The 576,716-nt window shown below is 44.7% G+C and overlaps 2 protein-coding genes across 2 annotated transcripts; both read left to right on the top strand.

Moving 5' to 3' along the window:
* Window positions 1-22,038: 22,038 nt before the first annotated feature.
* GALNT10 (polypeptide N-acetylgalactosaminyltransferase 10) lies at window positions 22,039-441,111 on the top strand. Its single transcript, XM_082254883.1, has 12 exons — window positions 22,039-22,307; window positions 284,137-284,239; window positions 288,190-288,328; window positions 306,556-306,722; window positions 366,573-366,758; window positions 369,914-370,097; window positions 404,976-405,093; window positions 425,863-425,970; window positions 428,061-428,282; window positions 440,096-440,212; window positions 440,290-440,439; window positions 440,697-441,111. The coding sequence occupies exons 1-12, from the start codon at window positions 22,170-22,172 to the stop codon at window positions 440,862-440,864; spliced, it is 1,800 nt and encodes a 599-aa protein (XP_082111009.1). The 5' UTR covers window positions 22,039-22,169; the 3' UTR covers window positions 440,865-441,111.
* A 75,297-nt stretch (window positions 441,112-516,408) lies between these two features.
* Window positions 516,409-543,528, top strand: SAP30L (SAP30 like). The gene is made up of 4 exons (XM_082256106.1): window positions 516,409-516,695; window positions 538,381-538,503; window positions 541,238-541,336; window positions 543,101-543,528. Exons 1-4 carry the CDS (start codon window positions 516,504-516,506, stop codon window positions 543,230-543,232), a joined length of 546 nt encoding a protein of 181 aa, XP_082112232.1. The 5' UTR covers window positions 516,409-516,503; the 3' UTR covers window positions 543,233-543,528.
* The last annotated feature ends 33,188 nt before the right edge of the window (window positions 543,529-576,716 follow it).

Below are 576,716 nucleotides of genomic sequence, written 5' to 3' on the forward strand. Positions count from 1 at the left end.
TTCCGAAGTCTGTCTGCACCCCAATCAGGGCATTGGCCCCATACAGATGTACACTTGGGGATGCGTTCAGAGATCCATGCAGGTCTGTGCAGTTGGTTGACTATCATTGATTTAAACAGGCTGTCTACATGGGTCAGCAGAAAACACCTGTGCTCCTCACATGGGTTTGGAGGGCCCATCACATGGGTGTATGGTTAGGAACCCTTATGAATGTGGCCATAAATCAACTCAGTAGCTGTACTGAACAGTATCATAAATGGGACAGGATTTAATATGATACAAAAAAAAGGAAATACTGAAAAGAAATATTTAAATACACTTGATCAGCCCTGCCTTTCCTGTACCCTGGACAACATTCCATGTCCTCTGCACTGGTTCTTAGCTATGTTATTACATGAGCTGCCTCTGTGAGTCACATGAGTCTCAAAATACATAGCGGTGTTCGAGGATAGGCACAAGAAGACATGTAACTGTTATGGCCTTCCTGAAACCAAACACCAACTTGGGCAAAAAGAAAAGACTCCAGACCACTGCAGCTGTTAAAAATCAGCACGGGCTGCAATAGGACAGGCACAAGAAGACATGTAGCTGTTATGGCCTTCCTGAAACCAAACACCAACTTGGGCAAAAAGCAAAGACTCCAGACCACTGCAGCTGTTAAAAATCAGCACCGGCTGTAATACCTACCTTCTCTTTGGTGCTGTCCCTCCCACTGCCCCACCTGGGCATTGATCTGGCACTGGCCTTCTTCTCCATTGAATGATTCCCAACATCATTCAACCTCCTTCCTGTGAGATTCGGGTGTCAAAGGTCAGTTCCTCATCCTGGACTCCCAGGAGAATGCAGCAGAGAGTAGCTCCAATATGTGGCACCACTCTTAGGATCTGTCTACCACATAGCAGAGATATAATTTAAACAATATGTTCCCTTAACATTTTTTATATTCCTGATGTGTACCTGTTATACCATGTACTTGTGTAAAAACATATCCTGATTTATTTGTATTTCTTACCTTGTGTGAAAAACCTACTGACCCTGCCAGTTCCCCTGATTTCCCATTAAAAACTGACCACGCAAGACATAGAATTAGCATGGTCAGTTTTCTGGCTGTACTGGGAGAACGGCCTGCCTGTCCTCCAATGGTCAGACATGCGCTGACACGCCCCCTGTACAGCCATTTCTCAGGGAGATTAGTGTGCTACTGCTTCTCCATCCCCACCTCTCTAAGATATTTATGCAGCTGAGAACAGAAATTGGGTGATCATTAAAAAAAAAAGGTATAAATATATATATTTTATATACACAATGTTTACCCTTCAATTGTAATTTAAACAGAATGAGTTGTTTTACAAGGCAAGGGTTCACATATACTTTAATGTCACCGGATCAAAAGATACCTGGAAAACAAAGTTATATTTAAAGATATTTGTTTTCGGTGGAGCAGTGCTCCAATAAGGGGGATGCAGGCCCAGAGTGTGCTTTAACATGCCCACATAGATATCAATTTTAGTGTCTTAATCCACACTGTTTCAGTAGAATCTATGAAAAATCAGCATGTTTGGAGTTTTTTCACTCACTTTGAATCAAGCTATTTAACTTCAAATCTAAGATGTGTTCTGACAGATTGAAGATTTCCATTTTTGACATTTTAGATGACATTTTTCAGGCCATTTTGCCTTTCTATGAAGTCCTATCTTTTCTTTTACCAAAATGTTTCCTCCTGTTTTGCATAGTGCAGCGAAAATCATCAATTTTCCCTAGACTATCACTTTATGTGCAGGCAGGACTGGATTTACTGTCAGGCATAGAAGGCCCGTATCTTTAAACATGGGAAAAAAACGCAGTCCATTGCAATCAAATTCACGTTCTTTGATTATGTAACAAAAAAAGACAAGAAATAACCAGGTGCCATTTTTTCCTTTATATCAGTTTGATATATATATATTTTTTTTAAATACGCAGCTGTATGACAAACACGATGGACTGTAAAACACTAATTAAACTTTATGTGTAACTGAAACTATTTTTATGGATACTTGTATATTTATTTTTCTCTGCCTGTGTCCTTCATTTTCTGTACTGGAGATGCAGGAGGATGTGAAAGAAGATCTATACAAATTAACCACTTCAGCTCCGGAAGGTTTTACCCCCTTAATGACCAGGCCATTTTTTTGTGATTTGACACTGAGTTACTTTAACTAACAATTACGCGGTCATGCGACGCTGTACCCAAATACAATTGATGTCCTTTTTTTCCCCACAAATAGAGCTTTCTTTCAGTGGTATTTGATCACCTCTGCGGTTTTTAGATTTTGCGCTATAAACAAAAAAATGAGCAACAATTTTGAAAAAAACACAATATTTTTTTAATTTCTGCTATAAAACATTCCAAATAAAACATTTTTAAAAATCACATTTTTTTTATCAGTTTAGGCCAATTTGTATTCTGCTACATATTTTTGGTAAAAAAAATCCTAAAAAGCGTATTTTAATTGGTTTGTGCAAAAGTTATAGCGTTTACAAACGATGGGATAGATTTTTGGACTTTTTTTTTTTTTTAGAGCAGTGGACTGTGTCAGTAGAGCAGATGTTAGTATCAGTAGGGCAGTAGACAGTATCAATTGTTTTTTTTTTTTATTGATTTTTACAATTTTTCTCTGTATTTTTTACAATATTTTTTATGGGGTTTTTTTTTTTTTAAGAGCCCTGTTTGGGGACTTTGGTGATATATTATGAGTCTAAACAGACTCCCAATGTCTTACTTTCGAGCCAGAGAAAGAGACTAAGGATAGAGATTCCCCCGTCCCTTTCTCTGCACCCTCAGCTGCACTGGACAGTGATTGAATGGGCAATGTTCTGTGCTGAACCACCTCCTGTTCATTCACAAACTGAAGCATAGTAAACAGTTTACTAGGCTTCAGTTATGAAAGAACACAGAGAGTGATCGGTTCCGATATAGCAGAGGGAATCAGCAGCTCACAAGGTAATTAGGGTGTGCCCAGGCACACCCGGCAAACCCCATGCGTATGCCTATGGTTTGGCTATACATACACTTTAAGAGCCCATTTACTTCTTTGTGGTTAACACATGTGCCTAAATGTGTGTTGTGTTGCACATTAATATGTACTACATTAAGGCAGCTCATTGAAATAAATAAGCTGCCAACACATATATGTAATGTAGCACGCAGCAATACAGTGAGGGGAAAAAGGTATTTGATACCCTGCTGATTTTGTATGTTTGCCCACTGACAAAGAAATAATCAGTCTATAAATTTAATTATAGGCTTATTTTAACAGTGAGAGACAGAATAACAACAAAAATATCTAGAAAAACGCATTTCAAAAAAGTCATAAACTGATTTGCATTTTAATGATTGAAATAAGTATTTTATCTCCTATCAAATCAGCAAGATTTCTGGCTCCTAGGTGTCTTCTATACAGGTAAGGAGCTGAGATTAGGAGCACTCTCTTAGGGAGTGCTCCTAATCTCAGCTTGTTACCTGTATAAAAGATACCTCTCCACAGAAGCAATCAATCATTCAGATTCCAATCTCTCCACCATGGCCAAGACCAAAGAGCTGTCCAAGGATGTCAAGGACAAGATTGTAGACCTACGCAAGGCAGCAACAAGACCATCCCCAATCAGCTTGGTGAGAGGGTCACAACAGTTGTTTTACGATTATTCGCAAATGGAAGAAACACTGTCAACTGCCAATCTCCCTCGGCCTGGGGCTCCATGCAAGATCTCACCTCGTGAAGTTTTAATGATCATGAGAACGGTGAGGAATCAACCCAGAACTACACGGGGGGATCTTGTCAATGATCTTAAGGCAGCTGGGACCAACATCACCAGAAAAGAAAACAATTGGTAACACACTATGCCATGAAGGACGGAAATCCTGCAGCACCCGCTGCTCAAGAAAGCACATGTACAAGCCCGTCTGAAGTTTGCTAATGAACATCTGAATGATTCAGAGGAGAACTGGGTGAAAGTGTTGTGGTAAGATGAGACCAAAATCAAGCTTTTTGGCATCAACTTAACTCACTGTGTTTGGAGAAGGAGGAGTGCTGCCTATGACCCCAAGATCACCATCCCCATCGCCAAACATGGAGATGGAAACATTATGCTTTGGGGGTGTTTTTCTGCTAAAGGGACACGACAACTTCACCGGATCAAAGGGAAGATGGACTGGGCCATGTACCATCAAATCTTGGGTGAGAACCTCCTTCCCTCAACCAGGGCATTGAAAATTGGTTGTGGATGGGTATTCCAGCATGACAATGACCCAAAACACACGGCCAAGGTCACAAAGGAGTGGCTCAAGAAGCAGCACATTAAGGTCATGGAGTCAGAGGCGGCTCTAGGCTTTGTGAGGCCTTAGGCAGAATTTAGACATGAGGCCCCACTCACCCCCTTCGCAGAGGTTAAGGAAGAACCCCAAGGCCGAGCATCTTATTACTGCTGCTTGTGTGGGTGGGATGTGTACTGTGGAAACCACATGGGATGAATAGGAGAGGGATGGGACTGGGAACCATGGGGTAGGGGAGAAAGAGGAGGGGGTAAAAAGGGGGGGAGTGGGTAAATGATGAGGGATGGGTAGAGGAGAACTGGAGTGAAACTGAGGGATCCTGGTCTGTATAGTAATAAAAAAAAAGAAGGATTTGTGCTTGCATGAGGGGGAAAGACAGACAGACAGAAAGGGGGACAGATGGACAGACAGGGGGACAGATGGACAGACTGGGGGACAGATGGACAGACTGGGGGACAGACAGGGGGGCAGATGGACAGACAGATGGACAGACAGGGGGACAGATGGACAGACAGGGGGACAGATGGACAGACTGGGGGACAGATGGACAGACAGGGGGACAGATGGACAGACAGGGGGACAGATGGACAGACTGGGGGACAGATGGACAGACTGGGGAACAGATGGACAGACAGATGGACAGACTGGGGGACAGATGGACAGACTGGGGGACAGATGGACAGACAGGGGGACAGGGGGACAGATGGACAGACAGGGGGACAGATGGACAGACAGGGGGACAGACAGGGGGACAGATGGACAGACTGGGGGACAGATGGACAGACAGGGGGACAGATGGACAGACAGGGGGACAGATGGACAGACTGGGGGACAGATGGACAGACAGATGGACAGACTGGGGAACAGATGGACAGACAGATGGACAGACTGGGGGACAGATGGACAGACTGGGGGACAGATGGACAGACAGGGGGACAGGGGGACAGATGGACAGACAGGGGGACAGATGGACAGACTGGGGGACAGGGGAACAGACAGGGGGACAGATGGACAGACTAGGGGACAGATGGGTAGACTGCGGGACAGATGGGCAGACTGGGGGACAGATGGGCAGACAGGGGGACAGATGGATAGACAGGGGGACAGATGGATAGACAGGGGGACAGATGGACAGACAGGGGGACAGACAGAAAACAAAGAAAGGAGGGGAGGGAGAAAGAAAGGAATGGAAAGAGATGGAGGAAGGGTGCCCCTTAGATCAGAGTACTCACTGGAAGGGATGGATGGATGGAGGGATCAGGATTCAGGCACCATCTTTCCTCTTCTTGTTCCTGGTCTGCAAATTCTTCCTGCCCATACCTCATCTTCTGAGATGAAAACTGTCGGGGAGTGTGGGCGGGGCAAGCACAGGTGGAGAGGTCGGGAGGAGGAGCAGAAGCAGCTCTCTCTCCTCCCCCGTCTGTGGTCTGTGAGGGAGAAGTGTCCGCGCTGCGGCTCCAGTATTTGGCTGTGATCAGATGTCAGTGAGCTCCCATTCCGCGGTGAGCTGCTCCTGATCACAGCCCCAAATCGTAGCAGATTCTCCTGCTTACAGACTGGCCGGGACTCGGAGTCGGGATTGTACTAATGGCAGGGAGATCCCTGCTGCCAGCCTCAGAGGCGGCTCTCTAATTAGGCATATTAGGCGGCCGCGAGGCCCCTGTGAGTGCGAGGCCTTCGCCGACCGCCAAATTTGCCTAATTAGAGAGCCACCTCTGCATGGAGTCCCCAGACCTTAATCCCATAGAAAATATGTGGAGGGAGCTGAAGGTTTGAGTTACCAAATGTCAGCCTTGAAACCTTAATGACTTGGAGAGGATCTGCAAAGAGTGGCACAAAATCCCTCCTGAGATGTGTGCAAACCTGGTGGTCAACTGCAAGAAATGTCTGGCCTCTGTGATTGCAAACAAGGGTTTTGCCACCAAGTACTAAGTCATGTTTTACGAAAGGGTGAAACACTTATTTCACCCATTAAAATGCAAATCAATTTATAACTCTTTTGAATGTGTTTTTCCGGATATTTTTGTTATTCTGTCTTTTACTGTTAAAATAAACCTACCATTAAAATTATAGACTGATCATTTCTTTGTCAGTGGGCAAACGTACAAAATCAGCAGGAGATCAAATACTTTTTTCCCTCACTGTACATGCACTTTCATGTGTTGCCATGTGTTACAGCATGCTGCAATGAAGTTACACAACCCTAAGCTAGGCACACATTAAGTTCTTTTTTTTTTTGTTCAACCCAAAGGGCTCAAAATAAGGAAAAATTACCGCGCTAGCGTCCAAAAAGAAGGGACAGCAGCCAGCACAACATTTGAACCAGTGCAAATTATATATGGATATAGAAAAAATGTGCAGCGCTCATAGATGACTTACATGTGATAATCAGAGAAAAACTCATAACATTGTGAAGAATACATACAGTATACAAACAAGTACATCATGATAAAAAAAGTGAGTGAAAATAAAAAGTCATTTTAAAGTGGTTGGCTCCTGTCCATGCTACTGCCTGTTGATGCTGTTTGCAGATTCAGTTTGAAAGCGATTTTTTATCTACATCACTGTAAGTGTTCTGAACTTTTAATAAATACCATTTGCCAATGGTTTTACACTATGTGAAGCTTTTTGTTTCCTTTCCTTGATGATTCATCCATTATGGGAGATTATTCATCTTGATGGCTGCATTCTCTGCATTTATTTACTGATGGTTAATGGGATTTTTCCAATTCAAGAAAACATAAAGGCGATTGGTGTGAAGGGCCATTCGTTGTCTTCCCTGGCATATTGGGTGAATATACACCAAAGCATGAGTTAACTCAAAAGGCCAGTGGTTGTCAACCAGGGGTCCGTGGAACCCTAGGGTTCCTTCAGAGGTTGCTAGGGGTTCCTTGATCAATGAGCAAATTCTGCCCCTCAGATAAGTTCCCCTTGACACCATTGATCTTTTTAGCTATCTGGAAGAAGGTAATTCTTCCCAATGTCCACAAGTGTAAGGAGCATTCATCCCACTGACCATCACACACATGAGTTGTAAATATAGTTATTTGTAGCAGGGGTTCCCTGAGACCTGAAAATTATTTCAAGGGTTCCTCTGTGTTGAAAAGGTTGAGAAAGGCTGCACTAGGCATATTCCAAACTGAGTCCACTCACTCTGGTAAGCCTCCTTATATATTGGTGAGCGACCGATATAGTTTTTTTAGTTGCTGATACCGATATTATGGTCAATGCATATCGGTATCGGCTGATGTTGGCCGATATTTTCGTACATTTAAAACATTTTTTTTTTTTTTGACAGGTACTCTTGTGGAGAGATCTGGGGGTCCCCAACCCCCTCCTCTGCACTTAAAAGCATTCAAAACGCCAAGTTTGGCTGTTTTTTTAATGCTGTCATTTTTTGAATCTGGTGCTGAGTACCCGGAAGTGATGTCATGACATCACTTCCAGGTTTTTGCATGGAGACCCAATCAGAGCCGAATGCGGCTTTGATTGGGCCTTCGGTGGCCGTGCAGGCTGGTGGCCCGGGTCTCCCAGTGGGACGGGAGACCCGGGCGAGTCGCGGAAGGCGGCGGGAGGGGGGACGTCCCCTCCCGCTCCTTGTAATGACAGCCGAGTGACTTCTCAGCCGCATCGGTTGTCATTACAAGACAGCCGAACCGTCAGCTATGGACGCCAGTACCGGGGTGATGCCTCTAGCTGCAGGCATCACTCCGGTACAAGCACTTTTCCGAAATATCGGCAATATCGGTAACCTTGGTGGCCGATTCCGATATATCTGGGAAAGTGCAGATCGGCCCTCGATATATATCAGCTTTGCCGATAATCGGTCAATCCCTATTATATATTTTGGTGGTGGATGGTGTCACAGCAAATTTTCATTCATTCACCCCCTGAACACACGTTTGAAGAATGTTTTCATATTAAGGCTCCATGTACACGGGACGTTGTTAAAAGTCCCTTTGAATGCTGGAATTTTTAGGACGTTTGAAACGTCTGTTCGGTCGCGTTTGTAGCCGCGTTTAGCGGGCGTTTAGCGGCGTTTGCGTTTAGAACCGTTCCTAGAGGTAAAAAAATTATTCCCCTTTAAAATGGGAAAACGCGAACGCTAAACGCGGGTCATCGCGTTCGGACGCGTTCAGACGCGTTCGGACGCGTTTGTGCGTTTGAAACGCCGGGAAACACACGTTTGAACGCAAATAATTGCGTTCTAAAAAAAGTCCCTGAACGCAACTGCCTGCAAATGACTGTAAACGACCTGGTGTACATGGACAGATAAGATAAAATGTAGATGGGTTCAGGGGCTTCTGAAAAAAACGCCCAACAGCTCCTAAACGGCCATTTCCAGCGTCCCGTGTACATGGAGCCTACTCCATTCAAAAGCACTTTTTGTTTTCACTCACTTTTTTTATCATGATGTACTTGTTTATATATGTACTCTTCACAATTTTTTGAGTTTTTTTTTACTAATTATCACATGTCAGTCATCTATGAGCGCTGCACATTTTTTCTACAACCTAAAAGCTGAGCGGTCATCGTACTAACTAAGCGATATTAGTGCGGCAATTTCCCCGGCTGTGTTATTGTGTTCTAACAGAGTGGCTGCCCTCCCCCCGCCAGAACTCACTGATCAGCGCTCGCAGCCATTGGCTGCCAGCGTTGATCAACTACTGGTCAGATGCTGGTTTTCCAGCATGTCCCTTTGATAAAAGCAGGTGGTTAGACCAGCTTCTGTTAGGCAGGCAGCTGTACACACTGTCCAAATGTCAGCCAGTGCCCAGTTCCTGCGGAATCGATCGATATTCGGATCATGTGTACTTAAGCTTTAGTGCACTAGTGTGCCGTTCAAAATGTATGGCACCACAATTCAGTAACATATGATACATATGATACATGCATTACTCTGAATTCATGTAAATGTACTCTCAGCCATGAGTCTTCCAATGTGTAAGGGCTCATTTACACTGTTGGATTTTAATATATTAAATGCATGGGTCTAGCTTCCCAATAATAATAACAATAATAATAGTGTCAAAAAGCAGTGCAGTGCTTTTTTAAAAATAGGATGTCTGTTTTTTTTTGGAGGGGGAGTTTGAGTGCATTGGGAGATCTATGGCAGTCAAAGGCAACACATCGAAATACATGTTATTTGATGCATATTGACATGTTGGCAACAGGTATTAGAAAACCTAGGTTGGCGCAGTTAGCTCTATCCACTTCAAATTCTAAAGTGAAAAATGCATTGAAATGTGCATCAATAATGCATGTCAACACACAAAGGAAACACATATTGATGCTTGACAACGCACTTGCCTAAGACTACAAAAATACGCAATTCTACAAGTGCGCAAAAATCTAAATGGACCCTGACAGTATTCAGAGAACACTCACAGAACCTTTTCTGGATATTGACTTGGTTTATTGAATACTCCTTGGGTTCGCTGTGCTACTTGACAGCTTCAGCTTCTGGTAATAGAGGGAACTGGTTAGGGAGTCTCACTCTTACATAGTATATCAGGTTACCTAGAGCGAGAATGCAGGAAGATTCACCATGTGCCTGGCAGTTCTCAAAGTGTTGGAAGACAAGGACTGTATTATCGCTATGTGCTGCTTTACTAAATGGGGGTGAAAGTTTACAGCACTATAAATGCTTTTCTTAGTAAATAGCACAAATTGCACATTGGACATTGTTTGCGCATTTTATTTATTATCAATTACTTTACTCTGAAGCATGCAGTGTATTGCAAATACATTTTTGATCTATTGAACTTTATCTTTGCATATATATATATATATATATATATATATATATATATATATTTATTTAACACAGCAGACTGCTGTTCTGTCAGTAATGAACACAGAAATCTTGTGTTCCTCTTATTTAGGAACACAGGTATCTGTGTTCATTCAGCAAGCCCATAACCCACACAGTTAGAAGGCACCCCTAGGGACACATTTAACCCTTTGATCACCCCTGGTGTTATTTCCTTCCTTGCCAGTGTCATTAGTACAGTAACAGTGCATATTTTCATGACTGTTTACTGTAGTAATCTCACTGGTCCCCCCAAAAGTGTCAAAAATGACATGTAGGTGTCCAATCTGCGCAATGTCGCAGTCCTGATAAAAATCGCAGCATTACTAGTAAAAAAATAAATAAATAAATAATGATGACATAAATCTTTCCCATAGTTAGTTTGTAGACGTGATACCTTTAGTCCCCGTTCACATTAGGTCGCTCCGACTTAGGGGGCGACCTGTGAAGTCGCGTGCAGCGCGACTTGCACGGACTTCACATAATGGAAGTCAATGCAAGTCGCCTCCAGGTCGCCCCCAAGCAGTACAGGACCCTTTTTCTAAGTCGGAGCGACTTGTGTCGCTCCTATTAGAACAGGTCCTGTACTACACAGTGGGAGTGACGGTGCATGACTTGTCAGGCTGACCAAGTCGCCTGACAAGTCGTACCAGTGTGAATGGACACTTAGCGCAAACCAATCAATATACACTTATTAGGATTTTTTAACCAAAAATATGTAGCAGAATACATATTGGCCTAAAATGATGAAACAATTTGATTTTTAATTTTTTTTTTTATTGGGAATATTTTATAGCAGAAAGTAAAAAATATTTATTTATTAATTTTTTTCAGAATTGTCGCGCTTTTTTGTTTATAACGAAAAAAATAAAAATCACAGAGGTGATCAAATACCACCAAAAGAAAGCTCTATTTGTGGGAAAAAAAGGACATACATTTTATTTGGGTACAGTGTCGCACAAACACGCAATTGTCAATTAAAGTAAAGCAGTGCCGTATGGCAAAAAATGGCCTAGTCATTAAGGGGGAAAACCTTCCTGCCCAGAAGTGGTTAAAGTCTAACTACATTTTTACCTTTACTTTAAATGGATCCTTTGGGCCAAACTGGCTGAAAATGTTTTTCTTTACTAATTATTTTCTTTACTAATAGATGCTCCCAGTGTCAGCAATATGACAGCATTGTGTCCACCTATTGCTGGAACAAAATTGAGTTGGGCTGAGTGCTGCTCAACCATTCACAGGAAGCTTTATATTTTTTTCATTGAATACAAGGCTTCCTCTAAGTGGAGGTTGTGATATTATTCCTGGTTTAAGTGTAGATTGTGACATTCTCCACCCACCTCTTCACCTCAGCCAATCCACGTTATCCTTTTTGCCACTTTGCCCTGATCTAAACCAAGGCCGGTTATAGATGGTTCGAATCTTGGCCCGTTCCTGCTGAACCAGCTGAGATTCGAAACATGTGAGGGCAGGCTGAATGTACCAAGTTGGTAGATCGATCATATTGGGTACAACCAGCCTGCCAGATTCACTTGCGATTATCTCCAGCGACTGCTATAGCAGGAGGGGTACCCCTGTCAGCACTGTCTGTGTTGATGGGGGAATCTTGCAAATTTCTTTCCTGTAACCCGTAGTTGCAGGAAAGAACTTTGCACTGTGTATGACTCCTTCTCCACAGATGTATACTTACTTTTCCCTAGATCTGATGGCCGTGGCCTCCAGTGATTGTTTACAATGCTGCAAATCTCATAATCTGAGCTTTGCCTGTGCATTAAAGCCCTATAGCCTTCTACAGACCTGTGTTCCAAGGCCAGAGATGAAGAGAGGTGGCTAAAGACAGTCCCATAAAAGTCTATGAAGCTCTAATGCCCAAGCATGTTCAGGAAGTAAGGCTGTAGCTGCTGCATCTAGGTAAGTAGCATGCATCTGTGGAGGGGGAGGTACTTTAGGCCAGGGCAAAGGGGCAAAAGGCTAAGTGCATTTTATCTTAACCACTTGCCGCCCGCTCAGGGCGGTGCGGCTCTCATTTTGGGAGAACAGGGGCGCATGGCGGTTGCGGGCGCGCCGTTGTTTCTGGGACACGGCGCGAACCCGATCCCGGTAAAGAGCCATGCTGCAGCTCTTTACCCATGTGATCAGCTGTGTCCAATCACAGCCCATCACATGTAAACAAGGAAGTGCCGTTTATCAGCTTTTCCTCTCTCACACTGACAGAGTGTGAGGTGAGGAGAGCTGATAAGCGGCATTTCCTCACAGGAAATACATGTAAAGGTAATCAGGGCACTGATTATCAGTGCCCTGATTACAATGCAGCCCCAACAGTGCCCATCATTGACACCAGTCCGTGCCCATCAGTGACACCAGTCTGTGTCCATCAGTGAAGCCAATCTGTGCCCATTAGTTATGCCAATTAGTGGTGCCTTTCAGTGCTAATCAGTGCCTGCCCATCAGTGCCACCTATCAGTACCCATCAGTTCTGCATATTAGTGCCTCCCCAGTGCAACCCCATCAGTGCCCTTCAGTGCCGCCTCATCAGTGCCCTTCAGTGCCGCCTCATCAGTGCCCATCAATGATGCCTCATCAGTGCAGCCTATCAGGGCCCGTCAGTGCAGCCACATCAGTCAAGGAGAAAAATTACTTATTTACAAAATTTTCTGACAAACTAAGAAAACTTTTTTTTTTTTACATTTTTGAAATAAAAACCCAGTGATTAAATACAACCCAATGTGATAAATACCACCAAAAGAAAGCTCTATTTGTGTGAAGCAAATGAAAAAAAAATTAATTTGGGTTAAGTGTTGTATGACCACCCAATTGTCATTCAAAGTGCAACATTACTGAAAGCTGAAAATTGGCCTGCACAGGAAGGGGGTGAAAGTGCCCAGTATTGAAGTGGTTAAAGAGCACTTATTCTTTATTTGTGAATTATTTTACTTACAGAGGGAACATTGTATTTCATTCGGTGACAGAGTTGCATTAAGTGGAATTTTTTCCTTGAGAAATGATGGAGCCTACCATTGCGAACATCCTGAAAATGCTAGGTGCCTGGATGGTATTCTGACCCCTGGCTTCAGAACTTTTTGATTTCAGAACCTGGAACAAGCTTAAAGATCAGGAAAGTCTGAGAAAAGACCTTATAAAGCTGGGAGAGGACTTTATAGGGTGATATGGAATTGGCATTAGCTGTAGCAAAAACTGAGTGTGGTGACTTTTTTGTAACTGTAACAGACATAGGAAGTTTTATAGTCCACCTACATTCTGAATTTGAATAGATGCCAAGAATGACTTCCAGGCTACAGGAGACATACTAACATTCTGTGTCTATGGAGATATAATACCAATATACTGGAGTTGATATCTGACATACACTGAGAATCACATCTGTGCAGTGTCCATAAATACTGAATATCGGTATGTACAGATACTGAGAATTAGAAGAACTACTGTACAGTGTCTACATGCATGATACGTACCTTCCAACTGTCCCGGATTCAGCGGGACCATCCTGAGATCGTCCTTTGAACTAATTTCCAGAGTACTGCAAATCCTGGAGTGCAGCAAGTTCCCGTACTTGGCTCCACTAATTTTCCTGACAGGAGTATGCTAGATCGGGTATCTCCCTTCATTTCTTGTATGGCCAGAACTGCAGATGCATCCAGACGTTCTGGGGGTGGGTGGAGTCCAGCAGTGACAGGCAGGTTTAGGCGGGACTGCAGATGCATTCTTGCCTTTTTGGGGTGGGGGGAGTCCAGCGGTGACAGACATGGTTGGATTGGACCAAAGGTGCAATCTGATGTTCCAGGGCTGGTTGTCATAGAACCAGGACAGCATCAGGAGCGGAGACCCTCAGAACTGGTCCATGTCACCCTGAGGATTGGGTCATTCGCAACGTCCATCCCCTTCCAGGGGCAGCAACCTCCCCCTTCCCCACATACATAACACATTGGTAATGTCTGAACCCCCCCCCCCCCCATCAGGCCAATTCCACTCCAAAGCCCATAGGGGGAAACTCCCCCACCAGTCATCAGGGGGTCCTGGCTCCTCCCTTTTACCTCCCAGAGGAGCAATTCTCATGTTCAAGGAAGAAACAGATCATGGCAAATCTGAACCGCTCTCCACTTATTACCTAGCTACTGGCCATTGAGTGTACCGATACGGTGGGCGTAAACCTATCGTTTTCAGCCAAGGAAGCTGCCATCTTGGCCTCTGTTTACACTTTCTTCAACTGCCATGATGCTGTACATGTGATCAGTTATGACATCAGCCATTGGATGGTTTGACAGTTTGGTTGAGAGCACAGCCAATGTGCCAGAAATGTAACTGTTTTTTTAAACTGTTTAATCTATGGGGTTACTTCCGATTTAACCCCATAGATTTTGCCGACTTGCCGACTGTATACTGTACATACACGTCGGCAACTCACTCCCACTGTGATTGGACACAGCGGGAGCCAATCAGCTGGTCCGGTGGTCTCGATGTCCGCTGGAACCCACCGATCGTTCCTGAGAGAAGCAGAACAGCGGTTTGCCTATGTAAACAAGGAGAAGGGAAGGTAGAGATCCTGTGTTTCTTCTAAGCAAAAATTAACATGTTTTTTGTTTTTTTGTTTTTTTTTCTTAAATCACTGCCTTCCCAAAGTACAAGCACATCCCCCACAGTTAGTAGGCACTTCCTAGGAACACATTTAACCCTTTGATCACCCCTGATGTTAACCCCCTTCCCTGCCAATGTCATTAGTACAATTACAGTGAATATTTTTAGCACTGATCACTGTATTGATGTCACTGGTTCCCCAAAAAAGTGTCAAAAGTCAGATTTGTCCGCGGCAATGTCGTAGTCCCACTATAAGTCGCTAATCGCGGCCATTACTTGTAAAATAAATAAATGTTCCATATAAATATCCCATAGTTTGTAACTTTTGCACAAACCAATTAATATACGCTTATTGGGATTTATTTTTAACATAAATATGTAGCAGAATCCATATTGGCCTAAGTTGATGAAGAAATTTGTTTTTTTTCTATTTTTTTATTGGGTGTGTTTTATAGCAGAAAGTAAAAAATATTGTTTTTTAAAAAAAAAAAAAATTGTTGGCCTTTTTTTGTTTATAACGCAGAGGTGATCAAATACCATCAATAGAAAGCTCTATTTGTGGGGAAAAAAGGACATCAATTTTTTGTGGGTACAATGTCACATGACCTGGGCAATTGATAGTTTAAGTAATGCAGTGCCGTATCACAAAAAATGGCCTGGTCATGAGGGGGGAAACCTTCTGGAGCTGGAGTGGTTAAGGTGGGTGCAGTGGCTCCATGCCATTTAGTATTTTTAACTATAATAGCAGTGCATTATCCTACCCCATTACCAAAAGAAGAGAAGTGTTACTATGCAGCATCTGTTTATAAAGGATAAGAACAAATACTAAGAATTATCACTTAGCATAGAAAACAAAAGAAGTGGCACTGTCATGGCCGCTGATAGGGGGGGACCACCAGTCCTCCTGTAGGGGGTCCGGGCACCCAGGGGCCCCAAAAGCACAGGGAATCGGTGCGGTCGGGCAGAGGGGCAATTAAGGAAGGAAGCCCTGTGTGGCTCTCGGCAGCAGCTGAAAAACAGTTTCTCCCCCTCCTGCCAGCTTTCAGCTGCTGCTGGTGACACAGGCACAGAGCATCATTCCTATATTTGCTTCTCCGACACTGATTTCCCTCCCTGTTCTACCTGATTCTGATTGCCCCCCCCCATCCCCGTGTGCCCCTCTTTCACTGTACCACCCCCCTCTCCCCTGCAGCACTGCAGGCTTCTCTGTCCTGTAAAAAAAGACCAGATTGTAAAAAAAAAAAAAAAAATTAAACATTGTATACATAATTTAAAAAAATTGTAAAATAAAATAATTGTAAACATTTTTAACATTTTTTAAAAATATTTAATTTTTTTAAAATGTAATAAACATTTAACCACTTAAGCCCCGGAGGATTTGTTGCTCAAAGACCAGGGCCTATTTTGCGATTCGGCACTGCGTGATTTTAACGGACAATTGCGCGGTCGTGCGACGCTGTACCCAAATGAAATTGATATCCTTTTTTTCCCACAAACAGGGCTTTCTTTTGGTGGTATTTGATCACCTGTGCGATTTTTATTTTTTGCGCTATAAACAAAAAAATAGCGTCAGTTTTGAAAAAATAACAATATTTTTCACATTTTTTTTATATGAAATTCCCCCCAAAAAATGTAAAAATCGAAATTTTTTAACATTTTAGGCAAATTGGTGTTCTGCTACATATTTTTGGTAAAAAAAAATCGCAATAAGCGTATTTTGATTGGTTGGCGCAAAAGTTATTGCGTTTTCTAACTAAGGGAAAGATTTATCTAATTTTTATTGTTTTTTTTTTTTAACTAGTAATGGTGGTGATCTGCAATTTTTTTTGCTGGATTGCGACATTACGGCGGACAGATCGGACCCCTGACTAACATTTTTGACACTTTTGGGGGTACCAGTGACATTACTACAGTAATCAGTGCTACACATATGCACTGTTACTGTAAAAATTACACTGGCAGGGAAGGGGTTAACTTTATTAGAGATCAAGGGGTTAAGTGTGTCCCTAGGGGTGTGCTTCTAACTGTCAAGGGGCGTGGCTTTTGATGTAACCACAGAGACATACGATCCTACATAGCAGGATCGTATGATCTCTGCAGTTACACCAGGGAGAATCACAGGCAGCTTTGTTCACATTAGCCGCCTGCGTTTCTCCCTCTCCAGCGGGAGATCGCGAGTGGCCGGCGGACATCGGGGCCACCGGTCATTCACGCGGGGATCCCTGTTAACGATCGGGGGCGGGAGCGCGCCTCCGGCAGGGCGCGCGCTCGCCCACTACTGGCTCGTGGGCGAGTGATGTACCGATACGTCACTTTGCCCAGGAGGGGCTGGCCGCCGCAGTATATGTACTTGCGGCGGTCGGCAAGTGGTTAAATAGGGCTAATTCACACAGGTTCTCTGTTATGTTTGTTTCCACTAATTATGATTTTAGTGAAAATATTGTCTTGACATAATCGGGGGGCCCTTCTAGGTAAGCTGTACGGGGCCCCGTGATTTCTAACAGCAGCCCTGGGCACTGTGCAATGTCTGTACATACAGGATAAGAAAAGATACTGAGAACTATATGCAGCATACAGGACATGAGATAAAATATTGTGCAGCATCTGTATATGCAGGACAAGTACCGATATTAAGAATTACATCCAGTATACAAAATGAGAAGTGCTACTGTGTAGTGTCGGTACATACAGAATAAGAAAAGATACTGAGAATCAGTGTTGGGACAAGGTCATTCAGCGCCCAGGGCAAAGATGCAAAACTGTGCCCCCCTTGCCTTAGGGTTAGGGTCAAGGCGCCCCCATCCCTGCAATAAACCATTGCGCCCAGGGCAGCCGCCCCTAGTTCCGACCCTGCTGAGAATTTTATCCAGCACACAAAATAAAATAAGTGCTTTTGTACAGCGCACATAAGAACAGATAATGAGAATTCTGCTCAGAAATCTAAACAAGAGAAGTGGTACTGTGCAGTGCTCATACATACAGAATACTGAGGTTTTACCCAGAATACAGAACAAGAGATGTATTACTGTGCAGCGTCTATATATACAGAATGAGAATAGATACGGTCAGCATACAGAAGCTGTGAAGTGTCACTGGTCCCATTTACACTGTTCAATGAACAGGCACACTATAGCTAATGTACTATAAAGGATGATATCCTACAGATGAGATAGTACTATGCAATGTTCATGTATAAATGCTGCAACTATAACATCCAAATACATAGTTACTTAGGCATATAAAAATCCCGGGAGCACAATGCAAAAAACAAGAGACGTGAAAGCCATGTAGGGATGAGGCCTGGGGAATGAGAAGAATCATAATCAGGAATCAGATGCATACTTCATGCAGAGAGAATGGATGTGAGCATTAGAAAGCCAAGTGGCCCCCATCATTTTGGATCACAGACATTTCCCTACTGTTCTCCTTCCAGGGTATAGCCTGGCTTTTCTACCTGGGGTACGGGGGTGCTGCAGCAATGACATGTTGGTTAACCACTAGTGGACCAGAAGATTTTCACCCCTTAATGACCAGGCCATTTTTTGCGATTCGGCACCAGTGGCGGCTGGTGCATTTGGGGCACAGGGGCGCCGCCCCCCCATCCATGTGTCCGGACCCCTAATCTACATGCAGGGCGCCGGACGCATGGAGTTCAATGGGGCTTTTTTTTCCGACACCAGTGGCGGCTGGTGCATTGGGGGCGCAGGTGCGCCGCCCCCCCTATCCATGCGTCCGGCCCCTAATCTACATGCAGGGCGCCGGACACATGGAGTTCAATGGGGCATTTTTTTTTTTTTTTAACCATGTGATTAGAGCCAGAGGCTCTAATAGACTAAAAAATAAAACGGTGGGCTCGGGGCGTAGAGCACTGAGCCCCGAGCCCACCCAGTTGTGTGACAATAGCGAATGAATATTCGCTATTGTCACGTGGATCCTCCTCCTGGCCAATCAGGAAGCGGGTCCTGAGACCAGTTTCCTGATTGGACGAAAGGAGAAGCCATGTAATTGGGCAAGGAGGAGGAGGGAGGAGACGCAGAAGACTGAGGGGGAAGAAGCCAAAGTCGTTTGCTGCTGCAGATGTCCAGGCAGAGTGAATGAGCCGGAGGGGGGTTGGGGGGCGGGGCTCTGCTGTGGTCCTGGGGGGGTATGGTGTGTGGCCTGGTGTGGTCCGGGGGGGAATGGTGCGGTCCATCTGCCACCCCCCCCCATCCCATGGAGCACCAGCCACCACTGTTCGGCACTGCGTTACTTTAAGGGACAATTGCGCGGTCGCACAATGCTGTACCCAAATAAAATTGATGTCCTTTTTTTCCCACAAATAGAGCTTTCTTTTGGTGGTATTTGATCACCTCTGCAATTTTTATTTTTTTGCGCTATAAACAAAAAAAGAGCGACAATTCTAAAAAAAACCCCAATATTTTACACTTTCTGCTTTATAAAATTTCCCCCCCAAAAAATGTAAAAATCAAATTTTTTCATCATTTTAGGCCAATTTGTATTTTGCTACATATTTTTGGGGAAAAAAATCCCAATCAGTGTATATTAATTGGTTTGCACAAAAGTTATCGTGTCTACAAACTAGGGGGTAGATTTATGTGATTGTTATTTATTTATTTATTACTAGTAATGGTGGCGATCAGCGATTTTTAGCTGGACTGTGACATTGCGGCGCACAAATCGCACACCTAACTAACATTTATGACACTTTTGGGCAGACCAGTGACATTACTACAGTAATCGGTGCTAAACATATGCACTGTTACTGTAATATCAACACTGGCAGGGAAGGGGCTAACACCAGGGGCAACCAAAGGGTTAAATGTGTCCCTAGGGGGTGCTGTCTAACTGTGTGGGGGGGTGGACTTATGGAATGAACACAGAGACCTGTGTTCCTAAATAAGAGAAACACAGGATCCCTGTGTTAATTGTTGACAGAACAGTGGTCTGCCACTGGTGTTTACAACAGCAGACCGTCATTCTGTCTCCACAGGGAGCGATTGCAGGTGAACGGCGGCCGCTGTGCCCGCAGATCAGCTTCCCCTCTGGCGAATGGGCGTGCGCTTCCGGTGGCACGCCCCTACGCTCGCTCCCGCAAAGCGACGTATGGGTACATTGTTTCGCGGGAACCTGCCGCCATATATCTGCGGCGGCTGGTCGGCAAATGGTTAATTCGTGTACAAGGAAGCTTACTGTATGTCACCAGCACACCATGCATGCATTTAAGGGCCAGTTCACACTATAGAAACGCGTTCCGAATGTGTTCCTGCATGCACGTTTTTGATGTGTTCCTGTGCATTTTTGATGCAGTCCGGTGCATTTTCCCCTCTTTTTTTCTTTACCTTAAAGAGGTTGTAAATTTTCCTCTATTGTTTGTACCTACAGGTAAGCCTATAATAAGTGTTAGAGGACCCCAGCAGGGTTGCTGGCCGCAGGGCTCTGAGCTGAGAGCGTCTCTCCCGTACAGCCCAGAGCCTGCACTGACAGTTCCTCCTCCCTCCTAAAGCTGCTCGTTCTCCTCCTGCCCCTCTCCTCAACATGGGCAGAGTGAAGCTAAGCTGCTAAATTTGATTGTTCAGCTGCTGAACTTCACACTTCCCGTGGTGCACACACAGGAGGAGAACGAGAAGTCTGGCTCTCTCTTCTCCCTCATTCGTGCCAGTGCAGACTCTGGGCTGTATGAGAGAGACGCTTTCAGCTAAGAGGCCTGCTGAGGAGGCACTGATAGGCGGCATTGATGAGCACTAATAGGTGCCACTGAAAGTCAGCATTGATGAGCACTGATAGGATGCACTAATGGGCACTGATAGGTGGCCTTGATGAGCACTGATAGTTGTCATTAATGACCACTGATAGGTAGCACTGCTAGGCTGCACTGATAGGAGACTTTGATGATCACTGATAGGTTTGAACTGATGGGTACTGATAGGCGGCTTCGATGAGCACTAATAAGTGGCACTTATAAGCAACATTGATGAGCACTGATAGGCTGCACTAATGGGCATTGATAGGTGGCATTGATGAGCACTGATAGGTGGCATTGATGGACACTGATATGCAGCACTGATAGACGGCACTGGTGAGCACTGATAGGCTGCACTAATGGGCACTGATCGACAGCATTGCTGAGCACTGATAGGCTGCACTAACGGGCACTGATCGGCAGCATTGCTGAGCACTGATAGGTAGCACTGATAGGCTGCACTAACGGGCACTGATTGACAGCATTGCTGAGCACTGATAGGCTGCACTAATGGGCACTGATCGGCAGCATTGCTGAGCACTGATAGGTAGCACTGATAGGCTGCACTAACGGGCACTGATTGACAGCATTGCTGAGCACTGATAGGCTGCACTAACGGGCACTGATCGGCAGCATTGCTGAGCACTGATCGGCAGCATTGCTGAGCACTGATAGGCAGCACGGATCATCAGTGCCCTGATTATCAGTGTACACAATGTACTGACAATCTTGCCAGTTAACAGCAACCCTTTCCCCACTTAGACACAGCATGGGTGGAAAGGAATGCCGATAAGGCCCCTTTCACACTTGTACAACCTGAAAGTCGCGTGACTTTGACGCGACTTGAAGCAATGTCTGTGTAATCTTGAGGTCTATGGACCTCAAGTCGCATCAAAGTCGGGGGCAAATGTGCAGGGACTACTTTGAAGTCTCACAGATATGAATGGTACCCATTGGAAATCATGGGGATGGGTAGGACTTGTCATGCGCCTTTGCAGTCCCAAGTTGCACAAGTTTGAAAGGGGCCTAACTGGCAAGTCTGTTTACATGTGATCAGCTGATCACATGGTAAAGGGACGCTGTGATTGGCCCATTATTGTGATCGGCCCTTTATCATGATCGGTGATCAGCTGCAGTCACAGAGCGCGGTGGATGCGCCCCAGCAGGATTCTAGGAGGATGTCCATGGACGCTCCCAGAACTGGAAGTCTCTGTGTGTATGTGTTCTCGGAGAGTGAAACCAAGTACTGAAGCCAGAGGATCAGCATGACAGCCAGGAAACGAACATTTACAGAGTTAGTTCATTTAAACAATCCAATCCTTTAGGATGAGGTGGTCCTTCACAAGGAAATAGTATTGGTAACTGTAATAGATATAATAAGATGTGCGTGGCTTGTATCCCTGGGTCCCTGGTGGCACTGCTGGGACTTTTAGTTCCACACCAGGGTAGCCACAGGTTGTGATCAGCCAATTCTCCTTCGCTCAGCTTGGGACACCCGGCAGCGCCCTCTGGCGGACACGCGCGGTACCGGCCGGACATGCCAGTAAAGCCTAGACTAGAGTGTAGAGCGACGCGCTCGAAGTTAGCGGGAGCGCGCCTGGTATGCCCGCCCCCTCTCCCGGCGGTTCGCTCGGTGGATGGCTGGATCGGTCCCCCGGGCTGTCAGTGCAGTGTGTCGGTGAAGAGGGGAGGCAGGCGGTGCTGGGCTTTCCATGCGGCGGAAGGAGAAGCGGCTGCTGCAGGCGTTGGGGCTGGGGCTGGCCGCCCTGCTCTTCCTGCCCAACGTGGGGCTCTGGGCTCTGTACAGGGAGAGGACCCTGGAGAACGGAGGGGCGCCGGGAGACGGACAGGTGAGGGGACACAGCGGCTACCATGGTAACTGCCTGCTCCGCCCAGCTGACAGCCTCATTTCACTGTCCCGTACAAGTCTAAGTGTGTGTGTGTGGAAGAGTGTGGTGTCAGTGTCCCACAGTGATCTACAAGGAGTGTCAGTGTCCCACAGTGATCTACTAGGAGTGTCAGTGTCCCACAGTGATCTACTAGGAGTGTCAGTGTCCCACAGTGATCTACTAGGAGTGTCAGTGTCCCACAGTGATCTACAAGGAGTGTCAGTGTCCCACAGTGATCTACTAGGAGTGTCAGTGTCCCACAGTGATCTACTAGGAGTGTCAGTGTCCCACAGTGATCTACTAGAAGTGTCAGTGTCCCACAGTGATCTACTAGGAGTGTCAGTGTCCCACAGTGATCTACAAGGAGTGTCAGTGTCCCACAGTGATCTATTAGGAGTGTCAGTGTCCCACAGTGATCTACCAGGAGTGTCAGTGTCCCACAGTGATCTACTAGAAGTGTCAGTGTCCCACAGTGATCTACTAGGAGTGTCAGTGTCCCACAGTGATCTACTAGGAGTGTCAGTGTCCCACAGTGATCTACAAGGAGTGTCAGTGTCCCACAGTGATCTACAAGGAGTGTCAGTGTCCCACAGTGATCTACCAGGAGTGTCAGTGTCCCACAGTGATCTACTAGAAGTGTCAGTGTCCCACAGTGATCTACTAGGAGTGTCAGTGTCCCACAGTGATCTACTAGGAGTGTCAGTGTCCCACAGTGATCTACTAGGAGTGTCAGTGTCCCACAGTGATCTACTAGGAGTGTCAGTGTCCCACAGTGATCTACTATGGGTGTCAGTGTCCCACAGTGATCTACTAGGAGTGTCAGTGTCCCACAGTGATCTACAAGGAGTGTCAGTGTCCCACAGTGATCTACAAGGAGTGTCAGTGTCCCACAGTGATCTACAAGGAGTGTCAGTGTCCCACTAGGAGTGTCAGTGTCCCACAGTGATCTACAAGGAGTGTCAGTGTCCCACAGTGATCTACTAGGAGTGTCAGTGTCCCACAGTGATCTACAAGGAGTGTCAGTGTCCCACAGTGATCTACTAGGAGTGTTAGTGTCCCACAGTGATCTACTAGGAGTGTCAGTGTCCCACAGTGATCTACAAGGAGTGTCAGTGTCCCACAGTGATCTACTAGGAGTGTTAGTGTCCCACAGTGATCTACTAGGAGTGTCAGTGTCCCACAGTGATCTACAAGGAGCGTCAGTGTCCCACAGTGATCTACTAGGAGTGTCAGTGTCCCACAGTGATCTACTAGGAGTGTCAGTGTCCCACAGTGATCTACTAGGAGCGTCAGTGTCCCACAGTGATCAACTAGGAGTGTCAGTGTCCCACAGTGATCAACTAGGAGTGTCAGTGTCCCACAGTGATCAACTAGGAGTGTCAGTGTCCCACAGTGATCAACTAGGGGTGTCAGTGTCCCACAGTGATCTACTAGGAGTGTCAGTGTCCCACAGTGATCTACTAGGAGTGTCAGTGTCCCACAGTGATCTACTAGGAGTGTCAGTGTCCCACAGTGATCTACTAGGAGTGTCAGTGTCCCACAGTGATCTACTATGGGTGTCAGTGTCCCACAGTGATCTACTAGGAGTGTCAGTGTCCCACAGTGATCTACTAGGAGTGTCAGTGTCCCACAGTGATCTACTAGGAGTGTCAGTGTCCCACAGTGATCTACAAGGAGTGTCAGTGTCCCACAGTGATCTACAAGGAGTGTCAGTGTCCCACAGTGATCTACAAGGAGTGTCAGTGTCCCACAGTGATCTACTAGGAGTGTCAGTGTCCCACAGTGATCTACTAGGAGTGTCAGTGTCCCACAGTGATCTACAAGGAGTGTCAGTTTCCCACAGTGATCTACAAGGAGTGTCAGTGTCCCACAGTGATCTACTAGGAGTGTCAGTGTCCCACAGTGATCTACAAGGAGTGTCAGTGTCCCACTAGGAGTGTCAGTGTCCCACAGTGATCTACAAGGAGCGTCAGTGTCCCACAGTGATCTACTAGGAGTGTCAGTGTCCCACAGTGATCTACTAGGAGTGTCAGTGTCCCACAGTGATCTACAAGGAGTGTCAGTGTCCCACAGTGATCTACTAGGAGCATCAGTGTCCCACAGTGATCAACTAGGAGTGTCAGTGTCCCACAGTGATCAACTAGGAGTGTCAGTGTCCCACAGTGATCTACTAGGAGTGTCAGTGTCCCACAGTGATCTACTAGGAGTGTCAGTGTCCCACAGTGATCTACTAGGAGTGTCAGTGTCCCACAGTGATCTACTATGGGTGTCAGTGTCCCACAGTGATCTACTAGGAGTGTCAGTGTCCCACAGTGATCTACTAGGAGTGTCAGTGTCCCACAGTGATCAACTAGGAGTGTCAGTGTCCCACAGTGATCAACTAGGAGTGTCAGTGTCCCACAGTGATCTACTAGGAGTATCAGTGTCCCACAGTGATCTACTAGGAGTGTCAGTGTCCCACAGTGATCTACTAGGAGTGTCAGTGTCCCACAGTGATCTACTATGGGTGTCAGTGTCCCACAGTGATCTACTAGGAGTGTCAGTGTCCCACAGTGATCTACTAGGAGTGTCAGTGTCCCACAGTGATCAACTAGGAGTGTCAGTGTCCCACAGTGATCAACTAGGAGTGTCAGTGTCCCACAGTGATCTACTAGGAGTGTCAGTGTCCCACAGTGATCTACTAGGAGTGTCAGTGTCCCACAGTGATCTACTAGGAGTGTCAGTGTCCCACGGTGATCTACTAGGAGTTTCAGTGTCCCACAGTGATCTACTAGGAGTGTCAGTGTCCCACAGTGATCTACTATGGGTGTCAGTGTCCCACAGTGATCTACTAGGAGTGTCAGTGTCCCACAGTGATCTACTAGGAGTGTCAGTGTCCCACAGTGATCTACTAAAAGTGTCAGTGTCCCACAGTGATCTACAAGGAGTGTCAGTGTCCCACAGTGATCTACTATGGGTGTCAGTGTCCCACAGTGATCTACTATGGGTGTCAGTGTCCCACAGTGATCTACTAGGAGTGTCAGTGTCCCACAGTGATCTACTAGGAGTGTCAGTGTCCCACAGTGATCTACTAGGAGTGTCAGTGTCCCACAGTGATCTACTATGGGTGTCAGTGTCCCACAGTGATCTACTATGGGTGTCAGTGTCCCACAGTGATCTACTAGGAGTGTCAGTGTCCCACAGTGATCTACTAGGAGTGTCAGTGTCCCACAGTGATCTACTAGGAGTGTCAGTGTCCCACAGTGATCTACTAGGAGTGTCAGTGTCCCACGGTGATCTACTAGGAGTTTCAGTGTCCCACAGTGATCTACTAGGAGTGTCAGTGTCCCACAGTGATCTACTATGGGTGTCAGTGTCCCACAGTGATCTACTAGGAGTGTCAGTGTCCCACAGTGATCTACTAGGAGTGTCAGTGTCCCACAGTGATCTACTAGGAGTGTCAGTGTCCCACAGTGATCTACAAGGAGTGTCAGTGTCCCACAGTGATCTACTAGGAGTGTCAGTGTCCCACAGTGATCTACTAGGAGTGTCAGTGTCCCACAGTGATCTACAAGGAGTGTCAGTGTCCCACAGTGATCTACAAGGAGTGTCAGTGTCCCACAGTGATCTACTAGGAGTGTCAGTGTCCCACAGTGATCTACTAGGAGTGTCAGTGTCCCACAGTGATCTACTAGGAGTGTCAGTGTCCCACAGTGATCTACTAGGAGTGTCAGTGTCCCACAGTGATCTACTAGGAGTGTCAGTGTCCCACAGTGATCTACTAGGAGTGTCAGTGTCCCACAGTGATCAACTAGGAGTGTCAGTGTCCCACAGTGATCAACTAGGAGTGTCAGTGTCCCACAGTGATCAACTAGGAGTGTCAGTGTCCCACAGTGATCTACTAGGAGTGTCAGTGTCCCACAGTGATCTACAAGGAGTGTCAGTGTCCCACAGTGATCTACAAGGAGTGTCAGTGTCCCACAGTGATCTACAAGGAGTGTCAGTGTCCCACAGTGATCTACAAGGAGTGTCAGTGTCCCACAGTGATCAACTAGGAGTGTCAGTGTCCCACAGTGATCTACTAGGAGTGTCAGTGTCCCACAGTGATCTACTAGGAGTGTCAGTGTCCCACAGTGATCTACAAGGAGTGTCAGTGTCCCACAGTGATCTACAAGGAGTGTCAGTGTCCCACAGTGATCTACTAGGAGTGTCAGTGTCCCACAGTGATCTACTAGGAGTGTCAGTGTCCCACAGTGATCTACTAGGAGTGTCAGTGTCCCACAGTGATCTACTAGGAGTGTCAGTGTCCCACAGTGATCTACTAGGAGTGTCAGTGTCCCACAGTGATCAACTAGGAGTGTCAGTGTCCCACAGTGATCTCCTAGGAGCGCCAGTGTCCCACATCGATCTAATAGGAGTGTCAGTGTCCCACAGTGATCTCCTAGGAGCGCCAGTGTCCCACATCGATCTAATAGGAGTGTCAGTGTCCCACATCGATCTAATAGGAGTGTCAGTGTCCCACAGCGATCTCCTAGGAGTGTCAGTGTCCCACAGCGATCTCCTAGGAGTGTCAGTGTCCCACAGCGATCTCCTAGGAGTGTCAGTGTCCCACAGCGATCTCCTAGGAGTGTCAGTGTCCCACAGCGATCTCCTAGGAGTGTCAGTGTCCCACAGCGATCTCCTAGGAGTGTCAGTGTCCCACAGCGATCTCCTAGGAGTGTCAGTGTCCCACAGCGATCTCCTAGGAGTGTCAGTGTCCCACACTGATCTACTGGGAGTGTCAGTGTCCCACAGCGATCTACTAGGAGTATCAATGTCCCACAGCGATCAACTAGGAGTGTCAGTGTCCCACAGCGATCAACCTGAGTGTCAGTGTCCCACAGCGATCAACCTGAGTGTCAGTGTCCCACAGCGATCAACCTGAGTGTCAGTGTCCCACAGCGATCTATTAGTAACGTCAGTGTCCCACAGCGATCTAATAGGAGGGTCAGTGTCCCACAGTGATCTCCTAGGAGCGTCAGTGTCCCACACTGATCTACTGGTAGTGTCAGTGTCCCACACCGATCTAGTAGGAGTGTCAGTGTCCACTGATCTACTAGTGGTGTTGGAGTCCTAGAATGAGTTTCAATGTCCCACACTGATTTACTAGTAGTGTCAGTGTCCCAGAATGAGTGTCATTGTCCCCCACCAATCTACTAAGAGTGTCAGTGTCCAAATTGAGTGACAATGTTCGGCACTGTTTTACTAGGAGTGTTATTGCCCAAACTGTTGTGTTAGGAGTGTCAGTGACTAATGAACTATTAGTGTCAGTGTCCCACAATAACCTACTATGAGTGTCAGTATCCCAATCTCATCTGCTAGGATTGTCCGTGTCCAAACTTAGTGTCAGTATTCCAAAGTGATCCAGGTGTTTTAGTGTTAAAAATGCTTTGTTGGTAGTTTCAGTGTCCAAACTGATCTACTAGGGATGTCTGTGTCCCAAAAGGCTGTGCTAGGAGTGTCATTGTTTCAAACTGACCTGCTAGGAGATTTGGTTTCACAAACTGATCTACCAATTGTCAGTGTCCCACACTGGTCTACTAGCAGTGTCATTGTCCCACACTGGTCTACTAGCAGTGTCAGTGTCCCACACTGGTTTACTAGCAGTGTCAGTGTCCCACACTGGTCTACTAGCAGTGTCAGTGTCCCACACTGGTCTACTAGCAGTGTCAGTGTCCCTCACTGGTCTACTAGCAGTGTCAGTGTCCCACACTGGTCTACTAGCAGTGTCAGTGTCCCACACTGGTCTACTATGAGAGTTTTACTAAAGTGCTACTTTGTCAGAAGTGTTATTGTCCTAAAATGCTGTGCCTGGTATGTTGTTGCCCCAAAGTGCTGTGCAAAGATTGTTGGGATCCTAAAGAAGGTTTTCTGTGGCTGTGCCCCATGCACTGTGGTATAAGTGTCACTGTCCTAAACACCCTCAGCAGGATCACTCAGTGTTTCAGACTACTGAAGTAGATATGTCATTTCTTCAGTGTTGTCCCATCAAAAGATGTAATAAAATATTTACAAAAATGTGAGGGGTGTACTCACTTTTGCAAGATATTGTGTGCGTGCATGTTATATATATATATATATATATATATATACACAGTATCTCACAAAAGTGAGTACACCCCTCACGTTTTTGTAAATATTTTATTATAGCTTGTATAACAGTGTTAATTTGCTGTGGGAATGTCCAATTTGGGCCCAAAGTGTCAATGTATTGTGTGGCCACCATTATTTTCTAGCACTGCCTTAACCCTCTTGGGCATGGAGTTCACCAGAGCTTCACAGGTTGCCACTGGAGTCCTCTTTCACTCCTCCATTATGACATCACTGAGCTGGTGGATGTTAGAGACCTTGCGCCGGATGTCCCACAGATGCTCAATAGGGTTTAGGTTTGGAAACATGCTTGGCCAGTCCATCACCTTTACCCTCAGCTTCTTTAGTAAGCAAGCGGTCGTCTTGGAGGTGTGTTTGGGGTTGTTATCATGTTGGAATACTGCCCTGTGGGAGGGGATCATGTTCTGCTTCAGTATGTCACAGTACATGTTGGCATTCATGGTTCATTTAATGAACTCTAGCTCCCCAGTGCTGGCAGCACTCATGCAGCCGCAGACCACTACACTCCCACCACCATGCTTGACTGTAGGCAAGACACACTTGTCTTTGTACTCCTCACCTGGTTGCCGCCACACACGCTTGGCACCATCTGAACCAAATAAGTTTATCTTGGTCTCATCAGACCACAGGACATGGTTCCAGTAATCCATGTCCTTAAGCCCCTTACACACGTACCGATCGTCGGCCGAACGATCGGCCATCTTTTGTCCAGGGCTGTCCTGTCCGCTGAAAAGTGCAAAAGACTGCACACGAATTTTGTCGGCCAACAACAGCCGACTGCAGAAGTGATGTCATGTGATGGTTAACTTTCCGTGTCTTTTTTCTTCTCTGAGCATGCCCAGTCTTGCAAATCTGCTGATTGTCGGCCGAAATCTGTACTGACTGAAGAACAATCGGCCGTTCTGTTGTCGGCGTACAAAAATTTCAATGCCTGCAGGACAGATTCTGTTCGGCCGAAAATGCGCTGTCGGCTGTCGGAAGCATCATACTAACAAGCCTACAATCGGCCGATCGTTTGGCGGCCGAATATTTGCGGCCGACAATCGGTACGTTTGTACGGGGCTTTAGTCTGCTTGTCTTCAGCAAACTGTTTGCGGGTTTTCTTGTGCATCATCTTTAGAAGAGGTTTTGCGCTTTTCCATGCTATGCAAGAGAGAGACCTTCTGGATACAGTATATAGGCTCAATACTCTATCTCCCCACGGCCTGAGTGAAGAGCTTGACACTCATGTTGTCATGTAATTAATAGCAGTGACATGATGTTATATGATTATGATTCTAATTTTTCCTCCTCCCTTTTTTTTTTTTTTCTCTTTGCATTTTTATTTTTATATTATTGTTACTTTATACACAAAAGTGAGTACACCCCTCACATTTCAACACTGAAGAAATGACACTTTTCTTCAATGTAAAATAGTGTGTACAGCTTCTACAACAGTGTAAATCTGCTGCCCCCTCAAAATAATTCAACACACAGATATTAATGTCTGAACCGCTGGCAACAAAAGTGAGTACACCCCTAGGTGAAATGTCTAAATTGGGCCAAAAGTGTTAATATTTTGTGTGGCCACCATTATTTTCCAGCACTGCTTTAACCCTCTTGTGCATGGAGTTCACCAGAGCTTCACAGATTACCACTGGAGTCCTCTTCCACTCCTTCATGATGACATCACTGAGCTGGTGGATGTTAGATACCTTGCACCCATCCACCTTCTGTTTGAGGATGCCCCACAGATGCTCAATAGGGTTTAGGTCTGGAGACATGCTTGGCCAGTCCATCACCTTTACCCTCAGCTTCTTTAGCAAGGCAGCGGTCATCTTGGAGGTGTGTTTGGGGTTGTTATCATGTTGGAATACTGCCCTGCGGCCCAGTCTCTGAAGGGAGGGGATCATGCTCTGCTTCAGCATGTCACAGTACATGTTGGCATTCATGGTTCCCTCAATGAACTGTAGCTTCCCAGTGCTGGCAGCACTCATGCAGCCCCAGACCATGACACTCCCACCACCATACTTGACTGTATGCAAGACACACTTGTCTTTGTACTCCTCACCTGGTTGCCACCACACATGCTTGACACCATCTGAACCAAATAAATGTATCTTAGTCTCATCAGACCACAGGACATGGTTCCAGTAAACCATGTCCTTAGTCTGCTTGTTTTAAGCAAACTGTTTGCAGGCTTTCTTGTGCATCATCTTTAGAAGAGGCTTCCTTCTGGGACGACAGCCATTCAGACCAATTTGATACAGTGCGCAGCGTATGGTCTGAGCATTGACAGGCTGACCCCCACCCCTTCAACCTCTGCAGCAATGCTGGCAGCACTCATATGTCTATTTCCCAAAGACAACCTCTGGATATGACGCTGAGCACGTGCACACAACTTCTTTTGGTCGACCATGGCGAGTCCTGTTCTGAGTGGAACTTGTCCTGATAAACCACTGCATGGTCTTGGCCACTGTGTTGCAGCTCAGTTTCAGGGTCTTGGCAAACTTCTTATAGCCTAGGCCATCTTTATGTAGAGCAACAATTCTTTTTTTCAAATCCTCAGAGAGTTCTTTGCCATGAGGTGCCATGTTGAACTTCCAGTGACCAGTATGAGAGAGTGAGAGCGATAACACCAAATTTAACACGCCTGCTCCCCATTCACACCTGACACCTTGTAGCACTAACGAGTCACATGACACCGGGGAGGGAAAATGGCTAATTAGGCCCAATTTAGACATTTTCACTTAGTGGTGTACTCACTTTTGTTGCCAGCGGTTTAGACATTAATGGCTGTGGGTTGAGTCATTTCAAGGGGACAGCAAATTGACACTGTTATACAAGCTGTACACTCACTACATTAGATTGTTAGCAAAGTGTAATTTCTTCAGTGTCGTCACATGAAAAGGTATAATATATTTACAAAAATGTGAGGGGTGTACACACACACACCACACACCACACACCACACACCACACACCACACACCACACACCACACACCACACACCACACACCACACACCACACACCACACACCACACACCACACACCACACACACACACACACACACACACACACACACACACACACACACACACACACACACACACACACACACACACACACACACACACACACACACACACACACACACACACACACACACACACACACACACACACACACACACACACACACACACACACACACACACACACACACACACACACACACACACACACACACACACACACACACACACACACACACACACACACACACACACACACACACACACACACACACACACACACACACACACTCAGGTCCATAAATATTGGGACATTGACACAATTCTAATCTTTTTGGCTCTATACACCACCACAATGGATTTGAAATGTAACAAACAAGATGTGCTTTAACTGCACTTTCAGCTTTAATTTGAGGGTATTTAAATCCAAATCAGGTGAACGGTGTAGGAATTACAACAGTTTGTATATGTGCCTCCCACTTTTTAAGGGACCAAAAGTAATGGGACAGATTAACAATCATAAATAAAACTTTCACTTTTTAATACCTGGTTGCAAATCCTTTGCAGTCAATTACAGCCTGAAGTCTGGAGCACATAGACATCACCAGACGCTGGGTTTCATCCCTGGTGATGCTATGCCAGGCCTCTACTGCAACTGTCTTCAGTTCCTGCTTGTTCTTGGGGCATTTTCCCTTCAGTTTTGTCTTCAGCAAGTAAAATGCATGCTCAATCGGATTCAGGTCAGGTGATTGACTTGGCCATTGCATAACATTCCACTTCTTTCCCTTAAAAAACTCTTTGGTTACTTTCGCAGTATGCTTCGGGTCATTGTCCATCTGCACTGTGAAGCACCGTCCGATGAGTGCTGAAGCATTTGGCTGAATATGAGCAGATAATATTACCGAAACACTTCAGAATTCATCCTGCTGCTTTTGTCAGCAGTCACATCATCAATAAATACAGGAGAACCAGTTCTATTGGCAGCCATACATGCCCACGCCATGACACTACCACCACCATGCTTCACTGATGAGGTGGTATGCTTTGGATCATGAGCAGTTCCTTTCCTTCTCCATACTCTTCTCTTCCCATCACTCTGGTACAAGTTGATCTTGGTCTCATCTGACCATAGGATGTTGTTCCAGAACTGTGAAGGCTTTTTTCCATGTTGTTTGGCAAACTCTAATCTGGCCTTCCTGTTTTTGAGGCTCACCAATGGTTTACATCTTGTGGTGAACCCTCTGTATTCACTCTGGTGAAGTCTTCTCTTGATTGTTGACTTTGGCACACATACACCTACCTCCTGGAGAGTGTTCTTGATCTGGCCAACTGTTGTGAAGGGTGTTTTCTTCACCAGGGAAAGAATTTTTCGGTCATCCACCACAGTTGTTTTCGGTGGTCTTCCAGGTCTTTTGGTGTTGCTGAGCTCACCGATGCATTCTTTCTTTTTAAGGTTGTTCCAGACAGTTGATTTGGCCATGTTTTTGCTATCTCTCTGATGAGTTTGTTTTGTTTTTTTTTTCAGCCTAATGATGGCTTGCTTCACTAATAGTGACAGCTCTTTGGATCTCATATTGAGAGTTGACAGCTACAGATTCCAAATGCAAATAGCACACTTGAAATGAACTCTGGACCTTTTATCTGCTCCTTGTAAATGGGATAATGAGGGAATAACACACACCTGGCCATGGAACAGCTGAGCAGCCAATTGTCCCATTACTTTGGTCCCTTAAAAAGTGGGAGGCACATATACAAACTGTTGTAATTCCTACACCTTTCACCTGATTTGGATGTAAATACCATCAAATTAAAGCTTAAGGGTTGCATTTAAAGCACATCTTGTTTGTTTCATTTCAAATCCATTATAGAGCCAAAAAGATTAGAATTGTGTCGATGTCCCAATATTTATGGGCCTGACTGTGTATGTGTGTGTGTATGTATGTATGTATATATATCTCTATATCTATATCTCTATCTTTCTATATAAGAACGAGTCCTTACATTTAAAGAGCACCTGCCAGTTCAGATCTGTCATGGCAGCGCCTGTTAGCGGGCATCCACTCACCTGCTGCCACCAGTTGCCCGGGGGCCCCACCTGCCCAATGACCCAGCCCAAGCCAAGCATTAGTCCCGATTCCCGTGTGCATCCCGCCACCGAACTTAGCAGGTGGTAAGCGCCTTTCAGCCCTGTGCTGCTGTCAGGCCATTTGGGCAGTGGAGGGGGAGCCCACAACTGCAGGAATGCCTGTTCCCCTCCACGGGAACAGGCACACACAGGACAGTCGAGTCTGACTCCCGTGGGTGTGTGTGTTCACCGGACCCAGCCGCTGAACTTGGAAGCTGTCATTAGCACTACTGTACCAATAAAAATCGCCTTATAAATAATTAGCATTTTTATCCTAGTGGGTGATTTTGTAGGCAGGGCCCCAGTGCACTGCATTGCCCGGGGCCCTTTAATTCTCTTAATATGGCACTGGCTGCCACCACTTCCCTCACCTTGTTGTGTCACTGCCGTATCAGCAGCCATCCCATTAAAGTGAATAGAACTGTTTGTGGGTCAACAGCGGTCAGAGGAGGAGCAGCTGCCGGACATAGATGACAGATGCTCTTTAAAAAAATTAGGATTTTAAATTGAGTTGATTTAAATTAAGCCTTTTAACTAGTTATTTAAATCCAACCCACCCTGCCCTCTGGGCTGACACTCTGCAATGTGCATGTCCCACTGATCCACCATGTTGGAGTGTTAAGCAGAGCTGTTATTCCCACATGTCCCACACAGCTGAGTGTATGTGTCCAAGTAGTATAGTATTACAATTTCCCATCTGAGTGTACTTCTCTAAGGCCCCGTTCACACTGGGGCGACGCTACTTCCCCGGGCGACCTCACAGGTCAACCTCGGAGCGGCCGGCACGGACTTCATAACATTGAAGTCAATGCAGGTCGCTCTGGGTTGCCCCAAAGAAGCTCCGGACCCTTTTTCTAAGTCGGAGCGACTTGTGTCGCTCCTATTAGAACGGGTCCGCAGCTTCTCTGTGGAAGGCGACCTACGGCGACCTGTCAGGCGACCAGGTCGCCTGACAGGTCGCCCCAGTGTGAACGGGGGCTAAAGCTGACTGTTGGATGTTAGTCTATCACAGATCTGAATGTACCACAGTGAGCTCACAGTCTACAGCAGCTTTTCTCAACCATGGTTCCATGGAACCCTGGGGCTCCTCCTGTTGTTGCTAGGGGTTTCCTGAGGAATTAGCAAATTCTGAATGTCAGTTAAAGAACCGCTATTACCAACGATCTTTTTGGCTATCTTTCTTCCCCGTGACCACCAATTTAAGGGGCATTCTTCTTACTGCCCCCCAGTGTAATGGGGCCCTTCTCCCACTAATTACTAGGGTATTAGGGTCCTTCTAGCACCTATTCTCCCACTGACCACCATAGTAAGGTAATTTGTGACATCTGTACTTTCTTATTGAAGTGGTTGTAAACCCTTACATACACCCAGTGAAGTAACTACCCTCAGGTGATAAACAGAAATAAAACAAATCCTCCTACATATGTTGTACCTGTTTATCTACAGTCTTCTTTTCTTTACAGCCGTTCACAGTGCAAATTTTATCAACCTGTCTGAGCATTCAGAAAAAAAAAGAGGGCAGAGATCTGAAGTTACACCCTACAGAGCTCAGTGAGGAGAGCTCTGAGAACTGATTGGAGGGAAGGGACACACCCCTCTTCATACAGCACACAGGAACAGAGCTGAGGCTGTTAATCAGCTGGAGCTCCCTCCCTTTTAAGGAGTGATTCATGCTGATAGCAGGGGAATGAATCAGCAGACAGAAATGACACATAAGCCCCGTACACACGTACCGATCGTCGGCCGAACGATCGGCCGTCTTTTGTCCTGGCTGTTGTGTCTGTTGAAAACTGCAAAAGACTGCACACGAATTTTGTCGGCCAACAACAGCCGACTGCAGAAGTGATGTCATGTGATGGTTAACTTTCCCTGTGTTTTTTCTTCTCTGAGCATGCCCAGTCTTGCAAATCTGCTGATTGTCGGCCGAAATCTGTACTGACTGGCGAACAATCGGCCGTTCTGGTGTTGGCCAACAAATTTTAATGCTTGCACGACAGATTCTTTTCGGCCGAAAGTGCGCTGTCAGCTGTCAGAAGCATCATACTAACAAGCCTACAATCGGCCGATCGGTCGTCGGCCGAATATTTACGGCCGACAATCGGTACGTGTGTACGGGGCATTAGTGCTCGGGATTGAGACAAGTACACACTATAGAGGGAAATGCTTTGTTCATATTGCATGTCTGAGGTTTACAACCACTTAGCGCCGGTTCACCTACACGCGACGCTACTTCCCGGGGCGACCTCCGAGGTCGCGGCGCGCTGCTCCCACCGCGAAGTCTATGGCGGTCGCCTCCTGGTCGCCCCAAAGAAGCTCCGGACCCTTTTTCTAGGTTTACAACCTCTTAGCGCCGGTTCACATACACGCGACGCTACTTCCCGGGGCGACCTCCGAGGTCGCGGTGCGAGCAGCGCGCCGCGACCTCGGAGCGGCCGCCACGGACTTCATAACATTGAAGTCTATGGCGGTCGCCTCCTGGTCGCCCCAAAGAAGCTCCGGACCCTTTTTCTAGGTTTACAACCACTTAGCGCCGGTTCACATACACGCGACGCTACTTCCCGGGGCGACCTCCGAGGTCGCGGTGCGAGCAGCGCGCCGCAACCTCGGAGCGGCCGCCACGGACTTCATAACATTGAAGTCTATGGCGGTCGCCTCCTGGTCGCCCCAAAGAAGCTCCGGACCCTTTTTCTAGGTCGGAGCGACTTGTGTCGCTCCTATTAGAACGGGTCCGCAGCTTCCCTATGGGAGGCGACCTGCGGCGACCTGTGAGGCGACCAGGTCGCCTCACAGGTCGCCCTAGTGTGAACCGGGGCTTAAAGTGAATGTTTTACAAATTATAGGCATTATGTGTATTCATAAATATATAACATTATTAGTACTTTTGCTTTCGTCGCTGTTTCTCTTCTGCTTGTAAATTGAATGTATGTGCAGTGTAAAGTTGTATTTTGTGAGGATGAGTAGTTTTAGTTGGATGTTGTGCCAGTACCTATGATGGCATAGGATTGGAGTATTTGTGTTTTTCAATGATTAATCATTATTAGTCATCAAGTCCCATATTAATATCCTCCCTTGACGTACAGGAATGTCTCATTTGCCAGCTGATGCCGCGTGACATTTTTGTACACAAAGTAGGATATTTTGGCAGCATAGTTTTATCCAACTGGTTAAGAGAACTAATACAAAGTCATTCATTTTAGCAGGCATGTTGTAAAGAGAAGAGGTAGTTTTCTGAGGATCTTGTGTTAACCACTTGCCAACCGCCCCACGCAGATTTACTGTGGCAGTAAGGCTCGGCTGCACATAATCACGTAGAACTATCTTGGCATTTAATGGACTCCAAAACTGTGATAGGTAGTGAGGAGTGAAATCAACAATTTACTCCATTAGAAAACCTGAAGGCGGTGATTGGTTTTTGGGGTCCTTTACGCGGGTAGACTGCCAAAAAGTCTCACACATGTGGTATCCCTGTACTCGCAAGAAGCAGCAGAAGGTATTTTGGGGTGTCATTCCACATATACCCATGGCATGCGTGAGCAATATATCATTAAGTGACAACTTTGTGTAAAAAAAAAAAAAATTATTTTCCCGACACTTGTGGCAAAATATAAAATATTCCATGGACTCAACATGCCTCTCAGCAAATAGCTTGGGGTGTCTACTTTCCAAAAAGGGGTCATTTGGGAGGTGTTTGAACTGTCCTGGCATTTTATGCCCAATATTAGAAGCTAATGCCACACATCACCTCTCTTCTAACCACTTGAAGACCAAGCCTTTTCTGTGACTTTTTGTTTACATGAAAAAATATTTTTTTTTTTGCTAGAAATTTACTTTGAACCCCCAAACATATCTTTTTTAAAACAGAGGCCCTACAGAATAAAATAGTGGGTGTTGCAATTTTTTATTTGATGATCTTATGCTGAGTACATAGATACCAAACACGACATGCTTTACAATTGCGCACGCCCGTGCAGCGGCAACAAACTACATACATTTTTAAAAGCCTTTACAGGTTACCACTTTAGACTTACAGACTTACTTTAGACTTAAGGCCCGTACACACACATACCGATTGTCGGCCGTAAATATTCGGCCGACGACCGATCAGCCGATTGTAGGCTTGTTAGTATGATGCTTCCGACAGCCGACAGTGCATTTTCGGCCGAAGAGAATCTGTCGTGCAAGCATTAAAATTTTTGTTGGCCAACACCCGAACGGCCGATTGTTCGCCAGTCAGTACAGATTTCGGCCGACAGACAGGGCATGCTCAGAAAAGAAAAAAGCCAAGGAAAGTTAACCATCACATGACATCACTTCTGCAGTCGGCTGTTGTTGGCCGACAAAATTAGTGTGCAGTCTTTTGCAGTTTTCAACAGACACGACAGCCCTGGACAAAAGACGGCCGATCGTTCGGCCGACGATCAGTACGTGTGTATGGGGCTTTACAAAGGATCTACTGCAAGAATTACTGCACTTGATCTGACGTTCGTGGCAATACCTCAAATGCATGGTGCAATTTCTGTTTACATATGACACTAGATCGTGCGTTTTTTTGTGCAAACATGGGGGGGGGGGGTGCTTGAATTTTATTTTTTTTTTATTATTTATTTTGCTTTTTTTATGTTATTTTGACACCTTCCCTTTTCATTTTTTTTTTGTTTTTACAGGGAATTTAAATATCCCCTATGATCGCAATCTGTAGTGAGTAGAGCGTCATGATTATGGCAAAAATTAGAATTACGATTTTTTTGCTTAGAATGAAGATCACGATTCTCAAAATCTTTTTATTTTAAAGATATATATATATATATATATATATATATATATATATATATATAATTTTTTATTAACCATTTGAAATAAAGCTATGACTAGGATTACCACTCCCTCCTCTGTCATGAATTACCCCTGGTTATTGCTGTGGGTACTGCTGGCTGGTGGGTACTGCTGGCTGGTACTGCTAGCTCCCACTGCTTGTAAAAGCAGTCTAGCGGCTAATTATCCACTAGGATCGCTTTTACCTGTAAGCCGACCACTGGCTGTAAAAAAACTATACCAAGATGATGCCTAAATCTGCAGGCATCATTCCGGTATGACCACTCATAGTCCAGCGATGTACCAGTACGTTGCTGGTCCTTGTTGGGCATATATTGTAGGGTTCTTTTTTTTTTTCATGCAGCATGTGGGCTGAATGAAAAAAGAGAACCACGGATTCCTCCATTCACATCGATCGATGTGGATGAAGAAATCTCTGCCAGAAAATGTGTGGTATGCCCACCATTAGACCTCCCAACATCCACCCACTTCTAATGATGGGCATACATGCAATGTTTTATTTTTTTTTTCATGCAGCCCATGGGCTGAAGGAAAAAAAAAAAGAACATAGCAGATTACTCGATTTGTATCAATCGACGTGGATAAAGAAATTAACAGCATTGTCCATATTATCCATTGCAGACTGCTTTAAAGGCATTCGATGAGTGTCAAAAATGTGCTTCAAACGCCTGTTTTTATTGCCGGTGTGAACAGGGCCCTACTGTTAAGCTTGCCTCATCTAGTGGCAGGTTAAGCGCACCTTGTGAACCTGTTATATGTTAAACCTGTTTTTAGAGTGTAACCTGTTCAGCACCCTCCACCTCACTCCCCCCAATCCTCCCCCTCCCTGTGGCAGCAGGCAGGGGTTCTTCTCCACTACCTGCCTGGAGTTTGCATGTTCTCCCTGTGCCTGCGTGGGTTTCCTCCATCCTGTATAAAATTGTCCCTACTATGTATGTATGAATGTGAGTTAGGGACCTTAGATTGTAAGCTACTTGAGGGCAGGGACTGATGTGACTGTGTAATGTATATGTAAAGCGCTGCGTAAATTGACAGCGCTATATAAGTATCTGAAATAATAATAATAATCTACGCCACTGTCACAATTACAAAACGGCCACTGCGGCACACGGCATGTAGTTCTTAATGGACTATGAGGGCACTGATCAGTAACGGTCTGCCCATTTGTAGGCACAGGGAGTAAGCTCTACTGAGTCTCTGTAGGAGCCTGACATTGGCACAATGCTTTGCATGCTCCAGTGTAAAAATAAATAATGCACTGTCCTTTACCTGCCAATTAATGTGCATTTATTTATTTCTTTTTACTAAAGATGAACTTAGACTTTAAACAGGCACAGGTAGTTCTTAAGGTAAGCTGAAGAAAGGGAGGCTTTACTTGAAATGCATCCCTGCATTGGCTCATCAACTGAGGGCGGCAGTTACTCCAACTCCCCTACAGTGGGAGTAGGCAATTCCCCATCATTGGTGTCAGTGGGAGGAATTGTGCCCCATCATTGGTGTAATAGGGAGGAATTGTGTCCCATAGTTGGTTTCATTGGGAGGAATTGTACCCCATTACTGGCGTCATTGGGCTCCATTGTTGGTGCCCGTGGAAGGAACTGTACTACATTGTTGGGAGGAATTATGCCCTTCATTGGTGCCCCAAGGGCCAGAAAAAAGCAAGCAAAGGGCCACAGTTATGCCTCGTACACACGCATCGATTATTGGCCGGGAATGTTCGGCCAACGTCCCATCGGCCGATTTTTGGCTTGTTAGTATGATGCTTCCGACAACCGACTCCGACTTTTCGGCCAAATAAAATCTGGTGTGCATGCTATAAAATTTTTGTTGGCCGTCAACACAACGGCCGATTTTCCATCAGTCAGTACAGATTTCGGCAGACAAAAATCAGATGAGCAAGACTGGGCATGCTCAGAGAAGAAAAAACACACGGAAAGTTAACCATCACATGACATCACTTCTGAAGTAGATTTTTGTTGGCCGAGAAAATTTGTGTGCAGTCTAGGCACATTCCAACCAACAAAACACAACTCTGGACAAAAGTCGGACGATCGGTCGGCCGATAACCGTTGCGTGTGTACGAGGCATTAGGAGAACACTGCTATAAGGGGTTGTATTGCTTTACTTGGATACATTGGCCACAATTGACCAATGCTGAACTCCTCAGAGGGCAAGGTTATCATGTGCTCCTTTGGCTTTATTTTAATGGGTATTATCCCTGTAATTTAAAACTTTGCTTGTACGCAGATGTGTGGCCTCACAGAAGTGGGTCTTTATCCACTAGGCCTCTCTTTATGCTGGGAGTGCACCGATCACGGATGTGGACGTTTTTAAAAAAACAACAAGTAGAAGCCCTAGAGAATAAATTGGTGGGTGTTGCAATTGTTTATGCCACACGGTATTTCCGCAGCGGTTTTTCAAACTCAATTTTATGTGGAAAAATACACTTTTTTTGCATTTTAATATATTTCAATTTATTGGAAAAATACAAAATATGATGGTATGCCGCATAAAGATACCAAGCATGTAAAATTGTGCATGCCCATGCAACGGCAACAAACAATGTAAATGTTACTATCTATAGGCAATGCTTTGAAAACCTTTACAGGTTGTCAATTTAGATTTATACATAGTCAGGTTGAAAAAAGACACAAGTCCATCTGGCTCAACCAATAAAAAACAAAAAACAGTAAAGAAAACCCAACCATACAATCCCATATACACAATCCTATACCCGTTGTTGATCCAGAGGAAGGCGAAAAAACCCCCAGCAAAGCATGATCCAATTTGCTACAGCAGGGGAAAAAATTCCTTCCTGATCCCCCGAGAGGCAACCGGATATTCCCTGGATCAACTTTACCTATATATATATTAGTACCCACTTATTTTATGTACACCCAGGAAAGAATCCAGGCCTTTTTTAAGCAATCTAGTGAGCTGGCCACAACTTCTGAATTGAGTCTATTCCACATTTTCACAGCTCTTACGGTGAAGAAACCTTTCCGTATTTGGAGACGAAATCTGTTTTCCTCTAGATGTAAAGAGTGCCCCCTTGTCCTCTGTGTTGTGTTTTTAGTCCTGGTAGTCCCAGTAATCCAAATTACTCCCAGTACACCCAAGTCGCTCCCAATTACTCTGAATACTCCCAGTACTCCAAATTAGTCTGGGTCGCCCCCAGCGCTCACGAGTCACACCCCATCGCTCACGAGTCACCCCCCCATCGCTCACGAGTCACCCCCCCCCCCATCGCTCACGAGTCACCCCCCCCCATCGCTCACGAGTCACCCCCCCCCCCCCATCGCTCACGAGTCACCCCCCCCATCGCTCACGAGTCACCCCCCCATCGCTCACGAGTCACCCCCCCCCATCGCTCACGAGTCACCCCCCCCCCATCGCTCACGAGTCACCCCCCCCCATCGCTCACGAGTCACCCCCCCCATCGCTCACGAGTCACCCCCCCCATCGCTCACGAGTCACCCCCCCCCATCGCTCACGAGTCACCCCCCCCATCGCTCACGAGTCACCCCCCCCCCCATCGCTCACGAGTCACCCCCCCCCATCGCTCACGAGTCACCCACCCCCCCATCGCTCACGAGTCACCCCCCCCCCCATCGCTCACGAGTCACCCCCCCCCCCCATCGCTCACGAGTCACCCCCCCCCCCCCCCATCGCTCACGAGTCACCCCCCCCCCCCCCATCGCTCACGAGTCACCCCCCCCATCGCTCACGAGTCACCCCCCCCATCGCTCACGAGTCACCCCCCCCCATCGCTCACGAGTCACCCCCCCCCCATCGCTCACGAGTCACCCCCCCCCATCGCTCACGAGTCACCCCCCCCCATCGCTCACGAGTCACCCCCCCCCCCATCGCTCACGAGTCACCCCCCCCCATCGCTCACGAGTCACCCCCCCCCCATCGCTCACGAGTCACCCCCCCCCATCGCTCACGAGTCACCCCCCCCCCATCGCTCACGAGTCACCCCCCCCCATCGCTCACGAGTCACCCCCCCCCATCGCTCACGAGTAACCCCCCCCCATCGCTCACGAGTAACCCCCCCCCCATCGCTCACGAGTCACCCCCCCCCATCGCTCACGAGTCTCCCCCCCCCCCCATCGCTCACGAGTCTCCCTCCCCATCGCTCACGAGTCTCCCCCCCCCCCCCCCATCGCTCACGAGTCTCCCCCCCCATCGCTCACGAGTCTCCCCCCCCATCGCTCACGAGTCTCCCCCCCCCATCGCTCACGAGTCTCCCCCCCCCATCGCTCACGAGTCTCCCCCCCCCCCCATCGCTCACGAGTCACCCCCCCCATCGCTCACGAGTCACCCCCACCCATCGCTCACGAGTCACCCCCCCCCATCGCTCACGAGTCACCCCCCCCCCATCGCTCACGAGTCACCCCCCCCCCATTGCTCACGAGTCACCCCCCCCATTGCTCACGAGTCACCCCCCCCATTGCTCACGAGTCACCCCCCCCCCATCGCTCACGAGTCACCCCCCCCATCGCTCACGAGTCACCGCCCCCCCCATCGCTCACGAGTCACCCCCCCATCGCTCACGAGTCACCCCCCCATCGCTCACGAGTCACCCCCCCCATCGCTCACGAGTCACCCCCCCCATCGCTCACGAGTCACCCCCCCCATCGCTCACGAGTCACCCCCCCCATCGCTCACGAGTCACCCCCCCCATCGCTCACGAGTCACCCCCCCCATCGCTCACGAGTCACCCCCCCCCCATCGCTCACGAGTCACCCCCCCCCATCGCTCTCGAGTCACCCCCCCCCATCGCTCACGAGTCACCCCCCCCCATCGCTCACGAGTCACCCCCCCCCATCGCTCACGAGTCACCCCCCCCCATCGCTCACGAGTCACCCCCCCCATCGCTCACGAGTCACCCCCCCCCCCCATCGCTCACGAGTCACCCCCCCCCCCATCGCTCACGAGTCACCCCCCCCCCCATCGCTCACGAGTCACCCCCCCCCCCCCCATCGCTCACGAGTCACCCCCCATCGCTCACGAGTCTCCTCTGTTGCTCGCGAGTCTCCTCTGTTGCTCGCGAGTCTCCTCTGTTGCTCGCGAGTCTCCTCTGTTGCTCGCGAGTCTCCTCTGTTGCTCGCGAGTCTCCTCTGTTGCTCGCGAGTCTCCTCTGTTGCTCGCGAGTCTCCTCTGTTGCTCGCGAGTCTCCTCTGTTGCTCGCGAGTCTCCTCTGTTGCTCGCGAGTCTCCTCTGTTGCTCGCGAGTCTCCTCTGTTGCTCGCGAGTCTCCTCTGTTGCTCGCGAGTCTCCTCTGTTGCTCGCGAGTCTCCTCCAAGTTACTCAGGATGCCTCAGTTTCTCCCGTAAATCTGTACTCGGAGCTCTTGCAGTACCCCAGCTCCCCTGCCGTCAGTCCTATCAGTGTGTCCAGTGCCCTCACTCACATCGTGCCTGCAGCACCTCCTGCCAGTGTGTCTGGCAAATCCTCCTGCCAGTGTGTCTGGCAAATCCTCCTGACAGTGTGTCCAGCTCCTGCACCATCTCTCACAGTTCTCTGGCTGCTCCAGATGTCGGTTTACCCGCAGGGCCTCCTCTGTGTGTCCCGACTCTCGCACCCCTACTCGACTTGGGTCCATTGAAGTTAAAGTCGGATCAAAGTCGCGTTCCAAAGTCTCACTGGAAATGATGTGACTTTGGAGACATTGATGTGCATGGAGCTTAAAGATGGCCCTGCTCTGGCTTATTGCAGTAGCATTTGGGTTGTAGCCCTAGCCACACAGCTTAATTGTGTCATGGTTTCCGTCTTCTGGGCTTTCTGTTCCTCCAGTCAAAATATGGTTTAGGTGGTGGTGGAGGCTTTCTCCTTTTGGGAAATTCCGTAAATCTCTTGTTTTCTAGGCACTGAATGAAATGTGGCCTCAAGTACTTTTTGATGTACCGACACTCTGGATTCCCTCCAGGGGTCAACATCTCGTACATATTGGCGGCCGAGTACATCACACAGGATTTTTCCCTAAATGCCTGCTGCTGTATCTTCAGATATTGCATATGGTATATAGGGTTATTCAGAAGCCTTTTGTAGCTGTTATAGATTTGCTTGTAGCGAAGTGATCCATAATTGACAACAAGCTCACTGTCTGCCATCATTACCTGTTTGCCATCACATGCTGTTACAAAAGCGTGTCCTTCCTGCCAGTCGATGTGTAATTGAATTGTTGGCTTGTACACTGGTAGGATTTGTTCTTCAACCATTCTTATGCAGGGCAGACCGCTTTTTTCCTGAAACTGTTTTTTCAGTATTGTCACTGCAGCCTGTGCAACAGGAAAGGCAACCGGCTTCCCATTTTCTATATCCGCTTTGTCCTGCATGTTGAGTCCTAGTTCTGGGATCCAGGGGTCTGTTGCGTCAGTGCGTTTAACTTTTTTCCTAGGGAAGGGTAGTAGGCTGTCCTCACAGTATGCCCTTTTCCGTGGATTCTTGCAGGGCTGTTGGTTTGCTGGGACAGATGATTTCTTCGTAAAACGACTCGTCCAAGCTAAAAGAACAAACCAGAAAATAATTAGTATAGCATAAAAATAAATGTAAAATATTCGTTTAAATTAAAATATCTGGCCATCCCATAAACAGCCCTTAATATGAACATTGAAAGTCCCTTTTAAACTGGCTGACACTTTTTTAAAAAAATTCCATTTAACCACTTTACCACCGGAGGATTTTGCTGTCTTACGTCCAGGCCACTTTTTGCGATTTGGCACTGTGCGACTTTAACTGACAATTGCGCGGTCATGCGACACTGTACCCAAACAAAATTTACGTCCTTTTTTTCCCCACAAACAGAGCTTTCTTTTGGTGGTATTTGATCACCTGTGCAATTTGTACTTTTTGCGCTATAAACAAAAAAAAGCGTACATTTTGAAAAAATAATATTTTTCACGTTCTTTTATATGAAATTCCCCCCCAAAAAAATGTAAAAATCTAATTTTTTTTTTTACATTTTTGGCCAATTTGTTTTCTGCTACATATTTTTGGTAAAAAAAATCGCAATAAGTGTATTTTGATTGGTTTGTGCAAAAGTTATTGCGTTTACTAACTAAGGGTAAGATTTCTGTAATTTTTGGTGTTGTTTTTTTTTTTTTTAACGAGTAATGGGCGGCGATCTGCGTTTTTTTTTTTTTTGCGGGACTGCGACATTGCGGCGGACAAATCGGACCCTTGACTGACATTTTTGACACTTTTGGGGGTACCAGTGACATTACTACAGTAATCAGTGCTATAAATATGCACTGTTACTGTAAAAATGACGCTGGCAGGGAAGGGGTTAATTTTATTGGAGAGGGAAGGGTTAATGTATACCTAGTGCTTACTGACGTGTGGGGGGAGGTGACTGAGTGACACAGGGACAGATCGCATGTTGAGCTATGCTGAACCCTGCAATCTGACCCTGCCTGTCACTTAGGAGATCCACCCGCTTTGTTTACACAAGCGGGCGGATCTCCAGACTCGATTCCGCGATGATCAGGGAAGATTGAACACAGCGGGAGCGAGCCTCTGGCAGCGCGCGCCGCCCACAAGTGGAGGAGTCCAGCGACGTAGTACTACGTCGCTGGACGATAACGAGCCACATTGCTGCGGTAGCAGCAATGTGAGCAGACGGAAAGTGGTTAATTTCCATGTCAGGCACCTGATTGTAAGAGTAATGGCTTTTTACCCCCCTTTAAAGAGGGATAAAAGGCTCACTTTTTCCTTTAAAATGAAAGAAGGTTTATGCTTGCTTGCTAGATGCAAGGATATTTCACAGAGCGGCCACCTCCTCTTCTGGGGTTCCCCAGCAGCGCTGTTCTCTCCTCTTCTTCTGAGTATGCCCCCATAGAAAGCCATGCGCTGTGGGGGTAGCCGTGTAGATGTGCTCCCAAGCATCCATAGACACACACAGCGCAGCTCAGCCTTGCCCCTCCCTCCCTTCTCACAGGATTTGACTGACCGCAGCAGGAGCCAATGGCTCTGTTTGTCCTGTGAGAGCAGGGAGGGAGACCAGCGCTGCTGCAGATGGGCACAGCAATGAACTGAGATTTGAATTCCGGTATATATGGAGGCGAGGGAAAGAAACAGCAAGTGGAATTTTTTTTTTTTTTTTTTTTTTTTTTACCTTTAATGCAGGTAATGCATTAGGATAATAAACCTTTTGACTTTAGAACTAATTTAGGTTTTCAATTTCTTCTACAGATAATCAGTTTTCTCTTTCGTTCATTGACGGACACAGCTCCTGATTCTTCTTAACCATTGGGTTATACTACTTATACCCCCTACATGAGTAATACACTAGGCAGGAAAAAGGTTGACTATGCAGTCCCAGGGGGTATACACCCGCTCTCAGCTATAGGCACTCATTTTTTTCTGCCTAGTGAGGAGTAAGAACCTAGTTCCTTGCTGGAATCTCTGGTCCTGGCAATTTTTTCTTTTTATAAGTAGCTGTCCCCCCCTCTACTCCTGGTGGGTTTTGGGGTGGATGTGGCCCCCTCCCTGGGACCGTGGGACCCCCTGGTTCCCTTCCTTCCCCCCAGCCCCTCTAAAATTTCGGTGGTCACTGTGGGTCTTTCCGCCCCAGTGCGTTTAGCTGAGGCCCCCACTCTTTCTTTGGGCATCTGCCGGGCTGAGATCCGTGCACTTGCAGCTGGGCCTCCACAAAAATTAAGGCTGTGGCTTGCGGCCTGCTAGGCCATGTGGTCAACTTGGCGCCTCCCTTGGAAGGGGTGGGGCTGTTGGGGTGCTTTTTTTAATTAAAGCCTTGCTGCCATTATTGTGTGGGGCACCTTCCCCTTTTAGCGATGCGGGACCATCGGGGTACCCTGCCTGTGTGTCTGCGTCACAGCGGGCAACGCCCCATTTAAGGGGGCCATTACCTATTATGCCCTCTATGGAGGGCTCAGGGGGCGACCCCCGTGTTTTTTTTGCGGGGTCCAGTAATTGGTCCATTCGTGGGCCCTTGGTCAGTGTCCCCTTTGTGGGATCGCAGTTGGCGGCATCACCCTGATTGTTATGGTTTCCGGGTGAGCTCAGTATATAGCGACCCTACTGGGTCTGCGTCCGATAGTGAGGATGTTTCCTCTGCTCCTCTAGCCACGCATGAAAAGGCCCTGGTGGATGCACTGTTTGTGTCAGTGCTAAGTCGGAGGTGCTGGTCCCCTTTTGCACCCACAGGCCCTCTAAAGCCCCGAAGGGGGTTTTTCCGCTTACTTTGACAACATTGGGGTTGTCCAAAACGCAGTGGTTCCTAAGCGCTTTTTGCTTGCAATGTCCTTATGAGGATTAACTGCGTTTTTAAGGTGGACGGTCCCACCTGTAGTGGCCTCCTTGGTTTCCAGGTTAAATAAAGCTACCTTTTTATACCGGTTGAGCAGTCCTCGGCCTTTAAATATCCAGCTGATAGGTGGGCGGAGGCTCTGGCCCTTCATATGTTCGCTGTGGCTGGTTCGGCACTTAGACCGGTATTTACTTTTGCTCTGGTGTCAAACTCTGACCGAGTGGGCTAAACTTTTTTACGCTGGGACCTGGAGGGGAAAGAGCTTCCCCCTGTCTTTGTGGAGCTGACGGATCAGTTGATCCAGGGGCTACAGTTTCTTTGTGATGCCTCTTGGTTTGATTTCTAGGCTGTCTGTATGAGCAGTGGTCCTTCGGCATATGGCTTAAATACTGGTCTGCGGACCACACTTCTAAGAAGGCTTTATCTGATCTCCCCCTTGTAGGGGATTGCCTGTTTGAAGCTTCCTTGGGTGACATCGTTAAGGGTCTCACAGGGAGGGAAGAGTGCTCTTGTTCCGCAGGCTACCAAGGGCAAGGAACCCCGTCGTAGACGTGGGCCATTCTCCTCGGCTCATTAGAGGTTTTTTTGTTCCTCAGGGTCTCGAGACAAGGGATCAAAAGTTAGAGCCTCCACCGGAGGTTCCAAGAGGACCTGGTCTGGCAAGCCACAAGTGGGCTGTTCCAGACATGCGAACATGAAGGTTCGCCCCCACCCATATCTGGGGTGGGGGATGTCTTCGCTGGTTTCCGGATTCATGAACCTCCCTGGTAGAGGACATGTGAATCCACAAAGTTATTCGGTCAGGATATGAGATCGAGTTTGGTCTTATCCTCCGGAAAGGTTCCTCCCTTCCAACCTGCACTTGTGCCCAGATCACTTACGGGTCTCTTTGATGTAGTGCAAGATTTGTTCAGATTTCGGAATGTTTTCAGGGGTTTTTACTCAAACCTCTTTACAGTTCCCAGGAAGGAAGGCAAGGTACTTCCAATTCTGGACCTCAAGGCCCTAACTGCTGGTGCGATTACAGAAGTTCCGCTTGGAGTCCATTTTCGCTTCTGTCTACATCAAGGACGCCTACCTGCACATTCGAATATGTACCTGTCACCGATGCTTTCTCTGATTTGCCATGGGTCACCATGGATGCCAGCCTGTCCGGGTGGGGAGGCGTCCTAAGCATAGATGTGCTCAGGGGGTCTGGACTCTGTCCAGACTGACGATTTAATGTTCTGGAACTCTGAGCGATCAGCCTTTGTCTGGCTCATTGGACAAATTTGTTTGGACAGTGCCACAGCTGTTGTCTGTCAATCACCAAGGGGGCACAAGTAGTGTCCTGGCGGCTTGGTAAGTAGCCGGCATTCTAAGTTGGGCTGGCCAATCCCTTCCAGCCCTCTCAAATTTCTGCAACGACTCCTGTGCAGGATCAAAGCACAAGGGATTCCATCCAGACTCACCTCACCGGCTGTGGTACACCGATGGGGTACTGCTGGCCACCTATGCTCCTTAGGGGGCTTCCTCTCAGGGAGGATCAGCTGTCCCAAGGACCGATCTTCCATTCTGCTTTACAGTCGCTGGCTTTGCGGCTTGGCTGTTGAACGCCAGGTGCTGCAGGATGGAGGTTTGTCTGAACCAGTGATTCCTACGCTGTTGAAATTTACTTCTAGGAAGATCTACCATTGGAAGGCGTACATTGCGTGGTTTGAGTCTCTTGGGGTTCATCCTCGCTTCTTCTTGGTGGATGGGATCTTAGCCTTCCTTTAACGGGGGGTTGAACAGAAATTGGTCTTGAGTACCATCAAGGGCCTCACACTCCCTGGTGCATACTTTAATTCAGGATGTCTGACATTTTGGTTTCTTCAGTGCGGGCTCATTTGCTGCCCTGGGATACTCTTAATGTGGTATTTTTAGCTTTACAAAAGCCTCCCTTTGAAAAAATTCCTGAGGTTTGCGTGCTTGCGCTGCCCGGAAGGTGGCCTTTTTTGGTGGCCATCACCTCTTCGAGCACGGTATCGGAACTGGAGGCGTTATCCTGTCCACCTTATGGTGATTCACAAGGATAAGTTGGTGCTTCCGCCCTGTCTGTCTTTCCTTCCTAAGATGGTCTCTGACTATCATTTGAATGAAGACATTGTGTTGCCTTTCCTGTGTCCCAGGCTAAACATCTGAAGGAAATTACCTTGCATAACTTGGATGTGGTCTGGGCAATAATGGTTTACCTGGCAGCTACGGAGTCTTTTAGGAAGTCAGACTCTATTTGTGCTCACAGATGCACCTCACAAAGGGTTGCCTGCTTCTTCTGTGACCATTTCCAGATGGATCATACAGATGGTGGATCAGGCCTATTGCATCAGGGGTCAGGTACCTCCTTTCCCTGTCAAGGAGCACTCTACTGGGGTGCTTAGTTTCTCCTGGGCTTTCTGTCATCAAGCGCCAGTGACGCAGGTTTGCAAGGTGGCCCCTTGTTAGTTGGTGCACACTTTTACAACTTTTTTATAAACTGGATGTATTGGTATCTGCGGATGCTTCTTTTGGCCACAAGGTTTTGCTGGCTGCTGTTTAGAGGACCTGGTCCTCTTTGAGGGTGTATTGACTTACTGTAAAATCCATTTCTCCGATGTTCTTTAAACGGACATAGCACCCACCCCTTTGTGGAGTTGGCTTTCTTCTGATACTGCTTGTAACAAAACTGAGTGCCTATAGCTGAGAGTGGGTGTATACCCCCTGGGACTGCCCATAGGCGTAGTCAAGCTTTTTCCTGTCTAGTGTCCTACTCCTGTAGGGGGCAGTATAACCCAATGGTTAAGAAGAATCAGGAGCTGTGTCCGTCAATGAACATCAGAGAAATGGATTTTACGGTAAGTCAAAAATCCCATCCCCCCCAGTTTGTTTTCTTTGTTGCTGTCTGTGACAACAGGTGGAAAAAAAATCTTTCCAAAGTTGAGGTGGAATTCCCTCACCCCCTCCTTTGTCCCTCTTTCCTCCTCATTTGTCCCTCATTTTGGTCTGATCTTTATAGTTGAATAAAAAATGCACTATTTTTCTATCAAAAAGTGTTTTACAGAGCTAAACCTTTTATCCAAAATTTTAAATTGCCACGTTTGTAAATTCCAAAAGCCAAAAGCCAAGGAATAATAATGCTACAAAAGCACTTGTGGATTTAATCAAACATTTGTTTTTTTTTTTTAACAGTTCTTCTTTATGTGGGGGGTGTGTCCTATGCCTATGTACTTTTGCTAATAGGTGTCCTTCATTTGTAATTTTAGAAAGTTAGGAGTTTTTTTTTTTTTTTTTACCTTAAAGCAGTTGTATACTGAGAAAAAAAAAACAAAAACAAACCCTGCAAGACAAAGGCATAATGAGCTAATATGCATCGCTTACTAGCTCATTATGAAATACTTAGCTTAAAACGAAGCCCCGACACGGACCCCCGGACACCGCTGTGGGAGCTGACATGCTCCTTCGGCGTCTCTTCCGGGTTCAGCGGCTTCGGCGCTGTGAGTGGCCGGAGCCGCGATGACGTCATGCGGGAGTCATTTTCCGGCAAGTACCCGGCATTGAACTCTGAAGGTCCGCCGGACCTTCAGAGCGCATGCGCCGCTAGCGTCAACGGCTGCATGCAGGGCAAATATCTCCTAAACCGTGCAGGTTTAGGCGATATCAATTGTACCTACAGGTAAGCCTTATTATAGGCTTACCTGTAGGTAAAAGTCACAAAAATTAGTATACTACCGCTTTAATGCATTCCTTGGAATAAAAATGTTCTGTGCTGCAGAGTCCCCCCAGTCCACCCTTCTACTTATCCGAGCATAATCTCTATCCAGCGATGTGCACGAGAGCAGCGGCTCTCTCCCGCATCCCCGGGCAGATTGATAGCCAATGGCTCCCACTGCTGTCAATCATATACTGTGACTGGGGCTATACCATCCTGTCTGTGCCAATGGGGCGGCTTGGGAACGAGCCCGCACAAGTGCCCCCATAGAAAGTGGCTATCTTTGGGGGCATTCACAGAAGGGGAGAAGAGGAGGATTGGGGCTGCTCTGTGCAAAACCAGATAAGTGTGACATGTTTATTTTAATTTAAAAAATTGAAGCTTTAATAATGCTTTAAGGGCAAGTTTTACACCACATGCAGTCTAGTGCGTTTTTTTTTTTTCTGCATCAAAAATGCATGGAAAGTAAGTTATACTGGACTGTACTGGAAGGCTGTAAAACTCATCAAAAACACACTGGAACACATGTCCTTATTTAGGGCCAGTTCACACCACATGCAGTCCAGTGTTTTTTTTTTTTTTTTTTTTTTTCTGCATCAAAATACGGTACTCATACAAAGTAGGTTATATGGTTTCCAACGGAATAGTTCTCACCAGTGCTTGCAGTTCCAGTGGGCTTCAGCTCCAGGAAAAAAAAAGTAGAACATGCTGCATTCTTTCTGTGCTGGACTGTACTGGAATACTGTAAAATGCATCAAAAACATGCTGGAATGCACTGGAACGTACCTAAATGTACCAAAAATGCTCTGGAACACACATCCTTATTTAGGGTTAAGAAAAAAGGGGGAAAATGCACTGGACTGCATCAAAAATGCACCAAAAATGCATCAAAACGTGCATGCAGAAAAGCACCTTGAAGGCGTGTCCGAACTGCGTTTCTATGGTGTGAACTGGCCCTAATACCAGAACAAGTACCCCCCCCCCCCCTGCACTTTATCTCAGTTGTGAACGCAACAGTAACCTTTTGGATTAGCCATCAATTTTAGTCTACCACTTACAATGTAGAGAGGATATACACTGCTCAAAAAAATTAAAGGAACACTTTTTAATCAGAGTATAGCATTAAGTCAATAAAACACCTGGGGTATTGATCTGGTAAGTTAAGTATTAAAGGGTTTTTTTAATCGGTTTCAGCTGCTTTGGTGTTAATGAAATTAACAACCAGTGCACTAGATGGGCAACAATGAGACGTCCCCCCAAAACAAGAATGGTTTTACAGGTGGAGGCCACTGAAATTTTTTTTCCCTACTCCTTTTTTCTGACTGTTTTTCACTAGTTTTGAATTTGGCTAGGGTCCGTGCTACTATTGTTGGCATGAGGCAATACCTGGACCCTATAGAGGTTGCATAGGCAGTTTAGCTCCTTCAGGATGGCACGTGCCATTGCTAGAAGGTTTGCTTTGTCTCCAAGCACAGTCTCAAGAGCATGGAGAAGATTCCAGCAGACAGGCAGGAGAGCTGGACAGGGCTGTAGAAGGGCCTTAACCCATCACCAGGACTGGTATCTGCTCCTTTGTGCAAGGAGGAACAGGGAGAGCACTGCCAGAGCCCTACAAAAGGACCTCCAGCAGGCCATTGGGGTGAATGTCTCTGACCAAACAATCAGAAACACACTTCAGGATGGTGGCCTGATTCTACATTCTCTAGAGGACCCTGTGCTCCCTGCCCGACATGGTGGAGCTTGATTGGCATTTGCCATTGAACACCAGAATTGGCAGGTCTGCCACTGGCACTCTGTGCTTTTCACAGATGAGAATAGGTTCACCCTGAGCCATTAGGTATTGGGATTAAATCCTTGGACCCATTGTGAGTCCCTACGCTGGTGCAGTGGGTCCTGGGTTCCTCCTGGTACATGACAATGCCCGGCCTCATGTGGCGCGAGTATGCAGCTAGTTAGAAGGAATTGATACCATGGAATGGCCCCCACGCTCACCTGACCTATATCCAATAGAACACCTCTGGCACATTATGTTTTGGTCCATGCAATGCTGCCAGGTTGCACCTCAGTCTTTTCAGGAGCTCAGTGATACCCTGGTCCAGATCTGGAAGGAAATACCCCAAGACACCATCCGTCCTCTCATTAGGAGCATGCCCCGGCATTGCCAGGCATGCATACAAGCACAGGGAGGCCATACAAACTACTGAGGACCATTTTGAATTGCTGCAATAAAATTTCAGCAACATAGACTAGCCTGCTGCATCATTTTTTCACTTTGAATTCAGCCCTCTGTAGGTTGATCATTTTAATTTCCATGAAACTATGTGGCATCCTTTCCTTCCTACCACATTTCCCAGTCCATATCAGTATAGATATCCAGTATGAGATTTTTCCCCATTGAGATCTGATGTGTTTTCAAAGCGTTCCTATAATTTTTTTTGAGCAATGTATATTGTCAGTGGGGACACAGACTGCAAAAAATTATTATTATTATTATAAGTATTTATACATGGCCATCAATTTAATCTTTGAACCTCAGGGCTGCACAGCAAAACAAATAATATTAGAATTAACACTAATACCTACCTCTTGTTTGTGGTCTTTGAATGTCCATTTTGTAAAGGTCAATTATACTCCGAATTGAAAAAGACTGAGAATAATCTCAACTGATGATGGAAGTCAGCAGATTTCTAATGAATTTAGAATTTCTATAGCAATGTATAGTCAGAAAATACAAATAAAGCGGTGAAATAATTTCAACTCTAATACTGGTATATTAGAGTTGAACAAAACCTCTATAACTACAAAGAAATAGAGTTGGGAACAATATAAAATGAATTAATAAGAATCTCTAGGATGAGCAGCAAATCTCACACGTCTGTTCTCTCCAAGCTCTGAAAGCTAAGTGAGCTCTAACTGCCGTTTCACTTGTATTTATCTTGAACTCTGGTCACATGACCTGTGATGTCATGGTGTGTGCTTTTAGGGAGCGGTTGCATTTGTCTGTTTGCAATCTGGTGCTGCTGCAGTACACAGGGCTGGAATAACTGACAGTTATTTTTAGACAAGCCCTAAGAGATGTGAAAATTTCAGTTAGAAGTGTCAGGTATTTAAAGCGACAGATTTTTATAGCCAATTTTACATACAATTATAGTACCTTAAAGTCAAACCTGAACCTTTTTTTACAGTTTTGGTTAGAGAATAGATAATTACAACCTGTTGGGTTTTTTCACTGCTATCAAGAGCACATTTAGGGCTTGTTCAACCCAAGTGACCAGCCTTTTTCTTCACTGGATAAGCACAGGTCACTGCAATAGACATAGAAAACAATAGTTTTCTATGTTCCCTATTTACACTACAATATTTGATACATGTGTAGATAGATGTGCAGTGGGTTGCATTAAAAGGTATGCATTTTAACATAACGGAATTCTCGTTAATGCGTGTTAAGGCAAATTAAGTGGGGAAAAATAAGCTGGTCAACACATATAAGTGCAGTGTGCATTAAAATCTTTGCAAATAGGCATCACTATATGTACATTTCACTGGGGTGGATTTACTAAGGCTTGGTTCACACCTATGCAGTTTGATTTTTTTTTTTTTGCAAAGAATTTTTTTTTTTTAAATTTACAAGCCTTTAACAGAAACAGAAAGGGGTAGATTTACAAAGCTTGTATCTAACCCACTACCAATGTTTCCTTTTACTGCATTGGTATTGTGTCTTTGCACCCAATATCATTCATTTTTAATCTCATTAACATATATCTAAATAGGTAACTATTACCAAATAATGAATTTATAGTGGAAGCATGTATTTTACTGATAATATAACCAATTCATCTGTATAGAAGATCTACTATGAAATATAGAAATCAGTTTGCTTTTGCAAAGTGTTTCTTTCTGCAGTGCTTTTTTGAGGTGCATTTTTCATTTTTTTTTTTTTTTTGCACATTTTTTGATGCATTTTGCGTTTTGCATTTTTTATGCATTTTTTGGTCGATTTGTTGGGTGGATAAAAAACGCAAATCGTGGCAAAAAGACATACTACATGCTTTTCTGCAGCTTCTCCATTGAAGTCTATTCAACCAAAAATGCACCGTTTAGCTTTTAAAAAAAGTCACTGACCCTTTCCAAAAACACAGCAGCTGAAAGCATAGATGTGAACGTGTCCCATAGGAAACCCATGTTAGTTGAACTGTAGTGCGTTTCTGCAAAGGTAATTAAAAAACGTATAGGTGTTACCCGAGCATTGAACCGGAGAGTGCAAAATCTGGGGCAGAGGTGCACTTGATTTTGTACTCTTTAACTTTAGTAAATCAACCCCATTGTATTGTAGCGTATTTTTATGTCTGGTGTGGTATGGTGTGAAATGACCCTTAATAATGTGAAGAGTCAGAAGGAGGAATCTGTGACAGACTGACAGATGTAGAGGACCTAGTAGATTAACACTGGAATTCACACGCTGTATTATGAGACGCCTTTGCTATAGGTGTAGGCCAGTGGTGTCCAAACCTTTTTCAAAGAGGGCCAGACTTGATGAAGTGAACATACATGAGGGCCGACCATTTTGCCTGACATTTAAAATTAAATACAATCATCAGCGCAGTGCCCACGAATGCAGCCTCGCCAGCGCAGTGCCCACGAATGCAGCCTCACCAGCGCAGTGCCCACGAATGCAGCCTCGCCAGCGCAGTGGCCATATATGCAGCCTCGCCAGCGCAGTGGCCATATATGCAGCCTCGCCAGCGCAGTGGCCATATATGCAGCCTCGCCAGCGCAGTGGCCATATATGCAGCCTCGCCAGCGCAGTGGCCATATATGCAGCCTCGCCAGCGCAGTGGCCATATATGCAGCCTCGCCAGCGCAGTGGCCATATATGCAGCCTCGCCAGCGCAGTGGCCATATATGCAACCTCGCCAGCGCAGTGGCCATATATGCAGCCTCGCCAGCGCAGTGGCCATATATGCAGCCTCGCCAGCGCAGTGGCCATATATGCAGCCTCGCCAGCGCAGTGGCCATATATGCAGCCTCGCCAGCGCAGTGGCCATATATGCAGCCTCGCCAGCGCAGTGGCCATATATGCAGCCTCGCCAGCGCAGTGGCCATATATGCAGCCTCGCCAGCGCAGTGGCCATATATGCAGCCTCGCCAGCGCAGTGGCCATATATGCAGCCTCGCCAGCGCAGTGGCCATATATGCAGCCTCGCCAGCGCAGTGGCCATATATGCAGCCTCGCCAGCGCAGTGGCCATAATTGCAGCCTCACCAGCGCAGTGCCCATAATTGCAGCCTCGCCAGCGCCATTGACACTATCCGAATCACTTTTAGAAAAGTCCCGGAAGCAGCCCTGAGAGGTAGAAGGGGGCGGGCGGGGCACAGGAGAAGGAAGGACGCGCTGTCATCGGAAGTCCCGGTGCCTATGATAGACGTCGGCAAAGGAGGCGGAACTTCCGATGACAGCACGTCCGTTCTCCTCGGCACCTGAGAGGTAGAATGGGGCGGCGAGGCAGAGGAGAAGGAAGGACGCGCTGTCATCGGAAGTCCCGGCGCCTATGATAGACGTCGGCATAGGAGGCGGGACTTCCGATGACAGCGCGTCCCTTCTCCTCGGCGCCACCCGCCCCATTTTCTCTATCTCTCTCTCTCTCTATATATATATATATATATATATATATATATATATAATACACGTGCATCAGTGCTTTATGGATAAAATCACCCTTACTTAGACAGGCAGTAGAAGAGATGTCAGCTCCACACGGCTTCTACAGGTGGCTGTGTGGTAAAGGTGAGAAGGAATGCAGATTTCAAATTCCTTCTGCACTCCGTCGCAGTCGTGGGCGGCGCCAAGTACATAGAGCAGAGCGGGGGGCGGAGCGGGACTCTGGAGAAGCCGAGCTGCTGAGGGAGGCCAGAGGCCCCGCCCCCGAGCCATCGCATCGGTATCGGGACGGTAGGGCTGGGCGATTTTGCCTAAAAAAAAAATCTTTGATTTTTAAAGAAAAATTCGAGTTTCGATTCGATTTTCGATTTTTTTTTTCCAATGCACTTAAAAAATGACTGCAGAGTCTGGAGGGAGGACTGAGGAGAAGGAGAAGCGCTGTATATGTGTGTCTGACTCTGTTTGGATCAGTTGCCCATAGAGAAGATGACGGAACATCCGTACCCTGATCTCCTCTATGGTGAGAGGCTGGCAGTGACAAGGATTTCATCACTTCTGATTTTGGTGCCACCATTTCCTGGCTGCTACAAACACAATCAGTGTTTCACCAGATGAATTGCAGGGGAGATGTTAGGGGTCTGATGTCTCAATAAAGAGTACCTGTCATTGCCCAAGCTATCCTAAGGGATGTGTTTCTTCCCTTGTCATAGTAATAAAGTTAAATAAAAAAAAAAAAAAAGTAATTAAAATATGTAAAATAAAATAAAGAAAGAAATAACAGCCTATTAGTACATATATGAGGTAATTGTATCGTCACAATGCTCCCTGTGCCTCCCATACATTCCTCTCTTGGTACACTGACACATGTATCCTGACACTCCTGTATAGAACTCACCCAGGCTGACCAGCACAACCACAAGGGCCACGATCACAGAGATCACGGTGGGGTCTTGTCTCTAGATTTCCATTCTGATGGATTCCATATCCAACGACCACTGAGGACCGCCGTCATCCTGAACCGTTGCGATACCAGTTCACCAGGAGTAGCGCATGCGCAGTACAACAGACATCGCAACCCACATGTTCCTCGCCTCTCAGCTACATGTCACTTCACGCCAACCAATGAGCCGAGCGCTTCCGGGATCCGCACAGCACGCTAAAAGCCCACGGCATGTACAGACGCACCGCCCGCCCCGCAGCTGACGTCACATCCAGGCGCGGCGGTGGTCCGAGGCAGAAAAAAAGTATTGTAGAAAAAAACTCGAGTTTAAAAAAAAAAAATCGTTCCAAACTAAAAAATCGATAAATCGATTAAATCGATTTATCGCCCAGCCCTACGGGACGGGGATGTGCAATGTCTCAGAGAGAGACATTGATCAGCGGTGTCTCTGGGGGCCGTATAAAAGTAAAGGACGGGCCGCAACTGGCCCGCGGGCCGGACTTTGGACATGACTGGTGTAGGCCATTTGTGTAACTTCTGAAGCCTGGTTGAAAAACTCTTAGAGATGATATCTCCCTGTCCTGCTTTGCTGCTAGGATGTTTCTAAGGCACTCTAAGCCATTACTGGTATTCCCCCAACATCACATGTGCAAGCTCCTCCTCTGAAATAGATCCTCTCACATGCACTTTCCCTCCTCTGTCACAGTGGCTGTGAGCTCAGCGATGCTGCGACAGAAAAGGTAGTGAATCAGGCATGTGTGGGGTTTGAGAACTTGCTGCTGCGATAGTGGTGGTAAGCAGTAACAGCTGGGAGTGTCTTAGCAATGTCCTAGCAACAAGGCAGAATGGGGAAGACTCCATCCCTGGGAGTTTTTCAGCCAGGCTTTGGGAAGTGCGTAGATGGCCTACACCTATAGCAAAGCGATTATCCAATGTTATTCCAAGTTACACAGTTTGTTTATATCTTCTGGCACCTTTACCTACAGTAAGGTAAGTAAGTATAGGCAGCTTTTTGGTAAAGGTGAACTAACCCTTTAAAGTGTAACTGTACCCAGGAGCCTGCATTCACTATATCTGGTCTCCCACAGTACACAGAACATGGAAATCCAATTACTTTAGTAAATATAAACTGCTAAATACATTTTCTCATCAGCAGTATCAAGCAGTCTTGTGACTGGTCAAAGCTTGTAGGAGGAGTTTTCATTCCCCTCTGACTATCCTATGAGGCTGCATGACCCTTGACTTTTGTTCTGGACGGTGCCAATTTGCCCTGTGCTGATTACATGCACCCTCCCAAGAAAAAAAAAAAGAGCCTCCCAGGGCTCTGTACTATCAGTAGATGGATTGGGGACAGTAAAAGAAGGGGAAGATCAGTGAAGACAGGATCAAACAGCCTTTTTAAACAGAGGATTAACCCCTTAGGTTCCACTGTGAGTATAACAAGCCTACTTTACTGCACATACAGATTTTACTGTTTTGGGTTTAATAACACGTTAATATCTGTATAGAATTCAATTTTAAATTCTACTATCTTTCTCTGTAAATAAAGAGTCATAGCTTCATACCGGATGATGAGTAAATATGAAATCCCTCAAGAAGCTTTGAAACTAAAAATGAACCATGGTAAAGTCTATAAAATGTTATTACTTGCTCACACCTATAATTTCATTGTCTTCTAATACAGTTTGCACAAAATAATATAGAATTCAGTAGCCAGTCAGCCAAGTTTGATATTCTCCTTAACAGAACTAGGTATATTTATAAGGCTTGGTTCACATATGTGAGAATTGGATGCGTTTTTAACCGCTGTGTGAACCCAGCCTTAAGTAGTAAATGCGACATTCACCAAACATTTACAGCAGATGAATCCTCAGGGTCCATTTGCTAAATTGCATTGATTGTCTCAGCTGCAGTGAATGTAACATTGACAGATTTCTAAATACGACCTGTGAAAATGGCCATACATCGCTCTATGTTCCTGTAACGCACATGCTCTTACATCTGCTACACGTTGCAGGAGTATGTGCTGTAAAGAGCCAAGCTGGTGTACTACATTTTTATCAGATTTGGATCGTGTTGGAGTTCTGCATACTTCATGTAGGGTATGAGGATCCCAGTTTTTAGTTTTGCTGGAGGGTGATTTGTTGGATTAAATTGAACCTGTCATTGTCATGGACATAATACTACAAAGCCAATGGGTATGATGGCATAAAATTTGCATTTGCAAAAGTTTTGGCGTGTTTTTGAAATGGTATCATTACATCTACCACAAGTCTGCTTTTAGGCCTCATCCAGATGAGCATTTGGAGTTGGATTGGTTGCTGTGCTCAGAGGCATTTAAAGGGACGCAGCAGCACTCTGTGTGCTATGGGTGTAAATAAAAGGGGTGATTTGCTTCTTCCACTTTGTGTGCAGTCGGAAATGTCCCAAACCGCATTCTGGGCCTGGTCATAGTTGCTAATGAGTTGTAACCACTTGGATGAGTGGGGATCCCCCCCCCCCACCCCCCAGGTGGCACATTTAGCACCTTTCAGGGGGAAGGGGAAAGTAAGAAACCTGTTTATGGTAGGTCCCCGTCCCTGTCCGGCAGACTTGGCTGGGGCAAAGTACGTCACAAGTCCAGAACCCCTCTTTCGCCCACGGCCACGCCATTCAGAATGCGCAGTGCTTTTCGCGAAAGCACAGTAGGGAACCGTCTTTGAAGCTACAAAGTTTCACTGCCCGGTTCCCTCACTGGCAATGGCAGCGGCGGCTCCCGAGAGCTGCTAAAAATAACGGCTGGGGTGCCGACATAGCTCCCTTGCAGGTTTAAGTTGTAATGTACAGCCAAAAGTTTTGAGAATGACACAAATATTAATTTTCACAAAGTCTGCTGCTTCAATATTTTTCGATCTTTTTGTCAGATGTTACTATGGTATACTGAAGTATAATTACAAGCATTTCATAAGTGTCAAAGGCTTTTATTGACAATTAAATGAAGTCCGTGTTTGCAGTGTTGTCCCTTCTTTTTCAAGACCTCTGCAAGGCATGCTGTAAATCAACTTCTGGGCCATTCTGACTGATGGCAGTCCATTCCTGAATAATCAAGGCTTGGAGTTTGTCATAATTTGTTTTGTTCACCCGCCTCTTGAGGTTTGACCACAAGTTCTCAATAGGATTAAGGTCTGGGGAGTTACATAGTTACATAGTTTATGAGGTTGAAAAAAGACATCAGTCCATCCAGTTCAACCTATGATGTGTGTGTGTGTGTGTGTTAGTACATTGTATACCCCTGTATGTCGTGGTCTTTAAGGTGCCCATCTAATAGTCTTTTGAAACTATCGACGCTCCCCACTGATACCACTGCCTGTGGAAGAGAATTCCACATCCTTACTGCTCTGACAGTGAAGAACACCTTGCGTAGTTTAAGGTTAAACCGTTTTTACTCTAGTTTTAGTGAGTTTCCTGGCCATGAACCCAAAATTTTAATGTTTTGTTCCCCAAGCCACTTAGTTATCACTTTTGCCTTATGGCAAGGTGCCCCGTCATGCTGGAAAAGGCATTGTTCCTCACCAAACTTCTTGGATGGTTGGGAGAAGTTGCTCTTGAAGGATGTTTTTGTACCATTCTTTATATCATGGCTGGGTTCTTAGGCAAAATTGGGAGTGAGCCTGCTCCCTTGGCTGAGAAGCAATCCCACACATAAATGGTCTCAGGATGCTTTAGGGCCCTTTCACACGGGCGCTCCGCTTGTCCTATTTTTTTGCGGATGATTTGCGGACATAATGTAAGTCAATGGCACTGCGGATGTCAGCGGAATACCATCCGCTGACATCCGATTTTCCTCCTTTCAGTTCTGTTCCATTTTTTGGAATGGAACAGAACCCTATTTTTTCATCCGTGTAAAAAACGGAAGGGAAGGAAAATCGGATGTCAGTGGTGTCATCCGCTGACATCCGCAATGCCATAGACTAACATTATGTCCGCATATCATCCGCAAACGGATGGGATGATATGCGGGCACACGGAGCGGATGACAGAAATGTCATCCGCTCCGTGAAAAAAAAAGAAAAAAGTCCCGCAGCGGATCTTTCACACGGAGCGGCTGTGTGAAAGAGCCCTTACTGTTTTCTTCTCTGGAGAAGGTTTTTTCTGGATGCCCTAAACAATCGTAAAGGGGATTCATCAGGGAAAATGACTACCTCCAGTCCTCAGCACTCTAATCCCTTTTGCAGAATATCAGTCTGTCTCTGATATTTTTCCTGGAGAGAAGTGGCTTCTTTGCTGCCCTTCATGACACCAGGCCATCCTCCAAAAGTCTTCTCACTGTGTTTGCAGATGCACTCACACCTGCCTGCTGCCATTCCTGGGAAAGCTATGCAATGGTGGTGTCCCGATCCCGATATAACATTACTTATACTTTTTGCTTTCATCACTGTTTCTTTTCTGCTTGTAAATTGAATCTATGTGCAGTGTAAAGCTGTATTTAGCTGGTTGTATTTTGTGAGGATGAGTAGTTTTATTTGGATGTTTTGCCAGTACCTATGAGGGCATAGGTTTGGAGTATTTGTGTTTTTCATTGAATAATCATTGTTAGTCATCAAGTCCCATATTAATATCCTCCCTTGACGTACAGGAATGTCTCATTTGTCAGCTGATGCGGCCTGACATTTTTGTACACAAAGTAGGATATTTTGGCAGCATAGTTTTAAATAACTGGCTTGGAGCCGGTTCACACTGGGGCGACCTGTAGTTCGCCTGCCATAGAGAAGCTGTGGACCCATTCTAATAGGAGGGACACAAGTCGCTCCGACTTAGAAAAAGGGTCCGGAGCTTCTTTGGGGCGACCCGGAGCGACCTGCATTGACTTCAATTATATGAAGTCCGTGCCGGCCGCTCCGAGGTCGCGGTGCGAGCTGCGCGCCGCAACTTCACAGGTCACCCGGCAAAGTCAGCTCGCCCCAGTGTGAACGGGGTCTAAGAGAACTAATACAAAGTAATTATTTTAACTGGCATGTTGTAAAGGTAAGAGGTATTTTACTGAGGATCTTGTGTTAAAGTAATTATAAAGTCTCGTTTTTTTTTTTCTTAAAAATAACAAACATGTTATACTCCCCTCCTCTGTGCAGTTGGTTTTGCACAGAGCAGCCCCAATCCTCTCCTCTGGTCCCTCATTGCTGCTCTTAGCCCTCCCTCCTATTGAGTGCCCCCACAGCAAGCAGCTTGCTATGGGGGCACCCGAGTCGAGCTGCAGCTGTGTGTGTCCATTTAGACACGGAGCTCCCAGTTGGCCCCCCCCTCTCTCCTGATTGGTTCACTGACGTTGACAGCTGTGGGAGCCAATGGCACCACACCTCTTTCCCAGCCAATCAGAAGGGTGAGTGCCCGGGGGCTATGGGACTCGTGAACATCTCTGGACAGGGAAGGACCTCAGGTAAGGATTAGGTGATATTGGGGAGGCTGCTACACAGAAATTTTTTTTTTTTTTTTATCTCAATCCAAAGAATGCATTAAGATAAAAAAAACCTGCTGACTTTACAACTCCTTTAACTGTAGGAGACAGTGCTGGCGCTTGCTGGACTTTCTTGGGCGTCCTGAAGCCTTCGTCCCAACAATTGAACCTCTCTCCTTGAAAGTCTTGATCTGATAAATGGTTGATTTAGGTGCAACCTTAGTAGCAGCAATATCCTTGCCTGTAAATCCCTTTTTTGTGGAAAGCAATGATGACTGCACGTGTTTCCTTGTAGGTAACCATGGTTAACAGAGGAAGAACAATGATTTCAAGCACCAACTTCCTTTTAAAGCCTCCAGTCTGTTATTCAAACTCGAACAGTATTATATAGTGATTGCCAGCCTTGACCTCGTCAACATCTGTGTTAACGAGAGCATCACTGACATGATGTCAACTAGTCCTTTTGTGGCAGGGCTGAAATGCAGTGGAAATGTTTTTTTTGGGATTAGGTTAATTTTCATGGCAAATAGGAACATTGCAATTAATTGCAATACATCTGATCACTCTTCGTAACATTCTGGAGTATATGCAACTTGCCATCATAAAAACTGAGGCAGCAGACTTTGTGAAAATGTAAAATTTGTGTCATTCTCAAAACTTTTGGCCAGGGCTGTACTAGTATGCACTGCATACTAGTATATTATGACAGACTTGCCTACAAACGGAGTCCTCCAGTAATGTGCTGTCAGTCTGTTCCCAGCCCCGACGCATCCACCTTCACCCGATCTTCTTCCAGGTTTGGCATCTTCAGCCGCTTGATTGGCCGGGCCGATGTGACGTCACTTCTGTGCACCCGCGTAGTAGTTACATCACTGCGGCACGCGGAGTGGGCTGTAAATGTGGTCAGATCACATTACCTGATGACAGGCAGGGGGGGCATTTATGATCCCTCTAGGGTCTCTTCTGTTATAAAAAGCCTGCCTGTCAGCGGATTTTGACATTACTGACTTGACTACCACTTTAAATATGTAGCTTACTCCAAGGGGAAGCAAAGGGAGCACAATTGAACAACTGAAACTCTTCTGTGTATCTAAAGTTTGATGAGGGGACTGCCAGCAAACCCTTTTGTATCTGAGCAATCTCTCCTGTACAGCTGCTTAAAGTGCAGAATTTTTACAGCTGTCTGAGATTTCAGAAAGCAGGGGGTTTGGCGCTGCTTTGTAGAGCTCAGTTAGGAGAGCTCTGTGATCTGATTGGAGGAAAGGGACACACCCCCCTTCACAGAGCACACAGGTATGTCTGTCAATCACAAGCGCAGTGCTCAAGCTCCCTCCCTGTCACCTTTTTTCTCTTGGTGTCAGGAAAACTTGTCAGACGTAAATCATGCAGATAGCAGAGGAATGAGGCAGCAGACAGAAATTACACTTAGTGCTCTGGATTGAGGCAAGCACACACTATTGAGGGATATGCATTGTTCATATTTCATATCAGGGAAGGAAGGGAGAGTCCGATGGATGACTCCCCCTGGCCTATTTTATCTAAATGAATAAACCACTGTAGAGAATGCAAGGCTTAAAGCCATGCGTAGTCTATATCAGTGGCAAACGTTGGCACCCCAGATGTTTTGGAACTACATTTCCAGTGATGCATAACTACACTGCAGAGTACATGAGCATCATGGGAAATGTAGTTTCAAAACATCTGGGGTGCCAAGGTTTGCCCTCACTGGTCCTGTATCGATGATGTTGATAGGGTCAGTGGGCCTCAATGAGTGTTGGGACACCTTGTAAATAATCCATGCTGCCCACATATTTTGTCATTGGCGTCTCTTCTGTAGCCACAAGATGTTCTATGCGCCTTATCTCATTCAGAAGATTGAATGGTATAGAAGTTAATTGTTGGGGTTTACAGACCCTTTTAATTCTTCATAAAGTGAAACCTTTACCTTTTTAACTCTTAGGCCTCATGCACACTGGAGGTTATCAAAATGTAGAAAGCTGTAGAAGGTGTTTTTCAGCTTTTTTTGCAGTAGAATTTTTCAGCGTTTTTTTTTTTTTTTTTTAGCTTTTTTCATCTGTAGCATTTTTTAGCTTTTTTCTTTTTTTTTTTTTTTTTTAGCAAAACTATACTCCCATAAAAGCTTATGACTCAAAAACGTTGATAAACGTCGAATAGCTGCGTTTTTGAGCGTTTTATAGCTTTTATCAGAGTTATAGCGTTTTTACAGCTGAAAAACGCCTCCTAAAACCCGCTAGTTCTGGGTATTTTTTCCCAGCCAGAAAATGCCCCTGCCAAAAACTGCTGATTACAGCCTATGTGTGCATGGACAAGGATAATATGCTGGGGAGTTTACTGGCTGCAGAAAAAATCATCTGACACCAAAAACAGCGACTGTAAAAACATCCCGTGTGCATGAGGCCTTAAAGTCGGTGGAGGAGTTGAATATCCCTGTAAGTAGAGTGGACACTGTCCTTGTACAGAGTGGTGGAGTGGGTGTGTCGTTTAGATAGCAGTGGAATCCTTTAAACCTTCCGCATTGTTCAGGTGTGTCTAGATAAAGGTCTGCACTGCTGACGTGTGGCTAAGCTGTCATTTACCTCCAACTTCATTTCTACTTCCGTGTGGTTACACAGCTGCTCCTGTGTTCTGCCTGTATGTGCACGGAATATGAAGCAGTTAGCTCTGAACATGACTATTGTATTCGTATGTAGAGGAAAATCACTGTGATCTACATAAAAAAATCTGGCCATTTGCGGCATCTTCAGTTAGGCTCCTTTTACACGGTCCGCTCCGTCTGCCAGTCCGTGCTGCTCAACGGGGGATCGATACAAAACCCCAGCTGAGCAGGCAGGTGACATCTTCCTCTCCGCTCTGTGTGCGGAGAGGGAGGTGTCAGAGCCCCGCTGCTCTCTATGGGGAATCGGATCCGATCCCCTGGACGTTTGGAAAAAAGGGGTTTCCATGCGTCTGGATTTCACAAACAGGATCGAATGCGGACATGTCTCCACTGACATCCGCTGCCCCATAGGGGTGCATGGAGGATCCGATCAGAGCCGCCTAAAAAACTGACAGGCCAATCTGATCGGATCGTTCGTGTGAAAGGACCCTTAGTTGTCTAAGCGCTGGTTTTGCTTATTGGCAATATTTGCTTGTTGTCTTTTATTAAAGCGGAGTTCCGGGCACAGATGTCATTTTTTGCTGAACATACCCCCGGGACAGTCAGGGCTAGCACATTCCACAATGGCTAGCCTCTGATCTGTCCCGGTTCGCACTTACCTTTTAGAAGAAATACTTACTTAGAAAATTTCTTCCACAGCGTTTCCATCTCTGTTGTGGGCAGCTGAAGCCGGCGCGGTCCTCTTCTCTGTCTTCTTCCGCGTCTTCGTGTCCCAGAATGCACTGAACCGGCCCCTCTCGTCACTTCCGGTGCGGCGCCGCATTCCTAAACAGCTTCTGGGCATGCCGCCGCATTGATTCCTGGGAGCTGTGACGTTTAGCTCCCAGGAATCATCGCGAGGCAGGAAGTGACGGGGTGAGCCTCGGCGCTGGAGGAGGAAGCAGTCATAGGTGAGTATTTACGATCTTCAATAAAAAGGTGAGTAAACAAAAAAAATAAAAATAACTATCCAATTCCTTTTCAGGTGAGCTCTACCTAGCGGAGGGGCACAAAAAAAAAAATCGTTTTTGTGCCCGGAACTCCGCTTTAAAGGGAATTTTATAAACTAAAGCAGGTGAGCGAAATGCAAATGCTGCCCCTCTTTATACTGGTGAGCCGTGGCAAGGTGCGCATTGATGCGATGCGTGAAAGCATGCATTTGGTACATTAAACACAAAAACGCACTGCTGTGTGTTGTCATGTGATGTGTTACTAAAACTATTCTTCTTTTTTGATGCATTAGGCCAGCAATAGATGGAGTGATTTTCTTTCCTGCAACCACAGGGCAGTGTTGACAATTGAATCCCCCAAGCCGAGTCATTGTGTTCTCCCGGCAGGTGATTTTTGCTAGCAGGTATACCAGCTGATTACAATCAAAGCATGTTAAATCTGGCAGGGTGGTTGTGCCCAAGTTGATAGAATAATCAATGTGGGTACATTCAGCCTGCTCATACATGATTTGAATCTCGGCCGGTTCCCGCTGAGCCAGCTGATATTTGAACCATCTATGGCCGGCTATAGGCAGCTTATTCAAAGAAATAGGCTACTTTCACCCTAAAGTGGAATTCCAGTCAATTTATAACTAATGATAAACCCACTCCAATCCTCACTACCAGTACCATACCAGTACTGCTTGGACCTTGATGAAGGGGACATACCCTGAAAGCTTGTCCTGAAAAATTGTATGTTATTGCAAATAAAAAAAGTATCACGGACAGTACTCAATTGTCTCAGTCCCCATTCTAAGCCTATTCTCTATCTAACCTGTAAAAGGAAAGATGGATGTACTTACCTGTTCTGAAGCCGCTCTGGTCACATGATCGGGTCCAAGCATCGGCTTCAGTATAGAGGAGAGGCTGCAGGGCCTGTGTGATAATGTCACTGTTGTCGGCTGTCCCTCCTCTACATTGAAACCGATCATGTAACCAGACTAGAGTGCCCTCAAAATGGGTTAATATACACCTTTTCGTTTACAGGGAAGGTAGAATAGTCTTAAGCCGGGTACACATGGGCCCAATTTCGGGAGACATTGTCCGGTTAAAAATAAAACAGCTGACATTCTGCCAGTGTGTATGGTTGGTCTGTCCGTTGTGTCTGTCTTGTCCTGTTTGGCTGGCTTCTGTTGAATGAGTATGCTGGAAAACCAGCAGCTGACCGACTCCTGATCAGTGCTCTCGGCCAATGGTGGAGAGCGCTGGTCAGAGTGCCCTGGCGGGTGGGCCGCCTCCCATCACAACACAATAGCTCAACGGGGGAGATCGATTTACGTACATTGCATGGTGAGTACTGCGGCTCCGACCGGAGCTGACCGCTTTTTTCTGTTCAACCTAGCCTATCTTTAGAATCTTAAGGGTCCATGTACACGGGACGCTGGAAATGGTCGTTTAGGAGCAGTTGGGCGTTTTTTTAAGAAGCCCCTGAACCCATCTACATTTTATCTTATCTGTCCATGTACACCAGGTCGTTTACAGTCATTTGCAGGCAGTTGCGTTCAGGGACTTTTTTTAGAACGCAATTATTTGCGTTCGAACGTGTGTTTCCCGGCGTTTCAAACGCACAAACGCGTCCGAACGCTTCTAAACGCAAACGCCCGCAAACGACGCTAAACGCGGGTACAAACGCGACCGAACAGACGTTTCAAACGTCCTAAAAATTTCAGCATTCAAAGGGACTTTTAACAACGTCCCGTGTACATGGAGCCTTAGAATGGTGGTTGGAGTATAAGAATTTGACTGAAATTGCATTTTAGTTTACAACTTGACGGATGCAGATATGGGAACCCAGCCTAAAGAAATTTCCTACTTATGAAAATCTCATTGTTGACTTCCTGAAATTTAGTTGCCAAGCAGTTTATATCAATTGTATTGCTTTAGTACCAATGAGCCTAAATGAGTATGTTTATCTAGGAGTGCTGAACTCAAGGCTTGCTGGTTTGTTGCTGATTGGTGACTCAGAAAGCATTGAAGGCAAAGATTTTCAGGCAATGAGGGGCCCATTCAAATTACTTTGATCTGGTGCATTGCATTAAGGCAGCCTATTCAAATGAATGGACTACTAATACTAAAATTCAGACACGCAGCAGTTTTTTTCTAACCTGACTTACCGTGCATGGTGGTGCCCTGCAACGCACATGCCTCGGAGGTGAATTGCCTTAGTGCATTGGAGTACATTTGAAAATGAATCGCACCGCAGTGTACTCACACTGGAATGCTGCGTTGGTGTATTACTGCAATGCACTGGAAATGGACAGGTCAAAATGGGTCATTCCAGAAGTAGGTGAACAATGGGAGCCACATTTTTCTGTGTACAGGTTTCCTTTAAGCCCCGTACACACGAGTAGAAATTCAGCTGGAAAATTTCGTCCGTTGACCGATCTGCCGATTTTCTGCTTGCTAGTATGGTGCTTCCGACAACCGACTCCGACTTTTCGGCCGACAAAAATCCTGGTGTGCAGGCTATATAATTTTTGTCGACCGTCAAAACACGTCCGATTTTCGTCTCATTAGTACAGATTTCGATGGGGAAAAATCTTATGAGCAAGACTAGGCATGCTCAGAGATGAAAGAACACATACAAAGCAATCCAACACATGACATCACTTCTGAAGTAGAATTCTGTCGTACGGGAAAATTCGTGTGCAGTCTAGAGCACATTCCAACCAACAGACACCACTCCGGACAAAAGACAGACGACCGGTCGGCGGAAATTCGTTGCGTGTGTACGAGGCTTTAAGGCTTATTCACTGCACTGCTGTAATGTGATGTGCTTTAGATGTGCCATGATGCCATTCGTTGTAATTGGCACGCCGTGCATCTTCCTGGTTCTGGAATGGTGGTGTGCTGCTGAAAATGCTGCAGGAGCAGTTTATTGTAGGCAGGCTAAGACATAAAGTAGATTTAAACCTTAAAGTGGAGTTCAACCCTAAATTTATACTTGCCTCCATCTTCTTGCTCCGGGTCACCTGAAAAACAAATGGATAATTGCAATTTTTTTTTTTTTTTACTTACCTTGTAGAGAAAATATACTTACCTTACTTCCTTCTTCCTCCCCTCGGCGGCCACGGCGATTCGTCACTTCCTAGCTTTTGCAATGATTCCTGGGAGCTGAACGTCATCGCTCCCAGGAATCAATGCGCCTGCACCGGCCCCAACGTCAGTTCCGGTGCGCGCGCGTTATTCCCTTCTAAAAAGGAGGGATGAGGCGCGCGCATTGGAAGTGACGGCGGGGCCGGTGCAGGGCATCGTGGGACCGAAGAAGAAGGAAGAGGACGCAGAAGAGGATCGTGTTGGCTTCAAGCTGCCCACACCTGAGATGGCAGCGCTGGACAATACTTTTTCAAGGTAAGTATTTCTCCTAAAAGGTAAGTGCAACCCGGGACAGATCAGAGGCTAGCCATTGTGGAATGTACTAGCCCTGACTGTCCTGGGGTATTTTTATTAAAAAAAAGTATTCCCAGGGTGGAACTCCGCTTTAAGTGAATGAGCCCTTCGTTTGGTAGAGCACTGTGTATCATCAACAATTAGCATTCGTGTGTTTTTTTTTTTTTTTTTTATTTAAAAAAAAAAAAAATACTAGGTAACACCTTTTTGCTCCTTTGTTGCATTTTAGTGCTGTAAATCTTTTGCCCTTCCCACATGCACTGCATTGATAGGTGCATGACATTTCTCATGATTGGTTTCCAGTGGACCATGCCTGCTTAAAGCGGTTGTAAACTCTATAAAAAAAAAAAAATAAAAAAAAAAAACCTGCAAGACAAAGGCATAATGAGCTAGTATGCATCGCATACTAGCCCATTATGTGTAACTTACCTTAAAACGAAGCCCCGACATGGACCCCCAGACATCGCTGCGGGCGCTGCCATGGTCCCTCGTCGTCTCTTCCGGGTTCGGCGGCTCCGGCGTAATGATTGGCCGGAAGAGACGGCTCCGGCGTAATGATTGGCCGGAGCCGCGATGACGTCACTCCAGCGCGTGCGCGCGGGAGTGATTTTTCCGACAAGCTCCCGGCAACTTAATTGAAGGTCCCCCGGACCTTCAGAGCGCTCGCGCGAGCGGCTGCATGCACTGTAAATATCTCCTAAACCATGCCGGTTTAGGAGATATTATTTGTACCTACAGGTAAGCCTTATTATAGACAAACAGTACCATTCAGTTCTTCAGAAAAATGTGAATGCAGATGAAAAACTACAAATAATATTTGCAAATGTATTTTTTACGCCGATACAGGAGTCTGGACGGTTGAAAGTGAATTTCTCTTCGTGTTATGGTTTATTGCACAATGTTATCTATATTTTTGGCTAAAGGAGGATTGGAAGTGACAGTTGGCCTATTCTCTGAGATTCTGGATAGGAAGTCAGCCATGTGTGGGAAGATCTTTCTTACTTTTCACAATACAGTCTTTATCTCAGGTATACTTAGTTCCAATAACCTTGTTCACCCTTTTACATATTTATCTGTAAATTTTGTGAAAACGTTTTTAACAAAGCTAATTTTCATTTTGGATTATTTAGCCTTAGGTCCCAGTAGTTTAAAATTTGGAATCTAATTTAAAGCAGAACTTGACCTAAAAGGGGAAGTTCTGCTTTGTTGCATCCCCCCCCCCTCTTTAATTATTGGCATTGGACATTGGGGGTGGGGGGGAGAAGGTACCCGGTTTTGACAGGTACCCGCTCCCACTTTCGCTGAGATTGGTGTGGTGATTTGAGTGGAAGTTTGGCCCTCCCTCCACCCATCACAGGTCCCAGAAGCCTGCAGGACCATTCACACGGTGGGAAAGCGGATTTGAAAGCCGCAAGGCTGCACTGCTGATTTCCTTTACTCAAGATGCTGGCGCCCAGACTCAAAGTTGATTGAAGAATCGGCTCGGGTGAGGACAAAGCTGCATCCCTGGACAAGTAAGTGACCTTTATAATAGGTCAGCAGCTACAGTATTTGTCTATCCTCTCTTGGGGTCCCCTGCTGGCGCCCTCCTTTTTGGCGAGTGCCCCTACAGAAAGCCGCTTTCCATGGAGGCACCCGTGTGGGCTGCCCCCACTCTCATCACAGGATTTAATTGAATGCAGTGGGAGCCAATGGCTATCAATCTGTCCAATGTGGAGGGAGACAGCGGCAAGAGCTGCAGTTCTCATGCACATTGCTGGATTGGATTGGGCTCAGGTAAGAATAAGTGGAGGCTCGGGATCCTGCAGCACAAAAGGTTTTTTACCTTCATGCATAGAATGCAAAACCTTGAGGCTTTAGAACAGGGGTAGGGAACCTTTTTTCTGCCAAGGGCCATTTGGGTATTTATAAAATCTTTTGGGGGCCGTACAAAATTATCAACTTAAAAATGTGCCTGTTATATTTGTTCAAACATTCAATTAACTCACCCCTAATGTGATGGCTGAAACTGCTTCTCTTTGGTGAGGTGTGTGATGTTAGCTGGTATTGATGATGTTGCTACTCATAACTGGTTTTCCAGGTTTGCGTCGGTCAGTCTGGAGCGCAGTCGACTTTGTGGTGGTAAGTTTTGAAAAGAACTGCTGGCGGGAAATGCTGGCTGGTACTGCTGGAGGGTACAGCTGGCTGGTACTGCTGTGGGTACTGCTGGCTCAGGCTGGTACTGCTGGCTTGTACTGTGCTGTGGGTACTGCTGGCTGGTACTGCTGGCTCAGGCTGGTACTGCTGTGGGTATTGCTGATTCAGGCTGGTACTGTGCTGTAGGTACTGCCTTGGGTACTGCTGGCTCAGGCTGGTACTGCTGGCTGGTACTGTGCTGTGGGTACTGCTGGCTGGTACTGCTGGCTCAGGCTGGTACTGCTGGCTGGTACTGTGCTGTAGGTACTGATGGCTGGTACTGTTGTGGGTACTGCTGACTCTGGCTGGTACTGCTGTGGGTACTACTGGCTCTGGCTGGTACTGCTGTGGGTACTGCTATGGGTACTGCTGGCTCTGGCTGGTACTGCTGTGGGTACTGCTGGCTCTAGCTGGTACTGCTGTGAGTACTGCTGGCTCTGGCTGGTACTGCTGGCTCTGGCTGGTACTGCTGTGTGTGCTGCTGGCGGGAAATGCTGGCTAGCAGCGGCGCCGCGCTGGAGGAAGAGGCAATGTTTCCTGTATTGGTCACAGGCGGAGTGCATTTGATATCACTCCGCCTGTGACTCACTCAGACTGTCAGAACAGAGCCGGAACTATACAGGAAGCATTGGCTCCGTTCTGACAGATCAGCTGAGAGACACAGACTCAGCTTCACAGAGGGCCGGACCAAATGACTTTGAGGGCCGCATACGGCCCCCAGGACGTAGGTTCCCCACCCCTGCTTTAGAACCACCACTTTAGATCCACTTTGAAGCAGAATTAAACCGAAAAACAAACATTTGTTATATTGCAGATTACCAATTCTTAGATGTGATGTCTACATTTGTTTTGTCTTTTTAGGCTGTTCTGCAGATGTGGCAGTTGGGGCATGAGACTAACCATTTACCACTGGCGGGTGCTTACAATGATCCACTTTTTATTAATTTATGTAAAACCTTTATGCCAAAAAGAAAACTGTTGTGGTAACTGTCTAAAAAGTTTGGCTTAAATATGTCAGTGCTAGTCCATCTAACACTCCTCTCCCCCCAGACTGACTGTTATCCAAAGGTGTCTCTATTGCTCCTCTATCCTTTATCCAGAGTGTAGTCACTCTTATAGAGCAAGTGTGTTAATGGCCAGATCATCAGGTGAAAACAGAGGAGAAAAAGCTTAAAGTGGTACTAAAGGTTGAAGAAAAAGCTTCAGTATGCAGCTCTCCCTGCAGATAAACCCCCCCCCCCCCCAATACTTGCTTGATCGTGATCCAGCAATGTGCATGAGAGAAGCTGCTCTCCTAGGTCTCTGCCTTTTCATTGGCTGAGATACAACAGCAGGAGCCATTGTCTCACACTGCGGTCATTCACAGCCACTGAGGCGGGTCGGAGCGGAGCTGCCCTCTGTGTGTCAGGAGCCAGCACCCACGAATGCTCCCATAGCAAGCTACTTGCAATGATGGCACTCGGAGAAGAGGAGGGTCAGGTCTGCTCTGTGGGAGATAAGATCATGACAGCTGTCAGTCTGCAAGAGCAGTCTACCGCGTGGCAACCTCTTTGTGTCTGAGAGAAGTGGGGGGACGGTGCTGGGGGGGCGGTCTTGCGCATTTCAGAGATTTACTCTTCCTTTGACAAAGGAGGGTAGACTTGCGCATTTCGCAAAGGAGGAGTATATCTCTGAAACGCATAAGACCGTCCCCAGCACTGTCCCCTGCTTTTCACAGACACGAAGAGGTTGCCATGAGGTAGACTGCTCTTGTGCAGATCGCTGAGGAATGGCAAGCTTTCTGACAGCTGTCATGTTCTTATCTCTCTGATGCCGGCTAGAGGGATAGGACAGGCTCATACATTGGCAGTGTTTTAACATGTTAGGCCCATTTCACACAAACAATCCGATCAGAGCCGCCTGTCAGTTTTTTAGGCGGACCTGATCGGGTCCTCCATGCATTCCTATGGGGCAGCGGATGTCAGCGGTGACATGTCCGCTGCCATCCGCATCCGATCCTGTCTGTGAAATCCGGACAGATGGAAACCCTATTTAGGGGATCGGATCGGATGAGAGCGGACAGGCGGCCCGCTCTCATCTGATTCCCCCTTAGAAAGCAGCGGGGCTCTGACACCTCCGTCACCGCACACAGAGCGGAGACGGAGCTTTCATCCACCTGCACGCCGAACAGCGCGGAGTCCGCCGACGGAGGCGGACTGTGTGACAGAGCCCTAAGTGTACTATTTGTTTTTATGGAATAAATTACTTTATCATTCTAACGAGGACCTCGCGCTGCCATTTATTTGTTTGATCTCCCTGGACCCTCCCAGATCTTCACCTGGCAAGCTGCAGGACCCTTGTTTGCTGGAATGAACCTTGGTACTCACCCTGCTGATACCATAGACTGCTGTCTGTTGGGCTGGACCTTGTAGTGCGCGTTACTGGTCTGTGTTTTTTTTTTTTTTTATATATATTTTTTTATGTACGTGTGGACCTAGCCTCTGGCGTAGTCCTAATTGTGTTTGGATAAGATTTGCATAGTCTATACAGGCTTCCTTGGCTGTTTGTTGGGTGTGGTGGGCTGCCTTGTTGATTTTGTGACGTGGAACTCACTTTTCCTTATAACAGAGAAATAATTTGTGCTCTTTCAGATGATAGAGAATACGTTGCCTCTTTTCTTATGTATTCATTGCTGCGGCTGGTTGTGTTGTGTTGTACACAGAAAGAGAAAATTAGCGAAATGAAAAACTACCAACCTGATTGTTCTTTTTGCTTTCCTATGAATCTTTCCTAAGAAACAGATAATGTTCTAATACACAAGTAGGCCCAAGTGAAGCCTGATTTTTGCCTCTGGGTTCCAGGGCAGTGTATTAACCTGGCCTCAGGAGGGGTTAGGCCACATTCATACCTGCCAATGGATTCAACAGTGTTTACATGCGAGAAGAACCCCAGCAGACTGCCAATCACTTGGAGACATAGCGATTACATGTGAGCAGCCACAATTCGCTGCGGCAGCTGGCAGCTTCCCATTACTTTCAGTGGGAATGCCTCCTGCAGCTAATCGCTGGGAGCCCCCCACTTGTGTTTTCACATGTAAATGCTGTGTGGTGCGTTGGCAAGTGTGAGCGTTAACCTAAATCTGGAAATTTGTAATCTGCCATTAGAAATACTTATAAAGGAACCAAAGTTATATAACCCAAAATAGTGTCAAGCAATTAATAAATCACATGAAGCCTCACATCAACTGGTGTTGGAATGAATGACAGCCTCTGCTTGGGCTCCTGCCAGGCCATGACCTCCAATGCATTTCAATCCGCCTCTTGGAGCTTAATTATGAATCCCCATGCAAAATTAAATGCGTTGGAGGCGTGGCCTAGCTGGAGCGCAGGCTGAGACTGCAGTTTTTTCCAATACCAGTGGGTCTGCATTGATGTGCGGCTTTATGGGATTTATTCTTTGCCTAAAGGGAAAACTAAAATCTCTAAATCTACTTGCAGGCGCAATCTAAGACTAACCTATTTATCCCTGTAAAGCAAAACTCGCTATACATACCTTTTTTGAAACTGCTTTGATTTGGCCTAACACTAGCTTGTTAAAAAAAAAAAAACGCTAATATTAGTCAGAGTAAACTTCCTTTTTGTCTAAAAATTGCGTAGAAAGTAAAGTCAATTATCCAGTTTTACCCAAAGAAAGCCTTGCTTGTACCCCCACCCCTTTAGGCTCCATTCACATATAGGCATTTTGGATCGCATGCAGAATTGCCGTGATTCTGCCCGCGATTCTGAAACTATTGCAAGTCGCGGGACGCCCAAGCGATTCCCGTGACTTGCAATGGCACCCCAAACGCAGCGTGATTTTGCAGGGATTGTCGCCTGATGAATTGCGGTAAAATCGCGTAAACAGAATCGTGGAATTCCTGACACTCAGGCTCTGTTCACATGTAGGCGTTTTGGGGGTGTTTTTCTGCTTTAGGATCAGCTCTCAAAACGCCCAACAAGACAAATCCTATTCATTTCAATGGCCCCTGTTCACATCTGAGCGTTTTGACGCTGTGAGCAAAACACCCAACGCTCCAAAAAGTACATGAGCTTCTTTTTGGGCAGATTACAGGCGTTTTCCATTGGTCTCTATTCAATCTAAAAATGCCTGCACAAAAAACGCCTGTAAAAACTCCTGCAAAAATGCCCATAAAAACGCCTGTAATAGCAACGCCAAGATGTGAACGTAGCCTTAAAAGAAGTACAAGAACTTCTTTTGGGCGTCAGGCGTCCTGCAATTCTGTTTGCACGATTTGAGCGCGATTCGTCGGGCAACAATTGTGGCAAAATCGCGCCACGTTTGGGGTGCCATTGCAAGTCACGGGAATCGCTCGAGTGTCCCCCGACTTGCAATGGTTCTGAATGGCGGCAATTCTGCCCGCGATCCGAAACGCCTATATGTAAACGGAGCCTATAAGATATATTGATTACTTCAACATACGTAATGACAAAGTTGTTGCCAAATCAATAGGCCCAAAGCAGAAATGGAAACCTTTCTCTGATCTGTAAGGTGCAAGGGCTGAACTGGTTAAAATCCAGTCTGTTGTAAAACAAGGTGCGTTGTACTTTGAATTAGCCATTTTGGGCTAGAAGAGGCAGAGTTCAATTATCTTTAATGAGATTCTAGTGGGAAAGCTGTTTAGATCTCTAAATATAAACCTAGTAACAACTTTGTTTCCGTATATCTAAATCCTGCAGGGGTTGCCAATTTGCAGATAAGCTAATCTTTTAAACCCAATAGTCAGAATAATTTGTTTTGTGTGCCCACCCTGCTTTAAATAAACCTGTCCGCAATATAAACTTCTAAAATGAAACCTTTTAGCTAAGAGAAGACATAATATGTCAGCCAGTACGTTTATTTGCCATTTCTGAAATGGGTTCCATCTTGCAGCCTATCAGGGCCCATCAGTGCCGCCTCATCAGCGCACATCAATGAAGGAGAAAATATACCTGTTTGCAAAATTTTATAACAAACTATAAAAAACTTTTTTTTTTTTTTTTTAATTTTCGGTCTTTTTTTCGTTTGTTCAGCAAAAAATAAAAACCGCAGTAGTGATTAAATACCACCAAAAGAAAGCTCTATTTGTTTAAAAAAAAATGATAAAACAATTAATTTGGGTACAGCGTTGCATGACTGCGCAATTGTCATTCAAAGTGCGACAGCACTGAAAGCTGAAAATTGGCCTGGGCAGGAGTGGGGTGTAACTGCCCTGTAGGCAAGTGGTTAACAAAGTGAAAAAGGGTTGAAGTAGAAAAAAAAGCTTCAAAATGAACCCACCTGTTAAATGTCGCTTCCCCTTTGCTCTGATTCTCCTTGTATATATTTGCCAATACACTGATTTGTGAATACTTTTTCTTTAGCAGTCATGTGACCGCAGACCATTCACTCATTTCTCTCTTTCGCTTCTGGAAGACAATGCCAGGGAGCTATAGACGCTGGCTGGTTGACGTCACAGCTCTGATATGCAGAAGTGTTGTCAGACCTTCACAGTACGCAAAATAGCCAGAGCTTTGCAGTCACATGATTATATAGAAAAACTTGAAAAAGAAGATTCAGGAAGGGTATTTGTTTCCTAAAAGGAAACTTTACAGAACGGATCAGAGCAAAGGAGAAGCAACATTTAATAGGTGGGATATTGTGCTGCTTTTCATCTACTTTAAAGCTGAACACAAGTGATTATGCAGTATATTTTACACACAAAGGCCTCATGCACACAAGGCGTTTGAAAAAACGAGCTGCAAAGCCAGGAAAAAGCAGCTGTAAAAACGCGCTTTTGGAAGCATTTTGTATTGGCGTTAATGCACGTTTTAGCCACATTTAGCAGCGTTAGCGTTTAGCAGCCTTTCTCTGCCCTCTTCTATTTTCCAACGTCAAATCCAACTATTACAGCTTGAAAACGTCTGACGTGGCCTAACGCTGTATGCAGCCTTTAGCAGCGTCAGGTGTTTTTACAGCTTAAACACTTGCCGACCACCGCAAGTACATTTACTGCGGCGGTCAGCCCCGTATAGGCAAAGTGACGTAGTATTACATCGCTAGCCTGAGAGCCTCTAGGGGGCAAGCGCGCCGCCTTAGGCGCGCTCCCGCCCCCGCTTGTCCGCTGGTCACTCGCGATCTCCCCGTGGAGAGGGAGAAAGGCAGGCAGCTGATGTAAACAAAGCCGCCTGTCATTCTCCCTGATCTAACTGCAGAGATCATACGATCCTGCTATGTAGGATCGTATGTCTCTGTGGTTACATCACTAGCCACACCCCTTTACAGTTAGAAGCACGCCCCCTAGGGACACACTTAACCCCTGCATCACCAATAAAGTTAACCCCTTCCCTGCCAGTGTTATTTGTACAGTAACAGTGCATATGTATAGCGCTGATTACTTTAGTAATGTCACTGGTACCCCCAAAAGTGTCAAAAATGTCAGTCAAGGGTCCGATCTGTCCGCTGCAATGTCGCAGTCCCGCAAAACAAATCGCAGATCGCCGCCATTACTCGTTAAAAAAAAAAAAAACACCAAAAATGACAGAAATCTTTCCCTTAGTTAGTAAACGCAATAACTTTTGCGCAAACCAATCAAAATACGCTTATTGCGATTTTTTTTTTTTTTTTTTACCAAACATATGCAGCAGAAAACAAATTGGCCTAAAATGTTAAAGTTTGATTTTCACATTTTTTTGGGGGGAATTTCATATAAGAAAATGTGAAAAATATTGTTATTTTTTCAAAATGTTTTTGTTTATAGCGCAAAAAGTAAAAATCGCACATGTGATCAAATACCACCAAAAGAAAGCTCTGTGGGAAAAAAAGGACGTCAATTTCATTTGGGTACAGCGTCGCACGACCGCGCAATTGTCCGTTAAAGTCACGCAGTGCTGAATCGCAAAATAGTGCCTTTTCAGGAAGGGGGTAAAATCTTCCGGGGCTTAAGTGGTTAACGCTGCTGCTCCAGAATGCGCTGGCCCTGGGTTTTTTTTTTTACATCTTAAAAACGCCAATGGCACTTACAGCTCCTAAAAGCCTGTGTGTGCATGAGGCCGTAGAATAACATGGAGGGGCATTTTTAAGCTGCAAAAAAAAAAAAAATGCCTGACTCTTCTAAAAGCAGCTGTAAAAAAACCCCTGTGTGCATGAAGCCTAAGGCCTCATGTACACTGCTGCTGATAAAAAGATGTTTAGGAGCAGTTGGGCCTTTTTTTTCAGCAGCCCATGAACTCTTCTCTGTTATCCTATCTGTCCTTGTACACTGAGTCATTTATAGTAGTTTAGAGGCAGTTGAGTGTAGTGCCATTAAAAGCAAAAAAATTGCATTCAGACGGAAGTTTATTGGCATTTGAAATGCTAAATGCTTGTAGCAGCGTGCAAATGCGTCTAAACGTGGTAACTCGCATTTTCAATGGGGATTCATTTCTGACGATTTTACAATGTAAAAACGCTTCTAAGCGCAAATGCGCATAAACGAAGCATGCAAATGCGGCAAAATAGATGTTTTAAAACCGTTGGATACTAGCTGTCAAGTTCCAACGATCAGGAACGGTTTCCAAATGTCCTGTTTACATAGTTACATAGTTTGTGAGGTTGAAAAAAAGACATCAGTCCATCCAGTTCAACCTATGATGTGTGTGTGTGTGTGTGTTTGCTGCTAACCGTACATTGTATACCCCTGTATGTTGTGGTCTCTAAGGTGCCCATCTAATAGTTTTTTGAAACTATCAATGCTCCCTGCTGATACCACTGCTTGTGGAAGAGAATTCCACATCCTTACTGCTCTGACAGTAAAGAACCCCTTACGTATTTTAAGGTTAAAACGTTTTTCCTCTAGTTTTAGTGAATGGCCACGTGTCTTATTGTATTTCCTTTCTCTGAAAAGTTTGTTCCTTATGCTAGGGTCCTCACCAGTACAGTATTTGTACATTGATATCATATCCCCCCTCAATCGTCTCTTCTCCAGAGAGAATAAGTTCAGTGCTTGTAGTCTTTCCTCATAGCCGATGTCCTCCATTCCCCTAATTATTTTTGTTGCCCTTCTCTGGACTCTCTCCACCTCCAGCACATCCTTCCTGAGGACCGGTGCCCAGAATTGGATGGAATACTCCAGATGTGGCCGGACCAGAGTCTTGTAGAAGCCTACATGAAGCCTTACATTGGGCCAGCTTGGTACAATGTCGGTATTCATATGTAATACCTGATCAGCCTCTGTGGAAGCTCTAAATTGCTGTCGCCAACAGCTCTTGGTAACAGGGAAGACCATTGGCAGCTAGTTGTTGGGTTGTAGAACATGTGATCACTGACACTCACATGATTGAGATGGCCATGCAGGCAAAATGCACCTTGTTTATGGGTCATACTTCAAGTACAGTCAACACGTGACATAATGGACACATACATGGTATCTCTGTGCATGTCAAGAGTGGGAGAATTCATTTGGGGTTGTGTGCTGGTGATGGGTACAGATAAAATTGAAAAGCGTTATTTTTTTATCATTTTAGCCCCGTTCACATTTGTGCGCTGACCGACATCGCATGTGTTTCGGAGCGCACTGCTCTGAAAATCACATGCCATGTCTCTGCGATGTGAATTCAGTCATACAGATTGTATGGCTGAATTTGCATCGCATTCGAACACAACTCGCACAGGACCCTTTTCTCTTACGTCCTCCGACAGTCGCCGCCTCTTCATATTCGTCACATATGGGGTATTAGACTTTGCTCCGAAGGAGTAGCTAGGCAACAGAATATGTTAACAATAAAGCTTTAACATATCCCACCCTCAAGGGGTGGTCCCCTCAGTCAATACCCTCCTACTTCCTGCAACCATATCTCAGTTTTAATGTCTAGCTTGTCAGGAGTGGCTGGCTCTCTCTGTGCTGGGACTTTTTGTCCCAGACTCTTTCTTCTTTTTGATATTTTGTTTGAGTTTTCTCTCTACCTTTACTTAGCTGTTATTTTTGTCAGCATTAGTTAGTTCTTCGGACGAAGAGGATCATGCGGACTGGGTCTCGGGCTGATCCCCCTGGTCGCAGGTCGTGGGTCAGTGGCTTCCCAGTCTGCCATCGAGCGTTCAGCCAGGTAACGCTCCTGGCACGGTGAACGACCCATCCCTGTTCGGTGCAGGGATGATTGGTGAGGTGGCTACCTCACCGGACGCTGTGCGGTTTCTGAACCGCCATTGTGTGCGTCTTGAATTGCGACTCTCCCTGCCTCATGTGCAGCGGCTTGTTCGCCTGTGCGGGTTCCCCACGCCATGTGAGGTAAGTGTATCTATGTGGGGACCTGTCTGTCTGGGGGGGGTCTCAGTCTGGGACTGTGTAACCTGCCTTTAATCACACTGCTTGTCTCCCTATATCTCGGCTGCATGCTGTGGGCTGCAAGGGGGGGGGGAGCTGTATGACACTGAGTATGTCAGGCTGGGCAGTGTGAGGAGCTGTGTACTGTGGGGCATGTTTTTAATGGCATGTTGGGGCATATACAGCGATCGCTGCGGCGATCTAACATGTATCCATATTATGGGATAATATTGTGTGTGATTTTATGCACTGTGGAGCGGCGATTTCGGCGCCAAACGGCGCCATTTTACCGGCGCCCGCTCCGGCCGCATGGTTTACATGCACGGCGGCCATTTTCTTGTAGCCTCCATAGGCTTACATAGAGCGCCCTGGCAGCATCACTTCCTCTCTCCTGGAAGCACCGATCGAGGCAGCAGCAGCAGCGGAGTCTCCTCAGGTTTTATCCTTCTATTCCTGTGTTCCATTGCCTGTATTCAGTCTGTATATTCCCTGTGGGGGTCTCATTGTGCCTGAGTGTGGTGCGGTGGGCTGCGCTTGCCGCGCTTGCTGTAAGGGGGCAGTTAACCCTTGGTTGTCTGGCATACAGGGGCAATGGATTCTCAGGAGGGCAAGTTTCCCACAGTATTGGTGGAAAGCCAGGGGACCGCTGTTTCCCCCCCAGGGGGGGATTTGGCCACTATTGTGGCTGGCCTTGCTGCACAGGTGCAAATGCTGGTGGCTGCTCAATCTACTAAACGGCCCAGAGTTGCTCTGTCCTCTGATTCTGAGGGTGAAGGTGATGGGGCTGTTCTGGCGGGGACCCCCCTATCGGGGTCCCGCTCCTCTCTTGATCTAGTGGGGTCTGAGGTAGAGGCTGAAGTTGAGGGGGTTGATAATTCTCCCCCTGGCTCGCCTGAAGAGCTTGCAATCATGGATGAGTTGATTGCTTCCATTAAGCAGACGCTACGTTTGCAGGACGAGGTGTGTCCCCCAGCTGCCTTGGCGGCTTATGGGACGCAGAGAAAACGCAGGACGCCGCAGGTTTTTCCCTGCAATGCTGATTTTCAGCGCGCTGTTAAGGACCAATGGCGCGATTTGCGCAAGCCTTTTGCGGTACCAAGTAAATTTAAGCTGCGTTATCCTTTCTCGCCTGCCACTGATGAACGGTGGTGTGTGCCTCCGCCAGTGGATCATGCTATTGCGGTTTTGAACAAAGCCACTGCGATCCCTGCAGAGGGATCCCCTGTTTTCCGTGATGCCACGGATAGGAGACTGGAGTCTCTTGCCCGTCATACTTATTCTGTTACGGGTTCTATGCTTAAGGCTCTGTTTGCTTCTCTCATGGCGGCCCAGGCGATCGCAAGTTGGACGCAGATGCTTAGGCGCGTCCTAGTGGCCGATTCGGCCTCGGCGGCGACCCTGGATATGGTGGATCAGATCCACCAGGGTGTCATGTATCTGTGTGATGCGGACCTGGACCTGATTCCGTTGGCCGCGCGTGTGCACAGCGTGGCGGTGTTGTCTCGCCGCCTGGTTTGGTTGAAATGTTGGTCGGTGGACCAATCTTCACGTAAAACCTTAGCCAATCTGCCTTATGATGGGTCTCGCCTTTTTGGGGAGTCCCTGGATGTGTTGATTAAGGGGATTACCGGGGGTAAGAGCACTCTCTTGCCCCATTTCCCCAAGGCTAAGGGGGCTTCTGGGAAGAAGCATGCTCATTTTCGGCCCCCTCAGGGGTCCTTTCGTGCCTTTCGGCCGCACTACAAGGGCAAACCGTTCAAGGGCCAGGGCTCTCAGAAGAAACCCTGGTCTGGGAAACAGAAGTCCGGCCAATCCGGACCTGCGGCCCATAACAGTTCGGCCTGAAGGGGCGCCCTCACCCTGTTTTGGGGTGGGGGGACGCTTGCTCGGTTTTCTTCTGCCCTGGTTGGCCCGTGTGCGGGACAGATGGGTTCTGGAAATCGTTCGATCTGGTTACAAGATCGAGTTTCTCTCTCGGCCAGAGAGCAGATTTTTTCCCTCAAATCTTCAACTGTCTCCAGAGCGCCTGCGGGATCTGCACCTGGCGGTGCGGGACCTGAGGGCTCAGGGAGTGGTGGTTCCGGTGCCTCATCGGGACAGATTTCGGGGGTTTTATTCCAATCTGTTCACCGTGCCCAGAAAGGAGGGCAAGGTTCGTCCAATTCTGGACTTGAAAGCTCTGAACCGCTCTGTGCGGGTTCGCAAGTTCCGCATGGAATCCCTGCGCTCGGTGGTGGCTGCCCTGGTTCCGGGGGAATTCATGGCCTCCATCGATTTGAAGGATGCGTATCTTCACATCCCCATATTCGAGGGTCATCAGAGATACCTTCGATTTGCCATTGCGGAGGATCACTACCAGTTCGTGGCGTTGCCCTTTGGGCTCGCCTCGGCTCCGCGGGTCTTCACCAAAGTGCTTGCACCGGTTCTGGCATTATTGAGAGCCCAGGGCATTTCTGTCCTGGGGTATCTGGACGACATTCTGATTCGGTCTGCGACCAGTCAGGGTCTGGAGAAGGACCTGTCTGTCACGATGCAAACTCTGCAGGAGTTCGGTTGGACGATAAATGTTCCAAAGTCGACACTGAGTCCGTCGGTTCGTCTTCCCTATCTGGGAATGATACTGGACTCGGTGCAGGCGAAGGTCTTCCTGCCGGAAGACAAACTCAGGACTCTTCAGGAGGAAGTCAGGTCCCTCAGGGACGTTCCGAACTCGTCTCTGCGGACGTGTATGAGATGTCTGGGATTGATGGTCTCGGCTTTCGAGGCGATTCCTTTCGCGCAGTTTCACACGCGGGGTCTCCAGGCGGAGATCTTGTCCAAGTGGGACGGGCGACCTCAATCTCTGGATCTTCGGATCTCGTTGAGTCATCGCACCAGGGAAAACCTTCTGTGGTGGCTCCAGTCCCCGTTGGTGTCCGGGGGCAAGTCGTTTCGTCCGATCTCGTGGACGATAATCACCACGGATGCCAGCCTGTCGGGCTGGGGTGGTGTTCTGGGCGTTCTGTCCGCCCAGGGGACCTGGTCGGAGGGGGAGTCTTCCCTCCCGATCAACATTCTGGAATTGCGTGCGATAAGGCTCTGTCTTCATCGCTGGACGGACCGGCTGCAGGGCTGCCCGGTTCGGGTGCAGACGGACAATGCCACGGCGGTGGCCTACATCAACCACCAAGGGGGCACCAGGAGTGCCCGAGCGGCTCGAGAAGTGGCCGACATTCTGTTTTGGGCCGAGACTCATGTCCCGGCGATAACGGCGGTTCACATTCCGGGAGTGGAGAACTGGCAGGCGGACTATCTGAGTCGCCAGACCCTGGATCAGGGGGAATGGTCTCTCCACCCGGCTGTCTTCCAGATGTTGTGCGCGAAGTGGGGTCTTCCAGATGTGGACCTGTTCGCGTCTCGCCTCAACTACAAGGTGAAGAGGTTCGTGGCAAGGACGCGCGACCCTCGGGCAGACGCGTCGGACGCGTTAGTGGCCCCGTGGCATCAGTACAGGCTGATGTACGCGTTTCCACCGATTCAGTTGCTGTCCCGGTTCCTTCGCAGGTTACACTCGGAACGCAGCACGGTGATTCTTGTGGCACCGGACTGGCCTCGCCGGTCCTGGTACGCAGACCTCGTGAATCTGGCGGTCGACGCCCCCTGGCGTCTGCCTCTTCGGGACGAACTACTGTCTCAAGGACCGATTTACCATCCTGCTTTACAGTCGCTGGCTTTGACGGCCTGGCTGTTGAGACCGAGGTCCTGAAGGAGAAGGGTCTCTCTCCAGAGGTTGTTCATACCTTGATCAACGCGAGGAAGTCTTCCTCGGGAAAGGTTTATTACCGTACTTGGAAGGCCTATTTTGCCTGGTGTGAGTCCAGGGGGTTTTCACCCCGCACGTACTCGGTTTCCCGTGTGCTGTCTTTCCTTCAGACGGGTGTCGATCAGCGTTTGGCGCTGGCTACGATAAAGGGTCAGGTGTCTGCGCTGGCCGTTCTGTTTCAACGTCCCGTGGCTTCCAACTCCTTGGTTGGCACTTTTATTCAGGGTGTGCGGCATCTGGTTCCTCCTAGGAGGGATCCTTTGCCCCCTTGGGACTTGAATCTAGTCCTGTCTGTGTTACAACGTGCTCCTTTTGAACAGATCAGGGAGATATCGTTGTCTATGTTGTCCAAAAAGGTCGCCTTTTTGGTGGCGATCACTTCGGCTCGCAGAGTGTCGGAACTGGCGGCTTTGTCCTGCAAGTCTCCGTACCTGGTTGTTCATTTGGATAAGGTGGTCTTGCGACCTAATCCTTCTTTTCTGCCGAAACGAGTTTCGGAATTCCATCTTAACGAGGATATTGTTTTGCCTTCGTTGTGCACGAAGCCTAAACATCCAAAGGAGGTGAGACTACATTCTCTGGATGTTGTTCGGGCGATTAGGGTTTACCTTAAATCGACTGAGTCTTTTCGAAAGACGGACTCCTTGTTTGTTCTTCCAGAGGGTCCTCGGAAGGGCATGGCGGCTTCCGCCTCTACCATTGCCAAATGGATCAGGCAGACCATTGAACAGGCCTATGCCTTGCAGGGGAAGGTTCCCCCTGTGCCTGTGAAGGCGCACTCTACTAGATCTCTGAGTACGTCTTGGGCCTGTCGTCATGGGGCTTCTGTAGCCCAGGTGTGTAAGGCGGCGACTTGGTCGACCGTACACACTTTCACAAAATTCTACAAAGTAGATGTTCAGGCATCGGCGGATGCTTCCTTTGGCCGCAAGGTTCTTAGTGCGGCTGTTCCCTAGGGTCCCTTGTTGGGGACTCCTGGCTGTTGGGATAAGTTTTGTATCCCCTGGTTTTTTGTCTTTTCCTGGGTTGTTGCTCCTGTTGAGCACTTATTTTTGCTGTTGCCCAGCTGGTTTCCTTCCTTTGGTAAGGTTCCTTTCTTTGATGTGGAGACTGCGTTGCCTTTCGGCGCGGATGCGTTTCCCACCCCTCATGTTTGCACTGCTTTGGGACGTCCCCATATGTGACGAATATGAAGAGGCGGCGACTGTCGGAGGACGTAAGAGAAAACGGAATTTTTGTAAAATCTTACCTGTAAAATTCCTTTCTCTGAGTCCTCCGACAGTCGCCGCCCCCGCCCCTCTTTTGGGGTTTGAATGTATACTCTACTGCTATTCCACTAAAACTGAGATATGGTTGCAGGAAGTAGGAGGGTATTGACTGAGGGGACCACCCCTTGAGGGTGGGATATGTTAAAGCTTTATTGTTAACATATTCTGTTGCCTAGCTACTCCTTCGGAGCAAAGTCTAATACCCCATATGTGACGAATATGAAGAGGCGGCGACTGTCGGAGGACTCAGAGAAAGGAATTTTACAGGTAAGATTTTACAAAAATTCCGTTTTTTTGGGTCCACAGCAGAATTGGATCACACCTATGCGATCCGATTCATGTCCGAACGGACAGTTTGCACTGCGATATGCAAACTGATCTGGGGGTGTTGTTAACTTTTTTATTGACACCCGAATATGGCAGTGTGAACTGCCTAAGATTTGAATGCAGTAGATTGGCAGGGTTCCCGTATCGCATATATGTGAACCGGCACTAAAGGCCCGTACACACGTGCAGATTGTCGGCCGAAAAGATTCGGCCGACGACCGATCGGCCGATTTTCGGCTTGTTAGTATGATGCTTCTGACAGCCGACAGCGCACTTTCGGCCGAACAGAATCTGTCGTGCAAGCATTACAATTTTTGTATGCCGACACCAGAACGGCCGATTGTTCGCCAGTCAGTACAGATTTCGGCCGACAGTCAGCAGATTTGCAAGACTGGGCATGCTCAGAAAAGAAAAAACACACGGAAAGTTAACCATCACATGACATTACTTCTGCAGTCGGCTGTTGTTGGCCGACAAAATTCGTGTGCAGTCATTTGCACTTTTCAGCGGACACGACAGCCCGGGGACAAAAGACGGCCAATCGTTCGGCCGACAATCTGCACGTGTGTACGGGGCTTTAGACCAGTTTTCCTTTAAAAAAAAAACACATTTAGAGCATCAACATACTACCAGATTAAAGAGAAAGTAAATTTACCTGGATTGTTTGTACCTATAGGTAAGCCTATAATAAGGCTTACCTATAGGTATTATAAACATCTCCTAAACATGCACGGTTTAGGAGATATTTACTGTATACGCCGCCGATGACGTCATCGGCGCATGCGCTCTAAAGGAACGGCCACCCGTGCCGGTTCTTCAGAGCCCTGTGCTGTGACCGGAGGCTTCCGCATGTATGCACGCAGCTCCGGCCAGACACACATTCAGTGTCTGTGGACCCAGGAGGAAGACGGGCAAAGATGGATGCGGCCTCCAGCGGGGACAAAGAGGGCTTCGTTTGCAAGTAAGTTTCACATAATGTGCTAGTATTGGATGCATACTAGCACATTATGCCTTTACTTTGTAGGTCAGCAAAAAAAAAAAAAAGGCAGTGTTCACTTCCTCTTTAGGGCCCGATTTGTCCTGAATAGAACAAGGTATAATTTCACCTTGACACACTTTATATATTTGCAAAGATTTGTACAGTTTTGTTTTTTTACAGGTGGAAATTTTGGCGTATTTTCCAGACCATGAAGCTCAAGTGCTGTGTACATCTGCCTATAGAAATAAATGACTGTATATGCCAGTTCTCGTGTATACACATATGGAATACAGACTTTTTTAAAGCAAAAAAAATCTATTTTTAAATATACCCATATAAGGTATTCACGGGAGTAGCGGCGTATACCAGCGTACAGCCGTGTACAGCCATTTAGATCTATGGGCCGCTGTATGCAGGAGCTGGGCTTCCCAGTTAGGGGAAATACACTGGAATTTCCATCGCACGGACTGGATTATCCTGTGTGCAAGAAGCCTAACCCATGCCAAAGTTGCCAAACTGGTATTACAGTTTATTTTATCTTCACCATTAAAGGGTTAATGGATATCATTTTTCTATTGTGTAACCCCGCTACAGAAGGCAGGAGCTTCCGCTAGCTGCGTGTCTTTAGAATTTCACTTACCTTCAGCTCTGATAAGCTCCTATAACTCATATTGCTTAATGTTATTCATGCCTTCTTATTCATGCCTTCTTTCTCGAAGGCAGATTGTATTTAAGGTTTTATTGAATCTTTATTGTTGGACCACACACAAACCCAATGAAGTTTCAAAGATCCCCACGTATTGTGCTTTTGTTTGATTGTTCCACCTAGCCATAGGTTAATGCAACAGTAAATTATCTGAAAGCTTTTTAAGGTTAGTAAGGTGTTTTTTTTTTTTTTTCACTGAGCACATATTTTCAAATATTTCGGCAGTTTGCTTGTAAGGTTAAGTACCGGTTCACACTACCGCGGCACGACTGTGGGGCGACCTGTAAAGTCGCGTGCACTGCGACTTGCACGGACTTCATATAATGAATGTCAATGCAAGTCGCCCCGAAGTAGTACAGGAACTATTTTCTAAGTCGGAGCGACTTGAGTCTCTCCTATTAGAACGGTTCCCGTAGCACTGCATGGACCGCGACTTGTCAGGCTGACCAGTCGCCTGACAAGTTGCGGTAGTGTAAATGGGCACTAAGAAAAAAAAAAAGCCATACCTGTAAAATAATTCTGTAAATGCTTCCCTTTTCTACTGCCCATTAGAAATAGTTTCCTGAAAGCGGAGCTCCACCCAAAAGTATTACTCCCCCCCCCCCCCCCCCCTGCCATTCTTGGCATATCTTTTTTTTTGGGGGGAAGGGGGTACCTAGTTTTGACAGGTACCTGCTCCGACTTCGATCTCCCACCTCTGCTCTCAGCTGCATAGTGGCATGGGGGTGAAGAAACAGCAGCACACTGGTATTCCCAGTGAATGTGGGGGGGGGGGATGTCACGACAAGTCTGATCATTGGAGGAAAGCAGCACAGCTAGAGAACTGACTACAATGTGTTCTTCTGCTTAGTGTGGTCAGTTTTCAATAGGAAAGCAGAGTGACTGGAAGCAATACAAAGAGAACAGGATACTTTCTCATAAAAGTATATGGTACAACAGCCACACATCAGGAATATGAGATGCTGAGTTGACATATTCTTTAACATCAGAAGTTAAAGCGGAGTACCACTTCCGCTTTAAGGCCTCCTGACCCCCTGACATGCCATCTTTTGGGGGTCGGGTACTTAAATTCGACAGGTACCCGCGCCCACTTCCGCTCGGGCCACCTAGGAGGCTCGAGTGTAAGTTCTCCTCTCTCCCCCTCCATCCCTGCAGTCATCTGGGACACATCACATGACTTCCAGACAACTCAGGACATGCAGCACAACTTGCACATGTGCAGTGCGCACCCAGCTGTAAAGCCGCAAGCTGTCACAGTCGGGTGCCCACAGTTGAAATGCCGGTGCTGGGGAGAGAAGAGGGAGAGAAGTGATGGCTTGGGTGAGCATATCGCTGGATCCTGCGACAGGTGAATGCGTGTTTATTAAAAGTCAGCAGCTACACTTTTTGTAGCTGCTGACTTAATAAACACAAAAAATACTTGAGCTCTTCATGAAGTCCACAAGGAACCTGATACTTCTGGGGGTGTCGATCCCCTGGGTCCTTACAAACTGTCCCGTTCCTTCCTAGGGGTCCTTTCACATGGGCTCTGTTTTGCTCAGCGGGAATCAATCCACCAATCCCCACTGAGCAGGCGGATGACAGGTCCATCTCTGCTCTCTGTGCAGAGACGGACCTGTCAAAGCCCCGCTCTCCTGTCCGTTCTTATCCTATCCGATCCTCCAGATGGATGGAAAATTGGGTTTCCATCCGTCTGGATTTCACGGACAGGATCTGATCGGATAGCAGCGAGTGTCAGTGGACATGTCACCCCTGACATCCACTGCTCCATAGGGGTGCATGGAGCATCCGATCAGGTCCGCCTGAAAAACTGACAGGTGGACCTGATCGGAAAGGACCCTAAGGCTCGGCTCACACTGATGCGATGCAGGAAACACACAGGAATCGCTGCGTTTCCTGCATCACAACATATAGCAATTGCACTGTGTTCATGCGATCTGCTGGGGGTGTCAGTTAAAAGTTAAAACCACCCCAAAAGCAGGCCGCAGAACGCTGTGCGCTTGCTAGAATCGGATTCATACCCATGCAATCTGATTCCAATGCGGCAAAAAAAAAAAAAAAAGGGTGCCTGCTTTTTCTTGTGCGGATTTGGTGCGATGTGAGCCATATAAAATGATGCGAATTACATGCGATGTGATGCATCCCATAAGTGGTAACCCAGGCTCCAGACCTCAGTCACTGTGGGGACAACTGAGATGTGAGATCAGATGGAGGGACAAGTGAGAGCTGCAGGGATCACAGAAATGGGCACTTCCGAAGTGTCAGTGATCTTAATGCTGTTGTGACGCTCACATGCTGGCCACAGGGCAGTAAGTATTCGGCCTCTTTCACACGATCGGACTGGTCAGGTCCGCCTGTCCATTTTTCAGGTGGGTCGGATCAGGCCACCTATTCTCCTCTGTGGGGAAGCGGATCCGCTGACACCCGCCTGGCATCCGATCCGACAAGATCCGATGAAAACAGATGGATAGCGATACGTTCGCCATCTGACCAGCGGGTCTGGTCGTATAAAAACGGACATGCTGGGTATCTGATTATTTATAAAAAAAGGGGGGAAAAAAAGTGTTTATATTTATATACACGTTTTTCCTTAAATTTTGAACTGAATGGGTTGTTTTAGAAGGTGAGAGTTTACATATATTTTAAGTGCCGTTTCACAATATAGCGATGTCAGACATCGCATGTGATTTGCACCGCAGATCACTGTGCGATGCAAATACTGCCCTACAGATTGTATGGCTGAACTTGCATCGCAATTGGACCAAAGTTGTGCAGGACCCTTTTTTTTTGGTCTGCACCAGAATCGAATCGCATAGGTGTTCACACCTATTCGATTTGATTCCTTTCCGAATTGACAGTTCGCACTGTGATATGCAAACTAATCTGGGAGTGTCATTAACTTTGTATTGACACTCCCAACAGTTTGTATATGGCAGTGTGAGAACTGCCTGTGAGTCGGGTGCAATGCGGGAACCCGCAGTGGATTCACAGGGTTCCCGCGTCGCATGTGTGTGAATCGGCACTAAACAGTGTTTAACTATGATGGCTTTTAGCTAATAAGTGATGAGTTTTTTTTTTTTTCTGTTGAAATGTATTTTAAGGGTTTTTAAGGACAGTACCAGGATGTCCTTATCCATGTCCTTGTTTCTACCTTTATCACCTAATGTTGTCAGACTTATCAGTCTGTTAGAGACTGGTTTATCCTGTCATTACCAGGATCTCTACACCCTCCACCACACCTGTAGAGCAAAGGCCACAGAAGTTCTGCACAGTGTACAATTCTGTAAGCAGATAAATAAGAATCATAGCGGTCAATAGAACTCCTTCTGTCGCTGATTGCCACGCCAGCTATTTAATAATGTGCAACACGTGTAGAGTGAACTTTCCTATGTATTGTGTGTACAGTGTGCGGGAGAGTTCACTATACATTAGGCAATCTTCTTGGCTGTCTGCCAATCACCAGATCCCTGCGAGATCGGTTTTCTGTCTATATACTCTTCAATGGATATTAGGTTATTTCCCTGTTACTACAAATAGGAAGTATTGTGCAGTACCAGCTTCTTTTTCTGATTTGGAGAAGGACTGTAGGGGGATCAGTAAAATATTTCCAGCACTGAAAATTTTTACTTTAAATTTTTTTTACTATACATCTAGTCGGCAGAGTCCATTAGTTTACTACTCTTATCTTTGCTTTTTCCCCTCTGTGGGACTTTACAGGCAGCCAAACCCACAATAAAAAAAAAAAAATTGTGTGTATATGTATATATATAATATATATACATATATATATATATATATATATATATATATATATATATGTATGTATATGTGTGTGTGTACATATATATATGTATATATGTGTGTGTGTGTGTGTGTGTGTGTGTGTGTGTGTGTGTGTGTGTGTGTGTATATAAATTTATTTATTTTTTTTTGTTAATGTCATCTTTAATACAAAATCATTAAAATTACACAATTTTCTTTGAGAAAAAAAAAAAACCCCACACAGCCAAAATTGGCTTATAAACACACATGGTAATACATGAATAGTTTGGGGTGATACTCCCTCAGCTCATATAATATAATATGATATTCCGCAGATTGCTTGTTTTGGTGCATTATAAATCCAAAGCGTTTCAAGATTTCAGTTAAAAACTCTTTTCCTAGAGATATAAAGATAAAACAACAAAAAAGACTCCAAATAATACAATATCCAAAAAAGTTATGAACACCAATACAACTACTTTGGCTCCTTTCATTGTTGTGCAACCTAAAAGTCGTGAAATTTTGCTGCAATTTTTTTGCCACGATTTAACTGGACTTGAAACAACGCCTGTGTATTCTTGAGGGCTATGGACCTCACAGCGCATCAAAGTCAGACAAAAGTATTGCAGGAACTACTTTGAAGTCGCTGCAACTTGAAGTCGCACAGGTCTGAACGGTACTCACTGGAAATCATGGGGTATGACTTGTTATGTGACTTTGCAGTCTCAAGTCGCAGGACAAGTTGCACAAGTGTGAAAGGGACCTTACAAAACCACAAAATATACCACTGCTTTCTTGGTATGCCAACAGCTTCACTCTCCACTTTGTATAGGGGATGATTCTATACAAAGATCACTGGTCTCCATTTTGGACAGGGCTATCGTATATGATATTGCATCAGCACCTTATAAAACAAATTTCATAGCTAGGTCCCAATTCAAAACAGTCAATAGACCAAAACAAAAACAATATTGAAAAACCATAAGGCTCTGTTCACATATTCGCGTCTCAGATCGCAGCTAGAATAGCCACAATTCTGCCCGCAACCCCGAATCATTGCAAATCGCGGGAGGTCCGTGCGATTCCTGTGACTTGCAATGGCACCCCAAGCGCGGCGCGATTTCGCCGCGATTGTCGACCGACGAATTGCGGTAAAATTGCACAATGCTTCTAGCCCAAAAAAAGCACAAGGACTTCTTTTAGGCGTCAAGCGTCCCACAATTCTGTTTGCGCAATTGTACCGCAATTCGTCGGGTGACAATCCTGGCAAAATTGGGCCCCGTTTGGGGTGCCATTGCAAGTCACGGGAATCACACAGGCTTCCCGCGATTTGCAATGGTTCAGGATCACGGGCAGAATCACGGCGGTTCAGCCTGGGATCGGAGACGCCAATATGTGAACTGAGTCTAAATAAAAAAAAAAAAAATTGCAAAAACCAAAATTAATAACAAATTCCAAAAGAAAATTTGTTTGCTACTCTTCTTTAGGTTGCATTTTCGTTTCAGAAAATCGTACGACAAATACTGCTTTTGAAGCGTTTGTACGATAATCTGATTGTTAGTACACAGCTTTCAAGAGCCGATCACGACAATTCATGTGAAATTATCCGATGGGTCAAACACGAAAATTTTTCTTGTACAATACCAGACTGTACAATTTTGAAAATACAATACAAATACACTACAACACATTACATCACTTCCTAATTTTTATTCTGTCGTACGAGAACTTTTGTAACTTTAGTAAACTCTTCATTTTCGATATGAGACTAGCATTGGAAAAAAAAAACGGACAATCATCTCATCAAGTGTGCCAGGCATTACATGCAGTAATCATGGCAGCTCAGTCCTGCTGTAGCTTAAACTTGGCCATACACTGATCGAAATTCGTCCAGTCCAGCAGGGACCGGCCAAATTTCAGTGTACCCCCCCTGCCTGACAGAAGATGAATATTTATTGGACATCTGTTAAGGCCCCTTTCACACTTGTGCGACTTGTCCTGAGACTTTGGACTGCAAAGTCGCATGACAAGTCGTACCCCATTATCTCCAATGAGTATCATTTATATCTGTGCAATTTCAAGTCACAGAGACTTCAAAGTAGTCCCTGCACTTCTTTGGTCTGACTTTGATGCGACTTGGGGTCCATAGACCTCAAGATTACACAGGCATTGCTTCAAGTTAGGTGACCTTTAGGCCCTACAAATGTAAAAGGGGCCTAAAAGAATGTGTTAGAAATGTTTCACACAATCCACAGCTGCAGCCAATCAGCTGCATATACTGATCAGTGTATTTTGACAGGGATGGATGCCACTGTCAGAATACAATGTCCTGGCAGAGGGATTATTCCATCCAGCTCCTTTGTGTGGATGGAGCCCAATGGCTGAATGGAAAAAAAAATGAACGTTTGTGGCCAGTCTTACGTGGTCAGCTGGAGTTGGGCGCAGCGCAGTACCAGATTTCAACAAAAGATGGCATTGTGATGTTAATACATTGTGAACAGGAAAATCAAGAAAACCCTAGAAGAACTCTCAGATGGGGGCTTTGTTACTATCATTTTCCTGGAAGTCCCCCTTTAGCCTGCAGTAATCAACAATATATTTGTTACTAGTTTGTTGTACATGAAAAAAAATTAAAATGTCTTGGTATGGTTGTGCTTTCTAAAGCAGCCACAGCCTGGGTAGAAAAGGATCCTTGCTGTGTGTGTTGAAGGATTGGTCTCTCCCCTGATAGGTCAGAGCTAGAACTCTTTACTTAGGAAGATTTGCTGATTGCAGAGCTGTAGGTCAGAATTTGCATTCCCTTTGTTTCCCTGCAACTGGAACACACATAGATGTATCTAAACCCAGAGATGGACATTTTATTTATTATAGCTTACCAGTTCTTAGATGATGTGTCTGCATTCGTTTTCTTCTTTTATCTGCAGGCTTTCCTTTTATTTTTCCCTGGAATATCTGTGAATAATTAATTTTCCTGTTGCTGGATGGCTTTGCTCAATTAGTCTACTGCCCTCAAGGAGCTTATTTATGATTTAAATTCCCTATCTCACATGCATACATGTATGTGCACACATACTAGGTCCAATTTCCCCACTAGCATGCCTTTAGAGCAGTGGTCTCCAAACTGCATCCCAGGGACTGGGTTTGGCCCTTGCTGGCCTTTATCTGGCTCTTGGGGCACTATTCCACCAACTGACACCATCAACTGGGCACTATTCTTCCAATTGATGCCAACAAGGGAGCACTATTCCTCCCCATAAAACCAATGATGGAACACCTAATGCTGGGGCATTTTCTATTCCCATTGTCCAGTCTGGGCCTTTAGCCTAAAGGACGGTAAACTGGCCCTTTGCTTAGAAAGTTTGGAGACCCCTGATTTAGAGTGTTGGAGGAAGCCCACACAAGCACAGCTAGGAAATTGCAAACTCCATGCAAGTAGTGTCCTGACTGGGATCCTATCTGTAGACACCAGTGCTGGGCTGAAAGAGAGAATTCAATGGATTCCTCCATCTACACTGCTGGCTATTGTATTCCGACAGTGGCAGCATCTGTGGCTGTGCAAATACTTGAACAATTACCACATCTGATATGATGCAGTCACTGTTCCCTCCAAAATTCTTTGATTTTTTTCGGATCACATTTCGTCAAGCCGCGAGGTGTCAACAGGGCCACCCATGGCTTGAATTTGGGCCGATTGAGCAGGACTGAAATCAAGTTGTGTGGGCTGCTTTACTTGGGGTAAAGTGTGACTTTATTGGGTGGCTATTTCAGGCCTCATGACCAGACAAGACAAAATGCCTTTTCTCTATCATTCGGGACGGGCCGCTAGGACACTCTTGAGGCCTCCTTGTTGATTGATGTAAGCCACGTCATTGTCTGATTGAACCCGGACTGGACAACCTTGTAAAAGATTTGTCCAGTGACAAAGGCAAAGCTTTATGGCCCTGAGTTCCAGAACATTGATTAGGCAGAAACAAACTGAACCGTATAGCAGAGTGTGTGGGTGTATGCCTGCAGGGACGGCCCCATAGGCGTAGTAAAGCTTTTTCCTGCCTAGTGTTCTACTCCTGTAGGGGGCAGCATAACCCAGTGTTCAAGAATTATATGGAGCTGCGTCTGTCAATGAACTTCAGAGAAAAGGATTTTACGGTAAGACAAAAATCCAGTTATTTCAGGTGTGGCCAGTTAACACCACTGGGTTTCAGTGGTAGGCTGGCAGTGTGCGCTGAAAAAAAACATACAGCCGGTCTTAATTTTTTCTGGTGCAGATTAGTCACAGCATGCCACGTGATTTTTCAATCAAGTAAAAAAGGAAAAGTACGATCTCCCGGAATCTGCTCTGCCTGAATGGACTCTTATGTAGTTCCATCTAACACTGGCCCTTCCACATCTCCAGATGGTATATTGCTGCATACCGTATATCCCTGCGTTTTTGTAGGAAGATAATCTCCAGCGCACATTTGTCTAGATTCATATTTTAAAACCTCTTCTATAGGTCACAAACAGATCTACTGCTACAGCCATATACCGACAGGCTTTATCCTAATGGGAGCTTTCCTTTAAATACAAGTTCTTTGCTCCAGTTCTGATCTCACCCTTTTCTTCATGTCAGCTGCAGATGTGTGAAAGGCTATCCTGTTAATTGGATCTGCTCTGCCATTTACTTGCGCTTATTTGTAAACTAGGTCAGGAATAAAAAGGAATTCCAATAACTTTCATTTGCCACAGTGCAGGAGCGGCGCAGCATTCGAGCCATATTAAACATTGCCGTTTATGTCTTATTCATCCTTTGATGCTTTTTGTGCATTATTTCTTTTTTTACGTTTTTTTGCTGCATTTTGTTTGGTAAACACAGAAGTCTTTTCAGAGTGATATCCCCATTTGAGATAATGAAGTTAATTGTTTGCCCACAGGCTTCCACATCGGCTTCATGCTTTCAAGCTCTGGCTGTACACAATGACAGCGGCTGTAAGTGAGCATTAGAGCTGGAATTGCCCAGCTTGAAGCCTCAGATATGCCCTTTTGCTGCTGGCTTTCAGACATTTTATGAAGGCGAAGGTAAACATGGGCAAGATGGGGGAAAATGGAAAGACACTCTACCAGCGAGCATTAAAGTACGTCTGAAGGCTCCTGTGTGATAGTCTAATCCTGTTATTATGTGACTCACAAGCTTCATTAAGTAAAAAATGCTTCCTTTACCTTCTCTTGACATTCAAACTTCTAAGATTTAGTTATGATCAGTCGCTGTTAGTAACTTTGTTTTGATGGTTTGGTGTTTTAACCACTTCTGGACCGGAAGGATTTGACTAGGCCATTTTTTGTGTTTCGGCACTGCGTTACTTTAATGGGCAATTGCGGTCATGCGACGCTGTTCCTAAATAAAATTGATGTCCTTTTTTTCCCCACAAATAGCGCTTTCTTTTGGTGGTATTTGATCACCTGTGCAATTTTTATTCTTTGCACTATAAACAAAAAAACTGACAATTCTGGAAAAAAAAAACTATTTTTCATTTTCTGCTATATAACATTCCTAAAAAAAATAATTAAAAATCAATTTTTTTTATCCTTTTAGGCCAATATGTATTTTGGCTACATATTTTTGGTAAAAAAAAAAATCGCGATTTGCTCAAAAGTTATCGCGTCTACAAACTAGGGGAAAGATTTATGTAATTTTTATCCGTGTTTTTTTTTTTTTATTTTTTTTTTTTTACTAGTAATGGCGAGGATCTGCAATTTTTAGTGGGACTGCGACATTGTAGCGGACAGTAAAACGATAAACACAAGGGCACACCGGCCTCGTGCATTATCCTTTAATATATTATTTTAATAAACCTGCTTAAAGGATAATGCACTAGGCCGGTGCGCCCTTGTGATTGTTTACCTTTTTATAGTGTTCTCAGACCACCCTGGTCTAGTGAGGGGCTGCAAGGCTGGAGCATTACAAGGTTTCTGTGTCGTTTGTTCTCATCTACAAGTCTATAGCCGAGCTGGATAGAGGATTGCACCACTCAGAGCGCAGGGAATAGGTGCTTTGCACCAACAGTTTATCTACTTGATTGTAGCGGACAGATCGGACCCATAACTGACATTTTTTACACTTTTTGCGGGTACCAGCGACATTACTACAGTAATCAGTGCTATAAATATGCACTGTTACTGTACTAATAACACTGGCAGGGAAGGGGTTAACCGAGGGGTGATCAAAGGGTTAAACTGTGAGCCTAGGGAAGTGTTTTCTAACTGTGGGGGGGGGGGATTATCCTGTAGTGGTCCATAGGGATAAAGTGGTTCTTCGTCGCTGTCCATCATTCCTGCCCAAAGTTGTCTCTGACTTCCATTTGAATGAGGACATTGTGTTTCCTTCCTTGTGTCCCAAGCTGGCTCATCCCAGGAAATTTGCTTTGCATACCTTGGATGTGGTTCGTGCGATTTCAGGTGTATCTGGCAGCTACTGAGTCCTTTTGGAGGTCAGACTTGCATTTTGTGGTTATGGACAGACCGAGGAAAGGGCTGGCCGCTTCTTTGGCTACCATCTTCAGATGGATCAGGCAGACGGTGACTCAGGCCTATTCCATTAAAGGTCAGGTTCCACCTTTCCTTGTCCCGGCGCATTCTACTTTGGAGCTGAGTACTCTTGGGCCTTCCGTCATCAGGTACAAACATCGCAAGTTTGTAAGGCGGCCACTTGGTCATCAGTGCATACCTTCACAAAATTCTATAAGGTAGGTACTTTGGCATCTGCGTATGCTTCTTTTGGCCACAAGGTTTTGCAGGCTGCTGTTTAAGAGGGGCTGTTCCATCTTGAGGGGTGTTTTTCTTTTAACTTTTACTTTTCAGACGAGGCTCCTGTGTCCTGGTTAGGGCTCTTATGTTTAGCCTTGGGTTATTTTGCCCACCTCTCATTTTTGTATTGGCACTGCTTTTGGACGTCCCAGTATTTATGATTTATGGATCGCTGTGTCAGCCGATGAACAAAAGAGAAAATGGGATTTTTGTACTTACTATAAAATCCATTTCTCTGAGTTCATTGACGGACACAGCACCCACCCCTCCTATGGAGTTCTGATACTTCTAGTACGTCTTGCTACTAAACTGATTACCTAGAGCAGAGAGGGGGTTATATACCAAGCTGAGCACGGCCCAGGGGCGTAGCCAAATGTTTTTTGTCCTGCCTAGTCCTACTCCTGGAGGAGGCGAAATAACCCAGTAGTTATGATTTATGGAGCGATGTGTCCGTCAAACTCCGAGAAATGGATTTTACAGTAAGTACAAAAAATCCATTTTTTTCTGAAAATAAGCTTGCATTTCTTCAACTTCCAGGGTTTCTGAGACACTGGTAACGTAGCCAGTGCTTCCAGCCAGGTTTTGAAGGCAGGGGTAGCAGGGAGCAGAAGGATTGGTAACAACCAGATAAAAGAGGATTGAAAATTCTAAGTGACTTTATTTGCTTTTATATACCTTTTTATTTAGTGTTGGCGATTTATTGAGGAATTGGGGGAGGGAGAAAGTCTGTTTTAACAGGACGACTTGTTAAAAATGCGTTTGTGAGACAACCCTGGCTGCTGCCGTCATTGCTTACAATAGGTTGGTAGAATGGGGGGCAGAAGAGATCGGGACACTTTTTGTACCTTGCCAGTTTATTTTGCCCCCCGATCCCCCTCCAGTGAGATTTTGTCCAACTGATCTGGCTGTCATCTTTTGTCTTTGGGTAGCTTTGGATTCCCTTTACTCTGGCAGGTAAATGAATTGCTCTGTAGCTGTCAGAATTGCAGCTTTCAGCAGAAGTGGCAGGGAATACTTTGCTCTCTTAGCATAGCCAGCTACAAATCTGCCATCGTTTCTTGTGATTGCATCAGGAAAGGTCCCTCCGCTGACTTTTTTTGGCACATCCAGCTTTTTTTCTACAGACTCAAATTTACAGCCACATGCAAAACATTTTTTGTGATCTTAAGCAGCAGTTTTGGTTCTCTTCTTTCAAATACTTTCATTGTTGCTGGGCCATCTAATTTATAGCGCTATAAATCTTTACTGCCTCATTACAAGCTGTTTTCAGAGGTATATGTGCTACTTTACAAGCAATTTTGCTTATTTATGCCACATATTAATGTAAAGGCCTGGCTGATAAATATTTTTAAATCTCTTTCTACAAAATCTGGTTAACTCGTAAAACCGAAGGAATACAAATGCCTTTGCGCTAAGGAAATGGATAGATCCTGACTTTTTTGTTTCAATCTTTTAGTATATAGAAACTGGCTGCGATGGATTAAACAGATATTGTTCCCTGGTTTTTATATGCCAGTACTCAGCGGGTTGCCCACATAAAAACTGGAAAGAGGTAAACATGCCTGTGTTTCCTTTGGCAAGCACGTGCCAGCTTTGGTGAGATTGTGGCATATGTGTAAATAGTTCTTTTTACTCCACACGCTTACATATTGCTCAAAATATTTTAAAGCTTAAAGCAGTAATAAACCCAAAAACAAGATAATTTAGTAATTGCAGGTTACCAATACTTAGATGTGGTGACTGCATTTCTTTTCTTTTTTTTCCACTATACTCCACTTTTTCTGGAGGAGCAACAGAGCCACCCTTAAAGTGATTGTAAAGCCTTAAAGCGGAGTTCCACTCAAAAGTGGAACTTCCGCTTATCTGTCTCCTCTACCACCCCCCCCCCCCTCCGGTGCCACATTTGGCACCTTTCAGGGGGTAGGGGGGAAGCTGGTACCTGTTTTTGACAGGTACCCGTTCCCCACTTCCGTCTGACCTTGCTGCGGCAAGGTACGTCAAAGGTTTAAAAAGAAGGTTATAACCGCGCTAAAGGTAACAGATAGTGAGCTGCGACTTCAAGTGTGACCACACCCCTAAAAATTATATATTGTATAAGTCGCGCTAAATTGAAAAATAAACAAATGAATGTCCAACTGTTTAAAGTCCCAAATATCATAAAGTGACTAGTGATGTATGAAATCTTGTGCTGCTTCCAAAAGATCCCGTAGGAATTGTGCTTACCAGAACGGCAATTTTAAATTGCAGAATTCATGTGATGAGATGAGTTCACGTGCCCAGGTGATCCAATGGAATTCTAGCGCAAGGAACTCCCAATATGTGGTCGTGTATCATGTGAAGGAAAAATAATAATCCATAGCGTGATACCGTACAAAATTGTCAATATTATAACTGTGTAGGACTACAAATACTGTGAATCCTTCACCAATTGTGCAGCCGCTTACCAAAATAACTAGTAAAAAGGCATGTAATCAAATCAGAAGAAAAAAGGACCGCCACCAAACGTAGAGCCTCTTACCAGATAGATCTGTATAGGTGTATTCTATCCAAGTATAGAAAAGGTGAACCACCACCAGACATAAGGCCTCTTACCAGATGGAAATGAAAAGCCAGCAGAACATTGAATCCACATGCACCAATATCAGCAAGCCACCCAAGAGCGTATAAAGCCTCTTACCAGACCATAAGAAAAATGCTCGATAACACTTGGTATATTTTCCCAATGGAGAGGTAACCTCTAAAACCTATAAAACTTCTCTCTCCAAGCTCCAGACACTTGTGAGAGTCCTAATAGTATGTGTAGCTGCTGACTTTTCATTTTTGGGGGGGGGGGGGGACTTTGCTTTAGGCCCCTTTCACACAGGCGGACCGTTCAGATCCGCCTGTCCGTTTTTTTGGCGGATCTGAACGGTCCCCCCATGCATCTCTATGGGGGATCGGATGTCAGCGGAGACATGTCCGCTGACATCCGATCCGTCAAATCTGGACGGATAGAAACTCTATTTTCCATCCGTTCAGCGGATCGGATGAGAACGGACCGACGGTCCGTTCCCATCCGATTTCCCCCATAGAGATGCATGGGGAACTGACAGCTGTGTCTCCGCACACAGCGCGGAGACACAGCTGTCGTCCTGCTCAGCGGGGGATCGACGGCTCAATCCCCCGCTGAGAAAGACGGAATCCGTCCGACGGACGGATAGTGTGAAAGGGGCCTTAAGGTTTTTCTATGCATCAGGGTGAAAAACCTCCTGTGCTGCAGTTCCCCCCAGACCCCCCCCCCCCCCTTATTCTTACCTGAGCCCCATCCGATCAAGCGATGTGCATGGGCGCAGCAGATCCAGCCGCTTTCGCTCTCCTCATTGGACAAATTGTCTTGGTGGTTTGGGCTCCTAGTGAGGTCTCTGCTCCAAAGTTCCCAGCTCCACCCATCTGCCACAACCTTCATAATGGGCCCCACTCATCCATTGGGCATATAATGTATTTTTTACATAATGTTTGCTAATGCAGCAGAAGATGAGCAGGCATCTATAATAGTGAACGGCAGAACTGAGGCCGAAAGATCTTGCCTTTTGGATTACCTGAGTGATATAAAAGGCGATCAACCTTTTAGTTCTAATTGAAATATCAATTTTGGGTCAACTGACCTTTTTAATTTCATATTCTAAAATGTAGTTTTATTTTCACTGCTTTACAGCTTGATTCCTTACTACTCCTTCAGAAACCTTGTGAGATCAAAACAGCTGCCAATCTTGTGGGCCGCCTGCACTTCCCTCTACTCAATGTACATTTGGGTCTGGTTGCATCCAGCTATGAAAATGATTTGGTGCCAGAGTAAAAATCAATTGCTTTGATTAAAAATCCGTATAGCAGGAGGCTATATGAATGTTAGTCTGAAAAGGGAAAAGTTGAGAAGGATTTTTGAATAATATGCTCCAATGTTTTCCCAGTTTTCTTTTTCTAATATCTATGGACAAGCTACTAAGCAGAAATCTTATAGTAAGCATACCGGTATTGATTTAATATTGATCTGGGTATGAATTATTGAATACTAGCGATTCAGCATAGATTACAACATGGTGAGATGCAACAAACACTGTATAGTTCCACGTATTTGATTGACAGAAAATATTGGTCAAAAATACAATTGCAGCCAATTGAGCTGTAATTGAACACAGACATAGATTTTTATTTGGGAGATCACAGATGATCGACCCAACTCCATGGGCTATCAGTGCAGCAGAATCTGAGTCAAATTAATGTGCTTTAAGTTGATTAAATCTGTGGTTTTTGGTTTTTTATTTAATCAGGTTAGTTGCATCAAATACGCAATTTGATTGATCATATCAACAAGTGTATGGCCTCCATTATCCTTTTACTGCCTCCAACGTAACTATTTTGTTGAAGGCATAGCTGGCATGTAAACAGACTTTCAGCAACTACAGCAACCTGGAGTTTTACAGACTTTTTCTCCCTGGTGCCACTATGTAGTAGAAGTGATTACAGTAGCTGTAAAGCCACTGATCACTTCAACATACTGAGGAAAGTGCTTGATTCTCCCCAAATCCCTGCCATGTGTCCTGAATCACTTGCCCCTCTTGGGTGCCTAGGGCTTCCTGAAGGATGACAGCCTGTGCTTAATCAACTTCAACAGAGTTTAGAGGTGATGTCTCCCTAAAGAGAACCTGTCGCATGCACTATGCTATCACATAGGGGCATTTCAACCTCCTTGTGATACTAAAATTTGGTTACAAAAATTATAATTTAATAAAAAAAAAAAAAAAACCCTTAAACATATTTTAATCTTCTGTCCTCATATGTCACAGGGTCAGTAGCAGTGGAGGATGCAGTGCAGGCAGTACAGTGCAGTGGTGCTAATGCAGGTGCTTAGGCTTTGCATGCCACCTCTGCGCTGTGCAAATGTTTTTTTTTTCTTTTTTGATGATCATCTTTAACGGGAAATTGCTTTCCCCATTGAGGTTGAATAAACAAGCTTGATTTAACAGAGAAGTATGGCCAGCTTTTTTGGTCATACTTCTCTTCCAGGTCACAGGAGTACACTCACTTTTTGCATCACAGAGTCGCTCCAGGCACTGGAAGGCTCCTGACCTGATTGACAGCTGACTCTGGTTCTCAGGATCCTGACCTGATTAACAGCTGACTCTGGTTCTCAGGATCCTGACCTGATTGACAGCTGACTCTGGTTCTCAGGATCCTGACCTGATTGACAGCTGACTCTGGTTCTCAGGATCCTGACCTGATTGACAGCTGACTCTGGTTCTCAGGATCCTGACCTGATTGACAGCTGACTCTGGTTTTCAGCATGTGGTTGAGAGCTGAAGCCAGCTGCTCCCGTCCCCTCACCATCTCAGTGCTACAGCGAGCATTGGTGGGGCATAGCAGGGATCTATGACTGTGACAGTTACCGCTGTCTGCTCAGAGCCACCAGATAACTGAGCGATCAGCAGTCTTGACTGTTCAGATCTCAGGCTTAGAGCCTGCAGGGGACAGCTGCAGCATCAAACTGTTGCTGCAGCATGGAGGTGGGTATATGTATTTTTATCTACCCCAAATTTCTCCTTCAATCCCCCCCACCAGCATATATTTTGCTTCATTCCATGTGAGCCAATTGGCACTATTATATATGGAGACCATAGCACTGTCTAAGCTATGTTTCATGGCTTACATAGGTCTTTCCTTCCTTACTGTTAGGTAAACATAGTGATGGGGAGCAAAGGGAAGGCAAGTGTATTGTGATGGGAAGGACTAAGCCAGCTATGTCCAAACTATGGCCCTCCAGCTGTTCAGGAACTACAATTCCCATCATGCCTTGTCATGCCTTGTCATGTCTCTGAATGTCAGAGATTTACAATGCCTCATGGGAATTGTAGTTCCTGAGCAGCTTGATGACCATAGTTTGGACACCCCTGGACTAAGCTAAGCCCAGGTTAACTGTAAGGGATAGTCACACACAATGCCTCCTGCGCTTAGGAAAATGGCCCCTCCAGGTGGATATGCTTAGATCTTCATTATACTTGAAAGTGGATTACCACGGTCTTGCTGCCCTCAAAGACTTGGGGAAGTCTAAACCACTGCAACCATACAAAACGCACAGAGGGCGCACCGACCTAGTGCATTATCCTGAGACCAATAATTTATTATATAAAAACACAGTTAGTATTATACTCCCAAAATAGCAATAGTAAAATTCAAACCAAGTGCATCAACGTGTGAAGATACAACAGAAACTGAAGACCACCGTGGGCTGATGCGTTTCAAGGAGTTCCTCTTCAGAGCCACCTGAAGAAGAACTCCTCGAAACGCATCATCCCACGGGGGGTCTAAAGTTTCTGTTGTATCTACACACGTTGATGCATTTGGATGCAACACGCTGAAATCTGTGATGGGCTTTTTACTTTTGCTATTTTGTGAGTATTCTACTTACCGTGTTTTTATATAATAAATAATTTGTCTCAGGATAATGCACTAGGTCGGTGTGCCCTCTGTGTGTTTTGTATCACTGTAAGCGCCGGTTCACATAGGAGCGACGCTACTTTCAGGGGCGACCTCCGAGGTCGCGGTGCGAGCAGCGCGCCGCGACCTCGGAGCGGCCGCCACGGACTTCATAACATTGAAGTCTATGGCGGTCGCCTCCTGGTCGCCCCAAAGAAGCTCCGGACCCTTTTTCTAGGTCGGAGCGACTTGTGTCGCTCCTATTAGAACGGGTCCGCAGCTTTCCTATGGGAGGCGACCTGCGGCGACCTGTGAGGCGACCAGGTCGCCTCACAGGTCGCCCTAGTGTGAACCGGGGCTTAAGGGATCTTTGACATACAAGGGTGGCTGGACATGGAGTTTCAAGGCATATCTGTTGCGCTGTAGTCACAAAAAACATATGCACTTGGCTCGATCGGAAATGCATGTTTATGTGATGAAGTGGGAAGACTCCATCTGCCATTGTTTTGTTCAGGAGAAAGAATACAAAAAACCATGTCTTTAAATCTATTCATCTTTGAGAAAAACCTGTGTATGTGATTATGTCGCCCAATGTGGCCAGAAATGTCCAGCAGGCTGCCTATGGCCAACTTTAATATTCCTATAAACTCTTCTACTTTCCCGTTGTATTGTTTGAGGAGTTGCCTGTGTGCAGCTGTTCTGTATTGAACGGTCATTGATTCCAAACAGTGTTTAACTGCTTACCTAAAACAGTAATAGACCTAATGTCACCTTTTTTTTATTATTAAAACCAAACAAGAGTAAATAAACAGGTCTGGCTTACTTATCAATTTTCTTTCTAGTCCAGCTATCCTATTCATTATCATAAGTGTTTGCTCATCATTATAGGGAGCAGCATCATTTTCAAGGACACGGAATCAGGAGTGGATTAATTTAGAATTCAGGGGCCATTCAGTCCCAAAGAACAGCCAGCAGACATTTGTTAACCACTTTACCACCGGAGGATTTTGCTGTCTTCCGTCCAGGCCACTTTTTGCGATTCGGCGCTGTGCGACTTCAACTGACAATTGCGCGGTCGTGCGACGCCGTACCCAAACGAAATTTATGTCCTTTTTTTCCCACAAACAGAGCTTTCTTTTGGTGGTATTTGATCACCTGTGCGATTTTTACTTTTTGCGCTATAAACAAAAAAAGAGCGTTTATTTTGAAAAAATAACAATATTTTTAACATTTTTTTATATGAAATTCCCCCCAAAAAAAGATGTAAAAACCAATTTTTTTTAAAAATTTTTGGCCAATTTGTTTTCTGCTACCTAGGTTTGGTAAAAAAAATCGCAATAAGCGTATTTTGATTGGTTTGCGCAAAAGTTATTGCGTTTACTAACAAAGGGAAAGATTTCTGTCATTTTTGGTGTTTTTTTTTTTTAAGGCGTAATGGCGGCGATCTGCGATTTTTTTTTTTTGCGGGACTGCGACATTGCGGTGGACAGATCGGACCCTTGACTGACATTTTTGACACTTTTGGGGGTACCAGTGACATTACTGCAGTAATCAGTGCTATATATATGCACTGTTACTGTAAAAATGACACTGGCAGGGAAGGGGTTAATTTTATTGGAGAGGGAGGGGTTAATGTATGCCTGGTGCTTACTGGCATGTGGGGGGGGGGAGGTGACTGAGTGAGTCATGGACAGATCGGATGTCCAGCTATGCTGAACAGTCCGATCTGTCACTCCCTGTCACTATGGAGATCCGCCCGCTCTGTTTACACACAGCGGGCGGATCTCCAGACTCGATCCCCGACGATCGGGTAAGAGCAGCGGCGATCGCCGCTGCTCCTCCCCTGGCCCGACTCCCGCTGTGAATGAAAACAGCGGGAGCGAGCCTCCCGCGGCGCGCAATTGCCGCCCAGAAGGGGGAGTGTCTGACGACGTAGTATTACGTCGTCAGACGATAACGAGCCACTCTGCCGCAGTAATATTACTGTGAGCAGTCATAAAGTGGTTAATAACAGGGACAGTCGTCTTTCAGTGATTTACTTAGGAAAAGCCCAGAAATGGATGACCAATAATGAGCATATATCTTTTGGAGAATGATGATGGGCCTGGGAGGTATCTGCCTGTGTTCGGATTCTCTTGATTGCTATGGATGATAAACAGGTGCTACTGCTCTGGAGGTTCCTTTTTAAGGCCCCTTTCACACGGACATTCGGATTGGGTCCGCCTGTCAGTTTTTTAGGCGGATCGGAACCTCTTTTTCTCTATGGAGCGGCATTCAATCCACTAAAAATCCATCTGGCGGATCAGATAACTTTGGATGGAAAGGGACAGGCGGTCCGTTTCTATCCGACCACCCCATAGAGAACAGTGGGCTGGGTCCATGTCTACTCTGCATCAGCGAAGTGGACACTGACCTGTCATTCGCCTACTCAGCAGGGGTAAGCAGAAAGATCTGCTGCCGGAGCCCGTCCCGTGTGAAAGGGGCCTAAGGGTTAAAGTGGTTGTAATCCTCAGACATGCAATATAAACAAAGCATATCCATTTATAGTGTATACTTGTTTCAGTTAAAGTGTTAGTAAATCCAGTAATATAAATAATGTTCAACAGCCCCCCCTGCACTGTCCACAGCTTATAAATAATCTTTTTACATGAAAATACTGCAGCTATATACCTGGTTAGCTGATCATGTGACATTCTGAAGGGTCTGCCCGAGTCCAGAGTGTTCATGTAGAAGGAGATTTCACTGCCTCTTGAAATCCACTATAGCCTGTGTCTTCATGCTTTTATGGGAGGCGGAGCATCCACCCATCAATCAAGATTTGATATCCAACCCACTGTGTTCTTTTTTTAGTTGCTGGGCATGGAGGAGGAGGGAGGGACTGGGCTGTCATTTAGGATTTATATACACGCCCACATGTGGTGATAATACTATGTGACCTGAATAGCTAAGCTAAAACCAGGAAGCTTTCTCTCCAGCAATAGAGAACAAACTGAGCATGTGCAGCTGAACTGCACTTACTGTGTCTTATCTGGACTTGTCCAGAGTGAACGGGAGGGGGAGGATCTGTGCATGCAGGATCACACAGCTTTTTTACACAATGCAGAGGATTAATCATTTAAGTTACACAGTGAGTATAACAAGCATGCTATCCCGCATCTATAGACAGATTTTACTATTGTGGGTTTAGTAACACTTTAAGACCTCATGTACACAGGATTTGTTTTGAACTCATCTAGAAGCCAGCAGCGTTTTTGCAGAAAAAAAACGTCTGACGCTTGTTAAAGGTTTTACTAGCTCTTAGGAGCTTTTACAGGCATCAAGCTCTTGGGCGGTAATTCATTTCATTGGCCAGAATAAATTAAAATTTAAATTAATTAATGCCCAAGCACTAGCTTTTGCGTGCGTTTTGGCACGTTTACCAGCTTTTAGTAATTGCAAGCATTTTTTCTGCCCAAACTATGCTGCTCCTGGATGCACTGGCAATGGGTTTTTCCCTGCCTCTAAAAGCCCCTGCCACTAAACGCTGCTAAAAGCCTGTGTGCCTGTACACATAGGATAACATGGAGGGGTGTTTAGAGGCAGGAAAAAGTCAGACGCCCCTAGAAGCAGCATGAATCACTTTTTACAAGTTTTCCTGGCACCAAGAGAAAAAAGGCGATAAGGAGGGATCTCCAGTTAATTGATGACCTCAACTCTCTTCCTGTGTGTTCCTTCCCTCCAATCAGCTCTCAAAGCTCTCCACGCTGGGCTCTGCAGAGTGTAACTTCAGCTCTCTGACAAGCTTTTTAAATTTTGGACTTTGAATGACTGTAAAGAAGACCGCAGATAAACAGGTACAACTTATGTTGGAGGATTTGTTTGATCTCTATGTATTACCTGAGGCCAGTCACTTCACTGGGTATATGTAAGGGTTTACAACCCATTTAAAGTTAAAGGTAAAGTGTTGGAATCAAGTTAGGCATTCATTTTAAAGAGCTTGTCATATAAAGAAAAGACAAAAGCTGCTTGCCCATTTTTGAAACCTGAACATCGTTAGGGGTCTAAAAGGTTGGGACAGAAGTGACTTGTGATGGCTCAGAGATATGATCTTTGGGCAATTCTACATCACAATGAGACCCAAAGGCAGTAGCACCCTAGGTGTAGCCTCATTTAACAGTGCCTTATTCTAATTATTCTATGTTTCCATTATAGGGAGTCATTTAGCAGACACCGAGCATCTAATATCCGGATAAATTACTTCTATTTCTAAAAGCTCCTTGACAAAGATTGTTATAGCAATTGAAGCTCTTGGCTGTGATTTTGGATTCATGGTGTGGGCAGCAGTGATTGGGATCTGGCACAGTCTAAGACAGTGTTTCTCAAACTTTTCAGCACAGAGGAACCCTTGAAAAAATTGTTCTGGTCTCAGGGAACCGCTACTAAAAATGACTATTTCTACAACTCATGATACATTAGTGTGATGGTCAGTAGGAAGAATGTTTCTTATACTTGTGGACATTGGGAAGAATTACACCCTTCCTGATAGCTAAAAAGATCAAAGGTGTCTGTGGGAACTTATCTGAGAGGCCGAAATTGCTCATTGTTCGAGGAACCCCTAGCAACCTCTGGAGGAACCCTAGGGTTTTATGGAACCCTGGTTGAGAAACCCGGGTCGAAGAGGTAAAAAAGGACTGTACTCCATTATGTACAGTTACACGATAACTGTACAAGTAATGAAAATAAATATCTGTCCTAATTAAAAGGATTCAGATGACGCAGAAATTAATACTTTTTAGAACCTCCCTCCTCTTGTTTAGTCTTCTTTAAAATACTCAATGTCTACCGCTGAAACCATTTTATTTGTATGTTTAAAGCGGTTGTAAACCTAAAAAACCCTGCAAGACAAAAGCATAATGAGCTAGTATGCATCGCATACTAGCTAATTATGAATTACTTACCTTAGAACGAAGCCCCGACAAGGACCCCCGGACACCGCTGTGGGAGCTGACATGATCCCTCTGCGTCTCTTCCGGGTTCGGCGGCTCCGGCGCTGTGATTGGCCGGAGCCGCGATGGCGTCACTCCCGCGCATGCGCGCAGGAGTCATTTTCCGTCAAGCTCCCGGCAAGGAAAGCTGAAGGTCCGCCGGACCTTCAGAGCGAATGCGCCGCTCGCGTGAGCGGCTGCATGCAGTGCTAATATCTCCTTAGGAGATATTAATTGTACCTACAGGTAAGCCTTATTATAGGCTTACCTGTAGTTAAAAGTGGAAAAAAGCGGGATACTACCGCTTTAAAACCTGCAGAGCGACTTTTACCACCCTGTACACGGAGCTCTGAACCAGCAACAGGTGCCATTGTCAAGATTATGGAGTTGATCTACTAAAACTGGGGAGTGAAAATCTGGTGTAGCTCTGCATGGTAGCCAATCAGCTTCTAACTTTAGGTTGTTCAATTAAGCTTTAACAAAAAAAAAAAAACCTGAAAGCTGATTGGTTTCCATGCAGAGCTTCACCAGATGTTGCACTCCAGTTTTAGAAAATCTCCCCCTATATCTCAGGAAGATAAAGGATGTATAATGGTGGTAATCCTAAAACATTTTCATGCCTGTGTGCTCTGGAATTCTAAATTCATTATTAAAAAAGTTCAGTGTTTTGAAATAAATTTAAGGCATTTATGCCCCACTATCTCTTAATAGATTAGGGGGAACATAATTAAAGGTCAACTTTATTTTTATTGAATTTATCCTCTATATAAATCCCTGCCCCCTGAATGCAGCACTCGTGGGTTGATAATTGTTTTCTCCCCGATCCAGTGGTCTTTCTTATAATAAGGTCCTGGACAGTGCCTCTAGGTCCTTGCAAACGGGGTGTCTCACTCCTGTGTGTGCAGTCCTGGCATTTTAGTTTACCTGGGAGGCATAGGTGCACAGTCCAGCTGCACTGCATGCAGTATGTAAAAGTCTATGGCATTCTGAAATGCTCTGCAGCTGAACAGGGCTGAATGCTGTACAGAGTGGTACTCGTGTACTTAAGGACCGGAAGGTTTTACCCCCTTAATGCCCAGGCCATTTTCTATGATACGGCACTGCGGTACTTTAACTGATCATTGCACGGTCGTGCGACACTGTACCCCAAAAAAATGTATGTCCTTTTTTTCCCACAAATAGAGCTTTCTTTTGCTGGTATTTGATCACCTCTGCGGTTTTTATTTTTTGCACTAAAAACAAAAAACGAATGACAATTCTGGAAAAAATAATTATTTTTTTTACTTTCTGCCATAAAACATTCCCAATAAAACGAAAAAAAAAAAAATGCTTTTATCAATTTAGGCCAATATGTACTCTGCCACATATTTTTGGTGAAAATAAAAACCCTAATAAGTGTATATTGATTGGTTTGCACAACATTTTTTTCGTGTCTACAAACTAGGAGAAAGATTTGTCATTTTTATTTATTCAATTTTTTTTTGCTAGTAATGGCGGTGATTAGTGATTTTTTAGCGGGACTGCGACATTGCAGCGGACAGATCGGACACCTAAGTGACACTTTTGGGGGGAGCAGTGACATTATTACAGTAATCGGTGCTTAAAATATGCACTGTTACTGTACTAATGACACTGGCAGGGAAGGGGTTAACACCAGGGGTGATCAAAGAGTTAAATGTGAGCCTAGGGCAGTGTTTCTCAACCTTTTTCCAGTTGGGGCGCCCTTGAAAAGCATTTTCAGTCTTGAGGCACCCCCATCCAAGGCTTGAGTCACGTTACTGTGTGTCGCGGAACACATGCAAAATTGCGCCATAAATTCTTGGCACTGTAGGGGGAAGCAGAGAGCACAGCACACTTACCCCCCTTTACTTTCACTTTTGAGGCTGACTGAGCCCTTTATCAGTGCTGATGTACAGTTTGCCAGGGGATCGGGAGATGGGGCTCATCTGATAGCCCTTCTCTCCCATGATCCTGTGGCACACCTTAGAACCTCTGGCGGCACACCAGTGTGCCGCGGCACACTGGTTGAAAAAGGCTGGCCTAGGGAATGCTTTCTAACTGTGTTAGGGATTTACTCGCTGGATGAACACAGAGACTGTGTTCCTAAATAGGAGGAACACAGGATATGATATACATGTTACATATGTTTACATCGGTAGACCGCCGCTCTGTCTTCATGGGGAGCGATCGCGGGTGCCTGGCGGACATCGCGTCCGCTGGACCCGCTGATTGGCCCCTTGCTAGTCAGCTGGCGCATGCCCCCTTTATCTACTACGCGAAGCGACATACAGGTACTTCGTTTCGCGTAACAGAGCCAACCTGCCGCAGTAAAACTACGGCTGCTGGTCTGCAAGTGCCTAATTTTTTTTTTTATTATTATTATTTTGCCCCGACATATGTTTTATTGTGTGTGTGACCAGCATTGGTCTGCATAGGCTTGATAGCTGTAATTTGCATAGTCGCACCACACACTAACTACCCTTTCAGTGTCATTTGTACATTTGCAGTAAATGGCGGATTCAGTGTCTCTGCAGGAGGTTGTCTGTAGTTCTTCACTAAACTTCTCCAGTCTACTCCTTGTTAGATCTACTTTAAAGGTTGGCTAAGGAAGGCAGAGCTGCTGTCTTGTATCACGCAGTGCTGATGTCTGAGAGACACTAAAATCATTTCGCTTGATTTCTATGCAAGAAAGATTTTTCAGTGGCTTTTGTTCTTGGAAAATGTTCTTTTATACAAGTTTTTTTTTTTTTTTTTTAGAATAAAGAAAGGATTGGACTGGTCGTGTGTATATAAATATATATATCTCTTCATACATCACCTTGTGTTAGATATATAGGCATACCCTGGCACATATGGACTGTCCTTCCTTCCTCCTTCCCATAGACATAAATAAGAGGCTCATACACGTCCTGCTAGTGTGCATTGTGGTGGACTTCAACAGCAATGTCAAAGTGGGGGAAACGTGGAAAAAAAACAGAGCTCTGCCAATAAAAACAGAGCTCTGCCAATAAAAACAGAGCTCTGCCAATAAAAACAGAGCTCTGCCATTAAAAAAAAAAAAAAAAAAAGTGTAGAGAAGACATACCTTTTGCTGCCTGAGGGGGTCTTCAACAGGAAGCCGCTGAGATTCGAACCATTAATGGGCAGGCTGAATGTGATTGATCGATCAATTTCGGTACAACCAGTCTGCCGGATTATCTTGCTATTATCCCTAGCAGCTGCTAGCAATAATCGCTGTCTTTTCCCGTCAATAATGCTCCCGCCACCCTCCTGCTGAGAGAAGACCATTACTGATTCCCCGGTCAACACTGCATTGATGGGGGGATTGTGCCAATTCCTTTCCTGCAACCATGGGTTTGGCCAGCCTAATGCCTCGTATGCACGATCAGATAATTGTACGAAAAAAAATTGCTTTTGACTTGATCGCATGATAATCTGATCATTAGTACACAGCGCTCGACAGCCGATCGCGACATTTTGTCCAACAAAATCTGAAGGGAGAAAACGAAAATTTTTGTCGTACGATAGCCTAGCGAACGACAATCGTTTAATCAGTACAGTATGCGTCCGCTAAAAATCGATGGACAAAGCCCACGCATGATCAGAAACACGAAAATAACCTGGAAAAGGCCTGGCTGTCATGGTTTATGTTTATGATATGTAGCTACGCAAACCTAGAAGCTTTTTCAGAATCGTACAAAAAAAATCATAGGTTAAGTACGCATTGTTGAATTCGATACTAGTATCATGCAACAAAATGCGAACGATAAGTCGTCTGATTATCTGATCGTGTGTACGAGGCATAAGGGTAACAAAAGGGGTCCAAAAAATGATGTATAAATTCAATGATGGAAGCACTCCTATTTCTGTCATGATAGGTTTGCTTTAACCGCTTGCCGCCGCACGACTATTTACGTCGGCAGTCAGCCCCTCACAGGCACGTCGCTAGCCTGTGAGGCTCTAGGGAGCGAGCGCGCTCCGCCGAAGCCGCGCTCATGCGCGGTCACAGACCCCACCCCCGTGTGTGCCCTGAGGACACGATGTCCGCCGGGCACTCGCGATCTTCCGTTACACCGGAAGAAAGGCAGGCGGCTAATGTAAACAAAGCCGCCTGTCATTCTTCCCTGTGTAAGAATGGAGACCACACGGTTCTACTATCTAGGACTGTTGATCTCTGTTCTTACACTAGTAGCCACAGCCAATCACAGTTAGAAACACGCCCCTAGGGACACACTTAACCCCTCCCTCTCCAATAATGTTAACTCCTTCACTGCCAGTGTCATTTTTACAGTAACAGTGCATATGTATAGCACTGATTACTGTAGTAATGTCACTGGTAACCCCAAAAGTGTCAAAAATGTCGCAGTACCGCAAAAAAAATCGCAGATCGCTGCCATTACGCGTAAAAAAAACAACAAAAATTACAATCTTTCCCTTTGTTAGTAAACGCAATAACTTTTGCGCAAACCAATCAAAATACGCTTTTTGCGTTTTTTTTTTTTGTTACAAAACATATGGTAAAAAAAAAAATTGGCCCAAAATGTTAAAAAATTTTGATTTTTACATTTTTTTGGGGGGAATTTCATATAAAAAAATGTGAAAAATATTGTTGTTTTTGCAAAATTGACGCTCTTTTTTTGTTTATAGCGAATAATCAAAAAATCGCACAGGTGATCAAATACCACCAAAAGAAAGCTCTGCTTGTGGGAAAAAAAGGACGTCAAATTCGTTTAGGTACAGCGTCGCACGACCTCGCAATTGTCCGTTAAACTCACGCAGTGCCGAATCGCAAAATAGGCCATGGTCAGGAAGGGGGTAAAATCTTCCGGGGCTTAAGTGGTTAAAAGATAACGGCACTTATCCATGTATTGCAAGAATTGAAATTGTATCTGTGATAAAACTTTAAAATGATATATTCATTTCCACGTTGCATATCAATTATCTGTAGCCTCGTATTAATCTGAATGATCTTAAAGTTTGAAAATTTACTTTCTGAAAAATTCCACACATTTGCTTCCTTGAATGCAGTGACACGTATTCAGCACTATGTCAAACATTTTCCAGGGCCTGGCCTTCTGAACTATACATTTTATGTCTGGAGCACAGTCAGTACAGAAAATTGCAGGTTTACAGCCATCTGACTTGTGGTGTTCTCCGCCTTCAGGACATAGGCTCTATTCTCGTCAGCCCATCCAATCTGTAGTTCATGCAGATGGGTTCTATTATATACTGTATGTTCTTACCTATGAGCCAGTTTTTTATCATTAAATCTAAACCCAATAACAAAAAATGTAATCTATTGCACTTTTACCATTCATTACATATGGTTACTACATTGGTTTTCTTCTTTCTGGCTTTTCCTATTTATTTTCACCTGGTGATCCTGCTAGTAACAAACTTCTGTCTTGGGGTGACAGCATTCAACATTCTGTATATCTGGAAGGTGAGCATTATCACCCTAGAAGAGGACTGCAGTAACCTCACCCTGTGTTCTGTAGTCTTCAGAGATCGCTGGGAACAATGTAACTCATAAGATGCAGTACCAGCAGGGAGTACAAGAAGTTATTAGCTGCCAAGCTTTCTGGAATGATTAGCAGGTATTTTTGCACCTTATTGACCACAAATTGCGTAATGCTTTTAATGATATATCTAAAAAACTAAAAGTTGCCAAAATGTAGAGTTTCGTTATTAGGGTTTACATTAGTGATTGACCGATATCGCTTTTTTATGGCCGATACCAATATTTTGGTCATCGCATATCGGTATCTGCCGATATTTTCGGACATTTAAAAAAAAGCATTTTTTTTTTTTTTTACACAAGTACTCTTGTGGAGGTATCTGGGGGTCTAAAAGACCCCAAACCCCTCCTCTGTACTTAAAAGCATTCAAAAATGCCAAGTTTGGCTCTTTTGAATGCTGTCATTTTTGTCAATTTGGCGCCGAATACCCCGAAATGATGTCATGACATCACTTCCGGGTTTTTACATGGAGACCCGATCAGAGCTGAATGCGGCTTTGATTGGGTCTTCGGCGGCCGTTCAGGCTGGTTGCCCGGGTCTGCCGGTGGGATGGGAGACCCGGGCGAGCCACGGAAGGCGGCGGGAGGGGGGGACGTTCCCTCCTGTTCCTTGTAACGATAGCCGAGCTGCTTCTCAGCCGCGTTGGTTGTCATTACAAGACAGCCGACCATCGGCTATGGACGCCGGTACTAGGGGGGTTCCTGTTGCTGCAGGCATCACTCCGCTACATGCACTTTCCCGAAATATCTGCAATATTGGTAACCTCAGGGTCCGATTACGATATATCGGGGAAAGTGCAGATCGGCCCTTGATAGATCGGCTTTGCCGATAATCGGTCGATCCCTAGTTTACATACACATTAACACAAATTCATTGGTTACTTATACCACACTGATCACTTTTATATGTATTCATAATAAATTATATATAGTTTCCTTTTTAAATTGAAAATTGCTGCATTCAAATTTACCAAGCTAAAGATCGCTGCATCATCTTAGTTTGGGAATTGATTGCAGAGGCTCTTATCATGTGAGACGAAAGGACTTTTCCTAGAGACGCACTTCATACAATGATTATCATGTCAGTAAGAAATGTGCACTCTGATTTTCAATTAAAGAAATGCCGGAACTCTTAAGTTCCCAAGCTTGTGTAAAGGTGACCTAAAGTCCCAGTGAGTGGCAGTTTCTCACATACAGTAAGTTAATACATATTTTCTTTAAATCAGTGGTTCCTATTCTGGGGTCTGAGTACCACCAGGAGTACTTGGCAGTACGTTAAGAGGTGCTTGAAAATATTATTGCTATAGTGGAAAAAAGCTATGGCAGTGGGGAGTTGGGGACCTAACTCTGTTAGTTTGATGCATGGAGTAAAAAGACTATGGCAGTGGAAAGTTTGGGCAGAGTAATCCATTGGCCACCTTTTCTTACACTATATATATATATATATATATATATATATATATATATATATATTTATTATTTATTTATTTTATGGCTGCTGGCACCTTATTTTGTTAGCAGTGGAGTGATATTCCCTCCACCTCTTAGGAGCAGATGCTGCCTTTGTCATTCTGTTGCAAAAAGTAAGAAGCATAGCGGAGAATTTGAGTTCTGAACCGCACTAGAATCAGTCCGACCCACCTCTCCTCAGTGTAGAACAGTCTACCAGTTCATTAGGGTGCCTTCATCAGGCGCCTTTCATTTGCCACAAAATTTTTAATGCAGATCTGAAAGCACTGTTGCGCCCCTCTCTGAATTGCAACAGGTGAGCCACCAAACTCTACGTTTGCTCCAGCTAATTTCGCCCAGACACCAATCATGAAGGGACAACTAGCCTTCCAAACCACAGAGGCACCAAAACCCCAGGGGAGCCCGGATCAGAGAAATCCAGCATCACAGGCCACACCCCAAACAAGCCCAAATATAATACAGGGGACACTATTGCAATACAATACACCCCAAGGACCCCCACACCTCAGCCTCCTAGCTTCCTTCTTCATCCCAATGACACTGAAGAAGCAGCATTTTTTCCTGCCACTGACCCTGGCATTTTTCGCTCCCGCTTTTTAATCCTCTCTTGCTGTAAGGGCTATTTGGCCACATCCACTTACTCCGCCCTCTAGATCATCCGCATTAAGGGGTATAATTTATGCAAATGGTATACCAAGGGGTACCCAAGTGAAAAATGGTTGGGAACTTCTTCTCTACATAAAGTATATTTTTCTTAATTATCAGGGAAGTGTGGGAAATCGGGGTGAGGACCACACAGAACCATGCTGTAGAAAGTCATAATTACATGCTCTGCCAATAAGGCTGAATGTAGATTATTTTTTATACATTTATCGGCTCCTGCTAACAGGTAAAATCAATGAATTGCTAATGCTATTAAGGCGACATTTGTGCACACTGCAGAAGAAAAAGTAGAGGTTTTTATTTTTTATCCATAAAACGTGTTTTTTTTTTTTTTTTTTTAGGTTTAGAACACGGGTATATTGTTTTCAAATGGCACAGCTGCATGAAAATCGTGAAACTTCCAAATCATTAAAAATAAAATCTGCATTTTTGCATTTAAGGTCCTGTGTCTACTCTAGACTGTATTTTACACCGTGTTCATGTAAGCGTTTGTGCTAACGTTTACATGTATACAGCCTATGGAGAAAAAGTAATGTATTGGAGAACAATAGTTGCCTGTGTTCTAGCAGCAGGGCCATTTATGCTGTAACTATACACATTGAAAGTTGATCAAACTTTGCATGTGTACAGCAAGCACTTTTTCCAGCTTCTGCCAGCAAGATCCTGCAAACTAGTTGCTGGATCTTCACTTATGGCCATATACATATACCCTGAAAGTGTACAAAAAACAAGACCGTCCCATTCTGGTCATTCTAAATGGGAGTTTTACAGAATATAATCAAGCCAAATTCACTGGGCTTTTCAGATTGTATACATTGAGCTGCATCCTTTTGCCACATAACTTTGTGTTATGCAGGTTCTGAGAGCTGCAGAGGGTGGTGTTTGGACCGAAGGAACTATTTGCTTGCATTTGTATTGGCTGAATATGATGTAGGATATATTTAGCACACAACAAAACTTGTCCTTGACAAAATAATTGTTTATGCAGTAGAGATGCATGATTAATCATTAAAAAATTGCAATCTCGATACAATCCTAATCCAGCATTTCCACGATTCAGTGCAGAGCCAGTGTACGCTCAGTGCTATAAAAAAAAAAAAAACAGCCGATAAATGTTTATCAACATTGCCGTGCTGAGAGATAAATGGAAACATTGTATCATTTGGTTCTTTTATTAGCTCAAAGGGGATGAACTTCGTTCTGTACATGAGGTCAGTTTAACTACTTAAAGTGGAGTTCCACCCTAAATTTATACTTACCTCCATCTTCTCGCTCCGGGTCACCTGAAAAACAAATGGATAATCACAATTTTTTTTTTTTTTTTTTTTACTTGCCTCGTAGAGAAAATATACTCACCTTACTTCCTTCTTCCTCCCCTCGGCGGCCACGGCGATTCGTCACTTCCTGGCTTTTGCAATGATTCCTGGGAGCTGAACGTCATCGCTCCCAGGAATCAATGCGCCTGCACCGGCCCCGACGTCAGTTCCGGTGCGCGCGCGTCATTCCCTTCTAAACAGCTTCTGGGCATGCCCAGAAGCTGTGGAGGGATGACGCGCACGCACCGGAAGTGACGGCGGGGCCGGTGCAGTGCATCGTGGGACTGAAGAAGAAGGAAGAGGACGCAGAAGAGGATCGCGCCGGCCTTTCTTTCTGCCCACACCTGAGATGGCAGCGCTGGACAATACTTTTTCAAGGTAAGTATTTCTCCTAAAAGGTAAGTGCAACCCGGGACAGATCAGAGGCTAGCCATTGTGGAATGTACTAGCCCTGACTGTCCCGGGGGTATTTTTATTAAAAAAAAGTTTTCCCAGGGTGGAACTCCGATTTAAAGTGAAGTTCCACCCATTTTAATAACTTGGATTACCTAGATGTATGTAATCCCCTTTAAAACTACTTTTACCAATGGAAACTTTTTTTTTTGTTGCTAGGAGATACCTTATTTTCTTCTTTATTCATCCTCTCCTCACTTCCGGGTCCGGCCGCCGATCGGCGATTACGTCATTCGGCGATTCGCAAGGGCTGCTGGGATGTATCTCATGGGATGAAATCTCGCATTATTACACAGGAGTCCTGAGCTGTACTGTATGTATTGGATTGAGTCTGTGCTCTGCCATGCCTCTGTCCCGCCTCCGCCCTGCCTCCTCTGTGAGCTGTACTCGGATGTACATGTATGTATTGGATTGAGTCCGTGCTCCGCTGCGCCTCCGCCCACCTCCTCTCAGTGATCGAGGACTGAAAGCATTATATCCCGTAGAGCTCACTGAGAGGAGGCGGGGCAGAGGCGTGGCAGAGCACAGACTCAATCCAATACATACAGTACAGCTCAGGACACCTGTGTAATAATGCGAGATTTCATCCCATGAGATACATCCCAGCAGCCCTTGCGAATTGCCGAATGACGTAATCGCCGATTGGCGGCCGGACCCGGAAGTGAGGAGAGGATGAGTAAAGAAGAAAATAAGGTACAGTATTTCCTAGCAAAAAAAAAAAGTTTCCATTGGTAAAAGTAGTTTAAAAGGTAATTACATACATCTAAAGTTACTAAAATGGGTGGAACTCCACTTTAAAGACTAAGTCCAGGTTCACACTTCTGCGATGCAGGAATGCTGCGAATATGCAGCGTGTTCCCGCATCGCATCCGCACCCCTGGCAGTTCACTCTGCCATATGCGATACGCCGGGGGTGTCAATTAAAAGTTAACGACACCCCCAGTTGAGATTGCATATCGCAGTTCGATCTGCAAGTTCGCACAGAATCGGATTGCACTAGTGTGAACCACCATGCGATCCGATTCTGCTGCGGATAAAAAAAAAGGGTCATGTGCGCGTTTAGTGCGATTGTGGTGCGAATTCAGCCATACAAACTGTATGGCTGAAATTTGCACCGCACAGAGATCGCATATAATTTAGGAGCAGTGCGCTCCGAACTACATGCGATCTCTGTGATCGCACAAATGTGAACCGCACTTAACCTTTTTCTGACACTTGTTGCTTGCAAGGTAAAATCAGTATTTTTTGCTAGAAAATTACTTGACACCCCCAAAAATTATACTGTGTGTGTATATATATATATATATATATATATATATTTCTTAGCAGAGACCCTAGAGAATAAAATGGCGGTCGTTGCAATATTTTTTTGTCACACTGTATTTGCACAGCACTCTTTCAAACGCAATTTTTTGGGAAAAAATACACTTCAAGTTAGCCCAATTTTTTTGTATAATGTGAAAGATGATGTTGCGCTGAGAATCATGATCTGTATACTAAGCAAAAAAATTGTGATTCTCACTTTATCCAGAATCGTGCAGCTGTGCGCACACGCCTGCATTGCACATAATAAAGCTTGATCCAACTTTGTCCCTTATCTACACTAAGCAGTGCTCAGATGATTGCACACCAGCTGGTGACTCCCCTTAATGCAGGCAGCCCTCTGTAGCTCATAGTATTTCTTTTCTTCACTAGTGATCTTTTTAAAGTTTGGATGTGCTCTTTAAACAGGCCTTTGTCAGACAGCGTTCCCTCAGAGGCTGCTAGGGGTTTCTTGAACTTGAGCAGTAGTGGGTTGAATTCCCACCTGATGATGCCTGTATATTTCCAGCATCTATGTCACTATGTGCCCATAGAATGGGACACATTGAGCCTCTTCTCTCGTCCAGTAAGTAACCACTGACACCATTGACCTTTTAAGCGTAGATTATTGGAGCATACTTTACAAAGACCCTCACTGTAGGGAGTGGACCACCTTCCATTAACCGCAAATATAAAGGGGAACACTCTGCCCACTGGCCACCAATGTAATTGGGCATTTCTTCACTGATGTAAATTAAACCTTTTCACTGATCACTAATATAAGGGGTCACTTCTGTACTGACTACTGAAGTAAGAAGTACTTCTACACTGATTTAGGGGGGGGGCACTTTTCCACCGATCACCTACGTAAAGTAGTATTAAAGTAAACCTAAATGTGGCACTAAGGGGGCATGTCTTCATTAACCACCAATGCAAAGAAGCATTATACGGATCACTAATGTGCCACTAAGAGGCTATGTCTTCACCGACCACCAATGTAAAGTAGTGTTTTACTGATTACAAAGTACTTCTACACGGACCACTGATTTAGTGGGGTACTTTTCCACTGACTACCTATTTCAGGGAGCCCCTTTACACTAACTACGAATGTAAAGTAGCTGGTAAACACTAATGTGGCACTAAGGGGGCATATCTTCATTAATCGCCAATATAAAGAAACATTACACTGATCACTAATGTGGCACCAAGTGGGCATGTGTTCACCAATGCAATGTAGTGTTTACTGGTCACTAATATGGCTCTAAGAGGGCATGTCTTCACCGACTACCAATGTAAAGTAGTATTTTACGGATTACTAATGTTTACTGGTCACTTATATGGTTCTAAGAGGGCATGTCTTCACCGACCACCAATGTAAAGTAGTATTTTACTGATTACTAATGTTTACTGGTCACTTATATGGTTCTTAGAGGGCATGTCTTCACCGACCACCAATGTAAAGTAGTATTTTACTGATTACTAATGTTTACTGGTCACTTATATGGCACTAAGAGGGCATGTCTTCACCAACCACCAATGTAAAGTAGTATTTTTCTGATTACTAGTGTGGCACTAAGAGGGTATGTCTTAACTGACACCAATGTAAAGTAGTATTTTACTGAATACTAATGTGTACTGGTTACATTATATGGCTCTAAGAGGGCATGGTTTTACCGGCAACCAATGTAAAGTAGTATTTTACTGGTTACTAAGTTCTTCTACACTGACCACTGATTTAGTGGGACACTTTTCCACTGACCACGTATTTTAGGGAGCACCTTTACATTAACCACCAATGTAAAGTAGCTAGTGAACACTAATGTGGCACTAAGGGGGCATGTCTTCATTAACCACCAATGTAAAGGGACACTACAGTAAATATTATATTTCTTTTCTGGCCATTAATTTAATTCACTTTTTTTAAAGCGTATTACTGAAAACTGTTTTGCCCTATAGAAAAGGGGGATTTAAAATGATCAACTGTGAATGTCAGATATGCTAGTTACACCTAGCATATATTTTATTTATTATATCTACAAGTCGCTGATCTGGGTAATGTACCATGAGTAGTACATATATTACTTTTTAGCAGGGTTCCCTGAGGCAAATCATTTTAGAGGTTCTTCTGGTAAAGAAAACGGCTGTTTTAAAACAAAGATGTTTGGTGGCAAACTGCAAGTCTTTTTTGTAAATAATTAATATGGATCCTTATTTTTTTAATTTTTTGAAGGAATTTATCCATTTCATGAACCTCTGAAACCTCAACCAGTTGCAGAACTAAAAATGGATCATGTATTTAGCAGCGTTGGTGTTGTGTAATATGGAAGAGGAGATATGTTTAGCAGGACTGCATTTCTGTCTAGCACATTCCAGACAAACTCTGAATATATGCTTTATATTGCAGTGGGAGTAATTAAGGATTACATCTGTGTGCCTGACCAGGCCTGTCTTGAATTGCAACTGTCCCGCTACTGGTGGATTTACTGTTTCATTTACTCTATTTTAGGGATAGACCGATATGTTTTTTTCAGGGCCGATACCAGTACTGATATTTTGTTCACAACGTATTGGTATGTGCCGATATTTTGTACATTTAAAGTTTTTAAAAATAGACAATTTTTGACACAAATCTGATACTGTGCATGTTAATATTTGCTTAATGCTTAATGGCTGGCTTGCTGGCACCCTGTGGTGGCTGGCTGGCTGGCACCCTGTGGTGGCTGGCTGGCTGGCACCCTGTGGTGGCTGGCTGGCTGGCACCCTGTGGTGGGTGGCTGGCTGGCACCCTGTGGTGGGTGGCTGGCTGGCACCCTGTGGTGGGTGGCTGGCTGGCACCCTGTGGTGGCTGGCTGGCTGGCTCCCTGTGGTGGGTGGCTGGCTGGCACCCTATGGTAGGTGGCTGGCTGGCGGGCTGGCACCCTGTGGTAGGTGGCTGGCTGGCACAGGGGCTGTGGGTGGGTGGCTGATACAGTGCCTGTGGCTGGCTGGTACAGGGCCTGTGGGTGGTTGGCTGGCACCCTGTCTGTGGGTGGGTGGCTGTCTGGCACCCTGTCTGTGGGTGGGTGGCTGGCTGTCTGGCACCCTGTCTGTGGGTGGGTGGCTGGCTGTCTGGCACCCTGTCTGTGCGTGGCTGGCTGGCACACTGGTACAGTGCCTGTGCGTGGCTGGCTGGTACAGGGCCTGTGAATGTGGGTGACTGGCTGGCACCAGGCTGCTGTGGATGGGTGTATGGCTGTGATACACTCCCCCGAGGCTAGTCCCGACTCCAGACAAGGCTGCCCAAGGCGAAGGAGGCGGCCTAAGAAGGCAGAATGGCATCACAAAAATATCAGCAATATCGGCCAGTTCCGGGGCTGATGCTGATATATTGGGGAAAGTGCATATCGGCCCCCGATATATTGGCCTTACTCTATTCCTTCTGTCTGCCATGTTGTCAATGTGAGGTTCTTTAGTGTACAGAAGAGAGACGGGGCTTTCCCAGTGCTTGACTACCCCGCTCAGTATAAAGAAAAATTCATAGATTTGTAAGATTAATACTTTATTAATATCAAAAAAGAGATTAAAATTCAATACAAAATGGGTATAATTAATATATCATAGTACACATAATGGTTTGACAATACAGTAAAAAAAAGGATCACCCCCCCCCCCCCCCTCAAAGCACAAGCTCAGGCTCTCTCATAGATTCACTGTGTATACAGTGTGCCCATGTATATGTCGGAGGGCAAAGCTTTTTATGACGCGTTTCGCCAGTATTGCTTCCTCAGGGGTATTGGGTGAAGAGGGCTCACAATAGGAAGTGAAAAAATTGTGATTTCAGAGGGGATAGCAGGTATTTGCCTTGTCCCGATCGAATGATCTGCCAAAGTAACCGTGAATGCCAGTCATATACGAAAAAAGAAGAGCCCGGCAGGGTGTGGTCATGTCCAGTATAGAGGGAGGGAGGAGAACAATCCACCCACATCCATGTGTCCGACCCAATCAAGGAGGGAAAAGCTATAGATATGTATACATCACTAAGCTCCAAAGGCACTTCCTTGTCCTCCACAGTTCACATCCTAATGAGGAGAGTGCTCTGTGCTGCATCCCAATCAACATGCACCTTCTAGTGCCTAAATTGATCCACAGCTCGCAAGTCCGCCCCTGGATCCACAATGTGGTTCTTTATGAATCTGATCCTGAAATGCCTCCCACATGCTTAGTATCCTTTATAGCACATTTATTTTTATTTTTGCTTATTTAGATTTATTTTCCTTGTCTGACAATTCAGCTTGTGGGAAGGGGTCAACTGTAGTCTTATAGGCACTACCTGTTAAGCAGAACTCCATGGTTATTCGCTGAAGCAGGCAGTTTTTTTTTTTTAATTACAGAAGAGACATGCAATAAGACACACCTACCTGCCCGCTCTGTGTACTCTAGTATGTAAAGTTCGCTGCCCATGCACAGCTCAGCAAGGACCCCTGTGTGCCAGAATAACTAGTTCCTGTACATGCCCGGGAGTGAGGTCATCTAGTGCCAGCCAATTAAGATGGCCAAAAACTGGCACACAAAAAAGATACCAGTACCGCTGAGGGATGGGAACCATTGGAGAAAAGCTGTATAGCTCTGCCTTTTAGTTCCGCCTAGGCTCACACACTGTACGCTCAGAAGCTTAGAAATGGTTTTCTTTTGTTTTGACAACTATACTATACTATGCTTAAGGCCCCTTTCACACGGGCGATCCGATCCGCCTGTCAAGTTTTTCAGGCTGACCTGATCGGATGCTCCATGCATCCCTATGGGGCAGCGGGTGTCAGCGGAGACCTCTCCGCTGACACCCGCTGCTATCCGATCCGATCCTGTCCGTGAAATCCGGACGGATGGAAACCCTATTTTCCATTCGTCGGAAGGATCGGATTGGATGGGATTGGATGAGAACAGACAGACAGACAGTCTGTTCTTATCCGATCTCCCCATAGAGGACAGCGGGGATCTGACGGCTCTGTCTCTGCACACAGAGCAGGGACAGAGTTGTCATCCGCCTGCTCAGCGGGGACTGGCGGATCGATCGCCCGCTGAGCAGAACGGACTCCCTCGGGCGGTGTGCCCCTGTGAAAGGGGCCTTAGGCAGCCTTTTTCAAGGTACCCATAGGGTGCATTTAGATTTCTTCAGGGTGCCTTGGCAAAATGCCTAAAAATTTAACAAATCGTATAGAAGCCAGCAGGTGAATCAAGCCTGCCTTTTAGTCACAGGTTTTCATTATGCACCAGTACGCTATTAGAATCATTTTTTACATTTTAGAATGGGATGCCTGATAATTTTTAAAGTTGCCTTGAGACTGTCTATAATTTTAAAGGGTGGCTTGACTGAAAAAAGGTTCAGAAACACTGGTTTGAAATGTATGATAATCTTAATAAGGATTTTTTTTATTTGTTCCGTTTTGATCTGTTAAATATACCATTTAAAAGTATTTTGTTTTTTGAAATTTGTTGAGTCGTAAAGATGAGAGGGAAAGGTGTAAAGTAGTCCAAGTTGGGAGGGAGCAGTCTAGTATGACAGTACAGTGGAGTTTGGGTGATCAACGTACAATGCAAGGATTTTAACAAACTTTTTGTTGTAGATACCTACCGTTCTAAAGAAAGGGCTGTTTGTGTCCATGTGGAAAGTGAATCTGTATGGGAGCGGTTTCATAATTATCAATCCGCTGCTGCACCTGCATTGTTCGAATTAGGAAATTTGCAGAGTCTGCGTCCTTTTAGACGTGACTTCCTACAGGGAGTATCTCATTATGACATTTTTGTTGCAGGGGAGGCCAAAAATCTGATGTATCTTCTAGGGATGCACCGATCCGACTTTTTTGGACCCGATACCGATATCTGGCGCTGTGAAATCGGCGATACCGGAACCGATCCGGAGCTACACACAAAGCAAGCGGCTACAGTACAGAGCAAAGCCGCTGCTTCATGTGTGTGGCTCCTCCATTCACAGGCGGAGTGCATCTGATATTACTCGGCCTGTGAGCTGGACCTATACATGTAGTAGTGGCTCCCATCCCATACTACTACTACTGCACCTGGTAAGGGATGGCTGAGCCGTTACTCAGCAAAAACCGGATCGGCCAGTGGATCGGTCAGTGTTACCGATCCATCTAAAATGGCCATATCGGCGCCGATATCCGATCCGAATATCGGATCGGTGCATCCCTAGTATCTTCGTATATACGTATTTTAGTGCAGACTTCTGGGAAAGTCTGTGAGCCAATCACACAAGCAGGAAATTATGTTTCTGGGGGGCGTTCTGCACACATTATGTGTGCGGAATAACTCCAGAAAGCCATATTGCATTGCATTTTACAGAAAATTACAGTTCTGCAGATTGAAAAGGAAAGGTCATTTTTAATAACATTCTATTACAGTGGGGCTTGTGTTGCAATTGTATATGTTATTTAATTTTCTATTTACTTTCCCCCCTCCCCCAACAAAAGTGGAGTTACCCTTTAGGTTCAAATAGAGACAAATTCAGCAATAGGATGTTCATTCTGGTGGTGGCAGCAGCATTATGCTTTGGGGTTATTTATCTTTAGCTGGAACTAGGGCTTTAGTCAAGGTGGAGGGACTTATGAACAGTTGCAAATATCAGTTAATTTTGGCAAAAAAACTTCATGCCTCTGTTAAAAAGCTGAAGATAAAGTGGTGTTATGCCTTTCAGTACGACAATGGCCTTTTAGTATGACAATGACCCAAAGAATACCTCCAAATCAACAAAATTATTTCAGTAAATATAAACTGCTAAATACCTTTTCTTATTAGCAGTTCTTTGATTTCTATCAGTGTCTGGTTGTCAGGAACCATGAATCAGACTAAAAGGAAATGCAGTAAAATCACACGTTTAATGTAATAGTAAAAAAATGGTACAGAACAGTAAACTTTGTCAAAACATAAGCCAGGGGTTGGAAGCCGAAACAGGAAGTCAGACTAGCCAGTGATCAGGAAACCAGAAACCAGCGTAGTTAGAGGCAGAGAAACAGGATCAGGAACAAGAAGGGATGTAAGCTGGGCAAAGTCTTTCACATGAAAACAGCAGAAAAACTCCAGATATGTTGACCAGGCAAAGGCAGGTAAGGAATGAACCAGGCAGCTTAAATAGCCGGAAGGGGCTGGCTGTAGGTGGGACTGATAAGCAGATAATGATAACCAGGTTAGCCACTGAGGAAACAAGGAGTGCTGACAATTAACCGACAGCTGAACAGACTGAGCATAGAAGAGAGCTGCTGTGAGCCCAGCCTTGACACTGGTAAAGCTTGTCAGAGAAGTTTTCACTCTACTCTGACTTTTCTATGAGGCTGCATGACCCCTGACCCTCTGAAGAGTGTTGATTGGCCCTGTGCTGATCACATGTACACTCCCAAGAAAAAAATAAAAACTTTCTAGCAATACACACCATTTTGAGCATGTGCAGAGTGACTCCAAGGCTCTGTATTATCAGGAGATGGATTACGGACAGTGGCAGAAGGGGAGGATCAGAAAAGACAGGATTAAACAGCATTTTTACACAATGCAGAGGATTAACCCCTTAGGTTCCACAGTGAGTATAATGAGCATGTTTTACTGCATAAACAGACTGATTTCAATGTTGTGGGTTTAGTAACACTTTAAAGGTGGAAAAAAAAACAGAAGTGATTTATCTTGGTCTGATTTTTGCATCTCAAAAAAATTGGCATTTTTATGGGGGATGTAGGCTTTTTAGATCCACTTTTAGGCTATGAAGCTATATAACAGGAGTGCCTAGGAACAAAAAGTACGCTGCTATTTTTCAGCCTATTTGTTTGTGCCTAAGTGTACTGCTTGGGCCCAATTAACTTTTGTAGATGTTCCCTATAAGGGAGATGTGACGAGACCAATCTCGCCACTGGGCATTGGAGAAGCCTGGTTGCTCGCCTCCTGCAATGTGACTATGGACCCTCTCATCAGCCCATGCTAAATGTAAACCCCATGGCGATTTGACTGTGTTTGTGGCATCTGAGCGCTGTTTGGATATGTCGAGCACTCAGATCCAGGCTATCTGGGGATGGGTTGAATGTGGGGGTTCTGTTCAGTGGACTGGGAGTTATGCATTTTTGTGTCTTTTTGTGTTTCTTTGGCCATGTGGCTAATGGAGTCTTGCCTCTATCCTGGAAGCTAAACCTTATTCCTGTAAACTGTAAGGCACAGGAAGTGCACTCCTAATATGGTCATTCCAGGAAGTCCAATGAGGAAACGGACTGTCTGAGGTGGCTCTCCATTCACCTATTGTCGGGTGTGCTAATGAACTTACCTGTTGTCTGCTAAGGGATGTATTGACACTCAGAGTAATGTGTATTGAGGGCTCGTTAGGGAACCATTGTTCTGTGTCTGGCTATTGTGTACATTGATTGCCCCCTGGGGGCTTCTGTCTCCTTGCACATGGCAGTCCTTCTGGTCAAACTATCTGACCAATCACTGCTGACTCATTTTCAATTCCTCATTTGCATGGCTAAGGAGGACCAGAAGGGGAACTGCAGGTACTTTACAATTGACCAATAGGAAAGCGGTTGTTGGGGGCAGGATGTTCCAAATTCTGTATAAAAGTGTGCTGTGTTCTTCCAATAAATGTTGTTCCTGTTTTACCCTCAACTCTGAGCTTTGTCTCGTTATTGGGGGGATTTATTGTATGCTGTTCCAGTTTGACTGCTAGGAGTGTAAACCCTTCATATGGTTTTTCCTGTTCAGCTGTATGCAGCATTCATAAGGTTCCAGCTACACTGTTTGCATCATTCCTTGGTTTCCAGTTCGGGAGTTTGGTGTCCTGCAAGTAGCTGTGCCTGTAGCTCTGGACGGGGAAGATCTCCTAAACGGTTTTAACCCTTTTGTGTCTGGGGTGCCGTAACAGGAGAAAATCTTCACATTTTGAATTCCTTGTGCCCTTTAATTTTTAAAGCATAAATCCTTTAAAAAAATAAATGTTACTATGACTGTTTTAGGTTACTAGGTAGGAGATAATTAGGTGTCAACTGAATCTTTACCCTATACAGTATTGCTGAAACGATGAGAGCACAAGCTGCAGAGAACATACTAAAGGAAGAACCGGGGCTGAAACAAGTGAAAAGTCTTGACAGCATTTCTAAAGTTTCTCATCATCGTTCTAGTTTTCTCTCTCCTGCATTGCCTAGCTTCCTAAAATAATGGTTCCGCCACCTAACTCTCCCACAGCCTGACCTCCTAGCTTGGCCATGGTTCTAATCAAACAGGATGGAACACACAGGGTCACACTATGCAATGAATATAATACAATATACACCAATCCTTCATTACTGGAAGAACAAACCTACCTCTCCAACCTTCCAATGCCATTATCTTTTATACTTGGACGCCATAGCTATAAGTAATGTTGCAAAAAATTTCGAACTTTCTGAAAAGAATTGTAAAGAGCCTGCTGACCTGATTAAACTGATCGCTACAGCTCACAATGCGGTCCCCTGCACAGAGTCCTGGAGAGCACAGCGTTGCATAGTAATCACAATGTACCTCGTATATTTTAGAGACTTCGCTAAGGCTTGCCAAGTTGCTGACAGGTTAGATTGGATGCCACTTTGGCAGCAGGGAACTTCAGTGCCACAAAATAAATGTTGATACATTAAAGGACAACATTGTTCCAGTCTCCTTCAATTTCTTTTATGTTTAACTGCCTAATTTTACGTACTGTAACCTGTCTGCTGCTGCCAGCCTTTGCCACTCTCCCGTCGCGTTTTAAGGTCTGTTTTGTTTTTTTTAGGTATAGAAACAAGCAGTTTTCTTATTTTGAAATAAATACTTAGGACAAGTGAATTAACACCTTTCCTTTTCAATCTACAGCGCTGTAATTTTTTGTAAAATGCAATATGGCTACCTGGAGGCGTTCTATACACAAATGATGTACAGAACGCTCCCAGAAATGTAATATTCTGCTTGTGCAATTGGCTTACTGATTTTCCCAGAAGTCTGCACTAAGATACAAGTCAGATTTTTGACATCCCCTGCAACAAAAATTGTATTTTTGGTGAGATACCTACAAAGAGAAATCATATCTAAAGGGATGCAGACCCTGCCAATTTCCTAATTTCCTCCCATTTTTGATAATTATAAAACCACTCCCATACACATTTCCACATGGACACAGACAAAACGATATTTCTTCAAAATGACAAAAGGTAAGAATCTGCAACAAAATTGGTTAATTGGTTAAACTCTTTGCAATGTACATAGATCACCCAGATGGGAATGTTTTTTTTTTTCCCCCCAACAAAAGTGGAGTTAGAGCCGTTCACACTACTCCGACTGAAAGTCGCCCCGACTTTGGGCGACTCTGAAGTCGGCCGTGCAGTACGACTTCATCGCGGCTTGCAAACGACTTTTCATAATAGAAGTCAATGCAAGTCGCCCAAAAATAGTGCAGGAACCTTTTTCTAAGTCGGAGAGACTTGAGTCCCTCTGATTAGAACAGTTCCATTGCACAGCATGGAGCGCTACTTGTCAGGCGACCAAGTCGGTGTGAACCGGCTGTTACTCTTTATGTGCAGCCTTAAGCTGGATACACACTATGCAACTTTTGTTGTTAGATTTCCTTTAGATTTACCTTCAACTATGTAGTGCAAGGGCCTGCCTGATTGCATACACATTGAAAGTGTCTAGGTTTGACCTCCTATATATGGATTTGGTAAATCAAAAGGAAAAAATCTACAGAAAATTGTATAGTGTGTATCCAGCTTTAGATACATTTGCACCCTGGCAGCACCCAAGTGCTCATTTACATGAGGAAGTGTGTTACATGCTGGCGTTGGCTGAAATGGGAGCTATGGGGGAGTTATGTAGATGTGCTAAAAATTGCACATTGCACTGTAACTTTTTTTTTTTTTTTTAACTTTATTAAAATATCACAAAGTGACATTTTTTTATTCAATTCTGTTTGCAGTAGCAGCATATTGATGCAGTGTACTCATAGTGGGGTAAAAAAAAAGGCATTCCATACTTTTTCAGGCAGAGATAATATGTAGCACAGTGGTGTGAACTGTCCAATTATAAATAAAGCAAATAGCCCTGTCTATGCTTTGGGACTATACTGGGAAAGACTGCCTAACACAGCACCTGGTGTGAATGGTTCGCAGTCTAATCAAACCTGGGCTCCCTAGATGTACTTGAGGTCCTTTCACACAGGCTTTCTGCCCACCGGGCTCTGTTTTGCTCAGCGGGGATCGATCCGCCGATCCCCGCTGAGCAGGTGGATGACAGGTCTGTCTCCACTCTGTACTCCACTCAGAGTGGAGACAGAGTCTGTCTCCACTCTGTATGCAAAGACAGACCTGTCAGATCCCCGCTCTCCTCAATGGGGAGATTGGATGATAACGGACCACCTGTCCATTTTCATCCGATCCTCCAGACGGAGGGAAAATAGTGCTTCCATCCGTCTGGATTTCACGGGCAGGATCGGATCAGATAGCAGCGGGTGTCAGCGGAGATGTCACCGCTGACATCCGCTGCCCCATAGGGATGCATGGAGCATCCAATCCGTTCAGCCTGAAAAACTGGCAGGCGGACCTGATCGGAAAGCCTGTGTTAAAGGGGCCTTGGAGCTTTGCCTGCCCACTCCTGTGACTTTTGTAAATCAGTGGCCAATCACAGTGATGAGCCCAATGAAAGTCATGAAAAAAGGTGGCTCTAGGCATTTTCTCCTGAAAGCCAAGATTGATGGGAAAAATTTTAGGGTTTAGGAGTTTTTGTTACATTTTTGGAACTTGAGTACATACCCACAGGTACCTTGAGTTAAATGCTATTTGATGGGAGTAAGTGGTTTGGAACATCTCTGGTGAATATAAGTAAATTTAGTCATCAATGCGGTAATCGTTCTACATAAACTTTGTAATATATGTGGCAGCCATATTGACTTCTGGACTTACTGTTTAGTTGTTCAGCACAATGATTGTACCTTAGTCTGTTTTCTTACTGCATGCCTATGGGATTATCGGGCCTGTTGTGATTCACTGAACATGACAATGCTAAGGGCCGGTTCACACTTTTGCGAGTGCGGCGATCGCATGTAATTCGGAGCGCACTGCTCCTTCATTACATGCGATCGGAGGTGCGGATGCGAATTCAGCCATACACTTTGTATGGCTGAATTCGCACTGCACCCGCACAAAAGACGCACAGGGCCGCATCAGGATCGGATCGCACAGTGGTTCACACTTGTGCGATCCGATCCTGTGCGAACTGTCAGATCGCACTGCGATATGCGATCAAACTGGGGTGTCTTTAACATTTCATTGACACCCCCTGCGTATCGCATATGGCAGTGTGAACTGCCAGATGTGCGTTTGCGATGCGGGAACAGGCTGCGAATTCGCAGCCTTCCCGCATCGCACAAGTGTGATCCGGGACTAAGTGGTTGGTTTTAAGAAAAAAAAGATTGCAGTAAAGACAAACAGGAAGGTTTGTTAAAGCAAGTCGTTATTATAGCATACAGATATTGTCCTGAGTAATAAAACGTTGGTGTCCCATTGTAGAGAGGGGTCTTTAACAACTCTGTGTTAGGTAATGCATGCCTTTTAGTGAGCTAATAACGTCTTGAAGTAGAAAGATTTGAAAGCCCAATTCTGGGGGTGTCACTGGCCATAGCTACAGAAATATAGAACTTTAAATGAGTCAGGGTCTGTAAGAGCCACAACTGGTAATGAGCTAATTCCTGCCTGTAGTCTTAAGGGGAATTTTTCTTATATTAAAGGATAACAAAGCACGGATCTAGAATTGCACCTGGGAACTCCCGACCAACTATTATCTCTAATGAGCTGTCTGCTTCGTGCTAAATCAGTAAAGTGGGAAATTAGTACCCATTTGTGAGAATAGAAAAATAAAAGGCCAAAATATACATGGGCCTATGTGGAAATCACAAACTAAAATAAAAATTCCAGCCCAAGAATCTAAAAGAACAAACACAGGCCCGTACGCTTAATGTATAGGCTAGTGTGAACAAGCCCTAGCAGTTTTCTTGGTCTGTACAGGTGGAGTTTTTTTAATGCTTTAAGTAAACTTATGGTTAGGCTATGGACATTCAGTTAGGCTCTGTTCACAGAATCTTTGCGATTCTGCTTGTGATTCCAAATAAAAAATGTGCGTTTGGGTGACGTGTCCTGAATGGCACTCCAAACACAGTGCGATTTTGCCACACGGTAAAACATGCTTTTTATACCCACTTTAAAGATATGAAGTTAGTTCCCGGAGCTTCTTTGGTGGGACAAATGTGCATAGGGCAGCCCATTCAAATGAAAAGCATGTGAATCACACTTTTAGAGACTGTGACTTTGAAGAGACTTGTTTAGAGACTTGTGCACTACTTTGAAGAGACAGGCGACTTTGTCTGTGGGGAATGCCTGGCTAATCTCTTTCTTCTTTCTGGAAAGTCTGATAACAAGTCGCTTCAATTAAGATAAGGAGGCAACTCCCATTGAAGTATATGGGACAGGTCGGATCACAGGTCGCCTCAAAGTAGTACAGGACCCTTTTCTGAAGTTGGAGCAACTTCAGTAGTGCCAATTAAGACGGCACTGATTGATTAACATTGCTTTTGTTATGTCAAGCGACCTGGGGCGACACAAGTCGCCTCACAAGTCGTGCTAGTGTGAATGGGCTCTCATAATCTTGAATGGGAACTACCCGATTTATGAAGGTGGCTTTATTTACCGTTCGTAACAAGCAGAGAATACATTTCAAAACAAGCTCTCATTGACCTCTGTGGCTGCAGGCACTGTGAAGCAATTCATCCTCAAGGTTCACAGCATAAGCACTGAATTTGCTTGTACAAGTTTTTCTCTCAGCACCTCATCTTGGCCCTCCCTTTCAGAGCACCTGAAAACTGAAATATTAGAAGTTAGAAGGCTTCTAAATCACTGCTAGGAAGGGGGAGCTGGGATGATTGGTCACATTGGAACAGGGAAGGAGAGTGAGCTGCTGAGCATGGACAGTGAAGGAGCAGCAGCCTAGCTGTTAAAGATGTCCAGGTATGCCATTTTTTTTACATAGTTACATTGGTCCAGCTTGGGCCAGTGTAGCTACCCATATACCATACCTTTGGGATCCCTCTAGAAACTGTAAATCACTGAAGTAGAGACCACTACTCAAACCATGGCCACTAGCTATCAGGTCCTGCTTTGAGTTACTGTCCGGCTGCTGCATTGTGAACACAGGAGGCTGGTCACTTAGCGTAGGTGCCATTTAGGGAATGCTTTGCTTCTAAATCACCGCCCCTCTGTGCTGAGCAGCCCACCTCCAGTGTTCACAATGCAGTAGGGCAGCCACATGGGCATGTAACCCGAAATTGGTAGTGGAGATCACTGGAGTAGTGGTGTCTATTACAGTGATTTCCAGCTTCTAGAGGGATCCGGAATGTATGGGCTATGCATGGACCAATGTAACTATGCAAATTATGGGATTCTTCTTTAAAGTGTTACTAAAGCCTGGACCCTGCATTTACTAGATCTGGTCTCCCACAATGCACAGAACATGGAAATGCAATTATTTTAGTAAATGTAAACTAAATACCTTCTCTCTTCAGCAGTATATAGCAGTCTTGTGACTTCTATCAGTGTTTCGGCCAAGCACTGGTTAAAGCTTGTAGGAGGAGTTTTCATTCTCCCCTGACTGCATGACCCCTAACCCTGTATCTGGACAGTGCTGATTGGCCCTGAGCCGATCACATACACCCTCCCAAGAAAAAAAAAAAAACTCTAGCAATACACACCAAACCGAGCATGTGCAGCATGCTCCCAAGGCTCTGCTCTATCAGGAGATGGATTGGGGACTGTGGAAGAAAGGGAGGATCAGAGAAGACAGGATCAAACAGCCTTTTTACACAATGCATAGGATTAACTCCTTTAGGTTCCACAGTGAGTATAACAAGCATGATTTACTGCATATACAGACTGATTTTACTGTTGTGGGTTTAGTAACACCAAGTCAAGGTTGGTAACCGGGTGAGCTGAGCTGTTTTATATCGCGGGTGGGGGAGATCAGGGTGAGCAGAGTTGCTAGGAGAATGACTTCCGTACTCTTGTTGGAAATTTGAGTATTAAAATTCTCTACATCTGCTGCAGCTACAGTGATCACTTAAGAGTTGTATAACTCGATGTCTGCTTGTAAAGAGAATACATAAATGCCTATGCGCTGGTTCTGAAGGAGCTTTCCTGTACTAGCATCCTGCAGGGAAAACTGGTATTCTGCAGTCACTGGTCATATGCCTATGCTGCTATTATGAGGCTTCTTGCAGTGTAAATAGCCCCAGAATGCAGCTGCCCCGGTTCACCTTCTCTTAGATAGCAGCTACACCCTGGGAAGGGAGGGGTGTCTGCATGTGGGTTATAAATGTAGAACTAATGGGGTCCTCTTTACAATACTTTTATTTTTTTTTTTATTTTCAGAACCTATTTAATGAGCAGCAACTAAAATCAGCAGCCTTTGAATTCTCTGCAGGGAACACTGACGCTTGACAGCAAACGTTTTGTTTTGGAAGGATTGGAGAACTGCTGGAACAGAAAATGGGATTTTATTGCGGTCTGCATCCTTGTTAATGCCTGCCCCCAGACAGAACATTTTTGATCAATTATGGATAGAGGGGTAAAGGAGCCTCTGTCATTTTTTTTATTCTGTTTTCTGGATCCACACTGGGGAGATTTCCTCTCATTTCCTGAGCCAATTACAAGCAAGTGTCACTAGGACAGGAAGTAAAAGGAAATCTTATTAACGGATAGGGAAAATAATTAATGCACATATTTTTGCAGGAAAAAAAATTCTGTTTTACTTTAGGAGCCTGGAAAGTAGGGCTGCAACTAACGATTAATTTGTCTGTCGAATAATCTATCGATTATTTTTACAATTAGTCGACTAATCTAACGATTATTTTTATTTTATTTTTTTGGCTTAATTGAGTTTTTTTGATTAGCTAATTAATCCTGCAATTAATACAGACCCCTCAGTAAGCCTCCCTCTCAGTACAGACCCCTCAGTAAACCCCCCCTCCCAGTACAGACCCCTCAGTAAGCCCCCCTCCCAGTACAGACCCCTCAGTAAGCCCCCCTCCCAGTACAGACCCCTCAGTAAGCCCCCCTCCCAGTACAGACCCCTCAGTAAGCCCCTCCCTCCCAGTACAGACCCCTCAGTAACCCCCCCTCCCAGTACAGACCCCTCAGTTAGCCCCCCTCCCAGTACAGACCCCTCAGTAAGCCCCCCTCCCAGTACAGACCCCTCAGTAAGCCCCCCTCCCAGTACAGACCACTCCAGTAAGCCCCCCTCCCAGTACAGACCCCTCAGTAAGCCCCCCTCCCAGTACAGACCACTCCAGTAAGCCCCCCTCCCAGTACAGACCACTCCAGTAAGCCCCCCTCCCAGTACAGACCCCTCAGTAAGCCCCCCCTCCCAGTACAGACCCCTCAGTAAGCCCCCCCCCCTCCCAGTACAGACCCCTCAGTAAGCCCCCCTCCCAGTACAGACCCCTCAGTAAGCCCCCCTCCCAGTACAGACCCCTCAGTAAGCCCCCCTCCCAGTACAGACCCCACAGTAAGCCCCCCTCCCAGTACAGACCCCACAGTAAGCCCCCCTCCCAGTACAGACCCCTCAGTAAGCCCTCCCACCTAGTACAGACCACTTAGTAAGCCCCCCCCCCCCTCCCAGTGGAGACCCCTCAGGCTCACCTGCTGCTGCTGGAGTGGCGCGTGACATCTCATCTGTGTGGGACAGTGGGAGGGATCAGCCTGCAGTGGCCCCAATCAATGCAGCGGCCCGGCCGGCAATGCTTAAAGCGACGCTGCGGAAACATCTTGCCGAAAAATCCAACTTCCGCCGCGAGTACGAGACTTCTAAAAAGACTTCCAATGCAATGCCCTCGATGCCCGTGCACAGTGGAGAACACTGTGCACGGGCATCGAGGGCATTGCATTGGAAGTCTTTTTAGAAGTCTCGTACTCGCGGCGGAAGTGAAGTTGAAAGAACCGGCCGTATCTTTGGTATGCGTGTGACGTCACGTGTTGACGCGTCAACGCCTTTCACGCACGTCGACGATTTTTCGTAGTCGACGCGTCGTGGCAGCCCTATTGGAAAGCATTGCACCTGGGATCATTGGATCAGGGGTACACTGCCAGACTCCTGCAGGCAAGCCATGCAGCTTTCAGCCCATACCTGCAGACGGGTTGACTGCTAACAAACTGCAAGGCTTGTGAATGAACTACGAGGCCTCCCATCAGCTACCTTGCAGTCCATTCAGAGCTACAAGCCTTTTAGCCACAATGGCTGATGGTAGTTGTAGTTCGTTCATTTACAGGAAAGTGGGAATGAATGACGTGCCCGTTTGGGCAGAGCCCGCATGGTCAAGTTCTTTTCAAATAATCACAGCGGGCGCGGGGGGAAGATCCACATTTCGCTGTTACAGAAAGAGGCTGCAGCTGCCTGGAGCATGTTACATATTCCACCCTAAATACGGGTAGAATATGTTCCAAAAGGTGAACTTTTCCTTAAAGTGGATGTAAACCCTCGCATATACCCAGTAAAGTGAACAGCCTCAGATGATACATAGAGATGAAACCAATCCTCCTACATAGGTTTTAATTCTTCTGCTCTCTACACCCCTTCAAAAGTGCAGATCATGTTAAAAAATCTTTTTTCATCTGTCAGGAGCACAGAGTAGAGTGTGGGGAGAGAACTGATTGGAGGAAAGGAAGACCCCCCCAACAGAAATGTATCTCATGTGTCTGGAAAACTTCTCAGAAGTGACTCATATATGAAGCACCAGAGAGAAACGACACTTAAGCCCCGTACACATGATCAGATTATCGAACGATCTGTCGTCCGTTTTTTGTGGCATGCTAGTCTGATGTGGAAAGTGAAGAGGTTATTTTCATACGAATTTTCCCATACGACAGAATTCTACTTAAGTGATGTCATTTGTTGGATTGCTTTGTATGTGTTCTTTCGTCTCTGAGCATGCCTAGTCTTGCTCTTGCTCTGTTTTTTAGTCGAAATCTGTACTAATGAGACGAAAATCAGACGTGTTGACGGACGATAAAAATTTTATAGCCTGCACATCAGGATTTTTTCGGCCGAGAAAGTCGGAGTCGGCTGTCGAAAAAACTATACTAACAATCCGAAAATCGGCAGATCGGTCGTCGGACGAAATTTCCCTTCTGATTTTCTTATCGTGTGTATGGGCCTTTAGGCTCCATTCACACGTGAGCGTATCGTTTTCAGGCATTTTTTACAGGTGTTTGGAGGCAGGCATTGACATCTGGCCAAAAACGCTTGTAATCTACCAAAAAAACTCATGTACTTATTTGAGCTTCAGGCGTTTTGCTTCAGGTGACAAAGCACTCATACCGTATGTGAACAGGGGCCATTGAAATTAATGAGATTTTGCTTGTTGGGCATTTTGGAACTTAAGAGATGAGCGTTTTCAGAGCTGGAAAACACTCCGGTGTGAACAGGGCCTTAGAGCTTTGGAGTTCCCTGCACTACTTTGGCACAATTTTGAAGCGTTTTAAGGCCAAAGACATTCAAGCCCAGTCAAACTCGCATCAAAATCGCGGCAAAATCGCGGTAAAATTTCTTGACTCTGAAGTCGCACAAGTATGAAAGGGGCCTTACTCAAATTCCATAACTGAGGTTTACAACCACTTTAACCTCTTCACGCTGGCGCCTTCCTGGCCCTTTAAGAGGTTTAGGATGCCAGTGGTCGGGGTTTAAGATCGTCCGACTGCTGCGATTGGCTGTCACGTGATCCGAAAACTGTTGGAGCTTTCAGTTAGGCGCCGGTAACTGTGCGGGGAGTGCGGAGGGCGCATGCTCTCAGCACAGCCATATTGACCACAATTCACGCAAATATGCGGCCTCTCGGTGCCCAGGTGTCAAGAGGAAGCATATTTGCGTACGCCCGGCGCCAAGGGGTTAAGCCAGCGATACATGGATCGCAATTCGGCTGGCAGGGAGGTTGTACAGAATTAGATCGTACAACCTCCCTGTTGGAGGTTTTCTGGCTGGATCAGGGTATTTTGATGCCGGGGGGGAATACAATAGCTCAGCGGGAAGTATGTGAATGGGGGGAATCGGGTCAGTTTTTTTTCATGCAACCCGACTCATCTATGGGGCTGCCTTAGTTTTTATAAAAAAAATGTTCCTAACTGCATCCTGGAGAGTCACATGCATCTAAGTAGAAACGGCGTCACCGTTTTTAGTATGCGCGGCTCACCTTTTGCCATTTTGTGCAGCGGAGAAAATAATTAGCTTACCAGCGCAACACCTCTCTAGCCATTTGCATCGTAGACTTTGATGATGAGAACCTGAACATGGGAAGTGACAGAAAGGGGTTGTTATGCAAGGCGATCTCTTTGATTTGACAAGAGGTTGCAGAAGTCTTGCTTCTTTGGCTTCTGTTATAATATTGATTAACAAGAGGCTCTGCGTTTGATGATTGCACCCCCCCCCCCCTTCCCACTTGTTCATTAACTAACCAGCCCACTGCATTGTTAGTACAGATGTGTCTGTGCAGCCGTGTGCAGTGACTGAGAAATGGTCTCATTAAAACTTGGAACACGGGGAAATTAATGCAGATATGCTCTCGCGACCTGTTACAAGTCTTTTATATTTGGACTTAAAAGTGAAGAGGAGGGAGCCCGAGTTGTCAAAAGTGAAGAAAACTATTACACAACTATTCATGCGCTTAGTTCGGTCTTTGATGGCTTGCCAAATTCAGGTTCATGATAATGATGGCTAAAAACAGTGTCCTTTTCATGTCTTTATTTTCTCTTTGATAGTACAGCTGTCCTTTTCATGTTTCTTTTTGCTTCTTTTCTTCCCTCTTTGGATTATGCAGTACAAAATTCAGGAAAAGGTTTGTCACAGTTTTCCAGGTGTTGGAGAACCGTAAACTTGTGGTATTATAAATGGAACTGTCAGATCTGCAGATGGTTGGTAGTATCCTAAGAGAGGGATCACAGGGAATACTTAAAAGTTATAAGTGATCTACTAATGTACAAATCCTTCACTTCAATCTACTGCAACAAGATTTCCACAGACCATCTAACATAAGATGACCAGATTTTTAAAATAAAATCCAGGGACATATTTTTTAAATTTTTTTTTTGGCAAATGCCACAGGACTGCATAATACACAGAGCACTGGGCACAGGACTGCATAATACACAGCACTGGGCACAGGACTGCATAATACACAGCACTGGGCACAGGACTGCATAATACACAGCACTGGGCACAGGACTACATAATACACAGAGCCATGTTCACTTATTATATAATACACAGATCACTGGGTACAGGACTATTTAATACACAAAGCACTGGGCATAGGACTAGATAATGCACAGAGTGCTGGGCACAGGACTATGTAATACACAGAGCACTGGGCACAGGACTATGTAATACACAGAGCACTGGGCACAGGACTATATAATACACAGAGCACTGGGCACAGGACTATATAATACACAGAGCACTGGGCACAGGACTATATAATACACTGAGCACTGGGCACAGGACTGTATAATACACTGAGCACTGGGCACAGGACTACATAATACACAGAGCACTGGGCACAGGACTACATAATACACAGAGCGCTGGGCACAGGACTACATAATACACAGAGCGCTGGGCACAGGACTATATAATACACAGAGCACAGGACTACATAATACACAGAGCACTGGGCGCAGGACTATATAATACACAGAGCACTGGGCACAGGACTATATAATACACAGCACTGGGCACAGGACTACATAATACACAGAGCACTGGGCACAGGACTATATAATACACAGAGCACTGGGCACAGGACTATACAATACACACAACACTGGGCACAGGACTACATAATACACAAAGCGCTGGGGACATGACTATATACACAGAGCACTGGGCACAGGACTGCATAATACACAGAGCCCTGAGCACAGGACTACATAACATAGAGGAGGGGGTTAGGCATAGAGTACAGAGGTTTGATATGCACAGAGGACACTTCTGCCCCCACATCCATAGCTCACCACTGCACCCTTCTCTCACAGATTATCTCTGCAGCCACCTCTTAGCCCTTCCCTCACAACAGCTAAACTCTCCATCTCTCCATGCAGCTGTATCAGCTGACCCCTGCTCCCCCACTGCCCTCACCTGTGTACAAACAGACCCCCCCCCCATCTGCTCATCTTCCATTCTCAGCCCTCCACACAGTCAATTCTTGGCTCCGCCTCTCCTCTACTGAACCGTAGCAGGCGCAGCAGTGAGATCGTCCAGCATCTGAGCCACCAGGCTGTTTCTCAGCCAGCATGGGTTGCCCTGTCTACATTAACCTGGCCCTGAATCTGGGGACAGACTTGGACCGGGGACAGTGTCCTCAATCCGGGGACCATGTGATAGCTGTGTGCCAATCACAGCATCACTCAGCTTTGTTGACATTGTGATCACATGATCCCCATCCAAAAGAGGCCCCCTAAGTCTGCTGCACACCCCTAACCCCGACTAGGCTGAGTGACCTACCTCTACATGATCCAGCCTGCCCTTGCCGGCCCCTGCAGTAAATGTACTGTGGGTGGTCGGCAAGTGGTAAAATATGTTTTTCAAATACCTGATGGTCCTCGCGTGAAGGCCCTTGATCAGTCACTTCCTGTTATGGGGTGTCACCTGTCTCAGCATTGTGCTCCAAATGGTCATCACAAGTGGCCATTCTGGCATACATTGTGCAGGCATGGTGTACTGTTGCCATTGTCAAATGTGCTGACTCTGAAGTCAGTGCATTTACAGGAAGTTAGGAAGTTAGTTTTAACTTAGGTTTCAATATGGTGGACTGATGGTTTGCTCTCTATCTGGCCTTCTAAAGGCTATGCATTATTTTAGCTATTGCAGCTCCCTGCTCGTTGGTCTTCCATAACACAGGCTCCCCCCCCCCCCCCCCGAAAGTCTGTCATGCATGCTGCCAGACTCATTCACCTTATTAACTATTCATTGTATGCATCCTGTCGTTGCCAATGCCACCACTGGCATCTACTTGCACAACGCATAAAATATTACCAACAAACAAAACCATTCACATACCTGCCCTCAGCTACATCAACAGTTTTATCTTAAAATATAACCCAAATCACCCTCTTTGCTTTTCCCAAGACCTCCTGCTCTCTAGCTCCCTCATCACCTCCTCTCATGCTCACCTTCAGGACTTCTTCAGAGCCTCTCCCATCCTCTGGAACTCCCTTACCCAGTCTTTCTTGCTATCTCCTTCTCCATCCACCTTTAGTCGATGCCTGAATACTCATTTCTTTGGGGAAACCCATTCTTCCTCCACCTAAAAAGCTGAATTATACAGTTATTACCTTTTTGTATTGCTTAGCACTCCATTTTTGATTGCAAGCTTTTACAAGCAAGGCCCTCTTAACCCATTTGAATTGAAAATTATTTTAATTGTATTGTATTTCCCTTTATTTTATAAAGTGCTGCTTAAAAAATTGGCACTATATAAAAACTAAACTGGCCTCATAAATTTATAAACGGGCATGTATGATTTACACAGTGTTTTAAGCTTTGTGGGAGCCTTGAAACCTGAAGAACACCAATATAATAATCTGGCCTTTCGCTATTTAAATTCGGGGCTGGTCTGCCCTCTTCAACTCTCTGCTGACTCTGAATCTCTTAAAGTGATTGCAAATGATCACCTTGTAAAACAACCTATTCAGTATATAATAGAAATGAAAGACAAAACATTTTTGTATAGATATTTATACAGTGCCTTGCGAAAGTATTCGGCCCCTTGAACTTTGCGACCTTTTGCCACATTTCAGGCTTCAAACATAAAGATATAAAACTGTATTTTTTGTTAGGAATCAACAACAAGTGGGACACAATCATGAAGTGGAATGAAATTTATTGGATATTTCAAACTTTTTTAACAAATAAAAAACTGAAAAATTGGGCATGCAAAATTATTCAGCCCCCCTAAGTTAATACTTTGCAGCGCCACCTTTTGCTGCGATTACAGCTGTAAGTCGCTTGGGGTATGTCTCTATTAGTTTTGCACATCGAGAGACTGACATTTTTGCCCATTCCTTCTTGCAAAACAGCTCGAGCTCAGTGAGGTTGGATGGAGAACGTTTGTGAACAGCAGTTTTCAGTTCTTTCCACAGATTCTCGATTGGATTCAGGTCTGGACTTTGACTTGGCCATGCTAACACCTGGATATGTTTATTTGTGAACCATTCCTTTGTAGATTTTGCTTTATGTTTTGGATCATTGTCTTGTTGGAAGACAAATCTCCGTCCCAGTCTCAGGTCTTTCGCAGACTCCATCAGGTTTTCTTCCTGAATGGTCCTGTATTTGGCTCCATCCATCTTCCCATCAATTTTAACCATCTTCCCTGTCCCTGCTGAAGAAAAGCAGGCCCAAACCATGATGCTGCCACCACCATGTTTGACAGTGGGGGTGGTGTGTTCAGGGTGATGAGCTGTGTTGCTTTTACGCCAAACATAACATTTTGCATTGTTGCCAAAAAGTTTGATTTTGGTTTCATCTGACCAGAGCACCTTCTTCCACATGTTTGGTGTGTCTCCCAGGTGGCTTGTGGCAAACTTTAAACAACACTTTTTATGGATATCTTTAAGAAATGGCTTTCTTCTTGCCACTCTTCCATAAAGGCCAGATTTGTGCAGTATACGACTGATTGTTGTCCTATAGACAGAGTCTCCCACCTCAGCTGTAGATCTCTGCAGTTCATCCAGAGTGATCATGGGCCTCTTGGCTGCATCTCTGATCAGTCTTCTCCTTGTATGAGCTGAAAGTTTAGAGGGACGGCCAGGTCTTCATAGATTTGCAGTGGTCTGATACTCCTTCCATTTCAATATTATCGCTTGCACAGTGCTCCTTGGGATGTTTAAAGCTTGGGAAATCTTTTTGTATCCAAATCCGGCTTTAAACTTCTCCACAACAGTATCTCGGACCTGCCTGGTGTGTTCCTTGTTCTTCATGATGCTCTCTGCGCTTTAAACGGACCTCTGAGACTATCACAGTGCAGGTGCATTTATACGGAGACTTGGTTACACACAGGTGGATTCTATTTATCATCATTAGTCATTTAGGTCAACATTGGATCATTCAGAGATCCTCACTGAACTTCTGGAGAGAGTTTGCGGCACTGAAAGAAAAGGGGCCGAATAATTTTGCACGCCCAATTTTTCAGTTTTTTATTTGTTAACAAAGTTCGAAATATCCAATAAATTTCGTTCCACTTCATGATTGTGTCCCACTTGTTGTTGATTCTTCACAGAAAATTACAGTTTTATATCTTTATGTCTGAAGCCTGAAATGTGGCAAAAGGTCGCAAAGTTCAAGGGGGCCGAATACTTTTGCAAGGCACTGTATATATTTTTCTATAAATGATCACATTCCCTCTGTTCTTAGCTGCATAGGAATGGCTGTGCAGCGGGGGCATGTCAGGACGAGTCTGATCATTGGACGAGAGTACACAGAGTTCCCGGCACAGCTAGAGTACTGAACACGGTGTGCTCCTTTGCTTAGTGTGGTTGGTTTTTATTAGTAAAGCAGAAGAAGCAATACAAATAGAACAGAATACTTTCTCATACAAGTAAATGGTACAGCAGACACACATCAGGAATTTGAGTATATAGTATAAGTTTTGGGGTTACAAACGCTTTAAAGCTTGGCTTCAGTAACTAGTAGGGATTTGCTGGAGGGGGTGAACCCATTTTGGTTTTCTTTGCATTTTGGAGGAGCTGGTTAGAGTCCTCCAAAATATAGAAGTACATGTAGGCATAGTAGAGTTAGGTGCACTTTAACAGAAACCTGCTACGTTGAAACAGGTTGTTAGGTAGCAGCTGCCATAGTGACTCATAAAACTGAATAGGTATTTATAGCACTGCATCTTCCAACAGTCTGTCTAGCGGGGCTTATCACACATAAGTCATTCAATTGAACTCTATATTTATTACTGTAATGCAAGCCATCCATGGATTGAAATTTGGCAAGTTCAGCAGGAAGTGGACACATTTCGATCCATGCATGGGCACCCTGGTTGTACAGAAGTCGATCTATTGATTTGACTTCAGTACAACCACCCTGTTTTTTTTTTGTCTGAACGATCGGTGCCACCTGCTGTAGCCGACAAAACAGAAAATTGTGCTCTGACAGTGGAGAATGCTCCCCACAGTGAGTACACAATAGCACAGCGGGAATGATTCTCCCATCCACCTTAAACGTGTGGATAGGGGAATCGGCACTTTTTTTCGTTCCACCTGTAAGTTTAACTAAAAAATATATAATGAATGACCCGCTTAAGACAGCATATACAGTAATAAATATGGCATTCCTTTATGTTTTTTTTTTTTTTTTTAGTTTCGAAGTGCTGCAACAAGGGTTAAAATACCCTGTTCTGACAGGACCTTTAAGAGTCAGACTTCTGCATTCGCACCCAGGTCTCCAGCAGTTTCTGCCCCACCCCTTCCAGCACACCACTTCCTTTAACGTGCATGTGTTGCACAAGACCCGCGGGCCGAATCTGGCCTTTCATGCCATTTCATGTTGCCCTCGCACCTCTCCTGCAGCTGCGGTACCCCCTTATGCAGACATGGAGAAGCTCTGCCTTCCTGTCCCAGTAGTTGGCAGCAGAGAGGAGGAAAGAACTCCTCCTACAGATGCTGGGCCTCTCTGTACAGCCTTCCCGTCCCAGTAGTTGGCAGCAGAGAGGAGGAAATAACTCCTCCTACAGATGCTGGGCCTCTCTGTGCAGCCACAGCACCCCTTTGCCTCTGTCTCCCCTGGTCTCAGCATTCAGCAGACTTCAGCCCTCTTCTGGTCCTCCTCCAGACACTGCACTTTCTGCTTCCCAGATCTACCCCCAGCTTCTTTCCAGTAGCAGCACAAGGTAAGGGGGGGGGGGGGCACTGTAAAGTAAGGAAGGGTCTGGACTAGCCTTTCTCCACCTTTTCAACACAGAGGAACCCTTAAAAATTGTTAGGTCTCAGGGAACCCCTGCTAAAAATGACTATATCTACAACATGGTCAGTGGGATGAATGCTCCTTACATTTGTGGACATTGGGAAGTATTACCCTCTTCCAGATAGCTAAAAGATCAATGATGTCTTATGAGAGGCAGAAATTGCTCATTGCTCAAGGAACCCCTAGCAACCTCTGGAGGATCCCTAGGGTTCCACTGAACCCTGGTTCAGAACCACTGGTCTAGGCACTTGACTTCTAAAGGTGGGGGGCTCTTGATATTTGAAGTAAGGGGGGGTGCTCTCGACATCTAGCCTTACAGATACAACCGGCCCTTTGAGGGCAACCTCCGTGCTAATGCAGCCCACAATAAAATTGTGTGCGACACCCCTGCTTTAATGGCTCTCTTTTGAAAAAATGCTCCTAAGTCTGAAATGTGCCAGAGCTCTATCCTATGTTGTTTATACAATTAAAACCTAGTACACACTAGTAGTTTTTTCTTTTCCGTTCAACCCAGCAGGAGGACTGCTCAGGAGGAGCCGCTGTATTTACCATCCAACATTAGTACAGCGATCTCCCTGCTGTTCTATTGTGTTCTGACAGGGGGATGCCCCCCGCCAGAAGCCACGCCGACTGCAGTACACAAGGGCCTAAAGTCAGCCGGTTTCTATTGAACCTGCTGATTCTGCCTGACGTTCGGCCTGTGTTTACTAGGCTTAAGAGACTTTTTTTTTGTTTTTCACAATCAAGTTGTGCGGTGCATATTTCATTTTCTTGGTACATCAATTTAACGTGTCCAGTTAGGCTGGCCCTCACACTACGTAGCTGTCGATATATATGAAAAGGAAATTGTATAACCAAAGGCTGTATAGTCAGATTGTGACATGTACGGTCAGCTTTAGGCCCCTTTCATACGTTCTTTCCGATCAGGTCCGCCTGTCAGTTTTTCAGGCGGACCTGATCGGATGCTCCATGCAGCCCAGTGGAGCAGCTGATGTGAGTGGTGACATATCCGCTGACACCCGCTGCCATCTGATTCGATCCTGTCCGTGAAATTCAGACCGATGGAAACCCCTTTTTTCCCTCCGTCTGGAGGACCGGATCGGAAAGGTTTGGATGACAACAGACAGGTGGTCCGTTTTCCTCTGATCTCCCATAGAGGAGAGCGGGGATCTAAAAGCTCCGTCTCAGCAAAGTAAGCGGAGACTGACCTGTCATCCGCCTGCTCAGTGGGGTTTGGCGGATTGATCCCCGCTAAGCAAAACGGAGCCCATGTGAAAGCCCATGTGAAAGGACCCTTAGTCTTCAATCTTTTTCTTCTATGTAGAAACTCATAAGCTAACGGCTGTAAATTCAAAACTGCTTTACTTCTTATGATAGAGCCTGAGGCTCCGTTCACATCTGCGCCTAGCGATTTACTGTTGCTTTTCAAACGTTTTTTTAAAGCTTTTTTGCAGCTTTTTGCAAGCGTTTTACAGATTCAGGCTTTTTTTTTAGCAAATAGAAAGCACTAGGAGGAAGAGAGGAAATTAGGGGTGGAGATCTGTTTGAGCAGAAAACGAGTGACAAAATGTTCAAATCTTTCAAGGCGTTTCTGTTGAAGTCTATGGGGCCAAAGTTCTGGCAAAAAGAAGCTCATGTACTTTTTTGCGCAACAGGCGTTTTTCTTTAGGTCACAGAACGCTCAGATGTGAACAGGGACGATTAAAATTAATAGAATTTGGCTTGTTGATCATTTTTAGAGCTACTACCTTCAAGCAGAAAATTGCTTAGGTGTGAACGGTGTCTAAATCTTTACTGGATGACCTCGCAAATGCTTAAAGCGTTGTTCCGGCCTATTTTGCAACTTTAGTGATTCCCGGAGTTCTCGCTATGCTGATCAACACCTGGTCATTTTCAATTTTTTTTTTCGGGGGTCCCTTACCTTATTTTCAGGGCATTTTTGATTGTACATCCTCCTTCTCCCCCCTCTGTGGCCGCGGCCACCGACATCACTTCCGCCTTTGCATTGCATCCTGGGAGCTGTTTGTCATCACTCCCAGAAGGCTGGAATCAGGAAGAACTCCCAGAACACTCCCTGGAATCAGGAAGGACACAGCAGATTACACTGGGACTTCAGATGCCCACATCCAAGATGGCCGCGCTCAGACAGCGTTTTTAAAAGTACGATTTTGAACAAAATCCAACACTATACACCTTTGTAAGTATGAGAATAGCGGTTCTGTAAAGGGCGATGGATTAGTATTATAGGGGTATTTTTAGTTAAAAGTATTTGAGGCCGGAACTCCGCTTTAAGGCTCCATTCGCATCTAGCCATTCGGGGTTGTGGGCGGAATTGCCTCAATTCTAACTGCGATGCCAAATTACACTGCAATGCTGCCAAAACACAGCTAGCATGTTTGTTTGCCATTAATTTTTAATGGCGCCTTAAACGTAGTGCAGTTTTGCCACAGCAAACCTCATCACGCAAAGCTTGTCATGCAAAAGAAGCTCCCACTTCTTTTTGGATAACAAGCTTCCAGCAGTGCAGTTCGCCGCGCGTTCTATCACAGCACAACCGCACCACGTTTTAGGTGCCATTAAAAATGAATGGCACACAAACACGCATGCTGCGTTTTACCAGAATTGCAGTGCAATTTGAAATCGCAGGCGGTATGCTGTGAATGGGACCTGAAGACCAACTCTGGAAACTTGAAAGTTATCCCATGCAGTGAGGATGCACCTGCATTGCAAGGTTACATTGCCCGTTTAGGTCTAGGGAACTTGTTGAAGAAGATTTACTTACTCAATTCTCTGCTCCTCTGTGCTGCTAGACTGGTGCCCATGGCATCTTCCCCTTTATGCTGTAGTGGTCTAAGGCCCTGATGACATCAAGACCAGTGCAGGTTCCATTGCATTGCATTGGACGTATTGACACAGAGCGATAGTCCATTGCCAGAAGATCAGGCAAGTAAAAGTGCTTCTACTTTCCCCTAGACTAAATGAGAAAAAATAACCCTTGCACTGCAGGCGTGGCCTCCACTACAAGGGAACATTTTTAAGTTTTGTGGAGTAGGGCTTTAACCTCCTTTTTATTCCTACCTCTTGCTCTTGTAATGCCACATCCTCATTCCATGCACTCTGTATATCTAATTCCAGAGCCAGAAAGGGACCTTTTAAAGATATTGTGAAGCCTCACCTTATAAAACAACCCTTTCAGTTTAAAATAGAAGTGAAAGGCAAAACATTTTTGTATAGAGCTAAAATAATCTAGCTAGAGAACTGACCACTGTGTGCTCTTGCTTAGTGTGGTTAGTTTTTATTAGAAAAGCAGAGGGACTGGAAGCAATACAAACCGGAGACTTTTTCATACATGGTAGTTTCAGTGCATCGTATAACTGTCACATAACAGGAATATGAAATGTTGGGTTTACGAAGGCTTTTAAGCTAAGCTTTAGGTAGATAAACCTCAAACTATTGTAGCTCTGTAATTGACTTTGACCTGATATCAGCCTCTTGGGAGTCCTTGTACAGCAGGGCTTAAAGCGGAGTTCCGGGCACAAAATCAATCTTTTTTTTTGTGCCCGTCCGCTTGTTCTCCTTCACCTGAAACAGAATTGGATAGTTAGGTTTTTTTCTTTTTTTTTACTCACCTTGTATTCACTTCCTCCCTCTGCGCCGCGGCTCCGCCGTCACTTCCTGGCTTGCAATGATTCCTGGGAGCTGAACGTCATCGCTCCCAGGAATCAATGCGACGGCACCGGCCCCGCTCGTCACTTCCGGGGCGATGCCGCATTCCCTGCTAAACAGCTTCTGGGCATGCCCAGAAGCTGTGGAGGAATGCGGCGCCGCACCGGAAGTGACGAGAGGGGCAGGCGCATTCTGGGAGAAGAAGACGCAGAAGAGGATCGCGCCGGCTTCAGCTTCCCACAAGAGAGATGGCAACGCTGTGGAAGAAATTTTATAAGTAAGTATTTCTTCTTGCAGGTAAGTACGAACCGGGACAGATCAGAGGCTAGCCATTGTGGAATGTACTAGCCCTGACTGTCCCGGGGTATGTTCACTGAAAATTTTTTTCTGTGCCCGGAATTCCGCTTTAAGTGTGATAGAAGGAAGCTCGAGAAGGAGCATGGTGAGGAAAACCAAATTGACAGAGAGGTGATCTCATCTCTGTGCTGATTCTTTTTCACTGTCTAGACCAGGGGTATTGAATTAAAATTTACAAAGGTCCAGTCAGTAAAATATTCTTCCAGCAGAGGTCCGAATCGCATGTTTGTGCAATGACCGCCCTGTATCCTCGCAACCAATCACCTGCTTGTTAACTTGGATAGCCCCCGCTCTGTCTAACTTTCCTGCCTCCAGCTGTTGGCTCTGTGAGACTGGCAGTGATGATGGCTGTGGGCAGAACGACTCTAAAGGGTGGGACCCCAGGGGTCCGGATGAGACATTAACTGGGTCCGTATCCGGACCGCGGTCCGCCATTTAGTGGTGCCTGGTCTAGACCAACCTTTCTCAACCTTTTCAACACAGAGGAACCCTTGGAATACATTTCTGGTCTCGGGGAACCCCTGCTAAAAATTAAAAATCTACAACTCATGACACATTAGTGTGACAGTCAATGGGAACAATGCTCACTCTTGTCATCATTGGGAAGAATTACCGATAGCTAAAAGGAACAATTGTGTCATTGGGAACTTGTCGGAGAGGCAGAAATTGCTCAAGGAACCCCTAGCAACCTCAGAAGGAACCCTGGTTGAGAAACCCTGGTCTAGTCCAAAGTGGGGCATGTTCAGGGTGACCTAAGCTCCGAGGAATTCGGTTGAATGATGCTGGTCATCAGATTGAGGACATCTACTGGTGGGGACAGCTCTGGATTCAAAAATAATGCAACTAAGGCTGTTTTTAATTTTTAGCTTTTAATTGACAAATTAATTTTTATCTTTTGGGTTTGATTTCTGCTTTATAAAACCTGACCAGCCTTTAGTGCAGTATACCGAGCTGGTTATGCTTGCCCAGACTTGGAAACCTAATTGTGAGAAACGGTCCCATAAATAACCTAGGATATGTGGTGGACCAGAAGAAATGTAAGGGCGATTTTAGGCTTTTAAATCTGTTCGATTACTGTGCAGCAACAATGAGCAGCACTTTATAGTAGCCTGTCGCAGCTTCAGAGGAACTGGCCGAGTTATAAAGCACACATTGTAGTCTAGAAATGTAACGGAGATCTTTCTATTTGTTGTCCCGCTGGAAGGATCATCAATTTATGGTGTGCCTGCTGACAAATCCTTCCTAGCCAAATATCAACAGCGCTTAGATTGCCAACCGCTTTTTGACATAATTCAGGTTTGTTTAATCCACAAAATAACTGGCATTTCTTCCTTTAGATCTGTCGCCTAAAATTTCCCATCTAAGCTGTCACAGCTTCGCATTGATGAAACTAATCAGCATTTGCTTTGCTTTCCCGTCTGCCAGCACAAATTGTACCGCCGGTCCAAGCTCCTGTCTGCAGCAATAGGCTTCACAAAAGTAGTTTTCCTAAATTGACATCTCGCTCCCCTGTCCTAATACATGTACATAATTTTGTCTTCCTGCTAGTGAAAGGTCGGGATTTGTACTGTTTTACAACTCTCATTTGGAGATTTTTTTCTTTATTTTTTGCAGCAGAGATTGGAGCATTCCGTACAGAAAATCATTTGAGCAAAACATCCAATTTAAGTGATTTGAAATTGTACATGCTGTTTAGTTTTTGGGTTTATTATTTCTAATAAAGTATTATGAATGTACAACAAATAATAGTATAGAAATACCCCTTGTAGGGGATGTTATGTGAAACCAACACATTCTACTCCATAGGGTTGAGTTAGCAAATGTGAATTTGGGATGACTATGGGAATGCTGCTGGTTCTAATTATTTACTAGTGAAGCCTGGTCATATAATTGTAATAATTAGTCATTTTAAAAGGCGCCTAGGGAAAAAATTAGAAACCTTCCCCCAGTTACTAATAAGTAGCTAAGGTGTGATAGGATGGCCAGGATTTAAAGATATATTTTATGACCTTCGTTGTTGCGATCTGTGCACTGAGAAGGAAACGTATACTCTTTTACATGCTGATACCAGGGGTAGGGTACATTTTGAGGCTAGTGAGCTGAAGAATGAGAATGAGGGATCCGAGTGTCCCAGATTGGTGTAAGTGCAGCAAAAAAGAAAAACAAAGTTGGTGTCAGAGCACTTTTGGGTACAGCATCGCACGACCGCGCAATTGTCAGTTAAAGTCGCAGAGTGCCGAATCGCAAAAAGTGGCCTGGACGTACAGCAGGAAAATCATCCGGTGGTAAAGTGGTTAAAGGAATAGGACAAAGACGAGTGGACAGTCTTGTCTCCTCTCTCTGTAGATGTTGAAGAATATGTAACTGATATCCCCAAAGTCTCATTTGTTGAGGATATACCGGATGTCGTCGCATGAGATTGTATTATTACGAATAGTAAAAATCCTGGTATAGAGCAGCAGTGTTGGATGGTTTAAATGAATTCTGCTCACTTCAGTTTTCTCATTCATTAATTACTCGGCTTCCCATGTTTGTCAGTATTTTGGGTCAGCCTGCAAACTCTTCTAGCATCGGGATATTTAAAGCAGTGTGTGCAGCAAGAGGAGGTAGGCTTTCCACGTTGCATAATAAATATCAAGAAGGAATGGGTAGGAGGTGATCGGAGCGATGTTTATTCAGGAAATATTACACTGTTCTTGGCTACTCATCTGAGGTTGGTATAGGGTGAGGAAATGTCTAGAGTCGTAGAAGTGGCAGAACATGAGAGTAATGAAAGCTGCCAACTTCAGAACAATTTCTGTGCCTAAGAATCACCAAATGTGGCTCTGCGTTGTGCTGCTGACCCACTGATGGAAGTGATTATATAAAGAGTAGGTTTAAAGGATAACTCCAATTTCATGGAAAAAATATAGCAAATACAGTAATGTGCTACACAAGCTATATTGTAATGTTATTATATTAAAAATAACCCTTACTTTACAATCTGCTGAAGGCGTTCAAACCCCCCCCCCCCCCATGTAATTTCCTGCTCTTGTGATTGGCTCACTGCACATAAAAGTCAATAGGAATTTCTGTTTTTGGCGAGATACTCCCCAAGGTTTAGAAACTTCTAAAGGGATGCATGCAGCTCTGCATTCTGCAGCTTTTCTAATTGAGACACTGATATTGCACCAGGTAATTACAATGAGCGAGTCTGTCTCCTGCTCAATTCAGAATCGGGACATGCAAGCAGCTATACGCTCAGAGCATCAGAAAGTAGCAAATGATTATTTAATCAAGAAAAGCTGAGCTACTCCTTAAGAGCCCATTCAGACAGGGGCAACACGACTTGCTTGGGCGACCTGTGAAGTCGCGGTGCACTTGCACGGACTTCATATAATTGAAGTCAATGCAAGTCACCTCCAGGTCGCCCCAAAGTAGTACAGGACCCTTTTTCTAAGTCGGAGCGACTTGTGTCGCTCCTATTCGAACGGGTCCTGTGCTAATCAATGGCAGGCGACCGACCGCGACTTGTCAGGCGACCAAGTCGCCTGACAAGTCGCGCTAGTGTGAATGGACCCTTAAAGCTCTGCTTGAGATTTTCATAGATTGCTATGTAATTGCTCCTCATGGGTTACAAAACTGTAAGAACTCATTCATGGTCAACGACCTAACCATGACATAGGCCTAATAGTACTTTTGAGCAAAGGAAGAAACCCATGGTCAAAGCTGAACTCCAGACAGATACAAAATACACAAAATAATGCAGCTTTGTATTCATTGCTACATTATTATTGCAGGTACTTGTATAGCGCAGTCAATTTACGGAGTGCTTTACTTACACATATATATATATATATATATATATATATATATACAGTGGGTACGGAAAGTATTCAGACCCCCTTAAATTTTTCACTCTTTGTTATATTGCAGCCATTTGCTAAAATCATTTAAGTTCATTCTTCTTCCTCATGAATGTACACATAGCACCCCATACTGACAGAAAAACACAGAATTGTTGACATTGTTGCAGATTTATTCAAAAAGAAAAACTGAAATATCACATGGTCCTAAGTATTCAGACCCTTTGCTCAGTATTTAGTAGAAGCCCCCTTTTGATCTAATACAGCCAGGAGTCTTTTTGGGAAAGATGCAACAAGTCTTTCACACCTAGATTTGGGGATCCTCTGCCATTCCTCCTTGCAGATCCTCTCCAGTTCTGTCAGGTTGGATGGTAAACGTTGGTGGACAGCCATTTTTAGGTCTCTCCAGAGATGCTCAATTGGGTTTAAGTCAGGGCTCTGGCTGGGCCATTCAAGAACAGTCACGGAGTTGTTGTGAAGCCACTCCTTCGTTATTTTAGCTGTGTGCTTAGGGTCATTGTCTTGTTGGAAGGTAAACCTTCGGCCCGGTCTGAGGTCCAGAGCACTCTGGAGAAGGTTTTTGTCCAGGATATCCCTGTACTTGGCCGCATTCATCTTTCCCTCGATTGCAACCAGTCGTCCTGTCCCTGCAGCTGAAAAACACCCCCACAGCATGATGCTGCCACCACCATGCTTCACTGTTGGGACTGTATTGGACAGGTGATGAGCAGTGCCTGGATTTCTCCACACATACCGCTTAGAATTAAGGCCAAAAAGTTCTATTTTGGTCTCATCAGACCAGAGAATCTTATTTCTCACCATCTTGGAGTCCTTCAGGTGTTTTTTTAGCAAACTCCATGCGGGCTTTCATGTGTCTTACACTGAGGAGAGGCTTCCGTCGGGCCACTCTGCCATAAAGCCCCGACTGGTGGAGGGCTGCAGTGATGGTTGACTTTCTACAACTTTCTCCCATCTCCTGACTGCATCTCTGGAGCTCAGCCACAGTGATCTTTGAGTTCTTCTTTACCTCTCTCACCAAGGCTCTTCTCCCCCGATAGCTCAGTTTAGCCGGACGGCCAGCTCTAGGAAGGGTTCTGGTCGTCCCAAACGTCTTCCATTTGAGGATTATGGAGGCCACTGTGCTCTTAGGAACCTTAAGTGCAGCAGAAATCTTTTTGTAACCTTGGCCAGATCTGTGCCTTGCCATAATTCTGTCTCTGAGCTCTTCAGGCAGTTCCTTTGACCTCATGATTCTCATTTGCTCTGACATACATTGTGATCTGGAAGGTCTTATATAGACAGGTGTGTGGCTTTCCTAATCAAGTCCAATCAGTATAATCAAACACAGCTGGACTCAAATGAAGGTGCAGAACCATCTCAAGGATGATCAGAAGAAATGGAAAGCACCTGAGTTAAATATATGAGTGTCACAGCAAAGGGTCTGAATACTTAGGACCATGTGATATTTCACTTTTTCTTTTTTAATAAATCTGCAACAATGTCAACAATTCTGTGTTTTTCTGTCAGTATGGGGTGCTATGTGTACATTCATGAGGAAGAAGAATGAACTTAAATGATTTTAGCAAATGGCTGCAATATAACAAAGAGTGAAAAATTTAAGGGGGTCTGAATACTTTCCGTACCCACTGTATATATATATATATATATATTCATTAACATCAGTGCCTGCCCTCAAAGTGCTTACAATCTAAGGTCCCTACTTTCTATTCCTACATACACATACTAGGGCTGGCATGTCTTAGGAGTGTGGGGGGAGACCAGAGTAACCAGAGGAAACCCACACAGGTAGAGGGGAGAACAAGCAAACTCCAGGCAGGTAGCGTCGTGGTAGGGATTCGAACTGACAACCTTAGTGCCTGCTAGGTGGAAGTGCTAACCACTGAGCCATCGTGCTGTGTATTTCTCTTAATACAAATAGTGCTGGTATCAGTATTTGGTCTTGTAACAGCCTCTTGCAGTTCCTGTATAGCAAAGCTCAGACTGGAAGAAGCAGCACAAGGAGCTCATCAGTTGTGCAGCAGTGTGCTATCAAAGGACTTACTGAGAGGGAAAGAGAGCAGAATGACAGAGAGATGAGCCTTGTTGACAGTCTCCTGCAGTCCCTGTACTGCAGATAAAAAACACAATCGCATTAAAAAATGCTTCCAGTAGCACTAACTTTGGGAGCCTGTAAAGTGACCGGGAAATAATGCGGCATCATTTCCGTTTTACGTCACTTCCGGGCAAGGTGGAGCGCACGCAACGGGAAGCGGCATTTCCTAACCACATTTATACAGGCTCTTAAAGTTAGTGCTACTGGAAGCACTTTTAAATGTGAGTGTTTTTTATCTACTATTGTGAAAAAGGTATAATAAATGGTATTGCACAATGAATATTTTAATTTATTTTATGGGAATACTGAATAAAAACCCATGATTGGGTCAGCCATTCTGGGTTGTAAAGCAAGCTCATTCATGGAAATAGGAGTGAAACATCTCTACACCAGAGGAGGCAAATTATAGCTGTATAGGTCCTCGGGGCCTGATTCATTCTGGTGAGTGGCCATTACTTACCAAGGTGGCGGAGCACACATTTACTAGCACTTTATTGGTTTGGAGCACTTATCACTTTTGGGGACACGGAGAAGAACCCCTTTTTATATCACGAGAGACTAATGAATTGTACACTTTCATGTGAAGAATTTTATACAACGGTTTGAAATCAGATCAATTGTAATTAATATAATTAATAAGATATTTTGTATTGCGCAGTTATATGTATTTGGCACGTTAGATATATATTTTTTCACTTATGCACTGTTGTTGTAGCACATTTGCACTTTAAAAAAAAAAAAAAAAAAAAGCACCCAAGCACTTTCTATTGAGTCTTTCCAGCTAAGTTTTCTCAACTACAAACTAATGGTAATAGCGCCTCACATTAACGAATTAACTTTTTTAGATAAAACCGCTCCCACACGTTTTTATCAGTGTATTTCTCTTCCTCAAACTGCACCACTGATGACATCTGCGCCAAATCTCTTGCATGCATTGTGGGAGGTTTGGTGCTGTTTGTTGTTGCGTATACATTGCCGTGGTGTTCCATTTATGCCAGCCGACACTTAGAAACATTTTTTAAAAAAGAGCCTTTTCACTGAGATCTTACAAAATTTTAAATGGCATGAGAGCTCACATTTTACACATGGAAGGCAGTGTCATGTAGCCTTCCCAGGGGACAGCCAGTGTCTAAGACAGTGTTTCTCAACCTTTTTTCTGTCAGGGCACCCTTTAAAATTTTGCACATCTCGAGGCACCCCATTCTAAAATGTAAAAACTTAAATTAATCATTTTAGATCTTGCAGCAGCATGCACAGACATAAGACAATCAACATTAGAGATTTATTCTTAAAAATGCGATGTACCTTTGCACATTGGTACTGACTAGCATTCCAGCTTTTCTCTTCTGCCCCAGTTTCTCTCCCTCAACCAGCTAACGAGACCTCAGTGTTGGCAAAGAGGGGCAGGTAAGGGGCAAACAAGGATGTTCTCAGGCGCCTGGCGTCCTTCTGATCAACCTATGCTATCCTCAGTTGTTGGGACACTAGCAGCTGGCCACCACAATTCCCAACTTGTAATGCTACACATTAAAACACTGTGCTTTGTGTAACAAAAAAGGCAGCCTTGATCCACCCTCTGGTTTTTGACAATTTTTGGGCAATTTTTAGGCATTTTGCCAAGGCACCCTTAAAGAGTCTAGAAGTCACCCCGGGGTGCCTGAAAAAGGCTGGTCTAAGAAAACCCGAAAGTTTTTAATAAATAAAATTTTAATTTCATTAATCTTTTTTATTTTTATTTTAACTTAATGTTTTTTTTTTTTTTTATCAGCATGCAGAGCTGAATGCATCTGCAGTTTTGATTATTAAAAAAAAAGAAATAGGCCTCTTTCACACTTATGCAACGCGATTTTGAAAGCAATGGCTATGGCTCAAAACGCAATCAAATTGTGGCAAAGTAGTGCAGGAACTACTTTGAAGTCGGTGCGACTTCAAAACGCACTGATATGAATGGGGCTCATTGAAAATAATGGAAAACGACTTGTCATGCGATTTTGCGGTCCAAAATCGCGGGACAAGTCGCACTAGTGTGAAAGGGGCCATAAAGAAAAAAGCATCAGTAAATTGCTAATGATCAGGCTCCTGCAGATGGTTTCTCTAGCCGAAGGTCTGTACTGAATATGGCTGAATTTGCATCGCATGGGATTTGCATAGCAGTGCGATGCAAATTACATGCGATCTCTGACATTGCTATGGTGTGAACCGGCACTTAAAGGATCTGCTACTGATGGCTTGGAGCCAGATACTAAAGAATACCTTCAGAGGTCTAGTGGTGTCTATGCCTAGATGGGTCAGGGCTGTTTTAGAGGCAAGAGGGGACTTACTCAATATTAGGTGGGTGGGAATAAAGTTATTGCTGATTGGTGCATATGCATAGGTACAGTGGTCCGAGTAATAATATCCATACCCGGAATTCTTCCAGGTAAACTTTGCAATAATAAATTCAAATATGTAGTCATAACATGGAATACTTTCTATTTAGGCCTCATGCACACTGGACATTTTTATATAATGTATTGTCACTGGTCACTGATGCATTAAGGCCCTTTTACACGAACGATCCGATCAGATCCGCCTGTCAGTTTTTTAGGCAGATCTGATCGGATGCCCCATGCATCCCTATGGGGGAGCGGATGTCAGCGGAGACATGTCCGCTGACACCCGCTGCCATCCGCATCCGATCCTGTCCGTGAAATGAGCACAGATGGAAACCCTATTTTCCATCCGTCCAGGGGATCGGATCAGGCGGTCCGCTCTCATCCTGATTCCCCCATAGAGAGCAGCGGGGCTCCGACACCTCCCTCTCCGCACACAGAGCGGAGAGGGAACTGTCACCTGCCTGCTCAGCGGGGATCAGTGTATCGATCCCCCGCTGAGCAGCACGGAGTCCGCCGACGGAGTCGGACTGTGTGAAAGGAGCCCAAGTGACCGACCAGTGGCAGTTAATTAACCCCTTTGTGCTGCATTAGTGGCACCAGTGTCAATGTTAATTAACACTGGTTGCACTGACACTGATACTGGTTGCACTAATGCAGCACAAAGGGGTTAATTAACTGCCACTGGTCGGTCACTAATGCATCAGTGACCAGCAGTGGCAATACATTAACCCCCTCATGCTGCATAATACAAATACCATTGGTAATTAACCTCACCTCAGCGCCCCCCAAAGAGTTAATGATAGCAATCTGCTTAGTGCTTACTTGTGGCATTAACAATGTGCTTGTTTCTTTCCGCACGCCGCCTCCTCCATGTCACAGACAGGCGAACTCTCTGCTCCTCTCCTCTTGGGTCCTCCTTTCAAAATCCTGCCTTTGGCCGGCGGTCTGCCTCTCAGTGATGTCACTACTACGTGCGTGACTATGTATATGAACTAACATACTGGGCAAGCGAGCGGCCGCTAATAGCTGTAACGAAGTGAGCCCTTCATTCCCTGTCAGCGGAGATACCCGCCTAATAGGGAAGTGAAGGGCTCACTTCGTTACAGCTATTAGCGGCCGCTCGCCCACCCGGTGTGTTAGTTCATATACACTTCATCTGCGCTGCGCCCCCCTTCCTCGCGGCGGCCATTCATTTTCGGCATCTTTGACTCGTTTTCAGCCGAAATGGGATAGGCCCATTTTCGGCCAAAAATTTGGGTTGCCGAAATTTCGGTGCAATTCTAGTTTTAAGGGGTGTTTTTTAGCTGTAAAAACACTCTAACTCTGATAAAAGCTTAAAAACGTTGAAAAACGCCAAAAAACACTGAAAAACTTGGCTATTTAGCATTTATCAACGTTTTTGAGCCATAAGGTTTTGTGGGAATATAGTTATTATGAAAAAAAACTGAAATTCGCCTTCTACAGCTACAGCTTTCTACTGACGTTGTGATAACTTCCAGTGTGCATGAGGCCTAATGTGAACATTATGTTTGACTGGTTCAGTAAGAAACATTCATTATCACTGACCACGACAGAAATGGCTCTAAGGAGTTTGGTGTGAGCTGTAACTTTCCAGACACTGGCATCGTTAGTCCTGGCAGTGATTATTAGTACACTGGTTTTTTAGCGATGTACTTTTTTTATTTTACCTACACATTCCCTTTTAACTAGGAATTCTGTCAAAACTGTAATCAAGAATAAAAAAAAAGTACCCCCTGCCAGCCGGTTTTATGAGGATGCTGCAAATCTGAAGACTGTCCTGGGTAAATAGGACATAGAGAGCAAAATAATGACTGTGAGGCCTAATGTGATTGGAGGCTTTGCTTACAGTTTTGGCAGCTCGGAGACCTTTGTGACACTGCAGCCTAGATATAATTTATTTTTCTCTGCCATTAATGTATCTGTTTGCTTGGCGTTGCTTGGCTTATTTATCCTGCCTCCAATTTCTGAAAATGTCCCCCGACTTGTCTTTACCAGGCACAATTTTTAGCGTATGTTTGTTTTTTTGCTTTTCCCAAATCTATTTTCCCGCTGGCATTATTTTTATAAGAATTGCATTGTGAGATGGCTTCTTTTTTGGCAGCTAGCTTTCTTGGGAGTCTGCACAAAATCTTGTGATTCCAATTAGTTTATTGTAGCAGAAATGGATCTCTAAAAAAATAAAAAATGTGAACAAAAAATGTCAGTGCTGAAAAAGTATTGCTACTTGTCATATATCCATTCCAGCATTTCTTGATTAAAGGGACAATGTTCAGTTTGTCTTGAAAGTAAATTCACATTGTTCAAAGCTTAACAAGATCTTATAGCTAAACTCCGAGCAAACAGCTAAAGCACATATAGGGAGTGGTTTTAGCCTAGGTTCCCACTATGGCTGCTGCATAATCGTGTGTTTTTATGTGCGTTTTTCATACACTTACATTGAAGACTTTGGAGCCAATAATGCATTATGCAGCACCACAAGAAGCACCTGCACCTTTTCAAAAATCCCACTGTACCATGTTGCAAGAATTTAAAAAATGTTTAATTTATGCTTAAAACCTTTCCATTTACATTGCATAATTTATTTTTGACCCAGTCTCTATGTAATGCAGGCAGATCATGAATGGTGGAAGGACAGGCAGGGTGCTGTACATAGCTTCCTGAAAACATTACTGTACCCTGACTCAGTACTCCTCTCAAGAACCCTCATCCTTGATGTAAGCAGTTGGCGGTTTCTTGAACGAAGTTTTGCAATTATCAAAATATTTCGATAGGCAGACAAAAAGTCTGGAAACTGGAAAAGTGGGCGGTACTCAGGGCTGGTTCGAGGATTTTTGTGGCCCTAGGCAAAATAAAAACTGCCACCCCCCCCCCATATGCTCTCCCACCCCCCATCCCAAGTTGCTGAAGGGGTTAAAACCAGTGGCGGCTGATGCTCCATCAGTTGGGGGGGCGGCAGACGGACTTGGCCACGGACGCCCCCCCCCCCATTACTCCAGAGTCCAGTCCACACCATATCCCCCCGGGCGCCAGTTCCCCCCCTGAACGGTGACGACTTCCCCCTCAGTCTCCTCCATGTCCCCTCTCGATGGCCGTCTCCTCCCTCCTCCTCCGCCAATAGGATGCCTTCTCCTTTGGCCAATTGGGAAACAGGTCTCAGGATCCCCTTTCTGATTGGCCGGGAGGAGAATCAGTGTGGCAATAGCAAATATTTGCTACTGTCAAACAGCTGGTTGAGCTCAGGGTGCAGTGCTCTGCCCCCTGAGCCCACCCTTTTTTGAAGCCTATTGGAGCCTCTGGCTCTAATCACGTGCTTAAAAAAAAAAAAACATAATTGGAATCAATGCATCCAGCCCCCTGCATGTAGATTAAGGGGCCGGATGCATGGATGGGGGGGCGGTGCCCCTGCACCCCTAATGGACAGGCCGGCCACCACTGGATAAAAACCCTTCAGTGACTTACGGTAAGTCACTTACCTCCGGTCAGGCTCCACCGGCACCCCCTGCTAATTTGCACCCTAGGCGACTGCCTAGGTCGCCTTACTGGTAGCGCCGGTCCTGGCGGTATTAGGTAGGATCAATGAATGAAAAGGACAGGCCATAGAAAGTAAGGTAGGGGAGAAAAGCCAAGATCAGCCTTGCTCAACCTTTGTACCCCAGAGGAACCCCTAAAACAATTTTCAGGTCTTGGGGAACCCCTTCTGACACCAGTTTATTGTGGGGTCAAAGAGATAAATGCTTCTTACATTGCTGGTCAGCAGGAAGAATGAAACCTTAAGGTGGTGGTCAGTAGGAAGGAGGAAACCCTTACAGTGATGGTCATTAGGAAGAATGAAACCCTTACAGTGGTGGTCAGAATGACTCCTTACAGAAAGGTAAAAAGTGACTTTGGCCCAGGAACTATGCAGGACATCAAATGGTAGGTCAATTAGCCACAGCTCAAGAAACCCCTAGCAGCCTCTGGAGTAACCCTGGGTTCCTTGTGCAATGGTAAGTCCAGGCAGAGGGTCAAACACTGGAAGGCAATCCAGGGGTAAGTCTTTGGTAGAAGAGACCGGAACTGGCTGAGGTCTTGGGCTTGAGAAGGTAGTAGAATCCTTAGTAAAAGTTGGGGTCATGCACGGGAGACTCACAGAATAACAGAGAGAAGTCCTTGAAGCAAGCCAGGGTCATACAAAGTAGGTAAAACGGAGCGAGGTCGGTGGAGCAAGCCAAAGGATCAAACCAGGAGGAAGAGTCAGGAGCAAGCTGGGTCACAACAGGAAATCCAAAAGCAGAATACAGGAGACACAGGAGCATGGGGAAGCTGATGATCCCACAGCTACCTTTTATAGGTAAGCAGGAGGCTGTGTCTTTCACACATTTGGTACACGGAGTTGCGTTCGTGCGTGCTCCATTCGTACGCCAGGACGTACAGGGATGCCCCAAGAGCGCCCAGTAATATTACTGGCAATGTTGCCAGCTCTCCTGCCGCCATTTCCCTGACAACTTGAATCAACTTAATCGCACCTTAAATTTTACTTGCTTTGTAAATACTTACTGCTACAAGCAGGTTCTCCAAATGTAAATCCTTTTAAAGAAGAGGCCAAGAATATTTCAGAAATTTTTGGTGAGGTTTCAATTTGCTGTGCTTCACGGTGCTTTTATAGAAAACCGTTTAAATGAGCTATATTGATTCACCCCACAAAATGGGTCCGCACTCTATATAATCATCAAGTATGAGAAGTGCTTTTATGTGGAATATTTCTTTAATCACACATCTTGTATATCAAAGAAAGGAGCGATCATATTTTTAGCCGTGCTTTGTACAGTCTCGGGCTGAATCATTTGGGACTGGAGGTGATTGTTCCCTTCAGATTTCATCAGACAGAAAATGATTCGCTTAACAATCCGTGGTAAAGCTTTCATTGTGTTCACAAACACTGGATTCTTTTACCCGCCTGCTCACAAGCTTTATTTTTCCCGACGTCCTACTTTGTGACTCAAAATTTAGTCAGGCAGACTGGTATAATAAACTACTCTTTTTTTTCTTCTTGTTTTTGTATTATTCTGCTGCAATCTTGTACGTTGGTAAAACTAGCTGAGAAATCAGCAGAATTTGCAAACCACTGAATGTACCAGGATGCGGCCTACTGAGCAAGTGGAAAGAATGCGGCCAAATTGAAAACCACAAGAGAAAAATATCCCATCTCTGTGACGGCAAGGGGGATGTTCTGATAGAAATTGTGCTTAGATCCGTTTACAGATGTATTTTCATTAAATGTGCAAAGGCTTTTTTAACGTTGTCCACACTATCAGTTAATTATCTTCAGTGATGTTCTCTGTAGAGTTCAGAAGTATAAGGATTTAAAGGGATTGTAACCCCCTAAAAAAACATGATATTTAGCAGTGATGGCGAAACTTGGCACTCAAGATTTTTTTAAACTGCATTTCCCATGATACTCGGCTACACTGTAGAGTGCATAAGCATCATGGGAAATGTAGTTCCAAAACATCTGGGGTGCCAAGGTTCGCCATCACTGATCTATAGTACAGTGCTTGTGTTGTGTGTAATTTTGTCCCATTGTATGATGTAAAATACCTGGTTGATCCTGCCTGTTCCTGTGTCCTGACCACAGTAATCATGGCTGCTGCTCTCTGCTGTGAGTCTCCTCCTCTCCCCCTCAATCCTTGCCTGTCTGCCTGTCAGTTCAGTAGTCTGTATGAGCTGATCTCCTCCCTGCCCGCCCCTCCCCTCCTGAGGCTAATCCTGTAATATACACGGCTCATAAAATTAAAGGAACACTTTTTAATCAGAGCATAGCATCAAGGAGAAAACAAAAATTCTCTACATAGTGTAATTCTGTGGGAACTATGTAGAGAATGTTTGTTTCTCTGTCGCTCATTGACAGACGTAGTCTTCTTGATTCACATCAATTGGGTTATGTTGTCTCCGCAGGAGTAGGACTAGGCAGAAAGAAAAAACGTTCTGGCTCCACCCTAGGGGCAGTCCCAGAGGGTATATCCTCCCTCTTTCTGCTACAAGGAATCAGTTTTTTTCTGTCTAGTCAGGAGTAAGGACCTAAGTTCCTTGCTGGGATCTTTTGGTCCTGGCAAGATTTTTTTCTAGAAAAAATATTTTTTTAGGTAGTTTTCTCCAGTGTTTTTCCTGCGAGATCTTCAAGCAATTATGCCGGATCTGGGCGACACTAGTGGTCACCCCAGCCGGCCTACGAGCGCGCACAGACCATTGCATCGCGCTTGGTCGGCCGCGACACATTCAAGTAAGTATGCGGGGCCGGGCGACGGGCTGGATGTTGAGATCCAGTGGTCACCCCGGTTTCTGTCTACGAGCGCGTGCAGACCAGAGCTCCGCGCTGGGTCGGCCGCGACGGAGTCCCATTGGAGGGACTGACCTTGCGAGTTAAAAGTCTCGCTTGGACGCCAGGAACCAGAGAGTCGAGGCGTCCGGAGTGGTCAACAACCCCCCACCCCGGTGGAGAGGGTATTGTGAAGAGAGGGTGCCTGTTGGTCGGTATGGTGAGTGAGGAGACCAGTGGTCTACCTCAAGGGTTTTTTTCCGTTGGAAATTTTTATCTGAGTCTCATTCTTTGTTTATAATGAGCCTTTAAAACTTCTAGTTGGCACCGGTTGGGCCTTCTAGATTGGATTTTGATTTCTGTCAATCCCACCCCTCATTTGTGGCACTGCTTCTGGATGTCCCAATTGATGTGAATCAAGAAGACTACGTCTGTCAATGAGCGACAGAGAAAATCGGATTTTTGTAAGATCTTACCGTAAAATCCTTTTCTCTTAGCTCATTGACAGACATAGTACCCGCCCCTCTATCATTGAGTTGGGTTGGGTTAAATTCTCTGTTGCTGCTTTATAACAGAACTGATTCCTTGTAGCAGAGAGAGGGAGGATATACCCTCTGGGACTGCCCCTAGGGTGGAGCCAGAAAGTTTTTTCTTTCTGCCTAGTCCTACTCCTGCGGAGACAACATAACCCAATTGATGTGAATCAAGAAGACTACGTCTGTCAATGAGCTAAGAGAAAAGGATTTTACGGTAAGATCTTACAAAAATCCGATTTTTTCTGATCTTTTGCAAGATCTGAAGAGACGCAGACAACCAAGGGTCGTATTTACAAGGCTCTAAGCCTACTGCCTTTTTGACTCGTTGCTGCTGGCATTAGGGCCCATATTTTCTGGTAAGCGCTCCTGATTTCCTTTTACGGTGATTGATGCACTTGTGATGATTCATTTTCAGGCTTCAACACGGAACATCTATTTCTTTGGATACGGACTTTTACGTTTTTGGACACTATTCACACCTTGTGGACTTTGCACTTTTATTTATTTGATATTTAGAGTCATTTTTAGATTACTTTTAGATTACTGAAAATTTTGCTCTTGCACTTTGGTTCATTGTTGCACTGGACACTTTATGATTGTCATTTGAAGCATGCCCCAACGTTGTCAGGCATGCATACAAGCAGATGGGGGCCTTACGAACCATTCTGCAATGAAATTTCAGCAAAATGGACTAGCCTGCTGCATCATTTTTTTCACTTTGATTTTCGGTGTGTCTTTTGAACTCAGCCCTCTGTAGCCCTCATTTTAGATAGGGTAATGCCTGGTAGACGATGAGATTATCGGACAAATGATTGTCCTTTTTTTTTTTTTTTTTTTTTTGCATGCTAATCTCCTATCGAAAATGAAGAGTTTACTAAAGTTACAAAAAATTTTGTATGAAAGAAATAAAAATTGGAAGTGATGTAATGTGTTGTAATGTATTTTTATTGTATTTTCGAACGACAACTGTACTGATTAAAAGAAAAGTGTGCGATCTGGTATCGTACTAGAAAATTTTTCGTGCTTGTCCTATCGGATAATATCGGATGAACTGTTGTGATCGGCTCTCGAAAGCTCTGTGCTAACTATCAGATTATTGTATGATCGATTAGAAAGTGGTATTTTTTGTACGATTTTCAGATCATTTGTAGCGGCCTTAAGGTGGTGGAGGTTATAACTCTATTCAGTTTTTTTTCCATTTGTGACCCACTGGGGAGATTTTACTTCCTTCATGTCCCTATAGCCAAAACAGGAATTAAAAGCAAATCTTTCCAAACTCAGGGAATCTCAGTATGTCACCAAAATGTCCCTCTTTTCTATTCTGGTCTAAACCCAGAATGTGGGATTTTCTTTTACTTTTGATGATAATGGTAAACAGGACAAATAGAGGGTGAATCTCCTTAACAGTAAAACAGACAGCAATAAAAACTGACAGCTGTTCTAATCCCTCTCCACTTTAAATCTATACTCTAAAACTGAAGAAAAAATGATTTGCCTTTAGTTGGACTTTAAACAAAAAGTGAAAATGAGGGTAGGCAGAAGTATAAATCACTAGTGCTCAAAGCTGAACTTCAGGCAGTTGGCTAAAAACACAGATGAAGCCATGTTGCCCATCTGGGCCCAGAGCCTAAGGAACTCATTGGAAAAGGTCAGTACACTAGTTGCCTCTGAAGAAGAGGGGACTCCACTTGAAACGCGTCAGCTATACATAGTATTCTTCCTGTGCAAATGTGCGTTGGGCTTCAAATTTCTGGATCTGAAAGGTGTTGACGAGCTTTTTGTATAGTGGCGTTTGTGAGTAGAACAATTGTTCACTTTTATTAATAAATGGTTTGCTTTGGTATTGCACTAGGCTGGTTCCCCCTGTTTGTTTCCTGGCACTCATGGAGGCACTGTGGGGGAGTGGCACTGAGGCTGGAGTGTTGAATGTTCAGCTTTGTGTATGTTTAGCCCCCAGAGCACACAGCATCATTGGTTGTTATGGTACAGATAGCCACCTGCCCAGCTGCCTGCATCCTAGCAACTATTGATGCTGTGAGGACAAAGCCACCAGCATCCTAGCAACCAAAGATTGGAGGAAGAGGCATCCGAAATGGCCACCTCAGCAGGCTGATCACTTCTGCATCAGAGCTTATCTGCACATGTGCATACGGCATATTTACCTAAACACAAAAGTGGTCCATTTGGAAAAATACGCCATATATGCATGCGGGTAAATGCTGTTGCAGAATCATTTGAGGTTTACAGGAGTAGGACCATGTTCAACCACTCATATTGTCACCTGCAGTTTCCCCGGTGCAGGAAAGCACCAGGAGCTTTACACTTGAGGAGTTCTCAACCAATAAATGTCCATGTGCATCAGGCTTTAGACCAGTAGTAGTGGGAGACTTTTCACGTGTCCGATGAAAAAGCATGGGAGAATGGGTGCATGGATGATGGAGGGCATATAAGAGCAGTGGTAGGAGTGTTGGAGTGGGTGGAGGTCAGGGTTGGTGAGCAGGTTTGGGGCGAGGAGGATGGGATCAGCTGTGGTGCTGAAGGTGCTGTTCGTAGTGCAGTGGTGGCAGTGGTGAGGGAGGATATGTTAAGATATGGCGCTTTTCCACTGCATGGAACCGAACGGTTCGGCTCGCTTTCGTGCTTTTCCACTGCTCGTACCGCATGGTATAGTGTAGGAACGGTTCGGTACGGTACGGCGGCGCTTTTCCACTGCATGGAACCGAACGGTACGGCTCTCAAAAACAGTACCTACTCGATTGTGGTTCCAACAGGTACCATACCCGGTACCATATCCCACAATCCTTTGCATGCAGTCACTACTAGCCACTGATTGGTCAGATAATCCCACCCACCCCGTTGTTATCCCACCCACTTAACTTTAATACTATTTCAGTGGAAAAGCAAACCGTACCGTACCGAACCGTTCCAACACTGTACCATGCGGTACCAGCAGTGGAAAAGCAAACAGGGCCGAGTAGAGCCGAGCCGGTACTTGCAGTGGAAAAGTGCCAATAGTGTTAGGGAGAAGAAGGTACCAGTGAGAATGCCAAGGGGGCCCGGTACAATGCCCACACGTAGTGCCCTCAGTCAGGGAATAGCAGAATCAGTAGAGATGTCCAATGGCAGCACACAGTGCCTGCACCCTCGGGTCCCCCTCAAGCTGTGGTGCAAATAATCTGTTTTATGTATGTGCAGTAATATTTAGATGCCCATGAATGTGCATTGTAGTCTATATGGTAGCAGGTTCTGTTTTATATTTCAGCCTTCAGTATCTGTTGATAATTCTAAATCTTAAGTTTTTTTGTTTTTTTTTTTATCTTCCTGAGGTAGGCCTGAGACATTAAGGTATCTCCCTGAGAACAACGGGCAGGGAGTTATTAGGCCTGTCTTTAAGTGTCTCCTGACACAGAAACCCAGTGTGATTGTTATTCTTATGCTGATAGAGAATATGTGGTACTTCTGATCCTCCGCTTTTCTTAGAGTGAAAGATTGGATCCGCTCGCAGGTTTCCAACGAGCTGGAAAATTTCTCTGTGCAATGAGTGTTTTCTACTCTCCGTGGGACTCATTGATTTAATAGGAGGAGAAGTGACTAGGTTTTCCCAAGCACTGCACTGAATCATGGGGCATCACTTGCTTTTATTGAGACTCTTTATAGGCCTCCAGACACCGTGCCATTTCAACAGGACTATGAATTTGGTAAATGTATCTACCTAGTGTGGGCAGAAAAACTTGTCGTCAGATCTGAGCTCCTTATTTCTTTGGGCACCTTTAACCACTTTACCACCGGAGGATTTTGCTGTCTTACGTCCAGGCCACTTTTTGCGATTCGGCGCTGTGCGACTTTAACTGACAATTGCGCGGTCGTGCGACGCCGTACCCAAACGAAATTTACGTCCTTTTTTTCCCACAAACAGAGCTTTCTTTTGATGGTATTTGATCACCTGTGCGATTTTTACTTTTTGCGCTATAAACAAAAAAATTGCGTTTATTTTGAAAAAATAAAAATATTTTTAACATTTTTTTATATGAAATTCCTCCCAAAAAATATGTAAAAAACAATTTTTTTTTAAATTTTTGGACAATTTGTTTTCTGCTACCTATGTTTGGTAAAAAAAATCACAATAAGCGTATTTTGATTGGTTTGCGCAAAAGTTATTGCGTTTACTAACTAAGGGAAAGATTTCTGTCATTTTTGGCGTTTTTTTTAACGCGTAATGGCGGCAATCTGCGATTTTTTTTTTTTTTTTTTGCGGGACTGCGACATTGCGGCGGACAGATCGGACCCTTGACTGACATTTTTGACACTTTTGGGGGTACCAGTGACATTACTGCAGTAATCAGTGCTATATATATGTGCACTGTTACTGTAAAAATGACACTGGCAGGGAAGGGGTTAATTTTATTGGAGAGGGAGGGGTTAATGTATGCCTGGTGCTTACTGACGTGTCGGGGGGGGGGAGGTGACGTGAGTGAGTGAGGGACAGATCGGATGTTCAGCTATGCTGAACACTCCGATCTGTCACTCCCTGTCACTTAGGAGATCCGCCCGCTCTGTTTACACAGGCGGGCGGATCTCCAAACTAGATTCCCCGACGATCGCCGCCGCTCCTCCCCTGGCCCGACTCCCGCTGTGAATGAAAACAGCGGGAGCGCGCCTCCGGCGGCGCGCGAGCGCCGCCTACAGGGGGAGGAGTCCAGCGACGTAGGTCTACGTCGCTGGACGATAACGAGGCACAGTGAGCGGTCGTTAAGTGGTTAATATATGAGTTGACTTAAAGTATAACTAAAGGCAAAACTTCATATTTATTTTTCTTTTTTAGTTTTGGACAGACTGAAAAGGATTAGAACACCTGTCAGGTTTTTATTGCTGTGTATTCCCCTGTTATTGCCCTTTTTACTTTTATCAACGAAGGTGAAATGAAAAGAAATTTACAAATTTTGGATTGTCCCTGGTTAGGAATAATCGGGATATCTTCCAATGGGGACACTAGTTTTGGTGACCCTGGTGACAATCAAGTATTCCCTCACTTAAGAGGGATTTCCTCTCACATCCTGTTGGGGAGACTTTCCTTCACTTCCTGTCCCAAAGCCACAACGTGAAACAGATGGTGAAAATAAACCTTACAGTGGTTATAACCCTCCCTTACTCTATTCAAAATGAAGAAAAGTTTTGCTTTTAATTCTACTTTTAACGTTTGTCCAAGACCCCCAAAAATGTAACTTATCCCAGCCACAAAATGTAACCAATTGCAGCTTACCAGTCCTTACATGTGGTTGGCTGCATTACATGTCTTTTTGATTCTGACAGCAGTAGCACACTCCTGTCCTAGGGTGACAAAGCTCACTTGTTGTACCACATTTATGTAGAAGCTGAGTTGTCACCCTAAAAAAGGCCTATAGAATATGTTCACTCTTCTCTTCTTCACTACATAGGGCAGTAATGGCAAACCTTTTTGAGCCCAGTGCCCAAACTGCAACTCAAAATCAACTTCTTTATTTCAAAGTACCAACACCTAATTTGTGCTTTTTTTTATTTAATGATGGAACACTCAGGTGTGGGCGGGGCCATTGATAGACAGTAATGGGGTTCTTCATTATGAGCACTGGCGCGTTTCATGAATCACCCGACAAACTTCTCAGGTGTGAACTTCAGAGCGGTGTGTCAGAGGTCATGTGACTGCTTCCAGAGAACTGGTTTATGTAGAACAGTTATCATTCCTCCTGATATATGGGGGGGGGGGGGGTTAATGTCACTAAAGATCACTAATACAATGGAAGAAAGCAACCTGATCTCCAGGAATCAATGCAACCAGACATACCATAATATACACAGATTGGAATCCCAAAGTCAATGCCATTATTAGGAAAACTTACTATAAATCATTCTGAAGGACAGAACTCAGCTCACCCCACCATATGTCTGATCCTCAGGAGGAGATCACACATGGTCCACTACAGCAATGGCCCCTCTAGGAGTCCCTGCCCCCCTAGCAGGTGCAGCGCCTCCTCCTCTCTCACCTGTGCTCCCTATCTCCATCCTCATCAAACTCCCCGCACACAAAGATTTGCCTTTTTTGGCTTCTCATAGAGTGGATTGCATAGACTCTGAAATGCTCTTTGAGCGCGCCGTCAGGTGCAGTGACGTCACTGGACGAGCCACGACTTATTTCCGAGCATGCTCACTGGTGGTGGTCCGAGGTTCAGGTGCCAGGGGGAGATCCAGCAACTTATCTTGCATGCCCACAGAGAGGGCTTTGAGTGCCATCTGTGGCACGTGTTCCATAGGTTCTCCATTGCTGACATAGGGCAAAAGTGACTGTGCAGCACAGGCAGAAAGCACACAAGTTTATCGGCTCACAAGATTTGTAAAAAACTAGCGCAGGGTCACTTCATCCAATGGTATATTTGAAAAGGACAGAGAAAATTATTTTCCTGTGGCCCATAAAAATGCTGCTGTTTCGCTGCTCCTGAGCCACTGTAGGTATTCGACCAGTCTGATGGAAAGAAAACCCGTCTCCCCTGCCACATTCAGTAGTTACTACTGCCATCCCATACGGGCTGTAGGGACTTACGAACTAGTGAGAGAGACCACAGTGTGCAGCAGGGGGCAGGTAATCCACAAACCCCGAAATGTGCAGTGGTTGGAGAGCATTGAAAGAGCATGTTTAGGACATTGGCCACTGGAAAGGTAAGTCTATTCCCGGATCTGACTGGGTCATTTTAAAACAAATTCATAGGATGACATTTAGTACATCTAAAAACATTAAAATGGCTATAGGTTCCCTTTACGATGCCCCTGACCTGTACTAATCTTTTATTCAGTAGGTAGAAGTCCACTAAGCTTCTGTTGTTTTCTGAGTATGTCTTGTTGTTTGACTCTTAGTCATAATCAAGAGTAATGTGAGGATCTGGAATGGATTTCAGGTCACATCAGTTCAAGCACTTTGGTGGATGATGTCGTATAGTATTCAGCTGGCTAGAATTCCTATGATTCAGATATAATTTTCTGTCATTCAGATTTGTTCTGCCAAAGTGGCAAAGTCAGTTTGTTTTGTTCTCCTTGTATGCAGAATCTACATTGCCTGAATTTAATGTGATAATAAAGCCTAATCTTTTTGTTTGCATTTTCTACTGCAGATATAGACTTATAATGTACAATATGCTGCTTGCTCTTGTATTCATTCTTTTCATTAAGATTATGCTGGCCTACTGAGTGCTGCTTGGAATTCTGATTCCAGGGTGGCTCCTTTCCCTTGCAGGGGTCTGTGGAGTCTCGCCCCAGCCCTGTTATGTATACACCTCCAGGGAGGACTATTGGCAGTATCCTTACTAATGTGTATATATATATTATTATTATTATACAGGATTTAGTGCCGGTTCACACTCGTGCGATGCGGGAAGGCTGCAAATTCGCAGCCTGTTCCCGCATCGCATCCGCACCTCTTGTGCGATCCGATCCTGTGCGAACAGTCAGATCGCACTGCAATATGCGATCAAACTGGGGGTGTCAAATGTTAACAACACCTCCAGTTTGATCGCATATTGCAGTGCGATCTGACTGTTCGCACAGGATCGGATCGCACAAGTGTGAACCATTGTGCGATCCGATCCTGATGCGGCTGAAAAAAAGGTTCCTGTGTGTCTTTGGTGCAGATACAGTGCGAATTCAGCCATACAAAGTGTATGGATGAATTTGCATCCGCACATGAGATCGCATGTAATGAAGGAGCAGTGCGCTCCGAATTACATGCGATCTCGCAAGCCGCACATATGTGAACCGGCACTTCTATAGCGCCAACAGTTTGCTTTACAGTGTGTGGAAGACGATACAGTTACAATACAATTCAATACAGGAGGAATCAGAGGGCCCTGCTCGTTGGAGCTTACAATCTAGAATATATATATATATATATATATATATATAGTGTGTATATATGTATATGTGTGTATATAAATATATATAATTCTAATTATGTGCCAGGCGGGGCACCCTGGCACCATGTATGATGACACATGTAGCCCAGATGAATTTAGTCTGATGAATAGTACTGATGTTACGAGCGCCTACTCCCCAACAGCAAATTTGGGGAACTGGCTTTAGGCTCCGTTCACATGTCAGCGTATGGATCACGGGCAGAACCGCCGCGGTTCCGCCCGCGATCCGGAGATTATTGCAAATCGCGGGACGCCTGTGCGTTGCCCGTTGATTTGCAATAGACCCCCAAACGCTGAGCGATGTTGCCGCGATTTCCGCCTGCCGAATCGCGGTAACATCACGCAAAAAAAATCGCGGGACGCAATACGCTCCAAAGAAGCTCTTGTACTTTTTTGGTCGTAATGCGTCCCGCGATTTTTTTTGCTCGATGTTACCGCGATTCGGCAGGCGGAAATCGCGGCAACATCGCTCAGCGTTTGGGGGTCTATTGCAAATCAACGGGCAACGCACAGGCATCCCGCAATTTGCAATAATCTCCGGATCGCGGGCGGAACCGCGGCGGTTCTGCCCGTGATCCATACGCTGACATGTGAACGGAGCCTAAAGGAAGGTGAGAGGAGGTAGATGTATAATGTAAACAGAGTAAGTTTTTATAAACTATGTAGAATGGAGGTAATTTCCTAACTTTGCAAAAGTATTCATTACTGATGCGTTGCTGTTCAAAAATGACAGAAAAGGCTTTAGTACTACTTTAAAGCGTTAAGAAATAAAAAAACATTTCCATGGGAAGTCTCTGAACTTTCACGCCGAGTAAAGCTGTTTCCTGTATGGGCCTCACACAATGGTGTCTTCCTTTTCTGTGTACGCCACAGATGTAGAATCCGTTAGTGCTTGTAAATGTCCAGAGATAAATCTTGCTGCTCTCTATTGAATGCCTTCCCTATCTTCTTGTGAAATAGATGCTGGATGGTTAGTCTGTTTTCATAGTGTCCACATACTGTTTACGGTTTGTAATGTATTTTTATATGATGACAGAGAATTTTAGCGAGGGATTATCACTAATCAGATGTGGATTAGCTTTCTTTATGTATTGGTTAAAGTGAACCCGTGATTCGCCAAGCTGAGAAAAGCAATACGTTTACACAAAATCGGTCTGCAGGCAGCACCTAAAATGAAATCCCAACTCCAAACACAAGGCAAAAAAAAAGGACCCTTGCAGTGGGAAACTCCCCACTGCAAGGGTTATATGCTTGTTAAGTCTAAAGCCTCGTACACACGCACCGATTGTTGGCTGACTTTTCGGCCAACGTCCGATCGGCCGATTGTCGGCTTGTTAGTATGATGCTTCCAACAACCGACTGCGACTTTTCGGCCGAACAAAATCTGGTGTGCAGGCTATAAAATTTTTGTTGGCCGTCACCAGAACGGCCGATTATTCTTCAGTCAGTACAGATTTCAGCAGACAAAAATGTGATGATCAAGACTGGGCATGCTCAGAGAAGAAAAAACACACGAAAAGTAAACCAGAACATGACATCACTTCTGCAGTTGGTTTTTGTTGGCCGATAAAATTTGTGTGCAGTCTAGCGCACATTTCAACCAACACAACAACACTGGACAAAAGACGGCCGATCGTGGGCCAACAATCGGTGCGTGTGTACGAGGCTTTACTGCTAGTTTTGTTTTTGTTCAACCCAGCTCAGGTCGCTTGGGATTGTTATTACAGCGATCTTATGATAGGGTGACAGCCCCCCACCAGAACACTCCGGAGCCGGTCTGAAGACCTTTTTTGGCCATACCCCTCTAACAGACAGAAGAAAGCTGATTGGGAGCTGGTTAGCAGACTTTTTTCGGCCATGCCCCTTCAATAGAAGCTAGCTGATCAGGAGCCAGTCAGCAGACCTTTTTCGGCCTAGCCCCTTCAACAGAAGCCAGCTTATCGGGAGCCAGTCAGCAGAAATTTTTTGGCCATGCCTGTTTGACAGAGACCAGCTTTTGTCAGACTGGCTGCAGTAACATGGGCCAAATGTCGGCTGGCTTCTTTTGAACTAGCCAATGCCACCCAACTTTCAGCCCGTGTGTATGGGGCTTTAGGGTAGAGCAATAGGTGTACTGCTTACCTTATTCCTCACTACGGCAAGCTCCCTCCATCTATATGACTGGTGCCCTGAAGCCTCGTCTCTAAAGTGTTCTAGCTGACAGTCACATCAAGTACAATGCATGATTCAATAGTACCCCAGCTTAGTAGATCCCCCATTCTGCAGTTTCCTGGCTCAGCAGATCCCTGCTCAGCATTTTCCAGGTCCGTAATACAATCCGTCCTCAGTAGTACCCCCACTCAGTAGTACATTATCTCCAGTCAGTTGAACTTTGCCAAATACCCTCATCCAAGCTCAACACCACCTTCACCTCCCCCACCACCCCCCCTCCTCCCTGTGACTACTGACACATTTTGAGACCAGTGTAAACAAGGCCTTAGAGAAGTGGAGAGCGCCAGAGCATGCCGGAGCGAGGAATAGTGTAATACAGCTTATTCCTCTACCCCTAGATTACCAAGCATTTAACCCTTGCACTGAGGGGTTTCTTGTGTATTAAGTTGGGCTTTAAATCTCCGCCCACCGGAATTTTTCCTATGTTTTATGTACCTGATTCTAGTGCTGCCTTTTTCGGGGCGCAATGGTCCTTTTTAGCTTCTAGACCCATGAGGGTGGGGAGATATTCAGCAGATAGCAGGGTATTGGTAGGGGGCAGAGTAATACACAGGAGGCTAGTGCTGTGTCTGTCCACTCTGTATCAGCACCCACTCCTGATCTCAGCCTATTGCGGTGATGACATCAGCAGAGATGACTGGTCACTTTACTCATAGAAAGCGTGCAGCAATGACCTGTCATTATCATAGGAAATCAGGACATTGGCTAGACTAAAATGCCACATTTTCAAGAATGTTATACAACACAGGTCCACCAGGTCACATATCCAGAAGCATGAATATGTAATAAGTATGCCACAGATTTAATAATTAACTGTAATTTATTGTGCCCTTAGTTCAGGTTTAACTGCTTCTATTTCTAGCTGCATATAATCCGCTTTTCTCTTACGTCCTCCGACAGTCGCCGCCTCCTCTAAGTCATCACTGTTGGGTATTGACTTCCGCTCCGCAGGAGTAGCTAGGAGGCGGCGACTGTCGGAGGACTCAGAGAAAGGAATTTTACAGGTAAGATTTTACAAAAATTCCGTTATCTTTGCTCCCAAGCTATTCCAGTTGTTGTTCTGGAATTTGTTGTGGTACAATTTGTTGTGTGTGATTTATTGTTTTAATTAACCATTTAAGTCTGGCTGCATTAGGATTACTAAACAAAAATGATGAACAGTGGAGAACTCACCTGGTCAATTGGATGGTCCGTTGCAGGGGTTATAAAAGCTTCTACCTTGGTTCAGTGTTCCTCATAGGCTAGCCATATATGGCTCACATTATGGACCATTTATGCTGATTTGTCCAAAATTTCGAGCTGTGGGTGGCCCAGCTTGACAAAAGTCAGAATTGAAGAAGCTGGGAGAAAAATCCTGTTGGCCAAACAATGACTGCATCCAACTCGATGCAGTCACTGTTTGGATAGTCGAACAGAAACAGGTGCTGCAGCTGCTTGATTGCAATAGCTAGATGTGCAGGTTCCTCCATCCGGACTGTTTCACGTGGATGGAGGAATCTGTTGATTTCTCTCTTTTGTGCTGAACAAGAGAAATTTAGCAGTGTAAAGCCATTTTATTCTGTTAAAGGGACCCTATAAAAGAAGCCCATCTAAACATTTTCAACTGCTTCACTGCTACCCTGGTGGCTGCATGAATTCCACACTTCCACTGTCATCAATACCTTTTTCTCCTGCCCCACATAGTGGTTCCCCCCGCCCGCTGAAACTTCATTACAGGATGGATGAGCCCATGGAAGGAACCACTGCATGAGATGGGAGGAGCCGGTATTTGATCTACCCAGAAGAGCCAAATACCTACAGTAGCTGGGGAACAGTGAAGTCGGCTTTACGTATAGACTTGGGACGCTGGAAAGGTGTATATAGATGGGCTTTTTTTTTTTTTTTATTTCTTAACACAGGGCTCTGAAAGCAAGGTTATTTTATTATCAAGTCTGAATTGCAGGTGTGCTGCAGCATTCTGATGCCTCCTTTTAGAGGTTCAAAGGTTGTTGAATTTATTAATTTTGGGCGGAGAGTAACAAGATGGCAAAAGCTTCTGATGGCTGTGCCTGATGGAATAAGAGATCTACCTACCAACTTTAGGCTAGATGCATAGCTCGGTTTAGTGCCATGCATTAAAAAATCTTTGTTTCTCTTACATCCTCCGACAGTCGCCGCCACTTCATAATCTTCACTAATGGGGTAATTGACCTTTGCTCCGCAGGAGTAGCTAGGCAACAAGATTTGTTAATATCAAAGCTTTTAGCATATCATACCCCTAGGGGGTGGTCCCCTCAGTCAATACCTCCCTGCTTCCTGCATTCTCAACTGTTTCTAATGCCTAGCTTAGGAGTAGCTGGCTGATCCTGTGCTGGGGCTTTCAGTCTCAGCCTTCTATCCTCTTTTTGATTTTATTTTGAGGTGTTTTTACCCCTAGGTTCTTCCTGGGTTGTTGCTCCTGTTGAGCACGTTTTCCTGTTGCCCAGTTGGTTCTCTTACTTTGGTAAGGTTCTTTTTTCTGATGTGGGTACTGCGTTGCTTTAGGCGCGGCTGCGTTTTTCCCACCCCTCATGTCTACACTGCTCTGGGACGTCCCCATTAGTGAAGATTATGAAGTGGCGGCGACTGTCGGAGGACGTAAGAGAAAACTGAATTTTTGTAAAATCTTACCGTAAAATTCCTTTCTCTGAGTCCTCCGACAGTCGCCGCCCCCGCCCCTCTTTTGGGGTTTGTTTATGTACTCTACTGCTATGCTACTGAAACTGAGTTGAGAATGCAGGAAGCAGGGAGGTATTGACTGAGGGGACCACCCCCTAGGGGTGTGATATGCTAAAAGCTTTGATATTAACAAATCTTGTTGCCTAGCTACTCCTGCGGAGCAAAGGTCAATTACCCCATTAGTGAAGATTATGAAGTGGCGGCGACTGTCGGAGGACTCAGAGAAAGGAATTTTACAGTAAGATTTTACAAAAATTCCGTTATCTCTGCATCGTTAAGATGGCTTCCATGTAACACCTCTTCTATTAATGATAATGCATCACAGTACAGCATAAAAATGCAGAGCTGTCAGCTGTCATAAGAAAAATTTGCAGGTTGTCATTGCTGAACTAGCCAGAAAATCTTAAGGCTCTCTTCACATCTAGGCATCTTTGGGCGATTTTCTGCTCTAAGCCTCAGCTTTAAAAACTCCCAACAAGTCAAATCCCATTAATTTCAATGGCCCCTGTTCACATCTGATCGTTCTGTCGCCTTGAGCAAAACGCCCAACACTCAAAGTACATGAGCTTCTTTTTTGGCAGATTACAGGCGTTTGTATTTTTTTCATTGGTCACTTGTCAACCTAAAAACGCCTGCACAAAAACGCTGCAGCACCTGAAAAATGCCTGTAAAAATAGCAACGTCCCAGATCTAGAAACATTTGTGTAGCACCCTACAAGGTAGGTGCTAGGCAAAGTGTATGTTCCGGGTACCCATCTTCAGTAGGTCTTCTTCCAAGTACCCATCTTCGGCCGGTCTTTTTACCGATCTTCAGCCTTTCTTATTGGCTGGGTCAAGATCACGACATGAGTAGGGATGCACCGAAATTTTCGGCCGAAAATGGGCCTATCCCATTTCGGCCGAAAATGGGTTAAAAATGCCGAAATTTATGGCCGCCGTGAGGAAGGAGGAGGGCACAGCGCAGGTTTGAAAAGACCCGCCTCTGGCCGGCGGCCCGCCTCTCAATGATGTCACTACTACTGCAATCTGTGCATTAATGAACTAACAGACCGGGCGGGAGGGCGGGCGAGCGGCCGCTTATAGATATAACTATGTGAGCCTTCACTTCACTTCCCAGTCAGCGGCACGATGTCCATGAATGAAGTGACACTCCAGGCGGGAGGGCGGGGGGAGCGGCCGCTAATAACTATAACTATGTGAGCCTTCACTTCCCTGTCAGAGGAGATACCCACATGACAGGGAAGTGAAGGCTCACATAGTTATAATTTTTAGCGGCCGCTCCCCCCGCCCTCCCGCCCGGAGTGTCAGTTCATTCATGTACATCGTGCTGCTGACAGGGAAGTGAAATGAAGTAAAGGCTCACATAGTTATATCTATTAGCGGCCGCTCGCCCGCCCTCCCGCCCGGTGTGTCACTTCATTCATGCACATATCGTAGTAGTAGTGACATCACCGGGAGGCGGGCGGCTGGCCAGAGGCGCGTCTTTTGAATAATGGACACCGGAGGAGCTGAGTGAGTAGGAGAGGGACGCTGAGGCAGCTTACCATTGGTAGTAGTAATATGCAGCATGAGGGGGTTAATGTATTGTCACTGCTGCATTAGTGACCAACCAGTGGCAGTTAATTAACCCCTTTGTGCTGCATTAGTGCAACCAGTGTTAATTAACTCTGATACTGGTTGCACTAATGCAGCACAAAGGGGTTAATTAACTGCCTCTGGTTGGTCACTAATGCAGCAGTGACCAGCAGTGACAATACATTAACCCCCTCATGCTGCATAATACAAATACCATTGGTAATTAAATTAACCACTTGCCAACCCGTCACAGTACATATACTGTGACAGGGTGGCAGCAACAGGTGTACGTCGCTGCCTGTTTTTGGTGTATGCCCCTGTTCTATCTAATTTAAAATAATTTGGGGGAAAAAGTCATTTTCGGTTTCCTTTTTCGGCCAGGGGCATTCTGCATTTTCGGTTTCGGCCCAAAATTTTCATTTCGGTGCATCCCTACGTGGGAGTTCATTCATTTCGGCAGATGCTGAAATTTGGACAGACGTGTAAGAAACTTTAATGCGGATAAGTCATAAGACATAGTATGTCTCTTCTGTGCGTTTAAAACATGCCTGTTTCAGTTTTTTGTGCCATTTTAAGGACTTCACTTAAACCATATCTTGCTTTGTTTCACGAAGCAAGATGTTTTGCTGAACACTGTGAGCTTTTCATACCATGCATTAGTTACTGCGGCAATTCAGATAAAGCCTACGAGATTTGTTGGCTGGAGAACACCCAGCATCATCTATCCCTCATTTTTTTTCTATGGAGACCAGAAAGTAGTGAAACGTGGGGGATATGCTCCTATGTATACTGTATATATGTATTAGTGTCACATGAGCACACGAGTGGTAAAGAAGTGGGATGAACAACGTTGCTGTTTTCCGATGATCTCATGGACCAGGGTATGATTTCATCATCCACCTCTTCTGTAGTCACACAGCGGCTCCTCTGAGCACAACTCCAAGATGCACTAACAAAATTGGATGAACTCCCTGACACTCATTCAGCTTGCCTTTTTTTAGGTAATCGTGACATGTCTGGCAGGTTTTCTCCACTTGATCTAATATGCAATCCAGACCCCCCATGACTCTATGACATAAAATATGTACCCTGCTTATCTCCGGTGATCAGCATAGATATTGTACTCCCTGGAACACATGAGCTAGCGATGAATCACAAAGAGTTATTTTCATTGTTTGAAGTTGGCACACTGTGTCAGGTCATTCTGATTGCTGCTCCCTTCTTCCAGCTGACTGCATAACCTGAATCACAGCAGCGGTATCCTCGTATCCTTCAGAAGTAGCTCCGCTGTATAAGCCGGCAAAGAATTCTGTGTGTGGAGGCTTCCCAGATACTAAAAGACTGGCCGAGGCTGGCAAATATTCAGGTCGATAACACGGACCATGCCAGTAATGACTTCTTCATGAAACCCAACTCCAGACAAGGCCTCATGCAGGAGTAAAAAATACCGCTTTTACTGGTGTCCAGCGTATAATTTTTTTATATGCCTCTAAACTCAGTTTGGTGTCAGGCTATGTGGCCATGCACATTAGGCGTTTAGGTCCGTATTTTAAGAGCATCGTTTAGAGGCGGCCAAAAAAAAAAATGAACAAAGCTGTGTTTGGAGAAGAGCTTATGAGCATTGTATTCTACCCAACATGAATTTATGTTCATGTGCTTCTTAATGCCATATTCCTGTAAACACTCATAGACTTCTGACAGCATATTTTGCCCATAAATTCATACGCCCGTGTGCTTGAGCCCATCTTTTTTTAGCACAAAACAAAGAAAATGATTGCTTCCTTTTACTAGCTAAGAACTATAATTCCAAACATTGTACATTCCAGTGACCAGAAACAATCAGTACACTAGAACAGTGGTCCCTGGGCTGGTGGTCCAGAAGAAAAATGTGGTGGTCCCCAGGGCTTCTGCCGCAAATCAACATTGTGACCCGTCCAGTGTTGTTTCCAGTGTTGTTCTCAATGTACGCTGACAGTCAATACTGCTCCTCTGTAGTTCTGACTCCTGTGAACCTCATCGGACAGCTCGTGTGAAAGGGCCTTGATACAGGTATCTGCTGGTACCTCTAGGTCCTCCTCCTGGACCTTACCAAGCCACACGCCTCCTACCCCAACACACCTTGTCCCCATGTTGATGGGGACAAGGGCCTCTTCCCAACAACCCTGGGCGGTGGTTGCAGGGGGTCTTTGGGCAGGGGACTTATCGGAATCTAGAAGCCCCCAGTTTCTGCCCCTCCCCATGTGAATGAGTATGGGGTACACATTCACCCCAAAAAAAGGCAGTGTAATGTAAATAAAGACAGGAGATGGTTTTCAGAAGTCCTTTATTAAAAATCTTCATCCAGTCTTCTCTCACGTTGCCGTCTTTTCTGCCGCCGACCTGATCCTCCTCTAGCGCTGTCTCCTGTTGTGCCAGCTCTGCTCACTGCCAGTTATTATATAGTAATGGGGCGTGGGCATCCGGTGACATCACCATGAGAGCCCACCCCTTGTGCCATAAAAAGGGGCGGGGTCTCATTGTGACGTCACCGGGTGGCCGCCCCATGGCTGTATGAGAAAACGGAGGGAGAAAACTGAAGGATTTTTTATAAAGGACTTCTCAAAACTATCTCTTGTTTTAATTTACACTACACTGCCTTTTTTTGGGGTGAATGGGTACCCCATACTCATTCACATGGGGGGCAGGATCTGCAGGCCCCCTTGCTTGCCCCCCCCCCTTTCCTGACTCACCTGGGCTGCATGCTCGGATAAGGGTCTGGTATGGTCTTGTGGGAGGGGGGTTCCCTTTCAAGATCCATACCAGACACAAGGGGCCTGGTATGGATTTTTTTTGGGGGGGGGGAACCCTGCGCTTTTTTTTTTTTTTTAATTTTGGTGTGGGATTCCCCTTCAATATCTTCAGAGCACAAGTCAGAGCATCATGATCCGACTTGGATGTTACTTCTATTCGAATCAATGTGCTGAAAGTCGGATTAGTTAAGACAGAGCTCATAGGGATGCATTGATTTGGAATAGAGGCAGAAAAACGCTGCTAAAAGCCAACACGGCAAAACGCGCATTGATGCCAATGGCGTTGGTAGTGGTTTTGCAGCTCACTTTTCTAATGCCCTCTGTGCATGGGGACTAAAGGGCCATACACACTAAGATTTTCTGAAGACTTTTTCCTTTAGACCTACCAAAACTTTCAATTTGTATGCAATCTGGCAGGCCCTTGCACTACATAGAAAAGGTAAATCTGAAGGAAATCTAACCACAAAAGTTGGATAGTGTGTATCCAGCTTAAAGGTGCACCCTGCAGACCTATCAGTTTTAGCTTTGCTTTGCCATTTGATCATTGCATTGCAAGTCAGAATCTCCTACTTTACTGGTTGAATATTTGTTTTTGATCAGTGATTCATTATGTAGTATAGAATGGATAAGGATGACTGCCCCAAAGAATGCACCTTTAAAAAGTTGGCAATGGCAGCTACCAGATTTCTGTCCTGACATGTTGAGAAATATATTTGATCTTGGGAAGATGAAGAGAGTTGTTTCAGACAAATCAGAGTTTTACTGCTAGTACTTTGGATGAGGAAACTTATCAATACCATACTAGAATCTATTTAAAGAACTGAAGGAGGTGAATTCTGTAGAATTAGCTGCAAGCATTGCTAGGCCAGTTCTTCAGGATGAAAACAGAGTGATCAAACAAGATTTTCGAAACTGTCAAACTGCCTTTTACCTTGATGAGCCTCGGCTGAACTTGTAAGCAAGTAGCTAATGGACTGCAGATGTCAACCCAGGTAATTGAGAGACCTGGATAGTTATAAACATCAAGATTGCTTAGGCCCCTTTCACACATACGGTCCATTCAGTTCAGTCACGTTAAAATGTATCAGTTATTCATCCATTTTTCATCCACTTTTCATCCGTTTTTCGTTAGTTGTTATCCGTTTTTCGTCAGTTGTTATCCGTTTTTCGTCAGTTGTTATCCGTTTTTCGTCAGTTGTTATCTGTTTTTCGTCAGTTGTTATCTGTTTTTCATCCGTTGTCATCTGTTTTTCATCCGTTGTCATCTGTTTTTCGTCAGTTGTCATCTGTTTTTCGTCAGTTGTCATCTGTTTTTCGTCAGTTGTCATCTGTTTTTCGTCAGTTGTCATCTGTGTTTCGTCAGTTGTCGTCCGTTTTTCGTCAGTTGTCGTCCGTTTTTCGTCAGTTGTTATCCGTTTTTCATCCGTTTTTTTCCATCCGTTTTTCGTCAGTTGTTATCTGTTTTTCATCCGTTGTCGTCCGTTTTTCATCCGTTGTCGTCCGTTTTTCATTCGTTGTCTTCAGTTTTCATCCGTTTTTCATCCGTTGTCATCCGTTTTTCGTCCGATCGTTTTTTTTGACAGATGAAAAATAGGGCATTCATCCATTCAAAAAACAGACATTGACGGAAGTGGATGAAAACGGATTATAACGGATGATCATCCGTTGTCATCTGTTTTTACATAGAGATACATTGATGTCCGTTTTTCATCTGTCAACGGATGGATGAAAAACGGACAAACGGACAGGGGCCTTAGGCTGAAAAAGAAAAAAAAAATGTGATTCCCCCAACCCCGCTATACAGTGTGGATGGCGGAATCTCCCCTGATGGCTACTTCTGATAGCCGCTACTTCTGTACAGTTTGGCCAAGAGTTTTCTGAACAGCTCGTCAATTTTCAGATTGAAGTTTGTTGAGCCAAGTGGTGCTGCTTGGCTCAAATTTTGGCTATTTCGGAAGGGATCGGCCAGAATTTGAGCCGTGCATGGTTAACATAAGCTCTTTAGAGCAAAGTAGTAAAACAATAAAGCAGATACCTTAATTTGGCAAACAAGTCTATTCGCAAGAATGCAATCACTGATTGGGGGATTTGAGTAAGAGATTTGTTAATCCCTAGCTGTGATCTCAAGAGCTGCCAGCATGATCCAAACATCTTTCAGAGCTGGGAAAAAAAAAAAAGGATTACATCTCTGCCATTTGTCCTCAGCGTGTAACACAGTTGCAGCTCTCAGATGCACTAATCGGGGACAATTTATAGATCCATTAAATCTCACTTTATTGGTGCTTCACACACTTAATTAACCTTGTAACTTTCATTGGCCGAAAGATACATTTGAAGAATTGTTTGATGATTTAATAGCACCAACTGTTGCAAATGCCACAATTAACTTTCATGATCTGAAGTTAGGCTAGAAGGGGTTCGATTTTGAAGCATGTTCTTTCATACTGCTGATAATGTTCTTGGTGCTGCTTCTAAAAGATGTTCCAGTAGGCTTGTGCTTTTGTCAAGGTACAATATATCCTTTTCAGAAAAAAAATGTTCATTTCTTGTAATTTTCTTCTATTGATCTTCTGTAATATATGCAGACAAAGATTCTGTACATACAGAAGCTCTGTCATTTGCCTATTTCCATGCAGACTTTGTACTCTCACATTGAGGTTTTTAAATTTCCTGTATTTATAAAGCACCAATATGTTAGCGCTTTCCGGAGTACATAGAGCAAGGATAACTATTATGGTGAGAAGGTACCAAAATAATCTCCCAAAACTTCCAGGTTGGGGTGCATTTATTTGGTGACATCTTTTCCGCTATGGAGACACACCTATATTTAGCCAATGGCATTGTGTCCATAAAAGTGCACTAATGCCTTGTTTCCACTGAGCGGAACGGTTCAGGTCGGTACAGTTTGGAAGGGTTAGAATGGTCCGGTCTATTCAGGTGAGCGTTTCCACTGCAAGTCGGGCCACCAGGGACCATGCGGGGTTTACACCAAATGAGGTGTTTGTTTTGCTCGTTCATTTGACGTGAGCATTGACGTTTTCCTGTCCGCCAATCAGTGGAATCTATCGTGTGACGCCAGTAGCTCCACCCTAACCGTACCGTACCATCTCCTATGGCCCTACATCTGAAGCAGGACCAGGAATGGTGCGGTTTGGTTCGGTTGTATGGGCCACTTTCATAATGGAAACACTCAAATTAGCGTACCATACCGACCCGAACCAATCCGATCCGCTCAGTGGAAACGAGGCATTTCATTACCGGTATCCAACCGCTTTAATTAAAGTGTTACTAAACCCAGGACCCTGCATTCACTATATCTGGTCTCCCACAGTACACAGAACATGGAAATGCAATTATTTTAGTAAATATAAAAAATTGCTAATTACCTTTTTACATCGGCAGTATATAGCAGTTTTGTGACTTCTATCAGTGTCTGGTTAAAGCTTGTAGGAGGAGTTTTCTTTCTCCACTGACTGTCCTATGAAGCTGCAGGACCCCTGACCTTCTGTCTGGGCAGTACTGATTTGCGCTGTGATGATCACATGAAGCCTCCCAAGAAAAAAAACAAAAAATCCCTAGCAATACACATCAAACTGAGCATGTGCAGAGTGACTCCAAGAGCTCTGTCTTATCAGGAGATGGACTGGAGACAGTGGAAGAAGGGGGAGAATAGAGAAGACAGGATCAAACAGCCTTTTTACAAAAATGTCGAGGGTTACCCCCCCTTGGCTTCCACAGTAAGTATACCCAGCATGCTTTACTGCATATACAGACTGATTTTACTGTTGTGGGTTTAGTAACACTTTAGGTGTGCTGCTGGGTGGGGAATAAACCGGCCCAAAGCTAAATGCACGTAAAGTGGTAGTAAACCCCCAGCTTTTTTTTTTAACCCACAAGGCAAAGTTATAATGTGCTAGCATTCATTGCATACTAGCACATGTGAAACGTACCTTAAAATAAAGCCCTCTAGCAGCGTGCTGTACCTGCTGACAGGGCTTACATCTACGGTCTTCCTTCCAGGTTGGCAGGCTCTGGTCCTTTTATTAGACAAGCTGTTTATGGCACAGAACTCTACAGGAACGTCCCGTATCTATCTCCTAAACAGTGCATGTTTAGGAGATATTTACTGTACCTATAGGTAAGCTTTATTATAGGCCTACCAATAGGTAAAAATCAAGCAAGGGAGTTTACTTCCGCTTTAAAAAGAGCGTGAAGCAGAAGTTTGAATAGAAATGAGTTCAGAGGAAGCCTGTGCTCATATCTAGTGGTGAGCCTGTCTTTATTGGCCTCTAGAACTTTCTATAGCAGGGATCCTCAAACTACGGCCCTCCAGCTGTTGTGGAACTACACATCCCATGAGCAATGTAAAACTCTGACATTCACAGACATGACTAGGCATGATGGGAATTGTAGTTCCTGAACAACTGGAGGGCCATAGTTTGAAGACCCCTGTTCTATAGATTTGACCAGTTTTTTAATGGCAAACCATTTGCACAAAGGTCCCCTCAGAACATTATCTATCCCTGCTTCATGCAGACCTATGACATGCTGAACTTGAGCAGAGAGATAGTGTGTTCAGGGGTTCAGAAAAGCTATACCTCCTTGGAAGACTGTAGACAATTAAGAGTCCATTCAGACTAGCGTGACTTGTCAGCATGACAAGTCGCGGTCGGTCGCGGGCCATTGATTAGCACAGGACCTGTTCTAATAGGAGTGACACAAGTTGCTCCGACTTAGAAAAGGGTCCTGTACTACTTTGGAGCGACCTGAGAGCGACTTGCATAGACTTCCATTATGTGAAGTCCCTGCAAGTCGCGCCGAAGTGCACCGCGACTTCACAGGTCGCCCCTCGAAGTCGGATCGTGCCAGTCTGAATGGGCTCTTAGGGTGATGTGGCATTCTTCTTTTTCCAAAGGAGTTTTCTAAATATGGTATGAAATACTTAAAAGTTTTGAAGGACAGCAGCTGAGGCATCATTATCAATTATCCAATAGCATTTTTAGTTGTACAATTTAAAACATAAAAAATACCAAACAACTGTTACAAATACAATCTGCCATTACAACAGATCATTGAAATCATAATAGAGTGATTGAGCATTCCATCCATGCCCACTTTTTTTTTTTTTAGCTAAAAGCTGTATCCTTCCAAACACACAGACTGTAAAGCCGGCTGTTTGAATCTCGGCCAGTTCAGAAGGGACCGGCTGAGATTCAAACCATGTATGGGCAGGCTGATTGTACCCTATCGACCAATCAACTTGGGGACAACCAGCTTGTTGGATTTTACATACGATTATTGTTAGCAACTATTATAACAGCAGTAATTACTGTGTTTTCCCAGTGGGGATGCCTCGCCAGGAGAACACAATAGCGCGGGAGGGATTTCCCCATCAACACTTGACTGTGTTGATGTGGGAATTGAGTGATTTTTCTCTCCTGCAACCCATGGTTGCAGAAAAGAAAGGCACTCCGTTTATGGCCGGCTTAAGACAGGTTGTGTCTGCTGCTAGAAAAGGTCAAAAATCTGCTGGGTTCGTTACTTAACCCCTTTGTGCTGCATTAGTGGCACCAGAGTCAGTGTTTATTAACACTGGTTGCGCTGACACTGATACTGGTTGCACTAATGCAGCACAAAGAGGTTAATTAACTGCCACTGGTCGGTCACTTATGCATCAGTGATCAGCAGTGACAATACATTAACCCCCATTAAGCTGGAAATCACTGAAGCTGGCCATAACTACCTGCATCTTGGCTGATTCCTGGGAATTGGCAGTAAATCAAGCTGTGGGTGGCCCTGCCAACACCACGTGGCTCAACAAACCTCAACTGGGAAATTGAAGGAGCCAGGTGGAAAAATTTCAGCCAAACACGGCGGACTACAGCTTATTAGCTGTAGTCACTGTTCAGGTATTCTGACAGCAGTGGCTGCAGGCTGTCAGAATATAGTAGGTGGAAGCAGGAGATCCACCCATCCAAACTGTTTAGCACGGATAGGGATTCTTTGAATTTCTCTTGTTCAACCAAGTTTTACATACACTATATTGTCAAAAGTATTGGGATGCCTGCCTTTACACTCACACAAACTTTAAAGAGATTGTAAGAGCAGAAGTTTTTTTTTATCTTAATGCATTCTGCATGCAGCAGCCCCCCTAATACTTACCTGAGCCTATCTTTATCCACCGATGTTGCAGGAGTGTCTCAGCTGCCCAGGACTCCCCTCCTTACTGGCTGAGATAGCAGTATGGCGCGATTGGCTCCCGCTGCTGTCAAAGTCAGTCAGATAATCAGGAGAGAGAGGGGATGAGGCCGGGTTGTGGCTCCGTGTCTGAATGGGCACAGGGAGCTGTGACTCGGGTTGGGTGCCCCCACAGCAAGCTGCTTGCTGTGGAGGCACTCAACAGGAGAGAGGGACCAGAGAAGAGTAGGATCCGGGCCACTCTGTGCAAAACCAACAGCACAGGGCAGGTAAGTAGAACATGTTTTTTATTAAAAAAAAAAAGCCTTTACAATCACTTTAATGGTATCCCAGTCTTAGTCCGTAGGGTTCAATATGGACTTGGCCCACTCTTTGCAGCTAACAGCTTCAACTCTTCTGGGAAGGCTGTCAACAAGGTTTAGGAGTGTGTCTATGGGAATGTTTGACCATTCTTCCAGAGTCATTAGGTAGAAATGCAACCCATGAAGGGAAAACCAAAGCCTGTATAGGATAGATGGTAGGTCTCAGGTGGAGGGCGGTCAATGTAGGTCCCCAGCAAGTTGACGCGTTTTGCTCATGGCTTCCTCAGGGCCAGAGAGACCATGACAGACCCGTATTTCTTTTCGTGTTATACAGGGTAACAGCCCGTTGAAGCCAGATGGCAAGGGGGTACGCAGCCTTATCCTAAATGTCCAGGAGATCTCATGGTAGATGTACTAATGGCAGCAACTAGATTCCAACTTCCTCCTCCCTTAGCGTGATTCTAAGGGGACAATTAATTTAAAGAATATGTGCCAGACAGGGATTCCAAATGTAATAGCCTATATATAGTAAGGCTTCGGCTTCAGGCAGGTAGCGACACGTCGATTTGTGAGGTCAGGCACTGATATTGGACACGAAGGTCTGGCTCGCAGTCTCCACTCTAATTCATCCCAAAGGTGTTCTATTGGGTTGAGGTCCAGGACTCGGTGCAGGCCAGTCAAGTTCCTCCACCCCAAATTTGCTCATCCATGTCTTTATTGACCTTGCTTTGTGCACTGGTCCAAATCATTTGGTGGTGGGGGGGATTATGGTGTGGGGTTGTTTTTCAGGGTTTGGGCTTGGCCCCAAAGTTCCAGTGAAGGGAACTCTTAAGGCATCAGCATACCAAGACATTTTTGACAATTTAATGGTCCCAACTTTGTGGGAACAGTTTGGAGTTGGCCCCTTCCTGTTCCAACATGACTGCGCACCTGTGCACAGAGCAAGGTCCATAAAGACATGGAGGAGCGAGTTTGGGTGGAGGAACTTGACTGGCCTGCACATCTGAAGATGTCATTCTTGCCTAGGTGAGAGGGCTGAGCATCACAAAATAGGTAGCCCCCCCCCATATATAAAAAAAAAATATATATAATTTTGTTTGTTTGCTTTAAATTTAGATTTGCTCCGAAAATGTACATGAAGTCACGACATGCATCTTTACAGAACAGAACATTGCGCTCCAATTTTTGTTAGCACTTATCTTAACAATCCTGAAAGCAGCAGTTCTTTACTCATTACCGATCTTCTGACTGTCGAAACCTATTCAGTCTATACTGAACAGTGCAATATATCTGAAGCTCATAAATTATGGCTGATCCTTTGCATACGTCTTCTAATGCATTCGCTGCAAATCTGTCCTCAATGGTATAAATTATTAACTGGCATACATGAATAAGCAATGTTAGAAGTGAAGACATGACACAGCCAGAGCCATTGCAGTCATGCTGTACTCTCTGTGCTGTAAATTTGCTTGGTCCTAACGGGGTATTGCCAGCCTGGCTCTGAACATCAAAAAAATCGTACGCACAGCTCTTGTTATAGGGTCTTGCACTAAATAGTAGTATTATCACTTTGAAAAAGAGCAGCCTTGTTATATCAGTAAATGGTTAATGCCTTTAATTAGAATGTGCAGAATTGTTAAAGTTGTTTTTTTTTTATAAGCACCAAAAAGATCAGCTTGATGTAAATTATGCTATCAATGTGTGTTAATATTTTTTAAAAAACTTTCAACGTATAGATTCTAATTATGTCTCCCAGCACAACTCTGGCAGGGTAGAAATCTGATGAGCTCATCCCTCAGTTGCTCTGTTTTCTCCATGTATCAGCGTGTTCTTTGTTAGTACCTGATCACTGCAGCACAACTGATTGGCTCTTTGTGATGCTTCTCCGTCGTAGGCCCCTTTCCCATGGGCGTTCCATTTGTTATTTTTCTTTTATCCATTGATAGATGAAATACAGACACTCATGTATTTGTATGGGCGAGCGGGTGATCATCTGTTTTTTGAAACGGAAGAAAGCCCTATTTTTCTTCCGTTTAAAAAAAAAAAATGTAATGCGGACCTAAATGGATGTCAACGGACAAACGGTCCATTTTTGCATCTGTTTTTCCTTAGGTTGTTAGGAGCTGGCACCCTGTGGCAGCCTAACAACCGATCATCAGCTGTCAACGGGGTTCAACCGATGACTCAGTGGTCAACGGGGCTCACTGCGGACAGCTGAATGTAGAAACTGATTGGCTCTTTGTGATGCTTCTCCATTGTAGGCCTCTTTCACATGGGCGTTCCATTTGTCGGTTTTTCCTTTGTCTGTTGACAGATGAAAAAAGGACCCCTATGTATTTCTTTGAGTGAGGGGTGATCATCTGTTTTTTGATACGGAAGGAAGCCATATTTTTCTTCCGTAAAAAAAAAAAAAAAAAAAAAAAAAAAACTGAATGCGGACCTAAATGGATGTCAACGGACAAACAGTCCATTTTTGAATCTGTTTGTTTTTCCTTTGGTTGTTAGGAGCTGGCACCCTGCGGCATCCTAACAACTGATGGCTCATCAGCTGTCAGTGGGGTTCATTTTTTTTTTTTTAATAACTTTTTATTGATTTTTCCAAAATATACACATGACAAGGCCAAGTATATACCAAACTCAACATAACAACTCATACCTAACACAACAAAACCAAGAGAAAAAAAAAAAAAAAAAAAAAGGAACCCACCTGGCTGGGTGGTATTAACCCAATGTTTTACTAATCCGTTTTCAGTTTCTACTTATTTTGTTTCCACACGCCATGTCACCATGTCTCAAACCCTTCCAGCTATGTGTGTTCCCTGTCACTTACATTCAAGTTACCCTCTGCCTTAAATTTTTTCCATACATCCCATATTTTACTTCCCTTATCTATCCGCCCTTTTGAAATATATGTAAGGTCCTCCATGAGTGCTATAGTATCCACTTTAGAACACCACTCTTTTAAGAGTAGGTGGGTCTGCTTCTCCCCATCTTGCTGGAATAACTGCCTTCGCTGCGTTTAAAAGATGCGGTATAATAGAACGTTTATAAGCCCTCAAGGGTTCCATAGTGCAGTGAAAAAGAACTCTCCATGGGTCTCGTGTTAGGTCAAAACTTGTTATCTTATTTATAGTGAATAGTATTTTATCCCAATACGATTGTATAGCCGGACAAGTCCACCAAATATGGGCATGTGTTGCCACCTGTCCACATTTCCTCCAGCACAAGGCTGAGCGAGTGGGGTACATTGCGTGTATCCTTGCTGGGGTATAATGCCATCTCGACAAAAGTTTATAATTGACTTCGGCTATTTTAGAGGATTGTGATGATGACATGGCCACCTGAAGGATTCTCCCCCTCTGTTAGTCGACTACCCAAATCCTTTTCCCATTTAGACAAGTAATTTGGCTCCTCTGGATAAAACAGTTTCCACAAAATGTTATAAAAAACTGAAATAGCATGTTTTAGTGGCTGTTGAGTCTGAAATATTTCTTCCACTGGATTAAGATCCAATTTGTTCCGTATGGGTTTAGGGAGTGCGTTCAAGAAACTCACCAGCTGGCCATATCTCCACATATCCATCCTAGATGGTAGTCTTGGGTGTAAGATTTCATTTAAAGGTTTAATATGGTCGTCCCTGTAGACATGGACAATACGAAGGTCTTCTACCCACTGTCAGTGGGGTTCAGCTGATGACTCAGCTGTCAACGGGGTTACCTGCTGACGGCTGCATGTAGAAACAATTGCCGGTGTAACGTGAGAATTACCTACCCTGTGAGAATTACCTACCCCTCGTCACTTCCGGCCAGAAGCATCTGAGCAGCGCAGCAGTGCGCATGCTCAGAGCCCCGGATACCTAATGGCAGAACAGAGGAGCTTACTAGTGCGCATGCGCACTAGTATAAAACGATCACGGTGTACCGTGAAAAAAACCTACCGACGCGGCGCTTACCTAAAACAGCTGTGCTGACATACGAGTCATCCCCGCTCCTGTCCCGGTCACTTCCCTGCTCTCGGCAAGTAAATATAAAAGCGGCTTTCGGCTCAGTGATTTATGTTTTCATACAGCCGCCGCCGCTTTTATATTTACTATCCGAGAGCAGGGAAGTGACCGGGACAGGAGCGGAGATCACTCGTATTTCAGCACAGCTGTTTTAATGTACCCGCTGCATTACATACAGTGCGGAGTACCGGAAGTGACGAGGGGTAGGTTTTTCTCACGGGTAGGTAATTCTCACGGAACACCGGCAATTCAAAATTCTGAAAAAAACTTGTTCTCAGCATCATGGCAGCGTGCCTATTTTTGCGCACTCTCTCTCTTACTGGTGCATGAACAGTGTGAGATCTTCAGTGGCTCGGTGTTGTTGGGATAGAGAGAACGTGCACCGCACACTTTGACTTTGAGTGATTTCCTTCGACTTGCTGTTCTGTCTCTGGGAGGGGAGGTGATTTCAAATTTCCCCAGCACAAAAAAATAACTTGATAACGGTTTTCCCTTTCTCCACTCTGTCCAAAAATGGTATGGCTGTATGTACACTTCAACTCACAATATGAACTCAAACAAAACTATGAACTCAAATAAAACCTACTATACTTTCCCTTTTAATACTTTTTTATTGTGTTTGTGCAGCTCTGTGCTTTAGCCTGTCATTTTACATTGAGCCAGTGTTTGCTATTAAAGGTCTATTAAATGAGTATGTTACATTTTGTCATCATTATTGTCAAGTGCAGGAAATGTCAGCATATTCCTTTTCTATCTTGGGATAAAACCTAAATTGATTGCCTTACAGGAGCAGAAATTAAGACAAAATGAGCATATGCCTGTTTATGACAGCTTATAAACTATGGAGGATGTGGAAAATGGCGCTGTGTGGGTTTGTGGCACTTAAAGCACTAAAATAAGTTTAACACAGTTAAACTTCTTTTGTGTGTGTGTACAGTGTGTGTATATATATATATATATATATATATATATATATATATATATATATATATATATATACATACAATGCTCCGCATAAACGAGCACACCCCTATTTGAAAAGTACGAGTTTGATCAATATCTCAACGAACACAAGAACAATTTCCAAAATTTTGACGAAACTGAGTTTTATAGAACATCTGTTTAGCTCATTACATGAAAGTAGGATTGATAATATAACTTGGATTACAAAATTTTCAGTTTTACTCAAATTAGTTGATGCAAAAACACCCCACAATAAAACTCCTCCATCTAGTAGTTTCTATGACCTCCATGATTTGTAAGGACAGCACCAAGTCTTCTAGGCATGGAATGAATAGAATGAACAAGTTGGCGACATATTGCAACATCTATCTTATTTTTTTTTTGCAACATCTATCTTTTTCCATTCATCAAGAACGACTTCTTTTAGAGGCTGGATGGAGAAGTGATGCTTCAGAATTTCCTATAGATATTCCCTGATTGGGTTCAGATTAGGAGGTATACATGGCTTCAGAAATGCAACAGTGGCCTTAGATGTGTGGGATTTGGAGCGCACTGCTCTGCAAATCACATGAGGTCTCTGTGTGATGTGAATTGAGCCATACAGATTGTATGGCTGAATTTGCATCGCATTCATACACAACACACACAGGACCCTTTTTTGGGTCCCCACCAGAATCGGATCGCATGGCTGTTTACACCTATGCGATCCGATTCATGTCCGAACTGACTGGTCGCACTGTGATTTGCGAACTGATCTGGGGGTATTGTTACCTTTGTATTGACACTGTGAACTGCCTGTGAGTTGAATGCGATGTGGGAACCCGCAGTGGATTCGCAGGGTTCCTGCATCGCATATATGTGAACCGGGACTTATCCTAATAGGAAAAGAAAACAGTTTGCTGTTTATAAAGTATTCACTTGGTAAACTAAAATATATTACGTTTAGGGTTTAACCCCCTCCTGCCGCCACCTCGCTGCCCTTTAAAGCGGTAGTATCCCGCTTTTTGACACTTTTACCTACAGGTAAGCCTATAATAAGGCTTACCTGTAGGTACAAATAATATTTACAGTGCATGCAGCTGCTCGCGCGAGCGGCGCATGCGCTCTGAAGGTCCGGGGGGACCTTCAATTAAGTTGCCGGGAGCTTGCCGGAAAAATCACTCCCGCGCGCATGCGCGGGAGTGACGTCATCGCGGCTCCGGCCAATCATCGCGCCGGAGCTGTCTCTTCCGGCCAATCAGCGCGCCGAAGCCGCCGAACCCGGAAGAGACGACGAGGGATCATGGCAGCGCCCGCAGCGATGTCCGGGGGTCCGTGTCGGGGCTTCGTTTTAAGGTAAGTTACACATAATGGGCTAGTATGCGATGCATACTAGCTCATTATGCCTTTGTCTTGCAGGTTTTTTTTTTATTTTTTTTTTTATAGGGTTTACAACCGCTTTAAGAGCTTCTAGATGCCGGGGTTGTGTGGCCACTGTGATTGGCTGCCACAGCGGTCACATAATCAGAAAGTAATATCGCAAGTATGCATTTTGAGCTTGCCGGGAGTGTGAAGGGCGTGCGCTTTCAGCTCAGAAATGTTTATATTTAGGTTGCATATATGTGTACATCCAGCGGGAAGAGGTTAAAGCGGAGTTCCGCCTCCCCCTCCAAAAATTAAAAGTCAGCAACTACAAATACTGTATCTGCTGACTTTTAATATTAGGACACTTACCTGTCTTGGAGTCCAGCGATGTCGGCACCGCAGCCGATGTTTCCATCAGCTGTCGGGTGCTGCCGCCGTCATTGCCGGTAAGGGAACCCGGCATTGAAGCTTTGCGGCTTCACGAGCAGGTCACTACTGCGCATGCGTGAAGCACGCTGCGTATTCCTACTGGCTCGGCGAGGGAGGAGGTGGCCGAGCTTCCGAGGGACGGCGCCGTATCTCGTAAGTGGGGAAGGGTACCTGTCAAAAACAGGGCGGAAACAATAGAGCGGAAGTTCCACTTCTCTTTAATACCATCTTACTCTGCCACTGTTTATGCGTTGTCTTGTCACAGGCTTGGGACAGGAAAGGAAACCAATCGGTATTGCTTTACTGCAGTAGAGCTACAATTTGAAATCCTTTAAAAGCCAAAACTGATATATGTTTTGGCTGTGGATTTCGCTATCTGCCTGGTGGTTAGCTTTATGGTCCATTCACACTTGTGCATTGTGATAACACTCACTGAAATGCATGCATTATTGCTCCTTTTTGCACCTTGAATGCTCCTATTGGTCAGTGAGGCAGCCCTTCATAGTGAAGAGCCAATAGGCTTGTGTGAGGGGCTGGGAGTAGTGGCAAGCTCCGACCCTACCTGGGAAGTGTCAGAGCTTTCACCTCTGCTGCAGGTATTGCTGGCAAATTCTATCAACAGAAGTTTTTTCCAGTGTGTCACTAAATGTAAAGTCCCCCACCCATAACCCATCACACGGGGGTTAAAGTGGAGCTTGCTCTTGGTTTCCTGAAATGATTGCTGCTAGTAAAGTTGCACGCAGTCATTCCAGGGAAGGCTATCTTTCACAAAGAAATGTGTTTACAGAGCATGAAATTAACATTTCTGTACAGCGGCAAATAATTGCTCACCAGATAGCTACTTCTGTAGGAAAATGTGCTCCCGGGGAGGTGATTAGTAAGGTCACCTGGATCACAAGGCAGCACAATTAGCAAAAGAGACACGCGTGAGCGAGGGGAATTGCACCAACTGTTCATCTTCTTGTCTGTCCTTTTTTTGGTGTTTTTAATTATTTATTTTATTTAAACAACAGCTTGTGTTACATTCAAAATGCATATGTTCAAAATCGGTCGGAAGTCGCTCAACATGAACAAGAATAAATATGTGTCATATTAGGACAGTAAATCCCCCTCCCACTGAGAAGAGATATTTAAAGGATAACTAGACTTTTTATAATTTTCTCCCCCTCCAAAGGCCCCCCTCCTCCCCCCCAAGTGATATTTTATGCTTTAGGTTTTTTTTTTTTCTTTTTTTAAGGTAAATTTCATCTATTACAAAAATGTAATGCATCTTGATTGATTAAAAAAAAAAAGTGCCTTCATTAAATCTTTGCTTTGGAGCCTGAAGAGCATTGCAATCAGTGGTTCGCAGGTGGAGTGCTCAGGCTCCTACAGTCATGGGGCTGAAGGTTGTAAACAATGGACATCACCGCACTGGTACTGCACTGAGATTCTGTGAGTCCCTCTGCCACAGTGGCAGATGGGACTTGTGGCCTTTCCATTCTGCGATCTCTGTGAATGGATGATGCAGCTTTGCAGGTGGAGCCACAGATACCACAAGCCAAAACTACACTGTATTGTCACATCAGAGAGGAAGGTAGGAGCACACTAGATTTCTGACACATTAAAGTGGTTGAAAAGCCTTAAGGCCCATACACACGAGTGGAAAATCGGCCGGGAATTTTCGTCTGACTACCGATCTGCCGATTTTCGTCTTGTTAGTATGGTGCTCTCGACAACCGACACCGACTTTTCGGCCGAAAAAATCCTGGTGTGCAGGCTATAAAATTTTTGTCCTCTGTCAAAACACGTCCGATTTTCGTGCAGTTAGTACAGATTTCGATGGGGAAAAATCTTATGAGCAAGGCTAGGCATGCTCAGAGACAAAAGAACACATACAAAGCAATCCAACACATGACATCACTTCTGAAGTAGAATTCTGTCGTGCGGGAAAATTCGTGTGCAGTCTAGAGCACATTCCAACCAACAAACACCACTCTGGACAAAAGACGGACGAGCGGTCGGCGGAAATTCGTTGCGTGTGTATGAGGCCTTAGTTAGCCCCTTTTTCACATGGGCTTTCGGATTCGATTCGCCTGTCAGTTTTTCAGGTGGACTGAATAGGATGCTACATGCATTCCTATAGGGCAGCGGATGTCAGCGGAGACTTGTCCACTGACACCCGCTGCTCTCCGATCCGATCCTGTCCATGAAATCAGGACGGATGAAAACCCTATTTTCCATCGGTCTGGAGGATCAGATTGTATGAGAACAGACAGGCTGGCCGTTCCCATTCGATCTCCCCATAGAGGACAGCGGGGATCTGACAGCTTCGTCTCCGCACACATAGCGGAGATGGAGCTGTCATCCGCCTGCTCAGCGGGGATTGGCGGATCGATCGCCCGCTAAACAGAACGGACTCCGTCGGGCGGTGCGCCCGTGTGAAAAAGGCCTTACACACTGACAGGAAGCATCAATGAACATCCTAGAGCACTCAACAGCGTCCAGGTAGTTAATTGAGAACTGCAAGTTGACTGCCGCAAAGGCTGATGGTAGTTGTAGTCTTCCCATTTACAGAACTCTGTGAATGAATGATGTAGCCGGGTGGGCGGAGCCTTGCACGGCCTAATTTTTTTTTTTACGTTGTGACGGCGAGCAGTGTGAAAAGATCCTCTGCTCGCTGTCACAATGAGGGATTGGGGCGTGCAGGGACTGTCACAACAGTAACATGTTACACCCTGGATAGGGGTGTAGCATGTAACATGTTACAAAAGGTAAAGTTATCCTTAAGAGCCGGTTCACACTGTTCCGACTTGGTCGCCTGACAAGTAGCGGACCGTGCTGTGCAATTGGAACCGTTCTAATAGGAGCGACTCAAGTCGCTCCGACTTAGAAAAAGGTTCCTGCACTATTTCGGGGCGACATCGGAGTGACTTGCATTGACTTCCATTATGTGAAGTCGTTGCAAGCCGCGTCAGAGCTGCGGTGCACGGGCGACGGCATAACTCGCCCGAAGTCGTGTCGCCCTAGTGTGATTCGACACTTACAACTCACATGCTGCACATGTGTCACTAGGTAGCGGATGCATCTGATTTATGTGCTGAGAGTGCGCTCACTGAACGTTGTTAGCACAAAGACCAAGCTGTCGCAGACCGCTCTCAGTATGGACTACAGATCTGTAGCAAGCGGCCAATCATGTGGCCATGATGTAAATCAAATTCAGATATGTAAACTAAGGGCATTTAATATAATATGATTATTTAATAAATACATTAAATGATTTATTAATGAATATATAGCTGCATTTATTTACATCTTTTTTATGTGCCTAGAGTTTAGTTTTGAAGTACTGATGTCTCTACTTTCCAACTGTAAGCAGTATATTAAGCAGAACTTTAGGGCGCTTTCACACCGCTCCTTGGAAATGCATTAAATACTCATTAAAAAAGTAAAAAAAAGGTAAAAATACAATTCTGCCAAGTTCAGTGCAGACAGAATTCCAACAATACTTCAACAAATTCCATGTATCGTTGACACTGCACCAACTCAAATTTCTAAACAGCCAGAATAGAAAAGGAAAAAAAAATAAAATAAAATGTGTGTGCGTTTTTTTTTTTTTTATGAAAATAAAATAAAAATGTATTAAAAAAAAAAAGGAAATGCATTAAATACGCTTATGGATTTTTGATTTGTTTCTTGGGTGCTTGTAAAACATGGACATGTGACTCAAACCCACTAAAAACGCAACTGTGATGCGTTTTTTTTTTTTTTTTTTCAATGGGGAGCTGTGTATTTGGTGTGGTTTTAAAATTCAGAAGATGCAGCATGCAGGAGTTTTCAAAAAACTCGCACCAGCTGCGCAGGGTTGTGAAGAGTCCTATAGGATTTAAACGGAACTACTTTTATTGCATTTTTCTTGCATAAAAACACCGAAAAAACGCATCAGCGTGAAAGCAGCCTTATTATCTCAATCCACATTAACTATTTTTACTCCTTATGATGCTAGCCTCAGTAGATATTTAGGAAGGTATATTCTACATTCTTGTTTTAGTGCCGGTTCACACTTTAGCGATGTCAGACATCGCACGTTATTCGGAGCGCACTGCTCTGAAAATCACATGCGATGTCTGTGCGTTGCGAATTCAGCCATACAGATTCTATGGCTGAATTTGCATCGCATTCGAACCAAAGCTGCACAGGACCTTTTTTTTGGTCCGCGTCAGAATCGGATTGCATGGGTGTTCACACCTATGCGATCCGATTCATGACCGATTCATGACCGAATTGACAGTTCGCACTGCAATATGCGAACTGATCTGGGGGCGTTGTTAACTTTGTATTGACACTCCCAACAGTTTGCATATGGCAGTGTGAACTGCCTACAAGGGGGATCCCGCAGTGGATTTGCAGGGTTCCCACATCACATACGTGTGAACCGGCACTTTAAAAAAATTTTTATTTTTTTTTACATTTGTTCACTTACCTCCTGATTTCTGGCCTAGGCCAAGATTTATGTCATAGGTCTATTTTTTTTTATAGTTTTCATGGTCATTATGTTTTTCTTTAATTTGGAGCAGGGGAGGAGGAGCTTTCTTAGTTAAAGAAGAACTCCAGCTTTTCCTCCCCAAAACCTTTCTGTCTGCATGCCAGAGCTAAGGGCAGATGGATTATAGGAAGTAAACGCTAAATGAATTATGTGCCCTTACTCAAGATGGCTGTGGCTTGAAATACTAGGTGTTTTTTTTTTTTTTTTCCAAGTGACTTCTCAGCAAAAATAAAGCATGGAGACATGGATGGGTGAGTGAGCTTGCTTTGAATACTAAATACTAAAAATGAATTAAATCGCTTTTTCTGTTTGTGGTGCTCAGATACAATTAAATCGATTGTAATCCGCTTAAAAAAAAAAAACCCCAAAAAAACCTGCAAGACAATGCCATGATGTGCTATGAGTAAGTACTATGAACGAAGCCCTCTAGGGGCCAGGTCACTGCTGAGAGGACTGACATGTTCCCCCGGCCTTTCTTTTGCGTGTGGGAGGCCTCGTCCTGGCAAGAAGCTGTGCAGATCCAGCACGGTATGCTGGACCTCAAAGCGGAGTTCCAGCCTAAACACACACTCATCTGTCCCACGGTCCAGCTATGCGCCGTCCTCTCCCTCTCTGCTCTGCGGCGCCGGCATCACTGATGTGGGCACCCGGCTGTGACAGTTTGCAGCTTCACAGTCGGGTACGCACTGCGCATGCGCAAGTTGCGCTATGCGTCGTGATTAGCTGGCAATCTTCTGGGACCTCTGACATGTCCCAGAAGTTTGCAGGGAGGGAGGGAGAGAGAAGAACTTCCGCTCAGGGCGCCGCGGCGCCCCGAGCGGAAGTGGGAGCGGGTACCTGTCAAAACTAGGTACCCGCTCCCCCCTCCAAAAAAATGACATGCCAAATGTGGGGGTTAGGATTATTTAAAGCGGAAGTTTCACTTTTGGGTGGAACTCCACTTTAAGAGCGCATGCGCAGCGGCTGAATGAAGGCTGAATATCTCCTAAACGTTGCAGGTTTAGGAAATATTCATTTTACTTGCAGGTAAGCCTTATTACAGGCTTGTAGGTAAAAATAACAAAGGGGGGTGTACAACAGCTTTAGGCTCTGCTTTAAATCGACCATACACTGCACAGTCTGATTGTACAATCCTCTTTGAATTTACCACCAACTATGTAATATAAGGGCCTGCACAATGGATGCAGACTGAATGGTATGTTTTAGATTTGTTCTCATTTTACATTGAACAGAGATTATAAAATCAGATGGTAAGCTGTATATCCTACAGAAAAATAGCCCTTCTATTGATATTTGTCATTATTCTATTGTGTGTATGTATATTCAGTTTATTTTACATTCAATCTGTTTGAAATGCTGTTCTTATGAGACTTGTCTGGAAAACTAATTTTCGAGACAGAGCAGAGCAGCTTCATGCGTTCAATCAGGATGCATTACACATCGCAGCCAAGTAACACTCTGTTACTGCAGAGCCTGCTGGGGAGAGGAGCCGTCCACTGTCATTCTTCCTTATGACAGTACATCCTAGAATGATTCTAGACAAGTCTGCATCCCAGTGGGACGAGCAGCAGCTCGGCTCTTAGAGTCCCATCGGTAGCCATTATTTTATTGTGACAAGTGGCCAGCTGGGGTTTATTTCTCCGCTAATATAGGCTTTGTCAGAAAGTGCTGAGGCTCCTCCATATTTATTTAGAGTAGTGTCTCTCTCTAATTGCTACCCATTTCACTACAATATATATATATATATATATATATATATATTTTAGAGGTTTGCAGAAATTTCCCTTAATTGGGTTTGTAAACCCAAAAACTAACTTTTAGTTTAATGCCACACACTACACCTAATCAAGTGTATGTCCCATGAAGTGTATATCTGGACCCAATAAAAAAAAAAACCTATATTAAATCTGTATTACATGCACATTTCCCCATGTTTTCTAAGACCTCATTCACACAGCTACTTCCACCCTTATGCTGGCCATAGACGGAACGATTTTCTTTCAGTTGCAGGAAAAAAAATCGCTTGATTTCCCCCATCAACACAGTGATAGAGGAATCCCTCCTGCGGAGCCGTTGTGTTCTCTTGGTGGGGAAAGATGTCCGCGCCGGGAAAACACAGTAATTACTGATCGTGGCTATAATACCCACTAGCAATAATCACTTGCAAAATCCGATAGGCTGGTTGTGCACAAGTTGATTGATCGATCAACTTGGTTATATCCAGCCTGCCCATATTGGTTCCAATCTCAGCTGGTTCATGCTGAACCAGCTGAGATATGAACCGTCTATGGCTGGATTTAGTCTGTAAATCGGCCATTTCTATAAGCAGCTAGAGCCGACCAGGCACTGTGTCGTGTGTTGCCAAGCCCCCCCCCCCCCCCCCCCAAAGTGAAATTTACTGACAGAATGCCAAAATTTACAAACCACGCAAATCATGAAATTTGCTGACGGAGCCAAAGTTTTTACTGACACTGCAAAAAAGTATCTAAAATTGTAGTTTTCAGTGCTAAACAGTGCAAATAATCAATATTTAAACTATAAACATGTAGATAGTGCTATTGCAACGTGTTTAAGTTAAAAGTCAAAAAACAATTTTCTCCATTTATATGAAGGACCAGTTAATATAACACAGCCAGCACAGAGTTCCCCGATACATCAGAGTCTGCAGGATTCCCCCCTTACAGTGCAAGGGATCTCTGATGTAAACGGGAATGCTGCAGATCATGATCTAAGGGGGGACTCTGATGTAAGGGCGGAGCTCTGCTTTCCCACTTAGATCAGGGTCCGCAGCATTGCCCTTTACATCGAGGTACGCAAAGTTCTCTCTTGCACTGTAAGGGGGAATCCTGCAGACTCTGATGTAAAAGGGAACGCTGGGAACTCTGGTGACCAGAGACCACCTTCCGCAGATTGAATACTCTATGGCAGGGGTCTTCAAACTATGGCCCTCCAGTTGTTCAGGAACTACAATTCCCATCATGCTTAGTCATGTCTGTGAATGTCCGAGTTTTACAATGCCGCTTGGGATGTGTAGTTCCGCAACAGCTGGAGGGCCGTAGTTTGAGGATCCCTGCTCTACGGTAAGGATGGGGGGGGGGAGGTGTTACTGATATAAGAGTTAACCTTTATATCAGTGACCCCTTACATTATTGTATTCACTCCCCACCTTACATCAGTAACCCCCCTCAGGCTGGCCTGGCAGCGCTGTCACTGACCTCCCCCCAGGTGCACCGTGCAGGACTCCGTGGCAGCTCTTGTTTTGTACTATAGTGTCCTCTCTACAGTCTACACATGTCTGACTCCTCCTGTGACCCTCATCCCGACACGCTCCCTCTCTTGACTCCTCTATATGCTCCCCGCTCCCCTCAGAGACTGCAGACATGATAAAAGGCAAGAGATTTCAGACATGACACAGGAGGTGGTTAGAGGCTGCAGACATGATACAGGAGGTGGTTAGAGGCTGTAGACATGGTACAGGAGATGGTTAGAGGATGCAGACATGGTACAGGAGATGGTTGGAGGATATGGACATGGTACAGGAGATGGTTAGTGGAAACAGACATGGTACAGGAGATGGATAGAGGATAGGGACATAGTATAGGAGATGGTCAGCTGATGCAGACATGGTATAGGAGATGGTCAGAGAATGCGAACATGGCATAGGAGATGGTCAGAGGATGCCTACATGGTACAGGAGATTGAATAGTGGATACGGACATGGTACAGGAGATGATTAGTAGATAAAGACATGGTACAGGAGATGGTTAGGAGGATGCAGACATGGTACAAGAGATGGGCAAAGGATGCGGACATGGTACAGGAGAGGGTCAGAGGATGCCTACATGGTACAGATGATGAATAGTGGATACGGACATGGTACAAGAGATGATTAGAAGATACAGACATGGTACAGGAGATGGTCAAAGGATGTAGACATGGTACAGGAGAGGGTCAGAGGATGCGGACATAGTACAGGGGATGGTTAGAGGATAATATAAATATATCTGTTAGCAGAGATTTTCACACCCTTTTTTCTGCAGCAGACTTGCCACTGTTAACCCTTCCACTACCACAGACAAGCAGCTTAGCAGACTCTTGTTCTGCCTTTTGCTCATTTCAGTCTTATTTTTCCTTTCTCTGCCTGCCACAGTCTTGACAGCTGGCTTTCCTCTGCCAGAGATTTCTCTGCTCTCTTCCTCCCAGACGTGCCCAATCTGTCATTAGCACTTTGCCCTGGTTGGCAGCATCTTTTAACCCCATACTAGACCTCCTTGCCTTCTTTTCTTCTCTGCCATTTGTGCTTTAACCCCCTTCCTTGCCTGAGGCCATCTTTTAGAGACTCCTAAACCAAGAGTTTAATAAGGGGCTTACCAGCCAGCCCTGTAGCATCCAGCCCATGTGATACAGTGCTAGACGAGATGAGAGCAAGGAGAGGAGATCTTCTTGTCAGAGCCTATAAGGCTGTAATCCATCTGGAAGTTCCATTAAAAAATGGCACCACACGGCGACGCTACGTCACTGCGCATGCACCTGCCCATCTGAAAATGGCTGAGCCCATACGAGCTTTCCCAAGCCTGGCAGCCTCTGAGACGGCACATGCGCAGTTGCATGTTTGCCCCCAGCCATAGATTTTACCCCTTCTCATCCCCTCCCCTCCTCTCATCTCCCCTCCCCTCCTCTCATCTCCCCTCCTCTCATCTCCCCTCCTCTCATCTCCCCTCCTCTCATCTCCCCTCCTCTCATCTCCCCTCCTCTCATCTCCCCTCCTCTCATCTCCCCTCCTCTCATCTCCCCTCCCCTCATCTCCCCTCCCCTCCTCTCATCTCCCCTCCTCTCATCGCCCCTCCTCTCATCTCCCCCTCCCCTTATCTCCCCTCCTCAGATCTCCCCTCCTCTTTCCGCCCCTTCTCATCTTCCCAACACTGGTGGGAGGTGTTCTGTAGTTCAGCGAGGTAATTTGTCCAGGTTTGAGTGTACAGGGCACAGCACTGGATTTCTGGCCAGGCTAATTGGTATTTTTTGCACGTATTGAACATATATAACAAAATATTTTCAGTGGTATAATAAACAGATCAGAAGGCAGTAAATAAAGGAAGTTGATTGTTAGGATTTCCCTATAGTTTAACTTGAGCAGACATAGAAGCTGCATTTTTCTATTGACTGAGTACAAAGCCAGACAGAGCTCAGATTCTAGCTTCTATTGCCAAAGAAGCCGGGTGTCTAGAAGTAGATGACCGGAGAGGCCTCACGCAGGGGTCCATTTTCCAAGAACCACTTCTTTTGTATTTCCTCCCACAAGGACTTTGTCATAAGATTCCAGCGGCGGTGTATGTGTGCAGAATACTGCTGAATCCTGTGTTTATATTTGTGCTTTGTGAGATTATTGAAGTCCTTGCACCGATATCTTAGGCGTGCATCTTCTATTCTCATTGAGGTGGATTTAATCACACAGAGCCCCAGGCTTTTTCTAAGCTCTTCTCTGCAGGAATTGCAGGTCAAAGACTTGTGAGAAATAAACATCGAAGCCCATGTGATTTGAATGCATTTTGGATTACTTCTAAACACTTCGGAGTAGGATGTGGTCAGTTATATATATACAAGACTGTGCGTTATGGCAGGCCGGAAGACCACAGCAGAGATGCAGCTTCCAGCTTAAACTCTAGGTACATTAAAAAAATAAAATATATATATATATATATATATATATATATATATATATATATATATATATATATATATATATTGTAGCTCTATATTTATTAAAATAGCATGAAATATTTTTTATTTTTTTAAGTCAAGCACGTAAGGTACAAAGTACATAAATGATAAATTTGATAATCAGGTATTGCAGTACAAGGAGCCATTCGGTTCATATATCATGCTCATAGAAGGAGAAAGCTATGAGAGAGTAAATACCTCCGACAGTGACAATTCTTCCTCATTGTCTATTCACAGACTGGGAGGTCTATGACAGCCTGCGCTCAGAGGAGGTGGGTTGAATGATGCAGGGTATCATTCAACCTGAAATACTGAGGACATCTAGTGGTGCAAAAAATTACTGCCAGGGACTGGTGTGCATTGCATTTTCTTAGAACGCATAGCAATGCGTCACAATGTGCTGATGTGCCTAGCACTGCATGAATGTAATTTCAAAAACTTTTTTTTTTTTTTTTAATCTGATTATCCCTGTGGAGTGTAGACTCCTACTGGCATTTTCAGAAGGAGAACAGAAACCTCATCCTATATTTTTCTCTCCTAATAATTTTACAAAGTCCAATGGCAAGAACTGCTTTATAGAACTATTACTGGGGGGGTATTGGATTCCTGAGACCTAAGCTGTCTGTCTTCTCAATAGACTGTTTGATAGCAGCAGGAGCCATTGACTCCCACTGCTGTCAATCAAATCCAGTGATGTGGCGTGCAGGGCCAAGTCCCGCTGTCTGTGTCAATGGACGCAGCAGCGGGACTCGGGAGCAAGCTTGAATGGGTGCCCCCAGGGAAAGAGGCTTTCCGAAAGTAGGGGCACCCGATGAGGAGGAGGGGCCTGGAGCACCTGCGGGGCACCCCAGAAGATTGGGGCTGCTCTGTGAAAAATGATTGCACAGAGCAGGTGAGTGCAGACATGTGTTTTTTTTTTTAATATATAAAAATCGAGGGTTTACAACCCCTTTAAGTTTTAATTTTGAAAAATGCAAGTTTAGTAAAGTTTACATTATACTTGTAATATGTATCATCTACAGATTTTTAAGAGAGAAATGGATGATTGATGTTTGGGAAGGAACACACTGATAGATCACAATGGTATTTTGTAGGTACACCTGTATAGCATTGGGTTTCCTTTTGCAGAGCCCTGAAAACTCTACGGCATTGATTGAACAAGTACTAGAAATGTTCCGTAGGGATCACAGCCTGTACAAATTCAGTAGCATCGCGCAGATTTGGCTGCCAAACATTCATGCTGTGAGTCTCTCCTGCCACCTCATCCCAAAGGATTCATGCTGTGTACTCCCAATTCTGACCCTACCATGTGTGTCACAGCAGAAAATGTTTGTTGTCTAGGCAACATATCCTGGCCTTCTGTCATGTAGTTTTGATCACCCCATACCCACTGAAGTTTCATATTGCTGACAGGAGTGACATCCAGGATGGCTTCCGATGTTGAAGCTTGTTCTCTTTAACTTTAAATGTGCTGTGTGTTCCGAGGGGACCTGCTGCGCCCCACTTTGTAAAAAGTAGGTATTTGGATAGTTGTGGACATTTAGAGACTTGGACAAGTCTGATCTCTCTTACTAACAAGATATATTTGTCCGCAGAACTGACAAGCAGTGTTTTTTTTTTTTGTCTTTTACGCCGTCCACATAAATCTTAGAGACCTTAGTGCAAAAAAATCTCAGGTGTTCAGCATTTTCCGAGATGCCACAACCATCATTTGGCACTAAGGATCATGCAAACTCAGAATTATTTTGTATTTTAGTAATTGGGTAAATGTAGTGAATGGCAAATACTATATGTGATTTAGACTTCATGTACACATATGACGACTTCCGGTTTTGTTGCTGGGGGTCAAAACGTTCCTGTGATGGTACTTATCGACACTGGTAGTGAAAGACAGATACTTAATGGTTTAAATTGCTTCAAGTGGGACAGTAATATTTGTCAGCCATGTATCTCAAGAAATATGTGAGGACTTTTCCTGTTTGATTCTGAACATGTTCATGGAAAGAGCTAATCACATTGGCTTCTGTTCCATGCCCTTCAATGTCACAGACAGGCTTCCTCTATTGTTTGTGTATTGAGATAATGTGTATTGTGTTAAGTCTGCCTGTCCCATTGTTAAATGTTAATGAGCCCACATTGTTCTGTCCAGATAGCTAGATAATTAGTTCGAATTAATTCTGCTTCTGTATACAATTTCATATGATGTAATCAGGCAAACCCTGACCTGTGTGTGGTAAAATGATCAGGAGGGGGAGGTCCATGCTGTATATACATTCCGTGTGACTGTTCAATAAAGAGTGATTCTAGTACAAGCCAAGTGTCAGGCTAGCTTTGTATTGAGGGCGACTGGAATATCTATATATGTTCATGACTGTAAGGAAGCCGTATACTGACGGAAGACCACAAGTACAGTGTGGGTCGGAGGTTGCGTTACAGTTCCTATCCTGAACATGCTTCTTAAGCCTCATACACACGCGTCGAAAATCGGCAGGGAATTTTCGTCCGATGACCAATTTGCCGATTTTCGGCTTGTTAGTATGATGCTTCCGACAACCGACTCTGACTTTTCGGCCGAAAAAAATCTGGTGTGCAGGCTATAAAATTTTTGTCCGCCGTCAAAACACGGCCGATTTTCGTGCAGTCAGTACAGATTTCGATAGGGAAAAATCTAATGAGCAAGTCTGGGCATGCTCAGAGAAGAAAGAACACAAAGAAAACAAACCAACACATGACATCACTTCTGAAGTAGAATTTTGTCGGGCGAGAAAATTCGTGTGCTGTCTAGGCACATTCCAACCAACAAAACACCACTCTGGACAAAAGACGAACGATCGGTCGGCCGATAATCGTTGCATGTGTACTAGGCTTTACGCCTTCAGGAGAGGGAGGTTAAGCCTCCCCTAACCCCAGCAGCTCCTAAACTATCCTAAAAAAAAAAACTGTGTACATGAACACATAGGCTTTTAAGAAGTTGAGTTTAAGAGCTTTGTCAAAAAAACGCCTAAAGCTCCTAAACACAAGCTTAGGAGCTTTAGTGCACATGAAGCCTAAGGCTGTTTGAAAACCTCTCCTGAACGCTGGAACTTGACAGCTAGTAACCGACGGGTAAAAACGTCTGTGTATCTGCCGCGTTTATGCCCGTTTTTAACGGTTTGTGTTTAGAAGCGTTTTTACATTGTAAAATGGTCAGAAAAGTATCCCCATTGAAAACACCTATAAAACGCTTATAAACGTGAGTTACCAGGTTTGCACTTTGTTACAAGCGTTTGGCGTTTCTAATGCCAATAAACTGTCTGAATACATCTTTTTCTTATAAAAATATGCCACTAAACTAAACTGCCTCTAAACGACTATAAATAACTCTGTGTACATGGACAGATAAGATAACAGGAGAGTTCATGGCTGCTGAAAAAATGCCCAACTGCTCCTAAACGTACGTTTATCAGCAGCAGTGTACATGGCTGCTGAGAAGCATAGGCTCATTTATGAGCAACTAATAAACCAATACCTTGCCCCCGAAAAAGACACAGAAGCTGATTAAGTTGGAAATAGGGCAAGGCCACTGCTTTATTGAACTTTGCAAAAGTAACAACTTTCCAAATGTACTAAACAGTGCCAGTCACGGTTAGTCTGTTCACACTGGGGCGACACGACTCCTTACTACTTTGGGGGCGACTTGTGCATTACAATGCACCACGACTTTGGAGCGACTTGCAGGGACTTCACATAATGGAAGTCTGTGCAAGTCGCTCCGAGGTCGCCCTGAAGTAGTACAGGACCCTTTTTCTAAGTCGGTGCGGCTTGTGTCGCTCCTATTAGAACGGGTCCTGTAGCAGTCAATGGACCACGAGGGAGCGCGACTTGTCAGGCTGACAAGTCGCCTGACAAGTCGCGCTAATGTGAACCGGCTCTAATACTGTGAGCACTCATAAACTTAAACTCACATAGTCTAAGAGGCCTGTCCTTGCCATCAGTGCCAGACAGGCATTAGACTGACCCCAGAATTTACCAAACAACGTCAGTCACAGTTCTACCGTGAGCACCCATAAAACATAAACTCACATAATCTAAGAGGCCTGTCCTTACCATCAGTGCCAGACAGACATTAGACTGACCCCAGAATTTATCTTGAGGGCAAAGCCCATAAAGCAACATCAATTGCTGGCAAGGTCAAAACCACCAATAAAGCTGTGACAAAACATCACAACGGGCGAGGGGCTGGACAACTCTAGTAACAGCTGAATCTCCTCAGAGCAGTTGGATGCGCCCCAGCGCAGCCTTTTCCTAGAGTTCAGACTCCACCCAGTCACCTCAGGTCTTTGTAGCCAATCCCAAGGGAGCTACTTAACTTCTTTTAGGTTCACACCCACAGTGATGCCATGCTTCCAGCAGTCAAGGCTCCCTTTACCTAAGGCTGCATTCACATGTCAGCTTATAATCGCGGGCAGAACCGCCGCGGTTCCGCCCGCGATTCGGAGATTTATTGCAAATCGCGGGACGCCTAGCGTTGCACGTTGATTTGCAATAGCCCCCCAAACGCCGAGCGATGTTGCCGCGATTTACGCCCGCCGAATCGCGGCAACATCGCGCAAACAAAATCGCGGGACTCAATACGCTCCAAAGAAGCTCTTGTACCTTTTTGGAGCGTATTGCGTCCCACGATTTTGTTTGCGCGATGTTGCCGCGATTCGGCGGGCGTAAATCGCGGCAACATCGCTCGGCGTTTGAGGGGCTATTGCAAATCAACGGGCAACGCTAGGCGTCCCGCGATTTGCAATAAATCTCCGAATTGCGGGCGGAACCGCGGCGGTTCTGCCCGCGATTATAAGCTGACATGTGAATGCAGCCTAAAGGAGGTTCGAGGGGCCTTCATGAGGCCTTACTGTAAAAATATTTACATTAACCCCCCTCCAGCCCACCCTTGCAGTCCTTTAAATGATTCCGAATGCCCAGCAACTAGAGGGATTGGTGATCATGTGACCACTGTCACAATGGTCACATGGTTAGAAGCTGTTCCGACAGGAACCAATCTTTAGCCTGGTCTGTGGGGTTGATTTACTAAAACTGGAGAGTGCAAAATCTGGTGCAGCTCTGCACAGAATTCAATCAGCTTACAGGTTTTATTGTCAAAGCTTAAAGAGATTGTAAAGGCAGAAGGTTGTTTTTTTTCATAATGCATTCTATGCATTAAGATAAAAACCTTCTGGGTGTAGCAGCCTCCCCCAGCACGCCTTTACACTTACCTGAGCCCATCTCTTTCCAGCGATGTCCACGAGTCCCTAGGCCATCTCCCTCCTGATTGGCCGAGACACAGCCGAGGCGCCATTGGCTCCCGTGGCTGTCAATAAAAGTCAGCCAGTCAGAATAGAGATGACGGGGCCAAACGACAGTTCCGTGTCGGAACGGACACACAGAGCTGCACTAACCACTTAAGCCCCTGAAGATTTTTCCCCCTTCCTGACCAGGTCCTATTTTGCGATTCAGCACTGCGTGAATTTAACGGACAATTGCGCGGTCGTGCGACGCTATACCCAAATGAAATTGACGTCCTTTTTTTCCCACAAACAGAGCTTTCTTTTGGTGGTATTTGATCACCTGTGCGATTTTTTTTTTTTTTTTTTTTTTTTTTACTTTTTGCACTATAAACAAAAAAAGAGCGACAATTTTGAAAAAATAACAATATTTTTCAAATTTTTTTATATGAAATTCCCCCCCAAAAAAATGTAAAAATCAAAATTTTTGAACATTTTAGGCCAATTTGTTTTCTGCTACATATGTTTGGTAAAAAAAATCACAATAAATGTATTTTGATTGGTTTGCGCAAAAGTTATTGCGTTTTCTAACTGAGGTGAAAGATTTTTGTCATCTTTATTGTTTTTTTTTTTTAACGAGTAATGGTGGCGATCTGCGATTTTTTTTTTTTTGCAGGACTGCGACATTGCGGCGGACAGATCGGACCCCTGACTGACATTTTGACACTTTTGGGGGTACCAGTGACATTACTACAGTAATCAGTGCTATACATATGCACTGTTACTGTAAAAATGACACTGGCAGGGAAGGGGTTAACTTTATTGGTGATGCAGGGGTTAAGTGTGTCCCTAGGGGCGTGCTTCTTACTGTGAAGGGGTGTGGCTAGTGATCTAACCACAGAGATACGATCCTACATAGCAGGATTGTATGATCTCTGCAGTTAAATCAGGGAGAATGACAGGCGGCTTTGTTAACATCAGCCGCCTGCCTTTCTCCCTCTCCAGCGGGAGATCGCGAGTGACCAGCGGACATCGGGTCCGCCGGTCACACGCGTGGACTTGTTAGGGAACGAGCGGGGGCGTGAGCGCGCCTCCGGCGGTGCGCGCTCACCCCCTACAGGCTCACAGGCTAGCGACGTAGTACTACGTCACTTTGCCTGTACGGGGCTGACCGCCACAGTAAATAGTCGTGCGGCGGTCGGCAAGCGGTTAACTTGGGTGGCCCCATAGCAAGCTGCTTGCTGTGGGGGAACTCGACAGGAGGGAGGGGCTAGCAACTTCAGCCAGGGATCCGAAAAGAGGAGAATCCAGGCTGGCCGGTGCCAAACCAACTGCAAAGAGGTGGAAAGTATAACATGTTTGTTTTTTTTTTTTTTTTTCAAATATCAATTTTATTGAAAGTTAGAGTGGGGAAGTCCGCCAACATGCGGCACCGTGATACAATAAGAGAGAAATTAACACATGGCATGTTACAGAACCAGGAGTACATGAAGGTCAGCAGTATGAAACAAAACAAAACTGAGCAGATTAATGACATCATAGACCTCTTTCTCCCATCATGCAGCCACAGTAGGTCTTGCCAAACTTGACCATGGAGGCGGGACGTCCACCACCCTTCCCATTTTCTTCTTTTTTATAGACAAGGGAAGGAGAAAGACCCAAGGACAGCTAGAAAGATCTAGAAAAGAAAGGGAAAGAAAAGGGGGGGGGGGGGGTAAGGGGGCATCTGGGCGGCTATCTCCCATTCCAAAGGAGGAAGATCCTTCGAGAAATCCTGATCAGAATGATCAATCGCATACTAGCTCATTATAAAATACTTACCTTAGAACGAAGCCCCCGCAGTGCCGCATACTCACTGGTGACATGGCTGACATGTTCAGCCGTTCTACTTCCTGGTTTGTGTCCTCCAGCAATCTGATTGGCTGGAGCCGCGATAACATCACTCCTGCGCGAATGCGCGCGGGAGCCGCCGTACACGGTACAGGGCTCTGAAGTAACGGCGGGGGCGGCCGTTCCTTCAGAGCGCATGTGCCAGTGATGTCAATAAAGTAAATATCTTCTAAACGGTGCAAGTTTAGGAGGTAATTACAGTACCTATGGGTAAGCCTTATTATAGGCTTACCTATGGGTACAAGTTAGAGAGGGGGGGTTTACAAACACTTTAAAGGGAAACCTTTTTCTTTCAAGTTAAAATTGCATCGGTGTGAAAGGGCCCTTAAACATCCTAAAACTGCTGTGATGGGAAGGGTTAGGAGACGTTGCACATCTAGGTGCCTGCACTCCATACCTGCAGCAGTTTGCCCCCCTTTCCTCTAGTGACAAGAGTTTTCATTACTTTTGTATTAGGACAGCGATTTAGCTTTCTGGTAAATAAGCCGCTCGTTGGCTGCTGAAAGAGGAATGTTCGATTGCAGCGGAGGCAAATGTATGTCAGACGAGAGATCAGGTTTCTGTTGAATTGAGTGACCTGGCTTTGTCAAGCTATCTGAATCCACATTAGTAAAGTATCTTCCATTATCTACTTGGGAAGTGTAAAGGTACACTGTGGATATGTCTAAACATTTAGCATTTAATCTGACACAGGACACTCGTATTAGCATTCGTCTTGTGCAGCTGGCTGCCTATTAAGGTAAATCCCAGGAGTTGCCAATGTCTTTGTCTGCCAAAAGTCCCCGAATCTGAACGTGCAGAAACGCAGGCCGCGTGTTTCCTGGTTTGAAGTGCTGCTCGCTTTCTGAGCTCTGCGCAGCTCTGACCACACACCGAGAGGTAGAAATTAGAGGTGGTACAAGATAAGAGACTGCAGTTCCCTATAAAAGCCTAATTATTACGACTGTACCGTATTGTATAAAAGATTACATTACGATGCTACGCAAAAATCTTGAGATCTACAAAGGGCCAGTCAGCTGCTGCATTCAACTGTACTGTCCATGAATGAAGAGCGGGCAGAGTTAATGATTTAGTTTGTTTCTATTCCCTTGAATTGCCCTGGCTGCAGATAGGTGATATCACTCTATCCTCTCACTGTAATGACTCTTCCAGTGGCGGCCGGTGTATAGAGGGCGCAGGGGCGCCACCCCCCCATCCATGCGTCGGCCCCCTAATCTTCATGCAGGGCACCGGACACATGGAGCTTAATGGTTTTTTTTTTTTTTACATAACCTGATTAGAGCCAGAGGCTCTAATAGGGCGATGCAAAGGGTGGGCTCGGGGCGCAGAGCAGTGCGTCCCGAGCCCACCCATTGTGTGACAATAGCGAATGAAAATATGCTATTGCCACACCGATCCCCCTCCTGGCCAATTAGGAAGCGCATCCGATACGCGCTTCCTGATTGGCTGCAAGGCAAACCCCATGCCATTGGCCGAGGAGGAGGCGGGAGCAGGAGGACTGCAGGAGACACGCCGGGGGGACAGAGTGAGGAGAAGCCGCCGCCGCCGGGACTGAAGAGAAGCCGCCGCCAGGAAAGTGCATTGGTCTCGGGGGGGGGGGGGGGGACCCACACTGCATTGAAGGGGGCACGCAGGCTGGTCTCTGCATTGATGGGGGCATGCTGTGGCGCTCTGCATTGATTGGGGGGCACGCTGTGGCGCTTTGCATTGATTGGGGGGCACGCTGTGGCGCTTTGCATTGATTTGGGGGCACGCTGTGGCGCTCTGCATTGATTGGGGGCACGCTGTGGCACTCTGCATTGATTGGGGGCATGCTGGTCACTCATTTTTCTGTCTGCGCCCCCCCAAAATTTTGAGCACCAGCCGCCACTGGACTTTTCCTAATAGGTGGCAGTGCTTAGCACCCTGTGGTATAGCAGCGGCTGGCAGGCGTTCACCAGGTGATGATCCTGCCATGAATGTCTGCTTTTTTTCCCCCAAAGGAGGTTTTTTGTATTAAACACTTCTGAACCAGAAGGATTTACCCTCTAATGACCAGGCCATTTTTTTGCGATACAGCACTGCGCTACTTTAACAATTGCGCGGCCATGCGACGCTGTACCCAAATAAAATTGATGTCCTTTTTTTCCCCACAAATAGAGCTTTCTTTTGGTGGTATTTTATCACCTGTGCGGTTTTTATCTTTTGCGCTGTTAACAAAAATAGAGCGACAATTCTGGAAAAGAAAACAATATTTTTTACTTTCTGCTATAAAACATTCCCTATAAAAAAAAATCTATTTTTTTTTCATCATTTTAGGCCAATTTGTATTCTGCTACATATTTTTGGTTAAAAAAATCCCAATAAGTGTATATTGATTAGTTTACGCAAAAGTTATCACGTCTACAAACTAGAGGAAAGATTTGGAATTTTTATTTATTTTTTATTAGTAATGGCGGGGATCAGCAATTTTTTTTTTTTTTTCAAATTTTCTTTATTAGAAAGAGAACATCCAAGCATACCATATACCAACAACAGGTACAATCAAATTTCAGGTGTGGTGAGCAGATAACAAATTATAAACAATACAGGCAGCATTCCAAAATTTTTTAACGTAGCACTAAGTCGTCCATAGAGCACATCAGAAACAGAATGTAAACCCTCCGTGAAGCCCACGGTCTAAACTTCTAGAACCGAATAGTGAACAGAGAAAATCTCAGGACACCTTCAGGTAGACCCCCCCCCCCCCCACCGGCATCCATCTCATGGCCGGCTACCGGGGAAGGGAGGCCCCCCCTAAGCGCCCCAGAATGCCGCGGCAAACACCCGAGGGTCCACTGGCATTACTTCCCCCAAAGGGGCGTCGCACTGCGTTACTCCTGGAAACCGACTGAACGACCTTACAGGGAGCCCTTAGTAGAATAGCTAATGCCCAGAAACGGTAGAGAGGATGAAAACACCTATAGACGGTATGTCTATAGCCTAGATAGAGAAGAAGGAGCTATGGAAAGTAGACAAAGAAAGAAAGAGGGGGAGGAAGGGGACCAGGGTGAGAGGAAGGGGTCAGGGAAGAACCAAAGAGGGGGGTGGGGGGCGGCCGGCCGGCCCCCGCCCATCAACCATCAGCAGGAAATCAACTCCGTGTATTCTGAAGTATATTTAAATTCATGCCAGTAGAACCAGCGTTTCAGGAACTTGTCTCGTGAACCGTGCTCAGTGGCTACTAGATCTTCCATCTCATTGAGGCAAGAAACCTTGCGGAGCCACATAGCTACCGTAGGAGGCTGCGTCTGCTTCCAGAGCGGAGGGATGCAGCTTTTAGCTGCCGTGAACAGAAGTGGTAGAATTGATTTCCGATAGGACGCTCTCGGATATTCATGGTGATGAAGGAGGAAGAGGGCTGGGTCCAAGGTGAGGGAATGGTCTGTAAATTTCCTAGCAATTCGTAAGACCTCCGACCAGAAAGATTGTAATCTGGAACATGACCAGAAAACGTGTAGGTAGGTGCCAACCTCCTCCCCACATCGCCAACAGACATCCGGGCAGGCCGGAAACATTCGATGAAGTCTAACTGGGGTATAGTGCCAGCGGGTTAAGCACTTGTAGCCCACCTCCTGATACCGCGAGCAGCGGGAGGTCTTGTAAGTGAAAAATAAAATTCTCTCAACCTGATGGTCCGTAAAAGATACATTCAGGTCTCTTTCCCATTTGGCAATAAATGGGGGACGGTAAGATTCGTCCGGTGAGGCCAGTGCCCGGAAGACCAGGGAGACCGTGTGGCGAAGAGGGGAGGTGTCAGAGCACAAATCTTCAAAGTATGTGAGGCGTCTCGAAAACAGAGACGCCGAAGGAAGAGCTTGTAGAAAATGAATAAGCTGGATCCGTTGCCAAAAGGACAGGGGGGCAAAGGGCGCCGTGGTATTCACGTGAGAGCGCGAGATCCAAGCCCCATCCCTCACAAAGTGCCGGGCCTGGTAAATCCCAGCGGTCTTTAAAGACCTAAAACCGGGCTGATCTACCCCGGGCCCGAAGGCCGGGTTATCAATCACTGGGAGGAGAGGCGAAGGAAAGGGCGCCAATTGGCCATTGTGGCACAGGCGTCTACCCACCGCCAGCGTGGATCCTATGGTTGGATGGGCATCCAATTCCCTGGGAACAGGGTCCGAGCTCCAGAGAGCGGATTCCAGGGGAGTCCGTACGGACATACGTTCAAGTCGGACCCATTGCTTCATGGGACCATGGCGGTACCAGTCAACTATGCGAGAAAGATGACACGCCTCATAGTAGAGGACTGCGTCAGGCATCGCCATTCCCCCACTCAATTTAGGCAACCGGAGCACCCGCAGCGCCAAGCGGGGGGAGCCCTTACGCCACAGGAACTCCCGAAACACCCTGTTCACCCTTCTGAGGAAGGAGGACGGAACCTTAATGGGCAGTGCCTGAAGCACATACAAGAGGCGGGGCATGATGTTCATCTTAATGATATTGCAACGTCCAAACCAGGAAAAAGTCCCTTGGCGCCACCCCTCCAGATCCTGCTTTATACGAGTCAAAAGAGGTGGGAAATTACAGTCGAAGACTTTCTCCGGGCAACTCGGGAGAGATATCCCCAGGTACTTAATGTGAGACAGGCCCCATTTAAAGGGAAAGTCCGCTTTCAGTAGAGCCGACAGAGAAGTCGGCAGACCCACCGCTAGTGCCTCAGACTTCGATTGGTTGATTTTGTAAAACGACAATGACTCATAAACCCGAAATTCCCGCAAGAGATTCGGAAGGGAAGTGAGAGGTCGCGTCAGGAAGAAGAGAAGATCGTCCGCGTATGCCGCCACTTTAGGCGACTCACTTGCACTCACCGATAGTCCGGCCACATCCACATTCGCCCTCACAGTCCTCAAAAAAGGTTCCAGAGCGAGAACAAAAATCAACGGCGAAAGTGGGCACCCCTGACGAGTGCCATTTGCTATGTCGAGGGAGTCTGAAAGAGACCCATTGACCTTCACCCTAGCCGAGGGCCTGGAATAGATGGCCTTGATCCAGGACAACTGGCGCCTCCCCAGGCCCACATGTGCCATGGTAGCCAGAAGAAAGTCCCAGTTCACCCGATCGAACGCCTTTTCGGCGTCCGTCGACAGGACCAGCATTGGGATTCGGCGGCTATTAGCATAATGGATGAGGTCAATAGCCTTGGCGGTATTATCCCTAGCCTCCCGGGCAGTAACAAAACCCACTTGATCATCGTGGATCAAGCTCGGGAGCAGGGGAGCCAGTCTGGAAGCTAGGATTTTGGTGAAGAGTTTCAGGTCGATATTTAGAAGGGAAATCGGCCTGTAGCTAGCACACAGCAGCGGGTCCTTGCCCTCCTTGGCTAAGACGGTGATATGAGCGCGCAAGGAATCCACTGGCAGGGTCGCCAACTCGCCAGCCGCATTGTATGCGGATAAAAAATGTGGTGAAAGGACCTCTGCAAAGCACTTGTAGTACGCAAGGGTGTACCCATCCGGACCAGGCGCTTTCCCGGGTTGCATGCCCCCCAGGGCTGCAGTGAGTTCACCCGAGCGTAGAGGTGCGTCCAACTCCTCCACATCCTCCGGAGAAAGGGTGGGGAGGCCGGAGGCCGAGAGATACGATCGAATCTCCCGGATCCTAGCGTCACGTGATGTCGGCGAGGGGTCAGAGGACAGATTGTACAAGGAGGAATAGTACAGGCGAAAAGCCTCAGCTATGGCCGTCGTTGACTGAACCGTACGGCCAGCAGAGGTAGAGATCTCTGGGATAAACGCCCTAGATCTCTGCTGTCGCAGCGCTCTGGCCAGTAATTTCCCACACTTGTCCCCGTGCTCATAAAAAGCTCGGCGACATTTAGCCAGGGTGGCCTTGGCCTGGAAGAGGACCAGATCACGGAGCTGATCGCGAAGAACAATGAGCTCCTGGAGGACAGTAATTGCCTGCGACCGTTTGTGAACACTCTCTAGGTTGCCAATTTTCGCCAGGAGGGCAGACATCTGGGCACTCCTTTCCTTCTTTCTCCGCGACCCGAGCTTGATCAGGACCCCGCGCATATAGCTCTTATGGGCCTCCCAGACCATCATGGGTGAGCTGTCAGTCGTGGCATTGGATGCGAAAAAGTTCCTCAATTCCGTACCGAGTTCCCCCAGAATAGCAGGATCCTGGAGAAGGGTGTCATTAAGCCTCCACTGCCACTGTGACAGCTCAGGGGAACGCAGGTCTAAGTCGAGGAGAACGGGAGCGTGGTCTGAAATGGCAATAGAACCAATGGAGGCAGCGGAGACCCTGGACAGCAAGGACTGTGGCAACAGAAAAAAGTCAATACGCGAATATGAGTCGTGCGGGGGGGAGAAGAAAGTATAATCCCTATCCCGGGGATGAAGGACCCGCCACGGATCTACCAGGCGAAAAGCATGAATCAACTGCTTGAAGCGACGTAGAGCAGCATAGGACAGCTGGGAGGAACCCCTAGAGGTGTCCACCAGTGGTTCCAGAGCCAAATTAAAATCCCCACCCATAAGAATCTGTCCCGTAGCGAAGTCTGCCAGCTTAGAAAGTACTGAGTCCATATAGGAAATTTGGTTCGTATTGGGCAGGTAGAGATTCACCAAGGTAACAGGGACGGACCCCAACTGGCCCTTCACAAAAAGGGCCCTGCCAGACTCGTCATTCCACACATCCGAGAGCTTCCAAGGAGCATTACAATGAATCAAGATGCTAACCCCTTTCGTCTTGGAATCAGAGGAGCAGCCGTGGTAGACCGTAGGAAAACGCCTGTTTCCCAATTTGGGGATCTTGCCCAACTTGAAATGCGTTTCCTGCAGAAAACCAACATGAGCACGGAGACGATGGAGTTCCGACAGAACAATGGAGCGCTTCTCAGGGGTATTGAGCCCCTTCGCATTTAAGGAGACCAAACGGATCGGGTCAGGGCGGAGGGCGGCCATATCTCCCCCAACCAACGGGTCCAGCCCACCGGTCAAAAACTAAAGACCCAGAGGAGGGGAGGAGGGAGAGGTAAGGAGAGGGGGGAGAGGGAGAAAGAGAAAAAAAAAAAAAAAGGGGGGGGGGAGAGCAGTAGGGAGGTAGAGGGGAAGGAAAAGGTGAAGGGAAAAAGGAGATAAAGAGAAAAGAAAAAGGGCGCAACTCACGCGCCTAACTACAAAATACTAAGGTGCCGAAGCACAAGAGAGAAGTAAATCTCAAAGGACCCAAGAGCCCAGCCCACCACCCCCGCAAGCAGGGGACAATGGACGGGTACCCAGGGATCACCCTATGTGGGGAACGAGGAGAGCCACTAACCGAGAGAGGAAGGTGACCGCTCCCCGGCCCCCCAAACCGGCCCACAGATATCATAATAACATGCATTAACAACCAGCTATAAATACCAACAGCCCAAGCGTAAAAAAAAAACACAAAAATTAGTAACGTAGTGCAACAGTCTGAGCCCCAGAACCGGAGAGGAAACCCTCCCCCCGCCCCCCGCAAAGAGCAAAATCATCCATTCCCTTGGTACGCAAGGCAGAAACTCCAGAGTCTGTGCTCGCCTTTCGCCCGGACGTCTCCCTCTGGATCAGTGGCATCGGAGAGAAGGGGGGAGCACCCCACCACCCCTCACAGATAACACCACACCCTGGGGGGGGGGGTAAAAGAAAGGGGGAGAAAAAGGGGAAAACGAGGAATAGGGAGAGGGGAAGGGAGGGGAGAGGGAAAGGGGGAGGGAGGGGAGAGGGAGAGGGGGAGGGAGGGGAGAGGAAAGGGGGAGGGAGGGGGGAGGGGGGGAGAGGGGGAGGGGGGAGGGAGGGGGGAGAAGAGGAAGGGGAGGGGAAAAGGGGGAAATGGAGGGGGAAGGGGAAGCGAGGGGGGAAGGGAGGAGGGGGAAGAGGGGAAAAAGGGGGGGTGGGAGAGGAGGGGGAAGGGGAGGGCAAGGGGAAAATGGTGGGGGAGGGAAGGGGGGGCAAGAAGGAGAAGGGGGGACGGGGGGTAAGTTGGCGGCGCCATGTAGGAACTAAAGGGGAACCATAGACCCCCAGCTAAACATGCAGCACCATCCAGCATGGATAGGAGAGCAGCACCCCGTCTAATCCACCGCCCGTTACCGGCCCAGTCCGGCCACGGCACCGCCGGGAAGGAAACTAGGGGGAAACCCCACGAGCACACCCCGAGCCATCAATATACTGTATATGTTGAGCCACATGCAGTAATCACATTACAAATGGTATAATAGCATAAGACACAGGTAGAGGCATGCAAGCATCTCGCCATCCGGCAGGGGCAACCTCTTCCATCACACAGCGCACTCCAGCAGGGCACCCGTGTAGCCAAATGCGACGGGAGCTCCCACTGCAGCACCCGGGGCGATGCGGGGGCCGTAGTTCCAGTCCTGAGAAGGGGGCCGCCAGGGTAGCGGAACAGGGCACCCGCCCAGCAAGGACAGGGGAGAAGAACACGGGATGAGTCCACAGGGCCCATGAGGGGGTGTAGGCAGAACCATTGCGGACATCGGGTAGGGCCAAGCAAGGGAAACATAGCGGCTCAGTCAGAAGCGGGGGCAGAAGCGGGGGAACTGGAGGGGAGATCGTTGGGAGCAAGGGAGGGGGCCAGAAGGTTACTCACAGTTCCAAGGCAGTCCGGGTTTAGTCCTCCGGGGAGGCCACTGAAAAGTTGGAGGAGCTCAGCCCGGGGGCACGGCGCTGACGGCGCCGACCAGCGGAACCCGACCGTGACGGCCCACCACCAGGGGACCGAGCGTCACGCTCCGGGAGCCTCGCCAACCAGTCCGGGATCGCCATCGGAGTCAAATCTGCAAACCGGAATAGAGCCTGGAGATCAGAGTGCCTACGGAGGACAAATGTCGATCCATTTCTGCGGACTACCAGCTGAAGGGGGAAGCCCCATCTATAGGTAGCGTCTTGACCACGGAGACGTTCCAGGAGGGGCTTTAGCATAGCCCTACGTGTCAGGGTCCCCCGCGAGACATCTGGGAATATATGGATCGTAGCCCCATCGAAGTCCAGAGGGCCCGCCGTCCACGCAGCTCTCAGTACCTGCTCCTTGACCGCATAACGGTGAAGGCGGCAAATCACGTCTCTGGGCCTATCAGCATCCTGCGGCTTGGGGCCTAGGGCCCGATGAATCCGGTCAAACTCCAACACCACCGGGGGTTCCGACGGGAGTATCCTGGTAAGTATGGCCCGGACCGTCTCAGGCAGGTCCTCGTGACTCGTAGCTTCAGGAAGTCCGCGGAGCCGCAGATTATTCCGACGGCTCCGATTTTCAATGTCCTCCATAGCAAGCTGGTGCTCTGCAAGAATGTCCGTGTGGGCCGCCTGGGTCCGCTCCAGTTGGGTCACCCGAGCCTGTAGATCACCAATAGCGGACTCCCCAGACGCCACCCGCTCCTTCACCTGGGTCACCTCTCCCGATAGAGCCTGGAAGTCCCTCCGGTGTTGTTCCGTGACCTGAGCCACCAGGGCCTCCATGTCCATTTTGGTGGGGAGGGATCGCAGCAATGTCCAAATGTCTCTGTCCCCCCCTGAGTCCCCGGTAAGAGAGGACTGGGACATCCGCGGAGGAGTCGGGGAGGCCATGGAATGCGAGGGAGCCGGGGATGAAGAGGCAGCGGCCGGATCGGAGTCCCCACGTGGACTCCGTGCGAGCGCCCGGAGAGCCGGAGCCGGTGATTCCTGAAAAAACGGACGGATCGGAGCCGAGGAAGTCACCCGGGGAGCAGGTTTGGCAGATTTAGTCTTCCTCCGTTTGTAAGAGCTCATGACAGCCGGTAAATGTGCATTTAAAGCCGATCAGGGAGGCCAGGGAGCGGGAGCACCATAAGAAAACGTCCTCACACCGCCATGACCTAGCCACGCCCCGGGATCAGCAATTTTTAGTGGGACTGCGACATTGCAGCGGACAGATCAGACACCTAACTGACATTTTTGACACTTTTAGGGGGACCAGTGACATTACTACAGTAATCAATGATAAAAATATGCATTGTTACTGTACTATTAACACTGGCAGGTAAGAAGTTAACCCCAGGGGCAATCAAAGGGTTAAATGTGTCCCTAGGGGGTGCTTTCTAACTGGGGGGTGGGGGGTTGCTACATTAATACAGAGACCTGTGTTCCTATATAAGAGGAACACAGGATCCCTGTGTTCATAACTGACAGAAGAGTGGTCTGCTGTGTTTACAACGGCAGACCGCAGTTCTGTCTCCATGGGGAGCGACTGTGGTTGCCTGGTGGCAATCACGGCTGCCGGACCCGCTGATTGGCTCCCCCTGTGGCCGATGGGCACGCACCCCCGCTAGTGGTCCCGCAAAGTGATGTACAGGTACGTCGTTTCGCGGGACAGAGCCGAATTGCTGCAGTAAAACTACGGTGGCTGGTAGGCAAGCGGTTATAATGCTACAACATGCTACTGCGAGCCAAGCGTTTCACTCATAGTTGCAGTACATTCCTATTGACCTCAGCGGGCGAGTCTGACAGGCAGGGCTGCCTGTCAGACTATGCAGGCCAAGGTAAAATTGCTTTGTGTCACAGCTCCATCATATGTACAGCCCTATCAAGCTGTATTCTTAGAATTTAGCCAGGTGGGTGGCCAGGGGGCATTACAATTGCAGCTCAGCCACCACCTTTTTTCCAACGCCTCCCCCCCTTACCCCTTGTAAAAGAACCTTTACAGATAAAATGGTGTCATCCACCTGTCTGTGCTGTTTGGCTGAGGTGTATGAATCGCAAAAGAGGCTGGAAAGATTTACAAACCTCTTGTCTGATGGGGCACATATGTATGCGTAATTACTTGCCCCATGTTCAATTTTAAAGCCTAAATTTAGGTAAATCCCTGCAGCTATAATCTGCCGGTACTGCAGGGGTAATGCAAGCGCTGGACTTGTCACAGGCACTCGTCAAGAGTGTCAACTATGATCACCCTTTCTGCCCACCTCCTCCATTCATGGAAGCTGTATTATAGCTATTGGCCCCTGTTGCTGTCAACCAAATCCTGTGAGCAGTGTGGGGGGGCACGGTTGATCTATGCTGTATATGTCTATAGATGCACACAGCCTGCCTCGGGAGAAAGCCCGCAGGTGCAACATCTTAGGAAGCAGCTTCTTATGGTGGCATACTGAGAAGAGGAGGAGTCAGGAGCACTGGCAGAGGCCCTAGAAGAGGAGGTTCAAGGGTGCTCTGTGCAAAAGCATTGCACAGAGCAGATAAGTATAATTGTTAGAGATGCACCGAAAATTTTGGTGGCAGAAAAATATCAGCTAAAAATGGTTTTATCGACATTTTGCCGATCAGAGAAAAAGGTGCCGATAATGGCGCTGAAAACGCATGTGTTTTTGCCACGATTTTTCTGTGCTTATTTGTTTTTCATAGGTCGTGTGACTCAAAAACCACATTAAAAACGTAATACGGGTGCGTTATTGATGCGTTTTCAATGTATTTCAATGGGGAGGTGCATTTTTGGTGCCGTTTTTTTTTACTGACCAAAAATGCAGCAAGCAACATTTTTAAAGCCACAGGGGAAGCACAACGGACCAGTGCGAAGATGTACATAGAATTTAAAGGGATAGATTTTTCTTGAGCTTTTCTTTTCTTGAGCCAAAGGTGCCAATAATAGCCGACCATAAATTCATATTCATTTAAATTCATGATATAAACTAAAAAGTCGAATATAAAAACAATGATATATAAAAATATATATTTTTTAAAAACTGTTATTTTTGGTTTTCAGCCAAGTACATCCTGCATTTTTGGTTTCGGCACCAAAATTTCAATTCTGTGAACCTCCTAATAATTTTTTTTTATTTTATAAAAAAAAATTTGTAAAGGCAGAAGTTTTATCTTATGCATCAAGATAAAAAGCCCTCTGAGTGTAGCAGCACCCCTAATACTTACCTGAGCCCCATCTCTATCCAGCCATGCTCGCGAGTGCCTTGGCCGTTCAGGACTCTCCCTCCTGACTGGCTGAGACGCAGCAGCTGTTCCATTGGCTTCTGCTGCTGTCAAAGTCAGCCAGCCAATCAGGAGAGAGAGAGAGGACGGGGCAGATCGCGGCTTTAAGTCTGGACACAAGGAGCTGGAGCTTGGTTTGGGTGCCCCCATAGCAAGCTGCTTGCTGTGGGGGGAACTTGACAGGAGGGAGGGGCCAGGAGCAGCAAAGAGGTACCTGAGAAGAGGAGGATCAGGGTCACTCTGTGCAAATCCAACTGCACAGAGCAGGTAAGTATGACATGTCTGTAAAATCTTGTCTTTTTTTTTTTTTTTAACAATCACTTTAAGCTGCAAAGGCAGCCAGATATGGTTGTATACTTTCTGCAGCTGTCATACACCGCTACCGCCCAGCAACCTTGTGGTTGTGTGGGCTTTAAGGTGTTAAAACAGGTGCTAAGGAGGCCTCCCACCTGTCAAACACCCTCTGAAAACTTATCCAATGCGGTTTGCTCTTCAAAAAGCAGCGCTGATGTAAAGGAGCCCTAAACCCCAGTTCTCATCAGTGCAATGACAGACATCGCATGTAATTTGAATCGGATCACATGGGGGTTCACACCTATGGGGTCCGATTCCTGACCGAAATGACAGTTCGCACTGTGATATGCGAACTGATTTGGGGGTGTCGTTAACCTTTGTATTGACACCCCCAGAGATTTGCATATGGCAGTGTGAACTGCCTGCGATTTGAATGCGATATGGGAACCCGCAGTGGATTCGCAGGGTTCCAGCATCGCATATATGTGACCCGGCACTTACACTGTTCAGTGCAGTTTTAACCACTTAAGCCCCGGAAGATTTTACCCCCATTCCGACCAGGGGGTATTTTGCGATTCGGCACTGCGTGACTTTAACGGACAATTGCGCGGTCGTGCGACGCTGTACCTAAACAAATTTGACGTCCTTTTTTTCCACAAACAGAGCTTTCTTTTGGTGGTATTTGATCACCTGTGCGATTTTTTGATCATGCGCTATAAACAAAAAAAGAGCGTCAATTTTGCAAAAATAGCAATATTTTTCACATTTTTTTATATGAAATTCCCCCCCCAAAAAAATGTAAAAATCAAAATTTTTAAAAATTTTCGGCCAATTTGTTTTATGCTACCTATGTTTGGTAAAAAAAAATCGCAAACAGCGTATTTTGATTGGTTTGCGCAAAAGTTATCGCGTTTACTAACAAAGGGAAAGATTTTTGTCATTTTTGTTGTTGTTTTTTTTAACGCGTAATGGCGGCGATCTGCGATTTTTTTTTTGCGGTACTGCGACATTGCGGCGGACAGATCGGACCCTTGACTTTGATTTTTGACACTTTTGGGGTTACCAGTGACATTTCTACAGTAATCAGTGCTATACATATGCACTGTTACTGTAAAAATACACTGGTAGTGAAGGGGTTAACTTTATTTGGAAGGGAGGGGCTGTGTGTGTCCCTAGGGGCGTGGTTTCTACTGTGATTGGCTGTGGCTCTAGCTGTAAGGACACTGATCAACGGATCTACATACTAGATCCGAGTGATCAGTGTCTTTGCAGCGAGGAGAATGACAGGCAGTTTGTTTACACAAGCTGCCTGACATTCTCCCTCTCCCCCGCCGATCGCCGAGTGGCCGGCGGACATCGGGTCTGCTGGTCACACGCGCGGGGGGGTCCGTGACCACGCGGGAGCGGGAGCGCGCCTCCGGGGGCGCGCGCTCGCTCCCTAGACCCTCACAAGCAAGCAACGTAGCCCTACGTTAGTTTGCCTGTGAGGGGCTGACCGCCGACGTAGATAGTCGTGCGGCGGTCGGCAAGTGGTTAAAGACCGGTCACTGCCAAAAGAGAATAACCTGTGATGTCACTGGTCCAGCCAGAAAACCCTTGGATAAGGTAGATACAGTGCCATCTTAAGAGCATTAAAGGGCCCCGGGCAATGCAGTGCACTGGGGCCCTGCCTACTCAATCACCCACGAGAATAAAAATGAAAACTATCAATAAGGCGATATTTATTGGTACAGCAGTGCCAGGCTAATGACAGCTTCCAAGTTCAGCGGCTGGGTCCGAGAACACACACACCCACGGGAGTCAGACTCGACTGTCCTGTATGTGCCTGTTCCCACGGAGGCAGACAGGCATTCCTGCAGTTGTGGACTTCCCACCACGGCCCAATTGGCCTGACAGCAGCACAGGGCCGACAGGCGCTTCTCACCTGCTAAGTTCAGCAGCGGGATGCACACAGGAATTGGGACTAATGCTGGGCTGGGGCTGGGTCACTAGGCAAGTGGGGCCCCCGGGCAACTGCCCAGTGTGTCCATTTGGTAAGACGGCCATTGGTAGGTATTTGTATATATGTCCTTTCTAAACCTACTTCTGCTTTAAGGATATTGTAAATGTATAACTGGATTAAATGGTGTTTTTTAAATAAATACGCCTGCAGTTCAGTTTTAACAGTGTGAAAAATTCTGCAGTTTAGCCAGAGGCGACTCAACAGAAATGGGTTTTGAAAGTCTGCTGGTCACTAATTTCTCATGCATGTCGCCTCTGCTGTATAGTCCCTGAGGTCTCATTACCCAACCTGTCCAGTGCTGATGTTTACCCCCATCTGTCTTATAGCAGTAACGTCGTCTTCATCTCTCCAATCACAGCTCCAGTGTTCTCATATAAAGACCTTCTTATTTATCATTAAACAAAGATCACGCCGCTTATAGCGCATTCACACACGCGAGGATACTTAATACATTAACAAGCTGACTTTTTCTTTGTTTAGCCAGTACATTCATTTATGAAATATCAGAAGCTCGCTGATACATCTGAGAATGTTAGAACTGGAACCTGGAACTTCAGCACCAGCTTCCGCTGTGAATGGCTTGGGGCATATATGCAGGGTCAAATACTAATAGGACTTTGAGATATTACAGAAGAAGGAATCCACATTGTAATTAAATCCAAGAGATTTTTTCTTGATGGTGCAAAAGCCATTTGTATGGATAAATATGAACGTATTTATCTCCATCAGCTCAGATTCATACATACACGGTGCGGGAAATGCAGCGACCCCTGTACGTTTCCCGCACCACATTGCAATCGCACGTGTTTGCGATTCGTTGCAGGTGTCAATACAAATAACATCCCAAAAGGATTGCAAACGCAGTGAGGTTGCCCACACTGGATCGCGATGTGGTTGTGGTGCGACTCCAAAACAAGGTGCCTGGACTTCTTGCTTCTATGATTAAGCACTGTAAATACCGTATTTTCCGGCGTATAAGACGACTGGGCGTATAAGACGACCCCCCTAATTTTCATCTACCGGTTATACTTATACTTAGGTTACCTTGGAGATATTATACTCGGCGTATAAGACGACCCCCCAATTTTGGGCGATTTTTTTGAGGTTCAAAAGTAGTCTTATACGCCAGAAAATACAGTAGTGTGAAACGCGTCAGCTGCTTTTGATCCGTACCTCTGTATGCTGTGGTATTTTATTCTTTTTTCAATAACTATTTGCATTGAAGTGTGACTGTACAGACACACTTGTTCTATATGGCTTGCACATTGAGCCTGCACCCTGCACCTGTGCAGTTACTGTGAGGATTTTTGAAGGCATTTTCACCTGGAGCGGTGTGTGGTCTCTACCTGCACTTCTTTGATGCAATGCGGTGTGATTTCAGCCCATGCAAAATGAATGGGCTTAAAACCCACCGCACTGAATCGCATGATAATTGCACAAGAATGCAGTGTGGTTCCTGTGCGAAGTCACATGTGGGTTATAGTATAAACCAGGGCTTATAAAAGGAGGGGCTTCTATCTTTCTATCACTTGTCGGTGGCACTGGTGGTATAGGATGGCATTCATTTTCAGATGGGAAGGATATCTTTTGCATTGCCACATGTGCCATATTCATGTAGATTATTCCCAGAGAAGGTGCATTAAAGGGTAACTCAACTTTTATGGGGGAAAAAATTAGCAAATAAAAAAAAAAACAATATAGCATGTACCATTGCTACACAATTCATATTATAAGTGAATGTTATTAAAAATGACATTTCCTTTTCAGTCTGCAGCGCTGTAATTCTCTGTAAAATGCAATGCAATATGGCTACCTGGCAGTGTTCTTTACACAAATAGTGTACAGAATTCCCCCAAAATACGTCCATTCCTGCTTGTGTGATTGGCTTACTGATTTTCCCAGAAGTCTACCCTAAGATACAAATTTGATTTTGAGCATTAACTGGGGCAAAAATTGCATTTTTGGTGAGAGACTCCCAAAGGTAAAACACGTCTAAAGGCATGTGGACCCTGCAACTTTCTTCATTAGAGCCCTGCAGGTGCAGCAGCTGATTGATCATTTCAAAACCATTCCCATACAGATTCATTTTGCACATGGACACAGACAAACAAATTGAGATTTTTTTCACAATAACAAAAGATAGGAATCTGCAACAAAGTTTGTTAAAATCCCTGCAATATACAGAGATCACCAAGAGGGGGGGATATTATATTCTCAGCAAAAGTGGAGTTACTGTTTAGGGCTTCTTTTACACTTGTGCAACCTGGAAGTCACGCGACTTTGCAGCACGACTTTGTTGCGACTTGAAGCAATGCCTGTGTAATCTTGAGGTCTATGGATCTCAGGGCACAATCAAGTCAGACCAAAGTAATGCAGGGACTACTTTGAAGTTGCTGCCACAGACATGAACTGTACTCATAAGAAATCATGGGGTACGACTTGTCATGCAACTTTGCAGTCCCAAGTCTCACAAGTGTGAAAGGGGCCTAAAGGCCTCATTCATAGAGCCACTAAGGCCCATACAATGTGAACAAAGCATTCCTATTACATGTCTGGAGCTGGGTGCAGGCAGCCTAGTGAATAGAAATGCATTAGCTGACACATCTAAGTTTAACAGACATGCAAGGGGGGGGGGGGGGGGATGCATGGCCCCATATTGCAATGTCTGTGGGGTTGCACATTGGCCCCATGGCATAGGCCTCACCACCTGTGTTAATGAGGCTTACATTTTTTATCCGTCTTTATTTGACTTTTGTATTGGGACCAAGACATTTCCATTATTTATCTGTTCCAATATTGGTCATATGGAGTTGAAGATGAAGCGATTTGAGGGGCATATAATTGCTATAAAAAAAAACAAAAAAGTCTAAACCAGAAGTCTAGGTTCACACTTATGGGTGCAGAACAGCGGGTAAATCACACCTGTTCCCGCACTTGCAACCACCCGCAGACAACCTGCGCTGATCCTTTGCAGATAAATTCCTAATGGCACCCACACGCATCTGCAACCGGCTACATTTTAAAAATGGTACAGGAACATTTTTTCTGCATGAAACGTAGGCACAGCAGTCCATTCAAATGATTAAAGCGGAGTTCCACCCTAAAATAAAACTTACCTCCATCTTCATGCCCGGGGTCACTTGAAAAACAAATGGATAATTGCAATTTTTTTTTTTTTTTTTTTACTTACCTGGTTTAGAAGATAATATACTTACCTCCCCTCAGCGGCCACGGCGATTTGTCACTTCCTGGCTTTGCAGTGATTCCTGGGAGCTGAACGTCATCGCTCCCAGGAATCAATGCGCCTGCACCGGCCCCCGACGTCAGTTCCGGTGAAGGCGCCGTTATACCTTGCTAAACAGCTTCTGGGCATGCCCAGAAGCTGTGCAGGGATGACGCTGCAGACCTGGAAGTGACGGCGGGACCGGCGCAGTGCATCGTGGGACCGAAGAGGACGCAGAAGAGGATCACACTGGCTTCAAGCTGCCCACACCTGAGATGGCAGCGCTGGACAATACTTTTTCAAGGTAAGTATTTCTTCTAAAAGGTAAGTTCAACCCGGGACAGATCAGAGGCTATCCATTGTGGAATGTACTAGCCCTGACTGTCCCGGGGGTATTTTTATTAAAAAAAACTTTCCCAGTGTGGAACTCCGCTTTGCTGTGGTGCCCATACAAACACAGCTTGCAGAGTAGCATAGACATTAACCAGGCCAATGGGAGGTTGGCCCCTGTCTTGCAGATGGCCAAAAGGGGTGCAAGCCCTATTAACCATCAGAAAGAAGTCTTCTTCTGTAGCTTGTTCTTCAAGAGTGTGGCAGCAGTACAGTCGTTTTTAAGGTTGTGGAGGACTTTATTGCATATTGCTAGCTAGTTAGGTCATGACAGCGCAGTTCCTGAACTTTTTTTTTTCTTTAAATTAGTTTAATTTGGGAAGTTCTGCATGCATTGTATGAAATATTGTATGCCCATCATCCCTTTGGTTGTAAGAGCTGTTCAATTATCTGATCACAGTTATGCTAAACCTTTTTGCTGCATATAACCTCATATAGCAGACATAATAGAATCAATAGTAGACCGCTTTGTTCATTAGAACATTCATCTGTAGAAGAGCGTTTAGGTTCACATTTGAAAACATGGAGGAGATGACATATTTCATTTCGCAGGCAGCAGGTAACTTGACCCCAGGAGATGTACTTAGTTCTGTGACAGAGTAAGTAGGGCAGTTCAGGTGCGTGGGGTGAGGATTCTGGGAAATCTTGACAACAGACGGTACTGGTTGCTATGGAGCAGGGACGAAAAACCTGAACTTTTGTGTAATTACAGATAATAATGGATGTTTTATAGAAATACGGAGTTCTAAACAGGCACTACAGGTCAGTCTGGAAGCAGATTAAAGTAATATGTAACAGTTAATGGCATTGTAAAAGATTGGTCTGTATTGCCTAATAATTGCATACCGCTTCCGTGTGGTCCAATTCTTATGGATGGCAATTAGTTACCCCCTAAAAAATGAAATGTTTGCCATTTCTCATGACAATGGACTTTTCCGTAACTGTACCATTCTACGTAATTTAGATCCAAAAATGCTACTATATGCAGTAACACTGTCATTTTTTTTTTTTTTTTTTTTAGGAAATTACTATTTCTCTTTTCTTTTTAAACGGTTTTTATTGAAGGCAAAAGAAACATGGTACAGCAACATGCAGTGAAAATATTAGGTACATGCCTTGATAAAACAAGGCGCATTGAAATACAAAACTGCTGCATATAACATTCAAACAACATGTAGCAATGCAATACGTATATGGGATCGACCCGGCGTCCCGTCTAGGATGCAATGAGGGTACGCTCAAACTGTAGGTGTGGCCGAGGCCACACTGCGTGGATGGACCCCCACACAGAAGGGGTCTCAACCAAAACCAAGGTATAGCACTTAAGTGGGTACGCCAGGGGCTGAGTGGGGGGGGGGGGCTGGGTTAGCAGGGTTGGAAGGAAAGCTGGGTAAGTAGGGGAGGGTCGTGGGGGGGGAGGTATCAGCAGGTGCCCGGAGGGAGCCTCGAACCCCCCTAGGGGCCCAGGTGGGAAAAGAGAACCGGTAATGAGGACGCCCAATCAGGTGAGTACAAGGCTGTCGCCAAGGCCAGGTGGTAGGCAATGGTCAATCCAGGGTCGCCATAGCCGTTCATAAGGGGGCCAGTTTGTTCAACAAAATTGCTTCCGTTTTAGCATGTAGCATGGCTTGGGTAACCAACTATTTCTCATTACGCTGGGCTTGCCACACAAAATAATTGGCTGTATTTTACATGTGTGAGATCATCCAAAGCCAGCTATACATTAATTGATTCAATTAATGCAACAATTTAAGTAATTTGGCTGGTTCAGCAGGGACTGGCCAAATTTTGATCCATGTATGGGCAGGCTGGTTGTACACAGAACTGTTGATCGAGTTGTGTACAACCAGCCAGTCAGGTTTTTCCCAAATGATCAGTGCCGCTGGCTGTAGCCTGAAACACTGGTCACTGTATTCTGAAAGCTCCCTGCTGTCAGAATACAACAGTGATAAGGATTTCCCCATCCGCATCAAGTGTGTGGATGGGGGAATCGTATCATATATATATATATATTTTTTTTTCATTCAACCTACTTCCTAAATGAAAAAAAAAGATTAATGTATGTTCTGCCTAAGGCCGGCCATACATGCTTCAAACCGTTAATGGGCAGGCTGAATGTACCAAGTTGATCGATCAATCAAATTGGGTACAACCAGCCTGCCAGATTCTCTTACAATTATTGCTAGCGGCTTCTATAACCAATAGCGACAATCACGGTTCCCTCCCAGCAGGGACCGCTTCACCCGCCGGGAGCATCCAATGTCTCGGCAGGAGGGATTTCCCCTGTCAACACTACCTGTGTTGATGGGGGAATCGTGCAGAGTTCTTTCCTGCAACCCGTGGTTGCTGGAAAGAAATTTTCACTGTGTATGGCCTGCCTAAGGCACTGCTGCCTCTGACTTCTAATCCCCCCCCAGATTTGGTGATATCATTACTGTGCTCATCACTGTTCACCTTTCTGGGGTGGAAGCTGTATTTAGGGTACATTCACACCAGGTGCGGTGGGACTGCGTTAGGCATCTTTTCCAGCACAGTCCCACTGCAAGACAAGGCAAAAGGCTTTGTTCTTATCTGTCCCGTTCACACCACTGCATTGATGTGTTGTGTGGGTGGTATATGCTGAAAATGCATGTATTTCATGCCGTACTTTTTTTTATTTTTTTTTATTCAGTGCAGTCGCAGTGTGTGGTAATCCACTGCCTCACATCTTGTGGTGGCAAATTGAACTTAATGAGAAGTCTGTCTGACATTGTGAAAAAGTTTGTTTAAAAAAAGTCGACAGTGTAATGCGGGGAGATCGGTGCATCAGCACTGTGCTGATCTGGCCAGACCGCAGCACACTCTGGCTGCTGCACTGTGTCGCAGCTGCTGGTGTGAACTCACCTTTAAGCCCCGTACACACGAGTAGAAATTCGGTCGGGAAATTTCGTCCGACAACCGATCTGCCGATTTTCGGCTTGTTAGTATGATGCTTCCGACAACCGACTCCGACTTTTCGGCCGAAAAAATCCTGGTGTGCAGGCTATATAATTTTTGTCGACCGTCAAAACACGTCCGATTTTTGTCTCATTAGTACAGATTTCGATGGGGAAAAATCTTATGAGCAAGACTAGGTATGCTCAGAGATGAAAGAACACATAGAAAGCAATCCAACACATGACATCACTTCTGAAGTAGAAGTCTGTCGTGCGGGAAAATTTGTGTGCAGTCTAGAGCACATTCCAACCGACAGACACCACTCTGGACAAAAGACTGACGACCGGTCGGCGGAAATTCGTTGCGTGTGTACGAGGCTTTAGCCTAGGTTCACACTGAGGGCAGGGTTTGAAATTGTGCAAGTTCAGCAAGTTGCCAAAAGTTGTGCAGAATTTACTTTTGGAAATCTGTGTGGTGCCACAAAGTCCGCTTCGACCGATTTGGACTGTGCCATTGCTATCAATTAGTTTGGATTTGGCATTTCGATTTGACATGTCAGATCAGCCCGTGTGAACGTGGGCGTAAGGATCTCCCTTGTTCTCCTTCATTAATTCTGTGGATCTGTGCTTTCTGTCCCTCTTCTGTTTCTTCCAGAATGTTAACACACCAGTCACCAGAAATGCAGTTGATATTAAAAAGCGAAGCCCTGCTCCTTTACCAAGACAGCTACATCCACACACAAAGAAAGGATAAATTCACCTATAGGCTGGCCATACACGAAGCGATTTTCTCTCCTGCAACCATGGGTTGCAGGAAAGAAATTTGCTTTATTCCCCCATCAACACAGACCGAATGTTACACCTGTATATAGGGTGTAACCTGTTACTAAAGCAGCAGCCCCCACCAAAAAAAAATGCAAAAGAAAAAAGTGCATTTATTTATTTTTTTTTTTTTTAACGCAAACTTACCTTTTAAAAAATAATTAGGCATTGTAAGTCTTTAACAGGAAAAAGATCAGCTGCAGTGATATTACAGGCAATACTGGTTACTAGTGATTTGCCGCCCTGTCTGCCTTTTATTGGCACAGCTTCCATAGTTCAGGCCCTCTTTAAAAAAACAAACAAAAAAAAGTTCTTATGCTCTAGTGAATTGGCATAGCTTAGGTTGGAATGATGATGTCATCTCAGCCTAGATGATGTCATCTCAGCCTAGATGATGTCATCATCTTAACCTAGACTAGGCCTAGGTTCATTTTGCTATCTAATAGATAACAAAATGATCTCTACGAAAAGTAGAGTCTCCCCTTTTTTCTGTTCCAGACTACTTGTACCCCGTTTTGCAGGAAGGAGCCAGTTACAGCAGTTTCTGTTCGATCACTTCAACTGCCAGTTACAGCAATCTTTCTGCAGACCTTTGATAAATTGTTACAAAGTTACGTAGCTGCAGTTTATAAAGTTTCATTACTACAGATCACATGTGTTCTGTGATGTAGTCCTAATTAAGCCTGCAGCAAACCTGTAAAGTAAAAAAAGATGATTTATTCAAAAAAAGATTGGTTACTGTTTGACCCCTCAATAATCCTAATTATTTCCTAATTAAGCTATTTCTCCCTATTGGTACATTTGCTAGTTTCCCCCTGTTTTCACCATTATTATGGAAACCATTTGTTTACAGCCATTTTGTATTAGTGCTAAAAGACTGAAAAAAAAATAAGACTTTAACAAAATACTTTTATTTTGGCTGTAAATATCTTTACTGCGCAGTGTACCAGCAACATAATTTTGTATTGTGATGAATGGGACAATCCACAAGGTAAAATTTGTAATTTGTAGCTATAGTAACAATATTCAAAGTAAAACTAAAGCAAAGGCAAATATTAAACAGCAACTCTTGCAGTTTTGTAGTCCTTATACAGCATTCGTAATAAATTCAAATGATTTTGAGTCAAATTTTTATATTCGCTGTTTTGTATCTATTTTTAATTACAATATTATACAGTATATACATTTGTTTTACATATAAATATTTAATACATGGTAAAGGATTCCCAAAGCATCTTGGTTAGCTTAGGAGATTGTAAGGGAAAGGAGGGAGTGTGCTATACAACTACACTAGCGGCACAATCCCCATAAATAAATATGTATAAGAGGGACGTCCGTCTGTTCTCTACCTTTAGAGATTGGGCGGAGCGGGTATTTTTAAGTGCCTAACAAAAAAATATATACAGATCCCGTATCAAGAAAGTTTGTTAAAATGTCAACAATTTATTAATACAACGGTGATTAAAAATATAATTCACATGATCAATACAGCAATTCAACCGATTTTCATGAAATCTAGAGGATAACGTATAAGTGCATGTGGATCTTGGATCCAAGATCCACATGCACTTATACGTTATCCTCTGGATTCCGTGAAAATCAGTTGAATTTCTGTATTGATCATGTGAATTATGTTTTTAATTACTGTTGTAATAATAGTATTAGACCCCGTTCACACTGGGGCGGCGCTACTTGCCGGGGCGACCTCACAGGTCGCGGTGCGCAGCTCGCACCACGACCTCGGAGCGGCCAGCATGGACTTCATATCATTGAAGTCAATGCAGGTCGCCCCAAAGAAGCTCCGGACCCTTTTTCTAAGTCGGAGCGACTTGTGTCGCTCCTATTAGAACGGGTCCACAGCTACTCTATGGCAGGCGACCTGTCAGGCGACCAGGTCGTCTGACAGGTCGCCCCAATGTGAACGGAGTCTTAATAAATTGTTGACATTTTAACAAACTTTGTTGATACGGGATCTGTTTTTTTTTTTTGTTGGGAAAAACTTAAAAATCCCCGCTCCGCCCCCATCCAATCTCTAAAGGTAGAGAACGGACGGACGTCCCTCTTATACATAGCTTAGGAGTTTGCTTGACTGATTAAGGGTCCTTTGACTACATTTTGGTTTGCCACTTTTCATGCACATGCAATGGCGTTAAAGCATCCAATTTATTTGAGTGGGCTTCCAATGCACCAGTACACACCAAAAAAGGACAAGCAGCAATGTTTTTTAGACACGTTGGACCACAATCCATGCAGTGTTATTGTGCATTGTGGTGTCTGTTATGCGTGTGCATCAGACATACATTGGCTTAGTTCCTGGGTTGAGTGCTGAGTTCAAAGCACAGCATTCAGCATGTGATGACACAGAGTATGCAGACAGGAGCCACTGTCAATGAACTACTTCAGGGTCCGGCAGAAGGCTTGTATAAGATTGTGATGTCAGAGGCTGGTGGTGGAACTAGTCAACAGCAGGCATATGCTGTACATTGGCAGAGTGCCCTATTGACCCAGCCTGGAAAGCCTGCACAGGATATTGACAATGGCTACAACAGCACTACGATGCCTAGGTAGTGTTGTCACCCCTGTGTAGCAAATCGGGGGAAAAAAGTCCAAGGGCAGAAGTATCAACAGGCATTTCTCTATCGCTCATTGACAGACGTAGTCTTCTTGATTCTCAAGAGCTGGGTTATGTTGTCTCCGCAGGAGTAGGACTAGGCAGAAAGACAAAACGTTCTGGCTCCACCTTAGGGGCAGTCCCTGAGGGTATATCCTCCCTCTCTCTGCTACAGGGAATCAGTTTTTTTCTGTCTAGTCAGGAGTAAGGACCTAAGTTCCTTGCTGAAATCTTTTTGGTCCTGGCAAGATTTTTTCTTTAGAAAAAATATTTTTTAGGTAGTTTTTCTCCAGTGTTTTTTTCCTGTGAGATCTTCAAGCAAAAACGCCGGACTGGGCGACACTAGTGGTCACCCCAGCCGGCCTACGAGCGCGCGCAGACCATTGCATTGCGCTTGGTCGGCCGCGACACATTCAAGTAAGTATGCGGGGTCGGGCGACGGGCTGGATGTTGAGATCCAGTGGTCACCCCGGTTTCTGCCTACGAGCACGTGCAGACCAGAGCTCCGCGCTGGGTCGGCCGCGACGGAGTCCCAGTAGAGGGACTGACCTTGCGAGTTAAAAGTCTCACTTGGACGCCAGGAACCAGAGAGTCGAGGCGTCCGGAGTGGTCCACAACCCCCCACCCCGGTGGAGAGGGTATTGTGAAGAGAGGGTGCCTGTCGGTTCGGTATGGTGAGTAAACGTTCCCTTTTTTCTTTCCTCGTTATGAGGCAGTATGAATTATGGGCCCCTCCATATATGGTCAGTATATATCTGACACTAAAAGTCCCCCTTGTAAATACAGTATGTGTTTGTGGGAAGTGGACTTGGTTTGAGAGCTAACACTCTACCCAGCAGACTGTAGCATTACAGCAGACATAGGAGGTATAATCCTACCTTATTTGTAGTGTATCTCCTGTAGATCAATAAATCGCCACTCAGCAGAGATGCAGGTGGATGTACTGGGAAAAACGATTTCGGCGGTCCGCCGCCATTTTGCCGTAGACCAGGTGCATGGATGTCCTCAGGTCACGCCGGCCGCCATGTTTTTGGAGTCTAATGTCTCCTGTATGGGGGCGGCCATGTTTCATGAGCCCAGCTACCTCGTGGAGAGCTGGGAACGCCGGAAGGCGTACACAGGGGGCGGAGCCACGTCCTTCTACCCGGGAAAAAGCAACAGCTCCTTCCAGTCTGTAAAAGACAGACGCTGACTGCAGTTGGTGGGAAACTTCACTGCATCGGTTGGTGAGCCTTGGGGGTCCCTCTCTCTCTCTGTGGGGATCGAGAAGCAGGTACTCTGAGGGGCGCTATTGCGCTAGGGGGAGACACATAAAAAAAAAAAAGTTTTTTGTTTTTTTCTGGCAAAGGTGTCCTGAATTAACATGGACCCTGCCACTCATGTATCTCCTCCGGATCCCCTCGAGGGGTCTGCAGGATCCTCCAGCACCCCACTGACGATTGAATCATTGTCAGCTATTATGGAAACTTTTGTGTCCTGGGTGGAAGTGGCTTGTCAGGGACAGGGCGCAAGAAAGCGACCCCCGCCTAACCCCTTATTATCTGAAACCTCGGATTCAGACTCTGAGCCTATTTCTGCAGTTGCAGGTACCTCATCTGGGATTGGTGTCTCGTGTACTGTCTCTTCAGACAGTGAGAGGATGTTTCGGCATCAGCCATAGCCAAAGAGGAAGCGTTGGTAAACGCACTCATTGTATCTGTTCAAGAAACCTTAAGATTACAGGGTATTCCGTCGGAAATAGCTGAAACTGAAATCCCTTTTGGGACTAACAAACGCATCAAAGTGGCGAAGGTTTTTCCATTGCCCAAATGTTTTGGCAATCCAATCAAAGAAGAATGGAGTCTGCCAAAACGCACTGCTACTATTTCTAAACGCATTAACAGGCGTTATCCGTTTGAGGAAACTCTCATTAAGAAATGGACAGAACCACCTGTGGTGGATTCACCAATTGCTAGATTGAATAAAGCCACGGTTATTCCTCTAGAAGACGCTCCGTCTTTTAAAGATCCAGTGGATCGCAAGATAGAAGCTATGTCTCGCACCATGTTTACCTTGATTGGATCAGCTTTCAGACCAATAATTGCTATTGGTCTGGTTTCGCAGGCTGTAACTGAATGGACCAAGTGGTTACGCCGGGACTTAGAAGAGGTCCCTCAGGCGGTATCAGATTTGTTGGAACAAATGATACAGGGGTTACAGTTTGTGTGTGATGCGGCGTTAGACGCCACTCCATTATTGGCGCGAGCATCAGTCTCAGCGGTGGTTCTCAGGCGTACACTGTGGCTAAAAGGTTGGTTAGCCGACCAAGGTTCTAAAAAAACATTGGCTAATATCCCCTTTTTAGGAGAGCGTCTATTTGGAGCCAACTTAGATGAGATCATTAAGGATCTCACGGGTGGAAAGAGCACCTTTTTACCACAAAATGTTAAAGGTAAAGGAACTCGTCAAAAACGAGGGCCTTCTTTTTCTGCTCACAAGAGGTTTTTTCGTCCCACGGGTGAAAAAATTAAGTCCTCCAAAGCTCCTTCAGGAGGCTTCAGGGGACGTTGGTCGGGCAAGCAAAAGCCCGCCCCCTCCAGACCTGAAGATAAATCGTCCAAAGCCTGAAGGTGCTCCCCCACCCATAACTGGGGTGGGGGGACGTCTTCGTCGGTTCCCGGATCCATGGCTTTCCAGAATCCCGGACAAGTGGGTTTGCGAAGTCATAAGGTCAGGGTACAAGATCGAGTTTCGATCTCTCCCACCGGCGCGATTCTTCCCTTCCAATATTCGACTATCCCCGGATCGTTTAGAAGATCTGCGGAGAGCAGTCACGGATTTATTACAACAAGGAGTGGTAGTCCACGTTCCTTGGACAGAACGTTTTCAGGGGTTTTATTCAAACCTATTTACAATACCCAGGAAAGAGGGCAAAGTGCGTCCAATTCTGGACTTAAGGGCACTCAATTCTTTTGTCAACATAAGAAAATTCAGAATGGAGTCCATTCGCACAGTAGCAGCCTTCCTGCATCCAGGGGATTTCCTAGCGTCCATAGACATCAAGGACGCCTATCTTCACATTCCCATTTTCGCAGGACATCAGCGGTTTCTACGCTTTTCTATAGAAGAGAACCACTATCAGTTTGTGGCGTTACCTTTCGGTCTCGCCACGGCTCCTCGGGTCTTCACGAAGGTGTTGGCCCCAATGTTGGCACTACTGCGCCAAAGAGGCATATCGATTCTAGGTTACCTAGACGATCTTCTGCTTCATGCAGAGTCTCCTCAGACCCTGCTACGAAACATAGAGATTACTATAATTTCTTTACAGGAATTCGGGTGGCTGGTGAACCAGCAAAAGTCATTTCTGGTTCCCACCCAGAGGCTCGAATATCTGGGTCTAATTCTAGACACAGTCAGGTCAAGAGTTTTTCTTCCGGTAGGGAAACTCCGGAAGATTCAATCAGCAGTCCAGTTGTTACTATCCAACAGCTGGTCTTCTCTTCGAACTTGCATGAGGGTTCTGGGATTGATGGTGGCTTCCTTCGAAGCAGTCCCATTTGCCCAGTCCCATACCCGAATTCTTCAGCAAGAAATTCTTCTCAGATGGAATCGGAATCCGGAATCCCTGGACAATCGGATCCGATTGAGCAAACAGACCAGAGAGTCTCTGGTCTGGTGGCTTCGGTCTCCGATGCTCAGCCAGGGAAAGTCATTTCTGCCAATATATTGGACAATAGTGACCACGGATGCCAGTCTATCCGGATGGGGAGGAATTCTCGGTCAGTTATCTGTCCAGGGACTTTGGTCCCTGGAAGAATCCAGGTTGCCGATAAATGTATTGGAACTGAGAGCGATCAAACTTTGTCTGATTCACTGGACCGAGCAGCTCCAGGGCAGCCCGGTTCGGATCCAGTCGGACAATGCCACGGCCGTGGCTTATGTCAATCACCAGGGGGGCACCAAGAGTGTCCGAGCGGCCAAAGAAGTGGCTTGCATTCTTCGCTGGGCGGAACGATTTGTTCCAGCTATCTCTGCGGTGTTCATTCCGGGAGTGGAGAATTGGCAGGCAGATTATCTCAGCCGTCAGACTCTGGATCAGGGGGAATGGTCCCTCCATCCAGAAGTTTTCCACCAGTTGTGCCTACGGTGGGGCACCCCGGATGTGGATCTGTTGGCATCACGATTCAACAGGAAAGTACAGAGATTCGTGGCTCGCTCCCGCGATCCTCTAGCAGAGACCGCAGACGCACTGATCGCCCCGTGGGGGCAATACCAGCTAATGTATGCCTTCCCTCCTCTCGGGTTACTGCCAAGACTTCTTCGCAGGATAGAGGAGGAAGGAATTCCAGTAATCCTGGTAGCTCCGGACTGGCCTCGTCGAGCTTGGTACGCCGACGTGGTCAGACTGGTGGCGGACGTCCCGTGGAGACTTCCTCTCAGGGAGGACCTACTGTCTCAGGGACCGAACTTCCATCCTGCTTTACGATCGCTGGCTTTAACGGCCTGGCTATTGAAACCCAGGTGCTGAAGGACAAAGGTTTGTCAGCTTCAGTTATTCCTACTCTAGTTGAAGCTAGGAAAGCGACTTCCAGAAAGACTTATCATCGTACATGGAAGTCCTACATTGCATGGTGTGAACCTCTGGGGTTCCGTCCACGGACGTATTCGGTTAGCCGAATATTAGCCTTTCTGCAACAAGGGGTTGAGCAGAAACTGGCCTTGAGCACTATCAAGGGTCAGGTCTCAGCATTAGCTATCTTCTTTCAGAAGCCTTTGGCTACTCATTCCTTGGTGCGGAATTTCATCCAGGGGGTGCGACATCTGGCTCCGCCAGTGCGCGCGCCGTTACCACCCTGGGATCTTAATTTAGTATTGTCGGTTCTTCAGAAACCTCCCTTTGAAGATATTAGGGAGATTCCTCTACCTACGTTGTCCCAGAAGGTGGCCTTCTTGGTGGCTATCACTTCTGCACGCAGGGTGTCAGAACTGGCCGCTTTATCTTGTCGTTCCCCATATCTGGTGGTTCATAGAGATAAAGTGGTTCTTCGTCCGAATCCATCCTTCCTACCTAAAGTGGTTTCAGAATTTCATCTGAATGAAGAAATTGTATTACCTTCCCTGTGTCCTAAGCCCAGTCATCCTCGGGAGTTTGCTTTACACTCCTTGGATGTGGTCCGGGCGATCAGGGTATACTTGAAAACGACAGACTCGTTTCTCAAGACGGATTCACTTTTTGTGATCCCGGATGGACCCAAAAAGGGGTTGCCTGCATCTGCCGCGACCATTTCCAAATGGATCAGACAGACGGTGGTACAGGCTTATTCTATTAAGGGTCGGGAGCCCCCGTTCCCTGTTAAGGCGCACTCCACTCGGGCACTTAGTGCGTCATGGGCCTTTCGCCATCAGGCGTCAGTGGTCCAGGTGTGCAAGGCGGCTACCTGGTCGTCGGTGCATACCTTTACAAAACATTATAAAGTTGATGTAATGGCATCGTCTGATGCCTCGTTTGGCCGCAAGGTTTTGCAGGCCGCCATTTGAGGAGACCAGTGGTCTACCTCGAGGGTTTTTTTCCGTTGGAAATTTTTCTTTTTAGTCTCATTCTTTGTTTATAATGAGCCTTTAAAACTTCTAGTTTGGCACCGGTTGGGCCTTCTAGATTGGATTTGATTTTTGTCAATCCCACCCCTCATTTGTGGCACTGCTTCTGGATGTCCCAGCTCTTGAGAATCAAGAAGACTACGTCTGTCAATGAGCGATAGAGAAAAATGGATTTTTGTAAGATCTTACCGTAAAATCCTTTTCTCTTAAGCTCATTGACAGACATAGTACCCGCCCCTCTATCATTGAGTTGGGTTGGGTTAAATTCTCTGTTACTGCTTTAGAACAGAACTGTTTCCCTGTAGCAGAGAGAGGGAGGATATACCCTCAGGGACTGCCCCTAAGGTGGAGCCAGAACGTTTTGTCTTTCTGCCTAGTCCTACTCCTGCGGAGACAACATAACCCAGCTCTTGAGAATCAAGAAGACTACGTCTGTCAATGAGCTTAAGAGAAAAGGATTTTACGGTAAGATCTTACAAAAATCCATTTTTTCAGAAAGAAAATGAAATAAAAAGCTTGCAAGGCTTTAATCAACTGAGCAAAAGTCAACTAATATATGAATATCTTGACATGCAGGGGTTCCTTTACTAAAACTGGAGAATGTATAATCTGTTCAGCTGTGCATGGTAGCCAATTGGCTTCCAACTTCAGCTTGTTCAATTAAGCTTTGACAATAAAACCTGGAAGCCGGTTTCTATGGAAAGCTACACTAGATTTTTCACTCTCCAACTTTGGTAAATTAACGAGTATCTGCACCCCCCCTGTTTGTTTTTTTGTCACCCCCTGCTTACTTTAAGATAGTATCTGCAGATTTCAGTCACCTATCCAGCAGATCCAGGGATGTCCTGCTGAGATCCCATCATGGCCGGCCACATCTCTATCCAGCCGTGTTCTTTCTGACGTCATCGAGAGGCCCGCCAGCTATTCCTTGTTCAGTGGGCAGGCCTCCCATTGATGTGCCGATAGGCCCACCGCCTCCTTATTTCATTGAAAAGCAATGCCTCCTGGGATATGTATGTATCCAGGTAACACAGTGGGCAGTGTGCACGTCATTCACCTAAGGTGACGGACGTTTTTATTTAAAAAGAACCCCAGTGCATTACATATAGAGGATGGAAGGAGGGGTGCAGAAGAGGGTGAAGGTCCGCTATAACCCCATACAGTCAGTTCGGGAGTGAGCATGCACGAGTGCCCCCAGAGGAAGTGGGTTGCTATGGGGGTACTCGGCAGGGGGGAGGAGTGCTAGTTGGGGACCAGGGCTTCTCTGGGCAAAACTATTGCACAGAGCAGATAAGTATAACATGTTTATTTTTTTAGTTTAAAAAAAATGAGCATTTACAATCACTTTAATGTTTCCCAAAACCATTACATTCAAAGTATGCCAGGCATGACAACTGTCACATTTGCTAGTGCTTTCAACTGCTGTCAAGCCATCCAATGTCTGGTGTCTGGTCTCTTCCACGTTTCCCCACGCACAAATTCAAGAAAATCGGCTGTTCAGAAAGTGCTGGGTGCTGTAATGACCATAGGCTGGAAATTGTGGATAATCAAAGTGAAGAAATATCATCAGCACACCAAGGATTCTTTGAAAGGGTCCAAAGCTGCTACATTCAGAGTATGCCAAGAATGATAACTGCCACATTTGCTTGTGCTCTCAACTGCTGTCAAGCCATCTAATGTCTGGTCCCTTTCACGTTTCCCCATGCACACATTCAAGAAAATCAGCTGTTTAGTAATGCTGGGTGCTGTAATGACCATAGGCTGGAAACTGTGGATAATCAAAGTGAAGAAATATCATCAGCAAACTAAGGATTCCTTGAAAGGGTCCAAAGCTTTATGTGGTCACGTGATAAATATACAGCAACATTTCGAAGCCATGAAGGGTGGGCCCCTTCATCAGGGATCCTTGGTGTGCTGATGACATTTCTTTACTTTGGTCTCTTTTTCAGACACACAGGGTTGCCATTCATTTTTAATGGCATTTCCACGCATTGGAAAACACAGGGTGTTTTTTGGTTGTGTGAAACGGCATGATTCCAAAGCAGCATAAGATTCCACGCGCCCGCGTTTTAATAAAAGGGTCCGGGACTTTTGTTTTGCAGGAAATGTGGGTATAGCAGCCTATTCAGTCGCCCGGGCAGACGTGAGCCACATCACCCGCACTAGACTAAAGCCCCGTACACACGAGAAGAAATTAGACCGGGAAATTTCGTCCGACGACCGATCTGCCGATTTTCGGCTTATTAGTATGGTGCTTCCGACAACCGACTCCAGGATTTTTTCGGCCGAAAAGTCGGTGTGCAGGCTATATAATTTTTGTCGACTGTCAACACACCTCCGATTTTCCTCTCGTTAGTACAGATTTCGATGGGGAAAAATCTTATGAGCAAAACAAGGCATGCTCAGAGATGAAATAACACATAGAAAGCAATCCAACACATGACATCAGTTCTGAAGTAGAATTCTGTCGTATGGGAAGATTCATGTGCAGTCTAGAGCACATTCCAACTAACCGACACGCACTCTGGACTAAAGACGGACGACTGGTCGGCGGAAATTCGTTGCGTGTGTACGAGTCTTAAATCAGTTGTACTCTTTGCTACCCCTGTGGTTACTTGGAAGACCGTCCAGCAATCAGTAGATTATACAGACTGGATTCGTGTTTTTTATTCAATAATTCATTTTATGCAGCTTTAGTGTTCACATTATTAATATATTATTTTTCCGTTTCTTATGAAAGCTTGTCTTAAACGGGAGGAAAAAAGCTCTGCCATTATTTGGTCATATTTTAAAGCATTTCATAGTTGTGATTATTAAAACTGCAACCTGTTTTGCTGATTTTCATTTCTATGCCCTCCTGCGTCTTTCCCTCTCTTCTTGAAAGTGAACATGTAGTTTGCCTTTCCGCACAATATAATTGCAAATGAGGTCACAGGTAACCAGGCACAAAGCTTTTAGAGCAGCACTTCTCAAATCTCTCCTTGGGGGATGCCAAACCACAGCAAATTTTACAGACAATACTTGCACTATTACACAGGTGAATGCACATTATTTACACGTGAATAGATCGCTGGCACTGGACCAAGGTGAGAGTAGGAAAGCATTGTTTAGAGGACTGGCATGTAAGTAAGACTCTACTAGTTCCCACATTGCCTCCTGTGACCAATTACTAAACTTTCTCATAGCGGATATTGTGAGAACAAGTATAGGGGACTCTATAGACTGGGAAACTGGAGTCAATTCTTTTTATTATGTTCACTGGGGACAGCTAATGCCTGTGCTGATTAATTATATTTGGAAAAAAGGTTTTACTTTATTTGGTGAAGACTTATTTTTCTAGAAAACCCTTTGCTTCAAGACTTTTACTGCACTACAACGAGCTGAAAAGGACCTGCCATTAAAGAACAGTTTAGTTAGAACTGTAGGCAAACTTTTTTTTTCATTTTGGATAGCGCAAGGGAGGGTTATAACCCTTGTCAGATTTTTTTTTTTCCCCCATCTGTGTCCCATTGCGGTGATTTACCTTCACTTCCTGTCCCATAACTAAACAGGAAGTGAGAGGAAATCCCTGCAAGTTAAGAGAATTCCTTGGGGACCCGCCGTTCAAAGCAACTAGTATCCTCATTGGAAGATTTCCTCGTCATTACTTTTCTGGGGACAACCCAAAATTTGGGGGTTTCTGTTACTTTTCACTTTTAATAATAATGGTAAATGAGACAAATAGAGTGAATCTCCCTAATAGTGGTACAGACCGCAAATAAGACTAACAGGCATTCTAATCCCTCTCCACTCCATCCAAAACTAAAAAAAAAATTATACCTTAACTGAATATATTCCAGATACATCAAAATAAAAAGTGTGCATGCCTTATGTTCCATTTTCTTTAGAAAGCAATTGCAGCCTAAGTATCAAAGCCTGTCAGGATGCTGCAAGAAAGACCTTAGTGGAAGCAGTGGTCTCTCTGCAGGAGTCTAAAACACCCCTTGTTGAGTCAGAGCTGTAGCTGTTCATGTGTAGCTACAGGGCTGACCCAGCAGGGGCTGAGTTGGCCATCTACAGAGAGACCACTGCTTCCACACAGAAATCAAGTGCCCAGCTCTACGTGAAGCTCACAGCGGATACGCTTTTCTACTCAGGATGTGGATGCTTTTTGATGAAAATAAACTGTAAGACTTTGCACATATTTTTTCCCACTAGGGATATATTTAGTTGATTTAAGCAGAAAGTTCAATCTGGCTTTGGAATTCACACTGCATGTGAAATTAAATGTTAATATATAAATCAATATTATATGGCAAAATGTCTCTTTATACCATTAAAAATATTAGAAAAAAAACAGTTTTCATTCAGCAGTGAGTTAATAGGTTAAAAAAGTGAGAAGGTAGGGGGAGGTGGATGCGCCCTGTATGACTTTGCAGGTAGCTTTACAGGGCACCTACGAAAATAGGACAAAGTACTATCAGGAACTAAATAATGTAAAAAACTGATAATTAAATATCCTGCAAGTTCAGAGAATATCTGTTGATCTGCCATAAATGCACTCGGCTCCTATGTCCTGTTGTAGGCTGACAACACTCAGCATTTTTGAGGACTTGTAGTCAGCTCTCTTCATTGTCTTTTGCACTCTCTGATCTCTAGACCAGTGATCTCCAAAGTGAAGCCTGGGGGCCAGATGCAGCCCTTTGTTTGCCTTTATACATCCCCTGGAGCACTATTTTTGCCACTTACACCAATAATGGAACACTGTTCCTCCCAGTTATACCAATGATGAGGCACTATTTCTTCGACTGACATCACTAATAGGGGCATAATTCCTGCCACACAAATAATAGGGCACTATTCCACCCACTAACGCCAATGATGAGGCATTATTCCTCCCACTAACGCCAATGATGAGGTACTATTCCTCCCACTAACGCTAATGATGGGCCACTATTCCTCCCACTAACGCCAATGATGGGCCACTATTCCTCCCACTAACGCCAATGATGGACCACTATTCCTCCCACTAACGCCAATGATGAGGCACTATTCCTCCGACTAACGCCAATGATGAGGCACTATTCCTCCCACTAACGCCAATGATGGGCCACTATTCCTCCCACTAACGCCAATGATGAGGCACTATTCCTCCCACTAACGCCAATGATGGGCCACTATTCCTCCCACTAACGCCAATGATGGGCCACTATTCCTCCCACTAACGCCAATGATGGGCCACTATTCCTCCCACTAACGCCAATGATGGGCCACTATTCCTCCCACTAACGCCAATGATGAGGCACTATTCCTCCCACTGACAAAATTATTATTATTATACAGGATTTATATTGCACCAACAGTTTTTGCAGTGCTGTACATTGTGGAGGCAGACCGTACAGTTACAATACAATTCAATACAGGGAGAATCAGAGAGCCTTGCTCTTTAGAGCTTACAGACTAAAAGGGATGGTCACTGATATAAAAGGCAATAACTATGGGGGATACGATTGTAAAAGATCGAACAGACAGGTATGTAAACCTTGTCGCTGTTTGCACTTTAATAAGCTAGACCTGTCTCCAACATTTTTCTCTCATTCAGTGTATAATGATTGGTTTGCGTGAAAGTTATAGCACTTGCAAGCTATGGTACATATACTGAACTTTTTTTTTATACTACTAATGGCCTCAATCATCGACTTATAATGGGATGATAGTGCGGTGGGCAATCTGACACAGACGCTGGGGGGAGTGACCTACTGCCACTGACATCACCAGTGACATTAATACAGTGATCAGTGATAATACTATACACTGTCACTGTACTAACGACATTGGCTGGGAAGGAGTTAAGATCTAGGGTGATCAAGGGGTTAAAAGTATGCCCAACTATGTGTAAAGTGTGCTGCTTTTCACTAATGATCTCTCAGATTGACAGATTGCTCCCTCTGTACAGAGCTTTGTGTTGTGACAATCAGCAGGTCCCGGCTGTGAATCATTGGCCGACAGGCTTCCGCTGTGTACAGTCACAGTGGGGGCACATGAGCGCGCTCTAAACCCAGAAGTAGGCAGCGACGGGCAGGATGCGGTTTAAAAAAATAAGGTATTACCCAAAAAATACTAAATTATAAATGTGATTGGGTGAAATTTAGTAGATAGAAGGGAAATTATGGAAAGGTCAACGAATACACTACAGCTTTAATATGCAATGGAGTAATAATTAGGGCAGGTAATCAGTGGTAAAACTTGTCCGTAAAGTATAATTTGTCTCCTTTTAGTTTAAAACGTTTGGTCTTTATACCAGTGTGAGACTGATTTGCAGACACGGGCAATGCAGTTATCTGCCGCTAAATATACCGTATATTTTTCTTGATTTGGGGAGTAGGAGCTGAAGGAAAATTATAGCTTAAATACAAGCTACTGAATAGTGAAAAATGCCTCACTTGTCAATCAAGGATATTTATATTCTGCTTTTAGACATGAATATTAGAAATTGTGTGGTGTTATCTTTTTTAACTAGCTAGTGCTATATATGTCTTTCCTTTTCTAAATCTACACTGCAAAGCTGTGACCGAGCTATCACTAACAGCTCACGGTCAACTACTGATGGGAAGCAGGGCTCCTGATGGCATAAATACTGAACATGTGACGATTACTGGCACTGGGAGATACAGCCCTAGTGTTAAAGGGGACTAGTTTACTAAATTCCTTTAAGAGTTTTTGTGAATTCTGCAGTCGGCAGTGTGGAATGTGTAGTCAGCCTAAAGCTGGCTGTACACTAGTAAAATTTCAATCAAACTTTCCAGCCCAGGCATATTCTGGCACTCCTCTCCCACATGTAAAAATCATCATTTTTTTGCTAGAAAATTACTCAGAACCCCCTAAAACACACACACACACATATATATATGTTTTAGGGGGTTCTGAGTAATTTTCTAGCAAATACCGTGTGACAATTGTAACGACCGCCATTTTATTCCCTAGGGTCTCTGCTATATATATATATATATATATATATATATATATATATATAGCAGAGACCCTAGGGGATAAAATGGCGGTCATTACAATTGTCAGATGGTATTTGCGCAGCAATTATTTAGGCGCGATTTTGTTGGGAAAAAAAAAACACTTTCATGAATTAGAAAAAAAAAAAACACTAAAGTTAGCCCAATTTATTTATATAATGCGAAAGATGATGTAATACTGAATAAATAAATACCTAACCTGTCACGCTTTAAAACTGTGCACAGTGGAATGGCGCCAAACTTCAATACTTAATCTCCATAGGCTACGCTTTAAATTTTTTACAGTTTACCAGTTTAGAGTTACAGGTCTTGCGCTAGGATTATTGCTCACAGTGCCTCAGGTGTAATTTGAACGCCGTTTACATATGCGGGTTCAACCCACGTATGCTTTCGCTTCTGCGTGCGGGGATGGGGGCGCTTTAAGTTTTTTTTTATTATAATTTCTTTTAGGGATGCACCGAATAATCGGCGGCCGAACATTATTCGGCCGAAAATAGAAAAAATAGCACTTTCGGTGTTCGGCCGAATAAGTCAAAAGGCCGAATAATTTTGTGCCGAATAATAGGGCTGAACGATAGTCGATATGATATTGACTATCGTTCTGTGGCCGTAGGCGATATTCATATCGCCGAGGTCACGATATTTACAGGGGGAAGGGACTCGGAGGAGGACAGGAGGACTCACAGACTTCCGTGTTAGGCAGGGGAAGCCGGGACACTTCAGCGGTGAGCATACATACATTACTCACTCGTGCACTGCAGCCCGCCCCACACATTCAGTGAGTCTTACTCTCCTCCCTAGTTTTTTCAATGGCACATTCAGGAAGCCAATCACGCCGTGATTAGCTGCACAGCGAACCAATCACGCGTGCCTGCACACCTGATTGGTTCCGCTGTGCCGCTACTCACGGCGTGATTGGCTTCCTGAATGCGCCATTGAAAAAACTAGGGAGGAGAGTAAGACTCACTGAATGTGTGGGGCGGGCTGCAGTGCACGAGTGAGTAATGTATGTATGCGGGTGTGCTCCTTTCCAGGCTACTACTAGTCCACCTCCAGCCTCCTACTACCACCACTATGAGAGACTGTCTGTCACTGTATAATCTGATCGAGTCCACACTGACACTGACTGACTGTCACTGAGTAATTGATGTTACCATATTAACCCTGACCTGCCCAGTGCCCTGTATCTGCAATTAAAATTTACAAGGCTGCCTGCATGCTTCCTGATTTCCATTCCCAGCATCCTTCCCAATCCCTACAGTGTCACTAACATTAACCCTATGGTACAAGGCTGCAGTGTGCACTGAATCCCATTCCCTACAGTAACATTTAGGGAGAGAGAGAGACATGAGAGGACAAGAGAGAGAGAGAGAGACATGAGAGGACAAGAGAGAGTGAGAGGACAAGAGAGAGAGAGACACGAGAGGACAAAAAATTGGCAAAATAAATGGAAAAAATGCAAAACACCGCGTTCGGTATTCGGCCTTCGGCCAAACATTTTATTATTATTCGGCTTCGGCCAAGAATTTCATTTCGGTGCATCCCTAATTTCTTTATTTGTACACTTTTTCCCTTTTTGATTTTTTTTTTATCACTTTTTTATTTCTATTACAAGGAATGTAAACATTCCTTGTAATAGGAATAAGGCATGACAGGTTATCTTTATGGAGCGATCTGGGGGTCAATAAGTCCCCAGATCTCTCCTCTATCCTGCAATGCCTAAGATAGAAACAAAAAAAAAATAAAAACAATCTCAGGCTTTTCAGCTAAAAAAAAAAAAAAAAGACAGTGTTTACGCTGTTTAAGCTATTTATCACCGCCACCTGCACCTAAGAGACTATTTCAGCACTTTTCGTTTTTAGCATCACGGACTGTTACTAATTATTATTCAATTGTTCAAGCATTTATATTTATACCAGTCACCACGGTTTTTATGCACATTTATATCGTTTCATTTGTTTTTTGTGCACATGCACTTTTTGAAGATTTGATCACTGAATGAGATCATCAGCACTATATTGTTTTATACATATAGGGTAGCGCAGTATATATTTTTTACTTCAAGTGTTTACGTCTGCCAGTGCCAGAAGTGATGTCATTTTGTCGCTTGTGGCCTCTGAGAGTCATAGAGATGACGGGTGACTATCTGTTCCACGGTCAGCTCTATGGTAGACGGCCGCTTCATTCTCACGATTTTCAATCACACGGGCGAGCTGGGAGAAGCACCAGAGTGCGGCGCCAGGGGGGTGGGCGTCCCCTCCCACCACCTGTAAAAGCAATCAAGCGGCTGAAGCTGCTATGATTGCTTTTACATGTGAGGGAATTGCCAGCTGAAAAAACTGATATCTGAATGATTTTATTATTCAGATACCTCCATTTCAACCTAAGGAAGTCATATGACATCCACCTAAGGTTAACTGGTTAAGAATATTCGTTGGATTTTATAATCATTAGAAGGGACAAAACCACAGTCCTTTTCAAGCACAGTGATGAGAAAATTCAAAGTAGTAGGATGCAAAACTTTTCTTGAACAAACAAATTTCTAACAGTATATGAGAGTTTCATTTGAGAAACTACATTCTTTGCAAAAGTGAATGTTTAAAGCATGTGAACTTTTGAACTACTTTTGAACAACATTTGTCCTGTTGAATGTACGAAGAATTTTCATATGAATGTTTTTAATTTAAAAATCTAAAAGGGTATAGCCAGCTTACTGTATTTTAACAGGAGTGTTCTTCTAATCACTGGTGTGATTTCTGTGCCACATGTTGTCTGAGCTTGCTTCATCAGGTTCATGCTATATGCACGCTTTCCCACACCCGCATCAATAATGCACTGCTGTTAGCTGATGCGCAGGGGTACCATTAATTCTTAATAGCACCCCCATGCACTGGAGACCGCAGTGTGTTTTCCCATGCTGGGAACCGCATAGCTCCATCTGGTTTCCCTGAGGCTACGATTATGGTTTAAGTGCAGGGACCTTTTCCCTGCATTTTCCTTAAGCTTGATACACGCTATACAACTTTTGTTCAATTTTCTTTAGATATACCTTCAACTATGTAGTGCAAGGTCCTGCCTGATTGCATACAAATTGAAAGTGTTTAGGTTTGACCTCATATTTTATGGTTTTTGGTAAATCTAAAGGGAATAAAAATCTAAAGAAAATTGTATAGTGTGTATCCAGCTTTAGGTACAGCAGCCCATTCAAATGCTGCCCAGGGAAACTGCAATAATGTGAACCTAGCCTTATGGATACAATAGACAGTCAGTTTACCTGGGGAATCTGCTGAGACATGCTTGGAGGGATTAAATATCTGAGCCACTTTTTGTTATGCCTCTTTCCTCCAGGGCTTTTGCCTTGTGAGGATGTCCGCTTGGAGGTCAGTCTCTCCTATGCTTTGGCCCAGCTGATGTAGAAGGCTGCAGGGATCTACCCTCCTGGGAGGAACCCATAAGGATATTGGCTGCTGGAAGAAGAGCGTTTAAGGCCTAGGGGAAGCAAGCTGCAAATGTCCCTCACATATGGAGAGGTATAGTTGAATGGGAAGTTATGTACAGCAAACTTTCCATGCGTTTCTTTAGAAGTGAAGGTTGATATGCCACTTAAACATCAGTTGCCAAGGAGCTCTAAACTCAATTGGAGTCCAGCCAGCACAGTTAGTGATTTTGAAGGTAACCATCAGTCTTAAGGCCTGACACACGATAAGAAAATCTGAAGGGAAAATTCGTCTGACAACCGATCTGCCGATTTTCGGATTGTTAGTATGGTGCTTTCGACAGCCAACTCCGACTTTTCGGCTGACAAAATCCTGATGTGCAGGCTATAAAATTTTTGTTGTCCGTAAAACAACGTCTGATTTTCGTCTCATTAGTACAGATTTCAACGGAAAAAAAATCTTAAGAGCAAGACTAGGCATGCTCAGAGAGGAAAGAACACATACAAAGCAATCCAACACATGACATCACTTCTAAAGTAGAATTCTGTCGTACGGGAAAATTCGTATGAAAATAACCTCTTCACTTTCCACATCAGACTAGCATGCCACAAAAAACTGACAACAGATCGTTCGATAATCTGATCGTGTGTACGGGGCTTTACAGAGCGACTTTTAGGTATGATCTAGAAGAGTTTGAGGCCTAGTCAAATGTTTGTACTTGGGAGTATCCTGATTGGTACTTCACCTTTCTTACCATATTACTCTGTGCAATATGCTTCTTTTCAGTTTTAATACCTACTAACGTGACTGGCGCAATTTTTTCTGAACTTAGAGAGAAAAGAACCACACCTGAGGTTAATGTTTATAGGATTTTACTGTAAGTAAATGGACTGGGATCATTATTAATGTAACTGATAGCTAAAAATCAATATTCAAGTGTAACTATTGAAGATCGGTAAAAAAAAGCCCTACACTAGCACTGGGCTCCATTATCCAAATGTTTTATTAAAGCCTGAATAGACCTAAGGTACTAAGGATAAAACTTACACTGACAATGGTTTCACACTATATACATTTTCAAAAGCACAGCGGGAACTCCAGCCACCATCAATTGTGGTTATTTTAGCTGGAGGGGAGGAGTGCTCACATCTAAGAAGGCAGAGTACAAGAGCATCTAAGATCTGTGAACACTGGGGAAGGAGTACTCAACTTGATTTCTCATGTCAGAAAGGTTTGTGCTGGTAAAATAAAATGCCTTCAGTTTGTAGGCAGAGAAGACTGTACCTGCTCCGCTGTGTCCACTTCAAGAGATTTCCCTTCGCTTTCTGTGCTGAAGACACAATAAGAAATGAGAGAAAATCTCTCTGTCAACTGAACCTGCGTCCCTGTTGGAAAATGTCTCTTGACCTCCTGTCCTGGTGCCAGATGTAACAGTTTAGGTTCATACCACTTTCTGTCCCATTGGCAATGGTCGCAAGGGTAAATTGAAAAAGTAGTTGCCCCTAGCCAGGACACAGACATAAAAACTTGACTACCCTTCGCAAATCAACCCAAAAAAAAGAAATACAGGTTTCGACTTTTGATATACTTTTAAGTGGACTCAAGGGCTGGCCATAGATGGATAGAATTTCAAATTAAAGTTCTTAGGAAAAGTCTTATGAAAATTTGTACGAAAATGTTTAGAACATTTGGATGTTGTTCAAAAGATTAGTTTGGTGGTGTTTTTACCTTAATGCAGAGAATGCATTAAGGTGTAAAAAAACTTCTTGCTTTATAACCACTTTAAACAAATGTGCACAGATAGTCCCTGAATTACAAACCTCTGACTTACATACGACTCAAACGGAGGAAAACCACAGCAAGTGAGAGGAAATCTACCCCCTAGGAAAGAAAATTCACTTCTGGGATGGGGGTACTTTTTCTGGTGTCCATATCACTTTCTGGGTGACATTGACACCTCTCATTGGCTGTCCAGCAGCAGGGTCCATAAGCGCAGTGGCTTGAATGCATCAACATAAGGGTGGACCAAGTGGATTACTGGTATCCACTTGTGGTAGACGTAATGGTGGACCTAGGTATGCAAAAAATAAATGTGCCTCCTGCTGTGAACAGTGGGGGAGGAGATTGTGGTGGGCCCTGTAAAAGTGGTCAGACAGCTCAGATCAATTTTACATGAAATCCCTTTGCTGGCTTAAAAAAAAAAAAATGAATAACAAGCTCACGGCTTCAGCTATGCGTTTGCTTTTCTCTTACGTCCTCTGACAGACGCAGCCACTTCTTAGTTTTCTCACAAATGGGTAATGCGCCCTCTACAGGAGTAAGAATAGGCTTCAGCTATGCGTTTGCTTTTTACCCCCTCAATATTAGTGACGTTTATAAATGTTGACAAACCAAGGGGTTAAAGGTTTCAGCAAAGCCTCTTGAAGCGTAATTAAAGCTTTGTAAGTACTTTGTAAATGCTTGCTGTCCAAATTGCTTATTCTCATACTGAAGTCCTGTTTCCAGAAAGGCTGCATTAATCCTCCTGGCTCCCGAAAAAGCTCCTCCTAGGATACAGATTGCTCATTCAGCACAATGGAAAGCAGCTCCCACATTTCCATAGAGTGATGTCTGATGGAGGCCAGGCCAGGAACAGCTTGCATACAACAAAGATGGATGCAAAAATAGGGCTAGGCTGCACTGCTGGAAACAGGATTTATCTACAGTAAACCAATCACACCTTTTTATAGCCTGCAGAGAGAAGTATATACAGTATATGTGTTATGTTTAGTGAAAGTGTAGTATTACTTTAATAAAGCATTTGGATATTTGAGACACAGGCCCGCCGCCTCCTGCTCTTTTTCTATAGAGAAGTAAGAGCTAGGTGACTCATACCGCTGGAGTATGGTGCTGATTGTGTTGGTTCCAAGTTATTTATTGTGTGGATAAAGAACTTTGAGTGCTTGCAGTGTTTATTTTATTATGCGCTGGGTAATGAACAAATATGGCTTCCAATTTACAGTATATGCGTAAACAGGCTTTTAAAAACACACTTTGCCATCATTTACATTGAACAGATCAAATTCACACGTATAGAAAATGATGGATCCTTAGCATATGATGGAGATTTACATTATTCTCATAAGACTAGTTTATATAATGTGTGAATTGTCACTGAATAGCTGGATTATGCTTCTACCTGGCTCCTCACAAGCCGCAGTGGTGGAAAAGGGTGGGATGTGCGCAGAGCAATGGCTGATGTGTTATAGACCGATAATCAGGATAAGTTCAGACAACCTGAATACAAACACAGGGCTCATGCACACTGCATCTCAAAAAAGCTCAAAGAAGCTGCTTCTACAGGCTTTTGAGCTCTCATATTTTCTTCCTGGAAACTCCCCTCCATGTTAGCCAATGTGTCCATGCACACTATGTTTTTTTTAGGCATTTACAGGCGTAGAGCAGAAAAAAACCCCACCAAATTTGCGTTTTCGAGAGGAGCTTTTGAGTAGAAAAGACGCCTAAGTGCCCACAAACGCATGAAAAGCAAGAAAAATCTCAAACGCACAAAAAAATAGGAAAAATAAGCTGAAGGTATGTGAAAAAAAATGCTTATGCTCAAAGAAGCTCAATAAAAACGTGCAAAAGAGCACAAAAAGCACAAGATTCCTCAAGCTTAGGCAGAGAAATAAAAGCTCAAAGGCCTGTAAAAACAGCTTTTTTTTTTTTTTTTTGAGCTGCAGTGTGCATGAGCCCTTAACCACTTCACCTCCGGACCCCCTTCCTGACCAGGCTATTTTTTACGATACAGCACTGCGTTTCTTTAACTGTAGATTGCGCGGTCGTGCGACACTGTACACAAATAATAGAGGTTTCTTTTGGTGTTATTTGATCATCTCTGCGGTTTTTCTTTTTTGCGCTAGAAACAAAAAAAGACTTGACAATTTTGAAAAAAAAAAAAATAAAATTTACTTTCTGCTCTAAAACACATTCAATTAAAAAAAAAAAAAAGATTGATTTGCGCAAAAGTTACAGTGTCTACAAACTATGGGATATGTTCATTTTTCTTTATTATTTATTTATTTTTACTAGTAATGCTGGCGATCAGCAACTTATAGCGGGACTGCGATATTGGGTGGACAAATCTGACACCAATGCCTCGTTTCCACTGAGCGGAACGGTTCGGGTCAGTACAGTTTGGAAGGGTTAGAATGGTCCGGTCTATTCAGGTGAGCGTTTCCACTGCAAGTCGGGCCACCAGGGACCATGCGGGGTTTACACCAAATGAGGTGTTTGTTTTGCTCTTTCATTTGACGTGAGCATTGATGGTTTCCTGTCCGCCAATCAGTGGACTCTATTGTGTGACGCCAGTAGCTCCGCCCTAACCGTACCGTACCATTTCCTATGGCCCTACATCTGAAGCAGGACCAGAAATGGTGCGGTTTGGTTCGGTTGTATGGGCCACTTTCGTAATGGAAACACTCAAATTAGCGTACTGTACCGAACCGACCCGCTCAGTGGAAACGAGGCATAATTGACATTTTTGACACTTTTATGGGGACCAATGGCACTAGTACAGTGATCAGTGCTAAAAAATGCACTGTCACTGTACAAATGACAGTGGCAGGAAAGGGGTTTACCAGGGGCGATCAAAGGGTTAAATGTGTGCATAGCTAATTTTTCAGTGTATTTGGGGAGGTACTTTTACTAGTGGAACACATGGATCGGTATTTCTGCTTTACAGAAACACAAGATCCATGTCTTCTGTACTCACAGAATTACATTCTGCCTTGTTTACATAGGCAGAATGCCATTCTGTCAGTGAAACGAATGATCGGATCCCGGTGGAGATCAGGTCTGCAAGCCCTGCTGTGTAAAATCACAACCGGCAGCGCGCGCTCACGTCCAAAACCCAGAAATGCAGAATCACACGTATTTCTAAGTGGCCTTCCTGTAGCAGTAAATCTGCTATGGGGTGGTTGGGGAGCGGTTAAAGAATACAACACAGCAACAATAAAGAACAGGGGTGTCCAACCTGCAGTCCAAGACAGCTATGAATGTGGCTCAACACAAAATCATAAACTTTGATGTTCATTTTGTTTTTTGGAAAAAGACGTTTAGGCCCCATGCACTCATGGCGTTTTAGCAGCTGCTTTTAGAAGCGTCAGACGTTTTTTTATGCAGCTTAAAAAGGCCCCTCTGTGTTATTTTATGGCCTCATGCACACACAGGCTTTTAGGAGCTCCAAGTGGCATAGGCGTTTTTAAGCTGCGAAAAAACCCAGGGCCTGTGCGTTCGGATGACCAGCGTCAGAGCTGTAAAAACGGCTGGCGCTGCTAAAGGTTGATAATTGTTGCTTAACGTTGATTATACAGTGTTAAGCCATGTTATGCGTTTTTTTTTTTTTTTTTTATGTGAAAATCAATGGTTCCCTATGGGAGCTTATTGATTTGAAGGGAAGTCGCATCACAAGTCGGATCAGGATTCTTCCTCTGTTCTTCCTCTGGTCTTCTCCCCTCTGGTCTTCTTCTTCCTCCGGTCCTCCTCCGATGATGTTTCCGGTGATTATGCCGGCTCCGGTCTATGCAGCTTGTTATATAGTCATTAGGGGCGTGGCCTCCCGGTGAGGTGATGTCACCCAGAGACATCGCCCCCTTATATCATCATCTGTGATGTCCCGCGTGGGGCTCCCCTCAAAATCCATTCCAGACCCAAAGGGCCTGGTTTGGAACCTGGGGGGACCCCCACGCCGTTTTTTCCCATTTTGACGTGGAGTTCCCCCTCAAGATTCTCAGAGTGCAAGTTGCACCACAAGTTGGATCATCCTGATCCGACTTGTGATGCGATTTTCATTCAAATCAATGGGCTGAAAGCCGTATTAAAGACGGCTCCTAGGCAACCATTGATTTTAAATGGAGGCAGAAAAACGCTGCTAAAAGCCAACGTGGTCAAATATGCAAAAACGCCAATGGAAAAAGCTACTAAAAGCATGTTTTTACAGCTGCTTTTTCCTAAGCGTTAGAAGTGGCTCTGCAGCTTGTTTTTTCTGACGCCCCGTGTGCATGGGGCCTTACACCTTACACTTGGTGAACATATGCGGCCGCAGAAAAATGTAACCTTGTCTCTTTACTGGACTTTTATAGGTTTTTATCTTCCCAAAGAACAAGAACCCATTCTTCACAATCACACCTTATTCATGTCATCTTTATTCGGCAGCACCTATACAGTGCTTTGCCAAAGTATTCGGCCCCCTTGAACTTTGCGACCTTTTGCCATATTTCAGGCTTCAAACCTAAAGATATAAAACTGTAATTTTTTGTGAAGAATCAACAACAAGTGGGACACAATCATGAAGTGGAACGAAATTTATTGGATATTACAACATTTTTTAACAAATAAAAAACTGAAAAATTGGGCGTGCAAAATTATTCAGCCCCCTTAAGTTAATACTTTGTGGCGCCACCTTTTGCTGCGATTACAGCTTTAAGTCACTTGGGGTATGTCTCTATCAGTTTTGCACATCAAGAGACTGAAATTTTTGCCCATTCCTCCTTGCAAAACAGCTCGAGCTCAGTGAGGTTGGATGGAGAGCTTTTGTGAACAGCAGTTTTCAGTTCTTTCCACAGATTCTTGATTGGATTCAGGTCTGGACTTTGACTTGGCCATTCTAACACCTGGATATGTTTATTTGTGAACCATTCCATTGTAGATTTTGCTTTATGTTTTGGATCATTGTCTCGTTGGAAGACACATCTCCATCCCAGTCTCAGGTCTTTTGCAGACTCCATCAGGTTTTCTTCCAGAATGGTCCTGTATTTGGCTCCATCCATCTTCCCATCAATTTTAACCATCTTCCCTGTCCCTGCTGAAGAAAAGCAGGCCCAAACCATGATACTGCCACCACCATGTTTGACAGTGGGGCTGGTGTGTTCAGGGTGATGAGCTGTGTTGCTTTTACGCCAAACATAACGTTTTGCATTGTTGCCAAAATGTTCAATTTTGGTTTCATCTGACCAGAGCACCTTCTTCCACATGTTCGGCGTGTCTCCCAGGTGGCTTGTGGCAAACTTTAAACTACACTTTTTATGGATATTTTTAAGAAATGGCTTTCTTCTTTCCACTCTTCCATAAAGGCCAGATTTGTGCAGTATACGACTGATTGTTGTCCTATGGACAGAGTCTCCCACCTCAGCTGTAGATCTCTGCAGTTCATCCAGAGTGATCATGGGCCTCTTGGCTGCATCTCTGATCAGTCTTCTCCTTGTATGAGCTGAAAGTTTAGAGGGACGGCCAGGTCTTCGTAGATTTGCAGTGGTCTGATACTCCTTCCATTTCAATATTATCGCTTGCACAGTGCTCCTTGGGATGTTTAAAGCTTGGGAAATCTTTTTGTATCCAAATCCGGCTTTAAACTTCTCCACAACAGTATCTCGGACCTGCCTGGTGTGTTCCTTGTTCTTCATGATGCTCTCTGCGCTTTAAACGGACCTCTGAGACTATCACAGTGCAGGTGCATTTATACAGAGACTTGATTACACACAGGTGGATTCTATTTATCATCATTAGTCATTTAGGTCAACATTGGATCATTCAGAGATCCTCACTGATCTTCTGGAGAGAGTTTGCTGCACTGAAAGTAAAGGGGCTGAATAATTTTGCACGCCCAATTTTTCCGTTTTCTATTTAACAGTTTGAAATATCCAATAAATTTCGTTCCACTTCATGATTGTGTCCCACTTGTTGCTGATTCTTCACAAAAAATTACAGTTTTATATCTTTATGTTTGAAGCCTGAAATGTGGCAAAAGGTCGCAAAGTTCAAGGGGGCCGAATACTTTGGCAAAGCACTGTATTTGTGAGCAATTTTTTTTAAGGATGAAGCACACGAAGGGCAAAGTTAGAAGCAAAATATCTGATGAGAATTTGAGGATTGCTAATACATCCATGGAACCAGATATTGATGTGTTCGTTTTTATTAAATTAATGTCAAATATTGCACTAGTTTTGAGTCACTCTCTTTTACTTTTATACTAAAAAATATTGCATAAAAATGAAGTTTTATAACATTATCTAGATCAGTGATCGTTAACTTGTGATTTCCCAACTTTTTCTGTACATCAGCTATCCCTATTAGCGTATTTTGTGTGTGGCCCAAGACAATTCCTCTTCTTCCAATATGGTCCAGGAAGATTAAAAGGTTGGACACCCCTGATCTAGCATGAGCAGTCAAAAGACAGGCAGACCTCTGTCCAGGTCATACATTTGCATACAAACCTGTTGATCAGGTGTAGGCTAAATTTCTACCTATGCTTTAAAGTCCACTAATGAGAGCAGGTGTGCACAGCAGTGACCAGCTCTGTAGTAACAATCACCAACTGGTGAAGGGTCAAGGTTGATTTTTTACCCTACCAGTCATATTTGGCTGGTACAGTGGCATAGTGTTTACTTCAAAGCCTGCCATTCTAAATAAAAATAAAATAAAATGTCAAAAGGTGTGTGTGTGTGTGTAGGGTGTCTGGGTCTGGTCTTTGTCTATACTGGGGAAATTGGAGTGGGATAAAATGTGGTTGGCTATGCATTCAACAGTACTGCTGTGCCCTCTGTGATAAGAGAATAAGAGTGGTGCCATCTGTGTTCCCATGTTTGCTCTTTTTTTACATTCAATACACCGTGTGTGTTGTCTGTAGCGATTAATCAACTAATCACATTTTTTTAATTTGTGTATGTACAGGCTCATTCTTGCTACACATTCTTTGCTTCCTTGGGGAAACTTGACAAAATTGTGCATATGCTATGGTGGTCACATCTGTGCTTTTTCAAGTGGAATGACACATGAAGACAACTCTAAGAACAGGAAAAAATGTATGATTTTCTGTGTAGTAAAAAAGACCCATATTCAGGCTTTCTACATTTTAATGCCTTCTTCCTTAATTCCAGCTCCAAGCACAAGCATTTCTCTAGCGCTCATTGACAGACGTAGTCCTCGGTGATACACCACCTTCGGGTTATGTTGCCTCCACAGGAGCAGGACTAGACAGGAAATTAAAAAGCTCTGGCCACACCCTAGGGGCAGTCCCAGAGGGTATATCCTCTCTCTCTCTGCCTCAGCAAATCAGTTATTTTCTGTCTAGTTAGGAGTAAGGACCTAGATATCTTGCTGGGATCTTAGGTCCTGGCAAGATTTTTTTCTTAAAGGATTTTTTAGACAGCTTTTTTTCTCCAGTGTTTCTGTGAGATCTTCAAGCAAGAAAGCTGAACTGGGCGACGGGCTGGATGTTGAGATCCGGTGGTCACCCCAGTTCAGCCTACGAGCGCGTGCAGGCCATAGCTCCGCGCTGGGTCAGCCGCGACAAAGTCCCATTAAAGGACTGACCCCGCGAGTTAAACGTCTCGCTGAAACGCCAAAGACCATGAGTCACGGCGTCCATATCGGTCGACAGCCCTCCCGCCCCGGTGGAGAGGGGTACTGTCAGGAGTTGGTGCCCGCCTGGTTCCGGTATGGTGAGTAGTATGTTCCCCCTTTTCCCCTGACGGGTCTTGTGGTGAACGTGGGCCCCTCTCTGTATGGTAAGATAGAGTCCCTCTCTATCCTATAAATGACACAGATCCTCCTACTTTGAGTGTGATTTTATGTGCAAAAAGCCAGGAGGCTTGGTTTGGGAACTAACAATCTAATTGTATACATGTTAAAAAGATTGTAATCTGTGGCATTCTGGGAATCTTACGGTGATAAGAATAAGCTACCTACCAGTTAGAAGCCACGGACATGTAGACTGCCTTCCTAATCAGATCTCCAGCTATTAGCAGGCCTCCCGAATGGCCATGCGGTCCGCCAGGGCCGGTACCGCCAACCACGCCAAATCCCCATGCAGAGAGAGTGTTGTGTGCCCTGCAGCACACCGCTATTCAGTACAGGCCGCCGCCATTTTTTTTGCTGGATCGCACGAGCCGCCATTTTGGCGTAGCCTCGTGTCTCCAGCATGGGGGCGGCCATGTTTGAGGTGATCCAAACACCTCGTGGAGCTAGGGGAGGCGCCGGAAGGCGTGCAGAGGGGCGGAGCCGCCTCCTTTCTTCCTGGGCAGCCAGCCAAAAGACTTCCTGTTTGTCAAGACAGCGCTGTAATCTGTTGCAGTTAAACTCTGAGCATCAAGTGGTGAGCCTGGGGGTCTATCTCTCTCTCTCTCTCGATCGATAGGGATCCCTAGCAGGTAACACTAAGGGGCTTTTTGTGGCGCTGGGGGTCTGAAAAAAAAAAAAAAAAAAAAGTTTTTTATTTTTGAATTATATTATCCAGGAAGTGACTGGAATTATCATGGACCCTGCCACACATATTCCCCCACCTGTTTCCCTCGAGGGGGCCACGGGACCCGCCGGTGCACAGAGTGTAGAGTCATTGACAGCAATTTTGGAGTCTATGGTGGCTCGGGTGGAGGCGGCCTGTCAGGGACGGGGGTCAAGGAAGCGACCCCCGCCTACCCCTATACTATCTGACACCTCTGACTCAGATTCAGAGATGGTCACTGCAGTTGCAGGTTCCTCTGCAAGGGCTGTTATCCCAGGTAAAGCCCCCTCAGACAGTGAGGAGGACGCTTCTTCTCCTGCTATAATTCAGGAAGAAGCATTGGTGGACGCACTAGTTGTGGCAGTGCAGGAAACCTTAAAACTTGAGGCTTTACCGGCAGAGGCAACTGAAACAGAGATTCCTTTTGGTACTAATAAGCCCATCAAAACGGTGAAGGTTTTTCCTGTACCCAAATGTTTCGGTAATCAGATTAAAGGAGAATGGGAGCATTCTAAACGTACCTTTACTATTTCCAAGCGTATTGCTAGACGCTATCCGTTTGAGGAATCCATCATTAAGAAATGGACGGTACCACCAGTGGTGGATCCACCTATTTCCAGGCTGAATAAAGCCACGGTTATCCCAGTGGAGGGCACTTCGTCCTTTAAGGATCCGGTGGATCGAAAGATGGAAGCAGAGTCCCGCACCATCTTCTCTCTGATAGGGTCAGCATTTAGACCAGTAATTGTTATTGGTCTAGTTTCCCAGACACTTACGGAATGGGCGAAAATGGTACGCCAAGACCTTAGGGGAAAAGATATTCCCCAGGAGACATCTGATTTGATGGAACAGATAATACAAGGGCTACAGTTTATCTGTGACACAGCCTTGGACACTACTCCCTTATTAGGGCATGCATCTATGTCAGCGGTGATCCTCAGACGTGTGCTGTGGTTAAAATGCTGGTCAGCTGACCTAGGTTCCAAAAAGACCTTGACAAATCTCCCTTTTCAGGGGAATCGTCTATTTGGGGCCAACCTAGATGAAATCATTAAGGATGCCACTGGGGGCAAGAGCACTTTTTTGCCACAGGCTGCTAAAGCTAAGGGACCTCGCAACAAGCGAGGACCTTTCTTTACCGCCCATAAAGGGCGCCCGGCTGGTACTAGCGGGAAAGGCAAGACTCCTCCAGGAGGGTTCAAGAAGGGCTGGTCGGACAAGCAGAGGACCAACCCAGCCAAACCCGAAGCAAAGGAGTACACAGCCTGAAGGTGCGCCCCCACCCGGTTTCAGGGTGGGGGGACGTTTTCACCGGTATTCAGGACATTAGATCGAGCTTCAACCACTACTACCGGTGCGATTCTTCCCTTCCAACATTTAAGTACTACAGGAAGCGGTAGTTACCGTTCCCTGAATAGATCTTTTCCTTTACCTTTTCCTAAGATTAGTCCCTATACCTCACAGGAATCGGATCTGGTTGACCAGATAGGCCAAGTAGCCTCTAGTCGGGTGACTTCGGTCCCTGAGGTTCAACCAGAAAAGATCACCCTTCCTGATAACAATCAGGTATCTGATAAATGTGTGGGAACAGAAAACGACCAGACTTTCTCGGATGGTCGGGGCCAGATACCTCTAGGGACGCCTGGTTCAGATTCTATCAGCGCCAGTGGTCCTAGAAATTCTAGGCTGGCCTCCTCAAGCCGGCCTGGCCGACTTGGACATGCTAGTCGCAGACGTTCCGTGGGAACTTCGTCTCAGGGAGTGTCTGTGGTCTCAAGGACCAATTTACCACCATGCTTTACAGTCGCTGGGTTTAATGGCCTGGCCATTGAGACCCAAGTACTGAAGGACAGAGGTTTGTCTACTTCAGTCATTCCTACCCTTATTAAAGCAAGGAAAGCGACTTCCAGCAAGGTCTATTATCACACATGGAAGACTTATATTGCGTGGTGCGAATCTTTAGGATTTCCTCCACGTACCTATTCGGTGACTCGAATATTGGCCTTTTTGCAACAAGGGGTTGAGCAGAAGCTAGCCTTGAGCACCTTCAAGGGTCAAGTTTCAGCATTAGCAATCTTCTTTCAGAAACCTTTAGCTACCAAGTCCTTGGTGCGGAATTTCATCCAGGGGGTGCGGCACCTGGCTCCTCCAGTCCGCGCGCCCTTACCGCCCTGGGATCTTAATTTGGTTTTGTCGGTTCTACAGAAACCTCCCTTTGAAAACATCAGGGAGATTCCCTTGCTTACTTTATCCCAGAAGGTGGCCTTCTTGGTGGCTATTACTTCTGCTCGCAGGGTGTCAGAACTGGCTGCATTATCATGCCAGTCCCCATACCTAGTGATTCATAGGGATAAGGTAGTACTTCATCCTAAGCCATCTTTTCTTCCTAAGGTGGTTTCAGATTTTCATCTGAATGAAGATATTGTACTACCTTCCTTGTGTCCTCAGCCCAAGCATCATCGGGAACATGCGTTGCATTCCTTAGATGTGGTTCGGGCAATCAGGGTATACCTGAAAGCTACGGAATCATTCCGTAAGACGGATTCACTTTTTGTGATCACGGATGGCCCCAGAAAGGGTTTGCCTGCATCTGCCGCGACCATTGCCAAATGGATTAGACAAACGGTGGTACAGGCTTATTCTATTAAGGGTCAGAGTCCTCCGTTCCCTGTTAGGGCGCACTCCACTCGAGCGCTCAGTACTTCCTGGGCCTTTCGCCATCAGGCGTCAGTGGTCCAGGTATGTAAGGCGGCCACTTGGTCGTCGGTACATACCTTTACAAAATTCTATAAAATTGATGTGACGGCATCGGCGGATGCCTCATTTGGCCGCAAGGTTTTGCAGGCCGCAATTTGAGGAGACCGGTGGTCTACCTCGAGGGTTTTTTTCTGTTTGAAAAAAAAAAAAAAAAAATTTTTTTCTCTTTTTTGTTGAGTCTCATCATTAAGGATGAGCATTGTAAACTTCTAGTTGGCACCGGTTGGGCCTTCTAGATTGGGATTTGATTTCATTTTCCCACCCCTCATTTGTGATACTGCTCTGGGACGTCCCGAAGGTGGTGTATCACCGAGGACTACGTCTGTCAATGAGCGCTAGAGAAAAATGGATTTTTGTAAAATCTTACCGTAAAATCCTTTTCTCTTAGCTCATTGACAGACGTAGTCCCTGCCCCTCTGTTTTTTGAGTTGGGTTGGGTTAAAATCTCTAAAGACTGCTTTTTCACATAACTGATTTGCTGAGGCAGAGAGAGAGAGGATATACCCTCTGGGACTGCCCCTAGGGTGTGGCCAGAGCTTTTTAATTTCCTGTCTAGTCCTGCTCCTGTGGAGGCAACATAACCCGAAGGTGGTGTATCACCGAGGACTACGTCTGTCAATGAGCTAAGAGAAAAGGATTTTACGGTAAGATTTTACAAAAATCCATTTTTTCTTAGTTTATGAGGGATGAGTAAGCGGCTATATCTGCAGTGTAGTAAGTGACTCTGGTATATGTTTAAAATGCTATAAAGCAGAGTTGTCCAACTTTTTTGAATTTCATGGGCCACATTGGCAAAAGATGAGTTGTCTTGGGCCACACATAAAATACACTAAGGATAACTGATGAGCAGAAAAAAATAGGCAGCTCACAAGGGAACACGGATATAAATAATGTACCTTTTTATGATTAAAAAATTCATTATTTGTTAAAAAAAAATTTTGAAAAAAAGTTACCCAAAAATTAACATTTTTAAGTTTGCAATTTTGTGTTGGACTGCATGTTACATAGTTTCATAGTTAGATTCAAAAAAAGACACCAGTCCATCTAGTTCAACTAATAAAAAAACAAAAATAAAAACATACAATCCAATATACACAAAACTATACTTACAGTTGATCCAGAGGAAGGCGAAAAACCCCAGCAAAGCATGACCCAATTTGATCCAGCAAGGGATGAAGCAATCCTTCCTAATCCCCTGAAAGGCAATCAGAGAGGCAATCGGATATTCCCTGAATCAACTTTACCTATATATGTTAGTACCCAACTATATTATGTACATTTAGGAAAGAAGGCCTTTTTTAAAGCAATCTACTGGGCTGACCAGAACCAGCTCTGGAGGGAGTCTATTCCACATTTTCACAGCTCTTACTGTGAAGAAACCTTTCCGTATTTGGAAATGAAATCTCTTTTCCTCTAGAAATCTCTCTTCCTCTAAACCTAAAGAGTGCCCCTTTGTCCTCTGTGATGACCTTAAAGTGAATAACTCAACACCAAGTTCACTATATGGACCCCTTATGTATTTGAAAATGTTAATCATACCCCCCTTAATCTCCTCTTCTCAAGAGAGAATAAATTCAGTTCCTCTAATCGTAGCTGAGCTCCTCCATGCCTTTGGTTGCCCTCCTCTGCACTTTCTCCAGTTCCCCCGATATCCTTTTTGAGAACTGGTGCCTAAAACTGAACTGCATATTCCGGATGAGATCTTACTAATGATTTGTACTGGGGCAAAATGGTATCTCTCTCTCTGAAGTCCATACCTCTCAATGCAAGAAAGTGCTTTGCTTGCTTTTGAAACTGCAGCTTGGCATTGCATGCTATTATTAAGCTTATGATTTACCAGAACACCCAGATCCTTCTCCACCATTGATTCCCCCAGTTGTACTCCCCCCTAGTATGTATGATGCATGCATATTCTTAGCCCCCAAGTGCAAAACTTTACATTCATCAACATTAAACCTCATTTGCCACATAGTCGCCCATGGGTTCCAGGTTGGACACTCCTGGTAAAAAGTGTTGCTGTATAAAATAGCTCTTTTTCTCTTTCATTCATTGATGGACAAAGCCTCTGATCTTCTTAACCATTGGGTTATACTGCCCCCTACAGGAGTAGGACACTAGGCAGAAAAAAAGTCTGGCTGCGCCAATGGGCAGTCCCAGGGGGTATACTCCCTCTCTCTGCTATAGGTACTTTTTTTTTTCTGCCTAGTCAGGAGTAAGGACCTAGTTCCTTGCTGGGATCTTTGGTCATGGCAAATTTTTTCTTTTTAGATAGATTTTTTTCTCTTGGTTTTGTCCTGTGAGAGCTACATTCAACTGCCGCATTGGGCGACAGGCTGGATAATTTAGATCCAGTGGTCACCCCAGTCTGGCTAGCGAGCGCGCCCCCCCAGACCTCAGCTGCGTGCTAGGTGGGCCGCAACATAGCCCCACTAGAAGGGGGCTGTCCTGCGAGTTAAATGCCTCACAAGGTCGCATACGACCGAGCCTCAGCCTGAGTCACAGCGTTCCTCCTGGCAGACAGCCCCCCTCCATTTTTGGCGAGGGGTTCTGTCTGCAGTGGTGCCTGCCTGGTTCCTGGTATGGTGAGTAGCTGTCCCCCCTCTTCCCCTGGAGGGTTTTGGGGTGGACTTGGGCCCCTCTATCTTCCCCTGCCTCATCTGTCTCATCAGATCCAGAATCTGATTCGGCCGATGTGGGTCACCCTGCTGGGTCTGAGACCACGCGCCCTGAATCCACAGATAGTGAGGAGGATTCATCCACTTCTGCAATCGTGCACGAAAAGGCGCTGGTGAACGCACTGATTGTATCTGCGCTTGAGACTTAAAGTTGGAGGACACGACTGCGACGGAGGTGCAGGTACCCTTTGGCACTCCCAAGCCATCCAGAGCGGCAAAGGTGTTCCCTTTCCCCTCCCATTTTGACAGAATTGCCACTAAAGAGTGGGGATGACCAAAGCATCCCCTTGTGGTCCCTAAGCGAGTTGCTAGGCAATACCCCTATGAGGAGTCCCTTCTTAAGAAGTGGACTGTTTCACCGGTGGTGGACCCTCCGTTTTCTAGATTAAACAAGGCAGCCATGTTTCCGGTTGAAGAGTCCCCGGCTCTATAAGGACCCGGCTGACAGGAAGGCGGAGGCTGTGGCCCACAATATGTACACCCTGGCTGGTTCGGCACTGAAGCTGATATTTACCATTGCCCTGGTGTCACAGACTCTTACCAAATGGGCTAAGCTTTTGCGCCGTGATCTGGGAAGAGCGTAGCTCCCCCCTGCCTTTGCTCAGCTGGTGGACCAGCTGGTCCAGGGGCTGTGGTTTATCTGTGATGCCTCTTTGAATGCGGCTCCCTTAGTGGCTCGGCTCTCTGTTTCGGCAGTGGTCCTTCGGTGTGTCTTTTGGCTCAAATGCTGGTCTGCGGACCAGACTTCAAAAAAGGCCTGACTGATCTTCCCTTTCAAGGAGATCGCCTGTTTGGTGCTACCCTGGATGATATCATTAAAGGTCTCGCAGGGGAGAAGAGTACCTTTCATTCACTGGCTACTAAGGGCAAGGACCCCCGTCGTAGACATGGGCCCTCCTCGACTCATAAGAAGTTTTTTCATCCCTCAGGGTCGACTGACAAAGGATCCAAGTCCTTCGGGGCCTCCTCTGGAGGATCCAAGCAAACTTGGTCTGGCAAGTCAAGAGCCGGCTTCCCTGAACCATGGACAAGGCCCCTTCAGCATGAAGGTGCGCCCTCACTTGTATATGGGCTCGGGGGACATCTTTGCTGTTTCCCAGACCCGTGGACTTTCCTGGTACAAGACAAGTGGGTCCACGAGGTCATACGGTCCGGCTACAAGATCACTTTGTTCTTACCCTCCTGTAAGGTTCTTCCTTTCAATGTGCGACTGTCCCTGGTCCCCTCTGGGCTCTTTTTGGGCCGGTACAAGACCTTTTACTTCAAAGGGTGATAATCCCATTTCCGACTTTGGAACATTTTCAGGGGTTTTTTACTCAATCCTGTTTACAGTCCCCAATTCTGGACCTCAAGGCGCTGAACTGCTTTGTGCAGGTGCAGAAGTTAAGGATGGAGTCCATTCGCATGGTGGTGGCTTCCCTGCATCAGGGGGATTTCCTTGCCTCCATTGACATCAAGGACGCTTACCTTCAGGGAGCTTCTGATCAAATGGGATAAGAATCCACAGTCTCTGGACAATCTGATCCCGCTGTGCTGGGGAAGGAAAGAGTCCCTGATAATTGTGGCTTCATTCTCCGGCGTTTCGGCTTGTCAAATCCTTCCTTCCCTTGTATTGGACAGTGGTCACCAAGGATGCCAGCCTGTCCGGCTGGGGAGATGTCCTCGGCAAAAATTCTGCTCGGGGGATCTGGACACTGGAAGAATCCAGACTGCAGATCAATGTCTTGGAACTCTAAGCGAACAGACTGTGCCTGGAACATTGGACGGATCGTCTTAAGGGATGTCCAGTGCGCATTCAATCGAACAATGCCTTGGTCGTGGCTTATGTCAATCACCAGGGGAGCACAAGAGTTGTCCTGGTGGCATTCTAAGGTGGGGAGAATGGTTGGTTCATTCCAGCCCTCTCCGCTGTATACATTCCAGGGGTGGAAAACTGGCAGGCGGATGGTCCCTTCATCCGGGGGTGTTTCATCAGTTGTCTCTCCGGTGGGGGAATCCCCGAGGTGGATCTGTTGGCGTCTCGGCTCAACAGAAAGGTGCAAAAGGCTTTGTGGCTTGGTTATGGGATCCTCTGGCGGACACCACAGATGCGCTGGTGGCCCTGTGTCGTCGGTATCGTCTGATTTACGCCTTCCCTCCTCCCAAGCTTCTGCCAAGACTTCTAAGCAGGATCGAGGCAGAAGGGATTCCTGTCATCTTGGTGGCCCCGGACTGGCATTGCCGGGCTTGGTACGCCGATCTGGTTTGGCTGGTCGCCGACGTTCCTTGAAAGCTTCCTCTCAGGGAGGATCTGCTGTCCCAAGGACCAATCTTCCATCCTCTTTACAGTCGTTGGTTTTGACGGTTGGCTGTTGAATGCCAGGTGCTGATGGATAGAGGTTTTGTCTGAGTCTATGATTCCAACACTGTTAAAAGCTAGGAAATCTACTTCTAGGAAGATCTACCATCGTACGTGGAAGACGCACATTGCGTGGCGGCTGGGGTTCATCCTCGCTTTTGTTCGGTGGCTCGGATCTTGGCCTTCCTTCAACAGGGGATTGAACAGAGACTGGCCTTGAGTACTATCAAGGGTCAGGTGTCTGTTCTTCTTTGAAAGGGCCTTGGCTACATGCTCCCTGGTATGTACTTTGCTTCATGGAGTTAGTCACTTGACGCCTCCAGTGTGGTCTCTGTTGCTGCCTTACTACCTCAATTTGTTGCTCTCAGTCTTCCAGAAGCCTCCTTTTGAGAATCTTTGGGAGATTCCCCTGCTTAGGCTGTCCCAGAAGGTGGCCTTTTTGGTGGTTATCACCTCTGCGTGCAGGGTGTCAGAATTGGCGGGGTTAGCCTGTCGTTCATCCTACTTGGTTCACAGAGATAAGGTCGTTCTTTGCCTCTGTCCTTCATTCCTTCCTCATGTTGTCTCTTGATTTTCATTTGAATGAAGACATTGTGTTGCCTTCCCTGTGTCCCAGGCCAAAACATCCGAAAGATATTGCTTTGCATGTCATGGATGTGGTCCGGGCAATTCGGGTGTACCTGGCAGCTACGAAGTCTTTTAGGAAGTCAGACTCACTATGGGCTGTCGGCTCACAGATGGGTTGTCGGCTTCCTCTGTGACCATTTCCAGATGGATCAGACAGACGGTGGTTCAGGTCTATTCCATCAAGGGTCAGGTTCCTCCTTTCCCTGTCGAGGCACATTCTATTCGGGCGTTCAGTGACTCCTGGGCTTTCTGCCAACAGGTGTCAGTGACGCAGGTTTGCAAGGTGGCCACCTGGTGGTCGGTGCACACTTTCACCAAGTTCTATAAAGTGGATGTGTTGGCATCTGCGGATGCTTCCTTTGGCCGCAAAGTTTTTGCAGGCTGCTACTTAGAGGGCCTAGTCCTCTTTGAGGGTGTATTGTTTTTTTTCAGGTGAGCTCCAGTTGTTTTGGTTGAGCTCCTGTTTACCTGGTTGGCTATAGTTAGCCTTGGGAGTTTCTTTTTCGCTGTTCCCACCCCTCATGTTTACCATGCTTTGGGACATCCCAGTGGTTAAGAAGATCAGGAATTACCGTACATTACATTTCTCTGATGTTCATTGACAGACACAGCACCCACACTTCGGTGGAGTTGTAATTCTTCTGACACTGCTTGTAAAAAAAGTACCTCTAGCGCAGAGACTGCCCATAGGCATAGCCAGACTTTTTTCTGCCTAGTGTCCTACTCCTGTAGGGGGCAGTATAACCCAATGGTTAAGAAGATCAGGAGCTGTTTACATCAATGAACATCAGAGAAATAGATTTTCCGCTAAGTCAAAAATCCCATTTTCTGTACTTACAACCCTCCCCCCCCCCCCCCCCCATCTTCAGTGCTGCATGTATGATGGTGCTGCTGTAATATCACTGTTGGCCATTCACAAAACAAATTGCTGCACTTTCAGCAAAACAAAAAATTATGGGAAATCTCACTTTCTGTTGCATCTCCAGAAAAGAAAGTGAAGAGAAATCATCCCGACTCAGTGCAGAAAAAAAAGAAAACTCACAGGGGTGTTCATCCTTTTCTACGCTATTCAAAAGAAAAACTTTGTTAATCACACTGATCTGGTGTGCTTCTCCCGCAGTGTTGGCGGTTTTTGTGCAGGTGAGCTGCACTTTGCCATATCCCACGGTACAAAGTATGGAAATCGTACAGTACCTTGTCCCTCACTGGGCAATCCCAATTAGGGAGGGGGTTATCACTACATAATCCTTGCCTAGGAGAGGACTCGTATAGTGATGGGCTGCACTACTAAGAAAAAAAAAAGGGTTTTACTTTTACAAATATTAATGGACTATCTTCACTTGTCTAAGAGGGAAGGAGGAGGAAGCAAGATGTGAGGAAGTTAATTTTATTGGGAGAAGGACCACTTTTAAAGGGTAACTCCACTTTTGTGGAGAGAAATAAAGTAGCGTATGCAATTGCGACACAAGTCATAATGTAATTGAAATAATAAAAAAATTAAATAAAGATGACCTTTCCATTTACATCTGCATCTCTTTAATTTTCTGAAAATGCAATGCAATATGGCTAATAAACAAGAAAAAAGTTGGAGGAGCAAACCCTGAACTCAGGGTTCAGGGTTTGCTCCCCCAACTTTTTGCTTGTTTATTATGTATTCGGTCTGACCAGACTTCTGAGGTTGAGCACCTCACACACCTGTCTATCAGTGTCCACTATCAATTAGATATAGGAGGAGTCCCTTGTAGTGCATTAGCACATCTCTCCCAGCAAGGAGTGTTGTCTCCAAGGGTTAGAGAGGCTGGATTCATCCTTTTTTATGGATAGTGTAGGACCCACTTATAATGGGGTACTTTGACGTAGTGGTGGGCTTGAGCACGATATGGCCATAAGGTGGGACCAAATCCCCATTTTTATTTATGGATTGTCTTCATATTTGATAGTCATATCTTTTGCATGTGTGCGCTATTCTTTTTTAATATTAATGTAATATGGCTGCCTGGAGGTATTCTGTACACAGAATGTGTACAGAACGCCCCCTCCCCGAAACATAATTTGCTGCTTGTGTGATTGACTTACCAATTCTTCATTAAGATACAAGTCAGATTTCAGGGATCCCCTGCAACAAAAATTTAATTTTTGGTGACTTTAAATAGGAAATCATGGCTAAAGGGATGCAGGCCAAGCAGCTTTCCTTATTAAAGCCCTGCAAGTGAACAGCTGATTGCTAATTAAGAAACCACTCCCATTAAATACGCTTTCCACATGGGACACAAACACACAGGGATTTCTTCAGAATAACAAAAGGTAGGAATCTGCAACAAAGTTTGTTAAAATCCTTGTAATGTACATAGATCACCCAGAGGGGAATGCTTTTTTTTTTTTTTTTCAACAAAAGTGGAGTTACGCTTTACGGTTGGTTTCATGCACATGGCCTTACGGTGTGCTTGACAATGTGCAGAAACTACTTTCTGGGGACCTGCTGCCCATTGAGATGAATTATTGGATGCGGCTGTTCGTGGTATGCACGGTATCGTGTAAAGCACTTACACTTTAATAGATGTATGCTTCAGATGCAGATTGTGATCATGTTAGACTATTGTAAACTGGATTTAATACCATTGCCCTTTGTTAGTAATTTTAATTGGGGATTATAGGAAAGGCTATCTATGCTAAATATAGATTTCTAAATTGCGATGATCGTGAGACCAGGATTTCTGTCATGGTCTGGGGGGCCTTCTGCAGTCAGAGCCGAACACTGTAGCAGTGTGTAAGACACAATACCACAGCAGACTCCATGGTTACCACTGGGAGCAGAGACAGAAGGCGTCATGCATTTCAAATTGTACTTAGAATGAGGAGCTTGTTATGTGCAGCTGCACTGAACAGGTGAGGGCATTTATCATCCCTAGTTCTGCCCACTCAGAGCCTCATCTCTATGTAGACTTTCTAGAATGTTTTTGCAAGATTCCTGCCTGCCTGCCTTCGATCGGAGGGCTGCTGCAGAGTTTAGAAATTGACTACACTAAAGGATTCGGCAAAGGGAAATGCGCCAGTTTTGTGGTGTAAATATTGGTGGATTTTCTCTGTGCCAAAGAAGTAATGCACCAAGTCATACCAAAAGACAAGTAGGGGCAAGATGTGCCAAATTGTGTGACGGTTTCTATTAATGTCTGATAAACTGTAAAGGGACAGTTAGTGAAGGGTAGCAAGCATGTGGGGAAGACAGATGCCCTATACATAAAAAGGAAAACAATAAATAATAAAAGGTACTACACTGACTGGCGATAGGGATTGAGCCTCTGCCATATGGAGACTGGCTTCATCTGAGGTGGTGTTCTCTCCACCCCAAGCAGCTTGTTAAACAGTATCCTATTGAGGAAATCTTTTTGCGTAAATGGCCACTTTCTGTGGTAGATTCTGCAATTTCCTACCTTTAGTAAGACCCTCTCGGCTCCCGTGCAGGATAATCCAATGCTCAAAGATCCATTAGATAAAATGTTCGCGTTCCTCTTTAAAGCCATTTTCCCCAGGCCGATCTCGCTAAGCAGCGTGCCATTGTTTCCATGGCTCCCTGTCAGTTCATTGGGGTTTGGAAAAACAAGGTATGGCTTGTGCCCCCCGTTCAATCCTTATGGGTGCTTCTGCCTACAGTCAGTTTGAATGGTTACCTAAAGCCTTACAATGCCTGGGCTAATTCTCTCTGCCATACTTCCAATGTTGGTCAGCTGAAGTTCCATGTAGGAAGCACCTTAAGAGAACCTATCTTTTGAGGGAGAACGCTTGTTTGGTCCCTCCTTGGATAAGTACATGAAGGAGATCACAGGGGGTAAAAGTACTCTCCCCCTCTAGAATAATATGGCTTGCGTCTCTACCAGTAGGCCTTCCGCTCCAGATGCTTCCAGCACCAAGTCCAACTCTGGAACATTTTTTTTTTTGTAAGAGATGACCTCCCAAATCAGTCAAGTCAGTTGCCAAGCCCCCTTCCCAGTGACATGGCACACCGCAGGGTGGGGGGAGTCTGTCATTATTCCCCCCATTACTGGTCCCAACACATCTTGGATCTGTGGGTGCATAGTGGTGCTTCCCAGGACCACAAGCTGGAATTTAACCTTCCCCATGCTCCCAAACATATTCCATTCCCCACCTCGATAGGTGGATCTAACTTCTCTGGGAGTTGTTGTCCCAGTTCTGGCAGCAGAGCAATACCAAGGGTTTTGTTTGAACATCTTGATGGTCCCAAAGCCCAAACAATTCTGGACTTAAAGGTTCTCAGCTTTTACCTATGGATACAGAATAGAGCATGTGAGTCAGTTATTTCCTCACTTCTTCTAAGGGATTTTTGGCCCTCCATAGACCACCTGTACATCTCCATTTTTCTGCAACAACGACGATATCTGCGTTTTGCAGTAGGTGACCTGGACTACCATTTGTTGCCTTTTATTTTTGAGTTGTCTACAACCCCTTGAGTTTTTCTTGCTTCAGTGTTGGCTCTGCTTCGCTCTCTATTGGGTTCAAGTTGGGCAGTACCTGGACAATTTGCTACTCGAGGATCAATCTCTTCTGCCCCTGACACAGCAGAAGCCTAGCACATCCAAATGACAGCTGAAGATCTCCAGTTTGTCTGGAGCAATATGAAGACTGTCAGCATATGAATGTCCCAAGAGGGGTAGCATCAAAATGTCGGGGGGGGGGGGGTACTGATGAGTCACAGCACAATAACAAAAATTCAACATCTTGTCTCACACTGTCATCCACAAAAGGGTCCCACGGAACCTGACAGAAGTATGTGTTGTAGTATGTGACCTTGCCGGAGAGATTTCCCATCAATTGCTGTCATTGACCCATAGAAATCTGACAAAAGTCCCTTAGTTCAAAACGAAAAATAAAAATGTGTTGGCTTGGGTAGGGCTGTAAAAACCAATGCCATCTAAGGCCCCTTTCACACTTGTGTGACTTTTCCTGCGATTTGGGACTGCAAAGTTGCATGACAAGTCGTACTTCATGATTTGCAATAAGTACCGTTCATATCTGTATGACTTCAAGTCGCAAGGACCTGCACTACTTTGGGACGATTTTAATGCGCTTTGTGGTCCAAAGACATAGGCATTGCTTCAAGTCCAGTCAAAATTGCGGCAAAATCACGCAACTTTTAGATCGCATAAGTGTGAAAGGGGCCTAAATGAAACATTTCAGTTGCATTGGCTGGGAGCTTCATCCTCAGCAAATATGTGCTGTAGATTATGTCTATCAAGGCCATTAACTTGCGGGTCTTTGGGGACCCCAGATATCCCTGTTGTCTTCTGTCTCTGCCCTCTCCCTCAGGTCAGTAATAAAAGTGCCAATCTAGCCTGTATGCAAATAAATATGCCAGCGGGGACCGTTGAATTTAGGATTGTGAATCCAGCACTAATTAGATCTCTGACCACTGTTCTCCTGAGGCCTTGTCCATTGAGACTCCTAGGTCTTACGCTGACTGCCCTCTTTATATGGTTTTTATAATATTTTCTGTTTCTTTGCTTTAGTAAACAAACTTTTAATTTTAATTACTGCAGGCCACAGACAAGGAATTGTAGTTGTTGTCAAGTTATTTAAAATATAGTAGTTTCTTTAATGATGTTGAAGGTTTTCATGCATTTTCTCATACAACTTTATTAACATTTTACTTATTAACGTAATTAGTTCTGCAGTGTAGATTCGAAAGGCTGCTCTCTACCACTATTTAATTAATTGATGTAAACAGCTCTGGAGCTCTCTGGCGAGAAGTCTTGCTGCTCTAAGCCTTGAGCTTTCCTCTGAATAATTTTCATTTTCGTACACACGTACTAGATCTCATGTATTGACTGTGGAGGAGAGGACAGTTCTTACTGTCATTGTCTAACCTGCTCTAGAAAAAGGCTCGAAGGGAACAAACGAAATCAAATTATTGGCTGCTGCTGCATATGTGTGTTTATGCAGGGCTTTTTTTTCTCAGAGAATAGGTGCCGGAACTCGCCCTTTTCAAGTCACCCCTTGTCTCCGCCCCTACCCACCCCCGAGCACCGTTTCTTGGTTCCACCCATTACCCACCTCCGAAGACCACCCCTTTTAGATAATACAGTAACATTTGTGGTACTAACTAATTTGTATTGAGCTTGTTAATGATAACAAGAAAAGCAGTAGAAAAGATCCCCTGCAGCCAGCAACAATTGACCACTCACAATAAAACACCCCCCTCCCTAGCAGCAACAGCAGATCTCCTCGCAGCCAGCATTAGCAGACCCTCTGGAAGAATAGATCCCCCCCCCAGCAACAATGGACCACCTACAAGAAAACACCACCCCCTTCCTCAGCAACAATAGACCCCGGAAGCAACAATAGACCTCTTCCTCAACAGTAGACAATGACTGACCCCCCAGCAACATAAGACCCACCCTTAGCAACAATAGATCCACTGCCAGCAACAACAAATCTCCCCAGCAACAGACCCCCCTGCAATAATAGATTCCCTCCAGTGACAATAGATCCCCAGCAACCAGCATCAACAGACCCTGCAGCACACCTCCAGCACCCCTTGCCATTACATACATTCAGTCCTGGAGGTGCCGGAACTGCGTTCCCCCGCGTTCCCGCTGAAGAAAGCCCCGTGTTTATGTACATTATATATCCTCTCAACATAGACTAGACAAAGCTGTGTAATATAACCTCAAAGTTACTTTTTGATAAAGAGACATCTCTTTAGCTATCTGTTTAGGATAGGGGTGACGGGAAGATCTGCATTAATTACTTTACTCCTGGGTAGGGCAGCACCGTCCTCAAGCCCCAGGCTGTGTGGGTGGACCCCCTGCTTCATCATGCACATTACAATGTGAGGATGTGAGCTTGCAATGCAACCTTGGACTGAAGCTTCTTAGAGAGGGCACTGCAGAGGGACGCTCCCCTAGATTAACAATCATTTACCCCTTGCGTTGGGGGGGGGGGGGAGGTGCACTGACAGTTGTGTCTCATTCCCCAGAGTTCAACTTTAAACCTGCGTTCCAGTCAAACTGCTAAACACATACATGGAATACACAAAGGAGAGCTGTTGTACCTGCTAAAGGGTTCGTGTTTCTCTCCAGCCAGGCAGATGACACAACGTTTTTCTATTATAGTTAGACAGCAGATAGAATAAAGTACTGTAGTGGCCTCTCTTCAACCTAGCCTGCTAAATGGACAGTGAAAGAGTAGCAGGAGACTGTTGAGGCAATCCCTCTGCTTACTTTACTCTCACCACCTACTGTATCATCAAGTTCCTTGTCAGTATATTTGCATGTAGCACACCCTGTCCTGCCTATCCCACTCAGTCTATGTGCTTCTGTATGGGTGATTGCAAGAGGCTAATATATTAAAGTGTAGCTTCACTCTCTCAATTAACATTAAAGAGGAAGTAAACTCAGCAAAAAAAAATGAGAAAAAAAAACCCCTGTAAAGACAAAGGCATAATGAGCTAGTATGCATCGCATACTAGCTCATTATGAAGTACTTGCCTTAAAACGAAGCCCCCGCAGTGCCACCCGCTAAGCGACAGGATGGCCGACATGTTCGGCCGTCCTGCTTCCTGATTCGCGTCCTCCGGCCATCTGATTGGCCGGAGAAGCGATTACATCACTCCTGCGAATGCGCGAAGGAGCCGCCGTTCATGGCATAGGGCTCTGAAGGACCGGCACGGGTGGCCGTTCCTCTGCCCCAGTCAAGTCTTTTGCAGACTCCAACAGGTTTTCTTATAAGATTGCCCTGTATTTGGCTTTATCCATCTTACCATTAACTCTGACCAGCTTCCCTGTCCCTGCTGAAGAAAGGCATCCCCACAACATGATGCTGCCACCACCATGTTTCACGGTGGGTGATTGTGTGTTCAGGGTGATGTGCAGTGTTTGTTTTCTGCCACACAGCGTTTTAATTTTAGACCACAAAGTTTAATTTTGGTCTCATCTGACTGCAGCACCTTCTTCCACATGTTTGCTGTGACCCCCACATGGCTTCTTGTAAACTGCAAACAGGACTTCCTTTGGCCTTCTTTCAATAATGGCTTTCTTCTTCCCACTCTTCCATAAAGGCCATATTTGTGTTGTGCATGACTAATAGTTGTCCTGTGGCCAGATTCTCCCACCTGAGCTGTGGATTTCTGCAGCTCCTCCAGAGTTACCATGGGCTTTTTGGCTGCTTATCTGATTAATGCTCTCCTTGCCCGGCCTGTCAGTTTAGGTGGACGGCCATGTCTTTGAAGGGTTGGAGTTGTGCCGTACTCTTTCCATTTTTGGATGATGGATTAAACCCGTGCTCCAGGAGATTTTCAAAGCTTGGGATATTTTTTTATAACCTAACCCTGCTTTAAACTTCTCCACAACTTTTCCCTGACATGTCTGATGTGTTCCTTGGCCTTTGTGATGCTGTTTGTTCACGAAGGTTCTCTAACAAACCTATGAGGGCTTCACAGAAGAGCTGTATTTATACTGAGATTAAATTACGCACAGGTGAACTCAATTTACTAATTAGGTGACTTCTGAAGGCAATTGGTTCCACTAGATCTTACTTAGGGATATCAGAGTAAAGGGGGATGAATAGGAATGCACGCCGCTTTTCAGATAGTTATTTGTAAAAAAATTGAAAAACATTTATAATTTCTTTTCCACTTCACAATTATGTGCCACTTTGTGTTGGTCTATCACATAAAATCCCAATAAAATACATTTACGTTTTTGGTTGTAACATGACAAATTGTGGAAAATTTCAAGAGGTATGAATACTGTACATGAATCATTTGCCCTTTCTCGAGATGGCCATGTCCAGAAATGCTAGAGGAGTGTTTTTCAAAGTGATTTCTCTGCAAAATAAATCATGCAGACATGTATGGATGGGGGAGTTTGTTGTGAATGTTAAACATAAATTAAATTGTGTTTTGGTTTGTGGTGCTCAATTGCATGTAGTTTCTCTTAAAATTTGGGTGCTCTCACTAGTTGTAGTTAAACATACCTTTAATAATTTATAAATGAATACAGAGCTACATTAAGTTGTGTCTATTATATTTCCCTGGAGTTGAGCCTAAGTGCTGGTTCACACTAGTACGACTTGTTAGGCGACTTGTCAGCTTGACAAGTTGCGGACGGTCGCGGTCCATTGTGTAGTACAGGAACGGTGCACGCGACTTCACAGGTCGCCCCCAAAGTCATGCCGCTGCAGTGTGAACCGCCACTTAAAGTGATTGTAAACCCCCATTCATGAAATCTGACCTATGCACATATATTTGTAGTGTTTACTTATCTCTCTCCAAAGCTCTAAATGCCATGTCTTTCTGCTGCTTTGTTCCTCTGTGTTATCAGCATGATAACTTCTGACAAGCTCTCCAACACACGAGATAAAAGCAGCTGGAAATTTGTGTCGTGGAAGGAGCTTAAAGATAGATAAGCAGAGACCTGGTCTATTCAGACAGCAGCTCTGCAAGTTTCTTTGTGCCTCTGCCTATGTGGAGGGGGGGGGGTGTGCCTTTCCACCAATCAGCTGTCACAAAGTGTATGTCCTGACACCACACCCACTGCTGAATGAGGAGGATTTGTAACACGATGTGCATGTTCTAAAGAGTGTAGAAAGCAGAAGACAGCAGATATACATGTAAAACTTATGTTGGAGGGTTTGTTTTATCTCTGTGTATGATTTGAGGCTGTTCACTTTACTGGGTATATGTGAGGGTTTATATCCACTTTAATTAAATTTGAAAGTCATCATTTCCTATTTGTTTATTATGTTTTATGGTAATCAATGTGATTATAGGACCATGGTATGAGAAGTTTTGTGTTTGTATGTATTGCCCTGGTTGCCTTTTTCATAAAAAAAAAAAGAAAAAAAAAGGAAAATGGAAAGCAGTATTAAAGCCAAAACCAGAAATGTAATATATTGCAGTTTATGAATCATAAGATATGGTGGTAACATTCATTTTCTTTTTTTAGACTTGTTTCCCTTTCCCCTGGTGATCTAGCCAATAACACACCACCTATATATATTGTAAGTCTGGGGGGAGGGGAGTATTACATGTACTAGTAGATTTAGATACACTAACAAATTGAAGTGAAACTTCAGCTCAATCTGCAGTTACAACATTTTTTTTCCTTTTGGGATAAATGTTTTACATGCATGAATAAAAGTTGATCATTGCAAACACCCCTGTCAGTGGGGAATGGTTTGTCTCAATACTCTTAACTGCTACATTTGCAGGAAAGCTTGTTCTGTTGAAAAACAACAGACTTACTGGCTGGATCAACAGGTGCAAAGAAAGCCTAAAAATAAAAACGAATGCAGTAATCACATCTAAGAATTGGTAAGCTGCAATATAATAAATATTTGCTGTTGGGTTTAATACAGCTTTAAGAGGATTTAGCGACTGAAGTTTAATTGGCATTTTTACTTTACCTTGGGATGCATTGCAGAAAATCATTTAACACCTCCCATCTCCTTCTCCTTTCCAGGTTCCGCTAATAAGACAGAAAGATGACTATGTCAATGACAGAGGATCCGAAAAGAAGGACTGGCATGACCATGAGCAAATTAGACAGGAGCACGATCGAATAGGTAATGCTAAAATGCTGACAGTCTTTCTGGGGCTGTCAGTGTCTTTATTCTCAAGACCTCACAAAAGCCATTTGCCTAACTCCGTTTGCAGATTTGATCACTGATGAAAAAGTGATATAGTATTCAACTAAAGGGACATGTAATTCACACACAGTGCAGACATCTGCTGTGCAGAATATCAGCCGGTAATGAAAAAGAAGACAGAAAAATCACTGTGGTTTTGAATCAAGCAGCTGAATTAATAAACTGCTTCACAAGGTCATCCTATAAAATCATTGACACTTCTCATGTTGGTGTTGAAAACGACTGCTTATGAATGAGTTGGTTAATATCTTGTTGTGTAGAAGTAAAGTCCAATAACCAAATTCCCCTGTTAACTATACTAACTGAAGCATTTTGTTATATCCATTGGATAAGTCCAAAAAATACCTGTTGATCCTGCTAGAAATCCAGGGAGCTTGCATGTACACTCTGCCTCTGCTGCACTGTTATCAAGTCCACTCCAAGACTACGTAGTCTACTGGTAATTGGCAAGAAATCCACTCACTCAAAACCCTGTATTGCAGGCTCTATGAGGTTGGTTTGCTAAAGGCAAATATCCTGTGCACTGAAAGTTGCTCTACATCCAAGGGGAAGCTCTGCTGATTTCTATCATCCACCCATGTGCAAGAAAAAATGCTGTTTTTTTTTATTTTCGGTGCATGTAATTGGGTATTGCAAAATGAAGCTTTACCTAATTTACTAAGCTTTGGAGCAACTGCACTTGCTCTTCATCGTATATTTGTCTTTAGTAAATCAACCCCAATGCATTACAAGTTTATACTCAAAATAATCTCAATGTATCCAAAAAGAGAAAATAGTACTATAATAAGGTGACAATACAATGCCAAGAATCTACCAACTCCCCACATAGTTTATTTTACATAATACAAGATGTATAATACAAAGGGAAACTTTTACCCAAAACACCATCTTTATATATGCTAAAATACCCATCTAGGACTACCCCCACTTTAACCACTTCCCCCAAATGGACATTCCTGTACGTCCTTGGGTTTCAGTGGTTATAACGGGATGATGCCTGCACCTACAGGCATCATCCCTGTATCATTCTTTGGAGCCGGCGAGTCTTTTCATGCAAAGTTATCGGAGTGCCTTATTAGCCACTTGATCACTTCTGCGGGTGGAGGAAGGGGGCTGCCCTCTACAGAGAGAGAGGAACGAACGTCGTTCCCCTCTCTCTGTAACCCTGGAAACTGGGAGCGACGAGTAGTTCGTCACTTCTGGTTTCACCTCTTTGTTTAACTGGCCACCAGCGGCCAGAGAAGCAGCCGATCGGACTGATCTCAGTGTGACCGGCTGCATAGGGGCCAGAGGAGAGATTTGGGATCTAATAGACCCCAAATCTCTCCATAAAGAGGACCTATCACAGCCCATGCTGTCACAAGGGATGTTGTTTATCCTTTGTAATAGCAATATAGTTAGTACAAAAAAAAAAGTCTTAAGAAAAAAAAAATTGTATAAAATAAATAAAACTGTTCTTACTCGCAAATGCGAATGCATACGTTACTCCCACACGCATATATAAACAGTGCTCGCACCGTACATGTTAGGTACTGTCACGAACGTCAGAGCGAGAGCAATCATTCTAGCACCTGTACAATTCTAAACTGGTAACCTGTAAAGGAGTTTAAACCTATGGAAAATTTTAAGCACCATAGTTTGCCGCCATACCATGGGCAGACGCAATTTTAAAGCGTGACATGTTGGGTATCAATTTACTCAGCGTAACTCATCTTTCACATTATACAAAAAATGGGCTAACTTTAGTGTTTTGTTTCTGTTTTTTTGTTTTTTAGTTCATGAAAGTATTTTTTTTCCTAAAAAAAATTGCGTTTGAAAAACCGCTGCGCAAATACCGTGTGGCTGCGCAAATACCGTGTGGCTGCGCAAATACCGTGTGACATAAAAAAATTGCAACACTCATCATTTTATTTTATAGGGACTCTGATAAAAAAAAATATATATATATAAATAGAATGTTTGGGGGTTATTTTGCAGCAAAAAAAAGTAGATTTTCACATGTAGAAGCAAAGTGTCAGAATAGGCTTGGGAAGGAGGTTAAAATACAAGTGTAAACATGTGGATAATATCATATGCAGCATTGCAGAGTATTGAAAAAATGTAAGCTGCAACAATTCTAGGTGAAACAATGAGCCCAATGAAATAGTTCCTTGGTCAAGGACTTATGAATTCATATATGTTCTCCATGATAGTAATGGTGACAGCATCTCCACAGGGATGGCACTGACATTACCAAGTTTTCAGAACTACTGTACCACATCCAGTGTTTGTTCTGATATATAAAGTGTTTAAATGATGCCTGAATAAAAAGAATTCCGTACTGCTGGAAAGAAAGCAGTTAAGGGCATTGCCAATGGGGAGTACTGTGATCTCTGTAAGAAGCGATAAATGCAGTGCTGGGACGAGATCATCTAGAGCCCAGGGTGAACATGCCAAATTGCGCCCCCCCTCCCACCCAATATGTATGAGCATTATGTGTCACCAAAAATCTCCTCCCCCTCCAAAAAAAATCAAGCTAATCTGCATGCTTACCCCCTAAGCATAAATTCCCCATCCTCCAAATACAAATACAAATCCGCCTCTTACTGAAATCCCTCCTCCCAGCACAAATCTTTGCCCCCCAACCCCCTCAAATCCTCTCTTTCCCAATATGCCCTCAGCACAAATCTCCCCCCCCCCCCCCGAAAAAAAATTCTCCCCTACTAGTACAAATCTTCTACCCTCAAACTTCCTCTCTGAGCACGAATACTCTCCCCCCGCCCTGGCACAAATCCCCCTAAATTTCCCCTCCTAGCATAAATACCCCCAATCATCCCTGCTAGCACAAATCCCCCCCCCCCAAAAAAAAAAGACAAATCCCCTCCTAACGCAAGTGCCCCCCCCCCCAACATTTTACCTTTAATAGCACAAAACCCCCAAAATTCCCCCTCTTAGCACAAATCATCTTCCCCCTTCCAGCACAAATCATCACTCCTTGCACACCTCCACAAATTTCCCCTCCTAGAACAATTCTTACCCTCTGCCGCCCCTTAAATAAATTCCTCTTCCCAACACAAATCCCCTCCCCCCAACCTCCTTGTGGTGCCCCCCCCCCCTCCACCTCACATGATACCACAGTGCCCAGGGCAGCCGTCCCTCCTGCCCACCCCTTGTCCCGGCCATGGATAAATGCCTAAAAGTGTTACACCTACATGTAACTTATTATACATACACTTAAGGAGGTTGTCGTTAAAGTGGTTGTAAAGGCTGAAGGTATTTTCCTACCTTCATGCATTCTATGCATGAAGGTAAAAAACCTTGAGTGTGCAGACCCCCCTCAGCCGCCCGCCCCCCCTCTCCCAATACTTACCTAAGACCGATCTCCATCCAGCAATGATCAAGAGACCCGGGTCTCTCCCTCCTGAATCACTATTGGCTCCCGCTGCTGTCAATCACAGCCAGTGAGGCAGGAGCGGGGCTGAGCCGTGTTCTGTGTCTTTTGGACATAGAGAGCCGGCTCGGGAGCGAGCACGCATGAGTGTCCAGAGCGCTGGCGGGGGACCCAAGAAGAAGAGGATCGGGGCTGTCCTGTGCAAAACAATTGCACAGAGCAGGTAAGTATAACATGTTTGTGTTTTTTTGTTTTCGTTACAATCACTCTAACAAGAAAATACACCAAATACTAAGTCCACTCAATGTTTGCTGTACATTTTTCATTTTGTGTTTGGAATCAGTACAAAGAATGTTGGCATGGTTAGCTTACAGTGTGGGAACCTTCTAAAAACAATCTATAATGTTACTGATTAATATGTAGTTTGTCTTGTGTGCCATAATGTCCGCACTAAATTAAAAACTGTTGATTAATCATAGTTTGGAATTATTTCTAGGAAATGGGGAGCAGGGAAAACCATTTCAGATGACAGATGGCGATCGTGTAGATCAGGCCTATCGAGAGAATGGATTCAACATATATGTCAGTGATAAAATTTCCCTCAACAGATCGCTTCCAGATATCCGGCACCCTAAGTAAGTACGACAATCTGAAAATGTGTTTAGTCAAATAAAGATGGGGTGTTATTGAGTTGCATTGGTGTCTTGTGTTTTTTTTTTTTTTTTGTCTTCTTGCAAAGTTTGCTATACAAATTATTATTTGAAGTTGAATTCCATATAAAATGTTTTTGCAGTTTTGAATAGTGTTAAGCCGGCCATAATATTCAAATCTCAGCCGGTTCAGCAGGGACTGTCAGAGATCCGAACCATGTATGGGAAGGCTGATTGTATCCAAATTGATCGATTGATCAGCTTGGGTACAACCAGCCTGCCAGATTTTTCATGCAATTATTGCTAGTGGCTGTAGCAGCTGGTAATAATCACTGTATGTTCTCCTGGCTGGGGCAACTCACCCCACCCCCCTGCCGGGAGAACACAATAGCTCTGTGGGAGAAATTCCCCCATCAACACTGTGTTAATGGGAAAAATCAAGCGATTTTCTTTGCTGCAACCAGTGATTGCATGAAAGAAAATCTAACCATTAGGAACCAGCCAAGATTCGAACTGTCAATGGGCAGGCTGAATGTACCAAGTTGATCAATCGTATAAGTGTTGCCCCATCACCTAGTACCTAAGTGTCAGTGGCCATCATCCCAGTAAGTAGAAAAAAGAGGGAACCCCCAATGGGTGGGACTATGAATGCGACTGAACACTTTAATAAGTAAAAAACATCAAAACTTTATTTTGTACATACAGTAAAACCTTGGATTGCGAGCATAATTCGTTCCGGAAGCATGCTTGTAATCCAAAGCACTCTTATTTCAAAGCAAATTTCCCCATAAGAAATAATGGAAACTCAGATGATTCGTTCTACAACCATTTATTCATAAGTCCTTCAGTTTATAGTCAATATAAAAAGATTATAGCATTGCGATAGGTTGTGTAACCATAAAATGTCCATCCACAAATGGTGCTTCCACAAGGGAATTAGAAGCAAAATCCAGCAGGAGCTACAGAGTATCAGAGAAAAGAGGCGCCTCTAAGTGTAGCAATATGGTTCCATTTAATAAATGTTCAACATTTAGCAACTCACATGGTTGATGAATAAAACAGGCACATCTAAGTATGCAGGCATCCGGGGTAAAGCTGTCCACATAGACCATCTTCTGCACCGCCGGCTGCCAGTCTGTAATCCTGACCGGGAAGACCACCCTGGAGTAAAGTGATCTGAAAGCGAGGGGCAGCATGGAAGGGATGACGTAGATGGCGGTGCGGAGGTTGGTCTATGTGGACAGCTTTAGCCTGGATGCCTGCATCCTTAGATGTGCCTGTTCCAATCATCAACCATGTGAGTTGCTAAATGTTGTACCTTCATTAAATTTAACCATATTGCTACACTTAGAGGTGCCTCTCTTCTCTTTTATACTCAGCTGTGACTTGAGGCTACTTGTATATCAAGACATCGCTTGTATATCAAGTCAAAATTTATTTGAAAATTTTGCTTGTCTTGCAAAGCGCTCTTAAACCAAGTTACTCTCAAACCAAGGTTTTACTGTACATAAAAAAGAGAAAATTTGAACAAAAGAGACAAAAACATGAAAATGTAATATGCTAAAATTGCATGCAATGACAGTTCACACTCAATATAGAAGACTCCAGAGTACAAGTGGTGAGGAGAACCGGAGAGACCCTACGCGTTTCAGGTAAAAACCCTTCTTCAGGGATCAACCAAAATTAAAATCACATAATGTACCACTTGGGTCTTCATATAAACAGAGATGAGCTGTCGATTAAAAACCGGTAAGGTATACCAGTGAGGGAAGATGCCTGATTTCCAATGTACACATATTTTTACGCATCTTCCCTTACTGGTATACCTTACCGGTTTTTAATCGACAGCTCATCTCTGTTTATATGAAGACCCAAGTTGTACATTATGTGATTTGAATTTTGGTTTACCCAAAACGCGTAGGGTCTCTCCGGTTCTCCTCACCACTTGTACCCTGGAGTCTTCTATATTGAGTTTAAACTGTCATTGCATGCAATTTTAGCATATTACATTGTCGTGTTTTTGTCTTTTTTGTTCAAATTTTCTCTTTTTTATGTATGTACAAAATAACGTTTTGATGTTTTTTTACTTATTAAAGTGTTCAGTCGCATTCATAGTCCCACCAATTGGGGGTTCCCTCTTTTTTCAAGTTGATCGATAATTTGGGTACAACCAGCCTGCTGGATTCTCTTGGGATTATCGCTAGCAGCTACTGACATCTGTAAGATTTTTGATTCTAGCTCTGGACCCCCTTTGAAACATTTTCCTTTACTTCCTGTCTCCTTATTGCTAGGACATGAAATAGGAGGGGCAGTTGTCACCAGGACAGGAAGGCACAGACCGCAATAAAAGCATTTTTAGACGTTTTAGAGCTTCCTAAGGACGTGTCTTTTGCCTGGGTCCCTGCTAGAAAGATTCTTCATCGCTTTTTGTCCTGACCGCAATTGATAGGAAAGCTACCCATTGGGAAATACATATTGGGAGCATGTAGAGAGTGGGCAGTGGTTTGGGATTTTTTTCCATGGACAAAGGGGGGGGAGGGGGTGGGGGGATAAAAAAAAAACACAAGTTATGGTCTTAGTAATGCTTATTCAAAACCTTAGCGTGTACTCCACCGCTACTCAAAACTGGTGGGTCTAATAAGCTGCCGGTCTCTTATAACCCTCTGTTCTCACACAGAGGGATTCTTTGCAGTAGTTTGCTTCTCTTGATGAAGGTATCACTCTCTTCGACCCAGACTGAATAAATAATTTGTTTCTTCTTTACATAACACCAGTTATAATGGCCACAGCCAGTGATGGAAGTGACAATTTTGAAGGAGGGAATTCTCTATTGAAATCTTTTAGAACTATAGATACCAGCATCTGATTCAGAAAAAGTCTTCATCCTTCTGATAATTGGAAGCGCTCATTACCATACCCCTTGATTGTTTCTAGTGATGTTCCAAATGGTTGCATTTTTTGCTGCCATCTGGCAACATATTGTTTATCTTTAGACTTATTAGCTGTGTAATGAACTTGTATTTAACTAAAAAGTCAAAGAAAATGGAAACCTGTTCAGAGGGGAAAGCATTCAAGACTGCACAGTCCCCATAAAAAGTTGTTAGAATCTGAAAACAAATGTTATAACCTGACTGAAAGTTATTTTCTCTCCACCTAAGAACCAGGCCTATTCTGACACTTTTTGTTTACACGTAGAAATCAGTATTTTCTCTTTCGTTCATTGACGGACACAGCTCCTGATATTCTTAACCATTGGGTTATACTGCCGCCTGCAGGAGTAGGACACTAGGCAGAAAAAAAGTCTGGCTACGCCTATGGGCTGTCCGAGGGGGTATACGCTCCATCTCTCTGCTATAGGTACTCAGTTTTTTTTCTGCCTAGTCCAGGAGTAAGGACCTAGTTCCTTACTGGGATCTCTGGTCCTGGCAATTTTTTCTTTTAAGATAGAATTTTTTTCTCCTGGATTTTTTTCCTATGAGATCTACAATCAACTGCCAGACTGGGCAACGGGCTGGATAATCTAGATTCAGTGGTCACCCCAGTCTGGTCAGCGAGCGTGCGCAGACCTCAGATCCACGCTAGGTCGGCGACGAAATAGCCCCACCGTGCGGGGATTGGCCTGCGAGTTAAACGCCTAGTGAGGTCGCATACGACCGGGTCTTGACCCTAGTCGCAGCGTTCCTCCTGGCTGACAGCCCCCCCATTTCAATGAAGAGGAGGTTCTGTCTGGAGCGGTGCCCACCTGCTTCCTGGTATGGTAAGTAACAGTCCCCCCCCTTTCCCCTTGAGGGTTTTTTTGGGTGGACATGGGCCCCTTCATGAGACGGTCGGACCCATGGGTTCCCCACCTTCCCATTAGGCACCCCCCTCATCGAGTGGTCCCTATGGGCCATCTCGCCCCCCCCCCCCCATCTGTCTTCCCTTCACTGACACTGGGGTGGCCTGGTCCACCACCTAGGGTGGGGGCGGGGGGGTACACCGCCGGTGATCCGGGCGATCAAGGGTGGGGGGGGGGGGGCTGTACCTGGTTGGGGCTCCTGCCAGGCCCCCCCTCCTTTCTGCATGTGCCGTTTTTGTGAGGCCTAGGGATCCCTCGTGGGGCTGGCATTTTCTAGAAGCCTGTGTGCTTCATGCACGGAGGCCATGTTTGTGTTGTCCGGCGGCAATTTAGGCGGTGGGAGCCCCTCCTAATCCCCTGGTACTGACTACTGGATCTTTTCATTTCCTGATCACCATTCCTGCAGTGCAGATTCTCCTGGTAGCTGCGGTGCCTGGTTTCTGTGGGTTGGTGAGTTTGGTTGGGTCCTCTCCCTCTCTATTAAGGATCGATTGGTGCTCTGTGGCTGGCAACCAGGTGGGCTGCCAGAGCGGTGGGGGTTGTAACTTAGCAGGGTTTTATACTTTTTGTGGGGTCCTCCTGGTGACTCATGAAGTCTTCGGTGCACACTTTCACAAAGTTCTATAAAGTGGATATGTTGGCATCTGTGGATGCTTCCTTTGGCCGCAAGGTTTTGCAGGCTGCTGTTTGGAGGACCTGGGGGCAATTAAGCGCGAGTGGTCCTAATGCTATAAGGCATATAGGACCCATAGGATCTGGTAAGTGATTCAATCTACTTACAAACAGGGTGAAAGGAATCGATGTCCCAGAATTCATGGACACCCAAGTTTGAGCACTTGCACTTTTGAACCATTGGAAATATACAGTCACAAAGGACTTTTTAATCAATTTTGAGCACTACAGTCACCGAATTTAGACTTTAATACATGTGATCAATCAATATCCATTTTTTGCCTTATTTATTGATTATATATATTGATTCATTATTTATTTAATATTTATTAAGTCACTGATGCAAATTGTGGCACATATTAATTTATTAGATCAATGAATGTGTGTTTTTTTGCAAACCTCACAAGTTTGTCTAGCAAGCACTTTAACTAGTCATATTATTATTATTTTTATTGATTAATACCTTTACTGATATTTTTATATCTTTTTACTTGTCATATACCACTTGTTAGTTTTAATTTGTCAAATTTTAGTGAACCATTACTGGATTTCACCATTAGGGTTATACTCCGCAAGCGCTGTAGCTGGCCTTAATATTAAGGCTATACCTTTCAAAACACTGATCTATCCCAATTTTCACCTTTAAATCAGTTAAGTCAGTGGTCAGGAAAGGTTTTATTTTATTTTCAACATTAACAAAACTGCTTAGTGCTTTTTTTCTTGGCATATTAAAGAAACACTTTGAATACCCAAACAGCTCAAAATACTTTGTCCGGTCATGTTTCAACATAACAGTCACTAAAAACATGTTAAGTATTTCCATTGGTAAACAGCCAGTGTCCTAAAAATCAGAACACACTGAGGTGTTTTAAGTGACTGTGGTGTCAGAAACATAACAGGCACATTAATTTTGCTTTAACACATCTTGAGAAAATGCAAATATTTAATAACTTAAAAAAAGTAAAGTCATTTCGAGTCATTTGTCTCAAGTCAAAGTCAAGTCTCAAGTCATGAATACCAAGCCAAAGTCAAGTCGAGTCTTTTATTAATTTTAGTCAAGTAAGTCTTAAGTCCTCAAACTGGTGACTTAAGTCTGACTTAAGTCAAGTCATGTGACTCGAGTCCCCCACCTCTGATTTTCCACCTTAATGACCAGGCCATTTCTTGTGATTTGGCACTGCAGACAATTGCACGGTCGTATGACGCTGTACCCAAATAAAATTGATGTCCTTTTTTCCCACAAATAGAACTTTCTTTTGGTGGTATTTGATCACCTGTGTGATTTTTATCCTTATACCTTGGTATATTTTTTCATAGATCAGTATTTTGACTTTATTTGTGACTTGACCAAATTAAATGACTTGACTTGCTTGACTTCTAGCAGGGACTCGACTTGACTTGCTTTTCGCCACAGTAACTTGGGACTTGCTTGAGACTTGCTTGTGACTTGCACATGTGTGACTTACTCCCATGTCTGGGGAAAATCTTCCAGTCCAGAAGTGGTTAAGCTCCCTTATGCCTCGTACACACGGTCAGATAATCGTACGAAAAAACTCGCTTTCGACCTGGTTGCACGATAATCTGATCGTTAGTACACAGCTTTCGACAGCCGATCACAACAGTTCATCCAACAAAATCCGAAGGGACAAACAGGAAAACTTCTGTCGTACGATAGCCCCGCGAACGACAATCGTGTAATTAGTACACTATGCGTCCGCTAAAAATCGTTCGACAAACACCGCGCATGATCGGAAATAGCGAAATAACTATAAGCCAGGTTATTATATGTGACATCACTTTCCAAGACGTGGCTACGCATTCTGGTTGCTTTCACACAATCGTACGACAGAAATCATATGGTTAGTACACATGGTTGCATTCGACATTTTGTAGCATGCTACTTTACTCGAACGATATGTCGTACGATTATCTGACCGTGTGTACGAGGCATTAGACTTGTGTGCATATAGCTTTTTGCCTGCAGTTAGGCTTTAATAACTATTCTTCACAGTACGCCTGTGTTTTTACTGTTGTGTATTCTTTCTGTCTTCCAGTTTTCACTTGGTGTCTGACAAGAGTATAACTCATTCTTAATTGTTAGTACGTGACAATGTCTTTATGCATCAGCTAGGCTTATAAGGGTTATTGCCTAAAACAGAGGATTTCTATGAGGGTATAGCACACAGTACTGCAGCCTTCACAGCACAGATCACACCAGGGCACACTGTGCCACATTAACTGCTATGGAAAGGGACAAATGTGCAAATGCTATGTAATGAATCAAATAATTATATCCTTGAGTAGCAAATGTGCATTTATGTAGACCACTTTTAGGAATTAAATCTATATGTGTGTTAATTATGAGAAAAAAAGAGACACAGTTCCAGCCTCTTGACTTCGCTGTCAGACTGGACCATACATGCACAGTATCTTGCAGCAGTTAATCACTTTTCTGCAGTTAAAGCTTCGCTCCAGGCAAACGGTTAATTAAATGGATTAAATACATATATGAGAGTGGTTATAATTGCTCTCATATATGATTTTTATTTCTGCCCATCAAGTCCTGGGATTTGCACAATTCTGCTACATAGCACAGTCCTGTCTGACCGAGCAGTTCAGCAGCCTTTACAGGTCTTGTCCCACTCTCAGCCTGTGATGCAACAGTAAGGCCCCTTTCACACATGCGGACCGTTCAGATCCGCCTCTCAGTTTTTCAGGCGGATCTGAACGGATGCCCCATGCATCCCTATTGGGCAGTGGATGTCAGCGGAGACATGTCCGCTGACATCCGATCCGATCCTGTCCATCAAATCCGGATGGATGGAAACCCTATTTTCCATGCGTCTGGCGGATCGGATGAGAACGGACAGGCGGTCCATTCTCATCCGATTCCCCCATAGAGGAGAGCGGGGATCTGACACCTCCCTCTCCGCACACAGAGCAGCGGGGGATCGATCACCCGCTGAGCAGAAAACGGAACGGACAGGATCGGACATATGTGAAAGGGGCCTAAAAGAAGCAGCAGCAGATTAATGACCTCATCTCTCTAATGCTGGCCATACACTAGCCGAAAAATAGTTTGAAAATCTGTAATTTGGTCAGTATGTTCGTTTGTCGTCCGGTTAATGGGCACAAATAGAAAATCGGTTTTAACTTTTCAGAGCCAAAAAATCAAACGAACGGTTTGTAAAATTCTGCCGAACGAACGATAAATTGAAAGGTTAATGTGTTTCTCACCTGAACTGTTTGCACTAGGCATATGTGACAAACTGAGCGAAAAACGGATTTATTGTCGATTGAACGATTTATCGTTCGAAATTCAGTCATTACATGATGGCACGATTGTCTGCTCTCACGGCCGATTTTTCGTTATTCGAGAATGAGTTTGCACATTTTTTCAGCTAGTGTATGACCAGCTTTACACTCTGCTGTCTCATCCCAGCATCCTCTAGGATCATCCTCTCCATTAGCACACGAGCACCTAAATGCAACAAATTTGCTTCTTGTGCCTCTTCTCCCGGTCTCAGCTCTGTTTTACAAGGGATTACAATTGGCTAATACCATTTCAAATTCATGTATATGCACTGCTTTGATTAGATAAAAAAAAAACTTATAACAATGTATTAATGCATACACAGATGCATTAACTTTGCATCCTGAAATTCTTTAAAGTATATAGAACCTCCATCTCATAAAAAGCTTTACAGCTGTTTCCCAGTTGTGCTTCTGCACTGTCACCCTATGTTACTTTTAGGAAGCAGGTCCAGAGTCATGATGTGCAGGTGACACAAAGAACTTCAAGTACACAAGAAGTGGCTGAAAGGAGACGCAGGGAGTAAGCAGCACAGACAATGAATGGAAAAAAAAAGTAAACAAGTAGGAGAAAACATATATGTTCCCTGCTTAAATTAGGAGGAACTATAATGTGCCTGATCTCCGTTGAAGATATATGGTGCCTGCTCTTGCAGAAACTATATGTTGCCTGCTTTTAGTAGGGGAAGCTATATAGTGCCTGCACTTTGCTGGAGAAACTTTATGGTTCCTGCTCCTTGTAGGAGAAACTATATGGTGCTTGCTCTTTGTTGGGGATACTATGTAGTGCCTGCTCTTAGTAGGTGGAACTATATAGAGCCTACACTTAGTAAGAGGAACTGTATAGTGCCTGCTCTTAGGAGGAGGAACTATGCACCAATCAGCCATAACAATGTGACCACTTGACACCTGAAATTGGGTGAGACATATTAGGCAGCAAGTGTATATGTTGTCCCCGAGTCTAGGTTCACACTGTTTCTATGCGACACATCACATTTGATTCACACAGGAATCACACCACACTCATTTGTCTGTGCGGTGCGATTTGAGCCATTTATTTTGTATAGCTCAAATGGCACCGCATCCGCACCAAAATGCTGCATGACCATTTTTTCTTGCTGTGCTGGAATCGGGTCACATGAGTGTTCACACCCAAAAAATCTGATTCAGTCCAATTGGTCAGTGTGTTCCTCACGTTTGTGTGTGTGCACTTTTTTATGCACCGGGTGAAGTCTTTTGAGTGTGTTTCACACGCTACGGGCTTTAAAAAAAAAAAAAAAAAAATGGATAAGTGAAAAAAATGATGAGAATGTGACAAATATCAAATAAAATGTATATAACAAAAGCTGCAGTTACTAATAACCCAAAGGCATCAATAAAAAGTTTATATCAATTGTAACCGTGCTAAATGTGCTTATTGATATGTAAACATACACTAAATCAAATTAATAAGTTAACCTGCTCATGAATCAATAAATAAACATGTGCATAGATAATAATTCAACTGACAAAATCCTCATCAATACAAGTACACAAATCGTGATAGGCCATCCAATAAAATAGATTGTCTATATTGTAACTCATCTGTGTGCAATAAAGTGCAAGTGCAGTCCTCCAACCAAGTGATTCCACTACTGTTCATAAAAATGTTCCAAACTGTGATCTCAAATGCTTTCTAGTGATCCCCAGGGGACTGAACGTCGAACACTCACTGTACTCCCCACTACAGCAGGATCAACAGATGGGGTCTATAAATAAACACAAATTCTTCTTGTTTATAGTGTTCTAAAGGACTTTAATCCAATGGGTACTCGGATATTTACCCAGCTCACACCATCCTCTCCAGTGCATAAAGGGTTAGGAAACTCCTCATTCACTTGTAGTTGCCGTATCCCTCTCTGATGCAAAGATGCAGATCCATTTATCCACTCATATTCGGAAACTCTCATACAGGCATAGAGGGGAAAAGAGGAGAACTCATAGTGTAAAACAGTATAGGCTTTTATTTGCAAAAGAATGTATTCAACTCATTTTCTTGGAATGTCATCCTGACACTAAGGTATACTCGCTAGTTGTAAATGCCTTGCCAGTGCTAGTGGTACTATCAAGCCGCGAGCGGACAATCTGCGCAGGGGTAACATCACGATCCACATCTAGCACGTTTCAGCATATAGCCGTCATCGAAGGGGACTTCACTTGCACATTATTGGATACAGATGAGTTACAATATAGATACGTTTTTTTTTTTATTGGATTTATCACTATTTGTGCACATGTATCGATGATGATTTTATCCATTCACTATTAAGTAAGCACATGTTTATTGATTCATGCACAGTTTCATATATTAATTTAATTTAGTGTATGTTTATATATAAATAAGCACATTTAGGGCTGTTATAATTGGTATACAGTTTTTATAGCTCAAATTGCTGAAAAAGTTAGTGTTCCTAATGTCAAAAAATGTTTTTTAATTAAATAATATACATGTTATACTCACCTGCTCTGTGCAGTGGTATTGCACAGAGCCACCCGGATCCTCCTCTTCTGGGGCCCCCCCAACGGCGATCCTGGCTCCTCTTCTTTGTGTGTCCCCATATCACACCACTTGCTATGGGGTCGCACAGTCTCTGCGTGCTCCCGAGCTGTATGCTTATGGAGCCACGCTCCATAGACACACACAGCAGGAAATACCCTGCCCCCCACTTCATCCTCACTGCGTTTAATTGACAGCAGCAGGAGCCAATGGCTCAAGTGCTGTGTGAAGAGGAAGAAAGGGTCAAATAGATGCAGCTGTGCACAGCGTTGGATCTATTCTCGCCTCTCTTTCCCCTTCACACAGGGAGGGGGGGGGGCAGAGAAATAGTTTTTTACCCTAATGCAAGGAATGCATTAAAGTAAAAGAAAAAATACCTTTAGTATCACTTTAATGCTAGTTCTGACAGAAAGGGGAAGTGTTACTAAAACTGGAGAACACAAAATCTGGTGCAGCTGTGCATAGTAACCAATCAGTTTCTAGGTTTTATTGTCAAAGCTTAAGGCTGGGTTCACACTGGGGATGGCTTCGAAGTCGCCTGACTCTGAAGCCGTCCCATGCAGCACGACTTCAGTGGGGCTTGCAAACGACTTCTCTAATAGAAGTCAGTGCAAGTTGCCCCCAAAGTAGTGCAGGAACCTTTTTCTAAGTCAGTGCAACTTGAGTTGCTCCGATTAGAACGGTTCCATTGCACTGAATGGGGCGCGACTTGTCAGGTGGCTAAGTCGCCTGACAAGTTGCCCCAGTGTGGACCAGGACTTACTGAACAAGCTGGAGTTTGAAGCTGATTGGTAACTATGTACAGCTGCACCGGATTCTGTGTGCAAGTGTCAGCGCATTGCAGTTTGTTGTGCATGGGTCTGTGTAGCCACAAACTGGACAGGGTGCCCATCGTGACCCATGTCCCTAGCCAAAAGTGCGTACAATGTGCACATGAGCATCAGAGCTGGACCATGGAGCAATGGAGGAAGGTGGCCTAGTCTGGTAAATTCTGGAAAGGTTTTCAGGAAAACAATGAGTTTGAGCTGTAATTTGGCCTCAAAATTCTCTAAATCTCAATCCAATCAAGCATCTGTGGGATGTGCTAGAAAAACAAGTCCAATCCATAGAGGCCCCACCTTGCATCTTAGAGGACTTAAAGAATCTGCTGATGGCTTGGTGGCAGATACAACAGCATACCCTGAAAGGTCTTGTGGAGTACAGGCCTTATTGATTTATGGAGGGGGGTCATAATGTTATGCCTGGTCAGTGTAGGGTGTCTGCTCTTACTAGAACAAACTTTATGATGCCTGCATATAGAAAATTGCCATTTTAAATAGGCTATTAGGTTTGTCAGGAGGGGTGTTAGGATACACGTGGATTTTTTAAAAAGTTTCCACACTTTTTTTTTTGTATGTTTCGCAGCCATCTTCCCCCCAGTGTGACAACTCGTATACTAAACTGCAAGGTCAGCCGACTTGACAGACAGACTAATCACATGACACTCTCTGGTACGACCAATTAATAATACTCCCACCCACACCGTTTCCAACTAAAATATAAAAGTGCGGAAACTTTTTGAAGACCCCTCGTATAACATTTTTCGGGGTTGGACTAGACTGCTCAGTAGCTGCTTTCTCATTGCAAAAAAAGTAGGTCTTTGTTCACAACTAGAGTTGTATCAGTATCTCATTATTTCAAACAAAATGCTACTTTTTCCTTTGGAATCTTTAAAGACTGGTTCACAGTCATGGATTTAGCTGTGTAGGTGATCAGCACAATCGAATAGCATTGCATATCTCTGGCACGACGCCTGTGTGGTTTCAGTCTGCCTGGCCTATTTTCATCTTTCTTCTTGGCAGCTTGGCCAGTCACAATCATAGAAGTGCACGCAGCAGGCAAAACGTTTTCATTATTAAGGACTTCAAGTGAACCAAATTGACCTTTAGTCAAAATGTAATTTCATTTTCAATGTAATCCTTCTGCTGACTGCGGTTTAGTGTCGAAAAGAATTGCAAAGCGTTAGGGAGGCATGCGTATACTCACAATTTCACTGCAACCTTCTGCAGATTGGTTCTGGAACTTTAAAGCAAAATTATCGCTCCAACAAATGATCAGGGAGGCGCGTTTGCCTGATTGCAGGGTACCATATGGATCTTTTTCCTCTTGTGACATTCTGCAATGTGCACCCTACGCTTAACCACTTCCCCCTAATGGACGTACCTGTATACCCTTGGGGTTCAGTGGTAATACCGGGATGATGCCTGCACCTACAGGCATCATCCCAGTAACATTTTGTTCAGCCGGCGATTCCCTTTTTTCTCAGAAGTAATCTGAGTGACTAATTAGCCACTCGATTACTTCTGCGGGTGGTGGAAGGGGGTACCACCCCCCTCCCTCCGCCACCTCTCCAGGGCTCTCCTGACCCATCGCAGGGGCCGGGAGCGATACGGTTGGCAGCGATGGCTGCCTGGTACAGAGAGAGAGGACCTGACGTTGTTCCTCTCTCTCTGTAACCCGGGAAACCTGGAGGGACGAGTATTCATCTTTTCCGGTTCCACCCCTTTGTTTACCTGGCCACCAGTGGCCAGAGAAGCAGCCGATCCGATCGATCTTGGTCTGATCGGCTGCATTGCGGGCCAGAGGAGGGATTTGGGGTCTAATAAACTCCCAAATCTCTCCATTAAGAGGAACTGTCTCGGCTCATGCTGTTACAAGGGATGTTGTTCCGTGTTGAAGTTATTACAAAAAAAATAAAATAAAAAATGTGTAAAATATATATATATATATATACATACAGTGGGTACGGAAAGTATTCAGACCCCCTTAAATTTTTCACTCTTTGTTATATTGCAGCCATTTGCTAAAATCATTTAGGTTCATTCTTCTTCCTTCCTGAATGTACACATTGCACCCCATACTGACAGAAAAACACAGAATTGTTGACATTGTTGCAGATTTATTAAAAAATATCACATGGTCCTAAGTATTCAGACCCTTTGCTCAGTATTTAGTAGAAGCCCCCTTTTGATCTAATACAGCCAGGAGTCTTTTTGGGAAAGATGCAACAAGTCTTTCACACCTGGATTTGGGGATCCTCTGCCATTCCTCCTTGCAGATCCTCTCCAGTTCTGTCAGGTTGGATGGTAAACGTTGGTGGACAGCCATTTTTAGGTCTCTCCAGAGATGCTCAATTGGGTTTAAGTCAGGGCTCTAGCTGAGCCATTCAAGAACAGTCACGGAGTTGTTGTGAAGCCACTCCTTCTTTATTTTAGCTGTGTGCTTAGGGTCATTGTCTTGTTGGAATGTAAACCTTCGGCCCAGTCTGTGGTCCAGAGCACTCTGGAGAAGGTTTTTGTCTAGGATATCCCTGTACTTGGCCGCATTCATCTTTCCCTCGATTGCAACCAGTCGTCCTGTCCCTGCAGCTGAAAAACACCCCCACAGCATGATGCTGCCACCACCATGCTTCACTGTTGGGACTGTATTGGACAGGTGATGAGCAGTGCCTGGTTTTCTCCACACATACCGCTTACAATTAAGGCCAAAAAGTTCTATTTTGGTCTCATCAGACCAGAGAATCTTATTTCTCACCATCTTGGAGTCATTCGGGTGTTTTTTTAGCAAACTCCATGCGGGCTTTCATGTGTCTTACACTGAGGAGAGGCTTCCGTCGGGCCACTCTGCCATAAAGCCCCGACTGGTGGAGGGCTGCAGTGATGGTTGACTTTCTACAACTTTCTCCCATCTCCTGACTGCATCTCTGGAGCTCAGCCACAGTGATCTTTGGGTTCTTCTTTACCTCTCTCACCAAGGCTCTTCTCCCCAGATAGCTCAGTTTGGCCGGACGGCCAGCTCTAGGAAGGGTTCTGGTCGTCCCAAACATCTTCCATTTGAGGATTATGGAGCACTGTGCTCTTAGGAACCGCAGCAGAAATCTTTTTGTAACCTTGGCCAGATCTGTGCCTTGCCACAATTCTGTCTCTGAGCTCTTCAGGCAGTTCCTTTGACCTCATGATTCTCATTTGCTCTGACATGCATTGTGATCTGGAAGGTCTTATATAGACAGGTGTGTGGCTTTCCTAATCAAGTCCAATCAGTATAATCAGTATAATCAAACACAGCTGGACTCAAATGAAGGTGTAGAACCATCTCAAGGATGATCAGAAGAAATAGAAAGCACCTGAGTTAAATATATGAGTGTCACAGCAAAGGGTCTGAATACTTAGGACCATATGATATTTCAGTTTTTCTTTTTTAATAAATCTGCAGCAATGTCAACAATTCTGTGTTTTTCTGTCAGTATGGGGTGCTATGTGTACATTCATGAGGAAGAAGAATGAACTTAAATGATTTTAGCAAATGGCTGCAATATAACAAAGAGTGAAAAATTTAAGGGGGTCTGAATACTTTCCGTACCCACTGTATATTTTTTTATAAAATAGAGAAAAAAAATTATAATAAAAGCATCCCCGTCCCACCGTGTTTACGTGCAAATTTGAGCGCATACATCACTCCTGCATGCATATGTAAACGGTGATCGCACCACATGTGAGGTATTGTTGCGAACATAAATGAACTCTGCGCAAATACCGTGTGATATAAAAAATTGCATCACACCATTTTACTTTAAAGGGTCTCTGCTAAAAAAAAATATATAAATATATATAATGTTTGGGGGTTCTAAGTAATTTTCTAACAAAAAAAAGTAGATTTCTACATGTAGGTAGTTAAAGAAACCAAGGTAAACACTGAATGCTAAATGTGACACTGCCTTTGGTATATCTACTGTATATGACCAAATGGAGACAGGAGACTGTAACAATAACATTGTCTGAAATTCTTACTATTCCCTACTCTACTTAAAATGCATTTTCTTTTTTGTTCATTGACGGACACAGTTCCTGATATTCTTAAGCATTGGGTTATACTGCCCTCTACAGGTGTAGGACACCAGGCAGAAAAAAAGTCTGGCTACGCCTATGGGCAGACCCAGGGGGTATACTCCCTCTCTCTGCTATAGGCACTCATTTTTTTCTGCCTAGTCAGGAGTAAGGACCTTGTTCCTGTTGGGATCTTTGGTCCTAGCAAATTTTTTTCTTTTTAGATATAATTTTTTTCTCCTGGATTTTTCCTGTGAGATCTACAATCAACTGCCCGACTTGGCAACTGGCTGGATAATCTAGATCCAGTGGTCACCCCAATCTGGCCAGCGAGCGCACGTGCAGACCTCAGCTCCGCGCTAGTTTGGCCGCGACATAGCCCCACTGGAAGGGGGCTGGCCTGCGAGTTAAATGTCTCACGAGGTCGCATACGACCGGGTCTCGGCCCGAGTCACAGTTCTCTTTCTGGCCAACAGCCCCCCCCCCATTTCGATGGAGAGGGGTTCTGTCTGGAGCAGTGCCCATCTAGTTTCTGGTACGGTGAGTTGCCGTCCCCCTTCTCCCCCTGGAGGGTTTTGAGGTGGACGTGGGCCCTTCCTTGGGACAGTCGGACCCCCGGGTCCCCCTCCTTCCCGACAGGCACCCCCCCTTTCCAGTATCCCCCCTCCACATATGCTGGGGCTGTTTTGGGTGGTCTGGTCCACTTCCTGGTATGGTGGCAGGGTGCTAGCTGGCGATGCTTATCTCAACAAAGGTTTGTGGCACATTCACAGGATCCTCTGGCGGACTCCACAGACACGCTGGTGGCCCCATGGGGCCAGTATCGTCTAATTTACACCTTCCTTACTCTCAAGCTTATGCCAAAACTCTTGAGCAGGATCAAGACAGAAGGGATTCAGGTTATTCTAGTGGTTCTGGACTGGCCTCGCCGGTCTTGGTACGCCGGCCTGGTGCGGGTAGTCGTCATCGCCCCTTGGAGACTGCCTCTCAAGGAGAATCTGTTGTCCCGAGATCTGATCTTCCATCCTGCTGTACAGTCGCTGGCTTTGACGGCTTGGCTGTTTAAAGCCAGGTGCTGAAGGATAGAGGTTTGCCTTGGTCTGTGATTCTGACATTGCTGAAAGCTAGGAAGTCTACCACTAGGAAGATCTACCATCGTACGTGGAAAGCATACATTTTGTGGTGTGAGTAGCTTAATGTTCACCCTTGCTCTTTCTCGGTGGCTCAGGTCTTGACCTTCCTTCAACGGAGGGTTGAGCAGAAATTGGCTTTGAGTACCATCAAGGGCCAGGTGTCGTCCTTGGCGGCCTTCTTCTTTTAACAATCCTTGGCCACGCACTCCCTGGTGCGTACCTTTATTCAGGGGGTTCGAAATTTGACTCAAACAGTGCGGTCTCCGCTACTACCTTGGAATCTCCATTTGGTGGTTTCAGTCATCCAGAAGTCTCCCTTTGAAAATATTCAGGAGATTCCCCTACTTCCGCTGTCCCAGAAGGTTGCCTTTTTGGTGGCGATCACCTCTGCGTGCAGGGTATCGGAATTGCGTTATCTTGTCGCACCCCTATGTGTTGGCATCTGCGGATGCTTCTTTTGGCCGCAAGGTTTTGCAGGCTGCTGTTTGGAGGGTCTGTTCCCTCTTTGGGGGGAGTTATGTTTCAGTGGTCTCCAGTTGTTTTTGTTGAGCCCCTTTTACCTGGTTGGCTACGGTTTAGTTTTGGGAATTTTTTTGCTGTTCCCACCCCTCATGTTTTGACATGACTTTGAGACGTCCCACTGGTCAAGATTCTCAGGCGCTGTGTCCGTCAACGAACGAAAGAGAAAATTTAATTTTTTACTTACCGTAAAATCCTTTTCTCCGATGTTCATTGAAGGACACAGCCCCTGCTCCTCTATGGAGTTGTAATACTTCTGAAACCGCTTGTGATAAAACTCTACCTATAGCAGAGAAGGGAAGTATACCTCCTGGGACTGCCCATAGGGGTAGTGGAGTCTTTTTTTCTGCCTAGTATCCTACTCCTGTATGGGGCGTTATAACCGACTGGTCAAGATTCTCAGGAGTGTCCATCAATGAACATCAGAGAAATATGTTTCACAGTAAGTTAAAAATCACATTTTTATTCACAATATTCAAAGTATATCAAATGTTTAAACTGCGAAAATGTACCATTTTAGTTTTAAAAAAAATGCCCCTTTCTCCTATTCTTTTTAACCTAGCACTGGAGCCTCTTCTCCGCCTTCTAAAATCTCAACCCACATTTCAGGGTATAACCATAGGCCATATATATTCAATAAAATCATTGTTTTAGCGGATGACTTTGCTTCTATAAATGTATGAGATTTGCAAATCATTGAATTCTGTCTTTGTGTAGATTTTACACCTCTCTATCTATAATGTATAGTAAATTAGTGATGGAACAGGATATATATCTTTAGCTCTCTCTCTTCCTGGAGTTATAGGGAGGGGGCAGATGCACAAGGTACCAGAGGGAAATTTAAAAATAGGAGACTCAAAGAGATCTAAGAAGAAGTTGAATCAAGTTGTCTGTTCCTGCCAGCAGCAAAAATTCTGTTTTAGTTGTAATTTGCCTTTAATGAGAGTGGACGATTTATAATAATGCTTTATGGCAGCATGTATCATTAGTGTGCTAGTCAGAGCTCCAGAAAGCATTGCTGCAATCTTCATTTATCTGAACATGATCAGAATTACGCTGGAGATTTAGTGCTGAGTGTGATTGAGGCTGTAAGGATGATAAATTGCTTTCTCTCGATGGAATCTCTCCAATGAGACCTCTTCTGCATCCTTACTTCCTCGTTCATATCATCACATGGAGCTGTACAAATAGCCAATTGTCAAACCCATCTGTGTTTTCACACCTCTCAGCTGGTGTTTTCCCAGACATTACTGTGCTGTCCTCATTTGACATGAGCTCAGGGCATGTTCTGCATGTGAAGCTGACATCTGTCCCTTTTATGTCCTCTCTGATTTTTCTAGCTGCAAGACCAAGCTGTACTCGTCCAAGCTGCCAAACACCAGTGTGATCATCCCCTTCCACAACGAGGGCTGGTCTTCCCTCCTGCGTACAGTACACAGCGTGCTCAACCGATCTCCACCTGAGCTGATCGCAGAGATTGTGCTTGTCGATGACTTCAGTGATAAAGGTGTGTGTCCAGTATTAATACCAGCTTAGGAAAAGATCAAGCATTTACAAGGATGTAACCTGCCTGCCCAAGGCTTTTGTGTTTCTTCATTGCCACTCAGGTTTATAAAAATCCTCTGATCCCTGATCTTTTGTCCCTTAGGGAATTTATTTTCTTACAGTATATCATCAATACTAAATAGGTGGCTGTTGACCTTGGGGAACAAGCTTTTTAGTCAAGCTTCACCGTAAACAAGAATACTTTGACCAATCAAATTCCTGCTTAGGCTGTGTAGGATGTATAGTAGGTGGATGTGTGATTCACATGCTTCAGACAGTCCCAACGCTAACCAAAAGATATTAAATGGGACCAAATCCTAGAAACAACGAAAACTGAGGATAAATGGGAGTTCTTTAGCAAAATAATAAATAGAGGTATCAGCCAGTGCGTTCCAATAGACAGCAAATATGAAAGAGCTAAGGTTAGACCTGGGTGGCTAAACATTAATGTAATAAGACACATTAAAAAGAAAAAAAAAGACCCTAAAAAACAAATAATGATAAATAAAAAATTAGGCAGAGGGGTCATTGTTAGCATTTCAACACTGCAAGGAATGCAATAAACAGTGTAATGATGCAATCAGGGTGGCTAAGATAGCCCACGAGAGAGACACAGCAGAGGAGAGTAAGAAAATTCCAAAAAATAAACATACTTTAAACATACTTAATACATATTAATAGTAAAAAAGTGAGGTGTCAGAGCACACTGACACCATAAAGGATGACGGCAACTGTGCTAAATGCTCTTCAGTTTTTACTAAGGAAAAGGAGGAGTAAAGTAATTGGGACTGTATCATTAGTAATGGATCACAAAGTGTACCCTTGTGGCTTACAAAAGCCAGTGTCCAAAAAAGACTTGAAAAGCTTCTCCCCAAAAAAAAATTACCTGGACCACCAGGCTTACACCTGAGAGTCCTCAAAGATCTCCGGCTATAGCCAGATTGCTATTCCGAATTTTACTGACAGCATACCGACAGGAATGGTGCTAGCGGATTGGCGAAGGGCCAACATGGTACCAATATTTAAGAGGACAGAGATCTATACCTGGAAACTACAGGCCAATAAGTCTTACATCGATAGTATGTAAACTATTGAAGGGATAAGGGACTATATCCAAGATTTTGCTGATAAATTCAATATCAGTATTAGTAGAAATCAGCATGACTTTATGAAAGGTCGTTTTTGCCAAACCAACCTGTTAACATTCTATGAGGAAGTGAGCTGCCATCTAGATAAGGGAATGCTTGTGGATGTGATGCATCTGAATTTTGCAAATGCATTCAATACAAACGCTTAATTTGCAAACTGAGGTCTGTAGGCATAAGCCATAGGGTTTGTACATTGATAGAAAATTGGTTACAGGACCATATCCAAAGGGTGGGGATAATTAGCACTTCAGAAAATTCTGAGTACATGCTAAGGTACCTCAAGGCTCTGTCCCGGGACCAATTCTGTTTACATTATTCATAAATGATATAGAGGATGAAATAAATAGTTTAATATTAATGTTTGTTGACAATACAAAGCTAAGCAGTGCAAGAATTTCACAGCAAAGCTAAGCAGTGCATGAACTTCACAGCAGGATATAGAAACTTTAAATAAAATAAAGGGGTGGGCAGCTACATGGCAAATGAGGTTTAATGTTGAAAAATGTAAAGTAATGCACTTGGGGGCTAAAAATATAAATGCAAGTTACTCACTAGGGGGGGACAACCTCTGGAGAAATCCAGGACGCAAAATGATCTAGGGGTCCTAGTGGATGACAGACTCAGCAACGGCGTGCAATGGAAGGCTGCAGCAAGCAAAGCTAGCAGACTATTAGCATGTATTAAAAAGGGTGTTTACTCAAGAGAAAAAACTATAATCCTGCCACTTTATAAAACTCTGATTCAGCCACATCTGGAGGATGCCATCCACTTCTGATCACCAGTCCTCAGAAAGGATGTGCTTAGGGGCTGGGATTTTGTAGGCAATCATATAGAAGGTTTTTATCTAAAATATATTCATTTTATTAGATACAAAAGATCATAAAAAAAAGTTATTATTGAGGTCTTCAAATCTATTTAGGCGTGACATCTTAATTGTTTGATAGCATACATTTATGTCAAACAGTATACAGAAAACGTGTGAGAACACGATTGTTGGAAATGGTAGAAAAGTTGGTGATTCAAGATGTTATCTGCTGTCATCCATGTCGCATAGTGGCTGTGGATGCCGAAGTAACACTGGAATTCCAACGCGTTTCTTCAACAATTCAATCAATGTCTTTTTCAGGGAAAGTGAATCATCACTTCTGCAAAAATAATTATAATTGGTCAACCAGCAATCTTTGTCTCCTTTAACAAATGGAGGACCAAAATTGCCTTTACTTACAGTCAACAAGTATGCAGAGTTGTCTCACAGTCACCTGGTAGCGCCATCATCCACAAAATTAATATGGGTACTGGAGAACCTCAGTTACGAGGAAACAAACGTTACGCAAATATCGCCTGTCAAGAAACGCTTGACAGGAGATATGATAGCGATCTATACCTCAGTGGTGATTCTAACATAGGGGTAAAGTATTCAGTAAGACAATACCAAGAGAAGGGTGCACCGTCCTTGTGCATTACCACTAACAAGTTTATTAAAATCAAAGATGGGTAGCGTACAATATACTCACAAACATAGGATATGTACAAGCATGTAGAAAATGGGAACCCCAAGCCTCCAGAACACTTGGATAGCATGATGGCGTCCACAAAAACCTGGTATGGCTTACGTGTTTCGAGGGAGAACCCTCTTCCTCAGAGCCAAAATTGCAGAGTGGTAATGTACAAGGTCTTTGCGCCCTTATCTTGTTATTGTCTTACAGCATTTTTTGGATACCCTTGGTCCTGAGGGGGCAGCAAGACCACCTTATCTGTGCCTAAAAAAACACCTAGAACATTCACCTTTCCGCATACCACTTGAGCGCAGGAGAGATACTGTTTTTTGTAAAGTATTCAGTCTCAGAGAGTGTAAGAAGACACATGGCCACTCAATGGAATTGGAGGAGAAGCAGTTTAAGCTTAAAGTGATTGTAAAGTCTCGTTGTTATTTTAAAAAAATGTTATACTTGCCTCCTCTGTGCATTTGGTTTTGCACAGAGCAGCCCGGATCCTCCTCTTCTCGGGTCCATTGTTCCTGCTTCTGGCTCCACCCTCCCATCGAGTGCCTCCACAGCAAGCAGCTTGCTATGGGGGCACCCGAGCCGAGTCACAGCTCTGTGCATCCATTCAGACACAGAGCTTCCGTTTGACCTTGCCCCTCTCTCCTTATTGGGTAACTGACTTTGATTGACAGCCGCGGGAGCCAATGGTGCCATGACTGTGTCTCAGCCAATCAGGAGAGAGAGTGCCGGATGGCTGAGGTACTCATAGACATCGCTGGAGAGCGAAGGGGTTCAGGTTCAAGTGTTAGGGGGTGCTGGGGAGGCTGCTACATCCAGAAGGTTTTTTTATCTTAATGCATTAAGATAAAAATCCTTCTGACTTTACAACTCCTTTAAACTGCTTAGGGGGTTTTACACTGTCAAGGTGGTAAGATGTGGAGCTCTTAGATGGGCATCTTAGCAAGCATAATATACAGGCGTATAGGATATGATTTTTGACATGAGCGCGTGCGCACACACACCCACTCAGGGTGAACTGGATGGACCGGTGTCTTTATTCAATCTTACCAGCTATGTAACTATGACTTATTGGTGAGGAGCTGCCAGCAGGAACCGGTTGAAGTTTACCAAAGTCCAAAGATTGCCAGATCAGGGAGCTGTCATCTCTTTTAGATTGGATGTTATAAAGCAGTGCTCTTTTCATGCTGAACATTTCCAGTATATAAACACTGAATAATGCCCTTGTATAGATATTTAAATAAACTTATTAGTAAAACTTTTAATCAGTAATTTGACAAACGTTACATCAGCCTTTCTTCACACAACTGGCTGCTGCATGTTTTTTGGGTTAAAAGAGCCATTTTATTCCCAAAGTGAATTAATCTTCTATTAAGCCACAGAAGTTGAACATTTCTTTAAACCAGAAGTTTTAAGGAAGCCTTGATAAAGGGAGCACCTTAAAGCCACTGGAGAGTGTTAGCTCGTTGTCTTTGGACTTCTGTGTTGGAATAAATACTCTTGGACTCAGGGGTGGATAAAGGCCAGCTGATGCCATAAGCGCAGCCCATCAGTAGTGCTCCTCTCGTCCCTTTCATTGCTTACCTGACAGGATGTGAAAAAAATAGACCTGTATTTGGACTATCTACAGCGCATGCTAAAATATCAATTAAGTGTGTAAAATACTGTGCAAACAATAAAAAAATATATATATAAAAAATATAAATATAAAAAATATATATATGATCCCAATGCTTGATTGATATTGTGCGAATATTGATTTAAATACATAAAATAAATAAATAATGTGACATGTGAATCAATATTGTGACATGAATTGCATATAACAAATAAATATATTTAAAAGTTCATCATGTGATAATAAATCAACAAGTGACAATGAAAGTTCCAATTTTTTGGTTTTCTTCAGTGCAAAGGATTTCTTCAGATGGTGGTCCTTTGAAAACGTCACTGGATGTGACGAAACGCGTCAGACATGGAACGCATCACGTGACGTACACTGGAGCGCAAGCCGGAATTACCTCCGCTCGCCACTCTGCATGGTTGTACATTCGTTTCACGGGGACCCTTAGCCCATTTTGCCTACAATTGACGACTTTTTAATTGGAAAAACTGCTTTTATGGGAAATAAAACCTTTTAAACTTTATCACACTATCTGGAGCATTTTATCTCTTTTACCCATCTACTGTATGTTGATGCGTGGAACGGTGAGGAGGAACCATAACCTGCATATCCAGTAGGCACCATAAGGGGACCTACCGTGGCCCTGAGGGCCTACAAGCGTGATTGGTCTCAATATCATATGATATACGAGACCCATTACATCTGGTAAGTCACCCACCTTTTAACATACCACAGGATAAAGGAAACCAGCACCTGCACTTTTAAGAAAAGTCACAATAATTGTGGAAAATATCACTGAGCACCTTGACTTTATAACCCACTTCTGAAGAAATCCTTTGCACTGAAGAAAACCAAAAAATTGGAACTTTCATTGTCACTTGTTGATTTATTATCACATGATGAACTTTTAAATATATTTGTTATATGCAATTCATGTCACAATATTGATTCACATGTCACATTATTTATTTATTTTATGTATTTAAATCAATATTCGCACAATATCAATCAAGCATTGGGCTCATATATATATTTTTTATATATATATTTGTATATTGTTTGCACAGTATTTTACACACCTAATTGATATTTTAGCAGGCGCTGTAGATAGTCAAATACAGGTCTATTTTTTCACACAATTTTTTACTACTGCTGCTGCTGCTTTTATTACTTTCTTTATAATTTACTATTTAGTTTAAACACTAGGCGCGGTGAGTACACTTCCTTTAAGTGTAACTTCACATCCATACCTGACAGGATGTTAAGACTCAGTGCTGAAAGTGAAATAAAAGTTTGAAAATATATGAAGTTTCACTTTTCTTAGGTCTTCCCCATACCATCCCCCATAACTATATTTATTTTAAAAAAAAAGCAATTTTATTTATTTAATTAGATTGGGCATGGATCAAAATCCTATGCTTAAAAATAATTATACAAAAGTAGATGGGCCCCATAGAAATTTCTGAGGCTCTTGTGCGCCTGTGTGTTCAGGGGAGAGAGGACATGTGGAACATATGGAACAGGATATAAATGAACAGAGGAGGATGCAGCAGTTAGATCCTGGTAAGTAAATATCTGTGAAGGGTGGGATCAGTTCGCTTAGGGCAAAAAGGTTTAGAATACTTTCTTTTAAAGTGCATTTAAACTTTTAAGGGCATGATAACTAAGGGAAAAACTCTGTGTTGCCCCCTTACCTTGATGCCCTAAGCAAATGCTTATTTTGCCTAATGGTTATTCCAGGACTCCCCAAAACTTTGGTGTGGTGATCTTGTTTTCTCCTATACCTTTCAGTGCTTACCTGAGATTGAGGCCACTTCATGTTAGAGAGTTGCCTAACCAGAGCCTTCAAAGTATGTGTATCTTCAGACTGAGGATCAAACCAATTTTGGATCCGGTGCCCCTCCCACCTTCATTATCAGTTTTTGACACCTCTGGATACTTGGAGGAAAGTAAAACTACTGGAACATCATGGCTGCCACCAGATTTTTTTCTTTGAATGGAACATAGATCACTCTTGATAATATTCCCCACAGAACACAGAAATCCATGCCTGCAGTTTTTCAGATTAGAGGAAATTTTCTGTCACCCTTTCTCCACCCTTAATGTCTTCTGGAAGTGTTACATGCAGAGAGATGCTGAGAATAGATGTAACATATAATGATTGTAATAAATATAAATTGAGCTTTCGGAGTGTTAAAATGATCGTAACCACACCTACATAGGAAGAGTTAGACTTTTCCTGTACAAACACAGCTTATCCTTACCCCCCTATTGGTAATGTGATGGGTAATTCCAGCAATGAATTAAAAAAATTAAAACCCCCACCGCACTTATGCGAGGACTTAAAAATGATGATAAACCTAATCTAATCAACCCATATAAATATAAGGTTCCAACAAACCAACAAAGCAGCTGTATTAGTAATCCCTTTAAAAAAAAATATATAAATAAACCAGAAAAAATAATCTAGTTTAGTACAGCGCTAAATGCATTTATATCTTCTATATGCAGTGTATAAAAAAATCAAATCCAAGAATACTGCACTTAAAATTTTTTTGAAATCCAACAAACATTCAGCATCAAATGTTCCATGTACGTGTGACTGTTTTGGGCAAAGTATTTAACACCGTTCTTCACGTAGGAACACCAATGAAGTGACATCACAATCTGTTCATACATATAAACAGAAAAACATACAAATAGGGAACCAAGTAATTCATTAGACTAAATTGAATATGATCATCATACATTTCTGTCTGACATCTCAGAGAAACAGCTATGGAGTAATGTTTATTCTCCACCACCAAAACTAGAGGGCACCCATTGAGCACCTATTATAAAATACATCAGACCTTAAAAAAAAAAGTTACAAAGGAAAGAGCAGAATTAAAAAAAAAATCTACTCCTTCATTCCTTTAATCATCCACGCCCTGCAACCAAGAACATATACATCCTAGAAAGAAACCAAAAAACGAAACAAAGCAAATAAAAAACAAAAAAAGAAAAGAAAAACAAAAAAAGAAAATTTACTGTATAAAAAAAGATGTCAATCAAAATCAGAATTTAATCACCTAGGTTACTGTGCGTCCAATTGATGGATCTCTTTAGTTTTAAATCACGATCCCACCCGGCCTATATATATATATATATATATATATATGAACATGTCACCCAAATGATTCCACTTCATAACTAATGATATAAAAAAAATGTACAGAAATCCCAAAAAAAAAACACCTGAGGGTATCATTTTTAGGCGTTTTTTTCAGGCCTTTTTTTTGCAGGTGTTTGGAGGCAGGCATTGACATCTAACAAAAATGCTTGTAATCTGCCAAAAAAAGAAGCTCATGTACTTTTTTGAGCTTCAGGCATTTTGCTTCTGGTGACAAAACACTCATATGGGTAAAGGGACTATTGAAATGAATAGGATTTTGCTTGTTGGGCCTTTTGAGACTTCAGAGATGAGCTGAAAAACGCTCAGGTGTGAACATGGCTTCAACAGTGTCCCAGAATGAGCTGAAACTGACACAAAGTGATACAGTGTCAAAAGAAAAAAACAAATGAAGCTTCTTTCTTCACTCTTGTGTGGTGATGTCCAAACATCAACCCCTGCCATGTACACTGCTCAAAAACATTAAAAACACTTTTTAATCAGAGTACAGCATCTAGTCAAACTCCTGGGATATTGATCTGGTCAGTTAGGTAGTAGAGGGGGTTGTTGATCAATTTCAGCTGCTTTGGTGTTATTGAAATTAACAATAGGTGCACTAGATGGGCAACAACGAGAAAACCCCCAAAACGGGAATGGCTTTACAGGCGGAGGCCACTAAAAAACATTTCCGTACTAATTTTTCCTGACTGTTTTTTACTAGTTTTGCATTTGGCTAGGGTCAGTGTCACTACTGATAGCATGAGGTGATACATTGACCCTGTAGAGGTTGCACAGGCAGTTTAACTTCCTTAAAACTAAGAGGGGTATATGCTAATGCCAGGAGCCTAGCTAATAAAATGGATGAGTTGGAAATGTTAGTACATGAGGAGGACATAGACCTTGTGGGAATAACAGAGACTTGGTTCGACCCCTCACATGACTGGCTGGCCAATATCCAAGGGTATTCGGTGTACCGGAAGGACAGGGTAGGAAAAAGAGGGGGAGGGGTATGTCTCTATGTCAAGAACAATATAAAGGTGACAGAAAGGAGTGACATTACGGATGGGATGAGCATGGATTTAGAATCTGTGTGGGTTGAACTCCATAGGGAAGGAGAAAAGGGGAAAGTAATTGTGGGGGTTTGCTATAGGCCACCTAACCAAGGGGAGGAGGTAGAGCTGGAATTTTTAGCACTAATGGGTAAAGTGGCAAAATTGGGATCAGTCATCGTATTGGGGGACTTCAATTACCCCGACATTGACTGGGAAGAGGGGACTGCACACTCACAGAAGGCCCGCCTATTCACGGAAACCTTACTGGATAATTACATGTCACAGTTGGTGGATTCCCCCACCAGAGAAAACGCAGTCCTGGATCTATTGCTCACTAATGACCCAGACATAATCTCGGAGGTAGGAGTCCAGGACAACCTGGGCTCTAGCGATCACAGGATGATCACATTTAGTGTAAATAACAACATAACAAGACAAGTGGGGAACATAAGAACCCTAAACTTCAGAAGGGCAAACTTTCCAAAATTGTACTCAATGATGGAAAAGGTAAACTGGGACCAAACCCTGGGATCCCTGACCACAGAGGAAAAATGGGAATGCTTTAGGAACATATTAGGCAAAGGCATCTTGCAGTGCATTCCTATGGGAAATAAATTTAGAAGAGACAAAGCCAAACCTGGCTGGCTAAACTGTAGCGTCATAAAACTTATTAGGGGGAAAAAATTGGCCTTCAAGAAGTATAAATCAGAGGGCACAGTATCGGCTTTCGAGCAATACAAGGAGGCAAATAAGAAAAGTAAACAAGAAATCAAGATGGCTAAAATCAACTTTGAGAGACAAATAGCGGAGGATAGTAAAAAAAACCCAAAGAAATTCTTTAAATATATCAACAGCAAAAAAACTAAGGCAGAGCATATTGCACACATAATTAACAATGATGGGAGGATGGTTACAGAGGACACTGAAAAAGCAACCGTGCTAAATGCTTTTTTCTCGTCAGTCTTTACACAGGAAAAGGAGGGGTACACTGACCATGACTGTATGGTTAGTAGTAATAAACAGGACTTGCCACCATGGCTAACAGAGGGGGAAATCAGGGAAAGGCTGGATAAACTTAACACAAACAAATCGCCAGGACCGGATGGCATACATCCGAGAGTACTCAAGGAACTCAGTAAAGTTATATCGAGACCACTGTTCCTGATCTTTGCTGACAGTATTAGGACAGGAGATGTACCAGGGGATTGGAAGAAAGCTAACGTGATTCCAATATTCAAAAAGGGCCAGAGGCATATCCCGGGAAATTATAGGCCTGTCAGTTTGACATCAGTAGTATGTAAACTTCTGGAGGGGATGATAAGGGACTATATTGTAGAGTTTGCTAAGGACAACAACATCATCAGCAGTAATCAGCACGGGTTTACAAATGGGCGTTCTTGTCAAACCAATCTCCTTACATTCTACGAGGAGGTGAGCTGTGAGCTAGATAGGGGGAGACCAGTGGATGTGGTGTACTTGGATTTCGCTAAGGCGTTTGATACAGTTCCCCACAAGCGCTTAATTTATAAAATAAGGTCTGCAGGTATCGATAGCAGGGTTTGCTCTTGGATACGGAACTGGCTAAAAAGGCGGGTCCAAAGGGTAGTAATAAACAGCGCATACTCAGACTGGTCTGAGGTGGTAAGCGGGGTCCCCCAAGGCTCAGTCCTGGGACCAACCTTGTTCAATTTATTCATAAACAACATTGAGGTCGGGATCAGTAGTTCGATATCAGTTTTTGCAGATGACACAAAATTGGGCAGGGCAATAACTTCACAACATGAAGCAGATATCCTGCAGAATGACCTGGACAAAATAACAGAGTGGGCAACGACATGGCAAATGAGGTTTAACGTGGAGAAGTGTAAGGTTTTGCACTTGGGGACTAAAAACATAAAATCACAATACACGTTAGGAGGGGAGCCCTTGGGGGAATCAAAAATGGAGAAGGATCTGGGAGTATTGGTTGATGATAGATTAGGAAACAGCATGCAATGTCAAGCGGCAGCTTCCAAAGCCAACAGAATATTAGCATGCATAAAGAAAGGGATGCATTCCAGAGATAAGACTATAATCCTTCCACTTTATAAAACTCTGGTCCGACCGCATCTGGAGTATTCCGTCCAGTTCTGGTCGCCAGTCCTCAGGAGGGATGTGTTGGAGCTGGAGAGAGTCCAGAGAAGGGCAACTAAACTAATTAGGGGATTGGAGGACCTTGACTATGAAGAGCGTCTACAATCGCTCGATTTATTCTCCCTGGAGAAGAGACGTCTGAGGGGGGACATGATAGCAATTTATAAATATCTTAATGGGGATCCCAGCTTAGAAAAAAAGCTGTTCATTCGAAGGGATTGCATGAGGACTCGAGGGCATACAATGCGATTAGAGGAGAAGCGTTTTAACCTCAGGCAACGCGGGGGGTTCTTTACTGTTAGGGCAACAAGATTGTGGAATTCTCTACCACAAGAGGTGGTTTCTGCGGGTAGTATGGTGGCTTTCAAAAGACTCTTAGACTTACATCTCAAGGATCAGAACATTCAGGGGTATGGGAGATGATTACAGCCACACATGCCTACACAGGTTGAACTGGATGGACTATTGTCTTTATTCAACCTCACCTACTATGTAACTATGTAACTATATGTAAGGATAGCACATGAATACGTGCCATTGCCAAAAGGTTTGCTGTGTCTCCAAGCACAGTCTCAAGAGCCTGGAGGAGATTCTAGGAGAGCTGGACAGGGCTGTGGAAGGTCCTTAACCCATCACAAGGACTAGTATCTGCTCCTTTCTGTACAGAGGAACAGGATGAGCACTGCCAGAGCCCTACAAAATGACCTCCAGCAGGCCACAGGTGTGAATGTCTCTGACCAAACAATCAGTAACAGTCTCTTTATAAGGGTCGCCTGAAGGCCCGACGTCCTCTAATGAGCCCTGTGCTCACTGCCTGACACTGTGGAGCTCATTTGGCATTTGTCATTAAACACCACAATTGGCAGGTCCTTCACTGGCACCTTGTGCTTTTCACAGGTGAGAGCAGGTTTACCTTGAGCACATGTGACAGATGTGAAAGGGTCTGGTAAAGTCGTGGAGAATGTTATGCTGCCTGTAATATCATTTAGTATGACCGGTTGGGTGGTGGGTCAGTGATGGTCTGTGAAGGCATATCCATGGAGGGACACACAGACCTCTACAGGCTAGACAATGGCACCCTGACTGCCATTAGGAATTGGAATGAAATCCTTGGACCCATTGTCAAGCCCTACGCTTGTGCAGTGGATCGTGGGTTCCTTCTGGTGCACGACAATGCCTGGCCTCATGTGACGAGAGTATGCAAGCAGTTCCAGGGGAATGAAGCAATTGATACCATTGAATGGCCCCCATGCTCCCCTAAAATAAATCCAATAGATCACCTCAGGGACATTGTTTAGGTCCATCTGATGCCACCGGGTTGCACCTCTGTTTGTTTAGCTCAGTGATGCCCTATTCCAGATCTGTGAGGAAATATCACAGGACACCATCCGTTGTCTCATTAGGAGCATGCCCTGACGTTGTCAGGCATTCGTACAAGAACGTGGGGGGCATATAAACTACTACTACTACAAGAGTACCATTTTGAGTTGTTGCATTGAAATTTTAGCAAAATGGACTAGCCTGCTGCATAATTTTTTCAATTTGATTTTGGGGGTGTATTTGAATTCAGCCCTCTGTAGGTTGATCATTTTAATTTCCAAAAAACTATGTGCATCCTTTCGTTCCTAACACATTGCCCAGTCCATTTCAGTATAGATATCCAACATGATATTTTTCCTTATTGAGATCTGATGTGTTTTCAAAGTGTTCCTTTAATTTTTTGAGCAGTGTATATCTGTAGTCAATAAATGTTATTGCCACACTTTCATATCACAACACAAATATGACACTTATGAGATCCCAGAAAATTGATAACCATCTCTTCAGTTACCAAGCCATCTAGGATTAAAAGTTTTTTTTTTTTATTAACACGGAACCATTATACTCACATATAAATTGTACAACCAATAATCCAAAATGCCCCCCCCCCCCAGCGGACCACAGCAGTGAGTAGCCTGCTCCGTTATCTGTGTCTTACACATAGCCGCACTGCGAGAGGAAACCCTGCCCGATGCATAGTTGAATGACACTGATCAACACTTACAAAGCCTGGCGCTGCCCTAATTCATTTTGTTAATCTGACAACAACTTCCAGAGGGTAGCTACCTCTTATCGTTTTAACTGAAGGTCATTTCTTCTGTAATTTTATACTCAGCTTAAATTGCCTAAGTTTGCAACTGGTTCACCTAAAATACAAGTCATTTAGGACCCATGCAGCTATGATTTTAATGGTTAGGGATTCCAAATTGCTTGGTCAAGCTACAGTTAAAGTAACATAGTAACTATGTAACGTGATATTAAAGGCAAGTTGTTTCTTTAAAAAAAATGACAAACATGTTATACCTACCTGCTCTGTGCAGTGGTTTTGCACAGAGCAGCCCCGATCCTCCTCTTCTCTGGTCTCCCGCCGACACTCCTGGCCCCTCCTTCCTGTTGCTGTCTCAGCCAATGAGAAGGGAGAGTCCCCGGAGAGCCAAGGCTGTTGTACACATCACTGGATTGCGATGGGCCTCAGGTGAGTATTTGACTGGACTGCTGCAAAGAGAAGGCTTTTTTACTTTCATACATATAATGCATGAAGGTACAAAAAAAAAAACCTTGAGACTTTAGAACTGCTTTAATTTTCTTTGCCAGCTTTTTGGAGCTGGCTCCCTATTATCAAACACATACTTAATCTTTGTTGTTAGAACATATAGATAAGCGTAATACCAAAGATAACACAACAGAAGCAAATAGATTTTCTCTGTAAGGTCCCACTGGCACCTCTTAAAGATCCAGGCAGTATTTACTTTTTCTTTGTGACTTAGGCCTAATTAAAATGTCGCTGCAGAATTTGTCACCTAGTTGTAATATTGACTTAAATTTCCTCATTCCCTTAATATGACTGCATATGCAATACCCAGAAGATTTCTCCTGGAGAGTAATTTAGGTTGTAAGGATGATAAATTACCATGTCTCAGTAACAATTTATTTTTCACTTCTTTACTATTCTACCCTAATCAGATGCCCTCTATGCTTTGTATTTTTTAGCTTGAAAGTAAATTAAGAATTAAAAATACAAATTGGTTTACAGATTAGGAGTGGCTGTCCTTTTTAGGTTAATGGATCACATACCCTATAATGTTACACGCTATTAAAGGGTATGTTCCGGCATTATCAAAATTTAACTCAAACCTCCTACTCCCCCTCTATAGCATATCCCAGGACTGATTTCTCTACACATAGTGTGAGCAGTCTCTTGAGAATCAAGGCAGCAACATTGCTGGGAAAGAATGAAGTGTGTACACATAGAGAGGGGCAGGTCAGGCAAAGTTCTCTTGTCCAACAGGTAGGCCAGAACTCTGATTGGGATTTCAGAGCAAGAAAGGCACTGTGTTGTCAGGTTTAATCTGTACTTTCAAGGTTTTTGAAGGGATAAAACATTGTACAAATGTACATGTATTTCAAAGAAGTGCAGAATATGTATTTTTTTATTTACCCAAACATACACTTGTCAGGATAGAGATTTAGTGGGTACAGCTGGTTTCACATCTACGATCCTTAGTTTAAGCCGGGTTCACACTGCTCCGACATGGAAGTCGGACTACTTCTGATCCCACTTTGCCCTATGACTTCATGTCTGACTTCCATGCGTCTTCAGTGCAGTGAACGGGATCCGACAAGGCCCTTTGAGTCTGAGTCTGGTATAAATCTTGAGGGGGAAACCCCACGCCAAAAAAATTAATAAATATACACGGAGTGGGCCCCCCCAAGACTATACCAGACCCTTAAGTCTGATATGGATTTTGGGGGAACCCCCACACCAAAAAATAAAAGAAAATAGGCGTGGGTCCCCTCAAAACCTATACCAGACCCTTATGCGAGCATGCAGCCCGGCAGGTCAGGAAAGGGGAGGGGACAGGTGAGAGCCCCCCCTCCACTTGGACCATATCAGGCCACATGCCCTAAACATGGGGTGGTGGATGCTTTGGGGCAGGGGGGCCTCTTCTGACAACCCTGGGCAGTGGTTTCAGGGGGCTTATCGCATTTAGATCCTGCCCCCCCCCCCCCCCCCCAATGTGAATGAGCATGGGTAGATAAAATCAAGGGACGGTTTTTGACAAGTCCTTGTGAAAATAAAGAGCGTCTCCCGTCATAGCTCCGTGTCTTCTTTCTCCGGTTAGTCTCCCTCCACTACAGATGTCTTCTTTCTCTGGTTCTTCTGCTGGTTCTTTTCCCTCCACTACTGATGTCTTCTTCCTATGGTTCTTCTGCCGGTCCCTCTCCCTCCGCTGATGTCTTCTCCCTACGCTACCTCTTGCAGTTGTGCCAGCCCCGTTCTCTGCCCTTTCTTATTTAGCCATGGGGCATGGCCATCCAGTGATATCGTTGGGTCTCTAAATAGCCAAGCAACTCTAAAGATTACATCTCCAGAGCTGGTTTGTCCGCAATTACAGATTCAAATAGGGATGCACCGAAATGAAATTCTTGGCCGAAGCCGAATAATAATGAAATGCTTGGCCGAAGGCCGAATACCGAACGCAGTGTTTCGCATTTTTTCCATTTATTTTGCCAATTTTTAGGGGGCACGCTGATGGGCAAATTTAATGTTAGGGGGCACGCTGATGGGCACATTTTATGTTAGGGGGCACTCTGATGGGCAAAACAAAACATTTAAATCAGCGTTGCTCTTAACATAAAATATGCCCATTAGCATGCCCCTTAACATAAAATATGCCCATCAGAGTGCCCCTTAACATAAAATATGCTCATCAGCATGTCCCTTAGCATAAAATAAGGGGCACGCTGATGGCCACATTTTATGTCAAGGGAGCACTCTGTTGGGCACATTTTTTTTCTTTTTTTTTTAAGGGGCACTTTATAGGGCACTCTAATGAGCATGGCAAGTGGCAACATATGGCAAAATATGCCAGTCTGCACACTAATGCTTGTGCAGCTACCGTATTCTCCCCCAAATGTGCTCCACATACCTGAACTGCAGCCAGGTCGGAGCCAAAACCTGCAAACAGGAGGGCGGGGCGTGCACATAGTGTCACGCTCGCTGGACCTAGTGTGAAGGAGCCGCAGTCAGGAGCAGGGGGCGGGACGCGCGCGTGACGTCACACCCCCTACTCGCGGCCGGACAGGACACCGGCGGCGTGTGAGCAGGGAGCCGGGAGCCCCAATGAGGAAGGGGACTGAAGGACTCCTAGGTAGCGGGCTCGCGTCCGGGCGGAAGCATCGCGCGGGCCGCCATTTAGTGACCGCCACTGACATTGTTCGGCACAAATTTATTCGGCCTTTTTACTTACTCGGCCGAACACCGAAAGTGCTATTTTTTCTATTTTCGGCCGAATAATGTTCGGCCACCGAACATTCGGTGCATCCCTAGATTCAAATGTGATTATCTAAACTGAGTGCATAAATTAAATGCAGGCACTCATAGCCATATTTTTGAAAGACAGGTTCCCTTCAAAAGTCCTGCAACACCTCCATCTCCTTGCTGGCCCTACAGTTCCAGGGAGCCAGGAAAGACCTATCCTTCCTGAGACAAGGCATGCGAAAGTGAAAAAGTGAGAGACAGTCGGGCTGATTTACTAAAACTGGAAAGTGCAAAATGTGCTGCAGCTGTGCATGATAAGCAGTCATCTTCTAACGTCATAAAAACAAATTTGCAGCATTTAACAGTATATCAAATTAAATAGTCCAAATAAGTCCATCTAAAGTGCAGTGCTAAGAAATCAAATTAATAGTATGAACAAGTTAGATAGTCCATAAAAGTGCAGTGCTCCTTTAAATGTGTGATAATAATAGAAAAATTGGCCACTCACCAGACAAAGTTGCTATCTCAATTAAGAGAACACCTCACATGCTTAATGAAATAATATGCAGATGTAATTCTTCATGGAAGTTCACATCTGGCATCATATGCTGTCACTTCCTCCAAATTGTATGCAAACCGGTACCAGCGTGGTAAACAAAAAAATCTTATAGTGTAGTATTTAGTAAATATTCAATGGAACAGTGAAATAAATCAACCGTGCTAATAACAAACACTGATGAATCTGTGTGTCACTTTGCCTTCCCAACATAGACTGTACACTCACCAGAGGGAATATAAAGCCATGCAATATACAGCCCACTTAAGCAAATGGATAGATCCAGACAGTGTCTCTGATATCCTCTAAGCCCAGGACTCTCATTTAGTTATCTATTGGAGCACAGCCGCTCACACCACCCAATGATACCAATAGACAAAGAGAAAAAGGTATCATTTCATCATCGGGTATCAGTGTAATCATTTTTATCAAGCAGCTTAAAAACAGTACCAGTCATTTAAAGCACTAGTACAAACAAATACAAGGTACGATGCCGCTTGTAACTCACATGCAAATGCTGCTGGGGCTAGTGCAAGGCAGTGTGACGTCACGTGCTCTTCTCCGCCCAAAGCGTTTCCAACCAATTCTTACCTTCAGGGACCTCGTCTCCTTTTTTTTTATATATAAATGTTTTATTTAATTTCACAATTTAAAAAAGAAAGAAAAATTAGAACCAACCATAACCAAATTATACATTCCTTTATTTATATATATATATATATATATATATATATATATATATATAGTATATATAATTTCCCGATTAACCCCATTCTCCCCCTCCCTCTCCTACCTACCTCCCCCTTGTGCCTCATTCCTACCTATTCTATACATTTCTGTATTTACTTCTTGGTTTTCTTAAATCTCTTCCAGTTTTCCCATATACTGTTAAATCTTTCAGCTTGACCCGCCTCTCTACTATAGAGATATTCCATTCCGTAGATATACTCCATTCTATCAAACCCTTCTTTCATAGTAGGTATTTTTAGGCTTAACCATTTTGGTATTATTCCTTTTGCTGCATTAATCAAGTATGGTACCAAGAGTCTCTTATATTGTTTTTTTCTGAGTTTCTATTGTGACAAAAGCATATCCATGGATCATTAGGTAGCTCCTGTCCTGTAATTTCCTTAATGTAATTTTGTATCTCCCGCCAGTAATTCTTCATTTTTTTACACTCCCACTAGATATGTGCCATAGTACCCCTTTGGTTGCAACCTCTCCAACATAGTAGAGAGGTGCTTTGTTGGTATTTTTGGGCTTTCACTGGGGTTATATACCATCTTATTAGGCATTTGTAGTTCATTTCGTGTTTATATCTGTCGCATAACCACATGCCCTTCTCAAAATTTAGCTACCTGTTGTTCCTCTAATCTTATAGCCAAATCCTCTTCCCATTTTCTAATGAATGTAGCGATTTCCAACGCCTCCAACTCCATGAGTGCTCTATAAATCTGTGTTTCACTGGTGTCTGTGCATTACATACTTAGGGGCCTCATCTTCGAGCTTCAGCTTTTTCAATTAAGCTTTAACCAAAACTGTAATTGTAATTTGCACTCTCCATTTTTTTTTTTTCAACAATAAATTTTTATTGAAAGTTTTCATACACTCTCCAGTTTTTAGTAAATCGATCCCACTGTGTCTGCCCTGGAAAGAATAGTTAGTGATATTAGGAATATTTTTCACCCATTTAACAGGACCTGCAAAACATCATTTAACGTAAATAAACTTGATGACCTTGAAAACAGACTTCATAGAAATAATCTGAAAATAGTAAATCTATCAAAGTGTTCTGAAGGGGTAACATCTTAACTGACTTCACAGAGCAATGGCTCTTATCCATATTTTCAAAAGATACGCCTGCTTCACTGTTTACAGTGAAGCACGCTGACAGGGTTTTTACTCCCCCTACACCTTGGGAAAACCTTGGCTACAATATTCCATAATTTACCATGCATGTCTTCGAGTTGTTGTGGAAGGAGAAAGTTTACCTCAAAGGACTTTTCATTAGACAGATATGAAGTATTATTTGCAAAAAGTTGCACCAACAGCAGGCGCTCTTTTCTGTTAATCAGCTGAACAAAGACTGCATTGCTAATTCCACTTCCAGTTTTCTAAAATGGGAAGCAGCTCAGAAGGTTTTGCATGACCTGACAATTGAAAAAGCAGAGAATAAACAATTCTTCTGTACACAGGCTGAAGAGGAAGATAGGGTGGGCCATTTCCTGGCTGAAGAAGATGGACAAACCACAGAAAATTTGTAAGACATTTGAAGAAATTCTCCTTCTCTCGCACCTGGAGACGTTTACTGCTTCCGATGTCCTAGACAGGTTGTCGGCTTCTATTTATGAAGCTGTGCTTATCCTTATCAAAAGCATGGAGGGTATGCCTCTCTGCCGGACTCATGCTGCCCAATCTCTATGCTGCCAATTGATGTTGAGCTTTTGGCTAAAGTGTCTATTAGCGTATCTGTGGTAATAACCAAAACTATCCAACCTGATATAATGGGCTTCATGCACAAGACGTCAATTGCAATGAATGTCAGCAAGGAATTTCTCAACATTCAGCTCCCAGCTAACATCACTGAAAGAGTCCTGCTTTGCTTAGACATAGTCCAAAACTTTGCATCACATAGGAGGTTTGGGCTAGGTTCAGTTTTGGTCCTAAAATTATCAAATAGGTAAAATTACTATACTCGAATGTCAGAACTATGAATAAAATCAATAACAAATTACCTAGCCCGTTGCACAGGGACACCTGCCAGAGGGGTCCTCTCTCTTCTCTTATATTTGCCCCTGCAATTGTGCCTATGGCTATATTTATCAAGGATAGTGAATGGTTTCGGGACTTTCAAAGGTATGTATATGTTGAGAAAATAACGCTCTATACGAATGATATACCGTTTTTTGGAGGGACACTTGAGAGTCGTTTTACAGAGGTGATGTCTATCATAACAACCTTTGGTAGCTTTACGGAGTTATTTTAAAATTGAGAAAAGGCTGTCTGTTACTATTAGATTCTGAAAGGCCCGACCCTCAATTCAAGACCCAGCTGTGAATATTCGGGTAGTGTCCCTTTTTATGTACTTGGGGCAACTACATGTCCCCAATTCTCAATTTTTTTTACAACAAAATTTAGACCCTCTTATTATTAGATTCAAAGATACATTCTAGTTGGTGTAAGCTGCACCTGTCAGGGTTTAGTCAGGTGAATCTTATTAAAATGGTAGAGCAACCCCAGGCATTTTATCTGCCTTACAGTTCTCCCATGACTATTCATTCCCCTTTAAGCTAGTAAAATGCATATTCTGAAGAAGTACGTCAGTATTACGATTTAGGCTGTGTTCCGACTTACATGTTTCCAAACGCACAGCAAACAACAAAGAAAATATGTACTTTGTTCTGTGTTTAGAAAACAAACCGCAACGCACGTCGCGTTTTTGTGTTACCTTTCTTTCACATCTGCGCATTTCCTAATGCACGGGAATCCAGAAGAAAATGCACGGCGCGCTTGCATTACCATTCATTTGCATCTATGTGTTTCTGAATGTACAGCAGCGCCCAAGAAAATGCACAGCATTCTGTGCTTTTTAAATAACCCGCGTCGACACGTGTTGTGCATGCGCTACCATTTGTTCGCATCTGCGCATTTCCGAATGCAAAGCAACCCGCAAGAAATTTATGCTTTTCTGTGCGCTTAGAAAAGGTGCAGAAATGTGCAGTGTGCTTGCATTACCATTTGTTTGCATCTGCGCATTTCCAAACGAGTGGCAACCTGCACAGAAAACATGTGCTTTAATGTGCATTTTGAAAACGCATGCCATGCTTGGATTACTGTTCTTTCACATCTGCGCATTTCCGAACGCAGGGCAATCTGCAAGGAAAAGCATGCATTTCTGTGTGATTGTCTGTAATAGTGGCGCTAGAAGTCATGTGACTTTCACGTGATGCTGTGCGTACCAGAGCGGTCTATTCATCCCTCCCAGCATCAGCACAGCTAGCTTTCAGAACAGGCTGTGCATGAAGACCTGTACTATGTGATTTTGAATGATGCTGGGATCTGTGAGGAGGGACTCTTCCTGTAGGTGTGACTGGGGGGAGGGGACTGAATGCTAATTAGATTGTAAGCTCTAACGAGCAGGGCCCTCTGATTCCTACTGTATTAAAGTGTATTGTATTTGTACTGTCTACCCTCAAGTTGTAAAGCGCTTTATAAATCCTATATAATAATAATTAAGACGTAATATATCCCACCCACCCTCCAAGCTCTGAAGGAAGTTACATAGTTTGCACAGTCTCACTATAGAGGGGTGTATTTTAGGCTAGAGATGGAGCAGGAAGTGGCTATGAAAGGCATTCTGACTACATCCAGACTATACAGAATGTCACATGGTAGAAAGCCACAACTAAAACACACAATATCAGGAGATCTGCAGACAAAAGAGCAACATGGTACATAGGTATGATCTATGCTGGGACTGATCATTCTATTCAGGTCCAGTGAAAAGAAAGTTGGAGTTTAGCTTTAAATCGACTGAACCGGCTGAATTTTGATCCATCTATGGCCAGCTTTATTTAGCAGAAATACTGTGCCATATACATCTACCATTTGTTTTTAATAATGTCCTTGTTTCACCTGTGTTATATCCTTTTTTGCATCTCCGTAATCTTCTGTAGATGGTTTCAGTCTGCATGCATGCACTTCAGTGTGGAATGCATGGAATTCCTCAGGGCAGGTTTCCTAATGGTGACATCAGTGGACCATTTCTGCATGTGTGTGTTAAAATGGCTACCTGTGGTCTACGCAGGAATCCCTTGGGACAGAGTGACAGCGCAGGAGAATAATTTGATCACTTTATAATAAAAAGTGCCTGAACAAGGGCATTCATGGTGGAATCATTAGCTATTATTTTAATGAAAGCTGATTTATGTAGCACTGCCCCCTTGAGGGCTGCTAAATTTCTCACCCCTCAGGTCCCCAGCAACCGCATGCAGAATCCCAACACCCCACCTTCCTGGCTCAGTTAATGAACAATCTAGGGTTTGTCGTTTTTGTTGTTTTATTTTAGATGGGGATGGGAGAAGGGATAAGTGGGATACTCCAACATTTGAACTATTCACAATGCTGAGGACTTCTTTCTGAGAATGCGGCAAGGCTGCAGCTTCATCCTGCCACTAGATGAATCTGAGGTAATGTTCTTTAGCACTTATCTTCAGGGCACTCGCCTAGTACCCCCTTTCTATCCACAAGCTGGCACCTGTCCTCTGACTACTCTACTCCGGAGTGGCCTCCTTCCTGGTCAGGCCCATAGACACGATCTCCTGTACTCACGATACTGCTTTTCATGTTCTCGAGTGTCTCAACTCCTCCTAGTCAGCTCTCCTAGACCTCTGGGTTCACCTCCACACTTCTGGCTCACCAGGCCGACTGCCTGTGACCATACACCAACCACTGCAGAAGAGGAGGCAGCCGCCGCCCTCCTTCCAGGACTCTGCTCACCAACCAAAGACCCCGAGCACATGTGCTCCTGGCTTTTATACCACACTCCACAATGCACCGAGACAGCAGTCTGTGCCAATCACTGGGGCTGTATCCAAGCCTATGTGTTTCCTCCACTGTCCAATGTGCCTCCCCATTGGACCAGTGGGGACACACTCCCCCAGACCACATGAATCACACACTGAACACATTGAGCAGACCTAACTCACAGATCCTGTTCCCTGTTAAGCAGAGTGCAACATAGAATTTACCTGCTGCTCTTCTGATAGGCAGACAGAGCCAAAAACTATACTCACTCTTTAGCACCTACCTAGGAGGGTGCTACACTTATAATTGAAACAATCTTATGTATATTTTTTGTCATTAGATTTACATATACTTTACCTTGGTTCCCTTTATCTGCAGTTTGGATATACTAAAGGTGACCATGCATGTCAAGATTTCTATTGCTCAGCCCCGTGGGCTGAACAAGAAAATCACTAGGTTCCCCTATCCATGCTAACCAGTGTGGATGGAAAATCTGCAGTACCAGGTACTGTATTCTGACCGTCAGAACAGTGGCGGAGCCAGAGGGTTAGCTGGGGTGGCAATTGACACCCCAGACAGAGTCCTTGCCACCCCTGTTGCCACCCCGATCCTGGGCAGGTGCATGGCAGCCTGTACAAGAGCTGCGGGTGGAGAGCTGGTAGGCATCCAGACAGTGATTAGTTGGGGCGCTGCAAAGTAAGAGAGTGGAGCTGTCAAAATGGAGAACTGATGTCGGGGTGGGCGGGGCTGATATGCGGGGCTCCGCCCCCTTTTCCAACTACCTTATAGACCAAGGTAGCAGCTAGTTACTGCCCAGTAGAAGGACCCTGGTGATGTCAGCAGACCATGTGACTCTTTGGACACATCATACAGGAAGTGGTCACATCCCATGTAGCTGCTCTGCAAGACAGGTGTGTTCTTGGGCTTTTATCTGCTTAAAGGTTTGGAATCTCTGAGTAGGACTGTCTCAAGGGATGGCTCTGTCTGTCTATGGGGGGGATGTCTTTATATGGGGGGGAGTGGCTCTGTCTGTCTATGGGGGGGATGTCTTTATATGGGGGGGTGGCTCTGTCTATGGGGGGGGATGTCTTTATATGGGGGGGGGTGACTCTGTCTGTATATGAGGGGGGATGTGTATATAGGGGGGGTGGCTCTGTCTGTATATGGGGGGGATGTCTGTATAGGGGGGAGTGGCTCTGTCTGTATATGGGGGGGATGTCTGTATAGGGGGGGGGGTGGCTCTGTCTGTATATGGGGGGGGTGGCTGTCTGTATATGGGGGGGTGGCTCTGTCTGTATATGGGGTGATGTCTGTATGGGGGGGATGTCTGTATAGGGGGAGGGGTGGCTCTGTCTGTATATGGGGGGTGGCTCTGTCTGTATATGGGGGGGGTGGCTCTGTCTGTATATGGGGGGGATGTCTGTATAGGGCGGGTGGGTCTGTCTGTATATGGGGGGGTGGCTCTGTCTGTATATCGGGGGGTGGCTCTGTCTGTATATGGGGGGGATGTCTGTATAGAGGGGGGGGTGGCTCTGTCTGTATATGGGGGGGTGGCTCTGTCTGTATATGGGGGGATATGTCTGTATATGGGGGGGGGGTGGCTCTGTCTGTATATGGGGGGGGATATGTCTTTATATGGGGGGGGTGGCTCTGTCTGTGTGTATATATATATATATATATATATATATATATGGGGGGATGTCTTTATATGGGGGTGGGGGTGGGGGTGGCTCTGTCTGTATATGGGGGGGGGATATGTCTGTATATGGGTGGGGGGGGTGGCTCTGTCTGTATATGGGGGGGATATGTCTTTATATGGGGGGGGGTGGCTCTGTCTGTATATGGGGGGATATGTCTGTATATGGGGGGGGTGGCTCTGTCTGTATATGGGTGGGGGGGGGGGTGACTCTGTCTGTATATGGGGGGGATATGTCTTTATATGGGGGGGGTGGCTCTGTCTGTATATATATGGGGGTGGGGGTGGCTCTGTCTGTATATGGGGGGGATATGTCTGTATATGGGTGGGGGGGGGTGGCTCTGTCAGTATATGGGGGGGATATGTCTTTATATGGGGGTGGGTGGGTGGCTCTGTCTGTATATGGGGGGGTGGCTCTGTCTGTAAATGGGGGGGGTATGTCTTTATATGGGGGGTGGCTCTGTCTGTATATGGGGGGGTGGCTCTGTCTGTATATGGGGGGGAGGCTCTGTCTGTATATGGGGGGGATGGGTCTGTATATGGGGGGGTGGCTCTGTATATGGGGGGGCTCTGTCTGTATATGGGGGGGGTATGTCTGTCTGTATATGGGGGGGGTGTCTCTGGCTGTATATGGAGGGGTGGGGGTCTCTAGCTGTATATATGGGGGGTCACAGCCGCTGGTCAGGAAGGAAGCTGGCAGGGGGCGGGACCAGTCTCACAACCTCAGCCTGGGAGGTGGTTCTTCGTCCTGCATCTTGTGACCTCACCACACTCTGTCCCTTCTCCTGTCAGGCACTTACATAACGGAGTTCAGGAACTAAGCCTCCTTCTCTACTGAACAATCAGATCCCCCCTAGACAGGTCCCACCCTTCTACTTATTTCTTTTACTTTAAATAAACCAAGCTGCGCTAAACGATATAACAGTGCTATGACCACACGCGTGTATGTGATGAAAATTTTTTTTTTTTCATCACATACACACGTGTGGTCATAGCACTTTATATCATTTAGCGCAGCTTGGTTTATTTTATTTATTGTTTGGTGTTGTCACACTTGAAGCTGCTGCTTCCTCTTCTTTCACATAGCGCGGTTATCCTTTTTTACACTTATTTCTTTTACTATCTTTTTTTATCAAGCCCCTTTTTGCTTTTATGGGTCAAACTGGGAGGGTCTGTGCTTCATTGGTGTACCACCCCATATCTGACCTCGCCTCTCCTCTGTTCTCTCTCCTCCTAACCCCCTGTTCTCCTCTCCTCTCCGTTCTCCTCTCCTCCTGACCCCCTGTTCTCCTCTCCTCTCCGTTCTCCTCTCCTCCTGACCCCCTGTTCTCCTCTCCTCTGTTCTCTCCTCTCCTCCTGATCCCTCTGTTCTCTCCTCTCCTCCTGATCCCTCTGTTCTCTCCTCTCCTCCTGATCCCCCTGTTCTCTCCTCTCCTCCTGATCCCTCTGTTCTCTCCTCTCCTCCTGATCCCTCTGTTCTCTCCTCTCCTCCTGATCCCTCTGTTCTCTCCTCTCCTCCTGATCCCTCTGTTCTCTCCTCTCCTCCTGATCCCCCTGTTCTCTCCTCTCCTCCTGATCCCCCTGTTCTCTCCTCTCCTCCTGATCCCCCTGTTCTCTCCTCTCCTCCTGATCCCCCTGTTCTCTCCTCTCCTCCTGATCCCCCTGTTCTCTCCTCTCCTCCTGATCCCCCTGTTCTCTCCTCTCCTCCTGATCCCCCTGTTCTCTCCTCTCCTCCTGATCCCCCTGTTCTCTCCTCTCCTCCTGATCCTCCTGATCCCCCTGTTCTCCTCTCCTCTGTTCTCTCCTCTCCTCCTGACCCCCTGTTCTCCTCTCCTCCTGATCCCCCCTGTTCTTCTCTTCTCCTTTCCTCTCCATAGCACCCCATGTCTGACCCTTGACTGAGGGGGGCATTGGGAGGAGCTTGGGCTGTACTGTTAAATGTGGGAGGGGCTTGGGTGGTACTTGGTCTTTTTCCCACCTAGCAACGCCCCTGAGGAGCAGTGTAATCACAGGGGAGCGCCGATCCATCCCACACCAAGACAGGAAGACCGGACAATCGTCCTGTATCTTACTTTGTGTCCTCCCAATTCTGGGTGATGTCTTACACAGCCAATGGGTGCATTGGAAGCGCTGTCTGTCAATCACATGCCTTAAATCTTCATCCTGATTCCCGCGGTCTTCCTGTATTGGTGTGGGTCTTGTGGGATGGATGCATGGATCAGCTCTGAAAGGAGTTCCTGGGCAGCCTGCAGTGACTGAGGTGAGGGACAGTTTTGCCCAAGTAGTAGAAGCGCCTGTTCCCGTACAGTCTATGCTCCTTAACAAAAATGTTTCCCCCTTTAATAAGTCATTGTAATGCCACCCATATTCTTGCCCTTTTACCAGGGTGAATGTAACCTAACACCTGTGCAGCATTAGTGTCAGCTTACTGTCAGTCACCCTGTTTAAAAGGACAGGAATATGGGTGGCATTACAATGATTTAGTAAAGGGGGCAAAATTATTTATAATAATTCTCCTAAATCCTGCTTTTTTTATTTTTAGCAGAGTGGCAGATTTCTTATGGGGCTAATAAGCCACAACAGCAAGCCAAGTGTTTGGCTTATGGTTGTGGCATGGCCCCATTGACCTGGATAGCCAAATTTCACATAGGCTTAACATTAACCATCAAAGCTGTGGCACATGTAGAGGGGTTCCAGTTGTGATCTAGACTTTGAGTTGTCTGTTTTTACCATCCCCTGACCACTCAGAAAAGTCTTAATTGGGCAAAATTATCTGAAAAAACTGACCCTTTACTTCAGCTCCCCCTTAATGACCAGACCATTTTCTGCGATACGGCACTGCATTGCTTTAACTGACAATTGCGAGGTTGTGTGACACTGTACCCAAATACAACTGATGTATTTTTTCCCCGAATTTCTTTTGGTGGTATTTGATTCCCCTCTGCAGTTTTTATATTTTGCGCTATACACATAAAATTTGCGACAAATCCTTTTTACTTTCTGCTATAAAACATTCCTAATGAAAAAAAATAAAAAATTTTCATAAATTTAGGCTAATATGTATTCTGCCACATATTTTTTGTAAAAAATCCTAAGTGTATTTTGATTGGCTTGCAAAAAAGTTATTACATCTACAAACTATGGAACTTTTTATTTTTTTAATTGTTTTTACTAGTAATGGCAGCGATCAGCGATTATTAGAGGGACTGCGACATTGCAGTGTAATTGAACACTTTGTATATTGACCCCCCAAAATAATACCTTGCCACCCCTGTTTTAAAAGTCTAGCTCCGCCACTGCGTCAGAATTCATGAACTGCGCATGGATCTGATTAGATGCAGGCACTGTTCGTCTGAGAATATTCCGCCAGAGTTCTTTGAGAAAAGGCAATTGCTGGGCGGTGCCATCCATGCCACTCGCAGAATGAGTGTTGGCTAATTCAGCAGTAATCTACCTAAATTCACTCCATGAAGCTTTACTTCTACATACATAAGTAATAGTCTTTCTTTACTATTAGTCATGCAGTGAATGTGTTTAAAGCCCGCTGAATAGAATGAAGCCTTCTTGTTAAAAAGGGAACTTCTTAAGGTGAGTATAGCGCTAAAACATCTTCATGATGGAAAATTAGGCTAGTAGCAATATAAGGCACTTTGTCAGATAGTAGAATTATCGATCAGCTTGTTTTGCTGGGCTGTTTGCTGGCTGCTGTGAGAAGGAGGCAATTGTAGAGGCCGTTTAAGCACTTTTATGTGAAGTGAATAAGACCTTGAACTACTCTCTCATTCCACAAGCCCATACAGCCAGAAAAAGCCATCTCTTCCTTCAGGTCTTCAATCAGCAGAAAGAGCCTTTAATTGCCTACTGGAGGGCAGTGTTTAGCGTCCTTTCAACCACATCTCTTTTTCTTTTTCTTTTTTTATTTATTTTATTTTCTTCTTTGCAAGGATAAACCTTCATCATTTTCTAGATGCTCAAAGCTTTTAGAGCTAAATCTGTACCCATAAACAGTGGTTAACCACTCGAGTCCCCAGGCCGCCTTCTCCCTGAATCCTCCCGAGTCCCAGAGCGCATTTTTTATGTGTCAGTTCCACAAATATACAATTTAGCATTTGTATTTTACTTCTAATATATTATACATATTTGTTAGCAAATTTGGATACATACGTTTTTATTTCCTTGGCTTATATAGGGATTAAATAGTACATAAAAAATGAGAAAAAAAATGCATTTTTCTAGTCAGGCAAAGGGCTGGCTCAAATACCCTGGATCTCCTGTGGGATGAACGAAGGACTCCAACGGCGACCGGCAGATGGACGAAGTCGGCAGAAGGACCCGGAGTCTTTGGGTCTCCTGGAAGGTGTTTGGAGAGCCCGAGGGTAACCGAAGGGATGGACAAAGCTGATGCCTGCTGGAAGCCGGCTTTGTGAAGAAGGATCCAGGAGAGAGGGCTGGAACGCTCCTGGAGCACGGCGTTAGGCACAATGGCGTCACTGGACGAGCCACAAAGCATTTCCGAGCGTGCGCACTGGCCATTGCCCGTCAGTGTGCTCTCCTGTGTCAAGCAATTCAGAGTATAGCTCCTGTGCCCACAGAGAGGGCTCTTCGTACCAGGCGTGCTGCTTGGTTTTGCTGCTATAGGGTGAGGCTGAACAGAGCCTCTCTAACCTTACAAGAAGACCTGAACAAAATAATGGGGTGGACATCTACATGGCAAATGAGGCTTAATGTAGGAAAATGTAAGGTAATGCATTTGGGAGCTAGAAATACAAACGCAAGTTACTCACTAGGGTAGAGCCTTTGGGGGAATTTAAGATGTAATCTAAGATTGAATCCAAGATGGCAAAGCACCTTGGGGTCCTAGTAGAGGACAAGCTCAGCAGTGGCATGCGATGCCAAGCTGCTGCAAGCAAAGCCAACAGAATACTGGCATTTAAAAGAAAAGGGGATTCACTCCAGAGACAAAACGATAATTCTCCCACTCTACAAGATACTGGTGCGGCCGCATCTCGAGTATGCTGTCCAGTTCTGGACACCAGTCCTCAGGAAGGATGTGCTGGAGAGAGTCCAGAGAAGGGCAACAAAGCTAATAAAGGGAATGGAGGACTTCAGCTATGAGGAAAAACCACAAGCATTGAACTTATTCTCTCTGGAGAAGAGACACTTGAGAGGGGATACAAATACCGTACTGGTGACCCTAGCATAGGGAACAAACTATTCAGCGTAAGGGATTATAAAAGGACTTGCTGCCATTCACAAAAATTAGAAGAGAAGCGGTTTAACCTTAACCTGAAAAAAGGGTTCTATACCGTCAGAGTGGTAAGGATGTGGAATTCTCTTCCACAAGCAGTGGTATCAGCAGGGAGCATCGATAGTTTCAAAAAACTATTAGATGGGCACAAGAAGAAAAAGAGGTTGTGAGGATTCATGTGTTGGAAAACCAAGCCACACTGAATCTTCACAAGAACATATGACTGGACTTTCTAAGGCACATCATAGAATGAATCATAGTGACTCATAAATAAAAAAAATATAATTTTTATTGTTTACATACAAAGAACTAAAAAATGAGGGCAAAAAACACACATACTGTCCTCATTGAAAAATACAGGACATGTAACAATCAACATGAAATCTCTAAAATCGAATAGCCTAAGACAATTTTTACCCATATGATCCTAAAAGGTAAATGGGAAAATTGTGTAGGTTATTATAAATTCACAATGTTTGAGTGCATCATATAGTATATATAATCATATCTGATCTTTGGGTCTATGCGTTTCGCAGCGTGCTTCTTCAGGACCGCATTTTTACATCAGATATATCTTAAAAGGGTGTAGCCAGTGTCTCCCGGGCAGACATAGAGGGCATGATCGAGGATATACGAGGCAGGACTAATAGTTTAGACAAGCGAGTTCTGAAGTATCTGTTTTTAAATTCAGCATATACACTCTGGGTGGATATTGACTATATGGGGTTAAACCAGTAGGTATGCCCCAAGATCGGTAAATCTTGACGTCAGACCAATCCCTCATAAGGACATCTGTAGTCATGAATATAATGATAAATAGGACCGCCTATATGTTCTCAATAATCCAGGGAGAAGGGAGGATAATATAGCCAATCTTTTTTCCGGGTTAGCAAAGAAATCAGCCAATAGGGTCTATATCCTGGTCAGTGTCTCAGACCCAGGGGTCTCATAGGACTGTTAAGCCATGAGTAGGCTTGAAGTAATAATTATCAAGCCAAATCCGATCCAATCAGTGTCTGTAGACGCTTTAATAGTTTTACTCCCTTATATCCTGGATGCAGGGCTAGATGTCCTGTCCTTATATGCTGAGAGTCTGCTACGAGTCCAACATGTGGTTAAGTAGGGGAATACTAGACACACAGCTCTTTATTTCTTGTTTTTCTTGTGCAGATTTTTTGTCACTTCCTGTTTGGTAAAACGTCCCTGGAAAGTGAGGATAAATCTCATTACCAGAGCCCTGGAGAACAGTAAAACCTGACAGGGGTTTTAACCTTTCCCCAATCTATTCCAAATTCTAAATAAAACTTTTGGTTATAGATACACTTTGATGAGATATACCTGCAGGTTGTGTGAGAGATGCCCTCCTTTTCCTTATCAATACATTTTTGCTTCAGGCAGGAGTGTGCAGCAGTACAGGCCCGAACTTGAAAATCCTTAACACTTGCCAGCACTGACATACATAAAGAAGAGTGAGCTGTGCCTTACAAAATTGCTTTGGAAATTACTTTTTTTTTTCTCTTTGTTTCAGCAGAACTTTCAGAGAAAATGTATGTTATTTTTCTTTTCAGGCTAGCCTAAATGCTACCAAACTACTGTATGTGTTTTTCTATCCATCCAGTCTTTAGATTTAAACAGTCCTACCACTCGGCACAGCTAGCCTGCTGACATACCTTTTTCTCTGCTGCAGAGCAGTGCAGTTTGGCCCTAGCCTGTGATTGGACTTTGAAGGAATAGACCAATGAGGTTTGATGTGGTCATCCCTCTGCTCTCTCCGGATGTCAGCATATGTGCTGCCCATTTCACACCCAGTCTGAGTACTGCTGTACTGGGGCTTACAAGAAGCTGAAATCAAATCCAATTTTGGTATTTATACTGTACTAGTTGCATTTAAAGTGATTGTAAAGTCTTGTTTTTGTTTTGCTAACTAGACAGCCGAGGGACTTGTGGACATCGCTGGACAGGGATGGGGCTCAGGTAAGTATTAGGGGGTGCTGCACACAGAAGGCTTTTTATCTTAATGCATAGAATGCATTAAGATAAACCTTCTGACTTTACATCCCCTTTAAAATACATTCAATTATTTTTATGAATGCATAGCTGCATTTATATATGTAAAAAATAGCTGTTGCACTGTCCTTTTATATTAAAATTAGATCAATGTGTGCAGAAACAGTAGCCCTTTAAAACCGAGCCAAATATGCAAACATCAATTTGAGTTTACCTATTTGCATACAAATATACAAACTGAGTCACTCACAAGTGTACTAATGCATTAGGGAAAATATTATAATGAGTTAAGTCTTTTAAATATAGACCCATGCTTTGAATTGGGCAAACAAAATGGAAAAATACTAGCCAATTTAGTAGCTGAACCTTCTTATCAAACTGTGATTCCTGGGATAGTCTCCCGCAGGGGGAGCTATGTTACGGACCCAGAGGGCATCCTAAGGGAATTCCAATGTGCTGTATCAGAATTCCCCTCTGGACCCGAATAGGTCCCTGCTGGATTTCCTGGGAGACGTACAATTGCCGATTTTGTCTGCTGAGGATAGATACTTGACAAACCCCTATCACTCTTGGAGATTGAGGCTGCTATCCAATCCTTCCCCAATCATAAATCCACAGGGCCAAATGGTCTGCCAGCAGAGTGGTACAAAGCCCATATGGCCCTTTTGGGGCCTAGGTTACAAAACGTTTTGCTCATTGTTTGGAGGTTGGACAATTACCAGATAGTATGTACAGTATCTCACATAAGTGAGTACACCCCTCACATTTTTGTAAATATTTTATTATATCTTTTCATGTGACAACACTGAAGAAATGACACTTTGCTACAATGTAAAGTAGTGAGTGTACAGCTTGTATAACAGTGTAAATTTACTGTCCCCTCAAAATAACTCAACACACAGCCATTAATGTCTAAACCGCTGGCAACAAAAGTGAGTACACCCCTAAGTGAAAATGTCCAAATTGGGCCCAATTAGCCATTTCCCTCCCCTGTGTCATGTGACTCATTACTGTTACAAGGTCTCAGGTGTGAATGGGGAGCAGGTGTATTAAATTTGGTGTTATCGCTCTCACTCTCTCATACTGGTCACCGAAAGTTCAACATGGCACCTCTTGGCAAAGAACTCTGAGGATCTGAAAAAAAGAATTGTTGCGCTACATAAAGATGGCCTAAGCTATAAGAAGATTGCAAAGACCCTAAAACTGAGCTGCAGCACGTTGGCCAAGACCATACAGCGGTTTAACAGGACAGGTTCCACTCAGTACAGGCCTCGCCATGGTCGACCAAAGAAGTTGAGTGCACATGCTCAGTGTCATATCCAGAGGTTGTCTTTGGGAAATAGACGTATGAGTGCTGCCAGCATTGCTGCAGACGTTGAAGGGGTGGGGGGTCAGCCTGCCAGTGCTCAGACCATACGCTGCACACTGCATAAAATTGGTCTGCATGGCTGTCATCCCAGAAGGAAGCCTCTTCTAATGATGATGCACAAGAAAGCCCCCCCAACAGTTTGCTGAAGACAAGCAGACTAAGGACATGGATTACTGGAACCATGTCCTGTGGTCTGATGAGACCAAGATAAACTTATTTGGCTCAGATGGTGTCAAGCGTGTGTGGCGGCAACCAGGTGAGGAGTATAAAGACAAGTGTGTCTTGCCTACAGTCAAGCATGGTGGTGGGGATGTCATGGTCTGGGGCTGTATGAGTGCTGCCAGCACTGGGGAGCTACAGCAGATCACTGTCACTACTGATACACAGCACACAAATCTGCAAACGTAGCAGAGTCAGGCCTAATCTCTGCTAACGCTAGCAGTTAAATTTTCTGGTAGTGGTTCAAAGAGTCCTTGACAACCAGGTGCTTTTGTTACCTATGAGTCACACTAGGTACCTATAAATGTATTGGCCAAAATGTCCAAACAGAGGTACACTAGTGAAGAGATGCTGAGCATGACAGATGAGAGCGATGGGGAAGCCTCCCTGTCAGAATCAGGCTCAGTATTCAAACCTGTAGAGAGCAGCGGCACCCTGACAGATAGCTCTGACGACGGAGTAGTGGTCCCTGCTAAGGTCAGATGTACCTGACCCCATTCCCAGGTTGCTGAGATGAAACAATCGTATGGTTCTTGTATACAGCAGAGTGTCCGTACTAGTGCAGCTCAACCTTCTGGTGAACTGGCAAGCACCAGCAGCCTAGTACATCCTGCTCATAGGAAACCAGCACTGCAGTAACACTTTGTGATGTAGCGAATCCCATAAGTGCAGCTCAAGCTAGCACAAGTAGTGTCCAGCAGCCACCAAGGATTCAAAGACAGGCACATAGTGTCCTTCCTGATGTGCTTGCAAATCCTGATTGGGAGCCCATTACTTCTGCAGCACCCGTACTTCCCTCATTCACTGGCCAACCCAGAATTTAGGTGGAAACAGACGATTTGACTCCCCTTGGTTTTTATGAGCTTTTTTTTCCATGGAAGATCTGTACAGATCTATTGTGGACCAAAGCAATTTATATGCCGATCAATTTATTGCCACAAACCCAAATGTTACCCTTGCCAGAGAATTTGCATTGAAATGTATCACTATTTCCGAATTTAGAACCTTCCTGGGCCTATCCCTCATCATGGGCATTACTAAAAAGAGTAAATTGCGGTCATTTTGGTCCACTGACACAATTCATCCTATGCCATGTTCTCTGCTGCCATGGCCTGGACTTGATACGAGCAAATCTTGTGGTTCATGCATTTCAATGACAGTGAACTCTGTCGTCCTCGGGGTGACCTGGGATATGACTGGCTCCACCAAATTCGGCCCCTCGTAAATAACTTTAAGCAAAAATTTGCAGCCTGGTATACACCCCAACAAGCCGTCTGCGTTGATGAGTACCTGATTACATTTTCTGGCCGCCTTGTTTTCAAGATATATAAGCTTTGTGAAAGGGCAACAGGCTATACATATTGTTTCCGGATTTAGAAGGGAAAACATAGCAGTGTGGAGCCCCTGGACTGCCCAGACTACATAGGGAGCAGTGGCAAGATTGTTTGGGGCTTAGTGTCACCCTTATTCGGAAAGGTGTACCATTTATACCTGGACAATTATTACACAAGCATGCCACTTTTTAGTCACCTTTTTGATTCTAGAATTGGCGCATGCGGGACTGGGGCTTCTCCCAACAGCTTACCCTTGTGTTATAGACCAATTTGGGAGCTGCAACAAAACCGTGAAAACGTGAAATGTGAAAAAAATATACTGTGAATTATGAAAATGCTGCGCTCACCTAATAAAGCACTCTAAAGTTATTACTGCCCAGGTGGAGGATCTAGCACGAGCAAATTATATCCCTTTACTTAACACAATTAGAGCTAACTTTGCGAATTGGCATCATTTAGCCACCTCTTGGATAGGGAGGGTGAATGTTGTCAAGATGAATGTGTTGCCCAGGGTGCTCTTCATGTTTCAAATGCTTCCGTTTAACATACCCGTCAATTTGGTGAGGACCTTAAATTCTTTGGTTAGAGCATATGTTTGGCGCCGCTCACAGCCTCGGCTTGCGCTCTCGCTACTTTCGCGGGGCAAAAGCCGGGGGGGGGTTGGCGGTGCCGTACTTTGGGAGATATCTGAATGCCGTCTCCCTGGTTCGGATAGCCGATTGGAAATTTCATACAGAGGAAAAGCTCTGGGTTCAGCTGGAGCAGAAGCTGGCAAATACATCATTATATACTCAACTTTGGATACCGCCGGAGACTAGAAATCTTGCTGACACTATTTCGCCTTTAACCAGTTTGGTTTTCGCGTCTGGGATCGGCTTCATAGGCTCCATAAAATTCCATACAACTCACCGCTTATGCTGATTTTAGGCCATAGCCTTTTCCCGCCTGGTTATAAAGATCACTCTTTCTCCCAGTGGCTACCACAGGCCAATGCTACGCTGTTGCATCATATAACGGGGATGGAAGGAATACTCCCATTCTCTAAAATATGCCAGGCCTCACCAAAGACATTTATGGATTGTTGGAAATACCACCAACTTCAGCAATTTGTGAAAAAACTGCCTTACCCCTTACGCAACATACACTCCCTGAACCCGATTGAACAAATCCTAGAACGCCCTGAATCAGGTAAAGGTTTATTATCAAAGTTTTATAAGGCATTGGACGCACTAAGCCCCAACTCCACCCCACATTTTTTGAAACAGTGGCAACTAGATTTTAAATGTACTTTTTCGCCGACATAGGAGGAGGTTATTCTTCAATTGTCTCATAGTTCAGGAATATCGGCGCGGACAGCAGAAGCCAATTATAAGTTTCTCACTAGATGGCACTACTCCCCCGTTAAGCTACAGAGGATGACACCATCTCTCTCGGCTGCCTGTTGGAGAGGCTGTGGGCTTAGAGCTACGCACGCACATATATGGTGGTTCTGCCCAGCAATCCGACCCTTTTGGACTAGCGTACTATCTTTAATTGAAGAGATTCAGGGTTTACCTATTGCTAGGGATCCGTTCTCTGTCTTATTCCATGACACTAAACTTCCTCCGGCCCAGTATCGAAAGTCTATTACCCCTCACCTTTTAAATGCAGCCAAAGCATTAATCCCAAAATATTGGAAACAGTCTACAGTTCCCTCGATACCTCAATGATTGCGGGCAGTCAACCGTACTTATTACCTGGAAGACATGACATTGGATCTTCGTGATCAGGCATCTCTGGCACGTAAGATTTGGTCATGTTGGTTAACATTTACCCACACTAACATATACGCTTCATATATGGCTGAGGCCTCTCTAGGTTAGAACGTCAAGACTGGTGAAACACCAAGGGACCCCCTTCCCTTTCCTTTCCTTTTTTTTTTTTTTTTTTTTTTTCTTTTTCCCCTCTCCAGCTCTCTTTTTTCCATCTTTTTCTTCTCTCTTTTCTTTCTCTCCTTTCTTTATTGGAGAGCCCCCGCTTAAACAACTGGACTAAAATGCTTAAGAATCCCAGAAATATTGATTTTTGTAGGTATATTAAACCGTATGTTTTCTGCATTGGTTCTAGTTATGACGAGCAGGGATTGCCTAACTGTATATAATCTGGGGAGACCCCCCTTTTTCTTTTCTTTTTCATGCTTGTATAATCCGTATATAACTCAATAAAAAAACATATTAAATAAAAAAAAAAAATAAAAAAAAAATAAAAAATAAAAAAGCACTCTAAAGTATATTTCTCTATCGCTCATTGACAGACGTAGTCCTCGGTGATACAGCACCTTCGGGTTATGTTGCCTCCACAGGAGCAGGACTAGACAGGAAATTAAAATGCTCTGGCCACACCCTAGGGGCAGTCCCAGAGGGTATATCCTCTCTCTCTCTGCCTCAGCAAATCAGTTATTTTCTGTCTAGTTAGGAGTAAGGACCTAGATACCTTGCTGGGATCTTCGGTCCTGGCAAGATTTTTTTCTTAAAAAGATTTTTTAGACAGCTTTTTTCTCCAGTGTTCCTGTGAGATCTTCAAGCAAGAAAGCTGAACTGGGCGACGGGCTGGATGTTGAGATCCGGTGGTCAGCCCAGTTCAGCCTACGAGCGCGTGCAGGCCATAGCTCCGCGCTGGGTCGGCCGTGACAAAGTCCCATTAAGGGACTGACCCCGCGAGTTAAACGTCTCGCTGAAACGCCAAAGACCATGAGTCACTGCGTCCGTATTGGTCGACAGCCCTCCCGCCCCAGTGGAGAGGGGTACTGTCAGGAGTTGGTGCCCGCCTGGTTCCTGTATGGTGAGTAGTATGTTCCCCCTTTTCCCCCTGACGGGTCTTGTGGTGAACGCGGGCCCCTCTCTGTATGGTAAGATAGAGTCCCCCTCTATCCTATAACATGGCACAGATCCCCCTATTTTGAGTGTGATTTTATGTGCAAAAAGCCAGGAGGCTTGGTTTGGGAGCTAACAATCTAATTGTATACATGTTTAAAAGATTGTAATCAGTGGCAGTCTGGGAATCTTACTGTGATAAGAATAAGGTACCTACCAGTCAGAAGCCACGGACATGTAGACTGCCTTCCTAGTCAAATCTCCAGCTATAGCAGGCCTTCCGAACGGCCATGAGGTCCGCCAGGGCCGGTACCGCCAACCACGCCAAAAATCCCCATGCAGAGATAGTGTTGTGTGCCCTGCAGCACACCGCTATTCGGTACAGGCCGCCGCCATTTTTTTTGCTGGATTGCACGAGCCGCCATTTTGGCGTAGCCTCATGTCTCCAGCATGGGGGCGGCCATGTTTGAGGTGATCCAAACACCTCGTGGAGCTAGGGGAGGCGCCGGAAGGCGTGCAGAGGGGCGGAGCCGCCTCCTTTCTTCCTGGGCAGCCAGCCAAAAGACTTCCTGTTTGTCAAGACAGCGCTGTAACCTGTTGCAGTTAAACTCTGAGCATCAAGTGGTGAGCCTGGGGGTCTATCTCTCTCTCTCTCTCTCGATCGATAGGGATCCCTAGCAGGTAACACTAAGGGGCTTTTGTGGCGCTGGGGGTCTGTGAAAAAAAAAAAAAAAAAAAGTTTTTTATTTTTGAATTATATTATCCGGGAAGTTACTGGAATAATCATGGACCCTGCCACACAAATTCCCCCACCTGTTTCCCTTGAGGAGGCCACGGGACCCGCCGGTGCACAGAGTGTAGAGGCATTTACAGCAATTTTGGAGTCTATGGTGGCTCGGGTGGAGGCGGCCTGTCAGGGACGAGGGTCAAGTAAGCGACCCCCGCCTACCCCTATATTATCTGACACCTCTGACTCAGATTCAGAGATGGTCACTGCAGTTGCAGGTCCCTCTGCAAGGGCTGTTACCTCAGGTAAAGCTCCCTCAGACAGTGAGGAGGACGTTTCTTCTCCCGCTATAATTCAGGAAGAAGCATTGGTGGACGCACTAGTTGTGGCAGTGCAGGAAACCTTAAAACTTGAGGTTTTACCGGCAGAAGCAACTGATACAGAGATTCCTTTTGGTACTAACAAGCCCATCAAAACGGTGAAGGTTTTTCCTGTACCCAAGTGTTTTGGTAATAAGATTAAAGGAGAATGGGAGCATTCTAAACGTACCTTTACTATTTCCAAGCGTATTGCTAGACGCTATCCGTTTGAGGAATCCATCATTAAGAAATGGACGGTACCACCAGTGGTGGATCCACCTATTTCCAGGCTGAATAAAGCCACGGTTATCCCAGTGGAGGACACTTCGTCCTTTAAGGATCCGGTGGATCGAAAGATGGAAGCAGAGTCCCGCACCATCTTCTCTCTGATAGGGTCAGCATTTAGACCAGTAATTGTTATTGGTCTAGTTTCCCAGACACTTACGGAATGGGCGAGATTGGTACGCCAAGACCTTAGGGGAAAAGATATTCCCCAGGAAACATCTGATTTGATGGAACAGATTTATACAAGGGCTACAGTTTATCTGTGACGCAGCCTTGGACACTACTCCCCTATTAGGGCATGCATCTATGTCAGCGGTAATCCTCAGACGTGTGCTGTGGTTAAAATGCTGGTCAGCTGACCTAGGTTCCAAAAAGACCTTGACGAATCTCCCCTTTCAGGGGAATCGTCTATTTGGGGCCACCCTAGATGAAATCATTAAGGATGCCACTGGGGGCAAGAGCACTTTTTTGCCACAGGCTGCTAAAGCTAAGGGACCTCGCAACAAGCGAGGACCTTTCTTTACCGCCCATAAAGGGTTCGCACGCCCGGCTGGAACAAGCGGGAAAGGCAAGACTCCTCCAGGAGGGTTCAAGAAAGGCTGGTCGGACAAACAGAGGACCAACTCAGCCAAACCCGAAGCAAAGGAGTACACAGCCTGAAGGTGCGCCCCCACCCGGTTTGAGGGTGGGGGGACGTTTTCACCGGTATTCAGGACATTAGATCGAGCATCAACTACTACTACCGGTGCGATTCTTCCCTTCCAACATTTAAGTACTACAGGGAGCGGTAGTCACCGTTCCCTGAATAGATCTTTTCCTTTACCTTTTCCTAAGATTAGTCTCAATTCCCCACAGGAATCGGATCTGGTTGACCAGACAGGCCAAGAAGCCTCTAGCCGGGTGACTTCGGTCCCTGAGGTTCAACCAGAAAAGATCACCCTTCCTGATAGCAATCAGGTATCTGATAAATGTGTGGGAACAGAAAACGACCAAACTTTCTCGGATGGTCGGGGCCAGATAGCTCTAGGGACGCCTGGTTCAGATCCAGTCAGCACCAGTGGTCCTAGAAATTCTAGGCTGGCCTCGTCAAGCCGGCCTGGCCAACTTGGACAGGCTAGTCGCAGACGTTCCGTGGGAACTTCATCTCAGGGAGTGTCTGTGGTCTCAAGGACCAATTTACCATCGTGCTTTACAGTCGCTGGTTTTAATGGCCTGGCCATTGAGACCCAAGTACTGAAGGACAGAGGTTTGTCAGCTTCAGTCATTCCTACCCTTATTAAAGCAAGGAAAGCGACTTCCAGCAAGGTCTATTATCACACATGGAAGACTTATATTGCGTGGTGCGAATCTTTAGGATTTCCTCCACGTACCTATTCGGTGACTCGAATATTGGCTTTTTGCAACAAGGGGTTGAGCAGAAGCTAGCCTTGAGCACCATCAAGGGTCAAGTTTCAGCATTAGCAATCTTCTTTCAGAAACCTTTAGCTACCAAGTCCTTGGTGCGGAATTTCATCCAGGGGGTGCGGCACCTGGCTCCACCAGTCCGCGCGCCCTTACCGCCCTGGGATCTTAATTTAGTTTTGTCGGTTCTACAGAAACCTCCCTTTGAAAACATCAGGGAGATTCCCTTGTTTACTTTATCCCAGAAGGTGGCCTTCTGGTGGCTATCACTTCTGCTCGCAGGGTGTCAGAACTGGCTGCATATTATCATGCCAGTCCCCATACCTAGTGATTCATAGGGATAAGGTAGTACTTCATCCTAAGCCATCCTTTCTTCCTAAGGTGGTTTCAGATTTTCATCTGAATGAAGATATTGTACTACCTTCCTTGTGTCCTCAGCCCAAGCATCATCGGGAACATGCGTTGCATTCCTTGGATGTGGTTCGGGCAATCAGAGTATACCTGAAAGCTACGGAATCATTCCGTAAGACGGATTCACTTTTTGTGATCACGGATGGCCCCAGAAAGGGTTTGCCTGCATCTGCCGCGAGCATTGCCAAATGGATTAGACAGACGGTGGTACAGGCTTATTCTATTAAGGGTCAGAGTCCTCCGTTCCCTGTTAGGGCGCACTCCACTCGAGCGCTCAGTACTTCCTGGGCCTTTCGCCATCAGGCGTCAGTGGTCCAGGTATGTAAGGCGGCCACCTGGTCGTCGGTACATACCTTTACAAAATTCTATAAAATTGATGTGACGGCATCGGCGGATGCCTCATTTGGCCGCAAGGTTTTGCAGGCCGCAATTTGAGGAGACCGGTGGTCTACCTCGAGAGTTTTTTCTGTTTGAAAAATTTCTTTTTTGTTGAGTCTCATCATTAAGGATGAGCATTGTAAACTTCTAGTTGGCACCGGTTGGGCCTTCTAGATTGGGATTTGATTTCCATTTTCCCACCCCTCATTTGTGATACTGCTCTGGGACGTCCCGAAGGTGCTGTATCACCGAGGACTACGTGTCTTAGCTCATTGACAGACGTAGTCCCCGCCCCTCTGTTTTGGAGTTGGGTTGGGTTAAAATCTCTAAAGACTGCTTTTTGACATAACTGATTTGCTGAGGCAGAGAGAGAGAGGATATACCCTCTGGGACTGCCCCTAGGGTGTGGCCAGAGCATTTTAATTTCCTGTCTAGTCCTGCTCCTGTGGAGGCAACATAACCCGAAGGTGCTGTATCACCGAGGACTACGTCTGTCAATGAGCTAAGAGAAAAGGATTTTACGGTAAGATTTTACAAAAATCCATTTATGTGAATAAACTAAAAATTGATGATAAGAAATATTGCAAACCAGCAATCATGAAATATATAACCTATGTATAACAATGTGCTAACACAATAATGGTGAATACTCCAAAATGAAGAAATTGGTGAATAAAGTCCCATAGACCATCAATCAAAATCGCTCAAGATTGCTAATAACAGAGTCTCTGAGGGATAAATAATCCACACACATTTGATCTTCAATCCCTTCACCAAACACATGACCACCCGGTGTGCATAGACGCTTACCAGAGGGCACAGACCCCTTGATTATAGGGGGTCAGTGCAAGCAGGGTTTAAATGCAGGATAAAGATCCAGGTTCAAAAGAATATCTGCACCCGACAGATCCACCTTGCATCCACCTGATGGGTTCTTTAGTACTAACTCCGTACTCCTCAGCCACCACAGCGCTCCTCAGAGTAATAATAAATGACAAAAGGGCTGATATAGTGAAGTACATTAGGCAGATTTTATTAAAATATGGTAGATACACTTACATGGTAGTAGATATCAACAGGCATTCAGTAAAGCACAAGCCGTGGACATCCGAGGCAGACGCTGGTACGCATACTGGAACGCGGAAGCGGCGTCTGCCTCAGATGTTCACGGCTTGTATATATATATATATACTTTACAGTAGAGTGCTTTATTAGGTGAGCGCAGCATTTTCATAATTCTACATATACCCATGGCATGTGTGAGCAATATATAATTTCAATGACAACTTTGTGTAAAAAAGACTAAATTTTTTTGTCGTTTTTCAAACACTTGTGACAAAAAAATGAAATATTCATTGGGCTCAACATGTCTCTCAGCAAATTCCCTGGGGTGTCTACTTTCCAAAAAGGGGTAGTTTGAAGGGGGGTTGTTGTACTACCCTGCCATTTTAGCACTTCAAGAAATGAGATAGGCAGTTAAAGTAAAAATTGCGTAAATTCCAGTATATACACCAAAGTTTGTAGACGCTTTAACTTTTGCGCAAACCAATAAATATACCCTTATTGAGATTTTTTTTTTTTTTTTATCAAAGGCATGTAGCTAAATACATTTTGGCCTAAATTCATGACAAAAATTGAGTTTATATAGTCATATAGTATAATGACATTTTTTTCTCAAAATTTTCGGTCTTTTTTTGTTTGTATCGCAAAAAATGTAAATCCCAGTGGTGATCAAAATACCACCAAAAGAAAGCTCTATTTGTGGGGAAAAAAAGGACATACATTTTGTGTGGGTACAGCATTGCATGGCAATTACCAGTTAAAATCATGCAGTGCCAAATTGCAAAAATTGGCCTGGTCATTAAGGGGGTAAAACCTTCCAATCCTAAAGTGGTTAAAATGATGTAAACATTTTTGCCAGGTTTGTGGATACAAGCGGCAAGGCCAGTGGCGGTATTGGGATCGACGCACTTCACCCAGATTGGGCTTCTTCAGGATCCACTTGATATTCACACAATGATAACTAATAAGTGATACAAACAGTCCAACGTTAATATATAACATACCTACAATATGTATAATGTATATAATTAACCACATTAGAAAGACAAACCATTATAACAGCAGAAAACTAGCACCTACAAGCAGCAGAAATAAAAAAAAAAAAGGGGGAAGGGTAAAGAAGGGGGGGAGACAAGGTACATAGGGAAGGGGAGAGGGAAACAAGGGGGGAAAGAGAAAGAAGGGAAAGGAAGCGAGGAGAAGGAAAGGGATGCGCAGGAGCCACTCCGGAAATGGCAAAAACATTAGATGAACTAGGGGGACAAAAGCAAAAATGAAGAGCACATGAACTACTTGGACACTCAACCCAAAACGGCAGATATAGCGGATAATAAGTGAAGAGTCTGATTTGAAATGGTTATACCCCAAAATAGATATCTGTTCAACAAATAAAACATAACGTATCTTGAATATTCCAGTTATGAAAGGGGGACTTAGAAAGGGGAGAAAAGGGGGGGGGGGTATGTGCAAGCAGTCAACTTACTTGAAGCCCTAATGATGATTATATTTATGCAGAAGGGCAATTCACACTTAAAACCGTTAGACCAGGGCAAGAGGATGAAAGGGGGTCAAGGTCATTGCCTTTCATCACCCTGCCCTGGTCTAGCCCCTCTCTCATTTGCATCCCTCTTTAACCCTTTTCATCTCCTCTTTCTTTGCCTATTTTCCCTGGATTCCCTCTCCAATTCTTCCCTTCCCCGTATACTTTGTCTTTTTTCCCGTTCCTTCCCCTTTCCCCTTTTCTTTCCTTTTTTTCTTTCTCCTGCTTGCAGGTGCTTGTTTTCTGAGGTTATAATTGTGTTGGTCTTTCTAATGTTATTATATACATTTTACATATTGTAGGTATATTATATAATGGATTGTTTGTATCACTTATTAGTTATTGTGTGAATATCAAGTGGATCCTGAAGAAGCCCAATCTGGGCGAAACGCGCCAATCCCTCCACCGCCTTCCGCCTTGCTTATTGTATCCATAAACCTGGCAATAATGTTTACATAATTTTAAAATTGTACCTTTAGATTTTTACCTATGGAACAATAAACGGACATTGTTATTTCATTAATTTATGCTACTGGCACGCCAAAAATCCCCTTCATTCCCATGTCTCCCCTAGTGGAAGACTTAGGGATAACTTGTTTTTTCTATAGATTGATATTTGGGGATTGTGCCGACATTTTTCAACCTATACAAATTCTCCCACTCAACTTCTTCATTAATAATTTTTCACATCATTTCATTGTTGTTTTTGAGGGGTTGTGGATATATATTATCCATATTTTACCTTCGAGTGCTTCACTTTTTTGATTTGCGTTTTTAAAAAAAAAGGCATCGGGAGGTGGCAGTAGCGCCTCCTGAATGCCTGCCAGCTGCTACTGTACTGCCCTCTGAAAGCCGATCAATCTGGGATTACTTTTCAAAGGACAGTAAGCTTATTGCCTGTCTGAGGAGATCTTGGAAGTCATAATATGATGTCTTATGTTGCAGGGATCTGCTGGAATACAATATTAAGTTGTCACAGCATCCTAAAATGAAAATCAAAGCCATGCCTGCAAAGGAAAAGGGTAATACTTACCCATCATTAGTAACACTGGCCGAAAACATCTTTAGCATCCAAGACACTTGTGGGTATGGCAGATACCTGTTCACTGCTGATCTCTATCAGTCCTTCCGTCGGGCCCTATGTCCAGAAGTCAGCCAGAGAATATTTCTTTAATAGAAATCCCAGCATGTTTTACAAATCAATTGTCATGGACATACCCTATAACAGTTTATTTGTACTAGAAAAAATGTACAGAAACTTTAAAATGAATGCTTTAAAACACTATTTTCTAAACTTGTAAACCTCAAAGAAAATTTTAAAGAACAATTAACCCTGTGCCATTTTCCCTTTAAATACTGCAGTGCGCCTTAGACTTGATTTCAGCATAGAGATGAATTATCTCTACAGGGACCTGAGCGAACGCAATATTTTTCCTTAAGAATCAGAAATCAATTCCAGCCCTTTGTAACTCAGCCCTTCTGAGTGATAACTACAGCCCTTTCCTTTGCAGTCATTTTCGAAAATGACCCCTGTGTCATCCATCCATCATATGATCAATTTTCACCATAATGCTGCAAATTTTTAATTTCCAAGAACAATGTTTTACTGTTGCCGGAGTGGGAAAATAGATTTTTCCTGCTTGCAGTCTTCTTTTTCGTAGCCCTACAGTAGCCATGACAATCCAGCTATCAAAACTATTATTTATTCCATCTTCCTTGATAAATAATTTCACCAGCCTTGGCAGCTTTGTCATTGTACGAATCTTCATACTAAATTTGAACAGCTGTTCTTTTTTTTTTTTTTTTCCCGGCAATCAGCGTAAATTATTTAGCTGTGCTCTGTCTGCCAGAACCCTAATTGCCTCCCTTAGAGCCTCTTTATTTTTCTACAGACCTCCCGTCTGTTCCTTCCCCGAAGATCGCAGGATGGCAGCGCTGTATCAGCTCCACTCGCTTGCCCTTTTGTTGCATGTTGCCCTTCAGCTCTGATTAGAATCTTAATGGGGACGATCGGTGCTTAAGTTATAATTGCAACCTGTTGGACCCATAAACACCTCATAGATCACACTTAAAGGCAATAAAGCTGGGCTTAGTTATCTAATTCAGGGAATTGCGGAGATCCTAAGCGCACTCTGCAGAATTACTGTATATGGCATAAATATTCTATTAAACTTTCTTTTTCAGATGAGATGTATTTAAAGGGCTGCAGTAAACAAGCGTTCAAAGAAAACCAACTTTTTTAAAAAAAAGAAGCATCTCTGTGTGGTGCAGATTTTTGTAATATAATATGCAGTATCAAATGTTTTAGGCAGGTTTAGAAAAATTGCTGTAAATTAAGATGTTTCAAAAATAGAAGTGTTAATCATTTTATTTTCATCAATTAACAAAATAGAAAGTAAATGAACAGAAGAGAAATCCAAATCAATATTTAGTGTGACCACCTTTTGCCTTCAAAACAGCATCAATTCTTCTAGGTGCATTGCATGCAGTTTTTTAAGGAATCCAGTATGTAGGTTGTTTCAAACATCTGGGGGAACTAACTACAGATCTTCGGTGGATGTAGGCTACCTCAAATCCTTCTGTCTCCATGTGATTCCTGACAGACTTGATGTTGAGATCAGGGATCTGTGGGGGCAAACCCATCACTTCCAGGACTCCTTGTTCTTCTTTACACTGGATAGTTCTTAATAACGTTGGCTGTATGTTTGGGGTTGTTGCCCTGCTGCAGAAAACAATTGGGGCCAATCACATGCATCCCTGATGGTATGGCATGATGGATAAGTACCTGCCTGTATTTCTCAGCATTCAAGGACGTTGTTGATATTGACCAAATCTCAAACTCTATTTGCATGAATGCTGCCCCAAACTTGCAAAGAACCTCCACCATGCTTCACTATGGCCTGTAGACATGCATTATTGTCCCGCCCTTCTGTGAACAAACTGCCTTCCTCTACAGCCATATATTTCAAATTTTGACTCATCAGTCAAGAGCACCTGCTGCCATTTTTCTGCACCCCAGTTCCTATGTTTTCTTGCATAGTTGAGTCACTTAGCCTTGTTTCCACGTCAGAGTTTTGTTTTTTTCAGCCACAATTCTTGGTCACTTCTGGTCAAATGTCTCCAGACTATAAATGGGTGTACCTGGGTTCCACTAGTTTGTCAGTTCTGTGCTGATGGCACTGCTGTATATTTTCCGATGTCGAAGGGAAGTAAGCACAATGTGTGTTTTATATGCTGCATTAAGTTTCCTTGGCCAACCACTGCGTCTACAGTCCCTAGTGTTGCCTGATCAATGGAGTCCCCAATGCTGGGAAATATAGCCAGATATTTATCCATCATGCCATACCATCAGGGAGGTGTGTGATTGGCCCAAATTTATTCTGCAGCAGGACAACAACCTCAAACATGTAGCCAATGTCATTACGAACTATCTTCAGCATTCAGAAGAACAAGGAGTCCTGGAAGTGATAGGTTGGCCCCCACAGAGCCCAGATTCCAACATCATTGAGCCTCTCTGGGAATACATTTGGAGACTGAAGGATATGAGACAGCCTACATCCACAGACGATTTGTGGTTAGTTCAAGTTTAGTAGAACAACCTACCCGCCGAGTTCATTCATTTGAAGCCAAAGGGTGGTCACACCAAATATTGTTTTGATTTCATTTTTTTCTTCTGTTCACTCACTATGCATTTTGTAAATTGGTAAAAATAAACAATCAAAATATATATTTTTATAGCATTCTTATGTTAAAGCATTTCTTCTCACCCGCCTAAAACTTTTGCATAGTACTGTGTGTGTGTGTGTGTGTGTGTGTGTGTGTGTGTGTGTGTGTGTGTGTATATATATATATATATACACACACACACACAGTGTCTCACAAAAGTGAGTACACCCCTCACTCACCCCACAAATGTTTTATTATATCTTTTCATATGACAACACTGAAGAAATGACACTTTGCTACAATGTAAAGTAGTTAGTGTACAGCTTGTATAACAGTGTAAATGTGCTGTCCCTCAAAATGACTCAACACACAGCCATTAATGTCTAAACCGCTGGCAACAAAAGTTAGTACACCCCTAAGTAAAAATGTCTAATTTGGGCCCAAAGTGTCAATATTTTGTGTAGCAACCATTATTTTCCAGCACTGCCTTAACCCTCTTGGGCATGGAGTTTACCAGAGCTTCACAGGTTCACAGTGGAATCCTCTTCCACTCCTCCATGACGACATCACGGAGCTGGTGGATGTTAGAGACCTTGCACTCCTCCACCTTCCGTTTGAGGATGCCTCACAGATGCTCAATAGGGTTTAGGTCTGGAGACATGCTTGGCCAGTCCATCACCTTTACCCTCAGCTTCTTTAGCAAGGCAGTGGTCATCTTGGAGGTGTGTTTGGGGTCGTTATCATGTTGGAATACTGCCCTGTGGCCCAGTGTTTGAAGGGAGGGGATCATGCTCTTCTTCAGTATGCCACAGTACATGTTGGCATTCATGGTTCCCTCAACACTCATGCAATCCCAGACGATGACACTCCCACCACCATGCTTGACTGTAGGCAAGACACACTTTTTTTTGTAATCCTTACCTGGTTGCCTACACACACACTTGACACCATCTGAACCAAATTCGTTTATCTTGGTCTCATCAGACCATAGGACATGGTTCCAATAATCCATGTCCTTAGTCTGCTTGTCTTCAGCAAACTGTTTGAGGGCTTTGTTGTGCATCATCTTTAGAAGAGGCTTCCTTCTGGGGCGACAACCATGCAGACCAATTTGATGCAGTGTGCGGCGTATGGTCTGAGCACTGCCAGACTGACTCCCCACCCCTTCAACCACTGCAGCAATGCTGGCAGCACTCATACGTCTATTTCCCAAAGACAACCTCTGGATATGACGCTGAGAAGGAGCGCTCCACTTCTTTGGTCGACCATGACAAGACCTGTCCTGTTAAACTGCCGTATGGTCTTTTTTTCAGAATAGCTTTAAGAAGATTGTCAGAGAGTTCTTTGCCATGAGGTGCCATGTTGAACTTCCAGTGACCAGTATGAGAGAGAGAGCGATAACACCAAATTTAACACACCTGCTCCCCATTCACACCTGATACCTTGTAACACTAACAGGTCACATGACACTGGGTAGGGAAAATGGCTAATTGGGCCCAATTTGGACATTTTCACTTAGGGGTGTACTCACTTTTGTTGCCAGGGGCCTAGACATTAACCACTTAAGCCCCGGAAGATTTTACCCCCTTCCTGACCAGGGCCTATTTTGCGATTCGGCACTGCGTGAGTTTAACGGACAATTGCGCGGTCGTGCGATGCTGTACCCAAATTAAATTGATGTCCTTTTTTTCCCACGAACAGAGCTTTCTTTTGGTGGTATTTGATCACCTGTGTGATTTTTTGATCATGCGCTATAAACAAAAAAAGAGCGTCCATTTTGCAAAAATAACAATATTTTTTCACATTTTTTTTATATGAAATTCCCCAAAAAAAAATGTAAAAATCAAAATTTTTTAACATTTTCGGCCAATTTGTTTTATGCTACATATGTCTGGTAAAAAAAAATCGCAAAAAGCGTATTTTGATTGGTTTGCGCAAACGTTATTGCGTTCACTAACAAAGGGAAAGATTTTTGTAATTTTTGTTGTTTTTTTTTAACGCGTAATGGCGGCGATCTGCGATTTTTTTTTTCGGTACTGCGACATTACGGCGAACAGATCGGACCCTTGACTGACATTTTTGACACTTTTGGGGTTACCAGTGACATTTCTACAGTAATCAGTGCTATACATATGCACTGTTACTGTAAAATGACACTGGCAGTATAGGGGTTAACTTTTTTTGAGAGGGAGGGGTTATGTGTGTCCCTAGGGGCGTGTTTCTAACTGTGATTGGCTGTGGCTTGAGGTGTAGGAACAGTGATCAACGGTCCTACATAGTAGAACCGTATGATCACTATTCCTACACAGGGGAGAATGACAGGCGGCTTGTTTACATCAGCCGCCTGGCTTTTTCCCTCTGCACCGACGATCGCCGATTGACCGGCGGACATTATGTCCGCCGGTCACACGCACGGGGAGTCCATGGGTGCGCGCTCGCTCCCTAGACCCTCACAGGCTAGCGACGTAGTACTACATCGCTCTGCCTGTGAGGGGCTGACTGCCGACTTAAATAGTCGTGCGGCAGTCGGCAAGTGGTTAATGGCTGTGTGTTGAGTTATTTTGTGGTGGGCAGTAGATATACACTGTTATACAACCTGTAAACTCACTACTTTACATTGTAGCAAAGTGTAATTTCTTCAGTGTTGTCACATGAAAAAATATAATAAAATATTTACAAAAATGTGAGGGGTGTACTCACTTTTGTGAGATACTGTCTGTGTGTGTGTGTGTGTGTGTGTGTGTGTGTGTGTATATATATATATATATATATATATATATATATATATATATTTGTATATGTGTTTGCTCTGAACCTTTGACATGCCAGAAAAAGAAGAAGATTATAAAGTGTGTATTTTCATTTGGTAACGACGCAGTATAATGATTTTTGATCAATTTAATCAAAAAGCATTCTTTAAATGCCTACAAATGTACGAATGCAGATTTTATTGATTTTAAAAATGATTGACACATACCCTGTACTTTAAAGTTTATTTATAAAATAATGTGTATGTGTCCAGCAAATATTTGCTTTATAGTCTTGGATAGATTGGAGAAGGAGTGGAACCCCGTCAGACTTTTACTGCTATCTAGGGTGCGCTTAGAAAGATTTGGTCTTGCTGTCATGGTAACAACAGTTCCAAATGACTGGAATTGAGAGGAAATATCATATATAGACAAATACAGAGAAAAAAAGTTTTTTTTATTAGAGTAGGGGAAGGCTAGAACCCTTGTATGCCTTTAATTCTTCGTTGTCAATGTTGTCGATTTTCCCTTGCTTCTTGTCTGGTGAAACCCTCTTTCCTATTCTATTGCTATTACAGGCTCCGTTATATAGAATATCTCTCACATCCTGTCATGCTTACAGTGTTTTAGCCTCACTTCCTGTCTAGTGAAACCGTTGTCAGCTGAACAGGAATTGAAGGTAAATGGGTAATAGCAATAAAAGTCTGACAGGAGCTGTAATCCTTCCCCACTACAAAACTAGAGAAAAAAAAAAAAGATTTTGGCTCGACACACTTACATTTTGGCAGCTCCTCTAGTTTTCTTTGTTTCATTCCTGTCACTAAGGCAGACATGCCAATGCTCCTGTATTGGATGGCAGACACATGCTTTATTAGTAAATTACCATACTAGAGCATTGGCATTTTTTCCTCCTTTTGCAGCTTTGTTAATACAATAATATTACTGCTCTGGGGAAATTCTGAGATAAACCATGCCTGTAGTGTTTCCAAAAACCGCATATGTAAGAAAATGGGCTGGCGTGATATCATACACTATACCAATTTCTTTAGAACATAGGAATGGTAACATGGCAATATTGCACACAGCTTTTCCTCCATAAGGGACTCTGCAAAATGAGGTGAAGAAAGGGAGCGCCAAAAAGGCAGTCCGATAAGGTTCTTACTGTGATCATGAAGAAGCTTGAAGCGCGGTTCCAAGCAGAGGTTGAATTGTCTCCCTACTGGTATTTAGGGAATGGGAGCAGGCATCAGAGTTTAATCATCCAGCAATGTCAAGCTGTGTAATTAGGAAACCCCTCAGACCTACCCAGTGCGGATGAGTGTATTAAGTTGTGTGGCCTCAGCCAGCCCTGCTCCAGCCATGCTCGCTGACATGTTTTGCCTCGCCCCCTGGTGCTTGGTCACAGAGCCCCCAATGGATGGGGCAAAACAAGTCATAAAGTATTGCCCAAGCAGCGCTGGCTGAGGCCACACAATTTAATACACTTCATCGTCACTGGGTCGGTCTGAGCGGCATTCTATATTTCATAAGGTTCTTAGATGCAAATGATTGTTCTTTATTGAAAGTCACCGTGTTTTGTGGGTAATAGAATCCACTTTCCTAAAGCCCAACTTTGGGCACAATAAGAAAAACCTTTTCAATGCCTACCCACCCCCCAAAATGCAAGGGTTAAACTTGTGATAGAGGAATAAGGTTTAATACTTACCTTATTTCTTATCCCTACATCTGTGTGACCCATCCCTTGAAGCCTCTTCTCCAAGACACTCCTACCCACAGCCGTATGCTTACCTCTTCATATACAAAATATACAATGCAGGTCTAATAGGACTTCATTGAATGTAATGGCACAAAGGGACCACCCACAGCCCGAAGTAGAGAGTGGAAAAGAAGAGCGCTGGACCCTGTCTGAGCAAAGAATACAATAAGTAGTACAGCCCATTCCTCTGCCTCCTAGACTCATAGCGGTAGTTAAAAAAAAAATAATAATAATAATTTTCCCCTACAAGGTAAAGGCTTAATGTGCTAGTTTGCATCGCATACTAGCGCATTATGAAAGACTTAGCTTGAAACAAAGCCTTCTAGCCGCTCCATGTCACCCCTGCAAGAGGCTTCCATCTTCACCCACCAAGTCTTCCCTCTGGGTTTGCAGGCTGCCACAGCTTGAGTGTCTGAGCCATGAGCTTTATTAGAAGCTTACCTGTAGGTAAAGATAAAAGAAAATAGAGTTAAATACCACTTTAATGAGCATTTAACCATTGCAGGGGGATGGCCACTTCAGTGGTTTATTTTTCCTTTAGGGAAAAATAAACCTTTAAGGACTGAATAATGTAAAATAAAAAATAGGACGAAGGACTGGAGAAAAATAAACCTTTAAGGACTGACTAATGTAAAATAAAAAATAGGACTAAGGACTGACTAATGTAAAAAAAAGATCTACATTTCATAGTATACATAAATGCATATATTTAAGAAAAATCTGTAATATCACAGTCTCTCTTATAACAAGTCGATCTTTCTGATAATAGGGCAGTCTCTCTCTGGTAATATTGCAGTATAATATATAGTCCCTTAATTGCAACACTTTCCCCCAATAACGTCACAATCTCTTTAATGTCTCATCTTTCCGATATCCCAGAATATTTGCCAGAGAATATCACAGTAATGTACCTACGTCCCGGAATCGTCGTAGGAGGTTTTTTGAGATGGCCATCATGGACTTTATTGGTACTATAGAAGGACTTCAACTTATAAATTATAAAAAGGATATTTTTATTACAACAATTAAAATGCATCAAAAACAGACAGACTGTGCTGCATTAAGGCATTTGAAAAGCTCTCTAATAACTGGACAGTGATACAATGATGGCAAAGGCTGATACTTAAAAACTATCCCATAGCATATATCCAAATCTTCTCGACATGTTTCGCGGAAGAGTCCGTTGCTTCTGGAGTTTTAGAGAGCAGGACCACCTTCAGTCAAGGTTATAGGACCTTTGTGTGGCTCAGTAATGAACATAAGACCAACTGTTGGGGCTTCATATGTGATGCTGATTCTCTGTACCCCAAGACCAAGAGTATATGCCCCCTGTCCTAGTGCTCCCACATTCACCGTGATAGATGTATTCCCCTGGCACTGCATATGCAGTTACCACCTGGGCAGGGTAAGATACTACATGGCATCTGTGGTTTTCTATGAATAAATACATTATCATTTTTTCCTATGTTTTGTCACAACTTTTGGTTTTTACTTATAGATAAGATTGCCTGTTCTCTAAAACTCCTGAAGAAGCAGACTCTTCGGCAAAACATGTCGAGAAGATCTGGATATATGCTATGTGATCGGTTATAAGTATCAGCCTTTGCCATCACTGTATCATACTTCAGTTATTAGAGAACTTTCAAAGTGCCTTATTGCGGCACAAGCTGTGTGTTTTTTTATGCATTTTAATGAAATTGCTCTAATAATAATATCCGTTTTATAATTTGTGTGTTGAAGTGCTCATTTAATACCATTACAGTCCTCCTCAAAAAACCTCTTTCCGTGTCACAGCAGAGGTAGGGGGCTGACTTCTTTATTTAAATGTTTGTTTCCTCACTTTGTCTTTTATATTTTTGAGTTTGGAACAAGTAAGTATCATACTGTTTTCAGAGTACTTTATCTCTACATTTCTGGTGATCCCAGAACCTAAGAAGAAAGGAATTTCTTAGGCTTTTTCCAGTAACATGACGATGATAGTTTGTGTGATAACTGTGTTGTCTCTTTATTAAATTGGCAACACCATTTTGTAATTTATAATAGGGATGTTAATTATAACCACGCATTCCTTGAACAGTTGTTGACACAGCACTTTACACTGACAGTTTTGTAGTTTTCCAAGCAGTGGATAATTCATAGACCTTTATTAGGAGTTACGCAACTTTTTAAATAACCCTTCACAAACAACCATGGCCACTATTGGTAGCCATGGTGCACCGTGATCACAACTTTTATGTTTTTCTTTCATTTCAAATATAGACAGAGTCAGTCCACATTTTTCCATCAAAAAGCACAGTCTGAAAGAATATACTTAGAATCCTCTGAACTCCGGCATTATGTGTTGACACATTATATGGAGCACACCTCATTATTTTTCTACACTGCTACTTGTTTCACTGTATCTGTTAGGAGGTCTGGCAAAACACATCCATTTGATCACTCTGTTCCCCACTGAGACCACTCTTGCCATATCTATTCCTTGAAAGCCAAACACATCTCCTAAATTATTAAAACGTAAAGCTTTAATGTCTGCCACAGGGCCCCAGAGGACTGTAAGCAAAAAGTTTATACAGTAGTTCTTGGGGGGTTTTTTCCCTGCTTTTCTTTTTTTAAACATTAGAGGAGAGAAATATTGATCAGCAGAGGTTGGTAAGCAAACTGCAGCAGTGAAAGAAAGCTTATTTTTGCAATTCACCTAGCAAAATAAATCGGTATTGTACATTTAATATGGTGGAAGCATTATGGGTGATGGTCTATGAAACTAGACCATAGGGTATATGCCACTATCTTGAGAGGATTGTATCCTGGCAAAAGCTTTGCCACCCCTACCAGTGTACGCATATAACCCTGCCCACTCTGTGAGGCTTCAGTTTTTTCCCAATGTCCTTATGTGATGGAGCCCGTCACCTGTTGGAGAAGATTTTTTTCTATTTTTCATGGGTTTTCCTTTCCCTCTTTTTACTTTTTCTTGATCTTCTATTAGGATCTTCTATTAGGATCTGACTGCCTATACTTTCAGTTTCCAGATAGGTTAGACTTGATGTGCATCTTAAGAACTTTAACCAGATCAGCAACAGGGCCAGCCTTTAACCTTTGCTTCAGTCTCTGGATTCTGCGTTTGGTGCTCATCTTTGTGGTACAATGAGTAAGTTAGCCACAGAGTATTCTACAGGTTCAGGGCCGTGGTCCCTTCTTATACACTGAGACCCTGAAGACCCCTTAAGGAGTATGCCCACAGTGACAGGCACCAGTGACATGAACAAGGTAATAAAGTATTTGCCTGTACCTTTACAAACCGGTTCCTGGCTATACATATCTTGATGGTTCATTATGGGGGATCAGTAGTACACACTTCATTGTATCCTTTATTCTTCAAGACACCACAGTGCTAAGCACGCAAGCTCTTTTGAAGGCACAGATTATGGGGTAATCAACGCTTTGAGTGTATTTATCCTGGCTGGTATTGTCACACTTTCTTTGGCCTTATAGGTAAAGTTATTTTATTGTTTACCCATTTAAAGTTCATTTTTTTTTTTCTTCCACCTCACTACCAGAAGTTCCCTTCTGGCTAGTCATGTATTGCCTATGAGACTCCTAACTGAACACTTTTGGCCTCCATTTTCTGTCGGCGATGCAAGCTGGCCATTTGTTGTCTCACCCGCTGCCTTATACCTCAAAGACACAGTCACAAGAACTTGGTTAGTGCCTGGGTTATTGCGATTTTTTTTTACTGGACATGTTGAAACCCCTCAGGCCAAATTCACTCTTTGAGTACTCTGCAGGGAAATGACCGACTCCTCACATGGATTTGGCAAACTACAGGCACTTTGAAGCAGGAACACGTGGGGCAAACAGAAGGGATACTGCTGCAGACCCTGAGGAAGCTTCGAGTATCTCTCGGGTTGATAGCAGTTTTCTTGCTCCAAAACAAGATCTTACAATGACACTGCTCCATCTACCGAATTTGGGCTGCCTCACAGACCAGCAACATGTGGCCCGTCTGACTAAAGCAGAATTCTTTGCAACTATGTCTGATTTACTCCAGAGGCTTTACCCACTTTTAGACTCATTGGGTGCTAACAGCAGTAAATGCTCTTCTGCCTTCCTCCCCCCGACTTCTTTCATGCGTTACAACCTAAACTACCTGATGCACTTACAATCAAAGTCAAGGGGATGCTGACATTTTAGCAGCGGCTGCTGCTGATTTTTCACCACCAGAATGTAGTTACTACTTCAGCTTCTTGCCACATGCTGGCTATTGTGGACTCATTCACTGAGACTGTACCTACTAGTCGCTGGCTAAACACACCGATCAAGCCAGTTTTGCCTTATTTAATAATTGGCCCCAATTTTGAGAGGTTATTCTCTCCTCCTGACAATTTCGATGCCTTGTACCCCATGAAAGTAGAATTTAAGAACTGGACTGTTCCCATTCTGCATTGTTTACCATTCTTTCACTAAACAGTCAATCTACTGTTTCCCTTCTTGAAATCCTAACTCCAGAAATAAATGTCATTTAAATAGTGCATTGTGCATCAATTACCCTACTCCTCAGGCTTGATTCCAAACACCTCTGCCTAAGTTATCCTGCAGTATAATAGAGCAAAGTCACAGTTTCCACTCTGAGCAAAGCTATCATTCTGTTTTAGGGACCAGACGTTTTTCCTGCTTGTTGTCTTTTTGGGCACTGGTCCCTTTTCCGCATCCTTGCGTTCTCCTGCCTCTAAAGCCTATGAGCGAGGATCCGGTCACTGGAAGTGTTACCTCCACCAATAGAAGGTGTGAACAGTCAAAGAAGGATCCCAGGAAATAGCTGAAGAGCAAAAGATCATCGTGACCATGGCTTTAGTTAAGTAAAATAGGCATTTGGAAAGTTTTTTTTTTTTTTTTTTTCAAATCAGCAGTTTGAGGGAGGGGTGGGAGAAGGATTCCTATCATCCTACTTTTCTGTATGGATGCCATGAAGAGTGTGATTCTGTCAAATCTCCAGAATGTTTTTACTTTATGTGCAATTGTGCATAATTTTATGGTCTAAAGTGTCATTAAATCCAGTTTATTAAAAACACTCATTACATGCTATATAAATAATAAATATTGTAGTTGCTGATTTTTATTATAAGGACACTCAGCCCCGGTTCACACTACTGCGTGTGCGGGGTTCGCATGTCATGTCGGAGCGCACTGCTCCGACATGACATGCGATCAGCTGTGCGGTGCGAGTTTAGCCATACAGTTTGTATGGCTAAATTCGCATCGCACCGCAGCAAACACGCACAGGAGGCATTTTTGCTGCCGCATCAGGATCGGATCGCACAGCGGTTCACACTTGTGCGATCCGATCCTGTGCGAACTGCACGATCGCACTGCGATATGCGATCAAACTGGGGGTGTCGTTAAGATTACATTGACACCCCCAGCGGATCGCATATGGCAGTGTGAACTGCCGGGGGTGCGTGTGCGATGCGGGAACAGGCTGCGAGTTCGCAGCCTTCCCGCATCGCATCAGTGTGAACCGAGCCTTAAATGTCCAGGGATCCCGCAATGTCGGCGCCCCAAGCCGATTCGTCAATCAGCTTCAGATGCAGGTACCAGCATTGTAAGTAAGGGAAACCAGCAGTGAAGCCTTTAGGCTTCACAGCCAGTTTCCTACTACGCATGTGTGAGTCGCGCTGCTCTTTCTGAATGGTCCTGTCATCTTCTGGGACCTGTGTGTGCCCCAGAAGGCAGTGGGGGGATGGAGGAGGGGCCAGAAATAAAAGTGCAAAAGCTGTTGAAACCAGGTACCCGCTCTCCCCAAAAAGTGCCAAATGTGGCAGTGGAAGGGGAGAGGGTGCAAACAAGCAGAGATTTCCCTTTTGAGTGAAGCTCCGCTTTCAATAGTTGGTCTAGTGGATTTTCCATTGTGCAGGACAGTACTTGTGTGGGTTGCTTTGTGCTCTTAAAATTTTCCAATTATCACGACTACCCTTTAAGCTGCTTCTAGCAGTGTACTGATTTGCTGCGGAGTTTGAAGTATCAGAAATAAGAATCAGCATTTCTAAATCTGAGGCATATTACGCTGATGTAGACCGCATACCGCACTGACGTGTGCCCAGTGCTACAAGACCAATCCTCCGGGCACACTGGGAAGTAAAATCCAATTATAAATCCAAAAGTGCAAAGGCACAAAGGAACTCATAAAAAAGAGACTAATGAAATTTAATAAAATCTTGGATATTTTATGAAGTCCTTTGTGCCACTTTTGGATTTATAATTAAATATGAGGTCATGGTACACCCTCAGAAAGAAGTGTTACTGTAGTCCAATGGAGATGCGTTGTCTGCTCTGAAGAAGTGTAGACAAAATAAAGGACTACATCAATGGTTGAATTTTTGTGGGCAGTTAGTTGCAGGGGAGAGTATTCCTTACACATATACCTTTGCTTACCTATTGGTATGAGCTATGGTTTATTGCTCAACAAGTTTGCAAGTGGTGGAAAGGACCTCAGAGTAGATCCTTGCTCTTCTCAATTGAGAAGTATTAGTTTAGGCATTTAAGGCATTAAATATAGATGCCTTTTGCTAGATGTCCCACTCTTCTTTGCAACGGCAGACCCGCCGTTCTGTTTCCATGGGGAGTGATCGCGGGTGCTTGGCGGATATTGCAGCCGCCGAACCCGCTAAATTGGCTCACCCTGTAGCCAATTGGCGCGCGCGCCCCCACTAGCGGTCCTGCGAAACAACGTACAGGTATGTCGTTTCGCGGGACAGAGCCGACCTGCCACAGTAAAAGTACGGCGGCTGGTTGGCAAACAGTTAAAGTTGGGAAAAAATTCTGAAATGATTTATCTTTGTCTCATTTTTTTTTACTTCACAGAAACCTGACATTTTAACAGGATTGTGTAGACTTTTTATATCCACTGTATATCTATGAATGTGAGATCGGGACCTTGGATTGTAATCTTTTTGAGGGCTGAAACTAATGTGCATGTCTGAATGGACACACACAGCTGCAGCGTGGCTCGGGTGCCTGCATAGTAAGATGCTTGCTGTGGGGTCACTCAACAGGAGGACAGAGGAGGTAAGTATATAACATGTTTGTTATTTAAAAAAAAAAAAAAAAAAAAAACTTTACAATCACTGTAGGATTAAGCCTTTTTTCTAAAACTTGTTGCTTACAAGTTTAAAATCAGTATATTATAGGTGTATATATATATATATATATATATATATATATATATATTTTTTTTTTTAGCAGATTCCCTAGAGAATAAAATGGCAGTTGTTGCAATATTTTATGTCAAACTGTATTTGCGCAGCAGTCTTTCAAATGCAATTTTTGGGGAAAAAATACACGTAAATGAATAAAAAAAAAAAAAAACGAAATTGTAAAGCTAGCCCAATTTTTTTTTTTTGTATAATGTTAAAGATGATGTTACGCCGAGAATCGTGAGAGAATTGTGATCTTTATTCTAAGCAAAAAAATTGTGATTATCATTTTATCCAGAATCTTGCAGCGCTAATGTGTGCTGGCCATAAGTTCTAAATTCCAAACAAGCATCAGGTCTGCACAGAAGAGACCTGAGCTGCAGTGCCGAGTAACAATCAGCAGCTGGCGAAAGTTCAAGGCTGTTGTTACATTTAGCATCTACTAAACGGAAATATCGGTAATGAGTTGATGGGCCTTTTTATACAAATGGTGTATAAATACTAATGGTACAAAATGTCTCAGTTTTCACCAATGGTTTCCAGTTATCATGTAGGCATTGGTGTGCAAATACACAATGGAAGTAATATTTCATTGGTTCTCTCCACCTTCAACTATTGGGGTTCTACTAATAATGGCAGGATCACTAGCGAAACAGGTGGTGACATGTTTGTGAAAGTCAAAATTAGGTATTTATTTTATATTCTTCTTCTAATTCTTGGCCGAAGCCGAATAATAATAAAATGTTTGGCCGAAGGCCGAATACCGAACGCGGTGTTTCACATTTTTTCCATTTATTTTGCCAATTTTCTGTCCTCTCTCTTGTCCTCTCGTGTCTCTCTCTCTCTCTCTCTCTCTCTCTTGTCCTCTCACTCTCTCTCTCTCTCTCTTGTCCTCTCATGTCTCTCTCTCCCTAAATGTTACTGTAGGGAATGGGATTCAGTGCACACTGCAGCCTTGTACCATAGGGTTAATGTTAGTGACACTGTAGGGATTGGGAAGGATGCTGGTAATGGAAATCAGGAAGCATGCAGGCAGCCTTGTAAATTTTAATTGCAGATACAGGGCACTGGGCAGGTCAGGGTTAATGTGGTAACATCAATTACTCAGTGACAGTCAGTCAGTGTCAGTGTGGACTCGATCAGATTATACAGTCTCTCATAGTAGTGGTAGTAGGAGGCTGGAGGTGGACTAGTAGTAGCCTGGAAAGGAGCACAGCCGCATACATACATTACTCACTCGTGCACTGCAGCCCGCCCCACACGAGTGAGTAATGTATGTATGCTCACCACTGAAGTGTCCCGGCTTCACGGAAGTCTGTGAGTCCTCCTCCGAGTCCCTTCCCCCTGTAAATATCGTGACCTCGGCGATATGAATATCGCCTACGGCCACAGAACGATAGTCGATATCATATCGACTATCGTTCAGCCCTATTATTCGGCACAAAATTATTCGGCCTTTTGACTTATTCGGCCGAACACCGAAAGTGCTATTTTTTCTATTTTCGGCCGAATAATGTTCGGCCGCCGAACATTCGGTGCATCCCTAATCTAAAGCATTTGTTTTTCTCTTTCAGAACATCTAAAAAACCGTCTTGAAAGTTACATGGTAAATTTTCCAAAAGTAAGAATACTCCGCACCAAGAAGAGAGAAGGTCTAATTCGAACCCGTATGTTGGGAGCCTCTGCTGCCATTGGAGAAGTCATCACTTTCCTCGACTCACACTGTGAAGCTAATGTAAACTGGCTTCCACCTCTGCTTGGTAAGAAAGGCATGTCTGCTTGGAAAGTTTAACATTATGCAAAGTGATATTTAACACCCTCCCCTCCCACCACCACTCCCACCCTTTTGCCAGTGTAAAGCATAATCACTGTACTGAACTACTAAGTAAGAAGCACAGCCTTTGTACATAACAAGCAAATATAATGTACTTATAACTATGAATGAATTCCTGTTTTATTTCCTACTTCCTATCAAAACTACCAATGTGCTGGTACTCTTTCCAGGCACTTTCACTATTCATATCCACCATTGCTTACTTCAGCTCTGATTTTAGTATTTATCTAATAAACAAAAGGCAAATAAAGTTCCCATTTCTCTATCGTTCATCGACAGACGCAGCTCCATCATCTTTAGACGAGTGAGTGAGCATAACCCATTGGTCTAAAGATGATGGAGCGGTGTCTGTTGATGAACTTCGGAGAAAAGGATTTTACGGTAAGTTCTTACAAAAATCCAGTTTTCTCTATCTTTCATCGACAGACGCAGCTCCATCTTTAGACCAATGGGTTATGCTCATTGGTCTAAAGATGATGGAGCGGTGTCTGTCGATGAACTTCGGAGAAAAGGATTTTACGGTAAGTTCTTACAAAAATCCAGTTTTCTCTATCTTTCATCGACAGACGCAGCTCCATCTTTAGACCAATGGGTTATGCTCATTGGTCTAAAGATGATGGAGCTGCGTCTGTCGAACTTCAGAGAAAAGGATTTACGGTAAGTTCTTACAAAAATCCAGTTTTTCCCGATTTGCCAGTTGTATGGCTTCATCAGGGGATATAACTCCATTGTGTTATTTTTGAATTTGATACTTGTGACTGTCAGCTGTAAAGTGCGCTCCCAATGTAGTATGATGACTATTTAGTACTTTTTCACACAGATGGACCGATTGGGTCCGTCTGTCAGTTTTTTTAGGCAGGCCTGATCGGACAATCCATTGCTCCCTATGGAGCAGCCCCTTGACACCCACTGACATCCAATCCGATCCTGCCTGCTAAAAACAGACTGATAGCGATCAATTTCCCATCTGTCTGGTGGATTGGATGACAGTTTGATGGAAACAGAAAAGTGGCCCATTTCCATCCGACCACCCATAAAGAAAAATAGGCTGTGTTTGTGTCCGCTTTGCATAGGCCAAGTGGACACAGACCTGCCAACCGCCTGCTCAGCAGAGATCAGTGGACAGATTCCCTGCTTAGCACCCACCCATCTAAAAGGGGCCTTATGGTTTAAGCCCTGCCCATTTGATACAGTTGTATGGTGTCATGTATGGCCAAGGCATTGCCCATGTGTGTGGATATCACGCACTCCATCTGTGATACACACACGTACTGTCACACTACCAATGCAGCCTAAGCCACTGCATCAACACATATACCAAGCAGAAATGAATAGAACTATTACGGTAATTGGTTAAATCTTTTCAGGAAAAAGTAACCGATTAATAGTCAGTAAATAGAATTTGAAGAAAATATTGAATTATACTCCATTGTACCCAAAGTAACACATCTTGGTCAAGGCTGTGTATGGATAGTAAAAGAGCAGCGGCTCCCTTATGTGGCCATCTCTATGCTCCCCCCTGATCAGCAAGCTCAGTTTGTTAGTTTCCCAGCACCCTGCAATGCAGTAAAGCCTGATTGGCTTACAGTACTTTCCTTCCCTCTTCCAATATAAATTTGTATGCTCAGGGGTTATAGGAGGCTACAGCAAAGATAGATTGAGATGTTATTTCAAAATACATTTAAAGTCTATGTATAGGGATGCTGGAAACACTCTTTATAGCCCTTAGAGGTAATCACAGGGGCTAAATCATTCTTTTGCTTAACTTGGCAGGGTAGAGCAATCAAAGAGGTGCCTTGCATCACTTCTCTCAAACACAGGGCTCCCTGTAGGAGCGCTCTGGCGATGTGGACAGCACTCATCTCTCTGTAACACTATTGTTTCATTATACTCATCCTCTCAGCATGCACCTTACACTACTGTACATCTGTTTCCCCATTTTCTTCTCCCTCTCCCAGTCTGAGTTTTGTTGTACAAAGACTATAAAAGGCTTATACCAAGTAAACCCGGGTACATACCCTGCTTGAATGTAGAAAAAAATACATTTATTGATGTATTATTAATTACAGAGCTGTATTAGATTGTGTCCATTATATCTGCCAGGAGTTCAGCTTTAAAGTGTTACTAAACTCACAATAATAAAGTCAGTCTGTATATGCAGTAAAGCATGCATGTTATGCTCACTGTGGAAACGAAGGGGTTAATCCCCCTGCATTGTGTGAAAAGGCTGTTTGATCCTGTTGCCTGTGATCCTCCCCTTCCTCCATTCTCCCCAATCCATCTCCTAATATAAAAGAGCCTTTGGGGCACCCTGCACGTGCTCAGTTTGGTGTGTATTGCTAGAGAGTTTTTTTTTTTTCTTGTTGGGAGGGTGCATATGATCAGCACAGGGCCAATCAGCAATGTCCAGACAAAGGGTCAAGGGTCATTCGGCCTCATAGGACAGTCCAAGGCGAATAAAAACCCCTCCTACTGGCTTTAACCAGACACTGATAGAAGTCACAAGACTGCTATATGCTGCTGATGGGAAAAGGTATTTAGCAGTTTATATTTACTAAAATAATTGCATTTCCATGTTCTGTGTATGGGGGGGGGGGCAGATATAGTGAATGCAGGCTCCTGGGTTTAGTACCAATTTAAGTATGTTTATGTACTGCATATATCATTGGAATAGCTGGGGTTTTTCCTAAATGCCCACACTCACATGTGATTAAAATAATGATGAAAGTATGTTCTCATTGAAAATGCTTTTGTGATTTCCCTTTAACACTGGCATGATTTACACAGATTTTCTTATTCTTTGCCAGTTAGAGTTTTCTTTGTCTATCTCTGGAGGATAGTCTATGTGAGGATGAGCAGCAGAGAGCTGGCATTTGTCACTTCCTTGCTTCTTTTGGCTGAATGTCTGACCTAAATTCCCTGCTACAAGGGAGATTATGTACAAACAGCTCATTGCATTGTTTCCAGCACTCACTGTAATTATAGCTTCCTCATGCTTGCTAAAGAAATGACAGCTCGTGCACATTAGCTTCCTGGTAGATTCGGACTACTTCAAAAATGATTTTGTCTTTTCTTTGGCAGACCGTATAGCTCAGAATCGCAAGACGATTGTGTGTCCCATGATTGATGTTATCGACCATGACCACTTTGGATATGAGACACAAGCTGGAGATGCCATGCGGGGGGCATTTGACTGGGAGATGTTTTACAAGCGAATCCCTATCCCTACCTTGATGCAAAATGGTGATCCCAGCGAGCCATTTGAGTAAGTTTCCCTTTTATTTCATTTTTTTTTTTCCAATCATAAAAACATATAACACATTAGTGTTCTTTCACTAATTAAAGACCATCTCCCCCACAGACACTCCGCTCTGACTTCTTGCTGCTGTTCTTCTGGGTTTCTAATATTTGCACTGCATTATAAGACTGATGATGTGGTTTAGGTTATCTTAAATAATAACGTCTTCTAAGAACATAAAAAAAGTCTGCCCCTGGTCAGTTTCATACATTGTAAGGATTTTCAGCAAGCTTTATTGCAGAATCCTACCTGTGGCTGTTTATATTAAAACTTACACATAGTTTTCACTCGCTAAAACCTTCCATAGATGGTGTGATTTTCATTCCTGCAACGATTCCCCCATCAACACAGGCAGTGTTGATGGGGAATCCCTCCTATGGAGCTATTGAGTTCTCCCAGCGGGGGGAGCCGTCCCGTGCCAGATCAGCTAGAACGTCTAGGGTTTGAGTACATGTATGTAATGTTTCCAGGCTGTGCATCTGTGTAAGTAGATCAGTGATTTGACAGCGCCTTTGTTTCTTTAGCCATGTTTAATCAGCAGTCCTCATATATAGGCCTTGTGAGCCTCCCATAGGATGTGTGGGGAGGTTTCTGGGTACTGGTTGAGTTCAAAGTACAAGGATAATTTGCATTCCAGATCTGCTTTACCTAAAGAGTCTTGTAGTAAGGACTCATTAAGCTTCCAATTTGAAGATAGAATGGTCTCTGAGCCTAAGTGTAGCATAAGAGTGACTGACTGGCACATGATCAGAAAGAGTAAAGTGTGCAAAATCATGGGGGGGTGGCAATTTCTGACCAGAAGCATATGTGCAAGGATGAATAAAAAGTAAAATATTTGGTTGTGGTACCTGCCTGACATCTAAATAATGATGTATATGTAGGGCCTTACGAATGCATCTGTGCAGAGATATGGGAGGTGGAACTGGAAGTGTCAACAGATGATAAAGGGTGTTGTAGTAAGGACTCATTAAGCTTCCAATTTGAAGATAGAATGGTCTCCGAGCCTAAGTGTAGCATAAGAGTGACTGGCACATGATCAGAAAGAGTAAAGTGTGCAAAATCATGGGGGGGGGGTGGCAATTTCTGACCAGAAGCATATGTGCAAGGGTGAATAAAAAGTAAAATATTTGGTTGTGGTACCTGCCTGACATCTAAATAATGATGTATATGTAGGGCCTTACGAATGCAACTGTGCAGAGATATGGGAGGTGGAACTGGAAGTGTCAACAGATGACTTGAGGACTAAATTAAAGGCTCCACCCAGTATGGTGAAACCTTCTGCAAAGCTCGCTAGTGCCTCTAAGGCAGATTCAAGGAAAGCGATTTGCTTTTGATCTGAAGCATAAACTGTGGCTAAATTTACCATTTTTTAAGTGTGTAGTTGGCCGTTAATAGAAAGGCATTTGTCCTGATAATCAACTATGGTAGTTCAGGAAATTGTCAATGCTATAAGGAGTGCTTTTCAGGGGAAAGCGAGGGGAAAACACTTAGGATATCCCCTGTCTCTAAAACAAGGGTTTTGGTTAGAAGGAAAAAATTTTTCCTGATCTATTGATCAACTTGAATACAACCAGGCTGTTGGAAGATCTAGCAGTGGAAGGTAATCTACCCGTTAACATATATAAACTTTTAAGGGAACAATTAACAGTAAGTGATCAAAAAAACTTTCATTCATTGACGGACACCACTCCTGATCTTCTTAACCATTGGGTTATACTGCCCCCTACAGGAGTAGGACACTAGGCAGAAAAAAAATCTGTCTACGTCTATGGACAGTCCCAGGGGGTATACACCCTTTCTCTGCTATAGGTACTCAGTTTTTTTTTTCTGCCTAGTCAGGAGTAAGAACCTAGTACCTTGCTGGGATCTCTGGTCCTGGCAATTTTTTCTTTGTAGATAGAATTTTTTCTCCTGGTGTTTTTCTGTAAGATATACAATCAACTGCCGGGCTGGGCAATGGCTGGATAATCTAGATCCAGTGGTCACCTCAGTCTGGCCAGCGAGCATGTGCAGACCTCAGCTCCGCGCTAGGTCGGCCGCGACATAGCCCCACTAGATGGGGGCTGGCCTACGAGTTAAATGCCTCGCGAGGTCACATACTACCGGGTCTCGGGTCGAGTAGCAGGGTTCCTCCTGACTGATAGCCCCCCATTTTGATGGCGAGGGGTTCTGTCTAGTGTGGTGCCCATCTGGTTCCTGGTATGATGATTAGCTGTTCCCCCTCTCCCCCCGAGGGTTTTGGGGTGGACTTGGGCCCCTCCTTGGGACCGTCAGATCCCTGGGTTCCCCTCCTTCCTGTCAGGCACCCCCCTTCATCTATCCTACCCCCCTTCACTTTTGGGTGACGGGCTGGCATAAGGTGTCTCCTGCCTCACCTGTCTCCTCAGATCCTGAATCTGATTCGGCTTCCACGAACGTGAGTCACCCTGCTCGGTCAGCGAGTTCCCTTTTCCCTCCTATATTGAAAGAATTGTCACTGAAGAGTGGGGACGACCAAAGCTTCCCCTTGGCGTCCCTAAGGGAGTTGCTAGGCGATACCCCTATGAAAGACCCTTCTTAAAAAGTGGACTGTTCCACTGGTGGTGGACCCTCCGGTTTTCCAGATTAAACAAGGCAACCATGATTCCTGTTGAAGAGTCCCCGGCCTTTAAGGACCCGGCTGACAGGAGGGCGGAGGCTGTGGCCTGCAATTTGTACACTCTGGCTGATTCGGCACTGAGGCCGATTTTCACCATTGCCCTGGTGACGCAGACTCTAACCGAGTGGGCTAAGCTTTTACGCCGTGACCTGGACGGGGAGTATCTCTCCCCTGCCTTTGCTGAGCTGGCAGACCAGCTGGTCCAGGGGCTGCAGTTTGTATGTGAAGCCTCTTTGGCTGCGGCTCCCCTTGTGGCTCAGCTCTCTGTTTCGGCAGTGGTCCTTCGGCGTGTCTTTTGGCTCAATAGCTGGTCTGTGGACCAGACTTCTAAAAAGGCCTTGACTGATCTTTCCTTTCAAGGAGATCGCCTGTTTTGTTCTACCCTGGATGACATCATTAAAGGTCTCACAAGGGGGAAGAGTACCTTTCTTCTGCAGGCTACTAACGGCAAGGACCCTCGTCATAGACGTGGGCCCTCATAAGAAGTTGTTTCGTCTCTCAGGGTCGGCTGACAAGGGATTGAAGCCCTTCGGGCCTCCTCTGGAGGATCCAAGCGAACTTAGTCTGACAAGCCAGGTGCGGGCTTCTCCAGACCCGCGGACAAGCCCCCTTCAGCAGTGCGCCCTCACCCGTATCTGGGGTGGGGGGGGACGTCTGGGATGACTCCCCGTGGGTCCATGAGGTCATGCAGTCCGGCTTCAAGATCGAGTTTCGTTCTTACCTTCCGGTAAAGTTCTTTCTTCCGACGTGCGACTGTCCCTGGTCCGTTTACATACTCTTTTTGGGTGATGCTCCCGGTTCCGACTTCGGAACGTTTTTCGGGGTTTTACTCAAACCTGTTTACAGTCCCCAGGAAGGAAGGCTAGGTGTGTCCAATTCTGGACCTCAAGGCACTAAACTGCTTTGTGCGGGTGCAGAAGTTCAGAATGGAGTCTGTTCGCACGGTGGTGGCTTCCCTGCATCAGGGGGATTTTCTTGCCTCTATCGACATCGAGCATGCTTACCTTCACATTCCAATATGTCGGTCTCCAGCGCTTTCTCCACTTTTCCATGGGAGAGGAGCATTATCAGTTTGTGGTGTTACCTTTTGGTCTCGCCTCTGCTCCTCAGGTCTTCAAGAAAGTGTTAGCCCCGGTGCCAGCAGGATCGCGGTACTGGGCTACTTGGACGTCCTCCTTCTGTGAGCGGAGTCTCCTACTGCTCTGGTGGAAAGCCTGGAAATCACCATACGAGCTTGAGGGTGTTTTGGCTGATTTCTGAATTTTCAGAAGTCTGCTCTTGTTCCGTCCACAAGCTGGACTATCTGGGTCTGACTCTGGACTCGGCCTTAGCCAGAGTGCTCCTTCCTCTGTGCAAACTTCAGAAACCACATGCTGAAATTTGTCTCCTGCTGTCCAGCAGGTGGTCATCCCTCCAGACTTGCATGTGGGTGCTGGGCCTGATCATGTCTCCCTTCGAGGTGGTTTCGTTTGCAGAGTTCCATACGAGGTCCATGCCAGGGAGATTATGGCCAAATGGGACAAGAATCTGCAGTCTCTGAACAATCAGACTCGGCTGAGCCGGGGAACGAAAGAGTCCCTGATATGGTGGCTTTGTTCTTCTGAGCTTCGGCTGGGCAAATCCTTCCTCTCTTTGTATTGGACAGTGGTCACCACGAATGCCAGCCTGTCCAGTTGGGGTGGCGTCCTGGGGAAATATTCTGCTGGGGGGAACTGGACACTGGAAGAGTCCAGACTACTGATCAATGTCTTGGAACTTCGAACGATCAGACTGTGCCTGAAACATTGGACGTATTGTCTTTAGGGATGTCCAATGCTTATTTAATCAGGCAATGCCATGGCCGGGGCTTATGTCATTCACCAGGGGGGCAGTGTCCTGGCGGCTCTGGAGGTAGCCAGCTTTCTAAGGTAGGCAGAACGGTTCATTCCAGCCCTCTCCACTGTACACATTCCGGGGGTGGAAAACTGGCAGGCGGGTTACCGCAGTCAGCAGGCGTTGGACCAAGGGGAGTGGTCCCTTCATCCGGAGGTGTTTCATCAGCTGTGTCTCTGGTGGGGAGTCTTTTAGGAAGTCAGACTCACTATTTGTGCTCATGGATTGGCTTCGGAAAGGGTTGTCCGTTTCCTCTGCGACCATTTCCAGATGGATCAGACAGACGGTGGTTCAGGTCTATTCCATGCAGGGTTAGGTTCCTCCTTTCCCTGTCAAGGCGCTTTCTACTCGGGCGCTCAGTGTCTCCTGGGCTTTAGTGACACAAGTTTGCAAGGCAGCCTCCTGGTTGTCGGTGCACACTTTCACAATGTTCTATAAAGTGGATGTGCTTGCATGTCCCAATGGTTAAGAAGATCAGGAGCTGTCTGTCAATGAAAGAAAGACAAAATGGGACTTTTGACTAACTGTAAAATCCATTTCTCTGATGTTCATTGACGGACACAGCACCCAGCCCTCTGTGGAGTTGTCATTTTTCTGACACTGCAGGTTCGCATACAACCGGACGATGATCCGAGTCGCAGTGCCACCTTGGCTGACAGCTCCCCTACTTTGGTGGCGAGGAGTTCTGTCTGGAACATCACCCGCCCCATGGAATGATAAGTACAGCCCCCTCTCTCCCCCTTTTTGGCAGTTTGGAGTGGACGCGGGTAACCTCCAGTAATGGTCAGGCCTGCCTGCGGGTTCCCTCCTCCCATCCTAAAGTCCCTTGGTTGAGCTGGACTTCCCCCCTCCTTCCTCACCCCCCCCCCCCCGCCGGGGCAGAAGACGCAGCGGAGACCCCTGTAAGGGTCTTGAGGTGGTGTGTGTCCTGCCCTGGCAGTATGGGGTGCAGTACCTTAATCTGAAGGGGTCCCAGTGTAGGGGGGCGCAGGGAGGATCCTGGCAGCCTGTTCCCGCCGTCTTGAGTGGCCAGCGGCCATGATTGAGAACTCGGATGAAATCATGACAGCCATTTTCCCTTGGTTTGGCTTGGTCACCGGCTGGTGGCCATGTTTGTTTAGTTCATGAAGTCACGGCGGCCATTTTCCCTTAGTCCGGTGAGATGCTAGAGACGGCCGGAGCCGCATGGTGATGCCTCTGCCCCTCCTCTTCCTCCTCTTAATCTGCCTGGGATATATGAATAGGATGGAGTGGTTGCTGGGTCTGAATTTTGCAGCGTTCCTCCATCTGGTAGGGTGAGCCTTTGGGTGTCTCTATATCTCTCTTTCTCTGTTAATAGGTGCCCTGAGCATAGGAGGGTCCTTAGTGGTGCCAAAAAACTTTTTTGCGCTGCAGGGTTTCCCTTTTTCCTGATGGAGCCTCAGGGTCACATCTCCCCCACTGACCCCCTCATGGAGGTGGCAGGCCCATCGGGACCCCAGCTGCCCATGATTGCACTGACGGCAGTCCTTGGTATCCTGGGTGGAAGTGGCCTGTGGGAAAAGGCAGCGTCCCCCGCCTGCTCCTGCTCAGATTGTCTCATCTAAAAGATGCACTTATTACTGCAGTGCGTGAAACTTTAAAAATGGATGATGTGGCTTAAAGGTCCACTGACATGGCTGTGTCTTTTGTTACACACAAGTCACCTCACACAGCTAAGGTGTTTCTGTATCTTCCTTATTTTGATTTTTCAATTTTTGGTTTTTCTATAAGGAATGGGATCAACCCAAGCAACACTTTGTGATCCTCAAATGTTTCTCAGTATGTTACCACTTTGAGGAATCACTTTTAAAAATGTGGACTAGTCCGCCAGTGGTGGACCCTTCTTTTTCCAGGTTGAATAAGCAACCATGATCCCAGTAGAGGAATCCCCGTCCTTTAAAGACCCAGCTGACAGGAAAGCGGAGGCTGTGGCAGGCAGCATGTTTACTATGGCTGGTTCGGCATTGCGACCAGTCTTGGCCTCAGCCCTGGTGATCCAGACCCTAACTGAATGGGCCAAGCTTTTGCGCCAAGGCCTTGGGAGTGAGCAGGTTCCCGCTGCTTATGTTGATTTAGCGCACCAGTTGGTTCAAGGGCTGCAGTTTATTTGTAATGCTGCTTTGGATTCAGCTCCTGTGCTGTCCAAGCTTTCTGTTTCAGCGGTGGTGATTAGGCGCGTCCTGTGGCTTAAGAATTGGTCTGCAGACCCAGCCTCCAAGAAAGCTCTTATTGATCTGCTCTTTCAAGGTTATCACCTGTTTGGGGCTACTCTAGATGACATCATTAAGGGTCTCGGGGGGGGGGGGGGAAGTACCTTCCTGCCACAATCTAGGAAAGGGAAGGAGCCTAATCACAAATGTTGGCCCTCCTTCTCAGCCCATAGAAAATTATTTTGTGCCCCCTGGGCTGCAGATAAGGGAAATAGATCTTTCATGTCTTCCCCGGGAGGTTCCAAGCAACCTTGGTCTGGTAAATCTTGAGCTGGCTTCTCCCGATCTGCAGACAAGAACCCTTCAGCATGAAGGTCTGCCCTCACCCATAACTGGGGTGGGGGGGACATCTTCGTTGGTTTCCGGCCTCGTGGACCTCTTAATGAATGTCAAGGGGATCCATGAAAAATGATCCTTTTGGGAGTACCAAAAAGGGGGTGCATAGTTTGCTCATGTAAGGGTTTTTTAGCCCTGAGTTATTCTTCAGGGTCTCTGTTTTCAAAAAATATATATTGTTTGGTGGTTCTATGTCATTTTCAAGCATTAAATGCTAATTTTTACATGTATGTGAGAAATATCACAATTGGCATAGGGATCAAGTGGTTTGGGGAGGTGTGGCCAATTTGATCCCTCCCCCCAATACTCTCCTTGAGTATAGCTCATGAAGAAATTGTGGCAGTTGAGTGATGCCACATACCAAAGGATACAGTCTTGATTTATTGTCTCTTTTGCATAGACAAAAATGGGACTGTTGGAGATTGTGATACTAATTTGCCACCAGGGAAAGCTTGGTAGGTATGGCTCATGGTTGTGTCAACCTACACGATCACATCCAGGGACTATATGATAAAGCACAACACTTATTCCAGATTCTAACAATTGCCTTAGCATTTGATTAGCATAGAGATTGACCGTAGTTGACAAGGCAGTACATGGGGAACTCAGAGTAACTTGTCTGTACTGAACAGTGATTTTGAGATCAGTCCTGTTACAAGTATAGATTTAGTTGGAGCTCAAGTCAGAGGTGTTGCTGTCATGGCTATTGAGACTGAAGTGGGCCAGCCTTGAGTGACGTGTCCTGTCTCTCTGAGGTTGACGTGGCAGTATGTCTGGAAAGGACTACAACCAGTGGCCCAACTGGATGGAATAATTGCCCACAATTTGCAGAAGCGCTGGGGTGTCAGCTGGAGTGCAAAGAAGGTATATGTTGCCATCTTTTCGGATAATTAGGTGCAGGAGGAAGCCCCATATGTAAGAAGCATTCACTTTTTAGAGCTGGTCAATGAGGGGCTTCAAGATGGCTCAGATGTCCCTGGAGGGGTCTGCTAGGGTACACATTGTGGCTCCATCAAAGTTAGTTATACCTTTTTGCCTAGCTGCCCAGATAATATTCTCCTTCATGGATTAATCGTGTTAGCGACAGAGTACACTGTGTCTCTGGGGGCGATCTAGGTCCATCGAGCGGGGCACAAGGGTCAATAAGAGTGGCATTTGGGGAAGCTTCAGTAAGGAACCACCAGAAAAGTTTTTGGACAGTGTCCTTCCAAGTTAGCTGGAGGTGTCTCTTCAGGTAGACCCCATATGCAAACATTATTGTGGCATCTCCTATACTCCAGAACCTCTACCTACAGTTGGGAAGTAAGATAGTTTAGGAAGCATAGTAAAGTTGAGATTTTACTGCCTGCATTCTGGATTCTGGCCCTGCATTGATTTCCTCCACATCCATCAGCCTAGTAGAAAAAGTTGTGGTAGATTGTTGCAGGGAGGATATATAATCCCTGAAAGATTTCTCTATGTGCAGGGAAAATTAATCAAAATCAGCCTTAGTTAGGATTAGGCACAGCAGCTCCTTTAGTTCTGTTGGGAGAGTGGCTAACTGTCTTGTGACTGCAGGCAAGGTGCTTGTGTGTTGGACAGAGTGGGATTCTACTCTAAATGCTCAGATGAAAGTGCAGTAAAGTCCCAGAGGGAGCGGTTATCTGGCTTGTAGTGGTCTGAATAAGGCATACTTTCTGATTTAGGGTGGAGATGGAGCAGGCAGGCACCACCTTGGTTGGGGAGTCTGAGGGCTGAGAAGCAAAATACCAGCGAATGGTTAGTTCCTAGCTGTCTTGATGGTGACCCCCCCGCTTGCTTCTGTTTAGGCATGTCAGTCAAGCCTTGCTCGAGAAAGTAGAGCCAGGTCTGTGGCACTGTAAGGGGTCGGACAGCACAAGCTTCCTGGTTGTGCAGTGTACACTTCCATTAACCGGACATGCCACCCCCTCCCCAATTAAATTATGTTGTAATAAGACTGCAAATCTTTTGGAAATACAGTAAGCTAATAGTGTAATGAAAAAATTACATTTCATGTGTTTTATTTTTTTGCCAGTTTAAAACTATTTGCAGACTGAAATGGAAAGGAAATTTTCAATAGAACAAAATTACAAAAAGGCTTATGTATCATTTATAATGTACATGCTACATCTATATTAAAATATACAATAAATTAAGTTACCTTGTTAAGAGTCATTTTCACATTTCATTCAGTGAAAATAGCTTCAATTCAGCAATATATTCTTAATATTTTATATTTATTTTATATTTTGTTTTTTTCGTATCCTCTTCTAATTTGTAAACAATTTTCTGTATATATTTGAAGGCAAATGAAGTAAAAAAAAAAAAAGAAAATATATTTTTTTTGACCAGTGATCATTTTAACCACTTCCATACAGAGCAGTTCGACCCGCTTCCTGCCCAGACCAATTTTCAGCTTTCAGCACTCTCACACTTTGAATTACAATTGCTCAGTCATGCTACACTGTAACCAAACAAAATTTTTATCATTTTTTTTCACACAAATAGAGCTTTCTTTTGGTGGTATTTGATCACAACTGGGGTTTTTTTTTTTTTTCGTGATATAAGCAAAAAAAGAGCAAAAATTTTGAAAAAACACTTTTTTTAGTTTCTAATAAAATTTTGCAAAAAATGTATTTTTCTTCATACAATTGGGCCAAAATTTATACTGCTACATATCTCTGGTAAAATTAACCCAAATTAGTGTATATTATTTAGTCTGTGTGAAAGTTATTGAGTCTAGAAGCTATGGTACCAATTACTGAAAATTGATCACACCAGATGTACTGACAGCCTATCTCCTTTCTTGAGGCCCTGAAATGTCAGGACAGTACAAATACCCCCCAAATGACCCCTTATTGTAAAGTAGACAGTCCAAGGTATTTAGTAAGAGGCATGGTGAGTTTTTTGAAGTTATAATTTCTTCTCACAATTCTTGGCACAAAGTTGTCAATTTATAAGCTATTTCTAACACATAGCATGTACACAGCAAAAATGACACCCCAAAATACATTCTGCTACTCCTTCTGAATATGGTGATACCACATATGTGAGACTTTTACACAGCCTGGCCACAAAAAGTGACTCCACAGCCAAGTAGCACCTTCAGGCGTTCTAGGAGCATAAATACACATAAAACTTTCTTACTACCTATCACACTTTTGAAGGCCCTGGAGCACCAATACAATGGAAAAGTCCACAAAATGACCCCATTTTGGAAAGCAAACGCTCCAACGTATATTCTATGAGGCATTATGGGTCGTTTGAACATGTAATTTTTTTCCACAAGTTTTTGGAAAATGTGGGAAAAAAATGAAAACTTTTTTTTTTTTTTTTACACAAAGTTGTCAAATTATAGGATATTCCTAACACATAGCATGTACACAGCAAAAATGACACCCCAAAATACATTCTGCCACTCCTGCTGAGTATGGCAATACCACATGTGTGAGACTTTTTCACAGCCTAGCCATATAGAGGGGCCCAACATCCAAGGAGCACCATCATGCATCCTAGCCACTTGCCTAGGCCTATTTTTGACATTTGGTGTTTACAAGCTAAAATCAGTTGTTTTTGCTAGAAAACTACTTAGAACCCCCAAACATTTATATATATATTTTTTTTAGCAGAGACCCTAGAGAATAAAATGGAAATTATTGCAATATTTTTTATCACACCGTATTTGCGCAGCGGTCTTCCAAACGCAATTTTTTTGGAAAAAATTTAATTTTTGAATTAAAAAATAAGATACCAGTAAAGTTATCCCAATTTGTTTCCATAATGTGAAAGATAATGTTACGCCGAGTAAATAGATACCCAACATGTCATGCTTCAAAATTGCGCACGCTCACGGCATGGCGACAGACTTTGGTACTTAAAAATCCCCATAGGCGACAATTTAAAAATTTCTACAGGTATCCATTTTAGAGTTACAGAGGAGGTCTAGGGCTCAAATTATTGCTCTTGCTCTAACGATCGTGGCGATACCTCACATGTGTGTTTGAACACCGTTTACATATGTGGGCGGGGTTTCCGTATGAGTTTGCTTCTGCGCGCGAGCTAACGGGGACAGGGCGCTTTAATTTTTTTTTTTTTTTTTACTATTTATTTTGTTTATAATTTTATTTTTACACCATTTTGATTTGATCATTAGACATCCTGTGATCCGGGACCGGATCGTTTTCCCCGCTGCCGGCGGGTCCGGTAAGTGGGGGAAAGGCCCGGAACGCGGCGGGGGGGGGTCACCTCTTCCGCCATCCCGGAAGGGTGATCCCGCTGCGAATCTGCCGCTGGGACCACCCTTATCGGAAAGCCAACCGTCCACAGTTTAAAAAAATAACAGGGCAGATAGCTGCCATAACACCGGTATTTAGGTTGATAAGTACTGATACTGATAGGTGATAGGTACTGATGTGTACTGATGAGTAGCGATGGGTACTGATGAGCATGCGGCAAGTACTCGGGTACTTCAGGGGTCAGGTACTCTGATAAGCAGGTGGAAGGTACTCGGGTACTCTGATGAGTAGGTGACAGGTACTCGGGTACTCCGATGACCGGTACTCCGGTGACTGATGACGGGTACTCTAGGTCATCGGAGTACCCGAGTACCGTCGTCAGAGTACCCGAGTACCCGTCATCAGAGTACCCGAATACCTGTCACCAGCCCATCAGAGTACCCGAGTACTTGTCATCAGAGTACCTGATGGGCTGGTGACAGGTACTCGGGTACTCTGATGGTCTGGTGACAGGTACTCGGGTACTTTGATGGGCTAGTGACAGGTACTTTGATGGGCTAGTGACAGGTGCTCTTTATTGGGGGGGGGCAATCAGTGTGTTTTGGGGTGCACTGTAATTGGTAACTAGCTGTTACCACAATCTCCTCCTCACACAGGATCAGTGTGTGAGGAGGAGAACATGGTGACAGCTAGTTACCGTGTTCTCTGTTGACATTCTGTGACCGGCTGTGATTGACAGCCGGTCACGTGGTAAAAAGCCAATTTCATGAGCTCTTTACCTAGATCGGGTATGGGCTCTGTCCAAGGGACGAGCCTTGTCCCCGATGGGCGCGCATTGAAGAGAGAACGATCGGCTCGCGCTTGAGCCGCTCATGTGATTGACACAGCCGATCACGTGGTAAACAGCCAATTTCATTGGCTTTTTACCTTGATCGGGGATGGGCTATGTCCGGGGGACGAGCCTCGTCGAGATCCGGCCGCCGTCATATGACGTCGGCCCGGATCGGTAAAGCCTTCCTGCCGCAATCATTTTACAATGAGGCGGTATGGAAGTGGTTAAAACAAGTGTTACTAAAAAGTGCTTAAGTGCTAACTCTTTAATTTTTCCTGTATATGTTGACACAAAAAATTATGTTTTTAATACTTTTCTTATTTAGGTTTTTTTAATAAAAAAAAGTCAACATTATTTCCAAGCATATTATCTCCTTTGTTAAAATTAGCATTTTTTTATATTTATGCTGCAAAAAAACATCAGTTGAAAACAAAGGAAATCACAAACTATGTAAAACCGTAAACCTAAAAAATGATTTTAGTAAAATAGGTAATGAGCTGGGAGAGAAAATAGTTAATTAGCACTAAATAGGTAAACAAAGGTTTAAAGTAAAACTATAGGCAAAACTTTTTTTTTTTTTTCCATTTTGGATAGAGCCAGGAAGGGTTATAACCCCTGCCAGATTTTTTTCGCCATCTGTGTCCCATTGCGGAGATTTACCTTTATTTCCTGTCCCATACCCAAACAGGAAATAAGAGGAAATCCCTGCAAATTAGGGAAATTATTTGGGGAACCCCAGGTCACCAGAGCAAGTGTCCCCCTTGGAAGATTTCCACTCTTTTACTTTTCAGGGGACAACACAAAACTTGGGGATCTCTTTTACTTTCAATCAATGACAATGGTAAACAGGACAAATGGAGAGGGTGAATCTCCTTAACGGAGAGCACAGATAGCAATACAATTTTACAAGCATTCTGATCTCTCTGCACTCTGTCCAAATTAAAAAAAAGTTTTGCATTCAGTTATACTTTAAATAGGAAAAACTTGTCTAAAGAGAAAAGTAAACCCTTTTATTTTCTGATCTGACAGCCCTGGATCCTCTGGCCGACGCCACAGACACTCTGGTGGCTCTTTGGGGCCAGTATCATCTGATGTACGCATTTCCTGGGATAACTCTTCTGTAAAGACTCCTGCGAAGAATCGAGGCAGGAGGGATTCAGCTCATCCTAGTGGCTCCGGACTGGCCTCGCAGGTCCTGGTATGCAGACCTGGTGCGGCTGGTCGACGATGTCCCTTGGAGACTTCCTCTTAGAGAAGATCTGTTAGCTCAAGGACTAATCTTCCATCCTGCTTTACTGTCGGTGGCTTTAACGGCTTGGCTGTTGAAAGCCAGGTGCTAAAGGATAGAGGGGTGTCTGAATCGGTGATTCCGACACTGTTAAAAGCTAGAAAATCTACTTCTAGGAAGATTCATCGAGTTTGGAGGGCGTCCATTGTTGGTGTGAGTCTCAGGGGGGTCTCCCCCCTTTCCTTTTCGGTGTCTCGTGTTTTGGAGTTTCTCCAAAGAGGTGTAGATCAGCGTTTGGCCTTGGGGTACCATCAAAGGCCAAATTTCGGCCCTGGTGATTTTCTTTCAGTGCCCGTTGGTCACAAATTCCTTGGTTCACACCTTTGTTCAGGGGGTCCGTCACCTGGCTCCCCCGGTGAGATCTCCGTTACCTCTGTGGGACCTCAATTTGGTGCTGTCGGTTCTTCAGAAACCGCCTTTTGAAAATATTTGTGAGGTTTCTCTGCTTACTCTGTCACAGAAGGTAGCCTTCTTGGTGGCTATTACTTCTGCACACCGGGTGTCTGAGTTGGCTGCGTTGTCTTGTCGTTCCCCCTATCTGGTTGTTCACAGAGACAAAGTGGTGCTTCGTCCCTGCCAGTCGTTCCTTCCTAAAGTCATCTCTGGTTTCCATTTAAATAAAGACATTGTGTTGCCTTCCTTGTGTCCTAAGCATCCTAAAGAGATTGCCTTACATTCTTTGGATGTGGTTCAGGCAATCAGGGTGTACCTGGCGGCAACTGAGTCATTCCGAAAATATGATTCTCGTTTTGTCCTTACGGATGGACCCGTAAGGGACTGGCTGCGTCTGCTGCGACCGTTTCTAGATGGATCAGTGCAGGCCTATTCCATTAAGGATCAGGATCCTCCTTTCCCTGTTAAGGTGCATTCTATGAGGGCGCTTAGTGCCTCTTGGGCCTTTCGTCATAAGGTGTCGGTAGTGCATATTTGCAAAGCGGCCACCTGGTCATCCATGCACACTTTCACAAAATTTTATAAGATGAATGTGTTGGCATCTGCGGATACTTTTTGGCCGCAAGTTTTTGCAGGCCACTGTTGGAGAGAATTAGTGCTCTTTGAGGGTGTTTTTTTGTCAAGTGAGCTCCAGTTGTTCCTGGTTGAGCTTCTATTTTACCTGGTTGGTTAGGTTTAGCCTTTGGGAAGTGTGTTTTCTTGCTGTGTTCTTCCAACCCCTCATGTTGACACTGCTTTTGGGACATTCCCAAGGGTCAAGAAGATCTGGAGCTGTGTTCGTCAATGAACAAAAGAGAAAACTGTGTTTTTGTCTTACTATAAAATCCTTTTCTCTGATGTTCATTGACGGACACAGCACCCGCCCCCCTATTGAGTTGGGTTTTATTTTCTTCTGACACTGCTTGTTACAAAACTGAAGACCTATAGCAGGAAGTGGGAGTATACCCCCTGGGACTGCCCTATAGGCATAGTCAAACTTTTTTCCACCTAGTGTCCTACTCCTGTAGGGGGCAGCATAAACCCAAGGGTCAAGAAGATCTGCAGGTGTGTTCATCAATGAACATCAGAGAAAAGTATTTTACGGTAAGACAAATATCCACTTTTTTTGGGATCCTTGGTGCTTGAGAGGAACAATCCTTTTTTATTTTCACAGTTTGCCTTAGAATGATGTTGGCTCATTTGCGGATGACTGGTAACAATTAGGTCTGCTTCTGCCCAAAATTGCTAAAACAGGCTACTGTACCCAAAGATGGATAGCTTTCAATATATTTATATTTGTGTATATTTTCTTAGAAATCCCAGTGTCAGCTCTGTGTCATGCTGAATACCGGCATAAACAAATATGGTCTGAATCAGTGGTCTCCAAACTGTGGCCCTTTGCTTGCTTTTATCAGGCCCTTGGGGCACTATTTTATCTACTGATACCAACAATAGGGCATAATTGCCCCCCCCACTGACACAAATGGTGGGGCACAATTCCTCCCAATAACACCAACGATGGGGCACAGTTCCTCACAATGACAACAAAGATGGGGCAAAATTCTTTCCAGTGACACCTAACACGGGGCATTGTTTTTTCCCACGACATCGGGACCTTTCCTACTCTTAGTAGCCACAGTCTGCCCCCCTCAAGTCTGAAGGATAGTAAACTGACCCTTTCTTTAGAAAGCTTGGAGACTCCTGGTCTAAATGAAGCGTGTGTATTATTCCCTAAATCTTGGTTTGTCTTATTCTTTTAGATCTCTATGTGAAACTTTGCCTCTGTGCAGGAGGTTCTTGCTATACGATTAGTCTCTCTCCCCATGCAGGGTGACTGGTCTTGTATCTGCCCCCTCCTGTGGTTTTCTGTAGGTAGCCTATGTTAAGTGGCCTTCCGGGATCCCTACCGCAGCTCTTCCCTCTGCACAGACCATGTGCAGTACACTGATGATGTCACTGCTACTTTTAAGTTATTTGCTAGGTTTGCAAAGGCATTCGGTGGATTTAAATCCTTTGTGGCTATTGAATATATTTGAACAAAAGTTTTTGTACTTGGAGTTTAGCTTTAAAGATTACCATACAGAAGTTTTAATTTAGGAAGACCTCGTTTATTTTATGTTATGGCAAATCAGAAGGTAGGGATGAAAAACAAGTACACTCTGACCTGTAAGAAATACTATAAACTAATGTAAATTACAAAAAAAAAATGAGTATATTTATAGCAAGGTCAGAAGGACACTAAAATAAATGTTAGCAAAGAGAATAACAAAGCTAAACATAAAAAGGATGCTTTGTTGTAGCTTTACAATATAAAAGTGCTGCAGCGTAGTCAGAAAGCCGAAGACATTTTATTCTACAGTAGCTGCATAGAATATAGTATTGATTATTTTATTCTTCTCCTAAGAATGTGGTCTATTTATTAAAATATAAATGAGGTAGCTAGTATGTTGGCAGAACCAGGTGTGTATTGAAGGAACAAATAAGAAAGAATTTAAATAATATTATAAAGTAACAAAATCAATAGCAATATAGCGAGACATTTAATAGACGAAGGAGGCATAGATGATTAGTTTAGTTTTGGTAGCACTGAAAAAGTCCAAGAAAATTACAGTACCAACAATTGTATAAAAATTTAGTGAGAAATAATTAGTATTTTAAAGTATAACTCGGATCTGAAAATAAGAATATAAAATAAATAGTCCATTAAAAGGTAAAATGGCAAAACCAGGCTTTGCTGCAGTATTCGGCTTCAATCCAAAGATTGCACTTGTTTTCTTCTGCTAGATGTCCTCAGTCTGATGGTTAGCATCATTCAATCTCTTTACTCTGAGCCCAGGTCGTCCCAGCCGGTACTGCTTCTTCCTATCACATTCCAGCTCTAAAGACACAGCAAAAGGCTGATGCCAGTTCAAATTCAGGGACCTTTGCTGCCCACATTCAAAAACACATTTAATAATGTATTAACGATCACAGGGTTGTATTAACCATTTGTCTACTGGGCGCTTTCACCTGTCGCAGTTAGAATGACAATTGCGTGATCATGCAACACTGTACCCAAACACATTTTTTTTTTTTGAGACCAATAGAGCTTTCTTTTGGTGGTATTTAATCATTACTGGGTTTTTTTTATTGTTTCCTAAGCAATTGAAAAAAGACAAAATATTTTTTTTTTAAAGTTTTTCTTAGTTTCTGTTATACAATTTTGTAAATTAGTAATTTTTCTCATTCACTGATGTGTGCTGATGAGGCTACACTGGTGGGCATTGATTGGCAGCATTATTGGTGCTGCACTGATAATCAGGACACTGATTATCAGTGTAGATGTACCCTGTGTGAAATTGCCGTTATCGGCACTCCTCCCCTCATGCAAGCGCGGAATGCCCATAACAGGCAAATGCTGTTTACACTGTGATCAGCTGTGATTGGACACAGCTGATCACATGGTAAAGAGCTGCTGTTATTGGTTCTTTACCCAGATCTGTGATCAGCTGTGTCCTAAGGACACAGAGATCACAGATCCCTGTGGATGTGCGCCGCAGGGGGGCGCACGAGAGGCCTGATCAAGAAAGGATGCCCATGCTCCCAATCCTCCCAGCAATGAGCCACCACGCTGTAGCCATCTTTCATGAAGGGGTTCATGTGTGTCTATATCGGTCTACAGTTTAGCTTTAAAGTTAACCGATTAAAAAAAAAAAAAATTAAAGTGGACATCTGGTGCTTGCCTTGCTGACCTTTTTTGATGTTTCGCTGTCTATTTTTCACTTCAGGTCATTATCTCAATTAATTATACATAAAGTCATGTGAGAATCCCTAGTCTGTACATGTCCCAGGTTAGTGAATCTGAAAGGATTGTAGTCATTGGGCCTGCATGATCATCCGGCAAGGCGATAGCAGTGGCAGGCTATATAACTCTATCAGTACAGGTTTTCTCTAAAGTGGTTATAACCCTATTATTACTAACTAAAGTGACAAGCCTCAGGTGATACACAGGAGTAAAACAAATCATCTTAAATAAGTTGTACATGTTTATCTGCAGCATTCTCTTCTCTACAGCCTTCTAAAACACACAGATCAAAGGCTACTCCTAAGCTGTAGCAGGCAGGAAAGGGGAAAGGATCTCATGTCCCACACCGCAGTATAGGTAAGCAAGCTGAGTGTAATCTGACACCTGAGTGGAGGGAGAGGACTCCACCCCCCCTACACTCACATAGGAAAACATTCACAGCTGCGGCTGTCAATCATCTTCTGTGTGCTGACGGGCAGATGGGCCGTTTACAGAGATTCTGTGGTAACAGGATAACCTTTTAGAAGTGACTAATGGAGGTCACTGAGGGAGGCAAGTGGAGACCAAAATCACACATGGGGCTTTCGATTGAGGCTAGTGCTACACACTATAGAGGGATGTTCATTTTTCCTTTCAAATGTTTACAACCACTCTAACATTGAATACTGCTTATCTGCAGAGACTAAAGTAAAACATGTTGCAAGGCTTTGGACAAACTTGCAACACAAGTACCTAGCTCCCTCTTCTCTCCTATCATAGGGATCCTTCTCTTTTTTTTTCTTTTTTTTTTACATTAGACTGAGCTGCTGAGGTCCTGCTGGGAGGGGGCAGCAGGATGAGTTGAGCTGCTAAGTCACTGCTGATGGGGAATGAGAGGGAGTATATTTGAGGGAATGGCCTAAACAACTTCAGTGCTTTTGCTGGGATGATTTGCCCCACAATGCTTTCGCTAAAGAGATCAATGATAATGTGTAAAAACTCTACCATTATAGAGTATATTATTAAAAAAAAAAACTTGTTCAGCCTTCTAAAAAAGAAGTGCTTTTATAGCCATCTGTGTTGGGTAGATTTCTCCTTAATTCTTGTCCAGCCTCACTCTGACCACCAAGACAGGACATGCAAATCTCCTCATACAGCAGTAAAAAGGAAACTGATATTCTACCTTTGTGCCACAGTTAATGAATTGTTATCTGCCGGATTCTGTATGCCTCATGATAGTGTCTGGTGATTTACCGCAAAAGAGAGCCACATAATAACAGTAGATGTCTATTGTTTCCTAAGGAGGGAGATCTGATGTAAAGCCACAGGGGAGAGGACTGGAGAAAAGCGATTAGCTCTGTAGTGATTTGTTTGCAGTGAAGAGCTTTAACAGCCAGAAAGGGCTTGGAGGAGATGCATCACGACAGTGCTATTTTAACACAGCTCACCAAAACCATTTAAAAATGGCTTTAGCGGTAGATAAGAGGTGAGGGAATGGCTAGCCTCGATTGAGCAGGTACCCTTCCAACAGTGGCCTATTGTGCCTGGTAACAAATATTACTTTGCTTCACATTTTAGGTTCTCTTAATATGTAGGTTTTCAGCTGGACCCTTTCACTGGTGGCTGCTTTCAAACTGCCTTTTTTCTTTAGTTCATTGGCGGACACAGCTTCAGATCTTCATAACCGTTGGGTTATTCTGTCCCATACAGGAGTAGGACACTAGGTAGAAAAAAAAGTCTGCCTACGCCCATGGGCAGTCTCAGGGGGTATACTCCCTCTCTCTGCTATAGGCATTCAGTTGTTTTCTTCTGCCTGGTCAGGAGTAAGGACCTAGTTCCTTGCTGGGATCTTTGGTCCTGGCAATTTTTTTTTTTTTTTTTAGATAGTTTTTTTTCCCTGGATTTTTCCTGTGATATCTACAATCAACTACCAGACTGGACAGATGGCTGGATAAACTAGATCCAGTGGTCACCCCAGTCTGGCCAGCAAGCACGCACAGACCTCCCCGCTAGGTTGGCCTCGACATAGCCCCACTGGACGTGGGCTGGCCTGCGAGTCAAATGCCTCGCGAGGTCGCATACAACTGGGTCTCGGCCTGAGTCGCAGCATTCCTCCTGGCCGACAGCTCCTATTTCAATGAGGAGTGGTTCTGTCTGGAGCGGTGCCCGCCTGGTTCCTGGTATGGGGAGTAGCTATCCCCCCTCTCCCCCTAGAGGGTTTTGTGGTGGATGTGGGCTCCTCCTTGGGCTGTCCGACCCCCGGGGTCCCTTCCTTCCCGTCAGGCACCCCCCCCTGTCATCTTTCCCCTGTCCCACCCCCCCTCCCCCTCCACACATGTTGGGGCTGTTTGGGTGGTCTGGTCCACCTCCTAGGGTAGAGGCAGGGCGCTATGCTGGCAATGGAGGCCAGGAGCATGCGCGACCGGACGATCAACTGTGCAGGGGGGGGGGGTTGTGCCTTGTGGGGGCTCCTGCCAGGGCCCTCCATCTTGCCTGGGTCTGTCCCATGACAGGGGAGCCTTGTGGGCGTCGATTTAGGCGGTTGGAGCCCCTCCTCATCCCCTGGTGCTGACTCCTCGATTCTTTCACTTCCTGATCGCTGCTCGTGGAGTGCAGATTATCCTGGTGTCTGCAGGTGCCTGCTTCTGCTGGGTGGTGAATCTGGTAGGGTTCTCTCCCTCTCTGCTGAGGATCGCTTGGTGCTTGTGCCTGGCGACCAGGTGGTGCTGCCAGCGTGGTGGGGGTTGTCCCTTGCAGTGTTGTACATTTTTTGTGGGGTTCCCCCTGGTGACTCATGGAATCTTTGGAGCACGTCTCCCCACCTGATCCCCTCTCTGAGGCTGCAGGGCCCTCCGGGTCCCAACCATCCATCGATGCACTGGCGGCAGTTCCTTTGTGAGGGGGTCTTTGGGCGACGGGCTAGCAAAAAGTGCCCTTTGCCTTCCCCTGCCTCATCTCTCTCATCAGATCCTAAATCTGATTCGGCCACCGCAGAAGTGGGTCACCCTGCTGGGTTTGCAACCATGCGCCTGGAAACCTCTGATAGTGAGGATGATTACTCCACATCTGCAACCGCGCACAAAAAGGCACTGGTGGAAGCACTGATTGTATCTGTGCATGAGACCATGAAGATGAAGGATGCAGCTGCGACAGAGGCGCAGGTTTCCTTTGGCTCTCACAAGCCATCTAGAGCGGCAAAAGCTGTTTCCTTTCCCCGCCTATTTAGGCAGAATTGTCGCTAAACAGTGGGGGGTGACCAAAGCATCCCCATGGGGTCCCTCAGCGCTTTTTTAGGCTTTTCTCCTATGAGGAGTCCCTTCTTAAGAAGTAGATTGTTCCACCGGTCGTGGTGGACCCTTCGTTTCTAGGTTGAATAAGGCATGATTACGGTTGAAGAGTCCCCAACCTTTAAGGATCCAACTGACAGAAAGGCAGAGGCTGTGGCCCGCAATATGTACACTCTGGCTGGTTCGGCACTGAGGCCAGTATTCACCATTGCCCTGGTGTCGCAAACTCTGACCGAGTGGGCTAAGCTTTTCATCAGTTGTGTCTCTGGTGGGGCACCACCGAGGTGGATCTGTTGGCATCTCAGCTCAACAGAAAGGTGCAGAGGTTTGAAGCTCGGTCAAGGAATCCTCTGGCGGACGTCACAGATGCGCTGGTGGCCCAGTGGGGTCAGTATCGTGTGATTTATGCCTTCCCTCCTCTCAAGCTTCTGCCAAGACTTCTCCGCAGGATCGAGGCAGAAGCGATTCCGGTCATCTTAGTGGCCCCGGACTGGCCTTGACGGCCTTGGTACGCCGATCTGGTGCGGCTGGTTGCCGACCTTCCTTGGAGGGAGAACCTCAGGGAGGATCTGCTGTCCCAAGACAGATCTTCCATTCTGCTTTACAATCGCTGGCTTTGACGGCTTGGCTGTTGAAAGCCAGGTGCTGAAGGATAGAGGTTTATCTAAGTTGGTGATTCCTACACTGTTAAAAGCTAGGAAATCTACTTCTAGGAGGATCTTCCATCGCACATAAAAGTTGTACGTTGCGTGGTGTGAGTCTTAGGATTCATCCTCACTCCTTCTCGGTGGCTCGGATCTTGACCTTCCTTCAATGGGGGGTTAAGCAGAAATTGGCTTTGAGTACCATCAAGGGCCGGGTGTCGGCTTTGCCGGTCTTCTTCCAACAACCTTTGGCCATACACTCTCTGGTGCGTACCTTTCTTCAGGGTGTCTGACATTTTGTTCCTCCAGTGCGGGCTCTGTTGCCACCTTGGGACCTCAATTTCGTGCTTTCGGTCCTCCAGAAGCCTCCCTTTGAAAATCGTTGGGAGATTACCCTGCTTATGCTGTCCTAGAAGGTGGCCTTTTTGGTGGCTTATGGAGTCTTTCAGTAAGTCAGACTCTCTCTTTGTGCTCACGAATGGGCCTCGTGAGGGATTGTCCGCTTCCTCTGTGAGCATTTCCAGAAGGATCAGACAGACAGTGATTCAGGCCTGCACAGCGGCCACTTTGGTCTAGTCCGGCGGCCATTTTCAGTGGTTTGCCATTGAAAATAGTTGCAGCCATGACAGTGGAGCCCTCTGGACGGCGATTTTGGAGGTGGGAGCCCCTCCTCATCCCCTGGTGCTGACTCCTGGATCTTTTAATTTCCTGATCCCCGCACGTGGAGTGCAGATTATACTGGTGGCTGCAGGTGCCTGTTTTCTGCCGGGTGGTGACTCTGGCAGGGTCCCCCCCCTCTCTGTTGAGGATTGATTGGTGCTCGGTTACTGGTGATCAGGTGGTGCTGCCGGAGCGGTGGAGATGTCCCTTAGCAGTGTTTTTACACCTTTTTTGTGGAGGCCCCCTGAAGACTCATGGAGTCCTTGGAGCACATTTCCCCACCTGATCCCCTCATAGTGGCTGTGGGGCCCTCCGGGTCTCAACCAACCATCCAACCACTTTAGGACAGCGGTTTCTAAAGTTCTTCGTGTCCTGGGTGGAGGTGGCTTTTGGGCAACAGCCCCCCCCCCCCCCGGCCTTCCCCTGCCTCATCTGTCGCCTCAGATCCTGAATTTGATTCGGCCGCCGCAGCCGTGAGTCACTCTGCTGGGTCTGGGACCATGCACCCTGATTTCCCAGATGGTGAGGATGATTCTTCTATATTTCTGTAGCCGGGCACGAAAAGGCGCTGGTGGACGCACTGATTGTATCTGTGCGGGAGACCTTTAAGATGGAGAACGCAGCTGAAGCTGCGTCGGAAGCGGCGGTTCCCTTTGGCACTCACAAGCCATCCAGAGCGGCAAAGGTGTTTCCTTTCCCCTCCTATTTGACAGAATTGTCGCTAAAGGGTGGGAACGACCCAGACATCCCCTTGTGGTCCCTAAGCGATTTGCTATGCGGTATCACTATGAGGAGTCCCTTCTTAAAAAGTGGGCTGTTCCACCGGTGGTGGACCCTCTAGTTTTCAGATTGAACAAGGCAACCATGATTCCGGTTGAAGAGTCTCCGGCCTTTAAAGACCTGACTGACAGGAAGAAGGAGGCCGTGGCCTGCAATATGTACACTGTGGCTGGTTCGGCACTGAGGCTGGTATTTACCATTGCCCTGGTGTCCCGAACTCTAACCAAGTGCGCTAAGCTTTTACGTCATGACCTGGAGGGAGAGCAGCTCCCCCCTGCCTTTGCTGAGCTGGCGTACCAGCTGGTCCAGGGGCTGCTGTCTAGCTATGATGCAACGTTGGATACGGCTCCCCTAGTTGCTAGGCAGTGGTACTTTGGCGTATTTTGTGGCTCAAATGCTGGTCTTTTAACCAGACTTCTAAAAAGGCTTAGACTGATCTTCCTTTCTTAGATCGCCTGTTTTGAGCTACCCTGGAATGACATCATTAAGGGTTTTACAGGGGAAAAGAGTACCTTTCTTCCGCAGGCTAGTAAGAGCAAGGATCCTCGTCGTAGACGTGGGCCATCCTTCTCAGCTCATAAGAAGTTTTTTCGCCCTTAGGGGCAACTGACAAGGTATCAAAGCCTTTCAGGGCCTCCTCTGGTGGATCCAAGCAAACCTGGTGTGGCAAGTCAAGAGCAGGCTTCTCTAGAGGGTCTATTTGGGGCGGTGCAAGACCTCTTACTTCAAGGGGTGATCGTCCCAATTCCGACATCGGAACGTTTTCAAGGTTTTTACTAAAACCGGTTTACAGTTCCCAGGAAGGAAGGCAAGGTGCGTCCAATGCATGACCTCAAGGCACTGAACTGCTTTGTGCTGTTGCAGATGTTAAGAATGCAGTCCATTCGCACAGTGGTGGCATCCTTGCATCAGGGATTTTCTTGCCTTTATCAACATCAAGGATGCTTACCTTCACCTACTAATATGTGTATAGAGAGGAGCATTATTAGTTTGTGGTGTTACCCTTTGGTCTCGCCTCTGCACCTTGGGTCTTCACAAAAGTGTTAGCCTGGGTGCTAGCATTGTTAGGCCAACGGATGATCGTGGTTCTGGGCAACTTGAAAGACCTCCTCCTGCGAGCGGAGTCTCCTACTCACTGCATACTCACTCTACTAACTCCACAAAGCTGGGCTATGTGAGTCTGACTCTGGACTCGGCCTTAGCCAGAGTGCTCCTTTCTCTGGACAAACTCCAGAAACTGCAGGCTGCAATTCGTCTCCTGCTGTCCAGGGGATGGTCATCCCTCTGGACTTGCATGTGGGCATTGGGCCTGATGGTGTCTACCTTCGAGGCGGTTCTGTTTGCACAGTTCCATACAAAGTCACTGCAAGGGAGATTCTGGACAAATGGGACAAGAATCCGCAGTCTCTGGACAATCAGATCTGGCTGTGCGGGGGAACGAAAGAGTCCCTGATATGGTGGCTTCGTGCTTCAGATGGGCAAATCCTTCCTCCCCTTGTATTGGACAGTGGTCACCACGGACGCCAGCCTGTCCGGTTGGGGAGGCGTCCTTGGCAAAACTTATGCTCAGGGGGTCTGGACACTGGAAGAGTCCAGACTACTGATCAATGTCTTAGAACTCTGAGCGATCAGACTGTGCCTGGAACATTGGACGGGTCGTCTTCAAGGATTGCCAGTGCGCATGCAATTGGACAATGTCATGGTTGGGGCTTATGTCAATCACCAAGGGGGCACAAGAAGTTTCCTGGCAGCTCTGGAGGTAGCCGCCATTCTAAGGTGGGCAGAACGGTTCGTTCTGGCCCTCTCCGCCGTGCACATTCCAGGGGTGGGAAAATGGCAGGCGGATTACCTCAGTCGGCAGGAGTTGGACCAAGGGGAGTGGTCCCTTCATTCTGAGGTGTATCTGTTGGCGTCTCGGCTCAACAGAAAGGTGCAGAGGTTTGTGGCGTGATCGCGGGAAGTCTACTTGTAGGAAGATCTACAATCATACGTGATAGACGTACATTGCATGGTGTGAGTCTCTTTGGGTTCATCCTTGCTCCTTTTCGGTGGCTCAGTTCTTGACCTCCCTTCAATGGGGGTTGGGCAGAAACTGGCCTTGAGTACTATCGAGGGCCAGGTGTCAGCCTTGGCGGTCTTCTTTCAACGGCCCTTGGCCACACACTCCCTGGTGCATACTTTTCTCCATCCAATGGAAACTGCCTTACATGCCTTGGATGTGCTCTGGGCAATTAGGGTGTACCTGACAACTATGGAGTCTTTTAGGAAGTCAGACTCCCTATTTGTGCTCACGGTTGGGCCTCGGAAAAGATTGTCCGCTTCTTCTGCGAACATTTCCAGATGGATCAGACAGACGGTGATTCAGGCCTATTCCATCAAGGGTCAGGGTCCTCCTTTCCCTGTCTAGGTGTGCTCTACTAGGGGGCCTAGTGCCTCCTGTGCCTTCTGTCACCTGGCATCAGTGACGCAGGTTTGCAAGGCGGCCACCTGGTCATCGGTGCGCACTTTCACAAAGTTCTATAAAGTGGATGTGCTGGCGTCTGTGGATGCTTCTTTTGGCCGCAAGGTTTTGCAGGCTGCTGTTTGGAGAACCTTGTCCTCTTTGAGGGTCTACTGTTTTTTTCAGGTGGGCTCCAGTTGTTTTGGTTGAGCTCCTGTTTACCAGGTTAGCCTTGGGAATTTCTTTTCACTGTTCCCACCCCTCATGTTTAACACTGCTTTTGGACGTCCCAATGGTCAAGAAGATCAGGAGCTGTGTCCGTCGATGCACGAAAGAGAAAATGGTATTTTTGACTTACCGTAAAATCCATTTCTCTGTTGTAATTTTTCTGACACTGCTTGTAACAAAACTGAGTACCTATAGTAGAGAGAGGGAGTATACCCCCTGGGACTGCCCATAGGCATAGCCAGACTTTTTTTCTGTCTAGTGTCCTACTCCTGTAGGGGGCATGGTTAAGAAAATCAGGAGCTGTGTCTGTCAATGAACATCAGAGAAATGGATTTTACGGTAAGTCAAAAATCCCATTTTTTTTTCTCAAATAACAAACATGTTATATTTACTGTATGTATCTGGGCAATGGTTTTGCACAGAGCAGCTCTTAACCTCCTCTTTTGGGGCCCCCCACCCGCGATCTTGGCTTCACCTCTTTTTTCAGTGCCCCCAGCCTGCTTGCTATTGGGGCACTCATTCACCTATGTGGGCTGCATGGCAATAAGGTGGGAATGTTCTGTAGACCCAGAACACTTATTGTCCTAAGTTAACAACACCTATTCTCCATACAGTACAGTGAGTATGTTTTGTCACTCCAGGACATGAAGTGTTGCAAGATTATCAGGTGACAATAAGGCCTCATGCACACCGGAACTCCAAAAAACTGCTTCTTTAAGCATTTGAGCTGTTTTGAGCTTTTTTTTCTCTGCCTGTCAACTCCTCTCCATGTTATCCAATGTGTACATGCACACTATAGGCATTTTCATGAGTTAGTGATACTAAAGGCGGTCCCAGGGTTACAAACATCCAACTTGCAAACGACTCCTACTTACAAACAGAGGGAGACAACAGGAAGTGGGGAGAAATCACTCCTGTAAGAGTTCTCATGGTAAAAAGATGTCTCCACTGAAGCTTCATCACCAATCATTGTTTCCACAACAACCCAAAATTTCAAAATACAGTTGTCATAGGGACAGAAAGTGATGGGAAATCTTCTGAACGGGGGTAGAGACGGCAAAACATATGGTACAGGGTTGTTAACCCTTCCCTATACTATCTAAAAACTTAAAAATTATTCTTTTAACTGGAGCTAAACTTAAAAAATGTACCTGTTCCGACTTACAAACAAATTCAACTTAAGAACAAACCTACAGTCCCTATCTTGTTTGTAACCCGGGGACCGCCTGTAAAGTCTCGTTTTTTTTTCTTTAAAAATAACAAACATGTTATACTTACCTGCCCTGTGCAGCCGGTTTTCAAAGAGCAGCCTGAATCCTCCTCCTCTTCTCTGACCCCTTGCTGGTGCTCCTGACCTCTCCCCCCTACCGAGTTCCACCAGCTCTGTGTGTCCATTCAGATACACAGCGGCAGTTCTGCCCCATCCCCTCTCTCTCCTCATTGGCTAACTGACTTTGATTGACAGCAATGGGAGCCAGTGCTTGCCGCTGCTGTCTCAGAAGGGGAGTCCTGGATGGCTGTGACAGTCAAAGACATCGCTGGATCAAGAGGGTGCTCAGGTAAGCATTAGTGGGGCTGAAGGTGGCTGCTACACACAGAAGGTTTTTTATCTTAATGCATAGAATGCATTAAAGTGATTGTAAAGTCTCGTTTTGTTTTCAATAAAAATATAAACATGTTATACTTACCTGCTCTGTGCAGTTGGTTTTGCACAGAGCAGCCGAGATCCTCCTCTTCTCGGGTCCCTCCTCGGCTCTCCTGGCCCCTCCCTCCCTTTGAGTGCCCCCACAGCAAGCAGCTTGCTATGGGGGCATCAAAGCCGAGGCACAGCTCCCTGCATAAATTCAGACATGGAGCTGCGGTTTGGCCCCACCCCCTCTCTCCTCATTGGTTAACTGACTTTGACAGTAGCGGGAGCCAATAGCGCTGCTGCTGTGTCTTAGCCAATGAGGAGGGGAGTCCTGGACAGCTGAGACAGTTGTGGACATCGCTGGATTGGGAGGGGGCTCGGGTAAGCATTCGGGGGTGCTGAGGGGGGCTGCTGCACACAGAAGGTTTTTTGCCTTCATGCATAGACTGCATTAAGATAGAAAAACCTTCTGCCTTTAGAACCATTTAAGAGGTAGAGGAGTTTACAAGCATGAAAAAAAAGCTCCAAAATCGCATTCAAGAGAGGAGCTTTGAAGCCAAAAAAAGAAAAAAAAATTTAGTTTTTGAGCATTTTGCGTTCTTAGGTTATTTCTGTGTACAGATACCTTTCAGTAAGCCTCTGGATGTACATATACATGCGTATATTGCACACATTTACAGCTCATTTGGGAGCTAACGCGCGACAATACAAACACCGGAAAACGTGCGTTCTTTTTAGCTCAGTGCAGTCACCACATCTAAGGACTGGTAAACTGTAATATATTACATTTTGTTCTAGGGTTTAGATAACCTCTTATCCATCTATGTCTAAACTTCTACAAGGTTGGTTAATCACACTAGCAAGAGGGTAAGCATGACAGCCAAGAAACAGCATCAATGATATGTCTCTCAGGAAAGGTTTCCTTTTATAGTTGAAGGACAAAACCCAGAATTACCTTTTCCCCTCTGAAATCCAGTAATTAGCTCATCTAAATTTAGTAGGCGGATTAATACATTAGCAATCAGATCGTACACATTTATAATACATAGCCAATAGGTTTACATTCTCCGCAGCCGTAAACTTTAATGCCGTGTTGATTTTTTAATCCCATATTAATGGCATTTCAGAATACCCATTTATTATGTCTACTTGCATTATCGGAATCCAGTGCCTGGAAGGGCATTCTCTATATATAGTTCTGCTAGCACAATGCGTAAATGGGTTCCCACTTTGCTAAACCTCCTCCAAAGTTGCTTTATTGGCTCATTCAGGTAAAATAAAGTATTTTGTATAATAGTGTCTCATTGCCTAGTAAATGTTGCTGTTATAAATGATGCAGAACTCTGTGCTCTAATCAGAATTGGTCACAGGCATCGGCCATGTGCTGTTACCAAGTTACTACCATAAGCCTGTTTTTTTTTCCTTTTTTTTTTTTATTCTCTGGCTAAGAGACTTTTAATGAGCACCTATAGGCTCAGAAAAAAACAGTAGGCTTTCAGCCACCAAATCTCTTGCACCTTGTAACCCCATGTGAACCAGAGCAGTTTTTACATTTCAAAAACAATAATGCTGGAATCCTGGTGCCAGTAAGTACCTGTGTTAAGTCGGCCATACATAGATCAATATTCAGCCGGTTCAGCAGGGACCAACCAAATTTCGATCAATGTTTGGGTAGGCTGGTTGTACAGAAGTCAATCTACCAATCTTACTAACCAGCCTGTTGGAACATTTCTGCGCAATCTGCGCCGCTGACTATAGCCCACAGTGCTGATCAGTGCATTCTGATGGCAGGGAAGTCTCCCTGCTGTCGGAGTACAAGACCTCAGCGGTAGTGATTCCCCCCTATCTATATAAAATGTGTGGGTAAGGGGATTGAGTCGTTTGTTTTTTTGTTTGTTTGTTTAACCTGCTGGTTGAACAAAATAAACAGAATTGTGTATGGGCTGCTTTAAGACCGCATTCACACTGAAGCGGCACGACTCCTGCACGACTTCGGGGGCGACCTGTGAAGTCCCGTGCACCGCGACTTCGGCACGACTTGCACGGACTTCACATAATGGAAGTCAATGCAAGTAGCCTCCAGGTCGCCCCAAAGTAGTACAGGACCCTTTTTCTAAGTCGGAGCGACTTGTGTCGCTCCTATTAGAACGGGTCCTGTACCAGTCAATGGACCGCGAGGGACCGCGACTGGTCAGGCTGACAAGTCGTCTGACAAGTCGCGGCAGTGTGAATGGAGCCCAAGTCTTCAGATGAATCCCTTTGTCCCAAGCATCCTTGATTCTAGTCCCATGTTGTACATGGGACATTGGATTTTGACCTTGTCAAAAGCTTAAGTTTGATTTCCTTTTATTTGCCTTGGTAGGAGTTATGCAATTATTAGATGGATGGTTGTAGTAAGGCTAACCATACATGGATCATTTTTTTTTTCCATCAGCCAGAGGGCTGATTGAAAAAAACTGAATGGATTCCCCCATCCACACAAGCAAGGTGGATGTATTCTGGCAGAGAAGACACCATCTCTGTCAGAATGCGCTGATCAGCGCTGCAGCAAGGAAAATTGTCAATCAAGCCGGTTCAAGAGAAGTTGATTATTAGATCGACTTTTATGCAACAGGTAGCGACCATAGATGGATCAATTTTCGGCCAACATTCGAACCACCTATGGGCAGGCTGATTGTCAAATTTTTACTGGCAATTATTGCCAGAGGCTGTAGCTGCTAGCAATAATCACTGTGTTTTCCAGGCAGGGATGGCTCCCAAATGCTCCCCCACGGGGAGAACACAATAGCTCAGCATGAGGGATTCCCCCATCAGTTCTTACTGTGTTAATATGGGAATTGAGCTATTTTTTCCTGGTTGCAGGAAAGAAAATCACACCAGCTATGGCCTCAAGTTTCAAGGAGTGGGCATTCTTAAGCAGAATGCATTTATATTCAGACTGCCCCTAGATAAAAGCCACGTGCGCAATGCTAAGACTCCATGAATGAAAGAACTGGAATTCTCCAGCCAGGGCATTGAGGGGACCTCTAACTTGCTGCAGCTTCTAATTCAAGCCAGTAAACAATTTCAGTACAACATAAGAGCCGTGCAACTGAAGATAAGGCCTGAGTTCCACCCTATCCAAACACACAACTGTTAAAGTGGTTCTAAAGCCTGAACATTTCTTACCTTAAATGAGTTGTAACATCAGGAGGTTTTTTATCTTAATGCACTCTATGCATTAAGATAAAAAGCCTTCTGGGGTGTAGCAGCCTCCCCAGTCCCTCCATCCCCTCAATACTTACCTGAGCCCCATCTTGCTCCAGCGATGTCAAAGAGTCCCTTGGTCTTCTGGGACTCACTCTCAGCATTATGGTTGCCCTCAAAGGGACAGTTGCATTTGTAAGACTAAATGTCCAGAGTCCTCCACCCCTCTTACATCAAATGTCAAGAGCTCTGCACCATCAAAGAGTCCTGACCCTCCCTTACATCACAGGGCACCCCTCTTATCTTGTGCTGCTGCTGGGAAAAAGCAGGGGGCAGAGCTGGAGGAGAACCAGAGGAGGTCTGGAGTCTGCTGAATACTGAGACCAGGGGAGGCAGAGACAAGGGGGTGCTGTGGCTGCACAGAGAGGCACAGGATCTGTAGGAGTTCTGCCGTCCTCTGTTGCTTACTGCTGAGACAGGAGGACAGAGATGAGCCTCTCCACGGTTGCATAAGGGGGGTACTGCAGCTGCAGGAGAGGTGCAAGTGACATATGAAATGACCTGGAGGGCCAGATTTGATTCGCGGGCCTTGTGTTTGACACTCGTGCCCTAAGGTAACAAATGTTAGGGGAAAGTATCAATATAATTTATTCAATGCAAATTTTACATGATGGCTCCCTGATAGCAGTAAGTAAATGTAAATGCATATACAAACCCACACATACACATGTACGCACTAATATACATACACACATTACATACCTATAAATGTAAGCATTAACCCACGCAAATAATACAAATGCATTCAAAATAATGCACATATTATAGGAAACAATTCTCATACAATATTTGCATATGAAAGATAAAATACAAAGGTGCATATCCATTCTTTTGAACTTGTAAAAGATGGAGTACTGGATAGTATAGCACTAGGAAATAAACTGTACTAAAGCCAGTTTGTGTGAGACTTGATTCCTCTGTATCTTTTTCCTGTGGGAGACATGTACAGTATCTGACAAAAGTGAGTACACCCCTCACGTATTTGTAAATATTTTATTATATCTTTTCATATGACAACACTGAAGAAATGACACTTTGCTACAATGTAAAGTAGTGAGTGTACAGCTTGTATAACAGTGTAAATTTGCTGTCCCCTCAAAATAACTCAACACACAGCTATTATTGTCTAAACCGTTGGCAACAAAAGTGAGTACACCCCTAAGTGAAAATATCTAAATTTGGCCCAATTAGCCATTTTCTCTCCCTGGTGTCATGTGACTCATTATTGTTACAAGGTCTCAGGTGTTAATGGGGAGCAGGTGTGTTAAATTTGGTGTTATCGCTCTCACTCTCTCATACTGGTCCCTGGAGGTTCAACATGGCACCTCATGGCAAAAAACTCTCTGAGGATCTGAAAAAAAGAATTGTTGCTCTATGTAAAGATGGCCTAGCCTATAAGAAGATTGCCAAGACCCTGAAACTGAGCTGCAGCACAGTGGCCAAGACTATACAGCACACAAGTGCGATTTCTGTCTGCTGCCTGCTCTGCTATCTGCTTCAATCATTTCTGACAGCCAGGCTCGGACTGGCCATAGGGCAGACTGGGCAAATCCGCTCCATGGCCTGTTGATGACCGGGCTGCTCAGCGGGAGGTAAGCGGCGACCGCCGTCTGGACAGGGTTAACACAGGCCATGGCTGCAGCTTACCTACCGTTGTGCAGCCATAACAGTGTCTCCTCCGGCAGGACTATGAACGAGGTTGATGGCTGCAGAACTGAGTTGTGTATCTCTCACACACACAACTCAGCCTCTGAGCCAGCGCTGACAGTTCCCCCCTTCTCTCTCCCCATATACATGAGAGGGGAGAGAGAGCTCGCCGGCTCTTCCTCCTGCCCCTCTCCTCTTGGGTCTGCCCGGCCCACACATCCCAGGGAGTGTGGGCTGGAAGTTTAAACCCAGAAGAGAAAAGCTGCAGACAGCCTGTGCCTGAGCTTCCATCCTGGGGATGAGTAAGCTAACCCTCTCTCCTGCCTCTCAGTATTTAAAACTAATTTGAGGGGGCTCTGTGGACTCTGATGCAAGGGGGGGCTTTGGTGAGCAGTGACCCCCTTACATCAGAGTTCCCCTTTACACCAGAGTCCACAGCATTTCCCCTTAAATCAGGGTTCCAAGAACGCCCCTTACATGAGAGTTCCCCTTCAATCAGAGTTCCCCTTTACATTATAGAGTCCACAGAGCTCCCCCTTAAGTGTAAGTCGAAATTCTTCAGACTCTAAGGGGGGCTGTGCAGACTCTGATGTAAGGGGGGGATATGTGCGGACTCTGATGTAAGGGGGTACTCGATGCAGACTCTGATGTAAAGGGGGCACTGTGTCGACTATGATGTAAGGGGGGCTGTGTGCGGACTCTAATGTAAGGGGGGCTGTGTGCGGACTCTAATGTAAGGGGGACTGTGCGTACTCTGATGTAAGGGGGACTGTGCGGACTTTGATGTAAGGGGGACTGTGCGGACTCTGATGTAAGGGGGACTGTGCGGACTCTGATGTAAGGGGAACTGTGCGGACTCTGATGTAAGGGGGACTGTGCGGACTCTGATGTAAGGGGGACTGTGCGGACTCTGATGTAAGGGGGACTGTGCGGACTCTGGTTTAGGGGGGGCTGTGCGGACTTTGATGCAAGGGAGCAGGGGGTGGGAGGAGCTGGAGATCTGCACAGTGAGCAGAGATTACAAGGGGCACCGTGATGGGGGCTGTGATTGCTAGGGGCACTGTAATCATTACAGTGCAGTCCCCTTTATATGAAAGTGTCTCCTGTACATTACAGTGTGGAGGACTAACTCTAAATATCCTGTCACCAGCCACCCCCACGAATGCCTCATTCCCCCGCCGGGTCCCTGGAAAAAATTGGCTGCTTAGTCTAAAATGCCCAGGCCTAATTTTTGTCCCAGTTCGGACCTGCTGACAGCTAATGCCTACTCCAAGAGATGGATGGGTAGGGAAGCTCCAGCACCACAGCCTGGGACAAACCGCCCCAGTGCAAGGAAGGGGTTAAGATGTCTGGTTTTGAGGTGGTCAAGAATCTCAAGTTTGCAGTGAAGTGATACTGATGATAGTTTAAACATATTTAAAGCGGAGTTCCACTCAAAAGTGGAACTTCCGCTTTAAGGCCTCCTGAGCCCCTGACATGCCACATTTGGCATGCCATTTTTTTTGGGGGGGGGGGGGGGGTACCTGGTTTTGACAGGTATCCGCTCCTACTTCTGCTCATGCCACCTAGGCGGCTGGAGCGGAAGTTTTCCTCTTCCCCTCCCTCCCTGCAATCTTCTAGGGCACGTCAGAGGTCCCAAAAGATTGCCCGTCCACTCAGGATGCACAGAGCAATTCGCGCAATTCAGTGCGCACATGGCTGTGGAGCCACAAGATGTCACAGCCGGGTGTCCACAGTAGTGATGCCAGCGCTGCAGAGAGAAGAGGGAGAGAATCAGGGCTCCCGCTTGACCATGGGATAGGTGTGTGTGTGTTTATTAAAAGTCAGCAGCTACACTTTTTGTAGCTGCTGACTTTTAATAAACCCAAAATCCAGTGGAACTCCGTTTTTAAATTCAAGAACAAAAATGTAAACTACAGGTTTTGCAGCTTACCAGTCTTATAAAATGTTGGCTACATTTGTTTTCTTTTTTCAGTTTTTTTTTCACCTGGTGATCTGGCCATTTTACTCCCTGTCATAGGGTGATATTGCTCACTTACTGTACTGTATCTATGGGGAAGCAGTGTTGTCAGTTTAGGACAGGAAGTGTGTTAGGACTACAGAACACTTCCCCATCTCCTCTTCTAAGTATTGTACGGTGAGAAGGGAGTAAAAAAACAACTGAGAGTCTCACAGAAGCTACAAGCACAGGAAGTTATCAGCTCACAGGATTTCTGGCAGGATCGGCAGGGATTTTTTTTTTTATTTTTGCATTTATCGAACAGATATATCAAAACACTTTTTTTGGTATATTTAAATTACCAAAAAGGAGAAAATAAGAGAGTTTTGTTGTTTACATAATCTTAAAGTTGTGTGCTATTGAACAGCTGTAGTGTTATCATGCTCAGCTCCAAAATATTTTCAGTGAAGAAACCATATGCCATTTGTGGCCTTCAGGCTCAGCAAGCCATAGCTCCACAATCTGTTATAAGCTTTACTGGCAGCAGCTGGATGAATTGCTGGAAAAGCCATGCAGAATCAGAGAAATCCCCTTCATATTGCTGCTGCATGCAGTACAATGTAAATATTGTGTTCCGTTACCAGCATAGAAGGCAGCTGATGAGGACAAGAATGTAAATTGTCTGCAAACTCACGTTTACATTTCCTTTCATTGCAGGTCTCCAGTTATGGCCGGTGGATTATTCGCTGTAGACAGAAAATGGTTCTGGGAACTTGGAGGGTACGATCCTGGGTTGGAGATCTGGGGAGGAGAGCAATATGAGATATCATTCAAGGTCAGTCTGTGAATTAATATTGTTTATTGCATTATCTATTTTTTCTAAAAGAAAAGAGAAAGGAGGCGCAAACACTTAGTGCATTACCCGTGGTCACTGTTTTTAAAAATTTTTAATAAAATGCCAAATGCATACTCACAGACATGAATATATTAAAATCGTGTTACAAATTCCCGTCACACATGAACTGGAACATGTCCTTGAAGATAGGACCGCTAACGTGTTTCGGGGGTCAAGCTCCCTTCCTCAGAGCTATGTCTGTGAGTATGCATTTGGCATTTTATTAAACAAATTTAAAAACCGTGACCACGGGTAATGCACTAGGTGTTTGTGCCTCCTTTCTCTTTTCTTTTATGTACCCATTTTGGAGTTCCCTACTTGAGGAGAGCAGCAGCACGCCAGTATTCCCCTTTGGAGTGAGCGATTGGCTGAATTGTTTGTTTGATTTATTTTTTCTGTTTAAACTTCCTTGGCAATATTCTGCAGCCCACAGTGTGCCTTTACACTGAGATTTCCATAAGTATAATTAAACTTTTGCTGTGTTAATCTGGGTTATAGGACTGCGCTTGTATATGGTGACCTATGAGCTAGCGTCTACTTTTTTTTTTTTTTGAGAATTTCTGTAATCATTGAAAGAATTTATTTCTCCATAGAGAAGAGAGCAGTTTTTAAAAGGGCATCCGCATCCTTACCAAAAAGTATATTGTGCAGCACCACAGTGTGCCTTTACACTGAGATTTCCATAAGTATAATTAAACTTTTCCTGTATTAATCTGGGTTATAGGACTGTCCTTGTATATGGTGACCTATGAGCTAGCATCTACCTTTTTTTTTTTTTTTTTTTTTTTTGAGAATTTCTGTAATCATTGAAAGAATTTATTTCTCCATAGAGAAGAGAGCAGTTTTTTAAAAGGGCATCCTTACCAAAAAGTATTTTTCTATTTTGAGCGGAGTGAGGCAGAATTTGATCCCTACTCTTTAGAGCTCTCCTGTAGGGAGATGCCTCCTACTATACAGCAATGCATCACCTTTTCAGCCAAACCTAATTTTTTCACCATCTACCATGAGATCTTCTTTTGTACTTTTGGAGAAATTCACCAGGACACAAAAGTACCATAACAGGCACCATCTATTTGACTGTTCATCAAAAGTACTTCTTTTGGGCAACAAGTGTCCCGCGATTCTGCTTGCGTGATTTTGCTGCTATTCGTCGGGCGACATTGGTGGCGCAATTTGAGTACCATTGAAAATAACAGGATCGCAACGGCGTCCTCTGATTTTCGGTAATTCAGAATCGCACGTAGAATTCCATAGCATACAGCAGTGGACATGACCGCAACTAGCGTGCACTGCTGGTTTCAAACAAATGAAAGTGTAAAGGGAAAAGGAGAGGTTCGGAAGGTCACGGAGGATGCTGGAAGGCAGAAAAACAATTTAATGAGCAATAGATTACAGGGTCATTAATTAGTGAATGTATATAGATTATTTTTGGAGAATAAGGTGATGGTTTTTCAATAACTTAAGGTCTGCTTTAATAGCCCCCTCTCCAACATCACAAGCTCATCTTTACTTCACTCTTCTACCTCTTGGTTCAGCCAACAGAAACAGTGAAAATACCCAGTACTTTCAGGTACCAAGTAAGTTGTGACTCAACACTAGTACTTGTTAATTGACCCAACACTGTCATGTGGGGGTGGGAAGAGTCCTTAGAGCCAGTTCACACTAGCGCGACTTGTCAGGCGACTTGTCAGCCTGACAAGTCGCGCTCCCTCGCGGTCCATTGACCGCTACAGGACCTGTTCTAATAGGAGCTACACAAGTCGCTCCGACTTAGAAAAAGGGTCCTGTACTATTTCGGGGTGACCTCAGAGCGACTTGCATAGACTTCCATTATGTGAAGTCCCTGCAAGTCGCTCCGAAGTCGTGGTGCATGGTAATGCACAAGTCGCCCCCGAAGTAGTAAGGAGTCGTGTCGCCTCAGTGTGAACCGACTCTTACTCCCAAAATCAATGCAAATCTGCTTCATATCAGCATTTATGTTATTGGACGCTTGTACCGTATCTACGGTAAACCTTGTTTTATTTAAAAAAAAAAATTTAGATGACAAGAGCAGAACGTTGCCAAGATGTATGTAGCATCAGTGCAGAATTTTTAACCCACCATGACACATGTGGGAAAAGTAGTCCAATTTTTGTTTTTTTGAATGGGGTGTTGGTTCATGGCACCCCAACTCCAGTTCACCCAAGAAATGTCACCCAATATTTCATTTGCGCTGAGGGAGATAGCTACGCTCAGACAGAGGCTGTTGTGCTGGAGCTGTGAATGCCAGACCATGCCACACATCTTTTATGCCTCTGTGTCTTTGTGAGCATGGTGGTTTGTTGGCCCCCAGTCGGAGGACACAGCAGTTTCATACATGAGGATCTTTAAGTCACAGATAATTTTCATATCCTGAAGGGTTTCGTGAAACAGCACAACAAATACATATTGTTCCCTTCACAGCCACGCTCCCAAATTCTTCTGACACCTATGAAATCAGCTTTCAGCAGCACAGCCCCATTTACCAGATAGAGTTACTGACTGCACCCCTTGTAATTAGTCACCCGCTATGAGCCCCTTTGACAGGGTGGGTACAAGTCACACAGAAACAGCTCCGTTTATTGTCCTGAAATTAAGATAAAGTGGTGCAGTCATCTGTAGCTGATAGATTAATAACTGTGCTGGAATCACACGCACAGAAGGGCTGGCTGTTAGGAGGGGGTGGATGGGAACTGGGAAATGAGCGATGGTTGGGCTATGGGGGCTAACTAAGCTTATTTATTTTCATGCTGCGCTGACAGTGCTGCACAGAGCAGAACAGAAAATATATAGAGATATGTGTGATATACAGGGAAGAAAACCTGCAACTGCCAAGCATTTAGATGTTTTGCCATGTTACATGATGGTACAGCTTGGTTAAAATAATGAGCAGCAGGTCCCAGCAGATTTAGAGTACTGTTGTGATTGGTGGACTGCATTTCTCCACGATGTCTATTTTACGATGTCAGTTTTCACTCTATCCCTGAAACAAAGCAATTACTTTATTTGTATTTTGTAAAACTGGCTGCAAATAATAGGCACTATAATGCTCTTTAAGTTCTGGATCTGTACCAATATGCAGATATTTGTCATGCTGCTTTGCCGTGCAGCTTTTAGCTCTTGTTAAACTCTGTTAGACCAAGGGAAAAGTCTTAAAAGTGAACTCCTCACAAATGGCTAAGTACACAAAAAAAAAAATACGTATATGAAAGTTGTTATACCTGTCAAAGGATTTCTGTTAACTCATTCTTAAGGGCTCTTTCACACGGTCCGCCTCCGTAGGCGGATCGGTGCTGCTCAGCGGGAAACGATCCGCGATCCCCGCTGAGCCGGCGGATGATATCTCCGTCTCTGCTTGCAGTGCGGAGAGGGAGGTGTCACAGCCCCCGCTGCTCTCTATGGGGAATCGGATTAGAGCGGACCAACTGTCCACTCTCATCCAATCCCCAGGATGGATGGAAAATAGGGTTTCCATCCGTCCGGATTTCACAGACAGGATCGGATGCGGATGGCAGCGGGTGTCAGCGGACATGTCACCGCTGACATCCGCTGCTCCATAGGGCTGAATGGGGCATTCGATCAGATCCGCCTAAAAAACTGACAGGCGGATCTGATCGGACCGCCCGTGTGAAAGAGCCCTAAGAGTTAAAGTGCATTGATAAAATATTCTGATCTCTTCACTTTTTTATGTTTAAATTCCTTTTTTTTCTTTCGTTCATTGGCGACCACAGCTCCTAGTACTGTATTCATAACCATTGGCTTATACTGCCCCCTACAGGAGTATGACACTAGGCATAAAGAAATTCTGGCTACACCCATGGGCAGTTCCAGGGGGTATACTCTCTCTCTCTGCTATAGCCACTCAGTTTTTTTCTGCCTAGTCAGGTCCTAGTTCCTTGCTGGGATCTTTGGTCCTTGCAAAATATTTTAGATAGAAAATCATTTCCACCTGGATTTTTCCTGTGAGATCTGCAATCAGCTGCCGGACTGGGCAATCAAGATCCAGTGGCCACTCCAGTCTGGCCAGCGAGCACGCGCAGACCTCAGCACCGTGCTAGGTCGGCTGCTACATAGCCCCACTGGATGGGGGCTGACCTGCGAGTTAAACGCCTCACGAGGTCACATATGACCGGTCTCAGCCTGAGTCACAGCGTTCCTCTTGGGCGACAGCCCCCTCATTTAGATGGAGAGGGGTCCTGTCTGGAGCGGTGCCCGCCTAGTACCTGGTATGGGGAGTAGCTTCCCCCCCCTCCCCCTGGAGGGTTTTGGGGTGGACCTGGGCCCCTCCTTAGGATGGTCGGATCCCTGGGTTACCCTTCTTCCCACAGGCATACCCCCCTTGCCGAGTCCTTCATCCTGCCCCCCCCCCTTCCACATTTACTGGGGCTGTTTGGGTAATCTGGTCACTTTCCTGGGGTGGGGGCATGGCTCTGACTGGGGATAGGGGCCGTGGGGGTGCGACCCCAGCGACCAGACAATCGACTGTGCAAGGGGGAGGGGGTTGTACCTGGTGGGGGCCCCTGCCAGGCCCCCCGTTCTGCCTGGATCTGTCCTTGAGGCTTGGTCTCCTAATCCTGGGTTCCTGTATGCCTTGTGGTGCCACCATTTTATTGTAACAAAGAAAATGGCCTCTGCCCCCACCTATAACTGGCCTTCATAGCAAAGAACATATGAAAGGGCAACGCACATGAGACAAACAAAAATAAAAGTCCCAGTTCAATTTTCTAACCATTTTGCTTGCCAACCAAATTAACCTGTCTAACAGTTTGCGTCAAAACAGGGGTTTAGTTAGCACACATTTGCAAACGCATGTGTAAGCTGCAGGGCCACTCCACGGCACCCTGTATTACCTGCAGTCCTAACTCTAGTGAATTTATGATCACAGTGGAAGCACATGCAAGCTAATGGATAGATAGGGGGAAGGTGAGCCTGGAGGTGGCCCATCCCTCCTGAAAGGTACTTGGGGGCATAATGGAAGCCCAGCCAATGGTATTACAGCAAAGGCATCCAGTATGTCCACTCACCAGTATATATTAACAACAAAGAAAATGGCCTCTGCCCCCACCTATAACTGGCCTTCATAGCAAAGAACACATGAAAGGGCAACGCACATGAGACAAACAAAAATAAAAGTCCCAGTTCAATTTGCTAACCAGTTTGCTTACCAACCAAATTAACCTGTCATGCGCCATTTTATTGTAGCCTGTGAGTTCTATACATGGCAGCCATGTTTGCGTAGTCCGGTGACCATTTTGCTGAGATTTGCCTTTGAAAATAGCGGCGGCCATGAAAGTGGAGCCCTGTGGGCGGCGATTTCAGCGGTGGGAGCCCCTCCTCATCCCCTGGTGCTGACTCCTGGATCATTTTACTTTCTGATCGCCGCACGTGTAGTGCAGATTATTCTGGTAGCTGCAGGTGCTTGTCTCTGTGGGTGATAAGTCTGGTGGGGTCCTCTCCCTCTCTGCTGGGGATCACTTGGTGCTTTGTGCCTGGTGCCAAGTGGTGCTGCCAGCGCGGTGGGGGTTGACCCTTAGCAATGTTTTACAGTTTTTTGTGGGGTCCCCCTGGTGACTCATGGAGCACATTTCCCCACCTGATCCCCTCTCTGAGGCTGCGGGATCGCCCAGGGCCCAACCATTCATCCATGCACTGACGGCGGTCCTGGAGTCCCTTGTGTCCCAGGGGGAGGTGGCTTGCGGACGACGGGCTAGCAAAAAGCACCCCCGCCTTCCCCTGACTCCCCCTGCCTCATCTGTCTCATCCAGGGCTTTTTTTCAGCTGGAACTTGGTGGAACTCAGTTCCACCACCTCTGCCTCAGGCCCTCTGCTCCCCGCTCACCACTATCACTTGTAAATACAGAAGTGCAGCTTCTCTCCCAACAGCTCCCACAAATCTAATCTCCTGAACAGCTCCTACTGAGTGCAAGATGGGGGACGAGGGATATGCAGGTGCCCTGGGTGCAGTGCAGATACCTACACCCCCTACTGGATGATCTCCTTGCAAGTGAGAGAGGTGGAGCCCCCTACAGTGTATTGGGAGGTAATAGAGCCGGCTGAGTGCGTCAGCTTAATAAAGAAGCAAAAGTAACACGTGGCTGTGGAAGATGGTGAAGCTTTTAAGGAGGGGGGTGGAGAAGATGGGGCAGTGGAGGTGGGGTTGTATACAGAGGTCAGAGTTGAAGAGGGCTGAAGGTTAGATGTGGATAGGGGGTGCAGCTGTGAAAGAAGGCTGAACTCTGCAGTCTGTATGCAGTGCACTCCTGAACTCTACAGTATGTACATAACACCCCCCCAAATTCTTCATGTAGCATACCCCTGAAACAGCTGAAGCTGCCACGGAGGTGCAGGTACCCTTGGGCACTTACAAGCCATCCAGAGCAGCAAAGGTCTTTCCTTTCCCTGCCTGTTTTGAGAGAATTGTCGCTAAAGAGTGGGGACGACTAAAGCGTCCCCGTGGGGTCCCTAAGCGCTTTACTAGGTGTTACCCCTATAAGGAGTCCCATCTTCAGAAGTTGACTGTTCCACCGGTGGTGGACCCTCTGGTTTCCAGATTAAACAAGGCAACCATGGTTCCGGTTGAAGAGTCCCCAGTCTTTAAGGACCCGGCTGACCGGAAGGCAGAGGCTGTGGCCCGCCATATGTACAATATGGCCGGTAGTCACCATTGCCCTAGTGTCGCAAACTCTGACTGAGTGGGCTAAGCTCTTGCACTGTGACCTGGAGGGGGAAGAGCTCCCCTTGCCTTTACTGAGTTGGCGGACCAGTTGGTCCAGGGGCTGCAGTTTATCTGTGATGCCTCTGGATGCGGCTCCCCTGATGGTTCGCGCCTCTGTTATGGCAGTGGTCCTTAGGTGTTTCTTTTGGCTCAAGTGCTGGTCTGTGGATCAGACTTAAAAAATGTCTTGACTGATCTTTCTTTCCAAGGAGATCGCCTGTTTGGCACTACCATGGATGACATCATTAAAGGTCTCACAGGGGGGGAAGAGTACTTTTCTCTCGCAGGCTACTAAGGGCAAGGAACCTCGTCGTAGACGTGGGCCTTCCTTCTCAGCTCATAAGAAGTTTTTTCGTCCCTCAGGGTCAACTAACAAGTGCTCGAAGCCTTTCAGGGCCTTTTCAGGAGGATTCAAACGAGCCTGGCAAGCCAAGATCAGGCTTCTTCAGACCCGTGGACAAGGCTTCTTCAGCATGAAGGTGCGCACTCATGCGTATCAGGGGTGGGGGGACATCTTTGCTGGTTTCTGGACCCGTGGACTTCCCTAGTGCAAGACAAGTGGGTCCACAAAGTCATTCAGTCCGTCTACAAGATCAAGTTTCGCTTTTGTCCCCCGGCAAGGTTTTTTCCTTCCAAATTGTGCCTGTCCCCAGACCGCTTACAGCGCCTTTTTGGGGCAGTACAAGACCTGTTCCTTCAAGAGGTGATTGTCCTGGTCCCGAAAGTTTTCAGGGTTTTTACTCAAACCTGTTTGCAGTCCCCAGGAAGGAAGGCAAAGCAATCCTGGACCTCAAGGCGCTAAACTGCTTTGTGCGGGTACATTAGTTAAGAACAGAGTCCATTTGAATGATGTTGGCATCCCTGCGTCAGGGGGATTTCCTCGCCTCTATCGATATCAAGGATGCCTACCTTCACATTCCAATATCTGCCAGTCACCAGTGTTTTCTCCACTTTGCTGTGGGAGAGGAGCATTATCATTTTGTGGTGTTACCCTTTGGTCTCGCCTCTGCTCCTTGGATCTTCACAAAAGTGTTAACCCCGATTCTAGCTTTGCTATGCCAATGGGGGATCGTGGTACTGGGTTACTTGGACGATCCCCTTCTGCGAGCCGAGTCTCCCTCTGCTCTGGTGGACAACCTGGAGATCACAATCTGGACTCTGCGGGAGTTCGGGTGGATTCTGAACTTTTACAAGTCTACTCTGGTTCCTTCCATGAAGCTGGACTATCTGGGCCTCTGGACTCGGCCTTAGCCTTCCTCTGAACAAACTCAGGAAATAACAGGCTGCAATTTGTCTCCTGCTTTCCGACAGATGGTCGTCCCTCCTGACTTGCAAGCGGGTGCTGGGCCTGATGGTGCCCACCTTTTGAGGCGGTTCTGTTTGCACAGTTCAATACGAGGTCCCTGCAAAGGGAGATTCTGATCAAATGGGACAAGACTCCCCAGTCTCTGGAATATAATATCCGGCTGAGTCGGGGAATGAGAGAGGTCCTTGATATGGTGGCTTCGTTCTCCGGCACTTCGGCTGGGAAAATCCTCCTCTTGTATTGGACAGTGGTAACCACAGATACCAGCCTGTCCGGCTGGGGAGGCGTCCTCAGCAAGCTGCCTGCTCAGGGGAGTCCAGACTACCGATCAAGGTCTTGGAACTCCGAGCGATCAGACGTCTGGATGTTTTGGATCAATTGACAGATCGTCTTCAGGGTTGTCCAGTGCACAATGCCATGGCTGTGGCTTATGTCAATCATCAAGGGGGCATAAGAAGAGTCCTGGCGGCTCTGGAGTTAGCTGGCATCCGAAGGCGGGCAGAACGGTTTGTTCCAGCCCTCTCTACGGTACACATTCCCGGGGTGGAAATTTGACAGGTGGACTACCTCAGTCGTCAGGCGTTGGACTACGGGGAATGTTCCCTTTGTCCGGAGGGGTTTTATCAGCTGTGTCTCTGGTGGGGCACTCCCGAGGTGGATCTGTTGGCATTACGGCTCAACAGAAAGGTGCAGAGGTTTGTGGCTCGGTCAAGGGATCCTCTGGCGCACGTCACAGACGTGCTGGTGGCTCCGTGGGGTCAGTATCGGCTGATTTCTGCCTTCCCTCCTCTCAAGCTTCTGCCCAGACTTCTACGCAGGATCGAGGCAGAAAGAATTCCGGTCATTTTAGTGGCTCCATACTGGCCTCGCCGGGCTTGCTACACCGTTCTGGTTCGGCTGGTTGCCAACCTTCCTTGGAAGCTTCCTCTCAGGGAAGATCATATGTCCCAAGGACCGATCTTCCATCCTGTTTTACAGTTGCTGGCTTTGATGGCTTGGCTCTTGAAAGCGAGGTGCTGAAGGATAGAGGTTTATCTGAGTCGGTGATTCCTACCCCATTGAAAGCTAGGAAATCTACTTCTAGGAAGACCTACCATCGTACGTGGAAGACGTACATTGCGTTTTTTGAGTCCCTTGGGGTTCCTCCTTGCTCCTTCTCGGTGGCTCAGATCTTAACCTTCCTTCAATGGAGGGTTGAACAGAAATTTGCCTTGAGTACCATCAAGGGCCAGGTGTTGGCTTTGGCGGTCTTCTTCCCACGACCTTTGGCCACACACTCCCTGGTGTGTATCTTTCTTCAAGGTGTCCAACATTTGGTTCCTCCAGTGCGGGCTCTGTTGCTGCCTTGGGATCTTAATTTGGTGCTTTCAGCAGAAGAGTCCTTTCGAAAATATTCGGGAGATTCCCCTGCTTACGTTGTCTAAGAAGGTGGTCATTTCAGTGGCTATCACTTCTGCGTGCAGGGTGTCAGAACTGGTGGTGATATCCTGTCGTTCACCTTACCTGGTGATTCACAGAGATAAGGTGGTTCTTCACCCCTGTCCGTCGTCCCTTCCAAAGGTCGTCTCTGATTTCCATTTGAATGAAGATATTGTGTTGCCTTCCCTGTATTCCAGGCCTAAACATCCGATAGAAATTGCCTTGGATGTGGTCCAAGCAATTAGTGTGTAACCTGGCAGCTACAGAGTCTTTTGGGAAGTCAGACTCACTGTTTTTACTCATGGATGGACCTCAAAAAGGGTTGGCTGCTTCTGCTGCGACCATTTCCAGATGGATCAGACAAATGGTGGTTCAGGCCTATTCCATCAGGGGTCAGGTTCCTCCTTACCCTGTCAAGGTGCACTCTACTAGGGTGCTTAGTGCCTCCTGGGCCTTCTGTCATCAGGTGTCAGTGATACAGGTTTGCAAGTCGGCCACCTGGTCGTCTGTGCACACTTTCACAAAGTTTTATAAGGTGGATGTGTTGCCTCTGCGGATTCTTCTTTTGGCCGCAAGGTTTTGCAGGCTGCTGTTAAGAGGACCTGGTCCTCTTTGAGGGTGTATTGTTTTTTCAAGTGAGTTCCAGTTGTTTATGGTTGAGTTCCATGTTACCTGGCTGGCTACAGTCAGCCTTGGGAATTTTTTCCGTCTGTTCCCAACCCTCATGTTGACACTGCTTTGGAACTTTCCAATGGTCAAGAAGATCAGGAGCTGTGTCCGTCAATGAACGAAAGAGAAAATGGGATTTTTGACTTACCGTAAAATCCATTTGTCTGATGTTCATTGACAGACACAGCACCCACCCCTCTGTGGAGTTGTTTTTCTTCTGACACTGCTTGTAACAAAACTGAGTGCTCATAGCTGAGAGTGGGAGTATACCCCCTGGGACTGCCCATGGGCAATAGGCATAGTCAAGCTTTTTCCTGCCTAGTATCCTACTCCTGTTGGGGCAGTATAACCCAAAGAAGATAAGGAGCTGTGTCAGTCAATGAACATCAGAGAAATGGATTTTATGGTAAGTCAAAAATCCAATTTTTTTACTTACTGTAAAATCCATTTCTCTGATGTTCATTGATGGACACAGCACCCACCCCTCTGGGGAGTTATTCTCCTGACACTGCTTGTTACAAAGTGGCTATAGGAGAGAGAGGGAGTATATCCCCTGGGACTACCCATGGGTGAAGCCAGAATTTTTTTCTGCCTAGTGTCCAACTCCAGTAGGGGGCAGTATAACCCAGTGGTTATAAATACCAGAAGCTGTGTCCGTCAATGAACATCAGAGAAATGGATTTTATGGTAAGTCAAAAATCCCATTTTTTTTCCTTATTAATCTACACTCATACCCCATAATGACAAAATGAAAATAGAATTTTAGAAATGTATGAATTTATTAAAAAGAAAAAAACTTAAATATCATATTGGCATAAGTATTCAGGCCCTTTGCAACAACACTAGAAATTTAGCTCAAGTGCCTCCCATTTCTTTTGGTTGTTGTGAAGTTTCTACACCGTGATTGAAGTCCACCTGTGGTAATCTAGAACTGATGGACATGATTTGGAAAGACACACGCCTCTAAAAAAAAGGCTTTATGATTGACAATGCATACTATATCAGAGCAAAAGCCATGAGGTCAAAGGAACTGTCTGCAGAGCTCAGAGACAGGATTATTGCAAGGCACAGATCTGGTGAAGGCTACAAAAAAGATTCTGACAGCAGGTAGGGAGAAGAACCCTTGTTACCTGTCACAGCAGGGATCAGGGAGGCGCGGAGCTCAGGCAGTTCGTAACAGGTTACATGTTACACCCTAAATATGGGTGTAACATGTTACGAAAGGTGAACTTATCCTTTAATGGTCGGGACAATTGAAAAGAAGCTATGATGGCCTTGGGCAAAATTTAAATATTTTACGTTTATCCGTCTTTGAACTAATAATTTAATTAATTTTACTTTACTGCAGAATGTACCTATGATGTTGTTACAAAGAAAAAAAGTGAATGCAAAGACGCGGTTTCCATCTGTTTGAAACTTCGTACAGAGCTGTCCTAAAAGTCAGAGAAGGGAGGTGGATCCTCTGATTTATTCACAATACATTAGTGCTTGAACTCTTCATCTTAATAATTAAAAATAAAAAAAGGTGTGGGGCCTTTTCACAGCAAGTCAGATAAGGCTAGCCTTTGAAACATGTGAAAAGAAGACAAGATCTCCATCCTTTGGTTGGATTTGAGAATACAAAAAAACTCCTTGGCAACTTTTTTTATTTTACCTGACTAACCTCCACACCTCTAGATACCTGCACATAGTTATTATACTGATCTTCCAGAGCCCCCTGAGGGCCCAGAAACTGATTATTGTAATATATATGAACCAGTGTTAATTTCGTCAACGAAAACGTTTTTGTCACCATTTTCGTCAAAGGCATTTTTACAGTGACAAAAAAGAAACGCAAAGTATAGCACATTTTCGTCAACTGACGAAAACTATGACGAAAATCAAATCCGTTTTCGTTACCGAAGGAAAACAAAACGAGAATGTGTGGCAGGGACGTTTAACCAACTTCCGGTTTTCACGGAGCTCCGCCTCCTTCCGCTCCCAGCAAGCGACTGTGTGGCGTCGGGCGTGGCGTGTCCCATGACGCGATGACTGCATCTGCAAGAGACCAGAGCACTGCAGCACTACAGCAAGGCCTACGGAGTCCTGACTCACACAAGACGACCACCCAGGCACCCACATCCAGAGCAGAGCACACAGAGCACCCACTGGCACTGAGTGAGTGTGTTACAACAGCAGGCTAGCCATTACTGCCTGCCCTCAGACCACTGGCATCCGCCATCCAGGGCACTGTGCATACAGGCCGCTGAGGCCGGCCCATCCTTCAGACCAGCACTGTGTGCAGCAGCATTACAACAGGCCTCCTCTGACCACCGCAGGCATCCAGGGCACTGTGCATTTACAGGCCAGGCCATCCCTTAGACCTGAGACCACCATCCAGCACTGTGCATGCAGCAGCATTACAGGCCTCCTCTCTGACCTGACCACCGCAGGCATCCAGGGCACTGTGCAATGCATACAGGCCATCCCTTATAATGTAGGATATTTTAGTCGACTAAAATGTACTGGAGAATTAGTTGACTAAATATGACTAAAACTAAAACACTCGCAGAAGACTTAAATGGGACTAAGGCTTTATGAACACGGGACGTTAGATAAAACGTGCTGCAAAGCTAGTTCTGATGCCGGGAAAAAGCAGCTGTTAAACATGCTTTCAGTAGCTTTTTCCATTGGCGTTATTGCACGTTTGGCCACGTTGCTTTTAGCAGCGTTTTTTCTGCCTCCATTCAAAATCAATGGTTCCCTACGGGAGCCTATTGATTTGAATGGAAGTCACACCGCAAGTCGGATCAGGATGATCCGACTTGCGCTGTGAGAATCTTGAGGGGGAACTCCATGCCAAAAATGGGAAAAAAAACCTTGTGGGGGTCCCCCCCCCCCCCCCCCCCCAGGTTCCAAACCAGGCCCTTCGGGTCCGGTATGGAATTTTGAGGGTAGACCCACGCGTGGGGTCCCCCCCCAAAATCCATACCAGACCCTTATTCGAGCATGCAGCCCGGTAGGGCAGGAAGGGGGAGGGGACGAGCGAGTGGCCCCACCCCCCCTGGACCATACCAGGCCACATGCCCTCAACATGGGGGGGGTGTTGGTGCTTTGGGGCAGGGGGAGCTCTGCACCCCCCACCCCAAAGCACCTTGCCCCCATGTAGATGAGGACAAGGGCCTCATCCCCACAACCCTGGCCGGCAGTTGTGGGGGTCTGCGGGCAGGGGGCTTCTCGGTATCTGGAAGCCCCCTTAAACAAGGGGGCCCCCCAGATCCCGGACCCCTCCCTATGTGAATGGGTATGGGGTACACTGTACCCCTACCCATTCACCCCATAAAAGGCAGTGTATGTAAATAACGACAGGAGACGTTTTGGAAAGTTTATTAAAAATCTTCATCCGGTCTTCTCCGCTCTGGTCTTCTCCCCTCCGCTCTTCTCCCCCTCCGCTCTTCTGCTCTTTTGATGTCCGCTCTTCTCTTCTTCTTCCTCCTGTCCTCCTCCGACGATGTCTCCGGTGATTATGCCGGTCTCTGCAGCTTGTTATATAGCCATTGTGGGCGTGGCCCCCGGTGATGTCATCGGGAGGCCCCGCCCCCTCATGTCACAGATGACATGTTCCAGATACCGAGAAGCCCCCTTCCCGCAGACCCCCACAACCACCGGCCAGGATTGTGGGGATAAGGCCCTTGTCCTCATCAACATGGGGGCAAGGTGCTTTGGGGTGGGGGTGCAGAGCTCCCCCTGCCCCAAAGCACAAACACCCCCCCATGTTGAGGGCATGTGGCCTGGTATGGTCCAGGGGGGGTGGGGCCGCTCGCTCATCCCCTCCCCCTTCCAGCCCTACCGGGCTGCATGCTCGGATAAGGGTCTGGTGTGGATTTTGGGGGGATCCCCACGCCGTTCTTTCGGCATGGGGCTACCCTCAAATTCCATACCAGACTCGAAGGGCCTGGTTTGGAACCTGGGGGGGACCCCCACGCCGTTTTTTATTCCCATTTTGGCGTGGAGTTCCACCTCAAGATTCTCACAGCGCAAGTCGGATCATCCTCATCCGACTTGCGGTGCGCCTTACATTCAAATCAATAGGGAACCATTGATTTTGAATGGAAGAAAAAAAACTTATAACGTGGCTGAACGTACGTTCATCACGTTCAGTCACGTTTGGTCACGTTCGGCTGCGTTTCTGCATTTGAAACGCCGGGAAACACACTTTCGAACACAAATAATTGCGTTCCAAAAAACGTCCCTGAACTCAACTGCCTGCAAATGACTGTAAACGACCCTGTGTACATGGACAGATAAGATAACATGTAGATGGGTTCAAGGGCTTCTGAAAAAAACGCCCAAGTGCTCCTAAACGGCCATTTACAACGTCCCGTGTACATGGAGCCTAAAACTCAAAATGGAAGTACAGTTGTTTGGTGTGGGTAGGATAGGCTTCTCTGAAGAGGAGGGTTTTCAGGGATCATCTAAAAGCTAATAGAGTAAGAGATAATCGGACAGATTGGGGTAAGGAGTTCAATAGAATAGGAGAGGCTCTGGAAAAGTCCTGGAGGCGAGCATGGGAGGAGGTGATGGGGGGAGCGAGAGAGCAGGAGGTTTTGAGAGGAATGAAGCGAGTGATTGGATTGGTATTTTGAGACTAGGCTAGTGATGTAGCTGGGGGCTAAATTGGTGATGGCTTTGTAAGTTGTTAGTATTTTGAATTTAATTTGTTGGGTGATCGAAAGCCAGTGGAAGGCTTGACAGAGAGGAATAGCGGACACTGTGCAATTGGTAGGGTTAATGAGTATGGCAGCAGCATTCATGATGGATTCAAGGGGTAATAGCCTATGTAGAGGTAAGCCAATGAGAAGGGAATTGCTGTAGTCGAGGCGCGAGATTACCATTCGGATAAAGGAGGGGGTGAAATTGCTGCTCATTCTGCTCTCCAACAACAGGTACAGTATTTTGGTGGCTGCAACAGAGCTGGGGAGTGCTAAAGAGGTTAATATAAAGTGGGTGGGGGTGGGCTTTAAAGGGAAGCAGAAAGTGGCTTCCCCCATAGACCTTTATTACAGCAACTAATTACATTTAGACAATAGCAGGGACAAGATGTAGAAAGCGCATGGACTGGAAGAGATGTGCTAACCATACCGCTCAGATAGGAAAGCATGGAAGTAAGCATAATTAAATTATTACACATCCCAAACCCCCTACTGTCCCTTCCAGTTAATTTTTCTAGAGCCCTCCTTTAATGTGGGCATTGACGGACTCCTCAGTAACATGGTACTTTATTAGAGAACTCCTGCATGTCTAAATGCCCAGTATAAGAGGACATATACCAATTGGTATAGAAAATTTTACACTTCTATTTGTGAAATTTATTACGAGCTATTTAATATGGAATGACTTTTAGCTTCGTTTTACAAGCCCTTTAATGTCCGTGTCTGGAAACCCTTGATACTTATTAAAACAGCCACACGCTGCGAGAAACTGCTGTTTTACTTGATGCTGTCTCATGGGAGGGAGTTTGTTGTAAAGTGTTACATAATGATTGTTTAAGTGTAATTAAAACTTGCTAGTTCAGAATGTATTTATCTTGTAATGACCCATTTTTTTCTCATCTTGCTACCAAGAGGCACAGAGCATGCATAAATTATAGGACTTTGGTCATGTAAATCCAGATGACATTCAGCGAGCCCTTAGTTTTGAACTCGGCGCACTTAAAATATAAAGAAAGAATGCAGTGCTTGGCAAGAGAGTCAAGAGAGAGCATTTTCGTTGTAAATTATTTTCTATTTTTTCATATTTCAGAATAATCCTAGGATAGTATATGATAGAGAGTAGCCTGCATTAAAAGGAGAGTTCACGAAAAAGAAATATTTTGGTTATACGTGCAGTCTAGTTTACTAAATCACTCTCTAACTTTTTATATTTTGGGAACGCCAATTGCGTAATGTAAAATTGGAAAAATGCAACAAAACCTAAACGTCCATTAATAGTCCAAATGTGGTGCCTCATGCCACCTGGCACTACATTTGGACTGTTTATGAACGTTTAAGTTTTGTTGCTGTAGCACCCTACAAAGTAGATGCTAGGTAAAGTATAGTGGGCCTTGGATGCCTAACAGCTGGGCTGTCATGTCTCCCAGGTGTGGCTGCTGAGAGGGGAGTCTCCCCACTGGCTCCATGAGCGGATTCTCATTGGGCAGTGGAGGAAACCCAATCAGTGGCTCATTCAGGCCTGTATCTACCCCGGAAGGCAGATTCTGCTGCAGAGGATTCTGGGAGGGGGTATAAGTTGGAGGGGAGCGCATGACTCAGCATCTTTGGCGCGAAGCAGAGTCTCAGGAGGGAGAGTATGGCTGTCTCTCCTCCTGTCAGAAGGATCAGGTGTCTCGGGTGGCTTGCCTGAGAGTCCAGAGAGTGAGCTGAGCTGCAAAGAGGATCCGGTGTGCCGAGGACCAGCGGAGAAAGAGGGGTTCAGTTCCAGGAAAGCATTCCAAGTTCGTGAGTACTAGTTAGAGGACCCTGAAAGTGTAAAGGGGGCACCAGCGGTTGGGCCCTGAAGAGTTAAGTGTGCAGTGTACAGTGTTAAGGGTTGCAGCAGCACAAGCAGTTTCACGGAGCTACCTCAGTCAGTGAAGGACTGGAGGGAGCTGTTCACCGGACTTTTGAGCTAAACAGAGTGTCAAGAGTCAAGTGTCATTACAGTCCTGGATCTTCTGAGTTAATCAGAGTGTTAAAGTCGAAGTTCTAGCACAGTTTAGCAAAACAGTATCTTCAAGCGACAGGAAGCATTGGTTGGCATTCAGCTGGCGTCAAGACAGCGCGAACAGGCATTTTTCTATAAAGTGTCCCAGTTAAACCTAGTTGAGCCAGAGGAGTATCCCACTCATTCCCTTCTCTCATCCCCATTACAAAATAAACAAAACAAAAGATGCCGGAATGGTCATTGTCTCCAATCTCACACTTGGGTATTCAACTTAAATGTGTTGAAAGTGTTACCGGTAACAATGGCAGACCCATATCAGGCCTGGAAACATTGCTGCATTGCATATTTTCCAATTTTATATTGTTTTTTTTTTTTTTTTATTTGATGACACATTGTTTGATCACATGTATTTTATAAGAGCGTGGCCTAGTCCTTAGTTTTTTGTAAGAATTTTCAAACATCTTTATGCTTACCCAAGTCTGATGAAATGCATCTTTTAACATACATGTAATTCTGGTTCACGTTGTAGACACACATATTTTTTGGTTTCACGTACATACAGTGCACCCGGAAAGTATTCCCAGCGCTTCACTTTTTCCGCATTTTGTTATGTTACAGCCTTATTCCAAAATTGATTAAATTCATTCTTTTATCCATAAACTTCTACATACATTACCCCATAATGACCATGTGAAAGAAGTTTGTTTAAAATCTTTGCAAATTTATTAAAAATAAAAAACAAAATATCACATGTACATAAGACTTCACTGCCTTTGTCATGACACTCAAAATTTAGCATAGGTGCATCCTGTTTCCACTGATCATCCTTGAGGAGTTTCTACAAGTAGATTAGAGTCCACCTGTGGTAAATTCAGTTGATTGGACATGATTTGGAAAGGCACACACCTGTCTATATAAGGTCCAACAGTTAACAGTGCATGTCAGAGCACAAACCAAGCCATGAAGTACAAGGAATTGTCTGTAGACCCTTGAGACAGAATTGTATTGAGGTACAGATCTGGGGAAGGGTAGAGAAAAATGTTTGCAGCATTGAAGGTCCCAATGATCACAGTGGCCGCTATCATTCGTAAATGCAAGAAGTTTGGAACCACCAGGACTCTTCCTAGAGCGGGCCGCCCAGCCAAACTAAGCGATTGGGGGAGAAGGGCCTTAGCCAGGGAGGTGATAAAGAACCCAATGGCCACACTGACAGAGCTCCAGCATTTCTCTGTGGTGAGAGGAGAACCTTCCAGAAGAACAACCATCACTGCAGCACTCCACCAATCAGGCCTTTATGGTAGAGTGGCCAGACGGAAGCCACTCCTCAGTAAAAGGCACATGACAGCCCCCCTGAAGTTTGCCAAAAGGCACCTGAAGGACTCTCAGACCATGAAAAACAAAATTCTCTGGTCTGATTGAACTCTTTGGCCTTAATGGCAAGCATCTTATCTGGAGGAAACCAGGCACCGCTCATCACCTGGCTAATACCATCCCTACATTGAACCATGGTAGTGGCAGCATCACGCTGTGGGGATGTTTTTCAGTGGCAGGAACTGGGAGACTAGTCAGGATTGAGGGAAAGATGAATGCAGCAATGTACAGAGATATCCTTGATGAAAACCTGCTCCAGAGCTCTCTGGACCTCAGACTGGAGCGAAGGTTTGTCTTCCAACAGGACAAGGACCTTAAGCACACAGCCACGATAACAAAGGCGTGGCTATGGGAGCTCTGTGAATGTTCTTGAGTGGCCCAGACAGAGGCTGTAAGTGGTGCCAAAGGTGCTCCAACAAAATTTTGAGCAAAGGCTATGAATTCCTATGTACATGTGATTTATTTTGTTTTTTATTTTTACTAAATTTGCAAAGATTTCAAACAAACTTCTTTCATGTTGTTGTCATATTGTATTGTTTGTAGAATTTTTAGGAAAATAAATAATTTAATCAAGTTTGGAATAAGGCTGTAACGTAACAAAAATGTGGAAAAAGTGAAGCGTTGTGAATACTTTCCGGATGCACTGTATATTTACATTTGTCCTATTCACATATTGTGTTGCGCAGGTATGGGTTATTAGATTGATTCATCTACTTAGTGCCCACCTCTATTGCTTGGGGTTTTGGGGTGCTCCTTCAACTGGATTCTCCTTAAAATAAAATAGGCCAAAGATCTAGGACCCCTAGTAATTGCATTGGATGGTGTACAGGCCTGAGAATGAAAACACAGAGAAATCATGTGGTGGCTTCACTCTCCAGCATCTAACAAGTTTCAGTTTTGAACAACAACATGTTTATAGCTGACTTTAAGAGCCGGTTCACACTGAGGCGACACGACTTCGGGGGACGACCTGTGAAGTCGCGTGCACCGCGACTTCGGCGCGACTTGCAGGGACTTCACATAATGGAAGTCTATGCAAGTCGCTCTGAGGTCGCCCCAAAGTAGTACAGGACCCTTTTTCTAAGTCGGAGCGACTTGTGTCGCTCCTATTAGAACGGGTCCTGTACTACTCAATGGACCGCGACTTGTCAGGCTGACAAGTCGCGGCAGTGTGAATGGGCTCTAAAACAAAAGGGAATGGTTTAAACCAATTTTTCTTTTTTTTTTTTTAAGTAAAAGGAAATCTGTCCAAATCTCCTCTTAGCAATACAGGGGTTTCTACTGGAAGATTTCTCCTCATCTTCTGTTTCAATGACAACTGTACAGTATTGAATGTTTCATCACGTTTTGTCAAAGTGAAATAGTCACCAGGACAAATTAAGGTAAATCTCCCAAGCAGGGAAAAAGACTGCAATAAAACCATAAAGGAGTTCCAACTCCTTACCACGTTATCCAAAACAAGTGAAATGGATATGCTGAAACCTTGGGGAACATGGCAGCCGTACTGGATGTGTGGATTGGGCACGACAAGTATAGTGATGTGCTTTACTCTAACAGCTTTATGGCCAGTCAGTTGTACAAGAAAATTCTTGTAGCTATGGCTCCAATGACTTTATCCTGATGTTAGGTTTCAGTTGTCTGCTTATTTGCATATTAAAAGCCTTTCCCCGTTATACTAACTGGGGCACAACTGTTAAATAGATAGCGTTCTTTGCTATTAGAAACAATAGAAATGGGAAGCAAGCCGACCGTTGCCTGTTTCACAGTGCAGTATGGAGCGCAGCTTTTAGTCATTGACTTCTTAGATGAGTGGTTGGGTGTAGGCCGACCTTGCCCCCCTGTATGGTTCATTTGGTGAACTACTTTGAGGGTCATCTGTTTGCATGCTTTTCTGAGCTGGGATTACGTTACGTTGTATTTGCGGACATTCTTTATCTGTTCAACCATTAACATCTGTTCTCTGGACTATGGCTTAAAACTCCTTTTTTTCAGTGCCTCTTCGATTTGGATGTTGTTACTAGCAATCTCTATGCTGTATGCTTGGTAATGTACATGTTAATCCTATTTTGTATTGTTACTTTTCATTGTAAAACTAAAAAAAATGCAAATAAAAAAAAAACAAGCCCACTTTTTTTTTTTTTTTTCAATTTTGAAGAGAGTTGGGGAACGATAGACCCTCTGTAAAAGTTTTTTCCTCATTGTGTAGATGTATGCTCGCTTATTCGCTTGATGACCGGTGCCACAAGAGACAGGAAGTGAGGGTAGTTCTCTCCAACTAGGTTTTTAACAAGGTTTTTAAAACTGATTGGAGAAAGATCAGAGACGTTGTCAGCAGGTAACAGCAGGGAAAATGAAATGAAATGAAATTTGGACACAAATAGCAATAAAAATCTTACAGGTTCTAACCTTTTGTCCCACCATGAAAAATGAAAGTAAGATGATAAATGACTGTAGATAAATATGGTTTACATGAAGGTTGAATTCACATATTTCCCATGGGCTAACCAGTCATATTTGTATGTCACTACAGGTGTGGATGTGTGGAGGTCGGATGGAAGATGCTCCATGCTCTCGCGTGGGACATATTTACCGGAAATATGTGCCCTACAAGGTGCCTGCTGGTGTCAGCCTAGCAAGGGTAAATGTATTATTTACAATATTTAAGTTAACAATTTTGTTCCTGCATGCATAAAAAGAAAATAATAAAATAACATCAGTGTCCTGCTTTCTATTGCAAAAAATAAAATAATCCTGACCCTAAGTCTTTTTGATTGCATGCTCTATTCTGCTCGTTATCTAGAACAGTATTTTCTTTCATGATACATTTAAATGAGAGCAAGATGAAGCACGAACCTCTAGACTGAGGGGAGAGAGAGCACTTGTTGCATTATTGTCCCTAACCTTTATGTTCTATTTGTGCAAACCATTGTCTTTGTCACCCTGCCTCATAGTTGCCAACATTTGAAAGAAATTTTCCAGGGACACTTTGCAGCACAGCTATCAATTACTTACCACACCCACTGCACTGAAGCTCCGCCATCTCCACATAATTAATCTCCGCCTACTTATCATAAGGTCTACTCAATAAAGAGAGAATTACAGAAAATCGAGAAGGGGATTTTATACTTGAGGCCAAAGGATCAGAGTTGGAATAAATCTCCCATTCAGCTGCACTACTTCTGCCTAAAGTTTAAAATTCTCATCACAATTCCCCGCAATTCTAAAGTGTCAAATGTGCTCAGGTGTGACTATACAAAAATGTAATATGTAAATATCAATAAAGTGTAAATAAGTACATTAAGTAAGTGCAAAGTGTAAAACAGTACATTGCCGGGACAATATAAATTACCCGCGACAGGCTCCTATTTGCCTGGGACTGTCCCAGCAAAAACGGGACAGTTGGCAAGTATGCTGCCTGCTTTTTTTGTATACTTGTAGGTATTGAACTAGTTTTCTTAGATGGGTTTCTTTCCCATCTCGGGAAACCTCTGCTAAAATCTACAACTCATGATACATTCGTATTATGGTCAGTGGGAAGAATGTTCCTGGTTAGCTGTGCTTGTCTACTCTGTTAGCTGTTCTGTACACTACATACTCCATGCAGCTGTACTCTGCAATGTGCTGCATGCCTAACACTCTAGGTGGCTGCACTCCAGACTGCTGCACTTTGTACATTGCACTGTACATTTTATTCACTAAACTGTTGCACGCTGTATACTGTGCTGTACAGTACATACTCTAGGCCCCTGTGCTTTGTTACATACTCTAGACTTTTCTGCACTGTACATTGTGTTGTACATTTCATAAAGAAGACCACTCTTCTCGTTACATTGTGAAGTACATTACATAATCCAGACCACTCAACTTTTTACACCATTCTGTATATTACATACGTTGTACATTGTGCTGTACATGGCATACTGAAGCTGTACTGAATGCTGTGCTTGTATGTTACATGCAATTGCAGTGCATATCATTCCACTCAACAAGCTGTGATGTATTTTTCAGTACTGCACAGGATGCAGTATTTTTTACACTGTATATAAGATGAAAAGATTACATACTCTGGGCAACACCACTCTGTATATTGTGATGTATGATACACACTTCAGACTGCTCCACTCTGTATGGTCAGGAGTACAGTAAATTATATATTCTGCACTGCATCCTCTCCTGTCTTAGATACTTTATTCTGTCCACTATGTACACTGTGCTGTTTATTCTATACTGTTATTTTTACCACTAAACATTTTTTAGACTTTTTGGAATTTTATCCCACCCAGTGAACATAATAGCTTTGCTATTTTTTTTTTTGTTTAAAGATGGAGTAAGACTTTAAAGCAGAGTTTTTCAGAATTGTAAGTAAAGGGTTAAGAAAAAAAATATGTTTCCCTTTTATGTTCATATCATGATCATAATGCAAGCCTGCTTTAAGAATTCACAGTGTCTATGATAGTTTGAGCCTGGCTGAGCAAATGAATCGAAAAAGAGATATCATAAACATATACTTAGCTGTACTTACTGGAGCAAAATGTATTTCTGTACTATTGATTCCAATCCACTGAACACAAAATACGCTTTGTTTTAGCCCCATCTAGTGGTCATGTTGCTAATACCTTTCTAGATCTTTTAACCAGCAGTTCCAGTAAAGTTTTCTTTATTGTTGGGGATTCAGAAGTAATAGCTTGCATTTGAAGTTTTGTCTGATAAGTCTACATCTCCTCACAGAACCTGAAGCGAGTAGCTGAAGTGTGGATGGATGAATATGCAGAATATATCTACCAACGACGCCCTGACTACCGGCATCTCTCTCCTGGCGATGTGACATCTCAGAAGGAACTGCGCAGCAGGTTAAACTGTCAGACCTTCAAGTGGTTCATGACCAAAGTGGCTTGGGACTTGCCCAAGTTCTACCCCCCTGTGGAGCCTCCTGCCGCTGCTTGGGGAGAGGTAAGTGAAAGTCGGGCTCGGATAGGTATTCAAAGGACCCCCATACCCAGGGAGGAGTCCATCATTTTGTGTAGCAAAATAATATAATAACTCCAGACAAACTGATATAAAGACAAATGAACTGCATATAAGGAAGCTGTTTTACTGCCAACAAATTATGATTTCTGTTCATCGTTTCCTGAGATCATACAGTACTGTTGTACAATTTGGCGGATGGCACCACTTTCTGTTTTAAACTGTAGAAGGGAAACAATGGGGTCTTCCCCACCCAGCCTGCTGAATAAGCAGTAGCAAGTTAATGATGTCATCCCTCTGCTCTCTCCAGCAACGAGGGATTTTACACATTCCTAAATCTGACAAATTCACAGTCAGGTGGAAGCTTCCACAAAACCCTGGTAATAGAGTCCCTCACTCGTGCAACCCACCTGGCATGTTTCCCTTGCTCTGCTATCATACTTGCAGGCCCAGGACCCCCCATGGCAGATATCGCTAGGTAGAAGAGAGGAAGACCAGTGACCACAAAATAGCAGTTTTACCCTAGCTTCAATGAAAATAAGAAGTGATGGGCATGACGTCGCTTCCGTGTTCGGCTGTCACTTTCCCTGGCTGCTGTGGCCTGTGAAAAAGCCCCATTAGCTTCAGTGAAAGACAGCTGAAATATATATGCAGTTAAATAGACAACCCGGTGTTTCATTAAAGTGGTTCTAAAGGCAGAAGTTTTTTTACCTTAAAGAGGAAGTAAACCCTCCTCTGCAAGTTGTACCTATAGGTAAGCCTATGATAAGGCTTACCTATAGGTACTGTAAATATCTCCTAAACATGAACCGTTTAGGAGATATTTACCTTGCATACAGCCAGTGACATCACTGGCGCATGCGCTCTGAAGGAACGGCCGCTGGTGCCGTTACTTCAGAGCCCCATGCCGTGACCGTCAGCTCCCGCGCGCATGCGCGGGAGTGACGTCACCGCGGCTCCGGCCAATCAGATGGCCGGATGCCGCGATCCCGGAAGACGGGCGACTGGACATGTCGCTCGTCATAGAGGTAAGCGGGCGGCACGGCGGGGGCTCGTTCTAAGGTAAGTATTTCATAATGAGCTAGTATGCGATGCATACTAGCTCATTATGGGTTTCTCTTGCAGGGTGAAAAAAAATGTGGGTTTACAACCTCTTTAATGCATTTTCTGCATGACTGGACCAGAGCGGTTTCAGAATAGGAAAGTATACAAATCTCTTCTTTACAGGGTTAGATAGAATAGGCTTAGAATGAGGGTGGGAGTAGGTTTAGCCTAATTTAAAGTGTTACTAAACCCACAACAGTAAAATCAGTCTGTAAATGCAGTAAAGCATGCTTGTTATACTCACTGTGGAACCTAAGGGGTAATAATGTGCATTGTGTAAAAAGGCTTTTTGATCCTGTCTTCTCTAAACCTCCCCTTCTTCCACAGTCCCCAATCCATCTCCCTTGGGGGCAAGCTGCACATGCTTAGTTTGGTGTATATTGCTAGTGAGTTTTTTTTTTTTTTTTTTTTGGGAGGGTGCATGTGATCAGTACAGGGCCAATCAGCACTGTCCAGACAGAGGGTCAGGGGTCATGCAACCTCTTAAGACAGACAGGAGAATGAAAACTCTTCCTACAAGCTTTAACCAGTGTTTGACTGGGCACTGATAGAAGTCACAAGACTTCTATAAGCCGCTGATGAGAAAAGGTATTTAGAAGTTTATATGTACTAAAATAATTTCCAGGTTCTGTTTACTGTGGGATGCAGTCCTGACAAACTTTAACCACTTCTGGATCGGAAGGATTTTCCCCCTTAATGACCAGGCCATATTTTGCGATTCAGCACTGAGTTGCTTTAGCGGACAATTGCGCTGTTGTGCGATGCTGTACCCAAATAAAATGTATGTCCTTTTTTTCCCCACAAATAGAGCTTTCTTTTTGGTGGTATTTGATCACCTGTGCGATTTTTATTTTTTACACTATAAAACAAAAAGAGTGACAATTCTGAAAAAAAAAAAAAAAATATATTTTTCACATTCTGCTATAGAACATTCAACATTTTTTAACATTTTAGGCCAGTTTGTTTTCTGCTACATATTTTTTGTAAAAAAAAACGCAATAAGCGTATTTTGATTGGTTTGCGCAAAAGTTATCGCATCTTCTAACCACGGGAAAGATTTGTCATTTTTATTGTTTGTTTTTTTTTTTCCTAGTAATGGCGGTGATCTGCGATTTTTAGCGGGACTTCGACATTGCGGCGGACAAATCAGACCCTTAACTGACATTTTTGACACTTTTGGGGGGACCAGTGACATTACTACAGTAAATCAGTGCTACAAATATGCACTGTTACTGTAATAATGACACTGGCAGGGAAGGGGTTAACAATGTGGGTGATCAAGGGGTTAAATGTGAGCCTAGAGGAGTGATTCTAACTGTGGGGGGGTGTGGGTTGTGAAATGATCATAGAGACCTGTGATCCTATATAGAAGGATCACAGGAGCTCTATGATCATTCCAGGGAGAAGAACGGTCAGCTATGTTTACAACAATCGGAGCCGCCTGACCCGTGTATCGGCTTCCCCGCTGCCGAGTGGGGTCGGGGGCGCGCGCGTGCCCCCTAGTTAGCCGCATGCAAACGACATAGGTCTACGTCGGTTTGCGCAGGAGAGCCACCCTGTCGCAGTAAAAAGGCGGCAGGTGGTCGGCAACAGGTTAAGTTTGACAATTGTAGGTAACATTTATGGGCATATTTATAAAACAGTAGATCTGACATTCAGCAAACATTCTCTGCAGGGGAATCTTCCTAGCGCAGTGTTTTAAATGACAGTAATTGATTCTGCACCAGAAAATGTTTGGTGAAAGTCACATTCACTTTTTTATAAATAGACCCAATAATAGGCAGTTGGGGAGTACATAACTTTTTTAATATGCGGTCAGTTGTTTCATATATCTGTGCATATATGCATTTTTGTATTATAATTTAGACCGCATTCACACTGCCGCAACCATAAATCGCCCCATGTCGGAGCGACTTTTTACCGCTAATTTACCACGACTTTACTGCGACTTCAGCGCGACTTGTGAATTATTTAAAGCGACTTATATGATAGACGACTGTATTTGGCCAATCAGAATATGATGTGTTGTGACCTAATTCCCCTTTTCAGTTTTTTTTTTACTCATTTTCTCATTGCCCACCAGTGCCACGTATCCGTATCCACCAGTGCCACTGCCCACCAGTGCCACGTATCAGTGTCCACCAGTGCCACTGCCCACCAGTGCCACTTATTGTCCACCAGTGCCACGTATCAGTGTCCACCAGTGCCACTGCCCACCAGTGCCATGTATGTATCCACCAGTGCCAAGTATCAGTGTCCACCAGTGCCACATATCAGTGCCATGAATCAGTGTCCACCAGTGCCACATATCGGTGCCACGAATCAGTGTCCACCAGTGCCACGTATCAGTGCCACAAATCAGGGTCCACCAGTGCCACGTATCAGTGCCACAAATCAGTGTCCACCAGTGCCACGTATCAGTGCCACAAATCCGTGTCCACCAGTGCCACATACCAGTGCCACGTATCAGTGCCACAAATCAGTGTCCACCAGTGCCACAAATCAGTGTCCACCAGTGCCACGTATCGGTGTCCACCAGTGCCACGTATCAGTGCCATGTATCAGTGTCCACCAGTGCCACTGCCCACCAGTGCCACTCACACAGACCAGGCAAAGATAATGGTATATAGGAACTGTAGGCATGGCTGCAATGTGGGGAATGCCTGGCTAATTTTCCTTCTTCTTCCTGGAAAGTCGGATCACAGTCGCTTGACAAAAGATAAGGATCCGACTTGGAGGCGACTCCCATTGAAGTCTATTGGCACAAGTCGGATACAAGTCGCCTCAAAGTAGTACATGACCCTTTTCTGAAGTCGGAGCGACTTCAGTAGTGCATATTAAGATGGCTCTCATTCATTTACATTGCATTTGTTGTGACAAGCATCTTGGGGCGACTTGAGGGCACACAAGTCGCCTGACAAGTCGCGGCAGTGTGAATGGACTCTTACTGTTAACTAGAACCATAACTTTATTTAGGTTTTATTATTAAATAGTTTAATTTTTATAGGATAGTGTTCCAGTTATTTTCTCATAGCAGTATATTGTCAGGAACGAAGAGGCTTACCGTACCCTTATATGTCCACTGAGAATTTTTCATTTCTGACTGTACCCGCGTTTAAAAAGATTCACTCTATCTAGTGACTAGACTGGGACTAAACATGAGGGAGAAAGATTTGAGTTTTGGGCAAAACATTATTAAAGGGGAAATCCTCAAGTGGGGGATTCTTGTTCTGGTGACAACTGTCTAATGCCTAGTGCACACGGGCCAAATGTCAGGACAAATCGGCCGTTTCAATAAAAACCGGCCAACATTTGGCCCGTGTGTATGTCAGCCGGTCCTGCAGAAACCATTAGCCGACTAACTCCCGATCAGCATTCTTACCCAATGGCTGAGAGTGCTGATCAGAGTGTTCTGTTGGGAGGGGCCATCCCCCTGTCAAAAAACAACAGCTCAGCGGAGGAGATTGCTGTACTAATGTCGGACTGCTGTCTTTTTTTTTTTTTTCCGTTCAACCCAACCAGTTTAAAAAAAAATTCTCTCACTGTCTGTTGTGTCTCCAGGACTGGACATAAAGGGAACACTATCCAATGGGAAACAGATTGCAAAATGTGTAGCGTAACTCTCATGAAGGAGTCCATTTGATGGAAACACAAAAAAAGGAGGACAGCCACTAGCGTGGCCAAACCACAGTCTCTTAATAGCTTGGTGTAAACAGAGGAAGTGAGGAAAGGAAGCCGCTCCTAATACAGGATAATGGTCCACTACTGTGCTCGATGTAAATATACTCTTACCAGACTGAGTGGACCCTCAAATTAATGAGCAGTCAAGCAGGCATGTAAAATCACTCTCGTGGCAAGGCAGCATATAGGGGGCTATCCTTCAGTACATCCATTTCCCCGGTGCATTCAAGAAACATGCATGATAAACCCTTCTGGCATTTTCTGAATCCCCAAACCTCCAGTATACACCTCATAAAAGAAAGGGCTCCAACCGTGTAATATGTACAGGCTTTTATTCCATAAAATCAGAAGAATACTACTCACATGAAAGCAGATGATACAGACATGTAAACAAAGATGGCCGCGGCGGGTGCGTGCGTCATGTGGGGCTGACGCGTTTCGTCATCAGACATTTTCAAAGGTGTGGCCGGCGCCTACAAGCATGCCTTAAATAGAATAACAACACAGGAGAGCCTCATCTACGCCAATCAGAGGCCCCCTGGAAGTACACGGCCATTCACGAAGAGCTTGCGTTCCACCGTAAATGTCCAGAGATACACAGCAGTGCGGATAACAAAACCTGCATAGCGGAAACTGAAAAAACCACTGCCGCAGGTTTAAAAATAAAAGTTCCTCACTGTCTGCATCTTCCACTTAAAAACAATGTGTGATAACCAACAAATAATCATTGCTGACCTTTATAGTAGGGAAAGGTTTATACAAAAAAATGGTTTTAGGTTTACTTTCATAAGTATAAGTTCACCTTAAAAAAAACATAATAAATGCACATTTTGCAGGTAAAAAAATGTGCATTCACTTTTTAATTTTTATTTTTTTATTTTAGAAGCCTGGAAAGCATTACACCCATGATAGCTGGCACCATGCAGGCCTCCTGCAGGCTTTTATTGTGAGCACCTATTTGTGTGTACATCATATGGGCAGGCAGTTTCACACTGACAGAAAGAACCAATGATCGACAGGCCATGGTGTTCATTAAGAACTACAATCCAGCAGCCACAAAAGAACTCTGTGAATGAATGGCGCAGCCATGTGGAAGGAGCCCTGCATGGCCATGCTTTTTTCAAAAGTAACAGACTGATACAGAACCTCTCCCTGTACTGCTGTCACAGGAGGGGAGGGGGGATCAGCTGCAGCATTGGGAACATGTTATATACTCCACCCTAAAAATGAGTGGAACACGTAACATGTTCCCAAAGGTGGACTTATCCTTTAAGTACCAAACTAGTTTACAGACTAGTTGTACTAGACTCGTTTACATATATCATGTGCCAGTTGGTTTAAAAGGACAATATGTATGTACTGCCAACTAGGCCAAAACTGTAGGTTCATTTTAAACTATAGGTTAATTTCAAGCACTAGGGTTACTTCTGCAGACCTCCCAATGCTGTTTTGCATCTTGGTGGATGAACAGAAGTTCTTCCAGTAAGAACACTTGTATTCAACTTGTATTCAGAATTCTAGTAGGAGCACAAGCGATCTTGATCCAAAATGTCTTCTGAAAAACTGTTTAAGTGGAGTTTTTCTTTATGCAAAGTTTATTCCTTTAATTCAAAAGTGGTTGAAAAGTCACTGTGCCTAATTCCTAGAATCCCCTCTGTTCTATGCAGCTTTTTTTGCACAGTGTCCTTTTTTTTTTTTTTTACATTTTGCAGTGCAATACCTTTTTTCACAGTCCCGCTGTGAGGTCACATGACGTCCTGCCACTCTCCTTCCCTGATCTGAGAACTACAGTGGGAGGGGCTGAGATTCTCCCTCTGACGTCAGCCAGGAGGGGAAGAGGAGAGCGGCGGGTGGTCACATAATTGCACATTGGCACCCTGAAATAAGGTATTGAGCTGCATAATTATTATAAAACAAAGACACTGTGCAACATAGCTTTATATAACAGAAGGGATTCTAGTTATTAGGCATAGTTACTTTACACAGAATAGCAGCAGGTGGGGAGGGGCGGGCAGCAGATCCGCACTGACTCAATAGCTGACAGGGAGGGAAGAGGGAGAAGCTGTGGGCTGACAGAGGCTTGTACTGACCACGGTATCAAGGAGCAGTGGCCATGAATACTGTGGTCAGCACATACAGGGGGACACAGGAACAGGCAGGATCAACCAGGTATTTTACAGCATAGAGAGGGACAAATTACTTAAAATATTTTTCTCTAGCGCTCATTGACAGACGTAGTCCTCGGTGATACAGCACCTTCGGGTTATGTTGCCTCCACAGGAGCAGGACTAGACAGGAAATTAAAAAGCTCTGGCCACACCCTAGGGGCAGTCCCAGAGGGTATATCCTCTCTCTCTCTGCCTCAGCAAATCAGTTATTTTCTGTCTAGTTAGGAGTAAGGACCTAGATACCTTGCTGGGATCTTAGGTCCTGGCAAGATTTTTTTCTTAAAAGATTTTTTTAGACAGCTTTTTTTCTCCAGTGTTCCTGTGAGATCTTCAAGCAAGAAAGCTGAACTGGGCGACGGGCTGGATGTTGAGATCCGGTGGTCACCCCAGTTCAGCCTACGAGCGCGTGCAGGCCATAGCTCCGCGCTGGGTCGGCCGCGACAAAGTCCCATTAAAGGACTGACCCCGCGAGTTAAACGTCTCGCTGAAACGCCAAAGTCCATGAGTCACGGCGTCCATATCGGTCGACAGCCCTCCCGCCCCGGTGGAGAGGGGTACTGTCAGGAGTTGGTGCCCGCCTGGTTCCGGTATGGTGAGTAGTATGTTCCCCCTTTTCCCCTGACGGGTCTTGTGGTGAACACGGGCCCCTCTCTGTATGGTAAGATAGAGTCCCTCTCTATCCTATAAATGACACAGATCCTCCTACTTTGAGTGTGATTTTATGTGCAAAAAGCCAGGAGGCTTGGTTTGGGAGCTAACAATCTAATTGTATACATGTTAAAAAGATTGTAATCAGTGGCATTCTGGGAATCTTACGGTGATAAAAATAAGCTACCTACCAGTCAGAAGCCACGGACATGTAGACTGCCTTCCTAATCAGATCTCCAGCTATTAGCAGGCCTCCCGAATGGCCATGCGGTCCGCCAGGGCCGGTACCGCCAACCACGCCAAATCCCCATGCAGAGAGAGTGTTGTGTGCCCTGCAGCACACCGCTATTCAGTACAGGCCGCCGCCATTTTTTTTGCTGGATCGCACGAGCCGCCATTTTGGCGTAGCCTCGTGTCTCCAGCATGGGGGCGGCCATGTTTGAGGTGATCCAAACACCTCGTGGAGCTAGGGGAGGCGCCGGAAGGCGTGCAGAGGGGCGGAGCCGCCTCCTTTCTTCCTGGGCAGCCAGCCAAAAGACTTCCTGTTTGTCAAGACAGCGCTGTAACCTGTTGCAGTTAAACTCTGAGCATCAAGTGGTGAGCCTGGGGGTCTATCTCTCTCTCTCTCTCGATCGATAGGGATCCCTAGCAGGTAACACTAAGGGGCTTTTTGTGGCGCTGGGGGTCGGGGAAAAAAAAAAAAAAGTTTTTTATTTTTGAATTATATTATCCAGGAAGTGACTGGAATTATCATGGACCCTGCCACACATATTCCCCCACCTGTTTCCCACGAGGGGGCCACGGGACCCGCCGGTGCACAGAGTGTAGAGTCATTTACAGCAATTTTGGAGTCTATGGTGGCTCGGGTGGAGGCGGCCTGTCAGGGACGGGGGTCAAGGAAGCGACCCCCGCCTACCCCTATACTATCTGACACCTCTGACTCAGATTCAGAGATGGTCACTGCAGTTGCAGGTTCCTCTGCAAGGGCTGTTATCTCAGGTAAAGCCCCCTCAGACAGTGAGGAGGACGTTTCTTCTCCCGCTATAATTCAGGAAGAAGCATTGGTGGACGCACTAGTTGTGGCAGTGCATGAAACCTTAAAACTTGAGGCTTTACCGGCAGAGGCAACTGAAACAGAGATTCCTTTTGGTACTAATAAGCCCATCAAAACGGTGAAGGTTTTTCCTGTACCCAAGTGTTTCGGTAATCAGATAAAAGGAGAATGGGAGCATTCTAAACGTACCTTTACTATTTCCAAGCGTATTGCTAGACGCTATCCGTTTGAGGAATCCATCATTAAGAAATGGACGGTACCACCAGTGGTGGATCCACCTATTTCCAGGCTGAATAAAGCCACGGTTATCCCAGTGGAGGACACTTCGTCCTTTAAGGATCCGGTGGATCGAAAGATGGAAGCAGAGTCCCGCACCATCTTCTCTCTGATAGGGTCAGCATTTAGACCAGTAATTGTTATTGGTCTAGTTTCCCAGACACTTACGGAATGGGCGAGAATGGTACGCCAAGACCTTAGGGGAAAAGATATTCCCCAGGAGACATCTGATTTGATGGAACAGATTATACAAGGGCTACAGTTTATCTGTGACGCAGCCTTGGACACTACTCCCTTATTAGGGCATGCATCTATGTCAGCGGTCATCCTCAGACGTGTCCTGTGGTTAAAATGCTGGTCAGCTGACCTAGGTTCCAAAAAGACCTTGACAAATCTCCCTTTTCAGGGGAATCGTCTATTTGGGGCCAACCTAGATGAAATCATTAAGGATGCCACTGGGGGCAAGAGCACTTTTTTGCCACAGGCTGCTAAAGCTAAGGGACCTCGCAACAAGCGAGGACCTTTCTTTACCGCCCATAAAGGGCGCCCGGCTGGTACAAGCGGGAAAGGCAAGACTCCTCCAGGAGGGTTGAAGAAGGGCTGTTCGGACAAGCAGAGGACCAACCCAGCCAAACCCGAAGCAAAGGAGTACACAGCCTGAAGGTGCGCCCCCACCCGGTTTCAGGGTGGGGGGACGTTTTCACCGGTATTCAGGACATTAGATCGAGCATCAACCACTACTACCGGTGCGATTCTTCCCTTCCAACATTTAAGTACTACAGGAAGCGGTAGTTACCGTTCCCTGAATAGATCTTTTCCTTTACCTTTTCCTAAGATTAGTCCCTATACCTCACAGGAATCGGATCTGGTTGACCAGATAGGCCAAGTAGCCTCTAGTCGGGTGACTTCGGTCCCTGAGGTTCAACCAGAAAAGATCACCCTTCCTGATAACAATCAGGTATCTGATAAATGTGTGGGAACAGAAAACGACCAGACTTTCTCGGATGGTCGGGGCCAGATACCTCTAGGGACGCCTGGTTCAGATTCTATCAGCGCCAGTGGTCCTAGAAATTCTAGGCTGGCCTCCTCAAGCCGGCCTGGCCGACTTGGACATGCTAGTCGCAGACGTTCCGTGGGAACTTCGTCTCAGGGAGTGTCTGTGGTCTCAAGGACCAATTTACCATCATGCTTTACAGTCGCTGGTTTTAATGGCCTGGCCATTGAGACCCAAGTACTGAAGGACAGAGGTTTGTCTACTTCAGTCATTCCTACCCTTATTAAAGCAAGGAAAGCGACTTCCAGCAAGGTCTATTATCACACATGGAAGACTTATATTGCGTGGTGCGAATCTTTAGGATTTCCTCCACGTACCTATTCGGTGACTCGAATATTGGCCTTTTTGCAACAAGGGGTTGAGCAGAAGCTAGCCTTGAGCACCATCAAGGGTCAAGTTTCAGCATTAGCAATCTTCTTTCAGAAGCCTTTAGCTACCAAGTCCTTGGTGCGGAATTTCATCCAGGGGGTGCGGCACCTGGCTCCACCAGTCCGCGCGCCCTTACCGCCCTGGGATCTTAATTTGGTTTTGTCGGTTCTACAGAAACCTCCCTTTGAAAACATCAGGGAGATTCCCTTGCTTACTTTATCCCAGAAGGTGGCCTTCTTGGTGGCTATTACTTCTGCTCGCAGGGTGTCAGAACTGGCTGCATTATCATGCCAGTCCCCATACCTAGTGATTCATAGGGATAAGGTAGTACTTCATCCTAAGCCATCTTTTCTTCCTAAGGTGGTTTCAGATTTTCATCTGAATGAAGATATTGTACTACCTTCCTTGTGTCCTCAGCCCAAGCATCATCGGGAACATGCGTTGCATTCCTTAGATGTGGTTCGGGCAATCAGGGTATACCTGAAAGCTACGGAATCATTCCGTAAGACGGATTCACTTTTTGTGATCACGGATGGCCCCAGAAAGGGTTTGCCTGCATCTGCCGCGACCATTGCCAAATGGATTAGACAAACGGTGGTACAGGCTTATTCTATTAAGGGTCAGAGTCCTCCGTTCCCTGTTAGGGCGCACTCCACTCGAGCGCTCAGTACTTCCTGGGCCTTTCGCCATCAGGCGTCAATGGTCCAGGTATGTAAGGCGGCCACCTGGTCGTCGGTACATACCTTTACAAAATTCTATAAAATTGATGTGACGGCATCGGCGGATGCCTCATTTGGCCGCAAGGTTTTGCAGGCCGCAATTTGAGGAGACCGGTGGTCTACCTCAAGGGTTTTTTCTGTTTGAAAAAAAAAAAAAAAATTTTCTCTTTTTTGTTGAGTCTCATCATTAAGGATGAGCATTGTAAACTTCTAGTTGGCACCGGTTGGGCCTTCTAGATTGGGATTTGATTTTCATTTTCCCACCCCTCATTTGTGATACTGCTCTGGGACGTCCCGAAGGTGCTGTATCACCGAGGACTACGTCTGTCAATGAGCGCTAGAGAAAAATGGATTTTTGTAAAATCTTACCGTAAAATCCTTTTCTCTTAGCTCATTGACAGACGTAGTCCCCGCCCCTCTGTTTTTTGAGTTGGGTTGGGTTAAAATCTCTAAAGACTGCTTTTTCACATAACTGATTTGCTGAGGCAGAGAGAGAGAGGATATACCCTCTGGGACTGCCCCTAGGGTGTGGCCAGAGCTTTTTAATTTCCTGTCTAGTCCTGCTCCTGTGGAGGCAACATAACCCGAAGGTGCTGTATCACCGAGGACTACGTCTGTCAATGAGCTAAGAGAAAAGGATTTTACGGTAAGATTTTACAAAAATCCATTTTTTTAGGGCTACAACTGCTTTAAACGTTGTCTTTTTTTTTTTCTCCCTTCTTTAGATTCGGAACAAGAAGACAGGTCTCTGTGTAGACAGTAAGCATGCCTCTATGGGCTCTGAGCTACGACTGGAAACCTGCACCAAGGGGCGTAAGGCAGATGCCTGGAACAGTGTGCAGGTAGATAGGATGGATACCGGAGTCTTCCGTACATATCCCAGCTTAGCAGGAAAAAGCTAATACAAGCTTTCTTACAGGTATTCACCCTGGGATGGAGAGAAGACGTACGTCCTGGAGATCCACTGCACACCAAGAAAGTATGCTTCGATGCCATATCTCACACCAGTCCTGTCACACTCTTTGATTGCCATGGGATGAGAGGGAACCAACTTTGGAAATACACAAAGGTCAGCAGGTCTAAACAAATCCTTTGTAGGCAGGAAAGAGTTCTAGGTGATGGATGAAAGGACAGGTGAACTTATTGATAGAATGATATCTGTTTAGTGTTTCTCAGATCTCTCTGTTTTCCTATTTCATTATGTCTGCTTGGTATTCAGTAGCTGGCCATAGACCTATCCCTCCCCACCATCCATATATATCAATCTTGAAAGTGTACCTTTGAAAACTTATAGTAAAATATTAATCCTATCTATTCTACTCCCAGGATAAAACCATCCATCACCCCATCAGTAACAGCTGTTTAGACTGCAACGAATCAGACCGCAGGATCTTCATGAACATTTGTAACCCATCCTCCCAGACACAGCAATGGACTTTTGAAAACACCAACTCCACAATCTTAGAAATCTTCAACAGAGATCGAGGCTTATAATGACGAATGGAAAAGGATATACATATATAAATAGGAATATATATTTTAAATCTATATTTTTTACTGATGGGTGGGTGGGAGATTGGTTTCTTTCTGGCAAGATTTTTTTTTTCCGTTCTTCATTTGTGTGTAGGATTAACATAAAAAGGGATATTCTGAATGCAGAAATGCAGGTTGCGCTATTTATCCGTGATGCTGTGAATGAACATTACCAGATTCAGAGCTAGAAATTATTGAAAGCCGAGCAGGTACTGTGCTTTGCCTGCTGGATAGAAGGTCTCATTGCTCTTAGGAAACTGATACAGAGGTCACAAATGGGAGCTGTCTTACGCATACACTCCAAGCTTGGCCTGTCACAGGCGTGCTGAGGAGAGATTTCTTTCCTGTGATTCTGCAGAGGGTCAAACCCTGCCCACCTTAAATGGAAGAATCTATTCTGGGTATAGTTATTGAATATTTTGGACTTGTGATGAGTTTTACCTGTGGCACCAGGGTGCCTTCTGTCTGCTTATTGGGCCTCTCTGGGTGACGTGTGCTAACCCTTTCTTCAGAGACAATAGATCTACCCAATGGACATTTGCCTAGTACATACAATGAGAAAATGGGACGAAAAATACAGCTTTCGGAGCGATTGTATGATAATCTGATTGTTAGTACACAGCTTTTGAGAGCCGATCCCAACAGTTCATGCAAAATTATCCGAAAGGACAAGTACAAAAAAATTTCTCGTACCATAACCGAACTAACGATTTTCGTTTAATAAGTACAGTATAAGTGCGAAAAAAATCGAGTGACCAAGATTACGCATGACCACACATTACATCATTGTGGGAAGTTGTATTCTGTCCTACAATGATTTTTTTATCTCTAGTTACCTATTGGTTGTGGACATGAGACTTGCAAGAACAAAAAACAAAAATGGATGATCATTTGTCCAATATTCTCATTGTGCATACGAAGCTTTAAACGGTAGGTCTGGCCCCACAAAAACATACGCAGTACATCTCTGCAATATGCTGCAAATACAGAATTAATCTGTTTATCTTGCCAGAAATGCAATGAGCTCCTGTAGTGAACTGAAAATGCTGCCTTTGCTGCAGCAGAATGCCAAGTAATGCTTTGAGCCCTGCCGGAGTTCTCTTCTACTGGCTCACAGAAAATCTCTCCTATTCCTCAGCTCAATAATTGAAAGGCTATGTTTACATTTAAGGAAAAAAATAATGTACATGTTTTTGCAGAAGAAAAATCATATTTTTTCCTACAGTAGCCTGCAAACCATTGCACCCGCAATCAGTGGATCATGGGTACAATGTCAGGCTCCTGCAGACACTTCCTCCAGCTTTCTTGCTTGTACCCCTGTACAAGCTTTTTATTAGAGAACTGGAGGAAGTGTCAGTGCACTACAAGGGCGCTCATCTGTACTCTTGCAGTCCATGGAAAGCCATGTCATGGTGGAAGTTGGGACTTGTAGCTTCACATGTCATTAATTCACAGATCTCTGTGAATTAATGACATGGCTACGCAGGTGAAGCCCCGCACAGCCTTGCCATTATTGAATGGGAGAGCAGCTGAGGTGGAGAAGTACTCCTGCCTGCTATCATGGGGAAGGAAGGAGGGGGTGCTGGAAAATGTAATGTTACACCCTAAACATGTAACATGTTCCAAAGATGAACTTAGCCTTTAAACTGGAGCTTACTAAAAAAATAAAGATTTGCGAACAGGCAGTTTTTTTAAATACATAAGAGACGTGCTATGTCCCTTTTGTAATAAATTATTTTTATCCGCCTGTTCACGGTTTACACTGACCTGCGCATAAACAGCTCAGTGTATAACTTTGGCATCTGCAGAGATGAATGAGCTTGTGCAGGAGTGACGTCATCCCTGCCCAGCCAATCAAAATGACTGAAGATCAAAACCCGGAAAAAGACCAGCTGGCCGAAGATGTCAGCAGACAGCGATGGGTCCATGGGGTACCATATCGCTGAAGTGGAGGTGAGCATAGTTCCTCTTTAAAGGGGAGGACTGGGCAAGGCTGACAACACTGCTTTAGACTTCAGTTCAGAGGCAGCATTGTGGGCTCACTGCAGGAAGTCAGGAGTCGCTGGGTTTCTGGCAAATCAAAAGGTGATTTTCTTAATCTTTTTTAAGACCGAACATGAAAAAATAGACATACAGTGCATAGCAGAGGTGTACTTAATGTTTATTTTGCCTAGACATACACTTTAAACAGAAAGTGAAGAGCACTTTTCATGAGCACATATTTGGACTAATTGTTGCAGTGTTTACCCTAAAGTAACTGGCTGTGACTTTCACTTTTTAATAAGCATCCATATAATATGCTTTTAAAGGGATCTATTATGTCTCTATTTGGACTGATTGTCACCTCCTTCAGATCTGAATGCACCTTAGATGCAGTACTGAGAATATTGTCAGTTGACTATTACATCTCTGGAGAATGTGTTGGCACATAGCAACCAGAGAGCATTCTGGGGGGTGCAGACAACCTTGTGCAGACGACCTCTGAGTATTGGCGCTTACACGTTTGTTTCCTATCCCTCATCCCTCACCAAAATGGGGGAGGAGGGGGGGAGTTGCTCTTCTTCATAGGGAACCTGTACTGTCACTTCACACCTGGCTTTAGTTGAGGCTCCTGTCCAGGGCTGAAGGCTGACATCTTCCATTTCTTAGGATCAGAAAAACTCAGGCTTGTTGTGCACATGTTCAGCTACTTGTTCAATGATATGCTTGCCCAGAGGTGCACGGTATATGGCCAAATCTTTGAAAACACCTGAACATCACACCTACTGTGCAGCTTAAAGTATGTGGACACCTCTTCAATTACCGAGTTCTTTGTTTTCAGTGAAGGACACTACTAATGCTACAGCATGCAATTAAAATAAGTTTTAGATAGTTTTGACAACAGTTTGGAGAAGACCCTTTTCTATGCCAGGTCCAAAAAGATTTGATTTGATGAGGATTGAATTTGCCATGGAGAATTTCTGTGGTCCTCACAAAGCCCTGACATAAACCCTAATGAGCATTTTTGGGATATATGGGAATGCGGATTGTGAGCAAGATCTTCTCATTCAACATTCGTTTCTGACCTCATAAATGTTTATTTGGTTGAATATGTACACATTTTCCCACACAGCCTCCAATGTCTTGTAAAAATCCTTTCCAGAAAAGTGGAGGGGCCAATTCATGAATGGTCAACATTTTGGAATGGAATGTCAAACAAGCACACACAGGTGTGATGTTCAGATGAGCACAAAGTTCTGCTCATATAGTATAACACCAACGAATCAGAGGGTGAAACCTTCCTACGCTTAATTGGAGTTTCTGCTGGAACAGATAAAACATGGTCTAACAAGTCCAATGGAATAGTTTAAACACAGCATCACTAAAATGGGAAAACCTGCAAAGCATTAGTAAACAGCAAATGCCGAAACTTGAAATATTTTCTAGTGCCTTGCTGGACAAGAGGACCATGGGAGTTGGGTGGAGCCCGTTCAATTTGTTTTTTCATCTTTACCTCTTAATAACCAGGAGCCATTTGTATGACTGAGTTTTACAAACCCGTGAATGAGTGCTTTTTTTGCCTTTCCTAGCAATGAATTGCAGCTTAAAAATAAGTTGTTGATGGCGAAAGAAGACCTTTTAAGTTCTCTGATCTGATATTTTCATCAGTTCAGATACAATTTTTGTCTTTACATGTATTATGGAGCTGCCATACTGATAACATTTACAGGGATGCTTTGTTGCTTAAGAACTACTAAACTTAATAGCAAAGAGTTAGTTTATGTGAGCTACTAGTAACGTGCACGATTGGGAACCTTGATGTTTTTGAAGCTTTGCTGTGCAGCGTTTTGCCATAAGAGGCAAAAGGAAGCACCATGTTTAGTTCAGGGCTTTATTATATGGGGTTACTGGACAGAAAGTCAATCATTTCCATTTTATATCACCTTCCACATAGTCCTCTACATTTTGAAAATCCTCTTAGAATTCCAGCCAATATTTAACATAAAACTGTACTGGGCTTGAAACAGCAAGGTAGTAAAGCAATATGGTAGCAGTATTGCTGAAATGCAGTACGAAGTTAGGTGGGCCTTACACTGGTCTAATTTCCTCCGCTTCCTGATGAACCACTCAAAATTCAATCAGTGAATAGCCTTGTCAGCACCACTCTTTCCGTCTTCCTTCAGTTTAAAAATGAAAGGCGCTGAGTGGAGAATTGTCAGCCGAACAGTGCCTGCATCCAATCAGACGCAGGCACGGTTCAAGATTGTGACAGCTGGCGGTGCCATTTTTCAAAATATAATAACTGCACTGGGAGATTTGTGCATCGGGCTGTTTAACAAAGATGGCAAAATCTGTTGTATTTCTTTCATTCATCCTGCAGCCCGAAGAAAAAAAAATGATATGTGTATGGCCAACTTGTCTTCAGTTCAGTCCCTGTGGAACCCCTTTTCAAAAGGAACCTCCTCTCTGTCATTCAGCTGTCAAATGCCAGGACCTCAGTGAGTGATCAAGACTTTGGCATTTAACTTATTATGGGCAGAGAAGGGCCAAGGCTAATCTTGACTTGAACAGTCAAGACCATCTTCACAGCCTGGATTCAAAGAGACTGATCTGAAGGCTAACACCAGTTGTCTGCACTTCAGCACAACTGTTTACCTCCATTCACACACGCATTGAGGTCAGTAGACCGTTTGTTGCAGGCAGCCCACGTATGTGTATAGGAACAGGGCAGCTGCACGGCCACAGCCACTCTTCCTAATTTGGTGTATGGGTGCAGGTGAGCCACGTACCCATCGTTATGTCAAATTAGGACAAGTGGCTTTATCTTTGAAGCTGCTGCTTCTCCGTACACTTACATAAGCTCCTTGAACGTATCATCTGGCAGCTGAAGTTCCATAAAAAATGTCCCATTCACAGCCTAAGGGGCTTATTGCCCATGTGAATGAGGCCTTATTTTAGAAAAGTTTTAGGTTTAGGTAACGCACTTAGCATTTTGGTGACACATAACTGACAGTTCTGCTGGTTTGCTGACTGAGCCATTCCCCTATATTACTCTGGGCCTGGTGGAGCAATTACACAAATTCGACAAGATCATTGTAAAGCTAGATTTCTAGAAGCGTAATCCATAGCTGAATTGGCACAGACGGATGCAGGAGCCAGCACAGTCACAGCATAGCTTGTAATATTGCTTAAGCATATCAAGTATGTGCTACTGAAGTTATATTCTTGCATAATATGCTTATGTTGTGAGGTCTGAAACTGTGTTTCTACATAACCTTCTACCTACCTCTTAATCCTGGAGACCACAGCACAATGCATAGTGTATGTCTTGTTACTGTATATACACTTCTGAAAGACTGAGATGTACCGCCCATTGTAGAGCTAATTGAGGATGACCACCCGAGGGGAGAGGAGAGGCAATGGACGGTCACATATAACAAGACAAGCATAGAAGCCTGGCCTTACCCCTCTTCCCCCCGAGAGGACGGATTACAGCAACGGCAGAGAAAAGGGAAGGATATTACACTATAACTAAAAACTTTCGTAGTACAAGAGACACACTCTGTGGAGAGGTGAAGGAAGACAAAGCTAAACTGGAGCCGTGAGTACTGTAAGACATATTAAGTGGCAATAAGTATGTATTGGTGCAATAGAACTGTGTGATGTATACTTGCTGGAAAGAGTGGAATAATCTGCTAAACCAACAATAACAGGAGAAAAAATACACTAATGAAGAGGGAGAAAAGGACAGGAAGCTATGTAGGATAAAGAAAAAGGATGACACTCACTAAGAGAAGAAAGGGAAGAAGGAGTACAGGAAAAGGTCAGTCAAACAAAACAGAAGGAGAGATTGACCGTTTCTTCTCTAATAGCCAGAAATCCGCAAAAACTGTAGAAATGGCAGCAGCAAGCTCAGAAGCTAGCCATACATCAAAATTAGCGGACACTTCACCCACTACAGTAAGAGTGGCTAATGACTTAAGGAATAGCCAAGATGAAACACCAATAACCTGTATACTCACGCAAGCTGCCACACAAAATTCAGAGCTTAAAGCTATGCTACAGGCACTCCCGACAAGAGCAGACATAGAACAGATGATCAATAGAATAGAGGAGAAACATCAGCAAGAAATACAAGAAGTTAAAAAAGACATACAGGAGATTGCAACCCGGTTAGGAGAAGAGGAGGCTTCAATTAGCGCATTAAAAGAAAGATTGGCAGCTATAGAAGCAAAAAGAGATAACCAGGAAGACACGCAGGCGGTATTACAACTACAGCTAGAGGACATAGAGAACAGAAGTCGCCGCAGTAACCTGCGGATACGCGGAATAGCTGAAACTTTCGGCAATGAAAGATTAGTGGAGGTGACAAAAGAAATATTTAAACAAGTTTTAAAAGATAAATACCCAGGAAACTTAGAAATTGAGAGAGTCCACAGATCCCTTGGCCCCCGAAGCAAAGAAGAAAGGAGGCCTAGAGATGTGATCTGCAGAATACACCATTACACACACAAAGAAACGATTCTGAGATCAGCATGGGAGACCCAGGAGATAATAATGGAAGGAAAACCAGTAAAGATTTTTGCAGACATTTCTGGGGGAACGTTACGGAGAAGGGCGATCCTGAGACCTTTGTTAGAATTGGCCAAGAGGGCGGGATGTACTTATAGATGGGGGTTCCCCTTTTCCGTGACGTTTCGCAGAGACGGAAGATACTTCAAGCTCCAATCGTACCAAGATAGAATGGCATTTTTTCGCTTTATAGAGGCAGAACCTATACAGGTGGAGAACTGGCTGTGCCATATACCCAGAGAGGGACCCATTGGGTATCCCCGATTACAGGAGAAAGAGAGAGACGATCGGGTGGAAGAGATAGGAGAAAGAAGAACAACATAGAAGATCTATGATAGGAATGGAACTCTCGTAATGCTGATTATGTCTTACTGATACACTAGTAGGGAATGGAGATTCTCCTTTTCCCCTTTTTTTTTTTTTTTTTTTTTTTTTTTTAGCATATTACACTTTAAGGGAGGAAGGCATGGCTGGGATTTTTCCTCCTTTGGATTTTATACATGAAATGGGAGGATTGGGTTTTTCACTTGTTAAACTTTGCACACGAGAAGGTGTGGTTGGGATTTTTTCCCCCTCTAAATTTTGAGCACGAAGCACAAAAGTAAATACTTTTTTTTTTTTTTTTTTTTTTTTTTTTTTTCTCACATTTTTTGGGAGGAAGGTGTGTTTGGGATTTCTTCCCCCTCTAAACTTTGAGCACGAAGCACAAAAGTAAATAATTTCCTTTTTTTTTTTTTTTTTTTTTTTTTTTTTCTTTTTTCTCACATTTTCTGGGAGGAAGGTGTGTTTGGGATTTCTTCCCCCTCTAAACTTGGAGCACGAAGCACAAAAGTATATATTTTTTTTTTTTTTTTTTTTTTTTTTCTTTTTTTTTTTTTTTTTTTTTTTTTTTTTTTTTTTTCCCCACATTTTTTGGGAGGAAGGTGTGTTTGGGATTTCTTCCTCCTCTAAATTTGGAGCACGAAGCACAAAAGTATATATTTTTTTTTTTTTTTTTTTCTTTTTTTTTTTTTTTCTTTTTTTTTTTTTGACCTCTACTTATTTTTTTACTTTTTGCCACTATTTAAGGGGGAACAAGGCAATAGTACAAGGAAGTGTAAGACTAAATAGCACTCATATAAGGGGGAAGGAGAGAGTTATGAAGGAATGTAACTATTTTTCTCTTGCCGATGCAATACCTATTAGAAAGGACCCGGGGGGTAGTGGGAGACTAGAATTAATTGAAGAAGTATAGAAGGGAGGTGTGGGGGATCGGCGGAGAGTCATGCCGGGGTAGTCCCCTATTTAAAAAATCCACACAGAAGTACACTTAATAGTGCAGTGTGAGATAAGGATAGGTTTACTATCCAAATTGGAGAAGAGAAGAGCCGGAACCGCGGGGAACCGGAATCTTCTCTTCGCCAATTAGGGAGGGGTTTGGTTTGATTTTTTTTTTTTTTTTTTTTTTTTTTTTTTTTTTTTTTTTTTTTTTTTTTTTTTTTTTTGGGATTGTTTTGTTGTATGTAAACTAAACAGAGATGGAGGATTTAAAAATCATGTCGCATAATGTTAGGGGGCTAAACATTCCAGAAAAGAGACGCATATTATTAAATGACCTAAAAAAACGAAGAATTAGCGTTGCATTTATACAAGAGACGCACTTCAGGACAGATAAAATACCATATCTTAAAAATAGTTTTTTTCCATACACATATCACTCCACGAATATGGAGGCAAAATCGAGAGGGGTATCTATATTGATAGCAAAGAGCGTCCCGTGGACCCTGCAAGACAGTAAACAAGATCCAGAGGGAAGGTTCCTATTTGTGAAAGGATTAATAGGAGAATTAAGGGTAACACTAGCAACACTATATGCGCCTAACAATGGACAGGATAGGTTTATATCAAAAACCCTGGCTAATTTGGAGAGCTTCACAGAGGGTCAACTAATCCTGGGAGGAGATTTTAATGCTCCCCTGATACCCGCAGTAGACACCTCAGCCGGGACTATGGCAGTATCCCCCGGAAGGAATAGACGCATATTGAAAATACTGCATAAATCTCAGTTGATAGACGTATGGCGCCTTCAACACCCCTCCGAGAAAGAATATACGTTCTTTTCGACGCCGCATAAGAATTATTCTAGAATTGATTACTTTGCAATACCCCACGCTCAGCTACAGGCAGTGAAAAAAACGGATATTGATAATATCACATGGTCAGACCATGCATCTATAACAATGGTGTATGGCCTCACATTAAATCCTTTAAGGAATAAGCAATGCTGGAGGCTGAACGAGAGCTTGCTGCAAAGGGAAGAAGTGTTAAAAGAGGTGGCTCAAGAACTAAAAAACTTTTTCGAGATTAATGATCAAGAGGAATGCCGGATGGGCACCCTATGGGAAGCACATAAGGCAGTAATAAGAGGGATTTTTATCAAGAACGGGGCGCGTATCAAAAAAGAGAGAAATGAACAAATGGCACAGTTGTTAGAAAAACTTAGAGAACTAGAGACAAAACATAAGCAGTCAGCGTCAGATAGAATATTGTCAGAGTTAACAGCGATTAGGAAACAGATTACGGACCTGTTACAATATAAGGCCAAAGCAGATATACAAAGATGCCGCAAACTAAATTATGAGGCAGGAAATAAATGTGGAAAATTGTTGGCTAGGACTGTCAAGGAACAGAGATTGAGGTCATACATACCGCATATAGTAACAGCTGAGGGGAATAAAAAGACATTACCAACACAAATAACGGAAGTATTTGAGAAATTCTATGCCACACTGTATAATTTAAAAGGAGAGCCACCTAAACAAAGGGAAATTGAAAAATATTTAAACGAGTCACAATTACCTAAGCTATCAGAGGAAGAAAGAGACTCACTAGAAGCAGAAATAACCATAGAGGAGATACAGCAGGCAACGAATCTAATGAAACCAGGAAAAGCGCCAGGGCCAGATGGCCTAACGGCACAATACTATCAGTCACTGTTCCACATTTTAGGCCCATACCTGGTAAAGTTATTCAATGCAACAGAGTCAGATGGGACGTTAACCAGAGACACACTGACGGCACATATCTCATTAATTTTAAAAGAGGGTAAGGACCCAGCGGCTTGTAGCAGTTATAGGCCAATATCCCTATTAAACGTGGACTTGAAGATATTCACAAAGATACTGGCAGACAGGATGGCAAGAATATTACCAAAATTAATACATCTAGACCAAGTAGGCTTTATGACATCAAGAGAAGCGAAAGATAATACAACAAGAATACTCAACTTGATACAAATAGTAAAGGAAGAGAAGACCCCGTGTGTAGTGTTGAGCGCGGACGCAGAGAAGGCCTTTGACCGGGTGGGCTGGCCTTTCCTGTTTGCCGTGCTCAAATATATCGGGTTGGGTAACTTAATGATAGATAGAATAACTAGAGTCTACACAAATCCAACTGCTAGGGTGAAAGCTAATGGGTTATTATCAAAAACATTTCCGATAAAAAATGGCACAAGGCAAGGGTGCCCGTTATCACCCCTCTTGTTCGCCCTTACACTAGAGCCTTTCCTCTGTAAAGTCAGAGGGAACTTAAACATAGAAGGAGTAAGCGTAAAGGGGAAACAATACAAAATAGCTGCTTACGCGGACGACATGTTATTTTCGCTAACTAATCCAAGTATCTCATTGCCGAACCTGATACAAGAACTTAAAGTATATGGGGCCTTATCAAATCTAAAAATCAACTTTGGGAAATCAGAGGCAATGGGGGTAGAGATGCCCACGACTCAGGTGCAATTATTGAAAAATAGCTTTGGTTTTAAGTGGAATGAGACGGCCGTGAGATACTTGGGAACATACATACCGGCAAAATTAGAACAGGTGTATGACCTCAATTTCCTGCCTATGATAGCAACGACTAAGAGATTATTAGAAAAATGGCACGGGGGGATGCAATCGTGGTTTGGTAAATGTAATTTATTGAAGATGATAATATTGCCAAAATTTGTATATCTTTTCCGAGCACTACCGGTGAAGATACCAGGTAGATTTTTCAAGGTTATACACTCATTGCTTGTGAAATATATCTGGTCAAACAAAAAACCAAGAATAGCACGGGAAATTTTAACTTTGCCTAAAAAAAAGGGGGGTCTAGCCCTGCCGGACGTACGAGCATATTACCAGGCAGCTCAAATAAGTAGGATCTTGGACTGGTGGCATCACTCAGAGACTAAACTTTGGGTGATCCTGGAACAAGCACAAACAGAAGTAAACCTGAAAAGAGCGATATGGTGCTACCAGGACCTCCCGAAAAGATTAAAACATCACTTAATAATTGGAAATACTTTACGGATCTGCACGAGACCAAATGTATTTAATAAACTAACGACAGATAGATCCCCCTTGCTTCCAATATTAGGTAACCCCCGATTCCCTCCGGGACTAGATCAAAGACAATTTGTAATGCTAAGGGAAAGGGAGCAGGAACAGGCATCGTCTTTCTTAACACAAAAAAAATGGCCTTCGATGACCAGATTGACTGAAGGGGAGGGACTATATAAGGTGCCTTTTTGGCAAGCTGTCCAACTACATCATTTTCTGGTCTCTATACCGGGACCAGAGGATTTTGATAGACCACTAACGAGATTCGAGCAAGCTTGTGTAAAGCCAGGAAATCTCTCACGTACTCTGTCAATTGCATATGGCCTATTGACAAACCCGGAGGAACAACCGGATTTGCCATGGGTAAGGAGGTGGGAGGAGGACTTGAACTGTAGGTTTACAGGGGAGCAGATCCAGAGGATATTAAGGTTTGCACTAGGGTCATCTAGATGTACCAGAATACAAGAGTCGAACTATAAGTTGGTAACAAGATGGTATGTCACGCCTGAGAAATTACATAGATGGTTCCCAAATGAATCTAATCTATGTTGGAGATGCGGGACGGAAGTGGGAACCTTGTACCATATCTTTTGGTCCTGCTCTAAAATAAAAACTTACTGGACAGGGGTGAAGGATATAGTTCAGAAATTTGTAGAACACGAATTAGAGGAGAATCCGTCTTTTCTCCTATTAAACCTATCGGATATTCCAGCAAAAAAATATGAAAGATCCATAATTCCTCATTTGATAAATGCAGCAAAGGCATGCATTCCAGGGGCCTGGAAAAAAACACAACCTCCCTTAGTGTCCGAGTGGATACGAAGGATAGAAGATAACAGGAGATTGGAAGAATTGATTGCAGCGGCACAAAATAGACAGGAGAAACATAGAAAAATTTGGGAACTGTGGAACCACTGGATATGCTCTGAAGAAGGGAAACGATACTTCACAAAATAAAATGAGAAGGAAAGTGAGATAGCAAAAGAGAGTATCCCCCCATCTCTGTTTATTACAATAAGTTCTTTTGGTTTTTTTTTTTTTTTTTTTTTTTTTTTTTTTTTTTTTTTTTTTTTTTTTTTTTTCTCTGTCGTGTTGGGTGGGAGGGAGGGGAGGGAAGGGGGGGGGGAGGAAAGAAAAATGTTTTAGGAAAATAGCAGATAGAGATGTTATATATTATGATATATATTATGAAAAAGATGTATATGTTGAAAATGTTATGTATAACCATGTGAATTCCTGAATAAAAAGAGATAAATTGAAAAAAAAAAAAAAATATTGCTTAAGCATATCAAGTATGTGCTACTGAAGTTATATTCTTGCATAATATGCTTATGTTGTGAGGTCTGAAACTGTGTTTCTACATAACCTTCTACCTACCTCTTAATCCTGGAGACCACAGCACAATGCATAGTGTATGTCTTGTTACTGTATATACACTTCTGTCCTTTAACTTGTAATGTATTGATGTAGATTTATAAACTGCACAGGTTACAAAAGAGCCCATGCATCCTAGAACAGCCAATTATAATCTAACCTGGAATAAATTTAATGGGACGCTTTCACATGGCTGGGTAAGCATATGGCAAGGCAAGCATAAGCTGCGGTGGGGGCAGGCTTTAACTTTAAACTGTTGCTTTGCCCTGCATAGATAACGTATAGCTCTCTTTTTATTGTTGTGGATAGAGTAGGCAAGGCTTAGAACCTAATTTTTTATTTTTTTTTTAAATAATATTCTGTGTGCTGGCTAGGGAGATTCAACCCCTTGATTTGTCACGGTAAAATATCACTGGGAAAATGATGAGAAAATGCAAAATGTTGTCACTCTAATAATGGGAATAGGGGGGAAATCATCCAAAGAGGACACTTGTTGCCGTGACAGCAGTCTAAAAGGAGATTTTTCTTAACTTTGGAGAGCTTTTCTTTCACTTCCTGTTGTGGTTACACGACAGGAAGTGAAGGGAAATTTCCCCAAAAAAACATAGATTAAAAAAAAAAAAAAAACATGACTAGAGTTTTTACTATTCCCTGCTCTATACACAAAAAAAAAATGTAAAACAACTTTTAGAAATAGGAGGGTCTGTTCTGTATAAGGAGCACAAAGACATATTTATGAGCCATATTTATGAGTGAATTGTCTTCAAGAGACTGGAATTCTGGACCCTACATTTTCTCCATTTGTATGTTTAGGTGGTCCAGTGCCCTGGACTAGCCACAAAGATCAGACAGAGGGGTGGGCTTAAAAACAATGAGTGAAGCCTCAGAATTTGGTATGCTTAGGAAATGTCATATGACATGGTAATTGTTCTGACACTGTTAGGGTGTCAGAGTGACACATATGGAATCTGACACTGTATGTAATGCTGTGTCAGAGTGGGCCCTTTGAAACAATTGTGCGGGTTGGTAGACCAATTCCTTTCATATATTTGCAACTTTGTTGCGCATTGCAAATCTATCAGATTTCATCTTTTTTTTCAGATCTGATAGAGAAAAAAAAGAGAATCTGTAGAATAGTAGATGCAAGCAACACATGCTTTACTATGCTTGCAGCTAAAGAGGTTTCGTCTTCAGATGTCAAGACTCCCCTTCATGTTTACCATGTCAGCAATTGGCTGTAGGTAGAACAGCAACCCCTACCTGTACAGATATAGCATCTAGAACATCAGAAATTTCTGAACTGAACAATTTAAAAAACTCATACTTCATATTTCAATTTCTTACACACAAGTTCTTTTGCAACCTGTATCGGTATAGACTTTTTTGTAAATGACAGACATATCTTCATTGGAACAGCTGGAAAGTAGGCCATGTATAGCCAACAAATCTTCTATTGTTATATTTTTTTGAACTATGTTAACCATCCTATTGGTAGCTGGGACTTCATAAGAATGATTAAAGAAGAAACAGTCCACCCACATTTATTCAGCTTTGGGTTAGAGCTGCACGATTCTGGACAAAATAAATATCACATTACTTTTGCTTAGATTAAAGATCACGATTCTCGGCGTAACATTCTCTTTCACATTGTACAAAAAATTGGGCTAACTTTACTGTTTAGTTTTTTTTTTTTTAATTCTTAGAAGTTTATTTTTTTCCAAAAAATTGCGTTTAAAGACTTCTGCGCAAATACAGTGTGACATAAAATATTGCAACGACCGCCATTTTATTCTCTAGGGTCTCTGCTAAATATATATATATTTACTTAGAACCCGCAAACATTATATATATAAAACGTTTGGGGGTTCTAAGTAAAATACTGATTTTTTTTTTTTAGGTAACAAGGGTCAGAAAAAGGCTTAGTCTTTAGATGGTTAAACTGACCTCATTTGCAGAAGTTCATCCCTTTGATCTAAAAGAACCAAATGATACAATGTTTCTATTTATCTCTCTTGATAAACATTTGCCAGCTGCTATTTTTTTTTATCTGATCAGACAGCGACTCTGCACTTGTTTAACATGAATCATGGAAATGCCAGATTAAGGTTGTGAGGGAGGGTTGAGATTTTTTAATGAGTACTCTTGCAGCTTTAGTTTGGGTGGAAGCTTTTCTCCTGCTACTGGTGAATAGTAATATCTTGGGCACCAAGAAGTGGTTACCTGTATGGTACAATCCTCTCTGGCCGAACATTTCCCACCCTGCAGCCACATGTATACACACCCCTTGTATTAATGCAGCTGTGGGATGGGGAATACCCCGGCCTCAGATGATTGGCCGGTACAGTTGACAACTACCTGGTGGGCTCAAAATGTCAATTTGAATCCTATTCCAAACATATTCAAACTTATCCCTACTGGTAAAGCATTAAGCTGAGCGTACACGGCTCAAATTTCAATTGACTCCTGAAAATCAGAAGAACCACCTGGCTCGTAAAAAAATATCAAATGAGAAATTAAAGGAGACCGATAGAAAAAAAGCAGCCAAACAGTAACCGCTGCCAATCAGCTGCAGTTACTATTCCAGGATGCCAACAGCCATGGGTATGGACTGTGAAAATACAGTAGCCAGCAACAGGGGATTCCTTCATTCATGCTGCCTAGTGTGGATGGGGAATCTATGGATCAAATGTCTGTTCTCATTCAGCTGTTGGGTTGAACAAGTTTACTTTAAAAGCTCCATTCTGTAATGTAAAATATATTTAAAAAGCCAACAAAGATCATTTTGTTCTGGCTCTACTTTTTTGGGGGGGGGACGTAGAGATCTGAAAACCCAGCTGCAGGGATCTGCAAGCCATGGAACCTTAAGAACATGAAAACCAATATGTGACTCTTCTTATTACCTACCTAGAACAGAAATGGCACACCCATATGAACTGACCCTTTCATTTTCTTGATTTACTTTTTTCGTATTCTGTACTTAATGTTATTTTCCCAAAGCCTCAACTTTTAATAATGTATTATACTCTGTTTCGGGTATGTGAAAATGAAATTGCCAAAAATCACATGTACAGTATTGATAATGTCGTGACAACGTTTACCTTTTACTACTTGCCAGTGGAAGAGAAAATGACAAGTATTTCTGTATCCTAGAAAATGTGTGAGCCTTATAGAGGTCGCTTTAATGCAGCTAAAAATGTGTAGCCCTGGCTAATCTATCGGGTGCTACTCAGAATGGACCTGTTACCTTGTAGTAGACATAATAATGTAGAGGAGATAGTAAGGAAGGAACGCTTTGCTTTTTAAAAATAAATGTAATACTTTTAGTGTGTTTTTAAAGATAAGTTCTTCCCTTTTCAATTTAAAGCAGAACTACACTGCATCTGAGCACCACAAACCAAAAACACTATTTATTTCATTTTTAATAGTCAAAGCAAACTCCCCCATCCATCCATGTATACTTTATTTTGCTGAAAAATCACTTTGAAAAACTCTCTCCTAGTATTTCTAGCTGTGGCCATCTTGAGTAAGGGCAGCAAATGATTCATGTAGCATTTATTTCCTGGAATCCATCTGCTCTTAACTCAGGCATGCAAGACAGGAGGGTGTGCTTAGCTGAGAAACCCCCCTCCTCCCCTCCAGGAATGTATGACATAATTTGCCTAGGTCCGGAAACCAGGAAGTAACTGAAAAAAAAGTTTAAAACAAGTAAATAGGATATATTTTTCCCATGTATTTACTAATGCTAGAAACATAAGGATTTTAAAAAGTCAGTGTTGATTGAGAGACTGAAGTTCTGCTTTAAGCTCTGCTTCCCATTTTTTGCCTACTCCTAGGCGGTTTGGTTTAGGCTAGGTTCACACTGCTATAATCCAGTTTGGATCTGACTTTCAGTGCGATTATGTAGTGCACCCTAGATGCTGCTTTGATGCTACTTTGAAGTGACTTACATATTCTGTGTGGCCGAAATTGCAACAAAGTAGTACAGGAACCTTTTCCAAAATCGTGCCATGCTGAGCTGCATTGATGTGAACTGGCATCACTGAAAATAATGTCATTTTCATTGTCATGCCAATTCTGTGTGACCCAAGTCACATCTGCAACAAGCCTTAAGCTGAACTCCAGGGAAATGGCTAAATAAACCTAGGAATGTTTATTTAGACATATATGGGAGCTGTTGGGCAATTAGCTACAACCGTGTTATAAAACATAAAAATCTTTCTTTAATATTATTTATTATATAATAAAATGTTAATATTTTATAACACAGTTGTAGCTAATTGCCATCAAAACCCAGTTGGGGCAACCTCTGTGTCTCTTTTTGCTTAGGGATGGTGGCAATTTCAGGAGACACCTCATTCCTGGTTATATATCTACCTGCTAAAGGATTCGTATTTCTGTCCATCTAGTCTTGGCAGTGCCACGCAGCATAGCCATGTCTGGAAAGGCAGAACCTAATTTTTTCTGTTTTAGTTTACTAACACTTAGAAAGTCTAGGAACAGGAGATACCGGAGGTATCAACCCCCAACGGGTTTTTAGGCAGCAAATTTAACCAAATCTTGGAATAAAGATTTCAAAAAAGATATATAAAAAGTTTTCTTTATTTAGGCAAAAAAGTAGAAAAAGTGACAAAAAATAAGTATATATACATGTTAAAAACAACCCTTAAACGGGAAGTATGTTATGAGCTCCTGATTGTTGATACATGTTAGTAGGATTGCATAATGATCGTAGCAAGATAAATGCAACATAACACCCCAAACACTTGGTGGTGGATGGGCATTAGCTCCGACGCGTTTCGACCTACTGACGGTCTTCTTCAAGGGGACTGTGCTATCTAGAAACTTAGAAAGTCTTGCCTCCACCCAGCCCATGATTGGACAAAGCAGAATCAGCAGAGCTCTCCTCCTATCAGCTTGTTCCGTGCAATGCAACCCAATTGACAGGCCCCCATGTGCTGCTTCTTCCTCCCCAGTCTAAGCTGTGCTGTACAGAGACTGCAAGGCTAATACAAATTCAGGATTCAGGTACTCAACACTTCTTTCATTAAAAAATACATCCAAAGACCTCAATAAAGAGCTGCATTATAGTGTGTTTTTTAGGCCCCTTTCACACATCAGTTTTTTCATCCTTTGTCATCAGTTTTTCATCCGTTTTTCATCCTTTGTCATCAGTTTTTCATCCTTTGTCATCAGTTTTTCATCCGTTTTTCATCCTTTGTCATCCGATTTTCATTTGTTTTTCGTCCGATCTGTTTTTTAACGGTATCAAAAAATAGGGCTTTCATCCGTTCAAAAAAAAAAACAGATGTTGGCAGAAGCCGATGGAAATGGATGTAAATGAATGATCATCCATTTACATCCGTTTTTCCATAGGAATGCATTGATGTCTGTCAACGGATGGATGAAAAACAGTCAAACGGCCCGTATGTGTGAAAGGGGCCTTATGTCTAAAGTTCAGCTTCAAAGGACGTGATTAGATGAACTGTTTTTCTGGGAAGCCTATTAAAAGAAAAATAAGGGCTACAGAGGTAACTCTTAAATGGTCATTTTAAATAGCTTTAAAAGCCTAACTCCAGTTTAGGGAAGAGTAAAGTTTCTGTCAAGTTTTTATTTCTATATGTGACACCATTGGCAGGATACTACCCTCCCTTCCTGTCCCTGTGGTGCCAGTAAAAGAAATAGGAAGGTGCATTTGTTTTTGGGACAGGAAGTATCGTTTCATAATAACCTTCTCAGAAGAGCTAACCCTTCCTTGATTTACTAAAAATGTGATTTGTTTTTGTGTGTCTGTTGAGATTTCACTTCAATTCCTATCTTGACAGAAATTGAGGGCAATCTCTCAATCAGGGGGACAGATTCAATAAAAAAAATTAAAAAAACGCTAACCCTCCCCCACTTTGTCCAAAACAAAATTAAAGGTTTTGGCTGCCATTAGGATTGAATCCTAATTAACCCTTCCCAGTGGTGACTATACTGCTTTGTACTTACCTTCGCTCAACAAGTGAGATGGTCTAGAACTGCAGCTGATGTTGAGCGAAGCTTCAATGTTTTTCTTAGCAGCCACCGAGCTATGCAATACTGCACAGCCTGTTCTCCATAGGCCCTATGTGTATAGCAATCTCTCTGCAAGCTTTTTCTATGAGGTCTTAGAGAGAAAAGTCGCCTGCACAGTACTGTGATGCCACTGGCCATTGAGAAGAGGAATAAAGCTTAGGCTATGGCTTCTGGACCAGCCAACCCACTTATCAATAGTAAGATCAAGGTGGTATAGTTAGCATGGGGGTGTCAGTTGGGATTTAACTATCTAAAAGTGTAGTTACACTTCAAGGGAGGCAGTCAGATTTATTTGATCTTTTCTGTCCTTATTTGCCCAGTCCAATAATCTTTTTAGGCCTTCAATTGTCTTTACACCAGCGTCTCAAAATATCAGAACAAATAATTAATTTAAGCCGTTGATTAAACTCTTTCATTAAAGCGGAGTATTCTAACCCCCTGACATGCCACATTTGGCATGTCATTTTTTTGGGGGGGGAGCGGGTACCTAGTTTTGACAGGTACCCGCTCCCACTTCCGCTCGGAGCGCCGCGGCGCCCTGAACGGAAGTTCTCCTCTCCCCCTCCCTCCCTGCAATCTTCTGGGACATGTCAGAGGTCCCAGAAGATTGCCGGCCAATCAAGACGCGCAGCGCGACTCGCGCAGCGCGACTCGCGCATGCGCAGTGTGTACCCGGCTGTGAAGCCGCAAACTGTCACAGCCAGGTGCCCACAGCAGTGATGCCGGCGCCGCCGAGACCAGAGGGAAGAGGATCGAGGCTTCGGGCGGCCGCATCGCTGGACCGTTGGAGAGGTAAGTGAAAAGGATGGAACTCCGATTTAAACTCTTGAATACTCTATTTTAACTTTCACCAAAAAAAAAAATGTACCCATACATGAAATCCTCCTTTGAAGTATTATATCTCTGCAAGGTAACAGGTTCTCTTTATCCCACTGTTATGTCATAGATTGTCTGAGCCTGCTGTGGTTCTTGAAGAGGAAATATCTTCTTTTTTTTACCATTTCTACAAAAGACAATCTTAAATCCTATGTATAATTCCTCTAATTTTAGGAACTTTTCCTTCTGATCGGTGAGGGTGGGTGATTTTAGCACTTTAACCTTAGTGGCTTGGATAATCCTTGATGACTTTTCTGACGTAATGCATTGCTAGGTTTTTAAAGGCTGAAAGAAGACTTATTTTGTAATGTATTTAAATTAAATAAATTTTACAAAGATTTCCTAAAGCGTGGTGTGGTCATGAGTCTGTCTGTACATTTTTGGGCTTGTCCAGGTGATTTTTTTGTCGATGAGAAGTTTAGACTGCAGCTGAACTGCTTTGGGTACAGTGCAGGTGACCTAACTGGTGGCGTTGGAAATATTGAGCCAATAAATACTGTTCTGTCCCTTGGTAGGAATAAGGGTGGCACCACCATTCCTAGGGATTCATTGAGTTGGATTCTAATTGAGTAGTGAAGTGGTGGGTCTTTCAGGGGTTGGAAAGTTTCCTCCTATTGAAATGAACAGAGAGCCCTGCAATGGATGCAAAGCTTTACATAAGCCTACCAGTAACTTTACAAGTCTGCATGAATTGTATGTCAACAGTCATTTGTGTTTTTTTTTTTTTTTCGCAAAAGCTTTGCCTTTTGTCTTTAAAAATTAGACCTTAACCACTTTACCACTGCTCACTAGAGCTCTGCTGCGGCAAAGTGGCTCGATAACGTCTGGCGACGTAGACCTACGTCACCAGACATTCCCCTCTCTCGAGTCGGGCCAGGGGAGGAGCGGCGGTAATCACTGTACCTGCGATCTGTCCCTGTGTCACTCAGTCACCTCCCCCCACACATGTCAGTAAGCACCAGGCATACATTAACCCCTCCCTCTCAAATAAAATTAACCCCTTCCCTGCCAGTGTAATTTTTACAGTAACAGTGCATATTTATAGCACTGATTACTGTAGTAATGTCACTGGTACCCCCAAAAGTGTCAAAAATGTCAGTCAAGGGTCCAATCTGTTTCCGCCGCAATGTCGCAGTCCCACAAAAAAAATCGCAGATCGCCGCCATTACTCGTTTAAAAAAAAAAACACCAAAAACGACAGAAATCTTTCCCTTAGTTAGTAAACACAATAACTTTTGCGCAAACCAATCAAAATACGCTTATTGCGATTTTTTTTTTTACCAAAAATATGTAGCAGAAAACAAATTGGCCTAAAATTATAAAAAATTTAGATTTTTACATTTTTTGGGGGGGGGAATTTCATATAAAAAAAATGTGAAAAATATTGTTATTTTTTCAAAATTGTCGCTCTTTTTTTGTTTATAGCGCAAAAAGTAAAAATCGCACAGGTGATCAAATACCACCAAAAGAAAGCTCTGTTTGTGGGAAAAAAAGGACGTAAATTTTGTTTGGGTACGGCATTGCATGACCGCGCAATTGTCAGTTAAATTCGCACAGTGCCGAATCGCAAAAAGTGGCCCAGACGTAAGACAGCAAAATCCTCCGGTGGTAAAGTGGTTAAGCTATAGCCAGTGATTTTTGCCTTCACTGAGGTGATAGGCTGCTGCAGGCAGGAGAAGCATTTCAACAGTATCCTTTTCCCCAGTGATCAGACTATACATTGTAACTTTGTAGGCTGCAACAGGAGCTGATCCTTTTTAGATATCTAAATGCTGCCAAGAACTGTACAGAAATCAGGATTTACATTATTGTGTCATCTCTGAGCTCAGTCCAAGAAGTAGATACTGACTATGCATAATGTCTGATTAAAGATAGCTCTCTATTTTCGGAGAGAAAAGCAGAGGCACTGCCAACCGGAGGACTATGAGAGGGAATAAAAACCTGTGATATACTGACATTTTGTAAAGATATGTTTTTGAGTTCATTGAAACCCCCCCCCCCAAAAAAAAAAAGTACAAACTACAAAACAATACAAGTTGCCTCCCATGGCTTACTAACACACAGCATGTGAGTGGAAACGACAAAGAAGTGGGTATTTCAAACTCGGTAGGAAATAGTGCTCAATGTAGAATAAAACCTCACAAGGTGAATACTAATATCCTGGAGTAAGAGATGCCAATGTAAGCGTGCTAATATCCATTTACCCCAAATTGTTACAAAAAGAGCAGGCTTTTTTCTGATTTCAAAAATAAGTAAGCTTGTACAAAGGAATCAATTTAGGCCGAGTGGGCAATATAGGGCGTACCGTTCCTTTCCAGGATAGGAGTGTTTTTTCTTTAAGTAAAAAAATACAAACTACGTAGCAAACGTTTTACATATTCGGATGAAGTTAGATCAGGGTTTTTAACCGGATTACTACAAAGAGTCCGCAGGGGTGCCGCGGCCACGTCTCGGTCTGAGCGCTACTCCTGTGGGCTGTGACTCTTGGAGGGGAGAGAGAGCTCAGCCCGCACCACTCTCTCCTCCTCCTCCCTACAACCGCTATGTGAACTATTGCCTGCAAAGCAGAAAGCTGTGTGGGTCGGCCGCCCGTGTCCTACCCACCAATGACTTCATCGGTTGTTAACCACTTGCTGACCGCCCACAGTATATTTACTGCGGCAGTCAGCCCCGTACAGGCAAAGTGACGTAGTACTACGTCGCTAGCCTGAGAGCCTCTAGGGGGCGAGCGTGCACCGCCGGGGGCGCGCTCCCGCCCCCGCTCGTTCTCTAACATGTCCGTGCGTGTGACCGGCGGACCCGATGTCTGCCGGTCACTCGCAATCTCCCGGTGCAGAGGGAGAAAGGCAGGCGGCTGATGTAAACAAAGCCGCCTGTCATTCTCCCTGATGTAACTGCAGAGATCATACAATCCTGCTATGTAGGATCGTATATCTCTGTTGTTACATCACTAGCCACACCCCTTTACAGTTAGAAGCACGCCCCTATGGACACACTTAACCCCTGCATCACCAATAAAGTTAACCCCTTCCCTGCCAGTGTCATTTTTACAGTAACCGTGCAGATGTATAGCACCCCCAAAAGTGTCAAAAATATCAGTCAAGGGTCCGATCTGTCCTCCGCAGTCCCGCAAAAAAATCGCAGATCACCTCCATTACTCGTTAAAAAAAAAAGACAAAAATCTTTCCCTTAGTTAGTAAACGCAATAACTTTTGTGCAAACCAATCAAAATACGCTTATTGCGATTTTTTTTTTACCAAACATATTTAGCAGAAAACAAATTGGCCTAAAATGTTAAAAAAATTTAGATTTTTACATTTGTTTGGGGAGGGATTTCATATAAAAAAATGTGAAAAATATTAATTTTTTCAAAATTGTTGCTCTTTTTTTGTTTATAGCGCAAAAAGTAAAAATCGCACAGGTGATCAAATACCACCAAAAGAAAGCTCTGTTTGTGGGGAAAAAAGGGTTGTCAATTTCATTTAGGTACAGCATCGCACGACCGCTCAATTGTCCGTTTAAGTCAAGCAGTGCCGAATCGCAAAATAGGGCCTGGTCTTTGGGCAGCCAAATCCTCCGGGCTTAAGTGGTTAAGGACATGTCGGGCGGCACTACAGTTTTCTGCTTTGCTGGCAATAGTTCGCATAGCTGTGAAATCACAGAGGTGATTGGAGGGGTTGGAGCGGGGTTTGTGTTAGTCGGGAACAGGGGGGTTTGTGCTAGGAGAGGGGTTTCGGGGGTAGGGGTTGTGGTAGGAGATTAGGAATGGGGGGGCTGTGCTAGGGTGGGGGATTTGTGCTTTACAAGGGAATTTGGGGGAGGGGGTGCTAGGAGGAACTTGGCGGTAGGAGAGTTACAGTATAAGATCACTGAACTCTGCCACACAGACTACATTTTAGGTCTTCTTCACACCAAGCGCAGTGAGGTAGCATGCAAAATCACACATTTTCGTGTACCGCACAAAAATGTGCTGCCTTTTGCAGTTGCATGTGGGTGCCATTATTTCTTAATGAAACCCCCACACATCAGGCAAAAGCGTGTATGTTTGCGCTCAATAAAAAAAAAAAATGCAAAAAAGCATGTGCTTGGAAGCACCTCCTGGTGTAAACGAGCCCTCAGACTGGTGTGTCCTGGGACTGTGCACAGTTCTAAAGGATGCCTTGGCTTAAAAAAGGTTGAAAAAAATCACCAAAAATACCCATTAAACATTTATTAGGATATTGGGGTGCAGGATATTGGACAGTCCCAAGACAGTAGATTTAAAGGAGTTAAGCAACTCCCCACATCCACTAAAAAAAATCAGATTTTACCACGGCGTAAGCCCATTTTACACAGCCTGAAAGATGACTATGGTGGAATATTTTCAATTGTATTATCCTGGCCGTAGAAGAGACTACAGAACCTTTTATAGTTAGTGGCAAATTCAGACCATGCTTGAGGTGTAGATATACTGACATTACTTAGAATGCATGCACTTAGTATGAAAACGTACAGTCCCTTGAAAAGATATTCACACCCGTTTAAGTTTTGCACATTTTGTCATGTTACACCCAAAAACGTAAATTAATTTTATTGGAATTTTGTGTGATAGACCAACACAAAGTGGCACATAATTGTGAAGTGGAAGGAAAATGATAAATGGTTTTTAAAAATATTTACAAATAAATATCTGAAAAGTGTGGCGTGCATTTGTATTCAGCCCCCTAACTAAAATCTAGTGGAACCGATTGCCTTCAGAAATCACCTAATTCGTAAATAGAGTCCACCTGTGTGTAATTTAATCTCAGTATACATACAGCTGTTCTGTGAAGCCCTCAGAGGTCTGTTAGAGAACCTTAGTGAACAAACAGCATAATGAAGGACAAGGAAGACGCCAGACAGATCAAGGATAAAGTTGTAGGGAAGTTTAAAGCAGGGTTAGGTTAAAAAAAAACAAGCTTTGAACATCTCACAGAGCACTGTTCAATCCATCACCTGAAAATGGAAAGAGTACGGTACAACTGCAAACCTACCGACACATGGCCGTCCACCTAAACTGACAGGCCGGACAAGGAGGGCATTAATCAGAGAAGCAGCCAAGAGGTCCATAGTAACTCTTGAGGACCTGCAGAGACCTACAGCTCAGATGGCAGAATCTGTCCACAGGAAAACTATTAGTCGTGCACTCCACAAATCAGGCATTCATGGAAGAGTGGCAAGAAGAAAGCAAGTCTTATGAAAGAGAGTATTAATGGATTATTCGTACTTAGTCCTACACCTTCAACCATAAAAAGTTGGCAATGATGCAAGGAATCGCAAGTCCAAAAAATTCTTTGCTGTTTGGAAGTCTTTCATGCAAACCTCGCCAGTAGATACTCATTACACCATAGTACAATTCTTTCAATTTACCGAATGGTACCAGACTAAACTGCTAACCAACAACCCCCTAATTGACATCTTACCCTCCACTTAAATTGAAATATGCTTTAAAGTCTAATGACTTAGGCTTTGCCCCTTCCTTCTACCTACTAATTGTTAACCCGACTGTTATCCACTAAGGTTAGTGCTTACTAAGGTTCACCCCTAGACCCAGCACTGCTAGTTACTTCTCAAACTGTTCTAATAAACTGTACACTGTTATTCTTATATGCTATGTTATTGGCCAAATGTTGTGATTACCCTTTTTGTTAAATCAATTCTCGCATTAAAAAAAAAGAAGTTCCTCACTATCATCGCTACATGGCCCCCTTACCCCTGTCCGCAACAATCCTGCCTTCCCTCCGGGTCTGTCTAGCTCCATCCTGCGGGAAGAATTCCCGAATGAAAGTCTGGAAGTGCGCTCCTTCATACAAAAGGGGAAGGCTACTTTCTTTGCCACAACTAGCTGCCAGGTCTTACACGTTCTTTCCCCTCCTGGTCGTACAGACAGCTACACCACTTCCTTGCCTCTCCACCCATGGCGGGCCAGTGGACAAGAGAGCTCTCCCCATTTGAGGCTTTGTGTACCAGACGGTCACCACAATCCCATACTATACCATACATTTACGCAATTCTCTTGGCGGATTCCCAGCACCCTGAGGATACGGCCCGCAAGGCTTGGGAATCTGACTTGCAGATTTCCCTCACTAATGAGGACTGGGAAACCGTCCATGAATACATACACAAGAGTTCCCTTAACACCTCTGTCCAGGAAAACTCATACAAAATACGGAGAAGGTGGTATAGGACCCCTACACTTCTCCACAGGTTTTATCCCAGCTGCTCCAAACTCTGCTGGTGGTGCAATCAAGAGGATGGGTCTCTATTGCACATATGGTGGAGCTGTCGCCTCCTTCAGCCTTTCTGGAATGTGGTCCACGAGATCACTTGCCGAGTCACCTCCTACACCCTGGACTTCACACCTGCCCAATACTTGCTTCACCATACGTCCCTGCCCAAACGCCACTACCTCAAGTCCTTAGCTATGCACATGGCTAACGCTGCCAGGATGTGCATTCCCATACATTGGAAATCTACGCCCGTTCCAACTCCGACGGAATGGTTCTCTAGAATTAATAAAACGGAGGAGATGGAGGAACTAATTTTCACATCCCAGGATAGAATACACAAATTTCATGCCACTTGGTTGTGCTGGTCTGCTTTTAAATCCTCCCTGTCGTACATGGAGGTGATGGGGACTGTCCCACCTGAATAGGCTGGACTGCTCCGCATGGCTGGTGGATCAGGGCGCTCCGGGGGGAGGGGCTGGGGCGTCTCCTCCCACACCTTTCCTCTTTTCCCCTCTGCTTTTGTACACTCCTATAATTTTCCCCCTGTCCCTCTCGGACCTTCCCCCCATTCCTTTTCACCACCCGGTCCTCTCCCTCTTCCCCCCCTTTTTTTTTTCTTTCTCTCTCTCTTCTGCCTGTCTTCCTTTCTTGTTCTTCTTTCTCCTTGCCCTGCTGGTTCTGATGTGTTGGAGAGCCCGACTGTGATCGACCCTATGGGCGAGTCGGGCTGCTCCACTCCTGTATAAGTATGGCTATCAATACTCTAATTATTACCCTAATGGACACTATAAGTGTCCCTTGCTATGGTCTTTTATACTTGACTTGTCAGTATACAACATGTTGCTGGTACATATTTGTAAACCAAAAGAGAAAAAAACAAAAAAAGAAAACTTTTGTGTTATATTTTCATGCGCTCATTAGAGCAAATGTTTGTAAACTTCCCTTTTTCTTACTCTTTAATAAACTATTTTGATGGAAAAAAAAAAAAAGAAGTTGGCAATGAGTTGCATATTTGGTGGTCCAGTAGAATGGTTTCTTCTCTCTGGACAAACATTAACAGACTTCTTTCTAAAACCATTTTAAGAGATCCTGCTGTTAGGTATGATGCAATTCCCAACTCACAGGCTGGACCAACATATACCAATGGCTACCTGGGTGCATATAACATCTAAATCAGCCTTTTTAACTCTAAATACAAGGGAGGAACTCTTAAAATAGTTTTCAAGTTTCAGAGAACACTTGCCAAAAACTGTTTACATCTACAGTGCATGGTACATTAGCAGTAGCAGTGAGTTGATCATAAAGGAATAGAATAATAAAATTGGGCAAGCAAGAAATGCAGACAGTGAAAATCCAAAAGTGCTCCCTTTGTATTTGCTGTTGGTGGCCAATAGAGAATGAGATTGGTGGTGAGTTGAAGAGGTGCCCTCTTAGATTGGTAGTCAGTGGGAGAAGGATCCCATTACATTGATGGTCAGTAAGAGAAGGACCCCTGTATGTTTGGTGGTCAGTGTGGAAAAGAACCCTTTATGCTGACTGTTAGTAAGAAAGTTGCCCCTTTATATTGGTAAGTGGGAAGAATTCCCCTATATTGATGGTCAGTGGGAAGAAAGCTCCCACTTACAAACCGCTGTCACTGGGTACTTACTTTAGAGACGAGAAGAAAAACTTTTTTAGTTCCATGCTGCTGGAACAAATGGAGCCAAACAAAAGAATAACAAATGTAAAAAAAAAGTAAAGGCATGGGTGCCGCTCAGGCTAGAGGTATAAGTCAATAGCCGAACGCTAAGAGTTGTGACCAGGAACAGATCGCCAATATAGCAAGGGCAATGTCTATCCTGTAGTAAGAGAATGAACAGTAGCCTTAGCCTGGGCTCTGGCCAGGCTACGCCCCCAATGCGTTTCGCTCTGCCCCTTGGAGTTTATTCATGGGGATGGGCCCATGATTAAGCTCTGAGGGACAGAGCGAAACGCTAAATTTAAAAAATAACTTTTACTGTGTACCAGAAATATTATTATAGAGCCTTTATAAAACAGGAAAATCACAGAATAAATTTGAACTTTTGCCAGAGGAGGCTGAGAAGTCACAAGCTACGGTACTTTAGTTCTTAGAATAAAAAAGTTGTTTATCATATAGCTAATGGACTGCAATTACTGAACTTGACTTCCAGCAGACTTAAGATAAGGAGGTAATAATACATAAAATCCATTAGCTCTCTTCCAGCAGAGCATTACCAACATCTCTTTACCCTAAAATAATGGTTCCATCTATTCTCCACCAAATGTACTACTATTTATTCTCGTCCCCACACAACAGTATCAGTTATGCCGCTTACTTTAAACACTGTAGTGCTTAGCATAAATAAAACAATCACCCGTGCTCCACAGAATTATAAAATAAATATAATACACATATAGACAAATGTGAACAATAAATTTGTGATCCAATTAAATATCTTCTTAAAAAATCTTTGGGGTTGATTTACTAATGGAAAATAGGCTGTTAACTTTGCAAGGGAATTTTCACATTGAAATTTAACTTTTTCTTTGTGAATATGGTGAAAATTCACTTTGCAAAGAATATCCATTTGGGTTCAAGGAATATTTTAAAAATATCTTATTTTTGCTTGCACATGATTGGATGATAGAAGTCGGAAGAGCTTCACCTTGTTCACTAAGCTAAGAAAAAATTCCCTTGCAAAATAACAGTGTATGTGACCTTATTAAAGAGGAAGTAATGTCTATAGTTTGTATTTTCTTATCTGGAAAGTAAAGGCATAATGTGCTAGTATGCATCGCATAAAAAATGTTTCTTGTACGATACCAGATCATATGAATTTTGTACAGTTTTCATCGGAAAAAATTGGAAGGACAAGAATATGCATGCTCGGAAACGAAAGAATACATTACATCACTTCCCAAGTTGTATTCTGTCGTATGAGAATTTTTGTAAGTTGAGTAACCTCTTTGTTTTCCATATGGGACTAGCATGCAAAAAAAATAAAACGGACGATCATTAGTCCGATATTCTCATCGTGTGTACAAGGCTTTTCACTGCAATGCCACTTGAGGCTGACAGAAGGTATATCCACCAATGAAAATAAAACCATGATGATGCCGCGCTGTTAATGTAATCAGATCCTCAGTGAATAGGTGTACAAAAAATAAAAATAATATATGGTAATACGATAATAACATACATAAAGGAAATCAGTAGCTCAATCTAGCATGAGAGCAACTATTTAAATTAATGAAAACAGTCCATTAAAAAAGTCAGTCATCAATTGAAATATTGTAAGTGGTTTCAATAATAGTTCAATTGGTAAGGAACCATGGTATCCCGATGTGAATATAAGAGGAAAACACCTCAAGATCCACCACCGATGTGTGTTCACACTCCCACTACTATGGTCACTCACCAGAAAGTATTGCCTTCCATTCTCATGGAAAAGGCAGAAAACGTGTGGGAGTGTGAACACACATCGGTGGTGGATCTTGAGGTGTTTTCTTCTTATATTCACATCTGGACACCATGGTTCTTTACCATTGGAACTATTATTGAAATTACTTACAATATTTCAATTGTTAACTGACTGTTTTTATGAATTTATATAGTTGCTGTCATGCTAGATTGCGCTACTGATTTCCTTCATTTTGCAAAATTGCTTACATGTTGGTTGTCTATTTTATAATGTATGCACTTTACAGTAGCAGCAATATAATTTTATAATTTAATTTTATTTGTTTATTTACTTCAATCAATTCTTTGAGCGCAGGGATTATATTTATAATTTTATACTTTTTATATTTATATAGATATATTTTGAAAATATACATAAATAACATAGTACATCCATCCAAATGATAACTGGTTGCTCAAGTGCAAAGTAAATCATACATTGTGCTCAATATATGTGAAAAACACAAACCTGAGTAAATGAAGTGAAATTAGTGACTGATTGAAAGCAAACACATAAGGGTAAAAAAAAGTCCATATTTACTCAGTACAGTTTGAAAACAAAAGTTAAAGGTGGGCGTATCCCTTCACCATTAAGGAGTGTGACTCCGGTGTCTCTTCCTTCTAATGTTCTGACACCTATGTGCTCATAAGCATCTCACCTTACTGCTATAAGGTAACAGCATATAATGGTATCTTTTCCTGTTCCTTGGTATTTCTCATCATGCCTATGAGGGTCCTCCTGTAGTCCATCAGGGTGATAAATCTTTATAGAAGTGGGTGGTTCCTCTATGTAGTTCTTTGGGGTCCCTCCAAAGTAGTCTAGGTTAGTTGGAAATGAAAGAGAAACTTCCAATAGTGTAGCATAATTTAAAAAGTTTTAATACGTTTAAAAACAGTGTAGTTACTCACTTTTTAAAAGATAAAATTGTGTTTATACTCCACAAGCAGCGAGCTCGTACTAGTGCGTCACTTCTGGTATGCCTCCGCTCTGTCTACATCCTACACATTGCGTCATGCCCACGTGACTTCCTCAGGATCCCCAACACATTGGCTAGATGTTGCACCTGCTTCCACTGATGTCTGCAGGTATCCTTGGGGTCAATCTCACTTGAAGATATTACAGCAGTCCCAATCTTTTGAGTAAGAAGCGAAGCTGAAGTAAGGATCACTGGAGCATCAGGATCTGAAAATATTGGCACTAAAAGTTTTGCATTCACTATGGCAGACACTTCAGTGAGAAAATTAGACAAAGTCTCTTGAGTGAGTGGTAAAAACTTGTGGTTCTGCAACATGGAGTCAAGAATTCTTTGTGCTACTCCAATCATTTGTTCCCAGGATCCTCTCATATGTGAAGAATGTGGAGGGTAAGCAAACATGTACATTCATTGTTGGCCAGGAAATTGTCCAATTGCAACTCTTTACATGCTCCAACGTAGTTGGCACCACAGTCAGATCTTAGCTGATTGACCGGTCCTCTGACAGAGAAGAATCTTCGTAGGGCACAGATAAAGGAAGAAGAATCCATAGACTCGATAACTTATATATGTATTTCTTGGATGCTGAGATAGATAAAAAAAAACAGCCCACCTTTTACTATTGGCAGCTCTACCACGAGTTCTCTGAGTGATTAGGACCATGGGCAGAAAACGTCTACTCCAACATAGGTGAAAGTTGGATCTGTACTTAGGCGATCGGCTGGGAGACCTGCCATTTGTTGCTGTTGATGTTTTCTTCTTAACTTGACGCACCTGAAGACCGGGGAGGAGGCGCAACTTTTCATACCAACAATCCACAAGCCAGCTGACCTGATAGCACCTTCTGTAAACTGACGGCTTTGATGTTGCACCCGTTCATAGTGGTTATGAACCAGAAGAGTAGTAACATGATGTGATTATAGGATTCTGCTCTTTGCTGCATAGGTCAGATTTCCCAATACGGCCACCAACTCTAAGCAGCTGATTGGCATCCAGTACAGGGTTTAGATTGAAGAACTGTTTTTTAGACAATTTGGTTCCATTTCTGACTCTCCCTAATTCCTCCTGATGCGATGCGATGCGCGTGCAATATTTGCTGCTTGCACAGTTGCACAGAGTTCAAGCCTTGCTATGGTATGTACAGGTTTGGGAGTGAGTTTTGCCTTGCCTACAATAAAACTACATTGTGATTCTTCATTAATTTCAGAGGTCTTTAAATAGGCTACTGCAGAAATAGCTTCAACTGATGCATCAAAAAAAATAGGAATCTCTCTCCGGCCAATAGTTGAAATGGAAGCTGGAACATAGCAACGTAAAATTTGAAGTTTTTCTAGTGACCTCAAAGAATATCTTCACCTTTCCCTCGTGTTGATTCTCACTAGGCAAATGAGTATCCCAGTCTATGTTCTCAGTAGATAACTGTCTTAGCAGAATCTTACCAAAAATGGTAACTGGAGCAATAAAACCCAGTGGTTCATAGATGCTGTTCACCATCGACAAGACTTCTCCACAACAAACACAGATTTCGCTGTACTGGAGGCATATCTGTACCTAAATTAAGTTTTTTTTAGACTAGTGGCATATTCCTCAGAGTGAAAGGCATTCATAAATTCCTGACTGTTAGATACAATCTTGTAAAGTCTAAGGTTTGCTAAAGACAGCATTTCCTTTGTTCTGGTGAAAAGATTGATTGCTTCTTTAGCAGTTGGAAAAGACTTAAGTGTGTGGTCAACTTAGAACGTAAAAGCATGATCAGGCATGTAAAACCAAAAGCGCAGGAAGTAAGAAGCCACTCGAAGTAAGAAGCCACTCGATCACTAGGCATGTAAAACCAAAAGCGCAGGAAGTAAGAAGCCACTCGAAGTAAGAAGCCACTCGATCACTAGAAAGCTGGCTCAGGGGGCGTGGTGACGACATCAAGCCTATGATGAAACGCGTTGGGTGGTGCCAGACGTGACGTCACCACACCCCCTGAGCCAGATTGCTAGTGATCGAGTGCGGGGACGCCGCAGCTTCTGTCTTCCTGCGCTTTTGGTTTTGCATGCCTGATCATGCTTTTATCATGTGAGTGCAATCTTTTTTAATAAACTGGATTTCTTAACTGTATCACGCTATGTGCCTGTACATTTCTTTATGCATGTGGCTCCGTATCTTCCAGTCTTGAATGCCTTCCTGGTACTACCTCCCCTGAAAGTGTTACTACACCCCATGAAAGGGATACTTGGCAGCCTCCCTCTATTGTATTAAACGCTGAGTGGCCTCTCCATTGGTTTGGGTGGCCCATGTTATCTGGTAAGCTACTAACTGGTGTGCTGTGCCTCACACGGGTTATCCTTCTTTGTCAAGAAGTTTGGAGTGTATCCACATGCTGCGACTTGTGGTTCCTTCTTTTCTGCACTTAAATTTTTTCCCTTATTCATTTAAGGACTAAATATATGGACTTTATATTATAAATATTTTTATTCACTGTTATGATTAATAATTTTTTCAAATGTATTGTGGATAGCGCTACACATTTATGTTTTTAGTTCTGTGTTGGATTTTTTCTATAGGTCCTTGTGTGCTGCTTTCCTTCACATCACGTGTATATTGCTGATATATTTTCATTTTCTAGCGCAAAAACCCACTTTTTTTTTTATTATAAGTTGCCACTGCAGGGGAAGGACTGTTACTGAAGACATATACCTTCATTCAAAAATCTATCACTTCCTTGTTGATGTCATTGTCTTTGTGCCATATAAACCTGAGGTGGTTTTTGTTTTCTTCTCTGACAATGAAGCAGTGAATCATTTGTTGAATGTTGGCCATTACTGCTACGGGCTCTTGTCTGAAGCGAATCAAGACTCCTATTAGACTGTTGTTCAAGTTGGGCGCCGTAAGGAGCATGTTGTTAAGAGAAACACCTTCATGTTGAGCACTGGAATCAAAGACAACTCTGATTTGGTCTGGTTTGCGTGGGTGATACACGCCAAAGGATATAAGGTACCAGCATTCTTCTCCGTCCTATAGTGGGGGTGCAGGTTCTGCATGGTCTCTGTCAAATATGTTTTGCATAAAATCCACAAAGTGCTTTTACATCTCTGGTTTTTGCTTAAGTTGCACTTTAAGGAGGAGAATCTACTGCTGGCCTGCTGCAATCTCTCTCTTGGGAGACAAAAAGGTAGGGGTGCTATCCAAATATTGGAGTCGCCTTGAAAGAACTCATTGTCCATTACTTTAATAAATTCCTTGACTTTCATGGAAGGAGCCAATATATCATCTTCATTGGTTACATTACATACTGTAGAGCCAAGGTCGTCATCATGGTGGGAGAAACGGCTTGTGTCACCTTAGATACCACAAGCCCTAGGGATCGATCTATTATCGGCAAGGCCGATATATATCGATGGCCGATATGCACTTTCCCCAAAATATCGGAATCGTCCCTGGAAGTTGCCGATATTGTGCGTGGCGCACACGTGACATCATTGCGTGTGTTACTTCACGTGTCTCCAAACACTGGGCCTATAATTTGACACGTTCTGCCTTCTAAGACCACCTCCAACTCCTTGGACAGCCTCGGACAGTGTGTGCAGCTGCAGTCTGGTCACAGTGCCAGCCAACCAGCCACCCACAGGCCCTGGCCTCAGCCACCCACCACAGGATGCCAGCCAGCCACCCACCACAGGGTGCCAGCCAGCCACAGCAGGATGCCAGCCGCCAGCCATCGACCCACAACAGGGTGCCGGGCCAGCATCCAGCCACCCTCCCACCCCACAACAGGGTGCCAGTAGCCAGCCAGCCACCACAGTGTTCCAGCAAGCAAGCCACCCACAACAGGCCAGGGTGAGTAACACTAAGCCAGCCACCCACAACAGGGTGACACCAAGCCAGCCACCCACAACAGGGTGACACCAAGCCAGCCACCCACCACAGTGTTCCAGCAAGCCAGCCACCCACAACAGGGTGACACCAAGCCAGCCACCCACAACAGGGTGACACCAAGCCAGCCAGCCACCACAGTGTTCCAGCAAGCAAGCCACCCACAACAGGCCAGGGTGAGTAACACTAAGCCAGCCACCCACAACAGGGTGACACCAAGCCAGCCACCCACAACAGGGTGACACCAAGCCAGCCACCCACCACAGTGTTCCAGCAAGCCAGCCACCCACAACAGGGTGACACCAAGCCAGCCACCCACAACAGGGTGACACCAAGCCAGCCACCCACCACAGTGTTCCAGCAAGCCAGTCACCCACAACCGGGTGACACCAAGCCAGCCACCCACAACCGGGTGACACCAAGCCAGCCACCCACAACAGGGTGACACCAAGCCAGCCACCCACCACAGTTTTCCAGAAAGCCAGCCACCCACAACAGGGTGACACCAAGCTAGCCACCCACCACAGTGTTCCAGCAAGCCAGTCACCCACAACAGCCACAGCAGGGTGCCAGGCCAGCATCCAGCCACCCTCCCACCCCACAACAGGGTGCCAGTAGCCAGCCACCCACCCCACAACAGGGATCCAGCAAGCCAGCCACCCACCACAGTGTTCCAGCAAGCAAGCCACCCAAAACAGACCAGGGTGAGTAACACCAAGCCAGCCACCCACAACAGGGTGACACCAAGCCAGCCACCCACCACAGTGTTCCAGCAAGCCAGCCACCCACAACAGGGTGACACCAAGCCAGCCACCCACCCACCACAGTGTTCCAGCAAGCCAGCCACCCACAACAGGGTGACACCAAGCCAGCCACCCACAACCGGGTGACACCAAGCCAGCCACCCACAACAGGATGACACCAAGCCAGCCACCCACCCACCACAGTGTTCCAGCAAGCAAGCCACCCACAACAGGCCAAGGTGAGTAACACCAAGCCAGCCACCTACAACAGGGTGACACCAAGCCAGCCACCCACAACAGGGTGACACCAAGCCAGCCACCCACCACAGTGTTCCAGCAAGCCAGCCACCCACCCACAACAGGGTGACACCAAGCCAGTCACCCACAACAGGGTGACACCAAGCCAGCCACCCACCCACCACAGTGTTCCAGCAAGCCAGCCACCCACAACAGGGTGACACCAAACCAGCCACCCACAACCGGGTGACACCAAGCCAGCCACCCACAACAGGGTGACACCAAGCCAGCCACCCACAACAGGGTGACACCAAGCCAGCCACCCACCACAGTGTTCCAGCAAGCCAGCCACCCACAACAGGGTGACACCAAGCTAGCCACCCACTACAGTGTTCCAGCAAGCCAGTCACCCACAACAGGGTGACACCAAGCCAGCCACCCACCACAGTGTTCCAGCAAGCCATACACCCACAACAGGGTGGCACCAAGCCAGCCACCCACAACAGGGTGACACCAAACCAGCCACCCACCCACCACAGTGTTCCAGCAAGCCAACCACCCCACAACAGGGTGACATCAAGCCAGCCACCACAACTGGGTGACACCAAAACAGCCACCCATAACAGGGTGACACCAAGCCAGCCAGCCACCCACCACAGTGTTCCAGCAAGCCAGCCGCCCACAACAGGGTGACACCAAGCCAGCCACCCACAACAGGGTGACACCAAGCCAGCCACCCACAACAGTGTTCCAGCAAGCCAGCCACCCACAACAGACTGACACCAAGCCAGCCACCCACCACAGTGTTCCAGCAAGCCAGCCACACACAACAGGGTGACACCAAGCCAGCCACCCACAACCGGGTGACACCAAGCCAGTCACCCACAACAGGGTGACACCAAGCCAGACACCCACCACAGATTTTCAGCAAGCCAGCCACCCACAACAGGGTGACACCAAGCTAGCCACCCACCGCAGTGTTCCAGCAAGCCAGTCACCCACAACAGGGTGACACCAAGCCAGCCACCCACCACAGTGTTCCAGCAAGCCAGCCACCCACAACAGGGTGACACCAAGCCAGCCACCCACCACAGTGTCCCAACAAGCCAGCCACCCACAACAGGGTGACACCAAGCCAGCCACCCACAACAGGGTGACACCAAGCCACCCACACTGCCAGGCGTCAGCCACCGACCCACAACAGGGTGCCAGCCAGCCATCCACACTGCCAGGCGTCAGCCACCAACCCACAACAGGGTGACAGCAGCCAGCCACCCCACAACAGGGTGCCAGCAAGCCACCCACACTGCCAGGCATCAGCCACCGACCCACAACAGGATGCCAGCAAGCCACCCACACTGCCAGGCATCAGCCACCGACCCACTACAGGATGCCAGCCAGCCACCCACAGCAGGGCAGTGTGTCAGCAGCCAGCCAGCCATTTTTTTAACCTTATTGTCTCTTTCAAATTGCAATGGAGTTGGATCAAGACAGAAAAAGTAAAAGTGTGGTATGGGACTATTTCTCGTCTCAACCATCTCCAGGAAAAGCAGCAGTGTGCAACACATGCACAAACAATATAAGCATGGGATCAGTAACTGCAAAAAACAAAAATATGTAAAATCTTTGGGCCCATCTAAGATTTCATCATATTGAATTATATTATGCAGCACAGAAAAAACAAAATGAATATCAATGTGATTTTGAATTACCTCACCTTTGAACTATCCCAGGCAACAATAACAGATATGTTTCAGAAAAAAACAGGTGTCACAGTCTAGATTCAGATGGAAGATCCCAACTGCTGGACAGAGTAATCACAGAGATGATGGTCACTGATACTCAGCCATTTACAACAGTGTCTGACTCAGGATTTAAGCGGTTGATGTCCATACTTGAGCCAAGGTACACACTGAATAGTGAGAAGTATTATCATACCGAAATGCTGGGAAAGATTTACCAAAAGGTAGTTGAGAAAGTAAAGGCTATGCTGCAACCAGAGAATGCTGGCAACTCACTCTCATTCATAGAAGAAGTTTGTAATCAAGCGCCCTGGATGTCAAAAATTGGATAAGAGAAAAAACTGACAATAATTGATAAGGGTAGTAAGAAGATGCTGCTGGTCAACTGTAGATATACTACATATGTGCAAGGAAAAAAAAATAAAAAACTAGCGCAAATTCTTATATACCCCAAACCAGGCTAGGATAAATCAATGATATCTTTTAGGCGGACATATGAAGTTGGAAATATTTCATCTCCTAAATTAAGGTGCCAGTGCAAGGTTATAGATGTCCCATCCACAATAAAATATATCTAACAATTCATAACATTAAAGTGTATAGTGCTAATGTAAACAAAAAATATACCAGCTGCCTCAGACAGCCGTAATGTGCAAAAATTATCTTTTGTAAAAATAATCCGTACGCTGGAAATTATGTGTAAAGTGCAAACAAGTGTAAAATAATTATTTTTAAGGACTGCCCACTGTCTGGCAGTATTATAAAGTGCAGCAAAAAATGTTACCACCCTTCTGATGATTAAAGTGCAGCAAAAATGTGAAATATACTGTATTGGTAAATCATAGAAAAAAAACAAAGTGCTAATGCTAATGTGACCTTATGTAAAACAACATATATCATATATATTGTGACAGGTAAGAAATATTTCTGTCTAAAATAGCATCAACCCAAAAAACACCTGAGAATAACTGAATGAAATATATTCAAATAATTAGTCCATAAATCAATCCATGTAATTCATAATAATTCCTCTCAGGTGATGAAATATGCAAAACGTGCAGCAGCAGTGCCAATACAGATAATAATGTGTTCTCACTGTCCAAGCGTGGAAATCTCACCATCCGTGCAAGACCTTTTCCCCTAAATAGACTCACCAGAACACCAGCTTTTAAAATAAGTGCCTGTAAATAGTGCCTAGGCCACTCCGAGAAGACGTCAATGGGACAAAACTAGTAGGGCGGGGCTTAGGACGCTGAAGGAAAACACCGCAGTCAAGAGATGCACGCTTGTATCTAGGCTGGAGATAGCCGGAGCGCCGCTGCATTATTTACATGCCGGATATCCCAGTTTCGGGTAGACACTGCTTATTTGTCAGTGTAACCATATCTATTTTAATAAACGTATTTTTATACAGAGTTACGCTATGTGGATATTGTCTCTCTCCTTCCCCTCCACACAATCTCTATATCCCTGGGGTTATCGTCTTTGGTGAACGGGACCATCGGGTGGATTGAGCAAGTGTGTTAGGTCACACCATCAAGCTGGAGATTGGTTGTTAAAGCGAGAGTGCTGGTTTTACCAGCTGGTGTTCTGGTGAGTGTTCAGTGTTTTATTGAGGCCTCATGCAGAGGATTTTTCTGAATCTGCAATAATGAACCTGGATGATGAATTTCATCTCTATTTGAAGGAACCAGTAATTGACAGAAGTGGTGATCCTCTTCAGTGGTGGAGAGAAGATGAGGCACGCTACAAAAGACTTGCTTCCCATGATAGAAGATACCTCTCTCTCTCTGCTCCTCTGTCCTCTCCTCCTGTACCAAGTGAGCATGTTTATAAGATGGCAGCATTATATGAAAAAAACAGAAGCTGTTTAACAGGTGAACATGAGCATGCTGAAATGTTCTGCTTTCTGCAGTATAATATTGTTCTACTTAACTGGGAGCATTGAAAAGTGTAGTAGTACTAGTGTGCACTCCGATCCACTGTCTAGCTTTTTTTCTATCAGTTTTACACTGACTGTCGTAGTGATTAAAATCATTGCAGTGAGTGCACTATTGCAGCAGTAGTCCACTGACTCCAATCCACTGTCTATCTGTTGTCTAGCTTGTTTCTAGCAGTTTTGCTGCCACTGATTACACTGCTGCAGTAGTGATTTAAAATGATTGCAGTGAGTGAGTGCACTACTGCAGCAGTTTATGCATCATTCACAATCAGATGATGTGAAACTGAATGGAATTGTAGGCCACACTCCCGCATAATCTCACTTAACTTAACTAGAATAATAACACTGACCCCAGTTTTGGCAAAGAAAAGGCCGCGGCACTCTTTATTGGTTTAAATAAATAAATTAAATCATAACAATTACTTTGAATAGTTGAATCATTCAATTCAATTGAATCATCAATTACTTGCTTGTAAAAACACTCAAACTGAAATAACTTATAATTGCTCAGTTATAAAACAACTCGAGCAACAATAAACATAAAATACCATACGAAATAGAATGTCCCCCCTAGTATACTAGGGTGACCCAACCACACAAAGGTGCACGCGACAAAGGGAGGGGGGGCGGGGAACTTTCTTCTTTGTGCTCTTCGGTGCAAAAGGAAGCACCCCAGCCCAAACCAAGCTTATAAAGCCTCTGCCCCAGCTTGCTAGAACCTTCCCTGCACACCGATTGGCGGATACCTGCTGTATGCTCAGGTAAAATTAACCTCCTACTAGCCTAAACCTGTAAACCTATACTCCTATGCTTACCTGACAGAACTGCTAATGGTGGCCACAATCCCACACAAGTGGCCACATAATGTGCCCCCTTTTATATGGAATTGTAGGCCACACTCCCGCATAATCTCACTTAACTTAACTAGAATAATAACACTGACCCCAGTTTTGGCAAAGAAAAGGCCGCGGCACTCTTTATTGGTTTAAATAAATAAATTAAATCATAACAATTACTTTGAATAGTTGAATCATTCAATTCAATTGAATCATCAATTACTTGCTTGTAAAAACACTCAAACTGAAATAACTTATAATTGCTCAGTTATAAAACAACTCGAGCAACAATAAACATAAAATACCATACGAAATAGAATGTCCCCACCAGCCGGGCTTGAGCAACAAGGACGGCCCTACCCCACCACCGCGGCCCTTTCAATGCTACACTGCAGCCCTAGATTTAAAATATCAATCCCCACATCTGAAAGGTGAATGCCATCCTGGCGATAGAGCCCCTGGATGCCACCCTCCAGATCCACATGCCTATAGGACAAGCCGCCAATAGACGGCATAAACTTTTCCATTGCCCTATTTACCCTTTTCCTCATCTTCTCCATGACTTTCCTCTGCGATGAGGAAAGCCAAGGAAGCCGAGGAACTATTTCAGAAAATACCACCACTGTCCCTGAAAACGAGAGGGAAAATAAATGCAAATCTCTCTTAATCTTAAATAGTAAGTCCAAAGTTTTAATATTACCAAGGTCATTACCCCCAGCGTGAATAACCACGATGGACGGAGGAGGCCAAACTTGGAACAATCTAGACAAATGAAAGTACAGCTGGTGCCACTGCAAGCCTCTAATTCCTTTCCAAAATAATTTAAACTCCAGAGGTAGTGCTAAATTTGTACTGTAAATACGATGTGAAGCTCTTTTCCTCGCCCAAAAAATGAATGAGTGGCCCAAGATCCAGACTGTTCGCTGAAAACCTGAAGGATTCAAATAAACAAGTTAGTCCTTACATACACTTTAAAACATTTTGATTTCCACCTTCCCATACTTTGTATTACCCTGTCCGAAAATCCCCTTCTAGCTGCCTCTGATGCTGCCCCTATCCTGAATGAATGTGAGGAAAACCTAAAATTTTTTAAGCCCAGCCGCTCTAAGCATTTCCGTAAAACAAAATCGAATTGATATTTTGTGAGTGGAGTGGAATCCATGTGGACCAAAAAAACGCCCACCACCAACCAAATTGATTGACCATGCTCAACGGGCAAACACCCTGATTATGCTGAGCCTTAATAGTAATTGCCACACCTCTCCCCAGAGTGTCCGACTTTGAGCGACGTAACCAAATCTGGACATCTTCCCTGCCTACCACTACCTGATCATATAAAAGGCCTCCCTCAGTCTTATTTGACAAAGGTAGCAGCTCAGAGATGCGGAGCGCCTCAAAAAAGGTCAATACAAAAGCCATTCTGAACAACAGTGCTTCATAGTCAGAATTACACACTAATGAGGTCATACCGCAGATATCCCCCAATAACTCAATAGAAATAGGTCTCCTGTCATCTGTTACCGCCACCTTCCTCCTATAACCTTTCAATGCTTGCTGTACCGAAAAATAGGTCGTACAAGCCGGAAAACCTTTCAGGCGGCAGAAAAAAGAGATGCCCGCCAATGTCTTACGTAAATAACTATAAGACAGTTTCCGCTGCATCAAAGAACCCATAAACTCCAGAACCAGACATTCCTCCGGTCGACCCTCCATCTTGCCCTTTGCCTCCATGAAAGCCAATCAACTCTTCCAGGCAGCAGAATAACTTGCCCATGTTCTGGGGGCCACTGATCCCTCGATCGACCTCTCGACTAAATCCCAACAACTGTCCAAACTCGGCTCGGAATCTCGGTACCTTTTTCGTCCGCCTCCGGCAACAGCTGGCGAAAACGGTCCATCTGAAACCGAGATAGCGCATCGGCCAGATTACTCAAGACACCCGGTGTGTGTTTCGCCTTAAGCTATACATTGAGCTGTAAACACAAAAGGACAATCCTCCTGAGCACTCTAATCACACAAATGGACTTGGATGAGAGGCAGTTCACCGCGAACAAGACCCCTTTGTTGACAGTTTCCACCAGAATCCTTCTATTCGCGAAACATGCACCCCACAGTTCCAACGCCACTAAGATGGGGAACAGCTCCAACAAAACCACGTTTTTTGTCAGCTTTCCACTTTTCCATGACTCCAGCCATCCTGCACAACACCAATGCGTCTGCCATATGGCCCCAAAGCCTCTAGAGCCCGCCACATCTGTAAACAAACGAAAGTCAAGGGCAAAAATGAAATCCTCCTGAAAAAATGAACGACCATTATACACCTTGAGAAATTCCGCCCAAACAGCCAAATCCTCCAGGTCACTAGTCAATCTGATGTGGGAAAAGGGGGCCTTCAAGCCCGAAGTAGACAAGTAAAGGCGCCTTGAAAACACCCTACCCATGGGCATAATTCTGCATGCAAACGCTAACAAACCCAAGAAAGACTGCATCTCCTTCAATAGGACCTTCCTCCTCGACATAAACAACCGCACCAGAGATTTCAGCTTTGCCACCTTATCCACAGGTAAACAGAACTCCATACGATCCGTATCAATGTGAATGTCCATAAAAATTATTTTTGTAGTATTCAAGCAAGTTTTTTCCTCCGCCAGAGGAACCCCAAAATCTTCCGCCACTCCCCTAAAGATTTGCAACAAACTAAGACAATCCACAGAATCTGGTGGGCCCACGAACAAAAATCGTCCAGGTAATGCAAAACTCCCACACTATCCGACTTAGCCGCTACCACCCAGTGCAAAAAGAAGAGAACGCCTCAAAGTAGGCACATGACACAGAACATCTCATAGGGAGGCTTTTGTCAAAGAAGTACATACCTTCCAGCTTAAAGCTCAAAGAATTAAATGCCACAGGTGATATAGGCAAAAGACGAAACGCGTACTTTATGTCCGCCTTCGCTAACAATGCCCCTTGGCCAAACAGCCTTATCATAGCAATGGCTTCTTCAAACGTGGCATATGACACTGAAGACAAATCTCCATCAATGTCGTCAATCAGTGAGCTTCCTTTCGGGTAAGAGAGGTGGTGTATGACACGGAATTCATTCAGCTCTTTTTTGGGGACCACTCCAAGCGGAGAAACACGAAAACTATCAAAAGGCGGATGCTCAAAAGGACCTGCCACCCTACCCAGCTCGATTTCCTTAAAAATCTTGTCCCTAACTACCTGTGGGAAGTTTTCCACCGACTTCAGATTGACAACCTCTGTACATCCTTTCCCTACAAATGGGGGCAAAGGGAAACCCTTCTCAAAACCTTCAATGAGAAAACTGGCCCTCTCCCTGTTTGGGTATCTGTCCAACCATGGAAGCATTCTTTCCAGCCTCACAAGCGTGCAGGCTTTTTGGAAAAAATATCCTTTGGAACTTGCCCCGACCCTACCGTAGCATTTTTTCTAAAGCACTTACTCACTGGATGTGGGCCAGAGCAAAATGAACATTCATGCTTAGAACGGCAAGCCGCATTCCAAAGACATTGACTTTCGTTGAATGCGAAACAACAACCTTTGCGATAAGCTGCATTCTGAGTGTTCACCACCGGCTGCCTAGCAGGATTCTGCCTCTGCGGGGACATCAAGTTCAGCCAAAGGCCGACATCCTTCATACCCCATCTTAAAGAGGGGTGGACTGACAGCTTCTGACGAAAAGATTTGTCGTAATAGTACCAGCCCAGCCCCCCAAAGCTCTTGTAAGCTTCCAAGATAAAATTGAGGTTCCGAAATAGGCCCCCACACCCCTCAGGGTGCTTCTCAGCCATCAACCCCGCAAATATACAAAACGCCTGCAACCAGTTATGGAATGACCTAGGGGCCCCCCTGCGCCGCTCCTCATCCTGTTTGTCGTCTCTTTTATCAGTCCTAACCGACAGCTCCTTATGAGCAGGTAACAGTGTTAACAAGTCGACAAACTCGCCCTTCCATATTTTTTCCTTAAGCCCAACACTCAAGTGGTAGCCCAGAGGTGACATCTCACATGGCATCGCGCCCTTCATACACACCTCAGGCACACCGCTACCTCCCAGCAATGGTGCATGCGCGGACAAAACATTATTTTCCTTAGATAAACTTTGACTAATATTACTATGAGCGAAATTATCACCATAAGGAATGGAGACAGTAGATACTGCAGGTGAGAAATTAAGTTCACAGCTTGGCTGCTGCTGAACAGACACAACAGGCTTAACAGGCACAGGAGAAACAGCAGGGGAGACACGAGAAAAAGATTGCACCAAAGAAGATAAAGAGTTAATTAATATAGACAGATTCTGTACATTGCACAACTCACCAGCTGCTGGGGGGAGAACAGGCTGCTACTCAGCTTCCTCCAGCAGCACACTGTCAGATGCTCCTGTTGTCTCATGCTGCGCTGTAGCCACTCCCACAGCAGGTGTTCTTGAAACTACAGGGATAATTCTCTGTGGAGATGGCAGACGCCTTCTCTTCCTCTCTGGGTCCGCCTGTTAGTTTTCAGCCCGCCCTCCGCCGCCCCTTCTTGGAGACAGGGAGGCTCGTCTTCTTTTAGATGCTTGGCGCATGTGCGCCTGGGACGTCTTCACCGCCATGACAACGCATGGCAGCTCTCCTGCAGGTACACACGCCGGCTTCTCAGGTGTCTTCTCTCTCTCTGCAGGCGCTTCTGCCTGTGAAGGAGCAGGGTGAACTTCAACCGCAACTTGCTCTGTAATTCCAGACATAGAGAGACAATGCCGCAGCCAGGCTTCTCCCCCCCGCACTCTCTGCCTTCTCAATCAGCTGCTTCAACAAGGCCTCCATGACAGCAGGTAAGAAAAAACCTCCTGGACTACTTCTGCTGAACTTTCTTCTTTGTGCTCTTCGGTGCAAAAGGAAGCACCCCAGCCCAAACCAAGCTTATAAAGCCTCTGCCCCAGCTTGCTAGAACCTTCCCTGCACACCGATTGGCGGATACCTGCTGTATGCTCAGGTAAAATTAACCTCCTACTAGCCTAAACCTGTAAACCTATACTCCTATGCTTACCTGACAGAACTGCTAATGGTGGCCACAATCCCACACAAGTGGCCACATAATGTGCCCCCTTTTATATTCCCTGCAAGTGCAGTTTTCCTATCAGTTTTCATGCAGTTAAGGTGTGAAGAACGAGCCCTTAATGTTAAAAAAGTTAATAAATAAACATTAACATGTTCAGTAACAGATTTGTGTCGAAATTTGTGTTTATTTTGCAAAACTTTAAATGTACAAAATATCGGCCCATATCAGCCGATACGCTCCAAAGAAGCTCTTGTACTTTTTTGGGCGTAATGCGTACCGCAATTTTTTTTGCGCGATGTTACCGCGATTCGGCAGGCGGAAATCGCGACAACATCGCTCAGCGTTTGGGGGTCTATTGCAAATCAACGGGCAACGCACAGGCGTCCCGCGATTTGCAATAATCTCCGGATCGCGGGCGGAACCGCGGCGGTTCTGCCCGAGATCCATACGCTGACATGTGAACGGAGCCTTAATCTGGGAGGAGAGTTTGCAGGTTGTGCAGAGCTGAGCTCAATTTGCTACTTTGTATATCAACAACTTTGTTCCCCACAGCACTGTAAGGAAGAGGAAAACCATCCTTTAATAAATTTTAAATATATCTGTCATTTGTGCTCTGACCATTTTTTTCTGAAGACCCTTTACAAAGTTACATTAAGGGCATTAAATGCACTTTCTTAGGCTGACCCATCCAAGTTGCTAGGTCCATCTGTTCTCCTGATGGCTCCAACACCTTCGTACAAGAGGCTTGGTTCACACTTTGTGTATGTGAAATTGCAGTCAGAATCAGGCATTCTGCCTGTGATTCCAAATCAGGCTAAAATTTCAGTACAACATGGGTTTGGGTGCACCCTAAACATGGTTAGTTGACTTGAATTTTGTCGCTCGACAAACACGGAAAAAGTTGCACTGAAAAACGCATAACACTTAATGACCAAAAAGGTGTGGGAGCTTCTTTGGCACGTTTACTGCACATAGGGCAGCCCATTCAAGTGAATGGGGCTGCCCTGTGTGCGGCATGTGGAAACGCTCTAAAATAGTGCAATCGATTAATCAGATTTTTTTGATCAGAAGAAATTCCACCACAGCCGACCATTTTAGCAGAGTCTAAATCGATCAACAACTCAATAAATCAATTGAATGAAGGTTAAAGTATCACTAAACGTCAAACTTTTTTTATAGTTTTTCAAAGAGTGGTGATAGATTAGAACCCCTGCCAGTTTTTTAATGCTGTCTATGTTCCCATTAAAGAGATTCCCCCTGTCTATTTGTCTTGGTGACTGTAAGCAGCTTGGAAGGTTCTAGTTAGCTGCTGCCCAGCCAGGAGGGAAAGAGTGAACCGGGTTCCAGCGCTTCCTATGAGCTCGGCCCCTCTCTCCCTCTGCTGTAAATAAAAAGAGGGAGGACTCTGTACTTAGTCAGTCAGGGAAACAAGTTACAGACAGGCCACAGCATGTGATTTCCAGCTGCTTGCAATAGAAGAGAGAATGAGGATTGCTGGGACCTACAGTCCTCTCTAAAGACACAGACAGACAGACAGCAAGATGTGACCTCCTGCTGCTTCTTCCAAGGCTCTCTTATTCTCTGGGAGTCCCTGTTTTTGTCAGACACCTTTGTCCTACAGCGAAAAGAGAAAAAAACTGTGATAAATAAAAAATGTGATGAATTACCTTTAATCGTCTAAAGCAGCAACTCAGCTGTGAGATTTGCACAGTGGAACAAAAATAGGCGTAAAGGAGCGGCACTAAACACACATATGATTAGTGTACTATTTAAGAAAACATATACCATTCAAAAATGAATGCAAACATTAAAGATCCAAATAAGGCAATAGTCTCAAATCAGAAATAATGAAAATTAATGATATTCAGCCCTTATGGGTGAAAATAAGTGACTAAAATAACCGTGAACAAAAAATATATGAAAAATATCCTCCAGTGTAATCACCACAAGTGTAACCTCCACCTGATAAGTTGCGCGCTTACTGAACGGTATTGACCCCCTATTACGGAGGGTCAAACCCACTTGCGGCTACTACCCGGAATGACAGCTCCACACACCAGGTACACTGCGGGCTCCGTCCGGGAAACTTATAGTGATGTACAGCACTCGGGCTCCTCCCTTGGAGCAGTAGACTGTCAGTTCTCCGCTCCGCTGTACAGCACAATAAGTTCTCCGGACGAAGCCTGCAGTGTACCTAGTGTTTGGAGCTGTCACACCGCTGTGTCCCCTGTCTGGAGCCTCACACCATATGCACGGTGTGCGGGAGGATCCTCGCCTTCAACACATTGGGGATAATACCACATCCTTCCTTGCCCTTTCGATCTATTGAGAGCATTAGAGGCCAAACCATCCTGATGGGAAGATCAAAGGCCTTGGCTGGGTAGTAGCCGCGAGTGGGTTTGACCCTCTGTGATAGGGGGTCACAAACACCGTTGACTCTTGATACAGCAGGTATGCTGGGGCAGCCACAAGCCAGTAGTTAGGGATTAGGGAAGTTAGGAAAAGACTTCACTTAAATAGGCTGCCCTGTGCGCTGCATATGGAAACACTCTAAAATAGTGCAAAAAAATGCTAGCAGAATTGCACAGAGTACAGAGAGAAATCTGCCTGTTTTAGCTTTTGCCAGCCAGAGCTTAATTTAGTCCATTGACATGTATTGGAGAATGCTGGACAGAGGAGAAATGCACAACCATGCAGTGGTGGTCCTTGGAGAAATGCATGTTAATGCAGTGCCAATCAGTGGACAGCAGTAAAAACCTGACAGGGATACTAACCCACTGTAGCCAAAACCCCCAAAAAAATGCTTTGGCTGGACTTGCCGTTATGCGTAAAGTCTGCTTTAATACTGTACTGGAAGGAAATTGTAAAATCTGTAAATAATTGTATTCTATCTTGTATGTTTGCCTATAAATTTTACACTACACTCATTGTGCACATGGCACTAATAATGTTTTCATTACATGTTTGCATTCTTTTCATTAGAATTAACCTGACCATGTTACGCCCCTTGTTACCATAAAAGTATACAGTAATTGTAATATTAATGCGATTTGTATGTAACCATATGTATAAAAAACTTCAATTGCGTTGAATAAACAGAAGAGTTATTTGGAAAGATGCTTTTGTGTCGGTTATCTAAAAAAAATTCCAGAACAGTTGGAGAGCTTGAGAAGCTTGAGACAATCTGGGAATTTATAATAATCAGCTGGCTGAGGTAAGCCCTTTGCTTACATTTGGGTTATCGGACTTCCTTGATCGGTAAGGCATTTTCGCGACAAAGGGTATCTATTTTACTCCTCTTAATCAAAGTATATTGTTTGGTGGTTATATGTTATGTCGTCACTGTCTACTGTCCATCTGAGTGTTATAGATAAGAAAGGGAAGAATAGCACTGGTAACAGGTTATATGTAGCTGTTAGGAACACTCCCTGTGTACACTGAAGTGCTATCATGAATCTGCCAGTTAAGAGTTAACTTAGTGCAAAGTAATTGCACTAATTGGCAAAAGGCTGGCCTATTTAAACACCACAGCAGCACTGAGCCATTGCTGTCTTGTCTGCAGCTTTACCTGTACTTCCTGATTCTGAACCTGCTGTTTCCTGTTGACTTCCTGATCGACCTCCCGGCTTGTCCACTACTTCGTCTGCTTGCTGCCCGCCCTGACCTTGGCTCGTTCCTGTGACCACTCTCCTGCCTTATCCTTGTCGGCTTATCTGCTTCCGATTCTGGACGTGTTCACCTCCTGGTGGGGCAACCCTGGGGACCGCGACCTGGTGTTAGCTTGCAGCGCAGTCTATCCCCACCATCAGGGGCTCTAGTGAAAACCAGCTAGCACTTAGACTCCGCACCTCAGACTAGCCCGTGTCTACCACCAGTGTGACCCGTCCGTGTTCCTGTTGTACCAGATCCCACGAGGCTACCTCTGCACGTCAGGCTCAGCCACCAGCACCATTACAGTACAAGACAGCCATGTCGGAGCCTGCAAGAGGGGCTTCTCCTCTGGACGAGATCTGCCAACACTTGGCAGCATTGTCGCAAACAGTCAAGTCGCTCCAGGACAGCTATGTGCACTTGGAGGAACGGTTGCACTCTGTGACTAACCCAGGGAACCCTCCTGTTTCTTTGGTACCCCCAACTTCCACGACACCAACAGGTTCGGTCTCAGGACCCACAGTGGTGATGCTACCACCTGAACCCAGGGTTCCTACACCGGAGCGATTTTCAGGCGATTGGGGCAAATTTAGGACGTTCCGTATCGCATGCGAACTTTATTTCTCACTGCAGCCCCGGACTTTCTCCTTGGAAGCCACCAAGGTTGGATTTGTCATCTCCCTACTCTTGGATGAACCCCAGTCCTGGGCACACCGACTTCTTGAAAAGCGCAGCCCACACATAGACTCCTTGTCTTCTTTTTTTAGTGCCATGGCTCAATTATACGATGATCCACAGCGCACTTCCACAGCGGAAGCTGCTCTTCATGCACTCCAGCAAGGCCGCAGAGCAGTAGAGGAGTACGTCACGGATTTTAGACGGTGGAGTACTGATACCGAGTGGAACGACGCAGCACTACGTCACCAGTTCCGCTCAGGCCTATCTGAGGGTCTGAAGGACGAGCTAGCCCGAGTTGGCGTTCCAGACTCCCTAGAGGCATTGATTTCATTGGCTATCCAGATAGATCGCCGGCTTCGTGAGCGCCGTGCGGAAAGGTCTGCCCAGCACCCACGCCCATTCTGGATGATGCCGCGGTTCGCAACTCCGGCTCATGTCACCTCCACCAGGCCCATTCCGGCCAACCTGGCTCCTGCTAACTTCACACCAGATGCCCCAGAACCCATGCAGCTTGGCATTATGCGGTCTACCCTAACCGCTGAAGAACGACACCGCCGGCAAAAGAATAACCTCTGCCTATACTGTGGTGAAGCCGGCCATTACATACGTTCTTGCCCAGCAAAGTTACGTAAGTTTCTCTCCATCTCTCCTTCAAGTTATCCAGCATCCGCTGCCAGTGCTACTCACTTAGCGCTCCCTGTTTCGTTTCAACTCCCGGGAGGTACAATACCAGTCACCGCAATTATTGATTCTGGAGCATGCAGCTGTTTCATCGATCTCACGTTCGCCATCCAACAACACATCCCTCTTCAAACCAAGACTCAAGGACTTTCCATTTTTCTTGCAGATGGGTCTCATATTAAGTCTGGACCTGTGACTCAGGAGACCCCTCCTCTTCCTATGGTCACTTCTTCAGGTCACAAAGAGCTACTAAGCCTGGATGCTATTGCTTCCCCTTTATTTCCGGTTATCCTGGGATTGCCATGGCTGCAGGCCCACAACCCGCAGATCGATTGGATGACAAGAACGATCAAATTTCAGTCTGATTACTGCATAAACTCCTGTTTACCGGTCTCTCTCAGCCCTGCCAGTACCCTGCTCTGTTTGGACTCTGACACAGATCTGCTTTCTGCCGTGCCTAAGCCTTATCATGGCTACCTTGACGTTTTTAGTAAACGGGGGGCCGAGACCCTTCCTCCTCATCGCACATACGACTGCCCGATCGAGTTACTTCCTGGGGCCGGGATTCCATTCGGTCGTATCTTCCCTTTGTCAGAACGGGAATTGGAGGCTCTGAAAGAATACGTGGATGAAAATCTAAAGAAGGGGTTCATTCGTCCATCGACATCCCCAGCAGGGGCAGGAATCTTCTTCGTGGAAAAAAAGGACCACTCTCTCCGCCCCTGTGTGGACTACCGGGAACTAAATAAGATCACGGTCAAGAACCGTTACCCTCTTCCCCTGGTACCAGAACTTTTCCAAAGACTGAGGTCAGCCTCCATTTTCACTAAGTTAGACTTACGTGGGGCCTATAATTTGGTCCGTATTCGTGAGGGGGATGAGTGGAAAACAGCGTTTCGCACCAGGTTTGGGCATTTTGAATATCTGGTGATGCCCTTTGGCCTGTGCAACGCCCCAGCAACCTTTCAACATTTTGTAAATGATATTTTCAGAGACTGGTTAGATATCTTTGTTATTGTCTACCTGGATGATATCTTGATTTTCTCTGCATCCCTGGATCAACATCGGGGACATGTCAAAAATGTCCTCGGCAGACTCCGCCAACACGGATTATATGCCAAGCCTGAGAAGTGCGAATTTGAACACCAGAGTATTCAGTTCCTAGGTCTCATAATTTCCACTGAAGGAATTAAGATGGATCCCCAAAAGGTCTCAGCCATCTTAGACTGGCCACCCCCGTCAGACAAGAAGGGGGTCCAGCGCTTCGTAGGTTTTGCCAACTTTTACAGGAGATTTATTAAGGGATTCTCTGACATCATTTCCCCCATTACACAGCTCACGAAGCAGAATACCCGGTTCAATTGGCCTCCTGAAGCCCAGACTGCCTTTCTAACCTTGAAAAGGCTCTTTACAACTGCTCCCATCCTGAGTCACCCGAATCCTGCCCTTCCTTACCTTCTCGAACTAGATGCATCAGAAGTGGCCGTGGGGGCAGTTATTTCGCAAAGGCAGGGTACTAAAGATCTCATACATCCTATAGCCTTCTTCTCTCGTAAACTTTCCCCAGCAGAAAGGAACTATGACGTTGGCGATCGGGAACTTCTGGCCATTAAGGCTGCCCTTGAGGAGTGGAGGTACTTGTTGGAAGGGGCAACGCATCCTATCCTCATCTTCACAGATCACAAGAATCTTGAGTATTTAAGAGCTGCTAAACGGCTGAGGCCACGTCAGGCACGTTGGGCAGTGTTTTTCTCAAGATTTTCCTTCCATATTACCTACCGGCCGGGATCTAAAAATATCAAGCCAGATGCGCTCTCCCGCATGTTTGATGATCCAAAGGAAGTGCCAGTACCCGACACCATCCTGTCCGCAGGTAATTTTTTGTTATTACAGACCAACCTGATGGCCCAAATAAAGCAAGCTTCTGCAAAGAATCTCTGTCTCCCTGAGGTGTCCCTGGTACCCAGAGATGGGTTATTATGGCTTGAAGACAAGATCTTTGTCCCTGAAGAGGTCCGAGTGACGGTTTTAGGGTTATGCCATGACCACCCTCTGGCGGGCCATTTTGGTACTCATAAGACCCTGGATCTATTAAAACGAACATTTTGGTGGCCAGATCTGGAACAGAGTTGCAGGGAGTACGTGAAGTCTTGTACCGTCTGTACCCGTAGCAAGTCTGTAAGAAACAAGGCGTGGGGCCTGCTCAGGCCACTACCAGTCCCTGACAGGCCTTGGAAGATGGTCGCCATGGACTTCATAGTGGAGCTTCCCCCCTCAGAGGGCTGTTCCGCCATTTTTGTGGTCGTTGATCGTCTATCTAAGATGGCCCATTTCTTGCCACTCAGGAATACGCCCACAGCCAAGGAGACCGCAGAAGTTTTTATTAAAGAGATCATTAGGCTTCATGGGGTTCCTGCAAATATTGTTTCAGATAGAGGGGTCCAGTTTACCTCCCGCTTCTGGAAAGCCTTGTGCGACGCGTTGAAGATTGAGCTGTCCTTGTCTTCCGCCTACCATCCTCAGACTAATGGACAAACCGAAAGGACAAACCAGACGTTGGAACAGTATATCCGTTGTTTCACCACATTTGTCCAGGATGACTGGGTGGCCCTACTACCATTGGCAGAGTTTGCATACAACAATGCTAAACATTCTGCTACAGGGCAAGCTCCGTTCTTCGCAAACTACGGTTTCCATCCGTCCTTCTTACCGGACGTTCCCGCTGAACCCACAGTTCCAGCAGTACAGGATATCATTAGTTTCCTCAACCGCAATTGTAAACTGCTGCAGGATGCTATAATAAGGGCACAAGCAGCCTCTAAAAAATTTTTTGACAGGAAGAGGAGAGGGGAACTAATCCTTCAACCAGGTGACCAAGTATGGCTATCTACATGCAACCTCCGCCTAGCCTGTCCCTCAAAGAAATTGGCACCCAAGTTTAATGGACCCTTCCCGGTCAAGAGGAAACTCAACGAGGTCTCATATGAATTACACTTACCTGATTCTCTTAGAATTCATCCGGTGTTTCATGTCTCCTTGTTAAAACCTACAGTCCCTAACTCCTTCCCGGGCAGAAGCTCGGAACCACCCGAACCTGTGATTGTCGATGAGGAGGAAGAATATGAGGTGGAGGCTATTTTGGATTGCAGGAGGAGGAGAGGTCAATTACAATTTCTCATAAAGTGGAAAGGTTACGGCCTGGAAGAAAATTCCTGGGAACCAGAACGGAATATCCATGCTAAAGAACTGATCTATGCTTTCTTTCGCAGTCACCCACAAAAGAAAAACCTATTGGGCACCCGGAGGTTGCCCTTAAGGGGGGGGCAATGTTAGGAACACTCCCTGTGTACACTGAAGTGCTATCATGAATCTGCCAGTTAAGAGTTAACTTAGTGCAAAGTAATTGCACTAATTGGCAAAAGGCTGGCCTATTTAAACACCACAGCAGCACTGAGCCATTGCTGTCTTGTCTGCAGCTTTACCTGTACTTCCTGATTCTGAACCTGCTGTTTCCTGTTGACTTCCTGATCGACCTCCCGGCTTGTCCACTACTTCGTCTGCTTGCTGCCCGCCCTGACCTTGGCTCATTCCTGTGACCACTCTCCTGCCTTATCCTTGTCGGCTTATCTGCTTCCGATTCTGGACGTGTTCACCTCCTGGTGGGGCAACCCTGGGGACCGCGACCTGGTGTTAGCTTGCAGCGCAGTCTATCCCCACCATCAGGGGCTCTAGTGAAAACCAGCTAGCACTTAGACTCCGCACCTCAGACTAGCCCGTGTCTACCACCAGTGTGACCCGTCCGTGTTCCTGTTGTACCAGATCCCACGAGGCTACCTCTGCACGTCAGGCTCAGCCACCAGCACCATTACAGTAGCACATATCTGTTGCAATAGTAGTTTAGAGGCAAGAGGTAATAGACACTAAGAAGATGGAAAGACTGGCCAGTCATTATGGGCATTAAGTTAAGTAAGGGAATGAAGAGTAAGAGACCCTCGAAAATGCCCAGCTCAAGAGGAGCGCTAGAAAATATATGAACCGAAGGTGCAGTTCCGCCTATACTGAGCCCCTAGATAAATGGGTAAAGTGGACAGGGATCCACAATGGGTAAAAGGGTACCAAGTCTACAAGGACTAAGAATCGTGCAGATTAAACAGCTAGAGAAACGGCTCTCCTGACAGGGAGAGTCTGCGTTGATAATCAGTGCAGCCCCATCAGCGATGCCTGCCAATGCCCACCTGTGCCCACCAGTGATGCCAATCAGTACCCCTACTTTGAGTACAATCAGTGCCCATCAGTGCTGCTTTTCAGTGCCCAACATTGATGCCTGACAGTGCCTCCTCATCAGTGCCATCTATAAGTGCTGCTTATCAGTGCTACCTTTCAGTGCCCATCAGTGATGCCTGTCAGTGCCACCCATTAGTGCCTATCAGTGCTGCATATGAGTGCCACCTACCAGTGCTCAATAGTGCTGTATATTAGTGCCTCCTCATCAGTGCCCGTCAGTGCAGCCTCAACAGCGCACATCAGTGAAGGAGAAAAATTACTTATTTACAAAATTTTGTAACCGAGTCAAAGAAAAACTTTTTTTTTTTCTAATTTTCATATTTTTTTATTTGTTTAGCAAAAAGTAAAAAACTAAGTAGTGATTAAATACCACCAAAAGAAAGCTCTATCTGTCGCAAAAAAATGATAAAAATGCTGTTTGGGTACAGCATTGCATGAACGCGCAATTGTCATTCAAAGTGTGACAGCGCTGAAAGCTGAAAATTGGTCTGGTCAGGAAGGGGGTGAAAGTGCCCAGTATTAAAGTGGTTAAGCAAGGAAATATTGAAGAGAGTTAAAGGAAAGTGAGAGAATGATATGATTTCTGAAATTATTATTTTTTTTTTTTTTGAAAATTCTTTTTATTTAAATTTTCGACATTTAATGGGAAAAAATTTAAGCGAGAAAACATTTTAGAGAGATAATCGTGTAATTGTGTGAATGGGTATGCTGGGGACTGTTAGCTCTGTGCTAACGTGACCCCCCCTCTCTTTTCTCTTTCTCATGAAAAAGAATGTGTTGGATGAGACATCAATGATAACTGGCAAGGACACTGATGATATAACTGCATGTATAGCATAAAAAAATGTGCCGGGTTATTTTATCTATGAATATATATCTGGACACACGTATGTCAAGCAGGATATCTCTGCGCTTGTTGGAGGAGTCAGCTGGTTAACTGCTAAAAACAAACAAACTGCTGCTACTTCACCAAATATTCTCCTCGTGCTGGATGGTGTTGTGCTGGGGGATGGCTCGCCGGTCTTTCTTGTTACGGCCGACGTGTCGTCCCTGTACACCATCATCCAGCACGAGGATGCTTTATTATCCCTTAATTGGGCATTGTGTCAAAGGGACGACCTACCCAGGGAACAGAAAGTGTTCATTGGCAGGGCTCTGGACTTCTGCCTGAGCCATAATTATTTTTGGCATCAGGGTGATTTCTTTAGCCAGAAAACAGGTGTAGCCATGGGCGCAAAGTTTGCTCCTAGCCTAGCAAACTTGTTCATGGCGGAGTGGGAGGACAAGTTTGTGTTCAACCAAGATCGGCAGGAGCTACTACTATATAGGCGCTTTATAGACGATATCGTCTTTATCTGGCAGGGATCTGAAGATGGCCTGATTGTCTTTATGGAACATCTTAATTCCAATCGGAATAACATAAAGTTAGATTTCCACCATAGTTTGAAGGAAATCAACTTTTTGGATGTTGTAATCAAAAGAGAAGGTGAGAGACTGACAACTAAAGTTTTTTTCAAAACCACGGACAGGAACAGTTACTTGGCGATCCAGAGCGGACACCATCCTAACTGGCTTAGGAATATTCCTAGAGGCCAATTTGTCCGCGTCAGGCGAAACTGTACCTCTGTGACTGACTATGTGGAACAGGCAGAGGTCTTGAAGGACAGATTCGTCGCCAAGGGTTATGACGAATCTTGTCTTGATAGGGAGATTATTAAAATCAAGAATGCTCCCAGACCTCTCAGACCCTCAATAAAATCTATGCATACCAACGATGATCCCAAACAATGGAGCTTCCTGTCGGATTTCTCCAATGACTATAAAAAGCTAGAGGAGATCTTCAGACAGCATTGGCCCATTTTACAAATGGATAGAACACTAGGTCCAGTTCTTCCAGCCAAACCATCGTTCATTTATCGACGAGCCCCGAATTTCGGAGATCAGGTCGTTAAGAAGGTACTAGATCCCCCAAACGTCTCCTTCTTTCCGGACATGAGGGGTTCCTTCACCTGTGGTAGGTGTAGGGCTTGTTCCTTTACACCGACCAATTTTAGGAGAAGAGAATCCTTCACAGTTCCGGCTATTGCTAAAACTTTCAAAATAAAAAATTTGATCACATGTGATACCACACATGTGGTCTATGGATTGATGTGCCCCTGTAACCTAATATATATAGGTCGCACTAAGAGGGCATTGAAGGTGAGAATAGGTGAACATATCACCAATATTTTGAAAGGTGTGCGAGAACACAATGTGTCCGCACACTTTCGTAAATTCCATCAGAGAGATCCCAGGAGTCTTCACTTTTGGGGCATAGAGCGTGTGACCCCGTCGTGGCGGGGCGCCAATTGGGTGAGAGAATTATCCAAACGTGAGACTAAGTGGATTTTTCTCACCCAGGCCCTCGCCCCGACGGGGTTAAATATAGAGTTGGACTTGAATTGCTATATTAGTAATTCGTGATACTTATAGTCTGCCTATTTTTGGGGTTATTCCTTATGTTTTAGGACCCCATGAGATTATCTGGTTGTGGATGAATAATACCAATATTTTACCATCTTTTTACATTTTCTTTTGTATTTTATGGTTGACATACTACAATGTATATGGGTGACTTTGTAGTATTTTTTATTTATGTCTATTTTATTTTTGGTATATTCCATGTTATTTTTGGTATATTCCATGTAATTTAGCTATGTCCTTTATGATTTTAGAGTCATGTGCACATATGTTGATATTGAATTATATGTATGGCTGAGGGCGCCCTGCAGACTCTATATCAGCATAGGGGAGACCCTTAGTATATTGCTTTAAACATGGCAATTGTCATCAGCTAGCTCCATTTTTATTTGAGCATCCGTGGGCCCATTGCTTATCAAGCCGGGCACTTCCGGCGCTGCTAAAAGTTCTCTGCAGTGTCATGGCCTTTGTTGATTTACAGAGGACATACGTAATTTTAGATGTGTCTGGTTACTTCCGCTTCCGGAAGCGCTGGTTCTCTTCCGGCCGGCTCACCGCTATGCTGATTGGCTGCGGTGCTCTCCAGCGGAGGTATATAGATGGTGGATGGCGACGTCTGGTCACGCCCCCAGTTGAAGTCGGAAATGACGAAACGCGTCGGGCGTGACCAGACGACGCATCCGACACCACGTGGTACGGTAGAGGACCCACCCGGAAGTATCGGGGTTGGCGTGGAGTCAACCCGGGAGGCTATTCGTGTGAGGATTCCTGCCTGACCGCTGTTGATTGATATATGGAAGCTTTACCTTTTCCTACATATGTGAGTGCAATTCTCTTTTTATAATAAAGTTGAGTTTTACAGTACTTCACTATTGTAGTCATTTTACCTTGCATGTGGCCATTATACTGAGTGGAGTTTGTGGAAGGGATATCGGATCTAGTGCATACAGCAAGGATTGATCAAGGCTGTTTCTGACACCCATCATTAATACCTTTGATTCCTGCTTTTTGTGCTCTTGTGTGAGAACACCTGAGCCACTATATCTGGTGAGTTGCCACTTCTACTGTGTGACACTTGGTGGTGGTTGAAAAAGGTGATCCATTAACAACATCACTCTATCCTGGACGGTCTATGGACTGTAAAGGACTTTTTATCCTATATTGAAGTGTTTTATAACACCCTTTATTTTATGGTTGTATTTTATGCAATTTGTGAGTTACATCATAAGTGACTTTTTGCGCTACTATTATTTTTCATTCATGTTTTTCCGGGTTATTTTATCTGATAATGTGATCACAGATATTTTGAATTTGTTTTCCAAACATGGTAAAATGAAGGTTACATTAAAAAGTGCACATAGTATAAAATAACACAAATGAAGCATCCTTTGATAGTGGATCGCCTTAAGCATATCGCCCAAAAGTAGCTCCTGAACTTTTTTGAGCGACATGCTTCATGGCTACAGGTTGCCGCGATTGAAGCACGATTTATCACGCGACAATCGTGGCAGAACTGAACCACCATTTTAGGTGCCATTCAAATAAATGGCATCTCAAATGTGTGTCCTGATATCTGCCATTCACACATCGACACTTTAAAATAGTGGGCAGAATTGGCGCAAATCTGCAATTCAAAGCGCAGAGGTGTGAATTCAGATTTAACCACTTGCCTACTGTGCACTTAAACCCCCTTCCCATCCAGGCCAATTTTCAGCTTTCAGCGCTGTCACACTTTGAATGACAATTGCGCGGTCATGCTACACTGTACCCATATGAAAAATTTATAATTTTTTTCACACAAATAGAGCTTTCTTTTGGTGGTATTTAATCATCTCTGGGTTTTTTATTTTTTACAAAAAAAAAAGAATAAAGACAGAAAATTTTGAAAAAAAAAAAAAGTTTTTCTTATTTTCTGCGAGTAAATTTTGAAATTAAATTTTTCTCCTTCACTGATGTGCGCTGATTAAGCGGCACTGATGGGCACTGATAGGCTGCACTGATGGGCACTGATGAGGTGGCACTTATGGGCACTGATGAGGAGGTACTAATATGCCGCACTGATGAGCACTGATAGGCGGCACTGATGAGCACTGATGAGCACTGATAGGCGGCACTGCTGGGCACTGAGAGGTGGCACTGCTGGGCACTGAGAGGTGGCACTTCTGGGCACTGAGAGGTGGCACTGACGGGAGGCACCAATGGGCACTGATAGGCGGCACTGATGGGCACTGGCGGATGGCACTGATGGACACTGACGGGTGGCACTGATGAGCACTGATGGGCAGCACTGATGAGCACTGATGGGCAGCACCATCAGTGCCCACACTCAGTGCCCATAGTGCTGCCAGTCAGTGCTCATCAGTGCCTAGATGAGCAGGCACTGATGGGCACTGACTGGCAGCACTATGGGCACTGATTGTGGGCATTGATGGGGGGCACTGATGGTGGGCACTGTGGGCACTGATGGGGGGCAATTTGTGTATGTTTTTTACCTTTAGTAATCAGGGCACTGGTGATCGGTGCCCTGATTACATTCCTGTGTGTCCCCGGCGGCTGACGGCTCTCCTCCTTCCTCACACTGCAGTCTCTGTGTGAGGAAGGAGCGCTGGCGATGAGAGATGATCTCATATGTTTACATATGAGATCATCTCTCATTGGACGGTCCGATCACGTGGTGAATGGCCGCTGTGATTGGCCATTCACCACGATCTGTGATCGGCTGTGTCCAAGGGACACGGCCGACACAGATTTCCCCCGATGCACGCTCGCGGGAGCGCGCGGGGAGCGTGTTACTGGGAGGCCATATAAAGACGGCCTCCCGAAAATGTGAGTCCGTGCTGCAGCCGTATATAGGCTGTAGCGCGGATGGTACCAAGTTAAGGAGATAAATCTGTGTAATTGGAATTAGGGTGTGATATTGAGATTATCACTTTAGTACTAATTTCTGATATGATGTTAACAATTTTAATAATGATAAAGATGTATTTTAATTGGTTTAGACAACCTTTGGTTGGAAATGAAGTACAGGTTATTGGGAAAACTTGTAATATGGGGTTACTTAGATTAAGATGAAGTGGTTAGCCTATATGGATGGGATACATAAGACGTCTTTCTACAGAAAAATAATTGAAAGGTCTGATAATAACTTGATGTGCGGTCCATGATGTGAGAGTATTAAATACAATTTAAATATAATAGACCCATCATGCCAAGTCCACACACCCTATTAGAATAGATGCCACCTGTAGCCAGCTGTTTTATAGTTTTTGATCTGGCTGTTGAGTTTTCTGATCTTGCATATCATTTATTTTTATTTTTGAAACCCAAAGCAGAATGTGTGGATTGTGAAATGATGTGCCCCTTTTCCTTGTAAGTGGAGTGGTAAGCTCATGAAAACCTTGGATTTACGGACATCTCTTCATAGCCGCGTGATATTGTTACCATATATTATTATGTTGTAAAATCAGGAAAATAATGTCAAATGGAATCTAAGGACTTTTGTTATCTTGATAAAACTAACAACAAAGCAAGTAAAGAGAAATTATAATATTGCCAGGGAAAGGTTGCCAGGGAGATGACCAAGAACCAGGTGGTCACTAACAGAGCTCCAGCATTTCTCTGTGGAGAGAGGAGAACCTTCCAGAAGAACAACCATCTCTGCAGCACTCCACCAATCAGGCCTGTATGGTAGAGTAGCCAGACAGAAGCAGCTCCTCAGTAAAAGGCACATGACAGCCTGCCTGGAGTTTGCCAAAAGGTGCCTGAAGGACTCTCAGACCATGAGAAACAAAATTCTCTGGTCTGATGAAACAAAGACTGATCTCTTGGCCTGAATGGCAAGTGGAGGAACCTGGAGGAAACTAGGCACCGCTCACAACCTGACCAATACCATCCCTACAGTGAAGCATGGTGGTGGCAGCATCATGCTGTGGGGATGTTTTTTAGCAGCAGGAACTAGGAGACTAGTCAGGATCAAGGGAAAGATGAATGCAGCAATGTACAGAGATATCCTTGATGAAAACCTGCTCCAGAGCACTCTGGACCTCAGACTGGGGCAAAGGTTCATCTTCAAACAGGACAAGGACCCTAAGCACACAGCCAAGATAACAAAGGAGTGGCTACAGGACAACTCTGTGAATGTCCTTGAGTGGCCCAGCCAGGGCCCAGACTTGAACCTGATTGAACATCTCTGGAGAGATCTGAAAATGGCTGTGCAACGACGCTCCACATCCAACCTGATGGAGCTTGAGAGGTCCTGCAAAGAAGAATGGGAGAAACTGCCTGAAAATAGGTGTGCCAAGCTTTTAGCATCATACTCAAAAATACTTGAGGCTGTAATTGGTGCCAAAGTAATGAGCAAAGGCTGTGAATACTTATGAAAAAATACTTTTTCATTTTTTATTTTAGATAAATTTGCAAAGAGTTTAAACAAACTTCTATCACATTGTCATTATGGAGTATTGTTTGTAGAATTGTGAGGCAAATAATTGATTTAATCCATTTTGAAATAAGGCTGTAACATAACAAAATGTAGAAAAAGTGAAGTTGCTGTGAATACTTTCCCAGATGCACTGTACATTTATATAGATAATAGAGAATTGGAAAGCTTTTGGGGTGGTGCATGTTTTTGGCTCCATTCGAAGGGCTAGAAGGATTTTACTTCGGCAGGTAAATCAAGCATGCTAAGTTAATTGATTGGCTGCCTTCAACCTTCCAGCTTCTTGCTGAGGTAACCATACTTACATTAAAACTCACACATGGAAGCAGATCAGGCGACTAAGGATGCTGCATTACAGCCCCAGACACTTGCTGGGTCTGGGCAACTCACAGATTCCACCCTAGTTCTGGCCCAGTAGAGCTTGGAATAATATTTAAACTTTGAGGACCCCAGAACGGGAAGAACAAGTAGTCCACAGTGGGGAACTTCTTATGAAACATGACTCTGGAAAAAGGTGATCTTGTCTGTCAGCCAGTCTTCTCCCTCCAGCTTGACACATGGACCGTGTCATCAATCATAAGACAGTTATGGCTGCCTTAGTAAATGAGCATGTGATAGGGCCAGGGTTCACCATAGTTGTTTTGAAATATACCGCTCTTTGTTTTACCTGTTACCAAAGGTGTTACCAAAAGCTGAACATCCCTTTTAGAGATTACAAAAAGATATATCCAGATGCCCAAGTCAGGACCTTACGAATATGCACTTGTCTGTATGGACATGTTTTGTGGATGGCCAGAAGTGTTATCAGAAGTAGTTTGTAAGTACAGAGTCTCAGAAGCTACAGAGAGTAACGGAGGAAATCATTTTATGGGAGAGTACTTACAAGAAGTTTTGAGGTTTTATTTTACACCCCCTACCATCCAAAATGTAGTGGAAAAAGTAGAGTAACTAAGGGGATGTCAGAAACTAGAGAACAATTGCCTGATGGTTTTCCCATATTTTATTAAGCCAAGGGGATATTGGACTCTCCCCTTATGAGATTTGGTTTGGGAGTGTGTTGCTCACTTGCTTATGTTTTTTCTCAGCAGCTGAAGGCCTCCACTCGGATCTCACACAGAATGTTGCTGATCTCTTAGGCTGGGTTCAAATATGTCCGGCTGTGGGTTCCCCTTTAGCTGCAAAGGCAGTGGACGTGGTGTACTCATGCTGTGGCACAGCACAAATGATCCTCTCTGTTGCACTCAGCAGGCCATAGTGCCCACTGAATGTGACCCATTTGTCTGAAAAAAGAGGAACAACCTCTCTGCAACTATGTGCAGAGGGCTACTGCTCTCATCTGCTCATATGCTGCACAGAGAAAACTGCATCTGGTAGCAAGTGACACGCAGCATCTGGTGGAAGGCGACGTTGGCAAGTGACGGTGGCAAGTGACACTGCATCTGGTGGCAGTCAAAGTTGGCAAGTGACAAGCTGCATCTGGTGGAAGGCATAGTAGGTAAGTGACGGCGGCATGTGAAACACTGACACACTGCATCTGGTAACAGGCGAAGTTGGCAAGTACTATGCTGCATCTGGTGGAAGGCGAAGTTGGCAAGTGACGGTGGCAAGTGGCACAATGCATCTGGTTGCAGGTGAAGTTGGCAAGTGACGGTGGCAAGTGTCACACTGCATCTGCTGGCAGGTGAAGTTGGCAAGTGATGGTGGCAAGTGACACGCTGCATCTGGTGGCAGGCAAAAATGGCAAATGACACTCTGCACCTGGTGGCAGGCAAGGGGGGCAAGTGACAAGATGCATCTATTGGAAGGCGAAGGTGGCAAGTGATGGTGGCAAGTGACATGCTGCATCTAGACACGCTGCATCTGGTGGCAGGTGACAGTGGCAAGTGACATGCTGCATCTGGTGGCAGGTGACAGTGGCAAGTGACATGCTGCATCTGGTAGCAGGTGACAGTGGCAAGTGACACGCATCTGGTTCCAGGTGACAGTGGCAGGTGACAGTGGCAAGGGACATGCTACATCTGGTGGCAGGTGACAGTGGCAAGTGACAACCATCTGGTGGCAGGTGACAATGGCAGGTGACATGCTGCATCTGGTGCCAGGTGATGGTGGCATGTGACATGCTGCATCTGGTGCTAGGTGACAGTAGCAAGTGACACGCAGCATCTGGTGGAAGGCGACATTGGCAAGTGACAGTGGCAAGTGACACTGCATCTGGTGGCAGTCAAAGTTGGCAAGTGACAAGCTGCATCTGGTGGAAGAGCAAGTAGGTAAGTGACGGTGGCAAGTGACACAATGCATCTGGTTGCAGGTGAAGCTGGCAAGTGACGGTGGCAAGTGTCACACTGCATCTGCTGGCAGGCAAAGTTGGCAAGTGACGGTGGCAAGTGACATGCTGCATCTGGTGGCAGGCGAAAATGGCAAATGACACTCTGCATCTGGTGGCAGGCAAGGGTGGCAAGTGACAAGCTGCATCTATTGGAAGGCGAAGGTGGCAAGTGATGGTGGCAAGTGACATGCTGCATCTAGACAAGCTGCATCTGGTGGCAGCTGAAGGTGGCAAGTGACATGCTGCATCTAGTGGAAGGCAAAGGTGGCAAGTGACATGCATCTGATGGCAGGTGACGGTGACAAGCGACATGCTGCATCTAAAGGGAGGCAATGGTGGCAAGTGACATGCTGCATCTGGTGGTAGGCGATGGAAGTAAGTGAAAAGCTGCAACTGGTGGCCAGGGATGGTGGCCAGTGACATGCTGCATCTGGTGGTAGGCGATGGTAACAAGTGATATGCTACATCTGGTGGCAGGTGATGGTGGCGAGCAACACGCTTAATCTGGTGGCAGGTTATGGTGGCAAGTGACATGCTGCATCTAGTGGCAGGTGACGGTGACAAGTGACACATTGCATCTGGTGGCAGGTGATGGTGACAAGTGACATGCATCTGGTGGCAGGTGACGGTGGCATATGACATGCTGCATCTGGTGGCACGTGACAGTGGCAAGGGACATGCTACATCTGGTCGCAGGTGACAGTGGCAAGTCACACGCATCTGGTGCCAGGTCACAGTGGCAGGTGACAGTGGCAAGGGACATGCTACATCTGGTGGCAGGTGATAGTGGCAAGTGACAACCATCTGGTGGCAGATGACAGTGGCAGGTGACGGTGGCAAGTGACATGCTGCATCAAGTGCCAGGTGATGGTGGCAACTGACACGCCGCATCTGGTGGCAGGTGAGGATGGCAAGTGACATGCTACATCTGGTGCCAGGTGACGGTGGCAAGTGACACCCTGCATCTGGTGCCAGATGATGGTGGCAAGTAACATACTGCATCTGGTGCCAGGTGATGCTGGCATGTGATACGCTGCATCTGGTGCCAGGGGACGGTGGCAAGTGACACGCTGCATCTGGTGCCAGGTGACGGTGACAAGTGACACCCTGCATCTGGTGCCAGGTGACAGTGGCAAGTGACATGCTGCATCTGGTGCCAGGTGATGGTGGCAAGTGACAAGCTGCATGTGGTGCTAGGTGATGGTGGCCTGTGACAAGCTGCATCTGGTGGAAGGTAACGGTTGCAAGTAACACGCTGCATCTGGTGGCAGGTGATGGTGGCAAGGGACACGCTGCATCTGGTGCCATGTGAAGGTGGCAAGCAAAATGCTGCATCTGGTGGCAGGTGACGGTGGCAAGCGACATGCTGCATCTAGTGCCAGTGATGGTGGCAACTCACACGTTGCATCTGATGGCAGGTGAGGATGGCAAGTGACATGCTACATCTGGTGCCAGGTGACGGTGGCAAGTGACACCCTGCATCTGGTGCCAGATGATGGTGGCAAGTAACACGCGCCATCTGGCGCCAGGTGATGCTGGCATGTGATACCCTGCATCTGGTGCCAGGTGAAGGTGGCATGTGACACGCTGCATCTGGTGCCAGGGGACGGTGGCAAGTGACACGCTGCATCTGGTGCTAGGTGACAGTGACATGTGACACCCTGCATCTTGTGCCAGGTGACAGTGGCAAGTGACATGCGGCATCTGGTGCCAGGTGATGGTGGCAAGTGACAAGCTGCATCTGGTGCTAGGTGATGGTGGCATGTGACAAGCTGCATCTGGTGGAAGGTAACTGTGGCAAGTAACACGCTGCATCTGGTGGCAGGTGATGGTGGCAAGGGACACGCTGCATCTGGTGCCATGTGACGGTGGCAAGCAAAATGTTGCATCTGGTGGCAGGTGACGGTGGCAAGCGACATGCTGCATCTGGTGCCAGGTGATGGTGGCAAGTGACACGCTTCATCTCTTTCCAGTTGATGGTGACAAGTGACACGCTGCATCTGGTGCCAAGTGACGGTGACAAGTGACACACTGCATCTGGTGCTGCGTGACGGTGGCAAGCGAAATGCTGCATCTGGTGGCAGGTGATGGTGGCAAGCGACATGCTGCATCTGGTGCCAGGTGACGGTGACAAGTGACACGCTGCATCTGGTGCCAGGTGATAGTGGCAGGTGACACGCTGCATCTGGTGCCAGGTGACGGTGGCAATCGACACACTGCATATGGTGCCACGTGACAGGGGCAAGTGACATGCTGCATCTGGTGGCAGGTGACGGTGGCAAGCAACATGCTGCATCTGGTGCCAGGGGACGGTTGCAAGTGTCACACTGCATCTGAAGCCAGGTGATGGTGGTGGGTGACAAGCTGCATCTGGTGGCAGGTGACGATGGCAAGTGACATGCTGCATCTGGTGGCAGGTGAAGGTGGCAAGTGACACGCTGCATCTGGTGTCAGGTGACGTAGCAAGTGACACGCTGAATCAGAAGGCAGGTGACGGTGGCAAGTGACGCTGGCAAGTGACACGCTGCATCTGGTACCAGGTGACAGTGGCTGGCAACATGCTGCATCTGGTGGCAGGTGACGGTGGCAAATACATGCTGCATCTGGTACCAGGTAACTGTGGCAAGTGATACGCTGCATCTGAAGGTAGGTGAGGGTGACAAGTGACACACTGCATCTGAAGGCAGGTGATGGTGGCAAATGACAAGCTGCATCTGCTGGCAGGTGACGTGGCAGGTAACGGTGGTAAGTGACAAGCTGCATTTGATGGCAGATGACGGTGGCAAGTGACAAGCTGCATCTGCTGGTAGGTGACGGTGGCAAGTGACATGCTGCATCTGGTACCAGGTGACTGTGGCAAGTGACAAGCTGCATCTGCTGGCAGGTGAGGGTGGCAAGTGACACGCTGCATTTGGTGGCAGATGATGGTGGCAAGTGACAAGCTGCATCTGCTGGCAGGTGACGGTGGCAAGTGGCACGCTGCATCTGGTACGAGGTGACTGTGGCAAGTGTCAAGCTGCATCTGCTGGCAGGTGATGATGGCATGTGACACGCTGCATCTGGTGGCAGATGACGGTGGCAAGTGACACGCTGCATCTGGTACCAGGTGACGTGGCAAGCGACATGCTGCATCTGGTGGCAGGCGATGGTGGCAAGTGACATGCTGCAGCTGGTGCCAGTTGATAGTGGCAGTTGACACGCTGCATCTGGTGCCAGGTGACGGTGGCAAGCGACACGCTGCATATGGTGCTACGTGACAGGGGCAAGTGACATGCTGCATCTGGTGGCAGGTGACGGTGGCAAGCAACATGCTGCATCTGGTGCCAGGTGACGGTGGCAAGTGACACACTGCATCTGAAGTCAGGTGACGGTGGCAACTGACAAGCTACATCTGGTGGCAGGTGACGGTGTCAAGTGACATGCTGCATCTGGTGGCAGGTGATGGTGGCAAGTGACAAGCTGCATCTGGTGGCAGGTGACGGTGGCAAGTGACATGCTGCATCTGGTGCCAGGTGACGATGGCAAGCGACAAGCTGCATATGGTGCTATGTGACAGGGGCAAGTGACATGCTGCATCTGGTAGCAGGTGACGGTGGCAAGCAACATGCTGCATCTGGTGCCAGGTGACGGTGGCAAGTGACACACTGCATCTGAAGCCAGGTGATGGTGGCAAGTGACAAGCTGCATCTGGTGGCAGGTGACGTGGCAAGTGACATGCTGCATCTGGTGGCAGGTGACGGTGGCAAGTGACAAGCTGCATCTGGTGGCAGGTGACGGTGGCAAGTGACATGCTGCATCTGGTGGCAGATGACGGTGACAAGTGACATGCTGCATCTGGTACCAGGTGATGGTGGCTGGCAACATGCTGCCTCTGGTGGCAGGTGACGGTGGCAAGTGACATGCTGCTTCTGGTGCCAGGTGACTGTGGCAAGTGATATGCTGCATCTGAAGGTAGGTGACGGTGGCAAGTGACACGCTGCATCTGAAGGCAGGTGACAGTGGCAAGTGACAAGCTGCATCTGCTGGCAGGTGACAGTGGCAGGTAACGGTGGCAAGTGACACGCTGCATCTGGTGGCAGATGACGGTGGCAAGTGACAAGCTGCATCTGCTGGCAGTTGACGGTGGCATGTGCCACGCTGCATCTGGTGGCAGATGACGGTGGCAAGTGACACGCTGCATCTGGTAGAAGGTGACGGTGGCAAGCGACATGCTGCATCTGGTGGCAGGTGACGGTGGCAAGTGACATGCTGCATCTCAGGCCAGGAGACTGTGGCAGGTGACACGCTGCATCTGAAGGCAGGTGACAGTGGCAAGTGACAAGCTGCATCTGGTGGCAGGTGACGGTGGCAAGTGACATGCGGCGTCTGGAGACAGGTGATGGTAACAAGTGATACTCTGTATCTGGTGCCAGGTGACGGGGGCAAGTGACACACTGCATCTGGTGCCAGGTGACAGTGGCAAGTGACATGCTGCATCTGAAGGAAGGTGACAGTGGCAAGTGAAAAGCTGCATCTGGTGGCAGGTGACAGTGGCAAATGAGACGCTGCATCTGGTGCCAGGTGATGATGGCAAGCGACATGCTGCATCTGGTGGCAGGTGACAGTGGCAAGCGACATTCTGCATCTGGTGCCAGGTGACGGTGGCATGTGCCACGCTGCATCTGGTGGCAGATGACGGTGGCAAGTGACACGCTGCATCTGGTAGAAGGTGACGGTGGCAAGCGACATGCTGCATCTGGTGGCAGGTGACGGTGGCAAGTGACATGCTGCATCTCGGGCCAGGAGACTGTGGCAGGTGACACGCTGCATCTGAAGGCAGGTGACAGTGGCAAGTGACAAGCTGCATCTGGTGGCAGGTGACGGTGGCAAGTGACATGCGGCGTCTGGAGACAGGTGATGGTAACAAGTGATACTCTGTATCTGGTGCCAGGTGACGGGGGCAAGTGACACACTGCATCTGGTGCCAGGTGACAGTGGCAAGTGACATGCTGCATCTGAAGGAAGGTGACAATGGCAAGTGAAAAGCTGCATCTGGTGGCAGGTGACAGTGGCAAATGAGACGCTGCATCTGAAGGCAGGTGATGGTGGCAAGTGACAAGCTGCATCTGAAGACAGGTGAGGGTGGCAAGTGACACGCTGCATCTGGTGCCAAGTGACGGTGGCAAACGACACACTGCCTCTGGTGCCAGGTGACGGTAGCAAATGACATGCTGTATCTGGTGCCAGGTGATGGTGGCAAGTGACATGCATCTGGTGGCAGGTGACAGTGGCAAGTCACAGGCTGCATCTGAAGGCAGGTGACGGTGGCAAGTGACAAGCTGCATCTGGTACCAGGTGACGGTGGCAAGTGACAAGCTGATTTCATTATATATGACAATCTAATAATAAAAATATTGCGCTTCAATCATTGATGACCAGCCATTTCCCTGACAACAGCGCTGTCAATCCCTGTATCCACTGACCAGCAACCAGTGTTGCCAACCGCCTGTTAATTTAAGGGCAGTCCGTAAATCTTAGCCTATTTTCGGACTGCCCGTAAATGCCCATTTCGGGCAGCGGCACCCGTAAAAAGATTGCTGCGGCCCCCTGTGCAACTGCCTGTCGGGCTCTGAAAAGCTTGCCTATTTTTGGCTATACGGGCGCATGCGCAGTGACCTACTGGCGCTGGTTGGCGTAATTTTTTTAATGGAAGACAGTGACACTGTCTCGGTGGCACCGTGGCTACAGAGAAAAGAAGGACACTCATGTGAGAAGGGGGCAGAGGAGGACGGCAGTACTGTGGGGGCTGAAGGCAGGGGGCAGAAAAGGACAGTGCTTTGGGGGCTGAAGGGGGCAGAGAAGGACAGTGCTGTAGGGGGTAAAGGGGGGCAGATTAGGACACTACTGTTGGGGGGGGGTATCTGCAGCCTCTGACCACCTCCTGTACCATGGCAGAAGGACTCTGCCGTGGGAGGATGATGTAAAGGGTGGCAGAGAAGGACACTGATGTGGAGGGTAAAGGGGGGGCAGATTAGGACACTACTGTTGGGGGGGTGGGGGTGTCTGCAGCCTCTGACCACCTGTTGTACCATGTCCATAGCCTCTGACCACCTCCTGTACCATGTCCGCATCCTCTGACCACCTCCTGTACCATGTCTGCATCCTCTGACCATCACCTGTATTATGTCCGCAGCCTCTGACCACCTCCTGTACCATGTCCGCACAGCCTCTGGTCACCTCTTGTACCATGTCCGCACAGCCTCTGGTCACCTCTTGTACCATGTCTGCATCCTCTGACCACCTCCTGTACTATGTCTGCATCCTCTGACTACCTCCTGGACTATGTTCACGCAGCCTCCGACCACCTCTTATACTATGTCTGCAGCCTCTGACCACCTCCTTTACCATATCCACATTCTTTGACCACCTCCTGTAGTATATTTGCAGCAACTGACCACCTCCTGTAGTATGTCCGCAGTCTCTGACCCTCTCCGGTATCATGTCCGCAGCCTCTTACCGCCTTGTGTATGATGTCCGCAGCCTCTGACCACCTCCCGTATCATGTCCGCAGCCTCTGACCACCCTCCTGTATGATGTCCACAGCCTCTGATCACCTCCTGTACCATGTCCGCATCATCTGACCATCTTCTGCATCATGTCTAAATCCTCTGACCAACACCTGTACCATGTGCACAGCCTCTGACCACCTCATGTATGATGTCCACAGCCTCTGACCACCTCATGTATGATGTCCACAGCCTCTGACCACCTCATGTATAATGTCCACAGCCTCTGACCATCTTCTGTATCATGGCTGCATCCTCTGACCATCTCCTGTACCATGTCCGCATCCTCTGACCACCTCCTGTACCATGTCTGCGTAGCCTCTGGCCACCTCTTGTACCATGTCTGCAGCCTCTGACCACCTCCTTTACCATGTCCGCATCCTCTTACCACCTCCTGTACCATGTCTGGATTCTCTGACTATCTTCTGTATCATGTCTGCATCTTCTGACCACCTCCTGTACCATGTTCGCGCAGCCTCTGACCACCTCTTATACCATGTCTGCAGCCTCTGACCACCTCCTTTACTATATCCGCATCCTCTGACCACCTCCTGTAGTATATTTGCAGCAACTGACCACCTCCTGTAGTATGTCCGCAGTCTCTGACCCTCTCCGGTATCATGTCCGCAGCCTCTAACTGCCTCATTTATGATGTCCGCAGCCTCTGACCACCTCCCGTATCATGTCCGCAGCTTCTGACCACCCTCCTGTATGATGTCCACAGCCTCTGATCACCTCCTGTACCATGTCCGCATCCTCTGACCATCTTCTGTATCATGTCTAAATCCTCTGACCAACTCCTGTACCATGTGCACAGCCTCTGACCACCTCATGTATGATGTCCCCAGCCTCTGACCATCTTCTGTATCATGGCTGCATCCTCTGACCATCTCCTGTACCATGTCCGCATCCTCTGACCACCTCCTGGACCATGTCTGTGTAGCCTCTGGCCACCTCTTTTACCATGTCTGCAGCCTCTGACCACCTCCTTTACCATGTCTGCATCCTCTTACCACCTCCTGTACCATGTCTGGATCCTCTGACCATCTTCTGTATCATGTCTAAATCCTCTGACCAACTCCTGTACCATGTCCACAGCCTCTGACCACCTCTTGTACCATGTCCACAGCCTTTTGACCATCTTCTGTATCATGTCTGCATCTTCTGACCATCTCCTGTACCATGTCCGCATCCTCTGACCCCCTCCTGTACCATGTCTGCGCAACCTCTGACAACCTCTTGTACCATGTCTGCAGCCTCTGACCACCTCCTTTACCATGTCCGCATCCTCTTAACACCTTCTGTACCATGTCTGGATCCTCTGACTATCTTCTGTATCATGTCTGCATCCTCTGACCACCTCCTGTACCATGTTCCCGCAGCCTCTGACCACCTCTTGTACCATGTCTGCAGCCTCTGACCACCTACTTTACCATATCCGCATCCTCTGACCACCTCCTGTAGTACAGTGCCTTGCGAAAGTATTCGGCCCCCTTGAACTTTTTGACCTTTTGCCACATTTCAAGCTGCACACATAAAGATATAAAACTGTAATTTTTTGTGAAGAATCAACAACAAGTGGGACACATTTATGAAGTGGAACGAAATTTATTGGATATTTCAAACTTTGTTAACAAATAAAAAACTGAAAAATTGGGCGTGCAAAATTATTCAGCCCCTTTACTTTCAGTGCAGCAAACTCTCTCCAGAAGTTCAGTGAGGATCTCTGAATGATCCAATGTTGACCTAAATGACTAATGATGATAAATAGAATCCACTTGTGTGTAATCAAGTCTCCGTACAAATGCACCTGCACTGTGATAGTCTCAGAGGTCAGTTTAAAGCGCAGAGAGCATCATGAAGAACAAGGAACACACAGGCAGGTCAGAGATACTGTTGTGGAGAAGTTTAAATCCGGATTTGGATACAAAAAGATTTCCCAAGCTTTAAACATCCCAAGGAGCACTGTGCAAGTAATAATATTGAAATGGAAGGAGTATCAGACCACTGCAAATCTACGAAGACCTGGCCGTCCCTTTAAACTTTCAGCTCATACAAGGAGAAGACTGATCAGAGTTGCAGCCAAGAGGCCCATGATCACTCTGGATGAACTGCAGAGATCTACAGCTGAGGTGGGAGACTCTGTCCATAGGACAACAATCAGTCGTATACTGCACAAATCTGGCCTTTACGGAAGAGTGGCAAGAAGAAAGCCATTTCTTAAAGATATCCATAAAAAGTGTCGTTTAAAGTTTGCCACAAGCCACCTGGGAGACACACCAAACATGTGGAAGAAGGTGCTCTGGTCAGATGAAACCAAAATCAAACTTTTTGGCAACAATGCAAAACGTTATGTTTGGCGTAAAAGCAACACAGCTCATCACCCTGAACACACCATCCCCACTGTCAAACATGGTGGTGGCAGCATCATGATTTGGGCCTGCTTTTCTTCAGCAGGGACAGGGAAGATGGTTAAAATTGATGGGAAGATGGATGGAGCCAAATACAGGACCATTCTGGAAGAAAACCTGATGGAGTCTGCAAAAGACCTGAGACTGGGACGGAGATTTGTCTTCCAACAAGACAATGATCCAAAACATAAAGCAAAATCTACAATGGAATGGTTCACAAATAAACATATCCAGGTGTTAGAATGGCCAAGTCAAAGTCCAGACCTGAATCCAATCGAGAATCTGTGGAAAGAACTGAAAACTGCTGTTCACAAACGCTCTCCATCCAACCTCACTGAGCTCGAGCTGTTTTGCAAGGAGGAATGGGCAAAAATTTCAGTCTCTCGATGTGCAAAACTGATAGAGACATACCCCAAGCGACTTACAGCTGTAATCGCAGCAAAAGGTGGCGCTACAAAGTATTAACTTAAGGGGGCTGAATAATTTTGCACGCCCAATTTTTCAGTTTTTTATTTGTTAAAAAAGTTTGAAATATCCAATAAATTTCGTTCCACTTCATGATTGTGTCCCACTTGTTGTTGATTCTTCACAAAAAATTACAGTTTTATATCTTTATGTTTGAAGCTTGAAATTTGGCATAAATTTGAAAAGTTCAAGGGGGCTGAATACTTTCGCAAGGCACTGTATGTCTGCTGCATCTGACCACCTCCTGTAGTATTTCCGCAGTCTCTGACCCCCTCCGGTATCATGTCCGCAGCCTCTAACCTCCTTGTGTATGATGTCTGCAGCCTCTGACCACCTCCCGTATCATGTCCGCAGCCTCTAACCTCCTTGTGTATGATGTCTGCAGCCACTGACCGCCTCCCGTATCATGTCCGCAGCCTCTGACCACCCTCCTGTATGATGTCCACAGCCTCTGACCATCTTCTGTATCATGTCTGCATCTTCTGACCATCTCCTGTACCATATCCGCATCCTCTGACCATCTTCTGTATCATGTCTAAATCCTCTGACCAACTCCTGTACCATGTCCACAGCCTCTGATCACCTCTTGTACCATGTCCACAGCCTCTGACCATCTTCTATATCATGTCTGCATCTTCTGACCATCTCCTGTACCATGTCCGCATCCTCTGACCACCTCCTGTACCATGTCTGTGCAGCCTCTGACCACCTCTTGTACCATGTCTGCAGCCTCTGACCACCTCCTTTACCATGTTCGCATCCTCTTACCACCTCCTGTACCATGTCTGGATCCTCTGACTATCTTTTGTATCATGTCTGCATCCTCTGACCACCTCCTGTACCATGTTCCCGCAGCCTCTGACCACCTCTTGTACCATGTCTGCAGCCTCTGACCAACTCCTTTACCATATCCACATCCTCTGACCACCTCCTGTAGTATGTCTGCAGCATCTGACCACCTCCTGTAGTATTTCCGCAGTCTCTGACCCCCTCCGGTATCATGTCCGCAGCCTCTGACCACCTCCTATATCAGGTCCACAGCCACTGACCACCTCCCGTATCATGTCCGCAGCCTCTGACCACCCTCCTGTATGATGTCTAAAGCCTCTGATCACCTCCTGTACCATGTCCGCATCCTCTGACCATCTTCTGTATCATGTCTAAATCCACTGACCAACTGCTGTACCATGTCCACAGCCTCTGACCACCTCTTGTACTATGTCCACAGCCTCTGACCATTTTCTGTATCGTGTCTGCAACTTCTGACCATCTCCTGTACCATGTCCGCATCCTCTGACCACCTCTTGTACCATGTCTGCAGCCTCTGACCACCTCCTTTACCATGTCCGCATCCTCTTACCACCTCCTGTACCATGTCTGCATCCTCTGGCTATCTTCTGTATCATGTCTGCATCCTCTGACCACCTCCTGTACCATGTCTGCATCCTCCGACCAACCCCTGTACCATGTTCGCGCAGCCTCTGACCACCTCTTGTACCATAATGTAGTTCAATTCTCCTGCACTCTAGTGCAATAATGGGAAGGAAGAGGCAAGTTTCCAACAAATATGGATGGGTAGGACTGAAGGTCTTGCTGCCACCTCAGGACCGAGGGCCCCTCTTTTTGTTATCTTATCTTCACCTCTTGTACCATGTCTGCAGCCTCTGACCACCTCCTTTACCATATCCGCATCCTTTGACCACCTTCTGTAGTATGTCCGCAGTCTCTGACCCCTTCCAGTATCATGTCTGCAGCCTCCAACCGCCTTGTGTATGATGTCTGCAGCCTCTGACCACCTCCTGTACCATGTCCGCAGCCTCTGTCCACCCTCCTGTATGATGTCTGCAGCCTCTGACCACCTCCTGTACCATGTCTTTTATCATGTCTGCAGTCCCTGAGGGAGAGTCAAGAGTGGGAGTGCCGCCGGGATGGGGGTCACGGGTGAAGTCAGATGCATGTGGACTGTGGAGAGGAGACTATAGGATAAAACCAGAGCCGCCAAGCTAGAGCCCTCTGACTGAGCCTGCATGGAGCACCTGAGAGGAGGTCAGTGACAGCGCCGCCATGCCAGTTTAAGGGGGGGGTCACTGATGTAAGGGCTGGGCGAGTAAAAATAAAAATCAGAGTTCCTGACATTCCCCTCTACATTAGAGTTTGCAGGATTCTCCCCTTACAGTGCAAGGGGGAACTCTGCGGACCCTGATGTAAAAGGGAACTCTGATGTAAAGGGCAATGCTGCAGACCCTGATGTAAGTGGGAACTCTGATGTAAAGGGGAACGCAGTGGACTCTGTTATAAGGTGGTTTCTGGTCTCCAGAGCACCCGCTTACATCAGAGTTCCCCCTTAAATCATGATCTGCAGCATTCTGCTTTATGTCAAAGTTCCACTGTAAGGGGGAATCCTGCACACTCTGATATATGGGGGAACGCTGTGCTGGCTGGGTTATATTAATCAGACCTACATGTAAATGGAGAAATATGGTTTTTGACTTTTGTTTAACTTAAACACATTGCTAATATCACTAGCTACATGTTTATAGTTTAAATATTGATATTTGCACTTTTTAGCACTAAAAAAGGCCATTTATGGTACGTTTTTTGCAGTGTCAGTAAAAAATGTGGCTGTCAGTAAATGCCATGTTTTTTGCCAGTAAATAAAAATTGGTGCTGTTTGTAAATTTTGGCGTCCTGTCAGTAAATTTCACTTTGGGGGTTGGCAACACTGCCAGCAACCAATGCCCATTCTCAAACCGCACACAAAGGGAATCTGTACCCGAGTACCTGCCCACTTTTCCCCTCGTGGGGGCTCTGATCTGTTAGATGCATATAAACTTCATAAAACTTAGGGATAGATAGGAAGGGTTACACTTCTTTCCTACACAAGGCTGCCTGTCACAGGGACATCTCCCTGATCGGGTGACACACAGCGATAATGATGTGATTTCCTGACACATCTATAAGGCTTTATTATACCACTCATCACCCAGTATACACACTGGGGGTCGGGAAACTATGATACATGGCCGGGATAATGGCTGATCATCCACAGGTTGCCGGGGCCCCACACTTGTTTACTATGGAGAACAGCCCGGCCATAGCACGGTATTGGTCGGCTCCGTACCCGGAAGAGGCGTGACCATTCCCGCCCCAAATGACAATAGCTCCGGCCAATCTTGACACCGAGTGTCACAAGCGAAACCCGCCCACTGACTGCTCTGTCCAGTCGGCTCTTGGCAGAGGGCGGGACTTCCGTTGTTAGGGTGCTGGCGACTCTGTTGCTGCAGTGTGTCGGGGAGAGGCCCGGCATGTTCGGACTGAGTGTGTACTGAGAGGCAGGGGGAGATGAACGGCTTCAGTACGGAGGAGGACAGCAGGGATGGGCCGCCGGCCCCGGCCGCTCCGTTCTTTGGTCAGACGTGTTGTCTGATAGACGGGGGAGAGCGCTGTGCCCGGCCGGCTGGGAACGCGTCTTTCAGCAAGAGAGTGCAAAAGAGCATCAGTCAGAAGAGACTCAAACTGGACATCGACAAGAGCGTGAGTGCACTCTGTGTGTGTGTGTGTGTGTGTATATACAGGGTGTCTGTATACAGTGTGTGTATATACAGGGTGTCTGTATACAGTGTGTGTATGTGTGTACAGGCTGTATACAGTGTGTGTGTACAGGCTGTATTGTATACAGTGTGTGTGTGTGTGTGTGTGTGTGTGTGTGTACAGGCTGTATACAGTGTGTGTGTGTACAGGCTGTATACAGTGTGTGTGTGTACAGGGTGTCTGTATACAATGTGTGTGTACAGGCTGTATACAGTGTGTGTGTGTGTGTGTGTGTGTGTGTGTATATAGTACATAGTGTGTATATACAGGGTGTCTGTATACAGTGTGTGTGTGTGTACAGGCTGTATACTGTTTGCGTGTGTATATACAGGGTGTCTGTATACAGTGTGTGTGTGTGTGTGTATATATAATACATAATGTGTATATACAGGGTGTCTGTATACTGTGTGTGTGTGTGTGTATGTATATATACAGGGTGTCTGTATACAATGTGTGTGTGTGTGTGTGTGTGTGTGTGTGTACAGGCTGTATACAGTGTGTGTGTGTGTAGGGTGTCTGTATACAGTGTGTGTGTGTGTGTGTGTGTGTGTGTGTGTACAGGCTGTATACAGTGTGTGTGTGTGTGTACAGGCTGTATACAGTGTGTGTGTGTGTACAGGCTGTATACAGTGTGTGTGTGTGTACAGGCTGTATACAGTGTGTGTGTGTGTGTGTACAGGCTGTATACAGTGTGTGTGTGTGTGTACAGGCTGTATACAGTGTGTGTGTGTGTACAGGCTGTATACAGTGTGTGTGTGTACAGGCTGTATACAGTGTGTGTGTGTGTACAGGCTGTATACAGTGTGTGTGTGTACAGGCTGTATACAGTGTGTGTGTACAGGCTGTATACAGTGTGTGTGTGTGTGTGTGTGTGTGTGTGTACAGGCTGTATACAGTGTGTGTGTGTGTACAGGCTGTATACAGTGTGTGTGTGTGTGTGTGTGTGTGTACAGGCTGTATACAGTGTGTGTGTGTGTGTGTGTGTGTGTGTGTACAGGCTGTATACAGTGTGTGTGTACAGGCTGTATACAGTGTGTGTGTACAGGCTGTATACAGTGTGTGTGTGTGTGTACAGGCTGTATACAGAGTGTGTGTGTGTACAGGCTGTATACAGTGTGTGTGTACAGGCTGTATACAGTGTGTGTGTGTGTGTGTACAGGCTGTATACAGTGTGTGTGTGTGTGTGTGTGTGTGTGTGTGCATATACAGGGTGTCTGTATACAGCGCGCGTGTGTGTGTATGTATGTATATATATATATATATATATATATATATATATATATATATATATATATATATACAGGGTGTCTGTATACAGTGTGTGTGTGTGTACAGGCTGTATACAGTGTGTGTGTGTGTACAGGGTGTCTGTATACAATGTGTGTGTACAGGCTGTATACAGTGTGTGTGTGTGTACAGGGTGTCTGTATACAATGTGTGTGTACAGGCTGTATACAGTGTGTGTGTGTTTACAGGGTGTCTGTATACAGTGTGTGTGTGTACAGGCTGTATACAGTGTGTGTGTGTGTGTGTGTGTGTGTATATAGTACAGGGGTCTTTAAACTATGGCCCTCCAGTTGTTCAGGAACTACAATTCCCATCATGCCCTTGTCATATCTATGAATGACAGAGTTTTACAATGCCTTATGGGATGTGTAGTTCCACAACAGCTGGAGGGCCGTAGTTTGAGGATCCCTGATATAGTACATAGTGTGTATATACAGGGTGTCTGTATACAGTGTGTGTGTGTACAGGCTGTATACGGTTTGCGTGTGTATATACAGGGTGTCTGTATACAGTGTGTGTGTGTACAGGCTGTATACTGTTTTCGTGTGTATATACAGGGTGTCTGTATACTGTGTGTGTGTGTGTGTATATATAATACATAATGTGTATATACAGGGTGTCTGTATACTGTGTGTGTGTGTGTGTGTGTGTGTATATATAATACATAATGTGTATATACAGGGTGTCTGTATACAGTGTGTGTGTGTGTGTGTGTGTGTGTGTGTATATATAATACATAATGTGTATATACAGGGTGTCTGTATACTGTGTGTGTATATACAGGGTGTCTGTATACAATGTGTGTGTGTGTGTGTGTGTGTACAGGCTGTATACAGTGTGTGTGTGTGTGTGTAGGGTGTCTGTATACTGTGTGTGTGTGTACAGGCTGTATACAGTGTGTGTGTGTGTGTGTGTACAGGCTGTATACAGTGTGTGTGTGTGTGTGTGTGCATATACAGGGTGTCTGTATACAGCGTGTGTGTGTGTATATATACAGGGTGTCTGTATACAGTGTGTGTGTGTGTGTGTGTGTGTGTACAGGCTGTATACAGTGTGTGTGTGTGTGTGTGTGTGTACAGGCTGTATACAGTGTGTGTGTGTGTGTACAGGCTGTATACAATGTGTGTGTGTGTGTGTGTGTGTGTGTGTGTGTGTGTACAGGGTGTCTGTATACAATGTGTGTGTACAGGCTGTATACTGTGTGTGTGTGTGTGTGTACGGGCTGTATACAGTGTGTTTGTGTCTACAGGCTGTATACAGTGTGTGTGTGTGTGTGTGTGTGTGTCTACAGGCTGTATACAGTGTGTGTGTGTGTACAGACTGTATACAATGTGTGTGTGTGTGTGTATATACAGGGTGTCTGTATACAGTGTGTATAGGGTGTATACAGTGTGTGTGTGTGTGTGTGTACAGGCTGTATACAGTGTGTGTACAGGCTGTATACAGTGTGTGTGTGTGTGTGTGTGTGTACAGGCTGTATACAGTGTGTGTGTGTGTGTACAGGCTGTATACAGTGTGTGTGTGTGTGTACAGGCTGTATACAGTGTGTGTGTGTGTGTGTGTGTGTGTGTGTGTGTACAGGCTGTATACAGTGTGTGTGTGTGTACAGGCTGTATACAGTGTGTGTGTGTGTGTGTATACAGGCTGTATACAGTGTGTGTGTGTGTGTGTGTGTGTGTACAGGCTGTATACAGTGTGTGTGTGTGTACAGGCTGTATACAGTGTGTGTGTGTACAGGCTGTATGCAGTGTGTGTGTGTACAGGCTGTATGCAGTGTGTGTGTGTGTACAGGCTGTATACAGTGTGTGTGTGTGTACAGGCTGTATACTGTGTGTGTGTGTACAGGCTGTCTGTATACAGTGTGTGTAGTGTATATAGTGTGTGAGTGTGTGTAGCGTTTCTGTATAGTTGTTATTATACAGGGTATAGTACTGGTTTTATATCTGTGTGTATAAATCGCTCTGTATGTTCGTGTACAGTGTGTGTATGTATGTGTACACACACTACACCAACAAATATATCTGTATGTTAGTATACAGGGTGTATATATTGCACTGTGTAGCCTTCCATTAATGTGTACTGAACTATATTACTGTATACTGCACAGCCCACTATTATTAGTGTATACAGAACTCCTATTACTACAGTGCATTGCGAAAGTATTCAGCCCCCTTGAACTTTGCGACCTTTTTCCACATGGCCTATGGCTTCAAACATAAAGATATAAAACTGTAATTTTTTGTGAAGAATCAACAACAAGTGGGACACAATCATGAAGTGGAACGAAATTTATTGGATATTTCAAACTTTTTTAACAAATAAAAAACTGAAAAATTGGGCGTGCAAAATTATTCAGCCCCCTTAAGTTAATACTTTGTAGTGCCACCTTTTGCTGCGATTACAGCTGTAAGTCGCTTGGGGTATGTCTCTATCAGTTTTGCACATTGAGAGACTGAAATTTTTGCCCATTCCTCCTTGCAAAACAGCTCGAGCTCAGTGAGGTTGGATGGAGAGCGTTTGTGAACAGCAGTTTTCAGTTCTTTCCACAGATTCTCGATTGGATTCAGGTCTGGACTTTGACTTGGCCATTCTAACACCTGGATATGTTTATATGTGAACCATTCCATTGTAGATTTTGCTTTATGTTTTGGATCATTGTCTTGTTGGAAGACAAATCTCCGTCCCAGTCTCAGGTCTTTTGCAGACTCCATCAGGTTTTCTTCCAGAATGGTCCTGTATTTGGCTCCATCCATCTTCCCATCAATTTTAACCATCTTCCCTGTCCCTGCTGAAGAAAAGCAGGCCCAAACCATGATGCTGCCACCACCATGTTTGACAGTGGGGATGGTGTGTTCAGGGTGATGAGCTTTGTTGCTTTTACGCCAAACATAACGTTTTGCATTGTTGCCAAAAAGTTCAATTTTGGTTTCATCTGACCAGAGCACCTTCTTCCACATGTTTGGTGTGTCTCCCAGGTGGCTTGTGGCAAACTTTAAACGACACTTTTTATGGATATCTTTAAGAAATTACTTTCTTCTTGCCACTCTTCCATAAAGGCCAGATTTGTGCAGTATACCACTGATTGTTGTCCTATGGACAGAGTCTCCTGCCTCAGCTGGAGATCTCTGCAGTTCATCCAGAGGGATCATTGGCCTCTTGGCTGCAACTCTGATCAGTCTTCTCCTTGTATGAGCTGAAAGTTTAGAGGGACGGCCAGGTCTTCGTAGATTTGCAGTGGTCTGATACACCTTCCATTTCAATATTATCGCTTGCACAGTGCTCCTTGGGAAATCTTTTTGTATCCAAATCCAGCTTTAAACTTCTCTACAACAGTATCTCGGACCTGCCTGGTGTGTTCCTTGTTCTTTATGATGCTCCCTGCACTTTAAACGGACCTCTGAGACTATCACAGTGCAGGTGCATTTATACTGAGACTTGGTTACACACAGGTGGATTCTATTTATCATCATTAGTCATTTAGGTCAACATTGGATCATTCAGAGATCCTCACTGAACTTCTGGAGAGAGTTTGCTGCACTGAAAGTAAAGGGGCTGAATAATTTTGCACGCCCAATTTTTCAGTTTTTTTATTTGTTAACAAAGTTTGAAATATCCAATAAATTTTGTTCCACTTCATGATTGTGTCCCACTTGTTGTTGATTCTTCAAAAAAAAAAAAAATACAGTTTTATATCTTTGTGTTTGAAGCCTGAAATGTGGGAAAAGGTCAAAGTTCAAGGGGGCCGAATACTTTTGCAATGCACTGTATATACTGTACTTTCCCACCCCTATTACTGTATACAGAACTATTACTCTATACTGTACTTTACCACCCCTATTACTGTATACAGAACTATTACTATATACTGTACTTTACCACCCCTATTACTTAATACAGAACTCTTACTCTATACTGTACTTCCCCGCCCCTATTACTGTATACAGAACTCCTATTACTATATACTGTACTTTCCCACCCTATTACTTTATACAGAACTCCTATTACTATATACTGTACTTTCCCACCCCTATTACTTTATACAGAACTCTTACTCTATACTGTACTTCCCCGCCCCTATTACTGTATACACAACTCCTATTACTATATACTGTACTTTCCCGCCCCCTATTACTGTATACAGAACTCTTACTCTATACGGTACTTTCCCGCCCCCTATTACTGTATACAGAACTCTTACTCTATACGGTACTTTCCCGCCCCCTATTACTGTTATACAGAACTCTTACTAGGGGTGTTGAAAATAATTGCTGGATCGATGCAGCCTTAAACGATTCAAATACGATGCTGAGGAACGGCCGCATCGATGCATGGATGATGTCATCCCGACTCCACCCTTCTCAGGACAGCCCTGCCGACTGCCAGTGCACTCAAAAGTTAAAACAAATTAGTGTCAGTGACTCCGTTTCATGAACCCTTCCTAGTAAGGGTTAATGTACACTGATGCTTTATTGATTACCTTATTATCTCCCGATCTTTTCATCGCTGGTCAGTCACGTGCCCTCTGAACGGCCGATCTCCTCCCCGACGGCCGGAGTTGTGGAGTGCACGATACTGACGGCGATGAAAAGATTGGGAGATAAGGTAATCAATAAAGCATCAATGTACATTAACCCTTACTAGGAAGGGTCCCTGAAACGGAGTCACTGACACTAATTTGTTTTAACTTTTGAGTGCACTGGCAGCCGGCAGGGCTTTCCTGTGAAGGGGGGGGGGGGCTGCTACATAATGTAAATTGGCTGTGTTATGTCAATGGCGGGGCTGTGGGTAGTAATCGTGATGCATCGGTAATTGTTGATAATCGTAATCGAATCGTGAGACCAGTGAAGACTCGAAACCCTACCTATTACTCTATACTGTACTTTCCCGCCCCCTATTACTGTATACAGAACTCTTACTCTATACTATACTTTACCGCCCCTATTACTGTATACAGAACTGTTTGGTGCCCCATTACTGTAAACTTCACTTTACAACCCCCTATCGCTGTATAATGAACTATACAGCCTTTATTACTGTATACTGAACTGTACAGCCCCTATTACAGTATATTGCACTTTGCCACCCCCTATTACTGTGTACAGAACTGTATGGTGCCCCATTACTGTGCACTGCATTCTACACTCTATTACTGTACACTGCTATTACTGTACACTGCATACTTCTGCCCTCTGTTACTGTACACTGCATACTACTGTATACTATTACTGTATCCTGGACTGTAATGCCCCACTCTCTTTCACTGCACTTCCCTGTATTGCTGTATACAGCACTGTTCTGACTAGGGATTGACCGATTATCGGCAACACCGATTATATTGGGGGCTGATATGCACTTTCCCCGATATATCGGAATCGGCCACCAAGTTGACGGATATTGCCGATATTTCGGGAAAGTGCATGTATCGGAGTGATGCCTGCAGCTACAGGCATCACCCCGGTACCGGCGTCCATAGCCGATGGTCGGCTGTCTTGTAATGACAACCGATGCGGCTGAGAAGCCGCTTGACTGTCATTACAAGGAGCGGGAGGGGACGTCCTTCCCCCCCCCCCCCCCCCACCCGCCGCCTTCTGCAGCTCGCCCAGGTCTCCCGTCCCACCGGGAGACCTGGGCAACCAGCCTGCACGGCCGCCGAAGGGAAGACCCGATCAAAGCCGCATTCGGCTCTGATCGGGTCTCCATGTAAAAACCCAGAAGTGATGTCATGATATCGCTTCTGGGTACTCAGTGCCAGATTAAAATAAATGACAGCATTCAAAACAGCCAAACTTGGCATTTTGAACTCTTAAGTGCAGAGGAGGGGTTTGGGGTCTTTTAGACCCCCAGATCCCTCCACAACAGTAACTGTGAGGGGAAAAAAAAAAAAAGTTTAAATTTCCGAAAATATCGGTATCGCCATTAAAAAAACGATATCGTTCGATCACTAGTTCTGATCCTTATTACTGTATACTTCTCTGCACTTTATTACTGTATACTGCACAGTGCTTTCCTCTGTTATCATATACTACCTTCTATTAATACTATTACCTCTATTATTGGTATTACTGTATACAGTGCCCTCTGTTACTGTAAATTACAATGTTCTGCCCCTATTATTGTATACTGCACTTTATACCCTGTGCTGTCTACATTCCTCTCTACACTGCACTGTACTTCTATATGCTATGCTATGCTACTCTACATCAGTGATGGCTACTGCTTGTACTACCATATACTATCACATTGTAATGTGTATTTTATTTCACTTTTCTAGTAGGCACAAATAATACCGATACTCTCCCGTTTTACCAATAAGTGTGTGTATAGTAACATCATCCACCTGAAGCTGCAGCTGGACATTTGTTCATTGTGTATGACTTGTGTACGTTGTATGGTGTATTGTACTGCTCTTACCATACATAGTACATTGATATATGGTTACCCTGAACATAAAACGAGCAGATGTGTTTATATAGTGTGTGTTTGCATTGCTACTTTGCAGCCTGCTACTATTCAAGGAGATGTGCATGCTTATTGTACAGTGTATGCTGTATTGCTATATTTGCGTAATGTTTATATTGCATTGTGTGTCGTCCTTCTTCTTTTTTTTTTTTTTTTTTTAAGATCACTTTTCATAGGCTACAGACAATAGCACTATATAATATATTATAGCGCATGTGCAGCATGTTACTCTGTACCACTAATTCTATTCTGTTGTTTACTGTCAGTCAGGGTTTGTGCCCAGAAAAAGGCAGAAAGCGAAAGACTAGTCACCAGTATTGCCTGTAGTGTTCCTGCAGTTGATCTTTAACCCATTACATACTTCCCATCTTCCTAAGAAGCCATCTTGGCAAAGGCTTGGTTTTAGTTCCCTCAGGAAAGAGAATGGCGAGTGGCACTGTAACGACATCACCAAATCTCTCTCCAATTCCCCTGATACCAGCAGTACCTTAGGTCTCACACTGCAGATATACAGCTATGAGGCTGTAAGTACAGACCAAGCACTCACGGGGAGTGCACTGCTGTAATAAAATAAATTTAAGGCAAAAGATACAATTTTCAGGGTACAGCTTAGGCATAGTTAACACAGTTCCTGTAACATAGCAAATATTCACATTTTAATTCAGGTGCATGTTAACAGGCATTCACTGTAAGAGTGCTGCACATTCTATTTACATGCAGCTAATTTGGTTATGGAGCAGTATGCTGTCATTTATTTTGTCATGATCAGCCTCCAGTCTTTTAGTATATCAACTTCATTGTCTAGTTGATACCCTGGGGGTTCAATCAGCTCTAAGCAGCAGGTACACGGCCTCCTAAATGGGATATCAGATTTAAAGGAGAAGTAGGTCCCAAGCTTTTTTGGCTGTACTTCTGTGGATCACTGTCAGCTGATGTCACAGAGTCCGTCCACCTAGATGCATGGACTAGCAGCTGGCTCAGCCTCTGTGATTTGCCGAGAGACTGAGTCATCAGATTCCGCCCCCTCCACAGCCCAGTGCTACAGTGAGCACTGGAGGGGCAGAGCAGAGTGTAATGACTGACAATCTTAGAATCAATGGGGGACAAATGCAGCATCAGACCAGTGTTGCTTTGAAGAAAAACACCCTTGGGTGTGTGGGACTCTATACTCTTTAAAATTAGTTACCTATAAAGTCCCACACACCCAAGGGGGTTTTTCTACAAATCATTGTTTAGGGATTATGGTGACACTATACCCTCAGGTTTGGTTACACAATATATCCAGACCAGTGTTGCATCCACCTAGATGAGTGTGTATTATATATATATACCCTAAACCTAAGCATGTTCAGACAAAAGTCCAAACCTGTTTGAGCTATCCCACGGAAAGCTGTCAAACTTAACAGCCAATCATAGGCAGTGGAGACTTTCCCCATCCTGTAACCACATGTCTACTTGCTCTTTGCATACGTGCGGCTGCAGAATGCCTTGATCAACTTTGACAGCTTCCCAGCAGGATAGCTCAGGCAAGTTTGTATTTCCGAATACAGACACCTGAGCTCATCCCTACTTTCCCGCTGTGCTGGGCGCAGGGTTTACATCTGTTTTTGCCTTGGCATCTAGCCAACGGTGTGCAGTTTCCACTATGTAATCTTTAACTACAGGCAAATGAAGGCCAGATGAGAGCTCTCTAAATCTAGGTGGACATTGTATGATGTCCTCCTAGGATCGCACCTGGCATGCCCCACAGGCTTCGTTGCGGTACGATCTGTCACCCGCTGTGGCCACCGGACACAGTGCATGGCAGATTAGTGTACCAGGCTGCTGCCAGTACTATGTGATTGCTGTGACCAATCACAGCAAATCTCATGACAATTGTACAAAATGGCTTCCATTCATACCATTCATTGTGTACTATTGTGTTGATCTCTGTGATTGGTCACAGTGATCACATGGTACAGACAGGGCCAATCAGAGCACATCTGTACCATGTAATTAGCTGTGGCTAATCACAGCAAATCACAATAGTAAACACTGGGTGTCATACATAAAAAAAATGGTTGCTTATAACATTGTTTAGCAAAGAAAAAAAAACAGTGGTGATTAAATACCATCAAAAGAAAGCTCTAGTTGTGTGAATTAAATGATATTTGGGTACAGTGTTGCATGAGTGAACAATTATCATTCAAAGTATGACAGTGCTGAAAGTTGGAAACTGGCCTGGGCAGGAAGGGGGTGAAAGTGTCCTATATTGAAGTGGTTAAAGATGCACGGGGGACCTGCACTTTTAGACCATATACTGTCGCAGACGATGTTGATAACAGAGTTGTATATGGTGTGCCACATGCACTGTGATGGTATATACTGGGCCTAGATGGTCCCCAGGAAGCATATTATTGGTGTTACTAAAACATTACAGCTGGTACCCAACATTTTGTTTTTTAAAGTGTATATTACCCCAGCATTTCAAATTCCTGATATGTGTCTGTTATACCATGTACTTGTATGAAAAGATGTCCTATTGTCTTCTGTTCTGCATTGCTTCCTTTGTGCAACATACCTGGTGATCCTGCCAGTCCCCCAGCTTTTCTACAGTATCTCACAAAAATGAATACTGTACACCCCTCACATATTTGTAAATATTTTATTATATCTTTTCATGTGACAACACTGAATAAATGACACTTTGCTACAATGTAAAGTAGTGAGTCTATAACAGTGTAAATTTGCTGTCCCCTCAAAATAACTCAACACACAGCCATTAATGTCTAAACCACTGGCAACAGTGAGTACACCCCTAAGTGTTAAATTGGGCCCTAAAGGCCCGTACACACGTACTGATTGTCGGCCGTAAAGATTCGGCCGACGACCGATCGGCCGATTGTAGGCTTGTTAGTATGATGCTTCCGACAGCCGACAGCGCACTTTCGGCCGAAAAGAATCTGTCGTGCAGGCATTAAAATTTTTGTTGGCCAACACCAGAACGGCCGATTGTTCGCCAGTCAGTACAGAATTCGGCCGACAGACAGCAGATTTGCAAGACTGGGCATGCTCAGAAAAGAAAAAAGACCAGGAAAGTTAACCATCACATGACATCACTTCTGCAGTCGACTGTTGTTGGCCGACAAAATTTGTGTGCAGTCTTTTGCAGTTTTCAACAGACAAGACAGCCCTCGGACAAAAGACGGCCGATCGTTCGGTCGACGATCGGTACGTGTGTACGGGGCCCTCAGGAAGTCACGTGACGTAACGCGTAGGAGGTGCCACCGTAACCGGAAGTGACGTTGGTAATCGGAGCGAAGTCCCCGCAGCGCTATTCAGATTGTTTGTTTATATGCCTGAAACAAGCGGGCCGAATGTAAGTGTATTTCTTTTTATGCGAAATAAATTGGTTTTAATACTGCACCATGATGGCCCTCTTTATTTGATGAGCCCCTGAGGTTGTGGCAGCAGTTAAAGAATCCGCAGTAGAAAGCGCCCCAATACGGACCCCTAGAGGCATATCGGGACCACTGATAAGATACTTTAGGCAGGACCCGGGAGCCGTGAAGTACGAGATTGAGGGAAAAGATACATACACACAGGCGATTTATGCATATTACTGAGGTGAGAGTTTAGAGCACCTAGAAGTGACACCTGGTGGAGGAGAAAGTCACAGCACCTTAACTGCACGGAAGCACTTTGTTGTTTAAGTTTGAGATTGAAGTCACACACCTGATTATATTATTTGTGGTGATCTGGAAGAACGGACATTTATTTAAATCACAAATTTTGATTTTTAAGGATTTTTTTCTGTATCATTTGCATTTATATATGAACTGCAGCACCCAGCACTTAAGAGAAAGATTGTTTTGTCTCACGATTAATTTATTTGATCACATGGTTTACTGAAGCACTATTATATATCTAAGGTTATGAGGTTGTGATTCAACAAAATATAAACACCCCATTCCCCACAAGCACAGCACTGTAATTAATTGTAACAAATCAACTGTAATTTAATATTTTAAATAATTTTCTTTTGAGTTTAATTCACTTCTGAAGCGCACCATAACCCCCCTGTTTAAATTGCTGTGTAAACTGGTTTCTGGTGCCAGTATCGTGGTGCAGCAATAAGAAGGAATTAAAACCACCTCAGATAGCGCAGGAACCACCTATACATATACATTTATTTTCCAGCACTGCCTTAACCCTCTTGGGCATGGACTTCACCAGAGCTTCACAGATTACCACTGGAGTCCTCTATCACTCCAACATGAGGACATCACAGAGCTGGTGGATGTTAGAGACCTTGCGCTCCTCCACCTTCTGTTTGAGGATGTCCTACAGATGCTCAATAGGGTTTGGGTCTGGAGATATGCTTGTCCAGTCCATCACCTTTACCCTCAGCTTCTTTAGCAAGGCAGTGGTCATCTTGGAGGTGTGTTTGGGGTCATTATCATGTTGGAATACTGCCCTGCAGCCCAGTCTACTAAGGGAGGGGATCATGCTCTGCTTCAGTATGTTACGGTACATGTTGGCATTCATAGTTCCCTCAATGAACTGTAGCTCCCCAGTGCCGGCAGCACTCATGCAGCCCCAGACCATGACACTCCCACCACCATGCTTGATTGTAGGCAACACACACTTGTCTTTGTACTCCTCATCTGGGTGCCGCCACACACGCTTGACACCATCTGAACCAAAAAAGTTTATCTTGGCCTCATCCGACCACAGTACATGGTTCCAGCAATCCATGTCCTTAGTCTGCTTGTCTTCAGCAAACTGTTTGCAGGCTTTCTTGTGCATCACCTTTTTAGAAGAGGCTTTCTTCTGGGACGACAGCCATGCAGACTAATTTGATGCAGTGTGCGGCGTATGGTCTGAGCACTGACAGGCTGACCCCCACCCCTTCAACAGCTGTAGCAATACTGGCAGCACTCGTATGTCTATTTCCCAAAGACAACCTCTGGATATGATGCTGGGCATGTGCACTCAACTTCTTTGGTTGACCATGGCGGGGCCTGTTCTGAGTGGAACTTGTCTTTTTTAAACCGCTGTATGGTCTTTACCACCGTGATGCAGCTCAGTTTCAGAGTCTTGGCAATCTTCTTATAGACTAGGCCATCTTTACGTAGAGCAACACTTCTTTTTTTCAGATCATTAGAGTTCTTTGCCATGAGGTGCCATGTCGAACTTCCAGTGACCAGTATGAGAGAGTGAGAGCGATGACACCAAATGTAACACACCTGCTCCCCGTTCACACCTGAGACCTTGTAACCCTAACGAGTCCCATGACACCGGGGAGGGAAAATGGCTAATTGGGTCCAGTTTGAACATTTTCACTTAGGGGTGTACTCACTTTTGTTGCCAGCGGTTTAGACATTAATGGCTGTGTGTTATTTTGAGGGGGCAGCAAACTTGCACTGTTATACAAGCTGTACACTCACTACTTTACATTGTAGCAAAGTGTAATTTCTTCAGTGTTGTCATATGAAAAGTTATAATTAAATATTTACAAAAATGTGAGGGGTGTACTCACTTTTGTGAGATACTGTATACGTTTTTAGTGATTGGGCAGCTGCCTATAAATCTGGAAAAAGGTATTCGGCAAACCATCAGATTGGCTTTTTGATGAGAAAAACCGTAGATGTTGAGTAAAAAAAATTTGAATCTTTTTCACTTCCCTGGTTTCTCTCCAATCTGTGAATTTAAGTATTTGTATTACTCTTGTTATATTTTGCCTTTCTTTGGTTTTGGAGAGTAGGTGGAGAAATGCAAATCATTCCTTTATACCCCTGGACCAACTGTACAGCAAGAATTGCTGGTTTCTAGTACAAATACAGACTAATATTAAAGCCATTTGTTCCAAACTGCATACATACACTGAACAAAATTCTAAACGCAATACTTGTTTTTGCCCCCACTTTTCATGAGCAGAAATCAAAGATCTAAGAAAACCGGTATTCATCTGTGAAGAGAACACCTCTCCAAAGTGCCAGACACCATTGAATGTGAGCATTTGCTTGCTCAAGTCGGTTACAACGACGAACTGCAGTCAGGTCGAGACCCCGATGAGGTTGACGAGCATGCAGATGCGCTTCCCTGAGACGGTTTCTGACAGTTTGTGTAGAAATCCTTTGGTTATGCAAACCGATTGTTGCAGCAGCTGTCCGGGTGGCTGGTCTCAGACGATCTTGTAGGTGAAGATGCTGGATGTGGAGGTCCTGGGCTGGTGTGGTTACCCGTGGTCTGCAGTTGTAAGGCCAGTTGGATGTACAGCCAAATTCTCTGAAACGTCTTTGGAGACGGCTTATGGTGGAGAGAGACCTTTTTCTCCAAATATTCACAAATCTGTCTAAACCTGTGTTAGTGAGCACTTCTCCTTTGCCGAGATTATCCATTCAACTCGCAGGTGTGGCATATCAAGATGCTGATTAGACAGCATGATTATTGCACAGGTGTGCCTTAGGCTGGCCACAATAAAAGGCCACTCTAAAATGTGCAGTTTTATCATACAGCACAATGCCACAGATGTCGCAAGTTTTGAGGGAGAGTGCAATTGGCATGCTGACTGCAGGAATGTCCACCGGAGTTGTTGCCCGTCAATTGAATGTTCATGTTATCTTTGATATTTGCATTCAGCTGATGCCTGATTACCTTATTATCTCTGATCTTTTCATCCTCAGTCACAAGCCCTCTGGCCGGTCGATCTCCTCCCCCCCCCCCCCCCCTCCTCCCTACCGGCCGGAGTGCCGTAACAATCGCGTGCCCTCTGGCCAGCTGATCTCCTCCTCCCCGCCAGCTGGAGTGCACGAGACTGACAGTGATGAAAAGATCGGAGATAATAAGGTAATCAGGCATCAGTTTACATTAACCCTTACACACTATAGGAAGGGTCCCTGAAACGGAGTCACTGACACTAATTTGTTTTAACTTTAGAGTGCACTGCCGGCAGGGCTATCCTGGGAGTGCAAGGGGGGGGGGGGGCTGCTATATAATGTAAATATGTAAATTGGCTGTGTTATGTCAATGGGGGGCTGTGTTTTATAAATGGGGGGCTGTTTAATGTGCAGGGGGGCTGTGGAATGTACTAAAGGGGGCTGTGCCATTTCGTATTTACTGTTCTAAAAAAATACTGTTGTCTGTTGTGTTCAGACTTTGCTAAATGCAGGGAGTTTCCTCTTTTTTTTTTTTTTTTTTCCCTTAGAGCAATAAAATAAAAAAAATGGAGCTCATCTGATAGCTTGAATTTTTTTAATGAAAACCACAGACAGTAATCGTGATGCAAAAAAGACAAGTAAATGTCTCCTGCTCTCAAATGTTGCGTAAAAACCAAAGAGACGGTGGCTAAATTGTTGGCATCTGAAGTCTTGCTGCCCTCTCAGGATGATGGGCATCCACAGAAACTGAAAGCATAAAAGACAAGAGAAGGGCGCACCGACCTAGTGCAATACCATAAAACATTTATAGGAATTGTTAAAACCACGTCATACATTATACTCACAAGAGTATGCTATATAAAAGCAAAAACCAAAGGATTCCTTCGACTATCCAGAGACTGCAGGACCATATTCCTTAATTAGGACAAGCGAACTTGGTGTCTATATAGATAGGGCTAACGCGTGTCAAGGGAGAACCCTCTTTCTCAGAGCCATCCGAGGAATCATCCCTCAAAGTCAGTTTCTCTTACGTCCTCCGACAGTCGCCGCCTCTTCATATTCGTCACATATGGGGTATTAGACTTTGCTCCGAAGGAGTAGCTAGGCAACAGAATATGTTAACAATAAAGCTTTAACATATCCCACCCTCAAGGGGTGGTCCCCTCAGTCAATACCCTCCTACTTCCTGCAACCATATCTCAGTTTTAATGTCTAGCTTGTCAGGAGTGGCTGGCTCTCTCTGTGCTGGGACTTTTTGTCCCAGACTCTTTCTTCTTTTTGATATTTTGTTTGAGTTTTCTCTCTACCTTTACTTAGCTGTTATTTTTGTCAGCATTAGTTAGTTCTTCGGACGAAGAGGATCATGCGGACTGGGTCTCGGGCTGATCCCCCTGGTCGCAGGTCGTGGGTCAGTGGCTTCCCAGTCTGCCATCGAGCGTTCAGCCAGGTAACGCTCCTGGCACGGTGAACGACCCATCCCTGTTCGGTGCAGGGATGATTGGTGAGGTGGCTACCTCACCGGACGCTGTGCGGTTTCTGAACCGCCATTGGTGTGCGTCTTGAGTAGCGACTCTCCCTGCCTCATGTGCAGCGGCTTGTTCGCCTGTGCGGGTTCCCCACGCCATGTGAGGTAAGTGTATCTATGTGGGGACCTGTCTGTCTGGGGGGGTCTCAGTCTGGGACTGTGTAACCTGCCTTTAATCACACTGCTTGTCTCCCTATCTCTCGGCTGCATGCTGTGGGCTGCAAGGGGGGGGGGGGGAGCTGTATGACACTGAGTATGTCAGGCTGGGCAGTGTGAGGAGCTGTGTGCTGTGGGGCATGTTTTTAATGGCATGTTGGGGCATATACAGCGATCGCTGCGGCGATCTAACATGTATCCATATTATGGGATGATATTGTGTGTGATTTTATGCACTGTGGAGCGGCGATTTCGGCGCCAAACGGCGCCATTTTACCGGCGCCCGCTCCGGCCGCATGGTTTACATGCACGGCGGCCATTTTCTTGTAGACTCCATAGGCTTACATAGAGCGCCCTGGCAGCATCACTTCCTCTCTCCTGGAAGCACCGATCGAGGCAGCAGCTGCAGCGGAGTCTCCTCAGGTTTTATCCTTCTATTCCTGTGTTCCATTGCCTGTATTCAGTCTGTATATTCCCTGTGGGGGTCTCATTGTGCCTGAGTGTGGTGCGGTGGGCTGCGCTTGCCGCGCTTGCTGTAAGGGGGCAGTTAACCCTTGGTTGTCTGGCATACAGGGGCAATGGATTCTCAGGAGGGCAAATTTCCCACAGTCTTGGTGGAAAGCCAGGGGACCGCTGTTTCCCCCCCAGGGGGGGGATTTGGCCACTATTGTGGCTGGCCTTGCTGCACAGGTGCAAATGCTGGTGGCTGCTCAATCTACTAAACGGCCCAGAGTTGCTCTGTCCTCTGATTCTGAGGGTGAAGGTGATGGGGCTGTTCTGGCGGGGACCCCCCTATCGGGGTCCCGCTCCTCTCTGGATCTAGTGGGGTCTGAGGTAGAGGCTGAAGTTGAGGGGGTTGATAATTCTCCCCCTGGCTCGCCTGAAGAGCTTGCAATCATGGATGAGTTGATTGCTTCCATTAAGCAGACGCTACGTTTGCAGGACGAGGTGTGTCCCCCAGCTGCCTTGGCGGCTTATGGGACGCAGAGAAAACGCAGGACGCCGCAGGTCTTTCCCTGCAATGCTGATTTTCAGCGCGCTGTTAAGGACCAATGGCGCGATTTGCGCAAGCCTTTTGCGGTACCAAGTAAATTTAAGCTGCGTTATCCTTTCTCGCCTGCCACTGATGAACGGTGGTGTGTGCCTCCGCCAGTAGATCATGCTATTGCGGTTTTGAACAAAGCCACTGCGATCCCGGCAGAGGGATCCCCTATTTTCCGTGATGCCACGGATAGGAGACTGGAGTCTCTTGCCCGTCATACTTATTCTGTTACGGGTTCTATGCTTAAGGCTCTGTTTGCTTCTCTCATGGCGGCCCAGGCGATCGCAAGTTGGACGCAGATGCTTAGGCGCGTCCTAGTGGCCGATTCGGCCTCAGCGGCGACCCTGGATATGGTGGATCAGATCCACCAGGGTGTCATGTATCTGTGTGATGCGGACCTGGACCTGATTCCGTTGGCCGCGCGTGTGCACAGCGTGGCGGTGTTGTCTCGCCGCCTGGTTTGGTTGAAATGTTGGTCGGTGGACCAATCTTCACGTAAAACCTTAGCCAATCTGCCTTATGATGGGTCTCGCCTTTTTGGGGAGTCCCTGGATGTGTTGATTAAGGGGATTACTGGGGGTAAGAGCACTCTCTTGCCCCATTTCCCCAAGGCTAAGGGGGCTTCTGGGAAGAAGCATGCTAATTTTCGGCCCCCTCAGGGGTCCTTTCGTGCCTTTCGGCCGCACTACAAGGGCAAACCGTTCAAGGGCCAGGGCTCTCAGAAGAAGCCCTGGTCTGGAAAACAGAAGTCCGGCCAATCCGGACCTGCGGCCCATAACAGTTCGGCCTGAAGGGGCGCCCTCACCCAGTTTTGGGGTGGGGGGACGCTTGCTCGGTTTTCTTCAGCCCTGGTTGGCCCGTGTGCGGGACAGATGGGTTCTGGAAATCGTTCGATCTGGTTACAAGATCGAGTTTCTCTCTCGGCCAGAGAGCAGATTTTTTCCCTCAAATCTACAACTGTCTCCAGAGCGCCTGCGGGATCTGCGCCTGGCGGTGCGGGACCTGAGGACTCAGGGAGTGGTGGTTCCGGTGCCTCATCGGGACAGATTTCGGGGGTTTTATTCCAATCTGTTCACTGTGCCCAGAAAGGAGGGCAAGGTTCGTCCAATTCTGGACTTGAAAGCTCTGAACCGCTCTGTGCGGGTTCGCAAGTTCCGCATGGAATCCCTGCGCTCGGTGGTGGCTGCCCTGGTTCCGGGGGAATTCATGGCCTCCATCGATTTGAAGGATGCGTATCTTCACATCCCCATATTCGAGGGTCATCAGAGATACCTTCGATTTGCCATTGCGGAGGATCACTACCAGTTCGTGGCGTTGCCCTTTGGGCTCGCCTCGGCTCCGCGGGTCTTCACCAAGGTGCTTGCACCGGTTCTGGCATTATTGAGAGCCCAGGGCATTTCTGTCCTGGGGTATCTGGACGACATTCTGATTCGGTCTGCGACCAGTCAGGGTCTGGAGAAGGACCTGTCTGTCACGATGCAAACTCTGCAGGAGTTCGGTTGGACGATAAATGTTCCAAAGTCGACTCTGAGTCCGTCGGTTCGTCTTCCCTATCTGGGAATGATACTGGACTCGGTGCAGGCGAAGGTCTTCCTGCCGGAAGACAAACTCAGGACTCTTCAGGAGGAAGTCAGGTCCCTCAGGGACGTTCCGAACTCGTCTCTGCGGACGTGTATGAGATGTCTGGGATTGATGGTCTCGGCTTTCGAGGCGATTCCTTTCGCGCAGTTTCACACGCGGGGTCTCCAAGCGGAGATCTTGTCCAAGTGGGACGGGCGACCTCAATCTCTGGATCTTCAGATCTCGTTGAGTCATCGCACCAGGGAAAACCTCCTGTGGTGGCTCCAGTCCCCGTTGGTGTCCGGGGGCAAGTCGTTTCGTCCGATCTCGTGGACGATAATCACCACGGATGCCAGCCTGTCGGGCTGGGGTGGTGTTCTGGGCGTTTTGTCCGCCCAGGGGACCTGGTCGGAGGGGGAGTCTTCCCTCCCGATCAACATTCTGGAATTGCGTGCGATAAGGCTCTGTCTTCATCGCTGGACGGACCGGCTGCAGGGCTGCCCGGTTCGGGTGCAGACGGACAATGCCACGGCGGTGGCCTACATCAACCACCAAGGGGGCACCAGGAGTGCCCGAGCGGCTCGAGAAGTGGCCGACATTCTGTCTTGGGCCGAGACTCATGTCCCGGCGATAACGGCGGTTCACATTCCGGGAGTGGAGAACTGGCAGGCGGACTATCTGAGTCGCCAGACCCTGGATCAGGGGGAATGGTCTCTCCACCCGGCTGTCTTCCAGATGTTGTGCGCGAAGTGGGGTCTTCCAGATGTGGACCTGTTCGCGTCTCGCCTCAACTACAAGGTGAAGAGGTTCGTGGCAAGGACGCGCGACCCTCGGGCGGACGCGTCGGACGCGTTAGTGGCCCCGTGGCATCAGTACAGGCTGATGTACGCGTTTCCACCGATTCAGTTGCTGTCCCGGTTCCTTCGCAGGTTACACTCGGAACGCAGCACGGTGATTCTTGTGGCACCGGACTGGCCTCGCCGGTCCTGGTACGCAGACCTCGTGAATCTGGCGGTCGACGCCCCCTGGCGTCTGCCTCTTCGGGACGATCTACTGTCTCAAGGACCGATTTACCATCCTGCTTTACAGTCGCTGGCTTTGACGGCCTGGCTGTTGAGACCGAGGTCCTGAAGGAGAAGGGTCTCTCTCCAGAGGTTGTTCATACCTTGATCAACGCGAGGAAGTCTTCCTCGGGAAAGGTTTATTACCGTACTTGGAAGGCCTATTTTGCCTGGTGTGAGTCCAGGGGGTTTTCACCCCGCACGTACTCGGTTTCCCGTGTGCTGTCTTTCCTTCAGACGGGTGTCGATCAGCGTTTGGCGCTGGCTACGATAAAGGGTCAGGTGTCTGCGCTGGCCGTTCTGTTTCAACGTCCCGTAGCTTCCAACTCCTTGGTTGGCACTTTTATTCAGGGTGTGCGGCATCTGGTTCCTCCTAGGAGGGATCCCTTGCCCCCTTGGGACTTGAATCTAGTCCTGTCTGTGTTACAACGTGCTCCTTTTGAACAGATCAGGGAGATCTCGTTGTCTATGTTGTCCAAAAAGGTCGCCTTTTTGGTGGCGATCACTTCGGCTCGCAGAGTGTCGGAACTGGCGGCTTTGTCCTGCAAGTCTCCGTACCTGGTTGTTCATTTGGATAAGGTGGTCTTGCGACCTAATCCTTCTTTTCTGCCGAAACGAGTTTCGGAATTCCATCTTAACGAGGATATTGTTTTGCCTTCGTTGTGCACGAAGCCTAAACATCCTAAGGAGGTGAGATTGCATTCTCTGGATGTTGTTCGAGCGATTAGGGTTTACCTTAAATCGACTGAGTCTTTTCGAAAGACGGACTCCTTGTTTGTTCTTCCAGAGGGTCCTCGGAAGGGCATGGCGGCTTCCGCCTCTACCATTGCCAAATGGATCAGGCAGACCATTGAACAGGCTTATGCCTTGCAGGGGAAGGTTCCCCCTGTGCCTGTGAAGGCGCACTCTACTAGATCTCTGAGTACGTCTTGGGCCTGTCGTCATGGGGCTTCTGTAGCCCAGGTGTGTAAGGCGGCGACTTGGTCGACCGTGCACACTTTCACAAAATTCTACAAAGTAGATGTTCAGGCATCGGCGGATGCTTCCTTTGGCCGCAAGGTTCTTAGTGCGGCTGTTCCCTAGGGTCCCTTGTTGGGGACTCCTGGCTGTTGGGATAAGTTTTGTATCCCCTGGTTTTTTGTCTTTTCCTGGGTTGTTGCTCCTGTTGAGCACTTATTTTTGCTGTTGCCCAGCTAGTTTCCTTCCTTTGGTAAGGTTTCTTTCTTTGATGTGGAGACTGCGTTGCCTTTCGGCGCGGATGCGTTTCCCACCCCTCATGTTTGCACTGCTTTGGGACGTCCCCATATGTGACGAATATGAAGAGGCGGCGACTGTCGGAGGACGTAAGAGAAAACGGAATTTTTGTAAAATCTTACCTGTAAAATTCCTTTCTCTGAGTCCTCCGACAGTCGCCGCCCCCGCCCCTCTTTTGGGGTTTGAATGTATACTCTACTGCTATTCCACTAAAACTGAGATATGGTTGCAGGAAGTAGGAGGGTATTGACTGAGGGGACCACCCCTTGAGGGTGGGATATGTTAAAGCTTTATTGTTAACATATTCTGTTGCCTAGCTACTCCTTCGGAGCAAAGTCTAATACCCCATATGTGACGAATATGAAGAGGCGGCGACTGTCGGAGGACTCAGAGAAAGGAATTTTACAGGTAAGATTTTACAAAAATTCCGTTTTTCACCCATTCCTTGAGATCACCAAGTAGTGACATTAGTGGGGTGATACTTTGATTGGGAAGAGGCTATTTTAATGGCTCTTAGGGACTACCGTTAAACTATTTGTTATACTTTTTAAAATAATATCAGCCATTTAGGCATTTTTCTTAGACATCCTACCACCCTTGTTTATTTCCATTTGAATTAATTTGTGATATTTTTCTATCTCAGGTTCGACATCTTTACATCTGTGACTTCCACAAGAATTTTATTCAAAGTGTTCGGAATAAGAGGAAGAGGAAAACTAGCGATGATGGAGGAGACTCGCCAGAACATGAAACGGATGTGCCAGAGGTCAGCATGTCAAAATATTAATTTTTGTTTAAGATTCTTTTTTAAATTGAGAAAAAAAAATGTATGTTCCTAAACTTGCATAACAGCACACAAAGGTGTTCATATTCATGACAACCTGGGTTATGTTGCCACCATAAGGTGGCACCTTCAGTGCCCAGACATTACCCCAACCAGCTCAGCTAAACCTCTGTTTTTAGCTTGTATCCAAAGGTACTGGATGGCCTGTTCCTTAATCCCCTGGCGATGCAGAGGTGGGACTTCTCCAGTTAAGTCGCTAAGCCAGTATGTCGAGGGGACTGCACCAGGACCCTGCATTTAGGAGTGGGGACAGCCTGTAATGTCTGCCTATTGGTACTGTACCCTGTGGGCATAAATCTCTGGTGTACAGCATACATGTTGGCATGGTGCTTTATAGGTCTGGGGCAGTGATCTCACTAAAGGTTCTTGGTCTATTCTTCCATTCTTTTCACAGTATCGGGCTTTGACTGCATGGCTACTAAAGCCCAAATCCTGAGTAATAGGGGAATTTCTGATTCTTTAATTCCCTACCCTTCTTTATGGTAATTTCACAGCCATGTCTTGAGTTCAGTCATGTTTTTTTTTTTTTTTTTTGCTAAGAAAAACTGATAAATACAGATTCAGGTTACATCAATTTGTACATACTACTTCAGATTACGTCAGTTTGCAGTTCAGTGTTTTTTTTTTTTTGTTTTTTTTTTTAAGAAACTATAGGTAAAGTTGATTCAGGGATCATACGATTGCCTCTTGGTGGATCAGAAAGACGTTTTTTTTCCACTGCCGGAGCAAATTGGATCATGCTTTGCTGGGGTTTTTTTTGCCTTCCTTTGGATTAACTGTGGGTTTATGATTGTGTATATAGGATTGTAAGCCCCCATTCACACTACCGCGACGCGAACAGCGCGCCGCGACCTCGGAGCGGCCGCCACGGACTTCATAACATTGAAGTCTATGGCGGTCGCCTCCTGGTCGCCCCAAAGAAGCTCCGGACCCTAAGTCGGAGCGACTTGTGTCGCTCCTATTAGAACGGGTCCGCAGCTTCCCTATGGAAGGCGACCTGTGAGGCGACCAGGTCGCCTTAGTGTGAACGGGGGCTAAGAAAAAAAAAAAAGTTTGTTTTGATTTCCCCTTTTTATTGGTCGAGCTAGATGGACTGTTTTTTTTATTTTTTTTTCAACCAGACTAACTATGTAACTAGTCATAAGTGACCAAAGTGTAAACAAAACATGTTTCTTGCCTAAAAATGGACATAAACAGACATCAGTTTACATCTGTTCAGATCCTTCTGAATGGAAAAGGACGCAGCCTTGCTACATTAAAAAAAGGCATCTGAGCAGGCACGGATGTAGGCGGATGTAAACTGATGATGATATGTTGATATTTGCAACCCCATAGGAATTAAATAGCTGTCAGTTTTCATCCAAAAACAGACAAACAGTATGCCTGTATAAAAGGGCCCTAAGGCTAGAAAATCAGCCTCCAGGAAAGTGTACAATTGTAAGTGGAAGACTTATTTCTCCTGGTGTGAAGCTATTCGTCCCCAATAGTATGTTGTGGGGGGGTATTTTGACATTTCTCCAGTCTGGTGTGGAGGTATCTCTGGCTTTGAGTGCCATCAAGTGAATATCTTTGACTTGGGCCATGCGCTATCAAAGAAAGACCGATCATGTGTCATTTCTCGGTTAAAGCTTTTCTCATGGATTGTTCTGCGTGTGTGGCCCCATTTGTCTCAGTGGGACCTTAACTTGGTCTTATCTGTCTTACAGTCTTCTCCTTTTGAACCTCTGAGAGATTGCCTTGTCACTCCTTAGTTTCTTCTTAGTGGCCGTTTCTGGCTCGCAGGGTCTCGGAGTTGGCTGCACCTACCTGCAAGGAATCCTTCCAGGGTAAGGAGGTGTTGAGGCCTCAGTCCTCTTTCCTACCTAAGGTGGTTTCTTCCTTCCATGTGAACCAGGGCATTGTGTTGTCATACTTGTGTCCTAAACCTAAGCATCCGTTGGTAAAAATGCTTCACTCTTTTGATGTTGTTCGATCTGTTCAAGTTTATCTGAAGTCTTTGCTTTAACAATCTAATTCTCTCTCTGTTCTAGCCGAGGTCCCTTCTCAATTTACTTTTTCTAGGTGCATTTGTCAGCTCGTTTCTCAGGCCTATGGTATCAAGAGCAGGGTTCCTCCTTTCTGGTCTTCTCTTTACACATTTATTAACTTCTACCAGATAAGTTTATTCCGCTGTGGACACCAGCTATGGGCAAAGGTCCTACAGGCAGCTTTGTACCGGGGTTTCCCTCCTGTTCTGGTTTTGGGCATTTGGGCCTTTTTTCTTTGTTGTCCATCCCTTGTGTTCAGCACAACCCAAATAGTCATAAAATATGAACTCCTCTGTGTACCGTGATGTACAATTAAGACATTTTTGCATTTTTGGCTTGCTTATAAAAATCCTTTTCTTGGAGTACATCACACGACAGAGATCCTTACTGTCTTGTTTGGGTTCTTCATTGGCCAGTGTCCTTTTAGCTGAAGGTGGCTGCTATAAATATGAGACTCTGTGTCCTGTGATGTACGCCAAAAAAAAGGATTTTACAGGTAAACCAAAAATGGCTAAAACCATTTCTTTTTATGTCAAAGAAAGCTGCTTGATTGCTGGCTACTAAGTTCTGCTTTAATTTCTCTTCTTTTCTTATTAAAAGTATTAATTGGACTCTTTATCTCTCTGTAGGTTGATCTTTTTCAGCTACAAGTGAACACACTGCGCAGATACAAGAGGCATTACAAGCTACAGACTCGTCCTGGGCTCAATAAGGCACAACTGGCAGAGGTATATTTCTGACTTCACAAACAAGCAAATTAAACACTGTTTTTAGCGAGAATTGTTAGACTGGGGCAATTTGGTTTTTTTGGGAGTTTTTTTTTTGGCAGACTAGCTCGTAGGTGTGCTGGGACATTTTTCTTTGTTTGTGATGTGAGTTGCTTTCCATGTGCACCTTACTCCAAAGGCTAGTTATAGATTGGACAGTAGAACACATAGTGTTTAAAAAATAATTGGGGCTTTATATGAGATGTGGCCAGTTTACAAATGATGATGTAAATAATCATATACATATGCTGGTAAGCACAAAATAAGTATATAATTAATTAACATCACGTATTTATTAGTATATCCATGGCAGTTTACTGTTTTTGCATTGTATATGTACTGATGTAAACTGCCATGGATATACTAATACGTGGTGTTAATTAATTATATACTTGTTTTGTGCTTACCAGCATATGTATATGAATTATCATTTACATCATCATTTGTAAACTGGCCACATCTCGTATAAAGCCCCAATTATTTTTGAACACTGTGTGTTCTACTGTTTAATCGCATATAGGGATGGAGACTCAATGGCAAGAGTCTCATCTAAAGTCCCACTTTTCCCCTTCCCCTCCCTTTCTTTTAATACAATATAGTTATAGATTGGGGGCGGTTGCCACTTTGTACATTTGATTCCCAGTGCAGGCCATACACAAACCATTAATCAATCACAGATTCAACCGTAAACTATAATCACTAATGTATTTGGACTATATTTCCATAGGGTTTGACTTTAATATATATATAATGTGTGTATATATATATATATATATATATATATATATATATATTAATAAAGGTAAAATACTGCGCTAAATAAACAAACCCTATGTCAACGGAAAAAAAGCAGCTTGCACCAATTCTAAAATATGGATATAAATGAGCTTGAAATAACATGCAGCTCTTTTTGTAATAAAATCCACAAAATATCAAGTGGGAATGAAAGTTCATATAGAGTCCACACACATATGAATGAATGGGGAATCCAAGATAAACGTGGTTCAGACAGAGTAAAAAGTAAACTGTGAATCCAGAAGCCACCACCAGCACACACCAGATGTCCAAGCCTCTTATCGGATCTGACAGACCCCCAATACAGAGATCAGTCAAGCGTGCCCAATAAACATTCACTCATGTGGAGCCGGTCCCAGATCCAAAAGTCCTCCATGTCAGGCAGCCTGGTACCAGTGCTTAACAGACCTCAGATCAAAGATATAAATGGAGACTCCTCATGGTATAGTACATCAAACTAGAGGTTTATTGTAAGGTAAATTGGCCACTTACACACTATCCAGTAGGTAACAGCATAAAACAGTATGTAGATCGATGTAGCAGTAGCTCTGTACTCCCAAAAGATGGCCCCCGGATCCTCCACAGCAACAAGAGTCACGCCAGCCAAGCTCCGCCTACATGTTTCGTCTTACACAGGAATGGGTATAAAGACAACAAGCTGCTGCCCAGATAACAGGACATTTTAATCTCATTACCATAGTAGTAGTCACTTGTTGCCAAATGCTACCAGGTAATTTGCTATTATTTTGAATGTTACTCTTTTAGAAAACGGTGTCTGTCTAGCTAACTATAACTACACTATAAACTTACAATGAAAAAAATCTCAATTGCATTTTGTGAATCTTTCTTTATTCCATTTTCAATGCTAGGCAGTTTATTCATGCAACATTATATTTTATTTATCTTCCTTTTTTATTTCCCCCCATACAGACTGTGAGCCGGCATTTCCGAAACATTCCAGTGAATGAGAAGGAAACACTGGCCTATTTTATCTACATGGTAAAGAACAATCGAAGTCGCCTGGACCAGAAGTCTGAAAGCAGCAAACAGCTGGATGCGTAGCCACAGAGACTATAGGACTTTGACCAGCTTTTACTTCAAACCAATGAACGTGTAAATAGAAATCATGTGTGGTCGCGGCCACCAATCCTGTGCCATATCCTCTTCTCCTCAGCAGACCGGCTGATGGTCTTTATGTACGGACAGTGTGTTTGCAGCACTGCGCTCTGCATGGAAAAATTTAATAGGGAAAGCCTGGTCAGCTACTACTCCCTTTTTATAATTATTACAGGCATGTGCCATTCATGTATACTGCCTTGGACTTGCCATATGAAAACCGATGGTTAACCTTCCCTATATGATGTCACTCATTACCAATCCCTGATCACTTTTTATTGGACTAGCTTTTATAAACGGATCTGTGTTGATTGTTTTTGTGTTGGGGTTTGCTATATCTGCTATATGTGGCTGGGTCATGGCATACTGCCACCAGTGTAATCCATCCTCCCTAAACAAGATCTCAAATTCTCAGCAATAATTGACAGCCTCCCCAGACCTTGTATTTTATTTTACAGCGTTTTAGTATTTCTCCCTCTTCCCCCTAGATATTTCCACATATATATTTTATATCCTATTATGTGGTTATATTTAGTTTTCTTTTTTAATGGAACTTTCACAATTTTAACTTTTTTTTATTTTATTTATTTTTTTAAGTTCCTGTTCCCGCAGCTCGGATTCTTTGTAATCTTATTCTGGCAGCAGGTAAACGTTTAAAAGTAGAACTCCAGCCAAAACCTTTTATTTTTGGATAGTGCTGGGGGCAGCTTAGAACTATTTAGTTTCTATTACAGTTTTCTTCTTTGGGCAGAACCCCGCTCCTTCTGACCTGGTGACCTTCTTGTTCATTGGACAGGAAGTGAAGGTAAATCTCTCCACTACGTAGATGGCAATACAAACTTGACAGATGTTCTAACCCTCCTTTCCCTCTATTTAAAACCAGAAAAAAACAACTTTGACTGGAGTTATAACTTAGTATTCCTGCCATTATATGGGTTCAAAGGAGATCTGTAATGCAGTGGATTTTTGAGACTTGGGGCGTCAGGCAATGGTCTTCTTTTACAGATTGCCTTTACTTTACTTTGAATTCCATAATAAAAGGGTCCCTTTAAAGCTGAATTCCAGGCACAAATTATTTTATTTATATATATATATATATATTATTCAAGGATCAGGATTCAAGGATTCAGGATCTAAGTCTACTTTGTGTGTAATTATTGCCTTGTAAAAGTAGCAGTGACATCACTGTGTTGTGGGAGGAACCCAGCAGGCTCCACCTACTACAGGCTGTTTGCAGGAAAACTACAGGAAGTGACGGAGACCAAACTAGTCACCCCACACATGGACAGCCGTGACCGGTCTTTATTACAGGAAGCTCCTGCACAGATGCAGTTTCTTACCCAGTTACTGCACAGATCTGGAATAAATACACAAAGCACACCAAGTTCTGAGTAAGAATACACGACTCCTGTATTTAGACAATATTTGCTTATCCCAGAGTTGAGCTTTAAGATTACTTTTTAAGAAATGGCTTGGGGGAATCTAAGTTAGTTTTTTTTTTTTTTTTTTCCTGGGTAACTAGGGGGGGTTTTAAATACTGCTTACTAATAAATGCTCCACTTTTTTTTTTTTTTTTTAATGGCTTATGCTTTTGAGCAGATCATGGTGTTGTGGTATCTCAGTGCTGAAGGAAATATCAAAAGCCACTGTATGATTGGCCTTGGAACCTACCTTTGCTGGTATAGTCTTGTACATTAGGATGGCAAGCTGTCCACAATCCAAAGCATCAAGAAGAGAGCACCCGAAGCCTACAAAAGCCAGGAATGGGGATTTTATACCTTGTTCCTCTACCCCCAAACCTAACTAAAATGTAGAGTGTTTGTTTATATTTTTTTAAACTTTTTTTTTTTAGGGCTCATGCACCCAAGTGGAATGAATATTCTCATATCTATCCTTAATCTCTGGATCTTGCTGCCAGCAAGGACCAGCCTACAAAAAAAAATGCATCTAATGAGTGTAAATGACAGCCAAGGTTAGAGATCTTTATATCTATGCTATCTTTATTTAGTTTACAGCTCATCCAGAGGATTCCTGGTAAATTTCAGTGTTATGTCCATTGCTTTGGATCCTTTGTATAAATATCCATCTTCTAAGTTTTATGAATACTTGTTAGCTTTTAAAAAGTTTGAATCTCAAGTTTGTAATTATATTTAATAAGCTATTTGTTGTGAGTGTTTTAATTGCTAAAGAGGTTTTCCCCTTTCATCAAAAAGATGGTCTAGTAAAGGATTCCCAACTTTCAAACCCACTTTATCCATCATTTGGCGGGGGGGTGGGCTATGTCTATCTCAAAGACAGGAAGCTCCATACTTTGCATCTTTGTGTAGAATGTCATTTCAAGCATGCATGCACTCATAGGGATTCCATAGAATTGCATTTTAAGAGCAATTTGTGGTTTGTATTGGGACTTTGCTGCATGACAGATCCCTAACCCTCACCCATCAATGCAGGTAACATGACAGGACCACGGTATAGTAATCCATCTCTGAGATCTCTACACGGAGAATTGTAGCATGCAGATTCTTTGTGCTGATGGACTTTGTATGATCGTGCTTTTTATGATTTCAGTTGATGAAGCAGACAATGTTTTACCTTGTGCAGTACTAATGGAATTACTTTATCAGCCTGGCACTGAAATAGAAAGTACTGAGTCATGTTTTTACATTTTATTTTCCTTACCCTAATTTGGAGACCTCTGCAAGGCACCGACTGCAATATAAAACCTGGCAGAGGTTCTGTTTGCTTTGTAGGAATTCTCATTATCCACCATAATGCATCCCAACTAAAATAATGATATATTTTTAAGTAATTATGAAAATTACAAAGTAATGATTGTATTTTCTTTTTGAGCCAGCAGGTGGAGCTTGATGGCTCTCAATTACGGTAACTTTACTTGATTTCTGCTTCCCAAGATTCTTTGTATTGGCGAACCAGTGTCTTGTGTCCCCCCCCGGCTGTTCCTAATATATCATGTAATGTGCAGGCTAAGTCTCTAAATAACCTTGCCTTTTTATTATGTGTCCATTTTATCTGCCGCTAGTTTGAAATGCTGTGTCAGTCATCGGCATGGATTCTTTTCACACAGGGCTTTATTTACTAAAGGCAAATCCACTGTGCACCAGAACTGCACTGCACATGCAGTCGCTGTGGATCTGAGGGGACCATGCAAGGAAAATATAAAACTGCATTTTTGCTTGCACGTGATTGGATGATGAAAATCAAGAGAGCTTCCTCTTATTTCAGATCTGTCCCTCAGGTCTACAGCGACTGCACTTGTAGTGCACAGTGGATTTGCCTTTAATACATAAACCTCACATTACTACAGCTCAAGGCATAGCACACCTTTGGGACCATGCCTCATCATTGCATCATCCCACCACCACCACCTTCAAACTACCACAACAATGTACCCAACTTGTGGGGTGTTTCCTCCTGAAACAATGTTTTTTAGTGCTGCTGTGCTTGATTCTGTCTGCACAGCCATGTCATCCATTTATAGGGATTTATGAATAGATGCATTTTTAATTTAGAAAAATCAAGGCTTTTTGTTACTGGCACCCATGCCAAGCAAGTGACCCCCCCCTCGTTCCTGTGGTTACTATGTTAAGGGCAGCTGCTTGACACAGGACCTTGAGGATGGCGGTGACTACTACATACTACAGCAGTCCTGCAGATATGACACATGCATTCTTACACTAGTTCAAGCTGGACTAATGTAACTATGCCAAAAAACCCATACCCGGTGTTCTACTTTAATGTGATTATAAAGCTTTATTTTTTTTTTTTTCATTAAAATAATAAACCTGTTATACTTACCTGCTCTGTTTAATGGTATTGCACAAAGTGGCCCAGATCCTCCTCTTCTCGGTTCCCCTGTGGGCACTCCTGGCTCCTCCCTGCTGTTGGATGCCTCCACAGCAAGCACCTTGCTATGGGGGCACTCGAGCCAAGCCGCTGCTGTGTGTGTCCATTCACACACGGAGCCACGGTTCTGCCCCCCACCCTCCATCTCCTGATTGGCTCACTGCCTGTGATTGACAACAGCGGGAGCCAATGGCTCATGCTGCTGCCAATAGCCAATCAGGAGTGCAAGTCCCGGAAGAGGCCAGGCTCTCATTGACATCGCTGGGTCGAGAGGGGGGCTCAAGTTTGTATTGGAGGGGGGGGGGGGGCTGCAGCACACAGGTATTTTACCTCCGTGCATAGAATGCATGAAGGTAAAAAAAAAACCTTGTGCCTTTACAACCACTTGTATTGCAGAGCCCAAACATTTTTGATATTTAGTAACCTTTTGAATATGATTTTAATAAAATCATGACAGTCCAGCTGCACGGTGAATGACGTTTGCTGTTAAACAGAAATGTATGAGAAATTGTTTCCTTTTTTTCTTTTTATAACTGAATAATAATGATATTCTGTGGAAATATCTTTATGGAGGGATTTCCCCCTTTTGTTTTAAAGATGCAAGATGTAGTATATAGATGTTTGTCTGTCAGACATCTGTCTGTGTAGCTATGTATTATATTGTTTGGAAATAAACACATTTTCCTTTAGCTACTTCACTGGTCCTGCTGAAAATTTGTCTACACTGTTCTCTGTTCTTCTCTAATAACATTGATGGGATAAAAGCTTAACTCCAGAATCCTGCACATTTGCAGATTGCTGTCCAGGTTCTGTGGAACCGACAAAGATTAAATTATAAGAGCTTACATTTTGTGTAATACAAGATCATTAGCTTGATTTATGTTCCTCTGAAAAATGTCCTGCTTCCAGGTACTGGAAGGACGTTCTATCTTGCTGCATGTCACATCCTTGCAGGGAAAAATGCCAGGTGTGGGCTGGTTAAGTTGGGGCTGAGTTGAGAATGGAAATGGGAATGATCAGGGAGCAGAGATCAAGTAATCATCTGACAGGCTGGAAGGGAAATTAAAAAAAAAAAAAAAAAGTACCACCATTTCTCCACAAATAGTACAATAGAAATGTTTAATCTATCCAGCCAAACCTTACTACTAATGTACTCTCTATACCCTGGGTCGGCAACCCATCTATCGCAATCTACCTATCGATCGCAGGAAGCTGACGTGTAGATCATGAACAGGGCTGTACCGATGCCTCCCCCCCCCCCCCCCCGGCTTCTGACGCTCTCCTTTTCAGAGCAGAGTGAGAGGCAAAACAGTGCTGGATGGGAGGGTGGGAGCACAGGAGTTGTTTTGGTTAACTTTGCAAGTTAACCAGCAGGTGATTGGCTGCTAGTTGGTCCTAGCAAGCCATAATTAGTGTTAGTTGGTCCTAGCAAGCCATAATTAGTGTTAGTTGGTCCTAGCAAGCCATAATTAGTGTTAGTTGGTCCTAGCAAGCCATAATTAGTGTTAGTTGGTCCTAGCAAGCCATAATTAGTGTTAGTTGGTCCTAGCAAGCAATAATTAGTGTTAGTTGGTCCTAGCAAGCAATAATTAGTGTTAGTTGGTCCTAGCAAGCAATAATTAGTGTTAGTTGGTCCTAGCAAGCAATAATTAGTGTTAGTTGATCCTAGCAAGCCATAATTAGTGTTAGTTGGTCCTAGCAAGCAATAATTAGTGTTAGTTGGTCCTAGCAAGCAATAATTAGTGTTAGTTGGTCCTAGCAAGCCATAATCAGTGTTAGTTGGTCCTAGCAAGCCATAATCAGTGTTAGTTGGTCCTAGCAAGCCATAATTAGTGTTAGTTGGTCCTAGCAAGCAATAATTAGTGTTAACATGAAAAGTTAACTCTGGCAGCTCACGCTCTAGCCATCCATCCAGCACTGTGCTGCCTCTCACTTCACTGATGTAAGACAGCGTAAGGTAGGGGAGAGCTACCTACACACAGCTGTGTTGTGAAAGGGCAAATGCCACAACTTGTCGGGGGACAGAGAACACTTCCTTTTAAGGGGGTGGGGGGGAGGCAGATAACCGTGCTATTGGGAGGTGGGGGGGGGGGGGTAGGCAGAGCACAATTCTATTGGGGGGTGAGGGATAGCAGAGGACACTACTGGGGGGGGGAGGGGATGATATAAAAGGGGGCAGAGGACACCACTGTGAGGGGGGAATGATTTGAAGCAGAGCAGAAGACACTAATATTACACACCATGATCTTCATACTGTCTTTTTTTTTATTGGGAGCTTTGTTATGCCCCTCCCCCTCCTTGGGTATCTTTGATTTCCTCCATCTTGTTCAGTTAGATCTCATCTTCTGCCAGGTTGCCTACCCCTGCTCTATACTATCTTAATTTTGCCCCGATTTCTGGCCTAATGCTTTTACTCCATTTAAAGACTTCAAAACAGTCATGGGGATTTTCATTAATAGGCACTCTAATATAAAAACTGATAGCTAGTCAAGATTTGCAAAAAAATATCTTTAAAGTGCTTTTGCGTGTATAACTTCCTCCAAACAAAATTGTCAGTGCAAAACCTATAAAGTATAGTCCTTCAAAAAATGTTCTTAAATGTTTAAAACCATTTAGTGCAGGTCATTTAGTGGTTCTCAACAATGTGATCCAGATATCAGGTCCTAGTGCTTGCATTAATTAAGTCTTAATGCACGCACTGGCACTTTTCATCTGGATCACATTGTTGAGAACCACTTAATGAACTGCTCTATATGGTTTTAAATGTTTTAAGGACTTTTTTTTTTTTTTTGGACTATATTTATTAGTTTTGTACTGGAAAATTTTGTTTGGAGGAAGTCCTGGTGTAAAGTTTTTTATGTTGATGGTTTAATACAGGGGTCTTCAAACTATGGCCCTCCTGTTGTTCAGGAACTACAATTCCCATCATGCCTAGTCAAGTCTGTGAATGTCAGAGTTTACATGGCTCATGGGATGTGTAGTCCACAAAGGCTGTAGTTTGGGGATCCCTGGTTTAATACAAATCGCTCAGAGGGTATAGGTGCAGCAACATTTGCACTTTTTATTTACTTCACTTTTAGGTGACACAATTGGGTTGGATGTGACCACCAATTATTAGCCCAGTTGTGTCATTTTTAGGTAGCATGGGATAACACTTTTTTTTTTTTTTTTTTTTTTAGCTAGTCAAGATGTGGAACAAAGGTTTAAACAGTGAGAATCTTTTCTTTATTCAAACTGATGAACAAGTGCTCTCTACACTAAATGATTTATAGGCCAAGAATACACCTATACGTTAGGAATACATTACTTAGTCACACGGCGCCACTCCGCTCCATCCAGCAGGGATCTGTGAGTAGACCCTCTGCTGAATCGGAGCTAACAGGACAGTTGTCAGTGTGTTGTTTTTTTTTTTTTTTGGTTCTTTTTACAGCTGTGCTCATTCACTTTGCGTCTGCATTTATGCAGTGGACATGTGATGTCTCTGTGGGTGGCCGTATGTAAATGGACTTTTGTCCTTGTACATTGGCCTACCTCTGATCTGTCATGTTCAGGTGCAGAAAAACCAAAAAGGACCTAGTCCTTTTTGTTTGTTTTTTTCCGGACTAGGAGGTTTGCAGGCGTAAAAACACACAGGTTCGTTTATATCCGCCTGTTCATAGACCAACATGGAGCTTCCGATCAGATCTGCCTGAAAAACAGATAGGTGGACCTTATCAGAAAGTCTACAGTGCATTGCTAAAGTATTCGGCCCCCTTGAACTTTTCGACCTTTTGCCACATTTCAGGCTTCAAACATAAAGATATAAAACTGTAATTTTTTGTGAAGAGTCAACAACAAGTGGGACACAATCATGAAGTGGAACGAAATTTATTGGATATTTCAAACTTTTTTAACAAATAAAAAACTGAAAAATTGGGCGTGCAAAAATATTCAGCCCCCTTAAGTTAATACCTTGTAGCGCCACCTTTTGCTGCGATTACAGCTGTAAGTCACTTGGGGTATGTCTCTATCAGTTTTGCACATCGAGAGACTGAAATTTTTGCCCATTCCTCCTTGCAAAACAGCTCGAGCTCAGTGAGGTTGGATGGAGAGCGTTTGTGAACAGCAGTTTTCAGTTCTTTCCACAGATTCTTGATTGGATTCAGGTCTGGACTTTGACTTGGCCATTCTAACACCTGGATATGTTTATTTGTGAACCATTCCATTGTAGATTTTGCTTTATGTTTTGGATCATTGTCTTGTTGGAAGGCAAATCTCCGTCCCAGTCTCAGGTCTTTTGCAGACTACATCAGGTTTTCTTCCAGAATGGTCCTGTATTTGGCTCCATCCATCTTCCCATCAATTTTAACCATCTTCCTTGTCCCTGCTGAAGAAAAGCAGGCCCAAACCATGATGCTGCCACCACCATGTTTGACAGTGGGGATGGTGTGTTCAGGGTGATGAGCTGTGTTTTTTTTTACGCCAAACATAACGTTTTGCATTGTTGCCAAAAAGTTTGATTTTGGTTTCATCTGACCAGAGCACCTTCTTCCACATGTTTGGTGTCTCCCAGGTGGCTTGTGGCAAGCTTTAAACAACACTTTTTATGGATATCTTTAAGAAATTACTTTCTTCTTGCCACTCTTCCAGAAAGGCCAGATTTGTGCAGTATATGACTGATTGTTGTCCTATGGACAGAGTCTCCCACCTCAGCTGTAGATCTCTGCAGTTCATCCAGAGTGATCATGGGCCTCTTGGCTGCATCTCTGATCAGTCTTCTCCTTGTATGAGCTGAAAGTTTAGAGGGACGGCCAGGTCTTTGTAGATTTGCAGTGGTCTGATACTCCTTCCATTTCAATATTATCGCTTGCACAGTGCTCCTTGGGATGTTTAAAGCTTGGGAAATCTTTTTGTATCCAAATCCGGCTTTAAACTTCTCCACAACTGTATCTTGGACCTGCCTGGTGTGTTCCTTGTTCTTCATGATGCTCTCTGCGCTTTAAACGGACCTCTGAGACTATCACAGTGCAGGTGCATTTATACGGAGACTTGATTACACACAGGTGGATTCTATTTATCATCATTAGTCATTTAGGTCAACATTGGATCATTCAGAGATCCTCACTGAACTTCTGGAGAGAGTTTGCTGCACTGAAAGTAAAGGGGTTGAATAATTTTGCACGCCCAATTTTTCAGTTTTTTATTTAACAAAGTTTGAAATATCCAATAAATTTTGGTCCACTTCATGATTGTGTCCCACTTGTTGATTCTTCACAAAAGATTACAGTTTTATATCTTTATGTTTGAAGCCTGAAATGTGGCAAAAGGTTGAAAAGTTCAAGGGGGCCGAATACTTTCGCAATGCACTGTATAATAGCAAAACAGGCAGATAAGGGAGGTGGATTAAGGAGTAAGAAAATCGGAAATGCGAATATAAAAGTAGCTACTTAATTGCTGTCTGACACCTCTACTTATGTGTCTCCACTAAGATCTACTGCCAGATTTCACTGAAACTCCAAAAAGCATTAGTGGATAAGGTGGTACAAGGAGGAATTCTCACCAAGAATGAAAGGAGAATGCTCGGTTTACAATAGATTTATTGCTTTTCACAGCCCATAGTATACTCCCTTCCTTCATATATTAAGGACTCCAGCCAGCTAATTGAAAAATATGATTCTACCTGGGAGCCTGGTTACTTTTTGATATGTCTTGATATCACCATTCCTCATACAGTTGCACGCCATAATTTTTTTGGCTGGAGAGGTAGATATCAGTTATACAAGCAAATCCAGTTCATATCAGAATGTGCTAAGTTTAGGTGAGAACATAACTATTTTTTTTTTTCATTTTTGGACAGCTACTATTTGCAGCAAAGCTATTGGTGCTAATTATGCACCCAGCTATACAAACTTGACAATTGGATACTGAGAAGAGCTAAATAATTGGGCTAAAAACCCCTTATGCCGCACTTATTTGATTAAGGGTGGTACTTTGACGATGTAAACATCATATGGGAAGACCTGTTTTTTTTTTTTTTTTTTTTTTTTTTTTAAACATTGTAATAACCAATAGCTTTGGTGTGTACTAGATTCAAGTACCCTCTTCTTTTTTTTTTTTTTTTTTTTTTAAATATGGAGCGCTCTCATAAAAACAATAGGATTATCTCCAAAAAATTTTAAGCCTACTGGAAGGAATTCCTATTTACCTTCTAAAAGCTGTAAACATGGAAAAGAAAGGAGGCGCAAGCACATAGTGCATTACCCTTTGACACCTTTAAAATGTTTATAAAAATGCCAAAAACATACTCCCAAACATGAAGAGCAAAAATCGCATTGAATGAGTGCCACCGCTATGTGGAAAAGAACATGTCCCTGTAATAGGACCGCTGACGCTTTTTAGGAGTCACGCTCCCTTCCTCAGAGTCACCTTTTGCAGCAATCACAGCTCCAAGTTGCTTTGTATAAGTCTCTATGAGCTTGCCACATCTTACCACTGGGATTTTTGCCCATTCCTCCTTGAAGAACTGTTCCAGCTCCTTCAAGTTGGATGGTTTGCGCTTGTGAACAGCAATCTAAGTCTTACCACAGATTTTCTATTGGATTGAGGTCTGGGCTTTGACTAGGCCATTCCAACACATTTACATGTTTCCCCCTAAATCACTCAAGTGTTGCTTTAGCAGTGTGTTTGGGTTCATTGTCCTGCTGGAAGGTAAACCTCCGTCCTAGCCTCAAATCACGCACAGAGTGGTACAGATTTTGCTCAAGAATATCCCTGTATTTAGCACCATCCATCTTTCCCTCAACTCTGACCAGTTTCCCAGTCCTGGCTGCTGAAAAACATCCCCACAGCATGATGTTGCCACCACCATATTTCACTTTGGGTGATGTGATGTGTTGGGTTTACGCCAGACATAGCGTTTTCTTTGATGGCCGAAAAGTAAAATTTTTGTCCCCCATGAAACCAGAGCACCTTCCTCCATACATTATGGGAGTCTCCCACATGCCTTTTTGCAAACTCAAAACGTGCCATTTTGTTTTTTGCTGAAAGTAATGGATTTTTTCTGACCACTCCGCCATAAAGCCCAACTCTATGGAGCGTACGGCTGATTGTCCTATGTATAGATACTCCAGTCTCTGCTGTTGAACTCTGCAGCTCCTCCAGGGTTACCTTAGGTCCCTGTGCTGCCTCTCTGATTAATGCCCTCCTTGCCTGGTCCGTGAGTTTTGGTGGGCAGCCGTCTCTTGGCAGGTTTGCTGTTGTGCCATGTTCTTTCCATTTGGTTATGATAGATTTGATGGTGCTCCTGGGGATCATCAAAGATTTTGATATTTTTTTATTACTTAACCCTGACTTGCACTTCTCAACAACATCTTCCCTTACTTGTTTGGAGAGTTCCTTGGTCTTCATGGCAGTGTTTGGTTAGTGGGGCCTCTTGCTTAGGTGTTGCAGCCTCTGGGGTCTTTCAAAAAAGGTGTGTATATGTAATGACAGATCATGTGACATTTAGATTGCACACAGGTGGACATCATTTCACTAATTATGTGACTTCTGAAGGTAATTGGTTGCACCAGAGCTTTTTATGGGCTTCATAACAAAGGGGGTGAATACATACGCACATGCCAATTTTCTGTTTTCTATTTCTAAAAAATAGTTTTATGTATATGTTTTTCTCATTTCACTTCACCAACTTAGACTATTGTGTACTGATCTGTCACATACAATTCAGATTAACAAAACATTGAACTTAAGGCTGTAATATAACAAAATAGGTAAAAAGTCAAGGGGGTAAATACTTTTGCAAGGCACTGTAGGTACGGGGAGAACATGCAAACTCAGGCAGGTAGTGCCGTGGTTGGGATTCAACATGATGACCTTAGTGCTGCCAGCCAGAAGTGCTAACTACTTACCCAATATACTTCCCCATATTTAAAACCTTATTAAACCCAACAGCAAACATTTATTATATTGCAGGGTATCAATTCTTAAAATTGATGGCTGCATTATTTTTCTTATTTTAGGTTTTCTTTACTTTATTTTTCACCTGGTGATCTGGCCAGTATGTCTGTTTTTCAGAAAAAAAACAAGCTCTGCTGCACATAAATCAGTTAGAAGGATGAGACAAACTATTTACTGCTAAACAGGGGTGCTTATGATGTATATTTATATATATTTATGCAAAGCCTTTATGCCAAAAGGGGAAAACATTTTTCTGCTATAACTAGTTATAAAATGTCAAATGGGATTTGGCTTTAACTTGCCAAACCTGCTAGTACAGCTAACATTCCAGATTTACATGTACCCTTTTTTATTTACACTATTCTTTGTATTTGATCTTGGTTCACATTAGTTACATTGTATACACATGCTTTTGCCTCAGTTAATAATTGGTACTATGTAACAATTTCTGCTTTTTATGTAGCTATGCAAAATGTAGTCAGACTACTGCTATATCTAGAAGTAAGGCTGGGACATAATTAGTTGAGATCCTAGTATTGGTATCTAATTTATTTCACTCCAATAAATTATGTATAAATATTGTTAAATCATTTAGTAGCAGTTCAAACCTTATGGGTTATTGTACAAAATATCATATATTAACATTTTATACATTTTTACATTAATAGTAAATTCTTTTTAATTTATTTTTGACATAACCAATGTTCTGCCATCATTATTATAATTGATTAATAAGTAATTTTTCATTTTTTTTTACTCATTTCTTTATTGCAAAACATACACTGTGTTTTATCATTTTTATAGTTTTGAAATCATTTTTTTGAACGTACTAAGAATTTCATGTCAGTTGGTTTGGTTGCTATCATGTTCTGATATTTACATATACAAGTAGCCAAATTATTATCCACTTCAGTATTGTACAAAAGTTTTAGGCAGGTGTGGAAAAATGCTGTAAACTAAGAATGCTTTCAGAAATAGACTTTTTTTTTTTTTTCAGCTTTACATTTTGCGTAGAAAAGAGTAAAAATAGTTTCCACTTGAAATATATACATAAGTTGCATTTAAAATTTACCAGACACTAGCTTTTAGCCCACCAAACTCCATTAATTTATGATAAACAGAAATTATGGGAGTGCAGATATGAAAACCATTATATGCCGACTCGGTACACTGGGAATTCAGAATCTGTGAAACTCATTGCGCTTTGCTACCTTTGCTTCTTCAGGAGAAATGTGAACCAGTATATTAATAGAAGTGCTGACTGCCATCAACAAGAGCGACATAAGAAGGGGATTCAACAAGAAAGTATGACCCCAATCCACAGCCAGTCCTGAGGAGAGGGCACAAAAATATATACACAGCAATCAGGGATCCACATGCTGAGTAGAGATGGGCTTAATGACCCCCCTGTTTGGTTCATGGCAGAACTTTCAAACATTGCAAAAGTTCAGAACCAAATAATGAACCCCATTGAAGTATATGGGACTCAAACTGGAAAAATCAAAGTGCCCATGCTGAAGGCTTATATGCAAGTGCTTGGGCATACAATGGTTATGGGGGTCTGGGTGCTGCCCTGGGGGGCATGTATCAATGAAACAAAAGTTTGTAAAAAACATCATTTTCAAATGAGAAGTGATTTACTGATGCCTAAAGTGAAACCAATAAAATGAGAACTAACAAAAAAAAAAGAAAAATTCCTTTAAATATAGTGCCTGGGGGGTCCCCTTAGTCTGCCTGTAAAGTAGCACATCTGTACTGTGTATAGAACCTGCGGCAGCAATAATGACATTTATAAAGCCAAAAAAAATGAAATTTTCCCAGCAAGCTTTCTATAATTTGTAAACAACAGGTTGGGGAGCCAGTCTGTATGATGAGGCCACAATTTAGTGCACTTAGAGAATTTTTGGATAACTTCTGGTGTCTCTTTAACAGACTTTGAATAGAAGAAACAAGTGTGGGAAAAATTGGGCTTTGGGCTGTTGGTGGTGCCTTCACATCGTAACCCTATAGAGGCACTGTTGATGATTCATGCATTGTCAAGGAGTAAGTGGCTGACGCAGTGTTTAAATAACTCAGCTGACTCCTCCATACCTGATGCTGTGGACAAGGAGGCGGAATAAGCCACTCTGGCAGCTGCAGTGGGCTGCACACTAGTCTCTGCTTGGGTGATAGGGGATGAAGATGGTTTAGTAAGCCAGTCCACCACCTCCTCATCATGCTGTGGCTGGATAGTATGGACAACATCACTAAACGGAGGAAACGATGCCCTGTCTGAGGACAGACCATGTCTACCTTTGCCTGTGGACACAGATGCTGCTGGCCCCTTCACAGTGGCATGGGAATGTCTGCCTATCCTTGTTGGCCTCCCAGACATAATGCGGGAAGGGGGTTATTACCCAAATTTAATAAAGATGTGGAAATGTGTACGTGCACTTTAATCAATGGAAAGGTGTGTTTGGTGCACTTTAACTTAAGTATTCACTACACAGACACACTCCACTGACACACTATAATATACTGCACTGAACTATACTGCATTAAACGTGCACTTATGCACTGAACTATACTGCGTTAAACGTGCACTAACGCACTAAAATATACTGTGTTAAACGGGCACTAACACACTGCAATATACTGCGGTAAACCTGCACCAACGCACTGAAATATACTGCCTTAAACGTGCACTAACGCACTACAATGTATTGCGTTAAATGTGCACCAACGCACTGGAATATACTGTGTTAAATGTGCACTAACATACAGCAATATACTGTGGTAAACCTGCAACAAAGCACTGAAATATACTGCATTAAATGTGCACTAACCCACTGCAATATACCGTGGTAAACCTGCAATGATGCACTAAAATATATGCAGTAGCGCACTGCTATATACTGCGGTAAACTTTCACCAATGCACTGAAATATACTGCGTTAAACGTGCACTATTGCATTGAAATATACTGCGTTAAATGTGCACTAACACCCTAATATATACTGTGGTAAACCTGCAATGACGCACTAAAATATACTGCGTTAAACGTGCACTAACGCACAGCAATGTACTGAGGTAAACCTGCAATAATGCAATGAAATATACTACTTTAAACTTGCATTTATGCACTGAAGTATGCTGAAACCTGCCCTGACAAAATAAACTGACACTAAAGTAAAAATGAACAGTCGCACTACACTCACACTGAACTTTCACTAGATTCACACTAAACTAATACTTTACGCTGACAACAGAATCACAGTAGCCCACTATAGCACACTAACTCGCTAGTAGCACTGAACAGAGCCCTGTTCTATCTCTCTCAATGCCAATACCACACTGCAAATGGCCGCTATGGTAAGAATATTTTTATAGCGTAGGGTGGGACTAAGAGAAATCAGCCATGATTGGACAGATCCATCATGACAGTGTCCAATCATAGCTCTGACAGTGCTATGTGCCCTAATTGGGCAAAGCTTTCATTGCTTAAGCCAATCATAGCTTCCAATGCACTGTGCGGCAAACTCATGCTTGGGCCGAATGGTTCACCACCCTAGGGCAGCTGTCCACGCACAGCACCACTGTCCTATAGTCTCAAAATGGCAAATCTGCGAACAACTCGTTTGTTTCATTCACATGGGCACATAAACTGGTGCCTCAATGCAGAGGGTTGTCTTTCAGCCCCTGGACAATGGCAGATGTTCTGTGCAGCCAGCCTGTCAAATTCAATGACAAGCTAGACTCATGTCAGTGTTTACACCTGTTCAAAGATAGACACACAGCTCTGGACGCACATTATCCACATCCAGAGCTGTATTCCTGCCCCTGTCCAGAGAAAGCACTGGTATGTGGGTTAAGATCTGTACAGCTGATGCGTCTTTCAGCATATCCTTGAATTTGATGGGTTGGCTGTACAGAACAACTGTTCAATTCCCCAGGCACATAAACACAACCCTCTGCATGGTGATATGAGCTCATGAGTCCTTAGAGGGCTCAGGAGCTGAACACTTCAAAAATCAGGCATGAAGTCGGAGAAAGAAGCTTTTTGGCTAATAAAGATATCATCAGGTATATTGTGCTGTCGGCTTTTAAGCTAAGAGATCAGCAGGAGAACTCTGAGCAAGACTTAGCTCAGAAAGATGGAGAAGAATTGATCCCTAGGGTTTCTATTTTTCTTGGCACCGATGGGGATATCTATTAGTCATCCCCAGTACCGTCACACCTGCAGTACATTTTAGTTGAGTTGAAATAACTATATATGATCACCTTGTACAAATACAGAAATAGTCCATATAGCAAACAGGTGCAAAGTTGTTACTTTTAGGCTGGGTTCACACTAGGGTTGCCACCTCATCCCTCTAAACCAGGACACATATTAATTACACAGGTTCTGAGACTAAAACAATGCACATAAGGCACTAAGTGAGTTTAATTACCACCTTAACCACTTACGGACCACAGATAGCTGCCATAGCCCCAGTATTTTTTTAAATGGCGGGCAGTCCGCTTTAACATAAGGGTGGTCCCAGTGGCGGATTAGCCACGGGATCACCTTTACGGTCGGCGGGAGAGGCGCCCCCCCCCCCCTCCTGCCGCTTCCTGGTCGTTTTTCCCCGCTTACCGGATCCGTCGGTAGTGGGGAAAACGATCCGGTCCGCTGTCCCCTCAGGCAGGAAGTCCAGTGAGGGCAAGATGGCCCTCACTCGACTCTATTATCTTGGAGGACCGGAGCGACGTCATAAGTGGCTTCCTAGCAACGGATTTAAAGAGCCCATTTTTTTCATCATGAACACATTAGTGTAGATGTGAGATCTGTGGTCTTTTTGACCCCAGATCTCACATTAAAGAGGACCTGTCATGCTTATTTCTATTACAAGGGATGTTTAAATTCCTTGTAATGGAAAAAAAAAGTGATCACATTTTTATTTTTTAAAAAGGACATTGTAAAAATAAAAGATAAAATAAATAGAAAAAAAAATTAAAGCGCCCCGTCCCCGTTAGCTCGTGCACAGAAGCTTATACATACATAAGTAGCTCCCACATACGTAAACGGTGTTCAAACCACACATGTGAGGTATCGTTCGAGCGAGAGCAATAATTTGAGCCCTAGACCTCCTCTGTAATTGTCACCTATGGGGATTTTTAAGTACCAATGTTTGTTGCCATTCCACGAGCGTGCACAATTTTGAAGCATGACATGTTGGGTATCTATTTACTCAGCATAACATTATCTTTCACATTATAAAAAAAAAACTGGGGTAACTTTACGGTTTTCTTATTTTTTAAGTTAAAGAATTGTAAGTAAAAAAACCCAACAATTTTGGAAAAAAAAAAAAAAAAAATATATATATATATATATATATATATATATATATATATATATATATATATTTATTTAACTTTCTGCTAAAAAACATATGCAGTAAAAAAAAATGTAAAAAAAATCAAATTTCTTCATAAATGTATGCCAATATGTATTCTGCTACATATCTTTGGTAAAAAAAAAATCTCAATAAGCATAGATTGATTGTTTTGCGCAAAAGTTATAGCATCTACAAACTATAGGATATATACTGGAATTTGTATTTATTTATTTTTTTTAAAATAGTAATGGCGGTGATAAGCAACTTATAGCAGGCCTGTGGTATTGTGTCAGACATTCTGACACTAACTGACACTTTGTGGGAACCAGTGACACTAATATAGTGATCAGTGCTAAAAATATGCACTGTCACTGTACTAATCACACTGGCTGGGAAGGGGTTAAACATCTGGTGTGATCAAAGGGTTAAGTGTGTGCTTAGCCAGTGTTATGTTATATGTACTTTGTGTAGTGCTTTTACTAAGGGAAGTGATGGATTTGGGAAAGCAAATCCATGACTTCCCCCCTGTCAGCACAGAGCTCTGCCCTGTTTACGAAGGCAGAGCCCCGTCCAGACTCTCTCCTCGCCGATCTGCAGGTGCCGGTGGACATCCACTGGCCGGCACCAACTGATCGGCTTCTGCTTTGTCTAATTTACAGCCCAGCTGTGTTGCCGGCCAGGTGTGCACCCCCTACCGAGGCCAGAAGTGATGGATTACATCACGTGATCTGGCGCAGGAAAGCCGCTCTGCTCCCGGCAAGTGGTTATTATCATTTTAGGTTATGTTATGGTAAAGGGAATACATACCAGATATAAATAAAGGAAATGTTATCCCAATTTGGCTTTAAAGAGGAAGTACACTTTAACCTCTGCATACAGCAAGACTTCTTCACAGTAAGGGCTATGAAAATGTAGAATAGACTGCCTTGGGAGGAAATTTAACAAAAAAAAAAAAGCTGGATGTGTATCTAAATGCATAGAATGTAACTGGCTAATAGGATTTCTAAGTAATAACACCAAAATGTGTTTATCCAGGAATATCCAATTACATTAGGGATCAGGAAAGACATTTTTCCCCCTGTCTAAGCAAATTGGACCATTATAAGAGTTTTTTCCTTTTCCTCTGGATCAGCTGTGGGTATAGGGTTATGTATATATGGCGGTTTCCAATTTATTTATGTATTCATTTATTTATTGGTTAAACTCTGCTTGTATCTTTTTTCCAGCCTAACTGTTTAACCAAACCGGAGCAGCAGAGGGCAGCACTAGCTAAGCAAATGCAGAAGATACTGTATTTTAGCATTGCTGCATGAAAATAATGCCAGAATCAAAACCTCTCCATGTGCTCAATTCAAGAGGTATTTTTCTTCTTTTAAATCTGAGATAAAAAAGCTCATAGATTTTTCAATTTTTTCTTGTTGCAATTCACAAAAAAACACTATTAAAATAAAGTGTGAGTTTTTTCTGTATTTTATCTTATGTGATATCCAGTGGAATAGATACAGTGGAGAAGAATTACAACCCCTGTCAGTTTTTTTTTTTTTTTTTATAATAAAGAGATAACATGATTGAAACGGTAGAAATCTGCCAACTCACAGTCAGTGCGGACTCTGTAGCATATTTAATAATACAAAAGAAAAAAGGTGACTAGAAGACCAAAGGGATATTGCTTTCACAGGACGCACATGGTGTATCAAAAACAACTAAGTTAAATTAAGTAAATACAAAATATCTTTATACATGTCAAATATTGAATGAAAATTGTCTAAAAAAAAAAAAAAAAATCACACACATATATAAATATCCCTTTTCCACCAATAAAAAAGACAATTGTCATTGGGGAGATTTCCCTTTACTTCCTGTTCTATAGCTAAAACAGGAAGTGAGAGGAAATCCCTACAAACTAACAGAATAACCTTGGACCCCCCAGGTCACCAGAACTAGTATCCCCATTGAAAAAATTCCCCTCTACTACCTTTCTGGGGACAATCCAAAATTTTCAATTTTCTTTTTCTTTCACTGATAATGGTAAACACGGCATATAGAGAGGGTGAATCTCACTAACGGGGCACAGACAGCAATAAAAACCTGGCAGGGGATTTAATCCATCGCCGCTCTGTCCAAAACTAGAAAAAAAAAGTTTTGCCTTTAGTTATACTTTAAGTAAATCCACCCCCATGATTTTGTGTTTTTGCCATTTTTAGGTTTCTATGCATTACTGAAACTGACCCAAAAAGGTAGATACTAGGGCTGCTGAATATAATCGCCGAATCGATGCATCGCGATGTGACCCTTCGCGATTCTGCATCGATTCGGGGTGGTTGAATAATCGATTACCTAATGACGTCACTTCCGGGGGCGGGGACAGAAGTGACATGGCGGCGTTGGCCGGGCTTGTGGGATACGGAGCTCCTCCTCGCGGCGCAGGAGAGGAGAGGAGGAGAGCGGAGCTATCAGTGCTCTCTCTGGCCCCGGGATACACACGGCATGCCCACCTAGCACGCTGCTGCCCGACCGCCCGCTCTGACAGCCCGAATCGTGAGGTAAGTGAAGATGCGCAGCCCTAGTAGATACTACTCCAAATTGGCTATTATATCTTTACATTCTTTAATCACTTTCTGCCCATTCTATTTTCAAATGGCAACTGGGTGGGACATTCATTGTTCCTGGTAAATGTCACATGACATCCTCCTGGAATGCATCTCGGTGGACACAGCCGATGACTGATCAGTGTACTGCCAGTACCATGTGATCTGCTGTGACCAGTCACAACAGATCACATGACAATTGTAAACAATTAATGACTTTGATTCATGCCATTCATTGTGTACAATTGTGTTGCTAGCTGTGATTGGTCGGGACAGACAGGGCAAATCACAGCCCATGTGTACCATATGATTAGCTGTAGCCAATCACAACTAATTATAACAATACACACTGAATGAATCAGTTTTATTAAGTAAAAATAGTTGTTTGGAACAGTGAAATTCACTGGTATATGTAATAATAATGTGTAAAAAAAAAAAAAGAAAAAAAAATCCTGATCTCATTCCCAGAGTAGTACAGTGTTACTGTTGTAACACTGCATTGCTTTGATCACAAAAAAAAAAAAAAAATTGTGTAAAAAATGTAATTCAGAAAGAAAAAAAAAAAAAATACCAGTTATATGCTAAAGCTGTACTGCACTGGTGATAGTATGTAAAAAAAAAAATAAAAAAATTGTGCAAAAAACATTTTTTCTTTTTTTTTAATTTTCCAAAAAATTACTTAAAAAAAAATGGTATGTATCTTATTAAATATCTTGGAGTGTCTACTTTCCAAACAGGGGTCATCTGGAGTTATTTGTACTGTCCTGGTGTTTTTGGGCCTCAAGAAATGAGGATTGATGAATTTTCAAATATATACTTTTATAACAGATATATAATTTTATAACAGAAATAAATATAATGATTTTTTTTTCAAAATTTTTAAACTTTGTTTTTTTTATTTAGCAAAAAAAAAAAACCCAGCGGTGATTAAATCCGCCAAATTAAAGCACTAGTGTTGTGAAAAAAAAAAAAATGACCTGGGCAGGAAGGGGGGTGAAAGTGCCCAGTATTGAAGTGGTTAAATACCACATGCCTGGACAACTACTTATTTAACCTTTAGTAAATTGACTTTAATGTCGTTTTATGAGGTATTTACAGAGTGTTTTTGTTTTTTGAGGTAAATACCACATAAGGTGAATTGACATTTTCAGCATCGCATGAGATCATTGGAAAAAATGTGTCACATGATTCAATTATCTCACAAGATATTCTTTATTGACTTGAGCCCCATATGACCCATCTAACAGTCTAAAACCAATGCATCATGATGTAATGCTACAATGTAATTTCACCTTATTAAAAAAAATCAGTATATACTGTATATATATATATATATATATATATATATATATATATATATATATATTTTTTTTTTTTTTTCTTTCACATTACTGCAACACAAAGTTCTGAGTCTGCCCTAAATGTTCTTTATTATGTGGGTATTACATAATGTAATAAAGCTGCTACATTTCAACAATTAAGTGGATTGATTCACTAAGCTATAACACAAGGATAATGGTCTTCATTTTCAGCCATGTGACTGTATCCTACAAATCTCATTGGATTCTGAAATCTAAAACTTTGGATCTGAAAATAACTGGTACTTACGTTATTTCAAAAAATAAGGATCCTTAGCCTTCTGAAACTCATTTTGTGGGTGGGTCTGTTGTCACCACCTGGCTTGACAAAACTGAAAAAATGGAGGGATCTATGTGGAAAATCATTGGCCAGACAGTCAGTGCATCCAATCAGATAGACGAAGGTGCAGCAGCTGTCCGAATACAATAGCTGACAATGCAGAATCCTACATACATTTGGCCTGGATAGTAGAATAGAGTGATTTCTCTTATTTAGCGCCTGGAGCTGAAAAAGAGAAATCGAAACATGTATTAGCCTTAAAGTTGAAGTTTAGCATACATTTTTTGGTGGGTGTATAGCACTTTGCACATTAGTTATGTGTATTGGCGTGTATCCCATGCAGAGGTCTGCTTGTGCTACAAATTTCCCCCTCTGTGACTCCTTACAACCTCTCGATACCGTCCTCAGCGGTTGTTCTTTGGCAGTTGTTTACCCTTGCTTTAAAACAAAGCATTGGATATACTTTTTAAAGCACTCTGAAGCCCCTGTCACTAAATAGAATGGTTATCTTACAGTCCTGTCTACTCCTTGCGTTTGCTTTTGCCCTGTCGCTTCAAAGCACCTTCAAAGCCTCCATAGAAATCTATGACCAAGCTCGCTTGAAGCACCTGAGGCTTTTTAGAGGCTTTAATTCAGCTTTAGCTTCACTTTGTTTTGGAGTCATTGCAAGTATGAGATATCAACACACACACACAGGGCATCTGCCAAGCTTCATTAAAGCTTCAGAAAAGCACCATGAACCACTACTGAAGCATCATCCAAGCACCACCGAAGCATCATTAAAGCACCACGAAGCATCATCAAAGAACCACCAAAGCATCAACGAAACATCACAGAAGCATCAAAAACACATCATAAAAGCATGTTGAAACAGTAAGTTCTTTAGGGCTCGTTTACACTTGCTTCAAAACATGGCTTCTGGCTTGCTTTGTTAAAGCTCTCAGGAGCGCCAGTCAAAGCCCCTGCCACAGTCCTGTTTACACCCTTCGCGTTTGCTTTGCTTCAAAAATTATACCCCATGTCGCTTTAGTGGTGCTTCAAAGCATCTTCAAAGCCTCTATAGAAGTCTATGGCAAAGCTTGCTTGAAGCACCACGGAAGAACCACCAAAGCATCACCGTAGCACCACCGAAGCATCAAAAACATCAAAAAAGCATGTTGAAGTGGTAAGTGCTTTAGGGCTCGATTAGGCTTGCTTTAAAACTTTAATTCCACTTAAGCTTAGCTTTGTTTTGGAGAAAGTGCCGGTGTGAGATATCAACACACAGGGCATCTGCAAGCTTCATTAAAGCTTTAAAAAAAGCACCACCGAAGTATTATCGAAGCATCACCGAACCATTATTGAAGCACCAGCGAAGCATCGTTGAAGCACCACCAAAGCATCACAGAAGCATCAAAAACACATGAAAAAAACATTTACTGTGTGTTGAAGTCGAAACAAGTGTAAATGAGCCCTGAGTGCCGGTTCACACTAATAATGACTTGTCAGGCGACTTGGTCAGCCTGGCAAGTCGTGCACCGTCGCGGTCATTGAGTAGTACAGGCCCGGTTCTAATAGGAGCGACACAAGTCGCTCCGACTTACAAAAAGGGTCCTGTACTACTTCGGGGCGACCTGGAGGCGACTTGCATTGACATTCATTTTATGAAGTCCGTGCAAGTCGCGCCGAAGTCGCGATGCACGCGACTTCACAGGTCGCCCCCTAAGTTGGAGCGACCTAGTGTGAACCGCCACTAAGTAAAAGTTAATTACAGCCTCGGCTACACAGAAAAGTTTTGCCGATCACCTGGCCCTTTTTTGCTCTCTCTGCCATTCATAGAACTTGTCTTATTACAATCCCGCAATCCAGTGCGTTCTGTGAATAGGCGGTGGATTTCTACCATTCAACTGCTCCACCTCCATTTATAGAATGTGGTGAATTGTGGGGATTTGATAAGACAAGTTTTATGAATGGATAAGGAATCAGAAGGGGGTGGCCAAGGGACCCATCTTTTCTGTGTAGCCCAGGCTGCACTCAACTTTTCAGTACTGGAAGACAGCCATTGAGAATGATATCCAGCCCACCCAATCCTCTTACGTTTTAGATATGTGATGAAATGAGATATGTGAATACCTTTGTTTGAAGAATGCCTTGCCGTGCTATGCCTGAATTAGATAGAGAGCTTTTTGTTTCCTTTAGTCCCTTTTCACCATAACCTGCCCCATTAAACCATATAAAGAAAAGTCAGGATTGAATGACTGCACAGCAGAGGTAATCAGCTACTATCCTATCTAAAGCTATTAAAAAGACTATGATGCTCAGAGTTGGGCTTTAACTTAAACATATTTTTAATGGGTTGTGTTTGACCTAATCCCGTGTAGCCTCAGTTACAACCTAACAACTGGCCAAACACTGCCAATCGTCCTTTGATATTGGGCTAGTGTATGGTCACCTTTAGCATTATTCTTATCTGGAGTTAGATCTCTGTAAATGGCACATGCATCATTGCTGTTGTCTGTCAAAGGTCTCCAGAACTAATGACTCATTTACAACCCCTGGAGTGTGTATTGATGCCTGAAGCCCCCACACAAAGGGGTGATTTATGGACAAACATTTCTTCCTCTTGAAGGTCTTCATAAGGTGGTCATAGGCCTCAGATGATGGTCAGATATGCAGGCACGATTGGACTCTAAGAAGAGGTCTTAGAGTATAAGGCCTGCCATACACAGCTTGATTTTTGGCCGGTTCAGCAGGAACTAGCCAAGATTTTAATCGTTAATGAGCACGCTAAATGTCAATTTATCAACTTGGGTACAACCAACCTGCCATTTTTTCTTGCGATCATAAGAAAATCACTGTTTTCTCCCGGGAGGGACAGCTTCCCCTGCCCCCCCTGGGAGAAGACAATTGCCGCGTCCCCCGTCAGCACTGTCTGTGTTGATTGGGAAATAATGAAAATTTATTTCCTGCAACCGATGGTTGCAGGAAAGAAATTTGCACCATGTATGGCCTTCCTGAGTGAATGCTTGGGCTGCCTGAGTACAGCTTGTTTGTAGTGAAGGTGGTGTCACAGGGACAGGAAATGAGGATGAAAATGAATTAAATCCTAATAGAGATTCTAAAGCTGGCCATACACATTAAGATTTCTCACTCAATATCACTTGATCCCCCATCCATGCTAAACAGCGTGAATGGACGTTCCTGCAGTGCCAGCTATTGTATCTTGACAGCTGCTACCCACCGCAGTCAGAATAGTAAGTATCTGCTGAAATTCAGTCTGCGTATATCTAACTAAACCATTTCCTACTATATTCTATCTTTTTTAAAATTGCCTGGCTTTGGGCTTAAATATTTATTGTAAATGTTTGCTAACATTATTTTTTATATTGCCAAAATTTCTGCAGTACTCTGTAGAAGACTTCGAGGAATCATGGAGGAGCATAACTGTATGCATTTACATTGATTTTATATGTATTTTTTTTCATTAGGCAATTGAGGGGGGTAAAATCATTTATTTTATTTATTTGCTGTCCATTTCAATGAAGGAGAAGATATCTGTCTGCTTGCAATTCATAAAATAAATAAATAAATAAAAGGATAAGAAATGTATTTGGGCCTTTATCTCACTCAATTCCCACTGTGGAGGTGCTTGCAATCTACAGTATTGTTTCTATGTTGTAGCACAGCCATGCACAAAGCTGGGCCAGTTCTGTGCAGTTGCCATTTAACCTACCAGTCTGCTTTTGGATTGTGGGAGGAAACCCAAATACATACAAAGTCTATGTCCTTGATGGAATTTGAACTTAGAACCACAGTGGTAGAAGGAATAAGATTACCCATGTAGTCACTATGTTGTGCTATTAAACCATTTGCTTGAATAATTAAACCATTTGCTTGAATAATTAAACCATTTGCTTGAATAATTACAATTTAATGACCCTATGGTTTTCACACATGTAAGTAGGGCTAATTTGATTGGAGGTCAGTTAACCTACCGGGGTGGTTTTTGGGATGTGATAGGAAACTAGAGAATCCAGAAAAAAAAAAAACAACATGATGGGAATTAAAGCCCCGTACACACGCACCGATTGTCAGCCTAACGATCGGCCGTCTTTTGTCCAGGGCTGTCGTGTTGGTTGAAAAGTGCTCAAGACTGCTCACGAATTTTGTCGGCCAACAACAACCAACTTCAAAAGTGATGTCATGTGATGGATAACTTTCCGTGTGTTTTTTCTTCTCTGAGCATGCCCAGTCTTGCTCATCTGGCTTTTGTCGGCCGAAATCTGTACTGACTGACGAACAATCGGCCGTTCTGGTGTTGGCAAACAAAAATTTTATAGCATGCAGACCAGATTTTGTTCGGCCGAAAAGTCGCAGTCGGTTGTCGGAAGCATCATACTAACAAGCCGACAATCGGCCGATAGGACGTTGGCCGAATATTTACGGCCGACAATCGGTACGTGTGTACGGGCCTTTACAAACTTCATACAGATAGTGTTCATCTTCATGAGAATAAGGGATCTTTATTCACACTTTTTTGCATGCCATCAAAACAATTGAATACAAAATGCCATACATGGCTCAAATTTTACCAGCTGAATTGGGCGAAATTCAAGCTGTGGGAGTCCCTGTTGGCACCACCCAGTTTAATGATTTTCAACTGAAAAAATAAAGGAGCCAGGTGAAAAATTGTCAGATGAACAGTGCCTGCATCCAATCATATGCAGTTACTTTTTAGCTTTTTAGGTATCCAGATGGGCGTGGGTACCAGCCATCTGAATACAATAGCTGGTAAGGGAGATTCCACCATCCATGCTGGTAAGCTGGCCATAGACAGAGCGATTTTCAACTATGGATTGCAGGAAAGAAAATCGCTCCATTCCCCCATCAACACAGTCAGTATTGATGGGGGGGGGGGGGGGGTTCCCTCCCGTGGAGCCATGGTGTTCTCCCGGCGGGGATTGGGGGAGCCTTCCCTGCTGGGAGAACACAGTGATTACCGCTGGTGGCTATAATAGCTGCTAGCAATAATTATTATTATACAGGATCTATATAGAGCCAACAGTTTGTGCAGCGCTTTACAATATGAGGGAAGACAATACAGTTACAATACAATTCAATACATTTGATTCGGAGGGCCCTGCTCATTAGAGCTTACAATCTAGAAGGGAGGGTATAATCACATGTAAACTCTGACAGTCTGGTTGTACCCAAGTTAATCGATCGTTCAACTTGGGTACAATCAGCCTGCCCATAAATGGTTCGCATCTTGGTCTGTTCAGCAGGGGTTCAAACCGTCTTTGGCCAATTTTAGTGTTAGGAGAGATAGAGGCAGCTGAAGTTATATGCAGATCTATTTTTTTTTTTTTATAGAAGTCAACCCAGGCCCCAGTCCTTCCTTCAAAAAGAACAGTGTATAACATCAACTGCCTATATCTTCAGATCTATTGATCATTTTCCTATGTGGTTTCTATCACAAGCTCAGTCTAAATTGCCCAGATTTGTGACAGGTTAAAGTAAAATATCTGTCTGCTCAGAGCTAGACTTCTTTTTTGATTAGATCTGTCCTACCTCTGTTTGTTTATTTACTGAAAGGTAAAAGAAAGTTCCTCTGATTAGAGTAATTTAGTACTGATAGGGTTTGATGCATCCCATGGGGAAATTCACCCCTGCTTAATGAGGCTGCCTCTAAGTGATTGATATCTGCTCTCTCACTGACATCATGCCACAAGTCAGACTGGCTGGTAATAAAATCGGCCCCCCCACCTACAATAAGTATTGCCCCAGTGCCCGTGTGATGGGCAGGTCATCAGCTCCAAGTGGTGGTCTGTCAGTTGTGCCCATCTCTGTTTTTTTTTTTTTTTTATTTGGGCAATTAGATTTTTAAAGAAAGTACTAGATTTGGTTCGATTTTTTTAATTTTTGTTTTTTTCCAGTGTAAAGATTTAAGGTTTCGCCTCAATACATTGAACAAAAGTACAAATGTAAAATTTAGGGTAAAAAGTCACCCAGCCTACTGATGCTCAATGTGCCTATGCTTAACCACTTTACCACCGGAGGATTTTGCTGTCTTACGTCCAGGCCACTTTTTGCGATTCAGCACTGTGCGACTTTAATGGACAATTGCGCGGTCGTGCGATGCCGTACTCAAACGAAATTTACGTCCTTTTTTTCCCACAAACAGAGCTTTCTTTTGGTGGTATTTGATCACCTGTGCGATTTTTACTTTTTGTGCGATAAACAAAAAAATAGCGTAAATTTTGAAAAAGTAACAATATTTTTCACATTTTTTTATATGAAATTCCCCCCAAAAAAATGTAAAAATCAAAATTTTTTTAAATTTTTGGCCAATTTGTTTTCTGCTACCTATGTTTGGTAAAATAAATCACAATAAACGTATTTTGATTGGTTTGCGCAAATGTTATTGCGTTTACTAACTAAGGGAAAGATTTCTGTCATTTTTGGTGGGTTTTTTATTTTAACGAGTAATGGCGGCGATCTGCGATTTTTTTTTTTTTTTTGCGGGACTGCGACATTGCGGCGGACAGATCAGGCCCTTGACTGACATTTTTGACACTTTTGGGGGTACCAGTGACATTACTACAGTAATCAGTGCTATAAATATGCACTGTTACTGTAAAAATGACACTGGCAGGGAAGGGGTTAATTTTATTGGAGAGGGAGGGGTTAATGTATGCCTGGTGCTTACTAACGTGTGTGGGGGGAGGTGACTGAGTGACACAGGGACAGATCGCATGTTCAGCTATGCTGAACCCTGCAATCTGTCACTGTCTGTCACTTAGGAGATCCGCCCGCTTTGTTTACACAAGCGGGCGGATCTCCAAACTCGATTCGGGGAAGAGCGGTGGTGACTGAATACAGCGGGAGCGAGCCTCCGGCGGCGCGCGAGCACCGCCCACAAGGGGAGGAGTCCAGCGACGTAGGTCTACGTCGCTAGATGATAACTAGCCACTTTGCCGCAGTAGAGCTCGAGTCAGCGGTCGGCAAGTGGTTAAGATGATCTGCGGACACCAGGAGAAGACCCTGAAATCACAGTTGAGAAAAAAAACCTTTTTTCCAAGTTAGGAACAAATCTCAAAACTTTTGAAACTCCTATAAATCTCAGGGATGTATATTTATATTTTCTGCAATACAGAAAATATCTGTTGATCCTGCTGGAAAATCATTGTCCTTGCAGCTTCCTGTGCACTGAACTGAAATCTCAAATAATGTTATTAGCTTTCCCAGTTATCTTCTGAAAACGACTCCCTCTTCACAGATATGGTAAAGTGGGTGAATGTTCTCACCCATGGACAGGATGTGTCTGTTTATCTAGTGTGACCTGATCACTGGGTGAAAAAAAAAAAACACCAAAAATAAAAATGTATTAAAAAAGGAAATGAATGCAACCACAACATTTATTAAAACTGGAGAGTGCAAAATCTGGTGCAGCTCTGCATAGCAACAAATCAGCTTACAGTTTTTTTTTTTTGTCAAAGCTTAATTGAAAAAGCAGAAGTTAGAAGCTGATTGGCTACCATGCACAGCTGCACCAGATTCTGAGTGCTTCAGTTTATCTCCTCTTAAAGCGGTTGTAAACCCTATGAAAAAAAAAAAAAAAAAACCTGCAAGACAAAGGCATAATGAGCTAGTATGCATCGCATACTAGCCCATTATGTTTAACTTACCTTAAAACGAAGCCCCGACACGGACCCCTGGACATCGATGCGGGCGCTGCCATGATCCCTCGTCGTCTCTTCCGGGTTCGGCGGCTCCGGCGCGCTGATTGGCCGGAAGAGACGGCTCCAGCGCGCTGATTGGCCGGAGCCGCGATGACGTCACTCCCGCGCATGGGCGCGGGAGTGATTTTTCCAGCAAGCTCCCGGCAAGTTAATTGAAGGTCCCCCCGGACCTTCAGAGCGCATGCGCCGCTCGCGCGAGCGGCTGCATGCACTGTAAATATCTCCTAAACCGTGCCGGTTTAGGAGATATTATTTGTACCTACAGGTAAGCCTTATTATAGGCTTACCTGTAGGTAAAAGTGAAAAAAAGCGGGATACAACCGCTTTAATGGCCCATACACATGATCCAAAAATCGAACGAAAAATACCACTTTCGAAGCGATCGTACGATAATCTGATCGATAGTGCAGAGCTTTCGAGAGCTGATCACGACAGTTCATCTGATATTACACGATCCATTGGACAAGCACAAACATTTTTTTGTACAATACCAGATACTACGATTTTCATTTAATCAGTACAGTTGTCTTTCAAAAAAACTAAAATATATTAGAACACCTATTATCACTTCTGAATTTTTTTTTTTTTGTCATATGAGAATTTTCATAACTTTAGTATACGCTTCACTTTCGATATGCGACTAGCATGCAAAGAAAAAAAGGAAGATCTGTCGTCTGATTTTCTGATCATGTGTATGAGCCATAAGGCTCCATTCACACTTGAACGACTCCAAAGTCTCGTGTCTTTGGAGTGCAATTTTGGTGCAACTTTGATGCAACTTTGACTCAACTTTGGATAGGGATGCACCGATCTGACTTTTTTGGACCCGATACCGATACCAATATCTGGCGTTGTGAAATCGCCGATACCGATACCAATCCGGAGCTGCACACAAAGCAAGCGGCTGCAGTACAGAGCAAACAACTGCTTCATGTGTACGGTTCCTCCATTCACAGGCGGAGTGCATCTGATATCACTCCGCCTGTGAGCTGGACCTATACAGGAAGTAGTGGCTCCCATCCCATACTACTGCACCTAGTAAGGGATGGCTGAGCCGTTACCAAGCAAAAACCGGATCGGCCAGTGGATTGGTCAATGTTACCGATCCCCCGATCCATCTAAAATGGCCATATCAGCGCCGATATCCGATCCGAATATCGGATCGGTGCATCCCTAACTTTGGATGGGTGCGACTTGGATGTGACTTGTTGTCCTTCTGCTAAGACTGACCCACTGTTGCATGTAAAACATTCAGGTACAACTTTCATGCAACTTTTGAGGGTTAACATTGAGGTCTATGGCCCTCAAGTTGCATGAAAGTCAGACCAAAGTAGTGCATGAACTACTTTGAATTTGCACATATATGAATGGTTATTATTCATGGGGTAAGACTTGTCATGTGACGTTATTGTTCAAAGTCACATGACAATTCGCACAAGTGTGAATGGGGTCTTAAGGACTGGTAAGCTGAAACATATTACATTTTTGTTCTAGAGATTAGAAACGCTTTAAGCTGCCATAGGCACTAGTGGGAGTCAGTGGTGTAGACGCAATCTGACTACCAGCTGGAGCATCCCTGGACATGACTTGTGGTATCCAGTGACTGTTCTAGTTTAGCCTATGACGCAGGGTGGGAGAGGTGTGCTGCAGTCACCACCACTGAATCAGTAGGAAAGCATGCCACCTGGCAGGGTATTCCAACTTGATTGCTCTTGCTCGAATTTTCCTTGGTCAGTGGAGTCTTTGGGTACCCCACATTCCACTGACGTTAGATTGTTCTCACCTAATATAGATAGATTGGCAGTCATCTAATGTCTATTTTTCCCACAAAGCACCAAGATATTTTTGCCAAGGATGTCTCGAGGATCTGCTTGACACTTTTATCCATCACATATTAGCAACTAAAGAACTTTGCATGTCCAGCTCTATAAACTGGTGGGTTTCGTTCTTTGGCTTAACCAGATGACCCCAAATCTACTTTCCCCATGCCGACCCTAAGCCTTGCTATTTTATTTGGCTCCAAGATGTCTGGGCTAAATGCTGCACGTTAACCCTTTCTAAACCACTAACAAGATAAGAGAAGATTACCAAGATATCAGATAAACAGATCTATGCAGCTTGTTGGAAGGTGTGGTATAGACCACAGGTTCTCAGCCAGGGGTACGTGTGCCCCAGAGGGGGAACTTCTGTTCAAGGAGCAGTTTTTATGGATAAAGTAAATTATTATTAGTTTAGTGTTTCAGTAAATGCTAATATTTAGATAGTGAAAGATAACAGGGCCTATTTTTTGTACAACTTTCCTTTAGATTTACCAAAACCATATAATATGAGGTGAAACAAAAGGCCTGTACACACGGTGAGAATATCCGAATGAATGATCATCCTTTTTTTTGCATGTTAGTTTCATTTTGAAAAGAGGTTACTCAACTTACGAAAATTTTCGTATGGCAGAATACAACTTTGGAAGTGATGTAATGTATTGTATTATTTATTTTAGGTTCTTATATAGCGCTGTCAATTTACGCAGCGCTTTACATATACATTGCACATTCACATCAGTCCCTGCCCTCAAGGAGCGTACAACCTAAGGTCCCTAACTCACATTCATACTTACATAGTAGGGCCAATTTTATACAGGATCCAATTAACCTACCAGCATGTCTTTGGAGTGTGGGAGGAAACTGGAGTACCTGGAGGAAACCCACGCAGGCACAGGGAGAACATGCAAACTCCAGGCAGCTAGTGTAGTTTTTGGGGCGAAAAACTGTGCTGATTAAACAAACATTGTACAATCTGGTATCGTACAAGAAAAATTTTCGTGTTTGTCCCTTCAGATAATTTTGGACGAACTGTTGTGATCAGCTCTCATGTGCTGTATACTAATGATCAGATTATCATGCCATAGCTTCGAAAACGGTATTGTTTGTCCGATTTTCTGATCGTGTGTACTAGACTTTACCCATATTCAAATTGTATGCAATTCGGGTTGCCCCTGCACTACATAGATGAAGGTAAATCTGATGGAAATTGAAAAAGAACATTGTATAATGTATGGCCAGCTTCAGATTGGTAGGTAGAGCATCAGAAAAAGGTGTAATGGAATAGTCACAGACAATAAATGGTAGTAAACTCTCTATTTTAATTTTTACCTACAGGTAAGCTTATAATAAAGCTTACCTATAGGTTATATGAATATCTTCTAAATGTGCTACGTTTAGGAGATGTTTTAGTGAGCAGCCGCTGGTGACGTCACAGCCGCATGCGCTCTGAAGGAGCGGCATACCAGTGCAGTTCCTCCAGTGCTCTGTGCCATGCGTGCATGCACAGGAGTGGCGTCATTGCAGCTCGGCCATTCAAGCAGCCCCAGCCTGGGAACCCAGAAGGAAGACCGGGAGAAGATGAAAGCCTCTGCAGCGAGGACAGCGCGGCGCTGGAAGGCTTCATTTCAAGGTAATTTCTTTTCAATGCATTCCAGCACATTATGCCTTTACCTTAGAGCAGTGGTCCTCAACTCCAGTCCTCAGGGCACACTAACAGTCCAGATTTTAAGTATTACCTTGGGGAGATGCAGACTAGAGTACTGCAATCACTGAGCAGCAAATTATATCACCTGGGATGTATTTCAGTTATCTTGCAAACCTGGCCTGTTAGTGGGCCCTGTAGGCCAGGGTTGAGGACCACTGCCTTAGAGGGAGAGTTTTTTTTTTTTTTTCAAAGTTTACTACCGCTTTAAGCCTCTTACACACAATGAGAATTTTGGAAAAATCATTGTCTGTTTTTTTTTTTTTTTTGCACGCTACTCTCATATCGAAAATGAAGAAGTTACTAAAGTTACGAAATTTCTAGTAGGACAGAATACAACTTCCAAAGTGATGTTATGTATTGTATTGTATTGAACTGTAGTCTTTAGTTTCCGAGCATGCGTGGTCTTAGTCTTCCGACTTTTTTTTTTCGACAAATACTGTACTGATTAAACGAAAATCATTTGTTCTGGGATTGCACGAGAAAAAATTTCTTGGATTTCTTCGGAAAATTTCTTCGGATAATTTTGGATCAACTGTCATGATTGGCTATTGAAAGCTCTGTACTAACAATCAGATTATCATACAATTGCTTCAAAAACTGTATTTTCTGTCCAATTTTTTCCTCTTGTGTACTAGACATTACTAAATTGTATTGCTGACTTATTATAGCAATAAAAAAAGCTGCCAAAAATGTGTTTGAATATCATCTATGAAGATAGAGACTGGATTAGCATAATGTCATAGTAAAAAGTGGACCCGGTGGTAATTTGTACCTATAGGTAAGCCTATAATAAGGCTTACAT

The sequence above is a fragment of the Pelophylax lessonae genome (assembly GCF_965119305.1).
Source record: "Pelophylax lessonae genome assembly, chromosome: 4".
Taxonomy (NCBI): Eukaryota; Metazoa; Chordata; class Amphibia; order Anura; family Ranidae; genus Pelophylax; species Pelophylax lessonae.

Coding starts and splice junctions, on each gene's coding strand:
- GALNT10 (XM_082254883.1), top strand. CDS start 22,170: ATGCGGCGGAAGGAGAAGCGGCTGCTGCAGGCGTTGGGGCTGGGGCTG. Junction 284,240..288,189: donor ACAGGAGCACGATCGAATAG/GTAATGCTAAAA, acceptor AATTATTTCTAG/GAAATGGGGAGCAGGGAAAA. Junction 440,213..440,289: donor ATGCCTGGAACAGTGTGCAG/GTAGATAGGATG, acceptor GCTTTCTTACAG/GTATTCACCCTGGGATGGAG.
- SAP30L (XM_082256106.1), top strand. CDS start 516,504: ATGAACGGCTTCAGTACGGAGGAGGACAGCAGGGATGGGCCGCCGGCC. Junction 538,504..541,237: donor ATGAAACGGATGTGCCAGAG/GTCAGCATGTCA, acceptor ATCTCTCTGTAG/GTTGATCTTTTTCAGCTACA. Junction 541,337..543,100: donor ATAAGGCACAACTGGCAGAG/GTATATTTCTGA, acceptor CCCCCCATACAG/ACTGTGAGCCGGCATTTCCG.